Raw genomic sequence first — 455,153 nt, 5'->3', positions numbered from 1 at the left:
GAACCTTGGATCAAGTGCAGTAGATCTGTGAAGATAATGTTGTATTTCAGGGGGGTTGGTGTATCTGGAAATCAGGTCCCCTCTTATGGCAGCCTTAACATCTCTGGTAATGCTGGTGTCTTCCTCATTTGCACACATGGATTGTATAATTCTGGTTTTCAGAGGTAGGATCATGGACACAGATGGTGCATTTTCAGTACTCAATAGGGTTGTGACTGTTTTGAGAGGTTTGAGGAGCTGAAGGACCTCCTCTGCTACTTTCACATCATCATCAGACAAGGTGACAATGTCTCTGATATTTTTTTTCAGTGTCTTTTCTGTCAGTGCAGAGTATACTGCTGCCTGCTGCTCAAGATAGCGCTCCAACATGTCATATGTGGAATTCCATCTTGTAGTGACGTCGTGTATGAGCTTGTGGGCTGGTAGCTGTAGCATTTCTTGCTTTGTTTTAAGGACATGAGCTGCTGTTGTACTTCTGTGGAAAAAAGAAACCACCTTCCTAATCCTCCCAAGAAGGCGATCCATCTGGTTAACTGAGATTCCTCTTTGGCATGCTAAATTTATCACATGTGCAAAGCAAGATATCTGTGGCCCTAGTCCAGCTTCTGTCACTGCATTTACTTGGTTTCTGGCATTATCTGTGGTGACTGGGATATTGCTACATGCATTGTGTCTCTTTAACTTCCACTCAGCTACTGCTTCTATCAGGATTTGCGCTAGATTTGTGCTTGTGTGAGTCTCATAGAGGGGGCGTGTCTGTAGCACCGGACTTTGCATCTCCCATCCCGCTGTTATATAATGGGCAGTCACAGTCACGTAGCTTTCGGTAGCCCTTGATGTCCACCCGTCTGTGGTGATCGAAATAGAGGATGCATCTGATAAGTCTGCGACGATTTTGCTTTTTTCCTGTTCGTAAAGTTCAGGCATGACCTTCATGCTGAAATGTGTGCGCGAGGGTATTTCGTACCGTGGCTCAAGCACTTTTAGGAGGTTTTTAAAACCCTTGTTTTCAACAACAGAGTATGGCCTCATGTCTGCCGCGATAAACATCCCGATAGATTTGGTAATAGCTTTAGCCCGCTCTGATTCTGGTGCAAAGTGCTGCTTAAATGCAGCGGTGAGCAGCTGTTGCTGTGGTTGCTTCGGTTTGCATCCTGTCTGCACACCGGGGTGATGTCGCTTCAGATGCGTGGCCATACTCGATGTATTGCCACTTTCATACGGCTTTCTCGTGCCACAGTGTCTACACACTGTAACTGTTTTGTCCACCACCCTTCTTCCGTCATCATTATATTTTACAGGAAAGCCAAAATGCTCCCATTCAAAAGATTTGAATGATGCGGGAGGCTTTTCGAGTTCCTCTGTTCCACCGCTAGCCATCGTTGTTGACTGAGTCACATGTTCCGCTGACGTAAACACGACTTCTGTGTAATTAATTATTTATTACTTAAGCAATATCAGCAGAAAACACTGTTTTATCTGCGGTTATTTATTTTTTATTTATCTAAAAGTTTAAAAAACGAGTTAATCCGCGGATCACGTGCGTTCCGAACCGTGGGTCGTAATCCGTACAGATCATGGATCAACCGCGATCCGTTGCACCCCTAGTAGTTTCTTAGCCTGAATTAAAATAAAATATTCTCTTCATATAGGAACCAAGTCTCTGGCTGGAAATTTCTACAAAAGGTCCATCTTCTTTTGCCGTATCAACACTTAAATGAGAAAAGCAGACAGGGACAGTATAGGTGACAGCAGTGACTGTCCTTCCATGCCATCCATATGTACAAGGGGTATGACCAGAGTACACATGTACAAAAAATTATATATCAAAAGCAAGTACCTTTGTTGAAACGTGAAGGTAATCGTTTACAGCATAACAATTCCATCCTAAAAAAAAGAATTTGTCTGTGTATTGCCTAGGAACTGCTACAATGTTAAAATGGTAAATCCCAACCAAACAGAGCAAAAACTGACACGTTATTTAAGAACTGAAAGAAGGAGAAAATTGAAAACTTTCTTCGAGGGATCAATAACATATATGTTTTGTTTCCCATGGTCCTGTTACTAATTCAAATCTTAAATCCTGTACTTTGATATTTTGGGCTGAATGTAATGACAGCAAACGTAACAGCTGCCTCAATGCAGGTGAAGGCAGCCCAGAGGGTCCAAGAGGTCAGTGGTCAATTTCTGCATAGGGATCAAATCTAATATAATATAATAATGTAATCAAATATAATAAGATAGGTTAAGTTAAGATATGACAAGATAGCCTATCATATTTTATCTAAGCCTAAGTTAACATATTATAAGGTAGGCTATGTTAAGATAAGAGATTTGCAATAAAACATATTTACTTTTCAAACTGTGTCTTTGTCATCTTTTCAGTATTGTGTCTGTCTTTGTTTGATAATTTCGAATCGTTAATTTATATCTGAGACTCTCCTAAATGTCAATAAGCAGAGACGGAGGAATGGGAGGAAGGTACGGTTAAGTATAAATGATAAAGTATCAAAATCACAGTGCTACCTTATTTTGACGCAGAGAAAGTAATTTCAGTGTTACTACCACATATGAGTTAATGGCTGCAAATGTTGGTGTTACAAGTGCTGGTAAATAACGCGGCGTAAGTTTAACTCCGGTGTGTTTCTGAAAAACGCACCGCCTTCTGCCTGCTGTCATTCGGCGAACGTGTAGGAGGCTATTCTGGTAACAGGTAAAGTTGTCATTTAACGTAATGCTAACGTGCATTACCTGTTAGTAAGTGTTTTACTATATCACACACCTTACGTCCTTTATAGTTGTAGTCCGGAGCACTCTGTATCCATGCTAACTAGCTAGCTAATGTTAACATGATGCAGTACAGTCTTCCAGCTTGGGGATTCCCACCCCTGTCCGCGGCCAGTATTCCACAGGGGGTTTGCGGAGGTGTTGGTTGCAAATGCAAACGATCCCTTCATGTTCATGTGTTGTGTTCTAATGTGTAAATAAAAGATAACTATCAAATTCAATGTTTATGTCCTATTATACTAGATAAGACTGTAAAATAGTTTGCCCTGCATATGGATGCCATGCAGTCAGAGTATGATCAAGACAGGGTGTTAGTGTGGAAAAAAGACAAATGTAACAGTATTTGAGGGAAGAGTGTGAAGGAGGGAAATGTAGGGAGAAGGAGGTTCCTCGGAGCTCCGAGATGTGTTTGGCTGTAATAAATCTGGAATATAGCTATATGACATAGTTTTTGATAAAACCAGCATTTATTTTTTAGGTTTGTCGAGCTCCGTCAAAACAATTAGAACGAGTCCATTATGTAACTGGAACCCCTCTCACATGTAAACACAGTGACACGCTACAGCGTTGGTTTGTTGTCTGAGGCTATGATACTGACCACAAACACATTCTCAAATTTCACTGCACCAATCATAGCATATGCAGGCAGAAAAATGATAGCAAAAAACATTCAGCATTAGACTCTAAAACCGTCTGTAATGTCTGTGTTTATCCAGTGGACCATAAATTAAAATAAGCTTTCCTATTTCAGTTTCTTTCAGATGTTATAAAGTAGTAAATAAAGAATCATATTAATTAAGCCATGTATTACTGACTATCAGACAACTTCAACAAGTTACCAAATGGATGCAAAATCAAAGATATTCATTTGCGCCTGGCACTAACCATGTACTCCTTCACAGTACTAAGCCATAGAAAGGGCCCCAATGAAACCCCTGCATTCCTGCATCGCAGATACTCTAATCTCAGCATTTATAAGATTATATTTGTACTACCTGCCAATTTTTATATTAGATGAGACTAAAAATTGAGAAATATCTATATGCAGAAGTAGTTTTTCCTGATAAGAAGGATAATATCAAGACTGTCAGCATTTACAAATCGAATTATGACATATCTGAGTAGCCCAGACTGTCCGGAAAATGGCTGACTAATGTACATACAGTGTAATAAGCTGATAATCAAATAGATAGAAAAACGCTCAATAATAGACAGGATTCAAAGGGTAAATAAGGTGCATCATGTGGAAGAGAAGTTAGGTGGCGTTGGGGTGCATTGTGAGTTTCATCTGGAAGCTAGAAGGGAACAAACAGGGCTTTGGGGGGGGGGGGGGGACTACACCGGGGGCTACATCGCTCTACCTTTTTTTAAAATGATTTATTTAAAAAAAATAATCTTTTCTCCTTACACTATAATGGCAGGTTTAGGACTAATACAGTACAGTCATAACCAGTGTCAGGGATTCTATGCATCGCTACACAGAGACAAGTCCAGATATTGAGCCCAAGGCTAAAATTGTGGTTTACTTACAAGTGCACTTTGCTGGGCAGTGGGGGTGTTTGTCCTTCTCTGCGCACATTTTCCCCTCTTATCCTGTCTTCTCCTCCGCAGCCCTTCCTCCTTCTCTCTGTTGCTCCTATATTCCCTCCCCTCCAGTCATCTATGTTCTCCTTCCTCTGCGGTCTCTCCTCTTCTCCCATTCTTCAGTTATACTGTCTTCTCCGCTCTCCCTGTATCCCTCCTGTCTTCTGGTCCTGTCGTCTTTTCTCCAGTCATCCCCTGCTTCTCAGTCATCTCTGCATCTTTTCTCTCATTTGTTTGCTTATTCTTTGATTGTTTGTGTTATTCGTTAACCCACCACCCCATGCTGGATGAGTCTTGATGTTTTTTGAAGTTTTTTTAAAGTTAGGCTTCTTCCTTTGTTTTTGTGCCATATCTTCTGCCCTCTTCTGGTTGCGGCAGTACATGACACGGGTGGAAAATAGGGTTTTTTACAACACACACATCAAAACCAAAAGGATCAGGAAGGATCAGAATTCCCACTCTCCTTACCAACACCTCGAAAAGCCAGGCCTTGCCGTGCCAAGTACTTAACTTCAGAAGATTTTTCCTCACTTGCTGCTGCTCTTTCAAGCTCATCTGAAGGTTGAATATTAACAGGATTGATCTTCTGAATCCATGTCATCAGTGCTAATCTGTGGCACTGCCTGTCTTTATGTGCACTGAATTTCCCCAGTGCCTTTTCCAGTTTCACATGCCAGTCTTCACAAGAGCTGAATGTGTCTTTCATGCCAGTTTAGACATTTGTGTTACAAATTATTTTGCACAGTAGAAACAAAGAACCCCCCTTAAGATGAGGGGGGGCTGTAAGGGAGCCCAGTGTGATCTTTAAACCATTTCTCCTGAAAGCAGGGTCTCCTGTTTGATAGACGTGACATTTACATTTGGCTGATTTGGTGAAGGTCCAAGCTCCTCCCCCCTCCTCCCTAATACACCTTCATCTTCACCTGCCTGTCTGCTCTCTCTCTCTCTCTCTCTCTCTCTCTCTGCCATTGACTCACACTCAGTGTCCCTGATTAAATGCTGTATCTGAAATACACACCACAGGCCAAACTAAGAAGCATATTAAACTAACATCAGGATCAGGCTGCTGTGACGTCATTATTCACTCTTAACCATCAATATTTGCTCCTTTTCTCACTCCCCTCCATGTCACCTGCATTTTCTGCCGTCAGCAGCCTCTTGCTGTCTCTCCCTCTTCATCTTTACTCTCAGCACAGCAGAATTTACATGAAAGCAGTTATCAGTAAACAAGTGGTGTTTCTTGGCATGATGCTCAGGAATGGATGTCTCAGGATTTGTTATCTGAATGGGAATGATTAATATATGAAGAACCCTTGACTCACATACTGTATACGTCTATCATCTGACTGGCACTAATTATCTCACTGTCTGTACTTTCCTGCTTTTCTGTGGTTGCCCAAAAACTCACGATTGTCACATTTCCTCTTCATGATGACAAGCTACTCACTGTGAATAAAAGCTGACTGTAATAAAACTACCTGCATTTAAATCATACATTAATGACACAAAATACCTTAAAGTATTACTTACTTACTTATTTTGCACAGTAGAAACAAAGAACCCCCTTTGGGGGGGGGGGGGGGGCAAAGTGAAAGTGATGTGGAAAATCGCCTCTTACCACTGAAAGACATGGGGATGGGTGGTGCTAATAATGGTACTGCAGCCAGCCAGTAGGGGGCGCTTGACATTTAGGGTTTTCACCTATTAGAGATGTTATGGTCTCCTTGTTTTTTGCAGTCAATGTTTTGATCACAGAATAAATATTAAAGAAGTGAGCACTTCTGTCATGCTTTAGTAAGATTAGTAACACACTGCTTCAGATTTCAGTGACCTGATCTCTGCTTGCAAAGAGCCTGAGATGGACCTCAAAGGTTTAAATATACATTTGCAGATAAATGAAATGCTATGTGGCCCAGTGGGTGGCGCTGTCTGGGGATTTGAACCCCCATTACTGCATGTTCGTACCTTGTTTGTGCTGGTTTGCCTGCTGTTTCTGCCGCAGGTGAAAAAGCATACAGGCAGCTGAACCGGTGTCTCTAAACAAGCCATTGTGGGTGCGGGTCATAAGGCGATTTCCTACTGCACGAACTTGGCCCAATTGAAGGTCTTAGGAGGTAGTTCCTGAACCATTTTTTAGTTCCAAAAAGAACATACTTTTTTCTCGACCAAGACTTACTGGGTGGGGCTTATAGTGATAAACTTTTCCTATTGGTTGACCACAAGCCCCAGCGCCAACTTGAAAGTTTCATGAAAATGCAGGAAAAGAAAAGTGGAGCAAAAATTGAGCAGATGTACTTTTTTGTAGCTCAGTTATACTAAAGGCATCAATGAGTAACTTTTTTGCTTCTGTCCCCATAGTTCTGCATCTGAAAATGCGATTGATAATGATTAGCGTAATGAAGAAGTGTATATTATGGACACTGGACTGGAGCATTGTCAGATAACCTCTCAGTTATCCTTGTGTGAGAAATATACACAGTCACATATTGAGATTATATTAGATGATGTGGTCTTGAGAGTGGGGAGGCATGGTGGTGCAGTGTTGCCTCACACCTCTGGGACCCGGGTTCGAGTCTCCGCCTGGGTCACATGTGTGCAGAGTTTGCATGTTCTCCCCATGTCGTCGTGGGGTTTCCTCCGGGTACTCCGGTTTCCTCCCACAGTCCAAAAATATGCTGAGGCTAATTGGACTTGCTAAATTGCCCATAGGTGTGCATGTGTGAATGCATGGTGAGTGAGTGTGCCCTGTGATGGGCTGGCCCCCCATCCTGGGTTGTTCCCTGCCTCGTGCCCATTGCTTCCGGGATAGGCTCCGGACCCCCCACGACCCAGTAGGATAAGCGGTTTGGAAAATGGATGGATAATAATAATAATAATAACAAATAATGATGATAATAATAATTGCACTATGTCCAATGACTGCCAGTTACTGTAAACAGTAAAGTACACGTAACTGGACATGTCTGTATTATTTTGGTTTATACTTATTAATCCATTAATTCTAACTTTTGTACTTTAAATGGACAGAGTACAGTTATTATTATTAGGAAAAGTATTGTGAGGGAACGCAAATCTATTGAGAGGAAACACAAAACAATTAAAAATATATTTTCTCACACTGACATCTAAGGGACTCCATATACTGCAGATGATCTATAGAAAAAAATCACAAATACATCACTATCAACAAATATGTGGTTTTATTTATGATGTATGAAATCAAAATTATTGGGATGCAAAAGAAAATGGCTCTTCGCAATTTTCTTTTAAACCGTAATCATAGGCTAATTGATTAAACATAAGTATTGATTTTATTTTGAAAGACCACTTTGTTATGGAAGGCCATTTGGGACTTAACGTCTACTTTGACGCCCATGTCAACACGTCAAACAAATTACGTCTTAACACGTATATTATTTACGTGTTAAGCCATTCGGACATCTTAACACGTCTTAAAACTGCATGTTAATGTGGCCAATTTGAACCTCTAAAGACGTTTGTACCTTTAATGCATCTATGCTATTGGTTGGCATAAACGTACACACCCCTTTTGACATAAGGGCTATACGTATGCAGTACGTGCCCTGTACGTTGTAGTCACGTGGTCTCTACGTTCAGCCATGTGAGTCCTACGTTGTTAATACTTATAGGCAACATATGTATTACGTGTCAAATGTGACTGTGATGTTGTTTTCAGCACAGTCCATTTGTTGGAGGGGTGAATCACGGGTTTATTTAAACTGGCAGAACAGTTATCTTTAAATCTTTACAAAGTATAACTGGCAGTTTTAACATTTAATGAAACTGGAGCAAAAATGGTAATTCTGGCTAATACTGATTTAATTGCATTTCCACAGAATGCAGGACATAATTTAGGGTGCCAAACAAGACAGCGGAACTGCAGTATAGCCAATTATTTGTTTCAGTAGTTTTATAAAAACTCGAACATAAAATGTTTGTTTTTCTTAGATAAAACTCCAGTTGAAACAGACTTTATTTACTACTAAGTTAGATTGGATTTAAGAGATGGAACATGTTGCTTGTGTTAATACTGCTTTGATTTTGAGGATGAAGTCTGAAGTGTAGGTGACGTGTAACAGGTTGTCATTTTACTTTTAATTTATAATTATACAAGATTCTGTTTTCCTTCTTCTGTCTAACCTGATGGGTACAATATCCTTTAAACTTTCCCATGATGCTTTTGTCCTGCATCGCCCCTCCCTCTGTCTTTTCCCCTTCATAAGGGTCCCGACCTCATTTCCTCTTCCCTTTGGTGTATTGCACACGCGGGAAGAGGTGAGGATCTAGTGGCAGGGTCCCCCGAGTTAGTAAATCAATTGTATAATAATTGTATAATTATGACCCATATATTATATATTATATTTGATTTATTATTCATCATAAGCAGGGGATAGAAAACACGTCTATACATAAGTATATACATTGTTTTACTTTGTGCAGAGAGAGCGAGAGGGCCAGAGCATATGAAGTTTACCCCTTTCCTTATTGTTCCCAACAGTTTCAATAAAATCCAGGAACGACAACGGCGTCTGTAATATCCCTTCCTCCTGCACCCCACACACACCTGATAACACCCCAAAACACAATGCAGAGTATAGGCAGGGAATGACCGGTTACATAGGTACACTAGTGCGGCTTGTAAATATGCCCTTAATTTATGCCTGAATATCCCTCCCATATAGTGGCTGACCACATATCATGTGAAAGACCCGGAGAGAGTGAGTGTATATATATATATATATATATATATATATATATATGTATGATGTGCATGTGAGAGACACCATCGGAAGTCCGGTTCAGTTCCTCAGAGGCACTACTATGGAGGCGCTTACAGTAATAAACTTGCTGACCGCAAAAACTGGCACTATGATGGAAGTTATGCAGAAGTGCAGAGTAGATGGAATAATTTTTGTACCTCCATAAGATTGTATGCCTTTTGCCTGTGTCTCCAGCCAGTGCCGGGGGTGAAACGCGCCTGCAGTTATCAGCGGGATAACATTATCGTTCTTTTTATTCTGTGGAAAATGAAAGACCGATTTGCTGGCCAGATTTATTTATGAATCATAAACATGTCGTGGGCTATATAAGTAAAGTCAGGGCTCTCAAGTCTTATGCATTGACTGTGAGACACTTGCATTTCAACCAGTTCACATGCTCACGCGCCGCACCTTATGTTTGTCAAGCTGAGAAGTAAGGGTTAGGGTTATAATTATCAATAAATAATGTACTTCCCTGTGAAATAATGATGCTGGATTTTTATTTGCATATCATGATATGGTGCAGCCTTTTAATAGGTTTCTGTTTTTCTGTTAATCCATTCATGGTGTTGAATAAGTCAGCAAGCATAAGTGTAAGGCTAGTGAGTGACTGGTGTTTTCGGGGGAGACTCCCTAGAGCTGGAGAGAAATACCTTAAGGCACGGGATGAAAAATCCCAAATCTTCCAGGAAAAATGTCAGCATTATATGTATTTGCCACACAGAACAGAACAAAAAATTCCTTAGGGAATCACACACCTACCATAGTCACTATACTACTCAGAACGCCTGGCAGCCACCAAATCAAACATAGGAAAAGGAAAATTTATAGCTTTAGAATGTGGTAGAGACTACTATCCATAACGTACCATCCTAGAACACACTGTGTTCTAAAATTTAAGCCTAATTAAAATCCGAATATTAAATGAGGAAAATAATTTGATTTGTTCTTCTATCCCAAGTTGTGGTCTAAAAGCAATAAGACCACCATCCATTATATCTGCTTTGGGGAAAATGCACTCCTGTAGCCACTAGGGGAGCTCTCACCTCTTCTGGGCCCAGCTAAATAATTATGTTACGCATTCTAACAAGCTTTATTATCTGTGTCAATAAGCCCTGCTTTCACACTAACACTCCTGCTGAGAGGCTAGTTTGATTACCAGTCTTGCCCTTGTCATTAGGAACACATGAGAATTTGCGCAGTGCTGTTTCACAGTGGATTCTCACTGGTTTTCCCCAAGACTGGTACGATACATTTTATTTAGTTTCATACCACAGGTTATTGTAAGAGGGATCAATTGGTTTACTTTTATACTGGTGCAAGGAAACTATTATTATGATGGTGGGTTATCAAACACAGTAGCTGGCTACCTCAGACATAAGACGCCCATTACGTACCTGTGTGTCACCTATATGGGCTTGGAATCTGTATATCAATTGAAATAATTATTCATAGCCCAGATAGCATCATATTATTGTTTCAGCGTTGAAGTATAGTTAAATGCATTGAATTATGCTCAGTGATAAATTATCAGCATTGAAACTGAATAGATTTTTGGTCAGATGTTCAATATTGAAAAATTAATGGTGGCGAAACCTTGATATAAAGTGACTTTTTCAACATTGAAAATAAGATGCTGAGTTAACATCAATATTATTGAAAATAAAAATGGAAAAATGAATTTATGGGGGGCGGCATGGTGGTGCAGTGGTTAGCACTGTTGCCTCACATCTCTGGGACCCGGGTTTGAGTCTCTGCCTGGGTCACGTGTGTGGAGTTTGCATGTTCTCCCCATGTCGTCGTGAGGTTTCCTCCGGGTACTCTGGTTTCCCCCCACAGTCCAAAAACATGCTGAGGCTAATTGCAGTTGCTAAATTGCCCGTAGGTGTGTGTGTGAGAGTCACTGGTGTGTGAGTGTGCCCTGCAATAGGCTGGCCCCCCATCCTGGGTTGTTCCCTGCCTCGTGCCCATTGCTTCCAGGATAGGCTCCGGACCCCCCCGCGACCCAGTAGGATAAGCAGTTTGGAAAATGGATGGATGGATGGATGTGCACCAAAGCACACATGTTTTTTTCTGGTGGCTTAAACACATTTTTGTAACTACTGGCTATTTTGCAAAAACTCTGCACACAAATAAAAAAACCACCAAATCAGCAAAACATTGTAGGTCTCTTGCAAAAGCTAATAAATCTTGCTTAACTCTTCAAACCTTTGGAAAAATTGTATTTTTGTACCAATCAGTTAACACAAACCATCATCTTAATAAGCACACAATGCACCAACTACACACTGATGGTAGGAATGGAAAACACATCTGGCTTTTGCTTTCTCTGTGCACGAGGTATGTCAATTTGAGGTCATACTTTTGTCATAAATAGTTCTGTAAACACAATTCAAGATTCAAATTTCAAGTATGAATGTTTATTCACATGCATCAAAAGAAACATAAGACAACATACAATTTCACTGAGAGAGAGAAAAAAAATCATTCTTGTCGTCTCTTTGCGTCCGGCCACAGAATTTCATCAACATCATATGCAATGCTTTCTAGTCCAAGGCACCGGGGAAACTCTCCTGGAGTGCCTTATCCTGGCCTGACATGATGCCTGGTCAATATCCTCGCATGCCTCCTCCATTGCCTGTAAAAGAGCCATGCGTTGATGGGGATGACGATCATAGACCTTCCAGCACCAGGCAGAGAAGAATTCTTCAATCGGATTCAAGAATGGAGAGTAAGGCGGGAGGTTGAGTACAGTGAAGAGTGGGCGACTGTAAACCAGTTGCGAACTAAAGCAGTCCTATGGAAACTAATATTGTCCCATATGATGACATAACTGGTCTGTGAACATTAGTGAGCATATGATGTAGACTGTCCAGGAATGTAATAATGTGTGCAGTGTTACATGGGCCCAGGGTTGCATAATGGTGAACAGCACCGTTCTGACTTATAGCTGCACACATAGTTATGTTACCACCACGCTGTCCTGGGACATTGGTTATGGCACCGTGTCCAATAATGTTCCTGCCATGCCAACGCGTTCACTGTTTCTTTCAAAAGGGACTCTGTAAATGTGCTTCATCCTGATTCTGTTGCATGGCAGTACACGAGATAATGCAGAGATGCTCACATTGTTCATGTTTTGGGAGATGGTGTCATCCTCTATTATACGCTGCTGTATTTCTCGTAGCCTAATGGATTTATTTGTGATCACCATATTAACTATATGGGTCTCTCGTTCTTCAGTGAACATTCTTCCTCTGCCCCCAGATTCTGGATGTCTAGCAGGTCTGTAGAGTAACCATTTCAGTTTTTACCTGTACAGCATTGTTGTGTTTCTCATTAGAGTATAGTACTATTACAAAACGTACTGTGAAGTAACTGTACTAACCGATTCTCATTACAGTATTGTACCACTACAAAACGTACTGTGAAGTAACTGTACTAACCGATTCTCATTACAGTATGGTACCACTACAAAACGTACTGTGAAGTAACTGTACTAACCGATTCTCATTTGGAACCGTCCTTATGATGCCTGCTACAGCGTAGCGGCTCAGGTCAGGCTGAACCCATTGGCCAGCTTCCCTCAGGGTCATTCCATGGTTGATCACATGATCCACTGTTGTAGCTCTGATGACATCAGTTATTATATTTCTTCTTACCCTTCCTCCTTCCTCTTCACCTCCTCATCCTCTAAATTCACCTCCTAGTCTTCATCCTTTTCCTCGCCCTTCTCTAATTCTCACTCTTCTCAGTCTTCCTTCTCCCTCCATTGTTCTCCACACTGAAAGCTTACTGTACCTGTGGCTTATTTATAGCTCTCATGCTGATTGCAAAGTGAACTAATTATCTAAAACCGTTTTCACATGTGCCAGTGTGGCCAGACAGTTGGCAAAATAGTGTAAACAATAGCCATAAATGTGTATAGTTTTACTAGGAATGTGTTGATCATTTGGAAATTGTGTGTAAAACAGTGAGTTGTGTTTACAGTTCCACAAAAAGAGTGCTGTGCAGTGGATTGTATTTACACATTTGCAAATTGTGTGTTACAAAAGTGCAAACTGAGTGCAAAACAGTGAGTAATTTTGCTATAACTATTAATAGTTTTATAAGAATCATTTTTAGTGTTTAAGCATTCAGAAAATCTGTAAAAAAATTAAACAGGGGTGACTGTCGATTAAGCTAATCTGCAATCCTATTACACATAGACACATAGCATGACACAGTACTGTTTTTGACTTTTTCTTTTAATCCACCGCGATTGTGATGAATGGGGCAAGAGAACAAAAACCACAGAAATGGCTCTTTGCATGCTAGCCAGTGACTACGCGAGATGGTATAGTCTCTGGTTTTACTAGAGAAGGCTTGGAGGAAAATGCTGTGGAAAACTGATTATTTTGTGTCTTCTCTATGCCTGGGCTCTCTAGGAAAAGCATAGAGACCATATGTACCTCTACAATTGTGGAGATTTCTGTGGGGTGCACATATATAGTATATATCAAATTTATATTATATAGATTATATCTAAGCATCATTCATACTCAAGTGAGAAGACAATTATAAATTCATGTTATGAAAAGGTTTCTGTGTCGGAAAGGTACAGAAAGAGCCTAACGCAGGTTTACAGGAAACAAAGGTGTGGTGTAGAACACAAGGACATGGACAGAGAAAGGCAATGGCACAACCCCTCAATATGATCAATTCATCTACTCTGTGTCGTCCTCCCAGCTGTCAAAGTAATTGTCAGCAAATGATGTACTTGACACTTACATTATTTACGTGTCAAGCCATTCGGACGTTTTAACACGTCTTAAAACTACGTGTTAACGCGGCCAATCTGAACGTCTTAACATGTTTAAAATTGGGTGCTACCACTTTATCGGTTTTGAGGGGAAGCCCTGCAGACAGTCATTGCAAGAAGAGAAAAATGTTCCTCGGTCACTAGATAATGACCTCAGGTGGCTGATTGACTGTCAGTGCCTGATCTGTTCCATGTTTTTACAGTTTTTTATTAGATTTGTTTAAAATACGTGGGAAAAAAATTAACAATGCAGTCACAGAATAATTATTTTGCATTTTAAAATAGTTTAATACTGCAGCACAGGAACAATATATGCAAAAGTATGGCAAGGCGTTTTAACATTTAATCGCTAGACTGGATATGTATTGCAGATATCTCTACTTCAATTCTTCCTAGTCAAAGAGAGCATTTCAGATATCCACAATGACATTCTTCCTATCCACAATTGTCATTTCAGATATCTAGAATGGCTATGCGACGTACATCCGGTAAAATATAAGGCAGCTAAATTATTGATGCCATTCATACTGTTGCTATGAACGTTCACTATAAACTCCTTATTACAAATAAATGAATAACTACATACGTTTCTTTGCTGAATATATAGTTTTTGCTGTTAATGCAGAACAGAAAGTGATCAAAATGATAAGTTTAGCTCATCTGCACTGTTCACCACAAAGACACCAGTGCAATTAAATCAATATTAGCCAGATTTTTGCTCCAGTTTCATTAAATGTTAAAACTGCCAGTTATACTTTGTAAAGATTTAAAGATAACTGTTCTGCCAGTTTAAATAAACCCGTGATTCACCCCTCCAACAAATGGACTGTGCCGAAAACAACATCACAGTCACGTTTGACACGTAATACATACGTTGCCTATACGTAATAACAACGTAGGACTCACATGGCTGAACGTAGAGACCACATGACTACAACGTACAGGGCATGTACTGCATACGTATAGCCCTTACGTCAAAAGGGGTGTGTACATTTATGCCAACCAATAGCATAGATGCATTAAAGGTACAAACATCTTAAGAGGTTCAAATTGGCCGCATTAACATGCAGTTTTAAGACATGTTAAGATGTCCGAATGGCTTAACACGTAAGTAATATACGTGTTAAGACATAATTTGTTTGACGTGTTGACATGGGCGTCAAAGTAGATGTTAAGTCCCAAATGGCCTTCCATAATAAAGTGATCTTTCAAAATAAAATCACAATCAAATTCTTCACCCTTTGGTTATTATTCTGTGTGCCTTCTCTTATATGTAATGAAATAGACCAGGGTGACAAAATAAGTATTATATACAATGTTGTCATGGAAATAAATCAATACTTATGTTTAATCAATTAGCCTATGATTACGGTTGAAAAGAAAATTGCGAAGAGCCATTTTCCTTTGAGTCCCAATAATTTAAATAAAACCACATATTTGTTGATAGTGATGAATTTGTGATTTTTTTCTATAGATCATCTGCAGTATATGGAGTCCCTTAGATGTCAGTGTGAGAAAATATATTTTTAATTGTTTTGTGTTTCCTCTCAATAGTTTTGCGTTCCCTCACAATACTTTTCCTAATAATAATAACTGTACTCTGTCCATTTAAAGTACAAAAGTTAGAATTAATGGATTAATAAGTATAAACCAAAATAATACAGACATGTCCAGTTACGTGTACTTTACTGTTTACAGTAACTCGCAGTCATTGGACACAGTGCAATTATTATTATCATCATTATTTGTTATTATTATTATTATCCATCCATTTTCCAAACCACTTATCCTACTGGGTCGCGGGGGGGTCCGGAGCCTATCCCGGAAGCAATGGGCACGAGGCAGGGAACTACCCAGGATGTGGGGCCAGCCCATCGCAGGGCACACTCACACACCATTCACTCACACATGCACACCTATGGGCAATTTAACAAGTCCAATTAGCCTCAGCATATTTGTGGACTGTGGGGGCAAACCGGAGTACCCGGAGGAAACCCCACGACAACATGGGGAGAACATGCAAACTCCACACACATGTGACCCAGGCGGAGATTCGAACCCAGGTCCCAGAGGTGTGAGGCAACAGTGCTAACCACTGCAGGACCATGCCGCCTGTTGTATGAGTAATATAATGTAAAAATTAAATTCTATTTTATGTCCTTCATAAAGTACAAAAGGCAAGCATATCACACAGTTAAAACACCCACATTTAAAAAATGTTTTCATGAAAGTCTGTAATCCTGAAGAGGAAGTGTGACAATCGTGAGTTTTTGGGCAACCACAGAAAAGCAGAAAAGTAAGTAGAGACAGTGAGATAATTAGTGCCAGTCAGATGATAGACGTATACAGTATGTGAGTCAAATATTCTTCATATATTAATCATTCCCATTCAGGTAACAAATCCTTAGAAATCCATTCCTGAGCATCATGCCAAGAAGCACCACTTGTTTACTGATAACTGCTTTCATGTAAACTCTGCTGTGCTGAGAGTAAAGATGAAGAGGGAGAGACAGCAAGAGGCTGCTGACGGCAGAGAATGCAGGCGACATGGAGGGGAGTGAGAAAAGGAGCAAATATTGATGGTTAAGAGTGAATAATGACGTCACAGCAGCCTGATCCTGATGTTAGTTTAATATGCTTCTTAGTTTGGCCTGTGGTGTGTATTTCAGATACAGCATTTAATCAGGGAGACTGAGTGTGAGTCAATGACAGAGAGAGAGAGAGAGAGAGAGAGAGAGAGAGAGAGAGAGAGCAGACAGGCAGGTGAAGATGAAGGTGTATTAGGGAGGAGGGGGGAGGAGCTTGGACCTTCACCAAATCAGCCAAATGTAAATGTCACGTCTATCAAACAGGAGACCCTGCTTTCAGGAGAAATGGTTTAAAGATCACACTGGGCTCCATTACAGCCCCCCCTCTTCTTAAGGGGGGTTCTTTGTTTCTACTGTGCAAAATAATTTGTAACACAAATGTCTAAACTGGCATGAAAGACAGATTCAGCTCTTGTGAAGACTGGCATGCGAAACTGGAAAAGGCACTGGGGAAATTCAGTGCACATAAAGACAGGCAGTGCCACAGATTAGCACTGATGACATGGATTCAGAAGATCAATCCTGTTAATATTCAACCTTCAGATGAGCTGGAAAGAGCAGCAGCAAGTGAGGAAAAATCTTCTGGAGTTAAGTACTTGGCACGGCAAGGCCTGGCTTTTCGAGGTGTTGGTAAGGAGAGTGGGAATTTCAAGCAGCTTCTAATGCAAACAGCAGAGGGCGATGCAGAGCTGACCATGTGGCTGAAAGGTCACTTTGATTTCACCAGTGCTGTTTAACTGTAACGCCTGTTCCTGGGTTGCCCTCAGTCCTTGTTATTGGTTATGATTCTCACTGTCCTGCACTGTGTCTTGTTAGCTGTGTATTTAAGTGCCTGTTCTGCTTCTGTTGTTTCATGGTTCATTATAGCTGTATGTATGTATATAGTTCTCCAGTTGTGTTTATTCCATCATTTAGTTCATTCCTGGTCATTTGCTGTTTATTTTGGATCCATCCTGATCCTTTTGGTTTTGATGTGTGAGTTGTAATAAACCCTATTTTTCCATCCGTGTCATGTACTGCCGCAACCAGAAGAGGGCAGAAGATATGGCACAAAAACAAAGGAAGAAGCCTAACTTTAAAAAGAACAAAAAACATCAAGACTCATCCAGCATGGGGTGGTGGGTTAACGAATAACACAAACAATCAAAGAATAAGCAAACAAATGAGAGAAAAGATGCAGAGATGACTGAGAAGCAGGGGATGACTGGAGAAAAGACGACAGGACCAGAAGACAGGAGGGATACAGGGAGAGCGGAGAAGACAGTATAACTGAAGAATGGGAGAAGAGGAGAGACTACAGAGAACATAGATGACTGGAGGGGAGGGAATATAGGACCAACAGAGAGAAGGAGGAAGGGCTGCGGAGGAGAAGACAGGATAAGAGGGGAATATGTGAGCAGAGAAGGACAAACACCCCCACTGCCCACCAAAGTGCACTTGTAAGTAAACCACAATTTTAGCCTTGGGCTCAATATCTGGACTTGTCTCTGTGTAGCGATGCATAGAATCCTTGACACTGGTTATGACTGTACTGTATTAGTCCTAAACCTGCCATTATAGTGTAAGAAGAAAAGATTTTTTTTTAATAAATCATTTTAAAAAAAGGTAGAGCAATGTAGCCCCCGGAGAAGTCCCCCCCCCCCCCCCCAAAGCCCTGTTTATTCCCTTCTAGCTACCAGATGAAACTCACAATGCACCCCCATGCCACCTAACTTCTCTTCCACATGATGCACCTTATTTACCCTTTGAATCCTGTCCATTATTGAGCGTTTTTCTATCCATTTGATTATCAGCTTATTACACTGTATGTACATTAGTCAGCCATTTTCCGGACAGTCTGGGCTACTCAGATATGTCATAATTCGATTTGTAAATGCTGACAGTCTTGATATTATCCTTCTTATCAGGAAAAACTACTTCTGCATATAGATATTTCTCAATTTTTAGTCTCATCTAATATAAAAATTGGCAGGTAGTACAAATATAATCTTATAAATGCTGAGATTAGAGTATCTGCGATGCAGGAATGCAGGGGTTTCATTGGGGCCCTTTCTATGGCTTAGTACTGTGAAGGAGTACATGGTTAGTGCCAGGCGCAAATGAATATCTTTGATTTTGCATCCATTTGGTAACTTGTTGAAGTTGTCTGATAGTCAGTAATACATGGTTTAATTAATATGATTCTTTATTTACTACTTTATAACATCTGAAAGAAACTGAAATAGGAAAGCTTATTTTAATTTATGGTCCACTGGATAAACACAGACATTACAGACGGTTTTAGAGTCTAATGCTGAATGTTGTTTGCTATGATTTTTCTGCCTGCATATGCTGTGATTGGTGCAGTGAAATTTGAGAATGTGTTTGTGGTCAGTATCATAGCCTCAGACAACAAACCAACGCTGTAGCGTGTCACTGTGTTTACATGTGAGAGGGGTTCCAGTTACATAAGGGACTCGTTCTAATTGTTTTGACGGAGCTCGACAAACCTAAAAAATAAATGCTGGTGTTATCAAAAACTGTCATATAGCTATATTCCAGATTTATTACAGCCAAACACATCTCGGAGCTCCGAGGAACCTCCTTCTCCTTATATTTCCCTCTATCCCACTCTTCTCATCCCTCCATCCCTCAAATACTGTGTAATGATGATATGTGTGCATGTGGAGGGTGAGGGATGGGCGTGGAAGGTAATAGTTAATTAAGTGGCTACACCTGGGTTGTGAGGGATCTGGGGTTAAGAGAGGGAGTGGGAGGCGCGTTAGGGAGATTTGGTCTGGTAGGCACCGTACGGGTGGGGTCCGGGAGGGAGGTGCCGCTTGTATGCCGTTTAGGGCGGCCGGCGGTGAAGCCAGAGAGTGGGCGGTAGGGACAGTTCCCGGTGCGGTAGGGCGAGGACAGTCAGGACAGTGGGGGTAGGAGGCTATGACCACTGCTTAGACGGGGTGGTTGATAGATGGGAGTAGCGGCACCCTCATAGGGACGGATTGGCGGTGGGGGGGTGGGATTCCCTTTCCGTGGGACGTTCTAGGTGACGGACCGGTGTGATTGTTCCTTCCCCGGGGGAGGGTCCTGATCCCTGGGGGGGAGGGGGTGTTCTGTTTTAACTATGTCTTTATTGTATGTGTGTTACGTGTGGTTTAAATGCGCAGTGTAACCGCTTAGGGTCGGGACAGGACTATATACAGTAGGCGGTTCTGGTCCCGTAACGCTTGCCTGTGCCCGAAGTGTGGGGATTACTGTGCATTGCAGTGCTATTGGTGTGCCATGCCCTAATAGGGATGTTGTGTGGTGCGGGATTTACTGTGTGGTAGCGTGGGTTAACACACACTTAAAAAGGGGTGGTGTGCTATGGGGAGAAAGCGGGACCGAACTCTTTGTGAATCCAGATCCGACCCAATGGGTCGCTGCATGAATTGTACTGAATAAAAGTATCTTTGTAATTGTAGCTGCAGTCTGGTGGTGATCTGTTCTCCTTTCACAGCCTCTGACGCTAGTTTAGGTTAGTTGCACTGGTGGCAGCGGTAGGATCATTTCTTTCCTTTGTGGTTTTCCCGTTTAGAAACCTAGAATTAGCTTTAACATGTCGGAGGCCGAGGATAGTGTACAATCTCCTAATTATGAGGGCGCTGATTGTTCTGTTACGTCTAGAGAGTGTTTTCTCAATCTCCCGGTGGCCCCCCTGCTCACCCAATATTTATACCGGAAACTTTTAATGGTGTGGGGCGTGAGTGGTCTGACTGGTCGGAACAATTTGATCTGGCGGCTGAGGTAAACAGGTGAGATGATTCTCTGAAAATTAAGTTTATGTCTTTGCTATTGTGTGGCCGTGCTAGGGAGATGCTAACTACATCAAAAACCAAATGAATTAAAAAACGCGGAAAATAATGTTGAAATGAAAATATATTTTTTGACTGCGATCGACGACCTGTAATATTTTTGACGATGTCGCTGCTATATCGCTATTTGTAAAAAAAAGGAAAAAAATAGTTACTGGAAAAGCTACAGCGTTTTAAAAGTATTTGCTCTACCGATAAGCTACTGAAAGAAGTAAAGTTAGTAGCGTCGATTATTTTAGTTAGCTACTCCACAACACTGGACATAAAAATAACTGAACAATGTTAACATTTTCGTAATTTAAGCCCTCTCAACAGAAGCACTTTAATGAGAATATTTGAAAAATTAACTGATAACATATCAGTTATCTATATTTTTTTAATTTACTTTGAAAACAGACTCAAATTAAGCCTATACGAAAAATTCAGAAGCCTATACAGTCTCAAATGAAGCCTGTTGCGTTTTTATACAATCGGTCTGGGATTCCGCTTAACGTCACGCCCGAAGCTCACACTTTGATTGCAAACGGGAAGAAACATAACTATTGTCACGTACACCGGCGGATGTCATCAATTAAGCCTGCATACTGGAGACTACAAAGGGACAGCACACGCAACGGGGGTTGCGAAGTATGGCCAATGTTTCATTTCTATATCGAGCGCTTGCTTGTCCAGTGTCATTCCCTCGTTCCTTACCTTGCCTGCCTTCCTTTCCCAGAGCAGCCCTCGTCCCTGAACCTCCCGTCCTGCCTTCCCTGCCAGCCCCAGGATCTCTCGTCTCCCCTTCCCTTCGTCTCCGTGTCCTGTGCCTGCCTGTTGGACTGGATCTCCCCGGCTACCGAATCTACCTTCTGTCCCCGACCATTCTTCTTGCCTGGCCCATTGAAAGCCTGTTACCTGCTCGATCTAATAAAGATCGCTCTGTTCCGCATTCCTGGGTCCGCGTTTCCCTGCCGAGGGTGTCCTAACAATTATGTCTCCAGTAATAATTTTCTGCTAATAGCATTAATTCTCTTATTTCGGTATCGGTGTACTGCATGTACATGTTATCACCATCAAAGAAAAAAACGCGTTATGACTTATCAGTCATTATTATTGTTTTTGTCGTTTATTTAATCGTGTAGCAATACTGCCACTTGTCATATTATTAATTGCGTATTTATATAATATTAACCAATGACCAATCTCTGTATCTTACTAGCATCTTTTGCGCATTTGTCTTTGTATCAGCCGTAGCGGTCTGCAGGGGGAATCGCAGAAGCTGGAGTTTCTTAGAGCGCTGCATGGGTTTGGACAAACATTAGGTATTGGTAATATTACTGGACAAAAATATATCGTTATTGGTGTCCACCAAAGTTTCCAGCACTAGCTACAAGAAATGAGATTGAATGCATTTGCTCGTTTTTATTTGTATTTATTTTTTTAAAAGTTTCTTACATTATATCCGTGCTTTTTAAAGGTTATATCTCAATTTTTCAAAAGTAAACACAAAAAGGATGACACTTAATGCCCCCTCCCTGCCCCCACCCTATTTAGAACGTTAGCGTTCCATTACGTAAAAAATGCAGTACTACGTCATGATGCACCGCTTATAAATAATCTGTTTGATAAGGGAGAAGCAAACACAAACGATTCGTGAGTGCATCGTACGTGTTGTAAGAGCAAGTGAAGCTGAAAGACATTGACAGTGAAGGTAAGGCCTCCCCTTCAAAATGTATACTTCACTTAGATCAAAGGTCTTAAACTAAAAAAAACACTGGGAGATGCTAAACTCCTGACCGCAAAACATGCAGACTGGCGGGTGTCAATTGCGCTGGAATGACATTACATGGTTTTAATTTTTCTCTGATATCGGCCGGCCATATACAGTAATTTGTTTGAGACCCCTGAATTTAAATAATAATTATTTTTTATAACGATGGTGGCCTATATAATGTGCCGATTTACTTGTGAAGTTGTTCAGCTGGTTGACATGGCATTGATTACTGCTTTTTAAGAAAGTGCATGTAGTCTCACACTGCAGAAGTCCATTGCTCAGCTGTCAGCATGCTCAGCGTGTCGCCTGTGATGTGTCCTGCACAGCAGCAGGCTACATTGCTTTTAATGGACTAATACTTCTTCAACCCATTAAATGATTCCTTTCTCTCTCCCTGCCAGTGATGGCTCCCTCTATCAATCTCTTCACCTTCCTCGTCCTGTCCCTGGTGGGGGGCAGCTCTTCATGGGACGAAGCTTCGCCTTGCGGATCCGGCTCCATCCTGACAAGGCCCTACACGGCCTTGTGTGAGCTGGATACGGTGTGGTGCTTGGTGGTGGTGGTGGCGGCAGCGGCGGCGGCCCTCGCCTCGCTGATCCTGCTCCTGGTGGTACTGTGTCGCCTGCGGAAGATCACAGAGGCTGAGGAGCGCAGCGGGGTGGCGCCGCTACTCCTGCTGCTCGCAGCCATATTTGGGCTTTGTGGCCTCAGCCTGGGATACATCGCTGAGCAGCAAGAGAGCCTCTGCTTCGCCCGGCGTGTCCTGAGGGGGGTGTTGCTTGCTATCTGCAACACATGCCTCGTGTTTCATGGTCTGCGACTGCGCCGGTTGGGACAAGGTGCTCATAGCCCCAGCACAGGTCAACTGATGGGGCTGGCGGTGGCCTTGGCCGTGTTGGATCCGGAGTGGATCCTTCTAGCCACGATGTCCACATGCCAGCCAGCCTGTGAATACCAGCCGCTGGACTTTGCGCTGGCCACCACTTATGTGCTGGTCCTGCTCCTGGCAGCACTGGTGGGGGCGGCCTGCAGTCTGTGGAGGCAGCAGCCACGGTGGAGGTGCAGGACCGCGTGGCTGCTCATCACCTGCCTGGCCTCAGTCCTGCTGTGGGTGGCCTGGATCACCTTCTGCCTGTATGGCAACGCGGCGCTTGGCCTGTCCCCAACATGGGACAACCGGGTACAGGCAGTGGTGCTGCTGGCACAGGCATGGCTGCTCATACTGCTGCACGCTGCTCCTGAGGTCCACGCCACCTTACGGCCCCCGTCCCGCATGAGAGAGGCCAATTTAGAGGAGGGCCTTTCTCACCTGTAGTTTGGAGCAAACCGGGACTTTGTGTTCAGTGACAACAACTCAGGTATGGTACTTTGTTTTCGCTTCTTTGACCTACTCTGTGACTCTGTGTGTACTTGAGAGAGAGCATAGCCCTCGCTCTTTCCTCACATGGAGCCCCTACTGGAAGTCTGTGGAACAGCAGCATATAAGCAAGGTCTATGGACCTTTCCCTGTAACACAGATCTCACTTGAGCAGAGCTTAGGTACCATGGCTGCATGTGCCCCCCCCCCTAACAATCCCCCCAAAAAAAAAATGTGAAGTATGACTACTGCACTGCTGAAGGATGTTTACATGATCAATATCTGTCTCTCTCCTGCAGGTGTCCTCCCCAGCCCCCAGGAAACATTACATTTTAAATAAATAATATATATATATATATATCATCTCTGGAAGTGGTGTGTTTTTTTAGGGTTAAAAAGTTGAGAAACATTCAATGGTCATCATCATACCATATATCAGTAGCCCAGCCACTGGTCAGTTCCTTCACTCTACTGTTACAGACTTTCATGAAAACATTTTTTAAATGTGGGTGTTTTACCTGTATGATATGCTTGCCTTTTGTACTGGACATAAAATAGAATTTAATTTTTACATTATATTACTCATACAACAGGCAGCATGGTCCTGCAGTGGTAAGCACTGTTGCCTCACACCTCTGGGACCCAGGTTCGAGTCTCCGCCTGGGTCACATGTGTGTGGAGTTTGCATGTTCTCCCCATGTCGTCGTGGGGTTTCCTCCGGGTACTCCGGTTTCCCCCCACAGCCCAAAAACATGCTGAGGCTAATTGGAGTTGGTAAATTGCCCATAGGTGTGCATGTGTGAGTGAATGGTGTGTGAGTGTGCCCTGCGATGGGCTGGTCCCACATCCTGGGTTGTTCCTTGACTCATGCCCATTGCTTCCGGGATAGGCTCCGGACCCCCCGCAACCCAGTAGGATAAGCGGTTTGGAAAATGGATGGATGGATGGATGGATGGATTACTCATACAAACACACACATCTGTAGGTTCTCAACTCTAGGTTTATATCAAACACATTAAAGCCAAACAAATGCAAAAAGTCCATGTATCGTTTGTCCTTGGGTTTTCCAGTCCAAAACGAAATCAGAAAAACTAAACAACAGCAGCGTTTTTTGGTTTTTCTGTCAGAAGGGGAAAAAGCGAAAAGCAGAAAACAAAAAATCAGGCTTCATATTTTATTCTAAAATGTAGAAAATATTACAAAAATACACCATTCTAAGGGTGGGTGTTTCCAAGCTTATGACTGGGACTGTTAATGTTGTAAAATTAAGATAAAGTTCACATTAGGCTGTATCTTACATCTCTGGTATCTGTTAGATCTGAATTTACTCATAGAAAAGAAACAAAAAAAGGTGATTTTACGGTTTTCCCATTTGGTTTTAAAACAGAAAAACAACAAATTTATTTTTGTATGACGCGTTATCCCAACAATACATTGTCTCAAAGCGCTTTACAGCATCCCCACCCAAAGCCCCCAGTGAGTAAGACATAGGTGACAGTGGCAAGGAAAAACTCTCTAGAAGGAAGAAACCTTGGGAGGGACCAGACTCAAAGGGGGAGCCCAACCTCCAGGGGCCGGCAGGGAGAGTCGAATAGAAGAGATGGCTAAGTGCCAAGTCACATTGTCCAAATCATAGGATTTGAGGCACAACCGGGGAGCAGGGAGGTGATGACAAGCCCGTGCCGACTCTCCTTCCAATCGCCAGGCAACCAGAAGTAATTAGGCAGCGGGTCATACATGGAAGATGGCACAGGCAGAACACGAGCTGGATGCAAGGACGTCATGGGTACATGTCACATGTAGCAGGGTGTGCTGAAAATCTTGATAGATTGAGGTCTCCAGGCAGCACACCCCAGGAGGAGTTGGGGAAATAAAATGTGCAATTAGTCAAAGTATAGGGGAGACTATAGGCAGTGCTAACAGTTAGGTGAGTGCAGTATGAAGTGCAAAGTGCAAGCTCCGGCAGATATGGCAATGGCAGCATAAGTAGGAGGGAGAGGCGAGTGGGAATGCAGGCATGGGGAGTCCCTGAAATGTCAGCACTCCAGTTCCACAAGGGATGGTGAAGCTAGAGTGACAGCGCTGACAGTTCAGTTTATCTAAAGCCAATGGCATCGAACGCCACCCAGCTCTACACCTCACACTGTAGGTCTGACTGGTGGGATCATTTCTTTCCTTTGTGGTTTTTCCGTTTAGAAACCTAGAATTAGCTTTAACATATCGGAGGCGGAGGACAGTGTACAATCTCCTAATTATGAGGGCGCTGATTGTCCTGTTATACGTGTAGAGAGTGTTTTCTCAATCTCCCGGTGGCCCCCCCTGCTCACCCAATATTTATACCGGAAACTTTTAATGGTGAGTGGTCTGACTGGTCGGAACAATTTTATCTGGCGCCTGAGGTAAACAGGTGGGATGAGTCTCTGAAAATTAAGTTTATGTCTTTGCTGTTGTCTGGCCGTGCTAGAGAGATGTATAGTGGGATGCCGAGTGAGGCTAAAAGTAATTATGGGTTGTTAAAAGCGGCTATGGCAAGGTGTTTTGAATCTGGTGATAGTAGTGACTGGAATAGAGCTAGTTTTACCGCCCGTCGCCGCCTGCATAGCGAGACGGCAAGGGAATTTGGTAACGCCTTACGGAGATTAGCCGCTAGGGCTTATCCCACGGCTGATCGTCGGATTTGTGATCTGTTGGCAAGAGACCAGTTTATTACGCATTTTGCTACCGGTGATTTTCGGGTTAGCCTGTGTAGTGCCAAGCCTAATACGCTGGAAGATGTCATTGAACTTGCTTCTGAAATGGAGTTGCTGAGAAGTTTGGAGCAGACTTCTTTGCCACCTGACGTTAAAGTGAGGGGAGTGGTGGAGCATAAATTAGAAAGGGATGAACAAATGGAGGTGTTGTTGGGGGTGGTAGAGGAGTTAAGGCAGGAGGTAAAATCGCTTCGTACCACGGTGTCTAAGATGCAAGAGGGGATGAAAAGCTTTCTAAGTAAATATGGGGTGGTGTTGGATTTTGGTAGGAAGGAGTGTCGGGTTATGGGTCAATTATTACCTCTCCTTGTGCCAGCAGATGTGGACAAGCCTCGGGTCGTCATGGTTCCAGAAGATACTGTAATCCCCCCCCCCCCCTCGAAGTGAGGCAATCATTGCTGGTAAGGTGGAGAATACAGGTGGGGCTGCTTTTGACGGTATGTTGGAGCCTTTGGATTCGGCATCTAGCCAGTGTAATATAATGATGGGGGGATGAGGGTAGGTACCTTGCATACGGGTATTGAGGTGAGTCGGAAAGCAGAAAATGTAGACCTGGGTGAGGATGAGGAGGATTCTGTTGTGCCCTGGACAGTCGATAGGCTTGTAACATATTTTGATTGCACCAGAAGGGGTTTGCCTCATCTGATATGACTGGTATTTATACCGCGTTGCAGAAGAATTTGTCTGTATTTAGTGCCGGAGAGGGAGATTTGGGGAGAACTCGCCTGATGTTGTATAACATTGATACTGGTGAGGCGAAGCCGGTAAAGTTGCCTCCCCGCCGTGTCCCCCTCCATTTGCAGGAGGAAGTATCTGGTCACTTAAAGCAGATGCTGGAGAATAACATCATTCAGCCCTCGAATAGCCCTTGGGCAGCGCCGGTGGTTCTGGTACGGAAGCGAGATGGTGGCCTTCGGTTTTGCGTTGATTATCGCAAATTGAATGATGTTACCCGTAAAGACACGTACCCCTTACCCCGAATTGATGATGCGTTGGGTAGTTTGAGCAAGGCTTGCTGGTTTTCTACATTGGATTTAGCCAGTGGGTACTGGCAAGTCGAGGTGGATCCAAAAGATAAGCATAAGACGGCGTTTATCACTCGTCAGGCCTTTTCCAATTTAATGTGCTGAGTTTTGGCCTGTGTAACAGTCTGAGAACTTTTCAGCGTCTCATGGATTTAGAGTTGGCGAGTCTTCAGTGGACTACTTGTTTGGTGTACTTAGACGATACAATAATATTTGGCCGTACCTTTCAAGAACATCTGGACCATGTGGATGAGGTTATAACGAAATTGCGTCAGGCTAATCTGAAGGTTAAACCGGCGAACTGTAACTTGTTTGCCACAGAAGTGCAGTATTTGGGTCATATAATATCGGCTAGGGGTGTGAAAGCTGATCCGGCTAAAGTGGAAGCTGTGCGCCAGTGGCCGGTGCCTAAAAATCAGACAGAGGGGAGGAGTTTTGTGGGCCTTGCCTCTTATTATAGGAGGTTTATTCGGGGTTTTGCTGAACTTGCTCGTCCTCTGCTCCAGCTGACCGAGAAGGGCAGACGGTTTACATGGACAGAAGCTTGTCAGGCAGCATTTGAACAGCTCAAACTTAGTTTGATGTCTGTAGCAGTCCTGTCTTACCCTGACCCTAATAAAACCTTTATATTAGATACGGATGCGAGTGATGTAGGTATTGGGGCAGTATTGTCCCAGGTAGAAGGGGGACGGGAACAGGTGATAGCATATGCTAGTAGGGCTTTGACTAAACAAGAAAGGAAATATGCAACAACCAAGAAGGAGTTAAGTATGGTTACCTTCATAAAACATTTTAAATACTACTTGTTGGGGAAGGAGTTAATCTTACGGACAGATCATAACTCCTTAAGATGGTTGCATAATTTCCAAGGTTTAGAGGGGCAGTTGGCTAGGTGGGTGGAGCAGCTGGCCAGCTTCCAATATAAGAGAGTGCATCGGCCGGGTCGGGGACACGCTAATGCGGATGCCCTCTCTAGAGTGCCCGCTTTTCTGCCAGTAACCTCAGACTCACCGCCAGCTACCCAGGAAAAAGGGGGAGAGGTGATATGTGCTGTGAGAGAGGTGTGTCAGGAGGCAGTGGCATGTCAGGAGGAGTGTGATGAGCTGGGGCAGGATCAGCAAGGAGATGCTGAGCTGCGGGAGATTTTTGCTTTAAAGGAAGGGAGGGAGGGCAGGCAGTCAGCCTCCAAATGAGTTGTGGAAATATGCATCAGTGTGGGATCAGTTGCAGGGTTCTAGGTTGGTACGATATCCACCTTTGCATTCTGATGCAGCAAACCAAGTCCAGGTTGTTATCAACAAGTCTTTGGTGCCAGAAATTTTGAGGCAGTTGCATGATGCTACCACTAGGGGTCATTTGGGAATACAAAAGTTGCAAGCAAAGGTGAAAGATCGCTATTATTGGCTGGGATGGTTTGGGGATGTTAAGCACTTGTGTCGGGAGTGTGTGGATTGTGGTTCCCGGAAAGTGGGGGGGAAACAGGGGTGTGCCCCGCTGCAGTCTGTTGTAACCGCTAGGCCATATGAACGGGTAGCATTGGACATTTTAGGGCCATTACCGGTAACTCCAGGGATAAATATGTACATTGTGGTCATTGGGGATTATTTCTCAAAATGGACTGAGGCATTCCCTCTTCCTAATCAGGAAGCTTCCACTGTGGCCCAGGTCTTGGCGGAGCAGTGGGTCTGTCGCTTGGGGGCCCCTCGCTCTATCCATACAGATCAGGGCCGAAATTTTGAATCAAATCTATTCAACGAGGTGTGTCAATTGTTGAACATTCAAAAGACTAAGACATCAGCTTATCACCCCCAGTCAGATGGGATGATTGGGAGGTTTAACAGGACATTGTTGGCAATGTTGTCTCTCTTTGTGGAGGAAAATCAGTCCAATTGGGATGTTTTGTTGCCTTGTGTGATGATGGCTTACAGGAGTAGTATTCACTCTAGTACTGGGGTTACACCGTACAAGGTTGTTTTTGGGCAAGAGATAGTGTTGCCAGTGGATGTTATGTTGAATCTCAACGAGGGGGAAAGATTTTCCTTTGTAACGGAATATGTGGCTAGACTAGGGGACATATTGTCCACAGTGGTGGGAGCAGTGACATGTCATCAGGCAAGAGCTTCGGGTAAGCAGAAGCAAGCGTATGACTTTAGAGCGCAAGTCCAGTACTATTCAGAGGGGAACTGGTATGGGTTTGGAGGAAGGCTAGAAGACGGGGGTTATGTCCAAAGTTACAGAGGAGGTTTAAGGGTCCATATAAGGTGGTGGAAAGGGCAACGGAGGTATTGTATCGAGTGGTACCAGTGGAAGGGGGAAGTGAGGTGGTGGTGCATTTTAATCGACTTAAACCATTTCTCTCTACTGTAACAGAGGCTGCCAATCAGGAGGGCAGAGACCAAGTGATGCCTGTTGGTACCCTGCCTGAGCTAAAAGATTCCCCCCCTGGTGGTGGCTATCCGCAACCACGGCCCTAAGTAGAAAAGGGTGGCGAGATGGAGGGGGGGTGCCAGGGCTAGAAGTGTGGGCAATGGCAGCGAATCGGCCAGAAGAGGCAAGTGCAATTGGACCAGGGCAGCAGGGGGAAGGGGTCCAGCCTACCTGAACCTGGCGGAGCCGAGCCCGTAAGGTCCCTCCAGAGCCACACAGCGATGGGCCTGCTGCTATGCATGGGGCCAAGGAACAAGAACGGAGGGAAGGGGCTCCAGTTCAGAAGACTCGTCTGCGACGTCAGAGGAGGCCACCAACATGGTCCAAGGACTATGAAATGTTGTGACTCAAGGACGAGTCTGCCCTAAGGGTGGGGGAGTGTAATGATGATGTGTGGGGTGTGAGGGATGGGCGTGGAAGGTAATAGTTAATTAAGTGGCTACTCCTGGGTTGTGAGGGATCTGGGGTTAAGAGAGGGAGTGGGAGGCGCGTTAGGGAGATATGGTCTGGTAGGCACCGTACGGGTGGGGTCCGGGAGGGAGGTGCCGCTCGTATGCCGTTTAGGGCTGCCGGCTGTGAAGCCAGAGAGTGGGCTGTAGGGACAGTTCCCAGTGCGGTAGGGCGAGGACAGTCAGGACAGTGGGGGTAGGAGGCTATGACCACTGCTTAGACGGGGTGGTTGATAGACGGGAGTAGTGGCACCCTCATAGGGACGGATTGGGGGGGGGAGGGAAATTCCCTTTCCGTGGGACGTTCTAGGTGACGGACCGGTGTGATTATTCCTTCCCCGGGGGAGGGTCCTGATCCTCGGGGGGAGGGGGGTGTTCTTTATTAACTATGTCTTTATTGTGTGAGTGTTCTGTGTGTTTTAAATGCGCAGTGTAACCGCTTAGGGTCGGGACAGGACTATAGAGGCGGTTCTGGTCCCGTAACGCTTGCCTGTGCCCGAAGTGTGGGGATTACTGTGCATTGCAGTGCTATTGGTGTGCCGTGCCCTAATGGGGATGTTGTGTGGTGCGGGATTTACTGTGTGGTAGCCTGGGTTAATAACACACGCTTAAAAAGGGGTGGTGTGCTACGGGGAGAAAGCGGGACCGAACTCTTTGTGAATCCAGATCCGACCCGATGGGTCATTGCATGAATTGTACTGAATAAAATTATCTTTGTAATTGTAGCTGCAGTCTGGTGGTGATCTGTTCTCCGTTTACAGCCACTGACGCTACTGTAGTTTGGGTTCGTTACAATATCAATTCGATGACTCGCATATTCCCTATAATATAGGGTCTATATTTTCTAATTTTAAGTTTTTTTAATGTTTATAACCTTAGATCTATGCAAACCATTTCATATATATCCAACAACACAGTACAATTATGGTGGTCATCTGGTTTATGACAGTAAAACAATGTACATTTTATGTACACTGAATGTAAAATTAAAGTTAATGAAAGCAAAATTATTGAAAACAGCTGTTGTGCCTTCGATTTACTAAAACACATGTTGGTACAATAAAACCATTAAAATTTTAGAGATAAAGCATATGACCATCCATCCATCCATTTTCCAAACCGCTTATCCTACTGGGTCGCGGGGGGTTCCGGAGCCTATCACGGAAGCAATGGGCACGAGGCAGGGAACAACCCAGGATAGGGGGCCAGCCCATCGCAGGGCACGCTCACACACCATTCACTCTCACTCACAAATAGTGAGTAAATAGTGACTCTGTCCTTATATTCATGTAATAAATATACAAATGGAATAAGATGGTAATCTGCCTGAGACATAAAGAAGGAAAAAGACAATATTACAGACCAGCCGCATATAATGATCAATTTCACCCAGACAAACATTACAAGTGGTTTCCAGTGTATTTCCATTCAGCAGAATACGACTGGCTTTCGGTGATCTGCTCTTGTTCACTTTTCTCCTCCTCAGTCATTTTTGTAAATTTTTCTCCCAAACCAGATAAACTGTTTATGACTGAGCCAGAAACATTATACTGCTTTTAGTATGTGATGGGTTTAACAGTTTAGGCCACTTAAAAAAAAAAAAATTGGTTCTCGTCCCCGCCCGACCCGCCGAAATGCCTCCAACCCGGTTTTTTTTTTATTATTATTTCGTAAAAATCGCATGGAAAATGCCCAAGAATGACAAAATTTGAATTTCCCGTGCATTCCACATCGACGATTGATCCACATTGTGTAATCCTAGTCTTGGAATGGTTTCATGAACCTAAATTTGTCTTTACCTGAGATGGGCTGGTGCAAAGATTTAAGTCTGGGGAAGTGATGTGGTACATGTTCTTAAGTACTTGTTTGTAGAGTTGCATTTCCTTGTTCAACCATTCAGGTTCCTGTATTTTGTAAATTCCTCGTGTTTTAACATGTTTTAATACACTTTCTTTCTAGATATATATTTTAAAATCTTGGTTGTTCATTTAGAATGGGAATGACAAACAGAATATTGGTTTCAAATAGTATCGTTTTTATATTCACGAATGAAACATCAGCATAAAGTATCCAAATCCATAGTTGGGAAGGCATTTATGAGATACACATGGATCAAGGAATTTACATTCTTGTATTTTCTTACATTTAATATATTTGAAACGCAACAAACGAAGAACTGAGGAGGCGTAGTAAGTAGGTCTGAACCATTTTTTTTTTTAAGTGGCCTTAGTTGTAGCTGAACAGAACCGCAATGGCAGATTCCTGGTCACTTCGTGATTTTTGGTGTACTAGTCGGAGATACTTTTAGCTTTAGAACGAAAGAACCACGGCTTATTAGAGAACAGAGTAACAATTATCCATCCATCCCTTTGGGTCTTGGTCAGTCACGTGTCTGCACTGTCTGACACGCCCCCATTCGCCATTTTTAGTGTATCGTGGATGTAAACACATTTGGTTAAACTTGATATTCAGTGTTTTTTTTCTACACAAAAATGTAATGTTTTATGTAATCAGTAATAATCAATTTTCATTACGAAAACACACTAGTAATTTAGGTGTTTACGAAAGGAAGAGAGTCAAGAACACCACAAAAATATCATTGGACATATATTTTATTTTAAATATGACCAATAAGGTTAACTGGCAAGTAGAATACAGGCTCGATATACAATGAGTTTATACAGCTCCTTCCAGACATCATGTGAAACGTTAGAAACCGTACTTGCAAATGTTTCTAAACTTAAACTATAGTTGGGCATTGGTTTGTCAGTGGACAGCAGTGACAGCCTTATCCTGAACTGTGTCTTATAATCCACGCACGCGAATATACACATACATGCACTGACAAACGTGTCATTACAATTTTGCTGTTTACTTTTGTCTTTAAAAAGCATTCACTCTGGTGAATAGATACATCCGTAGATGCCCTGGGACACATCATCAGTGATGTTTCCTGAGATCTTTGGGTGTTTCGGGTCTCGCAACATCAGACACCCTCCTTCAGGCGACCCAGCCAGGGCTGATCAGGCCCCAACTTGTGTCCCAGCAGCATTGGCCCACGTTTCAGACCTCTTCATCCAAATCCACCTGGAGGCTCTCTCTGCAGCCTCTGTGGTGGACTTGATGGCTTTTCTTTTTGCAGCTCCAGTGATGCCAAGTAAGGAGTAGACTTTACATAGGGAGCGAGCTGCAAAGCCTCGACATCCCACCTCTATTGGCTCGCAGCGGGCTTTCCAGCCTCTTCTCCGACATTCCTCTATGAGCTCTTGGTATTTAAGCCGCTTCCGTTCGTTGGCTTCTTCCATGCGGTCCTCCCAAGGGACTGTTAATTCTAATAAGAGGACTTGCTTAGAAGAGACAGAAGTCAGCACTACATCTGGTCTCAATGAGGTTGATGTAACATACTCTGGAAACTTGAGCTGCTTGCCCAAGTCAACTCGCAGTTCCCAGTCTGATGCCGATGAAAGTAGGCTGGATGTTGGAATTGACTGTGGTCGTGACTTCTCTCCAGCTTTCACAAAGGGTACTACCCTCCGGCTTCGGGTGTGTATATTGTTAGCCACTGCAGTAGCTATGGTCTCAGCTACTGTCTTCAGCACCTGGTCATGGCGCCAGCGGTAGCGTCCCCCTCCAAGGGCTGCTGGGCAGCTGCTAAGGATGTGCTCCAATGTGCCCCTTCCTGGGCATTGGGGACACGTTGAAAGGTTACAATTTTGCTGTTTACTTTTGTCTTTAAAAAGCATTCACTCTGTAACGCTAATTTAACACGAACAGATTAACCAATTTCTGCACCCTCTGTAGTTAGGCTAGCTTGCTAGCGTAGTTTAATTAATGTGAAAATACTTCAGAAGACAAAAAATGCATATTCAGTAATAATACAAATACAAAAAAACATCTAGCTTGCCTTTATGAAAATGCCGAGAGCAAACACGCATTAAGGGAGATATCGTGTTGACAGTGATCTCCTTTCCTCTCACCGCTGCGACACAGGCCACCCGACGCCTCTTCGTTACCTCCTCTACCTGCTGTCCGTATCCCCTTTTCCAAGTGGGAAACCGAAAAAATGTCATGCGGTGCTACACCTTTCTGCCATTTCTGCCATGTCACTTAGTATGACAGCCTTTCACACAGAATAAGTGTCCCATCTTAAAAAGAATAATGCTACAAGCAAATGCTGCCACTTGAGTTATATACATCCAAAATGGCGATTCGACCCACAATACACTGCGCCTTTAGCGAGTGACGTCACCTGGCAATGACCTACCGAAAAGCTGTAAAAACTATCAATTTATATAATGCCTTGAAGAATGCTTTGCAAATGAGAAAGGATGTGTACTGCTCGTTCTTTAAAGTGTAGTTTGTATGTGTTATGCATCTTGCATTATGTTTGTATATTGTTAAAAAAAAATTAAAAAACAACTCTAACCATGAAAAAAACACGTAGACGGGGGAGAATATGCAAATTAACAATTAATTATATTACTGCAAAATAATATCATCAAATATATTTTTTTAGATTTTGCAAGGGGGGGGGCTCTGGGCTGCAGCCCAGGAAAGTCCGTGCATGATGACGTCAGTGGTTCTAGAATCTACAATATTCGAATGACGCTCACCTATCCTGCGCAGCTATAAAACTTTCATTTGCGTCCTGCTTTGAGAAACGATGGGTGTCAAACGATCACGTTCCGACTCTGACTGTGAATCTCCTCCCAAGAAAAGGAGAGAGAGTACGGAAGGCGATTTGCGGTTTAAAGGGTCCCGCAAAGGTTGGACGACTGGCTTTGATAGTTCATGAAAATTACACATAACTTATTTATTATTAAGAAAGCAATGTAAATCTTTTTAATAAGGCTTGCTGCAAGAACAGATGTAAACAATGTACTGGACCTATAGATTAAACAAATAAATTAAAGCAATAATTAATTCATTAATTGATAAAAATTGCCACTGAATGTTTTGAAAACAAACATGTACCCAAATTGATTCAATATTGTGGCTGCTTTGATTCTGAATCTGAGCCTATTCTGACTGTAGCATGTAATCGGCACACTAAAGATAATACTGAATGAACAGACCAAGTTCAGGGTAGGCATGCAGTAAAGAAATATTAATGCATGGTATTTAAAGTTAGTAGTGAATTTTCAGCAACTGTGGTATGGTATAGAAAATGCTGTGTGGACTCTTTCTGAAGTGTACCTGCTTAATGTTGTAGAACATTTGGAGGACCTGTACCACCAGGGGGAGCTACTGGGAGAGGGTGGTTTTGGAGCCGTGTATGCCGGCACTCGCAAGTCCGATGGCTTCCCAGTAAGTCTCCAAATGGTGAAGTCATGACATGCATAGTTATATCTCTCCAGAGATCCCTTTTATTATACCTGTTAGATGCAGCTGTAAAAGCCTATGTTTTCTCAATATATACTACACTAAATTTGTGATTTTTTTTCCCTCTAGGTGGCTATCAAATATGCCCGAAAGGATGACAAGGAGCTAGAACTGGTAAGTGTTTTCATTCATGGAGCTTGGTTTATTTGCAAGAATTTCTGCCTTAATATATGTAATAATATATTTCTGCCCTCCCATTCATAGCCTGGACTTGACGAGCCCATCCCATTGGAAGTGGCGCTAATGATGCTCGTCAGCCATGAGTCATCTTGTGCCAACGTGCTGAAGCTCCTGGACTGGTTCAGTGGCCCAGAAGATTACATTATGATCCTGGAAAGGCCGGATCCATGCCAGGATCTGTACGAATTCTGCTATAGCAAAGGGGGCTACCTCTCAGAAGATGTTGCAAGGCACGTGCTGATGCAGGTGCTTCAGGCTTTGCGTCACTGCCAGGACTCAGGCGTCTTCCATCGCGACCTCAAAACAGAGAATCTGTTAATCAGGACGGACACTTTGGAGGTTAAACTAATTGATTTTGGCTGTGGAGACAAATGGAAAGACACCCCCTATGTGGAATATTCAGGTCAGTAAGGGAGGCTAATTAAAAACCTGTCAAACTAACCCCTGTTTTTAACAGCAAGTAGCAGGTAACCTGGACCTGCGATAACTCCCTGCAGTGGAGTTGGATGTGTATTCTTCAGTCCTAACCTAACTCATTGCAGTAAGTCATTTGCCTTGTTGTTTCAGGAACAGAGGACTTTGCTCCCCCAGAGTTGTTCCTGAGTGGGGAGTATCTAGCTGGCCCCACCACGGTCTGGTCTGTAGGTGTCACACTTTACGAGCTAGTGTGCGGTTACTTGCCCTTCCGCAACAAGAGGGCAATCATCTCAGGCTGCCTGATATTCCCCTCATGGGTCTCTCCTGGTTAGCAGCTTACTTTTTGTCCCACGACTAGAGTCTCCTGACAGGGAGTGTTCTTTTTCTGACTAACTCTCTGACTCTGCCAATCTATTCTCCAACAGACTGCTGCAGTCTGATTCGCCAGTGCCTGAGGCGTAAGGTGGCGGATAGGCTGACATTGGAGGAGATTCAGGTCCATCCATGGCTGCAGCAGACGTGACTGCTGACCTGAAGGTCAAACAAGAAATCACAAATATTGTTAACCTTCTGTAATCATGATCATCTTAAATAATGCGCAACTGTCAAATAAAAGATTTACTTTCACAAATGCTCTATATAGGTGTTTCTCATTTGTTCTGATTTCTTGGTAACAGTGGTTAGTTGATGCACAATATCCTGGTTCCCCGAATATCCAAGTCATATCATAATGATTTGACCTGAATTAAGACAATGGTTGGGCCAGAGGGAATCCAGACATCTTGGGGTGATACGTGTTTGATACCTTACTTCGGATTGAGCATGATTGATTGAGAGTCGGAGTCTGTTATATTTTACAAGTAGAAGCTTTGCTGAGCACCACATTCTGTAACAGCTACAATGATTTGCACAACAATGGCTTTGCAACTGCCTTAGAGCCAAGGTCATTCTTGCTGCAAACACCTTCATTCTGTCTCTCATGCTTGGCCTCAATGTCTTAAAGGTTGTGTAAGCTAAAGCTAATGTTGCTATGCATAAGAAACACTAAGTGTTAATAATTCTGTACTTGTCTGGAAAGAGATTATGTTGCATGATTTCGCCACACCAGCCTCTGTTTCTCATTTGGCCAGCACATTTCATCAGAACAATTCTCTGCATAGCTTAGCATTTGCTATATCATGCTGAGCAGAAGGATGTCACACTTCTGCTCCAGCTTGTGGGAGCAGTTCTTCACTGCAGTTCTTCTGGAACCACTCAGATCACACATATTGCCAGAAGAGCACTTACCTTCTGGACCTGTGGGGCACCATTAATGAAAATTCCCTGTCGAATGCACCTTTATGATGATGCTGAAGATGGTGGCGCGCACAGTCGCAGTGGCTTGTGGCTCTTCATGTTTAGTGCTACTTCTTTGTTTGTCGCGTATCTGTGCGTATCCAAAGCGATACAGCCGTCAGGAGGTACTGGCCATGGGCCTCAGCACGCAACAAAAAATCACAGAGGAGCCTCGCTGCTCTTACAACTTTCCAAACGAGATAGCGAGACCTCCGGGTGCTCTGTGAATTGTTATCGCCACCAGCAGCCGGAGACGTGAGCGTGAGCATAAGCGGATGTCGCTCCGGCTTGCTAGCGAAACTGCGGAAAGACCCCCACAAACCACCTCTCCCGAATATGTACGTCAGCAACGCGAGATCCATTATCCACAAAATGGACAAGCTGGAAGTTCTTATGGAGGGGAATCGCTACGTTTGCGACTGCTGTGTTTCAATAATATCGAAACCTGGCTTCACCCACTGATCCCCGGACGCAGCCGTACAACTAGAGGGCCGCACCATGCACCGCTGGGACAGAAAGAAAGACTCCAGTAAGAGCAGAGGAGGCGGTCTGTGCATTCACTTACATAAACATTGGTCTAAAGATAGTTTAACCATACATACACACTGTTTACCGGACCTAGAGTCCATCTCTATTAAATGCCGTCCTTTTTACTTACCGAGAGAGTTAACAGTCGTGCTAATCACAGTTGTGACTTACTACCCAATGCTAACGTTAGCTTAGCTCTCTCTTTGTTGTCAGACACCATTAATAAGCTACAACAGGCTCAGCCTGATGGCGTACACATCATAGCTGGTGACTTTAATCAGGCAAACTTAAAGTCCGTTCTGCCTAAGCTCTGTCAGCATGTAAAGTACCCGACCAGAGGGGAGAACATATTAGATCATGTTTATACAAACATTAAGATTGATTAAGACCAACATCACATGGCCCGAAGAAGTACTTTCTCAGCTCCTCAGCAGGGTGAACCCCAGGAAAGCCCCTAGACCTGATGGTGTTCCCAGGAAAGTACTCAGAGCCTGTGCTGACCAGCTCTCACAGGTCTTCACCATCATCTTCAATCTATCTCTGACACATGCCACCATCTCAGGCTGTGTGAAATCGGCCACCATCATCCCGGTACCCAAAAAATCAGTCACACACAGTCTAAATGACTTCCGACCAGTCGCACTAACACCCATCATCAGTGTTTAGAGGGGCTGGTCCTAAACCACATCAAAACCCACCTCCCTGCATCTTTTGACCCCTATCAGTTTGCCTGCAGAACGAACAGGTCAACTGAGGATGCCATAGCGATCGCCCTTCACATCGTACTGAGCCACCTAGACCATCGGGAGAGCTACAGAATGCTCTTCATCGACCTCAGCTCTACCTTTAATACCATCATCCCCGACATCCTGATCCCCAAATTGCACAACCTGGGACTCCCCCCACTCACCTGCTCCTGGATCAAGGACTTCCTCACAAGTCGGCCCCAGATAGTAAGACTTGGACCCCATCTCTCCTCCACCCGGGCACTGAGTACAGGCTCCCCACAAGGCTGTGTGCTAAGCCCACTACTCTACACCCTGTACACCTCTGACTGCAGAACGGCCCACTTCCCGGATCCACTTCCCCTCCACATCAAGGGCGACTGCGTGGAGAGGGTCCAGACCTTTACCTTCCTGGGCACCACAATCTCTTCTGACCTCTCCTGGACTGAAAACATCACAGTTGCCATCAAGAAAGCCCAGCAGCATCTGCATTTCCTGAGAGTGCTCAGGAAGAACAACATCAGTGAGAAGCTGCTGGTGACCTTCTACTGCTCCACCATTGAGAGCATTCTAACATAGAGCATTCTAACATACTGTATCACAGTATGACTTTCCCGCTGCACTAAGGCAGACTGGAGGAGAAAGAGATCAAGACAGCGCAGAAAATCATCGGCTGCCCCCAATTTAGCATTTCCAACTAGCCTCAGCATGTTTATGGACTGTGGGGGGAAACAGAAGTCGCCGGAGGAAACCCCACAATGACATGGGGAGAACATGCAAACTCCTCACACATGTAACCCAGGCGGAGACTTGAACCCGGGTCCCAGAGGTGTGAGGCAACAGTGCTAACCACTGCACCGCCATGCCACCTCCTATGTAATAACCGATTAACATATTAAAAATTCAGTAACAAAAAAACCTATACAGTGTTATCTCAGTATTTGAACTCATTAGAACTCAAATTTCTTAAAAATCGAACAAACCAGTTAAAAAAAATTACCTAGAACTCAGTCTGAATCTCAGAAGTCAAACTGTGAATGCCGACCTAAAATAACTTGTACGCATGGGGAAATGAGTCACACAGCACGCCTCTCAGCGGAAACAAAGGGTAACGCTTCAGTCTCAGCCTTGCATGCGCTGTGATAGAATCGTTTGTTGGTGATAGTGCTTTTTTATTGAAAATATCAGGTAATACACTGAACTTTATATCATTTTGGTAGCCATTGCTCACCAAAAAGTTACGCAATAGTTGTACAAATGTTACAACCTAAAAGTTTGCGATTTACGAACAAATTAACGAATACGGAGAAATAATACAAATAAACAATGAACCTTCAGTCATTATGGAAGGAATAACCCCCTCTTCTCCCCCCGGAAAAAAATCCTCTAGCTTCGAATATTGTCAGGGGCCGCGGTTAAGGCGCGGTAAGCGAACGGGCAGCAAAGCGGGCAGGAAGCAGGTAAGGAGACGAAAGTCGGGGAAAACGGGTATTTATTAAGGCTGGGGGGAGCACGGGACAGAACACTAGTACTCACACCGACTAACATTAAGGCTGGGGGGAGAGCGGGACAGAACACTAGTACTCACACCGACTAACATTAAGGCTGTGGGGAGAGCGGGACAGAACACTAGTACTCACACCGACTAACATTAAGGCTGGGGGGAGCACGGGACAGAACACTAGTACTCACACCGACTAACATTAAGGCTGGGGGGAGCACGGGACAGAACACTAGTACTCACACCGACTAACATTAAGGCTGTGGGGAGCACGGGACAGAACACTAGTACTCACACCGACTAACATTAAGGCTGTGGGGAGAACGGGACAGAACACTAGTACTCACACCGACTAACATTAAGGCTGGGGGGAGCACGGGACAGAACACTAGTACTCACACCGACTAACATTAAGGCTGGGGGGAGCACGGGACAGAACACTAGTACTCACACCGACTAACATTAAGGCTGGGGGGAGAGCGGGACAGAACACTAGTACTCACACCGACTAACATTAAGGCTGGGGGGAGCACGGGACAAAACACTAGTACTCACACCGACTAACATCAATCAATGGACAAAAACCAAGGCAAGACATGGGCTGAAATAGACAAGGCTGGGCGAAAATAATCGGACACAGCTGGGCAAGATCAGGGAAGCACACGAGGATAATCAGGGGGCGTGGCACACACGAGGATCGGACCAGCCGGGCATGACAAATATGCAGATTAAGTCTTGGACAAGGTAAGTGTATTTTTCTAATTTTTTTTATTACTACTGTAAGTGTTATTTGTGCATCTTTTTTCTCATATTGTACACTCAATTTTTCTTTCTCATTTCTTTAAATGTTTTGCTTTTGTTCCTACAATAAATACAAACCCTTAGTATGACTCAAGGTAGTAGTGCTGTGTCTGGGTTTATCAAAAAGGTGACATTGGCTTGTTTTTAACTTGTTTGGATAGATTTATTTTCTTACTTTACAAATTACTGCTTTGATAAATGTGCTTAGATGTGTTTAGTATATGCTCTTCTTGTTTTATCCTGTTCATTTTGTGCTCAAATGCAAAAAAAAACAAAAAACATATTTAGGTGTAAATTTTTGGGTCTGGGAACGAATTCATTGGTTTTCCATAATTACTTATGTCATAATGTCCAGAAAATTTGGTCTTTGGTTTTTGAGTTATTGCTGAGATATCATTACTCATCTGAAGTGTGTATCAAAACCACAATTCCTGACAATGCTGTTAGCAGTAGCAGAATAGCAGTTAGTGATCAATGCATGGTACGGGATTATCTTTTTTCATGACGGCTACTATTGCCAGAACTAGCTCTGGAAATATAATTTAAATTGCTAAGTTTTAAATGACTATTAAAAATGAATAAAATGACAATGTTGCCAAAGTAACTGAAAAAAAGAGAATTAGGCCTACAGTAAAAGAGCTTTCTTCAGGGTCTGCGGAACTTACTGCAGGCAGCTATCGCGAAGCGAGGTTACACAGTATTCAAAACAATCTCTTCTTGCCTAAGACATAACAGACCCAATATGCCTCCCCTCCCGGGCTACCAATGTACAATTTTACTTCCACAAATGCATAAGTTACATACAAGCAGTACTGTTTAAAGGGAACGTGGGAATGTAATAAACAATTGCTATGCTCTCAATTTATAGTCTATCAGAGCCTTTGATGCAGCTATTGTGTCTTTGCTTGAAATTGTGAAAATGTCCACCCTGTTGCTGTCACAGATTCAACTACTAAATGCACATCCTGATGATCTGTAACAAGTCTATCAGGATGGCATGGGAATGAATAGGATGGAGATGTTCCATAAGGATGTATAAAGCTCAGTCTCAGCTTTCCAGTGCTGGGCATAGCTTCTTCTACACATCCTAGCCACCAATCATCATCATATGCAGCCGCAACGTAACCTTTGGTGCTTGTAAAGTCGAGTGAATCCGTAAGTGTGCACTTACACTGGACTGATTTGCACACCTCTGATGAATGCAGGGCATTTATTAGCCATATTTACTAGCCATGTGGGCCTTTTCAGTGGTGTGGCAAGTACAGGTGTCTGCAATGACATTAATGAAGCTTCCATTAAATTCCATTGTAGCATATTTGTAACTGTCACGACCACGGCGGAGGTAAGCGGTGATCGTGTGGGTTGGCTGGTACAGAGCAGGCAATCAGGCAGGTATCGGGGCGAAGCTGGGGTTTATTGTGGAACGGGGACTTGGAACAGGAAACAAGACTACCATCACCAAACCACAACTAACTACAATGACGGACAAGGGGAACAGGTCAGACCAGGACTTAAATACACAAAGACTAATCAAAGGAAGCGGACACAGCAGGAGACGATCAGGGTAGTACACGTGGGTAATCAGGGGGCGTGGCACACACGAGGAGCGGACGAGCCGGGCATGACAGAATCCTTAACTAATGCTGTTACTTACACCTGTGCTTGTTATACTATTCCATGTCAGTTTGGCTGCCATTAAAAAGGCCCATTAGTGATATGAAACCATGTGACGCTACGTTTACGTCATGATATCTCAGCAACACCTTAAAAACCAAAGGCCAGATTTTCTGGAGATGTTCATGACATTATGATCTAGCTTTAGTAAAAATGTATCAATTTTGAAAAAGAGATTTTTTTTTTTGTTATTGAATTTTACTACTTTAATCAGTTATTACATAGTAATTATTCATATGGGATGGCATATAATTTGGTCAATCTATAGAGCTGGACAAGGTAAATATAGCCAGTCAAAGTCATAGGCCCCCCTCCCCCCCAAAAAAAATAAGTTAAAACTTTGTCTGCTTAAATCTCCCCCAATATTGATCCCAGACACGCCCAATTTCAGTTTCATGAGTTACTCATGTGACCAAATCAGCTGCCAAGTTTCGTTAAAATCCATGATGATGAGGTCCGAAAGTGTGATGATTTGACATGGTGCCCCATCCTGCATCTGAATCAATGTTGGGAGACGATCCTGGCGCTTGCTGGAGTTTCCGCTTGGTTTTGTAAATGGACGGCACCCAGTGGCAAATCATTGGTACTATTGGTACTATTGGTACAGAGAGAAGCAGATGAGCCCCTCTGTCCTGTCTGGTGACTGTGTGTGGATCCCCCTACAAAAGCACATTTCTGTATATGAGTCAACTATCTCCTATTACTGTGCCTTTGTTTCCTCGTCTGCACACAGACTACACACGACTGAACCACATTTCTTAGGATATCCTGAGATGGCGGCGCGTGCACACGCAGCGGCTCAGCACTCCGTAAAGCGCTTCCCGTTCTTAGGTATTTTATGGTGTTTGTGGGGACGTGGCTCGGTTCGACAATCCCGGAGGAGGCTATCCAGCTACCCGGACGCACTATACACGCGCCAACAGGGCGATCGACTCCGGTAAGAGCAGAGGAGGTGGACTGTGTGTGTACACAAATAACAGCTGGTGCACAGACGCTAAAATCACTGACACTCATTGCTCCCTGGACTTGGAGTATTGGATTGTAAAGTGTCGCCCGTTTTACCTACCAAAGGAATACTCGGTTGTTATGATCGCTGCTGTTAATACCCCCCCTCAAGCTAACACTGCTATAGCTCTGGGCTACTTGCTAACTCCTATTAGAAAGCAACAGAGTGCCCATCTGCCAGGGGTGCGTATAATAGCAGGTGATTTTAACCAAAGCGAATCTGAAGACTGTACCAGCATGTTCAGTGTCCTACAAGAGGAGCTGACACTGCAGACCATGTGTACAGTAATATCAAGCAGGGTTTTACAGTATCAGCTTTCCCTCATTTGGGCCAGTCTGACCACATCTCCCTGTATGTAACTCCAGCATACAGACCACTCATTAACATGGTGAAACCAGCTCCTAGAGTAAGACGAGGGTGGCCAGAGGGAGCATCTGCACAGCTGCAGGATTGTTTTGACCACACTGACTGGTCCATATTCGAGGATGCTAACACCTCCACTGTTCTTCACTATATAAAATACTGCATGGTCATTGTCACCAGCACAAAACAAATTTGTATCTTTCCCAACAACAAGCCATGGATGACCAAAGATGTTCGTCTTCTGCTAAAGATCCGTAACATGGCCTTTAGGTCGGGTGACCACAACAATACAGCATTGCCAGGTCGGAGCTGAGGAGGGGCGTCAGAGACGCAAAGGCGACCTATAGAAGGCGGATTGAGAGCCACTTCGGCAGCTCCGGTCCCAGGCGCGGATGGCAAGGGATACGGCACATCACAGACCAAAACAGCAGTATCAACTTATCTACCGGCAACAGTGTTCCTTTGGCCGAAGAGCTCGATCACTTCTTCGGCCGCCATGAGAGGGTGGCTACAGAGACTGTTACGGCCCCAGCAGCAGCCATCAACAGGCAGGAGCTCATCCTGCAGAGTACTGATGTAGAACGGACACTTCGCAGTGTCAACATACGGAAAGCAGCTGCTCCTGATGGCGTCCCAGGGCGGGTGCTAAGAGACTGTGCCGTGGAGCTGGCTGGGGTTTTCACAAACACCTTTAATACATCTCTGTCACTGTGCTCTGTTCCTGCCTGTTTAAAAACCTGCACAGTAGTGCCATTATCAAAACAGACCATAATAACATCTTTTTTTTTTTTTTTCATTTTCGCCCTCCACCCCTTCCGGGGTATGGGCCGCCAAAGGTAGATCTCCAGAGGTTTCTGTCCTGGGCCATTCTTTCTAGTTGACTCCAGGTGTAGCCCATCCTTGTCATTTCTGCCTCGAGGTCTCGTCTCCAGGTGTTTCTTGGACGGCCTCTCTTCCGCTTGCCTTGGGGGTTTCATCTGAGAGCCTGTCTGGTGATGTTGGTTTGTGGTTTGCGGAGGGTATGCCCTATCCATCCCCATCTTCTCTTCCAGATTTCTGCTTCTACTGAAGGTTGGTAGGTCTTTTCCCATAGGTTGGTGTTACTGATGGTGTCTGGCCAGCGGATGTGGAGAATCTTTCTGAGACAGGTGTTGATGAACGTCTGAATTCTTCGGATGTTGGTTTTGGTTTCCTCCAGGTTTCGGCCCCGTACAACAATACTGACTTCACATTGGAATTGAACAGACGGATCTTGGTGGTCAAGGTCAGTTCTCTGGAAGCCCAGATGTTCTTGAGCTCGATGAAGGCGGCTCTTGCTTTGCCGATCCTTGCCTTGACGTCTGTATCTGTTCCACCCTGCTGGTCGATGATGCTGCCCAGGTAGGTGAAGGACTGTACCTCCACCAGGGAACTTCCATTCACCGTGACTGAGTTGTTGCTGTTGGAGTTGGTCTTAAGAATCTTGGTCTTCTCCGTGTGGATGTTGAGTCCAACCTGTGATGATGTGGTTGCCAGCACATTGATCTTCTCTTCCATCTGCTGCTGACTGTGGGAGAGAAGAGCGAGATCGTCTGCAAAGTCTAGGTCTTCCAATTGGCTCCACAAGGTCCACTGGATTCCATTTCTGCATTCACTGGTGGATGTCTTCATGATCCAGTTGATAGCGATGAGGAAGAGGAACGGGGATAACAAGCACCCCTGTCGGACTCCTGTCTTCACTTGGAAAGTGAAGAAAACAAAGGAACTCATCATTGATTTTAATAGGAAAAGGGTGGATCACCAGCCTCTGGTGATGAATGGGGAAGTTGTGGAGAGGGTGTCAACATTCAGGTTCCTGGGCACATACATATCGGAGGACCTCACCTGGACAAATAGCACAAATTGCTTAATCGGGAAGGTGCAGCAAAGACTGTACTTCCTGAGGGTTCTCAGGAGAATCAACCTGCCACAACATCTGCCGGTGTCCTTCGATCACTGCTCCATTGAGAATAATAATAATAATAATAATAATAATAATAATAATAATAATAATAAATTGTATTTGTATTGCACTTTATATTCTAGCAATTATATTCAGGCTGATACAGTTTGTAAAAACCCTGTAGCTTTGAGCTTAAGGACTTCTGGAAATCTAATAATTCAATGAATCTAAATGGTGGTGAGTTATTTGTGTTCTCTACCGTGAACACCCGTGTACAATAATCATTAAATTCATTTACTATATTAATTTCATTTTCAATTATAAAGTCCTTACTATCCTGTAGATGAGTGATTTCAGCTTTTAGAGCTTTTTTGGAGATAAAACATTGGAAGAAACATTTAATGTCATTCTTAGCTTTCAGTCTCATACCATTAAAGTTTGCCTTCCTCACAATATACTTTTTTCTTTTGGATTTTGCTCTTCTGACACGAAAATTAGCCTGAAATTTAACCATGTTATGATCATTACTGTCCAGTGGTTCTAAAACCTCTAATTTTCCAATCCTGTCCTGGTTATTAAAGAGAACAAGATCAAGAATGGCATCTCCCCTGGTAGGGATGTTAACAAACTGAGTAAAAAAACAATCCTGTACCACTTCCACCATCTCCAGTTCATTTACAGAAGAGCCAGAGACTGTGTCCCACTGTATCCCTGGTAAATTAAAATCACCCATAACCACCACATCATTTTTATTACTCATAATCCTGATGTCGTCATACAACATTCTGCTTTCCTCTGCAGCTACATTAGGTGTCTATAACAAACACTGACAATTAGGCCATTTGAGTCTTTAGCATCTATTTTAGCATCTGTCATTTCCGTACTGGGCATCTTCCCAGTGGGCTGAGGGCTACGGGGACCTTCAGAATTCATTATGCCCCCCCCGCTCCCCATTATGTACTGGGGATTCCAAAGTGGGGGGGGGTGGGTTTTAGTCCCACCTAAGATGACTCCTTTTCTTTATCATATTGATTGTTGCGATGAACCAAGGCAGTAGAAAGTGTAACAGGAAGCTTCATCACCATACCAGGTCTGAGGCTTAGAACGGCCATGTCCTCTGCTGGGTCTCACTTTGTCTATGGCCAACAGCTTTTACCTGCTTGTCATGCTTACATTAGGCATCGCTTGAGGAAGGCTCATGCTGCACCTCACAGGGGCTTTATAACCTAGGGGTCTCTGAAAAGAAGCACTAAGTACCATTATGTGTGTCCAGAGCCCCTTTGCTGTTTAAAGTGGACACACTAAGAAAACCCTCACACAGCCCTGACTGTGCAGCAGAGTGGCGCAGAGGAAGTGTGCTGGGCCCATAACCCAGAGGTCGATGGATCAAAACCATTCTCTGCTATGTTGTCTGTTTTTTCTTATGCCAAGTTTAAGTGCTTCACAGCAAATAGCTGATCTTTCCTTCATTAAGGCTCTTATCCCCTAGTGTTCAGAGGTTTTCAAAGGGGGGTGTTTTGCCCCCCCCTTTCATCAGCTCTTCTTTGAAACTCTGCTTCTAAGGTCAGCATCCCAGACACCTTTTCACTGATGCTGATGACACTGATAGAGATGGTGAAACATGGCACCAAGATAGAAGAATGAGTGAAGTACCAAGTACTCTAAAGTGTGTTATGATACCCTTTGCTATTTAAAGTAGAAACACTGAGGAAAGACTCAGCTGGTCATTGTTCTACTACCTGCAAGCCGATCATTAGTGCATCTCCAGCCAACCGCCTCTACTGTTTTACAAAATTCACAGCTAATCAGCTCAAAAATTTGTCAGACTTTTTCCATTTTCTGTTGGCATTTAAACCCCTGACCGCTAGATGGCAGTGATGTAATCTATCTTCAGCCATCTGACTCATCCACTCCAACGTAAACAGAGTCAAAAACCAAAATGGCAGTGCATGCAGGCACAGCGGCCCGGAGCTTTTCAATGCTACGCTTTTGTTGTGTAATATCTGACAATGTGCTACTGGTTTCTTTGCTTCTAGCACCAGAATTTTTTCTTTATTTTTATTCTTTTTTATTTTTGGTGTATGTATCTTTAGCTTTTTAATGTATTTTATCTGTATTTATACTCTGTAAGTGTTAGTCTGTAGTTTTATGCTTACTATGGCATCTACAGGCTTGCTCCAAATGACATCTCATTGTATTTTCACAGTGACAATAAAAGCATCTCACCTTATCCAAGGTTGGAGGTTGGATAAGGGCGCACCGCTAAAGTTTAGCTTTAGCAAACCTAGCAAAGAGTGCTTCATTGCAGGATGCAAGACGGCCAGGCCCACGGGCAGCCTGGCCCACTCATTTCTGATTGGTCAGAAATTACACTGTCTCTCAGATCTGATTCATTGACTATTTCCTCTATGTATTTCTGCGTCGTCGTGCTCCGTGAAAATTAGCAACAATTTTGTACCAAATTCAATACAGGAGAGACTTCATGCTAATCTGTAGAAAATAATCTGAATAACCTATCAAGTCAAGAGCTTCAGGATGAATGATCTAAATAAAAAGGTAAAAGTGAAAGATTTTGCCTGACTTTCTCCAGCTTTGTCTGAAACATCATCTCTATCTTACAGAGGTGTTAAATACCGTTATATCATTATGGAAGGTTTACTGTTGATCACTTGAGATTACAGTCTTCATGTGCGTCTTTTTATTCATATAAACCCTCGTCTTTAATGTATAAGAGCAGGGTATCTGCAGATTCTTAAAAAATGTTACATTGGATTTTCCAAAATTAAGGCCTTAAATATTTTTTTAAATGACTAGTAGTCCTTAAATCCAGAGTTCAAAGGTCTTAAAATACCACAGACCCAGTAAACAAGATTCCTATATGTTTTTCTGGTAATCTATAAAGAATTTGTTGAATTTCTAATTGGTGTTTTGCATTTTTGTGTATGAGATCGGAATGAGCGGAACCGCCAACATTTCCGTTGTGTTTCTGGGAGGGACGCTATTTCAGGGACGCACATTAGCAGTTTGTTGCTAGTGGACACGTCATTCATGGAGAAGTGCAAGTTTAACGTTAACTGGGTTGGATAATCCCACATTTGCGACATGGTTAAAAGCAGTTCCAGGTAATAGCTATGAGACCCCCTGTATGCTGTGCAAGAAGCTTTTTAAACTTGGTTCAGTGGGAGTTAAAGCTGTAGAGTCACATATGCACAGCGTGAAGCACAAAGCTGCTGCCATAACCCGCCAACAGGCGCCTGCCATTTCTCACTTCTGTTCCGTCTCAACAGTTTCTCAGACTTCAGCTCCATCTCCGAACCCAGCAGCGACTGCCACATCAGTTACAGTGACAGACCTCAGGACTACCTTTGGGTCCAGCGCTACCCTCCAGGCAGAGGTACTGTGGTGCCTGCACAGCGTAACAAGACACCAATCCTACAGCGCTAATGTGGGAGTTGGGGATGTGTTTCTGTGTGTCCATTCATTCCTACATAGAATTTTAATCCCGTTTACATGAAAAGCTGTAGTTATATTGCCCCTGACAATTCCAAATTTCTATTTGCAGCAAACTGACAAACCGAATAAGAACAGGACACTGGAAAATGCTTGAACAAAGTGGTAAAGTGGATTTCAGCTTTTTCTGTTGTTACATTTGTATGTTTCCCGACTAGGAAATCGCAATAAACTTCACGTGTGGTAAAGACAAAACAGCCTATTTCACAAGATTTGATTTGGCTCCTGACATCATTAAACTCCGCGTGGTCGATGTCAACAGTGGCAGTTTTACTTTGATGTTTGATGAGACCCTCAACCAAACAACTAAAACCAAGCAACTGGACCTACATGCTCGTTACTGGAAAGAGAATCAAGTCCAGTCCAGATAGCTGGGATCCCAATTCATGGGTCATAGAACACCTTAGGATTTACTACACCACTTTAAAGTAAGTTATAAGCCAACACTAATATCTAAATCTAAATACCTGTAGTCTAACTATAGCTGTTTTGTTTTGAAATCATGCATTATTATTATTCTTGCATTCGTGTTGGAATCTGTAACAGAGAACACATTTTATTTTTCAACTGGAAAATGCGTAAATCTAAAAAAAAACAACACATTTTTGAAAATTTCACAATAATAAAATATGACTTTCCCGTGCAGCAGTTCTAAGTTTTACTTGTTGTGATAGATGATCACCTAGTCTATATATGCTTGATAAATGACACTCAGTTTTTCATCAGCTGCTTTCAGTCTCCATGGATGGACCAAATGTAAACTGGAAGTTTTTAGAACTGCTTCATGAAGAACAGCATGAGCAGTATGAGGGCACTCAGCTGATTGTGGTTGGGAGCTGTGGCCTTCAAACCCCATATAATGCCAGCAAATGTGGTTTCTCCTTATGGCAGCTAGAGGAAGTTTGAAAGCCATTTGTATTCTCTTCCATAGTGTGCCAGCAAGGAGAGAGGACTTCACTGCTTTTACTAAATCTGCAAAATTTCCACGTGCATCCTGTAGCCACCGATGGCTTAAACTTACCAGTAGCAGAGAGCCCTGGAGGTGTGGCCGTCTCTGACCAGGTACCTGGATGCAGTCAGAATGAGGAAGCTACCAAATCCAGGAACTGCATTGTGTGACACCCTTGAAGCTGCTCAGACAGACCCCTCATCTTCGCAAAGCTACATTTCTACAATCACCAGGACCTTCACTCCTTTCTTGACAAGATATCAAACTGATGAACCAGTGATGCCATTCTTAGCCACAGACTTGGCTGAGTTGATGAAGGTAATATCCTAGCATTGGACAGGTTGATTTATTTACATTTCTCCCTGAACATAATCTGTCCTCAGGTTAGTGTTTTACCTGATTAATATGTGATTAATATGAATGATTTATTAATTATATACAGATACTCATACCCACACATCCATCCATCCATCCATTTTCCAAACCGCTTATCCTACTGGGTCGCGGGGGGTCCGGAGCCGATCCCAGAAGCAATGGGCACGAGGCAGGGAACAACCCAGGATGAGGGGCCAGCCCGTCGCAGGGCACACTCACACACCAGTCACTCATACACGCACACCTACGGGCAATTTAGTAAGTCCAATTAACCTCAGCATGTTTTTGGACTGTGGGGGGAAACCAGAGTACCCGGAGGAAACCCCACATGTGACCCAGGCGGAGACTCGAACCCGGGTCCCAGAGGTGTGAAGCAACAGTGCTAACCACTGCACCACCATGCCGCCCCAGGGTGCACCTTGATATGAGAAATTACAATGGGAGGCAAATGGTAGAGGAGCTAGACAGTAGTGGTTACATCACCAATGACAAGTCCCCTCTCACCAGGATCAGCAGGGACCATATGCTGAGACACCGGGGTACTAAAGGGCTTTGAGTCCCAGGGAGCAGACATAAATACTCATTTATTGGATCAAAGCATCATCCATCCATCCATCCATTTTCCAAACCGCTTATCCTACTGGGTCGCGGGGGGTCCGGAGCCTATCCCGGATGCAATGGGCACGAGGCAGGGAACAACCCAGGATGGGGGGCCAGCCCATCGCAGGGATCAAAGCATCAGATAAATGTAAAAGCATTAATAAGATATTCCTACAGAGCAATTTCTAATAGACATGGCAGTGCCCTAACATCTCATGTAATAAACCCTTTGGCATCATCTGCTGCCTTATTCAGCCTAACCCAATAGTCCAGAGGATCCTCCCTAGCATCTGACTTGGTTGAACAAAAATCTACTGGAGGCATCCCAGAATGCACAGTCAAATAAGAATGCTGCTTCAGGACACTAAGGACTGCATCCACATCTCCAGTGGCAGTGACAGTGTCATTACTATGCAGCCATGCTCTGACCACATCTCTGGCACATCCCATCAGTCTGCTTGTGCCTGCAGTAGGGATGGGTGAACCTAAGCATTCAGAGGTTTCCCCAGCAGATAGACTATTTTGCATCTTAGAGAGGGCACTGAGGTAGAGATTGGTAAACAACTTCACAATATTATTCTTAACCTGCCAGATCTGGATTATCCCTTCTGTCAGAAATCTTGCAGGCAGAGCCCACTTGAAGCAGAGCCGAGAGGTAGGGCTACATGTTAAACTAAAGGCAGAAAAATACTTGCTTTTCATTACACACTTATGTACGTACGTACAGCCGCGGTCCGTATCCTGCGTTCTTTGCGTCGGTTTTTGTGCACGTACTCAAAAATTAACGGAACGTATACGGAGATGCAATACCTGCGTAATTTATAGGGGGCAGTGTTGCGAGATCTGCAGTCAACAGTCAAGATGTCCACGTTTGAGGACCTGTTGATTGAGCAGGTCCGCAATTATCCTCATCAAAATAACGTGTAATAATAGATGGCAAGAGATTTCAAACATCCTGAATTTTAATTTGGAAATTTGTAAAAACAAGTGGCAACAAGTGCGAGACCGGTATGTTAGAGCGCGGAAAATGTTAGTCGCGAAACGAAGCGGTGATCCTGCTGACCTGATGTTTTGCAATTATCCACCGTCTGGACTGGATGAAGTGTCACCTCAACCACAAAACTACTGAAACTAATTTCCCTAGAATTGACACGGTAAGTGTTTTTTTTACTTATTGTTCGGAATAATATCCATCCATCCATCCATCCATTTTCCAAACCGCTTATCCTACTGGGTCGCGGGGGGTCCGCAGCCTATCCCAGAAGCAATGGGCACGAGGCAGGGAGCAACCCAGGATGGGGGGCCAGCCCATCGCAGGGCACACTCACACACCATTCACTCAAACATGCACTCCTACGGGCAATTTAGCAACTCCAATTAGCCTCAGCATGTCTTTGGACTGTGGGGGGAAACCAGAGTACCCAGAGGAAACCCCACGACGACATGGGGAGAACATGCAAACTCCACACACATATAACTCAGGCGGAGACTCGAACCCGGGTCCCAGTGGTGCGAGGCAACAGTGCCAACGACATGGGGAGAACATGCAAACTCCACACACATATAACTCAGGCGGAGACTCGAACCCGGGTCCCAGTGGTGCGAGGCAACAGTGCCAACGACATGGGGAGAACATGCAAACTCCACACACATATAACTCAAGTGGAGACTCGAACCCAGGTCCCAGTGGTGCGAGGCAACAGTGCCAACGACATGGGGAGAACATGCAAACTCCACACCTGATGAACCAGTGATGCCATTCTAAACTCCTGCACCACCGTGCCACCCCAGACTTTAGCTTGATTTATTTAAAATATTTCCTAGAATTGCGTATACTAAATTCAACCCAAAAAAGCGAGTGCAAATTATTGCATCATTTAATTTGAGTAAATTCTACAGTTTATTTATTTGCAGTTTACGTACTGAATTACAGTGCATTGCAGCATTTTATCAGCAAGGTTCTCATAAATATTGCCCTACTTTCTACAGTATTGTGCTATTTTACTGATAAACAGTGTTACTGTGATAATTTCACTGTTTATTACAGCAGGGGTGCAGATTGAACCCACAACCCTGGAGGTGTAAGGCTACAGTAGGAGCAATGGGCCACTATTGATACTGTGAGAAATGATGTATTTTTAATCATACACTATAACTGATGTGCCGCTACACTGCTTGTGTATGCTCTGCACCTTGTCTTTCTCCCTTACTTTTCTTTCTTGTTCTCCACACCTTGTGAGCTTCAACATGAGCTGATTGATTGTTTTTCATAAGGCCCCAGGTTAGTTAGGTCCAGTCTCCTGGAAAATCACTAGAATGTGTCATTGGCTTTGGAAGCTAAGAACACCTTATTTTCAGGGAGAGTCCTGTAATATTTATTTTAATAAATTATTTTTATTGATAAACCTTCATACTGATAATCCTCTTTTAGTGGTCCTAAAACACATTTCATGATTCAGTAACCCTACTTGTCCAATAGATGGCAGTGTAGTACTTCGACTAAGACGTGCTATGGAAATTGCTGGTAAAATATAAAGCTCGTTTTCCATTTTAAACGTTTGTCTGACTGAAATGCCCACATGTTGTACATATGTTATTGTACTATACGTCTTCAGCGTTATATGCCACACCTACCTCAGTTATCTGCAGCAATAAAATATGGATGTGTAATTGGACAGCTGCAAGTCAAGTTGTAGAATCGATTATTTTTCTAAACGTTTATCTGTCTGATTTTACAGTAAAGTATGCATGGAGGCATGGTACAATAAGGTGTGAATAAGTTGAAAATATACATGAAATATAATAAAATAATAAATATTTGCAAACATTTAACTAGATAAAGACAGCTTCACAGTACTTATATAACCCTGCACAATTTAGAATATCATCACGGCTCCCTGGAAATGATCAGTTATCATTATAGTACAAATAAGCAGTTATCCAGACATCCCAAGTCTCCCGCATATTGACAGCGGCTCCCTGATGCTCCTAAATTAAAAAAATATATATTCCGGAAACTAGAGCAAGCAAACAAGAGCATGCACGCGAGACAGTAGCGCGCACTAATGAGCAAGTAAATGAGCTAGGAATGAGCGAGAGAGAGAGGGATAGAGAGAAAGAGAGAACGTGCGTATGTGTGGATCCCTATATGTGTGACTCTTCATGTAGCCAGTGCTAGACAGACAGCATCCTGATTGGTTTACTTAGCCATATAAGCCAATCAGATTTCAGTGCGGGCGGGCTTTTATTTAACTCCTAGAGAACCGAAGGTATCGGTTCCATGGAGCGTCACGGCGGAGGGAGAGTGTCTCAAAAAACGAAAATATAAAATGCATTTCACCACAGACTACACAAAAATGTGTCCTTGTTTAATAAGGATGAAAAATAATGACAATGTTACGCGCTGAACTGTTTGCAACAGTGATTTCAGCATTGCTCATGACGGTTTAAACGACTGTAAAAGGTACGTCCAGGTGAGTTTAACAAGTGTCATTTAATTTTCTGTATTATTCAGGTAAACACTGGTTAGACACTTGGTTAGTTGTCATGAAAAGACCAAACTCCCTGAAGGCTTTTGTAAAGTAGCAATGGAATATAATTAAGGAATTTACATATAGTAAAAGAATAATCTACTTATATTATTGTCAAAATAATACATAATATTGGCCGTCGTAATTCAGTGCGTTGCCTAGATTAAATTAATGAACATATATATATATATATATATATATATATATATGAGGCAATACAGAAATTCTGTTCTGTAAAATTAAGTTTGTTGAAAGCTAAATAAATTGACGTGCATAGGATACAGTGAAATTAGGTTGGTAAGAGCTTTTTTTAACGTTAGTACTACTAAATCTCATTATGGCGGCGTCAGTCAGACGTAAACACGCGAGAGTCTGACTGCGGTCAACGACGTTGTGTGGCGCCAGCGGCAGGCGGTTGTCATGGTTACTTTGCCACAAACTGGCCCTTTGAGTAAGACATGTCCGACGTTGGAGCTCCGGCAAACAAAACCAAAGCCGGATTTATTTAGATAATTTCTGCTTAAACTTTATTAAACTAATACATGTATGTTCCGTGGTAATTTTTGTACTTATCGATGTAGCTGGGTTTCGATAGTTTAGAAGTTAATTGCGACTTTTTAGCTGGTTAGCTAGTTCTTGCTAGTTGGTACTAGCATTGCACTGTGTTTTCGTTGGTGTACCTCTGGGTTTTTTTGTGTCTGTTAATCTATTAACTACTACAGGGAAGTTTACATCGTTTTTGATAGTGAGTCAGACATACCTGTGTATTAATATGTTTTTCGGGTTGTGTGATTTCCTTACATGTATATAGTTGCCACTTGGTTTACCATAGCTTGGTGTTAACTACAGATCTGATCTGGGATTCTGAAATTGCCCTGGCGTGCAGCACATGTCACACTGTCTTCTGATTACTGGTTGCATTTACAACATGCCACATTATATATAAGTCACAGTATTTTGTGTGTCAGGTATAGAGAGAAATATTATTTTTTAGGATAAATTCAGTTAAACTAATTGAGAGTTAGCTGTAGTAAGCTGCCCTACACACAAACGCTCTGACCCCAGAGGTAAGCTGACATGTACCCAAACACCCTGATCGCAGAGTTAAGCTGTCATCTACTCAGATGCCCTAATTCCAAAGGTTAAAGCTCTTATCCAACCAACTGCATCCAACCAAGCGCCTTGACTCCAGCGTTATGATGACATAAACCCAAACACTCTGATAAAAGAGGTATGTTTTCATCCACTCAGGCTCCTTGATCCCAGTGGTAAGCTGCCGTCTACCGAAACACCCTGATCACAGAGGCAAAGCACTGTCCGCCCAAACACCCTGATCCCGGATGTAGGCTGCCATCCACGCAAACACATTGTTCCCAGAAGCAATCTGCCATTCACCCAACCATGCTGATCCCAGAGGTAAACTACCTTCCATCTAACCGCCTTGTTCTCTGGGGTAAGCTGACATTTACCCAAATACCCTGATCCCAGAGGCAAGCTGCGGTCTACCCAAACACACAGACCCCTCAGGTAAGCTCACATCCACCCAAATGCCCTAACCCCAGAGGTAGGCTGCCTGTGACCCAGCCCCCTGACCCCTGAGGTAACCTCGCTTCCACCTAAACACTCTGATCTCAGAGGCAAGCTGACATTTGCCCAAACACCCTGATCACAGAAATAAGCTGCCATCCACCTAAACGACCTACCCCTAGAGGTAAGCTGACATCCATCCAACTGCCTTGATCCTAGGCTGCCCCAGTACGTCTAGGTGGTGACAATCCATCCTACAGGGTTGACATGATGTGCTTTCCTGAAGCACACAAAGGACACCTCGGGTTTTATGTGAGTTTGCTTTCTTTTTCTGTGCTTGTGTTTTTATTTGGTTTGGATTTTATTTAATGGCATGTACAGAATTTACTGAGCACCTTTTTGATGTTGATCACTGTTAGCACATATTCATCAGTATTAACATTATTAACATTTTATTTTATCTGTTGTGCTGTTTATTCTGTGATTGACCTATTTTGTTCCTAAGGTTACTGCTTTTATGTGTTTTAGGAAGGTGTATGACAGTGTTTTAGCCCGACCCTTGTGCAGAGGTCGGAAGTCTGCGGGTATGTTCCTTTTTGAACTTTTTCTTTTTGTCTTAACTTTTTATTGGCATGCATATAAGGTAACATTTTAATTGTTTTATTGGCCATGTAATTAGATTTTAATGGTGTATAATTGTATTTGCTGGTGGAATTGCTCTTTTGCCTGTTTTAAGGGTAATAGTTCTGCAGGTAGTTCTATTTGTTAAATGTTATCCTTAAAATTATTATTGTACTGGGTTGGCATTGATTTGCATGGTGTTTCAGCCTTTTAGATTGTGATTTTGTGTTAATGCAAGTAGTACAAGCATAATATTATTTAAAAATCGGCGGGGTGCAGTCTGCGGGTATCGCTTCTCGGCCTTTTTGGCTAAGATCAAGTGGATTTTACTGACTTTTTACTGCTTTTTTACGGACTGCGTCGGGTTTTTTAGAGGGAGGCACGGTGAACCTAAGGCGTGACCAGCAGGTGGCTTGACCGCCGCTGCCACGGGGCGACCCGTGCCTTTCTTTTTAGCCTTTTATCCCTGCTTTTATTTCTGTTTTTAGTAGGCTGGGGATCCCGCAGTGGCTGGTGGCTTGTCCGCCGCCCTGCTGGGCAAACTGGTGTTTTTATTTTTAGCTGCTTTTATAGTTTAGCTCTGCTCGACTCATCCCAGATTGGCGGACGGCGGGCAGCGGGACCACGGCGGCAGAAGGACTCTGCTCCAGCGGCGACGTCGGTGGACCTTCCCGGATGGCAACGGCCGGCGGACCATCGAGGAAGCCCTTCAGCGGTCTGTGGCTGGTAGCAGGCGGGGGCCTGCGGAATACCGCCCGGTTCTGCTGGAGGGCTGAGGGGGAGGTGGGCACCTTCCCCGACCGGCTGGCCTTCATCCGGGAGGTGGCCTTCAAAGCACTGGACCTTCGTATTCTTTGCGTACAGCGGAATGGCCCCTTCCAATTCTTTGAGGTCACCTTGTCCACCGACGAGAGTTACACCAAGGTCCTGGAGCGGAGCAAGGAGGGGGCCCAGCACCCCCTCCTCGGACATTACAACATCGAGCCGCTGTGGTGGCCCGACAAGCGGGTAATAACAGTCCATTGTTTTAACCCACACATTACCGCCGAGGCCGTTTCCCAATTTCTAACAAAGTATGTGGATCTTCTTCCTGGCCACAGGGACATCCGGGATGAGCTGGGGATCTGGACTGGCCGACGCCAGTTCCAGGCCCGCCTGCGCCCAGACGCTAATGGGGCACGTGGTTTTAGCCACCCCCCAGCCTATTTTACTCTACAGGGCAATAAGGCATACCTTTTTTATTCTGGACAGCCTCCCTTCTGCCGGCAGTGCCACAGCTTTGGACACACCCTGGAGGGATGCGCCAATCTGCGCTGCCGCAACTGCCTGGAGTCGGGGCACATGGCCAGGGATTGCAAGGGCCCCCGTCGCTGCATTCACTGCAACGGCGAGGACCATCTGGCTCGTTCCTGCCCACAGAAAAAGACTACATATGTCGGGTAACAGAGCAGTCGGCACGGAGAATGGTGGGGGAGCTCTAGCCCCCACGACTGGGCAGGAACAGCCGGCGACGGGGGCAGGAGGAGAAACCCTGGTCGAGGTGGAGGAGGCCCCTTCGAGTGCGACACCTATGCAGGAGGGGTCTCCGAACAAGGTGGAGCAGCTCGCCCTGGCTCCAGGCGTCAGCAGCAGGCGAAAGAAGAGCGGTGCATCCCCCCGGGGGAGGAAGAAGAGCAGAAGGGCGGCGCAACCCGACGCACCCAGCCCTCCGGCGGCCACCTCGCCAGCAGTGGCGGCCGGGGACCAAGGCCGACAGTGTCCCCCCTCCCCGATGTTAGAGGCCCTCCCTTTCCTGATGTACCCCCTGTGCTGCTGTTGGTTGATTCTCCGTGTTAGTAGTTTGTGAGCCATGCCTGCCATGGACCCCGAAGGGGGGCCGTGCCTGTGGCGGGCTGGGAGTGGAATTTCCCTGGGTCATAGGGTTTTTGCCCTCCCTCCTAGGCTGGATGGACAGGATTGTGTGTGGGACTCCTTGGAGTCCCAAAGGGGGAAATATATGGAATATTATTTAGCACTATATAACGTAGAATACAAGTATTATGATATTATTAAAAAGTGTGTCAAATATCCATGATGTAATCATTACAATATAAACATTGCTTTGTGTTGATTACAATATAATCAACTGAGTATGTATTTGCACCTTTCGTTAGTCTGAGATTCTGTTATCTACTTTGTTAGTCCTGAATCTATGAATATTCTTTTATTAACGTATATTTTATCACAATGTTAAAGGATAAATATATTATCAACCTTTTAGTTAGACAATGTGTAAAAGGCTGAAACTGCCTAGGTTTACTACTGAAGGAAGGGATTCGCCTGAGTTCACCCGAAGTTCACGGCTGAGCATTTTTTAAAAACCAAGTGGAGCTGCTCGTGCCACCATTATGTTCAGCCGAGAGACCAAACGGTAAAAGAAATGATGGACAAACTTGTCACCTAGGGGTGTGGATTAAGGGAAAAAACAATTATTGTGAATGGCTGAAGGAATGATGATGCTTAAGTGACGAGATATTGTTAAATGATAAGAACTTATAAAAATTGGTGTAAAACAGTACTGGACACACTTTTACGTGTCCAGCCTTGGTTGTAACTTCATTGTTGCAATAAAGACTGAATTCTGGATACTGCACAAGCGGACCTCTGACTTCTGATTTGGCGGGGAAGGAGAAAAAACCACGACAGCATCTCACTCAAGGGCGCTGATTGGCTGAATTCATGTTGCTATGTGCGTATCTTGTCATAGACGTTCTAGAATTTTCAAGTATTATATAACTTTGACCTATCACCAGTGGAGCTCATTCTTGATCAAGATGGCTAGGTAAGTGGTAGACTTCTATACAGTTCTGAACTAGGATTAAATATTGGCACTTGATTTTTGAGTCCCCCAAAATACATTTTGCAGGGGGGTGGGGGCGGGTCCCCCACAAAAGAATTAGCGCAGTGATGGGGACGGGGGCAGGGCGTTCCTGGGTTAACACTGATCAACCGGCTAACATTGACTGCTAATGACAATTTGCTGAACAAGAGGGCAAGGTGGTCTTCCACAATGCACTGCTACACTGTTACTTATAAATTTTGGTACTTGGGGAGTGGCAAAGAAAAACCAGTTTTAAACTTTTTTGGCGATTTCTCTCGAAATAAAATCAGTTACAGATTTTCATCCATAATCATCGTTATCGTCAACGACATTTATTTTTAGACTAAAACGAGACGATATCTGTCACGGGAAGTGGTGCGCGAGCGAGGCGGAGAGCGGCGATTGTGCGGAAGGAGGAAGCAGGCAGGCAGGATACGGGACGAACGGGGTTTAATTGGGAATACGGGGATCTCACGCACACAAACATCAATGACGGACACAGGACTCGGGTAAGACACGGACTGAAATACACAGGACTGATTGAAAATAATCAGACACAGCTGGGTACAATCCGGGAAACACACGTGGGTAGGCAGGGGGCGTGGCACACAGGAGGAGCCGACGAGCAGGGCATGACAATATCTAAATAAAAATGATTTTGCGAGACCTAAGACTATGACGAAGCGTATTAACACTTTCGTCAACAAATAAAAACGAGAGGAAAATGTTTGCCAGAGACGACATACAATCAGAACTAATGTAGTTCGCATAAGGCAGGGGTATTCAGCTAAAAGTTAAAGAGGTCCATTTGGAGAATTTCTTGAAGCGAAGGTCTGGAAGATCATAATGTCTAACTCTTTAATGTGACATATTAAGTATCCTATTAGTTGTATCAACATTGCATGTAATCAAAATCTAACTATCAAATTAATTCAGTACAATTCAAAGACTTTTTGACAATATTTATTGTTACGTGACATAGAGCTGAACATACATGTATGAGTGCCGATATGTTTTATAATGTTCTCTCATTTACTAGGTTTAAAATGACAAAAGTTTTAAAAGTATACAGGACTGCATTTCAAAATTAGATAAAATAAAGTGCTTAACTTAAACCGTAAAACCTTAATACAATCGTTTTTATGTCATATATTTTACTGTTCATGGATTTAAGTATTGGTTTCTATACTGTAATTCCACACCGGTAATTAAATTAAAGTCTCGTTTTAATATAAATACATACGAACTTATCACTTCAATCGCAATTAGAGTAGGATATGGGCGGTCTTATTATTTCGAAACATGTATAAAACGTGACATGTTCTTCTTATATTAGCTTTATATTTGTCGGAGTAACAACGCAAACGGAATGACAAGCAGTTTCTGACGAGAACAGCGTATTTTACTTTTCTTTTCAAATAAAACGCGGGGTTGCCAACTTCGGCTAGCTGGCTGGAGTGAGATTTTCAGTTCGAGTTGTCAGCACACATATGTAACAGTTCGTACCTTGTAAATAGTCTGCTTTTGTATTTAACCGTGTAAATTGGACGTAATTTTAGGTGTATAATGGAATAATGTAGTAAGATTTCCGTAATATGTCCTGCGCGACTCTGAAAGCGTATCATGCTAGATGCTTAAGATCTGGCAACCATGAAAACGTACGTTTTTTTTTGTTTCAACTGATTTATATAACATATAACATTACTTTATACAGTTGTTAAAAAGCGGAAACTTCAACGAACATGAAATCACCTGAAAGAGAGGTTTTTTGGCTCTATATACTCATAAAATTGTTGCCTTGGGGTAATTATTTTGATGTTGAAAATGTTCAAATGGAATGGTGCAATTCCTGCTTCTGATAGCCGTTGAGAGGTATGTTTTCAATGTTTGGATTTTTTTTTCTTGATAATGGGTATAAATCCCTTATTGGTCTTTTTCTTTAAACATATTTGAGAATTTCAGGTGAAACATTTAACAGCGAACAATAGCAAATAAAAATATTGCAAATATTTATTTTAATATTTTTATTTTAATATTCAGAGAGAGCAGGCCAGGTGGCACTATAGCCTGTGCACTTTTTCTTTATTTTTGCACTAATGGCATTACTGATTTTAGTTTCCAGGTGAATGAACATGTTTATGTTTCAAATAAGAGTGAAATCTTTGTCACTGTGCACTGCACAGTCAGACCTTAACACCGTTCCTTAACATTGGTTTAATTTCATTTTGGTGAACATAATGACTTTCAGAAATCGAAGGGAAACTTTAAACATTATTCTTTGAACTTTTCATTTTAGTCGACTAAATCAACTGGTTTTACTCAACTGTAATCTTATGAAATATAGTTGACCAAAACTGAAATATTTTAGATGACCAAATTATCACTGAAACTAAATTACATTTTAGTCAGAAGACTACGACTAAAACAAAATAAAAATTTGTCAAAATTAACACTGGTTCGTATTAAGTGGATAACTTTTGCCAAGTGATACATTTTATTGACCGGGGGAGGGGGGGCGCCACGAGAATTAATACCATACAGGAGAATGCTCGGTATGCCATATGCTCTGTATTTGTATTTCCTGTAGCTGCAGTGAGTATATTAGCATTATTGTTCATATGTGTACTGCCACTATAACAAGTGCATATATACGTGACAGTAAAACTTTCTGGGCATCTACATTGATAAAACTTAGGTGATAGTACTGTTTTGTTATTAAGTACAATTATTAGATTGAACCAGCTTATTTATTTGCTCTTTAAGAGGTTTTTACTGTTGTCTGGTGTGCTGTAGTGCAACCTGTCTGACCGATACCTTTTTCTCCTCTCAGCACTAGGAGAATGGAGAAAGCAGTGGATTGGACAGATGACAAGTACTGGGCAGCCTGGGATAAGTGGGATGAGGTGATAGATTGGGGAGATGAAAAGTCTTCACCCACAACACCTCCCTCTGTCCAGGCTGGCACCAGCACTGGAGACGTGGATGTTGGGGTGGAACATTACCAGCAGCCAGTATTCAAACGTATGTATTTCAGAGCTTTTTTTTAACATGAATTGGAGACAGTCTGATCATAATTGGAGTTTAAAAAATTGGTCGGCACTATGAAAATGATTCTCACTGATTGAATAACAGCAGAATAGTTGCTGAAATTATATTACAATGTACAATAAAGAGAAATGTTTCTGTGCAACAGGCCAGCAAATGAAACTGGTTTTGAGGATGCGAATTCATCTCAGTGTGCAGCCTCAGCCTCAACATGTGGTCCAGAAAGTAAATGACAGGGAGGAAGAAGCCCCAGTTCTGTCTAACCTGTCATCTTGGAGGGAACCTGTTACTCAGGAACAAAGGGAGTCAAAAAGGCATAAGGACCCATTCTCCGTGCCTGGATATGAGACCCACCACTGGCCTAGAGAAAGATACTGGTCGCGACAGCCAGCAAAGACAGTCATTGATGAAAATATCATCCTGGGCTTCTGCAATGGCCTGATGGCTTTTTCACTGTCATGAAAATTATGAATTTTAAAACTATTTATTATGTAATAAAAATTTCAAGCTAATGCTGTCTCAGCCAAATTCTGTCCTCTATGTCCATCAATAATGCAATGAAAAAGAAAATATATCAAGCATCTCAGTAGATACTGACTGTATTGAATTGCACTGGGATAGTGAATCCCTGGGAGAAAGTTCGATGTAGGCAGGGTTTCATCTATTCTGTTATATAATCATGTGTGACAAATTGCAGTAATGGAAAAAAATAATCCTATTAGAATCTTACATACCTGGATCATGTCCCCCCTTAGTCTCCTTTGCTCAAGGCTGAATAGATTCAGCTCAGCTAACCTCTCCTCATAAGTCATTCCTCTAAGACCAGGAATCATTCTTGTAGCCCTACGTTGAACCCTTTCAAAGGCAGCAATGTCCTTTTTAAGGTAAGCTGGATTTATGAATTTAACACTCTTGTGCAATTAAAACACACAAATAGTTCAAATCAGCAGTTATGGTTTTAACGGTAAGGTGACCAAACCTGCACACAATATTCTAGGTGGGCTCTTACCAAGGAATTGTATAATCTAAATATCACCTCCCTTGACCTAAAGTACACACAGCTAGAGATGTAGCCCAATATCCTACTGGCCTTTTTAATTGCTTCCCCACATTTGTGAGAGTGGGACATGGCAGCATCAACATACACACCAAGGGTAGTCTACCATTTTGTCTTAGATTATAGCTTCCATTACTTTTCCAGAAGCCTATAGTTTGATGGATTACTTCTATCCTTTTCAATATGGGTGTTATATTAGCATGCTTCCAATCAGAAGGTACCACAAAAACAGATACAGATTTATGAAATTATTAAAGGTCGACAAATAATATCCCTCATCTCTTTTAAAACTATAGGTAAGATGCTGTTATGATATCCTGTCTAGGGTTGGAGTGTAACAGTATTCACGGGAAAGGGGAATGGGATAAAGGGACAAACAGGGTGAGGGCAACAAGGGAACACCAGTGGACAAAGGTGTCATGCCCGGCTCGTCCGCTCCTCGTGTGTGCCACGCCCCCTGCCTTCCCACGTGTATTTCCCTGATTGTACCCCGCTGTATCTAATTGCTTTGATTAGTCTTGTCTGGTTTTAAGTCCTGGTCTTACCTGTTAGCGTTGTCCGTCATTGATGTTTCCTGATGTCTGTTGCCGTCCAGTGTTCCCTGACCCGCTTATCCTGATTAAAACCCCGTTTTCCCCATATCCCGCTTGCCTGCCTGCTCCTTACCCGCACGATCGCCGCTCTGCTCGCGATCGCTCACCTCGTCCTGTGACAGAATGACGGACCCCAAAAAGAAGCGGAGAGGGAGGAAGAGAGTCCCGCAGGAGACGATCCGTCTCGGCGCCTGCTCGCTCTCCAGGCTTTGGCTCCCGACAGGGGACGAGAGGGAAGTACCCGCCCTACCTCCAGCCCGGAGGCTGACCACACGCGACCCCGATCCCGTGTGGAAGTACTGGTTCTCCAGTGAGGACGAGGACGAGGAGCCCTTCCTCTACCCTTACCCGGAGCCGGAGGCCTTTCTTCCGCCGTCCGTTTTTACGGACGTCGCGCCGCCTCCCGCCACCGCTAGGCGCCAGCGAAGGAGAAGAAGGAAACCGGCGATCGCCGGTACAGAGGACCTCCCTCCGTTGCTGCCGGCGGACCCCGCTCCCGTGCGGCCGCCGCTGCCGGCGGACCCCGCTCCCGTGCAGCCGCCATTGCCGGCGGACCCCGCTCCCGTGCAGCCGCCATTGCCGGCGGACCCCGCTCCCATGCAGCCGCCATTGCCGGCGGACCCAGCTCCCTTGCGGCCGCCGCCACCCGCGGACTTGGCTCCCGAGCAGCCGCCCACGCCGCTCGCGCAGCCGCCTGCGCAGCCGCCTTCGCCTGCTGCAGCTTCCGGGCAGGCGCCCCCACTGCAGCCACCTGCAGCTTCCGGGCAGGCGCCCCCACTGCAGCCACCTGCAGCTCCCGGGCAGGCGCCCCCACTGCAGCCACCTGCAGCTCCTGTCCCTGACTGCGCTCCTGTCCCTGACTGCGCTCCTGTCCCTGACCGCGCTCCTGTCCCTGACCGCCCTGCTGCAGCCGCTCCTGAGGTGCCCCCGCTGCAGTCCCCTGCAGTTCCCGGGCGAGCGCCCCCACAGCAATTGCCTGCAGCCCCAGTTCCTGATCTCGCCCCAGTTCCTGATCTCGCCCCAGTTCCTGATCTCGCCCCAGTTCCTGATCTCGCCCCAGTTCCTGATCTCGCCGCAGCCGCTTCCGAGACGCTCCTGTCCCCGCCTGCTACAGCCGCTTCCGAGGCGCCCCCACTGCAGTCACCTGCAGTTCCAGGGCGAGCGCCCCCACGACGGCGGCTTACAGCGCCTGGGCCGGCGCCCCCACTGCAGTGTCTTGCAGTTCCAGGGCGAGCGCCCCCACGACGGCGGCTTGCAGCGCCTGGGCCGGCGCCCCCACTGCAGTGTCCTGCAGTTCCAGGGCGAGCGCCCCCACGACGGCGGCTTGTAGCGCCTGGGCCGGCGCCCCCACTGCAGCGTCCTGCAGTTCCCGGGCAGGCGCCCCCACGACAGCGGCTTGCAACGCCCGTGCCGGTGCCCCCTCTGCAGCGTCCTGCAGTTCCCGGGCGGGCGCCCCCACGGCAGCGGCTTGCAGCACCTGGGCCGAGGTTCCCACTGCAGCGTCCTGCAGTTTCCGGGCTGATGCCCCAGCAGCCTGACCGTGTTCCTGTCCCGGCGCCCCGGCAGCCTGACCGTGTTCCTGTCCCGGCGTCCCGGCAGCCTGACCGTGTTCCTGTCCCGGCGCCCCGGCAGCCTGACCGTGTTCCTGTCCCGGCGCCCCCTCCGCCTGACCGTGTTCCTGTCCCGGCGCCCCCTCCGCCTGACCGTGTTCCTGTCCCGGCGCCCCCTCCGCCTGACCGTGTTCCTGTCCCGGCGCCCCCTCCGCCTGACCGTGTTCCTGTCCCGGCGCCCCCCTCCGCCTGCAGCAGCTCCAGAGGCGCCCCCTCCGCCTGCAGCAGCTCCAGAGGCGCCCCCTCCGCCTGCAGCAGCTCCAGAGGCGCCCCCTCCGCCTGCAGCAGCTCCAGTCCCTGTCCTAGTCCCCGAGGTGGTCCCGGACAACTCCATCTTGGCTCCTCCCTCTTCGGAGGTGGAGGAGCTGGAATGGGACCCCTCGGGGACAGAACTTGTAACCCCTTGTCCCTCGCCCCGGCGACATCGACCCCGACCTAGGGTCAGCCTGTCTGTGTCCCGCAGGGGAAGGGGACACAGACGCAGGGCTGGGGTCCCGCCCGCCCTGCCCCCTGGCTCGCCCTCCCTCACCTGCGCTCTGGCTCGGTTGGCGCCTGCGGGTCCTGGCCCTCCGGGTCGGGCGTCGCCTGCGGGTCCCCCTCCGAGGCCTCGTCGCCCTGCCTCGCTCCCCTCTCCAGAGCCTGGTCGGTCGCCTGCGGGCTCCCCGACGGCGGCTCCTCGGTTGCCTGCGGGGCCCCTACCTCCGGCTCTCCCCCGGACGTCGTCGCCTGCTGCAGCTCCCCCCTCCTCCGGGCCTTCGCCGTGGGCCCCTCCTGCTCCCTCGTCACCTTCCCCGGTGCTCCCTCCTGCTCCCTCCCTGGCCCCTCCGCGGGTCCCTCGCCCTGCCTCCTCGGCCCCTCCGAGGTCCCCTCCGGCTCCGGCCTCCCGGCCGCCTGCGGCCCCTCCGGCTGCCGCCCGTCGCCCGCTGGGTCTCCCTCGGGCTCCCCTTTGTTCCCCCTCCTTGTCTCCCTATGCCCCTGCCTTTGTCCCGCCTGTCTCTGTCCCTTCGTTTTCTGCTCGTCCCTTCGTTCCGCCCGTCTCTGCACCTCGTGTTCCTCCTGTCTTTGCTACCCGTCCTCCTCTGTGCCCTCTGTTCACTCCTGGCCCTTGTGTCCCGCCGGTTCCTTCTGTGTCCCCTCTCTTTCTCTGTCGGTCCGTGTTCCCCGTCCTCTGTCAGGTTTTGTCCCTGGTCCTGTCTTTGTGCCTGTTCTGTCTCTCTGTTTAATTCCCGGTCTCTTGTTCTTGGTTTTGGGTTTTGTTTTTCAGGTCTTGGTCCCCTCGTCCCGTTCGTCGCCTCCTCCTGGGCGCACCCGGTGAAGCGCGCCTTTGGGGGGGGGCTCTGTCATGCCCGGCTCGTCCGCTCCTCGTGTGTGCCACGCCCCCTGCCTTCCCACGTGTATTTCCCTGATTGTACCCCGCTGTATCTAATTGCTTTGATTAGTCTTGTCTGGTTTTAAGTCCTGGTCTTACCTGTTAGCGTTGTCCGTCATTGATGTTTCCTGATGTCTGTTGCCGTCCAGTGTTCCCTGACCCGCTTATCCTGATTAAAACCCCGTTTTCCCCGTATCCCGCTTGCCTGCCTGCTCCTTACCCGCACGATCGCCGCTCTGCTCGCGATCGCTCACCTCGTCCTGTGACAAAAGGGATATTTTTTTGTATTTTATTCATACACAATACTGACACTAGGAACTAAAACTGGGCCGTCACTGGATCTTCCAACAGGACCATGATCCTAAGCACATGTCCAAATCAACACAAAAATAGTTAGCTGACTATAGAATGAAGCTTCTGCCATGGTCATCTCAGTCCCCTGACCTGAACCTCCCTGGGATCAGTGGAAGACTACAACCACTTCCTATACAACGACTTCCTACAGTGGTGGCCAGGAGCACCAGTGCCAGGGATGAGTGCCCCAGGAGCCGGGCAGCGTGCCTTCCTGGGGCAACCCGATGGATCCAGCACAATCCCCTCATGACTCCACCCGGAAGAGTGAGCGGACACAATCCACTCACCTACAGTAGAGGGGAGCTTCTCCAACTGCGGTCGTCTATCACCTCAAGGCCGGCAGTTGCTCTTCCTCCGGAGTTTCGCCTGAGGAAAAGAGGTAGGCGAGGAGGTGTACGCTCCAAGCTGAGGAGGAGACCCTTCAGACCACCGCTACTGCCCATCATACTGGCCAATGTATGTTCACTCCAGAATAAAATGGACTTATTGCATGCCAAGTGTCGGGTGGAGCGGTATCACCTATGTTATTGCCCTGACTGAAACCTGGCTTGATGACACCATCTCAGACTCAGGTTATTCTCTCCAATCAAATCTGGTTATTCTCTCCAATTTTATGATCTGGCGGACTGACAGGACGTCTCAGTCAGGTAAGAAGTGGGGTGGTAGGGTCGGCATCTTTGTCAACGAGCGGTGGTACACGAATATTAAAGTACACCGCATTGTTTGTACACCTGACAGAGATGCTGATTCTATCTGTACGCCCCTTCTACCTTCCGTGGGAATTCCCTACTGTAGTAATTAGCTGTGTCTACATTCCACCAAGCGCCAACACCAAGGCAGCGGCGGAGCTAGTGTGTGAGGACGCCAGCTCCATGACGGCAAGATATCGCGACGCCCCGGAGTTACTGCCAGTGATTTTAACAACTGTAATGTCAACGCTGTTTTGCCATCTTTTTATCAGTATGTGGATATTCCCACTAGGAAGCTTAATACTCTGGACTTATGTTACAGTAACATCTCTGACGCCTTCATCGCGCGTGTACATCCTCCACTTGGCCACTCTGACCACAATGTTGTCTTCCTGCTACCTCACTGCAAACCAGAACTGAAGTGCATTAAACCGCATGTGCACCTGGCCACCCTCTGGTCGGAGGGGGCAATTGAACGACTATAAGGTTCACTTGCATGTACAGATTGGGACATTTTCCAGAGTGATCAAAACCATAAAGTTTCTGTAATTACAGACTACATCAAGTTTTGTATTTATTCCAATATTCCCACCAGAACTGTCTGGGGATATCCTACCTACAGACCCAGTATCACTTCCCATGTTAAGCACAGCTTGAAGGAAAAACACAAAGCATTTCTATGCAAGGACTGGTCTTCTGTCCAGTCACTCAGTAGACAAGTAAAGAATGAGATAATCAATGCCAAACTCAAATATAAGGGTTGGCTGGAGCAGGAGTTCAGTACAATGAACACCAAACAGGCCTTTTGGTTACTCACTGGTCAAATACCCTACCATGGCCTTCATCCCATAGGCACTGATCTTACAACTTTTGCTGACTCCTTAAACTCCTTCTATACAATGTTCGATAACCAGGACTACTCTGCTGTCTGTGAGGAGCTGCTCAATGGACTTCCCTCTGATGATCCTACAAACCCTCCCTTTACTGTAGAGGACGTGAGGCAGCAGCTAAGCAGATGCAAAGCTGGCAAGGCCTCCGGGCCTGATCGTGTACCAGCTAAAGTTTTGAAGCTATTCGCCACAGAACAAGCTCCCATCCTTCATTCCATCCTCTGAAACTCATATAGATTGGTGATCATTCCTAAAGTTCGGAAAACTTCTACCATCGTCCCGGGTGCTAAGAAACCTCGTCCCTCTGAGCTAAATCATTACCGGCCAGTAGCACTCACATCGATAATAATGAAATGCCTAAAGAAAATTATACTCCATATCATCCAGCCAGCTGTCAGACCGCAGCTGGACTCATACCAGTTTGCCTCCTGGGTGAAGAGCGGAACAAAGGGTACTGTAGTATGTCTCCTCCACTCCCTTCTCCAACACCTTGAATCTCCAGGCACCTTCGCTACTGTCCTCTTCATTAACTCCAGTTAAGCTTTTAATATCATTCAATGGCACCAGATGATCAAGAAGCTTCTTCAATTGAACATATCCCCATCTCTCATCCGTTGGGTCCATAATTTCCTCAGCAATAGACCACAGATTGTAAGGATAGGCACAGCCAAATCAGCAACTGTGATCATCAACACTGGACCCCCTCAAGGGTGTGTCCTCAGCCCCTTCCTCTTTACACTCTATACCAATGACTGCATTATTTTTCTAACTTTTTCAGTGTGAGATGAAGCTACTTCAGAAAAATGTACATTTTTTCTAACCCTTTTCACAAATATTTACAAGGGCTGCCAATAATTGTGGAGGGCACTGTAGCTTCTCTAGCTATATTTTTATCAGTGAGCTCCCTTGCCTGCAAGTTTTCTTTTACATATTCTGCAGCACTACCTCCCTTCTTGTTTATCTGGTCCCTACTATGTAAATGATTCTCACTGACTGAACAACATTGAAATAATTGCTGTAGTCATGTTACAGTTTACTATGAAATGTTTCTGTGCAACAGGTCAGCAAAAGAAATGGGTGTGCAGAGGCCTAACAGTGGGGATACGTAAAGATCACCATCCTCAGCCTCAGCAAGTGGTCCATCAACGTCAAGCGGATGACAGTGAACAGCAAACCCCAGTTCTGCCAACCATAGTTACCCCATCAGTTTGGAGGGAATCAGTGGCTGAGGGAATGAGGAGATCCACTGGGCGGAAGGACCCATTCTCTTTGCCTGAGTACGAGATCCACCACTGGTCCGGAGTGAGATACTGGTCACGACAGCCAGAGAAGACACCTGTAAATGAAAAATCCATTCTGGACCTTTGTAATGCCCTGCAGTCGTTTACTCTCTCTTGAGGGGGAGCATTATAGATTTCTAAGGCTATCAGGATGTCCAACACCCAGAATTGTATTTAAACCTTTAAAATTATAAAATAAATTCAGTCTGATATTGTGTCAGCCAAATAGTGTCATCAATGTGCATCATAAATAAAATGCATAGCTGATGGTGGACCTAAATTTTCCAAACAAACCAGGAATCATACGAATCATGTCAGTGCACTTCGTACTGAATTGCACTAGTATAGTGATGTATGCAGGGTTTCATCTATTCCCTTACATAGTCATGTGTGACGTATTGCTGTAATGCAATTTTTTTTTTAACTTCCCATTCATTTGTGTTCCTGCCACTCTATAGCTAAGTACAAACATTAAATGCCAAAGGCATAGCGGAAACTCAATTGCCGCATTTGACTGAGATCCAGTGATGGATGTCATCTTCTCATGGACTGTGAGTGTTAATGTCTCGGCCCCAAGATGCATTTTACCATAGATTACACAGATCCATTCATGTCACTTTTGCAGACTTGTTTATAATTTGCTGAGCTTCCATTGTGAGTCAAGTGTCCCGGTCGTAAGCTCAGCTCTGCCGGTTGCCCCACTGGCCAAACGCCCACGGCCCTGACTTTCTGAGCTGGATATCGTGGTTTTAAGTCCCATCTGGGGTGATTCTTTTTTACTTTTCCCTGCTGCCTTCTGCTTTGTGATATAATAAATATTGCAATAAGTTTCATCTTCATTTTCAATTAATCAAACTGTATGAAAACTATATTTGCAGCAATTACAGCTTTGCAGTCCTTTGCCATTAGAACTGTCCGTTTATGACAATATTAGGGGAAATTTCAATCCTGCTATTCCCAGAGGTGGGACTGGCTTGGTATTTTCTCTGACCTCACGGTGAAGCTGGTCTCACATGAGCTTGATAGGCTGGAGATGTGATGATTCTGTAGGCCAGTCAAGCAGGACAGTTCTTGTTAGAGTGTATCTGTGTATTTTATCATATTATTATCCTCCTATATGTGTACGTGCAACCCTTAACAACTAACCCATGGCCCAGAAAGGGTTGCAGACAAGATGTCCTCACAGGGGCCTACCAGATTGTGACACAGGAATAAGAGACCTTGAGAAAGGAAACAGATTCTGTCAACATAGCAGGGGGCCCACCTTGAGATATGTAATGCTTTGTATTAACCCTGTTTCACGGAGGCCTCACACAGCATTGACTAGTTAAAGACAAGACCCATGTAACCCCTCCCCTACCCTATAAATAAAGAAGCCAAGGGACTGTCCGGTGTGACACTCAACAGAGGCGCAGATACTGTCTGTTGCACCTGAAGTGGGCACCCTTGCGCAAGTAAAACAGAAAGACGTGTGCTGTCTCGATTATTCCTGGGTCCTAGAAGTGGAAGTGTGTGAGTAGTAAGCTGCGGCGCTTCCTCACACAGGAGATTGTAGGAGTGAAAGCTACGGCGCTTTCTCCAACATAACTAGATTGTAGGAGTGAAAGCTACGGCGCTTTCTCCTAACAGTTCTCTTGATTCGTCATCTTTCACCAGTGTGCTTTGAATCAGCCTTGCTGCTTGATAGAAGTGCTGACCACAGGGGGTGGCATGAGTTGTAAAACAGAGCGGTAACCTTGCTGGTTCATTGCACCTTGTACTCTGTGTAAATCACCCACCTTACCAGCACCAAAGCAGTCCCATACCATTTCACTCCCTCTGCCATGCTAGGCAGAAGCATGGCAGCTATTCTTTGAAGTTGTGCTTCTAAGGCCAGCATACAAGTTGTATTTTCCCTGTTGAAAAAAACACTGGTAGAGATGGCACAACGAGGCACTGAAGGTTTGAGCCTTTTTAACCATTGTATTGAAAACTGGTTCACTACTCGAAGACATGGGTGACATATCGTGGTGAAAGTACCACTCCTGACTATATATATACATTTATGAATGCATTTGACTGTGTGTGTGTGTGTGTGTGTGTGTGTGTGTGTGTGTGTGTGTGTGTGTGCGTGCAAAGTGACAGACTGAGAAAATGAATTCAGAAGTTTTGTCTTGCTAAAAGTAAATTCTTTTTTAGAGAAAATTAGTCACAAACTAAAACAAAAGAAACTGATGGATTTTTCTCTCTTTTCTATTAAGAGAAGCAATAATAAAAGAAGACTTAGTTAGTTATTGAATTTATATAAAGAATAACAATCTGCCATTCTTTACGGTCCCTTTTGCCAAGTTTAATGCCCTTTCTTGTCAATGACCATCATGAGCCTGCTATCAGTTCACACACACACACACACACACACACACGCACACACACTCACAAGCAACTAGGACAACCTCCTAGACGCCGCTCTGAGAAGTGTAATGTTTGTGATCGTGGTTAATCTTATGCTACATTAAGGCCCCATAGTTAACAATGGGGATTAAATCAGGCGATGAAGACAGCCAGGTTACAATTTCATCACCTTCCAAGCTGGTTTTAAGGTGATGTCATGGTCTGTGCCTATTCTTGAAGTTTCAACTTGTGAGCCTTATGCATTGTATTAAGCTGATGTCTTTGTCAAAGTACGCATGAAAGAAAATAAGAGTATTTTACTGGGGAACGAGGATCATGACTACAGACTGTTGTGTGTCTGGCTGTAGTACCAACAGCAAGAAAATCCCATATAGAACACTTTAAACCCAAATCTAAGTTTGTTCTTAGGTCCTACAGGCTTGTTGGCTCAGGGTGTCGTGCTCTTAACATCATGGCTGAGCTCTGCAGGTCATATGCATGTTCTGCTGCTTGTTTCCTTGTGCCTGTGTGTGTCTGTGTCTGTCAGTGAGTCCTATGATGCACTGACCTTCTTGGCAGAATATTCCCCTCCCTTACAGTATGTCCTATTGTGACTCCCCTATGATCCGGTACTGAATAGATTATAAAATGCATGGACATAATCAAATGCTACATCTTCCTTTACTATTCATTTAAATTTTTTTTAATTATCTATTTTTCCACTTTTACGTTTAGTGGTCACTCCATAAGAGCTGTCCTTTAACGTGCTGCGCAGTGTTCCTGGATGCTTTGCAGTCCACTGCAAGGCTTGGTCTTGAGGAGTCAATTCATTTTGAAATGACTCCCAGTCTGAGCTGTGAGCTAATGCACAATAACCAGAAGCCAGGTAGTGACTCTTGGTTGGTGTAGTTGTTCTCTTCTGACCAGGGAGGTGTTCCACTAAGCAGGATTTCTCAGTTAGCGGAGTTAACTTAAGCTAGAAGTCATGATTGTTCAATAGGAATGCTCCTTACCTCTTACTGGACAATTATGAGTGAGCCAGTGTCTTGTTTAATAAGAGAAAATCTGTATCCATCTTCTGAATTATTCTGAATTATTCTACTTCTAAACAAACAGTTATCCTCAGAGGCAGCATAACATCCTGGCAACTGCTCAATACAGCATTGAAAAGCACTACAGAGAGTAATGAGCTCACAGATGTAATGAGCGCAGAGCATCACCAGCACGCTGCTCTCAGCAGTTGAGGACATTAATTTTTCCCCACAGAATACTCTGCTTGTGTAGTGTTTGTACTTGGCCTGATACTGAAGGAGCATAAGTGATAATAAAGTGCATTTCTGGGTGTCTCTTTGCCAATCTCACATGAAACAGTACTGTGATGCAAGACAGGGAGCTCGCACTCCCTCATTCAGAGAAGGGCACAGAGTGCGGCTGTGGGAACCAGCGCATGTGCAAAAAGGGCATCAGAAATTCTCTGCACCCATCGAGACCCATCCTGGCTGACGGGAAAGCATGGCATGCAGCCCATTTGGCCTCAGTACCCAGTGGACTTCCCAAATTTCCAGCCCTGCCAAAGACTGGTCCTGAAAGAACAGTTGAGCTTGGAATGGCCTAAGGAACTGGAAGCTGTGCAGCCAGGGCACACAAACCATCATCGGCTCAAGGACTATGGAACTTCACAGAATTAAACAAAGAAATGAAATGCATGTTCTGAGCGTGATTTTCTGGTTAGAAAGAGATACCTTAAAGGAAAAGATAGATTCAGTATAAAATATATAACAGTTGTTCATAGATCCTCTTACTGTGGTCCTCAGTGAATGGAACATTTCTAATTGTAAATGATTTCTGTTGGAAGCAAAACAGGCAGTTCATAATGAAAAGGTTGTGCACTTACAGGAAGGCACAAGCACAATGTTTTTTGTTGAACTTACATTATTTTTTGTCTGGGGTGTAATGACCTTATAGGAAGAAATGTTACAGGTAAGGTGTGTCTTTTATAGAATACAGTGCTGCTGCAGGAAGAAGAATACATAAGTAAAGGGGGGATGTTGCGTTTAGTTAGTAATTGTTCTGTTTTCCATATTACTGTATGTCACAAGAGGGTGCTGTAAGGCTGTTTTATTCGACTTCAATTCCTATTCCAAGAGTCAAGAATGGATAGTGGATCCCAGGCAGCAGTTTTCCAAATTATCAATTTCAAAAACTTAAATTTATGAGAGAAAAAAAGTCTTTGTAAAATTAAGAAGTATATAATACTATGAATGACAAGGGGTCTTAATACTTTTCATTTAATTTTATTAACTCAATCTTTTGCTGGCAAGTATACCTTTTAAATTATATACATAACAATACAACTGCATTATTTGTGTTTTGTATGCACACTCCATACAAAGTAAAAGTATAGGGCGGCTACTTCATTAATAATGTTTTTTATTGATACTTTTCTGTTCTATTGCCCAACTCCCAGAGGATCATACAGTTTTATTAAAACATAGTAGTCTATGGAAATGTCAATACTAATCATACATTTGAGTGACATAACTAAATAGACATATGTTGACACACAGACACAGATAAAAACAATTATACTCCCTCTATGTGAAAATGACATGAGACACACACCCTCAATGTTAAAATCCATGATTGTAAAAAATGACCATCGTTGCTAATGTTATATCTCAGGTCTCAGATTGCTTCGTTAAGTGTCAATTAAACTGAAAAAAAAAATCACAGAAAAAGCCAAGCTTATTTGCCAACATTTAGTAACCGACAAGCTGATTAAGGAGGACTAAACCTGTACCTGGCTTTCCTGTCAGCTCCTTGGGGATGGCTAATCTTCAAATTTTATTACAAATACTACAACTTTATTTTGTGCCTTGCTTAAAGTAAAATATCTCCAGACTACTGAACACTGCGTTGATGGTGACATTTTTAAACTGATTCGCTTCTTTCGCCTCACTCTTCTCGTTATATGTGACGGGTGGGCGTGGTTGATCTAGCCGGCTCCCGATTGCCGGGTATTCGGTAGCTCCTGTGTCATGTGACGGGTAGTAGCGTAGGCAGCATCGCCATAGATTTGAAAGCCTGGATGGCTCGTTGGGCGATACGCCATATTGGCGCGGTAATTGTGAAATAGAAGAGTGATATCTCTTAGTGAACCGACTATTTTCGAAACTGCAACAACATGAGGAATGTTAAAACTAGAAAACAGGGAATCACATTTCACAGGTAAAAAATCTACGGTACGGTCAAATATGATACATAACATGTATACTAGCCTGTGACACTGACGGGATACTAGCATGGTTAGTTTTCGTTGAGAATACTATCGGCAGTACTACATAAATTTGGGGGGGGGGGCAGTAGTGGTGGGCTTGTTTATTTATTCTACATAATTGTAAGATATAAATGCGTTAATTAGTAAAGAAGTTATGGCCAAAAGATCTTTCCATGTACACCCTGACATGTTGCTTGTTTATGCCTAATTACCGCTCCAAGATGGTGGCGCTGCTGACACGTTGTGGAAAAGCGAGATGAGGCATCTAGGCTTTCAAATTCATGAGCACCACCATGTACTTCGTTTAAATGGGAGGTTCACAAAAAACTATTAAAAGATATTTTAGAGGGGCCTTAATGCTATCTATCCATCAAAGTTGTTCTGCTGGGAGTTGTTCAGGTTTGGAAATATCAGCCGTAGAAATATCGGGCTTCTATCGAAGTACACTACTCGTATCACTGCGCATTAGACACGAGCGCGAGCTCCCTGGCGATATCTGCTGCGCAGTGATATTATTGGTGTGTGGAGTCGGGTAGAAGGAAATAGTTCGTATATTAAACTGCTCGCGACGAAGTCTGTGGATCTTCTTAACCTGTTCCTGATTTCTGGTAAGAGATATTGCTTTTGATTTTTTCAAATGCGTTGTTCTGGCGCTTTAAGTAGTGAAAGCAAAATTGAATCTTATTATATTGCTTATTCATTAATGAGTCGCTATATCATGTATACTGTTCAATGTTTGATTTAATAAATATTTAAATTTAATAAATATTTCAAAAATACTTCAACATTTAAAATGGTTCATGATTTTCAGGAGCGGTGCAGTGGTTAGCACTGTTGCCTTACACTTGCCTGTCCCCCCATCCTGGGTTGATTGATGGATGATTTTCAGGTCACACCGCCCCCTCAGAGCCCACCAGTCAGTGACTGTCTCAGAGTGTGATGTAATACACAAAGTCCACACCACCCACTTTTAAATGAGCAGTAAAAACACACCAGCTTGTCTCAGCGGACAGCGGCTCTTATCAGATAAGGGGAAAAGGACGAGATATCAAAAGTAAAAATAAATATATCACATTTGGTTAACATCAAATGAAAACAGCCCTGCAATAATATATTGGATTCTTGGATATCACCTATTAAAAGGGTGAATCTATTCTAGCAGACCATAAAAATCCAATTATGAACAGTGAAAATGGGCATAATAGGTCCCTACAAACGACAGGTTTCTGTCCATGGTGCTGAAAACCAGGATTGGCAGATTTCACATTACAGCGATTCCCCCACTATATCGCGGATTTTCCTCCGACGCCCCACAATTCTCTGCGTATCCCGTACATTGTTTGTGGTCCGATTGTTTTCGTTTTGTTCTAAGCCCTACGATGGAAGACGTTGACCATTCAGGAGAAGGTAAAACTTCTGGATGTGCTTCGGGAAGGAAAGCGTTATGCGGACGGCGTTCGCCATTATGGCTTGAATGAATCAACAGTACGCTACATGAAGAAGGATGAAAAGAATGTGTAAGAGCCATATATGTTTTTATTTTTATATATTCCATTACATATATAGAGAGAAAGTTGTGTGTGTGTGTGTATATATATATTACATATTATTATTTTATTTTTATTATTATTATTATTATTATGTTACTCATATCCTTAGCCCGACAAATAGATATATGTGTTGTTTTAATGAGTTTACATGTGTTTAAAGCATGTGGGAGGGGTATGTTAAGGCTTAAAGTTAAAGAAAAATGTATATGGTCTTTCTGTATCGTGGATTTTCACCTATCGCTGATGGGTCTGGAACACATCTTTCGCGATAGACGGAGGATCAAATTTACATTATAGTTCTCCATCCTAACCCTGTACACCTGTTTTGTCGCTGATTATTGTGCTGTGTATAAATATGCCTGCCCTCACTGCGTTCCCCAGCTCAGTCATTGCTGTTCCATGTGTAGTCTGTTTCCTTAAAGTCCACGTCTGTCTCAAAGCAGCTGCATTTGAGTCGAGTCTCACCCGATGCTCACATCTCCCCGCAGAAAAACAATACACCGCCTCACAGGCCAGAGCCACAGCCTTCTCCTCTCTGCTGGGTGGAAGAACAACTCTCACGCAGTGGAAGTCCTCCAGACCCCCTGCTTTCAGACAATATGTTAAAGATGTGTTTTCTATGTTACCTATTGAAAATCTGAGATACAGCAGAGGCAAATGTAGGAAGAGCTTTCATGCTGTCTGGTCTCCTTTCACTGAAAATGTGGAGGGCCTGTATGTCACTTGGAAGATATTATTTAATCCCTTATATTACAAACCAAAGAATATTGCACTACACCATTACTAGGCTACACAAAGTTATTTTAACAACCACTGAATGGAAAAAGGTCAGTGCTGAATATATATAGCTGTGGAGCAGCAGCAGGCCTTGCTGGGCCGGAAATGCAAGCAGCATTGTCCACATTACCACTCTCTGTACTTAGATTGACCGAATGCTCAGACCATAGGATAAGAATTAATACTTTTTATTGATCCCAATCAAGATATTTTCGTTTTGCCTCCCCCAACTTGCTCAGAGTGAGCTGGCCGTGACGGGCAGCCAGTCATAGTGGCACCCAGGGAGCTGGGGGCCTTGCTGAAGGACCCACAGATGTGCCCAGGCTGGGCTAAAGTGGGCTATTTTCTGATCACAGGCTTAGCACACTGAGCTACACACTGCCCCTAAATTTATATTTATATGTAATCTGTGTGTGTATGTGTTATCTAGATTTGCCCTGTATGTTTCTAACTAAATCTAATCCAGACCTTGATCCTACACCTACTATAATTATAAGTACCTCACTATACCTATATCTAACACTGCTATTCATCACCAGTGTTACATGTCAGGGCTTCGCTGCAATAGATCCCTCAGTGCTGCAGGTTATTACTGTGACTTTGCACACACACACGTTGCTGCTTCCTCAGCCAGTGTCACATATACTTTATTACACACAGACCTCAGTAATCTCTGCTACACTCACACCTGCTCACTTTACATCCATGGTTAAATTCTCCTAATGGAATTTATCTTAATGTCTTTATTCTATTTTATTTTAACTGTTACCATATTATTCATTGTATTGTTCTTTCGATTTTATTTCTATTTTATTATTGCTAATACACCGGATCTGAGTGCCTCGTTTTGTTCCCTTCATGTAGAACACGTTTTGTAATGACAAAACATCCTTATCCTCATCTAAATCACACTGTCTAACTACTAACCTGTTTAAATAATATAATTGGATTTCAAAGGTTAATAGTCACTCAATTACCCCCTCAGCCCAACAGTACCACAAACACCCAACATGCACGGAAATTTTCTCCTAAGTTGTTTTCCCTGCCTGGAACAATACCACAGCAGTCACATGGAGTAATGTTTCAAAACTTTTCGGAAACCTTGCATTGAAACTTGAGGTCTTTAGAAGGGATCAGTCCTGGGTGGTAAAGTTGCCATCACAAAGGTTTTTGATTAAGGGATTCATGATGCCAGGTAGCCATCTTTCACAAGCTGGTGGGCTGTGCCACTGATGCCTTTGCTTGGGTTTTATATGTCTGTCCTGGTTTGTGTTCTTGCCACTTCAGGTTCCCTGGTTTTGGTCTACATTCCTCGGTCCTTTGCTGTGGAGTCTACCTTCTGCTTCACCTCATTCTGGAGTCGCCCATCCAGTCAGCGGCCCATGTCCCCCTGGTTCCCTGTTTCCTGAGGTTAGTCTGCTAGTCTCCGGGGCCAGGGGGCAGAAATCTGCCATGTTGGATGGGTGGCCCAGGTTGGGGTGCTCCATCATAGACTGGTACATGAAGGATTATAAATGGTTTTTAACCAGTATGTACCGAGTGTGCGTCGTGACGAAAAGAATGTCATGGGAACATTTAGATTAGATTAGATTAGATTAGATTCAACTTTATTGTCATTACACATGTATAAATACAGGGGCAACGAGATTCAGTTTAGCATCTAATCAGAAGTGCAAAGAGCAGCAAGTGCAATAAATATAGTATGTGATATGTATGGTTAAATGCAGTATGTACAGTTAAATGCAGTATGTACAGTTAAGAGCACAGTGAAGGTAGGAATAGATATATAAATAGATATACAAATGTTCAAAAAAAAAATGTGGATGGCAAATATATAGATGTACAATATACGTGTATGTACAATGTACAATACACAGATATATACAGATGCGCTATGTATGTGCTGAGATACTATAGGTACTATACTATATATATACACAGATGTACAATATACAGATATACAGATGCGCTATGTATGTGCTGTGATACTATAAGTACTATAATATATATATACACAGATGTACAATATACAGATATACAGATTCACTATGTATAATATATGTAATCTGTGTGTGTATGTGTTATCTAGTAATACTAAGAGTGCTATATATATATATATATATATACACACACACACATACACAGATGTGCAATGTACAGGTGTGTTGTGTGTTTAGCGGGGGACTGAGTTCAGTAGTGTGACCGCTGTGGGGAAAAAGCTGTTCCTGAACCTGCTGGTTTTAGTCCGAAGGCTCCTGTAGCGCCTTCTGGAGGGGAGGAGCTGGAAGAGTTTGTTGGCTGGATGAGAGGAGTCCTTAAGGATGTTGCGTGCTCGGCGTAGACATCTCTTCTTGTGGACATCCTCAATGGCAGGAATTGGAGTCCCTGTGATTCGTTGGGCGGTTTTTACCACCCGCTGCAGTGCCTTGCGGTCAGCCACAGTACAATTCCCATACCAATTTAGGTATGGGAAATGGTAATACCATTTAGGACTGACTGCAGTACACTGTAAAAAGTGCTACACTCACAAAGTAGGTTTTATATATTTTAAATATTTGTAATCTAGTTTATTTTATTTGTTTTTTACTAAAAGGTCTCAATATACTTCCTCTTTATTTAAAATATATCAGTTTTTTACATAACTATATATTGTAAATGAAACAATTGCAATTTATTCAGGTTAGTTATTTGTATGTGGTTGTTGTGTACAAGAAATGTTATAAAAGTGAGTTGACATACACATTTTATTAGAGCAGCTGCCGATGTGGCATGTGTGTTCATCAAACTTAAATATTTAAAAATTATTGTAAGTTGGCATTATCGTTTTTTCACTGGCGGGGACTTTCCCACGCAGGTGCAGCATTTTTCTCGGCTGTTGTTCGCTGCAGCGGATCTGGATTTCAGGGACTGGTTAACACGGTAAGTTGAGCAATTTAACCAAATGATTGGTGATATAAAGTCACGCAAAATCGCTACTCCACTAAGGAGCTGAGGTTAAGTTTGCAAGTTGTACTGTATAGCTAGCTATCCTGCACACATCGCACGCTAAGTTGGCTGCACAGTGTAGAAGCAGTGTGGTCTTGTAGGGAAGATGGCGTTGAGACCGTGTTGTTAATATGAAGTTAAATAAGTACTGTAGTCATGTATACTATGTGTTTCAAGGCTACTTTGGTTTTAATTTTACCAATAATATCACTTTTAATCGTAAGTTAGCGTTACTTTAAACTAGCGTAGAACTAATGTTAACGTGTTTTGTCTATGACGTTTGCCTTACAGTTTAATGTCAAATATTAGTTTAAGTTAACGTTAACTAAAGATTAAAAAATTAAATGAGCACATTCATACTACCCAGAGACTGATCATGAGACCCCCCCACCTCTCATTCTTTAAAAGACAACTACATGTAAGGCATTGTTCTAAGAGTAGCATAGTTTAAGGGGATAGTTAGCCCCCACAGTGAGTTAACATGACCTTGCTATTATGATGATCTAGTGTGAAAATGTCTGCCCAAACATTCAGTGAAGTTACACTTCCTCTGTGTACTCCACGACTGTTCTATTGGTTAATAGACATGTTGGCTGCATATGTATGTAATTGCATAAGTAATGCAATTCCCTTGTCACCATTTTCCAAGACTGTGCCTTGCTCCTAAGCAGTCTCTTTACACATGAAAGGTCCACTAAAACTTGTTTAAGAAAGCATTTGAGGTGAGAAATAGACAATGTACTAATAGAAGCTTGATTCATATTAATGAACACAGCCTACTTGGACAGTTAAATCTCAAATTTGTGAATTGTCCCCTTGACGTTTTTGAGTAAACAACATGCACATGCAATATGCTTTTTTGTTTTGTTTTTTTGAAATGCCGGTGCTAGTGTGAGATCTTGTAGTACAGAGCTACATGTATAGTAGGACCTTTAACAGCAATCTGACATCAGGCTGTGAATTTTAATCAGATTTTACTTTTTAACAGGACCCATCTGCCTCTGTGGAGAAAAGGAGAGAAGTGGTCCTGAGATGCCTGATTGAGTACATGGGGGAGAGACAGGAAGACCTCATCAGTGTCCACCACGTATGTGTTGTGCTTAGAGCTACTTGTCTATTTTTCTGTTTGTATGTATTCATATTGTGAAGTATACATATTTATCTCATTACTTGTTTGTCTGACCAAACTCGATTCTTTTTTGTCTCCACCAATAGAGTCATGATGAAACAGAGGTGCACGCTGAGCTTGGCAGTTGCCCACTAAAAATTTACATATGCCATCAGCCCGACATGATTGGGATCATCATAGAAGGACAGCCTGTGGTCAGAGGTGTGCCAAACCTGTCGAAAGCATGCTGCCTCCTGTTTGGACTTACCTATGCCCTCGACCTCAAGTATCCCTCAAAAATGGTGTATACTTTTGTGTGTATATATATGTATATATATGTATATATATGTATGTATATATATATTATATCTCTTTGTGGGATTGGACCCCATGCGTCCTAAGCCATCATCCAAGTATGCAAACCTCCTTACCAAGTTGTCTTAGATTATTTCTCAGTGGCATCTGACATTTATTGGCTGTTTTGTAGTCCCTGTTAAAAGTGAAACTGGTTGACATTGAATAAATGTTATTGTTTTCAATCTATCTTCCCATCTTTTTCTTCTTCAATTTAATTTGTAACTGTTTTTGAAAAAGGCTGTTTATGTACAGTTAATCACTGTAGTACTTAGACTATATAGCCATTTAGATTTTTTTCTGAGGTTATAGACAGGACTCAATTAAAATGTTTATTCACATTTGATTAGGTTAATTGTACTGAGAAAATAAAGTTAATAAAACCTAATTAAATGAGTACAGGTTACTTGTAGCAACCCATAAATAAGTTACCTGTACCAATAAAAGTAGGTTTATCTAACTGAGCAATACTAGTACTATTAGTTAACTCAACTTGAATTTGTTGTGTTTGTATTAAGTTATGTTACAGTGTTTATTACACTTAAAAAAGGCTGCAAGTTGACTCAACTTAAAACATCCAATGCAGCCACTTGCCTCACTTTTTATAAGTTAGATCTAGGTATTACTTTTTACAGTGTATTAGTTCAAAGCATTGCATGCAGGGATCTGGGACAGAGCAAAAACGTGGAGCTGTCTGGTGGGCTGAGGAATGAGTTTAGAAATGCTGCTGTATGAAGTATTAAACCATTTGACCGGTTGGATAAATGTTAAAATGTTTTCTCAAAATATAAAAAGAGAGAATCTTCTGTTTTGCGTCTCATTACAGGCAAACTTGTTTTTTGTTTTTATGTCACTCTAGTATTTGATATCTAATTTTCAGTCTTCTGGCAATATAATCTGGTGAATGGGGAAAGACTTCCAGCAGGGGCTCCGGTTTCCTCCCACAGTCCAAAAGTGCGCAGGGTAGGTTAATTGGCAAATCTGAGTTGTGAGTGTTTGCGCCCTGCAGAGTGTTGACTCCTGCCCAGGGTTGGTTCCTGCCTACGCCTGTTGTTCCAAGGACAGGCTCCGGTCCCCCCCGCGACCTCAGTTTGGCTTGCTGTCTCCCCGCTTGGTTTTCTTTGGTTTACGTCTTCACTAGCCCCCTCGTTGCTTTGACTTGTGTGTAAGTTATGTATGTGTGATTGTATTGCTGTGTAGGCAGTGACTGCTGTTTTGTTTTGCAAGTGTGTGTTGGACTCTGTTTATTTGGTCAGGGAGTGAGGTGGAGTGTTTGTCTTTTGGTTTCCTTTTCTTTTGCACTTAGGTGAGATTAGCTGTGGGTCGCACTTGATAGTTGGGGATTTTGTTTGTTATTTTGGCTGTGGTCACTCCCAAAGTCTTTTGCACCGGGTTATTTGTTCAGTGTCAGTATTATACATGAAAAAAAATGAAAATACAAAAAATATCCCTTTGTCCACTGGTGTTCCCTTCTTGCCCTCACCCTGTTTGTCCCTTTATCCCATTCCCCTTTCCCGTGAATACTGTTACACTCCAACCCTAAACAGGAGATCATAACAGCATCTTACCTATAGTTTTAAAAGAGATGAGGGATATTATTCACCGACCTTTAACTTTGCTATTTCAGAAATCCGTATCTGCCGGTGTGGTACCTTCTGACTGGAAGTATACACTGTAAAAAAAGGCAAAAATTTAAACCATTTTATATCAGCCAATTTGACTACAGTATAATTTTTTTCCTCTTATGTTAAATGACAGAAAGGTTTTATCAAAACTACATTGCATAAACATATTTTTACGCAGTTTGTAAAATAACAGATAAACCCCTTTCAGTGAAACTGGTCAATTTCTTTTCTGTATTTTTACAGAAATTAAACTTATGGTCATATGCTTTATCTGTAAAATTTTTATGGTTTTACTGTACCAACATGTACCTTCGTTTTACTAAAACACAACAGCTGTTTTCTATAATTTTGCTTTCATTAACTTTAATTTTACATTCAGTGTACATAAAATCTACATTGTTTTGCTGTGATAAACCAGATATCCACCATAATTGTACTGTGTTGTTGCATGTATATGAAATGGTTTGCATAGAGCTAAGGTTATAAACATAAAAAAATAACTTAAAATTAGAAAATATAGACCCTATATTATAGGAAATATGCGAGTCATCAAATTGATATCAAGTACAATTATATTATTGTATAATTAGTTACAGAATGCCTAATTCGGAGAAGCAAGTAGATAAAGCAGTTGCCATAGCTCAGTTGACAGCGTCTATATCTGAACATGAACAATCAGGAGCGTTTATAGTGTACGCCTAGTGATTTATAAATTCACAAAAAGTTTAGATTGTGTTGGACTGCACGCCGCTGGTCGAAACTCTTGTTTCAAAATTCTGTGCATGCGCAGAAGAGAATGAAAGGTTTTTTCTGTATAAAGACATAAAAATTAGCAGTTTAGAACTGATGGGATAATCTGAAATATAATATAAGCAAGGACAGAAAAGTACCAAGGAACATATCAAGGTACGTATATTTAGACTTTTCAAAACCTAGTGGTTTATGCTTTGCTTGACAGTGCTGCTGTCAGTTGATACCATGTCCTAAAACTGCGTGTGCACGGATGACAAAGGAAGAGGCCGTTGGAAATCGTAGAAGTTATCGATCTGATAATTCGACGAAGAATAAAAGTACAACTAAACTCACAGGTCGGATAAGGACTGGGGAAAACTGGTCAATGTAAGTTTTAAGTTATTCTTTATAACTAACGGCTGGTTGCATTGCTTTATTTTGCAGTCATGTAGGTAATATGTGGCTGTGGATGAAGACTATTTCAGACATAGCTAACGATAAACGTTAAAATTAGCAAACGTGTAATACTAGCGAATCATCTCTAATATTAACATGAACATCTAACACATTATTTAAATATTTCAATTTAAGAAAGTAAGACCTACCGTTATCCTGTTACGAAATATTTGTTTATAGCTGCAAATCATGCATTACGAAATTAAAAGCAACGTATGACTAAAATGAAAGACAATGTATGCCGCACAGTGTTGTGTATATTTTTTGTTATATTTTCCTAAGTGTTTTGTCGAAATTAAATGATGAGAGACTTGAACTATATTTAAGAGGTCTGACATTTCTGAACACCAATGATACGAACTGTGCATATTATTTATATTTGTAGATTCAGCTGAGAACAGAGGAGATTAAAGCACAGACTCACTTTCTTTTTAGAGATCATGGGAGATAGGGAAGGAACTGTTTGGCTCTTTTATTCAGTCTGTTCTTCTTAACCCAAGTGGACATCAACAAGTAGTGGAGGCTCTCCAGATATTAGGTGTCGAAGACCTTGAAGACATGAAGTACATACAATTAATGGATCTTCTTGGTGCCCTGAGGCCAGTAGAAGCAAGGAAGCTCATTGGTCGCATTACACCATGTAAGTACACCAATTTTTACCTGTCAGACTTTGCAGAGATGTTTGTACTTATTTCTAAACTGATTACCTTGACTTGTTTTGTTAAATTCCAGGGAATTCAGATAGAGCAATGAAGAACACTGAAGGAGCACTCAGTGACACTGGACTGGACAGCACCAGAGGTGGTTTCAGGGGTCCACAAAGCCCCTTAAGTGACCAATGCTCCTATGGTATGTTACATAAGTGTTTACTGCTGGTGTAGCATATTTGTTTTTAAATATTGGAATATTAACTGCATATTACAGAGTGTAAAATCAACACTGTGAGTTTGAAGTGAAAACAGTTGGGCACCCGAGTCCACTGTTATCTTGTGTTCGCCACAGAACAAAAGACAAAAATGTATTTATATGTTTTTTTTTTCTCCCACAATAGATGTGTTTTCTAGATTAACTCAGAAAGGGGCTCCAAGGTGGAGAAAAGACCAAAAAGTCAAGCAGTGAATCCGAATATTCTGTCTCTTATTTCAAGAATAGCTGACATTGAGTGGAGGAAGCAGCATAAGTTGCACTCAACATCACATGGTTCATCTCAGAACATTGGGGTTATGTATGTACTGTAAGAATGCACTGAGAATGTCATCCTAAACATTTATATTATGATTTACACTGTGTTTTGTCCCAGAGTAACTCTGCTGTCAAAACTCCTGTGTGTTCTCCTGTTTCAATGCTTCAGATAAGACCCTATCCGGGGCTGCATCTAAGCAGATCCACACCACCTTCACAGTGCCCACCCTTTACAGCTGGAGAAATAATTTTATTTCAACAGGTTCCCGTGATTAACTTACACAACCTGTCAGAGCAGAAATGCGTGAGGAAGTAAGTTCTTTTCTTTTTGACAAGCAGTGTATCTGTCAGGTTTGTGACACAACAGAGAAATTAAATATTTTATTTCACTCCTCAGGGTCAAGACTCTGGTCTCCAGCTCACCGCTCTCTGTTATATTTCCATAGCCATGTTGTCCGATAGTAACACTGAATTTTTCTATGCTATAGTTTTTTATGTTTAATCATTGCATGCTATATAAATTATTATAAATAATAGTTTATTTTCCTTGTGATGTGTGTGTGCCTAAAAGTATTAAATAGAAGTAAAAGCAACTAGAGTTTCCTCAGTAATGTATTTCATGAACTAATATTTTCCCAACAAAACCCATGTTTGCATTCAAGCCTCTGTCATGGTTTGTACATAATATTTGCAACAACCATTATGAACATTTTGCAGAATATGTACTACAAGCCTCTCCAGTTGCAGCCACACCCATATCCAAACTCACATATAAGGTATATTTGTATATGTGTGTTTCCAAGGTACCAACATTCCTACAGAACCATGTTGCATAATATATCCACATATAGGGAATTTCAGCGTGAGCCCTGATGCATTATGCATACTGCTTTCAAATCTGTGATCAAAGCACTGACTGCAAAAAACATGGAGACCATAACGTCTCTAAAAGGTGAAAACACTACATGTCAAGCGCCCCCTACTGGCTAGCTGCAGTACCATTATTAGCACCACCCATCCCCATGTGTTTCAGTGGTAAGAGGCGATTTTCCACATCACTTTCATGTCTTTCCATCCACATAATGACAAACCATTTCTTCTCAATATATTATTAGTTATGTAATTAATGTAATCTAAAAATGAACGTCACTAATATTATTATTACAATTAATTTGCATATTTTGAAAATCTATACTTTTCTTCAAGACAACGTGCAGCTTCTATCCCAAGCACAATCCACATTATTACTTAAAAGCTTATTGACCCCCTGATTCTGGTATCAGTTACTTTTCAGTATTTTCAAGTAAACATTATCTGTGCTGTATTTGTATGATGAAACCAATCCTTGAGTCCAATATAAAATAACTGAAATAAACACACAGTCATTCAAACTTCTGCATTTTTTTATTTTGTTTTGTCTTTCAATAAAAGCTGAAAAGGCTAAAAAGTAAATGCTGGTGTTATCAAAAACTGTGTCATATAGCTATATTCCAGATTTATTACAGCCAAACACATCTCGGAGCTCCGAGGAACCTCCTTCTCCTTTCATTTGGGGAAGATGGTGGCGCAGGAGGTAGTGCTATTGTTTAGCAACCAGAGAGTTGCAGGTTCGAGTCCTGGGTTCTCCTGAGCCCATCAAAAGTGTCCTTCAGCAAGATGCTGAACCCCAAATTGCTCCCGGCGTGCAGGTTGGCGCCTTGCATGCTACCAGTGTGTAGATGGCTGAATGTGAGGCATGAATTGTAAAGCGCTTTCAGTTCTCATAAAAGTAGAAAAGCACATTTACCATGTGTGTTTTGGATTTGGATTGTATTGGTGTGTAGTTAATCGCTCATGTACATGCTCAATCGCAGTAACATTTTCACAGGAATTTGGGAGGTTGAAGTGCTAATTCCATGGGGGTGTATTCAGTGGGAAAGGTGTGTATGTAGGGCATGTCCCCCCCCCCCCCTTCGTGGTATTAGATATTCTGTTTCCCCCCCTGTGTGTTAAGTAGTGGGGTTGCTCTTGCGTGTTTAATAAAAGATTGTACTACCCTGCGTGTCCTGGCGTATTGCCTGTGGTTTGGGGGGAGGTTAATCTGTGTGTGTGACCATGAGTGACGCGACATGTGTGCTACAGTATACATCCAGTGTGTAACTGTATAAAGTAAAACTCACTGTGTAATATAAAATGTAAATGGATACTGTAATATGAAGCATTGCAGTAAGAGGACAATATTACAGTACAGGGCACATTGTTGGATTACATACCTGTTGGCTCTATTAAATGTTTGAATGGTTGTGGACATGGTTGTTCTCCCATCATTCGGCCGACCAGCCTCAGCCATTGTAAGGCCATGATTGAGGACCTAATTATATATATACAGTACTGTGCAAAAGTCTTAGGCAGGCAAAGAAAATGATGTTTAGATTATTCTCCTGTTGGTGTAAAACTATGATATGATGCCTGTCAAAATGTGTCAGCTTCGCCAATTCAGAACCTCTGCTAAAATCATCCTAGTATTTGCAACGACCGTCCAGTGCAGCCATGTATTTTTTGACTTGGCCACTAGCAGACCTCATACAGCTAGTCAATCTCTCACTGACTTTTTAAACCAATATATTTATATATTTAATTGGGCTATTTGTGAAATTTAACAAAATCATGGAACGGCTGAGGTCCCCCTGAGGAGAAGATTGGGAACTGAAGCGGTGTTCATCTAGCCATCCAACTAGATATCAGTAACTTTTTAGAAAACTTAAGAAATTATTACTAGTTTTTATTGTGTTACTCTTAATTTGCACACGTTCTAATGTTAAATTGTGTTTTTTGTTCTAAGCCAAAGTACACTTGCTACCCAGATAAACAGCTTCAAACATTTCTTTGGACTGCCTAAGACTTTTGCACAGTACTGGATATATATACATGCACAGTTGTACAGATGTATAGAGAACATGCTTGAGCGATTATGACGACCATTTTGCAGGTAATGAGTTATATAATGAACTAACACCAGATGTCAGACTTTTCAACAGAGAACCAGTATAATATATTTTGACCAACATGTCATGAACAATTGAAAATGTAGGATTGTACATAATTATTCGCATGACTGAACCAAAGCATTTGCAATTTGACCAAAAGAATGAGACTTTGCATTTATGATGTGCAAAAGGGACTCGATGATGTGGAGGTTGTACAAGTAGTTATGAGAATTTCATTTCTGATCTGAGAAATGTACCAAAGTGACCGAGAAAACCTTGTTCTGCTGTACACTAGAGTAAATGCATGGGCTGGACTATTCACAGTCCCTTATCCATCCATCCATCCATCATCTCCCGCTTGATCCGGAGTCGGGTCGCGGGGGCAGCAGCCTCAGCAGGGAGACCCAGACCTCCCTCTCCCCGGCCACTTCGTCCAGCTCCTCTGGGGGGACCCCGAGGCGTTCCCAGGCCAGCCGAGAGACATAGTCTCTCCAGCGTGTCCTGGGTCTTCCCCGGGGCCTCCTCCCAGTGGGACATGCCCGGAATACCTCCCCAGGGAGGCGTCCCGGAGGCATCCTGATCAGATGCCCGAGCCACCTCATCTGGCTCCTCTCGATGCGGAGGAGCAGCGGCTCTACTCTGAGTCCCCTCCGAATGACTGAGCTCCTCACCCTATCTCTAAGGGAGAGCCCAGCCACCCTGCGGAGGAAACTCATTTCGGCCGCTTGTACCCGCGATCTCGTTCTTTCGGTCACTACCCAAAGCTCATGACCATAGGTGAGGGTAGGAACGTAGATCGACTGGTAAATCGAGAGCTTCGCCTTTTGGCTCAGCTCTCTCTTCACCATGACAGACCGATGCAGAGCCCGCATGACTGCTGACGCCGCACCGATCCGCCTGTCGATCTCCCGCTCCATCGTTCCCCCACTCGTGAACAAGATCCCGAGATACTTAAACTCCTCCACTTGGGGGAGGACCCCATCCCCAACCCGGAGAGAGCACTCTACCCTTTTCCGGCTGAGAACCATGGTCTCGGATTTGGAGGTGCTGATTCTCATCCCAGCCGCTTCGCACTCGGCTGCGAACTGCTCCAGTGAGAGCTGAAGGTCACGGCTCGATGAGGCCAACAGAACCACATCATCTGCAAAAAGCAGAGACCTAATCCTGAGGTCACCGAACCGGACGCCCTCAACGCCCTGGCTGCGCCTAGAAATTCTGTCCATAAAAACTATGAACAGAATCGGTGACAAAGGGCAGCCCTGACGGAGTCCAACCCTCACCGGAAACGAGTCCGACTTATTGCCGCCCATGCGGACCAAACTCTGGCACCGGTCATACAGGGACCGAACCGCCCTTAAAAGGGAGCCCGGTACCCCATACTCCCGGAGCACTCCCCACAGGACCCCACGAGGGACACGGTCGAATGCCTTTTCCAAGTCCACAAAGCACATGTAGACTGGTCGGGCAAACTCCCATGAACCCTCCAGAACCCTGCTGAGAGTATAGAGCTGGTCCACTGTTCCACGGCCAGGGCGAAAACCACACTGCTCCTCCTGAATCCGAGGTTCGACAATCCGGCGGACCCTCCTTTCCAGGACCCCCGAATAGACCTTACCAGGGAGGCTGAGGAGTGTGATCCCCCTGTAGTTGGAGCACACCCTCTGGTCCCCCTTCTTAAAGAGGGGGACCACCACCCCGGTCTGCCAGTCCAGAGGTACTGCCCCCGATGTCCACGCGATGCTGCAGATGCGTGTCAACCAGGACAGCCCCGCAGCATCCAGAGCCTTGAGGAACTCTGGGCGAATCTCGTCCACCCCCGGGGCCCGGCCACCGAGGAGCTTTTTGACCACCTCAGCGACCTCCACCCCCGAGATAGGCGAGTCCACCCCCAAGTCCCCACACTCTGCTTCCATATCGGAAGGCGTGTCGGTGGGATTGAGGAGGTCTTCGAAGTACTCCCTCCACCGACCCAAAACGTCCCGAGCTGAGGTCAGCAGCGCACCATCCCCACCATAAATAGTGTTGATGCTGCACCGCTTTCCCGCCCGGAGCCGCCGGATGGTGGACCAGAATCTCTTCGAAGCCGTCCGGAAGTCGTTCTCCATGGCCTCACCAAACTCCTCCCACACCCGAGTTTTTGCCTCAGCGACCGCCAAAGCCGCATTCCGCTTGGCCTGCCGGTAGCCGTCAGCTGCGTCCGGAGTCCCACAGGCCAGAAAGGCCCGATAAGACTCCTTCTTCAGCTTGACGGCATCCCTTACCACCGGTGTCCACCAGCGGGTTCGGGGATTACCGCCGCGACAGGCACCGACCACCTTGCGGCCGCAGCTCCGGTCAGCCGCCTCCACAATGGAGGCACGGAACATGGCCCATTCGGACTCAATGTCCCCCGCCTCCCCCGGGATATGGGAGAAGTTCTGCCGGAGGTAGGAGTTGAAACTCTCCCTGACAGGGGATTCCGCCAGACGTTCCCAGCAGACCCTCACTATACGCTTGGGCCTGCCAGGCCTGGCCGGCTTCCTCCCCCACCAGCGGAGCCAACCCACCACCAGGTAGTGATCGGTTGACAGCTCCGCCCCTCTCTTCACCCGAGTGTCCAAAACATGCGGCCGCAAGTCCGACGACACGACTACAAAGTCGATCATCGAACTGCGGCCTAGGGTGTCCTGGTGCCAAGTGCACATATGGACACCCTTATGCTTGAACATGGTGTTCATTATGGACAGTCCGTGACGAGCACAGAAGTCCAATAACAAAACACCGCTCGAGTTCAGATCGGGGGGGCCGTTCCTCCCAATCACGCCCCTCCAGGTCTCACTGTCGCTGCCCACGTGAGCATTGAAGTCCCCCAGCAGAACAAGGGAGTCCCCAGGAGGAGCGCTCTCCAACACCCCTTCCAAGGACTCCAAAAAGGGTGGGTATTCTGAACTGCTGTTTGGCGCATAAGCGCAAACAACAGTCAGGACCCGTCCCCCCACCCGAAGGCGGAGGGAGGCTACCCTCTCGTCCACTGCGGTAAACCCCAACGTACAGGCGCCCAGCCTGGGGGCAATAAGTATGCCCACGCCCGCTCGGCGCCTCTCCCCGCGGGCAACTCCAGAGTGGAAAAGGGTCCAACCCCCCTCAAGGAGACTGGTTCCAGAGCCCAAGCCGTGCGTCGAGGTGAGTCCGACTATATCTAGCCGGAACTTCACAACCTCGCGCACCAGCTCAGGCTCTTTCCCCATCAGAGAGGTGACATTCCATGTCCCTAGAGCCAGCTTCTGCAGCCGAGGATCGGACCGCCAAGGTCCCCGCCTTTGGCCGCCGCCCAGATCACCTCGCACCCGACCCCTATGGCCCCTCCCATGGGTGGTGAGCCCATTGGAGGGGGGACCCACGTGCCTTGTTCGGGCTGCGCCCGACCAGGCCCCATGGGTGTGGACCTGGCCACCAGGCGCTCGCCATCGAGCCCCACCCCCAGGCCTGGCTCCAGGGGTGACCCGCGTCCGGGCAAGGGAAACCGTGAATCCAAGATTTTTCTCATCATAAAGGGGTTTTTGAGCCGTACTTCGTCTGGTTCCTCACCCAGGACCTGTTTGCCTTGGGTGACCCTACCAGGGGCATAAAGCCCCCGACAACATAGCTCCTGGGATCATTGTAACACGCAAACCCCTCCACCACGATAAGGTGTCGGCTCAAGGAGGGGTTCACAGTCCCTTAGAAGAAGCTAAATCACATTTCCTTGGAATTACATCAAATAAAATACTCTGTTATTTTATAAATCTGCTGCATGGCCACAATTCTGTGTCACATCAGCCGCCTGTCAGCTATGAGAGATGAATCTCTCCTATAATCAGCTCTCACTGTACTGTACAGATCTGTGTGGACCACAGGCTTTAAAATGTTCATGTGCTAAGGGCTCTCAAACAGAATTTCGGAAAATACTGTTCCATCCATAAAATTTTCTTCACAATTAACTTTTATCCTCATAATTTGTACAGTATAATTTAAATTCAAAACAAGCTGTTCATCAGCCAGACTGGAAGGAGAACTAACACAGTCTGATGGGCCTGCAGTAGCTGTTGGATGTCACGACCGGTTGTGTGTCGTTGCGGGAGCGAGGAGCAGGGAAGCAATTCTGGTAGCCGAATCCAGAAGGCAGGTTTTATTAATGGGAATGCAGGGCAGACGAGGACAAACTGCTCAAAAGGGGTACAGACATAAATGACAGATCTAACAAGACTGAACGCGGACTTACATACAGGACATGACATCAGAATGCATGCAGGACAGCTGGTACGCTGGGAATACACAGGCGGGTAACGAGGTGGGCGTGGCACATGAGAGGGCTGGACGGAGGGACGTGACACTGGGGATGTTTACATCTCCTCCTTTCAGAGTACTAGTCAGGGAGGGCTTTCCCGAAGGCGATCAGTCTTAGCAAATAATGAACAAAATAACAAACAATGTAAGTAAAGAATGAGTGTGGTCTATGTGCGTTTCCCAAAAGCCTTCATTATTACAGAATTAACAGACAAACTTTAAGTAGGACTTTGTTGGCTCTTCCCAGCCTCCACGTGAGAAAAGCACAAACTGTCAATAAGAGGAAAATCGATTCCAAGTATTTCAATAGCAAAATGCGAGTCAAATCATTGCTACATGACGCATGTAAACATGAACAATATAACATATAATCCAAATCTAAACGTCTGAAAACGCACAGACAGAATACCGAATTAAATTATCAGTTACAAATATACCAATAGGCTGAAAACATGATGGGGCTCTTTTGTACAAAGAAACCATGGACAGCAGCCAGAGAAAGAGGAAACATCAGCTCTGCAAGGCGGCGATACAACTAATGGAGGAGGTGGGGGAACAATGGAGGGAATCACTGCCGGGATGAAAGGCTACTGTGGCCAGCAGTGATCTGGGACTGAAGTCTGCAGGAAATGGCAGGACTTCTGCAGCCTCGCAAAGTGATAACTGGGGATAAATGGGGATTGGGGATCATGCTGACTGGGCAGGGGGTCAGGAGCTGCGTCACACACACAGGACAACACAGAGGGAGCTGCAAGCACTCGGGAAAGAAAAGGGTCATTTGTCATAGAGACAATTCCTCACAGCGGCTTGTGGGGACTGAGCAGCTTCATATACAGTCGGAGGATGAGGGACCCGGTCACAGCGATGGCTGGCAGCTCTTAGCCCTCCAGACGCGTCGATTGGTACACAGGGCGGATGTTGTGCCACTGAATGCAGTTGATTGCAGTTCTGCCTTTGCAGTACAAGGCAAATTTGATCAGTGAAATCATTCATTGTATTCATATTGCCAACAGGTATGGAATGTACTGTGAGACCTTTTGGGCTGGGTGAATGTTAAGTGGGACAAAGGTAAACTGGGACACTCATATGTCTGATACTCTGTATGGGTCTTATATCAGCAGCATTGTTACATTGCCAAAAAAAGAGCATCTGTGTCTCTGTGACACGACAGCAGGCAAAAATTCAAAGAAGGATGTAGAAAATAAGGAGTGGGTGGGAGCACTGGTTACTATACCAGCAAGATAACCATCTACTTTTGTTATGAAGGGTTTCGGGAAATGCTTGCTAATTAACGGTCAAACTTAAGTGCTAGTTAACAAACTGCTTAGCGTTTGAAAGCTTTCAGGAAAGCCAGCCCAGTTTGGTGACACCAGGCAGAATGATGGCTGACGACCGCAGTGGAAGCTGTTTCATTGGTCTCAATGTGTTATGGAAGGATTCACATATAATTTTCACTTTGCTGATTAAAATCATAAATCTGATTTTACTGAAATATCACTTTCTGTTTCTGTAAATGCTGAAATGAAAACAAATAATGTGAGCTATATTTATTTGGAAAAGAAGAGGAACTATTTCAAGAAAATGAATTAAATAGCTTTAGGTCAGCCCACAGATACACTGTAAAACCAAATTAGTAAGCAGAACTTAAAAAAATTGATGTAACTCGTTGCCTCAATGTTTTTAAGTTCATGAACTTAAAAAAAAATATTTCAAAAAGGTTAAATATTTGGATTATATGCTACATAAACATTTTAATTACAGTTAAATTAAAACTAGTTATTAAATCAACTTAAATATTTTCAGTTATAGTGACTTAAAATTTCTCTTAACCTTTCTCATGGTATTAAGTTAACATTACAAAAAAAAATAAGTACACAAAGAACCATTTTTAAGTAGCATCAACTCAATATTTATTAGTCTTTGTCATTTGTTTTACAAGTACAAGTAACTCAAAAGCTTTCACACACAAGACTCAAAATCGCATGTTTCAAAACTTAAAATTTTTGTGGCAACTCATTGCCTCAAATATTTTGAGTACAAACAAAGTAAAGTTTAAGTTACAGTGAGTTACACTGAATTCTTGCCCTCTTCTATTTAACACTGCAGTGTTAATTTAAGACAGAAGCATAAAACAATTCAGAGATGCACTAGGCTAAAACCTGAACACCAGATTAAAATAGCACCTCTAAAATTACAAATTTATGAACCTGCCTGAAACTTAACATGTACCATTTACAACTAAAATACACATACAATTATCAAGTACTATCCAGTACTTAACTTTCAAGAACAAGAGTTGTATTAATGCCAAATAACATTAATACAAAAGGCACACTGTGCATATTGTGGGAAAACAACTGGTGCAGAAACATTTTAACCATTATTTTCACAGAAATAATCTACATTGAACTACAAAGGAACTGCCAGGCCTTAGTAATTATTCTGATAAATGTCTACATGCGCATCAAGTCATTTTTGAGACTCTGTAACTTGGGTGACAGTTTACCATCGTCAAGACCAAGTAAAATCTTCTGAATGAATTCAAAAGTGTTGGTCAGTCCCCTGGGATAGCTGAGGTGTAGTGCATAGATCAGTCCAAACATTACCAGGACGGCATCAGCAAATCTGGGGAGGTTGCCCACAATCTCGCTTTCAATGACAACAGAGATTTTCACAGGCTGGAAGTGAACTGGACCTGTGTCATTATCTTTGACGACTGTGAGGAGGGCTACTGAAACATCTAAAAGGTCAGGCTCATCAGATGTGTCCTACAAAATAAAATGGATATAAAAGGATTAAAGATTTTTTATTAAGATTTTTGACAAAAATATTTACAGCAGGTTTAGTGCAAAGATAAAGGCATTTAGTTAGTCATGAGATTTAACAAACAATATTGCTTCAGACCAACTGACAGAAAGTTTAATGATTTTAATTGTTGTGTGAACAAACTACAGTATGATTTTAAACAGAAGATCAGTGTTCTACAGGACCCAGCTAAGCTACCAGTAAACAAGAAATTGATACTATGCTAAAAAAACCTATAAAAACACTTTGCTTTAATCAAAATTATCTAGTACCAAGGTTTTTTTTTTTTTTACAGTGAGGTCAAAGAAAAATCGCTTCTAATCTCTTCAAATCACACAAACTATGTGATTTGAAAGACTGAGGAAGGGTAAGCGTGTAAATATGTCTGTATTCATATGAACTGTTTACTTAATATAGTCGTGAGATTTAAAAAAAAAAAATAAAACTTACTGTGCAGGTCTTGAAAAACTCAGAGACGTCCTCACGTAGATACACAGGAAGGGCATGAAGAACAGTAACACGCTTGGTGTGTATGTCATGAACCTCCTATATAAAAGGAGATAAAAACAGAATTGTACATAACTTATTTACTGGTAAACATTACAATCAGATATACAAAATCAGACACATACCAAAAAACCTGGACAAGTTGTTGTATTGAAAGCTCATTTGAATCATCAAACTTTTCAAATGTTTTCCAATGTTCCTCTTTAAGAAATAGACCCATAAAATAGGTATAACAATATTTTTACCTGTTCATCATGGATTTTCAGGATTTCAGTCAAAGCGTCTGACGTCTTCCCGGTTCTGCTTGCCTTCTGTCTGAACAGGGTCATCAGTCTAGGAAGATGTCGGTCAAGCTCAGAGTAGAATGTGTTGGGCAGGTTCTGGTTTGTAATCCGTTGGAACTCTGCATACACCTACATTTTAAAACAAAGACAGACAGACAACACAGCCATATTAACTATGTGAATCTGGCAAATACACTACCCATCCATAAGGCAGAAAACAGCCCCTGAATGTGGTATATGTTGTCAAAAAAAGAAATAACAGGAAAAAGTGCTACTACATTACCTCAGATTCCATTTTGAGTGCAGGCCAGAGTTCCATGAGCTCTTTCACTGGTGGGCATGTCTTTACTATGGTTTGTCGCCACAGGGCAAATGTGGTTTGCATCATCTTTTTTATAAGCGGCAAGTTCTTCTCAGCTTTCTTCATTTCATCAACAACTTTCTGCCTCAGCTGTTCAAGGGTTGAGGGATTTTCTCCTTGGGGAAAGTTGGGCAGAAAGTTTACCTCCACTCGTTTGGGTCTTTTAATATTTGAATGTGAAGATTCATTGTCAGGATTCATTCTACTTCTTTTTCCAGCATTCACTGTGATCTCTGAACATCCAGCCCTTCTCATCTTGCTCCTATAGTTGCCCATCTTAAACTTTAGGCTGTTCTTCCATCCATTCCAGCCAGTTTCAGATCCTGCTTCCTTCAAGCAAGGATATTTTAACACAAGAGCCTCAGCTACCATTGCTATCTCCTTATCACTGGGATAAGCCTTGTAGCCATACATCTCAGATGCTAGCTTTTCTAAAATGTCATGTTTTACATCTCTTGTTAACTGAAGATACTTGTTGTTCTTCTCAAATTCAGTATTACCTTCCCGAAGTTTCAATTCAACATCCAAAGAAAATGTGGGAATTGAAAAAAAAACTGAAGGCCATCTTCTCCCACGTTCTGAGGATGATACACTTGAGATTGTTTCCGTTGAGGCAACAGAGCTGGAATCTTGCTCAAAAGCCACATGCACAACCGCTTTCTGTGGCAACTCATCAATGTCAGAGAGGGATGTAAGTTTTCCATCAAAGTCGGGGTCTTCATATTTTAAACTGAAGTCAAGGTCTATTTCCAGCTGTTCTTTTATAACAGCAATCAGTGCATCAATAGAGGCTGGTCGTGAACCGAGTTTTAATTTTCTAGCCCGGTCTGGTTCAACAACACGAAGGACCATGGGTTGTGGGGATAGATCTGCCATTATGCTAATGGAAAGCAAAAGATTGGCATGCATAAATGGTTATTAAAATATACAGATTATATGCTGCTAGATAAACAGTAATACAAATATAGTAATTAATTCAATAAAAACTACTCACCACTGGCTAGACTCAGTTCTGTTTTATTTGTATGAATCTCTTGGGTGTTAACAGAAGCGAGCCTTCTACCTCGTATGCAGAGAGCGGGACTGAATCGTTGAGATCAGACTTCAGGTGGATTGACAGACTTGTCTGGGAAGGTGACAGCTCATAGGATCCAAGATGTTCTAAATACCAGCAATCATAATTAGAACAAAGGAATGAAACAGTGCTATTGACAAGGTAGATGTGCTCTACTCTGCAGAACCTAGGTAGTCCACCACTGTCTCCGACAGACAAAAACATTTCACAGACATAGTGTGTGCCATCAATGGTAACCTTTGATGTCTGGTATATTGTGTCACTAGTTGTTAGTGTTCTAATGTGTAGCTGAGCTACTTCTGGTAGAGCTGAAACCAGAACAGAGTCAACCCTGGATGCTTGTGTTTCTGGCTTGAAAAATGATGGGGCAGCAAGATGGTATGCCATCATGTGTTGGTGTCTGACTGCCATTGTCTTCAAAATATTTTTGAAGTTTTGAGCGTCATGCACCACTCGTTTAAAAAAACGGTGTTTGGCCTCAAATCGCATTGTCCAAACATGCACCAGGGGCCCATAGCACTTGATCATGGTGGGGTAATGCTCCACATAGTGATGCTTAGGACGAAGGCTAAACTCTGGGAATGTCTTCAGCAGTACTTGCTTATGATCGCTGATTTTGGACTGAAAATAGTCTAAGGTTTCATCAGTAAATGATGGGCATAATGCTAACTGCACTACCTCTTTCAGTTCCATCAAAACTGTCCATGCACCATTACCTTCTGGTACAACACTGCCTACAAGCAATGGAAGCAGTCGGAGCAGAGTAGCATTTTCATGACCATTCCCTCCTATCGTTCCTCGAGACAGAAATGTTTTGGGAATTGGTTGAGGCCTATCCACTTTATCAGCATGTTGATATGGGAATGATGCAATCTTTTGGTTCAAATACTCTAAAGTGAAGTACTTCATCTGGATCAAGGTCTTAATGCAGAGAGAAATCTCCACAGGAACTATGCCTTCTAGAAGATCATGCAGGACATCTGGAGGAAAGCCTGTGACTGGATGAAAGTAATCCAGGGAGTCACGCAAGACACAACTTGTTTTAACACCAAAGTGGTTGGAGGAAGCGTCATTTTCCTGAATGTTTTGTACATGAAGGTCATGGCTATCTTTGGTTCTTTGAGAAAACTGCCTGGCTTCAGTTGCTGGAAACTGTTCTCTTGTGGCCAAGCAGAATCTGCAAACATAGCCTGCTTTAAATGACTCCACAAAGCCACCTAATCCATGGGCAGCTAGATTGTCAGCAGACACACAAAAGATGGTGCCTTTGACATTGCGACCAAGTCGTTCAATAAAAACACCATCCTGTTCAAGAATATGAACATCATGTAATAATGGAGCAAGTACAGCTGCATACCCATGCCTCTGGAGGTCTGTCACTTTTGCAAGCATTGCTAGCTGTATATTGTGTAATGCTGACCTGTATTTTGGTGACATATTGGCAAGTGCCCAGTATACAGCACAAAGTTTGTGAATTTTACGTGATGTGCCAAGTAGGTTGGCAATTTCAAGCTCATCAATATATAACTGGAGTGGTAAAATGAGATCACCTGTTGAAAATAATTCATTTTCAAGGAAATATGAGCCATTGTAGCATGAGGCATATTGACCAGAATTGGTATTTGGATCAGTAATCATTTTTAGAATGTCTGTGTTTTTAAACAACTCCTGAATCATTTGAAGAATAGGAACATACATTGTGGTATGTCCACGTTGCTCCAGCTGATACTCGACTGGCATTACACACGGATAGTTGTGCTCGAAAAAGACTTTTCTGCGCTTGGATGTGGATAACTCTGCACCTTTAGAAGTACTAGTAAATATAACATTGGAATCCATAACAGCACTTACAACTTCATCCAGTGCAGATTCTGCCACATTGCAACCATTTTTCTGCAATATATCTCTAATTGCCTCCTTGATCAAAGGCCGAGATAAGAAGCAGACCTGATTTAAATGCTCCACTATTTCTTGGGTAGCTGTGTTTGAGACATGTAGGATTGCCTGCATCTTCAAAAATAAGGAAGATAAATTAATTCTAAGATGTTTTTTTAGTACGTCAGTGTCACACTGACCATCAATCCCCACTGGATCCTCATCTGTGCTTGGAGGTTCTTCATATAAATCACCATCAACTGCAGGAATACTGGCTTGACCAACATCACTGACAATGTCATTTTGAAAGTCTGATGAAACGCTTGCTTGGTGTGATCTACTTTTATGAGAATTGAATGAAGAGTATACATTTGTGGTAAAGCTACAATCCTTATATGGGCAAGCCACTGTTTCATGATTTCTTAAATGCCTTCTAAGATGGCAGAAAAGAACAGATTCAGAAAATTGCTGCTGAAATGGGCATAAAGGGCATTTAAATAACAGAGCCTGCTGAGAGTGTTCTGCACTACTACCAAATTGGCGAGTATGACATCTTGACAAATGAGTTCTAAGACTATTAAGTGTCTTAAATGTACACATGCAATAATTATAGATGCATGGAAGGGGGCTTACACTGGAAAAGTGACTGTGCTGCAGTCTGTAGTGCTTAAATATTTGCAATCTGTCAGTAAAAGAAGCTGAGCACAACTTACATTGCCAAATCATACTGTAGCCAACAACCTGAAAGAAAAACAAAATTAATGTTAGAAAGTGTATAGCTCAATCAAAATAGTTTAATTATTTAATTAACTTTCATATCAAATTTAACGGGGACGATGGGCGACCAGCAATTTGTGTCAAGTTTAGGCCACTTAAAAAAAAAATTGGTTCTCGCCCTTTTTTTTGGAGGGGGTGGGTAGGGTGGGCGGGATTTTTTTTTTTTTTTTACAAAATTTTGATTGACTGTTTGGACTTTCAAATATGTAAGAAAATACATATTTGAAAATACATACCGAAGAGAGCAGACCTACTTAGTACGCTTCCTCAGTTCTTCCAGTTTGTTGCGTTTCAAATATATTAAATGTAAGAAAATACAAGAATTCCTTGATCCATGTGTATCTCATTCCCAACTATGGATTTGGATACTTTATGCTGATGTTTCATTCGTGAATATAAAAATGATACTATTTGAAACCAATATTCTGTTTGTCATTCCCATTCTAAATGAACAACCAAGATTTTAAAATATATATCTAGAAAGAAAGTGTATTAAAACATGTTAAAACACGAGGAATTTACAAAATACAGGAACCTGAATGGTTGAACAAGGAAATGCAACTCTACAAACAAGTAAAGAACATGTACCACATCACTACCCCAGATTTAAATCTTTGCACCAGCCCATCTCAGGTAGAGACAAATTTAGGTTCATGAAACCATTCCAAGACTAGGATTACACAATGTGGATCAATCGTCGATGTGGAATGCGCGGGAAATTCAAATTTCGTCATTCTTGGGCATTTTCCATGCGATTTTAACGAAATAAAAAAAATTGGGGTCGGAGGCATTTCGGCGGGTCGAGAGGGGACGAGAACCAATTTTTATTTTTTTTTAAGTGGCCTTATGGAGAATTTTTAGGGGGGCTGAGTACAAATGTTAGGGGGACTAAAGCCCTCCGAAAAATGGCCTAGCGACGCCCATGGCACATGCTCTCCAGCTCCCTAGTTTGCGTATCAGTGGCACGTCAACACATTGGGAAAAGTATATTTTTAGTTATCTAGTTTTGTGGACACCACCCAAAATTAGCAATGAATGTTTTTTTTAATTGCGTATCACGCGTGGACATAATTTCAGCGTCTAATGTCTTTAAAACAAATGTAACGTTTGGCTAAATCGTACACGCAGAATTATAGACTATGGTCCGTTTGAAAAATTATGTAAGTTAGCTGATGTGTTATGCTTTGTCGTTCATTGTTTTTTATTAAGCCTATTTTATCAGTTATTCCTTGCTAGACATCCATGACTTTTGAATGTAAATATACGTAACTGACGAACGCTGTTTAAAGTTTTGTCTTGATTAAACTGCTGTAACTGTTCACTAGATAAACCCCTGTTTAAAAACACATTTAACACTTACCGTGACACCGACGTTGCTGATAACTGCCGATAGCTTGAAGCTTACATCCTCCTCACTGCACTGCACTGCAGTCTTTTGTGGCGCCAAAGTAACTTATCCACGTGTTGCACGTGACCTTTGACCTTGGGGCAAGGGAACCTCGTAAGCCAATAAAATGATGACCCTTACGTCAACCGAGTCATAACTTTTTTAATCAAACATATTTTTTCGTTTAAAATTAGTACTTAGAGTGAATTTAATATTTTTCTTGCTAAAATCTTTTACAGCTGAATTTATGAAGACCCAACCATTATTAGGAAAATTAAGTATTTTTAAATATTAACTTATTTAAATACATATAATTTAATAAAAAATGACAATTGGTTACACACACACACACACACACACACACACACACGCAAGTACACATACAATGTTGAAACAAAAAGAAATAAGTACAGCTAAATTATACACCTAAGTGGCACTTACTTAATAAGCACATTGTTTCAGTTAATTAAAAATAATCAGTTTAATTCACTCAAAAACTATAAAAAAGTCACATGAACTCAAAATATTTAGGTTAGTAGAACTGTTTCAGAAAATTAAGTTTATGCTACTTAATAATTTTGATTATTTTGAGCATTTGGGTTTACAGTGTACAGCAGGAGTTTGTAAGCTTTTGACATCCACTGTAAACATATTCACCTACTGCCAGTGTTTTTTACAGCCAAAACAAGGAGGCAGGAGACACCGGGTTGCAGTGGACACCCCCAAAGGTTTATTTTAGCTGTAAAGGGGGGACATTTAGGAAGGGCAGCCAGAGTGAGGAGGCTGGCTCCTCTCTCACGCACCTGGGCCCGGCTCCATGGTTTCTGGCTGAGCAGGTGGGAGGCCGCAGTCCCTTCTGGGTGGTCATCCTCCAGGCGTCTGTGTTCAGAGACAGAGAGAGAGAGAGGACAAGCAGATTGCTCACCAGTCACCCTCTCCCCCTCCTGCCCACGATGCAGGCTTTGAGCTATGCTGGGGGAGTTGATCCCGCCCCCTCTCTGGGGCTATTATCAGCTGTCAGCCGCCTCCTGTTGGCATTCCTCACTTCCTCACGGGTGGTTCTGTGCTCGACCGTGGGCATCTTGCGGTTTCTATGACGTCACACCATTTGATCTTGACATCACTGCAGGCTCTCATCCTCTCAAAGAGGATCTCTCTCTGAGATCTGGGATGGGGGAAAGGTGGGGGGGGGGGGGGGGGGCTGAAGGGCTGTTTGCTCTGGTGGGTCCAGGCCAGTCACTGGCAACTTCAGCACTGGTGTTTTGACAGGTCGCTGCTGCCTGTATTTTGTCTGAAATTTTGTGGTTTCCTTTCTATAGGCTGTCAGGCTGTAGAGTCACAGAGAGGCTGTTCTTCTCTGACTTCAGCTCTGAAGTCAAACCTCAGAAAGCTGGACCTGAGCTACAATCACCCAGGAGACTCAGGAGTGAAGCTGCTCTCTGCTGTACTGGAGGATCCCAGCTGTAAACTGGAGAAGCTGAAGTGAGTAGAGAATGAATATTTTATGTCGGTTTAAGTCAAGTTTATTTGTATAGCACATCTTCATACAAGAAGGTCATTCAAAGTGCTTTCCAGAAAAGATGATGAAAAATAAAATTGCTAGTCCCATCAGACTGCCATCGGCGATCGACCTGCGGCCCAGGGTGCTCCGGTCACAGGAGCACTTATGTTCCACCATGCTGTTCGTTATGGACACACTGTGGGCAGCACAGGGATTCAGATCGGCCAGGCCGTTCCTCCCAATCACACCCTTCCAGGTTTCACTGTCGCTACGCACATCAGCGTTAATGTCTCCCAGCAGGACAATGCAGTCCCCACAGGGGGGCACCTCCCAGCCCCCCTCCCAGGTCTCCAAGCAGGCCAGGTACTCTGAGCTGGTGTTCGGTGCATACGCATAAACAGTCAGACGCCCTCCGCCAACTCGAAGGGGAAGGGAGGTAACCCTCTCACTCACTGGGGTGAACTCCAACGTTCTGGCACTGAATTGGGGGGCTATTAGCTTATTTCGCAGAGGTCACCATTTTCAAAATGAAAACGAGGCTGAGGTGTGATTAATTCCACAAAATTCGTTGATGCTAATGTGCCATATTGTTGTGAACCAGGATGTACATCTTATCAAAGACGAGAATGTGATCAAGGTTTGTCTTTCTCTTGATTTCCTTGTAACCGGGACACTTAGAAGCTAAGTTCAAAGTTAGAAAACACACTTTTACAGAATCATGGATTTACAGTAGTGAGGATGTTTCATATAACCAAGCTGCCTCCTGCTATAATTCCTCACAGTGAGGCTGAAGATTTTTATTTTCTATGTGAAAACCCAAGATCCATTGGAGGTGAAGTACCTGACTCTGCTTGGACCTAAAATATATTCATACCCCATTGATTAACTCTGTAATGTACCATATATGTTTAGTAATATGTATCCAGCATTTTCAGCCTCTCTCAGGATAATAGTGCTTTTGTCTCAGAAAATTGTAAACTCAGAAAATAAATCAAGCTTGTTAATGACTAACGTTAGTTATTCACGCTGCAAACAATATTTTGATATTTGCTGATTAGCTAGTAGATTGACACTTAGGCTACGCCTGTCAAAATCCTTAACTTACCTTTAATATCAGTAATGTTCCCCTCTATTCAGTCGCTGTATCCTTTTAACAGAACTGCTCTTGATATTCAACATCCCTCCTCAGCCCATTTTTCAGCATCGTTTATGGTAAAACGTGGCACCAGCTCAAAGTTTACGGTCCAAGCCGTTGTTATGTGACTGTACTTCCAGGCTTCCACTTGGGGTGACTCCCTCCTCTGCCTCGCTTTCCATTCAAAATGGCGGCCGTGTGAAATCAGCACATAAGTAGACCCACACCTGCCCAGCACCTCTCACCAGGGGCAAGTCAAGAGTGGAATAGAGGGGAGTCCAGCCCCTCTCACCAGGGGCAAGTCAAGAGTGGAATAGAGGGGAGTCCAGCCCCTCAAGCCCAACCTGTGCATATACAGTGGGGCAAAAAAGTATTTGGTCAGCCACCGATTGTGCAAGTTCTCCCACTGAAAATGATGGCAGAGGTCAGTAATTTTCATCATAGGTACACTTCAACTGTGAGAGACAGAATGTGAAAAAAAAATCCATGAATTCACATGGTAGGATTTTTAAAGAATTTATTTGTAAATTAGGGTGGAAAATAAGTATTTGGTCAATAACAAAAATTCAACTCAATACTTTGTAACATAACCTTTGTTGGCAATAACAGAGGTCAAACGATTACTATAGGTCTTTACCAGGTTTGCACACACAGTAGCTGGTATTTTGGCCCATTCCTCCATGCAGATCTTCTCGAGAGCAGTGATGTTTTGGGGCTGTCGCCGAGCAACACGGACTTTCAACTCCCTCCACAGATTTTCTATGGGGTTGAGGTCTGGAGACTGGCTAGGCCACTGCAGGACTTTCAAATGCTTCTTACGGAGCCACTCCTTTGTTGCCCGGGCAGTGTGTTTGGGATCATTGTCATGTTGGAAGACCCAGCCACGTTTCATCTTCAAAGCTCTCACTGATGGAAGGAGGTTTTGGCTCAAGATCTCACGATACATGGCCCCATTCATTCTTTCCTTAACACGGATCAGTCGTCCTGTCCCCTTAGCAGAAAAACAGCCCCAAAGCATGATGTTTCCCCCCCCATGCTTCACAGTAGGTATGGTGTTCTTGGGATGCAACTCAGTATTCTTCTTCCTCCAAACACGACGAGTTGAGTTTAGACCAAAAAGTTCTACTTTGGTTTCATCTGCCCACATGACATTCTCCCAATCCTCTGCTGTATCATCCATGTGCTCTCTGGCAAACTTCAGACGGGCCTGGACATGCACTGGCTTCAGCAGCGGAACACGTCTGGCACTGCAGGATTTGATTCCCTGCCGTTGTAGTGTGTTACTGATGGTGACCTTTGTTACTTTGGTCCCAGCTCTCTGCAGGTCATTCACCAGGTCCCCCCGTGTGGTTCTGGGATTTTTGCTCACCGTTCTCATGATCATTTTGACCCCACGGGATGAGATCTTGCGTGGAGCCCCAGATCGTGGGAGATTATCAGTGGTCTTGTATGTCTTCCATTTTCTGATAATTGCTCCCACAGTTGATTTTTTCACACCAAGCTGCTTGCCTATTGTAGATTCACTCTTCCCAGTCTGGTGCAGGTCTACAATTCTTTTCCTGGTGTCCTTCGAAAGCTCTTTGGTCTTGGCCATAGTGGAGTTTGGAGTCTGACTGTTTGAGGCTGTGGACAGGTGTCTTTTATACAGATAATGAGTTCGAACAGGTGCCATTAAGACAGGTAACGAGTGGAGGACAGAAAAGCTTCTTAAAGAAGACGTTACAGGTCTGTGAGAGCCAGAGATTTTCCTTGTTTGAATTGACCAAATACTTATTTTCCACCCTAATTTACAAATAAATTCTTTAAAAATCCTACCATGTGAATTCATGGATTTTTTTTCACATTCTGTCTCTCACAGTTGAAGTGTACCTATGATGAAAATTACTGACCTCTGCCATCATTTTCAGTGGGAGAACTTGCACAATCGGTGGCTGACCAAATACTTTTTTGCCCCACTGTATTTAGTCGGTATCTCTCTACCTCCCCAACCAGCTCAGGTTCCTTTCCCATCAGAAAGGTTACATTCCATGTTCCTAGAACCAGAACTGGTAGCCGATGATCGGTCCGCCTAGGCCCCTGCATACACTGCCACCTCATCCACATTGCACCCAACCTCCACAACTCGCCCCGCAGATCTGACACGGTTCCCTGGTAACCAGCCGACACCTGCCACACTGCTCCATAATGTCAGGCCAGCGTCCACCTCTCTGTCCCCTGATGCCTGGCCAGCACCCACCTCAATGTCCCCAGACATCCAGCCGGTGCCCACCTCATCTCCTGACGGCCTGCTGGTGCCCACTTTCTATCCTGACGTCCCATGGGCACATGCCTGCAGGCTGCCACCAGCCCAGAGAAGATGGATCCAGAGGATGTCCTGCTGGACTGCCCTGGGTCCTGCTACGTGGTCCCTCCTTCATCCCAGACTCCGGTTACTCTGGTCGCAGTTTCTTGGGTGGTCACCAGTATCAACAGGAGTCCAAGAAAGCGGCAGGCAGAATGTCTGTCTCCCAGAGAGGGTTTGCCAGTCTCTGCTCTTGCCCTGTATGTCCCTTGTCATCTTCTTGTTCCTGTCCTGTTGTCTCCTTGCTGCCCTACTGCTCTGCGGTTCTCTCATCACCTCCCAACCCCTCACGTCCTCCGGCCCTGCTGGCCCTCCCAGACCCTCTGGTCCTGTGTTTCGGCGGAGTTCAGCCTGACCTGGAAAGGACCCTAGGAGGGTCCCCAGCCCCGAGTCTTTGCCTGTCTTCCCTGGATGCCCCATCTCTCCTTGTCTCCTGCATCCTGTGCCCCTGTTCTTGTTGACCCTCCACCTGTCCGTCCTGTTTTGGGGTCTGACAGGACTGCTGTACCTGTGGTTCCTAGCTTTTCCTTTATCCACTCCATGTCCTTAGTGATGATCTGCAACTGCTCTTATGTCTGGTGTTGCTGTCTGTCTAGTCTTGTCTGGTCTTGTCCTGTCTACCATCTGTTCTGTCGTCCCCTGTCTAGTCCAGAGTCCAGTCTGGTTCCATCCCTGTTGTCTAACCCCTTTGGACTTCATGGCCGGAGCGCATGCTTTTGGTGGGGTGGGGGGGTACTGTCACATTAAGCAATGCCATTTTTATCCACTATGCTTGTCCATTTATGTGTCAACGCATGTTCTGACCATCCATGCTCTCTGCCTCCCCACATTTCCAGGTGCTGCCCGGGGGGGGGGGGCACCATCTGAGCTGGAGTCCTGGTTCTGTCCCAAGGAGGGGTGACACTGCGAATTGGACCTGCTAACTGTGTCATCCTGGGTGCAGCCTTGAGTGTCACCCTACACAGGCCAGCGTGGAGAACAGGCTTATTGACAGACTTTAATCACACCTCACACCTGGCCTTTAGCAAGCAGCTCCACTCTTTTCTGTTCTGAGTAATATTAGTCTGCCGGGGGGGTTGGGCAGCCAGTTGTCCATGGACCCCCAGAGGTCTTTTTTTCTCCTTACTTGGGGTTTTTTGGTTCCTCTCCTCCGTTGTCATCTGGCTTTCTTTATTTAATATCTTTCTTTCCTTTTTCCCGTTGTGTATTACTGTCTTTAATGATGTTGTAATGTATGACTACACATCTATGTAAAGTGCCTTGGGACGACTCTGTGATGCGCTATATAAAAATGAAATTAAATGTCCTGCCTCCTCCCTGACGTGGCTCTAACAGGCCATGTTTGCTGCTTGTTGGTCTCACGTCTCGTTCCAGCCCTCATGTTAAACACTCCCAGCTGTCTCCAGTCTCTTCCATCATTAGTCCTCCATTTAAGTGCTTCCTGGTCCTGTGTTCCCCAGTTCGATCACTGATGTTGTGCCTTATGTGTTGCCGGTTCCATAGCCTCCCATCCTGATCCCAGTAAGTCCCTGTTTGTTGTCTGAGAAACACCTGCTGCACGAGTCTTTCATCCCGGTGACCACGACACCAACCACCAGTGATGTCTGTGGAGCCCAGAAATACCAGCCTAGCTGCACTAGTGCCCAGGCAGCACCTTGACAGCGGCATGTTTGCAGTGTCATGTTTGCCTCACTTGTTCACCACTTTCAGCAACAGTATCTGCTATGTGCTAGAACTGTAATCATATGTGAGTGAGTATGTCTGCTTTGAAGGAGCAGAGATCCCAGCTCCTTACTGTATGTACAGGGCACAGAAACGGGTAAATCCTGTAAGGTAACATTCTTACAGTCAGCATAGATTCCAACACAGTTCTGGAATATGAAGTTCATAGTCAGTCATAATTTTGTAGCATTAAAATGTAACTTTTAAATAAATCCTAACAGTATGTGTGATTGTGGGGGGGGTGTGGGGTCTCGGGGTGTAACCTCTGTCTCTTGGCTTGTTTGCTGTCCCTCCTGCTGTATGTGTGAAGTCTGCATGTTCTTCCAATGTGGGCTTTCTCCTCCTACTTTGGAGAACATGAAACTGCGATCAGCCGATTGGAATCTCTAAGCTGCCCTTAGTGTGAGTCTGTATGTGTGAGTTTGTGCTCTGCTATAAACTAGTATCCTGTCCATTGTGTCCCCCGCCCTGTGCCACCTGGGACAGGCTCCAGGCTCCCCACCCCCCTGTACAGGATAAGCAGTAATGCAGGACGGCTCCACACTGTTCCAAAGAAATGGCGCTCCAGCTCCCTTCAGGACTTCAGACCAGCTGCTCTCACTTCACACCTCCAGGCTTGTGGGTGTGGTTCCCACTCCTGGTTCTGCATGTACAGCTTGCATGTTCTCCCAGTGTTCCTGTGGGTTTCCTCAGGTTTCTTCCTGCTGTCCAAGATCATGCAGTTTGGTGAATTAGTGTCACTAAATTGTCCTCAGCATGTGAGTGAGTGTTTGCCCTGTGATGGACTGGCATCCCATCCAGGGTGTCTCTGCCTTGTGCCCTGTGCTTCCTGTGATGTGTGTGTCCCATAACCCTGTACTGGATAAGCGGTTATTGGAATTAGTTGGTATGGGGCGCTGTTTGTAAAGGTAGCAAACATTTTTGTACTTGCCACTTTTTCAACATTTAGTGCAATTTTCTGACATTTAGCTAGAAGTCAATGGTGTTGTGGATTATCAGGTTTTTTTGCTGTGTAAATTATGTTCAAAATTGTTTATCATATGTAAATATAAATGGTTTGTCTATATATAAATATTAAATGTAAATGTTAAATATAAATATTAAATGTAAATGTTAAATGTAAATGTGAATATAAATGTTAAATATAAATGTAAATGTAAATATAAATGTAAATGTAAATATAAATGTTAAATATAAAACTTAAATATAAATGTTAAATCTAAATGTTAAATCTAAATGTAGACTAAATGTTGAGAACGTATGCAAATTAGCCACGCCCATTTCTGTAAAATGGGCGGTACCAATGAGAGCGCAGGTTAGGGCTGATGCGGGACAACATGGCGAATTCTGCTCACTTAGAGGCCATAGAACATGCAGTTTTGGCAGGTGTTCGCGCTGCGTTACATGGTATTGCTACACAGCCGGGAGCAACATCATGTACACCTTCCACTGTGACGTCGGGAAGCTCTGAATGTACATTGTTGTGTTTCTCACTTTCACAACATACAACCCCAAATCAGAAAAAGTTGGGACAGGGTGGAAAATGTGAATAAAAAAATAAAGCAGTAATTCACAAATGTCCCTTAACTTTTATTTCATTGCAGACAGTATGAACACAAGATAATTCATGTATTTTTTGGTCAACATCATCTGATTTGTAAATAAACATCCATTCTTGTGTGTATCTTGTGTTCATACTGTCTGCAATGAAATAAAAGTTAAGGGACATTTGTGAATTACTGCTTTATTTTTTTATTCACATTTTCCACCCTGTCCCAACTTTTTCTGATTTGGGGTTGTACATCCAACAGACACCAAAGTAAAGTTAGCAATGTCTTTACTAGGAATTGTACTGCATCGCATGTCACTTCTCAGTGTAGGACTATATAGTTCTCTAACTCTGCGTATTCCTACGCTAGCCAGTCTGTATGTTAATTATTGTGGTACATACCAGAAAAGTAGTTCCTATATAATTAATGTGAACATAACATTTCCTCCCTTACAGCATTGATGTCTATCTCATATAAAAGGAAAACGAAACAATAATATACCCCACAACTACAGTACTGGCAATTACAACTTTACAATTACAACCAAATAGTCCTGAACACTTCGACATTCGTGCTGAACACTTAACACACCTAACACTCATTAAACATGGCAAAAACAATGCAATGCATTTCTATAGGTCCAGTCTTTGGGGAGGATGATGAGCTCTTTCAGGATAGCGTCTCTCGTGAGGGTCAGAGCCCTGAACAGGAACCTCAGGAATACCCGCATTAACAAGTGCAGCATTTCCATGATCAGGAGGCGGCGGCTCTGAGGCTGTGCACACGAGCTCATCAGAGTCCTCAGGGTTATGAAGGTCATCCTCTGTGCTCTTATTGGCTGAACGTTGAGCGGTTGCTTCCAGCAATTGATCGACGTGTCGACGCCAGATAACACTTTCCCCAACTCTCACAGTGTATGTTAGAGGGCCTGTCTTGGACAGTATTTCACCATGCTGCCATTTCTGCTTAAACTGACGGTAGTCTCTTGCCAGAACTTGTTGTCCAATCACAAAGTTTCTAACATGACCAGTCTTTGCTTTGATGGATTGTTTTTGCATGACATCTCTACGCAGGTCAAGCTTTAGCAAATCAAGACGTGACCTCAGTCTTCTTCCCATGAACAAAACGGCAGGAGCTTGACCTGTGGTAGTATGGTCAGCATTTCTGTATGCAAGTAAGAAAATTACCATCTTCTCTTGTAGTGACACTTGAGCATTTGACATTGTTTTCATTGACTGTTTAAATGACTGAACAAATCGTTCAGCTAGCCCGTTCGTGGCGGGGTGGTAAGGTACTGCTGTGGTGTGTTTGATGCCATTTCTCTGGAGGAAGGACTGAAATTCCTCGGATGTGAATTGACTGCCATTGTCACTGACAAGTCGTTCAGGCAATCCTGTTCTTGCAAACAGTGTGCGGAGTAGTTCCACTGTTTTTGTGCTTGTGGCATTTCTCACTATGAAGACCTCTGGCCACTTTGAATATGCATCAATCACCACAAGAAACATACGATCTAGGAAAGGCCCAGCGTAGTCCACGTGGATCCTCTGCCAAGGGGCAGTTGGCCACTCCCAGCTGTGGACAGGGGCGGATGGAGGCTGTTTTTGCGTCTGCTGACATTCAGGACATAATTTGGCCATTTCCTCTATCTGTTGATCAATGCCTGGCCACCATATATAGCTTCTTGCAAGACTTTTCATTTTTACCACACCCAGGTGTCCATCATGAAGTGCTCCCAGGACTCGGGATCGCAGCTTGGGTGGCACAACAACTCTTGTACGCCACATGATGCACCCATGACACACGGATAACTGCTCGCGTCGACTGAAGTATTCAGGCAAGGCCACTGTGTTTTTGGCAGGCCACCCCTTCACAGTTAACTCAAAGACCTTTGCCATAGTTGGATCTCTGGATGTTTCCTGTTTTACCTGTGCGCTTGTGACAGGTAGGTTCTCCAGAAGGGTTGTATGGAACATCTCAGCTGGGTCTGCAGTGGCATTGACTTCAGGTTCACATGGTAAACGAGAGAGTCCATCAGCATTACCATGCCGTGTTGTGCCTTTGTACTCAATCACGTATCTGTGTCCACCTAAAAACAATGCCCATCTTTGTAAACGTGCTGCAGTCATAGCCGGAATAGATTTCCTAGGGTTAAAAATGGCCACTAGGGGTTGGTGATCTGTAATTAATGTGAAACATTTGCCATATAGGTATTGGTTGAATTTCTTGACACACCAAACAAGGCTAAGCCCTTCTCTGTCAATTTGTGCATAGTTCTTTTCAGCAGCACATAAAGATCTGGATGCAAAGGCAATAGGGCGTTCAGGGCCGTCCGGCATTTAGTGTGAAAGGACAGCACCTGTGCCATATGGCGAGGCATCACAAGCCAAGCAAAGAGGTAAATCTGGGTTATAGTGAGTCAAGACTTTTTCGGATGGGATAAGTTCTTTCGCAGTCTGGAATGCCAGGTCACAACTTTTTTTCCATTTCCAGGTCACTTTTGCTTGTAGGAGGCTGTTCAATGGATGAAGTACAGTTGCAAGATTTGGCAGGAATTTGTGATAGTAATTGACCAGTCCCAAAAATGAGCGAAGCTGGGAAACATTGGTGGGTTTTGGAGCCTTCAGGACGGCATCAATTTTGTCTCGTGTTTTGTGGAGACCCTCTCTGTCTATTCTGTGCCCACAGAACTCAATGGAGTCTTTAAAGAACTCACATTTGTCCTTATTGGCTCTAAGTCCACACTCAGCTAGCCTCATTAGGACAGCCTCTAGATTAGCCAAGTGGGAGCTGTCGTCATGACCTGTCACAATAATGTCATCTAAGTAGCACTGTGTGCCTGGAATGCTGTAGCACTTGATCGATAGCACGCTGCCACACCGCAGGCGCGGATGCAATACCAAACACTAGCCGATTGTACCGAAAGAGGCCTTTGTGGGTATTAATTGTTAGGTACTTTTTTGATTCAGCATCCATTTCCATTTGTAAATATGCTTGAGCCAAATCAATCTTTGAAAAATGTTGCCCTTCAGCTAATGAAGCAAAAATGTCCTCTATACGTGGTAACGGGTATTGATCTGCATGGAGAACTGGGTTGATTGTTACCTTAAAGTCACCGCATAGCCTTATCGCGCCATTTTTCTTCACAACTGGTACGATTGGTGTTGCCCAGTCTGACCATTCAACTTTGGACAAAATACCCTGGTCCTCTAGTCGCTTTAGTTCTGTCTCTACTCTTGGACGCAACGCACAGGGGACAGGACGAGCTTTCAAAAACTTGGCTGTGGCACGCTCATCCACTGTGAGGTGTGCTTTCATGTGTTTTAAAGTTCCTATGCCCTCTTGGAAGACTGATGCTGTCCGTTGAAGTAAAATTTTCAGCTCTTCCTGTGTGGCTTTACTGCTTTCATTCTCAATGGGCTGCATTACCTTAATAGACTGCCAATTGAGCTTAATCATATGCAGCCAGTCACGTCCAAATAATGGTACACTTCCGCATTGCAGCACATACAAATCCAAAGTTTTCATTTTCTCTTCGTATTTCACTTTTCCCACCGGTGCCACCTTTTCTCCTGTATATGTTTTCAGTAACAGTGGTGTACGTTTCAATTTAATATTTGCAAACTTCTCTTTGTAATCTTTCAGCGATATAAGAGAAATTGCTGATTCAGTGTCTAGTTCCATTTCTACTTTCTTTCCTTCAATCTCTGGGGTCACCCATATCATCCTCTTATCACTGCCTGACACTGAATGGAGTGCTATATGCCCCAACCCTGTGTCAGTATCATCTGAGGTTGAACCACTTGTATCGGTGTCATTCATTTCATTCACCCTTTTATCTCTTTTCTGGAATCTTTGTTTTTCCTCATTTTGCTTCATTTTACACATTCTCTGTATGTGGCCCTTTTTATTACAGTGTTTACAGTTCTTATCACGAAACCAGCAGTCTGCTTGGTCATGAGAACTTTTCCCACATCGGAAGCATACAGCTGCCTTGACTGGCTTGGTTGAGAATTTGTTAACATTATGAGTCTCACTTGTAATTTTCTTTTGTAACTGTGATGCATCCCTTGAGGCAGTTTCCATTGCCACTGCAATTTCTAATGCTTTGGCTAATGTCAAGTCTTTTTCGGTTAGGAGTCGTCTTTGTATGCTTTCGTTATGCATACCGCACACAAGCCTGTCTCTGAGTGCGTCAGACAAGCCCGCGCCAAACTGACAATGTTCTGCGAGCTTCCTGAGCTCTGCCATGTAGTTGGGAATTGATTCGTTCTTTTGCTGATTTCGGTTATGAAACCTGAATCTCTCTGCAATAACAAGTGGCCTCTGATTAAAGTGCTCCTGCAACAGTTTGGTTATATCTTTGTACGATTTCTGAGCAGGTTTTTGCGGCGCGGTTAAACTCCTCAGTAAGTTGTATGTCTTTGCGCCCATAACACTCAGCAAGACTGCCACTTTTCTCTCATTTTCAATGATGTTAGCTAAGCAATATTGTTCCAGTCTTTCGATATATGTGTCGCGGGGGTATGTGTGCCTGGGCACCTGCCCATTCTGTCTGACGGGGGCATAACCAGACCTTTTACAGTGGGGTGGGGGTGGCAAGGGTGTCTAGGCACCTGCCGGTTCTGTCTGACGGGGGCAGCACCAGACCTTTTACAGTGGGTTGGGGCAGGCAAGGGTCTCTGGGTAACTGGCCCTTCTGTCCGATGGGGGTGTAACAAGATCTTTTACAGTGAGGTGGGGGGGGGGGGGGGGGTGGTAAGGGTGCCTGTGCATCTGCCCGTTCTGTCTGACGGGGGCATAACCATATTTTTTACAGTGTGGAGGGGGGGGGTAGGGTAAAGGATCCTGGGCACCTGTCCGTTCTGTCTGACGGGGGAGTAACCTGACCTTTTACAGTGTGGTGGGGGGAGGGGTGGGGGGGTGGGTAAGAGACCATGGGCACCTGCCCCATCTGTCCGACGGGGGAGTAGCCAGACCTTTTCAAGTGCGGTGGGGGTGGAAAGGCTGCCTGGGCTTCACCCCATTCAGTCTGACGGGGGCATAACCAGACCTTTTACAGTATGGTGGGGCTGGCAAGGGTGTCTGGGCTCCACCCCATTCAGTCTGACGGGGGTAAAGCAAGACTTTTTACAGTGGGGTGGGGGTGGCAAGGGTGTCTGGGCACCTGCCCCTTCTGTCCTGCGGGGGAGTAACCAGACCTTTTTCAGTGGGGTGGGGTGGCAAGGGTGCCTGGGCTCCGGTCCGGTCTGTCTGACGGGGGCATAACCGGACCTTTTACAGTGTGGTGGGGGGTGGGTAAGAGATCCTGGGTACCTGCCCATTCTGTCCTATGGGGGAGTAGCCAGATTTTTCACAGTGGGGTGGGGGTGGCAAGGTTGCCTGGGCACCTGCCTATTCTGTATGACGGGGGAGTAACCAGACCTTTTACAGTGTGGTGGGGGGTGGGTAAGAGACCATGGGCACCTGCCCCATCTGTCCTACGGGGGAGTAGCCAGACCTTTTTCAGTGGGGTGGGGGTGGCAAGGGTCTCTGGGTACCTGACCCTTCTGTCCGACGGGGGAGTAACCAGACCTTTTGCAGTGTGGTGGGGGTGGCAAGGGTGTCTATGCACCTGACCCTTCTGTCCGACGGGGGAGTAACCAGACCTTTTGCAGTGCGGTGGGGGTGGCAAGGGTGCCTGAGCTCCTGTCCGGTCTGTCTGACGGGGGCATAACCAGACCTTTTACAATGGGGTGGGGGTGGCAAGGCTGCCTGGGCACCTGCCCGTTCTGTCTGACGGGGGCATAACCAGACCTTTTGCGGGGGGGTGTGGGTGGCAATGCAACCTGGGCACCAGCCCCTTCGATCCTACCGGGGAGAAACTAGACCTTTTAGAGTGGGGTGGGGGTGGCAAGTGTGTCTGGTGAAATGTCTATTCTGTCTGACGGGGGCATAACCAGATCTTTTACAGTGGGGTGGGGGTGGCAAGGGTGCCAGGGCACCTGCCCGTTCTGTCTGACGGAGGCATAACCAGACCTTTTACAATGGGGTGGGGGTGGCAAGGCTGCCTGGGCACCTGCCCGTTCTGTCTGACGGGGGCATAACCAGACCTTTTGCGGGGGGGTGTGGGTGGCAATGCAACCTGGGCACCAGCCCCTTCGATCCTACCGGGGAGAAACTAGACCTTTTAGAGTGGGGTGGGGGTGGCAAGGGTGCCTGGGCACATACCTGTTCTGTCTGACGGGGGCATAACCAGATCTTTTACAGTGGGGTGGGGGTGGCAAGGGTGCCAAGACACCTGCCCGTTCTGTCTGACGGAGGCATAACCAGACCTTTTACAATGGGGTGGGGGTGGCAAGGCTGCCTGGGCACCTGCCCGTTCTGTCTGACGGGGGCATAACCAGACCTTTTGCGGGGGGGTGTGGGTGGCAATGCAACCTGGGCACCAGCCCCTTCGATCCTACCGGGGAGAAACTAGACCTTTTAGAGTGGGGTGGGGGTGGCAAGGGTGCCTGGGCACCTGCCCCTTCTGTCCTACGGGGGAGTAACCAGACCTTTTACAGTGGGTGGGGTGTGGCATGGTTGTCTGGGCACCTGCCTATTCTGTATGACGGGGGAGCAACCAGACCTTTCACAGTGGGGTGGGGGTGGCTAAGGTGCCTGGGCACATGCCTTTTCCGTGTGAGGGGGGCATAACCAGACCTTTTTCAGTGGCGTGGGGGTGGCAAGGGTGCCTGGGCACCTGCCCGTTCTGTCCGACGGGGGCATCACCAGACCTTTTACAGTGGGTGGCGGGTGGCAAGGTTGTCTGGGCACCTGCCTATTCTGTATGACGGGGGAGCAACCAGATCTTTTGCAGTGTGGTGGGGGTGGCAAGGCTGCCTGGTCATCTGCCCATTCTGTCCGACGGGGGAGTAACCAGACCTTTTGCAGTGCGGTGGGGGTGGCAAGGGTGCCTGGGCACCTGCCCGTTCTGTCTGACGGGGGCATAACTAGACCTTTTACAGTGAGGTGGGGGGTGGCAAGGGTGCCTGGGCACATGCCTTTTCTGTCTGACGGGGGCATAACCAGACCTTTTACAGTGTGGTGGGGGGTGGGTAAGAGACCCTGGGCACCTGCCCCTTCTGTCCTACAGGGGAGTAGCCAGATCTTTCACAGTGGGGTGGGGGTGGCAAGGGTGCCTGGGCACCTGACCCTTATTTCCGACGGGGGAGTAACCAGACCTTTTACAGTGGGTGGGGAGTGGCATGGTTGTCTGGGCACCTGCCTATTCTGTATGACGGGGGAGCAAGCAGACCTTTTAGAGTGGGGTGGGGGTGGCAAGGCTGCCTGGTCATCTGCCCATTTTGTCCGACGGGGGAGCAACCAGACCTTTTTCAGTGGGGTGGGGGTGGCAAGGGTGCCTGGGCACCTGCCCGTTCTGTCCGACGGAGGAGCAGCAAGACCTTTTTCAGTGGGGTGGGGGTGGCAAGGGTGTCTGGGCACCTGACCCTTCTGTCCGTCGGGGGAGTAACCAGACCTTTTGCAGTGCGGTGGGGGTGGCAAGGGTGCCTGGGCACCTGCCTGTTCTGTCTGACGGGGGCCTAACCAGTTCTTTTATAATAGGATGGGGGAGGCAATGGTGATTGGGCACCTGCCCATTGTCTGACCGGAGCATAACCAGATCTTTTACAGTGAGGTGGGGGTGGCAAGGGTGTCTGGGCACCTGCCCGTTCTGTCTGACGGGTGCATAACCAGACCTTTTACAATGGGATGGGGGTGGCTAGTGTGTCTGAGCACCTGCCCCTTCTTTCCGATGGGGGGGAATCCAGAACTTTTACAGTGTGGTGGGGGTCACAAGGGTGCCTTGGCACATGCCTTTTTTCTGACGGGGGCATAACCAGACTTTTTAGAGTGGATTGGGGGTGGCAAGGCTGCCTACGAAACTGTCCGTTCTGTCTGACGAGGGCATAACCAGACCTTTTACAGTGCGGTGGGGAGGGGGGGGGGTAAGGGTGCCTGGCCACCTGCCTGTTCTGTCTGACGGGGGCATAACCAGACCTTTTACAGTGTGTTGGGCTGGCAAGGGTCTCTGGGTACCTGCCCCTTCTGTCCGATGGAGGAGTAACCAGAACTTTCACAGTGGGGTGGGGTTGGCAAGGGTGCCTGGGCACCTGACCATTATTTCCGACGGGGGAGTAACCAGACCTTTTACAGTGGGTGGGGAGTGGCATGGTTGTCTGGGCACCTGCCTATTCTGTATGACGGGGGAGCAGCAAGACCTATTTCAATGCGGTGGGGGTGGCAAGGGTGTCTATGCACCTGACCCTTCTGTCCGACGGGGGAGTAACCAGACCTTTTGCAGTGTGGTGGGGTTGGCAAGGCTGCCTGGTCATCTGCCCATTCTGTCCGACGGGGGAGCAACCAGACCTTTTTCAGTGCGGTGGGGGTGGCAAGGGTGTCTATGCACCTGACCCTTCTGTCCGACGGGGGAGTAACCAGACCTTTTGCAGTGCGGTGGGGGTGGTAAGGGTGCCTGGGCTCCTGTCCAGTCTGTCTGACGGGGGCATAACCAGACCTTTACAGTGGGGTGGGGGTGGCAAGGGAGCCTGGGCACCTACCCGTTCTGTCTGACGGGGGCATAACCAGACCTTTTACAATGGGGGTGGGGGTGGCAAGGCTGCCTGGGCACCTGCCCGTTCTGTCTGACGTGGGCATAACCAGACCTTTTACAGTGGGGTGGGGGTGGCAAGTGTGTCTGGTGAAATGTCTGTTCTGTCTGACGGGGGCATAACCAAATCTTTTACAGTGGGGTGGGGGTGGCAAGGCTGCCTGGGCACCTGCCCGGTCTGTCTGACGTGGGCATAACCAGACCTTTTACAGTGGGGTAGGGGTGGCAAGTGTGTCTGGTGAAATGTCTGTTCTGTCTGACGGGGGAGTAACCAGACCTTTTACAGTGGGTGGGGAGTGGCATGGTTGTCTGGGCACCTGCCTATTCTGTATGACGGGGGAGCAGCAAGACCTATTTCAATGCGGTGGGGGTGGCAAGGGTGTCTATGCACCTGACCCTTCTGTCCGACGGGGGAGTAGCCAGACCTTTTGCAGTGCGGTGGGGGTGGCAAGGGTGTCTGGGCACCTGACCCTTCTGTCCGTCGGGGGAGTAACCAGACCTTTTGCAGTGCGGTGGGGTGGCAAGGGTGCCTGGGCACCTGCCTGATCTGTCTGACGGGGGCACAACCAGTCATTTTACAATGGGGTGGGGGTGGCAAGTGTGTCTGGTGAAATGTCTGTTCTGTCTGACGGGGGCATAACCAGATCTTTTACAGTGGGGTGGGGGTGGCAAGGGTGCCTGGGCACCTGCCCGTTCTGTCTGACGGGGGCATAACCAGACCTTTTACAATGGGGTGGGGGTGGCAAGGCTGCCTGGGCACCAGCCCCTTCGATCCTACCGGAGAGTAACTAGTCCTTTTACAGTGGGGTGGGGTGGCAAGGGTGCCAGGGCACCTGCCCGGTCTGTCTGACTGGGGCATAACCAGATCTTTTACAGTGGGGGTGGGGGTGGTAAGGGTGCCTGGGCACCTGCCCGTTCTGTCTGACGGGGGCATAAGCAGATCTTTTACAGTGGGGTGGGGGCGGCAAGGCTGCCTGGGCACCTGCCCGTTCTGTCCGACGGGGGCATCACCAGACCTTTCACAGTGGGGTGGGGGTGGCTAAGGTGCCTGGGCACATGCCTTTTCCGTCTGAGGGGGGCATAACCAGACCTTTTACAGTGGCAAGGGGGTGGCAAGGGTGCCTGGGCACCTGCCCGTTCTGTCCGACGGGGGCATCACCAGACCTTTTACAGTGGGGTGGGGGTGGCAAGTGTGTCTGGTGAAATGTCTGTTCTGTCTGACGGGGGCATAACCAAATCATTTACAGTGGGGTGGGGGTGGCAAGGGTGCCAGGGCACCTGCCCGTTCTGTCTGACGGGGGCATAACCAGACCTTTTACAGTGTGGTGGGGGGTGGGTAAGAGACCCTGGGCACCTGCCCCTTCTGTCCTACAGGGGAGTAGCCAGATCTTTCACAGTGGGGTGGGGGTGGCAAGGGTGCCTGGGCACCTGCCCGTTCTGTCTGACGGGGGCATAACCAGACCTTTTACAATGGGGTGGGGGTGGCAAGGCTGCCTGGGCACCAGCCCCTTCGATCCTACCGGAGAGTAACTAGTCCTTTTACAGTGGGGTGGGGTGGCAAGGGTGCCAGGGCACCTGCCCGGTCTGTCTGACGTGGGCATAACCAGACCTTTTACAGTGGGGTAGGGGTGGCAAGTGTGTCTGGTGAAATGTCTGTTCTGTCTGACGGGGGAGTAACCAGACCTTTTACAGTGGGTGGGGAGTGGCATGGTTGTCTGGGCACCTGCCTATTCTGTATGACGGGGGAGCAGCAAGACCTATTTCAATGCGGTGGGGGTGGCAAGGGTGTCTATGCACCTGACCCTTCTGTCCGACGGGGGAGTAGCCAGACCTTTTGCAGTGCGGTGGGGGTGGCAAGGGTGTCTGGGCACCTGACCCTTCTGTCCGTCGGGGGAGTAACCAGACCTTTTGCAGTGCGGTGGGGTGGCAAGGGTGCCTGGGCACCTGCCTGATCTGTCTGACGGGGGCACAACCAGTCATTTTACAATGGGGTGGGGGTGGCAAGTGTGTCTGGTGAAATGTCTGTTCTGTCTGACGGGGGCATAACCAGATCTTTTACAGTGGGGTGGGGGTGGCAAGGGTGCCTGGGCACCTGCCCGTTCTGTCTGACGGGGGCATAACCAGACCTTTTACAATGGGGTGGGGGGTGGCAAGGCTGCCTGGGCACCAGCCCCTTCGATCCTACCGGAGAGTAACTAGTCCTTTTACAGTGGGGTGGGGTGGCAAGGGTGCCAGGGCACCTGCCCGGTCTGTCTGACTGGGGCATAACCAGATCTTTTACAGTGGGGTGGGGGTGGTAAGGGTGCCTGGGCACCTGCCCGTTCTGTCTGACGGGGGCATAAGCAGATCTTTTACAGTGGGGTGGGGGCGGCAAGGCTGCCTGGGCACCTGCCCGTTCTGTCCGACGGGGGCATCACCAGACCTTTCACAGTGGGGTGGGGGTGGCTAAGGTGCCTGGGCACATGCCTTTTCCGTCTGAGGGGGGCATAACCAGACCTTTTACAGTGGCAAGGGGGTGGCAAGGGTGCCTGGGCACCTGCCCGTTCTGTCCGACGGGGGCATCACCAGACCTTTTACAGTGGGGTGGGGGTGGCAAGTGTGTCTGGTGAAATGTCTGTTCTGTCTGACGGGGGCATAACCAAATCATTTACAGTGGGGTGGGGGTGGCAAGGGTGCCAGGGCACCTGCCCGTTCTGTCTGACGGGGGCATAACCAGACCTTTTACAGTGTGGTGGGGGGTGGGTAAGAGACCCTGGGCACCTGCCCCTTCTGTCCTACAGGGGAGTAGCCAGATCTTTCACAGTGGGGTGGGGGTGGCAAGGGTGCCTGGGCACCTGACCCTTATTTCCGACGGGGGAGTAACCAGACCTTTTACAGTGGGTGGGGAGTGGCATGGTTGTCTGGGCACCTGCCTATTCTGTATGACGGGGGAGCAAGCAGACCTTTTAGAGTGGGGTGGGGGTGGCAAGGCTGCCTGGTCATCTGCCCATTTTGTCCGACGGGGGAGCAACCAGACCTTTTTCAGTGGGGTGGGGGTGGCAAGGGTGCCTGGGCACCTGCCCGTTCTGTCCGACGGAGGAGCAGCAAGACCTTTTTCAGTGGGGTGGGGGTGGCAAGGGTGTCTGGGCACCTGACCCTTCTGTCCGTCGGGGGAGTAACCAGACCTTTTGCAGTGCGGTGGGGGTGGCAAGGGTGCCTGGGCACCTGCCTGTTCTGTCTGACGGGGGCCTAACCAGTTCTTTTATAATAGGATGGGGGAGGCAATGGTGATTGGGCACCTGCCCATTGTCTGACCGGAGCATAACCAGATCTTTTACAGTGAGGTGGGGGTGGCAAGGGTGTCTGGGCACCTGCCCGTTCTGTCTGACGGGTGCATAACCAGACCTTTTACAATGGGATGGGGGTGGCTAGTGTGTCTGAGCACCTGCCCCTTCTTTCCGATGGGGGGGAATCCAGAACTTTTACAGTGTGGTGGGGGTCACAAGGGTGCCTTGGCACATGCCTTTTTTCTGACGGGGGCATAACCAGACTTTTTAGAGTGGATTGGGGGTGGCAAGGCTGCCTACGAAACTGTCCGTTCTGTCTGACGAGGGCATAACCAGACCTTTTACAGTGCGGTGGGGAGGGGGGGGGTAAGGGTGCCTGGCCACCTGCCTGTTCTGTCTGACGGGGGCATAACCAGACCTTTTACAGTGTGTTGGGCTGGCAAGGGTCTCTGGGTACCTGCCCCTTCTGTCCGATGGAGGAGTAACCAGAACTTTCACAGTGGGGTGGGGTTGGCAAGGGTGCCTGGGCACCTGACCATTATTTCCGACGGGGGAGTAACCAGACCTTTTACAGTGGGTGGGGAGTGGCATGGTTGTCTGGGCACCTGCCTATTCTGTATGACGGGGGAGCAGCAAGACCTATTTCAATGCGGTGGGGGTGGCAAGGGTGTCTATGCACCTGACCCTTCTGTCCGACGGGGGAGTAACCAGACCTTTTGCAGTGTGGTGGGGTTGGCAAGGCTGCCTGGTCATCTGCCCATTCTGTCCGACGGGGGAGCAACCAGACCTTTTTCAGTGCGGTGGGGGTGGCAAGGGTGTCTATGCACCTGACCCTTCTGTCCGACGGGGGAGTAACCAGACCTTTTGCAGTGCGGTGGGGGTGGTAAGGGTGCCTGGGCTCCTGTCCAGTCTGTCTGACGGGGGCATAACCAGACCTTTACAGTGGGGTGGGGGTGGCAAGGGAGCCTGGGCACCTACCCGTTCTGTCTGACGGGGGCATAACCAGACCTTTTACAATGGGGTGGGGGTGGCAAGGCTGCCTGGGCACCTGCCCGTTCTGTCTGACGTGGGCATAACCAGACCTTTTACAGTGGGGTGGGGGTGGCAAGTGTGTCTGGTGAAATGTCTGTTCTGTCTGACGGGGGCATAACCAAATCTTTTACAGTGGGGTGGGGGTGGCAAGGCTGCCTGGGCACCTGCCCGGTCTGTCTGACGTGGGCATAACCAGACCTTTTACAGTGGGGTAGGGGTGGCAAGTGTGTCTGGTGAAATGTCTGTTCTGTCTGACGGGGGAGTAACCAGACCTTTTACAGTGGGTGGGGAGTGGCATGGTTGTCTGGGCACCTGCCTATTCTGTATGACGGGGGAGCAGCAAGACCTATTTCAATGCGGTGGGGGTGGCAAGGGTGTCTATGCACCTGACCCTTCTGTCCGACGGGGGAGTAGCCAGACCTTTTGCAGTGCGGTGGGGGTGGCAAGGGTGTCTGGGCACCTGACCCTTCTGTCCGTCGGGGGAGTAACCAGACCTTTTGCAGTGCGGTGGGGTGGCAAGGGTGCCTGGGCACCTGCCTGATCTGTCTGACGGGGGCACAACCAGTCATTTTACAATGGGGTGGGGGTGGCAAGTGTGTCTGGTGAAATGTCTGTTCTGTCTGACGGGGGCATAACCAGATCTTTTACAGTGGGGTGGGGGTGGCAAGGGTGCCTGGGCACCTGCCCGTTCTGTCTGACGGGGGCATAACCAGACCTTTTACAATGGGGTGGGGGTGGCAAGGCTGCCTGGGCACCAGCCCCTTCGATCCTACCGGAGAGTAACTAGTCCTTTTACAGTGGGGTGGGGTGGCAAGGGTGCCAGGGCACCTGCCCGGTCTGTCTGACTGGGGCATAACCAGATCTTTTACAGTGGGGTGGGGGTGGTAAGGGTGCCTGGGCACCTGCCCGTTCTGTCTGACGGGGGCATAAGCAGATCTTTTACAGTGGGGTGGGGGCGGCAAGGCTGCCTGGGCACCTGCCCGTTCTGTCCGACGGGGGCATCACCAGACCTTTCACAGTGGGGTGGGGGTGGCTAAGGTGCCTGGGCACATGCCTTTTCCGTCTGAGGGGGGCATAACCAGACCTTTTACAGTGGCAAGGGGGTGGCAAGGGTGCCTGGGCACCTGCCCGTTCTGTCCGACGGGGGCATCACCAGACCTTTTACAGTGGGGTGGGGGTGGCAAGTGTGTCTGGTGAAATGTCTGTTCTGTCTGACGGGGGCATAACCAAATCATTTACAGTGGGGTGGGGGTGGCAAGGGTGCCAGGGCACCTGCCCGTTCTGTCTGACGGGGGCATAACCAGACCTTTTACAATGGGGTGGGGGTGGCAAGGGAGCCTGGGCACCTACCCGTTCTGTCTGACGGGGGCATAACCAGACCTTTTACAATGGGGTGGGGGTGGCAAGGCTGCCTGGGCTCCTGTCCAGTCTGTCTGACGGGGGCATAACCAGACCTTTACAGTGGGGTGGGGGTGGCAAGGGAGCCTGGGCACCTACCCGTTCTGTCTGACGGGGGCATAACCAGACCTTTTACAATGGGGTGGGGGTGGCAAGTGTGTCTGGTGAAATGTCTGTTCTGTCTGACGGGGGCATAACCAAATCATTTACAGTGGGGTGGGGGTGGCAAGGGTGCCAGGGCACCTGCCCGTTCTGTCTGACGTGGGCATAACCAGACCTTTTACAGTGGGGTGGGGGTGGCAAGTGTGTCTGGTGAAATGTCTGTTCTGTCTGACGGGGGCATAACCAAATCATTTACAGTGGGGTGGGGGTGGCAAGGGTGCCAGGGCACCTGCCCGTTCTGTCTGACGGGGGCATAACCAGACCTTTTACAATGGGGTGGGGGTGGCAAGGCTGCCTGGGCACCTGCCCGGTCTGTCTGACGTGGGCATAACCAGACCTTTTGCAGTGCGGTGGGGGTGGCAAGGCTGCCTGGTCATCTGCCCATTCTGTCCGACGGGGGTAGCAACCAGACCTTTTATAGTGGGGTGGGGGTGGCAAGGCTGCCTGGGCACCCGCCTGTTCTGTCCACCGGGGGAGCAACCAGACCTATTACTGGGGGGTGGGGGTGGCAAGGGTGTTAATTATTTAACAAAACAAATTTCTTTATTTATTGAAATATATTAATAATAATTTTATTTACTTTAATCCACTGATCCAGGACATAATTATATTTTCCAGTTTTTTCGGTCTGTTATGTCTGCAGTTAAATGATTATTATACACATTGATTGAGTGTCATTATGTCAGTTATGTTCAGCTGCAGTAATACAGTGAATTTAACTTAATCCAGCAGACTGTGGTTTCATTATGTTACTCAGTTATGCTTTGGGTGACGCTGAAGCAGGACATTAATAGGACAGAACAGAAAGCCTTTATTGTCACTGTACAGGGAGGGAATACAGTAAATGGACATAAATATATAATATATAAAATGTACATATACAGGAGAAGGGGATACTCTCCCCCCCAATCAGGATTACATTTAATTACATTTTAGTCAGAGAGAAAACGTATAAAAAACAATATTTTTCATGTTTATTCAGCTCACTGAACACAGGCATTTATCTTTTGCCAAACATACAGTCCTGTGTAAAAGTCTTAGGCAGTCCAAAGAAATGTTTAAAGCTGTTTATCTGGGTAGCAAATGTACTTTGGCTTAGAACAAAAAATACAATTTAACATTAGAACGTGTGCAAATTAAAAGTAACACAATAAAAACTAGTAATAATTTCTTCTGTTTTCTAAAAAGTTACTGATATCTAGTTGGATTGCTAGATGAACACCGCTTCAGTTCCCAAACTTCTCCTCAGGGGCACCTCAGCCGTTCCACGATTTTGTTAAATTTCACCAACAGCTCAATTAAATGATGAAATATATTGGTTTAAAAAGTCAGTGAGAGATTGACTAGCTGTATGAGGTCTGCTAGTGGCCAAGTCAAAAAATACATGGCTGCACTGGACGGTCGCTGCAAATACTGGGATGATTTTAGCAGAGGTTCTGAAATGGCGAAGCTGACACACTTTGACAGGCATCATATCATAGTTTTACACCAACAGGAGGATAATCTAAACATCATTTTCTTTGCCTGCCTAAGACTTTTGCACAGTTCTGTACATTTCAGAGTAAAAAGGATTATAAAGGTTAAAAAGCAGAGATTTTACCTTTTTGCAGGAGAACCAGCAACACGTCACAGTGACACTGAGGAGTTATAAACCCAAAACCCTGGAAAGAGGGACTCAGTGAATGAGGAGGTGAATCTGTGCAGGGGGGTCAGTCCATCAGAGGAGACTCTGTAGAAGGACAGAGCACCAGCCCCCCAGTCCAGATACACTCCTACTCTGCGGGAGCCTGAGGGCCGTATGGGTATGAGAGTCCGTTTATTATTGTGCCGGACAGAGTAACTGTTAGTATAACAGTACAGACACCATGACTTGTCATTGAATCCAAGCCGACAGTCATAACTCCCTCCTTTCCTCTCGATCCCTTTATAAGTCACTGCTATCAGGGCTCCATCTCCATCCCACTCAGCCTCCCAGTAACAGCGGCCAGTCAGACTCTCTCTGCACAGAACTTGGGGCCAGCTGTCAAATCTCTCTGGATGATCAGGATATGGCTGCTCTGCCCCCCCTGTCACCTTCCTGTTCCCCCCTGACAGAGACAGGCTTCTGTTTGCTGTGTTGGGGTCCAGCGTCAGCTGGCAGGAGTCTGTAGGCAGGAGGAAGAATTATTAATCCCATCAGGCCGCCTGTACTTTATGTTTCTGTTCGATATAAAAACAGCACAGCTTCCCCTAACGAAGCGGGAACTGAAGTTTATGAAACATAAAGTGGGCGCGCGACGGCGGCGGGAAGAGCCGCCAAAATGGGGCGCGAGCTAAACTAACAGGTTAATTAATTTAATTAAAAAATGACAAAGCAGCAACATTCATCAGACATATTCATCACAAGCATATTTACCACAAAACGGCACCAGAGATCAATACTAAAATCAGTGTCTTTCCTTCAAACCGCTAATTCCGGCGCATCCGGCTCGAAAATGGCCATCAATAACAGAATATTTAAGTAATATTATTACATGTTTAAAGTGATATTTAATAAACATTTGGACCTGGATTCCGATATAAACTATGATTCCGGCACAGATCGTGCATCTTAAAAAACAGGAAGGTTCTCATTAATTCAGAAAAAAAATTGCTCTGAAAAACGGGATTATTATCTCATTAATTCGGAAAAACAGAATTAATTTCCCCCAGATGAATGCAATACGCTTCCATAGAGAACCGCTTACCGCGCGCGTGACTGTAGATGCTGCGCCGCTGCCGCGAGGAGTGAGCCCCGCATCTCGCGCACGCACGCGGCCGCTCTAATCTGTTAACATGGGCGCCGAAATGAAATTTGATATTTTCCGCCGCACATCCAGTGTGTCCCGGCCGCAAATTTCTTTTAGCACCGTGGATCAGGAGAACTTTTTAATATTCACGAGTGAAGCCCTACACAATTGGCTAGCTGATTAGTATTTATGAGCGGGGAACTACCTCACTGGCCAGTTAACATCGACTTGTGCTGCCTTTTTCTTCTAGCTAAAGCAGGGGTGTCCAAATCCAGTCCTGGGGGGCCGGTGCCCTGTGTAGCAAAGTTCTTTCCCTGTTCCACCATAAATACTTCAGCTCAAGAGCTGTGTGGTTATTAGCACAAGGAGATGAATCAAGTGTGTTAAATGAGGGGAAACCCAAAAATGTGCAGGACTCTGGCCCTCCAGGACTGGATTTGGGCTCCCCTGGTTTAAGGCATTCAGTGACCAATCGGTAATATTCTCTCATGAATATTAATGAATGATCCAGAACCACCCTGTAAAAATGCAAATTCACATTTTGCACTTGAGGAGAGAGTCCGGTCTCACTGCCTACAGGTGCCTCCTTAGGACAATACTAACGAATCTCACACAGAAAACACATACACTCACGGCATCCGCAAAAAGAACAAATGCAAAGGATTCTTTTTTTGTGAAATTAAAGATGTATAATTAATTCAGAATATATTTAACCATCCTACACTCCCACACAAACACCAAGATAATACAAGCAGCTATAAAGCATTTGTAAAAAATATTTTTAAAAACGATTAAATGAATTGATAGTGTTTTTGGTGATGATTTTGATTTTTTGTTTCTTGTTTGGATGTTGTCTAAAATGACATGAAACTCACCTAAACACAAACATGGAAATCCATCTACACACAGTGCAAAAAGCCACACTCATCACAACAATTGTGTGAATACAACCATAACATAGTATTCATGGTATTATTAATAAAAAACATGCAAAGACACTTACATTTCTGTAAGCCTGGTCTGGTCCTGCACTTTCCACCGTGATCCACACTATAGGAGAAGCAGAATGACATGACTCTTCTTCACATACATGCATAAGTATCTGTAGCCTGTCAGACACACACTCTGTACTCACTTCATCTTCTCCAGTTTACAGCTGGGATCCTCCAGTACAGCAGAGAGCAGCTTCACTCCTGAGAATCCTGGGTGATTGTAGCTCAGGTCCAACTCTCTCAGGTGAGAGGGGTTTGATCTCAGAGCTGAAGCCAGGGAAGAACAGCCTTCTTCTGTGACTCTACAGCCTGACAGCCTGCAGAGAGAGAGAGACAGAAACTCCCCAATAAATAATATCCCCTCACCATTATAATTATTAAATAAATGTGATGCTCTAATAAATAATTCAAGAATTAGAGTTTAGTGTCTAAGACAAGGCAGGTCCCCTCCTCTCTTTCCCTTAGCTAATTGCTCACCGTCTCCTCTTTATAGTGTGGAATACACAGTAATACTGACCTCAGTATCTCCAGTTTGTGGTGTGGAATACCCCACAATACTGGCCTCAGCATCCCCAGTTTACAGTGTGGAATACCCCACAATACTGGCCCCAGTATCCCCAGTTTACAGTGTGGAATATCCAGTAATACTGGCCTCAGTATCTCCAGTTTGCGGTGTGGAATACCCCACAATACTGGCCTCAGTATCTCCAGTTAACAGTGTGGAATACCCAGTCAGACTGACCTCAGTATCTCCAGTTTATAGTGTGGAATACCCTGTCAGACTGACCTCAGTATCTCCAGTTTATAGTGTGGAATACCCAGTCAGACTGACTTCAGTAACTCCAGTTTACAGTGTGGAATACTCAGTCAGACTGACCTTAGTATTTCCAGTTTACAGTGTAAGTCCCCCAGTCCAGCAGAGAGCAGCTTCACTCCTGAGTCCTGCAGGTCATTGTCACTCAGGTCGAGCTCTCTCAGGGGTGAGGAGTTTGATCTGAGAGCTGAAGCCAGTGCCTCACAGCATTCCTCTGTGAGTTCACACCGGCCCACCCTTTAAAAAAATTAAACACTTTTAAATCCACTTTTTACACTGCAGCACTGTATTCAAATGAGGAGAATAAGGGCCATGACATAATGGATTTTCAGAAAACAATTAAATTATTAAAAATCATTTTAACAATCATTCCGACTCTGTTTGGTGTCCATTATTTTTTTGTCCATAACACGTTAAAGTCAGCATGTTTATCTATAGCAGTGCTGTTAACTTTGCTAACCAACACAAATGTTTTGCATGGATTACAGTATATGGTTGAATGGATGTTTCCTGCTTCACTGCTTAATTATTTCTAACATGGATCGAGGGCTGATAAGATTGTGGGATATAAGGAAATAGGAGAAGAAAACAGAAGCTGTTTGTGTTTGTTTATTATGTAACTGCTGAAAGGCATTGTGGGTTTTCTTGGTGTCCCGTTACTTTTGTGCAAAATGCATATTCTGTACTCACTACAGCTTCTCCAGTTTACAGCTGTGATCCACACTATAGGAGAAGCAGAATGACATGACTCTTCTTCACATACATGCATAAGTATCTGTAGCGTGTCAGACACACACTCTGTACTCACTTCAGCTTCTCCAGTTTACAGCTGGGATCCTCCAGTAGAGCAGAGAGCAGCTTCACTCCTGAGTCTCCTGGATGATTGTATCTCAGATCCAGCTCTCTAAGGTGTGAGGGGTTTAACTTCAGAGCTGAAGCCAGGGAAGAACAGCCTTCTTCTGTGACTCTACAGCCTGACAGCCTGCAGAGAAAGACAGAAACTCCCCAATAAATAATATCACCTCACCATTATAATTATTAAATAAATGTGATGCTCTAATAAATAATTCAAGAATTACAGTTTAGTGTCTAAGACAAGGCAGGACCCCTCCTCTCTTTCCCTTAGCTAATTGCTCACTATCTCCTCTTTAAAGTGTAGAATACCCAGTATTACTGACCTCAGTATCTCCAGTTTGTGGTTTGAAATACCCAGTAATACTGACCTCAGTACCCCCAGTTTGCAGTGTGGAATACTTAGCAATACTGACCTCAGTATCTCCAATTTACAGTGTGGAATACCCCACAATACTGGCCTCAGTATCCCTAGCTTACAGTGTGGAATATCCAGTAATACTGGCCTCAGTATCTTCAGTTTGCAGTGTGGAATATCCAGTAATACTGGCCTCAGTATCTCCAGTTTACAATGTGGAATACCCAGTAATACTGACCTCAGTATCTCTAGTTTGCAGTGTGGAATACCCAGTAATACTGGCCTCAGTATCTCCAGTTTACAATGTGGAATACCCAGTAATACTGACCTCAGTATCTCCAGTTTACAATGTGGAAAACCCAGTAATACTGACCTCAGTATCCCCAGTTTACAGTGTGGAATACCCAGTAATACTGACCTCAGTATCTCCAGTATGCAGTGTAAATCCTCCAGTGCAGCAGAGAGCAGCTTCACTCCTGAATCCTTCAGGTTATTGTCACTCAGGTCCAGCTCTCTCAGGGGGGAAGAGTTTGATCTTAGAGCTGAAGACAGCACTTCACAGTGTTTATCTATGAGATCACAGCTGTTCAGCCTGAAACAGAAAACACTTTAAGACACAGACATATACACATCCTACATATTAGTAAAATACAAAGCATTACAATAAGCATTTGTTTTCAGTATAATTAGCCGCAGAGCTTACACTTCAAAATGAGTTATAGTCTGCAGAGTGTTCTGTGCGTCCTGACAATCTGCTGCAGTCATATGATCACTAATTGTGAGTCAGTGCATCTTTGCTCAAAACTAGAGGTAAAAACATTAAGTACAAGCTATAGGAATACATAGGAACACATCAATAACAAGATGGACATGAACCCTCCCATAACAGTCAGACCAGTGCTTCCAGTGCAGTACTTAGTCATCTTTCTGCCAGGTGTCCCTACACTCGACACGTATCACTGAAAGGAGGAGATGTGAACATTCCCAGCAGCTAATGCAGCAGCAACTGGCACTTGGATTCCTGATCCCATGAGTAAAATCCTTTTTCTCCCTGTATTGTTATACCTGGGAACATGTCAAATCACCAATTACGTCTGGGCGATATGACGATATTGTCGGTAATGAGCGTAATCAGACAAGTATCCTGGTGTCGATATCTGACAGTGACTAACCGGCGATTATCATCTTTGCTGGGGAAACGCGCTTAGGCTACATACAAAGCAAGATAACAGAAGGATTCATTCATGCTTTCAGTTCAGCTTTCTAGCCTAAGATTCTGTGGCAGTTAAAAAGAAACATTGCACAGAATTTCACAAGCATTGTCCCTTGCAGTAACCATGCGTTCGCCATTCTTGTAAGTTTAGTATTGTCACATCACCAACTTCTATCTCTGAGTCAGCAGCCAGAATGTCAGTCATTCAAGTGCAGCTTTCTGGTGGGAATTTTGAGCTTCCCAACTCTCTCTCTCTCTCTCTCTCTGTCTCTCTCTCATCTATCTATCTGAATCAATCAGTCAATCATTATTGAAATAATACTATCAAAAAATATTATCATAAAGGACTTTAACCACTCATGTTCTCTTTAGGGGCCCCTCCCTCATAGGGGCCTCTAGCCTCAGTGTCTTCTGGGGGGAGAGACCCCCCCCGCCCCACAATTACTGATAATAATAAATGTGTAAAATAATAAAACTGATTATCATAGATTATTATATGCGGTGGTGAAAAGATGCGTTTTCAGCCTAGTTTTGAAAGTACTGAGACATTCAGTAGCTCTCAGGTTTTCTGGGAGAGAGTTCCAGAGTTTGGGCCCATAGTGACTAAAAGCTGCCCCCTCCCTCCCCAGCCGGGATTTAGGAATAATCAGTAAATTACTGCCGGATGATCTGACTGATCTGCCTGGGACATACCTAACAGTCATGTTACTGAGGCAGGACAGAGCTAAACAACGTAAATATTTACAAATTAGCAAATGAACTTTAAAATCAATCCTAGAAGCCAGAGGAAGCCAGTGCAGGGATGTGAGAAAAGGTGTGATGTGATCCCTGTGACTGGTGCGTGTTAACACTCCGCCAGCGGCATTCTGGGCCCGTTGTAGATGTGATCCCTGTGACTGGTGCGTGTTAACACTCCGCCAGCGGCATTCTGGGCCCGTTGTAGATGTGATCCCTGTGACTGGTGCGTGTTAACACTCCGCCGGCGGCATTCTGGGCCCGTTGTAGATGTGATCCCTGTGACTGGTGCGTGTTAACACTCCGCCAGCGGCATTCTGGGCCCGTTGTAGATGTGATCCCTGTGACTGGTGCGTGTTAACACTCCGCCGGCGGCATTCTGGGCCCGTTGTAGATGTGATCCCTGTGACTGGTGCGTGTTAACACTCCGCCGGCGGCATTCTGGGGCCGTTGTAGATGTGATCCCTGTGACTGGTGTGTGTTAACACTCCGCCGGCGGCATTCTGGGCCCGTTGTAGATGTGATCCCTGTGACTGGTGCGTGTTAACACTCCGCCGGCGGCATTCTGGGGCCGTTGTAGATGTGATCCCTGTGACTGGTGTGTGTTAACACTCCGCCGGCGGCATTCTGGGCCCGTTGTAGATGTGATCCCTCTGACTGGTGCGTGTTAACACTCCGCCGGCGGCATTCTGGGCCCGTTGTAGATGTGATCCCTGTGACTGGTGCGTGTTAACACTCCGCCGGCGGCGTTCTGGGCCCGTTGTAGATGTGATCCCTCTGACTGGTGCGTGTTAACACTCCGCCAGCGGCATTCTGGGTCCGTTGTAGATGTGATCCCTGTGACTGGTGCGTGTTAACACTCCGCCAGCGGCATTCTGGGCCCGTTGTAGATGTGATCCCTGTGACTGGTGCGTGTTAACACTCCGCCAGCGGCATTCTGGACCCATTGTAGATATGATCCCTGTGACTGGTGCGTGTTAACACTCCGCCTGCGGCATTCTGGGCCCGTTGTAGATGTGGATCCCTGTGACTGGTGTGTGTTAACACTCCGCCAGCGGCATTCTGTGCCCGTTGTAGATGTGATCCCTGTGACTGGTGCGTGTTAACACTCCGCCATCGGCATTCTGGGCCCGTTGTAGATGTGATCCCTGTGCCTGGTGCGTGTTAACACTCCGCCAGCGGCATTCTGGACCCATTGTAGATATGATCCCTGTGACTGGTGCGTGTTAACACTCCGCCAGCGGCATTCTGGGTCCGTTGTAGATGTGATCCCTGTGACTGGTGCGTGTTAACACTCCACCAGCGACATTCTGGGCCCGTTGTAGATGTGATCCCTCTGACTGGTGCGTGTTAACACTCCGCCAGCGGCGTTCTGGGCCCGTTGTAGATGTGATCCCTCTGACTGGTGCGTGTTAACACTCCGCCAGCGGCATTCTGGGCCCGTTGCAGATGTGATCCCTGTGCCCGGTGCGTGTTAACACTACGCCAGCGGCATTCTGGGCCCGTTGTAGATGTGATCCCTGTGACTGGTGCGTGTTAACACTCCGCCAGCGGCGTTCTGGGCCCGTTGTAGATGTGATCCCTGTGACTGGTGCGTGTTAACACTCCGCCAGCGGCATTCTGGGCCCGTTGTAGATGTGATCCCTGTGACTGGTGCGTGTTAACACTCCGCCAGCGGCATTCTGGGCCCGTTGTAGATGTGATCCCTGTGACTGGTGCGTGTTAACACTCCGCCGGCGGCATTCTGGGCCCGTTGTAGATGTGATCCCTGTGACTGGTGCGTGTTAACACTCCGCCAGCGGCATTCTGGGCCCGTTGTAGATGTGATCCCTCTGACTGGTGCGTGTTAACACTCCGCCGGCGGCATTCTGGGCCCGTTGTAGATGTGATCCCAGTGACTGGTGCGTGTTAACACTCCGCCGGCGGCATTCTGGGCCCGTTGTAGATGTGATCCCTGTGACTGGTGCGTGTTAACACTCCGCCGGCGGCATTCTGGGGCCGTTGTAGATGTGATCCCTGTGACTGGTGTGTGTTAACACTCCGCCGGCGGCATTCTGGGCCCGTTGTAGATGTGATCCCTGTGACTGGTGCGTGTTAACACTCCGCCGGCGGCATTCTGGGGCCGTTGTAGATGTGATCCCTGTGACTGGTGTGTGTTAACACTCCGCCGGCGGCATTCTGGGCCCGTTGTAGATGTGATCCCTCTGACTGGTGCGTGTTAACACTCCGCCGGCGGCATTCTGGGCCCGTTGTAGATGTGATCCCTCTGACTGGTGCGTGTTAACACTCCGCCGGCGGCGTTCTGGGCCCGTTGTAGATGTGATCCCTGTGACTGGTGCGTGTTAACACTCCGCCGGCGGCGTTCTGGGCCCGTTGTAGATGTGATCCCTCTGACTGGTGCGTGTTAACACTCCGCCAGCGGCGTTCTGGGTCCGTTGTAGATGTGATCCCTGTGACTGGTGCGTGTTAACACTCCGCCAGCGGCATTCTGGGCCCGTTGTAGATGTGATCCCTCTGACTGGTGCGTGTTAACACTCCGCCAGCGGCATTCTGGGTCCGTTGTAGATGTGATCCCTGTGACTGGTGCGTGTTAACACTCCGCCAGCGGCATTCTGGGCCCGTTGTAGATGTGATCCCTGTGACTGGTGCGTGTTAACACTCCGCCAGCGGCATTCTGGACCCATTGTAGATATGATCCCTGTGACTGGTGCGTGTTAACACTCCGCCATCGGCATTCTGGGCCCGTTGTAGATGTGATCCCTGTGCCTGGTGCGTGTTAACACTCCGCCAGCGGCATTCTGGACCCATTGTAGATATGATCCCTGTGACTGGTGCGTGTTAACACTCCGCCAGCGGCATTCTGGGTCCGTTGTAGATGTGATCCCTGTGACTGGTGCGTGTTAACACTCCACCAGCGACATTCTGGGCCCGTTGTAGATGTGATCCCTGTGACTGGTGCGTGTTAACACTCCGCCAGCGGCGTTCTGGGCCCGTTGTAGATGTGATCCCTCTGACTGGTGCGTGTTAACACTCCGCCAGCGGCATTCTGGGCCCGTTGCAGATGTGATCCCTGTGCCCGGTGCGTGTTAACACTACGCCAGCGGCATTCTGGGCCCGTTGTAGATGTGATCCCTGTGACTGGTGCGTGTTAACACTCCGCCAGCGGCGTTCTGGGCCCGTTGTAGATGTGATCCCTGTGACTGGTGCGTGTTAACACTCCGCCAGCGGCGTTCTGGGCCCGTTGTAGATGTGATCCCTGTGACTGGTGCGTGTTAACACTCCGCCAGCGGCATTCTGGGCCCGTTGTAGATGTGATCCCTGTGACTGGTGCGTGTTAACACTCCGCCGGCGGCATTCTGGGCCCGTTGTAGATGTGATCCCTCTGACTGGTGCGTGTTAACACTCCGCCGGCGGCATTCTGGGCCCGTTGTAGATGTGATCCCAGTGACTGGTGCGTGTTAACACTCCGCCGGCGGCATTCTGGGCCCGTTGTAGATGTGATCCCTGTGACTGGTGCGTGTTAACACTCCGCCGGCGGCATTCTGGGGCCGTTGTAGATGTGATCCCTGTGACTGGTGTGTGTTAACACTCCGCCGGCGGCATTCTGGGCCCGTTGTAGATGTGATCCCTGTGACTGGTGCGTGTTAACACTCCGCCGGCGGCATTCTGGGGCCGTTGTAGATGTGATCCCTGTGACTGGTGTGTGTTAACACTCCGCCGGCGGCATTCTGGGCCCGTTGTAGATGTGATCCCTCTGACTGGTGCGTGTTAACACTCCGCCGGCGGCATTCTGGGCCCGTTGTAGATGTGATCCCTCTGACTGGTGCGTGTTAACACTCCGCCGGCGGCGTTCTGGGCCCGTTGTAGATGTGATCCCTGTGACTGGTGCGTGTTAACACTCCGCCGGCGGCGTTCTGGGCCCGTTGTAGATGTGATCCCTCTGACTGGTGCGTGTTAACACTCCGCCAGCGGCGTTCTGGGTCCGTTGTAGATGTGATCCCTGTGACTGGTGCGTGTTAACACTCCGCCAGCGGCGTTCTGGGCCCGTTGTAGATGTGATCCCTGTGACTGGTGCGTGTTAACACTCCGCCAGCGGCATTCTGGGCCCGTTGTAGATGTGATCCCTGTGACTGGTGCGTGTTAACACTCCGCCGGCGGCATTCTGGGCCCGTTGTAAATGTGATCCCTGTGACTGGTGCGTGTTAACACTCCGCCGGCGGCATTCTGGGCCCGTTGTAGATGTGATCCCTGTGACTGGTGCGTGTTAACACTCCGCCAGCGGCATTCTGGGCCCGTTGTAGATGTGATCCCTCTGACTGGTGCGTGTTAACACTCCGCCAGCGGCATTCTGGGCCCGTTGTAGATGTGATCCCTGTGACTGGTGCGTGTTAACACTCCGCCGGCGGCATTCTGGGCCCGTTGTAGATGTGATCCCTGTGACTGGTGCGTGTTAACACTCCGCCGGCGGCATTCTGGGCCCGTTGTAGATGTGATCCCTGTGACTGGTGCGTGTTAACACTCCGCCGGCGGCATTCTGGGGCCGTTGTAGATGTGATCCCTGTGACTGGTGTGTGTTAACACTCCGCCGGCGGCATTCTGGGCCCGTTGTAGATGTGATCCCTCTGACTGGTGCGTGTTAACACTCCGCCGGCGGCATTCTGGGCCCGTTGTAGATGTGATCCCTGTGACTGGTGCGTGTTAACACTCCGCCGGCGGCGTTCTGGGCCCGTTGTAGATGTGATCCCTCTGACTGGTGCGTGTTAACACTCCGCCAGCGGCATTCTGGGTCCGTTGTAGATGTGATCCCTGTGACTGGTGCGTGTTAACACTCCGCCAGCGGCATTCTGGGCCCGTTGTAGATGTGATCCCTGTGACTGGTGCGTGTTAACACTCCGCCAGCGGCATTCTGGACCCATTGTAGATATGATCCCTGTGACTGGTGCGTGTTAACACTCCGCCATCGGCATTCTGGGCCCGTTGTAGATGTGATCCCTGTGCCTGGTGCGTGTTAACACTCCGCCAGCGGCATTCTGGACCCATTGTAGATATGATCCCTGTGACTGGTGCGTGTTAACACTCCGCCAGCGGCATTCTGGGTCCGTTGTAGATGTGATCCCTGTGACTGGTGCGTGTTAACACTCCGCCAGCGGCGTTCTGGGCCCGTTGTAGATGTGATCCCTCTGACTGGTGCGTGTTAACACTCCGCCAGCGGCATTCTGGGCCCGTTGCAGATGTGATCCCTGTGCCCGGTGCGTGTTAACACTCCACCAGCGGCATTCTGGGCCCGTTGTAGATGTGATCCCTGTGACCGGTGCGTGTTAACACTCCGCCAGCGGCATTCTGGGCCCGTTGTAGATGTGATCCCTGTGACTGGTGCGTGTTAACACTCCGCCAGCGGCATTCTGGGCCCGTTGTAGATGTGATCCCTGTGACTGGTGCGTGTTAACACTCCGCCAGCGGCATTCTGGGCCCGTTGTAGATGTGATCCCTGTGACTGGTGCGTGTTAACACTCCGCCAGCGGCATTCTGGGCCCGTTGTAGATGTGATCCCTGTGACTGGTGCGTGTTAACACTCCGCCGGCGGCATTCTGGGCCCGTTGTAGATGTGATCCCTGTGACTGGTGCGTGTTAACACTCCGCCAGCGGCATTCTGGGCCCGTTGTAGATGTGATCCCTCTGACTGGTGCGTGTTAACACTCCGCCAGCGGCATTCTGGGCCCGTTGTAGATGTGATCCCAGTGACTGGTGCGTGTTAACACTCCGCCGGCGGCATTCTGGGCCCGTTGTAGATGTGATCCCTGTGACTGGTGCGTGTTAACACTCCGCCGGCGGCATTCTGGGGCCGTTGTAGATGTGATCCCTGTGACTGGTGTGTGTTAACACTCCGCCGGCGGCATTCTGGGCCCGTTGTAGATGTGATCCCTGTGACTGGTGCGTGTTAACACTCCGCCGGCGGCATTCTGGGGCCGTTGTAGATGTGATCCCTGTGACTGGTGTGTGTTAACACTCCGCCGGCGGCATTCTGGGCCCGTTGTAGATGTGATCCCTCTGACTGGTGCGTGTTAACACTCCGCCGGCGGCATTCTGGGCCCGTTGTAGATGTGATCCCTCTGACTGGTGCGTGTTAACACTCCGCCGGCGGCATTCTGGGCCCGTTGTAGATGTGATCCCTGTGACTGGTGCGTGTTAACACTCCGCCGGCGGCGTTCTGGGCCCGTTGTAGATGTGATCCCTCTGACTGGTGCGTGTTAACACTCCGCCAGCGGCATTCTGGGTCCGTTGTAGATGTGATCCCTGTGACTGGTGCGTGTTAACACTCCGCCAGCGGCGTTCTGGGCCCGTTGTAGATGTGATCCCTGTGACTGGTGCGTGTCAACACTCCGCCATCGGCATTCTGGGCCCGTTGTAGATGTGATCCCTGTGCCTGGTGCGTGTTAACACTCCGCCAGCGGCATTCTGGACCCATTGTAGATATGATCCCTGTGACTGGTGCGTGTCAACACTCCGCCATCGGCATTCTGGGCCCGTTGTAGATGTGATCCCTGTGCCTGGTGCGTGTTAACACTCCGCCAGCGGCATTCTGGACCCATTGTAGATATGATCCCTGTGACTGGTGCGTGTTAACACTCCGCCAGCGGCATTCTGGGTCCGTTGTAGATGTGATCCCTGTGACTGGTGCGTGTTAACACTCCGCCAGCGGCGTTCTGGGCCCGTTGTAGATGTGATCCCTCTGACTGGTGCGTGTTAACACTCCGCCAGCGGCATTCTGGGCCCGTTGCAGATGTGATCCCTGTGCCTGGTGCGTGTTAACACTCCGCCAGCGGCGTTCTGGGCCCGTTGTAGATGTGATCCCTCTGACTGGTGCGTGTTAACACTCCGCCAGCGGCATTCTGGGCCCGTTGTAGATGTGATCCCTGTGACTGGTGCGTGTTAACACTCCGCCAGCGGCATTCTGGGCCCGTTGTAGATGTGATCCCTGTGACTGGTGCATGTTAACACTCCGCCAGCGGCATCCTGGGCCCGTTGTAGATGTGATCCCTCTGACTGGTGCGTGTTAACACTCCGCCAGCGGCATTCTGGGTCCGTTGTAGATGTGATCCCTCTGACTGGTGCGTGTTAACACTCCGCCAGCGGCATTCTGGGCCCATTGTAGATGTGAAATAGACAAGAGGGCATTACAGTAATCTATTCTACTAGAAACAAAAGCAGGTATTATTTTTCCCCAGGCAGCATATGACCCCATAACTTATGTGGAGGGACGAACGAGACAAGCACTTATGAATGTTAATTTCTGTACGAAGTAAGAAAATTGCAGACAGTCACAGCTATTAACCCCAGCCTGAGTTCTTAAAATATAAAGAAGAATTAATAGTTTTTAAAGGAACTCGGCATGACTATTAATTAGTTTTAAAAGCTTGTGCATTGTCCATTCCTACCCCTGAGCTCGGCAAAATATATTATAGGTCACCCCCCCCCCCCCTTTCAAGTTTCATAGTCAGGGAACCATTAACACCATTGTTATTGTGTATAGACTGCCTGGTCCCTCAACATGGCTGCGCATTCTGTTCACATCTTAAAAAAAAAAAAGAACGATAAAATTAATGTAGAGCTATAACTATTGTCTGTGCATGATTCTGCAATTCATAGTCAATAGTTACACAGACAAATTTCATAGAGGTGTGCAGCCTTGCGAAGATGTGTGTGTCAGTAACGCGCTCTGGCCCCATCCCTGCTAGACGTGGTGATGAAATATACAGCAGATTATCGTCGCTGCATCGCTGGCTGTCGGAATGGTGCCAGAAAAATGCCTTAGGGTTATACAGACATTTGGCAAATGTTTGGGGGTAGGCCTGGGCTTTTGAAGAGGGACGGTATTCACCCCTCGTGGGCTGGTGCTGATCTCCTGTCCAAAAGCATAGCTCATAGTCTCCAGGCAAATCGCTGACTAGCCAGAGCCAAGTCCAGGCGGCAGGCAAACCGGCATAACCGACTACCTGCTAGGTGCTTAGAGTCGTCACCTAGGGTTCATGCTACTGGGACTGTGTCTGTTCCCTGCGCTTTTAATCATGGAGGTCTATTCCACCATAGTGAATGTCATAATAACTTAATAATAATTAAACCAAATGCATTATTAGATAATAGGTGTAATGCAAGGCTAAAACTTGGACTTTTGAATGGAAGATCACTGGCTCCTAAGACACTACTAATAAATGAAATGATTACTGATTTTAGTCTTGGTCCTTATGCCTTACAGAGACCTGACTTAAACCGAATGAATTCATGGCACTAAATGAATCTACTCCAGCTGATTACAGCATAACCCTCGAGCAGATGGCAAAGGTGCTGGTGCTGCTGCAATATTTCAGTCTGACCTAGGAGTGTCTGAGCAAAGTGCTTATAGCTTTAGCACATTTGAAATTCTTCTTCTTAGTCTTGCGGGATCATCTCTTTGTAGTTCTTCACCTCCAATCACCATTGTTATTGTTTATAGACCACCTGGTCCCTAACCTCCAATCACCATTGTTATTGTGTATAGACTGCCTGGTCCCTAACCTCCAATCACCATTGTTATTGTGTATAGACCACCTGGTCCCTAACCTCCAATCACCATTGTTATTGTGTATAGACCACCTGGTCCCTAACTTCCAGTCACCATTGTTATTGTGTATAGACCGCCTGGTCCCTAACCTCCAGTCACCATTGTTATTGTATATAGACGGCCTGGTCCCTAACCTCCAATCACCATTGTTATTGTGTATAGACCACCTGGTCTCTAACCTCCAATCACCATTGTTATTGTGTATAGACCACTTGGTCCTTAACCTCTAATCACCATTGTTATTGTGTATAGACTGCAAGGTCCCTAACCTCCAATCACCATTGTTATTGTGTATAGACCACCTGGTTGCTAACCTCCAATCACCATTGTTATTGTGTATAGACCACTTGGTCCTTAACCTCTAATCACCATTGTTATTGTGTATAGACTGCAAGGTCCCTAAACTCCAATCACCATTGTTATTTTGTATAGACCACATGGTCCCTAACCTCTAATCATCATTGTTATTTTGTATAGACTGCCTGGTCCCTAACCTCCAATCACCATTGTTATTGTGTATAGACCAGCTGGTCCCAAACCTCCAATCACTACTGTTATTGTGTATAGACCGCCTGGTCCCTGGAGTTTGCAAATTTCTCAACAATTCTGGTGGTCACTACTGACAAAGCCGTGAAATTAATATTCACATGGAGAATGACAGTGATCCTTTAACAACAACATTTTCTGCTATCCTAGCCTCTGTAGATATTTGTCAGAATGTAGTCGGGCTACTCATGCCTGTAACCACACCCTGGATTTGATTCTTAGCCATGGTGTCCTGGTTGAACACATATCTATTATACCTCAGAATCCTCGGCTTTCAGATCATTACTTGTTAACGTTTGATATACAGTATAGCCTCCCTTCGGCTCCAGGTCCAAAGTATAGTATCAGATGTTCCATTGGCTCATTAACTATAACAGCGTTTCTCAACCAACTTCCACAGTCCTTCAGCCTTACATCTGAAGCCCCGTGTGAAAATGAACCTGAACGGGTAACTGTGCACATGGAGAAATCGCTTCGCAGCACCTAGATCTTGTAGCTCCACTTAAGAAGATAAAGCATAGAGATAAGAAACCTGCCCCCTGGTGCTTTGATCATACGCGTAACTTAAACAGGCTTCACGCAAGCTAGAGCGCAAATGGGGCTCAACTAAACTAGAAGTTTTCAGATCTACCTGGAAAGAGCCTCTCTAAGTACAGACTGCGAGGTCTGTGTACCTCTCCAGACTCATGGAAGAGAACAAAAATAATCCTAAATTCCTATTTGAATCTCTGTCTAGGTTAACATTAGGTTAAACATTAAACTCACAAGTCTCACAAGCTTTTATGAGTAATGACTTTATTACATTTGTAATGGTAAAATAAAGATTATACAGACCATCCAGTGCACGTCTGTAGCTACATACAGCTGCCAGCCTCCTGCTAGTCCTATGCGTACTGATAATGACACCTTTGAATCTTTCCTTCTTATAAAACAATCAGAACTTTTGAGCTTAGTTTCCTCCTGCAAATCCTCTACTAGCCTCTTAGACCCAATTCCTACAAAATTCTTGAAGGAGATTCGACCACTGATTAGCACCACCCTGTTAAATGTGTTAGACTCGTCTCTTAGGCTTGGATATGATCCAAAACCTTTTAAAATAGCTGTTATTAGACCTATTCTAAAGAAAGTAAATCTTGAACCTAGTGATTTAGGAAATTATAGGCCAATCTCCATTCATTTCAAAGATCCTGGAAAAGCTGTTGCTTGCCAGTTGTCTTCTTTCCTACAGAAAAATAATGCTAATGAATTATATCAGTCTGGCTTTAGACCAAACCACAGCACAGAAACAGCTTCAGTCAAAGTAGTGAATGATTTGCTTATGGCTTCTGACAGTGGCTGTATATCTGTGTTGGTATTACTAGACTTAACTGCAGCATTCGATACTGTGAACCATAATATCCTCTTGGAGCGGCTAGAATCTGTGGTTGGCATTAAGGAGACAGCCCTCTCTTGGTTTGGCTCCTGTTTAACTGATCATTATCAGCTTGTCAACATGAACAATGAATCTTCCAAGATCACTAAAGTTAAATATGGTGTAGTATCACACACACACATACGACAGGGCTGAGATTCCAGGCTGCCTGAGACAAGACCTAGTCTGGTATGAGAGGTACTCGCTGGCCTGGGCACGAAAGGGGGGGTCAGTGACCCCACAAACACACAAACACAGATGCACACACACGGCTCATACACACACACACACACACACACACACACACACACACACCACACACACTCATACAGATAATAAGGGAGGAATTCCATCTTTTATGGCACAAAGATTTAGGGACCTACAGACAGCAGAGTGGACCTCAAGGATAGGGGCCCCTCAACTTGGCACGTAACCCCCTCCCCATACATCCTGCCTTACATACCACAGATTCACCCAACACCCTAAAGAAAGTTTTTTTTTTTAAGTTCGGCCTTTGTATTCCCTATATATTGATTTACTCATGGCTACTAGTCTTGATATCCAGATAGGTTTTGTTTGTGTGAGTCCTCAGACAATCTTAGTGTTTAGCTACCCCTGCATACATGCTCTCATGATTATCCCAGAGGAATCTTGAAAATTAAATAATGTAACCAGGTATCTTAGTGTGGCTCCTAACTATCAGAGGTTCTTTCTTTCTTTCTTTAACAACCCCCCCTTTTCCACATTCCTCTGTGGCCCTTATCTGATCTTTGTGGTCCGTTAGCACTTCTTTGTCCTCTACTGTTCTGCAGTAAAAGACTGAATTAATGTGTATATTATCGATTCTGGAGAGCAGATAATTGGGATAAGCCACACCGACCAAAATATGTTGTTCCCACATGTGCAATTTAAATTGGTATTACCACAAACTAATGGCCATGTCTATCTAAGGGTAAGATGTACTGTTTAAATGTGAATATGTAATGTAATGTCTGTACAAATGATCCAAAGTAGCAACCTCTGTTGATGTATTTGGATGCGATTTATTAACATGCATAATATCAGAAATAGTTAATCAATTAATACAGATGGTATGAGGTGTGACCCGCCAGGCTGTTATGGCATGTTTGGTGTTAATCTGATGGAAAATCACTCCTGATTCCAAATACGCTCAGTGGTTACTATGAAACTGTATGTATCAAAAGTTACAGCAGTTTAATGAAAATCATCGGTAAAGTGATACCAGTCTAGTCATAAATACCAAAAGGACTGAAAACCTGTCAACTAGATGATCAGCCATTGCTTCAGGTGTCGAATTCCTGGTCATCCCTATTCATGAACATTAGACCATAAAACATGGCACCTCAGAACAAAGCAGGGGGAAGAAGAGAGAGGAGCAGAGGAGAACATCAGCCCCGCAGAGGGAGGAGAAGAGAAGCCCCGGGAGAAGAGCAGCCCATGAGAAGCCCTCCTGAAGCCTGCTGGTGAAGGCCTGCTACCCAACAGAGAACTGCAACCAAGACAGAGCCTTTCACCTTAAAGCTTCACAAGGAGAGAGAATCCAAGGGGCTCCACTCCAACAACCGCTCCAGACGCCGCACCTTCTTGGGTGCTACCATTCCCTCAGCTCATCACCTCTGCGACCTACTGCCAAGACCCCCTCCACTCTGCCAACAAGTAAACCAGCTTCCTTTCATTCTAACAACCTAAGCTGTTCTGTTAGCCTGCTTTATGACTTTAGGGTCGTGTTTCCCCAAACTGTGCTTGCTTTGCAGAACAGTATTTCCCTTTTAAGGTTATCCATTTTAAATCTGGTGTAGGATCACACATGCACATATCACAGAGCTTAAATTCCAGGTGGCCTGAGACAAGGCCTACCCTGGTACGAGAGGCACACATTGGCCTAGGCCTCAAAGCGGGGTCGTGACCCCACACACACAGACACACTTAAACACACACAGACAACAAGGGGGGCCAGCACTCCAACTTTAATTGCTCAAAGTTTTAACGACCTATAGACAGCAGAGTGGACCTCAAGGACAGGGGTCCCTCGACTTGGCACACAACCCCCTCCCCAGACATCCTGCCTTACATACCACTCACCCAACACCCCACAGAAAGTTTCTTTTAAGTTTGGCTGTTGTATATCTGTATATTTATTTACCCATGACTACTAGTCTCAATATACAGACAGGTTATGTTTGTAATGTGTAACTTTCAAAGATTCTTTTTCTTTGACTGACTAACCTTCCCCCCTTTTATTTTCCACATTCCTCAGCAGCCCTTATCTGATCTTTGTATTCTACCAGGCCTATCTAAGGGTAAGATGTACTGTAGGAATGAGAATATGTCATATAATGTCCGTATAAAGGGTAACCTCTGATTGAGGTGCAACCTAGACCACTTAGACCAGGGACTGGTGTGAGTAATATAACATAATGACATAATATAAGTAATCATTAATTAATCATTACAGATGGTATTCGGTGTGAACCGCTAGGCTGGTACGGCATGTTTGGTATCAAACCGATGGAAAATCACTCCAGTTTTACACCACTTCAGCCTCTGTTCATTGAGTGCTCACAATAGTCCCTGCCTCTGTGCGATTTGGCTACTGAGCTCTAAAACCTCAAACTCAACTGAAATATCGTGAGGCTCCCTCTCATTGGACGTGAGGGGAGCTTCGCTACCGATCGTTTACATTACCTGGTGATGCAGCTCGCTGGACGAGCCTTCTAACCCAGGTTACTAAGCGATACTGGTAACTAGTGAATCCCATGTAAGTCTCACATTAACAGACTCACGGGGATTAATTCAAATGTAATTAATTTCAAAACATATTGGTGGAGATATTAAAATTTACCTGAGCTAAATATTCCTACAATGGTGTCCCACAGGGATCAGTGCTGGCCCGCTACTGTACACTGTATATATTGGTCACATTATCAGAAATCATGGTGTTGGGTTTCATTGTTTTGCTGATGATACACAGTTATATATATCTGTTAAGCCGGATGATGCATCACAGCTCTTGGTTAGTAGACTGTCGACTAGATATCCGGTGCTGGATGGTAAATAATTTCTTTATGTTAAAGACAGAAAAACAGAAGTACTGTAAACTGGTCCGAAGGCGGCTCGAAATAAGTTTAACAACCTCAACCTTGGTGGTCTTCCTACCCAACCTGACACAGTGGTCAGAGATCTTGGTCTTCTGGTTGATTCACATTTATGTTTCGATGCTCACATAAAAGGCATCACTAAAGCTGTGTTCTATCATGTACGGAACCTCGCCAAGCTTCGGAAGATGCTCTCCTTTCATGAAGCGGAAACACTAACACCTTTATAACTTCCAGGCTGGATACTGTAATGCCTTCCTTTCTGGGTGCCCATCTGGATCCTCACATAAACTTCAGCTGGTACAAAATGCAGCAGCCAGAGTTCTTACAAACACTAAAAAATGTGATTATATTAGCCCTGTTCTATGCTCCCTTCATTGGCTTCTAGTTAAGTCTCTGATTAACTACAAAATACTGCTATTGATTTATAAAACACTGAATGGCCTTGCACCAGAATACCTTAGTAACCTGGTGGCCTTATACAACCCTCCTCGCTTTCTTACATTATAAAGAGCAGGATATCTGTTAGTACCCAGGGCAGAAATAGCTACGGCAGGCTGCAGAGCTTTCTCTTATAGAGCTCTTCAGCTGTGGAATAGTCTTCCAGTGGATGTGCGGGATTCAGGCTGACTTTCAATATTCAAGTCTAGACTAAAAACACGCCTGTTTAGTTTAGCTTGTAGGGACTCTAGTTCTAGCTCTAGCTAACTGCTCACTCCCAGTCAGACCTATAGTGTGAGGTGTAGAGCTGGGTGGGGATCGGTGCCATTGGCTTTGGATAAACTGAACTGTCAGTCTGTCACATTAGCTTCACACCCCCTTGCGGAATTGGAGTGCTGACATTCAGGGACTCCCCATGCCTGCGTTCCCACCTGCCTCTCCCTCCTACTTATGCTGCCATAGCCATATCTGCCGGAGCTTACATACTGCACTCACCTAACTGTTAGCACTGCCTCTAGTCTCCCCTACTGCACATTTTATTTCCCCTACTCCCCCTGGGCTGTGCTGCCTGGAGACACCACATATTCAAGACATCCTGCCTACCCTGCTGCCTCCACTCCACGACGTCTCCACTACCTGTGACGTAGATTTACTTTCTGGCCTGCTGCTGCCCCCTGGAGGATGGGCTCCCCCTTTGAGTCTGGTTAGGGTTAGGGCTTCCTCTGCTGCCCCCTGGAGGATGGGCTCCCCCTTTCAGTCTGGTTCCTCCCAAGCTTTCGTCTTTCTAGGGAGTTTTTCCTTGCCACTGTCATCTCTGACTTGCTCACTGGGGGCTTTGGGCAGGGATGCTGTAAAGTGCTTTGAGATGATGTAATGTTGTGAAAAAACACTATATAAATAAAACTGAACTGAACTGAAATTGCACTCAATGTTTAGGGGGAGGACTCAAAATGATTGTTTATTGTGATATTTTTATACTAAATGACATACACATTTTTTAACTTATCACCTAGCCCTAATCAACAATACACTAATCGGAGAGCTATCAGTCCTGTGAAATAGGCTTTTAGAAAAAATGTTTGTTTGAATGATTTATGAATAATGATACTTCATTCACCCCCATGGGGAAATTGTCTTTTCGCCCCTCCCATCTTGCTCTCCAAGAGACACACAGACACATATACAGGTGAGAGGAAGTTTGGGGGTCGCAGCACAGGATCGGCCAGCATCCACACCCCAGCAGCTTAAGGGCTCAGCGATGACATCACTCTGCCGGCCAAGAGATCTGAACCAGCGACCTTCCGCTCATGGACAGAGTCCAAACCCAATGAGTCACGCACCACACCCAGTATTTACAGAAATGCTTCCTACAGCATTCAGAACTGAAACGAATATGAGTGGTTTTCCCACTATTAATGAAAACTGGACAATTCTGTATGATGCTGTATTTTTGGTTATTTGTTACACAAAGGATGGTCGTGGAAATCTTGTCTTTTTTGTTTTTACTACATCACTACCTTCAGTTAATATAAACTAGATTAAAAAGGAACCTTGATGATAAAAGAGGGGAAATAAATTATATGTATACATATTCATTTTATATTTTAGACAATGTTTATCTATGTCTGCCAGACTAGATGTGTCGTCACATCCTCAGCCAGGTGCAGCTGAGGCCAGCAGAGGGCGCCAGTGAGCAGCCAGCGACAGCAGTCATACGGAAGCTCCCAGCTCTGGGCTCCATCACATGAACACGCCTGCTGACAATAACACTCACATACCACTGATACACCCTGTGGATAAAGAGCCCTCACTGTTTCTATAGCAGGTTAGGATGCTGTGCTGTGATCAGAAGGCAAACTGGATGGGAATGGAAACATAGTAACAAACAAAAAGTGACATCACTACCTTCAGTCATTATAAAGTCTGTGGTCAGGATTAGCTACTGCTATACAAACAGCTATAGCTGTGATTATCAAAATAAAACCCAGTTAATCCATGAGGAGAAATATATTATATATATTACACATTTCAAACAATATTCATGCATTACTGCCAGACCAGACATGATTTCCCATCCCCACGTCACTTACAGAGCCGTCCTGGAGTTCTTGACCACAGGCAGCAGCCTGCAGTGCTCTTTATCTGATATGATGTATTTCTTCAGATCAAACACATCCAGCTCCTCATCTGACATCAGCATCACAAAGGCCAGAGCTGAGTACTGTGCAGGTGAGAGGTCATCTGCTGAAATGTTTCCTGAATTCAGGTATCTTTGTACTTCCTCTACTAGAGAATTGTCACCCAATTCAGTCAGACAGTGGAACAGATTGATGGTCCTTTCTGGAGATAAATTCTCCTTTATTTTACCCTTGATGTACTGGGCTGTATCCTTAATGATATGTGAGGTGATTCTTGTCGGCCCCAGTAGCCTTTGTAACAGAGTCTTACTGGAGTCTGTTGAGAGGCCCAGGAGGAAGCGGAGGTAGAGGTCCAAGTGTCCATTCTTGCTCTCTAATGCCTGATCCACTGCAGTCTTCAGCAGGTCAGCTGATGAGTTTGACAGAAACACATATAAAGCAGCGAGATACTCCTGGATGCTCAGATGCACAAAGCAGTACATCTTCTCCTGGTACAACCCATACTCCTCTTTAAAGACTTCTGTGCACACTCCAGAGTAAACTGAAGCTTCACTGACATCAATGCCATTCTCTGTCAGATCTTGCTCATAAAATATGAGATTGCCTTTCTCAAGGTTGTCAAAAGCAAGTTCACCAAGTGTCAAAAGGAATTCCTTGCTGTATTCTTTAAGCTTAGTTTCATGGTTTTTCATATACTTGTCATTTTTTACACTTGTCTGAAAGATCAGGAAGTGTGTGTACATTTCAGTCAGAGTCCTTGGAATTTCTCCCCTGTCAATCTCACTAAAAAGCCTCTTAAGCACAGTGGCTGAAATCCAGCAGAACACAGGTATGTGGCACATGATGAAGAGGCTCCTTGATGATTTCACATGTGTGATAATCCTGCTGGCCAGGCTCTCATCATTAAATCTCCTCCTGAAATACTCATCCTTCTGGGCATCACTGAACCCTCGTATCTCTGTCACCTGGTGGACACACTTAGCAGGTATCTGATTGGCTGCTGCTGGCCGGGAGGTTATCCAGAGGAGAGCGGATGGGAGCAGATTCCCCTTAATGAGGTTAGTCAACAGCACATCCAGTGACATTTTCTTTGTTACATCAAACCAGCTCTCATTGTTCTGAAAATCCAGAGGAAGGCGACACTCATCCAGACCATCAAAGATGAACAAGACTTTGGAGCTAAACAGGTCAGTGGATTGAAATGATTTCAGTTCTGGGACAAAGTGGTGAAGCAGTTCAATCAGACTGTATTCACTCTTAATCAAATTCAGGTCCCGGAAAGGAAGAGCAAATATGAAGTGAACATCCTGGTTTGCTTTTCCTTCTGCCCAGTCGAGAATAAATTTCTGCACAGAGACTGTTTTCCCGATACCTGCCACCCCTTTAGTGAGTACAGTTCTGATAGGTGTCTCACGCCCACATAAGGGTTTAAATATATCATTGCACTTGACTGTAGTATCTTCTGTTCGCCTTTTCTTGGATGCTGTTTCAATCTGTCTCACTTCATGTTCATCATTGACTGCTCCAGTTCCGCCTTCAGTTATGTAGAGTTCTGTGTAAATCTCACTGAGAAGTGTTGGCTGTCCTTCCTTAGCTTTCCCTTCAAATACACACTCAAATTGCTTCTTAAGTTTAGCTTTGATTTCCTGTAGCATGAGCTTTCCTGAAAAGAAATGAGAGGAAAATGCACTAATTCTCACCATGATCCTGACCAGTATGAGGAAGAATATTTTCCAAAAACACACTTCTTCAAACATACATATCCAGATATTTCCCTGTGACTGTGAATGTGAAACTGAAAGTTTTATCATGCGTATTTTACTGGAACACCGCATACAGGACCGTGAATAAGCCTTAGGCAGCCAAAGGAAATGTTTAAAGCCATTTATCTGGGTAGTAAGTGTATATCTGCTCAGAACCAAAAAAAAACACAAAACCCCTTTTCATTTCCCAAACCTCTCCTCAGGGGCACCACAGCCAGTCCATGTATTTGTTAAATTTCACCACCAGCTCACTTCATGAATTAATTAAATTAATTTAAAACTCAAGGAGATATTGATCAGCCACATAAGCTGTGTTAGTGGTCAAGTAAAAAAATACATGGATATACTGCATGAAATATTAGGCTGATGTTGGGAGAGGTTCTGAAATGGCAAACACACTTTGACATACATATTATAGTAGTTCTACACCAACATGAAGACCATTTAAACATCCTTTTCTTTGGCTGCCTAAGACTTTTAGACAATATTGTACATGTACATAATGTTATAAAGTTCTTACTCTTGTCCAGCAGGTCAGCAAGATCATCTTGCTTCATGGTCCTCAGGATGTACAGTGTTATCTTCAGAGCTACCTCTCTAACACTGGTCTTCTGCATCTGACCATCACTGTCCAGGTCATTGTCCTCCTCCAGCTGAGGCTCAGAGCATTCTGGGTAATTCTGATCTAGGTACCTCACAAATGTCTTCAGTTCCTCCTTTAGGAACTTCATGGCTTTTTCCTCTAGTGACTAAAATAAACAGTCAGAGTTAATTATTGCTACTTACACCAAACCTTTTCAGAGTTTCACTTGTGAATCATAGATTAAAACATATTTTCTTTAAGATGATGAATTTCTTATTGTACAGCTGTATAAAATATAAGCTAATTAACATAACAGCCAAGAAAATATATATCAGCAATAAATACAAACCTTCAATATGGATGATAAACCCGATTTATCATGTAGATCTGAACTGCAATCTTCCATTTGGTCTCTGTGAATTAGGCAGAAACATAAAGACACAAATGTAACAGAAAGACTGAAAAGTTCCCCATTAAAATTGCTGTTACTGCAGATAAAGAATAACACTGTGGTATATTACAACACCAATTCCAAAAAGTTGGACATTGTGCAAATTGTAAATAAAAACAGAATGCAATGATATGGAAATCTCATAAACCCGTATTATATTCACAACAAAGCATAGAAAACATATCAGATGTTTAAACTGAGACATTTTGCTATTTCATGAAAAATATTGGCTCATTTTGAATTTCATGACAGCAACACATCTCAAAAAAGTTGGGATGGAGGCAATAGGAGGCTGGAAAAGTTTGTGGTACAAAAACCCAACAGCTGGAGGAACAATTTGCAAATAATTAGGTCAATTGGCAACAGGTGAGTAACATGACTGGGTATAAAAAGAGCATCTTAGAGTTGCAGTGTCTCTCTGAAGTAAAGATGGGCAGAGGGTCACAATACCCCTAATACTGCACTGACAAATAGTGGAGCAATTTCAGAAAGAAGTTCCTCAGTATAAAACTGCAAAGAGGTTGAATATTTCATCATCTACAGCACATAATGCAATCAAATGATTCTGAGAATCTGGAGAAATCTCTGTGAAAAACCAGACTAGATGCCTGTGATATTTTGGCCCTTAGGCAGCACTGCATCACAAACAGGCATGATTCTGTAATGGAATCACTAAATAGGCTCAGGAATATTTCCCACAAACATTGTCAGTGAACACAATTCGCGCTGCCATGCACAGATGCCAGTTAAAACTCTATCATCCAAAGAAGAAGCCGTATATGAAGATGATCCAGAATCACGACGTCGTCTCTGGGCCAAAGCTCATTTAAAATGGACTGCGGCTGAGTGGAAAACTGTTCTGTGGTCAGTCGAATCTAAATTTGAAATTCTTTTTGGAAACCAGGGACACCATGTCATCCGGACTAAAGAGGAGAAGGACCACCCAGCGTGTTATCAGCACTCAGTTCAAAAGCCAGCATCTCTGATGGTGTGGGGGTGCATTAGTACATATGGCAGGGGCAGCCTGCATATCTGGAAAGGCACCATCAGTGCTGAAAGGTATATCCAGGTTCTAGAGCAACAGATGCTCCCATCCATACGACGTCTCTTTCAGTGAAGACCTTGCATTTTCCCACATGACAATGCCAAACCACACACTGCATCAATTACAACATGATGGATTCGTAGAAGAAGGGTCCGGGTACTGAACTGGCCTGCCAGCGGTCCAGATCTTCCAGCCATTGAGAACATTTGGTGCATCATAAAACTAAAAATATGACACAGAAGATCTAGGACAGTTGAGCAACTAGAATCCTGTATCAGACAAGAATGAGACAACATTCCTCTCCCAAAACTCAGACAACTGATCTCCTCAGTCCTCAGACATTTACAGATTGTTGTTAAAAGAAGAGGAGATGCCACACTGTGGTAAACATGGCCTTGTCCCAACTTTTGTGAGATGTGTTGCTGCTGCGACATTCAAAATTTTTCCTTACGATGATGCATTTTCTCAGTTTGAACATTTGATGTGTTTTCTGTTCTGTTATGAATAAAATACAGGTTCATCAGATTTCCATATCACTGCATTATGTTTTTATTTACAATTTGCAGAACGTCCCACCATTTTTGGAATTGGGGTTGTAGTTTGGAAAGATGTATCTGCCACGTTAAGCTTTATTCACTGGGGCGGCTTCCTGATTCTCTCATGACAGCAGAAGAGAACCAGTGACATCAGGCTCCAGCACACAGAGACACAGCAGGCAGGAAGGACAGTTTTCTATGCAGCCCTTTGTGCCCAGTGACATTTACAGTGATTCACTTGATTAGCAGAGCTAAATACCAGCATTTGATTCACAATCCTCAGTCAAGAAACTGGTTAAATAGCTTGTTGGTTAAATTCAGCACCTACAGGGCTACTGGGCCGAATCTGTCCTTCAGCACCTACAGGGTTACCACCCCCCCCCCCCCCCCAGAGTGAGCACACTTCTTCCTATGCAACCAGCAAACAGTGAATCCCCACTAGCTGCGGCGATATTGTTGCCTAATTATGATGAAAAATTAAACATCATCATCCTGCATCTGTTCTCCATCCCAGTGGACATAATGTGAATGATGTCATCAGCGTGCGCCACTCCCTTTACAATGCCCTACTGTATTACAGAATACTAACCGCTTCAGGGATCATCGTTTGTCTGTCAGCCAGCAGCAGTGAGGGAAAACATACACACAGCTGTCCGTGAACTGAAATGCTGGTGATTCTGCCTCAAACCTTCAGAACGTTCTTATCCCATTAGGATGTGATGGGGATGTGCTGACCGGGGACAGGGGGAAGCGTGAGAGCGGGTGGGAAGGGGAGCGGGCAGTATGAGCGGAGGCAGGCCTCTCAGCTTACACCACCCAGCTGTCCATGAACTCAAGTGCTGGTGATGCTGCCTCAAACCTTAACTGGCCCAGCTGTGCATGCAGGGCAGGCAGCTTGAGAGCTGACAGGGCCTGGTGGGGCTACGTGCTTTAGGAGTTCCGACTCATGCAGCCCCCTCCATCTGCTTAATCAGACCGGATGCTAGTGAACGTCAGCACAGCCTAAGTCGGATCACTCTGGGTCACTCTCCCTGGCCATAACGCTGTGGGCCAAGCCTTCTGGGGGGTGTCACACGAAGCAGGATTAAGGGAAAATCTGACTTATTTCGACAAGTCTGGCTCATTTAAGTGAGAATTCCTTTCCATCAACGTGTCTTAAATTAATCCCTGCTGAGCTACCATGGCAACTTATAGTAGGTGAGTGAACAAGGTTGATCCAGACCAGGTTAACTGACTGCTTAGTTAAGCGTTGTCTCAAAGAATGTCCAACGTGTAGGACCAGATTCCCAAAACATTGTACCGTCGGGCGAAATTCCGCGATCTCACTACTAATGTTGTGTAACAAATATAATAAAGCCTATTAAAAAAATCACATTCCAAAACTCAACATTCCAATTAATTCCAAAATAATTCAAGTAAAAGCGTATTAGAAAGGTCAAACATGAAATGCAATAACTCAAACTGAAAAAAAATGTTAAAATAATATGAACAGGAAGATATTTTTATATTTTGTTTAGTCACTGTCTGATTTGAAAGTTTATTAGTAAAATAGCAAAGACAATATACGGTTATTTGTACACAACATTTCACACTTATGCGACTGAAAGTATTTTATGGAGATTAAAAAATGCAGAATAACATTATCAAGTAAGAATGACACATGAACTCAACCCAGAAGGTTCCCCGTTGATTATGGGGATCGAGCCAGGAACTTTCGCGGAGTAAGGCGACAGGATAAACCACTGTACCACCATGCCACTGTACTGGACACTTGTAACATTTACATAACTTACACATTTAGTCTGTCTGCAATTCATTGCCAAGCCGACTCCCTGGCTGTGTTTATGGCCACAGTATTGCCTTTTTTAGCAACTACATCGTTGTATTTTTCCATACAGCTCCATCAGCAGCGTTTGTTCTGCAGCGGAAAGAAACACCGCTCTCGTTTTACACACTTTCCAACTGAATTGGTTCATCCATTCATTCAGTTTCTTAAATATCTCGGGTATATGCACTAAGTGAGACTATGCAAGTCTGTCTTGTATGAGCTTTGATTAATTAAAGCTGAACTGCGTTAGTGGAACGACATTAGGCTACATTTAGAGATGGAGCTAGTTTGAGTCTGACTTTTTCGGGAAAGTCTGGCTTTATTTAGCTACTTTCATGAAATACCCCTTGAGGCCCGTGGGGTATTTTCCGTACGTCGCTTATGTGGCGTTACTGAGGGAGGAAGTAGCGAGGGAATACGGAAATGGACAACCCGACTACACCACTCTGGGAATTGCACCCAGAGAATTAGAATACCGGAGTTCAAAACCCACTCCAATATAGAAGGACACAGATTCGTGATCACCATAGGGGAGACGCGAAGACCATAAACACTCCCTTTATTAGGCTGCTGTTAATTAACACTCCATGGGGTCCCGCAGTACATGACGCAGGTACATCCACCCAAGGGGTGGGCTAAAAAAAGCAACGCGACCACACAGCGCGGTATCGCCCGACACGGATCCTCACCGCCCAGCACCAAGCCTTCCCAACGACGCCCCCCCAATTTACATCCAATCAATAAAACACATTAATACTTAAAACCAATTAAAACATGCAACAAAACATAAAACATCCGGGCAAAACAGCAGCAATTGTAGTGACTTAGTATCCCGTTGAGGGTCTGGCTCACGTCGGTCCGGGACACTCCAAGTCGCGATCCACTGGCAGATTACACGCGGTAAAAGTTGGAAAACCTTAAAAGCGGAAGCAACCGCAAGCTGCTAGATTTACCAAGCCCTTGCAACTGCAGCGTTGGATATAGCCACAACTTCCGGAAAAGGAGATACTGGCGCACGGAGAGTCACGTCACCGCTTACAAATCAGTCACACACGCAACCACAACCGGGTCCTATATACGCGCGCTGGCTGCAACAATTAAGCAATCAGGTTAATGAAATTACCGTGCCCCAACCAGATCGCACCCTCCAGCTCCACCTCATTACAATCTACCCCAGGATTTTGCATCGTCGTCCCGACGATGGACAGCTACAACCAAACCCAGAGTTACTGCCAAGGTCTAAACATAGCCCCTACTGCATGAGACACAGGTCCGGAACAACTCACAGCCCCCAAGGCCACGCCCCCTACCGACCTAGGAAGATGGTAAAGATTAGTATGTCGGCCTGCAGTGGTCCTGGCGGTTCTTCGTATCCCTACCCCACTGGTACTTGGCTGTTCCATCACTTGAGTGGTGACTACAGAGGGTCTTGAAGGAGTACCCGTATGCCAAGAGGCATATTCCTCCCCACCTACCCCAGAGTGAATTGGCATGTCTGGAGGCAACGCTGCAGCTAACGACTGGGGGCACTGGGAAAGACCTGTACAGGCAGCCCCAGGGGCAGATGACGCTGTATTCCCCTCCACTGCAGGGATCCGAACCCAGAGCTCCTGCTCAAACGAGTCCTCGGAGGTAGCCACCTCTTCAGCTGGAAAAGGCTGAGGATCACCTTCGACTTCACAACCAACACAGGGCTTAAGCATGGTCCGATGAACATGCTTGACCTTCTCTAGAGCATCAACTGGTGTGACAGTATAAACCACACCCCCCAACCTAGGGGTTTTCAATACCTTATGCACCACTGAACTCCAGAGGTCTTGGATTTTATGTCGGCCCCGGACTCCGAGATCACGTACATACACTAACTGGTTCTCCTGTAACGGTGCAGCCTTCACCCGGTAATCATGGCGCTCCTTACGCCGCCCTGCGGCCATAGCAAGACGCTCCCTGGCACCCTCAAAAGCTAACTGAAGTCGGGTTTGATGCTCCACTATCCAGTCGTTCACTGTACCAGGCACTGGTTCTTGAACCCTGCCCAACAAAAAATCCACAGGCAGTTTGGGATCTTGTCCAAACATAAGAAAGTATGGTGTCTCACCAGTAGATTGATGCGGTGTAGTATTGTAACTAAATGTCACCTGGGGTAAACATGCTGACCAATCTCTCTTCTGGGACGCAGGGAGTGTCCGCAAAAGATTGTGCAAAGTACGATTGAAACGCTCACACTGACCGTTACCCGCTGGATGATAAGGGGTAGTACGTGACTTACCAACACCATACAAAATGCAGAGTTGATGCATCAACGCACTCTCAAAATTACGGCCCTGGTCGGAATGAATACGGCCAGGGACTCCCAATTTGTAAAACCACTCGGTCACCAAAACATGCGCCACTGTTGAGGCGCGTTGGTCCCGTGTTGGTATAGCCAAAGTATACTTACTGAAGACATCAGTCATCACCAACACATTCTCCACCCCATTACGTGCTGGCTCCAAAATGGTGAAATCCAAGGCTACGATTTCATTGGGTCGTGAGGCCAATAAGTGTCCCATGTAGCTGTGGGGAACAGGCTGAGAGTCTTTACTGACCTGGCAGCGTTCACACTCCTGGCACCAGCGTGTAATATCAGATGCCATTCCTGGCCAATAACACCGCTGCCGCACTAGCTGACTCGTTCTCTCGATACCTTGATGACCATGATCTTGATGAAGCTGTTTCAGCACCACCACCTGCAAAGACCTGGGCAAGACCAGCTGGAACACCTCTTCACCCCCATCAGGACGGAGAATCCTCCGATACAGCACCCCATCCTTTTCCACCAGACGGTCCCACTGACGTAACAACAACAAGGCTGAAGATGATAGCTGACTCCGTTCCACAGCAGTAGGACGCTCCCTCCTATTCCAAAAGGTCAGGATGCTACAAATATCAGGGTCAGCTTCTTGCTGAACTCGCAAGTCGACCGAAGAACACTGCGGAAAGACCGAAACAACCGCCTGTGACGCAAAGATGCAATTACTGGGTACCAGGGTCTGCTGCACGACAACTGGGACAGCTGTCCCAGGACAATCTGGGGCAGAACTAGGTGGTAGATGTTGCCGAGACAAAGCATCGGCATTTCTATTACTAGTACCCGACCGATACTTCAGTTCATAATCAAACACCGCAAGTTGAGCCGCCCACCGCTGTTCGGTAGCACCCAGCTTGGCGGTAGAAAGATGGGCGAGGGGGTTATTATCAGTAAACACAATGCACTTCGCGCCCAACAGGTACTCACGAAATTTCTCCGTAATGGCCCACTTCAGCGCAAGAAACTCGAGTTTCATGGAGCTGTAGTTCGACATGTTCCGCTCCGCGGGCCTCAAGCCCCGACTAGCATATGCAATAGGCCGAATTAGGCCACCCTGTTCTTGAGAAAGAACAGCACCCAGGCCCCCATGGCTTGCATCTATTTCCAATCGAAAAGGCAAAGAAAAATCGGCATAGGCCAACACTGGTGACCCCACCAATCTACTCTTTAAGCCCTCAAAGCTAAGCTCACACTGTGCAGTCCATGCAGAAGCCAGAGAACGACCTGAAGCGCCTCGCGACTTTGTCCCGACTAGCTCTGCCACTAACTTATGCAAAGGGGCTGCCAGCTGTGCAAATCCCTCCACAAAACGGCGATAGTAGCTAGTGAACCCCAAAAAGGAGTGGAGCTCAGAAACATTAGAAGGCCTCTTCCACGTAGCCACCGCCTCAACCTTTTTAGGGTCTGTCGAGACGCCCTGGCTTGAAATCACATGACCCAAGTAACCAACTTCCTTCTGAAAGAAAGCACATTTCTCCAACTTAGCTTTAAGGCCCTCCCGCTGTAGCCGTCCAAGTACCAACTCCAACCGTTCCAGATGCTGTAAAACAGAGGAGGACAAGACCACCACATCATCCAAGTAGAGCAACAATGCCTGACAATGCTGATCCCCAAAGATTCGCTGCATCAACCGTTGAAAGGTACTAGGCGCGTTACAAAGCCCAAATGGCATTCGGTTCCACTCAAAAAGCCCAAAAGGCGTGCAAAAGGCAGTCTTAGTCCTATCCGATTCCGCAACGGGCACTTGATTATAACCACTGGCTAGATCGAGGGTAGAAAACCAGCATGCACCTGAAAGCGCATCCAAAGATTCCTCGATGCGAGGCAATGGAAAAGCATCCTTACGGGTCTTACTATTTAGCTGCCGATAATCCACACACAACCGAGGGCTACCATCCTTTTTCCTAACCAGAACGATGGGGGATGCATAGGGACTGCAACTCTCCCGAATGACCTGTGCCTCAAGCAGCTGTTGGATATGGGCCTTCACTACCTCATACTCAGAGGGAGGTAATCGCCGATAACGCTGACGAACCGGAATATCATCCAATAATGGAATCTCGTGGGAAATGAGGTTACTGCAACCCAAATCCCCATCATGTGCAGCAAACACCGAGCTAAACTTCAGCAAGACGGCCCTTACCTGATCCTGCTCTGAACTAGGCAATGCTGACAAATCAAGTTCCTGGATCCGGGTTTCAATGGAAGCATGGGCAACTTGATCGGTAACCGAACCAGCCACCGCCCTCACTTCAGCAACTCCCGTAGGTAAACTGGTTATAAGAACATCACTCAGCCTCCCCAGAATGGTACGGGGATATAACACCACTGCCTCCGTACCCACGTTAACCACTGGAATATAAGCAGTTCCCCGATCCACTTGAACCAAAGCTGAAGGGGCCAAAAGCCCTCCGGGCAACCCAGCCGCATGCGGCTCAAACAAGACAGAGCCGTGCGCAATGTGACCAGAACAGGTAGTCGGAACAAATGCAAGGACACCCCCAGGGACACGAGACGCCCTGCCTCCCCTTACACGCACAGTCCTACAGGACTCAGTAGGGATCGCATCAACCTGATGACACTGCTGCAAAGCCTGCCGGACTGACCTCGGGGCCTGCACCACAGGCGGATGTTCAACCCAAAGCGGCCCATGCTGACCAAACACGTCGCGATAACACTTACTAATGATGTTCATCCCTAAAACACCAGGTGCTTGGGGAACTACACCCCCTGGTGGGTCCTTGACCACTAATACACCACAACCTGGTATCTCCCTACCACAAAGGGTCACATCCATTTCCAGATACCCAACATACGGAATGGCCAGGCCATTGGCAGCACGAAGCTGCAGCCACTGACACGGCTTCAATCGATCAGGCCCCCATGGTTCAAAATGGCTCCTAAAACAGCTTTCCGTAATCGTGGACACCATCGATCCAGTATCCACCAAGCAGGATACCTCCACCCCACCCATATTAACGCTAATGTGCGGACAAGATGACATTAACTGAGACACCATCCCCACATTCTCCACTACAGAGCCAGTAGAAACCCCCTCCGCGCTGTGGCTCAACAACGCGGCGGGTACTCGTTTCCCGGCTGCTGACCAGACTGGGCAAGGCTTGACACTGAGCCGGAAGAGGGTGGGTCCCTAGGACCAGAAACCCTTGGTCCCTCACAATTCCGTGCAAAGTGACCAGGTTGCTGACACCGGCGACAAATGACAGGGCCGTGAGGGTGGCGAACTTGCTTAGAGGCCTGCAAAAGTGATACAGACCGAGTGAGCAAATTAATCTGCTCTTGTTGCTGTGTCAAAAGGTCCTTTAATTCTAGAAACTCCCTATTTGAGGCTACCACCCTAGAGGCAGAGTATGACTGACCTTGCAGCCCATAGGAGATACCATAGGCAGCAGGAACGGACAAGCTGCGACCGCGCCCACCAAAGGGGGTACCCTCACGATCCCATCTAAGAGCCTCCCTCCGTACATCCAACAACCTCATGGAGGGTTGACACCGAACCAGTCGTTTCAACTCTCTACGGAGTGCGCAATCAGCAACATGCTCCATAAATTGGTCTCTTAACATTACCTCGGCATTAGGTACCGCATGTGGCGCAGCCTGTTGAATCTTACCCATCAAACTCATTAGGGCCAATGAAAACTCAAGCAGACCCTCCCCATCCTGTTGCTTCCTAGAAAAGAAAGCTTCCTGCAACAATACATGAGAATAAGAACAACCATACAGCTCACGCAATATTGCCAGTATCCTTTCCGGGTCACGCCGTTCAACCGCGGAGCGATGTTTAATCTCCTCCTTGGCTCCCGCCTCTAAGTGGTCAAACAGAAAAAATGCTTGATCAGCAGATGACAAATGCCGAGCCCGCATACACGCTTGCACCCCGTCCTCCCATTCCTCGAAGCTCACCCCAGACCTGCCCCCAAACATGGGACACTTCCGGTCCCTAGAAATAAAAGCAAACCGGTCGGTAAAAACACGATGCTCGGCTGAAACAGGTGGAGGTGCAGGGGCGGATTGGGTGACAGAGGGATCTGGAGCCTCTGCTCGCTCCTGGCGCAAACGATCAATATCAGCCTGGAGCTGCCCCACCAAATCCCGGAGCTGTTGCACTTCGTCATCCATGATAATAAAAAGCAGGTGGACTACGAGACTCAGCAAATTTACGCAAAATACCGGCTCAACGGACACAAATGCTGCTGTTTTGCCTCTCGGTTACATACACATTCAAAACCAAATCATAAAACAAAAAATAAAAATTCTCACCTATCCTTCCAAGGGAGTGATCAGGAAATCACGGCTCCACCATATGCTGGTGAAGATCCTGCCGACTACGGCAAATCTGTGGCGTTACTGAGGGAGGAAGTAGCGAGGGAATACGGAAATGGACAACCCGACTACGCCACTCTGGGAATTGCACCCAGAGAATTAGAATACCGGAGTTCAAAACCCACTCCAATATAGAAGGACACAGATTCGTGATCACCATAGGGGAGACGCGAAGACCATAAACACTCCCTTTATTAGGCTGCTGTTAATTAACACTCCAAGGGGTCCCGCAGTACATGACGCAGGTACATCCACCCAAGGGGTGGGCTAAAAAAAGCAACGCGACCACACAGCGCGGTATCGCCCGACACGGATCCTCACCGCCCAGCACCAAGCCTTCCCAACGACGCCCCCCCAATTTACATCCAATCAATAAAACACATTAATACTTAAAACCAATTAAAACATGCAACAAAACATAAAACATCCGGGCAAAACAGCAGCAATTGTAGTGACTTAGTATCCCGTTGAGGGTCTGGCTCACGTCGGTCCGGGACACTCCAAGTCGCGATCCACTGGCAGATTACACGCGGTAAAAGTTGGAAAACCTTAAAAGCGGAAGCAACCGCAAGCTGCTAGATTTACCAAGCCCTTGCAACTGCAGCGTTGGATATAGCCACAACTTCCGGAAAAGGAGATACTGGCGCACGGAGAGTCACGTCACCGCTTACAAATCAGTCACACACGCAACCACAACCGGGTCCTATATACGCGCGCTGGCTGCAACAATTAAGCAATCAGGTTAATGAAATTACCGTGCCCCAACCAGATCGCACCCTCCAGCTCCACCTCATTACACTTAAATCATCCGAGATCAGATGCCTCATCCTGCCAGTTAATGCCAGTGAGACTCATCTGAAATAAGTCAGTTTTTCAAACGCTGTGTAGTAGATTAGTCTCGCTGGATCCATTCGTCCGAAATGATTCTGCGCGCCTGCGCTGCTTGAAAAACCCATATACATCGAGTATAGACACCTTGATGGGCAATTCTCTCATTGGGTTCTGCAAAACATCAAAAAACAGGCCGCAATTTTTCATGCAATCCGAGCAGGACCTTTTATTAGAGGATGTAAATAACCCCAAGGTTTGACACAAGACTAATTAATGTTACAAAACATATTGAGTTGCGTATTGCATATTTTTTAATATACGTTTGTATTCTGTAATCATTTGTATACATTCATTTATGCTTATCTAGTTTTATTTAGTGGGACCCCTTTTTTTGAGGGACTTCCATTTTTTTCGGTTACCAGAACATCGTTAAGCTAAGCTAAGCGGAGAACGTGTTTGACTTTTGCTTTATGATATTTTGTACATGGTTTAAGCCCCCCCCCCCCCCCCCCCCCCCCCCGGTAAAGGCACAAGCTCTTACGTTGGCTACGTTTTTTTTTGGTAATTAATTTATTTTAAATAAATCGTGAACCATCAGTCACGTCTTTCGGCCATCAATCCGGAGGGGAATGCTGCAGTAAGAGCTTTACCTTCGCCCGCCACAGTGCGCTGCTGACGGATTTCACGGGGTGACTGCTTAAGGAGCAGTGAGATGCGGACGGCGTGATGCTCAGAGAATTCCGTAAGGAATAAAATCATATTAATATGGAAAATATTCAAGAACAAATACAAAATATAGGGAAGGAAATCCAGGAATGTAAAAGCTTATTACTCGAAAAGGAAGTAGAAGGTACTGCAAGACTGGAATTAATAAAAAGAATTAAAAGTAAAGAGAAAATAATGGCTGAATTTACGTGTAAAAAAAGGGAAGCTGAGGAATTGCCTCGGCATTCTGAACGTCCAAAGGTTTTAATGGAGAAAATGCATGCTTACCAAAGGGAGGAATTGTGTAAAAAAGAAAAAAAAGTTGCTTAGCTTATATAAACATTGGAAAAGTCTGTTATGTAAATCAAGGGAAGAATTAAAAGAAAACATCCATCCATCCATTTTCCAAACCGCTTATCCTACTGGGTCGCGGGGGGTCCGGAGCCTATCCCGGAAACAATGGGCACGAGGCAGGGAACAACCCAGGATGGGGGGCCAGCCCATCGCAGGGCACACTCACACACCATTCACTCACACATGCACACCTATGGGCAATTTAGCAACTCCAATTAGCCTCAGCATGTTTTTGGACTGTGGGGGGAAACCGGAGTACCCGGAGGAAACCCCACGACAACATGGGGAGAACATGCAAACTCCGCACACATGTGACCCAGGCGGAGACTCGAACCTGGGTCCCAGAGGTGTGAGGCGACAGTGCTAACCACTGCACCACCATGCCGCCCCTTAAAAGAAAACATATCAGAAACTAATCTGGTCAATATAGCAGATATCCTTGAAAGGGAAAAGAATGATCTTATGAAAGTTTATGGAGAAATAAGGGAATGTATCACACCGACTAATGAATTATCAAGATTCACGCATGTGAAGCTGTAACTAATGACATAATTAAAATTGTGTACGAAAGGTTGACTGCATTAGATGGAGATTTTGATGCCGATCTTGAAGGTCGTCTTCTGCATCAACTGTTAGTGCCTGACTATGCTCACTCAGTATATGGCGCTGCCTCCCAGTCAGTCGCCAGTCACCACTCAGAGTACTCTAGTATATCTGCGATAAGGGCAGAAGCGGCTGCAGAGCTTGCAGCAAAGGAGGCAGAGTATAAAATAGCCCAAGCAGAAAGAAAGCAATAAGAAAAGATAAGAATACTAGAGGAGCAACACAGAAAAGAATTACAAGGCCAGAGATCTGAATTAGAAAATCTGCAGGCTGAAAGGCATATAGAGGTTGCTCGTGCCAGATTACAAGCCTATGACAGAGAAATTAAACATGAAATGTATGGCCAGACCTTTAAGTTTGACTGCAACACACAAAGCACCTATAATAGACGTTAACCTTCGCATGATGTCACAACACCATCCCTCACTGATGTGTCTTACCTGGCTCAAGCTATTCAGAACAGCAAAGCCGTTAACAGGCTCCCAATGCCAGAGCCTGCTGTGTTTAATGGGGATCCAATTCATTTTATTGAATGGAAGGCATCCTTTATGTACTCATTCAGAGAACAGGTATCTCTTCAGCAGATAAGCTGTATTACCTTAAGAAATATATCAGTGGTCGTAATAAATGTTCATAAATGTCTTGAGGGCACGTTCTACGGAAGTGATGATGAGGCATAAAAAGATGCTTGGAATAAGCTTGGTCAGCGATACGGTCAGCGATACGGTCAGTGATACGGTCAGCGATACGGTCAGCGATATGGTCAGTGATACGGTCAGCTACACGGTCAGTGATACGGTCAGTGATACGGTCAGCCATACGGTCAGCGATACGGTCAGTGATACGGTCAGCCATAGGGTCAGCCATAGGGTCAGCCATACGGTCAGCGATACGGTCAGTGATACGGTCAGCCATACGGTCAGCCATACGGTCAGCGATACGGTCAGCCATACGGTCAGCCATACGGTCAGCGATACGGTCAGTGATACGGTCAGCGATATGGTCAGTGATACGGTCAGCCATACGGTCAGCAATACGGTCAGCCATACGGTCAGCGATACGGTCAGTGATACAGTCAGCCACACAGTCAGTGATACTGTCAGCGATACGGTCAGTGATACGGTCAGCCATACGGTCAGCCATACGGTCAGCGATACGGTCAGTGATACGGTCAGCCATACGGTCAGCGATACGGTCAGCGATACGGTCAGCCATATGGTCAGTGATACGGTCAGCCATACGGTCAGCGATACGGTCAGCCATATGGTCAGTGATACGGTCAGCCATACGGTCAGTGATACGGTCAGCCATACGGTCAGCCATACGGTCAGTGATACGGTCAGCCATACGGTCAGTGATACGGTCAGCCATACGGTCAGCCATATGGTCAGTGATCCGGTCAGCCATACGGTCAGCCATACGGTCAGCGATACGGTCAGCCATACAGTCAGCCATACGGTCAGTGATACGGTCAGCCATACGGTCAGCCATACGGTCAGTGATACGGTCAGCCATACGGTCAGCGATACGGTCAGCCATACGGTCAGTGATACGGTCAGCCACACGGTCAGCCATTCATCATCCAAAGGGCATTTCCGGAGAGGCTCTCAAAATGGCCACAAATACGGTCCAAAGATGCCGAAGGGTTACAGACATTTTCTGATTTTTAAATGCCTGTTTGCAAACTATGCCTCATGCAAAGGGCCTAGACATACTGAGTGACTGTGGGGAAAATCAAACATTAATTCAGAAGCTACCTGACTAGTTAGCATTGCGCTGGAATCGTCGGGTTACGGTAGCCCTCATGGAAGGTGGCGAATTCCCATCTTTCCAAGACTTTGCCAAATTCACATGTAGCTCCCACAAAGGTGACCACCATACCAAGGCTAGCATTATCAGCGGCAGTAGTCTCAGTTACAGTCAGCAATATGCTTAGAGAAGAGCTTAGCTATTCGAATGTGGCAGACTCCAAACTACTCAAAAGTAGTTCTGGGCAATATAAATAATGATGCATGACTCTTTCACACGTTTGTAGCCAATAGGGTTCAGACAATTCGCCACAGTACAAATCCTCAACAATGGCTTTATGTCTCAACAGAAGAGAATCCATTAGACACTGCCTCTAGAGGGAAAACCATAAATGAGTTGTTTTCCTCAAATTGGTTTAGTGCTTCTGTGTTCCTCTGGAAACAGGAAATATCGATAATAACAGATGTAGTATTGGAACCTCTCATAGGTGATCCAGAGGTGAGAAGAACTGGAACACTGCATACAGGGGTGTAGTGTCGCTGACCGCTTGTCCGAGTTCTCATCATGGTTGCAGGCTACTAAGGCCATTTCATGCCTTTTGCGAGGAGTTAAAGGAAAAATAACTGGACTCGCTAATGTAAGTGCATTGGAAAGTGCAGGGCGTGTCATGGTCAAACACCTCCAAAAGCAGGTATACAAACAAGAAATACAGTTACTGAAGAAGGGAGGTCGGCTGCCAGATCATCCCAAGGTGCAGCACCTACAGTAGATGCCTTTTTAGATGCAGATGGCAGAATCAGGGGGGGAGGAAGGCTCAGTCGATCATCCTTCTCCAACTTACTCAGACACCCAGTGATCTTATCAAAAAACCATCATGTGACTAAGCTGATAATTAGTCATTATCATGAAAGAGTAAAACATCAAGGCGAGGGCTTTATCATCAATGAAATCAGATCCAATGGCTATTGGACTCCTGGAATAAGCAGAGCAGTTGCATCTTTTATCCGGCAGTGTGTCACTTGCCAGAGACTCAGAAGACCTCCAGAAGGTCAAAGGATGAGTGACCTTCCAAAGGAAGGTGTAGAGCCCTCCCCACCTTTCTCATAGTGTGGCATGGACTGTTTGGTCCCTTTACCACTAGAGAGGGAAGAAAGCAGCATAAAAGATATGGTTTGCTTTTCACTTGCTTCTGCTCATGAGCGATCCATAGTGAAATGTTAGAGGATGTGTCCACTGGTGCCTTTATAAATGGTCTGAGATGTTTCATTGCAGTTCGTGGTGCTGTTCGACAAATCCAATGTGATCAAGACACCAACTTTGTGGGGGCAAAGAACGAATTGAACAAAGCTTTACAAGAACTTGACACTCCCGGACTCACCACCTTTCTATCCGAAAACCATTGTGATTTTGTTTTCAACGCACCTCACTCCTGTCACGTCGGAGGTGTGTGAGAGAGCCAGATAAGGACCATAAGGAGTGTGTTCAACTCCACATTATCATTGGCCTCTTGCAGACTCAATGATACTTCTCTGTGAACGTTGTTTTATGAAGTCATGGCTATACTCAACAGTCGCCCACTTACTGTGGACAACCTGTGCAACCCTGATAGTATGGAACCACTCACAGCCAATCATCTACTTACAATGAAGTCCAACATGGCTCTACCTCCACCAGGGAAGCTGGTTAGGGAGGACCTTTATGGACAAAGGAGATGGCGCAGAGTACAGTATCTGGCGGAACAATTTTGGAGTCACTGGAAAGGGAGCATCTCCACATTCTTATTGCAAGACAGCGTTGGCAAACACCGAAGAGAAATTTACAAGCGGGAGATACAGTGATGCTTGTGGATGACTGGTTACCCAGATGTGAATGGAAACTGGGACGGATTTTAGAGACTGTCACTGATGAAGATGGACTGGTAAGAAAGGGTAAAATATGTATAGGAGATAGGAGACTTAGCGAGAAAGGGGAACGCCTTGGTAAGCTGTCAGTGCTAGAACGTCCAGTGCAGAGGTTAGTCTTGTTATTAGAAGCTACTTAAGTACATTTCACTGATGTTTATGCTTTATTTTCCAAGTGATACAGATTTGAAAATTATTTGTGTTTGTGGGTATTGCTTAGAACACACGTAATTTTGGTGGGAGTGTAAATAACCCCAAGGATTGACACAAGACTAATAAATGTTACAAAACATATTGAGTTGCGTATTGCATATTTTTTAATATACATTTGTATTCTGTAATCATTTGTATACATTCATTTATGCTTATGTAGTTTTATTTAGTGGGACCCCTTTTTTTGAGGGACTTCCGTTTTTTTCGGCTACCAGAACATCGTTAAGCTAAGCTAAGCGGAGAACGTGTTTGTCTTTTGCTTTATCATATTTTATAAATGGTTTAAGCACCCCCCCCCCCCCCCCCCCGGTAAAGGCACAAGCTCTTACGCTGGCTACGTTTTTTTTTGGTAATTAATTTATTTTAAATAAAATTCAATTCAAATAAAATGAATTCAAAGATTTAGTATCTACTAAAGGAAACACATCAAAAGCGACCCAAACCAGAAAAGACGGCTGGCAAAAAGTGTCCGACAAATTAAATGTGTAAGTAGTTTTTAGTTATTGTATTTATCACTTGAATGTAGTATTATGGTTCCAGTGTTTCATCATTCTTTTATTGTCATAATTACAGATAAAATACACGCACAATCATGCAGGATATGGGAACAAGTTAAAGTGAAGTACAAACACAACATTTCATTCATATATATATATATATATATATATATATATATATATATATATATATGTGTGTGTGTGTGTGTGTGTGTGTGTGTGTATGTATGTGTTTGTTGATTTTACGTATATGAATGGCGAGGCCATGACTGAACCCATTTCCATGCACGGACACTATTAAGTCTGAGAGCTAATCCTAGTTTACGCAGAACAAACCTGCTCTGAGCAGGTTTGAGGATTTGGATGTGCTGCTATGACAACACATCCAGCAAGACTTTCGAAAAACCGTGCCAACTACCCCAGGCGGCCAGCGTGTACCAACTACCCCAGGCGGCTGGCGTGTGCCAAGCGCCCTAAGGTCTGACTATAGACCCAGAGAGACATGCATGCTAGTGGGCTGAAACAACTGTTACCTCTCAGTGCTCTTTCTCTTACACCCCACAGGGGGGCGCATTTCATGGCTTGCACTGTAAATGTTGCCACTCACAGGTTCTAATGTCCTGAGACCCCAGGGCACTGGCCCCACTGGCCCGGTCCATAACCCAGCCGAGGCTCCAGGGGGCGCTATATTGGGGCACCTTCAGCCACCAGCTCATTCCCCCACCGTCAGCTAAGAAGCGCTACTGGGGATCTTTCCTGCCTGCTGCCGTTAGACACCACAATGCCTGCTGTCGATGTGCAGCCCCCACAGCCAGCCTTAACGTCCGAGTTTTAATGTGGTAAATGCTGCTCTCTGTTTTTAATCATATAAATAACATACATTTCTATTTATATTTATTTATTGAACAATATTGTATTTTCAGGACTTTTTCATAATGCACTGTGTACTTCTTAAACTTGTTAACTTACAGAAATTTTGTTTACTTCTATAAATGTTTACTCACTTGCACTATATCTGCTGTCTTTGCACGTTGTCTTTGTTTTACATTGTATGTTTGTATCTGTGCACTTTGCTGCTGAACGCAAGAGAATTTAACCCTGGGATCAACAAATTATCTTATTTTATACTCAGGGGAAGAGAACCACTACAGTGTCACATTAATTATGATCTGAATCAGCAAGTATTTAAACGTCACCTTTGGCAAAGAAACCAATAGTCTTTCTCTTTTTTTGTCTGATGATAGTAGTTTATTGTTTAAGCCACACAGTTCGATTAAACATGTTAAACTAAAGCCTTCGTCTGAGTATAATCTAATGAACTCATGAGAGTGAAATTGTTTGTTATCAAAACAGAAACATCCGTCTCACGAGACGACAATCTATTGTTGAGTCATTCTTTAATGGACATGCAGGGGGGGAAACAGGCAAACTAGTTTTTTCAGCTCTGTGCTAAGGACTGAAATTTAAAATCTACTTTGTGATTAAATAACTTCCTATTCCAGCTCACATGAAGCCAGGTTTTACAGTAATCCTCATCCATTTACCTCAGATGTTATTTATATAGAATACAGACAAAACTTTTGTTTAAATTCTCAAGGTGATTGAATCTGTTAAAGGTAAAAATTGGTGCATTCATTATAAATATGTTATTTCCTCATAGCTTGTATGTGACTCTGTGCCATTTGACTGAGAGTCTGAATGTCAATAACAGTGTTTGTTTAAATGCACATTTACCTTTGATCTGCATGAAAAGGTCCCTCTCTGAAGTGGAGTGGTTCTCCCATTGACGCGTCACTCTTCATGGAAACACAGCTGGGTACAGGGGAGTCTGCTCTCTCCATCACGACACTGTGGGCAGCGAGAGGAAACAAACCCTCATGGTATAAATATAATTCATACAATGGGGACGGCATCACACTGCTGTTTAGCCTTCTGCTCTGCCTTCATATACTTTGATATGCTGTGAAGCTCTTCATGTAAACAGACTTATTTACAGTCGGCTGTTAAGGAAATTGTCTCATCTAAAATTTAGATATTATATGAAACTTTTAGTATCACTGTTAAAAACCTCCATAACTAGAATTGACTGATGTTCCTTTTTATCTGTTTATATATGTTTTTGTTTGTTTGTTTAGTTTTGTTATGTGGCCATTTTGTATAGGAGGGATGATCTGTTACTCGCCTCTAGTATAAAAGAACTGGCTGATTGTGGAAGAAGACGGTGAAGACAGAAGATGGCGAGGTCTTTTTATGAAGCTACACATATTAAAGTGCTGCCCACTGACCAGCCCCAGCTAGGAGCCCAGTTTACTTTTATGTTATGGCCTGACTATAGACCCAGAGAGACATGCATGCTAGTGGGCTGTAACACTGTTACCTCTCAGGGCTCTTTCTCTTACACCCCACAGGGGGGCGCATTTCATGGCTTGAACTATAAATGTTGCGACTCACAGCTTCTAATGTCCTGAGGCCCCAGGGCACTGGCCCCACTGGCCCGGTCCATAACCCAGCCGAGGCTCCAGGGGGCGCTATATTGGGGCACCTTCAGCCACCGGCTCATTCCCCCACCGTGAGCTAAGAAGCGCTACTGGGGATCTTTCCTGCCTGCTGCCGTTAGACACCACAATGCCTGCTGTCGATGTGCAGCCCCCACAGCCAGCCTTAACGTCCGAGTTTTAATGTGGTAAATGCTGCTCTCTGTTTTTAATCATATAAATAACATACATTTCTATTTATATTTATTTATTGAACAATATTGTATTTTCAGGACTTTTTCATAATGCACTGTGTACTTCTTAAACTTGTTAACTTACAGAAATTTTGTTTACTTCTATAAATGTTTACTCACTTGCACTATATCTGCTGTCTTTGCACGTTGTCTTTGTTTTACATTGTATGTTTGTATCTGTGCACTTTGCTGCTGAACGCAAGAGAATTTAACCCTGGGATCAACAAATTATCTTATTTTATACTCAGGGGAAGAGAACCACTACAGTGTCACATTAATTATGATCTGAATCAGCAAGTATTTAAACGTCACCTTTGGCAAAGAAACCAATAGTCTTTCTCTTTTTTTGTCTGATGATAGTAGTTTATTGTTTAAGCCACACAGTTCGATTAAACATGTTAAACTAAAGCCTTCGTCTGAGTATAATCTAATGAACTCATGAGAGTGAAATTGTTTGTTATCAAAACAGAAACATCCGTCTCACGAGACGACAATCTATTGTTGAGTCATTCTTTAATGGACATGCAGGGGGGGAAACAGGCAAACTAGTTTTTTCAGCTCTGTGCTAAGGACTGAAATTTAAAATCTACTTTGTGATTAAATAACTTCCTATTCCAGCTCACATGAAGCCAGGTTTTACAGTAATCCTCATCCATTTACCTCAGATGTTATTTATATAGAATACAGACAAAACTTTTGTTTAAATTCTCAAGGTGATTGAATCTGTTAAAGGTAAAAATTGGTGCATTCATTATAAATATGTTATTTCCTCATAGCTTGTATGTGACTCTGTGCCATTTGACTGAGAGTCTGAATGTCAATAACAGTGTTTGTTTAAATGCACATTTACCTTTGATCTGCATGAAAAGGTCCCTCTCTGAAGTGGAGTGGTTCTCCCATTGACGCGTCACTCTTCATGGAAACACAGCTGGGTACAGGGGAGTCTGCTCTCTCCATCACGACACTGTGGGCAGCGAGAGGAAACAAACCCTCATGGTATAAATATAATTCATACAATGGGGACGGCATCACACTGCTGTTTAGCCTTCTGCTCTGCCTTCATATACTTTGATATGCTGTGAAGCTCTTCATGTAAACAGACTTATTTACAGTCGGCTGTTAAGGAAATTGTCTCATCTAAAATTTAGATATTATATGAAACTTTTAGTATCACTGTTAAAAACCTCCATAACTAGAATTGACTGATGTTCCTTTTTATCTGTTTATATATGTTTTTGTTTGTTTGTTTAGTTTTGTTATGTGGCCATTTTGTATAGGAGGGATGATCTGTTACTCGCCTCTAGTATAAAAGAACTGGCTGATTGTGGAAGAAGACGGTGAAGACAGAAGATGGCGAGGTCTTTTTATGAAGCTACACATATTAAAGTGCTGCCCACTGACCAGCCCCAGCTAGGAGCCCAGTTTACTTTTATGTTATGGCCTGACTATAGACCCAGAGAGACATGCATGCTAGTGGGCTGTAACACTGTTACCTCTCAGGGCTCTTTCTCTTACACCCCACAGGGGGGCGCATTTCATGGCTTGAACTATAAATGTTGCGACTCACAGCTTCTAATGTCCTGAGGCCCCAGGGCACTGGCCCCACTGGCCCGGTCCATAACCCAGCCGAGGCTCCAGGGGGCGCTATATTGGGGCACCTTCAGCCACCGGCTCATTCCCCCACCGTGAGCTAAGAAGCGCTACTGGGGATCTTTCCTGCCTGCTGCCGTTAGACACCACAATGCCTGCTGTCGATGTGCAGCCCCCACAGCCAGCCTTAACGTCCCATTTTTAATGTGGTAAAAGCTGCTCTCTGTTTTTAATCATATAAATAACATACATTTCTATTTATATTTATTTATTGAACAATATTGTATTTTCAGGACTTTTTCATAATGCACTGTGTACTTCTTAAACTTGTTAACTTACAGAAATTTTGTTTACTTCTATAAATGTTTACTCACTTGCACTATATCTGCTGTCTTTGCACGTTGTCTTTGTTTTACATTGTATGTTTGTATCTGTGCACTTTGCTGCTGAACGCAAGAGAATTTAACCCTGGGATCAACAAATCATCTTATTTTATACTCAGGGGAAGAGAACCACTACAGTGTCACATTAATTATGATCTGAATCAGCAAGTATTTAAATGTCACCTTTGGCAAAGAAACCAATAGTCTTTCTCTTTTTTTGTCTGATGATAGTAGTTTATTGTTTAAGCCACACAGTTCGATTAAACATGTTAAACTAAAGCCTTCGTCTGAGTATAATCTAATGAACTCATGAGAGTGAAATTGTTTGTTATCAAAACAGAAACATCCGTCTCACGAGACGACAATCTATTGTTGAGTCATTCTTTAATGGACATGCAGGGGGAAACAGGCAAACCAGTTTTTTACAGCTCTGTGCTGAGGACAGAAATTTAAAATCTACTTTGCGATTAAATAACTTCCAATTCCAGCTCGCAGAAAGTCAGGTTTTACAGTAATCCTCATCCATTTACCTCAGATGTTATTTATATAGAATACAGACAAAACTTTTGTTTAAATTCTCAAGGCGATGAAATCTGTTAAAGGTAAAAATTGGTGCATTCATTATTAATATGTTATTTCCTCATAGCTTGTATGTGTCTCTGTGCCATTTGACTGAGAGTCTGAATGTCCCTAACAGTGTTTGTTTAAATGCACATTTACCTTTGATTTGTTGGAAAAGATCCCTCAAAGAATCTGATTCGTTGCTTCACTGACCAGTCACTCTTCAGGGAAACACAGCTGGGTACAGGGGAGTCTGCTCTCTCCACCAGGACACTGTGGGCAGTGAGAGGAAACAAACCCTCATGGTATAAATATAATTTATACAATGGGGACGGCATCACACTGCTGTTTAGCCTTCTGCTCTGCCTTCATGTACTTTGATATGCTGTGTAGCTCTTGATATAAACAGACTTATTTACAGTCAGCTTTTAAGGAAATTGTCTCATCTAAAATTTAGATATTATATGAAACTTTTAGTATGACCGTTAAAAACCTCCACAACTAGACTTGACTGATGTTCCTTTTTACCTGTTTATATATGTTTTTGTTTGTTTGTTTAGTTTTGTTATGTGGCCATTTTGGATGGGAGGGATGGTCTGTTACTCGCCTCTAGTATAAAAGAACTGGCTGATTGTGGAAGAAGACGGTGAAGACAGAAGATGGCGAGGTCTTTTTATTAAGCTACACATATTAAAGTGCTGCCCACTGACCAGCCCTAGCTAGGAGCCCAGTTTACTTTTATGTTATGGCCTGACTATAGACCCAGAGAGACATGCATGCTAGTGGGCTGTAACACTGTTACCTCTCAGCGCTCTTTCTGTTACACCCCACAGGGGGGCACATTTTAGAAGCAGATCCATCCATTTTTATGCTGATCCAGACCAGATGATTCCTGCTGGGGCCTCTGTGAACATGAAGGGTAAGTAGATACATAGATAAATACACAATATCGAGTACTCAGCATTTTTACATAAAACTGATGAATTGTGTCTCCATTCTGTTATGTTCCATGTGTAGAAAGAGGTTTAGTGCAAAATTTCAATGCCACATTTTTTTATAAATATATGTATAAACATCCTCTCCTGGAGCCGACACCTTATCGTGGTGGAGGGGTTTGCGTGTTCCAGTGATCCCAGGAGCTAAGCTGCCCGGGGCTTTATGCCCCTGGTAGGGTCACCCAAGGCAAGCAGGTCCTGGGTGAGGAACCAGACGAACTGCGGCTCATTTGACCCCTTATGATGAGTAAAAACATGGATTCACGTTCTCCTTCCCCTGGACGCGGGTCACTAGACTTTTATGGATGGAATTTCTAGGCACAACCAGGGCATTGAGGGTGTCCGGTTTGGTGACCTCAGGATTGGGTCTCTGCTTTTTGCAGATGATGTGGTTCTGTTGGGCTCATCAGACCGTGACCTTCGGCTCTCACTGGAGCAGTTCGCAGCCGAGTGTGAGGCGGCTGAGATGAGAATCAGCACCTCCAAATCCGAAACCATGGTCCTCAGCCAGAAAAGGGTGGAGTGCTCTCTCTCCGGGTCAGGGAGGGGGTCTTTCCCCAAGTGGAGGAGTTTAAGTATCTCAGGGTCTTGTTCACAAGTGAGGGAAGGATGGAGCGGGTGATCGACAGGCGGATCGGTGACTGCAGTGGGTGCATGTATACAGCAGTGATATTCCAGCAGACCAGGGGAGGGCAGATGTACTTAAACAAAGTACATCTACTCAGTACAGTACAAAAACCATGTCCTCCATCGCACCTATCACCCCCCTACCCTCCCCCCCCGGAACTCAGAATACACAAAGCGGATGTGAGCCGGCTGTTCCAGAAACAGAAATCCAAGAAGCCCCCAGACCAGACGGTGTCTCCCCCTCCTGCCTCAGAACCTGTGCTGATCAGCTGGCTCCCATCTTCACCCACATCTTCAATAGATCCCTGGAGCTGTGTGAAGTTCCCTCCTGCTTCAAACGCTCCACCATTATCCCGGTCCCCAAGAAACCCACCATCACAGTACTGAATGACTACAGACCTGTCACCTTGACATCTGTGGTCATGAAATCCTTTGAACGTCTGGCTTTAGCCCATCTGAAGGACACTACAGGACACCAGCTGGACCCCCTGCAGTTTGTCTACCGGGCAAACAGGTCGGTGGATGATGCAGTGAATATGGGGCTGCATTATATACTGCAACATCTCAACCGTCCAGGAACTTATGCCAGGATCCTGTTTGTGGACTTTAGTTTGGCTTTCGACACCATTGTGCCTAATCTCCTCTCCTCCAAACTCTCCCAGCTCAACGTGTCACCAGCTACCTGCCAGTGGATCACCAGCTTCCTGACAGAGAGGAAGCAGCAAGTAAGGCTGGGGGGGTCACTTCTGAAACACGGTCCCTCAGTATTGGTGCCCCTGAAGGATGTGTCCTCTCCCCACTGCTCTTCTCCCTCTACACCAATGACTGCACCTCCAGGAACTCAGCTGTAAAACTCCTGAAGTTTGCAGACGACACCATCATTGGACTCATTCAGGATGGTGATGAGTCTGCATACCAGCAGGAAGTTGAGTGGCTGGTACTCTGGTGCAGTCAGCACAACCTGGAGCTGAACACGCACAAGACTGTAGAGATGACAGTGGACTTCAGGAGACGTCCGTCATCTTTGCTCCCCCTCACCATATCAGACAGCCCGGTGTCTACTGTGGAGTTCTTCAGGTTCCTGGGTACCACCATTTCCCAGGACCTGAAGTGGGAGACCAACATCTCCTCCATCCTCAAAAAGGCCCAGCAGAGGATGTACTTCCTGAGACAACTGAGGAAGTACAGTCTTCCACAGGAGCTGCTGATCCAGTTCTACACTGCAGTCACTGAGTCTGTCCTCTGCTCCTCCATCACAGTCTGGTATGGAGCAGCCACCAAACAGGACAGGAAGAGACTGCAGCGGACCGTAGGGACAGCAGAAAAGATCATCATTCCTCCATCCAGGACCTGTCTCTCTCAAGGTCCAGTTGTCAGTACAGACGGTTACTGTCTGTAATACTGTCAGTGAGCAGGCTGCCGGAAGGGCTGCCCCTTATCTCCTGGGATCATATGTTATTAATATTATAAAATCTCTGTATGCAGATTCTATGGCAGTTGTCGATACAGACGGTTACTGTCTGTAATACTGTCAGTGAGCAGGCTGCCGGCAGGGCTGCCCCTTATCTCCTGGGATCACATGTTATTAATATTATAAAATCTCTGTATGCAGATTCTATGGCAGTTGTCCATACAGACGGTTACTGTCTGTAATACTGTCAGTGAGCAGGCTGCCGGCAGGGCTGCCCCTTATCTCCTGGGATCATATGTTATTAATATTATAAAATCTCTGTATGCAGATTCTATGGCAGTTGTCAGTACAGACGGTTACTGTCTCTAATACTGTCAGTGAGCAGGCTGCCGGCAGGGCTGCCCCTTATCTCCTGGGATCACATGTTATTAATATTATAAAATCTCTGTATGCAGGTTCTATGGCAGTTGTCAGTACAGACGGTTACTGTCTGTAATACTGTCAGTGAGCAGGCTGCCGGCAGGGCTGCCCCTTATCTCCTGGGATCATATGTTATTAATATTATAAAATCTCTGTATGCAGATTCTATGGCAGTTGTCAGTACAGACGGTTACTGTCTGTAATACTGTCAGTGTGCAGGCTGCCAGCAGGGCTGCCCCTTATCTCCTGGGATCATATGTTATTAATATTATAAAATCTCTGTATGCAGATTCTATGGCAGTTGTCCATACAGACGGTTACTGTCTGTAATACTGTCAGTGAGCAGGCTGCCGGCAGGGCTGCCCCTTATCTCCTGGGATCACATGTTATTAATATTATAAAATCTCTGTATGCAGATCCTATGGCAGTTGTCGATACAGACGGTTACTGTCTGTAATACTGTCAGTGAGCAGGTTGCCGGCAGGGCTGCCCCTTATCTCCTGGGATCACATGTTATTAATATTATAAAATCTCTGTATGCCGATCCTATGGCAGTTGTCAGTACAGACGGTTACTGTCTGTAATACTGTCAGTGAGCAGGCTGCCGGCAGGGCTGCCCCTTATCTCCTGGGATCACATGTTATTAATATTATAAAATCTCTGTATGCAGATTCTATGGCAGTTGTCAGTACAGACGGTTACTGTCTGTAATACTGTCAGTGAGCAGGCTGCCGGCAGGGCTGCCCCTTATCTCCTGGGATCATATGTTATTAATATTATAAAATCTCTGTATGCAGATTCTATGGCAGTTGTCAGTACAGACGGTTACTGTCTGTAATACTGTCAGTGAGCAGGCTGCCGGCAGGGCTGCCCCTTATCTCCTGGGATCATATGTTATTAATATTATAAAATCTCTGTATGCAGATTCTATGGCAGTTGTCAGTACAGACGGTTACTGTCTGTAATACTATCAGTGAGCAGGCTGCCAGCAGGGCTGCCCCTTATCTCCTGGGATCATATGTTATTAATATTATAAAATCTCTGTATGCAGATTCTATGGCAGTTGTCCATACAGACGGTTTACTGTCTGTAATACTGTCAGTGAGCAGGCTGCCGGCAGGGCTGCCCCTTATCTCCTGGGATCATATGTTATTAATATTATAAAATCTCTGTATGCAGATTCTATGGCAGTTGTCAGTACAGACGGTTACTGTCTGTAATACTGTCAGTGTGCAGGCTGCCGGCAGGACTGCCCCTTATCTCCTGGGATCACATGTTATTAATATTATAAAATCTCTGTATGCAGATTCTATGGCAGTTGTCAGTACAGACGGTTACTGTCTGTAATACTGTCAGTGAGCAGGCTGCCGGCAGGGCTGCCCCTTATCTCCTGGGATCATATGTTATTAATATTATAAAATCCCTGTATGCAGATTCTATGGCAGTTGTCAGTACAGACGGTTACTGTCTGTAATACTGTCAGTGAGCAGGCTGCCGGCAGGGCTGCCCCTTTTCTCCTGGGATCACATGTTATTAATATTATAAAATCTCTGTATGCGGATTCTATGGCAGTTGTCAGTACAGACGGTTACTGTCTGTAATACTGTCAGTGAGCAGGCTGCCGGCAGGGCTGCCCCTTATCTCCTGGGATCACATGTTATTAATATTATAAAATCTCTGTATGCAGATTCTATGGCAGTTGTCGATACAGACGGTTACTGTCTGTAATACTGTCAGTGAGCAGGCTGCCAGCAGGGCTGCCCCTTATCTCCTGGGATCACATGTTATTAATATTATAAAATCTCTGTATGCAGATTCTATGGCAGTTGTCGATACAGACGGTTACTGTCTGTAATACTGTCAGTGAGCAGGCTGCCAGCAGGGCTGCCCCTTATCTCCTGGGATCACATGTTATTAATATTATAAAATCTCTGTATGCAGATTCTATGGCAGTTGTCCATACAGACGGTTCACTGTCTGTAATACTGTCAGTGAGCAGGCTGCCGGCAGGGCTGCCCCTTATGTCCTGGGATCACATGTTATTAATATTATAAAATCTCTGTATGCAGATTCTATGGCAGTTGTCAGTACAGACGGTTACTGTCTGTAATACTGTCAGTGAGCAGGCTGCCGGCAGGGAAGCCCTTTATCTCCTGGGCTCTTTCTTTATTTATTGGACACCTGGCGAATCAGATCGATGTAATCAGGACATTCAAGACTTTACCCTCACTAATGTCTCTCACTGCATTTCTGTACATGCTAATGATGTTTTTCTACATTTACGACACCCTGAACATTCTGTGCCTGCTGCTCTGGAGTCTATCGCTGCATTCGGCAGCCTCTCAGGTTATAAGATTAATTATGATAAATCTCTGGCTTTGCCTCTGAACGATCCACCAGACATTATAACACAGTTTACATTCCATATATCTTATACCGCTTTCAAATACTGTACTTGGGTGCTTTTGTTACTTCAGATTTTGATAATTTGTGTCATATTAATTATTCCCCTTTGACTAAGAGACTCTCAGAGGATATGAAGAAATGTTCAGCCTTGCCTACTTCTTTGTTTGGTAGATTTAATGTGGTTAAAATTAACATTCTTCCTCGCTTACTTTATTTCAAAATCTGCCGCGTTATCTTGCTCCCTCCTTTTTTAAGACTTTGAACACTCAAATTTCTCATTACATTTGGAATGATAAGAAGCCAAGGGTTAAGTATTCTGTTCTCAGCAGGCCGACAAACCGTGGCATTGTCTCTTTGCCAAATCTGCTGTTTTATCTCTGGTCAGCTGAGATATAAACATGATAAGCTGCTTCATGGACAGACAAACCTCTCTATGACTCGATCAGGAGGCCTCAGCCGTAATACCAAGGTTACGTAAATCTCTTTCCTTCATTGACAATTTCAATCGCATTAGGTCAGTGTCTAACAATCCAGTTATCTATAACACACTATTGGTTTGGAGAGACATAAAGAACCATATAAAATGTCACATTCTGCCTCATTATGTCTCCGATCGCTGAACCCAGATCCCCCCTCTCATGTTAGAGGTCATTGGCTGACAGGCTGCATGTCTAAGGGTCTCATTAATTTCTCACATTTATTTGTTCAAAAAACTGAAATCTTTTGAAGAAATTTCCTTATCATGTGGTCTTTCAAACAGAGAATTCTTTACATTTCTACAGGTCAGACATTTCCTGGAAACTTCATTATGGGAGAATAAAATTAGCCTTCGCTGTGTGAAATAGAGGAGCAGCTATTAAACTGCAGCACTCTTAAGGGAAAATGTCAGAGTTATATGCCCTACTGTCCAATAAGGTCCCTCCTTCTTGGGAAGCCTTGCGCTGTGTGTAATAGAGGAGCAGCTATTAAACTGCACCACTCTTAAGGGAAGATGTCAGAGTTATATGCCCTACTGTCCAATAAGGTCCCTCCTTCTTGGGAAGCCTTGCGCTGTGTGTAATAGAGTAGCAGCTATTAAACTGCACCACTCTTAAGGGAAAATGTCAGAGTTATATGCCCTACTGTCCAATAAGGTCCCTCCTTCTTGGGAAGCCTTGCGCTGTGTGTAATAGAGGAGCAGCTATTAAACTGCACCACTCTTAAGGGAAAATGTCAGAGTTATATGCCCTACTGTCCAATAAGGTCCCTCCTTCTTGGGAAGCCTTGCGCTGTGTGTAATAGAGGAGCAGCTATTAAACTGCACCACTCTTAAGGGAAAATGTCAGAGTTATATGCCCTACTGTCCAATAAGGTCCCTCCTTCTTGGGAAGCCTTGCGCTGTGTGTAATAGAGGAGCAGCTATTAAACTGCACCACTCTTATGGGAAAATGTCAGAGTTATATGCCCTACTGTCCAATAAGGTCCCTCCTTCTTGGGAAGCCTTGCGCTGTGTGTAATAGAGGAGCAGCTATTAAACTGCACCACTCTTAAGGGAAAATGTCAGAGTTATATGCCCTACTGTCCAATAAGGTCCCTCCTTCTTGGGAAGCCTTGCGCTGTGTGTAATAGAAGAGCAGCTATTAAACTGCAGCACACTTAAGGGAAAATGTCAGAGTTATATGCCCTACTGTCCAATAAGGTCCCGTCTTCTTGGGAAGCATTGAAATTAGTCTAGGAACGTGACTTAGAAGAAACATTGGAGCAGGATGTACCGTCGTCTGTCTGTCTGACATTTTTCCTAAATGTATTTCTCTTGACAGACATGAACAGAATTTTAAAATCTTGCACAGTGTCTCTCTCACACCAGTTCTGCTGCAGAAAATGTCTCCTAATGTCACTAACCTCTGTCCCAAACATACTGTAAGGGGCACATGGGTACTTTACATGTATTCTGGTCTTCTGTTAATTACAGAAATTCTGCAAAGATCTGCACATTGTTATTCAGTCTATGACTGGAAAACAATTTAATTTGTCTCCAAAGTTTATTTACTGAATGGTCTGGATGAGACCTGAGATGCTTGATGCTTGATGCGACACAAAGTCCTTGCTTTACATTTAGTTTTTTCTTTGTAAAATAATGATTCTGCTTTAATGTTCTTCTCTGAAAGTGCCTGCCAAGGCTAAATCAGCCATCAGTTCTTCATCCATTAGAGGAGTTATGATCTTAATCACAAGTCGGACAGTTTGGCTAGAATTCGGTCCTCTGTTTGTTTAGAATCTGCAGACACTAATTGTTTAAATGCTTTTTTTCCCTCAAGGCGACACCTGGGTGGGTTTGGTTCTTCTCTTCTTTTTTGTACTTTATTCTGCTTGCAAAACAAAATTTAAAAAAAATCAGCCAAGAAGGACAGAAAGCTACTGGACAGTATCTCTGCAGGACCGGACCTGGACACCTCCGCTGTGCACATTGCATGATATATTAATGCAAACAAAAGATCTGAGGAATCACTTACTGTCACACTCCATCTGAAAAAGGTATCATTATGGAAATAATCTTAATGCAAACAAAAGATGTGAGGAATCACTTACTGTCACACTCCATCTGACAAAGGTGTCATTATGGAAATAATCTTAATTCATGTCTAGAGCTGATACTCTGGGATCCACAGGCAGATGCTGTAGACCCCAAATTAGCATTTTTAAAAAATCAAATTTAGACCCAGTTTTCTCAGAAACTACAGGTTTGTGCACAGATAACCTTTTTTCCTAAAAACTTTATATACTTATAATCTTAAGATTAACATTTAATTTTCTTAGAAACTGTCTTTTTATGACTCCCTCACTGTGCTCCTCTTTAGGCCCTTGCTCATACCCATAGATGGGCTGAGGCTGGATTTGAACTGGTCACCTTCCGATTACAGGCATACAGGCTTAGCCCACTGACCCACACGCCCCCCTATTTTGTTTTGATTGAACAAAGCCCTATTTCTATGGCTCTTTTAGCTTCAGAAGAGGCCATAACAGTCCTTAATTACCTGAATAGTTTGATACTTTAACAGTTTCACACGGTCGACTCAGATCGGCAGCGCATGCGCGACTCAAATGTGTAAAAGTGAAGTTTGTGTCTCTAAAATCACACCGTGTCTTTATTTTCATTTCTGCTCGCTGGCTCTGCTGCGCCCTTTTCGGGACTGATAAGAAAGAGCTCACACTTTACCTATATACACACACACACACACGCACGCACGCACACAACAGAATTAACCCTTATATATATATATATATATATATATATATATATATATATATATATATATATATATATATATATATATATAAAATTAAAACACCATCTTCTGTTATTCAGCTGTGTTATTGTTTACCGATTATTAAAATCAGACTGACGTACTATTTGCTTTAAACAGTTTAAATACGACTGCAAAGTATGACTACAATTAATCAGCACATTTCAGATCGGAGAACACAGAACAGATCCGTGGTAAAACCTTTGATTTAATAAAATGTTAAGCATTGAGTTTAACCCGGATGTTTCGGCACACTGGCATTAATCCCCAACACTTAATAAAAGAAAAACTTAATATAGCTTCAAAATATTACAGCCTACGTCCCGGTCCATAGTTACGTAGCACAGTATATTAGGCGAACTCATGGCTGAGCGTAAGTAATTAAATATTATTGATGTTAATTCGAAAACTCTTCTGATACACGTACAGTAACCTACTGTGCTGTACGGACGTATATTTAATGTTTAATTACATGGAAATTTTTAAATCCTGCTATAAATGTAAGCTGTGTTAAACATATAAATTTTATTAATATAATCTTACCTTGAAACATAGAATATCTTTACATTATTCCAGAATCTTTATAAAATGGCGACTCTGCCTTTAAAATCCCGACACTTCATTTCACTTTCGTTTACAGGCAAGAAATGATCAGCACCGTTTCATGCAAAAAATGGACACGGACTCAGCGGAGTCATGCCCAGCTCGTACGATCCTCGTGTGTGCCACGCCCCCTGATTATGCACGCGTGCTTCCCCAATCATAACCAGTCTTTGTTCCGTTTCAGTTCACGTCTTGCCCTGCCTTTTGTCCGTTATTGATGTTAGATGTTAGTATCGTTGATCTGTCCTGCCGGTAGCCTTCTTCCCTTAATAAATCCAGTTTTCTGCCTCGTCTTTCCCTGCCTCCTGCCCACTTACCTGCCCGTCGCTACCCGCGAAACATGACAAGCGGCACATCGAAGGGTTTTGGGGGGATATTATCTATGTGACTTAATAATTAGTAACAATAACCATAATTCGGTTATATCACACATTCAGGATGATCGTGCATGTAAAAAGCGGTACTGCAGTAACACTTAAATCATTAACAGTGGCGATTTGATAAATTTAGCAATAGGGGGATCCAAGCTATTTGGGGGGGTCAAAGACAAAACTGTGTAATTTTATAATTTCATAAAAATATATTAACTGGTGCAGCAAAGATAAGGTCAAAATAAACACTTGAATCACACTTTTTTATTTCCAGTGCTCAACAAGTACAGGTAATATATTTTACAGACAGAACATTAAACAAAACAAGAGTAAAAAGATATTCAGACAGATCTGTAGTGTCAGTGTGTCCATGCACTTTGTGAGCCTGTCAGCGTGTGTCATCCCCTCCTGTCCCCAGTGGCCTGCAGTATGGCGTGGCTGTGACCAAGTATGACAGGAGAGGCATGTACCCCCCACAGCAACACCAGCTCTTGCTTGGCCCTGGAGCCACACTGATCCAGCCACATCCATACAGCAGAGCTCAGCAGTGAGAGGTGGGGCCACACGGGTCAGACCACAGCCAGACAGCAGAGCTCAGCAGTGAGGGGCGGGGCCACACTGATCTGGCCACAGCCATAAAGCAGAGATCAGCAGTGAGGGGTGGGGCCACACTGATCCGGCCATAACCAGATAGCAGAGATCAGCAGTGAGGGGTGGGGCCACACTGATCCGGCCATAAACAGACAGCAGAGTTCAGCAGTGAGGGGTGGGGCCACACTGATCCGGCCATAACCAGATAGCAGAGTTCAGCAGTGAGGGGTGGGGCCACACTGATCCGGCCATAAACAGACAGCAGAGATCAGCAGTGAGGGGTGGGGCCACACTGATCCGGCCATAAACAGACAGCAGAGATCAGGAGTGAGGGGTGGGGCCACACTGATCCGGCCATAAACAGACAGCAGAGATCAGCAGTGAGGGGTGGGGCCACACTGATCCGGCCATAACCAGACAGCAGAGATAAGCAGTGAGGGATGGGACCACACTGATCCGGCCATAAACAGACAGCAGAGATCAGCAGTGAGGGGTGGGGCCACACAGGTCAGGCTGATGGGTTTGCCTCCATTGGCATCTCCATCAGCTCCCTAAGCGATGGCATTTTTGTTCTGCATTTGCCCTATGAGGAGAAAAAGAAGGTAAGAGTCCCTCAGACCTGATCATGTGACACATTCTGATCATGTGACCATGTAGTTATGTGTCTTCACTGCAGGCTCTGCCCCAACTGTCGGCAGGAACGAACAAATAAAATTATGATTAAAAAAGACCCAACAATACGACTTAAATGCTATAGCATTTATTGTACAATATACTATACATATGATCAGGAGCGCACATTTCATGTAGCTAATTTTGGGTTTAAAACGGATTAATAGAGATTCGGCGTAAGATTTCTTGCTGTGAGCGTTTGAGTCTGAAAGCCCGAGTCTCGCGCCAGATGTGTCAGAGTTGGCAACCTGCTTACGGCCGAATCGGACCTACGACCGGTCAGTCGGAGCCAAACGCGGCCGAAAGTCACCGACAAGCTGCATAGGATCGCATCGTCTGTTATGGTACGAATAGGCGTCCGTGACAACAGCTTGAATACTTTTGAATCACTTGTACTTATCTTCTTTCAAGCATCTGAACGACTGGTTGTATTTTGAAGAGTCTTGCCATCTAAAGAATGGAGAACAAAGAAATAAACATAGTTAAGATTAAAATTAAAATTACAATTAAAGTAAAAATAACAACAAAGGGGGGGCGGCATGGTGGTGCAGTGGTTAGCACTGTTGCCTCACACCTCTGGGACCCGGGTTCGAGTCTCCGCCTGGGTCACATGTGTGCGGAGTTTGCATGTTCTCCCCATGTCGTCGTGGGGTTTCCTCCGGGTACTCCGGTTTCCCCCCACAGTCCAAAAACATGCTGAGGCTAATTGGAGTCGCTAAATTGCCCATAGGTGTGCATGTGTGAGTGAATGGTGTGTGAATGTGCCCTGCGATGGGCTGGCCCCCCATCCTGGGTTGTTCCCTGCCTCGTGCCCATTGCTCCCGGGATAGGCTCCGGTCCCCCGCGACCCAATAGGATAAGCGGTTTGGAAAATGGATGGATGGATGGATAACAACAAAGGAAGGTGTCATTAAGAAGACAGATGACACAGACAAGCCCCGATCAACACGGAGGCTGTCTTACATACCGAAGGTAAAGCCCTGGCTTAAGAGACCTTATTAGAGCACTTTCATTCGAGCTTAAAATGTCTTAAATCAATCATCTTTCCTTGTTTTAACAACCGGCTGTCCCAGACTGGAACCGAAGAAAGTTTCCGTGGCCAGAGGAGTCGTCCATGGAGCGCGAGGGACAGGCCACCCCCCCTGGAGGAAGCAGGAGCAACGAGGAAGAGGCCCCAGCTGAAGTTCCTCCATCGGACAGACAGCAACGGCTCCTGCGCCCTGCGAGCAGAGAGAGGCCAGGGGCAGCGTCAGCGATCGGCGGAGCAGCAACTCCAGACAAGAATACATGGACTTATGGGTTATGGCCAGGGACGGAGGAAGGACAGAGACATTGTTCCTGACGGACTTGTGGGTTATGGCCGGGGTAGGAAGGATAATAGAGATACTGTTTAAGTATTATTATAGATGTCAGATAGGATAGGAAAAGATAGGATCGGATAAGATAGGATAAGAGGCTATGATGAAATATGATAAGATAGGGTAAGTCAAAATAGGAGAAGATAGACTGAGTTAAAATATAATTCACAATCTGGAAGTGTGAATTACCAGCCAAATCCATGGATTTTTTAATCTACTGCTGTGGTTCAGTCTGAAGACATGCAGGTATGATATCCGGAAACCAGTTAGTCAGCCCAAAGCGCAAAATGACAGCAAAGCAGCACTCGGAATATACTGAGGCTGCGGCAAAGCCTTCGCAACATGAGATGAGCTCATCAGCTCACCTCAGACGAATGGTGAACATTTTTAACATCAAAGTCCAGTTGCTGTAGAGTTATTACCAGATATAAAACAATAAACCTGAACTTTAAACCTGACATTTGAAACCCGAATATCACATGATTCACACCAGTACGTTTCCGCTGCAACCTCATCCCAACTTGCCCTTTGCCCACCCTGAGATAAAACATAAAACCATTTCAGCTCTTAAGTTCACAAGTCAAACTGCATTGATTTTGTATTTGTATCATGCCCAGTTTAGTTACACAGTTTAGAAGAAATAAGTTCAGTTCAGAATCATTCATAATAAGAGAAATAGATCAGATGTAATTTTAAACTATGATTCTGCTTTCATCCTAAATCTAGGCCTCAGAAAGTAGTTCAGTTCACAGCTGCATAATTGACAAATGATAGTTTTCCTCTTTCATGAGTTCTCCCTCACCATTTCCCAGCTCAGGTTGGTCCTGCTGTCCCACACATGAAACACATGACACACAGCCAGTCTGAGTAGGGGGGTATTAGTTCTGTACAGTTCCTTTGTCTGTGAATAGAGCAGTGTGTGTGATCAAAGGATTAGAGATATCTGTGTGCATCGCTTAGTGTAATTAGGTGTCAGTGAATGAACGTTTGTCCATTACTTACTAAACATAATTATTTCTGTTTCTGAAAATAAAATTAACGCTGAATTCCAGCTTGTAATTAAAATTTTTTTGGTGAAGTTTTTGGAATTTAAAACTCCACATTCAAATTTCTGAAAATGTATTACAGAATTCCCTTATTTTTGGGCTTTTAAACTCCGGTGATGAAATCAAAGCAGTAATCAAGGTAATAATAATACTAATAACTTATTATTTAATAAAATTATTATTAAATCCATGTATCATTCATTCTTTGAAATATCAGTTTCAAAACCAAACTGGAAATGCAACAACACTGTTTTTCACATTGTGTTTCATTTTAAATCAGATCAGGAAAAAGGGAAAAAATGGGGGGTTTCTTTTTCTAACTTCGCTCGGTGTTTCACTATGGGAATCGCTTTGGGCGTGACCAACTACGGAAGCTCCAATGACACCACGTCCGTCTGTGATGGACAGGTCGACCTGCGACCGGGCTCCGCCCCTGCCCTACCAATGTGGTCCACCTCCCTGACGGCTCATTCGCACTTTCTTCCCGTGAGGAACTACAAGCTCCCTCAGCCAGGCTAGTAAGCTGATTTCGCTTAACTGTTCACAGACGGCCCTTCGTTGGAGTCCGTCAACGAACGCGATTTTGGCTTTAGTGCTGAATTGTGCCGAGTAATTTCCACACTGAGAAAGTTCTTCTCGCTGTTCGATCAGCATTGCCGGATTGGCAACCACATCAACTCTGACCTCCTTGATATGGGTGATATAGAGGAAGAGGAGGAGGATGACTCCACCTTCCCTGCCCATCAGTCTCGACTCCCTAGCACTACAGATGCAGGTTCCCAGGCAGACTGTAACCTGTATGAGGTCTGCAAGCAGGCAGCAGTTAAGCTGGGTATACCCTGGCCTGCAGCTCAGGATGCCGGGGGTGCAGAGAGGGACCTGTACGATGGGAAAAGGCTCCCACCTGTGCAGCCCTCAGCACGCCAACTCCTTCCTGCAGTTCCGGCTTGCATGAAGGAGATGAATCACTACTGATCCAGCCCTTTTAAGAGCAAGCTTGCCACTAAGAGCTACTCTAAGTAGCTGGAAATCCCGGGGATGGAGGAGCTGGGGCTGGCTAAACCCCCAGCGGTGGAGCCTTCAGTGGCCTACCACCTCCACCCAAACCGCCACTCTATCTCTGCTTCATCCCACATTTCTCTGCCCAGTAAGATGGACCACATGACTGCGTCCACCTTCCAGAGGGTGTATACAGATGTAGCCGCTTGAATTTTCCCCAGTTTCCATGATGGGTCCTTGGCTGGTCCTTGGCTGGCCCCTGCTGGGTTCTGGGTGGGGCCTTGACTGTAATGAGATACATTATGATGTAATGAACAAGTGGGCCGGCATGATCCGCCCCTTACCGCTCTGTGTGTAAAGTACTTGCAATGCTTTATCCATCCACCAGGGGGAGCAGTGATTATGAAGGCTGAAGTGACTTACCTGAAATCAGGTAGAACACCTGAACATCTTAACTTCACTACAAAAAAATGAAAATCTAAGCAAGTATAGTTTTCTCATATTTAGATAAAATTTGTATTTTATTTCACCTTTTGGAGATGAGGCGGACCCACGATGTGTGTAGCATAATCATTACAGACCTAAACAAAGTAATAAGATTGATATTGTCAAGCAATGAGGGACAGTGTGGTATATGAAAATTAAACAGATTTTAAGCTTGTTTGGCACATGATGAAATACTTCATCCACAAGGAGGCCAAACCAGATACATAGCAGCTGCGTGTCCAAGCAAGAGTTATGTTGGGAGAGGAGAGTGACCCAAGATGTGTGTAACAGACTAATTACAGGCCTAAACAAAGTAATATGGTTGATTGTGGAGAATAAAGGTGGACAGAGTGGAAAATGAAAAGTAAAAAAACATATTGTTCTGTACTGTGCTTGAATAAAACAGACACATCCCTTAGTGTGTTCTGTCTGGCTAACAGTCTGAAAGGCTGCTGATGGCTGCATATTCACGGGGTGGGGGTGGGGGGCAGTCACAATGACGTGTGAATGTGTCATTAACTTCTCTGCTTGGCCACAATGAAAAGAGATATGTTTGCAGGGGATCAAGGTGAGGTTGCTTTCTTAACCTAAGAACACTGAACCAATGGTCAAGCAGGGTGGTGGAACAGTAGTATCATGCTGTTTTTCTGACAGTACTTTACATCACTACATTGCACAAAGAGGATGGAATGATAAAGTAGCACTGGATAGATAGATTGGGATTTTTTTGTCATAGTACCAGAGTCAAAAAGAGTAACATAAAAGAAACACAGCATAATAAGTATTTACTGTGACCCTTTGGAGTCTGAGGCCTCTCACCCACTTTCAAAGTAGTCTGACATGCCTTAACATTTTACAGTTTTTCTGAATTGCTAAAACATTTCCTAAAATCTCCTCTCCTTTAATCAATCCACTAAGCACAAACCCTAAAATTCTAGCTAAACTCACAAATAAATGAAAACACTACCACTCAAAATAGTTGTTGGCATGCAAAACAGAAACTGTAAGACTATAATAAAAAAAAGTATGGTCGTCTACCAAAAATATTTGTATACTGTACAGTTGTTACTTATTAGTTATCAGTCATGTTTGCCGTATTCAGTACTCCAGAAAAGTTACTGTAAAGAACAAAGCCAAAAAATAAACAAATGAGAGGCATATTACAGTAAAATGTTGTGCAACTGCCAAGCCAGATTCACGGAAAGAAAGAATCCTCTTTGTGACCCATTTGTACCTTGACGTCGAAATTCAGCTCCTATTCACCTGGTGAAATCAGGTGAGGTACCTGAAATCAGGTATTGTAACTCCACTGGCAGTGGACAGATTGACTAGCTGGATGGGGTGTGCTAGTGGCCAAGTCAAAAAATACAGTCAAATTTCTAGCCAAGACGTTTGAGCTCTGAAGCTTATACACATAGGGGCTGGTTACACAAAGGTGAATGAGACATTCAAAGAATTGTATGAGGTTTGATTACTAAAGTGTTACAACTTTGAAGTGACTTTGGAGTCACCAGACCTTTGCATACTGTCAATGGCCCATCAGTCTGGAATGTCTGTCACTGCTCCTCACACCAATCAGTTTGGAAAGGCAGTGGGAATTTTACAGTTTTTTTCAATTGCTAAGACAGATACTGCAATACTGAAGTTGCTTTCTCAAAACTTTTCATACAATCACCAGAACATTAGCTTATGTGGGCTAAACTGTTAAGCTTTGCGTTTTGCTTTGCTTTCATACAAAATGCAATCAATAGCTAAATTCTTCAAAATTTATTCTTCAATTAATTTATCAGAGGCCATTTTGCAGATAAGTACATACTGACCCTAAAACTGCTAGTAAAACAGTCAAAACTGAAATATATCATTTTACTAAATTACTATCAAGACCCTTTCTAAAATAGATTGTAAAAACCACATAAAATAAACAAATTATGTTAATTGACACAAGATCAAACAATGAATGCTGTATGCCAAGATATTTCTCCAGAGCAATGCCAAGGATGGATCATGTATGTGAAGAGACAGAGTAGAATCTATGCTACTGTCTTAGCAATTGAAAAAAAACTGTAAGAAAACATACAATACTAGCCTTTTCACAGTTTATAACATGCAACAGATTAAACGTTGAAGTATAAAATGTGCAATCACATTATATTACAGGAATAATACAGTACAATAAATGAATATTAGAACAACAAATTAGTTAGCTATTAGTTGCTGAGCTATTACAGTTCTCCTCAAATGAGCTTGATGGGCTGAATGGCCTCCTCTCGTTTATACATTTCTTATGTTCTTATGTTTTTATATAAATTGTCACTCCTGATCAGGATGCCAAGCTTCAAAACAGTTGTGGGTTATGCTGAAAAGCCAGGTCTGTGCCTGGAACCCAACTAGTTTAAATGAACTAGAAATTCTGCAAAGAAGAGTGGTCAAATATTCAGCCAGAATTATGCCAGAGGCTTGCTAATGGCTACCAAAAGATTCTGGTTGATACCTGTTGTATGTAAACTTGTGACCACAACTAAAATGTGTTTTTGTAAAGAAAGCGCCATCTCATGGTAACACCCTGCAAGTGAATAAATGGGCGGGTTTAGACGATAATTTAGGCTCACCCCCAGAAGGAGGGGGGTCAGTCCCTTTGGCTGGCTTTTGGCAGGCAACCAGCAGGCAGCCGGCTGGTAGTTGGCTGGCAGCCAACAGGCAGCCGGCTTTGGGGGGGGAATTCAAGGGGCTACATCTGTACATATGCTGCACAGTCAGTGTGTTCTCTGAATGCAGTTACATTGCTATCTGCATATCAGGCTGAGATCTTGGAGGAGATGGGCCAGCAGCTGGACTCGGGGGTGCCAAACCCGGTCCTTTGGGGTGAGATCTGTGTGGTGAATGACCTTCGTCTCCCAGTACAAGGCTGTGGCCGGGTGATGGGCTTGGCGGTGTCAGGTGAGAGAGCCCTCTGGTTGAGCCTCTCTGCCTTGGGGGATGCAGCCTATGACCCCACCAAAGGTCTTTTTGGCCCAGCCCTAGATAAAATGAGGGAAACCAGCTCCCTCAGGAAGCAGGAGGATGAGGCCTTTAACCTCTGTCTACCTGGCAAACAGCCACCTCACCCCCCTCAGACAGCCAGATCCAGCTTTGCAGCAGCAGCAGCTATGGCTAGAGGGAGGCAGGCGGAGCCAGAGTCCAGCGTCCAGCTCCTGGTGGACAGCAGGCAGCTCAGCAGCCAAGGGCGGCTAACCCAGGGCCATGGGGTTCCTTCTGCAGCAAGGAACCGTCCGCCCCACCCCGGCCAAGGGAAGAAGAAGCGGGCTGCCTGATGCCTGCGTGGCCCCACCCACCCCCTCCTTCAAAGAGGATGAGGTGGGGGACAGACAACCTTGGTGTTCTGCTTTTAGAGGCCCCTCTCGTTCAGGGGGGCTCCACTGTCAGGTCTCTTCGAATTCAGGAGACCGAGAGTTCTGTAGCAAGGTGTCACCAAGCATGTTTCAGTTCAGGGGAAACAAAAATAAAGAGTGCATTGTCGCAGCCAGGCCGGAAGCCGAGGGCAACTTGCTCCCCACTATTCAGAAAAAAAGATGTAAAAAATCTTTCCCAAACTCCATCACCAGGGGGAGCTCTGGCTCCTCAATCTGGAGTCTCTCTTCCCCCGGGGTGGTGGTGACATCATCACCAGGCGCCGCAGATGCAGAACTTTTCAAGGGACCGTTGTCAGCTCAGGTAATGAAGTGGCCTCATGTGTGCTGCACCCATGGGTTTTGTCCACAATTTCTCGAGGTTACAGGCTACAGTTTGCTATGAGGCCACCCAGGTTCAGCGGTGTGTTAGTCTCTGTAGCTGACGGCGATGCAGCTCAGGTCCTAGAGGACGAGATTTTGTCCATGCTACGCAAGCGAGCGATCAGAGTTGTCCCAGAAAGGGAAAGCCGGCAGGGTTTTATTCCCGTTAGTTTTTCATTCCAAAAAAATGAGAGCTCTTCCCTTCACCCTATATTGGACCTCCGTGTGCTGAACACTTTCAGGATGCTGACACACAAAATCCTCTGTCAGTCGATTCGTCCAGACGAATGGTTCATGATGAAAGAAGTTCCTCAGGTTCACATACCGAGGCACAGCCTACGAATATCAGTCGATCCCATTCGTATTGTCGCGAGCCCCGAGGGTGTTCAGCAAGTGTGTGGAGGCTCTGGCACCATTGAGAAACAACGGCGTCAGGATATTGTCCTACATACTGTAGACGACTATTTAATATAATCCCGTTCAAAGGATCTTGGTTTCAGGATCAAGAACCATTTGACCCCCTCGCAGCTCACGGGGCCTCCATACAGACTCCCTCTTGTTTCGGGTTACGTTAGCAGAGAGGAGGATAATGTCTTTTATGCAATGTCTCGCCCGCTTTCAATTAGGGAATGTGGTTTGGTATAGACTCTGCCTGCGTCTGCTGAGGCTAATGGCGTCAGTGATATCTGTGATGCATCTAGGTCTCCTCATGATGAGGGACTTTCAGCGCTGGGTGGCGCAATTAGGTCTTTGCCCTCGCCGTCATCCCAGCTGGCCGGTGAAGGTGCTTCACCAGTGGTATACCAGGGAAGCTCTCGAGTCGGGCATCCCTTTAAGGGGGGTGTCCTCGAGAGTTATACTCATACAGAGACCGACTGTTCCTTCTCAGTGTTCGGTGGTGGAAATCCTCTGTTTTCTGCAGGATTTGTTGGAAAAAGGGAAAGCAATTCCACAATTAAAGTGTATCTGGCTGCGATTTCAGCCTGTCACCTGGGGTTTGGTGAGAAGCCGGCTGGACAGCACCCCCTGATCTGTCGTTTCATGAAGGGTGCCCGCCGGAAACGGCCAGTTTCTAAGCTGTCAGTCCCATTGTGGGATCATGTCTATGGTGTTAGATGCCTTGGCTCATCACCCTTTTGAGCCTTTGGACGGGGTGGGGTTGAAATATCTCTCCCTTAAGACAGCGCTGCTTTTAGCTTTGATTATAGCAAAGCGAGTGAGCGATTTGCAGGCCCTGTCTGTCCGCTCTTCTTGTCTGCAGTTTGGTCTGGGATTTACCAAAGTCTGCCTGCATCCTAATCCTGCTTCTGTGCCTAAGGTTGTGGACTCGACCTACAGGTGCTCTACGGTGGAGCTGACAGCCATCCACCCCCCCTCATTTTTCCTCTGCTGAGGAACAGAAGCTAAACACATTGTACCCAGTTCAGGCCCTGAATGTGTATATAAACAGGACAGCAGGCTTCAGGAAGCATGATCAGATGTTTGTGTCCTGGGCTCCGCCCTGGAGGGGCTTCCTCCCTGGATTGTACAGGCTACTTCTTTAGCTTATTTTTGTAGGGGTTCTCGGCCTCCTGAGGGCTTGAGGGCCCATTCTACCAGAAGCTGGGCCACATCTTGGGCCTTGTTCAAGGGGGTGTCAGTCCAGGATATTTGTCATGCGGCAAGCTGGGCTACACCACACATGTTTGTGTGGTTCTACAGGCTGGATTTCTCAGGACCTTCCGTGGCACATGCAGTGCTGGAGGCTAATGCTGCACGTCTGGTCTGAGAAATCGGTTTTCTGCACGTTTTTATAGTTTGCAGTCTCGGGAGATTGCAGTGTTTCACCATCACTTCCCATCTTGCGCAGGCACGGGAAGAAATCCTTTTAGAATGAGCCATCGGGGAGGTCGACCGCATTGGTAGGGCAGGGGCGGAGCAGATCGCAGGTCGACCTTTCCATCACAGATGGACGTGGTGTCATTGGAGCTTCCGTAGTTGGTCACGCCCAAAGCGATTCCCATAGTGAAACACCTCACTCTGTTATCAAAGAACCAGGGATTACGTCAAGTAACTCAAAGATTCCACAAAGCAGGGTTAAGGGAAAGTCTCGCTTATTTCGATAAGTCTGTCTTATTTAAGTGAGAGTTCCATTCCGTCAACGTGTATTAAATGAATCCTTGCTGAGTTACCATGGTAGTTTACACCTGTGAACAAGTCTGCTCCAGACCAGGTTAACTGTCTCGCTTAGTTAAGCGGTGTCTCAAAGAACGTCCAACGTCTAGGAACAGAGTCCCGAAATTCCGTGATGGTACTACTCATGTTATGTAATCTGTTGAATTATGTGTCCTCACCTGTCATAATATTTGACATTATCTGATTGAGTTATTTTGTTAATCTGTAAGGTGTACCAAAATGACATGATTTTGTTTGAGTTAGTGGGAGAGTAACTTGTAACACTTATGTAATTTACGCATTTAGTCTGTCTGCAATTCATTGCCAAGCCAACTCCCTGGCTGTGTTTATGGCCACAGTATTGCCTTTTTTAGCGATTACATCCTTGTATTTTTCATACAGCTCCATCAGCAGCGTTTGTTCTGCGGCAGAAAAAAACACCACTCTCGTTTTACATGATTTCTGACTCATTTGGTCGATCTATCGTTCATCTATTTATTTGGTCTTCTTAAATATTGCGGGTGTGCGCACTAAGTGAGACTATGCAAGTCTGTCTTGAATGGGCCTTGATTAGTTAAAACTGAACAGTTAGTTAAAACAGATGAGGCTAAGTTTAGAGATGGAGTCTGACTTTTTCAGTAAAGTCTGCCTTTCTTTAGCTACTTTCATGGAGTACCCCCCAGGAAAGAATAAAACAGGCTTCAAGTTTCATTTCTCTGTTTTAAAAACAAATAAGAAAACTGTAAAATCACGTTTTTTTGTTTTGTTACTGTGATTTTTATGGTAAATACAGGGGTCGCTGGACATGTAATATATAGTTATGGCCAAAAATACTGGCACCCTTGCATTTGTCAGAAAACACACCACTTCTTCCAGAAAATTGTTGCAATTACAAATTCTTTGTTTATTTATTGTTCTCTTGTTGGCACTGGAAGAACAGAAAAATGTTCAAATATGTTGAGCTGCATAAAAGCGATGATAGTGGGACTTTTGGCCTCAGTCATCAGGAAGCATCAGCAGAAAAACCTCTATGGCTGCGAGGTGGATCATCCCAGTCAAAGACAGCATCCTTGCCGGTTTCCATCTGAGAGGAATTACTTTTACATCCACTTTGATTCAGTGCTACGTGACATCTGGACCGATCGGCTGATCCCCAATATGATTCAGTGCTACATGACATCAAGACCGATCGGCTGATCTCCACTTTGACTCAGTGCTACGTGACATCTAGACCGATCGGCCAATCCCCACTATGACTCAGTGCTACAGTACGTGACATCTGGACCGATCGGCTGATCCCCGCTATGTTCTAGCGACCCTGGGCCTCCAAACTCCTGTCGGCAGGTTGGAGGGGGCGGTGGAAGCTCTTTTGTACAATCTACAGGAGGCCCATGATGGAATGCAAGAAATCGATAAACCGAAACAGGACTTGATTGAGCACAACTCCATACTTAAACCGGAAAAATTAGTGAGTCGTTGGGAGGCCGGAAACTAAGAAAAAGCAGCTTGCACCAGGCAATGCCTTACGGCGGTTTATCTTACATGTGTTTTTAGAAAATTTTGTCCACTGCTGCTGCATGCTATTGATAAAGAAAGCGACTGTCAGGATGTTCCGAGGGATGATTTTGCATGTTGCTGCTTTCATAGACTGATATTTGAGATCACAGAAGTCGGGGATTGTTATCACTGGGGAAAAGTTTTACTTGGGGGAGAGAGAAGGGGAATCTCCTGAGAGTCTCATACGTGCATGTCTGTCTTATATCCCTGACAATGAATTTGATAGTAATCACATTTTTGTATTTTATGCCTTAATTGTAGACGTAGTTGTGCTTGTTTAAATTTCGTAATAACCTCGATGTTAATCAGACGCTTTCTGCTTTGCATACCTGTATCACTGAAATAGCCACTACGTTGACCTTATTGCGTGTGACATCACTAATCTACCTCAACAACTGTCACCGATGTAATTGAATGCATAATACATTTTTTTTAAAAACTGTATACCTTATAACTGTATTAAAAGTGTAATACAACTTATACCCGTGTAAATATTTTTTTTAAAACTGTATGCCCCACTCATGTAGAAAACACAGCGTCCTGCTCTTACTGCCACTCATTCATAATGCCTGTTAACAAGACTGCAGCGTGTGTCTTGAGCCGTACATGCTGTGACCCCAGCCACCCAGGGTAATACTGTGGCACCACCAGACTGCAGCGTGTGTCTTGAGCCGTACATGCTATGACCCCAGCCACCCAGGGTAATACTGTGGCACCACCAGACTGCAGAGCCGTGGAGGAAGATACGGAGAAAAAAACTGGGTACTGATAACATCAGAGATTGGTTATCCATGCAAGACAGTTATACTTTACATAAACCGGTTAAAATGAATTTCCAAAGGCATAGAGTGTTTGTACCGAGACCCATGTATCGGTGACATGTCGATTTTTGTGACATGCGGGGGCTGGTGACGTACAATGATGGGTTAAAGTATCTGCTTACGGTGATTGATGTTTTTTACAAAAAGGCCTACGCGCGTGTGTTAAGAAACAAGACGGGGGTGGCTGTAACAAAGGCCTTTGATTCTATTTTAACCGGGGGGGGGGGGGGGGGGGGGGGTGTGCCCCTCAAGCTACAGACGGATGCCGGTAAGTTTTTAAATCAGACTTTTCAGAACCTTTTAAAAAGTCATCAAATCACCAATTTCACCACGGGTAGCGAACTTAAAGCTTCCGTCATAGAAAGATTTAACTGAATGTTAAAAGAGAGGATGTACAGGTACTTTATGACTAAAAACACTCGAAGATATGTTGATGTGTTAGACGACCTAATAAAGGGGTACAACCAGTCATTTCACAGCAGCATTAAAATGAAACCTTCGTAGGTCACGCCCTATAACGCTCATCGAGTATTTGAGAATCTATACGGTCACCTACCTCTGAAAAAAAGCAAATGCCCACGTTTTAAGTTTAATATAGGGGACACTGTGAGAGTATCTAAGCACAGTCAGATATTTGACAAAAGTACGAGCAGACATTTACGGACGAGTACTTTGTCATATGCGAACATGTACCCAGATCCCCGCCGGTGTATAAATTGAGGGACATGCGTGGTGAAATACTCGAGGGGACATTTTATGAAGCGGAGCTGCAGAAAGTCAAATCAATCTCTGAAACGTGTATTCAAGGTTGAAGAGGTTTTAGGCTCAAAAAGGGGAAAAAGTGGATTTTAGTACGCTGGCAGGCAGGGCGTGGACATCACACCCCAGGGCCCTAACGTGGGGTTGCAGAACAATGTTCTACATTCTGTAGAAACTCTCGTGAATTTTCTCTGATCAGACCTATACACACGGATAGGGTAGTAGTTAAAAATTATACGTTACCTGCGCAATCGCGGGGCTGCCTGCAGGACAATCTATTCCTGGGTAACTTACCACACTACATCGTTTTGGGGATCGTGGACCACGCAGCATTCATGGGGACACAAAACAGAAACCCATTTAGGTTTCAGCATTGTGACCTGGAATTTCTGAGCCTCTCTGTAAATGGCCAACGCATACCTAGCAAACCGTTCCAATCCGATTTTAACGCGAGGCAGTTAGTCAGAGAGTTTTACAACCTTTTCCTGGCTACAAACAGGCATTTAAGGGATTCAGTGTTATGCATTAACCGTGAGGATTTTGAAAACAGTTACTCGCTAATTGCTCTCAATCTCTCCCAAGAAGACAAGCTGGCCAGAGGCGCCCTGTCACCTGTCATCAGCAGCAAATGCCGTCTCGATTTATGGTTCAGATCGCCACTACCCCAAACCATGAGTCTCATTGTCTACACCTGCATCGACAGCGTGATTGAAATTAACGCCAAAAGACAGGTTTTGGTGGACTTTTAATCTGGAACACTAACAGCTGGAATGCCTTTTACAACCCCTGCTGGGGGATGCTTTTGGGGGTGTGTGGCCTAGCGATTTATTACCCAGCTGCATAGAGAGAAGGCCCACTTTTCTGGTCGCAAACATGCAAACCGAAATAGAGATGGTGAATACTGGATCGGGATCATTTTGGGGCCCAAAGGGGGGAAAGCCTCTTTTTTCGATTCTTATGGTTATCCCCCCGATTCTCCTAACTACCCTAAATGTTTATGTGCTTTTTAGGGAGGCATGCTATCAAAATAAATTACAATACGCTGTAAAAAGTGAAGGAGCCACTTTTTAATTTGCCTGTGGTGTCTTAATGAGAATGTGTTTGGTACTGTGTTTGTCGGGTGGTAATGGTGGCATATGAATGGTAGCGCATTACATTTGCATGGACTACATTTCCCATCATCCCCTGCCAACATGCCTTCACGAAACAGCAAATTTCTACACAGTAGTTTACAGCTAAGCTCATTTATTTATAGCAACATCTTCGCCTACAGTGAGGTAAACACTGCTTCAGCTTCATCCACCTTCCATAGAACCACACACACAAACATACACACAACTCTAACAAACTCACACAGTTTGCTGCTACGACACCCAGGGTATAGGTGAAAATAAAAGAGACTCATTGGCAGGCAGTTCAGGAGTATCTGTAACTACCAGTGGAACTGAAATGCGTGAGTTTTGTTCCTTACAATTCAAAGCAAACAAAATGAAAGATGCACAGCTGTACACTGTCATCATACAATGTATAACTACGTCTGCCAGCTCAACAATAGATTCTCATCAGTTTTAATGCCATGACACCTTTTTAAATCTATTTGAATCATATTTTGCAGATTTTAATTATTTCCCTCTGAAATTGTTTTATTAAAAATGTTGATTCCAGGTTCCATAACTTGTACCTGTGTAGACATTAAACTTTCTCATGGCAGTGCACAGGCAGAAGTGCGGTTGGGTTTTTCTCACGTTTTTTGGAGCTGTGATATTAATCGTATTTATTCAGTTTATCTGTGGATGGCGTAAAATGCAATATCATTCCCATGTTTTGCAGTTACCTTTGCAAATGTTTACTGGGTTTATGTATTTGCATTATTAAATTTAACATTTTATCCTCCCCCCTCCTGGAGCCGAGACCTTATCGTGGTGGAGGGGTTTGCGTGTTCCAATGATCCCAGGAGCTATGTTGCCTGGGGCTTTATGTCCCTGGTAGGGTCACCCAAGGCAACCAGGTCCTGGGTGAGGAACCAGACGAAGTGCAGCTCAAAAGACCCCTTATGATGTACAAAAACATGGATACACGTTTTCCCTCGCCCGGACGCGGGTCACCGGGGCCCCCTCCTGGAGCCAGGCCTGGGGGTGGGGCTCGATGGCGAGCGCCTGGTGGCCAGGCCTGCACCCATGGGGCCTGGTCGGGCACAGCCCGAAGAAGGCACGTGGGTCCCCCCTCCAATGGGCTCACCACCTGTAGGAGGGGCCAAAGGGGTCGGGTGCAGTGTGAGTTGGGCAGTATCCAAAGGCGGGGACCTTGGTGGTCTGATCCTCAGCTGCAGAAGCTAGCTCTAGGGACATGGAATGTCAACTCTCTGATGGGGAAGGAGCCTGAGCTGATGCGCGAGGTTGTGAAGTTCCGGCTAGATATAGTCGGACTTACCTCGACGCACGGCTTGGGCTCTGGAACCAGTCTCCTTGAGGGGGGTTGGACCCTTTTCCACTCTGGAGTTGCCCGCGGGGAGAGGTGCCGAGCGGGCGCGGGCATACTTATTGCCCCCAGGCTGGGTGCCTGCACATTGGGGTTTACCGCAGTAGACGAGAGGGTAGCCTCCCTTCGCCTTCGGGTGGGGGGACGGGTTCTGACTGTTGTTTGCGCTTATGCGCCAAACGGCAGTTCAGAATACCCATCCTTTTTGGAGTCCTTGGAAGGGGTGTTGGAGAGCGCCCCTCCCGGGGACTCTCTTGTTCTACTGGGGGACTTCAATGCTCACGTGGGCAATGACAGTGAGACCTGGAGGGGCGTGACTGGGAGGAACGGCCCCCCTAATCTGAACCCGAGTGGTGTTTTGTTATTGGACTTCTGTGCTCGTCATGGATTATCCATAATGAACACCATGTTCAAGCATAAGGGTCTCCATATGTGCACTTGGCACCAGGACACCCTAGGCCGCAGTTCAATGATCGACTTGGTAGTCGTGTCATCGGACTTGTGGCCGCATGTATTGGACACTCGGGTGAGGAGAGGGGCGGAGCTGTCAAATGATCACCACCTGGGAGTGGATTGGCTCCGCTGGTGGAGGAGAAAAACGGTCAGACCTGGCAGACCCAAACGTATAGTGCGGGTCTATTGGGAACACCTGGCGGAATCCCCTGTCAGGAGGAGCTTCAACTCCAACTTCCGGCAGAACTTCGCCCATGTCCCGGGGGAGGCGGGGGACATTGAGTCCGAATGGGCCATGTTCCGTGTCTCCATTGTTGAAGCGGCTGACCGGAGCTGTGACAGTAAGGTAGCCGGTCCCTGGAGCCGCGGCAATCCCCGAACCCGCTGGTGGACACTGGTGGTGAGGGATGCTGTCAAGCTGAAGAAGGAGTCCTATCGGGCTTTTTTGGCCTGTGGGACTCCGTAGGCAGCTGATAGGTAGTGGAACGCGGCTTCAGCGGTCGCTGAGGCAAAAACTCGGGTATGGGAGGAGTTTGGCGAGGCCATGGAGAACGACTTCCAGACGGCTTTGAGGAGATTCTGGTCCACCATCCGGCGTCTCAGGGCGGGAAAGCGGTGCAGCATCAACAATGTTTACAGTGGGGATGGTGCGCTGCTGACCTCAGCTCGGGACGTTGTGGGTCGGTGGAAGGAATACTTCAAAGACCTCCTCAATCCCACCAACACGCCTTCCAATGAGGAAGCAGAGTCTGGGTGGACTGACCTATCTCTGGGGTGGAGGTTGCTGAGGTGGTTAAAAAGCTCCTCGGTGGCCGGGCCCCGGGGGAGGATGAGATCCACCCGGAGTTCCTAAAAGCTCTGGATATTGCGGGGCTGTCTTGGTTGACACGCATCTGCGGTATTGCGTGGACATCGGGGGCGGTGCCTCTGGATTGGCAGACCGGGGTGGTAGTCCCCCTCTTCAAGAAGGGGGACTGGAGGGTGTGTTCCAACTATAGGGGGATCACACTACTCAGCCTCCCTGGTAAGATCTATTCGGGGGTGCTGGAGAGAAGGGTCCGTCGGATAGTCGAATCTCGGATTCAGAAGGAGCAGTGTGGTTTTCGCCCTGGCCGTGGAACAGTGGATCTATACTCTCAGCAGGGTCCTGGAGGGTGCGTGGGAGTTTGCCCAACCAGTCTACATGTGTTTTGTGGACCTGGAGAAGGCATTCGACTGCGTCCCTCGGGGAGTCCTGTGAGGACTGCTCCGGGAGTATGGGGTGCCGGGCTGCCTTATAAGGGCTGTTCGGTCCCTGTACGACCGGTCCTCGAGCTTGGTCCGCATTGTCAGCAGTAAGTTGGACTCGTTCCCGGTGAGGGTTGGACTCCGCCAGGGCTGCCCTTTGTCACCGATTCTGTTCATAACTTTTATGGACAGAATTTCTAGGTGCAGCCAGGGTGTTGAGGGTGTCCGGTTTGGTGCCCTCAGGATCAGGTCTCTGCTTTTTGCAGACGATGTGGTTCTGTTGGCCTCATCGGACCGTGACCTTCGGCTCTCACTGGAGCAGTTCGCAGTCGAGTGTGAAGTGGCTGGGATGAAAATCAGCACCTCCAAATCCGAGACCATGGTCCTCAGCCGGAAAAGGGTGGAATGCTCTCTTTGGGTCGGGGAGGGGGTCCTTCCCCAAGTGGAGGAGTTTAAGTATCTCGAGGTCTTGTTCATGAGTGAGGGAAGGATGGAGCGTGAGATCGACAGGCGGATCGGTTTTGGCGTCAGCAGTTATGCGGACGCTGCATCGGTCTGTCATGGTAAAGAAGGAGCTGAGCCAAAAGGCAAAGGTTTCGATTTACCAGTCGATCTATGTTCCTACCCTCACTTATGGTCATAAGCTATGGATAGTGACCGAAAGAACGAGATAGCAAGTGCAAGTGGCCGAAATGAGTTTTCTCCGCAGGGTGGCTGGGCTATCCATTAGAGATAGGGTGAGGAGCTCAGTCATTCGAGAGGGATTCAGAGAAGAGCCGCTGCTCCTCCGCATTGAGAGGAGCCAGATGAGGTGGCTTGGGCATCTAATTAGGATGCCTCCTGGACGCCTCCCTGGTGAGGTGTTCCGGGCATGTCCCACTGGGAGGAGGCCCCGGGGAAGACCCAGGACACGCTGGAGGGACTATGTCTCTCGGCTGGCCTGGGAATGCCTCGGGATCCCCCCAGAAGAGCTGGATGAAGTGGCTGTGAAGAGGGAAGTCTGGGCCTCCCTAATGAGACTGCTGCCCCCGCGACCCGACCTCGGATTAAGCGGGAGATGATGGATGGATGGATTTCATCCTCCTTTTAGATGCCCCAGCCAGTAATGATAATACAGAGAACAGTGGAAGTTCTAATTGTTCCAGAAAGGTAGGCATTACCACAGCTTTTGTTTTGACGGTTGTCTCTTTTCATAAAAAAAAAAATCACAAGTCTCTCTGCTATTGCCAGTGATGTAATTTTCAAAAATAGCACGAAGTTTAAGTGCTATATATTTTTTATTTTTTCACAAGTAATAATGAAGTGATGAAAAGGTTTATCTGTTTCTCACTTGATTGGAGTGTGGAAAAAGTGAGCATTACTGGCCAATGAACGACAGGGAAGCCTTCATGTCAATACATTAGCTGGCCTTTCGTGTGTGAAATATTCATGGATGTCCTAAATGGTTTATATAGCAGTATTTGTCATATGTTTAAGCCATGATGAGTAAATTATTGGATATCTGACATTTGGATTATGCATCATTTGAGATTTTTCAGTACCATTTTGACGTTAAATGCTGCATCAGAGATTTGTCTCTTCAATCTATAAGAATTTTCTTGCTCAGCAGTCAAAGTATCACAAGCCATGAAATGCATTTTAGTTTCTGTATGAAGTAATTCTTTAAAATCACCCTCTCTGAGTGCATCTTGTGTAGAAATCATTTTTGTAATTACATTTTGTTGGTCATACAATTCATAACTTGTTAGTAAGCAAATCCAGATTTCTGAAACTTGTTGAAAACTGACCATTCTATCATCAGGAAGTATTGGTTGGATCACCAGACCTTCTAAAAGTTCATTCAGAGAACATAAAATGCAGTGACAGAGGTCAGTGTACTATATTGTGTTTTGAATGAAATTTAATGTAAAAGTATGTTCTTATGTATAGGTTTTATGTGATCAACCATCGTTATCATTGTCGAATTTGTTTTTTAGCAATGATTTTTTTTATTTGGCCCAGAAATTGTACATTTATGTTTGACGTTGTTTGTAATTTCCACTGAAAGTTAAAAAGCTGCCTTGGTTAAACTGGTAGTGCTTACAGAGGTGTAACTGGTTTTCATAGCTAATCATGTTCTTCCTTTGTATATCCAAACTAAACGTTATTCTCCAATAAAGTGGCTGTTCTGTGAATAAAACAAAACTAAAATATTTTGTTTACTAGAACCATGATATAAATTGGGACATCCCTATATCGCTCCTACAAAATAAAAGTTGTATAGCGTGGAGGCAGCAGTTCTGTTAAATGACTAGTGAAATTAACATGCTGTGTTGATTGGGAGAGTGTGTTCTAGCACTTATTTGTTCATTGAGTTTGTATGATATTGAACAGTGCTAGGTACTGCTACATAATAAAATCATTTTAAATATAATTTGTTTCTATGTTTAGATTGTAAGAAACATTCTCTTATCGAAGTGGATCTGTTTTCATTTCAGAAATGTCAGGTGTGCACTGGGCCATTCTCCTCACTGAAGTGGTGTGGGCTAAAATGTAAAGGTCAGTATCCATTGGTCTATTTGAAGTGGTGTAGCAGCTTGAAACATACCATTGTGCTTATTATACATGCATGTGATAATGATTTTTTTTTTTCTAGTTTGCACAAAGGTGTGGCACACTAACTGTTGAAAGAAGAAAGCATGGGTGAATACAGTAATGCAAATACTGAATTATCACTGTTATGTACTGCTAACTAATCCTGTATTTCTGAATGATTCTAAACAGGCTTTGTCTGAAACAAGTTCTGAAGAAGTGTCTTCAGGGGAAGAATACATTCCTGACACTACAGATTCTGAAACGGACACCGAACTAGATAGTCAAGTAATGGTCACAAACTTGCCAAACATTCAGTCATTTACTGAACCTGCAGTCGTTTGCATGAGCCCTGACATGGAGAACTCTGTGGATTTAGCTATCAATAGAAATGCTGTTGAAAATATAGAGGATTCTGACAGCAGCAGACAGACAGAAAAACAAACAAATGATATTTGTCAGGCAGTATCCTCAACTACTGTGGCCAAAAGTGAAACACATTTCTGCTTTGTCTGTGGTAAGTATTTATTCAATAGACATGGTCACGATAAGACAAAACATGAATATATCTGTCAAAAATTATGTGAACTAAGAAAATTCTTGTTAAACCAGCGGGAGAAAAATGTCGTCTTTAAACTGGAGGATGCAATTAAACCAAAGAATTCCACAGACACGGTTGAGGCAGCAAGGAAAGCGGGAGGTTACTGTACAGAGAACAACTCCTATGAAAGCCCAAGCGTGGCCCTGAAGATCGGGCACTCACTGTTAAAAGTCAGTGAAACTATACGTTGTAATGCAATTATTAGTGAAGACAAAGAGCTGAGGGATGCTGCAGAGGCATTCCAAACACTTTATCGGGCAAAGTGGACAGAGCATGTGTCCCACTCTGCCCTTTTTACTGTAAGTCAAAGGAAATACAACAAGTCTCCCAGATTACCCCTTACAGAAGGCATTCAGAAGCTAAACAAGCATCTAGAACAAAATTCAGTGTCAGCCATGCTGATGTTAAACCAAGATTCATCTGAACAGAACTACGCTCAACTGGAAAAAGTAATACTTACAAAAGTAATACTTTTCAACCGTAGACGTTCTGGGGAAGTCTCCAAGATGCCACTTAGGAATTTTCTAGACAGAGAGAACCCACAGAGTAACGAAGAACTGGGGTTGTTCGAATACGAGAAAAGACTGTGTAACCACTTCACTAGGATTGAACTCAAGGGCAAGAAAGACAGGAAGGTGGCAGTGTTGTTGACTCCAGATGACTTGAAGGCCCTGGGCCTACTAGTTGAGAACAGAAAGGTATGTGGAGTCCTTGATAAAAATCAATATTTGTTTGCTATTCCAAAGTGTCTAGGCCATTACAGAGGGCATGACTGCCTGAAAAAAGTTTGCAACTGAATGTGGGGCAAAGCAGCCAGACTACTTAAGATCTACGCAGTTGCGCAAGCAAGTTGCAACAACATCTCAGATACTCAACTTAAAAAATAATGAAATGAATCAACTGGCAGACTTTTTGGGTCATGGCATTAGAGTGCACAGAGAGTTTTATCGGCTTCCTGAAGCTACCATACAGCTAACCAAGATCTCAAAGCTCCTGCTGGCACTGGGGAAGGGGAAGCTTTCAGGACTTAAGGGAAAATCTCTAGATGAAACTGAAGGTACTGTAATGGACGTCTTTTAAAATATAAGTAAAACAGCAAATTAAAAAGTCATATGTTTCATTGTAAGGTAATTTGCATGAATTTTTTTAAAACTTCACTCAGATTTCACAGACGATGATGAAGACGACGAGAGTGAAGAGAATGACACTAAAACCAATGATTCGCTGGATTCTGCTTCAATAAGTAACGGTAAGTATACTGTAATAATTATGGATATTTTGCATAAGGTAAGGATTATTGTCATAGAGATTCCGCCCTTAATAACCTTAGCTGTGTGCATTAAGCTCAGAAATTGAGTGGAATCAAGACTACACTTTTTATCTCCAAGTCAGAGAGAGCTTAGATTTTTTATTTTTTATTTTTTTTAGCATTGTGTATAATGTCCATCTAAGGATATCACTGCCCATATGGCACATATTTTAAAAAGTTATATACCTCTTACTTAACCTTTTAAGAGATTTTCTTACCCCATAACCAAATCTGAAAATGTTGTGCTCAAAAATTCAACTTTTATTGTTTTTGAATGCTATTTGTGATAAAAGGTACTGTTTTCATTGCAGTTCTCCTGACTGGAAACGGATAAGCATAAGCCTTTATTAATGTAGTTCATGGGTCAGTGTGTATTTAAAGGGTTAAGCAGTGCTACAATGTAAATAATTTAGTGTAATGTCTCTTTTAAATGTTATTTTTCAGGTGCAAACACTGATATGAATTACATGGAAGCAGTGACTTCCACAAACAGTGATCCTACGGTTTCAGTAGGATCTCTTACATATTCAGAGGAAACCATTCTTCATGTAGGAAAGGCTGTCATTGGCTATGGTTACATATGCAGCAATATTCTGAACATTGACTTTATTCTTAAGTCAGTATTTTGATCGTGGTGTTTACATGAGTTGTTTATGGAGTATTCCGTTCATATTCTTGTTTCCATACCTAATGGCACATCCATGATACATTTGCTACGCACCTTGATTTTCCCTCCAGAATTTGACTACCCAACCTACTGACTTTGGTAGGCACTAAAACAGACAACTGTTTTCAGTATATTCTACTCCAGCTCAATTATAGATTCACATTTGTTAATTTTATGGGCAAACATGGCAATAAATGCAACATCGATAGATGACACAGCACATGTCCTTAAGCAGCTGGTGAATACCATCCATCCATCCATTTTGCAAACTGCTTATCCTATTGGGTTTATCCTAATTGGAGTTGCTAAATTGCCCGTAGGTGTGCATGTGTGAGTGAATGGTGTATGAATGTGCCCTGCGATGGGCTGGCCCCCCATCCTGGGCTGTTTCCTGCCTCGTGCCCATTGCTTCCGGGATAGGCTCCAGACCCCCTGCGACCCAGTTGGAAAAGCAGTTTGGAAAATGGATGGATGGATGGATAAAATTTATATTTTTGATTGTTAATCTAACCCATAATGACAAAATGAAAACGTGTCTCACAGTAACATGTACAGAAAATGAGGAGGTCTGAATGACTGTATGTTTAACATTAACGTTATTGTCTGTCTGTTTTAGTGCCTACCAAAGTCAGAAAAATTGCATCCGTGAAAAGACCATGGTCTGATGCAGAGACCAGGGCTGTTATGAATCACTTCAAGAACCACATTATGAAAGGATACTTAGCTTCTAAAATAGAATGTGAGGCCTGCATTAAAGCAGAACATCCAACTTTAATATATCTTTTTCACTTTTTCACAACAGAATATTCGGGACTATGTACGGAACAAGGGTGTAGCTTTTAGACGCCAGGCAGCTCAGTAATTTATATGAATACCTACTGACTATAGGTATTGCTTCATAATATTTAGGTTAATTCTAGTATGGTATTTCAAAAATCTTGTTAATGTGTTTTAGTGAGCTTATGTCCAGCATCCTTTTGGCTTTTTTGAGCTGTTTTGAGTAAGTTTGTTAGAAATACTTGGTTTCACTGTACGTTTTAGAGGTAAGTCAATGTTTTACCTTTTACTTATATTTTGTGTTCAAGAGGAGCTCTAAGATTTTATAATCCAGTCTTAGCTAAGGTTTAGAAACAGACCTTGTGTAAAAGTGACTGATTATGTACTATATGTACTGGCTTCTTAATCCATGTCAGTCCTCATATACCAGATAATGGTTAAATTTGTGTATTGTACATCAACCGACTTTATAATCCCAAATGTCCTGGTAAACAATAAAAATGTTATGTCCCTGTAAGCCTGTGAATTGTGAGATGTTTAAGGTCTTTGTGATCTCAACACACTAACTTAAATTTGAAGTGGGATGTATCTTATTTACACTAAATAAATAAAAAATTTTGGTGTTCTGTGTTGATAGGACAGTGGGAAAGGGGTGTCTCCATAAACCACTGTGGTTTCAGGTTGTCCTGTTAAACACTATATACCTGTATGTGTGTGTGTGTATGTATGTGTATATATATGTGTGTGTGTGTGTTGTGTGTGTATTTGGGCTGTAGCTGTGCAAAGCAAATAAAGCTACAGTTTCTTTTTGGCACCGACTACTAGAGCTGCATCTTGTTTCTCCCCGTTTGCATATCTGGGTGTTCACCCCCCCCTAAATGAGGTGGGGGCCTGTCCAGCCCCTCCACCCTCCCCTTTTCACATACGTGTCAAGTTCAAGACAACTTTTAATCCACATGCGGGGCCCATGTTGCATTTTTCCTCTACCACTGCCTCAAGGGACTTTCATTTCAAGAGACTATGGGGTTGTACTCTGACGGTTAATAGAAAAACAACATTCTAAGTAGGCTTTTCTTATTTTTTTGCATGCCTCATAATCATTGAATTCTAATCACTGTAATCTATCCACTGAACATAAGGGGTACCTTTTAAAGGCCGTAAATAATATTCCGAGGAGGAATCTCGTAGTGTGTGAGGGAAGTCCGTGCAAAATTTTCTGTAATTTTTCAGAGGGGAGGAGGGTTGTGGGGGACCCCCCGCTGCATTTACGTTGTAATCTTTAAGATCGATGAGGGTATTCCTAGCTTGAATGTTACCGACGGTCGAGAGGGGGATGTTTAATTCGGATATTATGTTTAAAAAGGGATCCCAGCCTTTACAATACCCGATGGCCTGGGATTTCGGCTGTGATAAAGTTTACATCAAATCCAAAATATGCAAACCTTTGATGGGTCTCTCAGAATGTCTCATTCGCCTATGTGTAGCCAACCCGTGTCTATAAGCTTCAGAGCTCAAACGTCTTGGCTAGAGATGTTTATAATGTGATTTTTTACAATTTCTCAGCATATCTGAAAATAGGTTCTTGAAAAGTAAATGTTTAAAGTTTTTTTTAACAAAAAAATAGAATAACAACATTCTAAGTGGTGTCAGGTTAATGGTGCTGAGTTTGTGCTTAATAAAACCACATGTAACACTTTGGGATAAATGTTTTTTAGATAGGTAAAATATTTTAAAATATCAAGGCATGTCAGACTACCTTGAAAGTGCCTGAGAGGCCTCAGACTCCAGAGGGCAAATACCCCCCCCCCTTACTGTCCACTCTCTCTATTTAAAAAATAATATGTGTGTATGTATATATACACATTCCACTAACACCCCCGGACTACAAAGCACTGGTTGTAAATCATTCTGGAGAAGTGCGTCTGCTAAATACTTTAAATGTAAATGTAAATGTGAAGTGCAGATCAAATCAGTTTGAGGAAATAAACCATTTATATGTTGCTTGTAGAACAATATTGACAGTAGAATGTTTTTCTGAATAAGAAATAACTCTAAAGGCCCAGTCAGCCCAACCCATACCCTCCCTCAGTCAGAAGCCATGAGGAAACATTTTTCAAAAGAATTTCACAATGGTATCAATCCTGTTTCTCATTTTATGACTTTCTCAGGAATTAGACAAATTAAGGCACAATTGTGAAATCATTTCCCTGTACAGTATATATAGAGGCTCTTCTAATCATCTATTACTGCTTATTCTTGCAGAAGACTGTACTTCACTGTATTTTTCAGTCCAGCTTAACTGTAAGTATCCTTGTGAATATTATTGCCTTGTTTTCTGTTAGTCTACTTAATTCTATTAATTAATTTCACTTTGGCATATGATAAATATTACTTTCATAGATTGGCTCACCTTCATGCTACTTAACTGTGTGACCATGCCGCAGTCAGTGAAAGTGTGTTCCCTACTCCAAGACCCCAGAGGGTTAACCAATGTTTCATTTTTATTTGTTTTTTCTTATGTATAACTCTCTGTAGTTTGTTCCAATTTCCTCCCGCCCGGTGCTGTAGAATGCATGAAAATACTGATGCTTTTGATGACAGCCATCCTGTTTATTCATTTTTCAGAAAAAAGATGGCCGGGATCCTCCCAAAGAGCAAAGCCAAAGGGGTTGATTTCTGTGGTGTAGATAAGAATTATTATATAATTCGCTCTGATCTTGGCTGTTTCATGTACTCAAAAAATTTCCACCGAGGCTCTGACCTCACGATTTACAGCTTGCATCCCTCCTGTCAGGGTGGAGACCACTATCTGGCCTTTGACAATAACACATTCTACATCATCAAAGGCAACACTATGTGTCTGATATGAGCAAAGATCTTGATGCTGTGGTGTATAACCTGCACCCAAACTGTCAAGGGGGTGATCACTATCTGTCTGCTTATGGTTATTTCTACATAATATTTAAGAGCAGAGGCGTGTATCACAAAACGTCCAATATGAACAAGGATAGCGATACAGTTGAATACCAACTGCATCCCAACTGCAACGATGGCCTATACTACTGGGGCACAAAGAGCTACTCCTACTTTCTCAAGTCAAAAGATGAGTGGGGGATCCAGTATCACAAAACTAATAATCTTAACAAAGATACCCAAGCAGACACATTCTCAGTTCATCCATGTTCTTAACTTCCTTCCTGGAGGGCTTGGTCAGACACATGGCCCAGCCTTTGGAAAATGGGATCTCATTAAGATGATTTCCAATGATTCAGAAATTCCCGTAACCTGGGAAAAGAAGATAACCCGGAAAGTGGGCTTTACCAAATCCAAGTCATCGAGTATCGAGCACAACTGGAAAGTGAATATAAGCGGCACGTATCAGGCAGGTGCTCTGACAGCAGCGATTGCCAAATACCAGTTCTCTCTGTCAGCAGAATATGGGGGAGTCAGTGTCAACACAGAAAATGAAAACTGGGAAGAAGCAACTGAGGTGGCAGAGACCATGACCCTGACTCTGCAGCCCAACTCTAAAATGTACATTTGGCAGTACAAGCTTGGCCTTGGCAAGGAAGTTCTCCTCTTTTGCCGTGACATGGTATTTGATGACAATCCTAACCCCCCTTCCATCATTCCACTTCCACCTGCTAACAAGTAGTGTGTTGATTCTATGGATGAGATGTATTTTGTTGGCTAGGCATGTTATATTTTACATGGGCTTAAATAAACAGAAAATATGATTATGTAATAGGAATGCTTTTGGGTACTGCATTATTTTTTTTACCTGTTTGTCTATTTTCTTATTTTAATTTAGGAAGTTACAATACAACAAAGAAAAACAATAATCTTAACAAGAACTAAATCAACCTGTATAACAATATACTGATTTTTAAACCAGATCATATGCCAGATTTGATAAATCCAAACATACTGTATAAGATCTATGTACTCAAATGTGATTCTTCCATGTCAATAAAATTTGATTTTGTATAAACATTTAAAATAATTTCAAATGAATAAATAATAGACATAAGGACTTGTTTGTTGTAAAATATGCAATTTCAGGTCCTCCACTTTGCTGAATTCTATGCAGTGTTTTGTAGACATGTGGATGAATAAATAAAAAAAGTTTTTAAATGATTCTGAAACTATTCTGTGTATCTAAGGAAGATTATAGGCACAGCCAGAAGTTAAGTATGTGTTTTAACTTCATGACTACAATGCATGACTCCATTATTTAATTCACATCAGCATGTGACTCCAAGTTACTCAAACTAAGAAGAATTTAGATATTGGAAGTATCAATCCCAAGGTTCAGTTATGCCTTTAATCTAAAACAGCTTCCTTACTGAGCGTTCAGTAGAAAGTATGTTTTTATAGACCCTGCTTACTGAACAGCTTTCCCATTAGCTCAGAGGTTTCTATAGACATGCAAGCCCAGCCTTTCCTATTTACACATCAGAGGCTTTTATTTATAAGTATTATCATTTTCTGCTTGCTAGTCACATTTCACATGGATATTTCTTCTTCCTTTATTTCCTTTATTTCTTTTGTCATTACTGTTAAGTCTCGACCATTTTACGTCTTATTTTCCACATTTTAATGTTAACACAAATAAGTATTGATGCAAATTCATGTAATTTTTTGGGTACTGTTATGCCTCGCAGGTTGGACGGGCAAACAGGCAGGCAGGAAGCGGGGAAGGATGAGGCAGGTAGGCAGGATACGGGCAAACAAGGGTTTATTAGGGCTGATGGGGGTATACAGCGACGTACTAACATCAATGACGGACACCCAACTGAGAGGGCGAAATAACAGGGAACAGCTGGGCACAATCGGGGAAGCACACGTGGATGATGAGAGGGCGTGGCACACACGAGGAGGGGGCGTGGCACACACGAGGACTGGACGCGCAGGTCATGACAGGTACACTGAAATTCTGAGCATATCTGAGCCGAGGTAGATCATGGTGGGCGATGTCGTCTCGCTTTCTGCTTCGTGTTGTAAAGAACTGTCTCTGATGCGAGAGTTAAAATGTTAAGTTCTGAGCACAATGATATACATACATAATATGTACATATTCATTCCATGGCTGTTTAAAAATGAACTGCTCTGATAAAAATAACACTATTATAAGTGTTTTTCTAATTTTGTAGAGAGAGAAAAACCGTTAGATCTATATCTATCTTTAGATTAAAAAGCACACATACAGTATACATATCTTATATGTATGCCATGAAAATGTATTTGCCCCTTCCTGATTTCTGTTCTTATTTTTGTTGCATAATTCATACTGTATTGAGTCCCCCATCCATCCATCCATCCATCATCTTCTGCTTATCCAGGGTCGGGTCGCGGGGGCAGCAGTCTCAGCAGGGAAGCCCAGACTTCTCTCTCCCCGGCCACTTCATCCAGCTCCTCTGGGGGGATCCCGAGACGTTCCCAGGCCAGCCGGGAGACATAGTCTCTCCAGCGGGTCCTGGGTCTTCCCCGGGGTCTCCTCCCAGTGGGACATGCCCGGAACACCTCCCCAGGGAGGCGTCCCGGAGGCATCCGAATCAGATGCCCGAGCTACCTCATCTGGCTCCTCTCGATGCGGAGGAGCAGCGACTCTACTCTGAGTCCCTCCCGAATGACTGAACTCCTCACCCTATCTCTAAGGGAGAGCCCAGCCACCCTGCGGAGGAAACTCATTTCGGCCGCTTGTACCCGCGATCTCATTCTTTCGGTCACTACCCATAGCTCATGACCATAGGTGAGGGTAGGAACGTAGATCGACTGGTAAATTGAGAGCTTCGCCTTTTGGCTCAGCTCTCTCTTCACCATGACAGACCGATGCAGCGCCCGCATGACTGCTGACGCCGCACCGATCCGCCTGTCGACCTCCCGTTCCATCGTTCCCCCACTCGTGAACAAGATCCCGAGATACTTAAACTCCTCCACTTGGGGGAAGACCCCATCCCCAACCCGGAGAGAGCATTCTACCCTTTTCCGGCTGAGAACCATGGTCTCGGATTTGGAGGTGCTGATTCTCATCCCAGCCGCTTCGCACTCGGCTGCGAACTGCTCCAGTGAGAGCCGAAGGTCACGGTCTGATGAAGCCAACAGAACCACATCATCTGCAAAAAGCAGAGACCTAATCCTGAGGTCACCGAACCTGACACCCTCAACGCCCTGGCTGCACCTAGAAATTCTGTCCATTAAAGCTATAAACAGAATCGGTGACAAAGGGCAGCCCTGACGGAGTCCAACCCTCACCGGAAACAAGTCCGACTTATTGCCGCCCATGCGGACCAGGCTCTGGCACCGGTCATACAGGGACCGAACCGCCCTTAAAAGGGGGCCCGGTACCCCATACTCCCGGAGCACTCCCCACAGGACTCCCCGAGGGACACGGTCGAATGCCCTCTCCAAGTCCACAAAACACATGTAGACTGGTCGGGCAAACTCCCATGAACCCTCCAAAACCCTGCTGAGAGTATAGAGCTGGTCCACTGTTCTACGGCCAGGGCGAAAACCACACGGCTCCTCCTCAATCCGAGGTTCGACATTCCGGTGGACCCTCCTCTCCAGGACCCCCGAATAGACCTTACCAGGGAAGCTGAGGAGTGTGATCCCCCTATAGTTGGAGCACACCCTCCGGTCCCCTTTCTTAAAGAGGGGGACCACCACCCCAGTCTGCCAATCCAGAGGCACTGCCCCTGATGTCCACGCGATGCCGCAGATGCGTGTCAGCCAGGACAGCCCCACAGCATCCAGAGCCTTGAGGAACTCCGGGCGAATTTCATCCACCCCCGGGGCCCGGCCACCGAGGAGCTTTTTGACCACCTCTGTGACCTCAGAAATAGGCGAGTCCACCCCTGAGTCCCCACACTCTGCTTCCATATCGGAAGTATTCCTTCCACCGACTCAAAACGTCCCAAGTTGAGGTCAGCAGCGCACCATCCCCACCATAAATAGTGTTGATGCTGCACCGCTTTCCCGCCTGGAGCCGCCGGATGGTGGACCAGAATCTCCTCGAAGCCGTCCGGAAGTCGTTCTCCATGGCCTCACCAAACTCCTCCCACACCCGAGTTTTTGCCTCAGCAACCGCCAAAGCCGCATCCCGCTTGTCCTGCCGGTAGCTGTCAGCTGCGTTTGGAGTCCCACAGGCCAAAAAGGCCCGATAAGACTCCTTCTTCAGCTTGACGGCATCCCTTACCACCGGTGTCCACCAGTGGGTTCAGGGATTGCCGCCGCGACAGGCACCGACCACCTTACGGCCGCAGCTCCGGTCAGCCGCCTCCACAATGGAGGCACGGAACATGGCCTATTCGGACTCAATGTCCCCCGCCTCCCCCGGGATATGGGAGAAGTTCTGCTGGAAGTAGGAGTTGAAACTCTCCCTGAAAGGGGCTTCTGCCAGATGTTCCCAGCAGACCCTCACTATACGCTTGGGCCTGCCAGGCCTGGCTGGCTTCCTCCCCCAGCAGCGGAGCCAACCCACCACCAGGTAGTGATCGGTTGACAGCTCCACCCCTCTCTTCACCCGAGTGTCCAAGACATGCGGCTGCAAGTCCAATGACACAATTACAAAGTCGATCATTGAACTGCGGCCTAGGGTGTCCTGGTGCCAAGTGCACATATGGACACCCTTATGCTTGAACATGGTGTTCATTATGGACAATCCATGACGAGCACAGAAGTCACAGAAGAAGAACAACAAAACACCGCTCGGGTTCAGATCAGGGGGGCCATTCCTCCCAATCACGCCCCTCCAGGTCTCACTGTCGTTGCCCACGTGAGCATTGAAGTCCCCCAGCAGAACAAGAGAGTCCCCAGGAGGAGCACTCTCCAACACCCCTTCCAAGGACTCCAAAAAGGGTGGGTTTTCTTAACTGCCGTTTGGCGCATAAGTGCAAACCACAGTCAGAACCCGTCCCCCCACCCGAAGGCGAAGGGAGGCTACCCTCTCGTCTACTGCGGTAAACCCCAATGTGCAGGCACCCAGCCTGGGGGCAATAAGTATGCCCGCGCCCGCTCGGCGCCTCTCCCCGCGGGCAACTCCAGAGTGGAAAAGGGTCCAACCCCCCTCAAGGAGACTGGTTCCAGAGCCCAAGCCGTGCGTCGAGGTAAGTCCGACTATATCTAGCCGGAACTTCACAACCTCGCGCATCAGCTCAGGCTCCTTCCCCATCAGAGAGTTGACATTCCATGTCCCTAGAGCTAGCTTCTGTAGCCGAGGATCGGACCGCCAAGGTCCCTGCCTTTGGCCACCGCCTAGATCACATCGCACCCGACTCCTGTGGCCTCTCCCATGGGTGGTGAGCCCATTGGAGGGGGGACCCACGTGCCTTGTTCGGGCTGTGCCCGACCAGACCCCATGGGTGTAGGCCTGGCCACCAGGCACTCGCCATCGAGCCCCACCCCCAGGCCTGGCTCCAGGGGGGGGCCCCGGTGACCCGCGTCCGGGCAAGGGAAACCGTGGTTCCAAGCTTGTTTTCTTCATAGGGGGTTTTCTGAGCCGCAGTTCGTCTGGTTCCTCACCCAGGACCTGTTTGCCTTGGGTGACCTTACCAGGGGCATAAAGCCCCAGACAACATAGCTCCTGAGATCACTGGAACACGCAAACCTCTCCACCACGATAAGGTGTCGGCTCCAGGAGAGGAGCGGTTATTATACGGTTATTATAAGCTCCACTCTTCTGGGAAGGCTTTACAGCAGATTGTGGGTGTGGCTGTGGAGATTTCTGTCCATTCAGCCACATGAGTGTTAGTGAGGTCATGCACTCATGTCAAGTAAGGAGCCCTACGGTGCAGACAGTGTTAAAATTCATCCCAAAGGTGATCACTGGGGTTGAGGTCAGGGCTTCTTTGAAGACTACTCACGTTCTTCCACACCAACCATGGCATAACACGGAGTCTTCATGGAGATTGGCACTGTCATGCAGGAATAGGTGTGTGCCTCTTAGTTCCAGTGAAGGGAAATTGTAATGCTACTGCATACAATAACATCCTAAACAATTGTGACACCACATTCTGGTGTCAAGGTCAGTGGGTTTTGTGTTTCTAGAAAATTATAAATACACATATAATATTATATACGTTAAATAGAGTTTATTCATGTAGAGTCTATACCAAGTGTGACCTCGAGGGTAAAAGCGCACACACACGTACACCACATAGCTGAGACCTTCTTTATACCAAGTTAAGTAGTAATTCTGTAGATCGACTCATTTGGACACTGACCCTGTGGGTGTTTCTAGTAGTTTAAAAACACATTTATTTTCTGCATGTATTTTTTGTGTCGTGTCTTAGCTGATAGGACTACGGTTACTCACACTGTTAACGGCAGGTCAGTATGGAGCCAAGGATCTCTGTCACTCTGTATATTTTCTCTGTGGCTGCAGATCCAATTTGGCCAGCAGAAGCACTATCAGGACTGGTTCCAGAGGCAGTTCCTGTCCATGGCTGAGAGTCAATCACTGAGCTGTGCTCTTTCTACAAAGCAAAGCACTCGTCTGCTTTATGTAGAATAAGGGACAGTTTAGAGATTTTACCGAAAATTAGCATCTTGGACAATAAAAAAAATAATCCTGCACTTTAGAGACGACAGAGCATACTCAAGAAAAACAAACAAACAAACATCTCCTTCCTTCTCAGCTCGCAATGGTACCATTCAAACCTCTGACGCATGCAGCTCAGACAGTGTGGTGGAGATTAAATGTTTGCCAGGACAACTTCCTCGCATCCACCTACTACATTAATGTGCTTGACGTAAAAGTAAGGAGTATAAAGTGAAGCAGTCGTTCAAAAGCTACTATCTACCTGGGCTTGGATATGCTCAGAATTTCACTGTGTACGCAGAAAATGACGGATGTGATTTTGGTTTTATAAGAGCTCTGATGATAACCAGTAGCACTGATGATACGATCTCATGTACACAACAGCATCATGGGACCCCAAGTAGATACGATCTCATGTACACAACGGCATCATGGGACCCCAAGTAGATACGATCTTATTTACAAACAGCACCATGGGACCCCAAGTTGATACGATCTCATGTACACAACAGCATCATGGGACCCCAAGTAGATACGATCTCATGTACACAACAGCACCATGGGACCCCAAGTAGATACGATCTTATTTACAAACAGCACCATGGGACCCCAAGTTGATACGATCTCATGTACACAACAGCACCATGGGACCCAAAGTAGATACGATCTCATGTACACAATGGCATCATGGCACCCCAAGTAGATACGATCTCATGTACAAACAGCATCATGGGACCCCAAGTAGATACGATCTCATGTACACAACAGCACCATGAGACCCCAAGTAGATACGATCTCATGTACACAACAGCATCATGGGACCCCAAGTAGATACGATCTTATTTACAAACAGCACCATGGGACCCCAAGTTGATACGATCTCATGTACACAACAGCATCATGGGACCCCAAGTAGATACGATCTCATGTACACAACAGCATCATGGGACCCCAAGTACTGACACTGGTGACAGAGCTTTTCCAGCAAACTGCTTCTCGTCTTGCTGTTTCATTTGTCCTCTGAACATATTTGGATCCTTGATGGTTCTTCGAGCTGATATTTCTGCCATTCCACTGAGCATTTCATGTGCGTTGGCTCTCCTGTAGAAGGTGTGCGTCTCTGTGACGGCCCGGTACAGCCCACTCGCCCTCGGTCACTGACCAGCTTGAAGAGCAGGACCTCGCTGTCACTGCTTTCCTTTGTCATGGTCAGATACATACTCTTCTCTGACTGGGTGGCGATTTGGATTAAAGGATAAGAAATCCTGCCAATAAAGGCAGGGAGGGACCATTAGACCACTGCATTAGAGCCCCATATTCATTACATGAACTCTTCAAATGGAATCATAAGTATAGTTTCTGTATACAGCTCACATGAACGACCATGAACATGACTTGACTCTGCCATTTGGGAATCATGACACACAGTATTTTGCATAAATGGTAAATGTTGAATAAATTCACAATTTAGTTTGCAACAGTATGGACAGTAAGTAAGGACAGTTGTGTGATTAATCACAATTAAATATTTTAATCCATTGACAGCCCTAATAAGCTGGGACTGGATATTGTCAGACTAGGGCTCGGTGATAAAACAATAACAATAATTACTGAGATATAATTTCTAAAAATCAATATAATAAATTCTTGATATAAGTTCAATCTAATTTTAACGTGACGAGCAGGTAAGTCCAAAGCAGCCTGTCCAATAAGGGTCATCCAGCAAAAGAATGTCTACAGTAATATTCAGTCCATGAGAAATCCGCACCCCTTATCATAATAAAAGCACTCCAATAGTGTCCATCAGAACTACATTAAAAGTCCCGCTTTTAAGCATCAACAAGTAGATCAAGTAAATCTTAATCTTTTAAAATCATGTTTGTCAAACTAATGAACTTACCTTGAAGGAATATTTTTTTACTCTTAATTACTCAAACTCATATGAACTGCATTTAGGCTCCTACACATGCCTTTCACTACACACATGAACAGCAACACGACACACTTGGAAGAAAGATTTTTTTCGCTAAATTCGACTTCATTTTGAAATACCACTGCTACCATCAACACTGGTATACACTGTGAGAGGAAAGGGTGCAGCCCTGGTATAATTTTGTTCCCCACGGTAAAAACAACATTAATGTTCATTAATGAAATGAAATACCACTTCGGCCAAGGAAGCTGCAGGTTCAAACTGCACTGAGACTGACACAGAGCACCTGCAAGCCACTGCACAGGCCCCTGCTGCCAAAGATGCTGCCAGCCTTCACTCTCTCCAAAATCTGCTCTCTTGCTATGCAAAGTTCATACCCAACTATGTCACAGTAGTAGAGCCTCTCTGTGCCTGCATCAAGAAGCCGCATTTGAGTGGACTGATGAGGCGCAGAGGTGCTTTCTCACTGTGAATCGGCTATTTGTGGACAGACCCGCGCTTGTCTTATTCAGCCCAGCCTTGCGAAACATCATTTCAAGAGACGCCTCTGATTCCGGTCTGGCTGCCATATTCACTCCGCTGTCTCACTTGTATGGATGCACTGATACACTCTCAGATATCTACATGTAACCTCATTTTTTCAGAGGTCTGACAAGTCTGCAAAGGTTTTTGAGACACCACTACATCCTCTACATCTACCAGGGGCCCACTGGAGTAAACTGGGACTGCATATTGTCAGACTGGGGCTGGGTGATAACAATAATTACTGAGATATAATTTTCCTCAAAATCCATCCATCCATGCATTTTCCAAACCGCTTATCCTACTGGGTCGCGGGGGGTCCGGAGCCTATCCCGGAAGCAATGGGCACGAGGCAGGGAACAACCCAGGATGGGGGGCCAGCCCATCACAGGGCACACTCACACACCATTCACTCACACATACACACCTATGGGCAATTTAGCAACTCCAATTAGCCTCAGCATGTTTTTGGAATGTGGGGGGGAAAACCGGAGTACCTGGAGGAAACTCCACGACGACATGGGGAGAACATGCAAACTCCACACACATGTACCCCAGGTGGAGACTCGAACCCAGATCCCAGAGGTGTGAGGCAACAATGCTAACCACTGCACCACCATGCCGCCCCCTGTGCTAATAATAATTATAATAATTATTCCCTGTGAGTAAATTCTGTTCACACCTCCCCCAACTTGCCCCATCTTATGGGGAAGATGATGGTGCAGGAGGTAGTGCTATCGTTTAGTAACCAGAGAGTTGCCGGTTCAAGGCCTGGTTCCTCCTGACCCCATCAAAGTGTCCTTGAGCAAGACACTGAACCCCAAATTGCTCCCGGCGTGCAGGTTGGCGCCTTGCATGGCAGCCTCTGCCTCCGGAGTATGAATGTGTTGTGTGTGGATGGGTGAATGTGAGCCACCTGTAGCAGCACCTAGGGAGCTGGGGGTGAATGGCCTTGCTGAAGAACCTGCAAACATAACTGAGCCCAGGCTTGAACCAGTGACCTTCTGGTCACAGGTTGAAAGGTTGAGCCCACGAAGCCACTTGCTCCCCCCTAAGGTTGCAGGCTTCTTGAGTTCATGTAGGAAGAAAAGTCTTTTCTGGACTTTGTTGGTGATGGAGGCATGTCCCACCATGATGGTGCTCGTGGTCCCCTGGAATTGGCATAACTCCACCACAGATATGGCCTGGCCAGTGCTTTCCTAAAGAAGGCAGGCGGGGTTGCTGATTTTAAATTTAGCCTGTTGGTGTTAATGCATTTGTGTAGTGCTGCCCAGCATTTAATGTAATAGCAGAACTCACTGTAGCACAGTGCTTTCAGGTGACAGCTCAGTCACACTTCTTTTTAATGAATGAACTTAATGCATTAAGTAAGTATTAAACAAATCATCACATGGTCGTGTAGGAGAGAGTTTGATATTGGGGGGGGGCACAACTTAATAGTATAAAGGCAAAGGCATATTTATAGGAGGGGCGAATGTAGCCAAATTAAATATTGGGGGTACGCTTCGGCAATAATCTGCTTGCTGTTCCTTTTGTTGAGGGCAGAGCTAATCAATTAAGTTAAGTGAGCTGGTTGTGAGATCTAACAAACACATGGAATGGCTGAGCTGAGGAGAGGTTTGGGAACCAAAGCCGTGTTCTTATAACCATCCAACAAGGTATCAGTCGCTTTTTGGAAAACAGGAGAAATTCAAGTTGCTTTTTATTGGGTTACTGTTTCAGTTCTGACTTTTTTTTGACTGCCAATACATGCTTTCTACTCAGACAAATAGCTGTAAACATTTTCATTGGCTGCCTAAGACTTTTGCACAGCACTGTACCTGTGCCTCCAGGAATGGACACCAGGCTGAACACTGGATACACGCCATAGAAAATGTTATTATTGTTAGGTAGCATCATTATATTCATTTTATTGTTTCCTGTTATCTTATTCACATAATTGTGATGGTATCAAAAGTGAATCCATTCATTGTTCTATTCAGGATTGCAGGGGGTCTGGAGTCTATTCCAGAGGCTATGGGTGCTAGTCAGGGAACAACCCAGTATGGGACGCTGGCCAATCGCAGGGCACCCTCATGCACTATTCACACACACATGCACACCTGTGGGCAGTTCGGTAACTCCAAGCCTCAGCATGTTTTTGGACTGTGGGGGGAAACCGGAGAACTCAGAGGAAACCCCACGACGACATGGGGGGAAACCGGAGTACTCAGAGGAAACCCCACAGCGACATGGGGGGAAACCGGAGTACTCAGAGGAAACCCCACGACGACATGGGGGGAAACCGGAGTACTCAGAGGAAACCCCACGACGACATGGGGGGAAACCGGAGTACTCAGAGGAAACCCCACGACGACATGGGGGGAAACCGGAGTACTCAGAGGAAACCCCACGACGACATGGGGGGAAACCGGAGTACTCAGAGGAAACCCCACGACGACATGGGGGGAAACCGGAGTACTCAGAGGAAACCCCACGACGACATGGGGGGAAACCGGAGTACTCAGAGGAAGCCCCATGACGACATGGGGGGAAACCGGAGTACTCAGAGGAAACCCCACGATGACATGGGGGGAAACCGGAGTACTCAGAGGAAACCCCACGACGACATGGGGGGAAACCGGAGTACTCAGAGGAAACCCCACGACGACATGGGGGGAAACCGGAGTACTCAGAGGAAACCCCACGACGACATGGGGGGAAACCGGAGTACTCAGAGGAAACCCCACGACGACATGGGGGGAAACCGGAGTACTCAGAGGAAACCCCACGACGACATGGGGGGAAACCGGAGTACTCAGAGGAAACCCCACGACGACATGGGGGGAACGTGCAAACTCCACACACATGGAGCCATGAAGACTGTGAGGCAGCAGTGATAACCACAGCACCACCATGAAGGCCCTCAAAAGTGAATCACTTCAGGAAATGTTTAAACAGACTCTCTAACAGCAGTCATACACATGAGGTCGCACCGCTGACAGGTGATCAGGGGAGGAAGCATAATGCCTCAACATGCAGTGCTGGGGGGCTGCAGAGCAGCTACATAAATAAATCATCCATTCTTATTATTGTTAAAAACAATCCACTGCCAGTTCTGACAGTTAAAATGTGTCAAGGTTTTTAATGATTTGACTCCCTTAATAGAAATATTTTGTTACCCACCTCCATATAATAGTAATAGAATTTCTCTGATGTAGTTCGTAGTGTATTGCTAGAAGACACTGCAAATAATTTCATCTCAAACTTTTCTCTTTTTTATTCCCTCATATTATCTGGGGAGTCAGAGTGCAGAAATACTAGCATTCAGATGTTTGGAATGGTTCCTGTATCCCACTGGGTTGCGGGGGGTCCAGAGCCTATCCCGGAAGCAATGGGCACGAGGCAGGGAACAACCCAGGATGGGGGGCCAGCCCATAGCAGGGCACACTCACACACCATTCACTCTCACATGCACACCTACGAGCAATTTAGCAAGTCCAATTAGGCTCAGCATGTATTTGGACTGTGGGAGGAAACCGGAGTACCTGGAGGAAACCCCACGACGACATGGGGAAAACATGCAAACTCCACACACACGTAACCCAGGTGGAGACTCGAACCCGGGTCCCAGAGGTGTGAGGCAACAGTGCTGACCACTGCACCACCAGGCCGCCCCCCTAGATCAATCCATTCAACAGTTATTAGCCACAAGGCATGTTTACTTATTGCAACACCACCTAGTGGTGGAATGACACTATTTTTGTTCTTATTCCTCAGAATTGGGCCCCAAGTCCAGTCACCAAATCAATTTTATCCAAGTTTTGTTGAGATATGGCCACACATCCTGTTCAGTGGCTTTGTCATCAAATTCATTGGATGATAGTGGCCATAGCATCTGACTTTTAGTAACTTTTGGTCACAATCCCTTCTAGATGATGCACCCCAAATTTGATGATGATTGGATCAACAGCCTAGGTTTCCAAAAAACTTTTTTTTCAGAAATATTCAAAATGACAATATGACAGACTTAATTAATGAGTGCAATCGAAGTTAGACAAGCCATGGCTTTAAACACACCAAAGATCATAATCCCAGGCTTAAGAATTCAGAATTTACATGCAGAAACATATCTTGAAATTTGACCTGATGGTGTTGCTACAGGAATGAATGGATTAAACCCAAATCTGGTGAGCCAGTATTTTGGATGGGCCTCTGTCAGGGTGCCAAACTACAAAGTAGAAGATTGGACAAAATTTTTGTCCTGTGCAAAATAATTAGGTTTTCTGAAAAATTCAGAATGACAGAAAATCCAATAAGGAAATTAACGGCAATGGATGAATTTGAATCGGGATGAGCAAAGGATTCAGAGGAATGAAAGATCACAAATCTAGGCCAAGGGGTGTTAACATACTTCATATATCAAGTATAATACCCGTAAGAAATGAGTTTATTATAAGAATGTCCGCTAAAGTCAGCTAAAACTGCTTAATTTCATTCTTTTTAGCTTTGCTCTGACTTTAGCTGAGTATTTTGTTCACCCTGGTGCTTGTTGGTAATACCCCAGTGAGTACAGTGCACGCCCCCTCCCCCAAACAGATTCTTCCCACAAAAATGCACCAACTTCCTTCACGAGGGAAAGATTTGGGATCCATTTAGCCTTTATTTATTTGTAATAGAGTATAAACGACTCACATATTTTAATTAATTACTTACATTCAGTGCTGTGTGTAGTTGTGCATTGACTTTAATAGGAAGGAGTGTCTGCAGGTTTTCTGCCACACACAGGTACCAGCCCGTGTCCTTCCTCTCCAGTCGCCTCATTGTGACGCTGAGCACTTTATTAACTCTTTCATCACTGAGCTCCACAGGCCTCCCATCCAAACTCCCAGAATTCTCTACACAGGAGCCCCTGCCCATCCTACACCACATCATGTCAATGTAAATGTCAGTATAGTGACACTGAATACTGACAGTGTCTCCTTTCATAGGCGTCACCTCCTGTTTGTCCACAAGCTGCCCTGGAGATCCTGAAGACACAAATCAGAAACAAAGGAAGCACTAACATTTGCATAACAATAAGATATTCTCACTATGATTATGAACCAGTAACAAGATGTTCACGTCGTTTTTCCGTACATTTTATGCATATCCATAGCTAAGCTATGACATTTGTCATATTACTTATCATACTTAACACGGGGGCAGCATGGTGGCGCAGTTGGTTGGTTGGTTCCCACTTGTGCCCAGTGTTCTTGGGATAGGTTCCAGTCCCCAGGCAACCCCAGTTGGAATTAAGTGGCTTCAGAAAATGGATGGATGGATACTTAACCCCCTGTAGAAGCCCATGTAAACTGATATGGTTACTTTTTCCACGCTACATATATCATATTGGGAAAAATTCAAATGCATAGCAGCGGCCCTTCTACCTCCGACGAGCTAAAAGGTGTGGCACAAGTCCCCTTATCCTCAGGACACTTTATAACTGTGTCATCAAGAGCATCCTAACTGGATGCGTCGCCGGCTGGTATGATAGCCACACCACCTACCCCAGCAAAGCTCTGCAAGAAGTAGCACGGTGTGGGGAATATCATTATGAGATGAGCTTCCTGTCAGGGTCAGCTCCTATTGTCCCAATCTTGCATCCATAGCTTCTGGCTTTGACCTTGAATAGGATAAGTGCTACAGCCAATGGATGGATATTCCATACTTACATGCACTTCACACATTAATGTCAAATGAGAGTATAATTTTCTTTACATGCACTGTTAAGTATTAACATGGTCTATATGAGTAATTATGTAACTAATATTAAATAAATTTAAAGAATATATACCATGCAGTGTTGGCCTCCCATCTGGAAGGTAGGCCACACGAATCCCAGCCATAGTCTGTGCCTATGTGTATAGACTTTGCATGTCCTGAATATGTCACATTAGACATGGATTGATATCAAGCTTGGTACTTCATGATTAAAGCTAAATCAATAACGTAAAACATTCCCATTTATCCCAATTGCTTGGAAAAAGGCCTATTTACCAATTAAACCAGTAGCAATAGCACATAAATCCATTAAATACACAGATTAAGTTTAATTTGGTCTCAGATATTACAAAACCTCATGAATAATACACTGACATTAGGTCTATATATTTTTGTGTTTTTTTTCCCATTAGCCTAGCCTACTTTTTGTCTCTGGGGAAAAGGATACGAATGAACTCGCATGTCCGCTAAACATGACTTTATACACAAACACGGAATGTAGTGTCCAGTGTTCAAACTCATTGATTTCAGGTCATTTTCACCGGTTGAAATGATTGAAGACAACAAAAAGATAATTTTAAGCATAAATGCATTTATTTTCTAATTAGATGTCAGCAAAACATTAAACATTTGTATGTAGTAATTGCAAGAAAACAAAAAGAAAACAAAATGTACCATTTTAAGTTTCTGGTACTGTGACATAACACTGATATCAGCGCATTTAACAACGTTACACATGACAGGCTGAACTATTCCTTCTAAGCTAGGTATCCTAAACTCAGTACGTCCAAACAAAAGCAAAAACAGAAATACTGTCACAAGTCCAGGGCGGATTGAGAGCGACAGCGTGTCATGGAGCAAGCAGAAACAGAGAGTGGACGACTCACTCAGGGATTCAAAGGAGGAAAGGGGAAAAACACTAGAGACACTAATAAAAACAAAAGCAGACCACGAGGGGTCAAAAACAAGACAAGGAACAACAGTAATCAAATAAGAAATCGGTCGGTGGGTCACAAGCTTTTTTTTTTTTTTCCCTCCACCACCCCCCCTCTGCGGAGGACCACTTTATTGTGCCCGAGATGTTATTTCAGGTGGAGTCTAGGACCCAACCTGACACGTGTGTATAGACAAACAGGCACACACATATACAAGCATACGTTCCCACCCTCATGCAGACATAAACAAATATTTACACATTCACCCAACATTTAGACACACAGAAATGAACACTGTACACATACTCTCACTCCCCATATATACTCTATGTGGACCCCTATTTTTCCTCTGGCGAGGAGACCAGAAGATCACCCCGGACCCCGCAGTAGCCGAGAAGCCCACCAGCCCAGACCCCGACCAGACGGCCAGCTCTTCCTCTCAGCCCCCAGCCCCAAATGGCGAACAGGGAACGGGGGTGTGAAAAGACCCCATGCCCCCCTTTGCCCGCTCAGATGTGGTGTTGGTGTGTGTTGTTCTAAAGTGCTTTTAAAACAGGTGAAGGGCATGGCACTAACCACGCCCTGCCGACCAACAGCTGGTGTTAGCTCGGCCTCTCCCCAGAGCCCTCAATGTCTGTGTGTGATTAAAATTGAGATGTGGGCCCTGGCACCAGAGGTAAGGCTGAATGAACAGACCGCCCTCTGGATGCCATTCTGTGTGCCCATCCCCAACGCCCTAAATGTATGTGTCATGAGAGAGTAAGTAATGAGAGTGTCTACGTTGTAGTGTATGAATGAGGTACAGGTGGTCGCGAGGGGACAGAGGAGGAATACCTACCCTGCATCCCAGCAACGCACCTACACCTCAAAGCCCTACATGTGTGGTGGTGTGATGGAGCGGGAGGAGGGAAGCATTTAGGGATGGGGAGGAAAGGAATGGGGGGGGGCAAAATACCTCCCCCCCCGCCCCAGCATTCAGTCAACTCCCAGACTGCACAAGACAAAAGATATCCAAAGACATTGTACCTCTCTGAAAGGTAGAAACGTTTCACCGCTCGTCCAAGCAGCTTTGCATGTGCAAATGCACAACCCCTCACTCAACAGAGGTAGAGGCATTAGGCACAACCTGTCTCCAATTTAACCTGCGGCCCTCTCATCATTTGCCAAAACAAAAATAATTCCCAGGAAAAAAACAGACCCAATTCACACCTCCACCAGGTGGGCCACCCTTAACGACCCACTCTATTGGAGTAGGAGGGACTGGTTACATCTACCCGCAACTCCCCCCCCCCCCACTTTGTTTCACTCAACGAGCCCCCTTAGACTACTTACCCAGGAGGATAAATATGTGGACACTTACTACCTCCCTCAGGCTGAAGAAGCTGCTTGGATAAGCAGCGAAACGTTTCTAACTTTCAGAGACAAGTCCAGTTGCCACGAGTCAACCACCAGAGAGTATGGTCTAAGGTTGCCTGGTCCTTCTGTTCCTCTGTGGCGAAGGGTACCTTAAGGGTACCTTCACCACATTGCCATTTGACACTGACACCTTCACATTGCCTGCTTCTAAATCGCCAATGATCAGTTCTTCCAATAATAATTTGTCCACCTTAGTTTCAACAATATCCAAATTTATAGCATTCGGCTGGAATTCACTGTTTATAACTTCTACTGCCACATCCACAATTTCCAATTCAAATGCTTTTTCAAAAGACTTTTCTCTAGTCTCCTCCACTTCAACTTCTCCAATTTGTACTTGCACAATTTCAAAATTAAATTTACTTTGATCTAAATATTCGAGATCAAACTGGCAGAGGTCTACCAGCACAGCTCCTATCTTCAGACTGTCTTGGTGGTTGTCTACAGGCTTTATGGAGATTGTCCTGTTATTTATCACAAAAGCCTCCAACCCATGTACATCTATCCCCTTATCCCTCCCAAGCTGGCTAGTGGGTGGAGTTACTTGGGAGCACTCCTCTTCATCACCCCAGCAGATGATCTCTTCCCACTTGTCCCAGGCTGCCCAATAAGCATCATCCGTCCAGCTAACTGCCTTGTCAATTCGCCTTCGGGAATGTGACTCAGTGGAACTGTCAGCCTGGTCAGAAGGTGATTCTGCTGGGGAGCACAGCTCTTTCTCATCTCCCCAGTCAATCACCTCTCCCCACTTGTCCCAAGTTGCCCAGTATCTGTCGTCGCTCCAGCAAACAGCTTTCTCAAATCGTCTGATTCTGAATGAGGAAAAACAACATACAGGCAATGCAATGGAGCTGTCAGTCACTCCTGACATGTGGACTACACTTCTGCACTGACCCACACCTTCCCAATCAACAACCGCATTACTGCACAGGCAGAGCTGCTATCTTTGGTTAGCTGGCTGGCGTGAGATTCTCAATTCCAGACAAGTCTGCACATTCATCTCCATATGTGTAACAGTCTTACTACCTTGTAAATAGTCTGGAGGGTTTGCAGACTACCCCAACACTTTTGATGGAGCTAATTTTAGGTTTATAATGGAACAAAACAGATTGACTACAAGACATCTTGAGTGAGGGTTGGCAACCCTGCATATGACACTAACTAACCTGCACATAAAATTTAAATATAATCCAAACAATATACTGAATTTTACACAAACATATTTCAATATACAGTCATACCTCGGCTCACGAACTTAGTTCCTGACCTGAAAAGTGCGTGACCTCAATCAATTTTCCCATTTCAAATAATGTAAATATGTATTATGTTCAATATGTTTAAACCTCAGAAACGCTGCATTTTCTTCAGTTTTTAATATTTTTCAGTGACCAAGAATCCATCCATCCATTTTCCAAACCGCTTATCCTACTCGTTTGCCTATCCCGGAAGCAATGGGCACGAGGCAGGGAAAAATCGAGGATGGGGGGGCCAGCCCATTGCAGGGCACACTCACACACCATTCACTCACACATGCACTCCTACGGGCAATTTAGCAAGTACCCGGAGGAAACCCCACGACGACATGGGGAGAACGCGACCAAGAATATAGACTTAAATTAAAATAACCTTACTTGTAACAAATAATGCTGTTGGCACGTCAAACTGTCGGTGCAGCGGTAAGAAAATCGGGAGAAGACTAACAATAATAGAGGATTTATAAATGGAAAAATAAGTTCACACAACACGTTATTCACCATGAACTAGGACATATCGCCGTCTTTCTCTTTAGGTCACTCTATACATACAAATATACACTTCGAGTACACGCAGTACAACTCAACACCCCCTACCGTACAATCAAATTATGACAGACTGTGCACATATAACTGAGAGCATACATTTACATTTACATGCTAACAAATGCTAAATTAAATAAAACATTAAAACTGAGCATACGCTGGTCGCTCGAAAGACGCCAAAACACGGAAAACAACCACAAAACATCCCCCCAAAACACTAAACAATCAACATTAAAACACTGAGTAACAGTCAAATGCAGTAATTTCGAAAATATGATTTTTTTAATTATTATTATACTGGACATTTCTTCGCGTTTCGGGTGGTTCTTTGGGGAGCTTTCATTGGACCCTTTTCGGGACGTTTGTGGGTTCGCGGCCCGAAACACGGTTCGACAACCGGTACAAAACATTTTGGAACATCTGGTTCGTAACCCGATTTATTCGTGATCAGGACTGTTCGTGGGTCGAGGTACCACTTTACATACAAAGACAGATACTAAATAATAAGATAAGTTATACGATAAAATGGGAGCAGAAATGCAACATACCTTGCCATCTTGGTGCAGAAAAGCAAGTGAAGCCGCGTCTTTCAAACCGGTAGCTTCCCACGTGCGGAGGCATCAAATGTAACCAAGCAACAACATAACTAAATAATAACATCATAATACGTATAGTTGTTATATAATAATGACAGTTTTATAAGTTTTTTATTTACTAATAGAAGTAAATAAGAAAAAAAATTGTGTAAGAACTGCAAAGCAAGAATATAGTAGTAAGCATGAATCACACATTCAGCTCTGGATAATATCAGACAATGACTTAAAGACACGTGAAATGAACTGCACTCTTGGAGTCTGTCTCTCCCCAAAGCACTATGCACGGTAACTTGTTTAATATGGGAATTATAAAATGACACTTTGGTAACATTTCAAACTGTTGTATCGCGATACATAGCGATCAGTATGTCGAACTGTCACGCCCAGCTCGTACGATCCTCATGTGTGCCACGCCCCCCTAATTATCCACGTGTGCTTCCCCCTTGTACTCAGCTGTGTCCGATTATTTTCGCCCAGTCCTGTCTATTTCAGTCCATGTCTTGCTTTCGTTCCTGATCCGTCATTGATGTTAGTTAGTCGATGTTCGTGCTTCGTCCCGTTTTAGTGCTAATAAATCCCAGTTTCCCCGTGTTCTGCCTGCCTGTTTCCTGCCCATGCGATCGCGCTCGCAACCAGCCCGAAACCTGACATGAGCAAGGTTATACATCACACAAGCTTCCCACAAGAACCTGTAATTAGATTAAGCGCGTACCACACTGGGCCCGGCTGCCTTATACTGCAACCGAGCACGATCGCATCCTGCCCCCCTCCCCAGTTCTGCCCCCCTGTTGCACTTACTGGTCCGGACGCGAGCACGTTTTGTCATCAACCTGCAACTTTTTGTGTGAAAGAAACATAAGAAGCAAAGCTGTGTACCACAGTAGGGTAGAATTCATGGTTAATTTCGTGGCTTATTTGGGGCGGTTTTGAGTATGATGACACACACAGATTTGTCAAGTATACAAAGCAGAGGTTTTTATTTATTCGTGCTGCACGTATAGGAAAATACACACTTTATCAAATATCTCAGGCAGACTGATGCTGCGCGGGATACCGATGCGAAAAAGGTATTGCGGTACCGCATTTTTGAAAGCTGTTCGGTATTACATTACATTACATTTCTTTAGTACTTGTACTAATTACACTATTTTCGCTTCCGCTAACTATGGGATCATGACGATGGACTCTATATAGCAAAACCACTGCCGAAACTAAGTTATACACTAAGTTAGATCTGCACCCATCATGCTATATAAAATACTAAAACGTCAGCTAGTTAAGTATGATGTCCATAGCTTCACCTCAGTGATTTATATCAGGGATATACATTGACGTCATCAAAGTTTGATGTTTGAATAATAAATAGATAATAAAGCATAATGTGCTGCGTGGGAAGTGTTTTATATGTGATCAAGTCATCAGAGCTGTATTATGGGATGTCACCAAGACAGGTAATGCTAATACTTAAAAGTAAATAGTATAATCATACAATGATAAGGAACAGAATAAGACAAAAACATTTCTTGAAATTTGGCCTGTGGGTGGCGCTAGAGTGATGGATGGATTGAACCCAAATTTGGTATGAATAGTTGGAACTGACCTCTATCGATGTGCCAAATTTCAAAAAAGTTGCCAATCAGCTCTATGGGCTGCCATAGACTCCCATGGCAAAAAGCATAATAATAGTGAAAACTACTAAAAACTATAGGTATCCTAATAATAATAGACTGTCATCTCTAAATTGCTTAAAGTGTGTGAGTGAGTGCATTCCCTGCAATGGACTGGCATCCCATCCAAAAGTATACCATTGTGTCCTATGCTACCTGGGATAAGCTCCAGGCCCTCGTCTCCAGGATATGCGGTACAAGGATGGATGAATAATAATCATGTTTATTTCAATTTCAATTATTGGCAAATATAAACATGTACCAAGGATAATAGCAATAAATACAGTATGCCAAAATAAATGCTAGAGGAGAATCCTGCAATTCCTGCCCCAGTCCTGGGTCTGGGGAGTTTATTCTCACTGAGATTGCATAGGATTCCTCTGGCTGCTGTTTTTCTCCCGAACACGTGAAGTGCTACTTCTTCATTGCCCACATGTGAGCCCTGATCCGGGCTACCATCCCACCCAAGGCATTTCCTCTGTATGCTGCTTCCTGCAGCCCTGCAGTGGATAAAAGGAAAGGACAATGGTTTGTTGATTTATAGCACATGTATTGTTATATTTTATATTGTTCAAATATACATTACTCAGTAATAACTCAGTAACTACTCAAGTACAAATGATGAACAAATACAGTAACTGTTATGATTAAGAATGAACGAATGTGGGATCAGTATATAACTAATACTTTCTGGTTAATTAATAAATTAAGTAAGAGTGTACTACTTCAGGGGCGGCATGGTGGTGCTCTCATGCCCGGCTCGTACGATCCTCGTGTGTGCCACGCCCCCTGATTACCCACGTGTGCTTCCCTGATCTTGCCCAGCTGTGTCCACTTATTTTCGCCCAGTCTCGTCTATTTCAGTCCATGACTTGCCTTAGTTTCTGGTCCGTCATTGATGTTAGTTAGTCTTAGTGCTGTCTGCTCCGTCCCGATCCTGAATAAATCCCCGTTTTCCCCGTACTCTGCCTGCTTGCCTGCTTCCTGCCCGCTTGTCAGCCTGTGCGCACTACCCGCTTTAACCAGCGAACTCTGACAGGTGCACTGGTTAGCACTGTTGCCTCACACCTCTGGGACCTGGGTTCGAGTCTCCGCCTGGGTCACATGTGTGTGGAGTTTGCATGTTCTCCCCATGTCGTCGTGGGGTTTGCCCCCACAGTCCAAAAACATGCTGAGGCTAACTGGAGTTGCTAAATTGCCCGTAGGTGTGTGTGTGAGAGTGAATGGTGTGTGTGTGCCCTGCGACAGGCTGGCCCCTCATCCTGGGTTGTTCCATGCCTTGTGCACATTGCTTCCGGGATAGGCTCCGGACCCCCCGCGACCCAGTAGGATAAGCGGTTTGGAAAATAGATGGATGGATGTACTACGACATTATTTGTGCCCCCTCAAGTAAAGTGTTGCTCCTAACTCATCTGGTCTTTTTATATGTTGTTAAAACATACTGAATTAATCCCTGCAAGAAATTCTTTGAGGGGGTTAGAGAGAAAATGCAGGAGACTGAATCCAGGACCTCAGCTATATCTTTTTTAATTGTTTACGTGTAAACAGTTAAGACTTAACTATATGGGCTCATACTAAAATTTAAAATTCATGGCAAAGTGTTACTCCATTTTGAACAATATGAGCAGAGTATGCACAACCTTTTTATGTGAGACACAGCTATATGCACTATATATTTCTGCTTCCCCTAGACTTCCTGAGACCTTAAATAGTGTGACATTTGCAATAGCGAAAGCCGTCGTTTTAAAGATGTTTTCACTTGAAATCATGTGGAAAGATCACATCTCCACGCACAAAGCTCTTTCATATTTCCTGAGAGCCATATTTCATATTTTCTGGCGAGCTGTCTCAAAATTTTATCAGTTCCATTCCAGCCCCCTATAATGCCTCTGCAAAGACTGAAAAAGATCCATCAAACGGTTATTGAATTATGGTCTTAGCAGGGTCAAGCATCAAAACTGCTGCTTTTTTCATTATCACTATGTGGCGCTGCTTCCATTTTGGGACTGTTTCAAAATTAAATCAGTTCTAGTTCCTCACCAATACCTGTACAAAGATTGAAAAGGATTCATCGAACGGTTTTTGAGTTATTGGCTTGCATGCCAAAGTATCTGCAGCGACAGGGGAACAGTGCTAAAACCATAAGTATTCCCTGAAGGCCAGGGAATACCATCCATCCATCCATTTTCTAAACCACTTATCCTACTGGGTCGCGGGGGGTTCGGAGCCTATCCCGGAATCAATGGGCACGAGGCAGGGAACAACCCAGGATGGGGGGCCAGCCCATCACAGGGCACACTCACACACCATTCACGCACACATGCACTCCTACGGGCAATTTAGCAACTCCAGTTAGCCTGAAGGCCAGGGAATACAACAAAGGTCATTTATGCTTACAGATCTGAAATCAGCAGATCACATTTATGTACCATCATGTATGTTAAGTTCTTGTTGCTGTTAAGCGGAGAACTACTACACGGGAGAGAAGTATCCAGGCTGAAAAATATCTTCTGGAATTTTACTGAGGTCAGCATGTCATTGACCCCAAAGTGGCATTCCCATATCAGTTGAAATATGCAATTGTCTGCATGCATAAACTTGCCTCTTACGCCATACTCCATGCTAGGAAATAGCTATGAAAAGATTGTCCTCGTACTCACCTCAATCTGGGAATACTATTGTTGTTAAATAGCTATGCATAAGATTACATTTGCCATGGCTGAGACTGAATCACTTTCAATCACTACATGATGGTTATTAGGCATTTAATTACTAGCGGCTGTCAGTGATTGTTAATTGCTGTATAGTAACTTGGGAGAATGACACTGTGGATGCTGGAGCAACCGATTCTGTGTGCAGACTCACCCCTTTAATACGATGACAGTGTAGTTCTGCTTTAGCGGGATGATTACTGTGCATCTGGTGACAAAGATTTACGATGGATAATTTAAAACCCAAGTACTGGAATACTTTGCCAAACAGAATATCCTGATGAGCAAATTAATTTCATTATGAAACTTTAAAATAAAAGTTATTTTTGGTGATGGTAACTTTCAATTCCCCATGATTCCCCAGTTCCAGTCCTGCAGGCCTAGTCTGCACCCAGATTTTAATACTCAAACACCTTATTCAGCTCACCAGCCAATTGCCAGGTTTAGTAGGCATATTTGACAGGTCCTTGCAAACTGGTTCTCCAGGACTGGAATTGGGGAACCCTGATATATAGCATTATATACTGTATATAAAAAAATGTAATCATAATTGTGGGGTGTATTTTTCTAAATCAGATTTTCAGGAACTGGACTGATGTTTTTGTTTGTGTCATTTTTTTTAAATATATGTATCATACTACTGTGTTTATTTCTCCCACAGTAAAATAAAGGACATTCTTTTTTATCAAGAAGAGCACATAAAGCTGAACAATGCATCATTGAAGTAATAAAGTTTGTCAGTTTTATCAGCAGGGGTGCTGCTAGCAATTTTGGGCCCTATGACAAAATATGAGGTTGGGCCCCCCTACCACACCCATTCCGCTCAAAACATACAAGCCAACCTAGCTATTCAAAATCTTTGTCTGCAATATAATAGTACCGACCTATTACTTTTGTTATTGCTTTTGACAGGTACCGTATCAGTATTTAATCAGAGACCTACCATGGCTGTAGCTAGCAGATGATTTATTGTTCAAAAATAAATGTAATAGAAAAATTACATACAGTAATCAAATATTCATTGAAAATGCAACATTCTTAAAGATTAAACGTGTTATACTAAACACAAAAATATATAAACAGAGTGCAATATGCAGTACAGTGTAACAGTGACTTTTAACAATCAATGAGACACAACATAAATAAATTAGAAATGGTCTTTTGTTTAACCTGCCAGAGACTTAAATGCTAAAAGCCAAACACCTGGCCTTCTTGCTGGCAAAATCCTAAATCAAAAATATCAAACAAACATGTATAAACAGAGTACACAATGCAATACACTGCAACAGTGACTTTTCAAAATCAATTAGACACAAATCAATTAGAAATGGTCTTTTGTTTAACCTGCCAGTGACTTAAATGCTAAAAGCCAAACGCCTGGACTTTTTGCTGGCAAAATCCTCAATCAAATCCTTAAAATCCAGTTTTAAAGCCAACTGACTTTCAATGGACAGTATGGCAAGGTTGTTCAACCTTTCCTGAGACATTGTTGATCTCAAGTAGCTCTTTATCAATTTAAGCTTGCTGAATACCCTCTCTCCACAGGCAACAGTGACTGGAAGAGTGCAAAAGATCCTCAGGGCAATGCACACCTCTCCAAAAATGCTCTGGAGTTCCATTTTATGAATTGCATTTAGGAGAGCAAGAGGAGAACAATCAGAAAAAGTGGCTGAAAATATTGCATTGAGATGCCTGATTTCATTCTCAAACTGTGGTGTGAGGTCCTTTGTATACTTACTTATGAGTGGCTGGCACACAGTTGAAATATCACAGTCACTCAACTGCCCCACTTTTATTATGGCAGCAAATTCCTCTACAATACCTGCAGTTGTTTTGAAGCGCGTGTCCAAATCACAGATAATGTGGTCCATGGCAGTGAAAAAAATAGTGTTGCGGAACACTTTGTCACTGCTGTCCTTCTGACTTTCTTCAGGGTCACGGGTCTCATCAGATAATCTCTTTCTCTTCCTCTGACGGCCCAGCTCCTTATTAAATTTAGGTGGCACTCCCATCTGACTGGCAATTAAGGATGCCTCTGAAAGGATTGCATCCCAACTATCCCTGAGATTTTGTATCTCATTTTTAAGGTCCCTGACATTAGCTGCCTCAACCTCCAGGGAAATTTTCCCTGACTGGAGAATTATATTCCTGTCATCAATGCACTGCAAAACTTTTACCCAAATGGTCAAAAGCACAATAGCATCAAATGAGCTAAAGTACTTTCTGAGTCCGAAAGCTTCTGCCCTGGCCTCATTTGAAAGACTGCATGTGCTTAGTATAGCACTCAGGGCCTCTTTTACCCGTGGCAAATGTTTTGCCACAGGTTTGACAGCATCTATTCGAGCACTCCATCGAGTGTCAGATAAGTTATGCAGAGAGCAGCCTACAGTGTCTTTGAATATAGCCCATCGCTCTGGACTGGCACTTACAAAACTGTACAGGCGATTGATGTAGCCAAAAAATGTAGAGGCTTCAGGGCTAGAGCCTGCTGCGTGCACACCCACAAGGTTCAATGTATGGGAAGCACAAGGTGAAAATGTGGCAAGATTATTTTTTTGTAAAATTTGGGCCTGGACTCCCTTGATCTTCCCAGACATATTTGCCCCATTATCATAACCTTGCCCCCTGCAATCACTAATGTCTATCCCTTGATCCATAAGCACACTCTGTATCATTCCTGCTATTTCACTTCCTGTTTTCTTGTAGAAATCTTTCTGTAATTTCCCAGTCTTTCATATTTTTATTGTAATGCACATATCGTATGAGCACAACATTCTGCTCAGTGTGAGAAATGTCAGGCGTAGCATCACAAATGATCCCATAATATATGGCATCTTCCCTTTCCTTCAAGATGTTTTTTTGCACTCTTTGGCCACACAATTCAATAAACTCATTCTGGATGTCTGAGCTCAAATAATGAGTTAACCTGCCTTCTTTTCTGGATGCCTTCACTTTCTCTAAGTGGTCTTTCAACAGTGGGTCATAATGGGACAAAAGCTCTAAAGTCCCTAGGAAATTTCCATTATGGACATCACCTAAGTCTTTTGTTTTACCCCTGAAAGGTAAATTTCTTGATGCCAAGTGTAGAGTTACATCAAGGAGCCTCTGCAAGAGAGCTTTATTTCTCTCAATTTCAGACTGTAACTCTCTCTGCATCTGCATGTTGATGCCACTTGCAGTTCTTTCAGAACACTGCAGACTTTTCCATTTTAAATAACAGTCCCTGTGAGCCCTGTTATTCTCATGATTTGGGAGTTTATCATACATACGATGCCACTTAACATCACACATCTTGTACCCCTGGTCACTATTCAGAAGACTATGAGAAGGTCTTTTCTGCCCCTGAGAGAAAAGAACACATGGGATGCAGAACAGTGCATCTGTACTCTCACTATAAATCAACCAATCCCTTCTCATCTTTACTCTACCATTTGCTGCCTTACAGTATTTCAAGTAGTCTGGAAATGGCTTTCCCTGTGAATCATGAGGCATGTCTCTTTCTTCTTTTTGTGCCAATTTACAAACGATAGTTGCTCTGTCTTTCTCAGTTAATTTTGTAGGCCACAAACCTGGGTCAACTGACAACAGGTCATGCGGCTCAGTATCTAAAGTGTCCATCTTATCTTCACTCTGTCCCTTAAACTGTAAGCTCCTCACTTCTTTCTCCTCCTCATCTGAGCTGCTGCTGCTACAGATTCTCTCCTGAGCCTCCTCTGCTGTTTTAAAATCTCTTTCTGTGACCTCCCTGACAGACTGGCTTGAGGAGCATCCTGGCCCTAGTGTATACAAAAGACGTATACATAATTCATTCAGAACATGTCTACACTGAAAGAGGTTCTGTACCACACTATTATGCTGATATGAAATGAGTTTGACTAGTTAATCAGTATTAAAATAAATTATAATAGTATGTAGAATACCCCTTAATACTATATAATTTTCAGCAATATTCAATATCCATTGAGCATTATTCTCAATCATTCTACATAATAAACCTGATTAATAATTTACTGTTTCTGCATAAAATCAATCTACAAAAAGAAAAATTCATCTTTAATATTGACTAAGTAAGGCTATGTCAGACATTGAAATAGTATAATTAATGCTTATAATCAAACTGCAATGCCTTTTAGCCTGTTTTTAAAAGGATGGATCTCAGTGACATTCTGGTTACCTCCTTCTTCAACTGGGAGAAGAGCTGGGGGAACTTCGTGAGGAAGAGTGGGTGAGGGCGAGGCTGCATCTGTACAGTATTAGGAAGATCTCATTATTAGTGAACTATCTGCTATCATACACGGTGGTAGTATTTAAAGTCCGCCAGCATAGTTAGCCAATAAGATAATGCTGGCATATTTGCAACAAATTCAAGATCTATATCTGGACAATAAATTACATATTTAATTTTCATTGGTGAAAAACGTAGCCTGTTCTATTCAGTATCAGATAACGTTAATGGTTCGCTATGCAAGTAGCGCCAACATTACATCAAAGGAAGCTTCGTGAATACCTTTCTTTTCGAAAAACTTAGTGAGTAATTGTCTGCCCGTTTTCTCTCTCTCTGCTCTATGTAACCTCGCTTGTCGTTTCCGATGACCGGACTTATGCTTCTTTGTTGAACTTGACATATCTGCACCTGCTCTCACTCGGCAGCGACACTCTACGCTAGGTAGGATGGGCTGAACCATGCAGTGAATCACAGAGGGGTGTAATTTGACTGGAGATGCAGAAATAAGCCGTAATTTTGTTTTATTTGTAACTCTTTTGTAGATACATTTTTTAATTTCTTTTACTTTACTGCTAGTAGTGTTATTATTAATAAAGCAGATCTCTGGGGGCCCCTAAAGGGCGTGGGCCCTTAGAATTGTCCCAACTTTCCCCCCCTTAGCGGCGCCCCTGTATGTCAGCGGCCTAAATGCGACTGTTTTGGGCTGAGAATACCGTTTGTGACTTGGATACGGATGTTTGAAGAAAAGGGGGATTTCTTCCATTCGCTGTTCAAGGATAGTCGGGGGCGTAAGGAGATGCAAGCGTTGAAAAAACGTGTAATGTAATATCCATGTGTGGGGTGAGCAAAAGATCGGAATGCTAGCAATGGGGAAGAACGGACAACCATTATCAAGTAGTGTAACATTTTACAGATGTTACACCAAATGTATGCATTTATCAAATGTGTTGTTCTTAATCTAACTTGAACATAGTTGTACATTGTTTATTTTTCAAACATGTTGCACAAATTATATAAATTTATCAGATGTTTTTTTGGTAATATAACTTGACCATAATTTTTTAGTTACACAAATGTTTTAAGACGTAACATGAAAGTTTTTCAAAGTAAGATGTACAGATGTTTTAAAATGTGACATGAAAGTTTTTCAAAGTAAGATGTACAAAAGACAAGGGGGGCAAATAAATAATCCAAGTGTGCAGAAAATCATCCCATCCATCCATCCATCCATTTCCCAAACCACTTATCCTACTGGGTCGCAGGGGGTCCGGAGCCTATCCCGGAAGCAATGGGCATGAGGCAGGGAACAACCCAGGATGGTGGGCCAGCCCATCGCAGGGCACACTCATACACCATTCACTCTCACACGCACACCTACGGGCAATTTAGCAACTCCAGTTAGCCTCAGCATGTTTTTGGACTATGGGGGGGAAACCGGAGTACCCGGAGGAAACCCCACGACAACATGGGGAGAACATGCAAACGCCACACACATGTGACCCAGGCGGAGACTCGAACCCGGGTCCCAGAGGTGTGAGGCAACAGTGCTAACCACTGCACCACCATGCCGCCCCCATGCAGAAAATCAATAAAATGAAAATTAGACACAAACTAATTCAACTCAATAAAGAAAATATTATTAAGCTAAGAGAAGTAGAGTTTTTAGGTTTACCATTCATGTAGTACTGGAGACTCACTCAGACCATAGAATCATACAGATTAGCATTAAAGACACAATTTAGTAATTTAAGCATCCAAAATGAGTAAAAGAGGGGCAGGGCAACTGCTCATTTGTACTACTCCCTGTATACTTTCTCATAATGCTACACCATGGGGTTCCTACAACAGGCCTTGAAGAAACCTCTGTCCGGGACAGGTTACTTGTCACACAGGTGGACCACAGTCATCAATGATGACATAAATACCTATTTCATTAAATGATTTTAAAAATAACACTTGAATATTCTAATGGAACGGTAATTCAACGTGTACCGGCAAGAAACCTTCAGCATACAACACAATGTTTTAAGCAGCAGACATGCTTTAATCACAGGACTTGTTCACCATGTCACATTAGGCAAACAGTCTTGTCCTGACAAACTGCAACTATTGTACAAGAGACGTATCCAAGAAATGGTCATATATAACATCCCTTCAGAAATTCATGACACACTGTCTGATATTACAATACAGTTCATAAAAATGCCCGGGGCGAACCTAAAACAAAAGGAAGATGACACTTCACGATTCTAATACACATATCACTTAATTTCAGAGTACCGCAATTCACATAACTTCTACTACAAGAATCCCACACCGACATGCCAGTTAAAATCAGGCTCAGACGACGCTTCTAGCTGCAGAAGAAAAATACATTTGTGACCAACTTAAATTCGGCCTCAACGTCTGCCTCTTAAAACGGGACACTTCATTCATATTACTGTATGTCACAAGAGGGTGCTGTAAGGCTGTTTGATTCGACTTCAATTCCTATTCCAAGAGTCAAGAATGGATAGTGGATCCCAGGCAGCAGTTTTCCAGATTATCAACTTCAAAAACTTAAATATATGAGAGAAAAAAAAGTCTTTGTAAAATTAAGAAGTATATAATACTATTAATGACAAGGGGTCTTAATACTTTTCATTTAATTTTATTAACTCAATCTTTTGCTGGCAAGTATACCTTTTAAATTACATACATAACAGTACAACTGCATTATTTGTGTTTTCTATGCACACTTCATACAAAGTAAAAGGTTAGGGCGGCTACTTCATTAATAGTGTTTCTTATTGATACTTTACAATTCCGTTCTATTGCCCAACTCCCAGAGGTCCATACAGTTTTATTAAAACATAGTAGTCTACGGAAATGTCAATACTAATCATACATTTGATTGACATAACTAAATAGACATATGTTGACACACAGACACAGATAAAAACAATTAAACTCCCTCTATGTGAAAATGATGAGACACACGTCCTCAATGTTAAAATCTATGATTGTAAAAAATGACCATCGTTGCCAATGTTATATCTCAGGTCTCAGATTACTTCGTTAAGTGTCAATTTAACTGAAAAAAAAAACCACAGAAAAAGGCAAGCTTATTTGCCGACATTTAGTAACCGACAAGCTGATTAAGGAGGACTAAACCTGTACCTGGCTTTCCTGTCAGTTCCTTGGGGATGGCTAATCTTCAAATTTTATTACAAATACTACAACTTTATTTTGTGCCTTGCTTAAAGTAAAATATCTTCAGACTACTGAACACTGCGTTGATGGTGACATTTTTAAACTGATTCGCTTCTTTCGCCTCACTCTTCTCTATGTGACGGGTGGGCGTGGTTGATCTAGCCGGCTCCCGATTGGCGGGTATACGGTAGCTCCTGTGTCATGTGACGGGTAGTAGCGTAGGCAGCACCGCCATAGATTTCAAAAGCTTGGCTGCCTCGTTGGGTGATACGCCATATTGGCACGGTAATTGTGAAATAGAAGATTCATAGATATGACTTAGTGAACCGACTATTTTCGAAACTGCAACAACATGAGAAGTGTTAAAACTAGAAAACAGGGAACCACATTTCACAGGTAAAAAAATCTGCGGTACGGTCAAATATGATACATAACATGTATTCTAGCCTGTGACACTGACGGGATACTAGCATGATTAGTTTTTGTTGAGAATACTATGAGCAGTACTACATAAATTTGGGGGGGCAGTAGTGGTGGGCTTGTTTATTTATTCTACATAATTATAAGATATAAATGCGTTAATTAGTAAAGAAGTTATGGCTAAAAGATCTTTCCATCTACACCCTGACATGTTGCTTGTTTATGCCTAATTATCGCTCCAAGATGGTGGCGCTGCTGACACGTTGTGGAAAAGCGAGATGAGGGATCTAGGCTTTCAAATTTATGAGCACCACGATGTACTTCGTTTAAATGGGAGGTTCACAAAAAACTATTAAAAGATATTTTGGAGGGGGCTTAATGCTATCTATCCATCAAAGTTGTTCTGCTGGGAGTTGTTCAGGTTTGGAAATATCAGCCGTAGAAATGTCGGGCTTCTATCGAAGTACACTACTCGTATCATTGCGCATTAGACACAAGCGCGAGCTCCCTGGCGATATCTGCTGCGCAGTGATATTATTGGTGTGTGGAGTTGGGTAGAAGGAAATAGTTCGTATATTAAACTGCTCGCGACGAAGTCTGTGGATCTTCTTAACCTGTTCCTGATTTCTGGTAAGAGATATTGCTGTTGAATTTTTCAAATACGTTGTTCTGGCGCTTTAAGTAGTGAAAGCAAAATTGAATCTTATTATATTGCTTATTCATTAATTAGTAGCTATAACATGTATACTGCCCAATGTTTTGATTTAATAAATATTTAAATTTTATAAAGATTTCAAAAATACTTCATACTTCAATACTTAAAATAGTTCATGATTTTCAGGAGCGGTACAGTGGTTAGCACTGTCGCCTCACACCTCTGGGTTCCAGGTTCGAGTCTCGGCATGGGTCACATGTGTGCGGAGTTTGCATGTTCTCCCCATGTCGTCGTGGGGTTTCCTCTGGGTCCTTCGGTTTCTCCCCACATTCCAAAGACATGCTGAGGCTAATTGGAGCTGCTAAATTGCCCTTAGGAGTGTGTGAGTGAGTGAATGGTGTGTGAGTGTGCTCTGCGATGGGCTGGCCCCCCATCCTGGGTTGATTGATGGATGATTTTCAGGTCTCAGAGCCCACCAATCAGTGACTGTCTCAGAGTGTGATGTAATACACAAAGTCCGCACCACCCACTTTTCAATGAGCAGTAAAAACACACCAGCTTGTCTCAGCAGACAGCGGCTCTTATCAGATAAGGGGAAAAGGATGAGATATCAAAAGTAAAAATAAATATATCACGTTTGGTTAATATCAAATGAAAACAGCCCTGCAATAATATATTGAATTCTAGGATATCATCTATTAAAAGGGTGAATCTATTCTAGCAGACCATAAAAATCCAATTATGAACAGTGAAAATGGGCATAATAGGTCCCTATAAACGACAGGTTTCTGTCCATGGTGCTGAAAACCAGGATTGGCAGATTTCACATTACAGCGATTCCCCACTATATCGCGGATTTTCCTCCAACGCCTCACAATTCTCTGCGTATCCCGTACATTGTTTGTGGTCCGATTGTTTTCGTTTTGTTCTAAGCCCTACGATGGAAGACGTTGACCATTCAGGAGAAGGTAAAACTTCTGGATGTGCTTCGGGAAGGAAAGCGTTATGCGGACGGCGTTCGCCATTATGGCTTGAATGAATCAACAGTACGTGACATGAAGAAGGATGAAAAGAATGTGTAAGAGCCATATATGTTTTTATTTTTATATATTCCATTACATATATAGAGAGAAAGTTGTGTGTGTGTGTATATATATATATTACATATCATTATTTATTTTTATTATTATTATTATTATGTCACTCATATCCTTAGCCCGACATACAGATATATGTGTTGTTTTAATGAGTTTACATGTGTTTAAAGCATGTGGGAGGGGTATTTTAAGGCTTAAACTTAAAAAATAATTTATATGGTCTTTCTGTATCGTAGATTTTCACCTATCGCTGATGGGTCTGGAACGCATCTTCCGCGATAGGCGGAGGATCAAATTTACATTTTTAACCTGATTTGACTTCAACCCTCTTATTTTGTTAACAGAGTGTGCGGGGGGAATACAAAGGATTACAGTGGGTAATAGGTGATTTATATTGACCTTAATTGTCACTTACTTAATTGACTCTGTTCAATCAGCTCAATAATGCTTCCCAAACGTTTCTCTCTTTTTCACTAGTTACACTTCATTACACCGAATTCAAGGAAGAATCAAATGTACAAGCCCATTATACAAAATATAAGATGCAAACACACAAAAAATATTTTGTAAAAACATTAAAAACAGATTAATATATATTGTGCAATTTGAAACTTTACATTTAGACATCACTTAGAAAATGCAGGTGATGACCAGCCCAACCAGCAGTTCCGTCTGGTTGTACAGAATACCTACTTCAATTAAATTTTGAGGTCATGACTAAACTAAATTTCAGCTCTGCCTTTAACATCACCAGTTAGATGAAACTGATCATTGCAGTGGGAAATACAGTGAAGCCATGAAACATACTAGATGTAAATATATTAATTTTTACATACACTTGAGCTCAGTGAATTCAAGCGTGTCATACACTGTAAAAAAAAAAACCCACCAAAAAACGGAAAATGTACTGGCAGAAAATTACCAGCACATTTTCCGTTAAGTTAATGGGCTCTTCCTTCAATTTACAAATATTGTAAATTCAGTTTTCCGCAATTTCTTAAATGATAGTTTATTTTCATTTTTAATTCTTCATTCTGCCAATGCAAATTTGTTTCTTTAATAAATGGTGTTGTTTGTAAAAGTACAACAAGTAATTTGAGAATATAGTGATTCACTACATTGATTATTTTTCATAACTCAATGGCCCATAAACATACAGTTATCCATCTGAAGCTGGATTTAAACCAGCAAACTTTGGATTACAAGCCCAAATACTTGAGCTACTGAGCCACACACTTACACTGACTCAGCTTAAGTTGCAGAGACACAGTGGACTTTCTGTTGGATGTCAGACAGAACGGCAAAGGACCCCTCACTAACAGGAACCTAAAACACACAAACACTTGGGAACACTTCAAATGCGTGATCTGACTCTGCAAGGGGAGAACATGTTCATGTGGAGTCTTGGCTTTTCACAATGTTTCATTCCAACTTATAGCTAAGGTTTTTTTTAGCCGTTGTCACTCTAAGGTTGCCCATTAATGGTTTGGAATTGGGAATGTAAAGCTGTTTTGTTAGCATGTCTGCCTTACAATACAACGATCTCTCCGATCCTCCAGCACTGCTCGACTGGTCCCTCCTCCCCTCAAGGCACAAGGAAGACACGCATCTCGGCTCTTCTCTGTCCTGGCACCTAATTGGTGGAATGAACTCCCCCTAGATGTCCGAACAGCTGAATCCTTGACTGTCTTCAAGCGACGACTCAAAACTTTTCTTTTTCAGAAATACTTGACGTAGAACTTCTATATTCTTTCTCGACTCTTATTCTGGTGTGTGTTTAAAAATAAAAAAAATTCTGCACTACTCAATGGAGTTCTCAGAGATAGTATTCATAGCTTGGGTCCTTATTGAGCTAGCATCGGAAATTCATTGCAGAGTCTCAAAGCACTTATGTAAGTCGCTCTGGCTAAGGGCGTCTGCCAAATCCTGTAAATGTAAATGTACAATTCCTTTACTGTAAGTCGAGGCCTGCTGGAGCTCAATTCTGTTTCATGGCACTTGTATTTACTCTTTATTTTGCATTACATTTTCTGTGAGACTAACCCCTTTCTCTACCTCTCCATTCCTCCTGTCGAGCTCCATACAGAACTGGTGGAGAAAAGGGGTGCTTGGAGGGGGGACGATATCTCTGGATGCCCACTTAAGAAATATCTGCGTTACCTTCCAATACACCTTCCAAACTTAAGTGGATTGAACATGGGTGCTGTTGAATTAATAAAAAAATGCTCTGTATTAAAAATTATTTTGTTTATATAACATAAAATTGAACTATAAACATGAAATTTAAATCTGTTGAGTTTATATATTGACAAAATAATAATTCTGAATTTTTAACCCTCATTGAACAAAATTAAACTTAATATGGACAAATGGAAAGCATTGAAATTATCCTTATGGGGGGAAAGTTAATGTTACTAAAATGGTTGTGGTGCCTCAAGTTAATTATCTCTCTATGATGCTTCCATTTAATATTCCGCAAAGGATATTTAAGCAGTACGAGAGTATAGTAAAAGATTTTTGTTGGGAAAGAAAAAACCTAGGATTAAAATTACTTTGCCCAGAGACAAGGGAGGTCTAGGATTGCCAGATGTTAGATTATATAGCATGTCATTTGAAATAGCCAAACTCTACTCTCACTGGAAGAATGTGAATTCTGATGTGGACTGGATAGCTATCGAGAGCGATTTGGCTTCACTATTTCAACCTCTGCACATTCTGTGACAATGGGGGAACAATATAAGAAACACAAACCCGATAATATCTTTTTTGAGGAATGTATGGATCAGAATGTCATGCCCGGCTCGTCCGCTCCTCGTGTGTGCCACGCCCCCTGATTACCCACGTGTATTTCCCTGATCGTCTCCAGCTTTGTCTAGTTACTTTGATTAGTCCTGTGTATTTAAGTCCTGGTCTCCCCGGTTTCCCTTGTCCGTCATTGATGTGGTTTGATGTCAGTCAGTGTCCGATGCTCCCTGTTCCCCGAAACCTTATTAAACCCTCGTTCTGCCCCGTATTTGCCTGTCCGCTTGTTCCTGTTCGCTCGCCTGCCCGCCGATCGCCCACTTTGCCAGCGAGATCGTGACACAAAATACATAAGAAGCTTAAAGTATCACATGACATGCAGCCATATTCCTCAATTTGGCACAATCCTGAAATACGAATAGGAAAAAGTATGGAAACAATGGCAACCCAAAGGGGTGAAAACTCTTTGGGGTTTATTCGTAAATGGGATGTTTATGTCATAATCAGACGTAAAGAGTAAGTATGATGTAGGAGGAGGAGGGAGTTTTTGGAAGTTTTTGCAACTGAGGCATTGAGTCACGAGTGATAATAAACAGTTTAAGGCTGTGATGGTGGGACTCATAACTGCCATGAGGGTAATATTAAGGCATTTGAAATCCTCAATAATCCCCAATATAAAGGAATGGACCGATGAGATGATTAAGGCAGCTTCATATGAAAAAATGTTGGAGAGACTAAATGGGAAACAAGATATGATGAAAATGTGGGAACGTTTCTAGGGCCATGTTTTTGAAGGATAAATGGCTGGGAGGTTGAACTAGTGATTGGTCATATTGTTTTATAAATGTGAATGGCTGAAGTGCTGTAACTTTTTGGTTTGAAAAATAAGAAAAATTTGAATTACAAAATAAAATGTTCTTGGATAGTAATTTCATGTAACCATTTGTCTTAAAATTAATTACATCCAACTGTACATTTTTTAGTGTAGGTAGGTAGATGGATCGATAAAATTAAATAATGATTACAAATCACAAATAACTATTACAGTCATGGCCAAAAATATTGGCACCCCTGCATTTATGTCAAAAAACACACCCCTCCTCCCAGAAAATTGTTGCAATTACAGATGCTTTGCTATTGTCATATTAATTTCTCTTGTTGGCACTTGAAGAAAACAAAAAGAGGAAGAAGGAAAAACAGGAATGGGAGACATTCCATGCAAAAGGGCACCTGCCCTTCTCATATTGTCTCAAAAACCCAAAGCCCCAGAGAGCAAGTCAGAGTGCTAAGAATTATAGCGCCAACAAGCCCATGGCCCCTTTTTATGTAAAACTTCGTACATGAGGATGTTTGTGCAGTTTAGTGCCTTTCTTAGCCTCGGCTCCTGTAAATCATATAAGCACACCCACCACACCCCCAGGAGCATTCCGCGTGCCCCCACCTGCCAACCTGCCTGTCCCCCCCAGCCCACAGGCCGTCTGTTGTTCTGAAATTTATCCACATGACTGCTGACCAAGTCTAAGGTAAATCAGATTCCATCTATTAGAAATGAAATTTTCAGTAAAATACAATTTTTTCCTCTAATCTGGGAGACAGTGCAGAATTTTTGGAGTCGGTCCTAACTCTGTCTTGAATATGTACCCAGCAGGCACCTAGGACTCGTATCTGTCACGCGAAGCGATCGGCGATAGCGGGCAGAGTGGGTAAGCAAGATGCAGGCAAGCAGCATACGGGGATTAACGAGAGTTTAATTACACGACAGGGAGCAGGAGACATGTAACGCCGACTTACATCAATGACAGACACGGGTTAGTACAAATCAGGAACTTAAATACATGAAACAAGGCAGCAGGAAACAAGACACGACTGGGCACGATCAGGAAATCACACGTGGGTAATTAGGGGGCGTGGCACACACGAGGAGCGGACGGAGCGGGCGTCACAGAACCCCCCCCCCAAAGGCGCGCTACACCGGGCGCGCCAAGGAAGGGGGCGACGGACGGGACGAGGCAAAACAGGACCTGAAAAACAAGAACAGAATCAACGCAGGACAGGGAACAGGACCGAGGCACAAAACAGAGCGAGGGACAAGACAAAAGACAAAACCTGACAGAGGGTCGGGAAGGCAGACAGGCAAACCAGGAAGGGAGACACAGAAGGAACAGGAGGAACAAAGGGGCCAGGAGTGCAAGGCGGGTACACCGGGGCACAAGGAACAGAGACGGGCGGAACGAAAGGGCGAGCAGAAAACAGAGGGGCAGAGACAGGCGGGACAAAGGCAGGGGCGTAGGGGGACAAGGAGGGGGAACTAGGGGAAGCCCGAGGGAGACCCAGCGGGCGACGGGAGGTAGCCGGAGGGGCCGCAGGCGGCCGGGAGGCCGGAGCAGGAGGGGACCGAGGAGGGGCCGAGGAGACAGGGCGAGGGACCCGCGGAGGGGCCAGGGAGGGAGCAGGAGGGAGCACCAGGGAAGGGGACGAGGGAGCTGGAAGGGGCCAGGGCGAAGGCAAGGCGAGGGGGGGAGCCGCCGCAGGCGGCGACGTCCTCCGATGGGCCGCCGAAGGTAGGGGCCCCGCAGGCGACCGAGGAGCCGCCGTCGGGGAACCCCCAGGCGACCGACCAGGCACCGGAGGGGGGAGCGAGGCAGGGCGATGAGGCACCGGAGAGGGACCCGCAGGCGACAGCCGACCCGGAGGGCCAGGACCCGCAGGCGCCAACCGAGCCCCAGCGCAGGCGAGGCAGGGCGAGCCAGGGGGCAGGGCGGGCGGGACCCCAGCCCTGCGTCTGTGTCCCCTTCCCCTGCGGGACACAGACAGGCCGACCCTAGGTCGGGGTCGACGCTGCCGGGGCGAGGGACCAGGGGTCACAGGAGCGGGAGTAGGAACGGGGCCAGGAAGTAAAGTCATTCGGGGCGCCTCGGGAGCTGCTGCAGGCGGAGGGGGCGCCTCGGGAGCTGCTGCAGGCGGAGGGGGCGCCGGGACAGGAACAGGAGCGCAATCAGGAACAGGAGCTGGCTGCAGTGGGGGCGCCTGCTCGGGAGCTGCAGCAGGCGGCTGCAGAGGGGGCGCCTGCCCGGGAGCTGCAGCAGGCGGCTGCAGAGGGGGCGCCTGCCCGGGAGCTGCAGCAGGCGGCTGCAGAGGGGGCGCCTCTGCAGGAACTGGAGCGCGGTCAGGAACTGGAGCGCGGTCAGGAACTGGAGGTGGCTGCAGTGGGGGGCGCCGGCCCGGGAGCTGCAGCAGGCGGCTGCAGAGGGGGCGCCTGCCCGGGAGCTGCAGCAGGCGGCTGCAGAGGGGGCGCCTCTGCAGGAACTGGAGCGCGGTCAGGAACTGGAGCGCGGTCAGGAACTGGAGCTGGCTGCAGTGGGGGCGCCTGCCCGGGAGCTGCAGCAGGCGGCTGCAGAGGGGGCGCCTGCCCGGGAGCTGCAGCAGGCGGCTGCAGAGGGGGCGCCTGCCCGGGAGCTGCAGCAGGCGGCTGCAGAGGGGGCGCTTCTGCAGGAACTGGAGCGTGGTCAGGAACAGGAGGTGGCTGCAGTGGGGGCGCCGGCCCGGGAGCTGCAGGTGGCTGCAGTGGGGGCGCCGGCCCGGGAGCTGCAGCAGGCAGCGAAGGCGGCTGCACGGGAGCGGGGTCCGCCGGCAATGGCGGCTGCACGGGAGCGGGGTCCGCCGGCAATGGCGGCTGCACGGGAGCGGGGTCCGCCGGCAATGGCGGCTGCACGGGAGCCACAGGTGGCAGGAGCGGAGGGAGCTCCTCAGGTCCGACGGCTGCAGCGAGCAGCAGAGACGGCTGCTCTAGCTGCGCAGCGACCCAGCGTGTTCTCCGGACGGGGGAAGCTGCCCTGGGAGACAGCTTTGTAGCGCTGGGGACGTCCGGGGTGATCGGGATACACGATGGAACACGCCCCCAGGGCGATCGCTGGGGCGATTGCCATTCTCTTCCTCCTCCTCCGACGCCCGGTGGTGGCGGGAGGTGGCGCTATGTCCGCAAAGACGGACGGCGAGAGGATCGTCCCCGGCTCGCTAGGTGCGACGTAGCGCTCCTCCCGGAGCTCGGCCCTCACTGCGTTCCCCAGCTCAGTCATTGCTGTTCCATGTGTAGTCTGTGTTTCCTTAAAGTCCATGTCTGTCTCAAAGCGGCTGCATTTGAGTCGAGTCTCACCCGATGCTCACATCTCCCCGCAGAAAAACAATACACCGCCTCACAGGCCAGAGCCACAGCCTTCTCCTCTCTGCTGGGTGGAAGAACAACTCTCACGCAGTGGAAGTCCTCCAGACCCCCTGCCTTCAGACAATAGGTTAAAGATGTGTTTTCTATGTTACCTATTGAAAATCTGAGATACAGCAGAGGCAACTGTAGGAAGAGTGCTGTCTGGTCTCCTTTGACTGAAAATGTGGAGGGCCTGTATCTCACTTGGAAGATATTATTTAATCCCTTATATTACAAACCAAAGAATATTACACTACAGCATTACTAGGCTACACAAAGTTATTTTAACAACCACTGAATGGAAAAAGGTCAGTGCTGAATATATATATAGCTGTGGAGCAGCAGCAGGCCTTGCTGGGCCGGAAATGCAAGCAGCATTGTCCACATTACCACTCTCTGTACTTGGATTGACCGAATGCTCAGACCGTAGGATAAGAATTAATACTTTTTATTGATCCCAATCAAGATATTTTCGTTTTGCCTCCCCCAACTTGCTCAGAGTGAGCTGGCCGTGACGGGCAGCCAGTCATAGTGGCACCCAGGGAGCTGGGGGCCTTGCTGAAGGACCCACAGATGTGCCCAGGCTGGGCTAAAGTGGACTATTTTCTGATCACAGGCTTAGCACACTGAGCTACACACTGCCCCTAAATTTATATTTATATGTAATCTGTGTGTGTATGTGTTATCTAGATTTGCCCTGTATGTTTCTAACTAAATCTAATCCAGGCCTTGATCCTACACCTACTATAATTATAAGTACCTCACTATACCTATATCTAACACTGCTATTCATCACCAGTGTTACATGTCAGGGCTTCGCTGCAATAGATCCCTCAGTGCTGCAGGTTATTACTGTGACTTTGCACACACACACGTTGCTGCTTCCTCAGCCAGTGTCACATATACTTTATTACACACAGACCTCAGTAATCTCTGCTACACTCACACCTGCTCACTTTACATCCATGGTTAAATTCTCCTAATGGAATCTATCTTAATGTCTTTATTCTATTTTATTTTAATTGTTACCATATTATTCATTGTATTGTTCTTTCGATTTTATTTCTATTTTATTATTGCTAATACACCGGATCTGAGTGCCTCATTTTGTTCCCTTCATGTAGAACACGTTTTGTAATGACAATAAAACATCCTTATCCTCATCTAAATCACACTGTCTAACTACTAACCTGTTTAAATAATATAATTGAATTTCAAAGGTTAATAGTCACTCAATTACCCCCTCAGCCCAACAGTACCACAAACACCCAACATGCACGGAAATTTTCTCCTAAGTTGTTTTCCCTGCCTGGAACAATACCACAGCAGTCACATGGACTAATGTTTCAAAACATTTCAGAAACCTTGCATTGAAACTTGAGGTCTTTAGGAGGGATCAGTCCTGGGTGGCAAAGTTGCCATCACAAAGGTTTTTGATTAAGGGATTCATGATGCCAGGTAGCCATCTTTCACAAGCTGCTGGGCTGTGCCACTGATGCGTTTGCTTGGGTTTTATATGTCTGTCCTGGTTTGTGTTCTTGCCACTTCAGGTTCCCTGGTTTTGGTCTATATTCCTCGGTCCTCTGCTGTGGAGTCTACCTTCTGCTTCACCTCATTCTGGAGTCGCCCATCCAGTCAGCGGCCCATGTCCCCCTGGTTCCCTGTTTCCAGAGGTTGGTCTGTTAGTCTCTGGGGCCAGGGGGCAGAAATCTGCCATGTTGGATGGGTGGCCCAGGTTGGGGTGCTCCATCATAGACTGGTACATGAAGGATTATAAATGGTTTTTAACCAGTATGTACCGAGTGTGCGTCGTGACGAAAAGAATGTCATGGGAACATTTAGGACTGACTGCAGTATTAGTTCAAAGCATGATTGTGTTTTTCTTAATTTTTATTGATTTATTTTTGGATTATTAATTTTCTTAAGTAACTTGATTCAGTTAAAAGGGGTTTGTCCATTTGCTTTAGCAGAAGTTTGTGTAAGTATGATGTTCACCTTCCCTTTTCATAGTCTAGTCTTTGTCAAGTTTTATGCTTATTTCCCCTTGTTAAGTTAATCTGACTTGTGTGTTTAGGAGGGTCATACAGGCTTTTTGTTTGTAATGGAAGCACAGGGTCTGTACTTGCAGCTTATTTGCCATGCTAATGGAAGCATTTTACCTTCCTCTCTAATCTCTTTTTTTCTTGGCTCTCACTGCAGTCTCCTCTATGCCAGGGTTTCTCAACCCAGTCCTTGGACCCCACTGCAAAGATCCACAGTTTTGCTCTGTCCAAGCTCTCAGCACAGCAGTAAAAGGTGACTGTTTGGTTCATGCATGCAGGGATCTGGGACAGAGCAAAAACGTGGAGCTGTCTGGTGGGCTGAGGAATGAGTTTAGAAATGCTGCTGTATGAAGTATTAAACCATTGGACCGGTTGGATAAATGTTAAAATGTTTTTTCAAAATATAAAAAGAGATAATCTTCTGTTTTTCGTCTCATTACAAGCAAACTTGTTTTTTGTTTTTATGTCACTCTAGCATTTGATATCTAATTTTCAGTCTTCTGGCAATATAATCTGGTGAATGGGGAAAGACTTCCAGCAGGGGCTCCGGTTTCCTCCCACAGTCCAAAAGTGTGCAGGGTAGGTTAATTGGCAAATCTGAGTTGTTAGTGTTTGCGCCCTGCAGAGTGTTGACTCCTGCCCAGGGTTGGTTCCTGCCTACGCCTGTTGTTCCAAGGACAGGCTCCGGTCCCCCCCGCGACCTCAGTTTGGCTTGCTGTCTCCCTGCTTGGTTTTCTTTGGTTTACGTCTTCACTAGCCCCCTTGTTGCTTTGACTTGTGTGTAAGTTATGTATGTGTGATTGTATTGCTGCATAGGGAGTGACTGCTATTTTGTTTTGCAAGTGTGTGTTGGATTCTGTTTATTTGGTCAGAGAGTGAGGTGGAGTGTTTGTCTTTTGGTTTTATTTTCTTTTGCACTTAGGTGAGATTAGCTGTGGGTCGCACTTGATAGTTGGGGATTTTGTTTGTTATTTTGGCTGTGGTCACTCCCAAAGTCTTTTGCACAGGGCTATTTGTTCAGTGTCATTATACATGAAAAAAAATGAAAATACAAAAAATATCCCTTTGTCCACTGGTGTTCCCTTCTTGCCCTCACCCCGTTTGTCCCTTTATCCCATTCCCCTTTCCCGTGAATACTGTTACACTCCAACCCTAGACAGGATATCAAAACAGCATCTTACCTATAGTTTTAAAAGAGATGAGGGATATTATTCGTCGACCTTTAACTTTGCTATTTCAGAAATCCGTATCTGCCGGTGTGGTACCTTCTGACTGGAAGTATGCACTGTAAAAAAAGGTTAAATTTTTTTCACAGTTTTAAACCATTTTATATCAGCCATTTTGACTACAGTATAATTATTTTTTTCCTCTTATGTTAAATGACAGAAAAGGTTTATCAAGACTACATTGCATAAACATATTTTTACGCACAGTTTGTAAAATAAAAGAAACTCCTTCAGTGAAACTGGTCAATTTCTTTTCTGTATTTTTACAGAAATTAAACTTTTGGTCATATGCAGGTGGTGCAGTGGTTAGCACTGTTGCCTCGCACCTCTGAGATCCGGGTTCGAGTCTCCGCCTGGGTCACATGTGTGCAGAGTTTGCATGTTCTCCCCATGTCGTCGTGGGGTTTCCTCCGGGTGCTCCGGTTTCCCCCCACAGTCCAAAAACATGCTGAGGCTGATTGGAGTTGCTAAATTGCCCCTAGGTGTGCATGTGAGAGTGAATGGTGTGTGAGTGTGCCCTGCGATGGGCTGGCCCCCCATCCTGGGTTGTTCCCTGCCTCGTGCCCATTGCTTCCGGGATAGGCTCTGGACCCCCCGCGACCCAATAGGATAAGCGGTTTGGAAAATGGATGGATGGATGGATGGATGGTCATATGCTTTATCTGTAAAATTTTAATGGTTTTATTGTACCAACATGTGTTTTAGTAAAACGAAGGCACAACAGCTGTTTTCTATAATTTTGCTTTCATTAACTTTAATTTTACATTGAGTGTACATAAAATCTACATTGTTTTACTGTAATAAACCAGATATCCACCATAATTGTACTGTGTTGTTGGATATGTACGAAATGGTTTGCATAGATCTAAGGTTATAAACATTAAAAAAACTTTAAATTAGAAAATATAGACCCTATATTATAGGGAATATGTGAGTCATCGAACTGATATTGTAACGAACCCAAACTACAGTAGCGTCAGAGGCTGTAAACGGAGAACAGATCACCACCAGACTGCAGCTACAATTACAAAGATAATTTTATTCAGTACAATTCATGCAGCGACCCATCGGGTCGGATCTGGATTCACAAAGAGTTCGGTCCCGCTTTCTCCCCGTAGCACACCACCCCTTTTCAAGTGTGTGTTATTAACCCACGCTACCGCACAGTAAATCCCGCACCACACAACATCCCCATTAGGGCACGGCACACCAATAGCACTGCAATGCACAGTAATCCCCACACTTCGGGCACAGGCAAGCGTTACGGGACCAGAACCGCCTCTATAGTCCTGTCCCGACCCTAAGCGGTTACACTGCGCATTTAAAACACACAGAACACTCTCACAATAAATACATAGTTAAAACAGAACACCCCCTCCCCCCGAGGATCAGGACTCTCCCCCGGGGAAGGAATAATCACACCGGTCCGTCACCTAGAACGTCCCACGGAAAGGGAATTTCCCTCCCCCCCCCAATCCGTCCCTATGAGGGTGCCGCTACTCCCGTCTATCAACCACCCCGTCTAAGCAGTGGTCATAGCCTCCTACCCCCACTGTCCTGACTGTCCTCGCCCTACCACACCGGGAACTGTCCCTACCGCACACTCTCTGGCTTCACAGCCGGCAGCCCTAAACGGCATACGAGCGGCACCTCCCTCCCGGACCCCACCCGTACGGTGCCTACCAGACCAAATCTCCCTAGCGCGCCTCCTACTCCCTCTCTTAACCCCAGATCCCTCACAACCCAGGTGTAGCCACTTAATTAACTATTACCTTCCACGCCCATCCCTCACACCCCACACATCATCATTACACTCCCCCACCCTTAGGGCAGACTCGTCCTCGAGTCACAACATTTCATAGTCCTTGGACCATGTTGGTGGCCTCCTCTGACGTCGCAGACGAGTCTTCTGAACTGGAGCCCCTTCCCTCCGTTCTTGTTCCTTGGCCCCATGCATAGCAGCAGGCCCATCGCTGTGTGGCTCTGGAGGGACCTTACGGGCTCGGCTCCGCCAGGTTCAGGTAGGCTGGTCCCCTTCCCCCTGCTGCCCTGGTCCAATTGCACTTGCCTCTTCTGGCCGATTCGCTGCCATTGCCCACACTTCTAGCCCTGGCACCCCCCCTCCATCTCGCCACCCTTTTCTACTTAAGGCCGTGGTTGCGGATAGCCACCACCAGGGGGGGAATCTCTTAGCTCAGGCAGGGTACCAACAGGCATCACTTGGTCTCTGCCCTCCTGATTGGCAGCCTCTGTTACAGTAGAGAGAAATGGTTTAAGTCGATTAAAATGCACCACCTCCTCACTTCCCCCTTCCACTGGTACCACTCGATACAATACCTCCGTTATCCTTTCCACCACCTTATATGGACCCTTAAACCTCCTCTGTAACTTTGGACATAACCCCCGTCTTCTAGCCTTCCTCCAAACCCATACCAGTTCCCCCTCTGAATAGTACTTGACTTGCGCTCTAAAGTCATACGCTTGCGTCTGCTTACCCGAAGCTCTTGCCTGATGACATTTCACTGCTCCCACCACTGTGGACAATATGTCCCCTAGTCTGGCCACATATTCCGTTACAAAGGAAAATCTTTCCCCCTCGTTGAGATTCAACATAACATCCACTGACAACACTATCTCTTGCCCAAAAACAGCCTTGTACGGTGTAACCCCAGTACTAGAGTGAATACTACTCCTGTAAGCCATCATCACACAAGGCAACAAAACATCCCAATTGGACTGATTTTCCTCCACAAAGAGAGACAACATTGCCAACAATGTCCTGTTAAACCTCCCAATCATCCCATCTGACTGGGGGAGATAAGCTGATGTCTTAGTCTTTTGAATGTTCAACAATTGACACACCTCGTTGAATAGATTTGATTCAAAATTTCGGCCCTGATCTGTATGGATAGAGCGAGGGGCCCCCAAGCGACAGACCCACTGCTCCGCCAAGACCTGGGCCACAGTGGAAGCTTCCTGATTAGGGAGAGGGAATGCCTCAGTCCATTTTGAGAAATAATCCCCAATGACCACAATGTACTTATTCATCCCTGGAGTTACCGGTAATGGCCCTAAAATGTCCAATGCTACCCGTTCATATGGCCTAGCGGTTACAACAGACTGCAGCGGGGCACACCCCTGTTTCCCCCCCACTTTCCGGGAACCACAATCCACACACTCCCGACACAAGTGCTTAACATCCCCAAACCATCCCAGCCAATAATAGCGATCTTTCACCTTTGCTTGCAACTTTTGTATTCCCAAATGACCCCTAGTGGTAGCATCATGCAACTGCCTCAAAATTTCTGGCACCAAAGACTTGTCGATAACAACCTGGACTTGGTTTGCTGCATCAGAATGCAAAGGTGGATATCGTACCAACCTAGAACCCTGCAACTGATCCCACGCTGATGCATATTTCCACAACTCATTTGGAGGCTGACTACCTGCCCTCCCTCCCTTCCTTTAAAGCAAAAATCTCCCGCAGCTCAGCATCTCCTTGCTGATCCTGCCCCAGCTCATCACACTCCTCCTGACATGCCACTGCCTCCTGACACACCTCTCTCACAGCACATATCACCTCTCCCCCTTTTTCCTGGGTAGCTGGCGGTGAGTCTGAGGTTACTGGCAGAAAAGCGGGCACTCTAGAGAGGGCATCCGCATTAGCGTGTCCCCGACCCGGCCGATGCACTCTCTTATATTGGAAGCTGGCCAGCTGCTCCACCCACCTAGCCAACTGCCCCTCTAAACCTTGGAAATTATGCAACCATCTTAAGACGTTATGATCTGTCCGTAAGATGAACTCCTTCCCCAACAAGTAGTATTTAAAATGTTTTATGAAGGTAACCATACTTAACTCCTTCTTGGTTGTTGCATATTTCCTTTCTTGTTTAGTCAAAGCCCTACTAGCATATGCTATCACCTGTTCCCGTCCCCCTTCTACCTGGGACAATACTGCCCCAATACCTGCATCACTCGCATCCGTATCTAATATAAAGGTTTTATTAGGGTCGGGGTAAGACAGGACTGCTACAGACATCAAACTAAGTTTGAGCTGTTCAAATGCTGCCTGACAAGCTTCTGTCCATGTAAACCGTCTGCCCTTCTCGGTCAGCTGGAGCAGAGGACGAGCAAGTTCAGCAAAACCCCGAATAAACCTCCTATAATAAGAGGCAAGGCCCACAAAACTCCTCCCCTCTGTCTGATTTTTAGCCACCGGCCACTGGCGCACAGCTTCCACTTTAGCCGGATCAGCTTTCACACCCCTAGCCGATATTATATGACCCAAATACTGCACTTCTGTGGCAAACAAGTTACAGTTCGCCGGTTTAACCTTCAGATTAGCCTGACGCAATTTCGTTATAACCTCATCCACATGGTCCAGATGTTCTTGAAAGGTACGGCCAAATATTATTGTATCGTCTAAGTACATCAAACAAGTAGTCCACTGAAGACTCACCAACTCTAAATCCATGAGACGCTGAAAAGTTCTCAGACTGTTACACAGGCCAAAACTCAGCACATTAAATTGGAAAAGGCCTGACGAGTGATAAACGCCGTCTTATGCTTATCTTTTGGATCCACCTCGACTTGCCAGTACCCACTGGCTAAATCCAATATAGAAAACCAGCAAGCCTTGCTCAAACTACCCAACGCATCATCAATTCGGGGTAAGGGGTACGTGTCTTTACGGGTAACATCATTCAATTTGCGATAATCAACGCAAAACCGAAGGCCACCATCTCGCTTCCGTACCAGAACCACCGGCGCTGCCCAAGGGCTATTCGAGGGCTGAATGATGTTATTCTCCAGCATCTGCTTTAAGTGACCAGATACTTCCTCCTGCAAATGGAGGGGGACACGGCGGGGAGGCAACTTTACCGGCTTCGCCTCACCAGTATCAATGTTATACAACATCAGGCGAGTTCTCCCCAAATCTCCCTCTCCGGCACTAAATACAGACAAATTCTTCTGCAACGCAGTATAAATACCAGTCATATCGGATGAGGCAAACCCCTTCTGGTGCAATCAAAATATGTTACAAGCCTATCGACTGTCCAGGGCACAACAGAATCCTCCTCATCCTCACCCAGGTCTACATTCTCTGCTTTCCGACTCACCTCAATACCCGTATGCAAGGTACCTACCCTCATCCCCCCATCATTATATTACACTGGCTAGATGCCGAATCCAAAGGCTCCAACATACCCTCAAAAGCAGCCCCACCTGTATTCTCCACCTTACCAGCAATGATTGCCTCACTTCGAGGGGGGGGGGATTACAGTATCTTCTGGAACCATGACGACCCGAGGCTTGTCCACATCTGCTGGCACAAGGAGAGGTAATAATTGACCCATAACCCGACACTCCTTCCTACCAAAATCCAACACCACCCCATATTTACTTAGAAAGTTTTTCATCCCCTCTTGCATCTTAGACACCGTGGTACGAAGCGATTTTACCTCCTGCCTTAACTCCTCTACCACCCCCAACAACACCTCCATTTGTTCATCCCTTTCTAATTTATGCTCCACCACTCCCCTCACTTTAACGTCAGGTGGCAAAGAAGTCTGCTCCAAACTTCTCAGCAACTCCATTTCAGAAGCAAGTTCAATGACATCTTGGCACTACACAGGCTAACCCGAAAATCACCGGTAGCAAAATGCGTAATAAACTGGTCTCTTGCCAACAGATCACAAATCCGATGATCAGCCGTGGGATAAGCCCTAGCGGCTAATCTCCGTAAGGCGTTACCAAATTCCCTTGCCGTCTCGCTATGCAGGCGGCGACGGGCGGTAAAACTAGCTCTATTCCAATCACTACTATCACCAGGTTCAAAACACCTTGCCATAGCCGCTTTTAACAACCCATAATTACTTTTAGCGTCACTCGGCATCCCACTATACATCTCTCTAGCACGGCCAGACAACAGCAAAGACATAAACTTAATTTTCAGAGACTCATCCCACCTGTTTACCTCAGGCGCCAGATAAAATTGTTCCGACCAGTCAGACCACTCACGCCCCACACAATTAAAAGTTTCCGGTATAAATATTGGGTGAGCAGGGGGGGCCACCGGGAGATTGAGAAAACACTCTCTACACGTATAACAGGACAATCAGCGCCCTCATAATTAGGAGATTGTACACTGTCCTCCGCCTCCGATATGTTAAAGCTAATTCTAGGTTTCTAAACGGAAAAACCACAAAGGAAAGAAATGATCCCACCAGTCAGACCTACAGTGTGAGGTGTAGAGCTGGGTGGCATTCGATGCCATTGGCTTTAGATAAACTGAACTGTCAGTGCTGTCACTCTAGCTTCACCATCCCTTGTGGAACTGGAGTGCTGACATTTCAGGGACTCCCCATGTCTGCATTCCCACTTGCCTCTCCCTCCTACTTATGCTGCCATTGCCATATCTGCCGGAGCTTGCACTTTGCACTTCATACTGCACTCACCTAACTGTTAGCACTGCCTATAGTCTCCCCTATACTTTGACTAATTGCACATTTTATTTCCCCAACTCCTCCTGGGGTGTGCTGCCTGGAGACCTCAATCTATCAAGATTTTCAGCACACCCTGCTACATGTGACATGTACCCATGACGTCCTTGCATCCAGCTCACGTTCTGCCTGTGCCATCTTCCATGTATGACCCGCTGCCTAATTACTTCTGGTTGCCTGGCGATTGGAAGGAGAGTCGGCACGGGCTTGTCATCACCTCCCTGCTCCCCGGTTGTGCCTCAAATCCTATGGTTTGGACAATGTGACTTGGCACTTAGCTATCTCTTCTATTCGACTCTCCCTGCCGGCCCCTGGAGGTTGGGCTCCCCCTTTGAGTCTGGTCCCTCCCAAGGTTTCTTCCTTCTAGAGAGTTTTTCCTTGCCACTGTCACCTATGTCTTACTCACTGGGGGCTTTGGGTGGGGATGCTGTAAAGCGCTTTGAGACAATGTATTGTTGGGATAACGCGTCATACAAAAATAAATTTGTTGTTTTTCTGTTTTAAAACCAAATGGGAAAACCGTAAAATCACCTTTTTTTGTTTCTTTTCTATGAGTAAATTCAGATCTAACAGATACCAGAGATGTAAGATACAGCCTAATGTGAACTTTATCTTAATTTTACAACATTAACAGTCCCAGTCATAAGCTTGGAAACACCCACCCTTAGAATGGTGTATTTTTGTAATATTTTCTACATTTTAGGATAAAATATGAAGCCTGATTTTTTGTTTTCTGCTTTTCGCTTTTTCCCCTTCTGACAGAAAAACCAAAAAACGCTGCTGTTTAGTTTTTCTGATTTCGTTTTGGACTGGAAAACCCAAGGACAAATGATACATGGACTTTTTGCATTTGTTTGGCTTTAATGTGTTTGATATAAACCTAGAGTTGAGAACCTACAGATGTGTGTGTTTGTATGAGTAATCCATCCATCCATCCATCCATCCATCCATTTTCCAAACCGCTTATCCTACTGGGTCGCGGGGGGTCCGGAGCCTATCCCGGAAGCAATGGGCATGAGGCAAGGAACAACCCAGGATGTGGGACCAGCCCATCGCAGGGCACACTCACACACCATTCACTCACACATGCACACCTATGGGCAATTTACCAACTCCAATTAGCCTCAGCATGTTTTTGGGCTGTGGGGGGAAACCGGAGTACCCGGAGGAAACCCCACGACGACATGGGGAGAACATGCAAACTCCACACACATGTGACTCAGGCGGAGACTCGAACCTGGGTCCCAGAGGTGTGAGGCAACAGTGCTAACCACTGCAGGACCATGCCGCCTGTTGTATGAGTAATATAATGTAAAAATTAAATTCTATTTTATGTCCAGTACAAAAGGCAAGCATATCATACAGGTAAAACACCCACATTTAAAAAATGTTTTCATGAAAGTCTGTAACAGTAGAGTGAAGGAACTGACCAGTGGCTGGGCTACTGATATATGGTATGATGATGACCATTGAATGTTTCTCAACTTTTTAACCCTAAAAAAACACACCACTTCCAGAGATGATGATATATATATTATTTATTTAAAATGTAATGTTTCCTGGGGGCTGGGGAGGGCACCTGCAGGAGAGAGACAGATATTGATCATGTAAACATCCTTCAGCAGTGCAGTAGTCATACTTCACATTTTTTTTTGGGATTGTTGGGGGGGGGGGGGGCACATGCAGCCATGGTACCTAAGCTCTGCTCAAGTGAGATCTGAGTTACAGGGAAAGGTCCATAGACCTTGCTTATATGCTGCTGTTCCACAGACTTCCAGTAGGGGCTCCATGTGAGGAAAGAGCGAGGGCTATGCTCTCTCTCAAGTACACACAGAGTCACAGAGTAGGTCAAAGAAGCGAAAACAAAGTACCATACCTGAGTTGTTGTCACTGAACACGAAGTCCCGGTTTGCTCCAAACTACAGGTGAGAAAGGCCCTCCTCTAAACTGGCCTCTCTCATGCGGGACGGGGGCCGTAAGGTGGCGTGGACCTCAGGAGCAGCGTGCAGCAGTATGAGCAGCCATGCCTGTGCCAGCAGCACCACTGCCTGTACCCGGTTGTCCCATGTTGGGGACAGGCCAAGCGCCGCGTTGCCATACAGGCAGAAGGTGATCCAGGCCACCCACAGCAGGACTGAGGCCAGGCAGGTGATGAGCAGCCACGTGGTCCTGCACCTCCACCGAGGCTGCTGCCTCCACAGACTGCAGGCCGCCCCCACCAGTGCTGCCAGGAGCAGGACCAGCACATAAGTGGTGGCCAGTGTAAAGTCCAGCGGCTGGTAATCACAGGCTGGCTGGCATGTGGACATCGTGGCTAGAAGGATCCACTCCGGATCCAACACGGCCAAGGCCACCGCCAGCCCCATCAGTTGACCTGTGCTGGGGCTATGAGCACCTTGTCCCAACCGGCGCAGTCGCAGACCATGAAACACGAGGCATGTGTTGCAGATAGCAAGCAACACCCCCCTCAGGACACGCCGGGCGAAGCAGAGGCTCTCTTGGTGCTCAGCGATGTATCCCAGGCTGAGGCCACAGAGCCCAAATATGGCTGCGAGCAGCAGGAGTAGCGGCGCCACCCCGCTGCGCTCCTCAGCCTCTGTGATCTTCCGCAGGCGACACAGTACCACCAGGAGCAGGATCAGCGAGGCGAGGGCCGCCGCCGCTGCCGCCACCACCACCACCAAGCCCCACACCGCATCCAGCTCACACAAGGCCGTGTAGGGCCTTGTCAGGATGGAGCCGGATCCGCAAGGCAAAGCTTCGTCCCATGAAGAGCTGCCCCCCACCAGGGACAGGACGAGGAAGGTGAAGAGATTGATAGAGGGTGCCATCACTGGCAGGGAGAGAGAAAGGAATCATTTAATGGGTTGAAGAAGTATTAGTCCATTAAACGCAATGTAGCCTGCTGCTGTGCAGGACACATCACAGGCGACACGCTGAGCATGCTGACAACTGAGCAATGGACTTCTGCAGTGTGAGACTACATGCACTTTCTTAAAAAGCAGTAATCAATGCCATGTCAACCAGCTGAACAACTTCACAAGTAAATCGGCACATTATATAGGCCACCATCGTCATAAAAAATAATTATTATTTAAATTCAGGGGTCTCAAACAAATTACTGTATATGGCCGGCCGATATCAGAGAAAAATTAAAACCATGTAATGTCATTCCAGCGCAATTGACACCCGCCAGTCTGCACGTTTTGCGGTCGGTAGTTTAGCATATCACAGCGTTTTTTTTTAGTTTAAGACCTTTGATCTAAGTGAAGTATACATTTTGAAGGGGAGGCCTTACCTTCACTGTCAATGTCTTTCAGCTTCACTTGCTCTTACAACACGTACGATGCACTCACGAATCGTTTGTGTTTGCTTCTCCCTTATCAAACAGATTATTTATAAGCGGTGCATCATGACGTAGTACTGCATTTTTTACGTAATGGAACGCTAACGTTCTAAATAGGGTGGGGGCAGGGAGGGGGCATTAAGTGTCATCCTTTTTGTGTTTACTTTTGAAAAATTGAGATATAACCTTTAAAAAGCACGGATATAATGTAAGCTTTAAAAAGGAAACTTTTTAAAAAATAAATACAAATAAAAACGAGCAAATGCATTCAATCTCATTTCTTGTAGCTAGTGCTGGAAACTTTGGTGGACACCAATAACGATATATTTTTGTCCAGTAATATTACCAATACCTAATGTTTGTCCAAACCCATGCAGCGCTCTAAGAAACTCCAGCTTCTGCGATTCCCCCTGCAGACCGCTACGGCTGATACAAAGACAAATGCACAAAAGATGCTAGTAAGATACAGAGATTGGTCATTGGTTAATATTATATAAATACGCAATTAATAATATGACAAGTGGCAGTATTGCTACACGATTAAATAAACGACAAAAACAATAATAATGACTGATAAGTCATAACGCGTTTTTTTCTTTGATGGTGATAACATGTACATGCAGTACACCGATACCGAAATAAGAGAATTAATGCTATTAGCAGAAAATTATTACTGGAAACATAATTGTTAGGACACCCTCGGCAGGGAAACGCGGACCCAGGAATGCGGAACAGCGCGATCTTTATTAGATCGAGCAGGTAACAGGCTTTCAATGGGCCAGGCAAGAAGAATGGTCGGGGACAGAAGGTAGATTCGGTAGCCGGGGAGATCCAGTCCAACAGGCAGGCACAGGACACGGAGACGAAGGGAAGGGGAGACGAGAGATCCTGGGGCTGGCAGGGAAGGCAGGACGGGAGGTTCAGGGACGAGGGCTGCTCTGGGAAAGGAAGGCAGGCAAGGTAAGGAACGAGGGAATGACACTGGACAAGCAAGCGCTCGATATAGAAATGAAACATTGGCAATACTTCGCAACCCCCGTTGCGTGTGCTGTCCCTTTGTAGTCTCCAGTATGCAGGCTTAATTGATGACATCCGCCGATATACGTGACAATAGTTATGTTTCTTCCCGTTTGCAATCAAAGTGTGAGCTTCGGGCGTGACGTTAAGCGGAATCCCAGACCGATTGTATAAAAACGCAACAGGCTTCATTTGAGACTGTATAGGCTTCTGAATTTTTCGTATAGGCTTAATTTGAGTCTGTTTTCAAAGTAAATTAAAAAAATATAGATAACTGATATGTTATCAGTTAATTTTTTCAAATATTCTCATTAAAGTGCTTCTGTTGAGAGGGCTTAAATTACGAAAATGTTAACATTGTTCAGTTATTTTTATGTCCAGTGTTGTGGAGTAGCTAACTAAAATAATCGACGCTACTAACTTTACTTCTTTCAGTAGCTTATCGGTAGAGCAAATACTTTTAAAACGCTGTAGCTTTTCCAGTAACTATTTTTTTCTTTCTTTTTTTTTTTTTTTACAAATAGCGATATAGCAGCGACATCGTCAAAAATATTACAGGTCGTCGATCGCTGTCAAAAAATATATTTTCATTTCAACATTATTTTCCGCGTTTTTTAATTCATTTGGTTTTTGATGTAGTTAGCATCTCCCTAGCACGGCCACACAATAGCAAAGACATAAACTTAATTATCAGAGAATCATCTCACCTGTTTACCTCAGCCGCCAGATCAAATTGTTCCGACCAGTCAGACCACTCACGCCCCACACCATTAAAAGTTTCCGGTATAAATATTGGGTGAGCAGGCGGGGCCACCGGGAGATTGAGAAAACACTCTCTAGACGTAACAGGACAATCAGCGCCCTCATAATTAGGAGATTGTACACTATCCTCGGCCTCCGACATGTTAAAGCTAATTCTAGATTTCTAAACGGGAAAACCACAAAGGAAAGAAATGATCCTACCGCTGCCACCAGTGCAACTAACCTAAACTAGCGTCAGAGGCTGTGAAAGGAGAACAGATCACCACCAGACTGCAGCTAAAAGTACAAAGATACTTTTATTCAGTACAATTCATGCAGCGACCCATTGGGTCGGATCTGGATTCACAAAGAGTTCGGTCCCGCTTTCTCCCCGTAGCACACCACCCCTTTTTAAGCGTGTGTTAACCCACGCTACCACACAGTAAATCCCGCACCACACAACATCCCCATTAGGGCACGGCACACCAATAGCACTGCAATGCACAGTAATCCCCACACTTCGGGCACAGGCAAGCGTTACGGGACCAGAACCGCCTACTGTATATAGTCCTGTCCCGACCCTAAGCGGTTACACTGCGCATTTAAACCACACGTAACACACATACAATAAAGACATAGTTAAAACAGAACACCCCCTCCCCCCCAGGGATCAGGACCCTCCCCCGGGGAAGGAACAATCACACCGGTCCGTCACCTAGAACGTCCCACGGAAAGGGAATCCCACCCCCCCACCGCCAATCCGTCCCTATGAGGGTGCCGCTACTCCCATCTATCAACCACCCCGTCTAAGCAGTGGTCATAGCCTCCTACCCCCACTGTCCTGACTGTCCTCGCCCTACCGCACCGGGAACTGTCCCTACCGCACACTCTCTGGCTTCACAGCCGGCAGCCCTAAACGGCATGCGAGCGGCACCTCCCTCCCGGACCCCACCCGTACGGTGCCTACCAGACCAAATCTCCCTAACGCGCCTCCCACTCCCTCTATTAACCCCAGATCCCTCACAACCCAGGTGTAGCCACTTAATTAACTATTACCTTCCACGCCCATCCCTCACCCTCCACATGCACACATATCATCATTACACAGTATTTGAGGGATGGAGGGATGAGAAGAGTGGGATAGAGGGAAATATAAGGAGAAGGAGGTTCCTCGGAGCTCCGAGATGTGTTTGGCTGTAATAAATCTGGAATATAGCTATATGACATAGTTTTTGATAAAACCAGCATTTATTTTTTAGGTTTGTCGAGCTCCGTCAAAACAATTAGAACGAGTCCATTATGTAACTGGAACCCCTCTCACATGTAAACACAGTGACACGCTACAGCGTTGGTTTGTTGTCTGAGGCTATGATACTGATTACAAACACATTCTCAAATTTCACTGCACCAATCACAGCATATGCAGGCAGAAAAATCATAGCAAACAACATTCAGCATTAGACTCTAAAACCGTCTGTAATGTCTGTGTTTATCCAGTGGACCATAAATTAAAATAAGCTTTCCTATTTCAGTTTCTTTCAGATGTTATAAAGTAGTAAATAAAGAATCATATTAATTAAACCATGTATTACTGACTATCAGACAACTTCAACAAGTTACCAAATGGATGCAAAATCAAAGATATTCATTTGCGCCTGGCACTAACCATGTACTCCTTCACAGTACTAAGCCATAGAAAGGGCCCCAATGAAACCCCTGCATTCCTGCATCGCAGATACTCTAATCTCAGCATTTATAAGATTATATTTGTACTACCTGCCAATTTTTATATTAGATGAGACTAAAAATTGAGAAATATCTATATGCAGAAGTAGTTTTTCCTGATAAGAAGGATAATATCAAGACTGTCAGCATTTACAAATCGAATTATGACATATCTGAGTAGCCTAGACTTTCCGGAAAATGGCTGACTAATGTACATACAGTGTAATAAGCTGATAATCAAATGGATAGAAAAACGCTCAATAATGGACAGGATTCAAATGGTAAATAAGGTGCATCATGTGGAAGAGAAGTTAGGTGGCGTTGGGGTGCATTGTGAGTTTCATCTGGTAGCTAGAAGGGAATAAACAGGGCTTTGGGGGGGGGGGGGGGGGGGGACTTCTCCAGGGGCTACATTGCTCTACCTTTTTTTAAAATGATTTATTAAAAAAAATCTTTTCTTCTTACACTATAATGGCAGGTTTAGGACTAATACAGTACAGTCATAACCAGTGTCAAGGATTCTATGCATCGCTACACAGAGACAAGTCCATATATTGAGCCCAAGGCTAAAATTGTGGTTTACTTACAAGTGCACTTTGGTGGGCAGTGGGGGTGTTTGTCCTTCTCTGCTCACATTTTCCCCTCTTATCCTGTCTTCTCCTCCACAGCCCTTCCTCCTTCTCTCTGTTGCTCCTATATTCCCTCCCCTCCAGTCATCTATGTTCTCTGTAGTCTCTCCTCTTCTCCCATTCTTCAGTTATACTCTCTTCTCCGGTCTCCCTGTATCCCTCCTGTCTTCTGGTCCTGTCGTCTCTTCTCCAGTCATCCCCTGCTTCTCAGTCATCTCTGCATCTTTTCTCTCATTTGTTTGCTTATTCTTTGATTGTTTGTGTTATTCGTTAACCCACCACCCCATGCTGGATGAGTCTTGATGTTTTTTGAAGTTTTTTTAAAGTTAGGCTTCTTCCTTTGTTTTTGTGCCATATCTTCTGCCCTCTTCTGGTTGCGGCAGTACATGACACGGATGGAAAAATAGGGTTTATTACAACTCACACATCAAAACCAAAAGGATCAGGATGGATCCAAAATAAACAGCAAATGACCAGGAATGAACTAAATGATGGAATAAACACAACTGGAGAACTATATACATACATACAGCTATAATGAACCATGAAACAACAGAAGCAGAACAGGCACTTAAATACACAGCTAACAAGACACAGTGCAGGACAGTGAGAATCATAACCAATAACAAGGACTGAGGGCAACCCAGGAACAGGCGTTACAGTTAAACAGCACTGGTGAAATCAAAGTGGCCTTTCAGCCACATGGTCAGCTCTGCATCGCCCTCTGCTGTTTGCATTAGAAGCTGCTTGAAATTCCCACTCTCCTTACCAACACCTCGAAAAGCCAGGCCTTGCCGTGCCAAGTACTTAACTCCAGAAGATTTTTCCTCACTTGCTGCTGCTCTTTCCAGCTCATCTGAAGGTTGAATATTAACAGGATTGATCTTCTGAATCCATGTCATCAGTGCTAATCTGTGGCACTGCCTGTCTTTATGTGCACTGAATTTCCCCAGTGCCTTTTCCAGTTTCGCATGCCAGTCTTCACAAGAGCTGAATCTGTCTTTCATGCCAGTTTAGACATTTGTGTTACAAATTATTTTGCACAGTAGAAACAAAGAACCCCCCTTAAGAAGAGGGGGAGCTGTAATGGAGCCCAGTGTGATCTTTAAACCATTTCTCATGAAAGCAGGGTCTCCTGTTTGATAGACGTGACATTTACATTTGGCTGATTTGGTGAAGGTCCAAGCTCTTTCCCCCCCTCCTCCCTAATACACCTTCATCTTCACCTGCCTGTCTGCTCTCTCTCTCTCTCTCTGTCATTGACTCACACTCAGTCTCCCTGATTAAATGCTGTATCTGAAATACACACCACAGGCCAAACTAAGAAGCATATTAAACTAACATCAGGATCAGGCTGCTGTGACGTCATTATTCACTCTTAACCATCAATATTTGCTCCTTTTCTCACTCCCCTCCATGTCGCCTGCATTCTCTGCCGTCAGCAGCCTCTTGCTGTCTCTCCCTCTTCATCTTTACTCTCAGCACAGCAGAGTTTACATGAAAGCAGTTATCAGTAAACAAGTGGTGCTTCTTGGCATGATGCTCAGGAATGGATTTCTAAGGATTTGTTACCTGAATGGGAATGATTAATATATGAAGAATCTTTGACTCACATACTGTATACGTCTATCATCTGACTGGCACTAATTATCTCACTGTCTCTACTTATTTTTCTGCTTTTCTGTGGTTGCCCAAAAACTCACGATTGTCACACTTCCTCTTCAGGATTACAGACTTTCATGAAAACATTTTTTAAATGTGGGTGTTTTACCTGTGTGATATGCTTGCCTTTTGTACTTTATGAAGGACATAAAATAGAATTTAATTTTTACATTATATTACTCATACAACAGGAGGCATGGTCCTGCAGTGGTTAGCACTGTTGCCTCACACCTCTGGGACCTGGGTTCGAATCTCCGCCTGGGTCACATGTGTGTGGAGTTTGCATGTTCTCCCCATGTTGTCGTGGGGTTTCCTCCGGGTACTCCGGTTTGCTCCCACAGTCCAAAAATATGCTGAGGCTAATTGGACTTGCTAAATTGCCCGTAGGTGTGCATGTGTAAGAGTGAATGGTGTGTGAGTGTGCCCTGCGATGGGCTGGCCCCACATCCTGGGTAGTTCCCTGCCTCGTGCCCATTGCTTCCGGGATAGGCTCCGGACCCCCCCGTGACCCAGAAGGATAAGTGGTTTGGAAAATGGATGGATAATAATAATAATAACAAATAATGATGATAATAATAATTGCACTGTGTCCAATGACTGCGAGTTACTGTAAACAGTAAAGTACACGTAACTGGACATGTCTGTATTATTTTGGTTTATACTTATTAATCCATTAATTCTAACTTTTGTACTTTAAATGGACAGAGTACAGTTATTATTATTAGGACAAGTATTGTGAGGGAACGCAAAACTATTGAGAGGAAACACAAAACAATTAAAAATATATTTTCTCACCCTGACATCTAAGGGACTCCATATACTGCAGATGATCTATAGAAAAAAATCACAAATACATCACTATCAACAAATATGTGGTTTTATTGAAATTATTGGGACTCTTCGCAATTTTCTTTTGAACCGTAATCATAGGCTAATTGATTAAACATAAGTATTGATTTATTTCCATGACAACATTGTATATAATACTTATTTTGTCACCCTGGTCTATTTCATTACATATAAGAGAAGGCACACAGAATAATAACCAAAGGGTGAAGAATTTGATTGTGATTTTATTTTGAAAGATCACTTTATTATGGAAGGCCATTTGGGACTTAACATCTACTTTGACGCCCATGTCAACACGTCAAACAAATTATGTCTTAACACGTATATTACTTACGTGTTAAGCCATTCGGACATCTTAACACGTCTTAAAACTGCATGTTAATGCGGCCAATTTGAACCTCTTAAGACGTTTGTACCTTTAATGCATCTATGCTATTGGTTGGCATAAACGTACACACCCCTTTTGACGTAAGGGCTATACGTATGCAGTACATGCCCTGTACGTTGTAGTCATGTGGTCTCTACGTTCAGCCATGTGAGTCCTACGTTGTTATTACGTATAGGCAACGTATGTATTACGTGTCAAACGTGACTGTGATGTTGTTTTCGGCACAGTCCATTTGTTGGAGGGGTGAATCACGGGTTTATTTAAACTGGCAGAACAGTTATCTTTAAATCTTTACAAAGTATAACTGGCAGTTTTAACATTTAATGAAACTGGAGCAAAAATGGTAAATCTGGCTAATATTGATTTAATTGCACTGGTGTCTTTGTGGTGAACAGTGCAGATGAGCTAAACTTATCATTTTGATCACTTTCTGTTCTGCATTAACAGCAAAAACTATATATTCAGCAAAGAAACGTATGTAGTTATTCATTTATTTGTAATAAGGAGTTTATAGTGAACGGTCATAGCAACAGTATGAATGGCATCAATAATTTAGCTGCCTTATATTTTACCGGATGTACGTCGCATAGCCATTCTAGATATCTGAAATGACAATTGTGGATAGGAAAAATGTCACTGTGGATATCTGAAATGCTCTCTTTGACTAGGAAGAATTGAAGTAGAGATATCTGCAATACATATCCAGTCTAGCGATTAAATGTTAAAACGCCTTGCCATACTTTTGCATATATTGTTCCTGTGCTGCAGTATTAAACTATTTTAAAATGCAAAATAATTATTCTGTGACTGCATTGTTAATTTTTTTCCCACGTATTTTAAACAAATCTAATAAAAAACTGTAAAAACATGGAACAGATCAGGCACTGACAGTCAATCAGCCACCTGAGGTCATTATCTAGTGACCGAGGAACATTTTTCTCTTCTTGCAATGACTGTTTGCAAGGCTTCCCCATAAAACCGATAAAGTGGTAGCACCCAATTTTAAACATGTTAAGACGTTCAGATTGGCCGCGTTAACACGTAGTTTTAAGACGTGTTAAAACGTCCGAACGGCTTGACACGTAAATAATGTAAGTGTCAAGTACATCATTTGCTGACAATTACTTTGACAGCTGGGAGGACGACACAGAGTAGATGAATTGATCATATTGAGGGGTTGTGCCATTGCCTTTCTCTGTCCATGTCCTTGTGTTCTACACCACACCTTTGTTTCCTGTAAACCTGCGTTAGGCTCTTTCTGTACCTTTCCGACACAGAAACCTTTTCATAACATGAATTTATAATTGTCTTCTCACTTGAGTATGAATGATGCTTAGATATAATCTATATAATATAAATTTGATATATACTATATATGTGCACCCCACAGAAATCTCCACAATTGTAGAGGTACATATGGTCTCTATGCTTTTCCTAGAGAGCCCAGGCATAGAGAAGACACAAAATAATCAGTTTTCCACAGCATTTTCCTCCAAGCCTTCTCTAGTAAAACCAGAGACTATACCATCTCGCGTAGTCACTGCCTAGCATGCAAAGAGCCATTTCTGTGGTTTTTGTTCTCTTGCCCCATTCATCACAATCGCGGTGGATTAAAAGAAAAAGTCAAAAACAGTACTGTGTCATGCTATGTGTCTATGTGTAATAGGATTGCAGATTAGCTTAATGGACAGTCACCCCTGTTTAATTTTTTTACAGATTTTCTGAATGCTTAAACACTAAAAATGATTCTTATAAAACTATTAATAGTTATAGCAAAATTACTCACTGTTTTGCACTCAGTTTGCACTTTTGTAACACACAATTTGCAAATGTGTAAATACAATCCACTGCACAGCACTCTTTTTGCGGAACTGTAAACACAACTCACTGTTTTACACACAATTTCCAAATGATCAACACATTCCTAGTAAAACTATACACATTTATGGCTATTGTTTACACTATTTTGCCAACTGTCTGGCCACACTGGCACATGTGAAAACGGTTTTAGATAATTAGTTCACTTTGCAATCAGCATGAGAGCTATAAATAAGCCACAGGTACAGTAAGCTTTCAGTGTGGAGAACAATGGAGGGAGAAGGAAGACTGAGAAGAGTGAGAATTAGAGAAGGGCGAGGAAAAGGATGAAGACTAGGAGGTGAATTTAGAGGATGAGGAGGTGAAGAGGAAGGAGGAAGGGTAAGAAGAAATATAATAACTGATGTCATCAGAGCTACAACAGTGGATCATGTGATCAACCATGGAATGACCCTGAGGGAAGCTGGCCAATGGGTTCAGCCTGACCTGAGCCGCTACGCTGTAGCAGGCATCATAAGGACGGTTCCAAATGAGAATCGGTTAGTACAGTTACTTCACAGTACGTTTTGTAGTGGTACCATACTGTAATGAGAATCGGTTAGTACAGTTACTTCACAGTACGTTTTGTAGTGGTACAATACTGTAATGAGAATCGGTTAGTACAGTTACTTCACAGTACGTTTTGTAATAGTACTACACTCTAATGAGAAACACAACAATGCTGTACAGGTAAAAACTGAAATGGTTACTCTACAGACCTGCTAGACATCCAGAACCTGGGGGCAGAGGAAGAATGTTCACTGAAGAACGAGAGACCCATATAGTTAATATGGTGATCACAAATAATTCCATTAGGCTACGAGAAATACAGCAGCGTATAATAAAGGATGACACCATCTCCCAAAACATGAACAATGTGAGCATCTCTGCATTATCTCGTGTACTGGCATGCAACAGAATCAGGATGAAGCACATTTACAGAGTCCCTTTTGAAAGAAACAGTGAACGCGTTGGCATGGCAGGAACATTATTGGACACGGTGCCATAACCAATGTCCCAGGACAGCGTGGTGGTAACATAACTATGTGTGCAGCTATAAGTCAGAACGGTGCTGTTCACCATCATGCAACCCTGGGCCCATGTAACACTGCACACATTATTACATTCCTGGACAGTCTACATCATATGCTCACTAATGTTCACAGACCAGTTATGTCATCATATGGGACAATATTAGTTTCCATAGGACTGCTTTAGTTCGCAACTGGTTTACAGTCGCCCACTCTTCACTGTACTCAACCTCCCGCCTTACTCTCCATTCTTGAATCCGATTGAAGAATTCTTCTCTGCCTGGTGCTGGAAGGTCTATGATCGTCATCCCCATCAACGCATGGCTCTTTTACAGGCAATGGAGGAGGCATGCGAGGATATTGACCAGGCATCATGTCAGGCCAGGATAAGGCACTCCAGGAGAGTTTCCCCGGTGCCTTGGACTAGAAAGCATTGCATGTGATGTTGATGAAATTCTGTGGCCGGACGCAAAGAGACGACAAGAATGATTTTTTTTCTCTCTCTCAGTGAAATTGTATGTTGTCTTATGTTTCTTTTGATGCATGTGAATAAACATTCATACTTGAAATTTGAATCTTGAATTGTGTTTACAGAACTATTTATGACAAAAGTATGACCTCAAATTGACATACCTCGTGCACAGAGAAAGCAAAAGCCAGATGTGTTTTCCATTCCTACCATCAGTGTGTAGTTAGTGCATTGTGTGCTTATTAAGATGATGTTTTGTGTTAACTGATTGGTACAAAAATAAAATTTTTCCAAAGGTTTGAAGAGTTAAGCAAGATTTATTAGCTTTTGCAAGAGACCTACAACATTTTGCTGATTTGGTGTTTTTTTTATTTGTGTGCAGAGTTTTTGCAAAATAGCCAGTAGTTACAAAAATGTGTTTAAGCCACCAGAAAAAAAACGTGTGTGCTTTGGTGCACATCCATCCATCCATCCATTTTCCAAACCGCTTATCCTACTGGGTCGTGGGTGGTCCGGAGCCTATCCCGGAAGCAATGGGCATGAGGCAGGGAACAACCCAGGATGGGGGGCCAGCCCATTGCAGGGCACACTCACACACCAGTGACTCTCACACACACACCTACGGGCAATTTAGCAACTGCAATTAGCCTCAGCATGTTTTTGGACTGTGGGGGGAAACCAGAGTACCCGGAGGAAACCTCACGACGACATGGGGAGAACATGCAAACTCCACACACGTGACCCAGGCAGAGACTCAAAACCGGGTCCCAGAGGTGTGAGGTAACAGTGCTAACCACTGCACCATCATGCCGCCCCCCATAAATTCATTTTTCCATTTTTATTTTCAATAATATTGATGTTAACTCAGCATCTTATTTTCAATGTTGAAAAAGTCACTTTATATCAAGGTTTCGCCACCATTAATTTTTCAATATTGAACATCTGACCAAAAATCTATTCAGTTTCAATGCTGATAATTTATCACTGACCATAATTCAATGCATTTAACTATACTTCAACGCTGAAACAATAACATGATGCTATCTGGGCTATGAATAATTATTTCAATTGATATACAGATTCCAAGCCCATATAGGTGACACAGGTACATAATGGGCGTCTTATGTCTGAGGTAGCCAGCTACTGTGTTTGATAACCCACCATTATAATAATAGTTTCCTTGCACCAGTATAAAAGTAAACCAATTGATCCCTCTTACAATAACCTGTGGTATGAAACTAAATAAAATGTATTGTACCAGTCTTGGGGAAAACCAGTGAGAATCCACTGTGAAACAGCACTGCGCAAATTCTCATGTGTTCCTAATGACAAGGGCAAGACTGGTAATCAAACTAGCCTCTCAGCAGGAGTGTTAGTGTAAAAGTAGGGCTTATTGACACAGATAATAAAGCTTGTTAGAATGCGTAACATAATTATTTAGCTGGGCCCAGAAGAGGTGAGAGCTCCCCTAGTGGCTACAGGAGTGCATTTTCCCCAAAGCAGGTATAATGGATGGTGGTCTTATTGCTTTTAGACCACAACTTGGGATAGAAGAACAAATCAAATTATTTTCCTCATTTAATATTCAGATTTTAATTGGGCTTAAATTTTAGAACACAGTGTGTTCTAGGATGGTACGTTATGGATATTAGTCTCTACCATATTCTAACGCTATAAATCCGGACCTTTTCCTATGTTTGATTTGGTGGCTGCCAGGCGTTCTGAGTAGTATAGTGACTATGGTAGGCGTGTGATTCCCTAAGGAATTTTTTGTTCTGTTCTGTGTGGCAAATACATATAATGCTGACATTTTTCCTGGAAGATTTGGGATTTTTCATCCCGTGCCTTAAGGTATTTCTCTCCAGCTCTAGGGAGTCTCCCCCGAAAACACCAGTCACTCACTAGCCTTACACTTATGCTTGCTGACTTATTCAACACCATGAAGGATTAACAGAAAAACAGAAACCTATTAAAAGGCTGCACCATATCATGATATGCAAATAAACATCCAGCATCATTGTTTCACAGGGAAGTACATTATTTATTGATAATTATAACCCTAACCCTTACTTCTCAGCTTGACAAACATAAGGTGCGGCGCGTGAGCATGTGAACTGGTTGAAATGCAAGTGTCTCACAGTCAATGCATAAGACTTGAGAGCCCTGACTTTACTTATATAGCCCACAACATGTTTATGATTCATAAATAAATCTGGCCAGCAAATCGGTCTTTCATTTTCCACAGAATAAAAAGAACGATAATGTTATCCCGCTGATAATTGCAGGCGCGTTTCACCCCCGGCACTGGCTGGAGACACAGGCAAAAGGCATACAATCTTATTGAGGTACAAAAATTATTCCATCTACTATGCACTTCTGCATAACTTCCATCATAGTGCCAGTTTTTGCGGTCAGCAAGTTTATTACTGTAAGCGCCTCCATAGTAGTGCCTCTGAGGAACTGAACCGGACTTCCGATGGTGTCTCTCACATGCACATCATACATATATATATATATATATATACACTCACTCTCTCCGGGTCTTTCACATGATATGTGGTCAGCCACTATATGGGAGGGATATTCAGGCATAAATTAAGGGCATATTTACAAGCCGCACTAGTGTACCTATGTAACCGGTCATTCCCTGCCTATACTCTGCATTGTGTTTTGGGGTGTTATCAGGTGTGTGTGGGGTGCAGGAGGAAGGGATATTACAGACGCCGTTGTCGTTCCTGGATTTTATTGAAACTGTTGGGAACAATAAGGAAAGGGGTAAAATTCATATGCTCTGGCCCTCTCTGCACAAAGTAAAACAATGTATATACTTATGTATAGACGTGTTTTCTATCCCCTGCTTATGATGAATAATAAATCAAATATAATATATAATATATGGGTCATAATTATACAATTGACTTACTAACTCGGGGGACCCTGCCACTAGATCCTCACCTCTTCCCGCGTGTGCAATACACCAAAGGGAAGAGGAAATGAGGTCGGGACCCTTATAAAGGGGAAAAGACAGAGGGAGGGGCGATGCCGGACAAAAGCATCATGGGAGAAGTTTAAAGGATATTGTACCCATCAGGTTAGACAGAAGAAGGAAAACAGAATCTTGTATAATTATAAATTAAAAGTAATATAACAACCTGTTACACGTCACCTACACTTCAGACTTCATCCTCAAAATCAAAGCAGTATTAACACAAGTTCCATCTCTTAAATCCAATCTAACTTTTAAAAATAAAGTCTGTTTCAACTGGACTTTTATCTAAGAAAAACAAACATTTTATGTTCGAGTTGTTATAAAACTACTGAAACAAATAATTGGCTATACTGCAGTTCCGCTGTCTTGTTTGGCACCCTAAATTATGTCCTGCATTCTGTGGAAACAAATGAAGGCTGAGGAATGTTACGTAACACAGCTAGAATGCAAAAACTCTATCTGGTGTAATTCAGTGCATAAAACCAATGGTCTTAAGTGTGGTGTCTTCTTCGTAACACTCCCTGACTTTTCTATCCATGACCATGAGATAGGGTGGGCTGCTTTTCTTCCTTCCTTTGACTAGTATTCCTCCCTTTCCTCCCAGCCTTGGTTGGTGGGTCAGGCAGCATCACCTTCTTTTAATAGACCCAGGTGTCATTTATCTTGAAATTAGGTTCAAGTGCAGAAAATGATCTAGCAGAAGTCTTAGACAATCTCTGAATTACAGAGAAATCTGATTTATTCTGAAACTGTGAGAAATTGTTCATCTGTATTTTGCTGCATTGCTAATTGTTGATGTGTGTGCCCTCCTTGTGCAGTAAAGGGGAGATCACATGCAGAGCTGGTTTTCTGTAGTTTCTTAGCCTGAATTAAAATAAAATATTCTCTTCATATAGGAACCAAGTCTCTGGCTGGAAATTTCTACAAAAGGTCCATCTTCTTTTGCCGTATCAACACTTAAATGAGAAAAGCAGACAGGGAGAGTATAGGTGACTGCAGTGACTGTCCTTCCATGCAATCCATATGTACAAGGGGTATGACCAGAGTACACATATACAAAAAATTATATATCAAAAGCAAGTACCTTTGTTGAAACGTGAAGGTAATCGTTTACAGCATAACAATTCCATCCTAAAAAAAAGAATTTGTCTGTGTATTGCCTAGGAACTGCTACAATGTTAAAATGGTAAATCCCAACCAACCAGAGCAAGAACTGACACGTTATTTAAGAACTGAAAGAAGGAGAAAATTGAAAACTTTCTTCGTGGGATCAATAACATATATGTTTTGTTTCCCACGGTCCTGTTACTAATTCAAATCTTAAATCCTGTACTTTGATATTTTGGGCTGAATGTAATGACAGCAAACGTAACAGCTGCCTCAATGCAGGTGAAGGCAGCCCAGAGGGTCCAAGAGGTCAGTGGTCAATTACTGCATAGGGATCAAATCTGCAATCAGAAAATTACTGCATACATGCCTTTATATTACGGTCAAGCGGAGAGTCAGAGCAGTTTCCATAGAAACAACGTAAACAAACTTTACCGTTTGAAGCACAACAAACTCTGAGTGAAAATGGCGCAGAGGTGAGTAGCTTGTTAGCTCTCCAAAATGTCTTTGAATTCTTCAACTGATGTTGTGCTACTTCGATTATTTAGCCTTTTATACTATAATGACATAGTAAATGTCTATAATACAATAAAAAACATAAAAAAAATTTTAATATTACATATTTTTTAACGTCATTTAAAGTGCAGTGGTTTTTATTGCTACTGTGGTTGCTAATATTTAAATAATGACAGACTATTTGGTTAGTAAATTCATCTCAAACATGCTAGTTTAGTAGGGCTTCCCAACCTTTCGATGTCCGCGGATTGGTTTCCGTCGTAGAAAAGTGTCACGGATGGGTAAGACGGCGGTATAATTTGGGGGTTCCCACGCCGAGCGGCGGGAGATTGATGGTGTATACGGACATGCGGGGCTAATGGCGTATTTCCGTACATCAATACGGGCAGCTTTCTTTCCAAAACGGCGCGATCCCCTAATAAACGGGACGGCTGGCTCCTCTACCCCCGGTTGTCTGCCGCCCGGTGCAATACTCCGCGCGGACGTTACCGGAACACCGACCGGAAGTTGGGACCCCCTACTGTACAGGGTGGTAGGTAAATTGTTTAAAAAAAAATTGGGGCATTACTTTCGGAGTAGGCTAGATCCTTCTAAGTTTATTATTACATCTATTTACATTGTTACACAGGATTAACACTTTCAAATATTCTTAGCTTGGTTAGTGTTAACTCAGTTCTTGGTAGTATTCATCTGGGTATTCATTTGATGTGGAGCACAGCTGTTTCGTATTTGATTCTAGTTATAATTTGGTGACATTACTGTTTAATATGCTATTGCACTTACAGTATCGTGCATTTTACAGTAGATTTTTTTTGCAATCTTGCTCGCTGTTTCTTTTATTCTTTCTTTTTTATATATGTGAACCCTGTAATTATTTATTATAATAATTATAACAATTGTATTTTCTGTATGGTTGAAGAATTTCCAGCTCTTTATTTATTTTATTATCTCTCTTAAGTGCTGGTTAATCTCTCATTTATTCCCCAGAGAGCGAATTGAGAGAGCTGATCGATGGACCAACACCCAACACTGGGAAGCCTGGAACCTGTGGGATGAAGTGATCAACTGGGGAGAAGGTGTGGAGGAGTTCTCACCAGTGACACTCCCCACTGTCCAGGCTGGGGGGGTTAAGGGGGGATTTGGGGGGTCTACTGATTTGGGTAAGGGAGGGGAGAGTGTGGGAAAGGATGGACTGCTAGCCAGCACTAGTATTTCATCTCAAAGTCTTCAGAGTAATTACGGCCTTTCATCTGAAGACTGGGAAATTTATAAAACTTGCTACCTTAACAAAAAAAAGAAAGTCAGGAAGGACCGGACAAGCCGGGGGGAGGGTGAGGTAAGGGGGCAGAGTAGTGAGGAATATGTGGAGGTACCAGAGTGGGGAACATTTGAGGGGAAGGCCTCCAGGGTTGTGATGGAGGGGACAGAGGCTGGTATTAGTATGATGGATATGCTAAATGGAGGTGAGGAGAATGTATGTGAGGTGGGAGTGAATGTGGAGGAGGTTAAGGGAGGAGGAGGGAAAAGTACAGGGAATGCTGTGGAATATGTGGTGTCACAAGTAGGCAGAACTTGGCTAGAACCCATCCAGGAGGAAGACCTTGAGGAAGATGAAGAAACAGATGAGGAGCTTCAGGAAGCAGAAGACACTGATGCTGCCACAGTGGACAGTTGGCAGTGCATGGCGGCATATGTAGCCAGAATATGGCTGCAGACTTTACAGGAAGATGGACCTGAGGAAAATGAAGAAGCTGATGTGGTATTCCAGCAGGCAGAAGATGCTGATGCTACCACACTGGTCAGGTTTCAGTGTATGGTGGCATCTGAAGACAGATCACAGCTACTGACTATACCAGAAGAAGGACCTGAGGAAGAGGACGAAACTGAAGTGATGAAGACAGATAAAACAAAAGAAGATGCTGATGCTGCCGAGAAGATCTACAGTGAAGAAGTATCATTCCATGTGAATGCCGAAGATCTTTCTGAAGATGATACTGAGAAGAGCTACAAGAAGAAGAAGAAGATGAAGTGGTGCTTCTTCTGCTGTCCCCTGCCTTTCAGAAGAATTAGCAAGAGGCAGTAATTATAAGACTGTGAATTCAGGTTTACAAATGACTTAAAGCAGTAATATAACTGCATTATTGACACCTTCACAATGCACTGTAATGCATCCATAAATATATTATAGACATGGGTATAAATATTGAAGAAAAAAAAGCATAACACATTATAGCCATGTTTATTATGGATTAATGGCCGATATAATGTATTATGAAGATATTTATTGTGTATATATAGATCAGAGCATTCATAATGCATTATCAAGATAGCTATAATGTGTTATGCCTTTGTAGAAGTATTTACAGCCGTGTTTTTGATACTTTTATAAATGATTTATAAGGCATTAATTGGGTATTTATTTATTTATTTATTAGTTATATGACTGCTTTAAGTAAAGTTAAGTAAAGTGTTTATTTTCTTTTTCTTAGAATACCCGTGTTAGAGCCCTGCATTGGGACTGGGATCCCACGGGACCCAACGGAAAGTGATACTGTTTAAGTGTTAATGTAGCTATAAGATACGATAGGATAAGATATGCTGAGTTAAAATATAAGATAGGCTAAGACAAAATATATTAATATAAGCTAATTTGAAATATAATAAGATAAGATAGGTTAAGTTATATGATAAGATAGGCTAAGTTAAAATATAATAAGATAGGTTAAGTTAAGATATGACAAGATAGGTTAAGATAAAATATGATAGGCTAAGTTAACATATGATAAGGTAGGCTATGTTAAGATAAGAGATTTGCAATAAAACATATTTACTTTTCAAACTGTGTCTTTGTCATCTTTTCAGTGTTGTGTCTGTCTTTGTTTGATAATTTTGAATCGTTAATTTATATCTGAGACTCTCCTAAATGTCAATAAGCAGAGACGGAGGAATGGGAGGAAGGTACGGTTAAGTATAAATGATAAAGTATCAAAATCACAGTGCTACCTTATTTTGACGCAGAGAAAGTAATTTCAGTGTTACTACCACATATGAGTTAATGGCTGCAAATGTTGGTGTTACAAGTGCTGGTAAATAACGTGGCGTAAGTTTAACTCTGGTGTGTTTCTGAAAAACGCACCGCCTTCTGCCTGCTATCATTCGGCGAACGTGTAGGAGGCTATTCTGGTAAGTAACAGGTAAAGTTGTCATTTAACGTAATGCTAACGTGCATTACCTGTTAGTAAGTGTTTTACTATATCACACACCTTACGTCCTTTATAGTTGTAGTCCGGTGCACTCTGTATCCATGCTAACTAGCTAGCTAATGTTAACATGACGCAGTACAGTCTTCCAGCTTGGGGATTCCCACCCCTGTCCGCGGCCAGTATTCCACAGGGGGTTTGCGGAGGTGTTGGTTGCAAATGCAAACGATCCCTTCATGTTCATGTGTTGTGTTCTAATGTGTAAATAAAAGATAACTATCAAATTCAATGTTTATGTCCTATTATACTAGATAAGACTGTAAAATAGTTTGCCCTGCATATGGATGCCATGCAGTCAGAGTATGATCAAGACAGGGTGTGAGTGTGGAAAAAAGACAAATGTAACAGTATTTGAGGGAAGAGTGTGAAGGAGGGAAATGTAGGGAGAAGGAGGTTCCTCGGAGCTCCGAGATGTGTTTGGCTGTAATAAATCTGGAATATAGCTATATGACATAGTTTTTGATAACACCAGCATTTATTTTTTAGGTTTGTCGAGCTCCGTCAAAACAATTAGAACGAGTCCATTATGTAACTGGAACCCCTTTCACATGTAAACACAGTGACACGCTACAGCGTTGGTTTGTTGTCTGAGGCTATGATACTGATTACAAACACATTCTCAAATTTCACTGCACCAATCATAGCATATGCAGGCAGAAAAATCATAGCAAAAAACATTCAGCATTAGACTCTAAAACCGTCTGTAATGTCTGTGTTTATCCAGTGGACCATAAATTAAAATAAGCTTTCCTATTTCAGTTTCTTTCAGATGTTATAAAGTAGTAAATAAAGAATCATATTAATTAAACCATGTATTACTGACTATCAGACAACTTCAACAAGTTACCAAATGGATGCAAAATCAAAGATATTCATTTGCGCCTGGCACTAACCATGTACTCCTTCACAGTACTAAGCCATAGAAAGGGCCCCAATGAAACCCCTGCATTCCTGCATCGCAGATACTCTAATCTCAGCATTTATAAGATTATATTTGTACTACCTGCCAATTTTTATATTAGATGAGACTAAAAATTGAGAAATATCTATATGCAGAAGTAGTTTTTCCTGATAAGAAGGATAATATCAAGACTAATACAGTACAGTCATAACCAGTGTCAGGGATTCTATGCATTGCTACACAGAGACAAGTCCAGATATTGAGCCCAAGGCTAAAATTGTGGTTTACTTACAAGTGCACTTTGCTGGGCAGTGGGGGTGTTTGTCCTTCTCTGCTCACATTTTCCCCTCTTATCCTGTCTTCTCCTCCGCAGCCCTTCCTCCTTCTCTCTGTTGCTCCTATATTCCCTCCCCTCCAGTCATCTATGTTCTCCTTCCTCTGCGGTCTCTCCTCTTCTCCCATTCTTCAGTTATACTGTCTTCTCCGCTCTCCCTGTATCCCTCCTGTCTTCTGGTCCTGTCATCTCTTCTCCAGTCATCCCCTGCTTCTCAGTCATCTCTGCATCTTTTCTCTCATTTGTTTGCTTATTCTTTGATTGTTTGTGTTATTCGTTAACCCACCACCCCATGCTGGATGAGTCTTGATGTTTTTTGAAGTTTTTTTAAAGTTAGGCTTCTTCCTTTGTTTTTGCGCCATATCTTCTGCCCTCTTCTGGTTGCGGCAGTACATGACACGGATGGAAAAATAGGGTTTATTACAACTCACACATCAAAACCAAAAGGATCAGGATGGATCCAAAATAAACAGCAAATGACCAGGAATGAACTAAATGATGGAATAAACACAACTGGAGAACTATATACATACATACAGCTATAATGAACCATGAAACAACAGAAGCAGAACAGGCACTTAAATACACAGCTAACAAGACACAATGCAGGACAGTGAGAATCATAACCAATAACAAGGACTGAGGGCAACCCAGGAACAGGTGTTACAGTTAAACAGCACTGGTGAAATCAAAGTGACCTTTCAGCCACATGGTCAGCTCTGCATCGCCCTCTGCTGTTTGCATTAGAAGCTGCTTGAAATTCCCACTCTCCTTACCAACACCTCGAAAAGCCAGGCCTTGCCGTGCCAAGTACTTAACTTCAGAAGATTTTTCCTCACTTGCTGCTGCTCTTTCCAGCTCATCTGAAGGTTGAATATTAACAGGATTGATCTTCTGAATCCATCTCATCAGTGCTAATCTGTGGCACTGCCTGTCTTTATGTGCACTGAATTTCCCCAGTGCCTTTTCCAGTTTCACATGCCAGTCTTCACAAGAGCTGAATGTGTCTTTCATGCCAGTTTAGACATTTGTGTTACAAATTATTTTGCACAGTAGAAACAAAGAACCCCCCTTAAGACGAGGGGGGCTGTAAGGGAGCCCAGTGTGATCTTTAAACCATTTCTCCTGAAAGCAGGGTCTCCTGTTTGATAGACGTGACATTTACATTTGGCTGATTTGGTGAAGGTCCAAGCTCCTCCCCCCTCCTCCCTAATACACCTTCATCTTCACCTGCCTGTCTGCTCTATTTCTGTCTCTCTCTCTCTCTCTCTCTCTCTCTCTCTCTCTCTCTCTGTCATTGACTCACACTCAGTCTCCCTGCTTAAATGCTGTATCTGAAATACACACCACAGGCCAAACTAAGAAACATATTAAACTAACATCAGGATCAGGCTGCTGTGACGTCATTATTCACTCTTAACCATCAATTTTTGCTCCTTTTCTCACTCCCCTCCATGTCACCTGCATTTTCTGCCGTCAGCAGCCTCTTGCTGTCTCTCCCTCTTCATCTTTGCTCTCAGCACAGCAGAATTTGCATGAAAGCAGTTATCAGTAAACAAGTGGTGTTTCTTGGCATGATGCTCAGGAATGGATCTCTCAGGATTTGTTATCTGAATGGGAATGATTAATATATGAATAACCCTTGACTCACATACTGTATACGTCTATCATCTGACTGGCACTAATTATCTCACTGTCTGTACTTTCCTGCTTTTCTGTGGTTGCCCAAAAACTCACGATTGTCACATTTCCTCTTCATGATGACAAGCTACTCACTGTGAATAAAAGCTGACTGTAATAAAACTATTTGCATTTAAATCACACATTAATAACGCAAAATACCTTAAAGTATTACTTACTTACTTATTTTGCACAGTAGAAACAAAGAATCCCCTTTTGGGGGGGGGGGGGGGGCAAAGTGAAAGTGATGTGGAAAATCGCCTCTTACCACTGAAAGACATGGGGATGGGTGGTGCTAATAATGGTACTGCAGCCAGCCAGTAGGGGGCGCTTGACATTTAGGGTTTTCACCTATTAGAGATGTTATGGTCTCCTTGTTTTTTGCAGTCAATGCTTTGATCACAGAATAAATATTAAAGAAGTGAGCACTTCTGTCATGCTTTAGTAAGATTAGTAACACACTGCTTCAGATTTCAGTGACCTGATCTCTGCTTGCAAAGAGCCTGAGATGGACCTCAAAGGTTTAAATATACATTTGCTGATAAATGAAATGCTATGTGGCCCAGTGGGTGGCGCTGTCTGGGGATTTGAACCCCCATTACTGCATGTTCGTACCTTGTTTGTGCTGGTTTGCCTGCTGTTTCTGCCGCAGGTGAAAAAGCATACAGGCAGCTGAACCGGTGTCTCTAAACAAGCCATTGTGGGTGCAGGTCATAAGGCGATTTCCTACTGCACGAACTTGGCCCAATTGAAGGTCTTAGGAGGTAGTTCCTGAACCATTTTTTAGTTCCAAAAAGAACATACTTTTTTCTCGACCAAGACTTACTGGGTGGGGCTTATAGTGATAAACTTTTCCTATTGGTTGACCACAAGCCCCAGCGCCAACTTGAAAGTTTCATGGAAATGCAGGAAAAGAAAAGTGGAGCAAAAATTGAGCAGATGTAATTTTTTGTAGCTCAGTTATACTAAAGGCATCAATGAGTAACTTTTTTGCTTCTGTCCCCATAGTTCTGCATCTGAAAATGCGATTGATAATGATTAGCGTAATGAAGAAGTGTATATTATGGACACTGGACTGGAGCATTGTCAGATAACCTCTCAGTTATCCTTGTGTGAGAAATATACACAGTCACATATTGAGATTATATTAGATGATGTGGTCTTGAGAGTGGGGCGGCATGGTGGTGCAGTGTTGCCTCACACCTCTGGGACCCGGGTTCGAGTCTCCGCCTGGGTCACATGTGTGCAGAGTTTGCATGTTCTCCCCATGTCGTCGTGGGGTTTCCTCCGGGTACTCCGGTTTCCTCCCACAGTCCAAAAATATGCTGAGGCTAATTGGACTTGCTAAATTGCCTGTAGGTGTGCATGTGTGAATGCATGGTGTGTGAGTGTGCCCTGCGATGGGCTGGTCCCACATCCCGGGTTGTTCCCTGCCTCGTGCCCATTGCTTCCGGGATAGGCTCCGGACCCCCCACGACCCAGTAAGATAAGCGGTTTGGAAAATGGATGGATAATAATAATAACAAATAACGATGATAATAATAATTGCACTATGTCCAATGACTGCCAGTTACTGTAAACAGTAAAGTACACGTAACTGGACATGTCTGTATTATTTTGGTTTATACTTATTAATCCATTAATTCTAACTTTTGTACTTTAAATGGACAGAGTACAGTTATTATTATTAGGAAAAGTATTGAGAGGAAAAACAAAACAATTAAAAATATATTTTCTCACCCTGACATCTAAGGGACTCCTTATACTGCATGATCTATAGAAAAAAATCACAAATACATCACTATCAACAAATATGTGGTTTTATTTATGATGTATGAAATCAAAATTATTGGGATGCAAAAGAAAATGGCTCTTCGCAATTTTCTTTTAAACCGTAATCATAGGCTAATTGATTAAACATAAGTATTGATTTTATTTTGAAAGACCACTTTGTTATGGAAGGCCATTTGGGACTTAACGTCTACTTTTACGCCCATGTCAACACGTCAAACAAATTACGTCTTAACACGTATATTATTTACGTGTTAAGCCATTCGGACATCTTAACACGTCTTAAAACTGCATGTTAATGTGGCCAATTTGAACCTCTAAAGACGTTTGTACCTTTAATGCATCTATGCTATTGGTTGGCATAAACGTACACACCCCTTTTGACGTAAGGGCTATACGTATGCAGAACGTGCCCTGTACGTTGTAGTCACGTGGTCTCTACGTTCAGCCATGTGAGTCCTACGTTGTTAATACGTATAGGCAACATATGTATTACGTGTCACTCGTGACTGTGATGTTGTTTTCAGCATAGTCCATTTGTTGGAGGGGTGAATCACAGGTTTATTTAAACTGGCAGAACAGTTATCTTTAAATCTTTACAAAGTATAACTGGCAGTTTTAACATTTAATGAAACTGGAGCAAAAATGGTAAATCTGGCTAATATTGATTTAATTGCACTGGTGTCTTTGTGCTGAACAGTGCAGATGAGCTAAACTTATCATTTTGATCACTTTCTGTTCTGCATTATCAGCAAAAACTATATTTTCAGCATGGAAACGTATGTAGTTATTCATTTATTTGTAATAAGGAGTTTATAGTGAACGGTCATAGCAACAGTATTGTCACGGGTGATCGGCAGCGATCGCGGGCAGAGCGGCGATCGTGCGGGGCCGCGGGGACTTAGGAAGCAGGCAGCCGAAAATCAGGGTAAACGAGGGTTTAATAGGAACCGGGGATCAGGAAACAGGAACATAGGACGGCTACTGACATTAGGTAACATCAATGACGGACGAAGGACTCAGGTAAGACACGGACTGAAATAGACAGGACTGAGCAAATGAACTGGATACAGCTGGGTACAATCGGGAGAAAACACATGGGTAATCAGGGGGCGTAGCACACAGGAGGAGCGGACGAGCCGGGCATGACAAGTATGAATGGCATCAATAATTTAGCTGCCTTATATTTTACCGGATGTACGTCGCATAGCCATTCTAGATATCTGAAATGACAATTGTGGATAGGAAGAATGTCATTGTGGATATCTGAAATGCTCTCTTTGACTAGGAAGATAGATATCTGCAATACATATCCAGTCTAGCGATTAAATGTTAAAACGCCTTGCCATACTTTTGCATGTATTGTTCCTGTGCTGCAGTATTAAACTATTTTAAAATGAAAAATAATTATTCTGTGACTGCATTGTTAATTTTTTCCCCACGTATTTTAAACAAATCTAATAAAAAACTGTAAAAACATGGAACAGATCAGGCACTGACAGTCAATCAGCCACCTGAGGTCATTATCTAGTGACCGAGGAACATTTTTCTCTTCTTGCAATGACTGTCTGCAGGGCTTCCCCTCAAAACCGATAAAGTGGTAGCACCCAATTTTAAACGTGTTAAGACGTTCAGATTGGCTGCGTTAACACGTAGTTTTAAGACATGTTAAAACGTCCGAACGGCTTGACACGTAAATAATGCACGTGTCAAGTACATCATTTGCTGACAATTACTTTGACAGCTGGGAGGACGACACAGAGTAGATGAATTGATCATATTGAGGGGTTGTGCCATTGCCTTTCTCTGTCCATGTCCTTGTGTTCTACACCACACCTTTGTTTCCTGTAAACCTGCGTTAGGCTCTTTCTGTACCTTTCCGACACAGAAACCTTTTCATAACATGGATTTATAATTGTCTTCTCACTCGAGTATGAATGATGCTTAGATATAATCTATATAATATAAATTTGATATATATTATATATGTGCACCCCACAGAAATCTCCACAATTGTAAAGATACATATGGTCTCTATGCTTTTCCTAGAGAGCCCAGGCATAGAGAAGACACAAAATAATCAGTTTTCCACAGCATTTTCCTCCAAGCCTTCTCTAGTTAAACCATAGCGACTATACCATCTCGCGTAGTCATTGGCTAGCATGCAAAGAGCCATTTCTGTGGTTTTTGTTCTCTTGCCCCATTCATCACAATCGCGGTGAATTAAAAGAAAAAGTCAAAAACAGTACTGTGTCATGCTACGTGTAATAGGATTGCAGATTTGCTTAATGGACAGTCACCCCCGTTTAATTTTTTTACAGTTTTTCTGAATGTTTAAACACTAAAAATGATTCTTATAAAACTATTAATAGTTATAGCAAAATTACTCACTGTTTTGCACTCAGTTGGCACTTTTGTAACACACAATTTGCAAATGTGTAAATACAATCCACTGCACAGCACTCTTTTTGCGGAACTGTAAACACAACTCACTGTTTTACACACAATTTCCAAATGACCAACACACTCCTAGTAAAACTATACACATTTGACGGCTATTGTTTACACTATTTTGCCAACTGTCTGGCCACACTGTCACATGTGAAAACGGTTTTAGATAATTAGCAATCAGCATGAGCGCTATAAATAAGCCACAGGTACAGTAAGCTTTCAGTGTGGAGAACAATGGAGGGAGAAGGAAGACTGAGAAGAGTGAGAATTAGAGAAGGGCGCGGAAGAGGATGAAGACTAGGAGGTGAATTTAGAGGATGAGGAGGTGAAGAGGAAGGAGGAAGGGTAAGAAGAAATATAATAACTGATGTCATCAGAGCTACAACAGTGGATCATGTGATCAACCATGGAATGACCCCGAGGGAAGCTGGCCAACGGGTTCAGCCTGACCTGAGCCGCTACGCTGTAGCAGGCATCATAAGGACGGTTCCAAATGAGAATCGGTTAGTACAGTTACTTCACAGTACGTTTTGTAATAGTACTTTACTTTAATGAGAAACACAACAATGCTGTACAGGTAAAAACTGAAAAGGTTACTCTACAGACCTGCTAGACATCCAGAATCTGGGGGCAGAGGAAGAATGTTCACTGAAGAACGAGAGACCCATATAGTTAATATGGTGATCACAAATAAATCCATTAGGCTACGAGAAATACAGCAGCGTATAATAGAGGATGACACCATCTCCCAAAACATGAACAATGTGAGCATCTCTGCATTATCTCGTGTACTGGCATGCAACAGAATCAGGATGAAGCACATTTACAGAGTCCCTTTTGAAAGAAACAGTGAACGCGTTGGCATGGCAGGAACATTATTGGACACAGTGCCATAACCAATGTCCCAGGACAGCGTGGTGGTAACATAACTATGTGTGCAGCTATAAGTCAGAACGGTGCTGTTCACCATCATGCAACCCTGGGCCCATGTAACACTGCACGCATTATTACATTCCTGGACAGCCTACATCATATGCTCACTAATGTTCACAGACCAGTTATGTCATCATATGGGACAATATTAGTTTCCATAGGACTGCTTTAGTTCGCAACTGGTTTACAGTCGCCCACTCTTCACTGTACTCAACCTCCCGCCTTACTCTCCATTCTTGAATCCGATTGAAGAATTCTTCTCTGCCTGGTGCTGGAAGGTCTATGATCGTCATCCCCATCAACACATGGCTCTTTTACAGGCAATGGAGGAGGCATGCGAGGATATTGACCAGGCATCATATCAGGCCAGGATAAGGCACTCCAGGAGAGTTTCCCCGGTGCCTTGGACTAGAAAGCATTGCATGTGATGTTGATGAAATTCTGTGGCCGGACCCAAAGAGACGAGAAGAATGATTTTTTTTCTCTCTCTCAGTGAAATTGTATGTTGTCTTGTGTTTGTTTTGATGCATGTGAATAAACATTCATACTTGAAATTTGAATCTTGAATTGTGTTTACAGAACTATTTATGACAAAAGTATGACTTTAAATTGACATACCTCGTGCACAGAGAAAGCAAAAGCCAGATGTGTTTTCCATTCCTACCATCAGTGTATGCATTGTGTGCTTATTAAGATGATGGTTTGTGTTAACTGATTGGTACAAAAATACAATTTTTCCAAAGGTTTGAAGAGTTAAGCAAGATTTATTAGCTTTTGCAAGAGACCTACAACATTTTGCTGATTTGGTGGTTTTTTTATTTGTGTGCAGAGTTTTTGCAAAATAGCCAGTAGTTACAAAAATGTGTTTAAGCCACCAGAAAAAAAACGTGTGTGCTTTGGTGCACATCCATCCATTTTCCAAACCGCTTATCCTACTGGGTCGTGGGGGGGTCCGGAGCCTATCCTGGAAGCAATGGGCACGAGGCAGGGAACAACCCAGGATGGGGGGCCAGCCAATTGTAGGGCACACTCACACACCAGTGACTCTCACACACACACCTACGGGCAATTTAGCAACTGCAATTAGCCTCAGCATGTTTTTTGACTGTGGGGGGAAACCAGAGTACCCGGAGGAAACCTCACGACGACATGGGGAGAACATGCAAACTCCACACACGTGACCCAGGCAGAGACTCAAACCCGGGTCCCAGAGGTGTGAGGCAACAGTGCTGACCACTGCACCATCATGCCGCCCCCCATAAATTCATTTTTCCATTTTTATTTTCAATAATATTGATGTTAACTCAGCATCTTATTTTCAATGTTGAAAAAGTCACTTTATATCAAGGTTTCGCCACCATTAATTTTTCAATATTGAACATCTGACCAAAAATCAATTCAGTTTCAATGCTGATAATTTATCACTGAGCATAATTCAATGCATTTAACTATACTTCAACGCTGAAACAATAACATGATGCTATCTGGGCTATGAATAATTATTTCAATTGATATACAGATTCCAAGCCCATATAGGTGATACACAGGTACGTAATGGGCGTCTTATGTCTGAGGTAGCCAGCTACTGTGTTTGATAACCCACCATCATAATAATAGTTTCCTTGCACCAGTATAAAAGTAAACCAATTGATCCCTCTTGCAATAACCTGTGGTATGAAACTGAATAAAATGTATCGTACCAGTCTTGGGGAAAACCAGTGAGAATCCACTGTGAAACAGCACTGCGCAAATTCTCATGTGTTCCTAATGACAAGGGCAAGACTGGTAATCAAACTAGCCTCTCAGCAGGGGTGTTAGTGTGAAAGCAGGGCTTATTGACACAGATAATAAAGCTTGTTAGAATGCGTAACATAATTATTTAGCTGGGCCCAGAAGAGGTGAGAGCTCCCCTAGTGGCTACAGGAGTGCATTTTCCTCAAAGCAGATATAATGGATGGTGGTCTTATTGCTTTTAGACCACAACTTGGGATAGAAGAACAAATCAAATTATTTTCCTCATTTAATATTCAGATTTTAATTAGGCTTAAATTTTAGAACACAGTGTGTTCTAGGATGGTACGTTATGGATATTAGTCTCTACCACATTCTAAAGCTATAAATTTTCCTTTTCCTATGTTTGATTTGGTGGCTGCCAGGCGTTCTGAGTAGTATAGTGACTATGGTAGGTGTGTGATTCCCTAAGGAATTTTTTGTTCTGTTCTGTGTGGCAAATACATATAATGCTGACATTTTTCCTGGAAGATTTGGGATTTTTCATCCCGTGCCTTAAGGTATTTCTCTCCAGCTCTAGGGAGTCTCCCCCGAAAACACCAGTCACTCACTAGCCTTACACTTATGCTTGCTGACTTATTCAACACCATGAATGGATTAACAGAAAAACAGAAACCTATTAAAAGGCTGCACCATATCATGATATGCAAATAAACATCCAGCATCATTATTTCACAGGGAAGTACATTATTTATTGATAATTATAACCCTAACCCTTACTTCTCAGCTTGACAAACATAAGGTGCGGCGCATGAGCATGTGAACTGGTTGAAATGCAAGTGTCTCACAGTCAATGCATAAGACTTGAGAGCCCTGACTTTACTTATATAGCCCACAACATGTTTATGATTCATGAATAAATCTGGCCAGCAAATCGGTCTTTCATTTTCCACAGAATAAAAAGAACGATAATGTTATCCCGCTGATAATTGCAGGCGCGTTTCACCCCCGGCACTGGCTGGAGACACAGGCAAAAGGCATACAATCTTATGGAGGTACAAAAATTATTCCATCTACTCTGCACATCTGCATAACTTCCATCATAGTGCCAGTTTTTGCGGTCAGCAAGTTTATTACTGTAAGCGCCTCCATAGTAGTGCCTCTGAGGAACTGAACCGGACTTCCGATGGTGTCTCTCACATGCACATCATACATATATATATATATATATATATATATATACACTCACTCTCTCCGGGTCTTTCACATGATATGTGGTCAGCCACTATATGGGAGGGATATTCAGGCATAAATTAAGGGCATATTTACAAGCCGCACTAGTGTACCTATGTAACCGGTCATTCCCTGCCTATACTCTGCATTGTGTTTTGGGGTGTTATCAGGTGTGTGTGGGGTGCAGGAGGAAGGGATATTACAGACGCCGTTGTCGTTCGCGGATTTTATTGAACCTGTTGGGAACAATAAGGAAAGGGGTAAACTTCATATGCTCTGGCCCTCTCGCTCTCTCTGCACAAAGTAAAACAATGTATATACTTATGTATAGACGTGTTTTCTATCCCCTGCTTATGATGAATAATAAATCAAATATAATATATAATATATGGGTCATAATTATACAATTGATTTACTAACTCGGGGGACCGTGCCACTAGATCCTCACCTCTTCCCACGTGTGCAATACACCAAAGGGAAGAGGAAATGAGGTCGGGACCCTTATAAAGGGGAAAAGACAGAGGGAGGGGCGATGCAGGACAAAAGCATCATGGGAGAAGTTTAAAGGATATTGTACCCATCAGGTTAGACAGAAGAAGGAAAACAGAATCTTGTATAATTATAAATTAAAAGTAAAATAACAACCTGTTACACGTCACCTACACTTCAGACTTCATCCTCAAAATCAAAGCAGTATTAACACAAGCAACATGTTCCATCTCTTAAATCCAATCTAACTTTTAAAAATAAAGTCTGTTTCAACTGGACTTTTATCTAAGAAAAACAAACATTTTATGTTCAAGTTGTTATAAAACTACTGAAACAAATAATTGGCTATACTGCAGTTCCGCTGTTTTGTTTGGCACCCTAAATTATGTCCTGCATTCTGTGGAAATGCAATTAAATCAGTATTAGCCAGAATTACCATTTTTGCTCCAGTTTCATTAAATGTTAAAACTGCCAGTTATACTTTGTAAAGATTTAAAGATAACTGTTCTGCCAGTTTAAATAAACCCGTGATTCACCCCTCCAACAAATGGACTGTGCTGAAAACAACATCACAGTCACATTTGACACGTAATACATATGTTGCCTATAAGTATTAACAACGTAGGACTCACATGGCTGAACGTAGAGACCACGTGACTACAACGTACAGGGCACGTACTGCATACGTATAGCCCTTACGTCAAAAGGGGTGTGTACGTTTATGCCAACCAATAGCATAGATGCATTAAAGGTACAAACGTCTTTAGAGGTTCAAATTGGCCACATTAACATGCAGTTTTAAGACGTGTTAAGATGTCCGAATGGCTTAACACGTAAATAATATACGTGTTAAGACGTAATTTGTTTGACGTGTTGACATGGGCGTCAAAGTAGACGTTAAGTCCCAAATGGCCTTCCATAATAAAGTGATCTTTCAAAATAAAATCAATACTTATGTTTAATCAATTAGCCTATGATTATGGTTTAAAAGAAAATTGCGAAGAGCCATTTTCTTTTGCATCCCAATAATTTTGATTTCATACATCATAAATAAAACCACATATTTGTTGATAGTGATGTATTTGTGATTTTTTTCTATAGATCATCTGCAGTATATGGAGTCCCTTAGATGTCAGGGTGAGAAAATATATTTTTAATTGTTTTGTGTTTCCTCTCAATAGTTTTGCGTTCCCTCACAATACTTTTCCTAATAATAATAACTGTACTCTGTCCATTTAAAGTACAAAAGTTAGAATTAATGGATTAATAAGTATAAACCAAAATAATACAGACATGTCCAGTTACGTGTACTTTACTGTTTACAGTAACTGGCAGTCATTGGACATAGTGCAATTATTATTATCATCATTATTTGTTATTATTATTATTATTATCCATCCATTTTCCAAACCGCTTATCCTACTGGGTCGTGGGGGGTCCGGAGCCTATCCCGGAAGCAATGGGCACGAGGCAGGGAACAACCCGGGATGTGGGACCAGCCCATCGCAGGGCACACTCACACACCATGCATTCACACATGCACACCTACAGGCAATTTAGCAAGTCCAATTAGCCTCAGCATATTTTTGGACTGTGGGAGGAAACCGGAGTACCCGGAGGAAACCCCACGACGACATGGGGAGAACATGCAAACTCTGCACACATGTGACACAGGCGGAGACTCGAACCCGGGTCCCAGAGGTGTGAGGCAACACTGCACCACCATGCCGCCCCACTCTCAAGACCACATCATCTAATATAATCTCAATATGTGACTGTGTATATTTCTCACACAAGGATAACTGAGAGGTTATCTGACAATGCTCCAGTCCAGTGTCCATAATATACACTTCTTCATTACACTAATCATTATCAATCGCATTTTCAGATGCAGAACTATGGGGACAGAAGCAAAAAAGTTACTCATTGATGCCTTTAGTATAACTGAGCTACAAAAAATTACATCTGCTCAATTTTTGCTCCACTTTTCTTTTCCTGCATTTCCATGAAACTTTCAAGTTGGCGCTGGGGCTTGTGGTCAACCAATAGGAAAAGTTTATCACTATAAGCCCCACCCAGTAAGTCTTGGTCGAGAAAAAAGTATGTTCTTTTTGGAACTAAAAAATGGTTCAGGAACTACCTCCTAAGACCTTCAATTGGGCCAAGTTCGTGCAGTAGGAAATCGCCTTATGACCTGCACCCACAATGGCTTGTTTAGAGACACCGGTTCAGCTGCCTGTATGCTTTTTCACCTGCGGCAGAAACAGCAGGCAAACCAGCACAAACAAGGTACGAACATGCAGTAATGGGGGTTCAAATCCCCAGACAGCGCCACCCACTGGGCCACATAGCATTTCATTTATCAGCAAATGTATATTTAAACCTTTGAGGTCCATCTCAGGCTCTTTGCAAGCAGAGATCAGGTCACTGAAATCTGAAGCAGTGTGTTACTAATCTTACTAAAGCATGACAGAAGTGCTCACTTCTTTAATATTTATTCTGTGATCAAAGCATTGACTGCAAAAAACAAGGAGACCATAACATCTCTAATAGGTGAAAACCCTAAATGTCAAGCGCCCCCTACTGGCTGGCTGCAGTACCATTATTAGCACCACCCATCCCCATGTCTTTCAGTGGTAAGAGGCGATTTTCCACATCACTTTCACTTTGCCCCCCCCCCCCCCCAAAAGGGGATTCTTTGTTTCTACTGTGCAAAATAAGTAAGTAAGTAATACTTTAAGGTATTTTGTGTCATTAATGTATGATTTAAATGCAGGTAGTTTTATTACAGTCAGCTTTTATTCACAGTGAGTAGCTTGTCATCATGAAGAGGAAATGTGACAATCGTGAGTTTTTGGGCAACCACAGAAAAGCAGGAAAGTACAGACAGTGAGATAATTAGTGCCAGTCAGATGATAGACGTATACAGTATGTGAGTCAAGGGTTCTTCATATATTAATCATTCCCATTCAGATAACAAATCCTGAGAGATCCATTCCTGAGCATCATGCCAAGAAACACCACTTGTTTACTGATAACTGCTTTCATGCAAATTCTGCTGTGCTGAGAGCAAAGATGAAGAGGGAGAGACAGCAAGAGGCTGCTGACGGCAGAAAATGCAGGCGACATGGAGGGGAGTGAGAAAAGGAGCAAATATTGATGGTTAAGAGTGAATAATGACGTCACAGCAGCCTGATCCTGATGTTAGTTTAATATGTTTCTTAGTTTGGCCTGTGGTGTGTATTTCAGATACAGCATTTAAGCAGGGAGACTGAGTGTGAGTCAATGACAGAGAGAGAGAGAGAGAGAGAGAGAGAGAGAGAGCAGACAGGCAGGTGAAGATGAAGGTGCATTAGGGAGGAGGGGGGAGGAGCTTGGACCTTCACCAAATCAGCCAAATGTAAATGTCACGTCTATCAAACAGGAGACCCTGCTTTCAGGAGAAATGGTTTAAAGATCACACTGGGCTCCATTACAGCCCCCCCTCGTCTTAAGGGGGGTTCTTTGTTTCTACTGTGCAAAATAATTTGTAACACAAATGTCTAAACTGGCATGAAAGATACATTCAGCTCTTGTGAAGACTGGCATGTGAAACTGGAAAAGGCACTGGGGAAATTCAGTGCACATAAAGACAGGCAGTGCCACAGATTAGCACTGATGAGATGGATTCAGAAGATCAATCCTGTTAATATTCAACCTTCAGATGAGCTGGAAAGAGCAGCAGCAAGTGAGGAAAAATCTTCTGAAGTTAAGTACTTGGCACGGCAAGGCCTGGCATTTCGAGGTGTTGGTAAGGAGAGTGGGAATTTCAAGCAGCTTCTAATGCAAACAGCAGAGGGCGATGCAGAGCTGACCATGTGGCTGAAAGGTCACTTTGATTTCACCAGTGCTGTTTAACTGTAACACCTGTTCCTGGGTTGCCCTCAGTCCTTGTTATTGGTTATGATTCTCACTGTCCTGCATTGTGTCTTGTTAGCTGTGTATTTAAGTGCCTGTTCTGCTTCTGTTCTTTGATGCTTCATTATAGCTGTATGCTGTATGTATGTATATAGTTCTCCAGTTGTGTTTATTCCATCATTTAGTTCATTCCTGGTCATTTGCTGTTTATTTTGGATCCATCCTGATCCTTTTGGTTTTGATGTGTGTGTTGTAATAAACCTTATTTTTCCATCCGTGTCATGTACTGCCGCAACCAGAAGAGGGCAGAAGATATGGCGCAAAAACAAAGGAAGAAGCCTAACTTTAAAAAAACTTCAAAAAACATCAAGACTCATCCAGCATGGGGTGGTGGGTTAACGAATAACACAAACAATCAAAGAATAAGCAAACAAATGAGAGAAAAGATGCAGAGATGACTGAGAAGCAGGGGATGACTGGAGAAGAGACGACAGGACCAGAAGACAGGAGGGATACAGGGAGAGCGGAGAAGACAGTATAACTGAAGAATGGGAGAAGAGGAGAGACCGCAGAGGAAGGAGAACATAGATGACTGGAGGGGAGGGAATATAGGAGCAACAGAGAGAAGGAGGAAGGGCTGCGGAGGAGAAGACAGGATAAGAGGGGAAAATGTGAGCAGAGAAGGACAAACACCCCCACTGCCCAGCAAAGTGCACTTGTAAGTAAACCACAATTTTAGCCTTGGGCTCAATATCTGGACTTGTCTCTGTGTAGCAATGCATAGAATCCCTGACACTGGTTATGACTGTACTGTATTAGTCTTGATATTATCCTTCTTATCAGGAAAAACTACTTCTGCATATAGATATTTCTCAATTTTTAGTCTCATCTAATATAAAAATTGGCAGGTAGTACAAATATAATCTTATAAATGCTGAGATTAGAGTATCTGCGATGCAGGAATGCAGGGGTTTCATTGGGGCCCTTTCTATGGCTTAGTACTGTGAAGGAGTACATGGTTAGTGCCAGGCGCAAATGAATATCTTTGATTTTGCATCCATTTGGTAACTTGTTGAAGTTGTCTGATAGTCAGTAATACATGGTTTAATTAATATGATTCTTTATTTACTACTTTATAACATCTGAAAGAAACTGAAATAGGAAAGCTTATTTTAATTTATGGTCCACTGGATAAACACAGACATTACAGACGGTTTTAGAGTCTAATGCTGAATGTTTTTTGCTATGATTTTTCTGCCTGCATATGCTATGATTGGTGCAGTGAAATTTGAGAATGTGTTTGTAATCAGTATCATAGCCTCAGACAACAAACCAACGCTGTAGCGTGTCACTGTGTTTACATGTGAAAGGGGTTCCAGTTACATAATGGACTCGTTCTAATTGTTTTGACGGAGCTCGACAAACCTAAAAAATAAATGCTGGTGTTATCAAAAACTATGTCATATAGCTATATTCCAGATTTATTACAGCCAAACACATCTCGGAGCTCCGAGGAACCTCCTTCTCCCTACATTTCCCTCCTTCACACTCTTCCCTCAAATACTGTTACATTTGTCTTTTTTCCACACTCACACCCTGTCTTGATCATACTCTGACTGCATGGCATCCATATGCAGGGCAAACTATTTTACAGTCTTATCTAGTATAATAGGACATAAACATTGAATTTGATAGTTATCTTTTATTTACACATTAGAACACAACACATGAACATGAAGGGATCGTTTGCATTTGCAACCAACACCTCCGCAAACCCCCTGTGGAATACTGGCCGCGGACAGGGGTGGGAATCCCCAAGCTGGAAGACTGTACTGCGTCATGTTAACATTAGCTAGCTAGTTAGCATGGATACAGAGTGCACCGGACTACAACTATAAAGGACGTAAGGTGTGTGATATAGTAAAACACTTACTAACAGGTAATGCACGTTAGCATTACGTTAAATGACAACTTTACCTGTTACTTACCAGAATAGCCTCCTACACGTTCGCCGAATGATAGCAGGCAGAAGGCGGTGCGTTTTTCAGAAACACACCAGAGTTAAACTTACGCCGCGTTATTTACCAGCACTTGTAACACCAACATTTGCAGCCATTAACTCATATGTGGTAGTAACACTGAAATTACTTTCTCTGCGTCAAAATAAGGTAGCACTGTGATTTTGATACTTTATCATTTATACTTAACCGTACCTTCCTCCCATTCCTCCGTCTCTGCTTATTGACATTTAGGAGAGTCTCAGATATAAATTAACGATTCAAAATTATCAAACAAAGACAGACACAACACTGAAAAGATGACAAAGACACAGTTTGAAAAGTAAATATGTTTTATTGCAAATCTCTTATCTTAACATAGCCTACCTTATCATATGTTAACTTAGCCTATCATATTTTATCTTAACCTATCTTGTCATATCTTAACTTAACCTATCTTATTATATTTTAACTTAGCCTATCTTATCATATAACTTAACCTATCTTATCTTATTATATTTCAACTTAGCTTATATTAATATATTTTGTGTTAGCCTATCTTATATTTTAACTCAGCATATCTTATCCTATCGTATCTTATAGCTACATTAACACTTAAACAGTATCACTTTCCGTTGGGTCCCGCGGGATCCCAGTCCCAATGCAGGGCTCTAACACGGGTATTCTAAAAAAAAGAAAATAAACATTTTACTTAACTTTACTTAAAGCAGTCATATAACTAATAAATAAATAAATAAATAAATAAATAAATACCCAATTAATGCCTTATAAATCATTTATAAAAGTATTAAAAACACGGCTGTAAATACTTATACAAAGGCATAACACATTATAGCTATCTTGATAATGCATTATGAATGCTCTGATCTATATATACACAATAAATATCTTCATAATACATTATATCGGCCATTAATCCATAATAAACATGGCTATAATGTGTTATGCTTTTTTTTCTTCAATATTTATACCCATGTCTATAATATATTTATGGATGCATTACAGTGCATTGTGAAGGTGTCAATAATGCAGTTATATTACTGCTTTAAGTCATTTGTAAACCTGAATTCACAACCTTATAATTACTGCCTCTTGCTACTTCTTCTGAAGGGCAGGGGACAGCAGAAGAAGCACCACTTCATCTTCTTCTTCTTCTTCTTGTGGCTCTTCTCAGTATCTTCTTCAGAAAGATCTTCGGCATTCACATGGAATGATACTTCTTCTTCACTGTAGATCTTCTCGGCAGCATCAGCATCTTCTTTTGTTTTATCTGTCTTCATCACTTCAGTCTCGTCCTCTTCCTCAGGTCCTTCTTCTGGTATAGTCAGTAGCTGTGATCTGTCTTCAGATGCCACCATACACTGAAACCTGACCAGTGTGGTAGCATCAGCATCTTCTGCCTGCTGGAATACCACATCAGCTTCTTCATTTTCCTCAGGTCCATCTTCCTGTAAAGTCTGCAGCCATATTCTGGCTACATATGACGCCATGCACTGCCAACTGTCCACTGTGGCAGCATCAGTGTCTTCTGCTTCCTGAAGCTCCTCATCTGTTTCTTCATCTTCCTCAAGGTCTTCCTCCTGGATGGGTTCTAGCCAAGTTCTGCCTACTTGTGACACCACATATTCCACAGCATTCCCTGTACTTTTCCCTCCTCCTCCCTTAACCTCCTCCACATTCACTCCCACCTCACATACATTCTCCTCACCTCCATTTAGCATATCCATCATACTAATACCAGCCTCTGTCCCCTCCATCACAACCCTGGAGGCCTTCCCCTCAAATGTTCCCCACTCTGGTACCTCCACATATTCCTCACTACTCTGCCCCCTTACCTCACTCTCCCCCCGGCTTGTCCGGTCCTTCCTGACTTTCTTTTTTTTGTTAAGGTAGCAAGTTTTATAAATTTCCCAGTCTTCAGATGAAAGGCCGTAATTACTCTGAAGACTTTGAGATGAAATACTAGTGCTGGCTAGCAGTCCATCCTTTCCCACACTCTCCCCTCCCTTACCCAAATCAGTAGACCCCCCCAATCCCCCCTTAACTCCCCAGCCTGGACAGTGGGGAGTGTCACTGGTGAGAAGTCCTCAACACCTTCTCCCCAGTTGATCACTTCATCCCACAGGTTCCAGGCTTCCCAGTGTTGGGTGTTGGTCCATCGATCAGCTCTCTCAATTCGCTCTCTGGGGAATAAATGAGAGATTAACCAGCACTTAAGAGAGATAATAAAATAAATAAAGAGCTGGAAATTCTTCAACCATACAGAAAATACAATTGTTATAATTATTATAATAAATAATTACAGGGTTCACATATATAAAAAAGAAAGAATAAAAGAAACAGCGAGCAAGATTGCAAAAAAAATCTACTGTAAAATGCACGATACTGTAAGTGCAATAGCATATTAAACAGTAATGTCACCAAATTATAACTAGAATCAAATACGAAACAACTGTGCTCCACATCAAATGAATACCCAGATGAATACTACCAAGAACTGAGTTAACACTAACCAAGCTAAGAATATTTGAAAGTGTTAATCCTGTGTAACAATGTTAATAGATGTAATGATAAACTTAGAAGCATCTAGCCTACTCCGAAAGTAATGCCCCAATTTTTTTTAGCAATTTACCTACCACCCTGTACAGTAGGGGGTCCCAACTTCCGGTCGGTGTTCCGGTACCGTCCGCGCGGAGTATTGCACCGGGCGGCAGACAACCGGGGGTAGAGGAGCCAGCCGTCCCGTTTATTAGGGGATTGCGCCGTTTTGGAAAGAAAGCTGCCCGTATTGATGTACGGAAATACGCCATTAGCCCCGCATGTCCGTATACACCGTCAATCTCCCGCCGCTCGGCGTGGGAACCCCCAAATTATACCGCCGTCTTACCGATCCGTGACACTTTTCTACGACGGAAACCGATCCGCGGACATCGAAAGGTTGGGAAGCCCTACTAAACTAGCATGTTTGAGATGAATTTACTAACCAAATAGTCTGTCATTATTTAAATATTAGCAACCACAGTAGCAATAAAAACCACTGCACTTTAAATGACGTTAAAAATATGTAATATTAAAAAAATATGTAATGTTTTTTATTGTATTATAGACATTTACTATGTCATTATAGTATAAAAGGCTAAATAATCGAAGTAGCACAACATCAGTTGAAGAATTCAAAGACATTTTGGAGAGCTAACAAGCTACTCACCTCTGCGCCATTTTCACTCAGAGTTTGTTGTGCTTCAAACGGTAAAGTTTGTTTACGTTGTTTCTATGGAAACTGCTCTGACTCTCCGCTTGACCGTAATATAAAGGCATGTATGCAGTAAATTTCTGATTGCAGATTTGATCCCTATGCAGTAATTGACCACTGACCTCTTGGACCCTCTGGGCTGCCTTCAGCTGCATTGAGGCAGCTGTTACGTTTGCTGTCATTACATTCAGCCCAAAATATCAAAGTACAGGATTTAAGATTTGAATTAGTAACAGGACCGTGGGAAACAAAACATATATGTTATTGATCCCACGAAGAAAGTTTTCAATTTTCTCCTTCTTTCAGTTCTTAAATAACGTGTCAGTTTTTGCTCTGTTTGGTTGGGATTTACCATTTTAACATTGTAGCAATTCCTAGGCAATACACAGACAAATTCTTTTTTTAGGATGGAATTGTTATGCTGTAAACGATTACCTTCACGTTTCAACAAAGGTACTTGCTTTTGATATATAATTTTTTGTACATGTGTACTCTGGTCATACCCCTTGTACATATGGATGGCATGGAAGGACAGTCACTGCAGTCACCTATACTCTCCCTGTCTGCTTTTCTCATTTAAGTGTTGATACGGCAAAAGAAGATGGACCTTTTGTAGAAATTTCCAGCCAGAGACTTGGTTCCTATATGAAGAGAATATTTTATTTTAATTCAGGCTAAGAAACTACAGAAAACCAGCTCTGCATGTGATCTCCCCTTTACTGCACAAGGAGGGCACACACATCAACAATTAGCAATGCAGCAAAATACAGATGAACAATTTCTCACAGTTTCAGAATAAATCAGATTTCTCTGTAATTCAGAGATTGTCTAAGACTTCTGCTAGATCATTTTCTGCACTTGAACCTAATTTCAAGATAAATGACACCTGGGTCTATTAAAAGAAGGTGATGCTGCCTGACCCACCAACCAAGGCTGGGAGGAAAGGGAGGAATACTAGTCAAAGGAAGGAAGAAAAGCAGCCCACCCTATCTCATGATCATGGATAGAAAAGTCAGGGAGTGTTACGAAGAAGACACCACACTTAAGACCATTGGTTTTATGCACTGAATTACACCAGATAGAGTTTTTGCATTCTAGCTGTGTTACGTAACATTCCTCAGCCTTCATTTGTTTCCACAGAATGCAGGACATAATTTAGGGTGCCAAACAAGACAGCGGAACTGCAGTATAGCCAATTATTTGTTTCAGTAGTTTTATAACAACTCGAACATAAAATGTTTGTTTTTCTTAGATAAAAGTCCAGTTGAAACAGACTTTATTTTTAAATGTTAGATTGGATTTAAGAGATGGAACATGTTGCTTGTGTTAATACTGCTTTGATTTTGAGGATGAAGTCTGAAGTGTAGGTGACGTGTAACAGGTTGTTATTTTACTTTTAATTTATAATTATACAAGATTCTGTTTTCCTTCTTCTGTCTAACCTGATGGGTACAATATCCTTTAAACTTTCCCATGATGCTTTTGTCCTGCATCGCCCCTCCCTCTGTCTTTTCCCCTTTATAAGGGTCCCGACCTCATTTCCTCTTCCCTTTGGTGTATTGCACACGTGGGAAGAGGTGAGGATCTAGTGGCAGGGTCCCCCGAGTTAGTAAATCAATTGTATAATTATGACCCATATATTATATATTATATTTGATTTATTATTCATCATAAGCAGGGGATAGAAAACACGTCTATACATAAGTATATACATTGTTTTACTTTGTGCAGAGAGAGCGAGAGGGCCAGAGCATATGAAGTTTACCCCTTTCCTTATTGTTCCCAACAGTTTCAATAAAATCCAGGAACGACAACGGCGTCTGTAATATCCCTTCCTCCTGCACCCCACACACACCTGATAACACCCCAAAACACAATGCAGAGTATAGGCAGGGAATGACCGGTTACATAGGTACACTAGTGCGGCTTGTAAATATGCCCTTAATTTATGCCTGAATATCCCTCCCATATAGTGGCTGACCACTGTTAGGAGAAAGCGCCGTAGCTTTCACTCCTACAATCTAGTTATGTTGGAGAAAGCGCCGTAGCTTTCACTCCTACAATCTCCTGTGTGAGGAAGCGCCGCAGCTTACCACTCACACACTTCCACTTCCAGGACCCAGGAATAATCGAGACAGCACACGTCTTTCTGTTTTACTTGCGCAAGGGTGCCCACTTCAGGTGCAACAGACAGTATCTGCGCCTCTGTTGAGTGTCACACAGGACAGTCCCTTGGCTTCTTTATTTATAGGGTAGGGGAGGGGTTGCATGGGTCTTGTCTTTAAACTAGTCAATGCTGTGTGAGGCCTCCGTGAAACAGGGTTAATACAAAGCATTACATTTCTCAAGGTGGGCCCCCTGCTATGTTGACAGAATCTGTTTCCTTTTCTCAAGGTCTCTTATTCCTGCGTCACAATCTGGTAGGCCCCTGTGAGGACATCTTGTCTGCAACCCTTTCTGGGCCATGGGATAGATGTTAAGGGTTGCACGTACACATATAGGAGGATAATAATATGATAAAATACACAGATACACTCTAACAACCACATATTATGTGAAAGACCCGGAGAGAGTGAGTGTATATATATATATATATATATATATATATATGTATGATGTGCATGTGAGAGACACCATCGGAAGTCCGGTTCAGTTCCTCAGAGGCACTACTATGGAGGAACTTACAGTAATAAACTTGCTGACCGCAAAAACTGGCACTATGATGGAAGTTATGCAGATGTGCAGAGTAGATGGAATAATTTTTGTACCTCGATAAGATTGTATGCCTTTTGCCTGTGTCTCCAGCCAGTGCCGGGGGTGAAACGCGCCTGCAATTATCAGCGGGATAACATTATCGTTCTTTTTATTCTGTGGAAAATGAAAGACCGATTTGCTGGCCAGATTTATTAATGAAACATAAACATGTTGTGGGCTATATAAGTAAAGTCAGGGCTCTCAAGTCTTATGCATTGACTGTGAGACACTTGCATTTCAACCAGTTCACATGCTCACGCGCCGCACCTTATGTTTGTCAAGCTGAGAAGTAAGGGTTAGGGTTATAATTATCAATAAATAATGTACTTCCCTGTGAAACAATGATGCTGGATGTTTATTTGCATATCATGATATGGTGCAGCCTTTTAATAGGTTTCTGTTTTTCTGTTAATCCTTCATGGTGTTGAATAAGTCAGCAAGCATAAGTGTAAGGCTAGTGAGTGACTGGTGTTTTCGGGGGAGACTCCCTAGAGCTGGAGAGAAATACCTTAAGGCACGGGATGAAAAATCCCAAATCTTCCAGGAAAAATGTCAGCATTATATGTATTTGCCACACAGAACAGAACAAACGCCTACCATAGTCACTATACTACTCAGAACGCCTGGCAGCCACCAAATCAAACATAGGAAAAGGTCCGGATTTATAGCGTTAGAATGTGGTAGAGACTAATATCCATAACGTACCATCCTAGAACACACTGTGTTCTAAAATTTAAGCCCAATTAAAATCTGAATATTAAATGAGGAAAATAATTTGATTTGTTCTTCTATCCCAAGTTGTGGTCTAAAAGCAATAAGACCACCATCCATTATATCTGCTTTGGGGAAAATGCACTCCTGTAGCCACTAGGGGAGCTCTCACCTCTTCTGGGCCCAGCTAAATAAGAACATAAGAACATGAGAACTATACAAACGAGAGGAGGCCATTCGGCCCATCAAGCTCGCTTGGGGAGAACTAAACTAATATCTCAGAGTCGTTAAAATCTTATCTAGCTCTGATTTAAAGGAACCCAAGGATTCAGCTTGCACTACATTATCAGGAAGGCTATTCCATACTCTGACTACACACTGTGTAAAGAAGTGCTTCCTTAAATCCAGCTTGAAATGTTCTCCCGCTAATTTCCACCTATGGCCACGAGTTTGTGTATTTAAACTAATGCTGAAATAACTATTTGGTTGAACAGCATCCAAACCTGTTAGAATCTTATATACCTGGATCATGTCCCCCCTCAGTCTCCTTTGCTTGAGACTGAACAGATTTAGCTCAAGTAACCATTCCTCGTATGACATTCCTCTAAGACCAGGAATCATTTTTGTGGCCCTACGCTGCACCTTTTCTAAGGCCACAATGTCCTTTTTAAGATATGGTGACCAAACCTGCACACAATATTCTAGGTGAGGTCTCACCAAGGAATTGTATAATCTTAGCATTACCTCCCTTGACTTAAACTCCACACACCTGGAGATATACCCCAACATCCTATTGGCCTTTTTTATTGCTTCCCCACACTGGCGAGAATGGGACATGGAAGCATCAACATACACACCAAGGTCTTTCTCATGATCGGCTACATTTATTTCAGTGAGACCCATGAAATACCTGTACTTTATATTTCTGCTCCCTAGATGGAGTACCTTACATTTATCGACGTTAAATTTCATCTGCCAGGTATCGGCCCAGTCACTAATTAAATCAAGATCCCGCTGTAGCTGCTGAGCCACTAATTCAGTATCTGCTACACCACCCACCTTGGTGTCATCTGCAAATTTCACCAGTTTACTGTATATATTGGTATCCATATCATTTATGTAAATTAGGAACAATAGTGGTCCTAAAATCGAACCCTGCGGTACCCCACTATGAACGCAAGCCCACTGTCACATTGTGCCTCTTATAACTACTCGCTGTTTCCTATCTGTTAACCAGTTATCAATCCAGGTCGCTACGGTACCTAAAATACCTGTCGCTTTGAGTTTAAGTAGGAGCCTCTTGTGGGGGACAACATCAAAAGCCTTTTGGAAATATAAGTAGATGACATCATAGGCCTTCTTATCATCAACTTCCTGAGTAGCTTCCTCAAAAAACTCCAACAGATTTGTTAAACAGGATCTACCTCTCCTAAATCCATGCTGGCTATCCCGCAAAATGTTATTGGAGTCCAGGTAATTTACCATTTTCTCTTTGATTATAGCCTCCATAACTTTACCAGTTATACAAGTTAGACTGATTGGCGTATAGTTAGACAAATTACTTCTATCCCCTTTTTTGAAAATAGGCGTTATGAAGGCGTGCTTCCAATCAGAAGGTACCACCCCTTCAAAAATAATTATGTTACGCATTCTAACAAGCTTTATTATCTGTGTCAATAAGCCCTGCTTTTACACTAACACTCCTGCTGAGAGGCTAGTTTGATTACCAGTCTTGCCCTTGTCATTAGGAACACATGAGAATTTGCGCAGTGCTGTTTCACAGTGGATTCTCACTGGTTTTCCCCAAGACTGGTACGATACATTTTATTCAGTTTCATACCACAGGTTATTGCAAGAGGGATCAATTGGTTTACTTTTATACTGGTGCAAGGAAACTATTATTATGATGGTGGGTTATCAAACACAGTAGCTGGCTACCTCAGACATAAGACGCCCATTACGTACCTGTGTATCACCTATATGGGCTTGGAATCTGTATATCAATTGAAATAATTATTCATAGCCCAGATAGCATCATATTATTGTTTCAGCGTTGAAGTATAGTTAAATGCATTGAATTATGCAGTGTGATAAATTATCAGCATTGAAACTGAATTGATTTTTGGTCATTTTTTCAATATTGAAAAATTAATGGTGGCGAAACCTTGATATAAAGTGACTTTTTCAACATTGAAAATAAGATGCTGAGTTAACATCAATATTATTGAAAATAAAAATGGAAAAATGAATTTATGGGGGGCGGCATGATGGTGCAGTGGTCAGCACTGTTGCCTCACACCTCTGGGACCCGGGTTTGAGACTCTGCCTGGGTCACGTGTGTGGAGTTTGCATGTTCTCCCCATGTCGTCGTGAGGTTTCCTCCGGGTACTCCGGTTTCCCCCCACAGCCCAAAAACACGGTGAGGCTAATTGGAGTTGCTAAATTCCCCATAGGTGTGCATGTGTGAATGCATGGTGTGTGAGTGTGCCCTGCAATGGGCTGGCCCCCCATCCTGGGTTGTTCCCTGCCTCATGCCCATTGCTTCCGGGATAGGCTCCGGACCCCCCGCGACCCAGTTGGATAAGCGGTTTGGAAAATAGATGGATGGATGGATTACTCATACAAACACACACATCTGAAGGTTCTCAACTCTAGGTTTATATCAAACACATTAAAGCCAAACAAATGCAAAAAGTCCATGTATCGTTTGTCCTTGGGTTTTCCAGTCCAAAACGAAATCAGGAAAACTAAACAACAGCAGCGTTTTTTGGTTTTTCTGTCAGAAATGGAAAAAGCGAAAAGCAGAAAACAAAAAATCAGGCTTCATATTTTATCCGAAAATGTAGAAATTATTACAAAAATACACCATTCTAAGGGTGGGTGTTTCCAAGCTTATGACTGGGACTGTTAATGTTGTAAGATAAAGTTCACATTAGGCTGTATCTTACATCTCCGGTATCTGTTAGATCTGAATTTACTCATAGAAAAGAAACAAAAGAAGGTGATTTTACGGTTTTCCCATTTGGTTTTAAAACAGAAAAATAACAAATTTATTTTTGTATGACGCGTTATCCCAACAATACATTATCTTTACAGCATCCCCACCCAAAGCCCCCAGTGAGTAAGACATAGGTGACAGTGGCAAGGAAAAACTCTCTAGAAGGAAGAAACCTTGGGAGGGACCAGACTCAAAGGGGGAGCCCAACCTCCAGGGGCCGGCAGGGAGAGTCGAATAGAAGAGATGGCTAAGTGCCAAGTCACATTGTCCAAACCATAGGATTTGAGGCACAACCGGGGAGCAGGGAGGTGATGACAAGCCCGTGCCGACTCTCCTTCCAATCGCCAGGCAACCAGAAGTAATTAGGCAGCGGGTCATACATGGAAGATGGCACAGGCAGAACGCGAGCTGGATGCAAGGACGTCATGGGTACATGTCACATGTAGCAGGGTGTGCTGAAAATCTTGATAGATTGAGGTCTCCAGGCAGCACACCACAGGAGGAGTTGGGGAAATAAAATGTGCAATTAGTCAAAGTATAGGGGAGACTATAGGCAGTGCTAACAGTTAGGTGAGTGCAGTATGAAGTGCAAAGTGCAAGCTCCGGCAGATATGGCAATGGCAGCATAAGTAGGAGGGAGAGGCAAGTGGGAATGCAGGCATGGGGAGTCCCTGAAATGTCAGCACTCCAGTTCCACAAGGGATGGTGAAGCTAGAGTGACAGCGCTGACAGTTCAGTTTATCTTACACCTCACACTGTAGGTCTGACTGGTGGCAGCGGTGGGATCATTTCTTTCCTTTGTGGTTTTCCCGTTTAGAAACCTAGAATTAGCTTTAACATATCAGAGGCGGAGGATAGTGTACAATCTCCTAATTATGAGGGCGCTGATTGTCCTGTTATACGTGTAGAGAGTGTTTTCTCAATCTCCCGGTGGCCCCCCCTGCTCACCCAATATTTATACCGGAAACTTTTAATGGTGTGGGGCGTGAGTGGTCTGACTGGTCGGAACAATTTTATCTGGCGCCTGAGGTAAACAGGTGGGATGAGTCTCTGAAAATTAAGTTTATGTCTTTGCTGTTGTCTGGCCGTGCTAGAGAGATGTATGCCGAGTGAGGCTAAAAGTAATTATGGGTTGTTAAAAGCGGCTATGGCAAGGTGTTTTGAACCTGGTGATAGTAGTGATTGGAATAGAGCTAGTTTTACCGCCCGTCGCCGCCTGCATAGCGAGACGGCAAGGGAATTTGGTAACGCCTTACGGAGATTAGCCGCTAGGGGTTATCCCACGGCTGATCATCGGATTTGTGATCTGTTGGCAAGAGACCAGTTTATTACGCATTTTGCTACCGTAAGCAAAAAGCATAAAACTTGGCAAAGACTAGACTATGAAAAGGGAAGGTGAACATCATACTTACAAGATCTTCTGCCAAAGCAAATGGACAAACCCCTTTTAACTGAATCAAGTTACTTTAAAAAATTAATAATCCAAAAATAAATCAATAAAAATTAAGAAAAACACAATCATGCTTTGAACTAATACTGCAGTCAGTCCTAAATGTTCCCATGACATTCTTTTCGTCACGACGCACACTCGGTACATACTGGTTAAAAACCATTTATAATCCTTCATGTACCAGTCTATGATGGAGCACCCCAACCTGGGCCACCCATCCAACATGGCAGATTTCTGCCCCCTGGCCCTGGAGACTAACATACCAACCTCTGGAAACAGGGAACCAGGGGGACATGGGCCGCTGACTGGATGGGTGGCTCCAGAATGAGGTGAAGCAGAAGGTAGACTCCACAGCAGAGGACCGAGGAATGTAGACCAAAACCAGGGAACCTGAAGTGGCAAGAACACAAACCAGGACAGACATATAAAACCAAAGCAAACGCATCAGTGGCACAGCCCACCAGCTTGTGAAAGATGGCTACCTGGCATCATGAATCCCTTAATCAAAAACCTTTGTGATGGCAACTTTGCCACCCAGGACTGATCCCTCCTAAAGACCTCAAGTTTCAATGCAAGGTTTCCGAAATGTTTTGAAACATCAGTCCATGTGACTGCTGTGGTATTGTTCCAGGCAGGGAAAACAACTTAGGAGAAAATTTCCGTGCATGTTGGGTGTTTGTGGTACTGTTGGGCTGAGGGGGTAATTGAGTGACTATTAACCTTTGAAATCCAATTATATTATTTAAACAGGTTAGTAGTTAGACAGTGTGATTTAGATGAGGATAAGGATGTTTTATTGTCATTACAAAACGTGTTCTACATGAAGGGAACAAAATGAGGCACTCAGATCCGGTGTATTAGCAATAATAAAATAGAAATAAAATCGAAAGAACAATACAATGAATAATATGGTAACAGTTCAAATAAAATAGAATAAAGACATTAAGATAAATTCCATTAGGAGAATTTAACCATGGATATAAAGTGAGCAGGTGTGAGTGTAGCAGAGATTACTGAGGTCTGTGTGTAATAAAGTATATGTGACACTGGCTGAGGAAGCAGCAACGTGTGTGTGTGCAAAGTCACAGTAATAACCTGCAGCACTGAGGGATCTATTGCAGCGAAGCCCTGACATGTAACACTGGTGATGAATAGCAGTGTTAGATATAGGTATAGTGAGGTACTTATAATTATAGTAGGTAGATTTAGTGGATTAGATTTAGTTAGAAACATACAGGGCAAATCTAGATAACACATACACACACAGATTACATATAAATATAAATTTAGGGGCAGTGTGTAGCTCAGTGTGCTAAGCCTGTGATCAGAAAATAGCCCACTTTAGCCCAGCCTGGGCACATCTGTGGGTCCTTCAGCAAGGCCCCCAGCTCCCTGGGTGCCACTATGACTGGCTGCCCGTCACGGCCAGCTCACTCTGAGCAAGTTGGGGGAGGCAAAACGAAAATATCTTGATTAGGATCAATAAAAAGTATTAATTCTTATCCTACGGTCTGAGCATTCGGTCAATCCAAGTACAGAGAGTGGTAATGTGGACAATGCTGCTTGCATTTCCGGCCCAGCAAGGTCTGCTGCTGCTCCACAGCTATATATATATTCAGCACTGACCTTTTTCCATTCAGTGGTTGTTAAAATAACTTTGTGTAGCCTAGTAATGGTGTAGTGCAATATTCTTTGGTTTGTAATATAAGGGATTAAATAATATCTTCCAAGTGAGATACAGGCCCTCCACATTTTCAGTGAAAGGAGGCCAGACAGCATGAAAGCTCTTCCTACATTTGCCTCTGCTGTATTTCAGATTTTCAATAGGTAACATAGAAAACACATCTTTAACCTATTGTCTGAAGGCAGGGGGTCTGGAGGACTTCCACTGCGTGAGAGTTGTTCTTCCACCCAGCAGAGAGGAGAAGGCTGTGGCTCTGGCCTGTGAGGCGGTGTATTGTTTTTCTGCGGGGAGATGTGAGCATCGGGTGAGACTCGACTCAAATGCAGCCGCTTTGAGACAGACGTGGACTTTAAGGAAACACAGACTACACATGGAACAGCAATGACTGAGCTGGGGAACGCAGTGAGGGCAGACATATTTATACACAGCACACTAATCAGCGACAAAACAGGTGTACAGGGTTAGGATGGAGAACTATAATGGGATACAGGAGAATTAGGAGGGTTACAAAGGGCCAGCAGCGCCCTCTGCTGGCATGAGTGGGAGGAGACATGAAAAAATAAGAGATTACAGATCATGACAGGAGCACCAAGCACAGCAACAGTGGGGTCATGCTCAATTATCACACCACATATATGAGAAAACATTATGAAAATATGTTCCTAAAATTGTTCAAACATCAGCATGACCGAAACATACGACTGGTTGGATCTAGGCTACACTGGCACTGACAGCAGAGTGTAACAAATTACCAGCTACGACACATATCCAATGATTCAGAAGAAAGACAATTTGAAGAAACAAAGTGGTTAATTGACTATTGTATAATAATCAAATCACTTCATAATCATGTAATACATAATATGTCACGATGGGAAGAGGGACAGTCCAAGGGCAGCCTTGTGGTTTTTATTGCTGAGCCAAAAGACATGAATAGAAACCAAAAGGAGGAGGAGAACGCAAATAGGAGGGAGGGAGAGAGGAATAAGCAGGAGGAGTCGGGGAGAACCTACTAACACGGGGAGCAGAGAGGGGTCCTCCTCCTTTTTGGGTGAAACTAATTGCTTGTGACATGGTAAGAGGCAACTTCTTTCTTGAGAGAATTTCTTTAAAGGGCAAGACAACCAAAGCTGTTAATCCAACAGGAAAAAATAGCCTTTGTAGAATTCTATGTGAAGACCCTCTGGGCCAGGCGCCCTGCCGCTCTGCATTGTTTTCTTTGCATGTACAACTTTGTACTCCATAATTTTAATATTTTATCACGAAGCCTGAAGAGCAATATGAACTTTTCATGCTTTAAGTAAATTGTCTCATCCATTATTAGATTTAAACACAGTCATAATCCACAGCAAACTGTACTTACAGCCTTCATCCTGCTCTTCAGTCTCTGACGTGCTGCATCTAAATGGGGACTCGTCAAAAAGCCAAGTGGAGCTGTCATGAATGAAGGCCTTGTTCAAGCTTCCCCAGCCTGACAGCAGGTTAGTCTCTCATTTGACTAAAGTATATTTAACTTCTACAGAACTTTGCAGGCTCATCTAGGATGGAGAATTTATGCTGCTGAGCGCATTAGAAAAGATTCTCAGAGGGAGATACGAGTCCTAGGTGCCTGCTGGGTACATATTCAAGACAGAGTTAGGACCGACTCCAAAAATTCTGCACTGTCTCCCAGATTGGGGGAAAAATTTGTATTTTACTGAAAATTTCATTTCTAATAGATGGAATCTGATTTACCTTAGACTTGGTCAGGAGTCATGTGGATAAATTTCAGAACAACAGACGGCCTGTGGGCTGGGAGGGACAGGCAGGTTGGCAGGTGGGGGCACGCGGAATGCTCCTGGGGGTGTGGTGGGTGTGCTTATATGATTTTCAGGAGCCGAAGCTAAGAGAGGCACTAAACTGCACAAACATCCTCATATACGAAGTTTTACATGAAAAGGGGCCATGGGCTTGTTGGCGCTATAATTCTTAGCACCCTGACTTGCTCTCTGGGGCTTTGGGTTTTTGAGACAATATGAGAAGGGCAGGTGCCCATTGGCGTGGAATTTCTCCGATTTGTGTTTTTCCTTCTTCCTCTTTTTGTTTTCTTCAATTGCCAACAAGAGAAATTAATATGACAATGCCAAAGCGTCTGTAATTGCAACAATTTTCTGGAAGAAGGGGTGTGTTTTTTGACATAAATGCAGGGGTGCCAATATTTTTGGCCATGACTGTAATAGTTATTTGTGATTTGTAATCATTATTTAATTTTATCGATCCATCTACCTACCTACACTAAAAAATGTACAGTTGGATGTAATTAATTTTAAGACAAATGGTTACATGAAATTACTATCCAAGAACATTTTATTTTGTAATTCAAATTTTTCTTATTTTTCAAACCAAAAAGTTACAGCACTTCAGCCATTCACATTTATAAAACAATATGACCAATCACTAGTTCAACCTCCCAGCCAATTATCCTTCAAAGACATGGCCCTAGAAACGTTCCCACATTTTCATCATATCTTGTTTCCCATTTAGTCTGTCCAACATCTTTTCATATGAAGCTGCCTTAATCATCTCATCGGTCCATTCCTTTATATTGGGGATTGTTGAGGACTTCAAATGCCTTAATATTACCCTCATGGCAGTTATGAGTCCCACCATCACAGCCTTAAACTGTTTATTATTCACCTTTGGCAATTCCACTCTATCTCCTAGCAGACAGAGTCGGGTTTGTGGGGTAAAGTAAAGCCTAGCCATTTGTCCAGGAGATCAAGCTCTCTACCCCAAAATGGATATACCTGAGAGCACTGCCACAGCATGTGTAAATAAGCCCCCACCTGCCTTCTAAAATTCCAACACTGATCAGTATTAATTAGTCCAGTTCTATTTAGTCTAACTAGTGTCCAGTACTATCTGTGTATAATTTTATACACTAAATAAATTTACCTTTTACTTCCCTATATTTCCCCACTCTAGAAAGTATTCTTAACCATTCATCTTCTCTATTTTAACACTCGTGACTCAATGCCTCAGTTGCAAAAACTTCCAAAAACTCCCTCCTCCTTCTACATCATACTTACTCTTTACGTCTGATTATGACATAAACATCCCATTTCCGAATAAATCCCAAAGAGTTTTCACCCCTTTGGGTTGCCATTGTTTCCATACTTTTTCCTATTTGTATTTCAGGATTGTGCCAAATTGAGGAATATGGCTGCATGTAATGTGATACTTTAAGCTTCTTATGTATTTTGATCCATACATTCCTCAAAAAAGATATTATCGGGTTTGTGTTTCTTATATTGTCCCCCCATTGTCTGTGCAGAGGTTGAAATAGTGAAGTCAAATCGCTCTCGATAGCTATCCAGTCCACATCAGAATTCACATTCTTCCAGTGATAGTAGAGTTTGGCTATTTCAAATGACATGCTATGTAATCTAACATCTGGCAATCCTAGACCTCCCTTGTCTCTGGGCGAAGTAATTTTAATCCTAGGTTTTTTCTTTCCCAACAAAAATCTTTTACTATACTCTCGTACTGTTCAAATATCCTTTCCGGAATATTAAATGGAAGCATCATAGAGAGATAATTAACTTGAGGCACCACAACCATTTTAGTAACATTAACTTTCCCCCCATAAGGATAATTTCAATGCTTTCCATTTGTCCATATTAGGTTTAATTTTGTTCAATGAGGGTTCAAAATTCTGAATTATTATTTTGTCAATATATAAACAGATTTAAATTTCATGTTTATAGTTCAATTTTATGTTATATAAACAAAATAATTTTAATACAGTGCATTTTTTTATTAATTCAACAGCACCCATGTTCAATCCACTTAAGTTTGGAAGGTGTATTGGAAGGTAACGCAGATATTTCTTAAGTGGGCATCCAGAGATATCGTCCCCCCTCCAAGCACCCCTTTTCTCCACTAGTTCTGTATGGAGCTCGACAGGAGGAATGGAGAGGTAGAGAAAGGGGTTAGTCTCACACAAAATGTAATGCAAAATAAAGAGTAAATACAAGTGCCATGAAGCAGAATTGAGCTCCAGCAGGCCTCGACTTACAGTAAAGGAATTGTAAGGCAGACATGCTAACAAAACAGCTTTACATTCCCAATTCCAAACCATTAATGGGCAACCTTAGAGTAACAACGGCTAAAAAAAACCTTAGCTATAAGCAGGAATGAAACATTGTGAAAAGCCAAGACTCCACATGAACATGTTCTCCCCTTGCAGAGTCAGATCACGCATTTGAAGTGTTCCCAAGTGTTTGTGTGTTTTAGGTTCCTGTTAGTGAGGGGTCCTTTGCCGTTCTGTCTGACATCCAACAGAAAGTCCGCTGTGTCTCTGCAACTTAAGCTGAGTCAGTGTAAGTGTGTGGCTCAGTAGCTCAAGTATTTGGGCTTGTAATCCAAAGTTTGCTGGTTTAAATCCAGCTTCAGATGGATAACTGTATGTTTATGGGCCATTGAGTTATGAAAAATAATCAAGATGAGTACAGAGGTCTGGTGATGAACTTTGTAGCTTGGTGCCACACAAACCACCTGCAGCTTAACACCTCAAAAACTAAGGAGCTGGTCATTGACTTTGGGAGGTCCAGACCACGTCCACGACCAGTTCTGATCAGGGAAGAGGAAGTGGAGGTGGTCAACTCATACAAGTACCTAGGACTGTGGGTGGATAACAAACTGGACTGGACAATCAACACACAGCACCTGTACAAAAAGGGTCAAAGCAGACTGTACTTCCTGAGGAGGCTGCGGCCCTTCAACATCTGCAGGAAGCTCCTGTGGATGTTCTACCAGTCTGTGGTTGCCAGTGTGCTCTTTTACGCTGTTGTGTGCTGGGGGAGCAGCACAGCAAAGAGGGACTTATCCAGGCTGGAAAAGCTAGTAAGGAGGGCCGGCTCGGTAGTCGGCATGAAGCTGGACTCTCTGTTGACAGTGGCTGAGAAGAGAACTCTCAACAAACTGCTGTCCATTATGGACAATGTTAGGCACCCTCTGCACACTGTCATACACAAACAGAGGAGCCTGTTCAGTGACAGGATGCTTCTCCCCAAGTCGAGAACCAGCAGACTTAAAAACTCCTTTGTCCCACACGCCATCAAACTGTTCAACTCCTCACTGAGGGGGAGGAGGAGGAGGGGAAACAGGAGGTCAGAGTAGGACGGGGAGAAACAGGAACAATAAATTGCACCAGACAATTGAACATTCGGACTGTGCAATGGACCACATAACTGTGCAATCTCATGTGCAATACCGCAATATCTATTCTCTACATAACTGCTGCTAAATCCCTCTATTTCCCTTTTATTGTGAATAGTTTTTCCTTTTCCCCCCTCCCTACTCGTATCCTTATCTGTATGTTGGCTCTTACCTTAGTATGTGTATTTTAAATTCCTCCTCTTACATTGGAATTTTTTATTTTTTTTTTTATTGTATTTTTATAACTTGTAATATGCTGGTGTACAGCTGCTGGAAACTAGAATTTCCCAGAGGAACCTTCCCGAGGGATTAATAAAGTTCTATCTATCTATCTATCTATCAATGTAGTGAATCACTATATTCTCAAATTACTTGTACTTTTATGAACAACACCATTTATTAAACAAACAAATCTGCATTGGCAGAATGAAAAATTAAAATAAACTATCATTTAAGAAACTGTGGAAAACTGAATTTACAATATTTGTAAAATGAAGGAAGAGTCAATTAACTTAACGGAAAATGTGCTGGTAATTTTCTGCCAGTACATTTTCCGTTTTTTGGTGGATCTAGTATGTTTCATGGCTTCACTGTATTTCCCTCTGCAATGATCAGTTTCATCTAACTGCTGATGTTAAAGGCAGAGCTGAAATTTAGTTTAGTCATGACCTCAAAATTTAATTGAAGTAGGTATTCTGTACAACCAGACGGAACTGCTGGTTGGGCTGGTCATCACCTGCATTTTCTAAGTGAGGTCTAAATGTAACGTTTCAAATTGCACAATATATATTAATCTGTTTTTTAATGTTTTTACAAAATATTTTTTATGTGTTTGCATCTTATATTTTGCATAATGGGCTTGTACATTTGATTCTTCCTTGATTTTGGTGTAATGAAGTGTAACTAGTGAAAAAGAGAGAAGCTTTTGGGAAGCATTATTGAGCTGATTGTCCAGAGTCACTTGGGTGATAATTAAGGTCAATATAAATCACCTATTACCCACTGTAATCCTTTGTATTCCCCCCGCACACTCTGTTAACAAAATAAGAGGGTTGAAGTTAAATCAGGTTAAAAAGGTAAATTTGATCCTCCGCCTATCGTGGAAGATGCGTTCCAGACCCATCAGCGATAGGTGAAAATCCACGATACAGAAGGATCATATAAATCTTTTCTGAAGTTTAAGCCTTAAAATACCCCTCCCACATGCTTTAAACACATGTAAACTCATTAAAACAACACATATATCTGTATGTCGGGCTAAGGATATGAGTAACATAATAATAATAATAAAATAATAGTATGTAATATATATATATATATATATATATGTATATATATATATATATATATATATATATATATATATATATATATACGTATATATATATATATACATACATATATATATATGTATATATATGTATATATATATATATATATGTATATATGTATATATATATGTATATATGTATATATGTATATATATATATATATATATGTATATATATATATATATATATACACACACACACACACACACACACAACTTTCTCTCTATATATGTAATGGAATATATAAAAATAAAAACATATATGGCTCTTACACATTCTTTTCATCCTTCTTCATGTAGCGTACTGTTGATTCATTCAAGCCATAATGGCGAACGCCGTCCGCATAACGCTTTCCTTCCCGAAGCACATCCAGAAGTTTTACCTTCTCCTGAATGGTCAACGTCTTCCATCGTAGGGCTTAGAACAAAACGAAAACAATTGGACCACAAACAATGTACGGGATACGCAGAGAATTGTGAGGCGTTGGAGGAAAATCCGCGATATAGTGGGGAATCGCTGTAATGTGAAATCTGCCAATCCTGGTTTTCAGCACCATGGACAGAAACCTGTCGTTTATAGGGACCTATTATGCCCATTTTCACTGTTCATAATTGGATTTTTATGGTCTGCTAGAATAGATTCACCCTTTTAATAGGTGATATCCTAGAATCCAATATATTATTGCAGGGCTGTTTTCATTTGATATTAACCAAACGTGATATATTTATTTTTACTTTTGATATCTCGTCCTTTTCCCATTATCTGATAAGAGCCGCTGTCTGCTGAGACAAGCTGGTGTGTTTTTACTGCTCATTGAAAAGTGGGTGGTGCGGACATTGTGTATTACATCACACTATGAGACAGTCACTGATTGGTGTGCTCTGAGGGGGCGGTGTGACCTGAAAATCATCCATCAATCAACCCAGGATGGGGGGCCAGCCCATCGCAGGGCACACTCACACACCATTCACTCACACATGCTCTCCTACGGGCAATTTAGCAAGTCCAATTAGCCTCAGCATGTCTTTGGAATGTGGGGGGAAACCGAAGTACCCAGAGGAAACCCCACGACGACATGGGGAGAACATGCAAACTCCGCACACATGTGACCCATGCGGAGACTCGAACCTGGAACCCAGAGGTGTGAGGCAACAGTGCTAACCACTGTACCGCTCCTGAAAATCATGAACTATTTTAAATGTTGTAGTATTTTTGAAATATTTATTAATTTTAAATATTTATTAAATCAAAACATTGGGCAGTATACATGTTATAGCTACTTATTAATGAATAAGCAATATAATAAGATTCAATTTTGCTTTCACTACTTAAAGCGCCAGAACAACGTATTTGAAAAATTCAACAGCAATATCTCTTACCAGAAATCAGGAACAGGTTAAGAAAATCCACAGACTTGGTCGCGAGCAGTTTAATATACGAACTATTTCCTTCTACCCGACTCCACACACCAATAATATCACTGCGCAGCAGATATCGCCAGGGAGCTCGCGCTTGTGTCTAATGCGCAGTGATACGAGTAGTGTACTTCGATAGAAGCCCGACATTTCTACGGCTGATATTTCCAAACCTGAACAACTCCCAGTGGAACTTTCATGAATAGATAACATTAAGACCCCTCTAAAATATCTTTTTATAGTTTTGGGGTTAACCTCCCATTTAAACGAAGTACATCGTGGTGCTCATGAATTTGAAAGCCTAGATGCCTCAGCTCGCTTTTCCACAACGTGTCAGCAGCGCCACCATCTTGGAGCGATAATTAGACATAAACAAGCAACATGTCAGGGTGTAGATGGAAAGATCTTTTAGCCATAACTTCTTTACTAATTAACGCATTCATATCTTACAATTATGTAGAATAAATAAACAAGCCCACCACTACTGCCCCCCCCCCCCAAATTTATGTAGTACTGCTCATAGCATTCTCAACAAAAACTAATGCTAGTATCCCGTCAGTGTCACAGGCTAGTAAATATGTTACGTATCTTATTTGACCGTACCGCAGATTTTTTTACCTGTGAAATGTGGTTCTCTGTTTTCTAAGTTTTAACATTCCTCATGTTGTTGCAGTTTCGAAAATAATCGGTTCACTAAATCATATCTATGAATCCTCTATTTCACAATTACCGCGCCAACATCGCGTATCGCCCAACGAGGCACACAGGGTTTCAAATCTATGGCGGTGCTGCCTACGCTACTACCAGTCACATGACACAGGAGCTACCGTATACCCGCCAATCGGGAGCCGGCTAGATCAACCACGCCCACCCGTCACATAGAGAAGAGTGAGGCGAAAGAAGCGAATCAGTTTAAAAATGTCACCATCAACGCAGTGTTCAGTAGTCTGAAGGTATTTTACTTTAAGCAAGGCACAAATTGAAGTTGTAGTATTTGTAATAAAATTTGAAGATTAGCCATCCCCAAGGAGCTGACAGGAAAGCCAGGTACAGGTTTAGTCCTCCTTAATCAGCTTGTCGGTTACTAAATGTCGGCAAATAAGCTTGCCTTTTTCTGTGATTTTTTTTTTTCAGTTTAATTGACACTTAATGAAGTAATCTGAGACCTGAGATATAACATTAGCAACGATGGTCATTTTTTACAATCATGGATTTTAACATTGAGGACGTGTGTCACATGTCATTTTCACATAGAGGGAGTTTAATTGTTTTTATCTGTGTCTGTGTGTCAACATATGTCTATTTAGTTATGTCACTCAAATGTATGATTAGTATTGACATTTCCGTAGACTACTATGTTGTAATAAAACTGCATGGTCCTCTGGGAGTTGGGCAATAGAACGGAATTGTAAAGTATCAATAAGAAACACTATTAATGAAGTAGCCGCCCTAACCTTTTACTTTGTATGAAGTGTGCATACAAAACACAAATAATGCAGTTGTACTGTTATGTATGTAATTTAAAAGGTATACTTGCCAGCAAAAGATTGAGTTAATAAAATTAAATGAAAAGTATTAAGACCCCTTGTCATTAATAGTATTATATACTTCTTAATTTTACAAAGACTTTTTTTTCTCTCATATATTTAAGTTTTTGAAATTGATAATCTGGAAAACTGCTGCCTGGGATCCACTATCCATTCTTGACTCTTGGAATAGGCGAATCAAACAGCCTTACAGCACCCTCTTGTGACATACAGTAATATGAATGAAGTGTCCCGTTTTAAGAGGCAGACGTTGAGGCCGAATTTAAGTTGGTCACAAATGTATTTTTCTTCTGCAGCTAGAAGCGTCGTCTGAGCCTGATTTTAACTGGCATGTCGGTGTGGGATTCTTGTAGTAGAAGTTATGTGAATTGTGGTACTCTGAAATTAAGTGATATGTGTATTAGAATCGTGAAGTGTCATCTTCCTTTTGTTTTAGGTTCGCCCCGGGCATTTTTATGAACTGTATTGTAATATCAGACAGTATGTCATGAATTTCTGAAGGGATGTTATATATGACCGTTTCTTGGATACGTCTCTTGTACAGTAGTTGCAGTTTGTCAGGACAAGACTGTTTGTCTAATCTGACATGGTGAACAAGTCCTGTGATTAAAGCATGTCTGCTGCTTAAAACATTGTGTTGTATGCTGAAGGTTTCTTGCCGGTACACGTTGAATTACCGTTCCATTAGAATATTCAAGTGTTATTTTTAAAATCATTTAATGAAATAGGTATTTATCTCATCATTGATGACTGTGGTCCACCTGTGTGACAAGTAACCTGTCCCGGACAGAGGTTTCTTCAAGGCCTGTTGTAGGAACCCCATGGTGTAGCATTATGAGAAAGTATACAGGGAGTAGTACAAATGAGCAGTCGCCCTGCCCCTCTTTTACTCATTTTGGATGCTTAAATTACTAAATTGTGTCTTTAATGCTAATCTGTATGATTCTATGGTCTGAGTGTGTCTCCAGTACTACATGAATGGTAAACCTAAAAACTCTACTTCTCTTAGCTTAATAATATTTTCTTTATTGAGTTGAATTAGTTTGTGTCTAATTTTCATTTTATTGATTTTCTGCACGGGGGCGGCATGGTGGTGCAGTGGTTAGCACTGTTGCCTCACACCTCTGGGACCTGGGTTCGAATCTCCGCCTGGGTCACATGTGTGTGGAGTTTGCATGTTCTCCCCATGTTGTCGTGGGGTTTCCTCCGGGTACTCCGGTATCCCCCCACAGTCCAAAAACATGCTGAGGCTAACTGGAGTTGCTAAATTGCCCATAGGTGTGCGTGTAAGAGTGAATAGTGTGTGAGTGTGCCCTGCGATGGGCTGGCCCCCCATCCTGGGTTGTTCCCTGCCTCATGCCCATTGCTTCCGGGATAGGCTCCGGACCCCCTGCGACCCAGTAGGATAAGTGGTTTGGGAAATGGATGGATGGGATGATTTTTTGCACACTTGGATTATTTATTTGCCCCCCTTGTCTTTTGTACATCTTACTTTGAAAAACTTTCATGTTATATTTTAAAACATCTGTACATCTTACTTTGAAAAACTTTGATGTTACGTCTTAAAACATTTGTGTAACTAAAAAATTATGGTCAAGTTATATTACCAAAAAAACTTCATTTGATAAATTTATATAATTTGTGCAACATGTTTGAAAAATAAACAATGTACAACTATGTTCAAGTTAGATTAAGAACAACACATTTGATAAATGCATACATTTGGTATAACATCTGTAAAATGTTACACTACTTGATAATGGTTGTCCGTTCTTCCCCATTGCTAGCATTCCGATCTTTTGCTCACCCCAGACATGGATATTACATTACAAGTTTTTTCAACGCTTGCATCTCCTTACGCCCCCGACTATCCTTGAACAGCGTGTGGAAGAAATCCCCCTTTTCTTCAAACATCCGCATCCAAATCACAAACGGTATTCTCAGCCCAAAACAGTCGCATTTAGGCCGCTGACATATATTCAGCATTCTGTCCCCCAGCTCCCCGGTCGCGTCCCACTTTATAAAGGTCCTCCGATCATTACCTTCGTCAGGATTTTTAAACTGCATGGCCAAATTGTAGATGTTCCCCCGATTGTCAGGGTTGGTGGTCGCTTTCATCATCGGGACGCTGATAGACTTCAAGTTTTCCCATTCATCTTCAGGGGAACTCAGTAGATGCGGGTCGTCTTTCGCGGGGTCTGCGCCGTCTACGGCGATCTGAAACATGTGCAGTTCCTCCTCATCGTAGTCAAAGAGCCAGATCAGTTTATCCCCGTTGGGCATCTCGCAGGTACAGATGTAGCCGCTTGAATTTTCCCCTCCCAGCCGGCTGCCTGCCGGTTGCCTGCCAAAAGCCAGCCAAAGGGACTGACCCCCCTCCTTATGGGGGTGAGCCTAAATTATCGTCTAAACCCGCCCATCTATTCACTTGCACTTGTTACCATGAGATGGCGCTTTCTTTACAAAAACACATTTTAGTTGTGGTCACAAGTTTACATACAACAGGTATCAACCAGAATCTTTTGGTAGCCATTAGCAAGCCTCTGGCATAATTCTGGCTGAATATTTGACCACTCTTCTTTGCAGAATTTCTAGTTCATTTAAACTAGTTGGGTTCCAGGCACAGACCTGGCTTTTCAGCATAACCCACAACTGTTTTGAAGCTTGGCGTCCTGATCAGGAGTGACAATTTATATAAAAACATAAAAACATAAGAAATGTATAAACGAGAGGAGGCCATTCAGCCCATCAAGCTCATTTGAGGAGAACTGTAATAGCTCAGCAACTAATAGCTAACTATTTTGTTGTTCTAATATTCATTTATTGTATTGTATTATTCCTGTAATATAATGTGATTGCACATTTTATACTTCAAAGTTTAATCTGTTACATGTTATAAACTGTGAAAAGGCTAGTATTGTGTGTTTTCTTACAGTTTTTTTTCATTTGCTAAGACAGTACCATAGATTCTACTCTGTCTCTTCACATACATGATCCATCCTTGGCATTGCTCTGGAGAAATATCTTGGCATACAGCATTCATTGTTTGATCTTGTGTGAATTTACATAATTTGTTTATTTTATGTGTTTTTTACAATCTATTTTAGAAAGGGTCTTGATAGTAATTTAGTAAAATGATATATTTCAGTTTTGACTGTTTTACTAGCAGTTTTAGGGTCAGTATGTACTTATGTGCAAAATGGCCTCTGATAAATTAATTGAAGAATAAATTTTGAAGACTTTATTGATTGCATTTTGTATGACAGCAAAGCAAAATGCTTAACAGTTTAGCTCACATGAGCTAATGTTGTGGTGAAGAGTTTTGAGAAACCAACTTCAGTATTGCAGTATCTGTCTTAGCAATTGAAAAAAACTGTAAAATTCCCACTGCCTTTCCAAACTGATTGGTGTGAGGAGCAGTGACAGACATTCCAGACTGATGGGCCATTGACAGTATGCAAAGGTCTGGTGACTCCAAAGTCACTTCAAAGTTGTAACACTTTAGTAATCAAACCTCACACAATTCTTTGAATATCTCATTCACCTTTGTGTAGCCAGCCCCAATGTCTATAAGCTTCAGAGCTCAAACGTCTTGGCTAGAAATGTTTATAATGTGATGTTTTACAATTTGTCAGCACCACTGAAAATATGTTTCGAAAAGTGTATGTTTAAAGTTGATTTTAACAAAAAAATAGAATAATCACATTCAAAATGATCTCAGATTATTGATGCTGTGTTTGTGCCTTTGTAGCACTTTGGGATAAATATTGTTTAGATAAGTGAAATATTTTACAGTTTTTCTGAATTGCTGAAATATTAGAAATCATTTTGGGAACAAAACTGCATGCCAATTGCCAAAAGCCATGTATTGAAACAATCACTTTGGCAAAACTTTAAACCATGCTCACCTAATTAGATACAATTTGCAGATCTCAGTCACCCTTTTTGCAAAACTTGAAACACATTCTCATTCATCAAAACACATTTTGAGCTATGGTGAACTTTGATGAAAAATAGAAAACACAGGCCGCAGAAGAGAGAGGAGTAATACCGCTTCCATCAAATTGACAGGTCGGGTCAAAAGGTCACTTGTGGGTGGGGCTTGTGTAGGCGGGGCTTGGTTGTGGTGGTACGATGTGAGGTCACGGGAGTTGGATTTATTTATTTATTTATTTATTATTTTAGATTATTATTTTTTATTATTATACATTATTTATTTATTTTAAATTATTATTTAATTATTATTTTATTTTTAAATTATATTGAGGAGAGTGCTATATTGAGGAGAGTGCTTATGAGTGTGTGTGTTATTTTAATAAGTAATTATTTTGTCGGGCACCGCCGGGGCTGAGCGGGGGTGGGTTACCTGATGGAGCGTGAGCGTACGGCGTGTCTGGTGTTACGGAACCGTGGTAAGGTCCCAGGCTTTGGAGAATCACCAAAGGACTTAGAACGCTGTGTCTGGTGCGGTACTGCGCTAAGGTCCCCACGGTTTTGGATAATCCTCGGAGAGAGCGATGCCGGAGAGCTGAGAGCCGTGCCATTGCGCGAGTCTGATGCCGGAGAGCTGAGAGCCGTGCCGCTGCGCGAGTCTGAGAGAAACTCTGAGAGCCTGAGACTCTGGGAGAAAATGATAAAGTTGGAGCAAAGAATGAGAGGAGGAGGCGGAGGGTCTGTCGTCCAATAAAAACGCTTGGCGGTAGTTTTGACAGTGTATGTGTGTTTCTTCTTCACGCAAGCGTTTGTATTACATCAGCGTATGGGGCCACACTTTTGAAGGCCGTCTCTAACAACTTGGGCCATATATAAAATCTGTTTGAAGTTTTGTTTTTCATATATGACCTCGCACAAGTACAGATATGGGTTAATAGAGACACGATATGAGTGCACCTGGTTAATAGCAATTAAATAATCTAGTAAAGACACGCAAGCGTTGTATTACATCAGCGTACGGAGCCATACTTTTGAAGGTCATCTCTAATGACTCGGGCCATACATCAAGTTGGGTAAATCCTGTTTTTCATACATGACAGTACAGATATGGGTTAATAGAGAAACGATATGACTGCACCTGGTTGATATTACGGCGAGCGGGGGTGCCTTTTCCTCCTAGGGTAGAGGCACAAGCATCTTCGAGGTCTTACCCTTCCTGCCAGCCAAAGAGGTTCATCCAGGCCTTACCCGGTGAGTATATTATTTCTTTTATTCGTGTGATAAAAACGCTAATTAATTAAATTAAATTAAAAATAACATTCTAATAATAGGTATTCTCTGTTTTTTTTCTATGTACAAGAGAGAGACTGCGCTGACCGGTCAAGAGAAAATCTACAAGAGACCTGAATCAGCAGTGTTATAAAGCACATAGCCAACGCTAATTAATAAAGAATTTAAGCATAATAGCCCAGACGTACCATGGCCTATAGCTGGTAGAAATGGAGCTATCCTACGGCCTACAAGATAAAAGCATATGGCACCAAATTGGAATCAGTAGTCTTTAAAAGAATAAATGGACTAGCAACTGTCTCTGGGGGAGCACCCCCGGTTAGGTACTATTAAGCAGCATTTAGTGACATGCATCAAAACACATTTTTAAAAACTTTGACAGAATAAAGTCTTAGTTATTTTAATAGATACGTTTTTCAGTAAATGTTTATTCACGCGCATGCGGAGAAACACACACCCCGGAGGTCAAACTAAAAAAAAAAGTTGATACAAACTACAGTTGTATCGGACACGCACACAAAAACACTAAAAGAGTTTTGCTCAATCAAAAAAACACCAAACATATATAGTTCACGTTTTTTATTAAAATGTATAAGGATTGTTTTGTTATAGCGAAATTTTAAATTAATATGAGTGGGATATAAGTCATTTAGGCAACAGGATTTGAGTATTTGAACGGCTAGAAATGATCGACCAGGCAGGCAGAAGTCTGCTTTTCTTATCTCACAAGTCATGGAAGAGTGGGAGGGGGCCACATAAGTGTGGGGTAGGAACTGTGGAATCAGGCAGGGGTGTAAGAATTTAGGATATAGTCTTGTTATTTTAAAGAAGGTGTACATGATTATTTAATTATATTTAATAGGAACCAGTAAGCTGCATTTAGCACCATGCTGCAAATACACATTAAAAACTTTAAAGAATAAGGTCTTAGTTATTTTAATAAATATGTTTTTTCAGTAAATGTATATTCATGCTCATGTGCACGTGCACAAGCACACACACACACACACACACACACCAGTGGTCAGGGGCTTTAGAGTTTAACTTTAGGTCTGTGAAAGTATAGGACTGCGATGTGTATACAGACCCCAAAACATACTAACTTAGTCGTTCATGAGTCTTATTGTGAAAAACCACACAAAATAGACTTGTAAATTTTAAAGAAAAGACATTAACAGCTTTTGTTAATGTTTAAATGTATAAAAACTTTAGATGTGTTTGTTAAACAGTCAAACAAAAATGTGTTATTTTAAAGTAGTATAAAATATAACCTTAACTTTGGACGCAAGATGAACAACCTACACACACACACACACACACACACACACACACACACACACAGCAAAACCCCAAGCATGCGCACAAGCGCACAACCAAAGGTTGGGAAGTGTGCTTTCCTTATCTCACAAGCCATGGAAGGGTGGGAGGGGGGCCACATAAGTGGGGGGTAGGAACTGTGGAATCAGGCAAGGGTGTAAGAATTTAGGATATAGTCTTGTTATTTTAAAGAAGGTGTACATGATTATTTAATTACATTTAATAGCAACCAGTAAGCTGCATTTACACATTAAATGCAAATACACATTAAAAACTTTAAAGAATGGTAATATAACTTGACCATAGTTTTTAGTTACACAAGTATTTTAAGACGTAACATGAAAGTTTTTCAAAGTATCCATCCATCCATCATCTCCCGCTTAATCCGGAGTCGGGTCGCGGGGGCAGCAGCCTCAGCAGGGAGACCCAGACTTCCCTCTCCCCGGCCACTTCGTCTAGCTCCTCTGGGGGGACCCCGAGGCGTTCCCAGGCCACCCGAGAGACATAGTCTCTCCAGCGTGTCCTGGGTCTTCCCCGGGGCCTCCTCCCAGTGGGACATGCCCGGAATACCTCCCCAGGGAGGCGTCCCGGAGGCATCCTGATCAGATGCCCGAGCCACCTCATCTGGCTCTTCTCGATGCGGAGGAGCAGCGGCTCTACTCTGAGTCCCTCCCGAATGACTGAGCTCCTCACCCTATCTCTAAGGGAGAGCCCAGCCACCCTGCGGAGGAAACTCATTTCGGCCGGTTGTACCCGCGATCTCGTTCTTTCGGTCACTACCCAAAGCTCATGACCATAGGTGAGGGTAGGAACGTAGATCGACTGGTAAATCGAGAGCTTCGCCTTTTGGCTCAGCTCTCTCTTCACCATGACAGACCGATGCAGCACCCGCATGACTGCCGACGCCGCACCGATCCGCCTGTCGATCTCCCGCTCCATCGTTCCCCCACTCGTGAACAAGATCCCGAGATACTTAAACTCCTTCACTTGGGGGAGAACCCCATCCCCAACCCGGAGAGAGCACTCTACCCTTTTCCGGCTGAGAACCATGGTCTCGGATTTGGAGGTGCTGATTCTCATCCCAGCCGCTTCGCACTCGGCTGCGAACTGCTCCAGCGAGAGCTGAAGGTCACGGCTCGATGAGGCCAACAGAACCACATCATCCGCAAAAAGCAGAGACCTAATCCTGAGGTCACCGAACCGGACGCCCTCAACGCCCTGGCTGCGCCTAGAAATTCTGTCCATAAAAACTATGAACAGAATCGGTGACAAAGGGCAGCCCTGACGGAGTCCAACCCTCACCGGAAACGAGTCCGACTTATTGCCGCCCATGCGGACCAAACTCTGGCACCGGTCATACAGGGACCGAACCGCCCTTAAAAGGGAGCCCGGTACCCCATACTCCCGGAGCACTCCCCACAGGACCCCACGAGGGACACGGTCGAATGCCTTTTCCAAGTCCACAAAACACATGTAGACTGGTCGGGCAAACTCCCATGAACCCTCCAGAACCCTGCTGAGAGTATAGAGCTGGTCCACTGTTCCACGGCCAGGGCGAAAACCACACTGCTCCTCCTGAATCCGAGGTTCGACAATCCGGCGAAGATATCCCGAGATAGGCGAGTCCACCCCCAAGTCCCCACACTCTGCTTCCATATTGGAAGGCGTGTCGGTGGGATTGAGGAGGTCTTCGAAGTACTCCCTCCACCGACCCAAAACGTCCCGAGCTGAGGTCAGCAGCGCACCATCCCCACCATAAATAGTGTTGATGCTGCACCGCTTTCCCGCCCGGAGCCGCCGGATGGTGGATCAGAATCTCCTCGAAGCCGTCCGGAAGTCGTTCTCCATGGCCTCACCAAACTCCTCCCACACCCGAGTTTTTGCCTCAGCGACCGCCAAAGCCGCATTCCGCTTGGCCTGCCGGTAGCCGTCAGCTGCGTCTGGAGTCCCACAGGCCAGAAAGGCCCGATAAGACTCCTTCTTCAGCTTGACGGCATCCCTTACCACCGGTGTCCACCAGCAGGTTCGGGGATTACCGCCGCGACAGGCACCGACCACCTTGCGGCCGCAGCTCCGGTCAGCCGCCTCCACAATGGAGGCACGGAACATGGCCCATTCGGACTCAATGTCCCCCGCCTCCCCCGGGATATGGGAGAAGTTCTGCTGGAGGTAGGAGTTGAAACTCTCCCTGACAGGGGATTCCGCCAGACGTTCCCAGCAGACCCTCACTATACGCTTGGGCCTGCCAGGCCTGGCCGGCTTCCTCCCCCACCAGCGGAGCCAACCCACCACCAGGTAGTGATCGGTTGACAGCTCCGCCCCTCTCTTCACCCGAGTGTCCAAAACATGAGGCCACAAGTCCGACGACACGACTACAAAGTCGATCATCGAACTGCGGCCTAGGGTGTCCTGGTGCCAAGTGCACATATGGACACCCTTATGCTTGAACATGGTGTTCATTATGGACAGTCCGTGACGAGCACAGAAGTCCAATAACAAAACACCGCTCGGGTTCAGATCGGGGGGGCCGTTCCTCCCAATCACGCCCCTCCAGGTCTCACTGTCGCTGCCCACGTGAGCATTGAAGTCCCCCAGCAGAACAAGGGAGTCCCCAGGAGGAGCGCTCTCCAACACCCCTTCCAAGGACTCCAAAAAGGGTGGGTATTCCGAACTGCTGTTTGGCGCATAAGCGCAAACAACAGTCAGGACCCGTCCCCCCACCCGAAGGCGGAGGGAGGCTACCCTCTCGTCCACTGCGGTAAACCCCAATGTACAGGCACCCAGCCTGGGGGCAATAAGTATGCCCACGCCCGCTCGGCGCCTCTCCCCGCGGGCAACTCCAGAGTGGAAAAGGGTCCAACCCCCCTCAAGGAGACTGGTTCCAGAGCCCAAGCCGTGCGTCGAGGTGAGTCCGACTATATCTAGCCGGAACTTCACAACCTCGCGCACCAGCTCAGGCTCTTTCCCCATCAGAGAGGTGACATTCCATGTCCCTAGAGCTAGCTTCTGCAGCCGAGGATCGGACCGCCAAGGTCCCCGCCTTTGGCCGCCGCCCAGATCACTTCGCACCCGACCCCTATGGCCCCTCCCATGGGTGGTGAGCCCATTGGAGGGGGGTTTTTTCAAAGTAAGATGTACAAAAGACAAGGGGGGCAAATAAATAATCCAAGTGTGCAGAAAATCATCCCATCCATCCATCCATTTCCCAAACCACTTATCCTACTGGGTCACAGGCGGTCCGGAGCCTACCCCGGAAGCAATGGGCATGAGGCAGGGAACAACCCAGGATGGGGGGCCAGCCCATCGCAGGGCACACTCATACACCATTCACTCTCACACGCACACCTACAGGCAATTTAGCAACTCCAGTTAGCCTCAGCATGTTTTTGGACTGTGGGGGGATACCAGAGTACCCGGAGGAAACCTCACGACAACATGGGGAGAACATGCAAACGCCACACACATGTGACCCAGGCGGAGACTCGAACCCGGGTCCCAGAGGTGTGAGGCAACAGTGGGAGAGACAGCAAGAGGCTGCTGACGGCAGAGAATGCAGGCGACATGGAGGGGAGTGAGAAAAGGAGCAAATATTGATGGTTAAGAGTGAATAATGACCTGATCCTGATGTTAGTTTAATATGCTTCTTAGTTTGGCCTGTGGTGTGTATTTCAGATACAGCATTTAATCAGGGAGACTGAGTGTGAGTCAATGGCAGAGAGAGAGAGAGAGAGAGAGCAGACAGGCAGGTGAAGATGAAGGTGTATTAGGGAGGAGGGGGGAGGAGCTTGGACCTTCACCAAATCAGCCAAATGTAAATGTCACGTCTATCAAACAGGAGACCCTGCTTTCAGGAGAAATGGTTTAAAGATCACACTGGGCTCCATTACAGCCCCCCCTCGTCTTAAGGGGGGTTCTTTGTTTCTACTGTGCAAAATAATTTGTAACACAAATGTCTAAACTGGCATGAAAGACACATTCAGCTCTTGTGAAGACTGGCATGTGAAACTGGAAAAGGCACTGGGGAAATTCAGTGCACATAAAGACAGGCAGTGCCACAGATTAGCACTGATGACATGGATTCAGAAGATCAATCCTGTTAATATTCAACCTTCAGATGAGCTGGAAAGAGCAGCAGCAAGTGAGGAAAAATCTTCTGAAGTTAAGTACTTGGCACGGCAAGGCCTGGCTTTTCGAGGTGTTGGTAAGGAGAGTGGGAATTTCAAGCAGCTTCTAATGCAAACAGCAGAGGGCGATGCAGAGCTGACCATGTGGCTGAAAGGTCACTTTGATTTCACCAGTGCTGTTTAACTGTAACACCTGTTCCTGGATTGCCCTCAGTCCTTGTTATTGGTTATGATTCTCACTGTCCTGCATTGTGTCTTGTTAGCTGTGAATTTAAGTGCCTGTTCTGCTTCTGTTGTTTCATGGTTCATTATAGCTGTATGCTGTATGTATGTATATAGTTCTCCAGTTGTGTTTATTCCATCATTTAGTTCATTCCTGGTCATTTGCTGTTTATTTTAGATCCATCCTGATCCTTTTGGTTTTGATGTGTGTGTTGTAATAAACCCTATTTTCCACCCGTGTCATGCACTTCCGCAACCAGAAGAGGGCAGAAGATATGAAAAAAACTTCAAAAAACATCAAGACTCATCCAGCATGGGGTGGTGGGTTAACGAATAACACAAACAATCAAAGAATAAGCAAACAAATGAGAGAAAAGATGCAGAGATGACTGAGAAGCAGGGGATGACTGGAGAAAAGACGACAGGACCAGAAGACAGGAGGGATACAGGGAGAGCGGAGAAGACAGTATAACTGAAGAATGGGAGAAGAGGAGAAACCGCAGAGGAAGGAGAACATAGATGACTGGAGGGGAGGGAATATAGGAGCAACAGAGAGAAGGAGGAAGGGCTGCGGAGGAGAAGACAGGATAAGAGGGGAAAATGTGAGCAGAGAAGGACAAACACCCCCACTGCCCAGCAAAGTGCACTTGTAAGTAAACCACAATTTTAGCCTTGGGCTCAATATCTGGACTTGTCTCTGTGTAGCAATGCATAGAATCCCTGACACTGGTTATGACTGTACTGTATTAGTCCTAAACCTGCCATTATAGTGTAAGAAGAAAAGATTTAATTTTTTTTTTAATAAATAATTTTAAAAAAAGGTAGAGCGATGTAGCCCCCGGAGAAGTCCCCCCCCCCCCAAGCCCTGTTTGTTCCCTTCTAGCTACCAGATGAAACTCACAATGCACCCCAACGCCACCTAACTTCTCTTCCACATGATGCACCTAATTTACACTTTGAATCCTGTCCATTATTGAGCGTTTTTCTATCCATTTGATTATCAGCTTATTACACTGTATGTACATTAGTCAGCCACATATGCTGTACGGCTTTGTTTTCCGGACAGTCTGGGCTACTCAGATATGTCATAATTCGATTTGTAAATGCTGACAGTCTTGATATTATCCTTCTTATCAGGAAAAACTACTTCTGCATATAGATATTTCTCAATTTTTAGTCTCACCTAATATAAAAATTGGCAGGTAGTACAAATATAATCTTATAAATGCTGAGATTAGAGTATCTGCGATGCAGGAATGCAGGGGTTTCATTGGGGCCCTTTCTATGGCTTAGTACTGTGAAGGAATACATGGTTAGTGCCAGGCGCAAATGAATATCTTTGATTTTGCATCCATTTGGTAACTTGTTGAAGTTGTCTGATAGTCAGTAATACATGGTTTAATTAATATGATTCTTTATTTACTACTTTATAACATCTGAAAGAAACTGAAATAGGAAAGCTTATTTTAATTTATGGTCCACTGGATAAACACAGACATTACAGACGGTTTTAGACTCTAATGTTGAATGTTTTTTGCTATAATTTTTCTGCCTGCGTATGCTATGATTGGTGCAGTGAAATTTGAGAATGTGTTTGTGGTCAGTATCATAGCCTCAGACAACAAACCAACGCTGTAGCGTGTCACTGTGTTTACATGTGAGAGGGGTTCCAGTTACATAATGGACTTGTTCTAATTGTTTTGACGGAGCTCGACAAACCTAAAAAATAAATGCTGGTGTTATCAAAAACTATGTCATATAGCTATATTCCAGATTTATTACAGCCAAACACATCTCGGAGCTCCGAGGAACCTCCTTCTCCCTACATTTCCCTCCTTCACACTCTTCCCTCAAATACTGTTACATTTGTCTTTTTTCCACACTCACACCCTGTCTTGATCATACTCTGACTGCATGGCATCCATATGCAGGACAAACTATTTTACAGTCTTATCTAGTATAATAGGACATAAACATTGAATTTGATAGTTATCTTTTATTTACACATTAGAACACAACACATGAACATGAAGGGATCTTTTGCATTTGCAACCAACACCTCCGCAAACCCCCTGTGGATTACTGGCCGCGGACAGGGGTGGGAATCCCCAAGCTGGAAGACTGTACTGCATCATGTTAACATTAGCTAGCTAGTTAGCATGGATACAGAGTGCACCGGACTACAACTATAAAGGACGTAAGGTGTGTGATATAGTAAAACACTTACTAACTGGTAATGCACGTTAGCATTACGTTAAATGACAACTTTACCTGTTACCAGAATAGCCTCCTACACGTTCGCCGAATGACAGCAGGCAGAAGGCGGTGCGTTTTTCAGAAACACACCGGAGTTAAACTTACGCCGCGTTATTTACCGGCACTTGTAACACCAACATTTGCAGCCATTAACTCATATGTGGTAGTAACACTGAAATTACTTTCTCTGCGTCAAAATAAGGTAGCACTGTGATTTTGATACTTTATCATTTATACTTAACCGTACCTTCCTCCCATTCCTCCGTCTCTACTTATTGACATTTAGGAGAGTCTCAGATATAAATTAACGATTCAAAATTATCAAACAAAGACAGACACAACACTGAAAAGATGACAAAGACACAGTTTGAAAAGTAAATATGTTTTATTGCAAATCTCTTATATTAAAATAGCCTATCTTATCATATGTTAACTTAGCCTATCATATTTTATCCTAGCCTATCTTGTCATATCTTAACTTAACCTATCTTATTATATTTTAACTTAGCCTATCTTATCATATAACTTAACCTATCTTATCTTATTATATTTCAACTTAGCTTATATTAATATATTTCGTCTTAGCCTATCTTATATTTTAACTTAGCATATCTTATCCTGTCGTATCTTATATCTACATTAACACTTAAACAGTATCTCTTTCCGTTGGGTCCCGCGGGATCCCAGTCCCAATGCAGGGCTCTAACACGGGTATTCTAAGAAAAAGAAAATAAACACTTTACTTAAAGCAGTCATATAACTAATAAATAAATAAATAAATACCCAATTAATGCCTTATAAATCATTTATAAAAGTATTAAAAACACGGCTGTAAATACTTATACAAAGGCATAACACATTATAGCTATCTCGATAATGCATTATGAATGCTCTGATCTATATATACACAATAAATATCTTCATAATACATTATATCGGCCATTAATCCATAATAAACATGGCTATAATGTGTTATGCTTTTTTTTCTTCAATATTTATACCCATGTCTATAATATATTTATGGATGCATTACAGTGCATTGTGAAGGTGTCAATAATGCAGTTATATTACTGCTTTAAGTCATTTGTAAACCTGAATTCACAACCTTATAATTACTGCCTCTTGCTACTTCTTCTGAAAGGCAGGGGACAGCAGAAGAAGCACCACTTCATCTTCTTCTTCTTCTTCTGGCTCTTCTCAGTATCATCTTCAGAAAGATCTTCGGCATTCACATGGAATGATACTTCTTCTTCACTGTAGATCTTCTCGGCAGCATCAGCATCTTCTTTTGTTTTATCTGTCTTCATCACTTCAGTCTCGTCCTCTTCCTCAGGTCCTTCTTCTGGTATAGTCAGTAGCTGTGATCTGTCTTCAGATGCCACCATACACTGAAACCTGACCAGTGTGGTAGCATCAGCATCTTCTGCCTGCTGGAATACCACATCAGCTTCTTCATTTTCCTCAGGTCCATCTTCCTGTAAAGTCTGCAGCCATATTCTGGCTACATATGCCGCCATGCACTGCCAACTGTCCACTGTGGCAGCATCAGTGTCTTCTGCTTCCTGAAGCTCCTCATCTCTTTCTTCATCTTCCTCAAGGTCTTCCTCCTGGATGGGTTCTAGCCAAGTTCTGCCTACTTGTGACACCACATATTCCACAGCATTCCCTGTACTTTTCCCTCCTCCTCCCTTAACCTCCTCCACATTCACTCCCACCTCACATACATTCTCCTCACCTGCATTTAGCATATCCATCATACTAACACCAGCCTCTGTCCCCTCCATCACAACCCTGGAGGCCTTCCCCTCAAATGTTCCCCACTCTGGTACCTCCACATATTCCTCACTACTCTGCCCCCTTACCTCACCCTCCCTCCGGCTTGTCCGGTCCTTCCTGACTTTCTTTTTTTTGTTAAGGTAGCAAGTTTTATAAATTTCCCAGTCTTCAGATGAAAGGCCGTAATTACTCTGAAGACTTTGAGATGAAATACTAGTGCTGGCTAGCAGTCCATCCTTTCCCACACTCTCCCCTCCCTTACCCAAATCAGTAGACCCCCCCAATCCCCCCTTAACCCCCCCAGCCTGGACAGTGGGGAGTGTCACTGGTGAGAACTCCTCCACACCTTCTCCCCAGTTGATCACTTCATCCCACAGGTTCCAGGCTTCCCAGTGTTGGGTGTTGGTCCATCGTTCAGCTCTCTCAATTCGCTCTCTGGGGAATAAATGAGAGATTAACCAGCACTTAACAGAGATAATAAAATAAATAAAGAGCTGGAAATTCTTCAACCATACAGAAAATACAATTGTTATAATTATTATAATAAATAATTACAGGGTTCACATATATAAAAAAGAAAGAATAAAAGAAACAGCGAGCAAGATTGCAAAAACAATCTACTGTAAAATGCACGATACTGTAAGTGCAATAGCATATTAAACAGTAATGTCACCAAATTATAACTAGAATCAAATACGAAACAACTGTGCTCCACATCAAATGAATACCCAGATGAATACTACCAAGAACTGAGTTAACACTAACCAAGCTAAGAATATTTGAAAGTGTTAATCCTGTGTAACAATGTAAATAGATGTAATGATAAACTTAGAAGCATCTAGCCTACTCTGAAAGTAATGCCCCAAATTTTTTTTTACAATTTACCTACCACCCTGTACAGTAGGGGGTCCCAACTTCCGGTCGGTGTTCCGGTACCGTCCGCGCGGAGTATTGCACCGGGCGGCAGACAACCGGGGGTAGAGGAGCCAGCCGTCCCGTTTATTAGGGGATCGCGCCGTTTTGGAAAGAAAGCTGCCCGTATTGATGTACGGAAATACGCCATTAGCCCCGCATGTCCGTATACACCGTCAATCTCCCGCCGCTCGGCGTGGGAACCCCCAAATTATACCGCCGTCTTACCCATCCGTGACACTTTTCTACGACGGAAACCGATCCGCGGACATCGAAAGGTTGGGAAGCCCTACTAAACTAGCATGTTTGAGATGAATTTACTAACCAAATAGTCTGTCATTATTTAAATATTAGCAACCACAGTAGCAATAAAAACCACTGCACTTTAAATGACGTAAAAAAATATGTAATATTAAAAAAATATGTAATGTTTTTTATTGTATTATAGACATTTACTATGTCATTATAGTATAAAAGGCTAAATAATCAAAGTAGCACAACATCAGTTGAAGAATTCAAAGACATTTTGGAGAGCTAACAAGCTACTCACCTCTGCGCCATTTTCACTCAGAGTTTGTTGTGCTTCAAACGGTAAAGTTTGTTTACGTTGTTTCTATGGAAACTGCTCTGACTCTCCGCTTGACCGTAATATAAAGGCATGTATGCAGTAATTTTCTGATTGCAGATTTGATCCCTATGCAGTAATTGACCACTGACCTCTTGGACCCTCTGGGCTGCCTTCACCTGCATTGAGGCAGCTGTTATGTTTGCTGTCATTACATTCAGCCCAAAATATCAAAGTACAGGATTTAAGATTTGAATTAGTAACAGGACCGTGGGAAACAAAACATATATGTTATTGATCCCACGAAGAAAGTTTTCAATTTTCTCCTTCTTTCAGTTCTTAAATAACGTGTCAGTTCTTGCTCTGGTTGGTTGGGATTTACCATTTTAACATTGTAGCAGTTCCTAGGCAATACACAGACAAATTCTTTTTTTTAGGATGGAATTGTTATGCTGTAAACGATTACCTTCACGTTTCAACAAAGGTACTTGCTTTTGATATATAATTTTTTGTACATGTGTACTCTGGTCATACCCCTTGTACATATGGATTGCATGGAAGGACATTCACTGCAGTCACCTATACTCTCCCTGTCTGCTTTTCTCATTTAAGTGTTGATACGGCAAAAGAAGATGGACCTTTTGTAGAAATTTCCAGCCAGAGACTTGGTTCCTATATGAAGAGAATATTTAATTTTAATTCAGGCTAAGAAACTACGGAAAACCAGCTCTGCATGTGATCTCCCCTTTACTGCACAAGGAGGGCACACACATCAACAATTAGCAATGCAGCAAAATACAGATGAACAATTTCTCACAGTTTCAGAATAAATCAGATTTCTCTGTAATTCAGAGATTGTCTAAGACTTCTGCTAGATCATTTTCTGCACTTGAACCTAATTTCAAGATAAATGACACCTGGGTCTATTAAAAGAAGGTGATGCTGCCTGACCCACCAACCAAGGCTGGGAAGAAAGGGAGGAATACTAGTCAAAGGAAGGAAGAAAAGCAGCCCACCCTATCTCATGGTCATGGATACAAAAGTCAGGGAGTGTTACGAAGAAGACACCACACTTAAGACCATTGGTTTTATGCACTGAATTACACCAGATAGAGTTTTTGCATTCTAGCTGTGTTACGTAACATTCCTCAGCCTTCATTTGTTTCCACAGAATGCAGGACATAATTTAGGGTGCCAAACAAGACAGCGGAACTGCAGTATAGCTAATTATTTGTTTCAGTAGTTTTATAACAACTCGAACATAAAATGTTTGTTTTTCTTAGATAAAAGTCCAGTTGAAACAGACTTTATTTTTAAAAGTTAGATTGGATTTAAGAGATGGAACATGTTGCTTGTGTTAATACTGCTTTGATTTTGAGGATGAAGTCTGAAGTGTAGGTGACGTGTAACAGGTTGTTATTTTACTTTTAATTTATAATTATACAAGATTCTGTTTTCCTTCTTCTGTCTAACCTGATGGGTACAATATCCTTTAAACTTTCCCATGATGCTTTTGTCCTGCATCGCCCCTCCCTCTGTCTTTTCCCCTTTATAAGGGTCCCGACCTCATTTCCTCTTCCCTTTGGTGTATTGCACACGTGGGAAGAGGTGAGGATCTAGTGGCAGGGTCCCCCGAGTTAGTAAATCAATTGTATAATTATGACCCATATATTATATATTATATTTGATTTATTATTCATCATAAGCAGGGGATAGAAAACACGTCTATACATAAGTATATACATTGTTTTACTTTGTGCAGAGAGAGCGAGAGGGCCAGAGCATATGAAGTTTACCCCTTTCCTTATTGTTCCCAACAGTTTCAATAAAATCCAGGAACGACAACGGCGTCTGTAATATGCCTTCCTCCTGCACCCCACAAACACCTGATAACACCCCAAAACACAACGCAGAGTATAGGCAGGGAATGACCGGTTACATAGATACACTAGTGCGGCTTGTAAATATGCCCTTAATTTATGCCTGAATATCCCTCCCATATAGTGGCTGACCACATATCATGTGAAAGACCCGGAGAGAGTGAGTGTATATACATACACTGAACAAAAATATAAACGCAACACTTTTGTTTTTGCTCCCATTTTTCATGAGATGGACTTAAAGATCTACAATTCATTCCAGATACACAATATTACCATTTCTCTCAAACATTTCTCACAAATCAGTCTAAATGTGTGATAGTGAGCACTTCTGCTTTGCTGAGATAATCCATCCCACCTCACAGGTGTGCCACATCAAGATGCTGATCTGACATCATGGGTAGTGCACAGGTGTACCTTATACTGGCCACAATAAAAGGCCACCCTGGAATGTGCAGTTTTGTCTCACAGCAAAATGCCACAGATGCCACAAGCATTGAGGGAGCGTGCAATTGGCATGCGGACAGCAGGAATGTCAACCAGATCTGTTGCTCGTGCATTGAATGTTCATTTCTCAACCATAAGCCGTCTCCAAAGGCGTTTCAGAGAATATGGCAGTACATCCAACTGGCCTCACAACCGCAGACCACGTGTAACCACACCAGCCCAGGACCTCCACATCCAGCAGGTTCACCTCCAAGATCGTCTGAGACCAGCCACTCAGACAGATAATGCACGGCCCCATGTTGCAAGGATCTGTACACAGTTCTTGGAAGCTGAAAATGTCCCAGTTCTTGCATGGCCAGCATACTCACCGGACATGTCACCCGTTGAGCATGTTTGGGATGTGCTTGACCGGCGTATACGACAGCGTGTACCAGTTCCCACTAATATCCAACAACTTCGCACAGCCATTGAAGAGGAGTGGACCAACATTCCACAGGCCACAATTGACAATCTGATAAACTCTATGCGAAGAAGATGTGTTGCATTGCATGAGGCAAATGGTGGTCACACCAGATACTGACCGGTTCTGAGTCCCCAGACCCCCAATAAAGCAAAAAACTGCACATTCCAGGGTGGCCTTTTATTGTGGGCAGTATAAGGTACACCTGTGCACTACCCATGATGTCAGATCAGCATCTTGATGTGGCACACCTGTGAGGTGGGATGGATTATCTCAGCAAAGCAGAAGTGCTCACTATCACACATTTAGACTGATTTGTGAGAAATGTTTGAGAGAAATGGTAATATTGTGTATCTGGAATGAATTGTAGATCTTTAAGTCCATCTCATGAAAAATGGGAGCAGAAACAAGAGTGTTGCGTTTATATTTTTGTTCAGTATATATATATGTATGATGTGCATGTGAGAGACACCATCGGAAGTCCGGTTCAGTTCCTCAGAGGCACTACTATGGAGGCGCTTACAGTAATAAACTTGCTGACCGCAAAAACTGGCACTATGATGGAAGTTATGCAGAAGTGCAGAGTAGATGGAATAATTTTTGTACCTCAATAAGATTGTATGCCTTTTGCCTGTGTCTCCAGCCAGTGCCGGGGGTGAAACGCGCCTGCAATTATCAGCGGGATAACATTATCGTTCTTTTTATTCTGTGGAAAATGAAAGACCGATTTGCTGGCCAGATTTATTTATGAATCATAAACATGTTGTGGGCTATATAAGTAAAGTCAGGGCTCTCAAGTCTTATGCATTGACTGTGAGACACTTGCATTTCAACCAGTTCACATGCTCACGCGCCGCACCTTATGTTTGTCAAGCTGAGAAGTAAGGGTTAGGGTTATAATTATCAATAAATAATGTACTTCCCTGTGAAACAATGATGCTGGATGTTTATTTGCATATCATGATATGGTGCAGCCTTTTAATAGGTTTCTGTTTTTCTGTTAATCCTTCATGGTGTTGAATAAGTCAGCAAGCATAAGTGTAAGGCTAGTGAGTGACTGGTGTTTTCGGGGGAGACTCCCTAGAGCTGGAGAGAAATACCTTAAGGCACGGGATGAAAAATCCCAAATCTTCCAGGAAAAATGTCAGCATTATATGTATTTGCCACACAGAACAGAACAAAAAATTCCTTAGGGAATCACACGCCTACCATAGTCACTATACTACTCAGAACGCCTGGCAGCCACCAAATCAAACATAGGAAAAGGTCCGGATTTATAGCGTTAGAATGTGGTAGAGACTAATATCCATAACGTACCATCCTAGAACACACTGTGTTCTAAAATTTAAGCCCAATTAAAATCTGAATATTAAATGAGGAAAATAATTTGATTTGTTCTTCTATCCCAAGTTGTGGTCTAAAAGCAATAAGACCACCATCCATTATATCTGCTTTGGGGAAAATGCACTCCTGTAGCCACTAGGGGAGCTCTCACCTCTTCTGGGCCCAGCTAAATAATTATGTTACGCATTCTAACAAGCTTTATTATCTGTGTCAATAAGCCCTACTTTTACACTAACACTCCTGTAGCCACTAGGGGAGCTCTCACCTCTTCTGGGCCCAGCTAAATAATTATGTTACGCATTCTAACAAGCTTTATTATCTGTGTCAATAAGCACTGCTTTTACACTAACACTCCTGTAGCCACTAGGGGAGCTCTCACCTCTTCTGGGCCCAGCTAAATAATTATGTTACGCATTCTAACAAGCTTTATTATCTGTGTCAATAAGCCCTGCTTTTACACTAACACTCCTGCCGAGAGGCTAGTTTGATTACCAGTCTTGCTCTTGTCATTAGGAACACATGAGAATTTGCGCAGTGCTGTTTCACAGTGGATTCTCACTGGTTTTCCCCAAGACTGGTACGATACATTCTATTCAGTTTCATACCACAGGTTATTGCAAGAGGGATCAATTGGTTTACTTTTATACTGGTGCAAGGAAACTATTATTATGATGGTGGGTTATCAAACACAGTAGCTGGCTACCTCAGACATAAGACGCCCATTATGTACCTGTGTGTCACCTATATGGGCTTGGAATCTGTATATCAATTGAAATAATTATTCATAGCCCAGATAGCATCATGTTATTGTTTCAGCGTTGAAGTATAGTTAAATGCATTGAATTATGGTCAGTGATAAATTATCAGCATTGAAACTGAATAGATTTTTGGTCAGATGTTCAATATTGAAAAATTAATGGTGGCGAAACCTTGATATAAAGTGACTTTTTCAACATTGAAAATAAGATGCTGAGTTAACATCAATATTCAATATTCACAAAATGTGTGTTCAATATTCAATATTATTGAAAATAAAAATGGAAAAATGAATTTATGGGGGGCGGCATGATGGTGCAGTGGTTAGCACTGTTGCCTCACACCTCTGGGACCCGGGTTTGAGTCTCTGCCTGGGTCACGTGTGTGGAGTTTGCATGTTCTCCCCATGTCGTCGTGAGGTTTCCTCCGGGTACTCTGGTTTCCCCCACAGTCCAAAAACATGCTGAGGCTAATTGGAGTTGCTAAATTGCCCGGAGGTGTGTGTGTGAGAGTCACTGGTGTGTGAGTGTGCCCTGCAATGGGCTGGCCCCCCATCCTGGGTTGTTCCCTGCCTCGTGCCCATTGCTTCCAGGATAGGCTCCGGACCCCCCCGCGACCCAGTAGGATAAGCGGTTTGGAAAATGGATGGATGGATGGATGTGCACCAAAGCACACACGTTTTTTTTCTGGTGGCTTAAACACATTTTTGTAACTACTGGCTATTTTGCAAAAACTCTGCACACAAATAAAAAAACCACCAAATCAGCAAAACATTGTAGGTCTCTTGCAAAAGCTAATAAATCTTGCTTAACTCTTCAAACCTTTGGAAAAATTGTATTTTTGTACCAATCAGTTAACACAAACCATCATCTTAATAAGCACACAATGCACCAACTACACACTGATGGTAGGAATGGAAAACACATCTGGCTTTTGCTTTCTCTGTGCACGAGGTATGTCAATTTGAGGTCATACTTTTGTCATAAATAGTTCTGTAAACACAATTCAAGATTCAAATTTCAAGTATGAATGTTTATTCACATGCATCAAAAGAAACATAAGACAACATACAATTTCACTGAGAGAGAGAAAAAAAATCATTCTTGTCGTCTCTTTGCGTCCGGCCACAGAATTTCATCAACATCACATGCAATGCTTTCTAGTCCAAGGCACCGGGGAAACTCTCCTGGAGTGCCTTATCCTGGCCTGACATGATGCCTGGTCAATATCCTCGCATGCCTCCTCCATTGCCTGTAAAAGAGCCATGCGTTGATGGGGATGACGATCATAGACCTTCCAGCACCAGGCAGAGAAGAATTCTTCAATCGGATTCAAGAATGGAGAGTAAGGCGGGAGGTTGAGTACAGTGAAGAGTGGGCGACTGTAAACCAGTTGCGAACTAAAGCAGTCCTATGGAAACTAATATTGTCCCATATGATGACATAACTGGTCTGTGAACATTAGTGAGCATATGATGTAGACTGTCCAGGAATGTAATAATGTGTGCAGTGTTACATGGGCCCAGGGTTGCATGATGGTGAACAGCACCGTTCTGACTTATAGCTGCACACATAGTTATGTTACCACCACGGTGTCCTGGGACATTGATTATGGCACCGTGTCCAGTAATGTTCCTGCCATGCCAACGCGTTCACTGTTTCTTTCAAAAGGGACTCTGTAAATGTGCTTCATCCTGATTCTGTTGCATGCCAGTACACGAGATAATGCAGAGATGCTCACATTGTTCATGTTTTGGGAGATGGTGTCATCCTTTATTATACGCTGCTGTATTTCTCGTAGCCTAATGGAATTATTTGTGATCACCATATTAACTATATGGGTCTCTCGTTCTTCAGTGAACATTCTTCCTCTGCCCCCAGGTTCTGGATGTCTAGCAGGTCTGTAGAGTAACCATTTCAGTTTTTACCTGTACAGCATTGTTGTGTTTCTCATTAGAGTATAGTACTATTACAAAACGTACTGTGAAGTAACTGTACTAACCGATTCTCATTACAGTATTGTACCACTACAAAACGTACTGTGAAGTAACTGTACTAACCGATTCTCATTACAGTATGGTACCACTACAAAACGTACTGTGAAGTAACTGTACTAACCGATTCTCATTTGGAACCGTCCTTATGATGCCTGCTACAGCGTAGCGGCTCAGGTCAGGCTGAACCCATTGGCCAGCTTCCCTCAGGGTCATTCCATGGTTGATCACATGATCCACTGTTGTAGCTCTGATGACATCAGTTATTATATTTCTTCTTACCCTTCCTCCTTCCTCTTCACCTCCTCATCCTCTAAATTCACCTCCTAGTCTTCATCCTTTTCCTCGCCCTTCTCTAATTCTCACTCTTCTCAGTCTTCCTTCTCCCTCCATTGTTCTCCACACTGAAAGCTTACTGTACCTGTGGCTTATTTATAGCTCTCATGCTGATTGCAAAGTGAACTAATTATCTAAAACCGTTTTCACATGTGCCAGTGTGGCCAGACAGTTGGCAAAATAGTGTAAACAATAGCCATAAATGTGTATAGTTTTACTAGGAATGTGTTGATCATTTGGAAATTGTGTGTAAAACAGTGAGTTGTGTTTACAGTTCCACAAAAAGAGTGCTGTGCAGTGGATTGTATTTACACATTTGCAAATTGTGTGTTACAAAAGTGCAAACTGAGTGCAAAACAGTGAGTAATTTTGCTATAACTATTAATAGTTTTATAAGAATCATTTTTAGTGTTTAAGCATTCAGAAAATCTGTAAAAAAAATTAAACAGGGGTGACTGTCCATTAAGCTAATCTGCAATCCTATTACACATAGACACATAGCATGACACAGTACTGTTTTTGACTTTTTCTTTTAATCCACCGCGATTGTGATGAATGGGGCAAGAGAACAAAAACCACAGAAATGGCTCTTTGCATGCTAGCCAGTGACTACGCGAGATGGTATAGTCTCTGGTTTTACTAGAGAAGGCTTGGAGGAAAATGCTGTGGAAAACTGATTATTTTGTGTCTTCTCTATGCCTGGGCTCTCTAGGAAAAGCATAGAGACCATATGTACCTCTACAATTGTGGAGATTTCTGTGGGGTGCACATATATAGTATATATCAAATTTATATTATATAGATTATATCTAAGCATCATTCATACTCAAGTGAGAAGACAATTATAAATTCATGTCATGAAAAGGTTTCTGTGTCGGAAAGGTACAGAAAGAGCCTAACGCAGGTTTACAGGAAACAAAGGTGTGGTGTAGAACACAAGGACATGGACAGAGAAAGGCAATGGCACAACCCCTCAATATGATCAATTCATCTACTCTGTGTCGTCCTCCCAGCTGTCAAAGTAATTGTCAGCAAATGATGTACTTGACACTTACATTATTTACGTGTCAAGCCGTTCGGACGTTTTAACACGTCTTAAAACTACGTGTTAACGCGGCCAATCTGAACGTCTTAACATGTTTAAAATTGGGTGCTACCACTTTATCGGTTTTATGGGGAAGCCTTGCAGACAGTCATTGCAAGAAGAGAAAAATGTTCCTCGGTCACTAGATAATGACCTCAGGTGGCTGATTGACTGTCAGTGCCTGATCTGTTCCATGTTTTTACAGTTTTTTATTAGATTTGTTTAAAATACGTGGGAAAAAAATTAACAATGCAGTCACAGAATAATTATTTTGCATTTTAAAATAGTTTAATACTGCAGCACAGGAACAATATATGCAAAAGTATGGCAAGGCGTTTTAACATTTAATCGCTAGACTGGATATGTATTGCAGATATCTCTAATTCAATTCTTCCTAGTCAAAGAGAGCATTTCAGATATCCACAATGACATTCTTCCTATCCACAATTGTCATTTCAGATATCTAGAATGGCTATGCGACGTACATCCGGTAAAATATAAGGCAGCTAAATTATTGATGCCATTCATACTGTTGCTATGACCGTTCACTATAAACTCCTTATTACAAATAAATGAATAACTACATACGTTTCTTTGCTGAATATATAGTTTTTGCTGTTAATGCAGAACAGAAAGTGATCAAAATGATAAGTTTAGCTCATCTGCACTGTTCACCACAAAGACACCAGTGCAATTAAATCAATATTAGCCAGATTTACCATTTTTGCTCCAGTTTCATTAAATGTTAAAACTGCCAGTTATACTTTGTAAAGATTTAAAGATAACTGTTCTGCCAGTTTAAATAAACCCGTGATTCACCCCTCCAACAAATGGACTGTGCCGAAAACAACATCACAGTCACGTTTGACACGTAATACATACGTTGCCTATACGTAATAACAACGTAGGACTCACATGGCTGAACGTAGAGACCACATGACTACAACGTACAGGGCATGTACTGCATACGTATAGCCCTTACGTCAAAAGGGGTGTGTACGTTTATGCCAACCAATAGCATAGATGCATTAAAGGTACAAACGTCTTAAGAGGTTCAAATTGGCCGCATTAACATGCAGTTTTAAGACGTGTTAAGATGTCCGAATGGCTTAACACGTAAGTAATATACGTGTTAAGACATAATTTGTTTGACGTGTTGACATGGGCGTCAAAGTAGATGTTAAGTCCCAAATGGCCTTCCATAATAAAGTGATCTTTCAAAATAAAATCACAATCAAATTCTTCACCCTTTGGTTATTATTCTGTGTGCCTTCTCTTATATGTAATGAAATAGACCAGGGTGACAAAATAAGTATTATATACAATGTTGTCATGGAAATAAATCAATACTTATGTTTAATCAATTAGCCTATGATTACGGTTCAAAAGAAAATTGCGAAGAGCCATTTTCCTTTGAGTCCCAATAATTTAAATAAAACCACATATTTGTTGATAGTGATGTATTTGTGATTTTTTTCTATAGATCATCTGCAGTATATGGAGTCCCTTAGATGTCAGGGTGAGAAAATATATTTTTAATTGTTTTGTGTTTCCTCTCAATAGTTTTGCGTTCCCTCACAATACTTGTCCTAATAATAATAACTGTACTCTGTCCATTTAAAGTACAAAAGTTAGAATTAATGGTTTAATAAGTATAAACCAAAATAATACAGACATGTCCAGTTACGTGTACTTTACTGTTTACAGTAACTCGCAGTCATTGGACACAGTGCAATTATTATTATCATCATTATTTGTTATTATTATTATTATCCATCCATTTTCCAAACCACTTATCCTACTGGGTCGCGGGGGGGGGGGTCCGGAGCCTATCCCGGAAGCAATGGGCACGAGGCAGGGAACTACCCAGGATGTGGGGCCAGCCCATCGCAGGGCACACTCACACACCATTCACTCTTACACATGCACACCTATGGGCAATTTAGCAAGTCCAATTAGCCTCAGCATATTTTTGGACTGTGGGGGCAAACCGGAGTACCCGGAGGAAACCCCACGACAACATGGGGAGAACATGCAAACTCCACACACATGTGACCCAGGCGGAGATTCGAACCCAGGTCCCAGAGGTGTGAGGCAACAGTGCTAACCACTGCAGGACCATGCCTCCTGTTGTATGAGTAATATAATGTAAAAATTAAATTCTATTTTATGTCCTTCATAAAGTACAAAAGGCAAGCATATCACACAGGTAAAACACCCACATTTAAAAAATGTTTTCATGAAAGTCTGTAATCCTGAAGAGGAAGTGTGACAATCGTGAGTTTTTGGGCAACCACAGAAAAGCAGAAAAGTAAGTAGAGACAGTGAGATAATTAGTGCCAGTCAGATGATAGACGTATACAGTATGTGAGTCAAAGATTCTTCATATATTAATCATTCCCATTCAGGTAACAAATCCTTAGAAATCCATTCCTGAGCATCATGCCAAGAAGCACCACTTGTTTACTGATAACTGCTTTCATGTAAACTCTGCTGTGCTGAGAGTAAAGATGAAGAGGGAGAGACAGCAAGAGGCTGCTGACGGCAGAGAATGCAGGCGACATGGAGGGGAGTGAGAAAAGGAGCAAATATTGATGGTTAAGAGTGAATAATGACGTCACAGCAGCCTGATCCTGATGTTAGTTTAATATGCTTCTTAGTTTGGCCTGTGGTGTGTATTTCAGATACAGCATTTAATTAGGGAGACTGAGTGTGAGTCAATGACAGAGAGAGAGAGAGAGAGCAGACAGGCAGGTGAAGATGAAGGTGTATTAGGGAGGAGGGGGGGAAAGAGCTTGGACCATCACCAAATCAGCCAAATGTAAATGTCACGTCTATCAAACAGGAGACCCTGCTTTCATGAGAAATGGTTTAAAGATCACACTGGGCTCCCTTACAGCCCCCCCTCTTCTTAAGGGGGGTTCTTTGTTTCTACTGTGCAAAATAATTTGTAACACAAATGTCTAAACTGGCATGAAAGACAGATTCAGCTCTTGTGAAGACTGGCATGCGAAACTGGAAAAGGCACTGGGGAAATTCAGTGCACATAAAGACAGGCAGTGCCACAGATTAGCACTGATGACATGGATTCAGAAGATCAATCCTGTTAATATTCAACCTTCAGATGAGCTGGAAAGAGCAGCAGCAAGTGAGGAAAAATCTTCTGGAGTTAAGTACTTGGCACGGCAAGGCCTGGCTTTTCGAGGTGTTGGTAAGGAGAGTGGGAATTTCAAGCAGCTTCTAATGCAAACAGCAGAGGGCGATGCAGAGCTGACCATGTGGCTGAAAGGCCACTTTGATTTCACCAGTGCTGTTTAACTGTAACACCTGTTCCTGGGTTGCCCTCAGTCCTTGTTATTGGTTATGATTCTCACTGTCCTGCACTGTGTCTTGTTAGCTGTGTATTTAAGTGCCTGTTCTGCTTCTGTTGTTTCATGGTTCATTATAGCTGTATGTATGTATATAGTTCTCCAGTTGTGTTTATTCCATCATTTAGTTCATTCCTGGTCATTTGCTGTTTATTTTGGATCCATCCTGATCCTTTTGGTTTTGATGTGTGAGTTGTAATAAACCCTATTTTTCCATCCGTGTCATGTACTGCCGCAACCAGAAGAGGGCAGAAGATATGGCACAAAAACAAAGGAAGAAGCCTAACTTTAAAAAGAACAAAAAACATCAAGACTCATCCAGCATGGGGTGGTGGGTTAACGAATAACACAAACAATCAAAGAATAAGCAAACAAATGAGAGAAAAGATGCAGAGATGACTGAGAAGCAGGGGATGACTGGAGAAGAGACGACAGGACCAGAAGACAGGAGGGATACAGGGAGAGCGGAGAAGAGAGTATAACTGAAGAATGGGAGAAGAGGAGAGACTACAGAGAACATAGATGACTGGAGGGGAGGGAATATAGGACCAACAGAGAGAAGGAGGAAGGGCTGTGGAGGAGAAGACAGGATAAGAGGGGAAAATGTGAGCAGAGAAGGACAAACACCCCCACTGCCCACCAAAGTGCACTTGTAAGTAAACCACAATTTTAGCCTTGGGCTCAATATCTGGACTTGTCTCTGTGTAGCGATGCATAGAATCCTTGACACTGGTTATGACTGTACTGTATTAGACCTAAACCTGCCATTATAGTGTAAGAAGAAAAGATTTTTTTTTAATAAATCATTTTCAAAAAAGGTAGAGCGATGTAGCCCCTGGAGAAGTCCCCCCCCCCCCCCCAAAGCCCTGTTTATTCCCTTCTAGCTACCAGATGAAACTCACAATGCACCCCAACGCCACCTAACTTCTCTTCCACATGATGCACCTTATTTACCCTTTGAATCCTGTCCATTATTGAGCATTTTTCTATCCATTTGATTATAAGTTTATTACACTGTATGTACATTAGTCAGCCATTTTCCGGACAGTCTGGGCTACTCAGATATGTCATAATTCGATTTGTAAATGCTGACAGTCTTGATATTATCCTTCTTATCAGGAAAAACTACTTCTGCATATAGATATTTCTCAATTTTTAGTCTCATCTAATATAAAAATTGGCAGGTAGTACAAATATAATCTTATAAATGCTGAGATTAGAGTATCTGCGATGCAGGAATGCAGGGGTTTCATTGGGGCCCTTTCTATGGCTTAGTACTGTGAAGGAGTACATGGTTAGTGCCAGGCGCAAATGAATATCTTTGATTTTGCATCCATTTGGTAACTTGTTGAAGTTGTCTGATAGTCAGTAATACATGGTTTAATTAATATGATTCTTTATTTACTACTTTATAACATCTGAAAGAAACTGAAATAGGAAAGCTTATTTTAATTTATGGTCCACTGGATAAACACAGACATTACAGACGGTTTTAGAGTCTAATGCTGAATGTTGTTTGCTATGATTTTTCTGCCTGCATATGCTGTGATTGGTGCAGTGAAATTTGAGAATGTGTTTGTGGTCAGTATCATAGCCTCAGACAACAAACCAACGCTGTAGCGTGTCACTGTGTTTACATGTGAGAGGGGTTCCAGTTACATAAGGGACTCGTTCTAATTGTTTTGACGGAGCTCGACAAACCTAAAAAATAAATGCTGGTGTTATCAAAAACTATGTCATATAGCTATATTCCAGATTTATTACAGCCAAACACATCTCGGAGCTCCGAGGAACCTCCTTCTCCTTATATTTCCCTCTATCCCACTCTTCTCATCCCTCCATCCCTCAAATACTGTGTAATGATGATATGTGTGCATGTGGAGGGTGAGGGATGGGCGTGGAAGGTAATAGTTAATTAAGTGGCTACACCTGGGTTGTGAGGGATCTGGGGTTAATAGAGGGAGTGGGAGGCGCGTTAGGGAGATTTGGTCTGGTAGGCACTGTACGCGTTGGGTCCTGGGGGAGGTGCCGCTCGCATGCCGTTTAGGGCAGAGAGTGTGCGGTAGGGACAGTTCCCGGTGCGGTAGGGCGAGGACAGTCAGGACAGTGGGGGTAGGAGGCTATGACCACTGCTTAGACGGGGTGGTTGATAGATGGGAGTAGCGGCACCCTCATAGGGACGGATTGGGGGGGGGAGGGAAATTCCCTTTCCGTGGGACGTTCTAGGTGACGGACCGGTGTGATTGTTCCTTCCCCGGGGGAGGGTCCTGATCCCTGGGGGGGAGGGGGTGTTCTGTTTTAACTATGTCTTTATTGTATGTGTGTTACGTGTGGTTTAAATGCGCAGTGTAACCGCTTAGGGTCGGGACAGGACTATATACAGTAGGCGGTTCTGGTCCCGTAACACTTGCCTGTGCCCGAAGTGTGGGGATTACTGTGCATTGCAGTGCTATTGGTGTGCCGTGCCCTAATAGGGATGTTGTGTGGTGCGGGATTTACTGTGTGGTAGCGTGGGTTAACACACGCTTAAAAAGGGGTGGTGTGCTACGGGGAGAAAGCGGGACCGAACTCTTTGTGAATCCAGATCCGACCCAATGGGTCGCTGCATGAATTGTACTGAATAAAAGTATCTTTGTACTTTTAGCTGCAGTCTGGTGGTGATCTGTTCTCCTTTCACAGCCTCTGACGCTAGTTTAGGTTAGTTGCACTGGTGGCAGCGGTGGGATCATTTCTTTCCTTTGTGGTTTTCCCGTTTAGAAATCTAGAATTAGCTTTAACATGTCGGAGGCCGAGGATAGTGTACAATCTCCTAATTATGAGGGCGCTGATTGTCCTGTTACGTCTAGAGAGTGTTTTCTCAATCTCCCGGTGGCCCCCCTGCTCACCCAATATTTATACCGGAAACTTTTAATGGTGTGGGGCGTGAGTGGTCTGACTGGTCGGAACAATTTGATCTGGCGGCTGAGGTAAACAGGTGAGATGATTCTCTGAAAATTAAGTTTATGTCTTTGCTATTGTGTGGCCGTGCTAGGGAGATGCTAACTACATCAAAAACCATCCAGCCTATCCCGGAATCAATGGGCACGAGGCAGGGAACAACCCAGGATGGGGGGCCAGCCCATCGCAGGGCACACTCACACACCATTCACTCACACATGCACACCTACGGGCAATTCAGCAACTCCAATTAGCCTCAGCATGTTTTTGGACTGTGGGGGGAAACCGGAGTACCCGGAGGAAACCCCACGACGACACGGGGAGAACATGCAAACTCCGCACACATGTGACCCAGGCGGAGACTCGAACCCGGGTCCCAGAGGTGTGAGGCGACAGTGCTAACCACTGCACCACCATGCCACCCCACATCAAAAACCAAATGAATTAAAAAACGCGGAAAATAATGTTGAAATGAAAATATATTTTTTGACAGCGATCGACGACCTGTAATATTTTTGACGATGTCGCTGCTATATCGCTATTTGTAAAAAAAGGAAAAAAATAGTTACTGGAAAAGCTACAGCGTTTTAAAAGTATTTGCTCTACCGATAAGCTACTGAAAGAAGTAAAGTTAGTAGCGTCGATTATTTTAGTTAGCTACTCCACAACACTGGACATAAAAATAACTGAACAATGTTAACATTTTCGTAATTTAAGCCCTCTCAACAGAAGCACTTTAATGAGAATATTTGAAAAATTAACTGATAACATATCAGTTATCTATATTTTTTTAATTTACTTTGAAAACAGACTCAAATTAAGCCTATACGAAAAATTCAGAAGCCTATACAGTCTCAAATGAAGCCTGTTGCGTTTTTATACAATCGGTCTGGGATTCCGCTTAACGTCACGCCCGAAGCTCACACTTTGATTGCAAACGGGAAGAAACATAACTATTGTCACGTACATCGGCGGATGTCATCAATTAAGCCTGCATACTGGAGACTACAAAGGGACAGCACACGCAACGGGGGTTGCGAAGTATTGCCAATGTTTCATTTCTATATCGAGCGCTTGCTTGTCCAGTGTCATTCCCTCGTTCCTTACCTTGCCTGCCTTCCTTTCCCAGAGCAGCCCTCGTCCCTGAACCTCCCGTCCTGCCTTCCCTGCCAGCCCCAGGATCTCTCGTCTCCCCTTCCCTTCGTCTCCGTGTCCTGTGCCTGCCTGTTGGACTGGATCTCCCCGGCTACCGAATCTACCTTCTGTCCCCGACCATTCTTCTTGCCTGGCCCATTGAAAGCCTGTTACCTGCTCGATCTAATAAAGATCGCGCTGTTCCGCATTCCTGGGTCCGCGTTTCCCTGCCGAGGGTGTCCTAACAATTATGTCTCCAGTAATAATTTTCTGCTAATAGCATTAATTCTCTTATTTCGGTATCGGTGTACTGCATGTACATGTTATCACCATCAAAGAAAAAAACGCGTTATGACTTATCAGTCATTATTATTGTTTTTGTCGTTTATTTAATCGTGTAGCAATACTGCCACTTGTCATATTATTAATTGCGTATTTATATAATATTAACCAATGACCAATCTCTGTATCTTACTAGCATCTTTTGCGCATTTGTCTTTGTATCAGCCGTAGCGGTCTGCAGGGGGAATCGCAGAAGCTGGAGTTTCTTAGAGCGCTGCATGGGTTTGGACAAACATTAGGTATTGGTAATATTACTGGACAAAAATATATCGTTATTGGTGTCCACCAAAGTTTCCAGCACTAGCTACAAGAAATGAGATTGAATGCATTTGCTCGTTTTTATTTGTATTTATTTTTTAAAAAGTTTCTTACATTATATCCGTGCTTTTTAAAGGTTATATCTCAATTTTTCAAAAGTAAACACAAAAAGGATGACACTTAATGCCCCCTCCCTGCCCCCACCCTATTTAGAACGTTAGCGTTCCATTACGTAAAAAATGCAGTACTACGTCATGATGCACCGCTTATAAATAATCTGTTTGATAAGGGAGAAGCAAACACAAACGATTCGTGAGTGCATCGTACGTGTTGTAAGAGCAAGTGAAGCTGAAAGACATTGACAGTGAAGGTAAGGCCTCCCCTTCAAAATGTATACTTCACTTAGATCAAAGGTCTTAAACTAAAAAAAAACGCTGTGATATGCTAAACTACCGACCGCAAAACGTGCAGACTGGCGGGTGTCAATTGCGCTGGAATGACATTACATGGTTTTAATTTTTCTCTGATATCGGCCGGCCATATACAGTAATTTGTTTGAGACCCCTGAATTTAAATAATAATTATTTTTTATAACGATGGTGGCCTATATAATGTGCCGATTTACTTGTGAAGTTGTTCAGCTGGTTGACATGGCATTGATTACTGCTTTTTAAGAAAGTGCATGTAGTCTCACACTGCAGAAGTCCATTGCTCAGTTGTCAGCATGCTCAGCGTGTCGCCTGTGATGTGTCCTGCACAGCAGCAGGCTACATTGCGTTTAATGGACTAATACTTCTTCAACCCATTAAATGATTCCTTTCTCTCTCCCTGCCAGTGATGGCTCCCTCTATCAATCTCTTCACCTTCCTCGTCCTGTCCCTGGTGGGGGGCAGCTCTTCATGGGACGAAGCTTCGCCTTGCGGATCCGGCTCCATCCTGACAAGGCCCTACACGGCCTTGTGTGAGCTGGATGCGGTGTGGGGCTTGGTGGTGGTGGTGGTGGCAGCGGCGGCGGCCCTCGCCTCGCTGATCCTGCTCCTGGTGGTACTGTGTCGCCTGCGGAAGATCACAGAGGCTGAGGAGCGCAGCGGGGTGGCGCCGCTACTCCTGCTGCTCGCTGCCATATTTGGGCTTTGTGGCCTCAGCCTGGGATACATCGCTGAGCAGCAAGAGAGCCTCTGCTTCGCCCGGCGTGTCCTGAGGGGGGTGTTGCTTGCTATCTGCAACACATGCCTCGTGTTTCATGGTCTGCGACTGCGCCGGTTGGGACAAGGTGCTCATAGCCCCAGCACAGGTCAACTGATGGGGCTGGCGGTGGCCTTGGCCGTGTTGGATCCGGAGTGGATCCTTCTAGCCACGATGTCCACGTGCCAGCCAGCCTGTGATTACCAGCCGCTGGACTTTGCGCTGGCCACCACTTATGTGCTGGTCCTGCTCCTGGCAGCACTGGTGGGGGCGGCCTGCAGTCTGTGGAGGCAGCAGCCACGGTGGAGGTGCAGGACCACGTGGCTGCTCATCACCTGCCTGGCCTCAGTCCTGCTGTGGGTGGCCTGGATCACCTTCTGCCTATATGGCAACGCGGCGCTTGGCCTGCCCCCAACATGGGACAACCGGGTACAGGCAGTGGTGCTGCTGGCACAGGCATGGCTGCTCATACTGCTGCACGCTGCTCCTGAGGTCCACGCCACCTTACGGCCCCCGTCCCGCATGAGAGAGGCCAATTTAGAGGAGGGCCTTTCTCACCTGTAGTTTGGAGCAAACCGGGACTTCGTGTTCAGTGACAACAACTCAGGTATGGTACTTTGTTTTCGCTTCTTTGACCTACTCTGTGACTCTGTGTGTACTTGAGAGAGAGCATAGCCCTCGCTCTTTCCTCACATGGAGCCCCTACTGGAAGTCTGTGGAACAGCAGCATATAAACAAGGTCTATGGACCTTTCCCTGTAACTCAGATCTCACTTGAGCAGAGCTTAGGTACCATGGCTGCATGTGCCCCCCCCCCTAACAATCCCAATAAAAAATGTGAAGTATGACTACTGCACTGCTGAAGGATGTTTACATGATCAATATCTGTCTCTCTCCTGCAGGTGTCCTCCCCAGCCCCCAGGAAACATTACATTTTAAATAAATTATATATATATATATCATCTCTGGAAGTGGTGTGTTTTTTTAGGGTTAAAAAGTTGAGAAACATTCAATGGTCATCATCATACCATATATCAGTAGCCCAGCCACTGGTCAGTTCCTTCACTCTACTGTTACAGACTTTCATGAAAACATTTTTTAAATGTGGGTGTTTTACCTGTGTGATATGCTTCCCTTTTGTACTGGACATAAAATAGAATTTAATTTTTACATTATATTACTCATACAACAGGCGACATGGTGGTGCAGTGGTTAGCACTGTTGCCTCACACCTCTGGGACCCGGGTTCGAGTCTCCGCCTGGGTCACATGTGTGTGGAGTTTGCATGTTCTCCCCATGTCGTCGTGGGGTTTCCTCCGGGTACTCCGGCTTCCCCCCACAGCCCAAAAACATGCTGAGGCTAATTGGAGTTGGTAAATTGCCCGACTGGTATGTGAATGTGCCCTGCGATGGGCTGGTCCCACATCCTGGGTTGTTCCTTGCCTCGTGCCCATTGCTTCCGGGATAGGCTCCGGACCCCCCGCGACCCAGTAGGATAAGCGGTTTGGAAAATGGATGGATGGATGGATGGATTACTCATACAAACACACACATCTGTAGGTTCTCAACTCTAGGTTTATATCAAACACATTAAAGCCAAACAAATGCAAAAAGTCCATGTATCGTTTGTCCTTGGGTTTTCCAGTCCAAAACGAAATCAGGAAAACTAAACAACAGCAGCGTTTTTTGGTTTTTCTGTTAGAAGGGGAAAAAGCGAAAAGCAGAAAACAAAAAATCAGGCTTCATATTTTATCCTAAAATGTAGAAAATATTACAAAAATACACCATTCTAAGGGTGGGTGTTTCCAAGCTTATGACTGGGACTGTTAATGTTGTAAAATTAAGATAAAGTTCACATTAGGCTGTATCTTACATCTCTGGTATCTGTTAGATCTGAATTTACTCATAGAAAAGAAACAAAAAAAGGTGATTTTACGGTTTTCCCATTTGGTTTTAAAACAGAAAAACAACAAATTTATTTTTGTATGACGCGTTATCCCAACAATACATTGTCTCAAAGCGCTTTACAGCATCCCCACCCAAAGCCCCCAGTGAGTAAGACATAGGTGACAGTGGCAAGGAAAAACTCTCTAGAAGGAAGAAACCTTGGGAGGGACCAGACTCAAAGGGGGAGCCCAACCTCCAGGGGCCGGTAGGGAGAGTCGAATAGAAGAGATGGCTAAGTGTCAAGTCACATTGTCCAAATCATAGGATTTGAGGCACAACCGGGGAGCAGGGAGGTGATGACAAGCCCGTGCCGACTCTCCTTCCAATCGCCAGGCAACCAGAAGTAATTAGGCAGCGGGTCATACATGGAAGATGGCACAGGCAGAATGCGAGCTGGATGCAAGGACGTCATGGGTACATGTCACATGTAGCAGGGTGTGCTGAAAATCTTGATAGATTGAGGTCTCCAGGCAGCACACCCCAGGAGGAGTTGGGGAAATAAAATGTGCAATTAGTCAAAGTATAGGGGAGACTATAGGCAGTGCTAACAGTTAGGTGAGTGCAATATGAAGTGCAAAGTGCAAGCTCCGGCAGATATGGCAATGGCAGCATAAGTAGGAGGGAGAGGCAAGTGGGAATGCAGGCATGGGGAGTCCCTGAAATGTCAGCACTCCAGTTCCACAAGGGATGGTGAAGCTAGAGTGACAGACTGACAGTTCAGTTTATCTAAAGCCAATGGCATCGAACGCCACCCAGCTCTACACCTCACACTGTAGGTCTGACTGGTGGCAGCGGTGGGATCATTTCTTTCCTTTGTGGTTTTTCCGTTTAGAAACCTAGAATTAGCTTTAACATATCGGAGGTGGAGGATAGTGTACAATCTCCTAATTATGAGGGCACTGATTGTCCTGTTATACGTGTAGAGAGTGTTTTCTCAATCTCCCGGTGGCCCCCCCTGCTCACCCAATATTTATACCGGAAACTTTTAATGGTGTGGGGCGTGAGTGGTCTGACTGGTCGGAATAATTTTATTCGCCTGAGGTAAACAGGTGGGATGAGTCTCTGAAAATTAAGTTTAAGTCTTTGCTGGTGTCTGGCCGTGCTAGAGAGATGTATAGTGGGATGCCGAGTGAGGCTAAAAGTAATTATGGGTTGTTAAAAGCGGCTATTGCAAGGTGTTTTGAACCTGGTGATAGTAGTGATTGGAATAGAGCTAGTTTTACCGCCCGTCGCCGCCTGCATAGCGAGACGGCAAGGGAATTTGGTAACGCCTTACGGAGATTAGCCGCTAGGGCTTATCCCACGGCTGATCATCGGATTTGTGATCTGTTGGCAAGAGACCAGTTTATTACGCATTTTGCTACCGGTGATTTTCGGGTTAGCCTGTGTAGTGCCAAGCCTAATACGCTGGAAGATGTCATTGAACTTGCTTCTGAAATGGAGTTGCTGAGAAGTTTGGAGCAGACTTCTTTGCCACCTGACGTTAAAGTGAGGGGAGTGGTGGAGCATAAATTAGAAAGGGATGAACAAATGGAGGTGTTGTTGGGGGTGGTAGAGGAGTTAAGGCAGGAGGTAAAATCGCTTCGTACCACGGTGTCTAAGATGCAAGAGGGGATGAAAAGCTTTCTAAGTAAATATGGGGTGGTGTTGGATTTTGGTAGGAAGGAGTGTCGGGTTATGGGTCAATTATTACCTCTCCTTGTGCCAGCAGATGTGGACAAGCCTCGGGTCGTCATGGTTCCAGAAGATACTGTAATCCCCCCCCCCCTCGAAGTGAGGCAATCATTGCTGGTAAGGTGGAGAATACAGGTGGGGCTGCTTTTGAGGGTATGTTGGAGCCTTTGGATTCGGCATCTAGCCAGTGTAATATAATGATGGGGGGATGAGGGTAGGTACCTTGCATACGGGTATTGAGGTGAGTCGGAAAGCAGAGAATGTAGACCTGGGTGAGGATGAGGAGGATTCTGTTGTGCCCTGGACAGTCGATAGGCTTGTAACATATTTTGATTGCACCAGAAGGGGTTTGCCTCATCCGATATGACTGGTATTTATACCGTGTTGCAGAAGAATTTGTCTGTATTTAGTGCCGGAGAGGGAGATTTGGGGAGAACTCGCCTGATGTTGTATAACATTGATACTGGTGAGGCGAAGCCGGTAAAGTTGCCTCCCCGCCGTGTCCCCCTCCATTTGCAGGAGGAAGTATCTGGTCACTTAAAGCAGATGCTGGAGAATAACATCATTCAGCCCTCGAATAGCCCTTGGGCAGCGCCGGTGGTTCTGGTACGGAAGCGAGATGGTGGCCTTCGGTTTTGCGTTGATTATCGCAAATTGAATGATGTTACCCGTAAAGACACGTACCCCTTACCCCGTATTGATGATGCGTTGGGTAGTTTGAGCAAGGCTTGCTGGTTTTCTATATTGGATTTAGCCAGTGGGTACTGGCAAGTCGAGGTGGATCCAAAAGATAAGCATAAGACGGCGTTTATCACTCGTCAGGCCTTTTCCAATTTAATGTGCTGAGTTTTGGCCTGTGTAACAGTCTGAGAACTTTTCAGCGTCTCATGGATTTAGAGTTGGCGAGTCTTCAGTGGACTACTTGTTTGGTGTACTTAGACGATACAATAATATTTGGCCGTACCTTTCAAGAACATCTGGACCATGTGGATGAGGTTATAACGAAATTGCGTCAGGCTAATCTGAAGGTTAAACCGGCGAACTGTAACTTGTTTGCCACAGAAGTGCAGTATTTGGGCCATATAATATCGGCTAGGGGTGTGAAAGCTGATCCGGCTAAAGTGGAAGCTGTGCGCCAGTGGCCGGTGCCTAAAAATCAGACAGAGGGGAGGAGTTTTGTGGGCCTTGCCTCTTATTATAGGAAGTTTATTCGGGGTTTTGCTGAACTTGCTCGTCCTCTGCTCCAGCTGACCGAGAAGGGCAGACGGTTTACATGGACAGAAGCTTGTCAGGCAGCATTTGAACAGCTCAAACTTAGTTTGATGTCTGTAGCAGTCCTGTCTTACCCCGACCCTAATAAAACCTTTATATTAGATACGGATGCGAGTGATGCAGGTATTGGGGCAGTATTGTCCCAGGTAGAAGGGGGACGGGAACAGGTGATAGCATATGCTAGTAGGGCTTTGACTAAACAAGAAAGGAAATATGCAACAACCAAGTAGGAGTTAAGTATGGTTACCTTCATAAAACATTTTAAATACTACTTCTTGGGGAAGGAGTTCGTCTTACGGACAGATCATAACTCCTTAAGATGGTTGCATAATTTCCAAGGTTTAGAGGGGCAGTTGGCTAGGTGGGTGGAGCAGCTGGCCAGCTTCCAATATAAGAGAGTGCATCGGCCGGGTCGGGGACACGCTAATGCGGATGCCCTCTCTAGAGTGCCCGCTTTTCTGCCAGTAACCTCAGACTCACCGCCAGCTACCCAGGAAAAAGGGGGAGAGGTGATATGTGCTGTGAGAGAGGTGTGTCAGGAGGCAGTGGCATGTCAGGAGGAGTGTGATGAGCTGGGGCAGGATCAGCAAGGAGATGCTGAGCTGCGGGAGATTTTTGCTTTAAAGGAAGGGAGGGAGGGCAGGTAGTCAGCCTCCAAATGAGTTGTGGAAATATGCATCAGTGTGGGATCAGTTGCAGGGTTCTAGGTTGGTACGATATCCACCTTTGCATTCTGATGCAGCAAACCAAGTCCAGGTTGTTATCGACAAGTCTTTGGTGCCAGAAATTTTGAGGCAGTTGCATGATGCTACCACTAGGGGTCATTTGGGAATACAAAAGTTGCAAGCAAAGGTGAAAGATCGCTTTTATTGGCTGGGATGGTTTGGGGATGTTAAGCACTTGTGTTGGGAGTGTGTGGATTGTGGTTCCCGGAAAGTGATGGGGAAACAGGGAGGTGCCCCGCTGCAGTCTGTTGTAACCGCTAGGCCATATGAACGGGTAGCATTGGACATTTTAGGGCCATTACCGGTAACTCCAGGGATGAATATGTACATTGTGGTCATTGGGGATTATTTCTCAAAATGGACTGAGGCATTCCCTCTTCCTAATCAGAAAGCTTCCACTGTGGCCCAGGTCTTGGCGGAGCAGTGGGTCTGTCGCTTGGGGGCCCCTCACTCTATCCATACAGATCAGGGCCGAAATTTTGAATCAAATCTATTCAACGAGGTGTGTCAATTGTTGAACATTCCAAAGACTAAGACATCAGCTTATCACCCCCAGTCAGATGGGATGATTGAGAGGTTTAACAGGACATTGTTGGCAATGTTGTCTCTCTTTCTGGAGGAAAATCAGTCCAATTGGGATGTTTTGTTGCCTTGTGTGATGATGGCTTACAGGAGTAGTATTCACTCTAGTACTGGGGTTACACCGTACAAGGTTGTTTTTGGGCAAGAGATAGTGTTGCCAGTGGATGTTATGTTGAATCTCAACGAGGGGGAAAGATTTTCCTTTGTAACGGAATATGTGGCTAGACTAGGGGACATATTGTCCACAGTGGTGGGAGCAGTGACATGTCATCAGGCAAGAGCTTCGGGTAAGCAGAAGCAAGCGTATGACTTTAGAGCGCAAGTCCAGTACTATTCAGAGGGGAACTGGTATGGGTTTGGAGGAAGGCTAGAAGACGGGGGTTATGTCCAAAGTTACAGAGGAGGTTTAAGGGTCCATATAAGGTGGTGGAAAGGATAACGGAGGTATTGTATCGAGTGGTACCAGTGGAAGGGGGAAGTGAGGTGGTGGTGCATTTTAATCGACTTAAACCATTTCTCTCTACTGTAACAGAGGCTGCCAATCAGGAGGGCAGAGACCAAGTGATGCCTGTTGGTACCCTGCCTGAGCTAAAAGATTCCCCCCCTGGTGGTGGCTATCCGCAACCACGGCCCTAAGTAGAAAAGGGTGGCGAGATGGAGGGGGGGTGCCAGGGCTAGAAGTGTGGGCAATGGCAGCGAATCGGCCAGAAGAGGCAAGTGCAATTGGACCAGGGCAGCAGGGGGAAGGGGACCAGCCTACCTGAACCTGGCGGAGCCGAGCCCGTAAGGTCCCTCCAGAGCCACACAGCGATGGGCCTGCTGCTATGCATGGGGCCAAGGAACAAGAACGGAAGGAAGGGGCTCCAGTTCAGAAGACTCGTCTGCGACGTCAGAGGATGCCACCAACATGGTCCAAGGACTATGAAATGTTGTGACTCAAGGACGAGTCTGCCCTAAGGGTGGGGGAGTGTAATGATGATGTGTGGGGTGTGAGGGATGGGCGTGGAAGGTAATAGTTAATTAAGTGGCTACTCCTGGGTTGTGAGGGATCTGGGGTTAAGAGAGGGAGTGGGAGGCGCGTTAGGGAGATATGGTCTGGTAGGCACCGTACGGGTGGGGTCCGGGAGGGAGGTGCCGCTCGTATGCCGTTTAGGGCTGCTGGCTGTGAAGTCAGAGAGTGGGCTGTAGGGACAGTTCCCGGTGCGGTAGGGCGAGGACAGTCAGGACAGTGGGGGTAGGAGGCTATGACCACTGCTTAGACGGGGTGGTTGATAGACGGGAGTAGCGGCACCCTCATAGGGACGGATTGGGGGGGGGAGGGAAATTCCCTTTCCGTGGGACGTTCTAGGTGACGGACCGGTGTGATTATTCCTTCCCCGGGGGAGAGTCCTGATCCTCGGGGGGAGGGGGGTGTTCTGTTTTAACTATGTCTTTATTGTGTGAGTGTTCTGTGTGTTTTAAATGCGCAGTGTAACCGCTTAGGGTCGGGACAGGACTATAGAGGCGGTTCTGGTCCCGTAACACTTGCCTGTGCCCGAAGTGTGGGGATTACTGTGCATTGCAGTGCTATTGGTGTGCCGTGCCCTAATGGGGATGTTGTGTGGTGCGGGATTTACTGTGTGGTAGCGTGGGTTAACACATGCTTAAAAAGGGGTGGTGTGCTATGGGGAGAAAGCGGGACCGAACTCTTTGTGAATCCAGATCCGACCCGATGGGTCGCTGCATGAATTGTACTGAATAAAATTATCTTTGTAATTGTAGCTGCAGTCTGGTGGTGATCTGTTCTCCGTTTACAGCCTCTGACGCTACTGTAGTTTGGGTTCGTTACAATATCAATTCGATGACTCGCATATTCCCTATAATATAGGGTCTATATTTTCTAATTTTAAGTTTTTTTAATGTTTATAACCTTAGATCTATGCAAACCATTTCGTATATATCCAACAACACAGTACAATTATGGTGGATATCTGGTTTATGACAGTAAAACAATGTACATTTTATGTACACTGAATGTAAAATTAAAGTTAATGAAAGCAAAATTATTGAAAACAGCTGTTGTGCCTTCGATTTACTAAAACACATGTTGGTACAATAAAACCATTAAAATTTTACAGATAAAGCATATGACCATCCATCCATCCATCCATCCATCTTCCAAACCGCTTATCCTATTGGCTCGCGGGGGGTCCGGAGCCTATCCCGGAAGCAATGGGCACGAGGCAGGGAACAACCCAGGATGGGGGGCCAGCCCATCGCAGGGCACACTCACACACCATTCACTCACACATGCACACCTACGGGCAATTTAGCAACTCCAATCAGCCTCAGCATGTTTTTGGACTGTGGGGGGGAAACCGGAGAACCCGGAGGAAACCCCACGACGACACTGGGAGAATATGCAAACTCCACACACATGTGACACAGGCAGAGACTCGAACCCGGGTCTTAGAGGTGCGAGGCAACAGTGCTAACCACTGCACCACCATGCTGCCCCTGCATATGACCATAAGTTTAATTTCTGTAAAAATTCAGAAAAGAAATTGACCAGTTTCACTGAAGGGGTTTCTTTTATTTTACAAACTGTGCGTAAAAATATATTTATGCAATGTAGTTTTGATAAACCTTTACTGTCATTTACCATAAGAGGAAAAATTATACTGTAGTCAAAATGGCTGATATAAAATGGTTTAAAACTGGGGAAAAAAAATTGCCTTTTTTTACAGTGTATACTTCCAGTCAGAAGGTACCACACCGGCAGATACGGATTTCTAAAATAGCAAAGTTAAAGGTCGACGAATAATATCCCTCATCTCTTTTAAAACAATAGGTAAGATGCTGTTATGATATCCTGTCTAGGGTTGGAGTGTAACAGTATTCACTGGAAAGGGGAATGGGATAAAGGGACAAACAGGGTGAGGGCAAGAAGGGAACACCAGTGGGCAAAGGGATATTTTTTGTATTTTCATTTTTTTTCATGTATAATGACACTGAACAAATAACCCTGTGCAAAAGACTTTGGGAGTGACCACAGCCAAAATAACAAACAAAATCCCCAACTATCAAGTGCGACCCACAGCTAATCTCACCTAAGTGCAAAAGAAAAGGAAACCAAAAGACAAACACTCCACCTCACTCCCTAACCAAATAAACAGAGTCCAACACACACTTGCAAAACAAAACAGCAGTCACTCCCTATGCAGCAATACAATCACACATACATAACTTACACACAAGTCAAAGCAACAAGGGGGCTAGTGAAGACGTAAACCAAAGAAAACCAAGCGGGGAGACAGCAAGCCAAACTGAGGTCGCGGGGGGGACCGGAGCCTGTCCTTGGAACAACAGGCGTAGGCAGGAACCAACCCTGGGCAGGAGTCAACACTCTGCAGGGCGCAAACACTCACAACTCAGATTTGCCAATTAACCTACCCTGCGCACTTTTGGACTGTGGGAGGAAACTGGAGCCCCTGCTGGAAGTCTTTCCCCATTCACCACATTATATTGCCAGAAGACTGAAAATTAGATATCAAATACTAGAGTGACATAAAAACAAAAAACAAGTTTGCTTGTAATGAGACGCAAAACAGAAGATTATCTCTTTTTATATTTTGAGAAAACATTTTAACATTTATCCAACCGGTCAAATGGTTTAATACTTCATACAGCAGCATTTCTAAACTCATTCCTCAGCACACCAGACAGCTCCACATTTTTGCTCTGTCCCAGATCCCTGCATGCATGAACCAAACAGTCACCTTTTACTGCTGTGCTGAGAGCTTGGACAGAGCAAAACTGTGGATCTTTGCAGTGGGGTCCAAGGACTGGGTTGGGAAACCCTGGCATAGAGGAGACTGCAGTGAGAGCCAAGAAAAAAAGAGATTAGAGAGGAAGGTAAAATGCTTCCATTAGCATGGCAAATAAGCTGCAAGTACAGACCCTGTGCTTCCATTACAAACAAAAAGCCTGTATGACCCTCCTAAACACACAAGTCAGATTAACTTAACCAGGGGAAATAAGCATAAAACTTGGCAAAGACTACACTATGAAAAGGGAAGGTGAACATCATACTTACAAGAACTTCTGCTAAAGCAAATGGACAAACCCCTTTTAACGGAATCAAGTTACTTAAAAAAAAATAATAATCCAAAAATAAATCAATAAAAATTAAGAAAAACACAATCATGCTTTGAACTAATACTGCAGTCAGTCCTAAATGTTCCCATGACATTCTTTTCGTCACGACGCACACTCGGTACATACTGGTTAAAAACCATTTATAATCCTTCATGTACCAGTCTATGATGGAGCACCCCAACCTGGGCCACCCATCCAACATGGCAGATTTCTGCCCCCTGGCCCCGGAGACTAGCAGACTAACCTCAGGAAACAGGGATCCAGGGGGACATGGGCCGCTGACTGGATGGGCGGCTCCAGAATGAGGTGAAGCAGAAGGTAGACTCCACAGTAGAGGACCAAAACCAGGGAACCTGAAGTGGCAAGAACACAAACCAGGACAGACATATAAAACCAAAGCAAACGCATCAGTGGCACAGCCCACCAGCTTGTGAAAGATGGCTACCTGGCATCATGAATCCCTTAATCAAAAACCTTTGTGATGGCAACTTTGCCACCCAGGACTGATCCCTTCTAAAGACCTCAAGTTTCAATGCAAGGTTTCCGAAATGTTTTGAAACATTAGTCCATGTGACTGCTGTGGTATTGTTCCAGGCAGGGAAAACAACTTAGGAGAAAATTTACGTGCATGTTGGGTGTTTGTGGTACTGTTGGGCTGAGGGGGTAATTGAGTGACTATTAACCTTTGAAATCCAATTATATTATTTAAACAGGTTAGTAGTTAGACAGTGTGATTTAGATAAGGATAAGGATGTTTTATTGTCATTACAAAACGTGTTCTACATGAAGGGAACAAAATGAGGCACTCAGATCCGGTGTATTAGCAATAATAAAATAGAAATAAAATCGAAAGAACAATACAATGAATAATATGGTAACAATTAAAATAAAATAGAATAAAGACATTAAGATAGATTCCATTAGGAGAATTTAACCATGGATGTAAAGTGAGCAGGTGTGAGTGTAGCAGAGATTACTGAGGTCTGTGTGTAATAAAGTATATGTGACACTGGCTGAGGAAGCAGCAACGTGTGTGTGTGCAAAGTCACAGTAATAACCTGCAGCACTGAGGGATCTATTGCAGCGAAGCCCTGACATGTAACACTGGTGATGAATAGCAGTGTTAGATATAGGTATAGTGAGGTACTTATAATTATAGTAGGTGTAGGATCAAGGTCTGGATTAGATTTAGTTAGAAACATACAGGGCAAATCTAGATAACACATACACACACAGATTACATATAAATATAAATTTAAGGGCAGTGTGTAGCTCAGTGTGCTAAGCCTGTGATCAGAAAATAGCCCACTTTAGCCCAGCCTGGGCACATCTGTGGGTCCTTCAGCAAGGCCCCCAGCTCCCTGGGTGCCACTATGACTGGCTGCCCGTCACGGCCAGCTCACTCTGAGCAAGTTGGGGGAGGCAAAATGAAAATATCTTGATGGGGATCAATAAAAAGTATTAATTCTTTTCCTACGGTCTGAGCATTCGGTCAATCCAAGTACAGAGTGGTAATGTGGACAATGCTGCTTGCATTTCCGGCCCAGCAAAGCCTGCTGCTGCTCCACAGCTATATATATTCAGCACTGACCTTTTTCCATTCAGTGGTTGTTAAAATAACTTTGTGTAGCCTAGTAATGGTGTAGTGCAATATTCTTTGGTTTGTAATATAAGGGATTAAATAATATCTTCCAAGTGACATACAGGCCCTCCACATTTTCAGTGAAAAGAGACCAGACAGCATGAAAGCTCTTCCTACATTTGCCTCTGCTGTATCTCAGATTTTCAATAGGTAACATAGAAAACACATCTTTAATCTATTGTCTGAAGGCAGGGGGTCTGGAGAACTTCCACTGCGTGAGAGTTGTTCTTCCACCCAGCAGAGAGGAGAAGGCTGTGGCTCTGGCCTGTGAGGCGGTGTATTGTTTTTCTGCGGGGAGATGTGAGCATCGGGTGAGACTCGACTCAAATGCAGCCGCTTTGAGACAGACGTGGACTTTAAGGAAACACAGACTACACATGGAACAGCAATGACTGAGCTGGGGAACGCAGTGAGGGCAGACATATTTATACACAGCACACTAATCAGCGACAAAACAGGTGTACAGGGTTAGGATGGAGAACTATAATGGGATACAGGAGAATTAGGAGGGTTACAAAGGGCCAGCAGCGACCCCTGCTGGCATGAGTGGGAGGAGACATGAAAAAATAAGAGATTACAGATCATGACAGGAGCACCAAGCACAGCAACAGTGGGGTCATGCTCAATTATCACACCACATATATGAGAAAACATTATGAAAAACTGTTCCCAAAAATTGTTCAAACATCAGCATGACCGAAACATACGACTGGTTGTACCTAGGCTACACTGGCACTGACAGCAGAATGTAACAAATTACCAGCTACGACACATATCTGATGATTCAGAAGAAAGACAAGTTGAAGAAACAAAGTGGTTAATTGACTATTGTATAATAATCAAATCACTTCATAATCATGTAATACATAATATGTCACGATGGGAAGAGGGACAGTCCAAGGGCAGCCTTGTGGTTTTTATTGCTGAGCCAAAAGACATGAATAGAACCCAAAAGGAGGAGGAGAGCACAAATAGGAGGGAGGGAGGAAGGAATAAGCAGGAGGAGTCGGGGAGAACCTACTAACACGGGGAGCAGAGAGGGGTCCTCCTCCTTTTTGGGTGAAACTAATTGCTTGTGACATGGTAAGAGGCAACTTCTTTCTTGAGAGAATTTCTTTAAAGGGCAAGACAACCAAAGCTGTTAATCCAACAGGAAAAAATAGCCTTTGTAGAATTCTATGTGAAGACCCTCTGGGCCAGGCGCCCTGCCGCTCTGCATTGTTTTCTTTGCATGTACAACTTTGTACTCCATAATTTTAATATTTTATCACGAAGCCTGAAGAGCAATATGAACTATATCATGCTTTAAGTAAATTGTCTCATCCATTATTAGATTTAAACACTGTCATAATCCACAGCAAACTGTACTTACAGCCTTCATCCTGCTCTTCAGTCTCTGACGTGCTGCATCTAAATGGGGACTCGTCAAAAAGCCAAGTGGAGCTGTCATGAATGAAGGCCTTGTTCAAGCTTCCCCTGCCTGACAACAGGTTAGTCTCTCATTTGACTAAAGTATATTTAACTTCTACAGAACTTTGCAGGCTCATCTAGGATGGAGAATTTCTGCTGCTGAGCGCCTTAGAAAGATTCTCAGAGGGAGATACCAGTCCTAGGTGCCTGCTGGGTACATATTCAAGACAGAGTTAGGACCGACTCCAAAAATTCTGCACTGTCTCCCAGATTGGGGGAAAAATTTGTATTTTACTGAAAATTTCATTTCTAATAGATGGAATCTGATTTACCTTAGACTTGGTCAGGAGTCATGTGGATAAATTTCAGAACAACAGACGGCCTGTGGGCTGGGGGGGACAGGCAGGTTGGCAGGTGGGGGCACGCGGAATGCTCCTGGGGGTGTGGTGGGTGTGCTTATATGATTTACAGGAGCCGAGGCTAAGAGAGGCACTAAACTGCACAAACATCCTTATGTACGAAGTTTTACATGAAAAGGGGCCATGGGCTTGTTGGCGCTATAATTCTTAGCACTCTGACTTGCTCTCTGGGGCTTTGGGTTTTTGAGACAATATGAGAAGGGCAGGTGCCCTTTGGAGTGGAATGTCTCCCATTCCTGTTATTCCTTCTTCCTCTTTTTGTTTTCTTCAATTGCCAACAAGAGAAATTAATATGACAATGCCAAAGCATCTGTAATTGCAACAATTTTCTGGAAGAAGGGGTGTGTTTTTTGACATAAATGCAGGGGTGCCAATATTTTTGGCCATGACTGTAATAGTTATTTGTGATTTGTAATCATTATTTAATTTTATCGATCCATCTACGTACCTACACTAAAAAATGTACAGTTGGATGTAATTAATTTTAAGAGAAATGGTTACATGAAATTACTATCCAAAAATATTTTATTTTGTAATTCAAATTTTTCTTGTTTTTCAAACCAAAAAGTTACAGCACTTCAGCCATTCACATTTATAAAACAATATGACCAATCACTAGTTCAACCTCCCAGCCATTTATCCTTCAAAAACATGGCCCTAGAAACGTTCCCACATTTTCATCATATCTTTTTTCCCATTTAGTCTGTCCAACATTTTTTCATATGAAGCTGCCTTAATCATCTCATCGGTCCATTTCTATATATTAGGGATTATTCAGGATTTCAAATGCCTTAATATTACCCTCATGGCAGTTATTAGTCCCACCATCACAGCCTTAAACTGTTTATTATTCACCTTTGGCAATTCCACTCTATCTCCTAGCAGACAGAGTCGGGTTTGCGGGGTAAAGTAAAGCCTAGCCATTTGTCTAGGAGATCAAGAACTCTACCCCAAAATGGATATACCTGAGAGCACTGCCACAGCATGTGTAAATAAGCCTTCTAAAATTCCAACACTGATCAGTATTAATTAGTCCAGTTCTATTTAGTCTAACTAGTGTCCAGTACTATCTGTGTATAATTTTATACTGAATAAATTTACCTTTTACTTCCCTATATTTCCCCACTCTAGAAAGTATTCTTGACCATTCATCTTCTCTATTTTAACACTCGTGACTCAATGCCTCAGTTGCAAAAACTTCCAAAAACTCCCTCCTCCTTCTACATCATACTTACTCTTTACATCTGATTATGACATAAACATCCCATTTCCGAATAAATCCCAAAGAGTTTTCACCCCTTTGGGTTGCCATTGTTTCCATACTTTTTCCTATTTGTATTTCAGGATTGTGCCAAATTGAGGAATATGGCTGCATGTAATGTGATACTTTAAGCTTCTTATGTATTTTGATCCATACATTCCTCAAAAAAGATATTATCGGGTTTGTGTTTCTTATATTGTCCCCCCATTGTCACAGAATGTGCAGAGGTTGAAATAGTGAAGCCAAATCGCTCTCGATAGCTATCCAGTCCACATCAGAATTCACATTCTTCCAGTGATAGTAGAGTTTGGCTATTTCAAATGACATGCTATATAATCTAACATCTGGCAATCCTAGACCTCCCTTGTCTCTGGGCAAAGTAATTTTAATCCTAGGTTTTTTCTTTCCCAACAAAAATCTTTTACTATACTCTTGTACTGCTTAAATATCCTTTGCGGAATATTAAATGGAAGCATCATAGAGAGATAATTAACTTGAGGCACCACAACCATTTTAGTAACATTAACTTTCCCCCCATAAGGATAATTTCAATGCTTTCCATTTGTCCATATTAAGTTTAATTTTGTTCAATGAGGGTTCAAAATTCAGAATTATTATTTTGTCAATATATAAACTCAACAGATTTAAATTTCATGTTTATAGTTCAATTTTATGTTATATAAACAAAATTATTTTTAATACAGAGCATTTTTTTATTAATTCAACAGCACCCATGTTCAATCCACTTAAGTTTGGAAGGTGTATTGGAAGGTAACGCAGATATTTCTTAAGTGGGCATCCAGAGATATCGTCCCCCCCTCCAAGCACCCCTTTTCTCCACTAGTTGTGTATGGAGCTCAACAGGAGGAATGGAGAGGTAGAGAAAGGGGTTAGTCTCACACATAATGTAATGCAAAATAAAGAGTAAATACAAGTGCCATGAAGCAGAATTGAGCTCCAGCAGGCCTCGACTTACAGTAAAGGAATTGTAAGGCAGACATGCTAACAAAACAGCTTTACATTCCCAATTCCAAACCATTAATGGGCAACCTTAGAGTGACGACGGCTAAAAAAAACCTTAGCTATAAGCAGGAATGAAACATTGTGAAAAGCCAAGACTCCACATGAACATGTTATCCCCTTGCAGAGTCAGATCACGCATTTGAAGTGTTCCCAAGTGTTTGTGTGTTTTAGGTTCCTGTTAGTGAGGGGTCCTTTGCCGTTCTGTAATGCAACAGTGCTAACCACTGCACCGCTCCTGAAAATCATGAACCATTTTAAATGTTGAAGTATTTTTGAATTTTTGAATTATTAAATCAAAACATCCACTGTTTCTCTGCAACTTAAGCTGAGTCAGTGTAAGTGTGTGGCTCAGTAGCTCAAGTATTTGGGCTTGTAATCCAAAGTTTGCTGGTTTAAATCCAGCTTAAGATGGATAACTGTATGTTTATGGGCCATTGAGTTATGAAAAATAATCAATGTAGTGAATCACTATATTCTCAAATTACTTGTTGTACTTTTACGAACAACACCGTTTATTAAAGAAACAAATTTGCATTGGCAGAATGAAGAATTAAAAATGAAAATAAACTATCATTTAAGAAACTGTGGAAAACTGAACTTACAATATTTGTAAATTGAAGGAAAAGTCCATTAACGTAACGGAAAATGTGCTGGTAATTTTCTGCCAGTACATTTTCCATTTTTTGGTGGATTTTTTTTTTTACAGTGTATGACATGCTTGAATTCACTGAGCTCAAGTGTATGTGAAAATTAATATATTTACATCTAGTATATTTCATGGCTTCACTGTATTTCCCTCTGCAATGATCAGTTTCATCTAACTGCTGATGTTAAAGGCAGAGCTGAAATTTAGTTTAGTCATGACCTCAAAATTTAATTGAGTAGGTATTCTGTACAACCAGACAGAACTGCTGGTTGGGCTGGTCATCACCTGCATTTTCTAAGTGAGGTCTAAATGTAAAGTTTCAAATTGCACAATATATATATTAATCTGTTTCTAATGTTTTTACAAAATATTTTTTATGTGTTTGCATCTTATATTTTGTATAATGGGCTTGTACATTTGATTCTTCCTTGATTTCGGTGTAATGAAGTGTAACTAGTGAAAAAGAGAGAAGCTTTTGGGAAGCATTATTGAACTTATTGTCCAGAGTCACTTGGGTGACAATTAAGGTCAATATAAATCACCTATTACCCACTGTAACCCTTTGTATTCCCCCCGCACACTCTGTTAACAAAATAAGAGGGTTGAAGTCAAATCAGGTTAAAAATGTAAATTTGATCCTCCGCCTATCGCGGAAGATGCGTTCCAGACCCATCAGCGATAGGTGAAAATCTACGATACAGAAAGACCATATAAATTATTTTTTAAGTTTAAGCCTTAAAATACCCCTCCCACATGCTTTAAACACATGTAAACTTATTGAAACAACACATATATCTGTTTGTCGGGCTAAGGATATGAGTAACATAATAATAATAATAATAATAATAATAATAATAATAAAAATAAAATAATAATATGTAATATATATATATACACACACACACAACTTTCTCTCTAGATATGTAATGGAATATATAAAAATAAAAACATATATGGCTCTTACACATTCTTTTCATCCTTCTTCATGCAGCGTACTGTTGATTCATTCAAGCCATAATGGCGAACACCGTCCGCATAACGCTTTTCTTCCCGAAGCACATCCAGAAGTTTTACCTTCTCCTGAATGGTCAACGTCTTCCATCGTAGGGCTTAGAACAAAACGAAAACAATCGGACCACAAACAATGTACGGGACACACAGAGAATTGTGAGGCGTCGGAGGAAAATCCGCGATATAGTGGGGGAATCGCTGTAATGTGAAATCTGCCAATCAGGGTTTTCAGCACCATGGACAGAAACCTGTCGTTTATAGGGACCTATTATGCCCATTTTCACTGTTCATAATTGGATTTTTATCTTCTGCTAGAATAGATTCACCCTTTTAATAGGTGATATCCTAGAATCCAATATATTATTGCAGGGCTATTTTCATTTGATGTTAACCAAATGTGATATATTTATTTTTACTTTTGATATCTTGTCCTTTTCCCCTTATCTGATAAGAGCCGCTGTCCGCTGAGACAAGCTGTTGTGTTTTTACTGCTCATTGAAAAGTGGGTGGTGCGGACATTGTGTATTACATCACACTCTGAGACAGTCACTGACTGGTGGGCTCTGAGGGGGCGGTGTGACCTGAAAATCATCCATCAATCAACCCAGGATGGGGGGCCAGCCTATCGCAGAGCACACTCACACACCATTCACTCACACATGCTCTCCTACGGGCAATTTAGCAAGTCCAATTAGCCTCAGCATGTCTTTGGAATGTGGGGGGAAACCGAAGTACCCAGAGGAAACCCCACGACGACATGGGGAGAACATGCAAACTCCGCACACATGTGACCCATGCCGAGACTCGAACCTGGAACCCAGAGGTGTGAGGCGACAGTGCTAACCACTGTACCGCTCCTGAAAATCATGAACTATTTGAAGTATTGAATTATGAAGTATTTTTGAAATCTTTATGAATTTTTTATATTTATTAAATCAAAACATTGGGCAGTATACATGTTATAGCTACTTATTAATGAATAAGCAATATAATAAGATTCAATTTTGCTTTCACTACTTAAAGCGCCAGAACAACGTATTAGAAAAATTCAACAGCAATATCTCTTACCAGAAATCAGGAACAGGTTAAGAAAATCCACAGACTTCGTCGCGAGCAGTTGAATATACGAACTATTTCCTTCTACCCGACGCCACACACCAATAATATCACTGCGCAGCAGATATCGCCAGGCAGCTCGTGCTTGTGTCTAATGCGCAGAGATACGAGTAGTGTACTTCGATAGAAGCCCGACATTTCTACGGCTGATATTTCCAAACCTGAACAACTCCCAGCAGAACTTTGATGAATAGATAGCATTAAGCCCCCTCTAAAATATCTTTTAATAGTTTTTTTGTGAACCTCCCATTTAAACGAAGTACATCGTGGTGCTCATGAATTTGAAAGCCTAGATGCCTCATCTCGCTTTTCCACAACGTGTCAGCAGCGCCACCATCTTGGAGCAATAATTAGACATAAACAAGCAACATGTCAGGGTGTAGATGGAAAGATCTTTTAGCCATAACTTCTTTACTAATTAACGCATTTATATCTTACAATTATGTAGAACAAATAAACAAGCCCACCACTACTGCCCCCCCCCCAATTTATGTAGTACTGCTCACAGTATTCTCAACAAAAACTAATCATGCTAGTATCTCGTCAGTGTCACAGGCTAGTAAACATGTTATGTATCTTATTTGACCGTACTGCAAATTTTTTTACCTGTGAAATGTGGTTCCCTGTTTTCTAGTTTTAACATTCCTCATGTTGTTGCAGTTTTGAAAATAGTCGGTTCACTAAGTCATCTCTATGAATCCTCTATTTCACAATTACCGTGCCAATATGGCGTATCACCCAACGAGGCAGCCAAGCTTTCAAATCTATGGCGGTGCTGCCTACGCTACTACCCGTCACATGACACAGGAGCTACCGTATACCCGCCAATCGGGAGCCGGCTAGATCAACCACGCCCACCCGTCACACAGAGAAGAGTGAGGCGAAAGAAGCGAATCAGTTTAAAAATGTCACCATCAACGCGGTGTTCAGTAGTCTGAAGATATTTTACTTTAAGCAAGGCACGAAATAAAGTTGTAATATTTGTAATAAAATTTGAAGATTAGCCATCCCCAAGGAGCTGACAGGAAAGTCAGGTACAGGTTTAGTCCTCCTTAATCAGCTTGTCGGTTACTAAATGTCGGCAAATAAGCTTGCCTTTTTCTGTGATTTTTTTTTTCAGTTAAATTGACACTTAACGAAGTAATCTGAGACCTGAGATATAACATTGGCAACGATGGTCATTTTTTACAATCATAGATTTTAACATTGAGGACGTGTGTCTCATGTCATTTTCACATAGAGGGAGTTTAATTGTTTTTATCTGTGTCTGTGTGTCAACATATGTCTATTTAGTTATGTCACTCAAATGTATGATTAGTATTGACATTTCCGTAGACTACTATGTTGTAATAAAACTGCATGGTCCTCTGGGAATTGGGCAATAGAACGGAATTGTAAAGTATCAATAAGAAACACTATTAATGAAGTAGCCGCCCTAACCTTTTACTTTGTATGAAGTGTGCATACAAAACACAAATAATGCAGTTGTACTGTGTTGTATATAATTTAAAAGGTATACTTGCCAGCAAAAGATTGAGTTAATAAAATTAAACGAAAAGTATTAAGACCCCTTGTCATTAATAGTATTATATACTTCTTAATTTTACAATGACTTTTTTTTCTCTCATATATTTAAGTTTTTGAAATTGATAATCTGGAAAACTGCTGCCTGGGATCCACTATCCATTCTTGACTCTTGGAATAGGAATTGAAGTCGAATCAAACAGCCTTACAGCACCCTCTTGTGACATGCAGTAATATGAATGAAGTGTCCCGTTTTAAGAGGCAGACGTTGAGGCCGAATTTTAGTTGGTCACAAATGTATTTTTCTTCTGCAGCTAGAAGCGTCGTCTGAGCCTGATTTTAACTGGCATGTCGGTGTGGGATTCTTGTAGTAGAAGTTATGTGAATTGCGGTACTCTGAAATTAAGTGGTATGTGTATTAGAATCGTGAAGTGTCATCTTCCTTTTGTTTTAGGTTCGCCCCGGGCATTTTTATGAACTGTATTGTAATATCAGACAGTGTGTCATGAATTTCTGAAGTGATGTTATATATGACCATTTCTTGGATACGTCTCTTGTACAGTAGTTGCAGTTTGTCAGGCCTAATGTGACATGGTGAACAAGTCCTGTGATTAAAGTATGTCTGCTGCTTAAAACATTGCGTTGTATGCTGAAGGTTTCTTGCCGGTACACGTTGAATTACCGTTCCATTAGAATATTCAAGTGTTATTTTTAAAATCATTTAATGAAATAGGTATTTATCTCATCATTGATGACTGTGGTCCACCTGTGTGACAAGTAACCTGTCCCGGACAGAGGTTTCTTCAAGGCCTGTTGTAGGAACCCCATGGTGTAGCATTATGAGAAAGTATACAGGGAGTAGTACAAATGAGCAGTCGCCCTGCCCCTCTTTTACTCATTTTGGATGCTTAAATTACTAAATTGTGTCTTTAATGCTAATCTGTATGATTCTATGGTCTGAGTGAGTCTCCAGTACTACATGAATGGTAAACCTAAAAACTCTACTTCTCTTAGCTTAATAATATTTTCTTTATTGAGTTGAATTAGTTTGTGTCTAATTTTCATTTTATTGATTTTCTGCACGGGGGCGGCATGGTGGTGCAGTGGTTAGCACTGTTGCCTCACATGTTTGACACCCGGGTTCGAGTCTCCGCCTGGGTCACATGTGTGCGGAGTTTGCATGTTCTCCCCATGTCGTCGTGGGGTTTCCTCCGGGTACTCCAGTTTCCCCCCACAGTCCAAAGACATGCTGAGGCTAATTGGAGTTGCTGAATTGCCCATAGGTGTGCATGTGTGAGTGCATGGTGTGTGAGTGTGCCCTGCGATGGGCTGGCCCCCCATCCTGGGTTGTTCCCTGCCTCGTGCCCATTACTTCCGAGATGGGCTCCGGACCCCCGCGCGACCCAGTAGGATAAGCGGTTTGGAAAATGGATGGATGGATGGATGGATGGATGTGCACCAAAGCACACACGTTTTTTTCTGATGGCTTAAACACATTTTTGTAACTACTGGCTATTTTGCAAAAACTCTGCACTCAAATAAAAAAACCACCAAATCAGCAAAACAAACAGGTCTCTTGCAAAAGCTAATAAATCTTGCTTAACTCTTCAAACCTTTGTAAAAATGGTATTTTTATACCAATCAGTTAACACAAACCATCATATTACAGTTTTTTATGATTGCTTAGGCACGATTTTAAAAACAAGGCTCATTTTGTCAAAACCCTACACACAATTCACACATCTACACACACAAGTAGCAGAACATCTGAGATCTTTTGCAAAATGAAACACTTAATTCAAAACTGTACAATAATTTACCAAAAGCCCACTTTGGTACCCTATGGCGCAGACATGGTTCATACAGTCGGATTTTGTTTGAACCAATTACACACTGCTGTGCTCAATCTGAAACACTTGTAACATTTCTACCTTTCTAATGATATAGTCTTGGTTTGATTTTTTTTCTCTTTTTTGAGATATTGATAAAGAACATGAATATATTGACCAAACACAACACACGAGACAAGTACTGCACCTTGATGAACATATTTATTTCTTTTCATGTACTCAAGTCAGTCAATACTGAACATTTGAACGAAACATTCCTACGTAACAAAACATTTTTCCAGTTTCCATATGGTATTACAGTTTTTGACGATTGCTTACGCACGGTTTTCGAAACAGGGCCCGTGTTTTAAAACAGTACACACAATTAGCACAACCACTCACCCAATTAGCAAAACACTACAAATCCTTTGCATAATGAAATACTCTTGTAAAAACTATATACTTATGTTTAAAAACCACACTTTTGTACCATAAGAAACACATGTTTCACATTTACCATACTCTGTTTGCACGAGTTACACTCTGCTGTGATAAACCTAAAACACTTTTAGCACTTCTACTTTCCTATGATTAGAGTAGGCTACCATCAACAAAGTACAAATGTAAAGTAAATCCACCAAACACTACACAAAACCAATGTTGCACACTGAAGAAACTCATTTATTTCTCAACATGCCCAAAATGTTGACATGGAGATTCATAGTACTGTAACAACATGTCACTTTACGTACTGTACTGTCAGTTTACTGTAACAAAGAAAAACACTAGACATTGTTTCTTCGCCTAGCTGGATCTGGCCAGAGAATTTCATCAACATCGCAGGCAATGTTGTCATTAGCTAGACACCTTGGGAAGAAACGTCTTGAATGACGAATCCATCCTTGTATTGCTGCTACCTCCATCTGGTCACAGACCTCCTCCATGGCTTGGAGGAGGGGTACCTCAGCCTGGAGATGGTGATCATATAACTTCCACCGCCATGCCGAGAAAAACTCTTCTATAGGGTTGAGGAATGGAGAGTATGGTGGAAGATGTAGGACGGTGAAATGTGGATGTTGCTGAAACCAGTTCTGAACCAGAGCAGAGCGGTGGAAAGACACATTGTCCCAGACAACAATGTATTGCATATGATCGATTTGATTTGCTGCTGTTATGTTGTGCAACTGGTCCAAGAATGTAAGTATGAGTGCTGTGTTGTAAGGGCCCATATGGGCATGGCGGTGGAGGACCCCATTCTGTGTAATGGCTGCACAGAGTGTTATATTTCCCCCACGTTGCCCTGGGACATTGACTATAGCCCTGTGGCCAATGACGTTTCTTCCCCTCCTTCGTGTTCTCGTCAGGTTGAACCCAGCCTCATCTACGTAAATGAACTCATGCTGGATCTCCTCTCCATCCATTCGTAGAACTACCTGAAGAACAGTGTCAGGCAAAATTGTGTAGTTCAGTGTCGATGTAGTATACATATTACAGTACAGTAAAAGATTATGAGACGGTATGCAAGATCACACTGCTAAAGTGAATACATACCTATGCATAATCATGCCGCAGTTGTTTCACCCTTTCGGAATTGCGCTCGAAAGACACTCGATAAATTTGCTTCAATTGAATATGTTTTTTTTTAAGGATGCGTGCCAGTGTTGATATTGAGACGTGATGGATATCGTTGAAACTGGCATGGTTATTGACAATGTTAGCTTGGAGCTGTTTGAGTGTTATAGCATTGTTGGCCAAAACCATGTTTACTATCTCCCTCTCTTGCTGTTCTGTGAACATAGGAGGCCTTCCCCCTTGTCGTTCCTGACCCTCAATCCTATGTAGAAAAAAACAGTAAACAATGATACAGTATATTCACAGGACAAGGTAACAGAAGTGCTGATACTGCATAGAATACAGTACTGTAAAGCAGTTACTGAAACCGTGCAGATGTTCTTGATATGGTGATATTTGTACAATACCTATTTTCCAGGCGAAATGTTCTTATCACACTTGCCACTGTGTAGCGGCTTAGATTTGGCTGTACTCGCAGTCCAGCCTCCCTCAGCGTCAGGCCGTGGTTGACAACGTGGTCAACCAGTGTTGCGCGGATCTCATTTGTCAGATTCGGTCCTCTTTGAGCACCTTCTTGTCTTCGTCTTCCTCTTCTTCTACCTCCAGCATGGCCCCCATCTCTTCCTCTTCCTCTGTTGATTCCTCTTCCTCCCCTTCCTCCTCCTCCTTCCATTTTGCTTGAAGACCGATGAACTCACCTGCTGCTTTTTATAGTGCTTACACACCTGATTGGTGTGTCTACAATTAAGCAAACAAGTGTTTGCACACCTGATAACTGTGTTGAACCAATTGGTTGGACGGTGAGGTAATTTGACAGTCAGTGCTTTGGTATTGCAAGGAAGTGACTTCATGATAGATTTTTGTGTGTGATGTATGTTAAGTGTGTTTAGTGTTTTGCAAATCACTGTGTGTAGAGTTTTGCAACAAGTGTGAGGTTGACAATGTGCTTATAGTTGTGCAAATATGGGCTGCTGTTTTGCTTGTTGAGTGTGCAGTTTTGCTAATAGAGTACTACTTTTAATTTTCGTGTGTAAGCAATCGTCAAAAACTGTACTAAACATACCATTGTACTGTAAGCTTACAATAATACTGTAACAAATTACATATCCAGTTCAGTACAGAATAAAAATAAAAACCTAAACATCTCTCCGCCTAGCTGGATCTGGCCACAGGGCCTCGTCAACATCACAGGCTATATTTTCATTTGCAAGGCAACGTGGAAAGAATCTTTTGGAGTGACGAATCCACCCTTGTATGGATGCTGCTTCAATTTGATCACATGCTTCCTCCATAGCTTGAATGAGGGCCATCTGGACATAGGGCCGGAGATCATAAACCTTCCACCGCCATGCAGAAAAGAACTCTTCGATGGGGTTTAGGAAGGGGGAGTATGGTGGAAGGTAGTGAACTGTAAATAGTCGGTGTTGATGAAACCAGTTTTGGACCTGGGCGGAACGATGGAAAGCCACATTGTCCCAGACGACAATGTATTGCATCTGGTCCCTTTGGTTTGCTGCTGTGATAATATTGTGTAATCGGTCTAAAAATGTAAGAATGAGGTCAGTGTTGTAAGGACCCAAGTTGGCATGGCGGTGGAGGACCCCATTCTGTGTAATGGCAGCACAAAGGGTACTGTTACCCCCACGTTGCCCTGGTACATTGACAATAGCCCTGTGGCCAAGGATGTTTCTTCCCCTTCTCCTCACTGTTGTCAGGTTAAATCCAGCTTCATCAATGTATATAAACTCATGCAGGGCTTCTTCCGCATCCATTCGCAAAACTCTCTGAAATACAGCAAAATATCACATTGCGTTATCAATATACTGTAGGTATGTTATACAGTAAAATTACATGTACTATAAAAAGGTTATGTGTGCAGTACACAATACTACAGTCAGTGAACAAAACATACCGCCACATATTCATGCCGCAGGACTTTCACCCTGTCTGAATTTCTTTCAAATGGCACTTTATACAATTGTTTCATCAGAACTTGATGTTTTTTAAGGATACAGCCTATTGTTGACAGAGAGACCTGTAGGACATTATTGAGAATTTGGTGATCATTGACAATATGGGCTTGAATTTCTCGAAGTCTGATTGCATTATTGGCCAAAACGAGGTTTATGATCTCTCTTTCTTGCTCCTGTGTGAATATAGGGCGCCTCCCTCCTTGGTGTTCTCCACGTTCAATCCTATGTTGGGCAAACAAAATACATGTAGCTTACTGTAAAATGAAACATGAATACATACCAAAACGGTTGATATAGTACATGCAGTAAGCTATGGATTTTCTGTTGACAGAAGATACGTTTCTCACCTGTGCTCTTGACGAAATGTCCGAACTATTGATGCCACTGTGTTCCTGCTTAGGTTAGGCTGTACTCTCAGTCCAGCCTCCCTCAGTGTTAGTCCGTGGTTTATTGCATGGTCCACAATTGTAGCACGAATTTCGTTACACAGATTTGGTCGTCTTCTTCTTTGTGCATGTCCTAACCCTCCTCTAGGTCTTCCTCTCCCTCTTCCTCTTCCCCTACCTTGGCCTCTTCCTCCACCTTGTTCTCTCCGGATTCCCCCTCTCATCCGTACTCTTCCTCTTCTTCCGACACTGTCCATTTTTGTTGAAGACAGGTGAACTTACCTGCTGCTTTTTATAGTGCTTAAACACCTGATTGGTGTGTCTACATTAAGCAAACAATTGTTTGCACACCTGATGACTGTGTTGAACCAATTGCTTGGACGGTGCGGTTATTTGACAGTCAGTGCTTTGGTATTGCAAGGAAGTGACTTCATGATAGATTTTTGTGTGTAATGCATGTTAAGTGTGTTTAGTGTTTTGCAAATCACTGTGTGTTATGTTTTGCAAAAAGTGTGAAGCTGAAAATGTGCTTACAGTTGTGCAAATCTAGGCCGGTGTTTTGCTCCTTGAGTATAAAGATTTGTTAATTGTGAGAAAGTTTTAATTTTAGTGTCTAAGCAATTGAAAAAAAACTGTAAGTTAAAAAAAAAAAGTATCAAAATCACAGTGTTACCTTATTTTGACGCAGAAAGAGACATTTCAGCGTTACTACCACCGATGAGTTGATGGCTGCAAATGTTGGTGGTAAATAAAGCGGCATAAGTTTAAGTTTAACTTCTGCCTGCTGTCATTCGGCGAACGTATAGGAGACGATTCTGGTAAGTAACTGGTAAAGTTGTCATTTAACGTAATGCTAACGTGCATTACCGGTTAGTAAGTGTTTTACTGTATCACGCACCTTACACTACGAAATCAAACCCCTTAATTTTTACTCCTTAAAATTACCTTGATTTTGACCTTAATTATTGCTATATGTGTAATTAAGGGAAATTAAGGGAAAAGGTGCAATGATTAAGGCCAATTAAAGGGTAAAACTACTGAATTTCTCCCCTTAATTTTTCAAAATTACCTCTTAAATTTACACTCAAAAAATCCTTATTTCTCCCCTTATTATTTTTATGAATTAAGAGGCAATTTAAGATTGTTTGTCGGTCTGTAATGACATAACATTGTCTTTATTTCACCCATTCATTTTTATTAATTAAGGGATTATTTAATCCCTTCCCTCAGGCCATCAGACTCCTGAACCAGAACTGAACACAATCCCCCCCCACACACACATACACATCTGTATATAATATTTATTGTTATTTATTGCCTTACTCTTTATTTATTCCTTACTCTTCTATATCACGGCATTTTTGCACATATAACCTTCGCTGCTACCATACAGTAACTTAAATACTGTATCCAGACTGTTACCACCGTTAATTTGCACTGTATGTTGTCTTGTCTTGTCAGTCTGCACTGTTATGCTGTCCTGTCTGCACTTATGATGTCGCTCTGTCTTTGTCCTGCTCTGTGTTGCTCCATGGTCCTGGAGGAACGTTATCTCATTTCTCTATATACTGTGTGTATGGTTGAAATGACAATAAAACCTACTTGACTTGACTAATGTCCCACGGAAACCCAGTTCAAGAAGAGAAAAATATTAGGAGGATGGAGCTTCTTCAAACATGCAATTACTACGTTTTTATTTGTACATCAAAATGTATTGACATTCGGATCAGTCAGTAAGATGTATGAGAAACGAACCAGCTAGTGAAAAAGTTTATATAGCCTTATACATGTTCTTACAGGGCTTTTGAGGGTGTGTGCAAATCCATATTATGTTCTATATATAAGGTATTTACCAAAAATGGAATCGTGGCCATGTTAAAATGTGCTGATGTTTCTTTACATTAACCTGTGTCAGTAAATGCTGGGTGAGGACTTGGACTCACAGTGGTATACAGGTATAAGCAAGGTGTGTGTTAGTAAAACTACTGAATTTCCCCCCTTAATTTTTCAAAATTGCCTCTTAAATTTACATTCAAAAAATCCTTATTTCACCCCTTAATTTTTTTATGAATTAAGGGGCAATTTAAGATTGTTTGACGGTCTGTAATGACATAACATTGCCCTTTAATTCTGATTAATTAAGGGGCAGTTTAAGAGTATTGTAAGGTTCCTTTACTATTTAAAATTACTTACATTTGCCCTCAATTCTAATAAAGGGAGTTTAATATTATTATAAGGGTTCGTAACCCTTAAAATTCTTTATTTCACCAATTAATTTATAATTAATTTATTTAGGGGGCGGCATGGTGGTGCAGTGGTTAGCGCTGCTGCCTCACGCTTCTGGGACCCGGGTTCGAGTCTCCGCCTGGGTAACGTGTATGTGGAGTTCGCATGTTCTCCCCATGTCGTCGTGAGGTTTCCTCCGGGTACTCCGGTTTCCCCCCATGGTCCAAAAACATGCTGAGGCAAATTGGAGTTGCTAAATTGTTTTGGTTTATACTTATTAATCCATTAATTCAAACTTTTGTACTTTAAATGGACAGAGTACAGTTATTATTATTAGGAAAAGTATTGTGAGGGAACGCAAAACTATTAAGAGGAAACACAAAACAATTAAAAATATATTTTCTCACCCTGACATCTAAGGAACTCTGTAGAAAGGATCTACAGATCTAACAGGATCTGTAGAAAAAAATCACAAAAACATCACTATCAACAATATGTGGTTTTATTTATGATGTATGAAATCAAAATCATTGGGACGCAAAGGAAAATGGCTCTTTGCAATTTTCTTTAAACCATAATCATAGGCTAATTCATTAAACATAAGTATTGATTTATTTCCATGACAATATTGTATATACAGTAATACTTATTTTGTCACCCTGGTCTATTTCATTACACATAAGGAAAGTCACAGAGAATAATAACCAAAGGGTGAAGAATTTGATTTAGATTTTATTTTGAAAGATCACTTTGTTATGGAAGGCCATTTGGAACTTAACATCTACTTTGACGCCCATGTCAACACGTCAAACAAATTATGTCTTAACACGTATATTACTTACGTGTTAAGCCATTCGGACATCTTAACACGTCTTAAAACTGCATGTTAATGCGGCCAATTTGAACCTCTTAAGACATTTGTACCTTTAATGCATCTATGCTATTGGTTGGCATAAACGTACACACCCCTTTTACGTAAGGGCTATACGTATGCAGTACGTGCCCTGTACGTTGTAGTCACGTGGTCTCTATGTTCAGCCATGTGAGTCCTACGTTGTTAATACGTATAGGCAACGTATGTATTACGTGTCAAACGTGACTGTGATGTTGTATTCGGCACAGTCCATTTGTTGGAGGGGTAAATCACGGGCTTATTTAAACTGGCAGAACAGATATCTTTAAATCTTTATAAAGTATAACTGGCAGTTTTAACATTTAATGAAACTGGAGCAAAAATGGTAAATCTGGCTAATATTGATTTAATTGCACTGGTGTCTGTCTTTGTGCTGAACAGTGCAGATGAGCTAAACTTATCATTTTGATCACTTTCTGTTCTGCATTAACAGCAAGAACTATATATTCAGCAATGAAACATATGTAGTTATTAATTTATTTGTAATAAGGAGTTTATAGTGAACGGTCATAGCAACAGTATGAATGGCATCAATAATTTAGCTGCCTTATATTTTACCGGATGTACGTCGCATAGCCATTCTAGATATCTGAAATGACAATTGTGGATAGGAAGAATGTCATTGTGGATATCTGAAATGCTCTCTTTGACTAGGAAGAATTTAATTAGAGATATCTGCAATACATATCCAGTCTAGCGATTAAATGTTAAAACTCCTTGCCATACTTTTGCATGTATTGTTCCTGTGCTGCAGAATTAAACTATTTTAAAATGCAAAATAATTATTCTGTGACTGCATTGTTAATTTTTTCCCCACGTATTTTAAACAAATCTAATAAAAGACTGTAAAAACATGGAACAGATCAGGCACTGACAGTCAATCAGCCACCTGAGGTCATTATCTAGTGACCGAGGAACATTTTTCTCTTCTTGCAATGACTGTCTGCAGGGCTTCCCCTCAAAACCGATAAAGTGGTAGCACCCAATTTTAAACATGTTAAGACGTTCAGTTTGGCCGCATTAACACGTAGTTTTAAGACGTGTTAAAACGTCCGAACGGCTTGACACGTAAATAATGTACGTGTCAAGTACATCATTTGCTAACAATTACTTTGACAGCTGGGAGGAAGACACAGAGTAGATGAATTGATCATATTGAGGGGTTGTGCCATTGCCTTTCTCTGTCCATGTCCTTGTGTTCTACACCACACCTTTGTTTCCTGTAAACCTGCGTTAGGCTCTTTCTGTACCTTTCCGACACAGAAACCTTTTCATAACATGGATTTATAATTGTCTTCTCACTCGAGTATGAATGATGCTTAGATATAATCTATATAATATAATTTTGATATATACTATATATGTGCACCCCACAGAAATCTCCACAATTGTAGAGATACATATGGTCTCTATGCTTTTCCTAGAGAGCCCAGGCATAGAGAAGACACAAAATAATCAGTTTTCCACAGCATTTTCCTCCAAGCCTTCTCTAGTTAAACCATAGAGACTATACCATCTCGCGTAGTCACTGCCTAGCATGCAAAGAGCCATTTCTGTGGTTTTTGTTCTCTTGCCCCATTCATCACAATCGCGGTGGATTAAAAGAAAAAGCCAAAAACAGTACTGTGTCATGCTATGTGTAATAGGATTGCAGATTAGCTTAATGGACAGTCACTCCCGTTTTATTTTTTTACAGTTTTTCTGAATACTTAAATACTAACAATTATTCTTATAGCACAATTTCTAAAACTATTAATAGTTATAGCAAAATTACTCACTGTTTTGCACTCAGTTTGCACTTTTGTAACACACAATTTGCAAATGTGTAAATACAATCCACTGCACAGCACTCTTTTTGTGGAACTGTAAACACAACTCACTGTTTTACAACCAATTTCCAAATGATCAACACACTCCTAGTAAAACTATACACATTTATGGCTATTGTTTACACTATTTTGCCAACTGTCTGGCCACACTGTCACATGTGAAAACGGTTTTAGATAATTAGTTCACTTTACAATCAGCATGAGCGCTATAAATAAGCCACAGGTACAGTAAGCTTTCAGTGTGGAGAACAATGGAGGGAGAAGGAAGACTGAGAAGAGTGAGAATTAGAGAAGGGCGAGGAAGAGGATGAAGAGTAGGAGGTGAATTTAGAGGATGAGGAGGTGAAGAGGAAGGAGGAAGGGTAAGAAGAAATATAATAACTGATGTCATCAGAGCTACAACAGTGGATCATGTGATCAACCATGGAATGACCCTGAGGGAAGCTGGCCAATGGGTTCAGCCTGACCTGAGCCGCTACGCTGTAGCAGGCATCATAAGGACGGTTCCAAATGAGAATCGGTTAGTACAGTTACTTCACAGTACGTTTTGTAGTGGTACCATACTGTAATGAGAATCGGTTAGTACAGTTACTTCACAGTACGTTTTGTAGTGGTACAATGCTGTACTGGTAAAAACTGAAATGGTTACTCTACAGACCTGCTAGACATCCAGAATCTGGGGGCAGAGGAAGAATGTTCACTGAAGAACGAGAGACCCATATAGTCAATATGGTGATCACAAATAATTCCATTGGGCTACAAGAAATACAGCAGCGTATAATAGAGGATGACACCACCTCCCAAAACATGAACAATGTGAGCATCTCTGCATTATCTCGTGTACTGGCATGCAACAGAATCAGGATGAAGCACATTTACAGAGTCCCTTTTGAAAGAAACAGTGAACGCGTTGGCATGGCAGGAACATTATTGGACACGGTGCCATAATCAATGTCCCAGGACAGCGTGGTGGTAACATAACTATGTGTGCAGCTATAAGTCAGAACGGTGCTGTTCACCATCATGCAACCCTGGGCCCATGTAACACTGCACACATTATTACATTCCTGGACAGCCTACATCATATGCTCACTAATGTTCACAGACCAGTTATGTCATCATATGGGACAATATTAGTGTCCATAGGACTGCTTTAGTTCGCAACTGGTTTACAGTCACCCACTCTTCACTGTACTCAACCTCCCGCCTTACTCTCCATTCTTGAATCCGATTGAAGAATTCTTCTCTGCCTGGTGCTGGAAGGTCTATGATCGTCATCCCCATCAACGCATGGCTCTTTTACAGGCAATGGAGGAGGCATGCGAGGATATTGACCAGGCATCATGTCAGGCCAGGATAAGGCACTCCAGGAGAGTTTCCCCGGTGCCTTGGACTAGAAAGCATTGCATGTGATGTTGATGAAATTCTGTGGCCGGACCCAAAGAGACGACAAGACTGATTTTTTTTTCTCCCTCTCAGTGAAATTGTATGTTGTCTTGTGTTTGTTTTGATGCATGTGAATAAACATTCATACTTGAAATTTGAATCTTGAATTGTGTTTACAGAACTATTTATGACAAAAGTATGACCTCAAATTGACATACCTTGTGCACAGAGAAAGCAAAAGCCAGATGTGTTTTCCATTCCTACCATAAGTGTGTAGTTGGCGCATTGTGTGCTTATTAAGATGATGGTTTGTGTTAACTGATTGGTACAAAAATACCATTTTTACAAAGGTTTGAAGAGTTAAGTAAGATTTATTAGCTTTTGCAAGAGACCTACAATGTTTTGCTGATTTGGTGGTTTTTTTATTTGTGTGCAGAGTTTTTGCAAAATAGCCAGTAGTTACAAAAATGTGTTTAAGCCATCAGAAAAAAACGTGTGTGCTTTGGTGCACATCCATCCATCCATCCATTTTCCAAACCGCTTATCCTACTGGGTCGCGGGGGAGTCCCTATCCTATCCTGGAAGCAATGGGCACGAGGCAGGGAACAACCCAGGATGTGGGGCCAGCCCATCACATTCACACAACCTTCCATTCACACATGCACTGCTACGGGCAATTTAGCAAGTCCAATTAGCCTCAGCATATTTTTGGACTGTGGGGGGAAACCAGAGTACCTGGAGGAAACCCCACAACGACATGGGGAGAACATGCAAACTCCACACACGTGACCCAGGTGGAGACTCAAACCCGGGTCCCAGAGGTATGAGGCAACAGTGCTAACCACTGCACCACCATGCCGCCCCCCATAGATTCATTATTCCATTTTTATTTTCAATAATATTGATGTTAACTCAGCATCTTATTTTCAATGTTGAAAAAGTCACTTTATATCAAGGTTTCGCCGCCATTAATTTTTCAATATTGAAATCTGACCAAAAATCAATTCAGTTTCAATGCTGATAATTTAACACTGACCATAATTCAGTGCATTTAACTATACTTCAACGCTGAAACAATAACATGATGCTATCTGGGCTATGAATAATTATTTCAATTGATATACAGATTCCAAGCCCATATAGGTGACACACAGGTACATAATGGGTGGCTTATGTCTGGGGCAGCCAGCTACTGTGTTTGATTAACCCACCATCATAATAATAGTTTCCTCGCACCAGTATAAAAGTAAACCAATTGATCCCTCTTGCAATCACCTGTGGTATGAAACTGAATAAAATGTATCATACCAGTCTTGGGGAAAACCAGTGAGAATCCACTGTGAAACAGCACTGCGCAAATTCTCATGTGTTCCTGCTGACAAGGGCAAGACTGGTAATCAAACTAGCCTCTCAGCAGGAGTGTTAGTGTAAAAGCAGGGCTTACTGACACAGATAATAAAGCTTGTTAGAATGCGTAACTTAATTATTTAGCTGGGCCCAGTAGAGGTGAGAGCTCCCCTAGTGGCTACAGGAGTGTTAGTGTAAAAGCAGGGCTTACTGATACAGATAATAAAGTTTGTTAGAATGTGTAACATAATTATTTAGCTGGGCCCAGAAGAGGTGAGAGCTCCCCTAGTGGCTACAGGAGTGTTAATGTAAAAGCAGGGCTTACTGACACAGATAATAAAGCTTGTTAGAATGTGTAATATAATTATTTAGCTGGACCCAGAAGAGGTGAGTGCTCCCCTAGTGGCTACAGGAGTGTTAGTGTAAAAGCAGGGCTTACTGACACAGATAATAAAGCTTGTTAGAATGTGTAACGTAATTATTTAGCTGGGCCCAGAAGAGGTGAGAGCTCCCCTAGTGGCTACAGGAGTTTTAGTGTAAAAGCAGGGCTTATTGACACAGATAATAAAGCTCGTTAGAATGTGTAACTTAATTATTTAGCTGGGCCCAGAAGAGGTGAGAGCTCCCCTAGTGGCTACAGGAGTGCATTTTCCCCAAAGCAGATATAATGGATGGTGGTCGTATTGCTTTTAGACCACAACTTGGGATGAAGATATCAGAAGAACAAATCTAATTATTTTCCTCATTTAATATTCAGATTTTAATTGGGCTTAAATTTTAGAACACACTGTGTTCTAGGATGGTACGTCATGGATATTAGTCTCTACCACATTCAAACGCTATAAATCCGGACCTTTTCCTATGTTTGATTTGGTGGCTGCCAGGCGTTCTGAGTAGTATAGTGACTATGGTAGGCGTGTGATTCCCTAAGGAATTTTTTATTCTGTTCTGTGTGGCAAATACATATAATGCTGACATTTTTCCTGGAAGATTTGGGATTTTTCATCCCGTGCCTTAAGGTATTTCTCTCCAGCTCTAGGGAGTCTCCCCCGAAAACACCAGTCACTCACTAGCCTTACACTTATGCTTGCTGACTTATTCAACACCATGAATGGATTAACAGAAAAACAGAAACCTATTAAAAGGCTGCACCATATCATGATATGCAAATAAACATCCAGCATCATTGTTTCACAGGGAAGTACATTATTTATTGATAATTATAACCCTAACCCTTACTTCTCAGCTTGACAAACATAAGGTGCGGCGCGTGAGCATGTGAACTGGTTTGAAATGCAAGTGTCTCACAGTCAATGCATAAGACTTGAGAGCCCTGACTTTACTTCTATAGCCCACGACATGTTTATGATTCATAAATAAATCTGGCCAGCAAATCGGTCTTTCATTTTCCACAGAATAAAAAAAAACGATAATGTTATCCCGCTGATAATTGCAGGCGCGTTTCACCCCCGGCACTGGCTGGAGACACAGGCAAAAGGCATACAATCTTATTGAGGTACAAAAATTATTCCATCTACTCTGCACTTCTGCATAACTTCCATCATAGTGCCAGTTTTTGCGGTCAGCAAGTTTATTACTGTAAGCGCCTCCATAGTAGTGCCTCTGAGGAACTGAACCGGACTTCTGATGGTGTCTCTCACATGCACATCATACATATATATATATACACTCACTCTCTCCGGGTCTTTCACATGATATACGACGATGTGGTCAGCCACCATATGGGAGGCATATTCAGGCATAAATGAGGGGCATATTTGCAAGTCGCACTAATGTGTCTAGTTATAAACTTAGTTGTATCGTCTCCAAAAATGGTTGCAAAATGCGACTAAATGGTCGCATCCTGGAACCCTGTGGAGCCACACTTTTGATTTCTTAGGCATATTTTACACAATGCTACAAAAACATCGACACACACATGAACCAGGTCACTAGTTTGTCTCTGGGCTTTTTCCTTCGGTCTATATGGCATGTTTGTGAAATGTTACGTCACATAGCTAATCACCAGTGATCTTAGGTCTATACCCAAGTATGCTGCATGCTTATTAGCTCACAGACACTGAAATTTATTCTTTGGGTATGGGAATTTGGCCACCAAAAGAAAATTAAATTCTCAATCTTCAATAGGATTGGAACATTTCAGCCAGTACCACAAATTTACCGAAGTTCGGTACTCACTCAGAGTACTCAGAGGGACGTCAGAGTAAGAATCTACCCTTCCATTGCGTTGAGCGGTATATCTTTGTTACGGCAATTCCAGTGAGAGTGCATTGGTGGCCACATTGTAGCTGGTTATCTTATTTTTAAATTGTGTGGATTAAAAAAAAGAAATTCAAATTAAGTAAATCAGGATCCCCAAAAAAGAGCTACAAAAGAATACAGTGGTACCTCAGCACTCAAACTCATTAGAACTCAACTTTCTTAAAAGTTGAACCAACCAGTTTGAAAAAAATTGCATGGAACTCGATCTGAATCTCAGAAGTCGTGAACACCGACCTGAGATAATTTATACACGCGCGGGGAAATGAGTCACGTGGCGTGTCTCTCAGCAGAAACAAAGGGGTGGCTTCAGTCTCAGCCTCGCGTTCGCTGTGATAGCATCGTTTGTCGGTGATGCTTTTTTTATTGACAATATCAGGCAATACACTGTACTTTATATCATTTTGGTACCCATTGCTCACCAAAAAGTTACACAATAGTTGTACAAATGTTCCAACCCAAAAGTTTGTGATTTACGAACAAATTAACGAATACGGAGTAATAATAAAAATAAACAATGGACCGCATGGCATAGTGTAGTGTTGGCACTCTGTCTGGGTTTATGAAAAAGGTGTCATTGGTTTTGTTTAACTTTACACATGTTTTGTGTCAGAGTCGCGGGTAGGTGGGTAAGGCGAACGGGCAGGCAAGCAGGCAGGAAGCAGGCAAGCAGGCAGGAAGCAGGCAAGCAGGCAGGAAGCAGGCAAGCAGGCAGGAAGCAGGCAAGCAGGCAGGAAGCAGCCAAGCAGGCAGGAGGCAGGCAGGCAAGCAGGCAGGAAGCAGGCAAGGAGGCGAAATACGGGGGAAAACTGGGGATTTATTAAGGCTGCGGGCAGCACGGGACAATAGACTAGTACTGACATCGACTAACATCACCTAACATCAATGACGGACAAAAAACCAGGGCAAGACATGGACTGAAATAGACGAGACTGGGCTAAAATAATCGGACACAGCTGTGCAAGATCAGGGAAGCACACGTGGGTAATCAGGGGGCGTGGCACACACGAGGATCGGATGAGCCGGGCATGACAATGTACACCTTCTTTAAAATAACAAGACTATATCCTAAATTCTTACACCCCTGCCTGATTCCACAGTTCCTACCCCACACTTATATGGCCCCCCTCCCACCCTTCCATGACTTGTGAGATAAGGAAAGCACACTTCTGCCTGCCTGGTCGGTCATTTCTAGCCGCGATTTAGGTTCTTCCTCAAATCTTGTTGCCTAAATAACTTATATCACACTGATATTAATTTAAAATTTCGCTATAACAAAACAATCCTTATACATTTTAATAAAAAACGTGAACTATATATGTTTGGTGTTTTTTTGATTGAGCAAACTCTTTTGTGTTTTTGTGTGCGTGTCCGATACAACTGTAGTTTGTATCAACTTTTTTTTTAGTTTGACCTCCGGGATGTCTGTTTGTGTGCATGCGCGTGAATAAACATTTACTGAAAAACGTATTTATTAAAATAACTAAGACTTTATTCTGTTTTTAAAAATGTGTTTTGATGCATGTCACTAAATGCTGCTTAATAGTACCTAACCGGGGGTGCTCCCCCAGAGACAGTTGCTAGTCCATTTATTCTTTTAACGACTACTGATTCCATTTTGGTGCCATATGCTTTTGTCTTGTAGGCCATAGGATAGCTCCATTTGTACCAGCTATAGGCCATGGTACGTCTGGGCTATTATGCTTAAATTCTTTATTAATTAGCGTTGGCTATGTGTAACACATTTCATACTTCTTTTACACACGTTTACTTATTGTATACACACTTTAAAGTTCAGAAAATGACTTGCCTCAGCTGTTTTCAATAAAAGACAGTGGTGTGTGGGTGTAGTGGCTGCACGCACAAGCGCGACATGGAGAGAGCGAGCGAGTTATTTTAAGAAGGATCGCCCGCGAGAGAGAGATGGAATACCGCTTTTGTCAAATTGACAGGTCGGGTCAAAGGTCACGTTCAAAAGTTCAGTGGGCGGAGCTTATGTTGTAGTGGGTTGAGCTTGGTTGTGTAACTGACGCAATAGCATATGGATTTAATTATTTATTTAAATATTTTTTTTTGTCTTCTTCCCCGGGGGGTTGGTTGTGTAACTGGTGCAATGGTATTTGTATTTAATTATTTATTTATTATTTTAAATGATTGTGGCTTAGGGGGCCTGGGTTGGTTGTGTTAGTGCTGCAATGGTATTTGGATTTAATTATTTATTATTTTAAATGCTTATTTTAAATGTTTATTATTTTAAAATGATATTGAGGAGAGTGCTTATGAGTGTGTATTATTTTAAAAATGATATTGATGAGAGTGCTTATGAGCGTGTGTTATTTGAATAAGTTATTATTATTATTATTTTGTGGTGCGCGGGCGGGAGTGAGCGTGGCTGGGTTACCTGATGGAGCGCGAGCGTACGGTGTGCGGTAGCGTGGTAAGGTCCCCGGGCTTCGGAGAATCAGCAAAGGACTTATTCACATACTGGTGCGGTAGCGCGGAAAGGTCCGCACGGCTTTGGATAATCCTCGGAGAGAGCGATGCGGGAGAGCTGAGAGGCGTGCTGCTGCGCGAGTCTGAGAGAAACTGTGAGAGACTGTGGGATAAAATGGTAAAGTTGGAGCAAAGAATGAGAGGAGGAGGTGCAGGGTCTATCGTCCAATAAAAACGCTCGGCGCTAGTTTTGACCGTGTGTTTTTTCCTCACGCAAGCGTTTGTATCACATCGGCGTATGGCGCCAATTTGTAAAGGTCATAAGTCGAGACATACATCGAGTCTGTCAATTTGTCCGCCAGTAAATTCTGCAGGGCCGTGCCACCTGGCCATCGAGGCGCCCCCCTACCCGGCCACGCGGGCCATACATCGAGTCTGACACTTTACCCCTCCAGTAAATTCTGTTTAAAGTTTTGTTTTCACATACGTCCCAAATTACAGATAATTTTCTTACACAGGCACGAGTAGCATCATCAAGGCCGTACCACCTGGTCATACATCAAGTCTGACAATTTCCCCGCCAGTAAATTGTGTTTATAGTTTTGTTTGTCATACATGACCGTGCAGATATGGGGTGACAGAGACAATTAAATTGTATTACGTCGAGCGGGGGGCCTTTTCCTCCTCCTAGAGGCACAACGCCTTACCAAAGTTTGTACCAGCCAAAGAACCACAAGTTTCATCGAGACCTTACCCGGTAAGTATATTATTTCTTTTATTCCTGTTATAAAAATGCTATTCAATTAAAAAATAACATTCTAATAATAGGTATTCTCTCTTTTTTTTTCTATGTACGAGAGAGAGAGACTACGCCGACCGGTCAAGAGAAAATCTGCGAGAGAATCAACAGGTATGGACGGAGCAACACCCCCAGCGGCTATACCCGAAGCCTTATTAAATGAAATAGCCATTATCAACAATGCTAATAATGAAAATGATGCGGATTACTCTGCTCAACACGACTCGCCACCAGCGGCGTCTGCTGAAACACTGGCCCAGGACCCCTGTTTTCTCCCATCCTTAGAGACATTAACAAGCATGTTAAATGAAAGGGGTTCTGAAGCAGAAGCGGGGCTACCCCCCACCGACGAGGTCGCATACGGAGCAACACCCCCAGCGGCTATACCCGAAGCCTTATTAAATGAAATAGCCATTATCAACAATGCTAATAATGAAAATGATGAGGATTACTCTGCTCAACACGACTCGCCACCCGCGGCGGCCGATGAAACACTGGCCCAGGACCCCTGTTTTCTCCCATCCTTAGAGACATTAACAAGCATGTTAAATGAAAGGGGTTCTGAAGCAGAAGCGGGGCTACCCCCCACCGACGAGGTCGCATGGTCCCCCGCGGATTCTGAATTGTGGGAGGCCTTGTCAGACGTGGAATTTCTTCTCGATGCTGAGGAGATTGAAAATGAATTTGGGCTGGGACAATTTGAAAATGTTCAACAGGAAGGTGGCGGTGCCGTCGGTGACGTGGATCCCCAGCCTGACGGGGTCCTTCATCGCCGCAGATTCAATAACGTACAGATTAGGCGGATTCTAAATATCCCGCGACCTAGAAACGAAGGCAATTTCCGCGAGTACTATGAAAATGTAATCGAGGGGTTTCAAAATATTGTGAATGAGGCGATTCCTTACGCCGTATGGGGAGCCTATATACAGGTCACCCTGCGCGCTGACTTTTTAAACGACGAGCTGTCGCAAATTGTACGGTATGGGGTGGGGGAGCTGACAGACTTGCAGCAGCTGCTGGATCGCCTGGTACAATCTAATCAAGAGATTTTAAACGATTCCAACCTAGAAGTAATCGTAGACGTAATAAATATCCCACGCGGCGGCGGCGGGAACAAACGTAAACTACAGACCATGTTAGCTTCAGAAATAATTTCTAAAAAAGCCAGACACATGTTTATCATTAATAACAACACCAACGCGTGTTTCGCCATAAACTTGGCGCATCTGCTGCACGAAAACTTGGCTGACGCCGAGGCTGAAAAGCTCGGCCTGGAGTTACAGGAGAAAGCGGGATTCAACCCCGACCACACAGTCGCTTTGAATGACATTATCAATTTCGAGAAAATCATTGATTGCAAAGCAGTGGTGTATTATCAACAACCTTATTCAAACAATCTCCAAATTTACCAGACACCCACGCCTACCGACGGTAGACGGCTGGTGTATTTCTTTTTACACAATCAGCATTTTTACGGCATTAAAAGCGTAAAGGGGTTCTTAGGGGTGGGGTACGTTTGCACGAGCTGTTTCAAAGGGTTCGACTCGCCTCACTCTCATCAATGCGAAAAATTTTGTAGCGTCTGTCAGACTAATTGCAGAGAAGGTGAAAGCACACCGGCGATACTATGTGAGCGTTGTAATTTCAGATGTTTAAATGACACCTGCTTTGAGCGCCACCGTACGCCTAGGGTCTGCCCAGTTAGGGGGGAGCTCGCTACCCCCAGTTACCCCAGCAGTAAAATGTAATATCTGCGACGCTAAACTCCACACGGCCGTGTCAGACATATCCACCCCACATCTCTGCTATCTAAATCCTCCCGAGAAGCCTAACATAGGGGAACGGGCCGAAAGGGGTGAGGGGCGTAAAAAGCCCCCCGAATATGTGTTTTTTGACTTTGAAACATCTCAGAGGTCGGGTACCCATATCCCGGTTTACGTGTGCGCCATCTCCGATCAGAACGAGACAATGACCGCCGAGGGGCCCAACTGCGCGCTACAGTTTCTCAGACATTTCAGGGCGCCCTGTTATAGAGGCGTCTGTTTCATTAGTCACTACGGTAAGGCATTCGATAATTACATCATACTGAACGCGATGGTGAAGGAAGGCGTGGAACCGCGTGTGGTATCGCAGGGGAATAAAATCATCCTCATCCTGGACAGCGTGTTTGAGCAAAGGTACATCGACAGTCACTCCTTTCTAAGCATGCCGTTGAGAAAAATCCCCGATGCGATGGGATGCTCGACTCAGATGCGAAAAGGCTATTTTCCGCATCATTTCACAGACGTGGAAAACTTTAATTACTTGGGGCCCTACCCCCCTCCCGATCAATTTGGGCCCGATCAAATGTCCGGCAAAGAACGCGACAAGTTTTATCAATGGTACGACAGTGTAAAGCACCAGACCTTTAATTTTCACAAAGAGATGATCGCTTACTGTAAGAACGATGTGGAGATTCTGAGAGAGGGCTGCTTGCGCTTCCTGCGGGAGTTTAAAACGCTCACGGGTTGCGATCCCTTCTCCGCGGCCACCATCGCTTCGGCCGCGTTGCTAGTTTACAGGACAAATTTCCTGCCCAGAGATACGATCGCGATCCCGGATGTATGGGATTACAGGAGGCAATACAAAAGTTATTCGAGCGTGTCCATCCAGTGGCTGGAATTCATCGGGCGCGCGCGCGGCATCGAAATTCGACACGCGCTGCGCGGGGGTGAAGTGAGTGTGGGGCGCTTTCACCTAGACGGATACGCCGAGATTGAGGGGGAGAAATGGGCTTTCGAGTTTCTAGGCTGTCAGTTTCACGGCTGTCCTACCTGCAACAACGAACACGATATCTGCCCCCTGACCCGCGAGAGCTTCGGTGCCCTGTACGTTAAAACAAGGGAAAAACTCGAGTCGTTGCGGCAAGAGTTTAATATGAACGTGGAATCCATCTGGGAACACGAATGGGCTCACGCTAAAACTCACGACCCACAGGTACAGCGTTTCCTGTCAGACTTTGAGCCCCCTGAGCCCCTAAGGCCGCGAGAAGCGCTGTTTGGGGGTCGGACGTCGGCGATTCGCCTGCGTTACGACGTCACGGGGCAAGAGCGCGTCCGCTACGTGGATTTCACGTCGCTGTACCCGTACACTCTGGCTAAATGTGAATTCCCCGTGGGGCACCCGGAAATCATTCATTCGAATTTTAAGCCTCTGAATGAATACTTTGGCCTGATCAAAGCCACGGTCAACACCCCGCGCGAGCTGTTTTTCCCCGTCCTACCCAGCAGACTGCCAAATGGGAAACTAGTGTTTACCCTCTGCAGGACATGCGCGATCGAGAACAGACAGGAGGGGACCTGCGGGCATTCCGACGCAGAGCGGGAGCTAACAGGTGTCTGGGTCTCAGCGGAGGTAAATCTGGCTTTAGAGAGGGGCTATTCGGTCGTGAAGGTGCACGAAGTGTGGCATTTTCCCCAGACCAGCGGCGACCTGTTTAGAGATTACATTAAAACCTTTCTCAAAGTGAAGCAGCAGGCTTCGGGCTACCCCGACGACGCGACCGATGACGTGGGTCGCAGGGAGTACATAAAAAACTATCTCGAGCGTGAGGGGATCGAATTGGAGCCCGATCAGATAGTGTCTAATGAAGGGAAGCGGCAAGTGTCCAAACTTCTGCTTAACTCTCTGTGGGGTAAACTGGCGCAGAGGAGCAACATGCTCCAGACATGTATAGTGTCTGACCCGGGGGAATTTTTTAATTTTTTCTGCTCGGACCTGTACGAGATTTCCAGCTTCGCGTTTGTCAACGACGAGGTCGCCCTCATCCGCTGGCGTTTCAAGTCTTCCTACAAAGTGCCGCCGGGAAAGACTAACATATTCATAGCGTGTCAAACTACCGCGTGGGGTCGGTTGACGCTTTACAAAGAACTGGAAAGATTGGGGCGGAGGGTGCTGTATCACGACACCGACAGCATCGTGTACATAAGCAGGCCTGGTGAATATGACCCGACCTTAGGCAATTACCTGGGCGAGCTGACGTCCGAATTAGCCCCCGACGAATACATTGCTTCGTGGGGTGCGCTGGGACCAAAAAGTTACTGTTACCGACTCAACAACGGGAAAACACAAATGAAATGTAAGGGTATAACTCTAAATTACGAAACCTGTCAAAAGGTAAACTTTGACAGTATGATCGGATTGATTGAAAACTACATCGGAGGTTGTAGGAATAACCCCGCTATAATGACGCAGTACAACAAAATCGAACGCGACATGAAAAGCTTTCGCCTGTTTAATAGGCCTCTAGATAAAAAGGTCAGGGTCGTCTACGACAAACGCAGATTGCTGGCTAGCGGGGAAACTCTGCCTTTCGGTTACTGAAATGTAAAACTAGCAGCATCGCAAAAGGGCTTTTAAAGTTTTTTCTAAAAATCAAAGATGTTCATTTGTTTTAAAATGAAAAGTTTTTTTCAAAGATGTTTTTTAAAATCAAAGTAAGATGTACAAATGTTTTAAACTGAGAAATGTTCCTAGTAAGATGTTTTTAAAAATGAAAAGTTTTTTACAAAGATGTTTTCTAAAAATCAAAGATGTTTTTAAAATGATCATAGTATGATGTTTTTAAAATGTTCATAGTAAGATGTTTTTAAAAATGAAAAGTTTTTTCCAAAGATGTTTTTAAAATCAAAGATGTTTTTAAAATGTTCCTAGTAAGATGTTTTTTATTTTCAAACTTGTGTACTGAAATGTTTTGTACATTTATCACAAGAGTTTTTATTAAAAACTTACCCATGCACTCTGTGTCTGTGAAAGCTGACACCCCTCCAGCAGTGGTTTGCACGTGTGTGTGTGTGTGTGTGTGTGTGTGTGTGTGTGTGTGTGTGTGTGTGTGTGTCCTCGGAAAGATTTAAAAGATTAGGGCAGTATTTACCGTTTCGTCAGTGTGTTTTTTTTTTTTTGCAAAATGATGGGTAGCGGCGTGAGAGAGGTCGACTTTGATCACCGTTTAGAACTCCCGTTTACGGCTATAATCGCAGGGGCAAGTTCTTCGGGGAAAACCTATTTCACTAAAGAAATGCTTTTAAATCAGAGTCACTGTTTCATAGGGGGCCCCGTTAAAAAAATTGTGTGGTGTTTCGCTTCCCATCAGCCGCTTTATGATGAACTACGCGATCGGATCAGCGAAATTGAATTTATACAAGGGCTTCCCAAAAGCTGGGAGGATGAGGAGCGCTTCCCCTCAGGCTCCTTGATAATCATCGATGATTTGATGGACAGCGCGTCCGAAAACAAACTCGTGGCAGAAGCTTTCACGAGGTTCAGACATCACCGTCAAATCTCGGTCATCTACCTGGTGCAGAACGTATTTCACCAGGGCAAGTACAGCAGGACTATAGCCCTAAATACGACTTATTATTGTCTGTTTAAGAATGTGCGAGACAGAATGCAAATCAAAGTTTTAGCTCAGCAAATGTTTCCTTGGCAGAAAAAGTTTTTTCTAGATGCCTACCATGAGGCCACAGGGCCCGCGCACGGCTATTTATTGGTCGATTTGAGAGCCACGTGCCCAGAAGAGTTCCGACTCAGGACCGGATTATTACCGGGGTCGTTACCCATCGTCTTTCTACCGGCGAGCCATTGATTTATCACTACTAAGCTATGTCCGAACATCTCAGGAAACACCTGCCGACCCTTAAAGTTTTACAGAGGACGAGGGGGGTGAAACGTAAAAAGATTCTTACGGCTGACCCATCTAACGACATAATTTTGGCTCTCTCCGAAATCTGTCTCAATCTCATAAGAGGTCGCATACCTTTAACCGTAGCTCAATTTACCAAACTCAAGAAACAGAAAAGATTGATTAAACTTTTCGCATGTAAGAAAAACAGCGTCGCTAGGAAACGCGTGGCAATTCTTCAAAAAGGAGGATTCTTATTACCGCTCTTATCAGTGGCTCTGCCATTCGTTACAAGCCTGTTTGCCGGTAAGACGGCTAACTAGCCTTTTCCAGCAACATGAGCCAAGTCAAGAAAATGTTTATGCTCAGCCCCCAGCAACTGCGTACGCTGACCCAGAGGGCGACCCCGCATACCATCGGGGAATCGGCCCTGGGTGAACTCGAACACCAGATGCAGGGTTTAATAAATCAGCCGGCTATGCATCTGGATGAAAAAGTGAAGAGATACAACCAATTGCTACAGAGGTATCTGAATCTAGCCCGAAAAGAGGAAAATCAGGGGCGAGAAATTGTCCTTACAGAGCGGAAAGAAAAAACGGACGAGGAGGAGGAGGAGGGGAGACAGCCTGACGGCGGCGGCGCGACTGGGGACAAATCTGTACAGGAAGTTATCCAGCAAGTGGCGCCTAGGGCTAGAAAGAACGTGGGGTACATCTTGCATAAACTGCTCGATTCCGACGGGGCTGTACGTTGGACCCAGTCGGGTGAACTCATCATCAGAGATAGACCCATTAAAGGTTCCCATATTTTAGATTTGATGAAAACTTTATCGCAGCCTAAATCCCACGCCGGCGGATATCCTAAAGGCTGGGAACCCTTTTTAAACGTGATATCAGAATTAAACATCCCCCTCACGAGCGTGGGTAACATCCAAGCCAGGAAAGCCCTAAGTCATCTTAAAGATTACGGCGGAAGGGATCCCCCGCCTCCCTCCTCCCCTCCTGTGAAACAGAACCTCGGGAGACGTAGAAAACGTATTGTTGACGACTCACCACCACCGCTTGAGGGAACCCCTCACACACCGCGCGATTCCTCCCCAGAATATCGTTTATGGCCTTTAAAGGGTACTCCTTATGCTCCGTGGATAGATTACAACGATTAAGTGTTTTATATACGTGTGTGAAAAAGAATTAAAACGCGTCGGTTAATAAAATGTAAAATTTATTGAATAAAGGGTGTCACGTTTTTATTTTTTCCCCAACATGAATCTAACAAGCATAACAATCTTTAAATAGTTTTAACGAACATACATTTTGCGGCTTTGAAAGTTTATCGGCATTAACACGGCTAATACACTTGTGATATTTCTTGATAAACTCGGATACTAGAGCGTCGTTTTTCCTCAAGTCGTCAGAGTACAACATCATAGTCTCTTGAAATGAAAGTCCCATGAAGCGCCGGTAGAGGAAAAAGGCGACGTGGGCCCCGCACGTGGAAGAAAAGTCATGTTGAACTTGACGCGTATTATACCTTATTTCGGTAGCGTGCCTCCCCAAGAAGCTCATAAAACTCTTTGGGTAGTAAGGGGAATCGGGGGGATAACCGTAAGAATCAAAGAAGGAGGCTTTGCCCTCTTGGGGCTCCAAAATTATCCCGATCCAGTGTTCACCCTCTCTATTCTGGTCATGCGTGTTTGCGACCAGAAAAGCGGGCCTGGTCTCTATGCGGGCGGGTAATAAATCGCTAGGCCACACGCCTCCAAAAGCATCCCCCAGCAGGGGCCGTAAAACGCATTCCAGCTGGTGAGTGTTCATGATGATGATGATGATTAAAAGTCCACCAGAACCTGTCTCTTGGCGTTTATTTCAATCACGCTGTCGAAGCAGGCGTAGACGATGAGACTCATGGTTCGAGGTAGCGGGGCTCTGAACCTTAAATCCAGACGGCACGTGCCGCTGATGGCGGGTGACAGGGCACCGCCGTCCAGCTCGTCGTCTCGGGAGAGATTGAGAGCAAATAGCGAGTATCCGTTTTCAAAATCCTCGCGGTTGATGCATAAGGGCGAATCCTTTAAATGCCTGTTTGTAGCCAGGAAAAGGTTGTAAAACTCTCTGACCGACTGCCTCGCTCTAAAATCGGGCTGGAACGGTTTGCTGGGTATGTGTCGCCCGTTGACTGAGAGGCTCAGAAATTCCAGGTCACAATGCTGAAACCTGAAGGGGTTTCTGTTTCGCGTGCCCACGAACGCGGCGTGGTCCACGATCCCCAAAACGATGTAGCGCGGTAAGTTGCCCAGGAAGAGGTTGTCCTGCGGGCAAACCCGCGATTGTGCGGGCAGCGTATAATTTTTAACGACTACCCTGCTTATAGGGTACAGGGCGTTTGCTTTCATGAGAGCGGCCGAGTGACCCAGTGACACCGCCGGGGAGACCTCCACTTTTTTCACAAACAGGCTGGCCCTCAGTATTTTCAGCTCGTAATCGGTGTCATTTCTACACATGAGACTAAAGTCGCTTTTAGCCTTTACAAACTTTAAGCGTATATCCACGTTGTTTAACAGCATTCGTTCGCTGAAAAAAATATCGGCGTGTATAGGACCCATCAGAGAAAACTCCTGAGAGTTTCTACAGAAGGCGGCTCGCTTCTGTAACCCCACGTTGGGGCCCTGCGCTGAGACGTCCACGCTATCCAAGTCGCCCCCGACGTCTTTGTACCAGAGCCCTGCCGAAAACTGACTCTCTAGCGTATCCGTAGAAAAATTGAGCAGGGTCTCTATGACTGACCTATAGGGGTGCGTGGCCGACGAAGAACTGATCAGGACGTCGTTCAGACTCACATCCAGCTGGGAGAATATGCCGTTTAGCGGGTACTGTATAATACCGCAGGGGTCGGCGTCAAGCAGGGGGGCTCCATCGGCCCTAACGATCTTGAGCCTTAGATATAGCAGTGTAGAGTTGAGGTCCACATAGAAATTGCCCGACCCCGGTATTAGGAAATCCAAAACATCCTGATCGGTAATGGAATTTAATGGGTTGATTTCTACATAATTGGTCTGATCTATGGATAATTGCGTCATAGGGGCCGCAAACAGGTCCAATTCAGATTTGGTACATTCAGCCGAGAGCCGGTGAGCTAGAGCCATTCTTGTTTACGCTGCGTTTTCTCTCTCTTAAAATATGTCCCCGGGGGGTTTCCTGTTTCTCTTGGCGGATGGAGACTTGGGAATCCTGACGCCTCTGCCAGATTTATTTTTCTTTTTTTTTTTATGACCTTGCAGCAGGGCTAGAGGTGCTTGGGCTCTCGTTCTACTACCCCTCCTCCTCCTCCGAGAGAGGAATAGCAGACCCGACCCTTCCTGCTTGGGGTCACCTGTGTTTGTAAAACGGCCGCTGACTACAGAGCTGACTAGATCCGATCCTATTCCTTTGACCGCCGATTTCAAATGAGGTTTCGCTATATCGACCCCACGCTTAAGAAAGGGTAAAACGAATCTAAAAGCCCTACTGAGCATGGACCCCAACCCACGCCCGTACATCACGGGGCTCCCCGCAAAACCGGGGAGCCCATGTCCCGCCTGACTGGTGTAATACGTAATAAATCTCTGTGGATTGTGGTAAGCCATTGTTTTCTTTTTTTTTTTAAACGGGGCGAAAGTGTAGCTTGACGATCGTTTTTCCGTAGGAGAAATTAATCAGAGTATTCTGATCGTTCTTTATCTCAATATGCAAATTCTGTAGGCTCTGCTTGTTCACCGGTACGTACTGCAGCTTGTGGAACGGCAAAGTGACTACGTCGCCGAACGCACCGTCTATTTTAACGGTTCTGAGGAGCGGGACTACAAATTCCCCCACGTGCTGCGGTTCCACGATGTTACAGTAGACGTACATATTGTAGAATCCCGCGTGAATGTCGCCCGGGTAGGGTGAGGTCGACCCGCTACCTCCTCCTAGGTTATACCACTGACCCGGCTCAAAGCCCAGCATGTAGGCCAGAGTAGGTTTAAATTGGATCTTGTATTTATGGTTTCCCGTCATATTAACCCTTCGTGTAATCTCGCTGTATGAGAAGGAAACTTCGGTACCTAATTTTTTTAACGTAGCGTTGATTTCTGTCACAATCTGTTTCAGAGATTCATAATAGCCCACTTTAATTTTCCGAGGAAAAAGGTAAGGTAGGTCCACTAAAGGATCGGCCGCTCTCTTTGCCTCCGCCTCCGTATCCCGCAATTCAAAAGTATTATCCGGGTGTGTAACATTTCGCCACGTGTAACAATACATGATTTCAGCCAGAGCTACTTCGTAAGGCCCCCGTAGCTCTATAGGTCGCGAGAGCATCACGGTGTAATCCGAACTCTGGTTATCGGGGAAGATGGAGAGACAAGAGTTTGACGGTAGCGTGAGGTAAAAAGAGGGGCGGGCGTCCATTTTCTTTTTTTTTCTTTTTTTTCTCTTTTTTAAAAAATTAAACCTGTATCAAGTCCGACCGCGGTATCCACGAATCGAACCTCGAGGGCCAACCCTGCCAATGTACTAAAATCCACTTTTTCCCCTTTCTGTCGGTCTTTGAGCCTATAACCTTCTCGACCTTGAACGCGCGTCTCGGAGATATTTTGACTTTCTGCAGCTCCGCTTCATAGAATGTTCCCTCGAGTATTTCACCGCTCACGTCCCTCAATTTATATACCGGTGGGGATCTGGGTACACGTTCGCATATGACAAAGTACTCGTCCGTAAATGTCTGCTCGTACTTTTTGTCAAATATCTGACTGTGCTTGGAGACTCTCACAGTGTCCCCTATGTTAAACTTAAAACGTGGCCGTGTGCTTTTTTTCTTCAGGGGACCGTATAGATTATCAAATACTAGATGAGCATTATCGGGCCTGACCTCGGCAGGTTTCATTTTAATAGCGCTGTGAAATGACTGGTTGTACCCCTTTATTAGATCGTCCAACACGTCCACATATCGCCGGGTGTTTTTAGCCGTAAAGTACCTGTACATCCTCTCTTTTAACGTTCGATTAAATCTCTCTACGATGGAAGCTTTAAGTTCACTAGCCGTAGTGAAATGGGTGATTTTATGAGTTTTTAAAAGTTTCTGAAAAGTCCCATTTAAAAACTCCTTACCGGCATCCGTCTGTAGCTTGAGGGGGACGCCCCCCTCGGTTAAAATAGAATCAAAGGCCTGGGTTACAGCCGCCCCAGTCTTGTTTCTTAACGCGCGAGCATAGGCTTTTTTAGAAAAAACATCAATCACCGTAAGGAGGTATTTTAACCCGTCGTTGTACGTGGCCAGCCCTTGCATGTCGCATAAATCGGCCTGCCACTGATACATGGCTCTCGGAACAAACACTCTGTTCCTGGGGAAATTCTTTTTAACCGGTTTATGTAAAGTATAACTGTCTTGCATAGACAGCCAGTCTCTGATGTCATCAGCAGCCACTTTTTTCCCCGTATCTTGCTGCACGGCTCTCTGCAGTCTGGAGACACCTCCGTATGACCCCGGTTGGCTGGGGTCATAGTACGAACTGCTCAAGACGCGAGCTGTAGTCTTGGCAACAGACATGCTTTTCACACACTGAGTGGGGGGAGAGCGGGGGTGCGGCGTTTTATAGCTGACTGTGGATGGGGGGTTGTTAGGAGACTGAGTGAACATCAGTGAAATTTTTGTGTGTTTTTTCTACATTTAACCCATATTGTGTAGTTTGTTTTTTAATTATTATTATTTTACAAAAGAGTTTAGCTGGGGTGGGGATCGAACCCACGCGGACATACGTCCATTGGATCTTAAGTCCAACGCCTTAACCACTCGGCCACCCTGCTCAGCATTTTTTACCTGTTATTTACAAAGACTATTACAACGGTATTCAAGTTTTATTTTTTTTATTTTTGCAATTAGTGAAAGATATATATATATATTTTTTAAAAAAGCTGGTATACAATTTGTGAAGGTTACATTTTCAAAATGCAGGTATACATTTAGTTACAGCCGTGACAGTTGTTGAGGTAAGAGACTGAGTGAACATCAGTGAAATTTTTGTGTGTTTTTTCTACATTTAACCCATATTGTGTAGTTTGTTTTTTAATTATTATTATTTTACAAAAGAGTTTAGCTGGGGTGGGGATCGAACCCACGCGGACATACGTCCATTGGATCTTAAGTCCAACGCCTTAACCACTCGGCCACCCTGCTCAGCATTTTTACCCATTATTTACAAAGACTATTACATTGGTATTCAAGTTTAAATTTTTTTTTATTTTTGCAATTAGTGAAAGATATATATATATATTTTAAAAAAGCTGGTATACAATTTGTGAAGGTTACATTTTCAAAATGCAGGTATACATTTAGTTACAGCCGTGACAGTTGTTGAGGTAGATTAGCGATGTCACATGCAGTAAAGTGGATATAGTGGCTTTTTCAACGATACATGTATGTAGAGTAGAAAGCATCTGATTAACATCGATAGGCTGCTTATCATGAAATTTAGAGGTGACTACATCTACTATTAAAGCGTAAAATACAAAAATGTGATTACAGTCAAATTCATTGTCAGGAATACAAGATAGACAAGCGCGTATGAGACTTTCGGGGGAATGTCTTTCTCCCTCTGACATCAGTTGAGTAAGTAAATCCATCCCCCGCTGATAATTTTCTCCGACTTGAGAAATCTCAAATAACACTCTATGAAAGCAGCAACAAGCATAATCATCCCGACAATCGCTTTTATCAATAGCACGCAACAATAGTGGACTAACTTTTTCTAAAAAAACATTTAACATAAACCGCCGTAAGGGTCTGCTGATACCGTTCCCCATCACAAGATGCTTTTTGTTTTAGTCTCGGGCCTCCCAACGAGTCAGAAATTCTTCTTCCAGGATCTGCTTAAACGCTGGGTTCTGCTCAAACAGATCTTGTTCCAGTCGAGTGATTTCCACCATGCCGTTGCGGGCCTCACGCAGATCGTACAGGATAGCTTCCACTGCCCCCTCCAACCTGCCGGCGGCCGCTCGGATGCCCAGGGTCGATAGAACGTGGGTCAAGGCGGGTGTCAGCCGATCGGTCCAGAGGTCACGCAACACAGAGTCAAAGTGTATGTAAAAGTAATTTCTACCTGGGGGAAACAAACAAGGGTGTTGTCTCTGACTGGGGTGATCCACTTCACAACCGTAGCAGTTTCTCTCTTGATGCTTCCTGATGACTGAGGTTAAAAGGCCCACTATCATAGCCTTAATACAAGTCAGCATCCCACGGCAGAGAGCCGGTCTGGAGAGAAGCGTGCAGATCTCAGGCGTCGGAGGGTCCTCTCCAGGATCAGAGGCCGGTGATGATGGGGGGGTTGGAAGGAGCTCCCCGGGATCAGAGGTCAGGGTTGCTGCTGGAGCCTCATTGTCCCCGCTTTCACCGTCGCTATAATTTGCTGCTGCTCCTGCTGCTGCCATGATGTTTGTGAAAAGGGGTTGTAACAGAGTCCACTTTATATAGCGACGGCGGGTGAGGGGGTGAGGGGGGTCCTTACGGCGTAGGGTTTGTCATCTCTTGCATCTGCTTACGCCCCCGACTCTCCTTAAACATCGCTTGGTAGTAACCAGACTTTTCTTGAATCATCTGCATCCAAATCACAAACGGTATTCTCAGGCCAAAACAGTCGCATTTAGGCCACTGCCATATATTCACCATTCTCTTGTCCAGCTCCCCGGTCGCGTCCCACTTCATAATGCTGGTACGCTGTTTACGAGCATCTCTATAGTGCATCTCCATTCTTCCAGTCTCGACCTCAAGGTCGGGGTCGGTGCTCTCCTCCATCATCGGGGTAACGACAGTCTTCAAGTTTCCCCATTCCGTTTCGGAAAAAGTCACCAGATACGGGTCGTCTTTCGGGGGGTCTGGGCCGTCTCCGGTGACCTGAAAGACGCGCAGTTCCTCCGCAACGTTGTCAAAGAGGCAGACCAGTTTATTCCCGTTGGGCAGCTCCCAGATAGCCCTCGGGTCTTCCGACGGTCGCATCATAGGTACCCGTCTACGTGCCGTATGAATCTTCCTGGGAGCCCCCGGAGGCTGCATAATGGCCTCCTGCTCCTGTTGAGTCTTAGAAGGTGAGGTTGAATCTTTCATTTCGGAAGTCCCAGACATGTCTGTATTTTTTGAAAAGATAGAGTTGGCCCTGCAGCGCGAAGCTCCCTATATTCTACACGGCCTGCTCGTGGGGGCGTGGTACGGATGAAGATGATGCCTCTAGGAGGAGGAAAAGGCCCCCCGCTCGACGTAATACAATTTAATTGTCTCTGTCACCCCATATCTGCACGGTCATGTATGACAAACAAAACTATAAACACAATTTACTGGCGGGGAAATTGTCAGACTTGATGTATGACCAGGTGGTACGGCCTTGATGATGCTACTCGTGCCTGTGTAAGAAAATTATCTGTAATTTGGGACGTATGTGAAAACAAAACTTTAAACAGAATTTACTGGAGGGGTAAAGTGTCAGACTCGATGTATGGCCCGCGTGGCCGGGTAGGGGGGCGCCTCGATGGCCAGGTGGCACGGCCCTGCAGAATTTACTGGCGGACAAATTGACAGACTCGATGTATGTCTCGACTTATGACCTTTACAAATTGGCGCCATACGCCGATGTGATACAAACGCTTGCGTGAGGAAAAAACACACGGTCAAAACTAGCGCCGAGCGTTTTTATTGGACGATAGACCCTGCACCTCCTCCTCTCATTCTTTGCTCCAACTTTACCATTTTATCCCACAGTCTCTCACAGTTTCTCTCAGACTCGCGCAGCAGCACGCCTCTCAGCTCTCCCGCATCGCTCTCTCCGAGGATTATCCAAAGCCGTGCGGACCTTTCCGCGCTACCGCACCAGTATGTGAATAAGTCCTTTGCTGATTCTCCGAAGCCCGGGGACCTTACCACGCTACCGCACACCGTACGCTCGCGCTCCATCAGGTAACCCAGCCACGCTCACTCCCGCCCGCGCCCCACAAAATAATAATAATAATAACTTATTCAAATAACACACGCTCATAAGCACTCTCATCAATATCATTTTTAAAATAATACACACTCATAAGCACTCTCCTCAATATCATTTTAAAATAATAAACATTTAAAATAAGCATTTAAAATAATAAATAATTAAATCCAAATACCATTGCAGCACTAACACAACCAACCCAGGCCCCCTAAGCCACAATCATTTAAAATAATAAATAAATAATTAAATACAAATACCATTGCACCAGTTACACAACCAACCCCCCGGGGAAGAAGACAAAAAAAAATATTTAAATAAATAATTAAATCCATATGCTATTGCGTCAGTTACACAACCAAGCTCAACCCACTACAACATAAGCTCCGCCCACTGAACTTTTGAACGTGACCTTTGACCCGACCTGTCAATTTGACAAAAGCGGTATTCCATCTCTCTCTCCCGCGTTATTCCTTGATTCTTGTTGTCGAAATGCTTAAGATGTTTTATTTTAAATAACACATTACCCGAAAAAGAGTCGTGGGAGCGCTGCGGTGGTGGGGGTCACACACTACCCCCCGCTCCTTGTGCCTCTTTACCATAGGAGGAAAACCCGGCTCGACGTAATAAAATTATCTGCGGATGGTTTTTGTTCGTCGCCGCGTTTCTCTCCCATATTTGTACTTGTGCGCAGACGGTCATATATGAAAAAGCAAAACTTCAAACAGAATTTTACTGTGGGACAACATGTCCGACTTGATGTGTGGCCCAAGTTATTAGAGATGACCCGGATGACCTACCGGGATGTACAAAAGTGCGGCCCCATACGCTGATGTAATACAAACGGTTGCGTGAGGAAAAACACACATACAAGTCAAAACTACCGCCAAGTGTTTTTATTGGACGACAGACCCTCCGCCTCCTCCTCTCATTCTTTGCTCCAACTTTACCATTTTCTCCCAGAGTCTCATTCTCTCAGAGTTTCTCACAGACTCGCGCAGCAGCACGGCTCTCAGCTCTCCGGCATCAGACTCGCGCAGCGGCACGGCTCTCAGCTCTCCGGCATCGCTCTCTCCGAGTCCTTTGCGGATTATCTAAAGCCGTGGGGACCTTACCGCAGTACCGCACCAGACACACAGCATCACTCTCTCAGAGTCCTTTGCGGATTCTCCAAAGCCCGGGGACCTTACCACAGTACCGCACAACATACGCTCACACTCCATCAGGTAACCCACCCCGCTCAGCCCCGGCGGCGTCCGACAAAACCCCACACTCTCCTCAATATAAAAAATTATAATTTTTAAAATAATAATAAATAAATAATAACTTATTAAAATAATACACACTCATAAGCACTCTCCTCAATATAAAATAATAATTTTAAAAATAAATATAAAATAATAAATAATTAAATAATTAAAAATAATAATAAATAATTTAAAATAATAAATAAATAAATCCCTCTCCCATGACGTCACATCGTACCACCACAACCACGCCCCAAACTCCACCTTTATCACCTTTAGGTCATAAATCTTTTTGAAAGAAGCGGTATTCATATACTCTCTCCAGTGAAAAGACAATGTGGAGTAGATGTGGATCCATGTCACTTGGTATGTTCGGCCTTCTAGGTAGGAAGCCAGCCAGCGCCAGGCCAAGCCACCAATGCCAAGACTCCTAAGGATGGATAGGAGAGTTTTGTGGTTGACCGTGTCAAATGCTGCTGATAGGTCAAGAAGGATGAGGACAGATGACAGTTTGGCTGATCTGGCAGCATGTAGCTTCTCAGTGACTGCTAAGAGGGCAGTCTCTGTAGAGTGAGCTGCTTTAAAGCCAGACTGATTAGCATCCTGGAGGTTGTTTTGAGAGAGATAGAGAGAAAGCTGGTTGTAGACGGTGCGTTTGAGGATTTTTGAAAGGAAGGAAAGAAGCGATACTGGTCGGTAGCTGCAAGTGTCTGAGGGATTTAGAGTGGGTTTTTTTAGGATGGGAATGACCCTGGCTATTTTGAATGCTGTTGGTACATGACCGGAAGTTATGGAGCAATTAATGATAGTGGCGATGAAGGGGAGAAGGTCTAGAGAGATTGTCTGTGAGGGGGGAGGGAAATCTGTAGTGTGTAGTGTAGTGGATGAGGAGGGAGAGAATGTCTGACAGATTCTGTCAATCTTCTCGGCAAAGAAATTGGCAAAATCTTCAGCAGTCAGGGAGGATGGAGCAGAAGGTGGTGGAGGGTTGAGCAGTGATGAAAAGATGTTTTGGAGTTTGCAAGGAACACATGAGGATAATTCTAGTTTCTTTGTAAAAGGTAGTTTTAGCTGCAGTCACGTCTGAAGAGAATTTGGATAGCAGAGTACGGTAGGAAGACAGATCTGCATCAAGCTTAGATTTCTTCCACATCCTCTCTGCTACCCGCAATTCTCTTCGGTTGGTGCGTAATGCAGCTGAAAGCCAAGGAGTAGACCGAGTTTTCCTGGGTTTGGAAGACAGCGGGCAGAGTTTGTCCAAGAATGTGTAAAGTGAGGAGATGAGAGTATCAGTTGCAGACTCCAGTGCCAAGGAGGAAAAGGAGTCAAGGTCAGGAAGGTAAGACAAGGTGCGGGAAGCAACAGAAGAAGGGGAGACAGAGTGGAGGTTTGGTCGAGTGGGGAGGAAACGTTGAAAACCGGGATTGGGCAAGACGGGTAGGGCAATGGTAAAGGATACAAAGTGGTGATCAGAAGTGTGTAGAGGAGTAGAAGTGATGTCAGTAGCCGGAGAGGGGCGGCTGAAAACCAGGTCGAGGACGTTACCTCCTATGTGTGTGGGAGAGCAGTTGTTGGATGCTAGAGAGAAGGAGTCGAGAAAAGGGAGGAGATCAGAAGAGAGGAGCTTGTCATGGGGGAGGTTGAAGTCACCAAGGAGAATGAGAGAGGAGCTGTCAGTGGGGAAGAGACAGAGGAGAGTATCGAGTTCCTCTAAAAAGCAGCCTAGGGGGCCAGGAGGGCGGTAGCAGGGGCGCCGCTAGCAATTTTGGGCCCTATGACAAAATATGAGGTTGGGCCCCCCTACCACACCCATTCAGATCTCTGGGGGCCCCTAAAGGGCGTGGGCCCTTAGAATTGTCCCAACTTTCCCCCCCTTAGCGGCGCCCCTGGGTGGTAGACAACAATGATCCGAATATCAAGTGGAGAGGTAACAGCAACTCCATGGAATTCAAAGGATGAAATGTTGAGATGGGGCAGAGAGAGGGGTGCACCAGTTCCGAGTTACCAATAGACCTGTGCCACCGCCCCTGCCAGTCTGGCGAGGAGAGTGAGAGAAAGCATAAGCAGAGGAGAGAGCTGCCGGGGTAGCCGAGTTCTCAGGCGATATCCAGGTCTCCGTCAGAGCCAGAAAGTCAAGAGAGTGGTGTGAAGCAAGGGCGGAAATGAAATAAGCCTTCGTTACAGCAGACTGGCAATTCCAGAGGCCACCCAACACGCTTCGCTGTGACTGGGGTGTTATGGGAGGGTAGACAAGATTACTGAGAGTGCGGCGCCTGGATGTTGGGTGAGATCTTCTAGATCTAAAAGATAAGTGGACTGGGATAGGTCAAAGGCACATGTCTACAGTGACGGTGTGAGAGAAAGGGGATTGGATAGAGTAGGAAAGAAAGGATTAGAAGTAGTAGTAACAACTACACTGTTTGCCTTTATCACCTTCAATTTAACTCAGTAAGCCCTGCCCCCTAATTAACACCTTCAGGGAGACCGAAACTACACTTGATTGCCAGAAACTACACACAACAACAACATCAGTTTCAACCGAGTTCGAGACAGAAAGTAAACAGACTCCTACCTTACTAGTAGAGAAGAAATCCAAAAACAGAGCTTGAAGCACACTGAGGGGTGCATAACCAGACCTTTTACAGTGGTGGTGGCAAGGCTGCCTGGGCACCTGTCGGTTCTGTCTGACGGGAGCATAATCAGACCTTTTACAGTGGGGTGGGGGTGGCAAGGCTGCCTGGGCACCTGTCCGTTCTGTCTGACGGGGGAATAACCAGACCTTTTACAGTGGGGTGGGGGTGGCAAGGCTGCCTGGGCACCTGTCCGTTCTGTCTGACGGGGGCATAACCAGACCTTTTACAGTGGGGTGGGGGTGGCAAGGCTGCCTGGGCACCTGTCCGTTCTGTCTGACGGGGGCATAATCAGTTCTTTTACAATGGGGTGGGGGTGGCAAGGCTGCCTGGGCACCTGTCCGTTCTGTCTGACGGGGGCATAACCAGACCTTTTACAGTGGGGTGGGGGTGGCAAGGCTGCATGGGCACCTGTCCGTTCTGTCTGACGGGGGTATAATCAGACCTTTTACAATGGGGTGGGGGTGGCAAGGCTGCCTGGGCACCTGTCCGTTCTGTCTGACGGGGGCATAACCAGACCTTTTACAGTGGGGTGGGGGTGGCAAGGCAGCCTGGGCACCTGTCCGTTCTGTCTGACGGGGGCATAACCAGACCTTTTACAGTGGGGTGGGGGTGGCAAGGCTGCCTGGGCACCTGTCCGTTCTGTCTGACGGGGGCATAACCAGACCTTTTACAGTGGGGTGCTGGTGGCAAGGCTGCCTGGGCATCTGTCCATTCTGTCTGAGGGGGGCATAACCAGACCTTTTACAGTGGGGTGGGAGTGGCAAGGCAGCCTGGGCACCTGTCCGTTCTGTCTGACGGGGGCATAACCAGACCTTTTACAGTGGGGTGGGGGTGGCAAGGCTGCCTGGGCACCTGTCCATTCTGTCTGACGGGGGCATAATCAGACCTTTTACAGTGGGGTGGGGGTGGCAAGGCTGCCTGGGCACCTGTCCATTCTGTCTGACGGGGGAATAATCAGACCTTTTACAGTGGGGTGGGGGTGTCAAGGCTGCCTGGGCACCTGTCCGTTCTGTCTGACGGGGGCATAACCAGACCTTTTACAGTGGGGTGGGGGTGTCAAGGCTGCCTGGGCACCTGTCCGTTCTGTCTGACGGGGGCATAACCAGACCTTTTACAGTGGGGTGGGGGTGGCAAGGCTGCCTGGGCACCTGTCCATTCTGTCTGACGGGGGCATAATCAGACCTTTTACAGTGGGGTGGGGGTGTCAAGGCTGCCTGGGCACCTGTCCGGTCTGTCTGACGGGGGCATAACCAGACCTTTTACAGTGGGGTGGTGGTGGCAAGGCTGCCTGGGCATCTGTCCGTTCTGTCTGACGGGGGCATAATCAGACCTTTTACAGTGGGGTGGGGGTGGCAAGGCTGCCTGGGCACCTGTCCGTTCCATCAGACGGGGGCATAACCAGACCTTTTACAGTGGGGTGGTGGTGGCAAGGCTGCCTGGGCACTTGTCCGTTCTGTCTGAGGGGGGCATAACCAGACCTTTTACAGTGGGGTGGTGGTGGCAAGGCTGCCTGGGCACTTGTCCGTTCTGTCTGAGGGGGGCATATCCAGACCTTATACAGTGGGGTGAGGTTGGCAAGGGTGCCTGGGCACATGCCCGTTCTGCCTGACGGAGGCATAACCAGACCTTTTACCGTGGGGTGGGGGTGGCAAGGCTGCCTGGGCACCTCTCCGTCCTGTCTGAGGGGGGCATAACCAGACCTTTTATAGTGGGGTGGGGGTGGGGGGGTAAGGCTGCCTGGGCACCTGTCCGTTCTATCTGACGGGGGCATAACCAGACCTTTCACAGTGGGGTGGGGGTGGCAAGACTGGCTGGGCACCTCTCCGTCCTGTCTGAGGGCGGCATAACCAGACCTTTTATAGTGGGGTGGGGGTGGGGGGTGGGTAAGGCTGCCTGGGCACCTGTCCGTCCTGTCTGAGGGGGGCATAACCAGACCATTTACAGTGGGGGCGGGGGGTGGCAAGGGATCCTGGGCACCTGCCCGTTGTCTGACGGGGGAGCAACCAGACCTTTTACAGTGGCTGGGGGTGGCAAGGATGCCTAGGCAGCTGCCCGTTCTGTCTGACGGGGGCATAACCAGACCTATTACGGTGGGGTGGGGGTGGCAAGGCTGCCTGGTCACCTGTCCGTTCTGTAAAACGGGGGCATAACCAGACCTTTTACAGTGGCGTGGGGGTGGCAAGGCTGCCTGGGCACCTGTCCGTTCTGTCTGAGGGGGGCATAACCAGACCTTTCACAGTGGGGTGGGGGTGGCAAGGGCGTCTGGGCACCTGCCTATTGTGTCCGATGGGGGCATAACCAGACCTTTTACAGTGGGGTGGGGGTGGCAAGGGTGCCTGGGCACCTGCCCGTCCTGACTGAGGGGTGCATAACCAGACCTTTCACAGTGGGGTGGGGGTGGCAAGGGCGTCTGGGCACCTGCCTATTGTGTCCGATGGGGGAGCAACCAGATCTTTTTCAGTGGGGTGGGGGGGTGATTTTAGGGACCCTGGGCACCTGCCCGTCCTGACTAAGGGGTGCATAACCAGACCTTTTACAATGGGGTGGGGGTGGCAAGGCTGCCTGGGCACCTGTCCGTTCTATCTGATGGGGGCATAACCAGACCTTTTACAGTGGGGTGGGGGTGGCAAGGCTGTCTGGGCACCTGTCCGTTCTGTCTGACGGGGGCATAACCAGACCTTTTACAGTGGGGTGGGGGTGTCAAGGCTGCCTGGGCATCTGTCCGTTCTGTCTGATGGGGGCATAACCAGACCTTTTACAGTGGCGTGGGGGTGGCAAGGCTGCCTGGGCACCTGTCCGTTCTGTCTGACGGGGGCATAACCAGACCTTTTACAGTGGGGTGGGGGTGACAAGGCTGCCTGGGCACCTGTCCGTTCCATCAGACGGTGGCATAACCAGACCTTTTACTGTGGGGTGGTGGTGGCAAGGCTGCCTGGGCACTTGTCCGTCCTGTCTGAGGGGGGCATAACCAGACCATTTACAGTGGGGGCGGGGGGTGGCAAGGGTGCCTGGGCACATGCCTTTTCTCTCTGATGGGGAGTAGCCAGACCATTTACAGTGGGGTGGGGGGGGGTTAGGGACCCTGGGCACCTGCCCGTCCTGTCTGAGGGGGGCATATCCAGACCTTATACAGTGGGGTGAGGGTGGCAAGGGTGCCTGGGCACATGCCCGTTCTGTCTGACGGAGGCATAACCAGACCTTTTACAGTGGGGTGGGGGTGGCAAGGGTGTCTGTGCACCTGTCCGTTCTGCCTGACGGAGGCATAACCAGACCTTTTACCGTGGGGTGGGGGTGGCAAGGCTGCCTGGGCACCTCTCCGTCCTGTCTGAGGGGGGCATAACCAGACCTCTCAAAGTGGGGTGGGGGTGGCAAGGCTGGCTGGGCACCTCTCCGTCCTGTCTGAGGGGGGCATAACCAGAGCTTTCACAGTGGGGTGGGGGTGGCAAGGCTACCTGGGCACCTACCCATTCTGTCCTACGGAGGAGTAACCAGACCATTTACAGTGGGGTGGGGGTGGCAAGGCTGCCAGGGCACCTACCCATTCTGTCCTACGGAGGAGTAACCAGACCATTTACAGTGGGGTGGGGGTGGCAAGGCTGCCTGGGCACCTGTCCGTTCTATCTGACGGGGGCATAACCAGACCTTTCACAGTGGGGTGGGGGAGGCAAGGGTGCCTGGGCACCTGCCCGTCCTGACTGAGGGGGTCATAACCAGACCTTTTACAGTGGGGTGTGGGTGGCAAGGCTGCCTGGGCACCTGCCCGTTCTGTTTGACGGGGGCATAATCAGACCTTTTACAGTGGGGTAGGGGTGGCAAGGCTGCCTGGGCACCTGCCCGTTCTGTTTGACGGGGGCATAATCAGACCTTTTACAGTGGGGTAGGGGTGGCAAGGCTGCCTGGGCACCTGCCCGTTCTGTTTGACGGGGGCATAACCTGACATTTTACAGTGTGTTGGGGAGGCAAGGGTGCCTGGGCACCAGCCCCTTCGATCCTACCGGGGAGTAACTACACCTTTTACAGTGGGGTGGGGGTGGCAAGGCTGCCTGGGCACCTGCCCGTTCTGTCTGACGGGGGCATAACCAGACCTTTTACAGTGGGGTGGTGGTGGCAAGGCTGCCTGGGCACCTGTCCGTTCTGTCTGACGGGGGCATAACCAGACCTTTTACAGTGGGGTGGGTTGGCAAGGCTGCCTGGGAACCTGTCCATTCTGTCTGACGGGGGCATAACCAGACCTTTTACAGTGGGGTGGTGGTGGCAAGGCTGCCTGGGCACTTGTCCGTTCTGTCTGAAGGGGGCATAACCAATCCTTTTACAGTCGGGTGGGGGTGGCAAGGGTGTCTGGGTAGCTGCCCCTTGTGTCCGACGGGGGAGCAACCAGACTTTTTACAGTGGGGTGGGGGTGGCAAGGCAGCCTGGGCACCTGTCCGTTCTGTCTGACGGGGGCATAACCAGACCTTTTACAGTGGGGTGGGGGTGGCAAGGCTGCCTGGGCACCTGTCCGTTCTGTCTGATGGGGGCATAATCAGACCTTTTACAGTGGGGTGGGGGTGTCAAGGCTGCCTGGGCATCTGTCCGTTCTGTCTGATGGGGGCATAACCAGACCTTTTACAGTGGCGTGGGGGTGGCAAGGCTGCCTGGGCACCTGTCCGTTCTGTCTGACGGGGGCATAACCAGACCTTTTACAGTGGGGTGGGGGTGACAAGGCTGCCTGGGCACCTGTCCGTTCCATCAGACGGTGGCATAACCAGACCTTTTACTGTGGGGTGGTGGTGGCAAGGCTGCCTGGGCACTTGTCCGTCCTGTCTGAGGGGGGCATAACCAGACCATTTACAGTGGGGGCGGGGGGGTGGCAAGGGTGCCTGGGCACATGCCTTTTCTCTCTGATGGGGAGTAGCCAGACCATTTACAGTGGGGTGGGGGGGGGTTAGGGACCCTGGGCACCTGCCCGTCCTGTCTGAGGGGGGCATATCCAGACCTTATACAGTGGGGTGAGGGTGGCAAGGGTGCCTGGGCACATGCCCGTTCTGTCTGACGGAGGCATAACCAGACCTTTTACAGTGGGGTGGGGGTGGCAAGGGTGTCTGTGCACCTGTCCGTTCTGCCTGACGGAGGCATAACCAGACCTTTTACCGTGGGGTGGGGGTGGCAAGGCTGCCTGGGCACCTCTCCGTCCTGTCTGAGGGGGGCATAACCAGACCTCTCAAAGTGGGGTGGGGGGTGGCAAGGCTGGCTGGGCACCTCTCCGTCCTGTCTGAGGGGGGCATAACCAGAGCTTTCACAGTGGGGTGGGGGTGGCAAGGCTACCTGGGCACCTACCCATTCTGTCCTACGGAGGAGTAACCAGACCATTTACAGTGGGGTGGGGGTGGCAAGGCTGCCAGGGCACCTACCCATTCTGTCCTACGGAGGAGTACCCAGACCATTTACAGTGGGGGGGGGGGGGGGGGGGGGGTAAGGATACCTGGGCACCTGTCCGTTCTTTCTGACGGGGGCATAACCAGACCTTTTACAATGGGGTGGGGGGTGGCAAGGGTGTCTGGGCACCTGCCCATTCTGTCCGACGGGGGAGCAACCAGACCTTTTACAGTGTGGTGTGGGTGGCAAGGCTGCCTGGGCACCTGTCCGTTCAGTCTGACGGAGGCATAACCAGACCTTTTACAGTGGGGTGGGGGTGGCAAGGCTGCCTGGTCACCTGTCCGTTCTGTAAAACGGGGGCATAACCAGACCTTTTACAGTGGCGTGGGGGTGGCAAGGCTGCCTGGGCACCTGTCCGTTCAGTCTGACGGAGGCATAACCAGACCTTTTACAGTGGGGTGGGGGTGGCAAGGCTGCCTGGTCACCTGTCCGTTCTGTAAAACGGGGGCATAACCAGACCTTTTACAGTGGCGTGGGGGTGGCAAGGCTGCCTGGGCACCTGTCCGTTCTGTCTGAAGGGGGCATAAGAAGACCTTTTACAGTGGGGTGGGGGTGGCAAGGGTGCCTGGGCACCTGCCCGTCCTGACTGAGAGGTGCATAACCAGACCTTTCACAGTGGGGTGGGGGTGGCAAGGGCGTCTGGGCACCTGCCTATTGTGTCCGATGGGGGAGCAACCAGATCTTTTTCAGTGGGGTGGGGGGGTGATTTTAGGGACCCTGGGCACCTGCCCGTCCTGTCTGAGGGGGGCATAACCAGACCTTTCACAGTGGGGTGGGGGGTGGCAAGGGCGTCTGGGCACCTGCCTATTGTGTCCGATGGGGGAGCAACCAGATCTTTTTCAGTGGGGTGGGGGGGTGATTTTAGGGACCCTGGGCACCTGCCCGTCCTGTCTGACGGGGGCATAACCAGATCTTTTACAGTGGGGTGGGGGTGGCAAGGCTGCCTGGGCACCTGTCCGTTCTATCTGATGGGGGCATAACCAGACCTTTTACAATGGGGTGGGGGTGGCAAGGCTGCCTGGGCACCTGTCCGTTCAATCTGATGGGGGCATAACCAGACCTTTTACAATGGGGTGGGGCTGGCAAGGGTGTCTGGGCACCTGTCCGTTCTGTAAAACGGGGGCATAGCCAGACCTTTTAAAATGGGGCGGGGGTGGCAAGGCGGCCTGGGCACCTGTCCGTTCTATCTGATGGGGGCATAACCAGACCTTTTACAGTGGGGTGGGGGTGGCAAGGGTGCCTGGGCACCTGCCCGTCCTGACTGAGAGGTGCATAACCAGACCTTTCACAGTGGGGTGGGGGTGGCAAGGGCGTCTGGGCACCTGCCTATTGTGTCCGATGGGGGAGCAACCAGATCTTTTTCAGTGGGGTGGGGGGGTGATTTTAGGGACCCTGGGCACCTGCCCGTCCTGTCTGAGGGGGGCATAACCAGACCTTTTACGGTGGGGTGGGGGTGGCAAGGCTGCCTGGGCAGCTGCCCGTTCTGTCTGACAGGGGCATAACCAGATCTTTTACAGTGGGGTAGGGGTGGCAAGGGTGTCTGGGCACCTGCCCATTCTGTCCGACGGGGGAGCAACCAGACCTTTTACAGTGGCTGGGGGTGGCAAGGGTGCCTGGGCACCTTCCCGTTCTGTCAGACGGGGGCATAACCAGACCTTTTACAGTGTGTTGGGGAGGCAAGGCTGCCTGGGCACCTTCCCGTTCTGTCAGACGGGGGCATAACCAGACCTTTTACAGTGGGGTGGGGGTGGCAAGGCTGCCTGGTCACCTGTCCGTTCTGTAAAACGGGGGCATAACCAGACCTTTTACAGTGGGGTGGGGGTGGCAAGGGTGCCTGGGCACCTGTCCGTTCTATCTGATGGGGGCATAACCAGACCTTTTACAGTGGGGTGGGGGTGGCAAGGGTGCCTGGGCACCTGCCCGTCCTGACTGAGAGGTGCATAACCAGACCTTTCACAGTGGGGTGGGGGTGGCAAGGGCGTCTGGGCACCTGCCTATTGTGTCCGATGGGGGAGCAACCAGATCTTTTTCAGTGGGGTGGGGGGGTGATTTTAGGGACCCTGGGCACCTGCCCGTCCTGTCTGACGGGGGCATAACCAGACCTTTTACAGTGGGGTGGGGCTGGCAAGGGTGTCTGGGCACCTGTCCGTTCTGTAAAACGGGGGCATAACCAGACCTTTTAAAATGGGGTGGGGGGTGGCAAGGCTGCCTGGGCACCTGTCCGTTCTATCTGACGGGGGCATAACCAGATCTTTTACAGTGGGGTGGGGGTGGCAAGGGTGCCTGGGCACCTGCCCGTCCTGACTGAGGGGTGCATAACCAGACCTTTCACAGTGGGGTGGGGGTGGCAAGGCTGCCTGGGCACCTGTCCGTCCTGTCTGAGGGGGGCATAACCAGACCTTTTACAGTGGGGTGGAGGTGGCAAGGCTGCCTGGGCACCTGTCCGTCCTGTCTGACGGGGGCATAACCAGATCTTTTACAGTGGGGTGGGGGTGGCAAGGGTGCCTGGGCACCTGCCCGTCCTGACTGAGGGGTGCATAACCAGACCTTTCACAGTGGGGTGGGGGTGGCAAGGCTGCCTGGGCACCTGTCCGTCCTGTCTGAGGGGGGCATAACCAGACCTTTTACAGTGGGGTGGGGGTGGCAAGGCTGCCTGGGCACCTGTCCGTCCTGTCTGAGGGGGGCATAACCAGACCTTTTACAGTGGGGTGGGGGGTGGCAAGGCTGCCTGGGCACCTGTCCGTCCTGTCTGAGGGGGGCATAACCAGACCTTTTACAGTGGGCTGGTGGTGGCAAGGCTGCCTGGGCACCTCTCCGTCCTGTCTGTGGGGAGCATAACCAGACATTTTACAGTGGGGTGGGGGTGGGAATGTTGGCTGGGCTCCAGCCCGTTCTGTTTGACGGGGGCATAACCAGACCTTTCACAGTGGGGTGGGGGGTGGCAAGGGCGTCTGGGCACCTGCCTATTGTGTCCAATGGGGGAGCAACCAGATCTTTTTCAGTGGGGTGGGGGGGTGATTTTAGGGACCCTGGGCACCTGCCCGTCCTGTCTGAGGGGGGCATAACCAGACCTTTTACAGTGGGGTGGGGGTGGCAAGGCTGCCTGGGCACCTGTCCGTTCTATCTGACGGGGGCATAACCAGACCTTTTACAGTGGGGTGGGGGTGGCAAGGCTGCCTGGGCACCTGTCCGTCCTGTCTGAGGGGGGCATAACCAGACCTTTCACAGTGGCGTGGGGGTGGCAAGGCTGCCTGGTCACCTGTCCGTTCTGTAAAACGGGGGCATAACCAGACCTTTTACAGTGGCGTGGGGGTGGCAAGGCTGCCTGGGCACCTGTCCGTTCTGTCTCACGGGGGCATAACCAGATCTTTTACAGTGGGGTGGGGGTGGCAAGGGTGCCTGGGCACCTGCCCGTCCTGACTGAGGGGTGCATAACCAGACCTTTCACAGTGGGGTGGGAGTGGCAAGGATGCCTGGGCACCTGTCCGTTATATCTGACGGGGGCATAACCAGACCTTTTACAGTGGGGTGGGGGTGGCAAGGCTGCCTGGGCACCTGTCCGTCCTGTCTGAGGGGGGTATAACCAGACCTTTTACAGTGGGGTGGGGGTGGCAAGGCTGCCTGGGCACCTGTCCGTCCTGTCTGAGGGGGGCATAACCAGACCTTTTACAGTGGGGTGGGGGTGGCAAGGGTGCCTGGGCACCTGCCCGTCCTGACTGAGGGGTGCATAACCAGACCTTTCACAGTGGGGTGGGAGTGGCAAGGATGCCTGGGCACCTGTCCGTTATATCTGACGGGGGCATAACCAGACCTTTTACAGTGGGGTGGGGGTGGCAAGGCTGCCTGGGCACCTGTCCGTCCTGTCTGAGGGGGGCATAACCAGACCTTTTACAGTGTGTTGGGGAGGCAAGGGTGCCTGGGCACCTGCCCGTTCTCTCTGACATGGGCATAACCAGACCTTTCACAGTTGGGTGCGGGTGTCAAGGGTGCCTGGGCACCTGCCCATTCTGTCTGACGGGGGCATAACCAGACCTTTTACAGTGTGTTGGGGAGACAAGGGTGCCTGGGCACCTGCCCATTCTGTCTGACGGGGGCATAACCAGACCTTTTACAGTGTGTTGGGGAGGCAAGGGTGCCTGGGCACCTGCCCATTCTGTCTGACGGGGGCATAACCAGACCTTTTACAGTGTGTTGGGGAGGCAAGGGTGCCTGGGCACATTCCCATTCTGTCTGACGGGGGCATAACCAGACCTTTTACAGTGTGTTGGGGAGGCAAGGGTGCCTGGGCACCTGCCCCTTCTGTCCGACGGAGGAGCACCCAGATCTTTTACAGTGTGGTGGGGGGGGGTTGTCAGGCTGCCTGGGCACCTATCCGATCTCTGTGACGGGGGAGTAACCGGACCTTTTACAGTGTGGTGGGGGGGGGGGGGTAAGGGATCCTGGGCACCTGCCCGCTCTGTCTGACGGGGGCATAACCAGACCTTTCACAGTGGGGTGGGGGTGGCAAGGGTGTCTGGGCACCTGCCCATTCTGTCTGACGGGGCTTTAACCAGACCTTTTACAGGGGGGTGGGGGTGACAATGCTGCCTGGACACCTGCACCTTCTGTCCTATGGGGGAGTAACCAGACCTTTTATAGTGGGGTGGGGGTGGCATGGGTGCCTGGGCACCTGCCCATTCTGTCTGACGGGGCTTTAACCAGACCTTTTACAGGGGGGTGGGGGTGACAATGCTGTCTGGACACCTGCACCTTCTGTCCTATGGGGGAGTAACCAGACCTTTTACAGTGGGGTGTGGGTGGCAAGGGTGCCTGGGTATATGACTTTTCTGTCTGACGGGGGCATAACCAGACCTTTTACAGTGTGATGGGGAGGCAAGGGTGCCTGGGCACCTGCCCATTCTGTCTGACGGGGCTTTAACCAGACCTTTTACAGGGGGTTGGGGGTGGCAATGCTGTCTGGGGACCTGCCCCTTCTATCCTACGGGGGAGTAACCAGACCTTTTACAGTGGGGTGGGGGTGGCAAGGGTGTCTGGGCACCTTCATATTCTGTCCAACGGTGGAGCAACCAGACCTTTTACAGTGGGGTGGGGGTGGCAAGGGTGCCTGGGCACCTGCCCGTTCTGTCTGACGGTGGCATTACAAGACCTTTCACAGTGGGGTGGGGGTGGAAAGGGTGTCTGGTTAGCTGCGCCTTTTGCACGATGAGGGAGAACCAGACCTTTTACAGTGTGTTGGGGAGGCAAGGGTGCCTGGGCACCTGCCCATTCTGTCTGACGGGGGCATAACCAGACCTTTTACAGTGTGTTGGGGAGGCAAGGGTGCCTGGGCACCTGCCCATTCTGTCTGACGGGGGCATAACCAGACATTTTACAGTTTGTTGGGGAGGCAAGGGTGCCTGGGCACCTTCCCATTCTGTCTGACGGGGGCATAACCAGACCTTTTACAGTGGGGTGGGGATGGCAAGGGTGCCTGGGCACCTGCCCATTCTGTCTGACGGGGGCATAACCAGACCTTTTACAGTTTGTTGGGGAGGCAAGGGTGTCTGGGCACCTTCCCATTCTGTCTGACGGGGGCATAACCAGACCTTTTACAGTGGGGTGGGGATGGCAAGGGTGCCTGGGCACCTGCCCCTTCTGTCCGACGGAGGAGCACCCAGATCTTTTACAGTGTGGTGGGGGGGTTGTCAGGCTGTCTGGGCACCTATCCGATCTCTGTGACGGGGGCATAACCAGACCTTTCACAGTGGGGTGGGGGTGGCAAGGGTGTCTGGTTAGCTGCGCCTTTTGCACGACGGGGGAGAACCAGACCTTTTTCAGTGGGGAGGGGGTGGCAAGGGTGCCTGGGCACCTGCCCGTTCTGTCTGACGGGGGCATAACCAGACCTTTCACATTGGGGTGGGGGTGGCAAGGGTGCCTGGGCACCTGCCCGTTCTGTCTAACGGGGGCATAACCAGACCTTTCACAGTGGGGTGGGGGTGGCAAGGGTGCCTGGGCACCTGCCCATTCTGTCTGACGGGGGCATAACCAGACCTTTCACATTGGGGTGGGGGTGGCAAGGGTGCCTGGGCACCTGCCCATTCTGTCTGACGGGGCTTAAACCAGACCTTTTACAGGGGGGTGGGGGTGGCAAGGGTGCCTGGGCACCTGCCCGTTCTTTCTGAAGGGGGCATAACCAGACCTTTTACAGTGTGGTGGGGGTGGCAAGGGTGTCTGGGAACCTGTCTATTCTGTTTGACGAGGGCATAACCAGACCTTTTACAGTGTGTTGGGGTGGCAAGGGTGCCTGGGCACCTGCCCGTTCTTTCTGAAGGGGGCATAACCAGACCTTTCACAGTGGGGTGGGGGTGGCAAGGGTGCCTGGGCACCTGCCCATTCTGTCTGACGGGGGCATAAACAGATCTTTTACAGTGGGGTGGGGGTGGCAAGGGTGTCTGGGCACCTGCTCGTTCTGTCTGACGGGGCATAACCAGACCTTTTACAGTGGGGTGGTGGTGGCAAGGCTGCCTGGGCACCTGCCACTTCTATCCTACGGGGGAGTAATCAGACCTTTTACAGTGGGGTGGGGGGTGGCAAGGCTGCCTGGACTTCTGCCCGTTCTGTCTCATGGGGCATAAACAGATCTTTTACAGTGGGGTGGGGGTGGCAAGGGTGTCTGGGCACCTGCTCGTTCTGTCTGACGGGGCATAACCAGACCTTTTACAGTGGGGTGGTGGTGGCAAGGCTGCCTGGGCACCTGCCACTTCTATCCTACGGGGGAGTAATCAGACCTTTCACATTGGGGTGGGGGTGGCAAGGGTGTCTGGGAAACTGCCTGTCTTGTCTGACGGGGGCATAACAAGACCCTTTACAGGGGGGTTGGGGTGGCAAGGCTGCCTGGGCACCTGCCCTTACTCTGACGGGGGCATAACCAGACCTTTCACATTGGGGTGGGGGTGGCAAGGGTGTCTGGGCACCTGCGCCTTCTGTCCGACGGGGGAGCAACGAGACCTTTTACAGTGGGGTGGGGGTGGCAAAGGTGCCAGGGCACCTGCCCGTTCTGTCTGACGGGGGCATAACCAGACCTTTTACAGTGTGTTGGGGAGGCAAGGGTGCCTGGGCACCTGCCCGTTCTGTCTGACGGGGGCATAACCAGACCTTTTACAGTGGGGTGGGGGTGGAAAGGCTGCCTGGGCACCTGCCCTTACTCTGACGGGGGCATAACCAGACCTTTCACAGTGGTGTGGGGGTGGCAAGGGTGTCTGGGCACCTGCGCCTTCTGTCCGACGGGGGAGCAACGAGACCTTTTACAGTGGGGTGGGGGTGGCAAGGGTGCCTGGGTACCTGCCCGTTCTGTCTGTCTGGGGCATAACCAGACCTTTTACAGTGGGGTGGGGGTGGCAAGGGTGCCTGGGTACCTGCCCGTTCTGTCTGTCTGGGGCATAACCAGACCTTTTACAGTGTGTTGGGGAGGCAAGGGTGCCTGGGCACCTGCCCGTTCTGTCTGTCTGGGGCATAACCAGACCTTTTACAGTGTGTTGGGGAGGCAAGGGTGCCTGGGCACCTGCCCGTTCTGTCTGACGGGGGCATAACCAGACCTTTTACAGTGGGGTGGGGGTGGAAAGGCTGCCTGGGCACCTGCCCTTACTCTGACGGGGGCATAACCAGATCTTTCACAGTGGGGTGGGGTTGGCAAGGGTGTCTGGGAAACTGCCCGTCTTGTCTGACGGGGGCATAACCAGACCTTTTACAGGGGGGTTGGGGTGGCAAGGGTGCCTGGGCACCTGCCCGTTCTGTCTGACGGGGGCATAACCAGACCTTTTATAGTGGGGTGGGGGTGGCAAGGGTGTCTGGGTAGCTGCCCTTTTTGTCCGACGGGGGAGAACCAGACCTTTTTCAGTGGGGTGGGGGTGGCAAGGGTGCCTGGGCACCTGCCCGTTCTTTCTGAAGGGGGCATAACCAGACCTTTTACAGTGGGGTGGGGGTGGCAAGGGTGCCTGGGCACCTGCCCGTTCTTTCTGAAGGGGGCATAACCAGACCTTTTACAGTGGGGTGGGGGTGGCAAGGGTGCCTGGGCACCTGCCCGTTCTGTCCGACGGGGGAATAGCCAGACCTTTTGCAGTGCGGTGGGGGTGGCAAGGTTGTCTGGGCACCTGACCCTTCTGTCCGACGGGGTAGTAGCCAGACCTTTTGCAGTGCGGTGGGGGGTGGCAAGGCTGCCTGGGCACCTGCCCGTTCTGTTTGACGGGGGAGCATCTAGACCTTTTATAGTGTGGTGGGGGGGGGGGGGGGGGGTAAGGGACCCTGGACACTAGGGCTGAACGATATGGACAAAATTTCATATCTCGATTTTCATGCCAGATATCTCGATATCGATACAATACAATATGACTACGGGTTCCGTGAAAACCAAGCATTTCTCAGAAAAATAAAAACATCATAAAACAAAAAAATTTGGAAAGTGTAGTTTTATTTTTAAGAACTCACTGCCAGTCATCAACATTAACATAAATTACCAAAAAAATAAATTACAAATCAAACATTTTACTGCAGCTCTGCTTTAACAATAAATAACAAATGCAGCAGCTGGTGGAACATTGAAAGTGCATTGAAGTGCAACATTTATATTCTTCAAAAGATCACATAACTGTATGCAGAAGATGCATTTGCTACTAACAGAGAGGTAGTTACAGGCAGCACAACTTCTACAGATTCTTTGCCAGGAACACTAGCTTGTTAACCATGTCTGGCTTCAGACAGGACCTCTGACAACTCACAATGTTGCCTGATGCACTAAAAATTCTCTCTGAGGGAGAGCTGGTGGCCTGCATGCACAAGTATTTTCTTGCCATGTTGCTGAGCTGGGGAAAGTTGACTTTGTGAGTTAATCTCCACCACAGAAGGGGGTCCTCGTCGTTGTCAATTGTGGGGGACTGGATGTAGGCACTCAGCTCAGCTTCTATGGCAGCAGTGGGATCGATTGGTACTGTTGCACTTGTGGTGGATCTTTTGAAGAAACTTCCCAAGGACTTCTTAGCCTTTTTGGTGGGTGGGGTTGAAACTTCTTCCACTCTGGTCTCTCTGCACTCAACAGAATGCTAGAAAATAGTAAAAACAAAAGAACAAACAAGAAAAAAGAATTTAATTAGTTTTATATATGAATGATCATTACTGTATGAACAACACAATTCAGCTAAATTTAAACTTAAATATTTACTAAAATGTAAGATAATGCATTTAAATGGAAGGAATTCTTCTCATTTACTCCTTTCTAACCATTATTTTTACCTTGTGTTCCATCATCTTCATCTCTGACACCAGTCTGGCTTTGATGATGGGGACGTCGTTGACACTGATGTATTGTGTCTTGTATCTTGGATCTAAGAAGGATGCCACATCCAAGAGCTCTTGTGTAACTCTCTCTTCATACTTGCTGTTCAAGTACTCCAAAATTTTCTTTTTTAAGGACTTGGTCATGTCTGTATCACCCTCCTCTGGTGCCAAGATGGTTGTGTTAAACAGGCTGAGTACTGGTTTGATGTGTGAAACACTAATGTAATCCTCCTCTGACAGAGCATCCGTGAATTCAAGCAGTGGTCCCAGTGCCTTGCTGACTGACTCCAGCACATCCAGATCTTGATATCCAAGAATTAGGTGCCGGGTGTTTCTGTCCTCTGAGAGGACCTCGTGGAGTGCTTTCTGCTGCTCCAGAATCCTGCTAATCATGAGCACCCTAGACCCCCATCTAGTTTGACACTCAGTGATGAGTTCGTGGACTGGAAGGTTGAGGCGCTTCTGGGCTTGCTCAAGTGCCACTCTCTGTTTCCAGCTATGTGAGAAGTGGCACACCAACTTTTTGCAGACACCTGTTGCACGGCTGATCCGGCTGTCACCTTTCACTGCATTTTCTTGGAAAAATAGATGTACAAAAATAATTCATGATTATATTACAACAGCTAAATAACCACATAATAATGCAGATTGTTTTCTCTCTCTCTCTCTCTCTCTCTCTCACTCACTCACACAGACAGACCTCCCTCTCTCTGTCTCAAAGTTATTAAAAATAAACATAACGTACCTATTGCCAGGTGTAGCCTGTGTCCGAAGCACTGAAGGCGCGTCCAGCCATTCACCTCCATAGCCTTTATCATGTTCGACGCATTATCAGTTGTCACGCAAACTTGTTGGTCCTCCTTCAAGTTCCAGTCTGCTAACGCACCTCTCATCTCCTCCGTTATATTATCCCCGGTATGCTCCGCGGGGAAGAATGTCGCGTACTCAGGCACAGAGAATGGGTCCTTACACTCTGTGGGTTCCCTTATTCCCTGAGCAACTGGCTCCCTCCAAGCTGATGGTGTAGCTGTTGCTAGAAAATTGGTGGCTTATGCATATATTTAATATTTGTATTTCGTCCAGTAAATGTATTTTGTTTCATTTTGTTTCCAACATGTCATTATTTGCAATATTATTTGTAAAAGGTTTAATTTAGAGTGTTTCTGGTAACTGTGACTCCTACTGTTCAGCGGAAAGAGCCACATTTATGTGATCAAATGACCAAGCATAATGAGCAACTGAAAGGAGGCAAGGTTAGCTAGCAGATTGCAAAAATAGCTAAGAAAATAAAATAAAAAAGCATTGAAAGAAAGAGATGTTATGATGCAGTAATGTCTCCTAATTCTGGTCAGAAGGAGCACATAGTATGATACTGCTTTGCCTTTTCTTGTTTTTATATGTATGTTTGTGATTTTGTGCTGTATTAAATGCAGTAGAAACATGCAGATCATTGACTTAATAAGACCCACAAATGATTAATGTATGGGTAATGGCGAAAGAATTTTCTAAAAATGGAGTTGTAATGGTAATATTCTTTTATTTCAGTTTTTCACAGTGTTTGATTTGTCACAAGGGGATGGTGGTGCAGTGGTTAGCACTGTTGCCTCACACCTCTGGGACCCGGGTTCGAGTCTCTGCTTGGGTTACATGTGTGTGGAGTTTGCATGTTCTCCTCATGTCGTCGTGGGGTTTCCTCCGGGTACTCCGGTTTCCCTCCACAGTCCAAAAACATGCTGAGGCTAATTGGACTTGCTAAATTGCCCGTAGGAGTGTGTGAGTGTACCCTGTGATGGGCTGGCCCCCCTTCCAAAGTAGGCTCCAGACCCCCCGCGACCCAGTCGGATAAGCGGTTTGGAAAATGGATGGATGGATGTACGCAAGAATTTTTCTATCTTTTAAAAACTTTATGCTGTCATTACATATGTAAAAACCTACTTAATTTGTCCGTATATCCATCCAGTCGCGGGGGGTCTGGGGCCTATCCTGGAAGCAATGGGCACGAGGCAGGGAAAAACCCAAGATGGGGGGCCAGCCCATCGCAGGGCACACTCACACACCTACGGGCACCCACACATGCACACCTACGGGCAATTTAGCAACTCAGCATGTGTGAGGCAACAGTGCTAACCACTGCACCACCATGCCACCCCTTTGTCCGTATATTTGATATTAAAAAGCGTTTCATTATCATGGTATTACAGTGTAGTATTATGCTGTTACTTATGAATTAATTAACCACAAACTAAGTCTTAGTCAGCAGCTTGATTTTGTCCGTAAATATGGCCGCTGCACACGCTGCATCTAACCGCTGCTGTCGTGGATTTTTAAAGGTCGCCGGCAGGAAACGGCAACATCACGTTCATCCAAAACGGTTCAGCGGCGACATGTCTGTTCCTGCAAAATATATGGATGATTTATGGTTCATAATATTTTTGTTTTTTTTTATTATGAAAGAATACAAATGACTGCTAGTTACAAACTTGCATAAAAATATATGTCCCGTTAAAATGGGGGTAATCATATTTTATATCGCGCATATATCCGCTTTCTTATAATTTAATTCTGATCATATTTTATTTAGTAATCTGTGTTTTGTCTCCCCCTAGTGGCGTCCCTGAAAAGTACACATTGTTTCCGGAATGATCGCTTTTCTGTGAATTGACGTGTCCAGTGGATGTAAGAAATATGGCAGCAGCTTGATAGAGACATTATAACTGACTACAGTCACTGTATAGAATATTAATCTGCAATAGATAATGAATCCAATGGTGGATTGTCAATGGATGTCTGTGTATATTTTTACACGTCTGTTATTAATGATAATGCATGCAGATTAATTTAGTGGCTTTTGCCAGCCGGGCGTGGGAGGGGTTCAGTATCTATCTATGTATCAATTTATCTGAGTCAGACAGATAAGTGGAGGCAGAGGAGTAAGGTTGCATGGGCACGTGCCCCTTCTATCCAACGGGGGAGCAACCAGACCTATTACTGGGGGGTGGGGGTGGCAAGGGTGTTAATTATCCAACAAAACAAATTTTTTTATTTATTGAAATATATTAATAATAATTTTATTTATTTAAATCCACTGAACCAGGACATATTTTCCAGTTTTTTTTCGGTCTGTTATGCCAATTAAATTTTTATTAATTAAATGATTATTATATACATTGATTGACAGTCATTGTGTCAGTTATGTTCAGCTGCAGTAATACAGTGAATTTAACTTAATCCAGCAGACAGTGGTTTCATTATATTACTCAGTTATGCTTTGGGTGACGCTGAAGCAGGACATTAATAGGACAGAACAGAAAGCCTTTATTGTCACTGTACAGGGAGGAAATACAGTAAATGGACATAAATATATAAAATGTACATATACAGGGGAGAGGGAAAGCCCCCCCCCAATCAGGATTACATTTAGTTACATTTTAGTCAGAGAAAAAAACGTATAAAACTATATTTTTTATGTTATTCAGCTCACTGAACACAGGCATTTATCTTTTGTCAAACACACAGTACTGTGTAAAAGTCTTAGTCAGTCCAAAGAAATGTTTAAAGCTGTTTATCTAGGTAGCAAATGTACTTTGGCTTAGAACAAAAAACACAATTTAACATTAGAACGTGTGCAAATTAAGAGTAACACAATAAAAACTAGTAATAATTTCTTCTGTTTTCTATAAGTTACTGATATCTAGTTGGATGAATAGATGAACACCGCTTCAGTTCCCAAACTTCTCCTCAGGGACATCTCAGCCGTTCCATGATTTTGTTAAATTTCACCAACAGCTCAATTAAATAATTAAATATATCGGTTTAAAAAGTCAGTGAGAGATTGACTAGCTGTATGAGGTCTGCTAGCGGCCAAGTCAAAAAATACATGGCTGCACTGGACGGTCACTGCAAATACTTGATGATTTTAGCAGAGGTTCTGAAATGGCGAAGCTGACACACTTTGACAGGCATCATATCATAGTTTTACACCAACAGGAGGATAATCTAAACATCATTTTCTTTGTCTGCCTAAGACTTTTGCACAGTTCTGTACATTTCAGAGTAAAAAGGATTATAAAGGTTAAAAAGCAGAGATTTTACCTTTTTGCCAGGAGAACCAGCAACACGTCACAGTGACACTGAGGAGTTTCTATAAACCCGAAACCCTGGATAGAGGGACTCAGTGAATGAGGAGGTGAATCTGTGCAGGGGGGTCAGTCCATCAGAGGAGACTCTGTAGAAGGACAGAGCACCAGCCCCCCAGTCCAGATACACTCCTACTCTGCGGGAGCCTGAGGGCTCTGTGGGTATGAGAGTCTGTTTATTATTGTGCCAGACAGAGTAACTGTCAGTATTACACCACAGACTCCATGACTTGTCATTGTATCCAAGCCCACAGTCATAACTCCCTCCTTTCCTCCCGATCACTTTATAAGTCACTCCTATCAGGACTGCATCTCCATCCCACTCAGCCTCCCAGTAACAGCGGCCAGTCAGACTCTCTCTGCACAGAATTTGTTCCCAGCCCTGAAATCTCTCTGGATGATCAGGATATGGCTGCTCTGCCCCCCCTGTCACCTTCCTGTTCCCCCCTGACAGAGACACTTCTCTGTTTGCTGTGTTGGGGTCCAGCGTCAGCTGGCAGGAGTCTGTAGGCAGGAGGAAGAATTATTAATCCCATCAGGCCGCCTGTACTTTATGTTTCTGTACGATATAAAAACAGCACAGCTTCCCCTAACGAAGCGGGAACTGAAGTTTATGAAACATAAGGAGGGCGCGCGACAGCGGCGGGAAGAGCCGCCAAAATGGGGCGCGAGCTAAACTAACAGCTTAATTAATTTAATAAAAAAATTACAAAGCAGCGACATTCATCAGACATATTCATCACAAGCATATTTACCACAAAACGGCACCAGAGATCAATACTAAAGTCAGTGTCTTTCCTTCTCCTAATTCCGGCGCATGCGGCTCGAAAATGGCCATCAATAACAGAATATTTAAGTAATATTATTACATGTTTAAAGTGATATTTAATAAACATTTGGATCTGGATTCTGATATAAACGATGATTCCGGCACAGATCGTGCATCATAAAAAACAGGAAGGTTCTCATTAATTCAGAAAAATATTGCTCTGAAAAACTGGATTATTATCTCATTAATTCGAAAAAACAGAATTAATTTCCCCCAGATGAATGCAATACGCTTCCATAGAGAACCGCTTACCGCGCGCGTGACTGTAGACGCTGCGCACGCGGCCGCTCTAATCTGTTAACATGGGCGCCGAAATGAAATTAGATATTTTCCGCCGCACATCCAGTGTGTCCCGGGCGCTAATTTCTTTTAGCACCGTGGATCAGGAGAACTTTTTAATATTCATGAGCGAAGCCCTACATGATTGGCTGGCTGATTAGTATTTATGAGAGGGGCACTACATCATTGGCCAGTTAACATCGACTTGTGCTGCCTGTTTCTTCTACCTAAAGCAGGGGTGTCCAAATCCAGTCCTGGGGGGCCGGAGCCCTGTGTAGCAAAGTTCTTTCCTTGTTCCACCATAAATAATTCAGCTCAAGAGCTGTGTGGTTATTAGCACAAGGAGATGAATCAGGTGTGTTAAATGAGGGGAAACCCAAAAATGTGCAGGACTCTGGCCCTCCAGGACTGGATTTGGGCTCCCCTGGTTTAAGGGATTCAGTGACCAATCAGTAATATTCTCTCATGAATATTAAGGAGTGTTACAGAACCACCCTGTAAAAATGCAAATTCACATTTTGCACTAGTGGAGAGAGTCCGGTCTCACTGCCTACAGGTGCCTCCTTAGGACAATACTAACGAATATCACACAGAAAACACATACACTCACGGCATCCGCAAAAAGAACAAATGCAAAGGATTCTTTTTTTGTGAAATTAAAGATGTATAACTAATTCAGAATATATTTAACCATCCTACACTCCCACACAAACACGAAGATAATACAAGCAGCTATAAAGCATTTGTAAAAAATATTTTTTAAAACGATTAAATGAATTGATAGTGTTTTTGGTGATGATTTTGATTTTTTTGTTTCGCGTTTGGATGTTGTTTAAAATGACATGAAACTCACCTAAACACAAACATGGAAATCCATCTACACATAGTGCAAAAAGCCTCACTCATCACAACAACTGTGTGAATACAACCAAAACATACAGTAGTATTCATGGTATTATTAATAAAAACATGCAAAGACACTTACATTTCTGTAAGCCTGGTCTGGTCCTGCACTCTCCACCGTGATCCACACTATAGGAGAAGCAGAATGATATAGTACTGCTCTATCCATTTATTTATTGGTGCCTCTTCTTCACATACATGCATAAGTATCTGTAGCGTGTCAGACACACACTCTGTACTCACTTCAGCTTCTCCAGTTTACAGCTGGGATCCTCCAGTACAGCAGAGAGCAGCTTCACTCCTGAGTCTCCTGGGTGATTGTAGCTCAGGTCCAGCTCTCTCAGGTGTGAGGGGTTTGACCTCAGAGCTGAAGCCAGGGAAGAACAGCCTTCTTCTGTGACACTACAGCCTGACAGTCTGTAGAAAGATGGAAAAAAAATCCACAATAAATAAGATCACCTGACCATTACAAGCATTACTTTTAAGCAAAAGTGACTCCTCTAATAAATATTTCAATAATCCCACAAAATTAACATCTTTTAAACATTTTATAAGAACCTATACTTCTCAGAACAAGAACCATACCCAGTTGATATAGAATCATTTTTAAATAATCTAGACTTACCCATATTAATCAATGAAAGAGCAGATGTCCTTGATGCCAGAGGTGGAGATTTCAGGTCCAGAGAGTACAAATCCAGACCAAGATTTTGTTTCAACCAACCAGATGAATACAAAGAGTCACAGTCACAAAGACTCAACTGGCTTGTTGTAACAAAATCTTGGTCTGGATTTGTAATCCCTGGACCTGAAATCTCCATCTCTGCTTTATGCACCATTAACATCAGAAGAACTCGATAAGGTCCTCAACCAAATGCCTAACAACCAATCGCTAGACCGGATGGTTACCCTGCAGAAATCTATACACATTTTTGGGACATATTATCTCCACTTTTCAATAGACTGGTAAGAAAAATTAAACATGCATCACAAATCTCATCATATATGAGCGCAGCGACCATTACAGTATTACTGGGACCTTATAAAGACCCAACACAACCCTCCAGTTACCGACTATTACAGTGTCATTGAGACCCGATAAAGACCCAACACAACCCTCCAGTTACCGGCCATTACAGTGTTATTGAGACCCGATAAAGACCCATCACAACCCTCCAGTTACCGGCCATTACAGTGTTATTGAAACCTGATAAAGAGCCAACACAACCCTCCAGTTACCTGCCATTACAGTGTTATTCAGACCTGATAAAGACCAAACACAACCCTCTAGTTACCCGCCATTACAGTGTTATTGAAACCTGATAAAGACCAAACACAACCCTCCAGTTACCGGCCATTACAGTGTTATTGAGACCTGATAAAGACCCAACACAGCCCTCCAGTTACCGGCCATTACAGTGTTATTGAAACCTGATAAAGACCAAACACAACCCTCCAGTTACCTGCCATTACAGTGTTATTCAGACCTGATAAAGACCAAACACAACCCTCCAGTTACCGGCCATTACAGTGTTATTGAAACCTGATAAAGAGTGTACTCACTAATGAATACAAACTTGAAAATCATTACAAAAGCTCTCGCCACTCAGTTGCAGACAGTCATTCCTACTATAATCTATGGTGATCAGACAGACTTCATCAAGACAAGACATGCCTCGGACAACATCCATAGATTATTTAATTTAGTCAGTACTGCTCAGCATACCCACACTAAAACCACGATTACATCATTAGATGCAGAAACTGCATCTGACAGTCAGTTGGACATTCTTCTTTAATATATTGCATAGATTTGGCTTCGGAGAGTCGTTCACCCACTGGGTTAAAATACTGTACACCTCAGCCAAAGCTACAGTGTCACAGATGGGATCACATCACCTGCATTCACACTCCGACGGGGAAGACGGCCTGCATGCCCACTCTCTCCTTCACTGTTTGCCATCTTCATAGAAACACTTGCGGCAGCAATATGACAGAACAGTGAAATAAGTGGAATTCATACTAATAACAACACAAAATTAATCTCTATGCAGATGATATCTTGCTGTTTTTATGAAATCCTCAATATATGAAATTTTTATTTCATTAATACCTTTTCAAAATCTATCAAACTACACAATAAACTGGAAAAAACCCATAATATTCTCACTGTCTGAAGATGCCTGGGATTCAGCTGATCAGGATGGTCCATTTCACACTGGAAATATCCGGTACTTGGGTATCTACATCTCCCACAGGCTGTCTGACTTGGTTACCCTCAACTACACCCCTTATTCAAAACAATAGATGAGTCTCCCACTTAAATCAATAAAAATAAAATTACTGACTTCCGGTATGGCCGCAAGCTAGACGGTCACGTTCGAGCCTGCTCTCTACAACAATCCTGTTTAATCCTTATACTTGAACCAAAAAAAAAAAAAAAAACTCTTCGAAACTGTGGAATTGAGGCAAAAATGTCTGGTATTGGAAGAGGCAGTAGAGGTAAGCCTAAATCAACAACGCAATCCAAATTAACAAACTTTGGAGCGCATGGCACAGAGCAACCAACTAGCAGGGATGCTAACGCTATGAAGGACGCTGATGCTGCTATCACAGAAGCTAACGAGGGTGAAGTGAATAATGAGGCGCCGATTTTACCCAGCAAAGACCAACAGCTCCTAAATATGGCTAAAGATGAAATATTGGGAGAAATACGCAATTTGAAAAGCGAGTTCACCGGAAGATTTGATGGGGTACTTAAAGCTATAGAAGAAACAAGAAAGGAGGTGACTGAATGTACAGAGCGGATGGCTGGGGTAGAGGTGCGTCTGTCTAACGTGGAAGACGAGCAGGTTGACTTGAAAGCGGTGGTCGAGAGCTTACAGACAAGAAACAAACACCTTGAGAACAAAGTGGTCGATATGGAAAATAGATCGCGTTTGAATAATCTGAGGCTGGTGGGTCTCCCTGAAAATTCTGAGGGATTTGACGTGTGCGGTTTTTTGGAGAGTTGGTTGCCAGACGCGCTGGAGCTAAACCCAATGCGTCACCCTTTAGTCCTGGAAAGGGCCCACCGCATCGGACCAAAGAGAGACACCAATACCTCACCGAGAACGGTAATTATGAGATTTCTTAACTACAAGCAGAAAGAAATCGTACTAAGAACTGCCAAATCAAAGAAGAATATCTTTTACAAGAACCAGCGTGTGAAGTTGTTTGCTGATGTCGCTACGGAGGTGCACAGACAGCGCAAGCAGTTCGATGTTGTTCGCGATCAACTACGTAAACTAGGAGTGAGGCATGGCATTCTTTCCCCGTCCACGTTGGTGCTGACATATAAGGAGAAAGTTCACAAGTTCACTTCCCCAACGGAGGCCAAACTCTTTGCCCAGAAGATCCAAATGGAAACGGTAGAAGCAGAATGACTTATGTTAATAGGTACTGCCAATGCCAAGTACACAGTGTAGGTATTTTGATAAGGCATAACTGAAGTTGCAAATGCAATTACTGTTCAAAAAGGATGGATTACTTGAATACAGTCGCAGGTGAATGTTGGGACAAAAGTTCAGATTCTAGGAATCTAACGATGTTCGCGGTTGGAAGTAGGGTACTTCAGGGTTTCACCCAGCTAGCTGGGTTGGGGGGTTTTGTTGTTGTGATGTTTGAAATGTTTGTAGCTTTTAGTTCTAATGTTCTAATGTGTGTTAACTCTCGGACATATATATTTAGAGCTAAAATAAAACTATTGTATGTTATTTAGATGACACAAAAATTTGAAATTAAATATACTTCCTGGAATTGCAGAGGCTTGGGTACACCTAAAAAGATTAAGCAGGTTATGAACAAAATAAAAGATCTGGGCTCTAAAATAGTCTTCCTGCAGGAAACCCACACTCTTGAGGAGGAAAATATCAGAATTAGCAGGAGATGGCAGGGATCGTTGTATGCATCATCATTTACATTAAGAGCCCGAGGAGTAATTACACTGATTCATAAATCGGTGCCTTTGCATGTTACAAATATTATAAAAGATAGATTTGGAAGATATTTGATTATTCAGGGATCAATTTTACATGAAAATTTCAATTTAGTGAATGTATATGGACCGAATATAGATGATGATCGATTCTTTACAAATTTATTTCTAACCATTTCTTCTCTTTCAGGTAAAACTATTATTGGTGGAGATTGGAACTGTGTTTTGAATCCAATCCTAGACCGATCTACTGGAACTGACCAGACTCATCATAAAAGCAGAGAAATCATCCAGAGTTTTATGAAGGAATTACGGATGGTAGATATTTGGCGACATCAAAATCCTACCGATATTACATACTCTTGTCACTCTAAAACATTTAACACATACTCCCGCATAGATTACTTTCTGATTTCGGCAGATTTGTTGCCTAATATGGGAGATAGTTTCTATGATAGTATAACAATTTCAGACCATGCTTCATGTAACATAAAATATACTCATAAAGATTTATTGATAGACCCTCCTAGGTGGTGTTTACATCAAAAATGGCTCAAAGATGAATCTTTCATAGGATATGTAGGGAATAAAATTGATGAATATTTTTGTTTAAACACAACACAGACCACAGCCAGTATCAAGTGGGATGCCTTTAAGGCTTGTATAAGGGGTTATATCATTTCCTATACCTCTTCAAAATCTAAAGAACAGCGTAAGAAAAGACAACAGTTGGAAGAAAAAATAAAATATTTAGAGGAACAAATGTTTAGAGATAAAAATTCATATGTAGAAAAGGAGCTGTTGCTGTTAAAAGCACAATATAATAAAGCTACAGCGGACAGGGCGGCCTCTAACATACTTAGGTTAAATCAGTCTTTTTATGAACAGGGAGAAAAGCCCGGTAAGATTTTAGCATGGCAAATAAAAAAACTGGAAGCACAAAAAGACAACAACAATAATAAATACAAATGGGGAGACAGTTGTGGATCCAATAGAGATAAATAATGAATTTAGAAATTATTATGAAAAACTTTATGATTCTCAAGACCATACAGACCTAAACACAAGAAAACTATTTTTAGATAAATTAAACATACCAACTATCACAGAAGAACTTGGCCTACAATTAGACTCAGACATTAGAGAAGATGAAATAATCAAAGTAATTGACAATATGAGCACAGGAAAAAAAGCTGGACCTGATGGGTTTCCAATCGACTTTTATAAAAAATGTAAAGGAAAGTTGGTAAGGCCAATATTGGAAATGTTACAGGAGGCTTTTATAGTTGGGGACCTCCCTAACTCAATGGCAAATGCATTAATTATTCTATTGCCTAAGCCTGGAAAATCTAGGGATAAATGTGAGAATATGAGGCCAATAAGCCTGCTTAATTCAGATCTTAAGATAATCAGCAAATTACTAGCAACTCGTTTACAGGAAACCCTTCCATTGATTATACATAGGGATCAAAATGGCTTTGTGTCAGGTCGGCAAGGTCTATACAATGTTAGGAGGGTTCTTAATGTTATTCAAGCATTAGATAACACTAAGGATATGGCCCTCCTATCCCTGGATGCTGAAAAAGCGTTTGATAGGATAGAATGGGCCTATCTTTTTGACGTGTTAAAACGATTTGGATTGGGACCAAAATTTCGAAAGTGGATACAACTCTTATATTTACACCCAACTGCAGAGATTCTAACAAATAAGAACGTGTCTAAACCAATTTTAGTTAAACGTGGTTGTCGACAGGGATGTCCGTTATCCCCGTTGCTCTTTACTTTAGCAATGGAGCCCTTGGCTATAGCTGTACGGTCACATTCACACATAACCGGAATCATGGTTGGTCAGGTAGAACACAAGTTGTCGCTATATGCAGATGATATCATTTTATTCCTTTCACGACTAAATTCATCAATCCCAGCTTTGTTAAAACTAATTGATGGGTTTGGTCATATTTCAGGATATGTAATTAACAGATTAAAATCATCAATCTTATTGCTAGATAAAGGAGAAAATCCACCAGTAGCCGTTTCACAATTCAAATCAGTTTCTAAATTTACTTACTTAGGAATACTTATCCTTCCAAATTTAGATTTAATTGTTCAACATAATTACGAATCGATAAATAACGAAATTAAAGATAGTGTCAATAGATGGAGTCTTCTCCCCATGTCCCTTATAGGTCGAATTAATATTTACAAAATGAATATACTTCCAAAATTGTTGTATGTTTTTCAGAATATTCCCTTGCCACCCCCTGCTGATTGGTTTAAAGCATTTAAGAAACTGCTTCTTGATTTTATATGGTCAAACAAACGTGCTAAAATAAGACTGTCACTACTCCATTTACCCTACGATGAAGGAGGCTTGATGTGCCCAAACATAGAATGGTACTATTGGGCAGCTCAGCTCAGATCTATAGGGTGCTATTTTTGTAAAAAGGACCCTCCCCAGTGGACAGAAATGGAAAGTGACATCTTGAGCCCTCCATTACCTTTGTACCTTCTTTCTGATACAGAAGTTAATTTGATGAAGAAAACTAAAAACCCAATAGTTAAAAACATGGTTAAAGTGTGGTATAATGTTAAAAGGCACATTAAAGAACCAGTTATTTTATCACGGCTAACCCCAATTTTGGGAAATCAGAACTTCCCCCCGGGGAGAGCCGATGCAGTGTTTAAACAATGGGCTTTAAATGGATTGGAGAAAATTCAAGATCTATATCCCACTGGCTCTGATAACATGATGTCATTTGACATGCTTAGACACAAATATAACATTCAAAGAAAATATTTTTTCAAGTATCTCCAACTTAGAAGTTATATAGGAACAAAACAAAAAAACCTATTGAAACCACCCAAATCTAAATTAGAAGAAATGATAAGTGAAAGTAGCCTTAAAAGAGGAGCAATCTCACAATTTTATAAATTATTGTTATCACACTCCCCAGATAATTCAACCTTGAAATTAGAAGCTTGGAAGAAAGATCTGAAAATAAATTTGTCACTAGATGAGTGGCAAGTGGTTTGCCGTAAGGCATATAAGCAAACTATAAACTCTCGGTTGAGATTGTTACAGTACAAGTGGCTTATGCGTGTTTATGTCACCCCTGTTAGACTAAACCAATACAATCCGAATATCCCAGACATATGTACAAAGTGTGGGGACGAAAAGGGTACACTGTTTCACTGTGTTTGGGAATGTAGAGAAATTAAAACATTTTGGGGTGAAATAAAGGAAACGGTGAAGTCTATTATTTCTAAAGTCCTTCCTTTGGAACCTTCCTTTATAATTTTAGGTTTATACCCCAAGCACACAGTATATGCAAAAAATGAGAAGTTGTTTATTGATATTTGCTTATTACAAGCTAAAATGTTGATTGCACTGCATTGGAAATGTAAAAAACGACCAAGTATTGGACAATGGGTTAAACAGATGTTGGCTACTCTTCCATTGGAACGCATTACATACTTGTTAAAAAGAAAAAAGGACTTGTTTGAAAGTATTTGGAGGCCTTTCATGCTTTTTGCAGAAGGCACAGACTTAACTGAAGATGAAGAGGAGGAAGATGGTTAGGAAACATTACTCATTCACGGAACAGCTCGATATGAGCTGGTTGATACCTGATATCTTGTGTCAAAGGGCATTATTGAGGTTATATATGGTATAATTCTATTTTGTGTCTGAGAGGATGTTCTGTTGTATGTAAAAAAAAAAAAAAAAAAAAAAAGACAAATAAACATATTGTTGGAAAAAAAAAAGAAATGCAATTCGGGTCTGGAGCCTATCCCGGAAGCAATGGGCACGAGGCAGGGAACAACCCAGGATGGAGGGTCAGCCCATAGCAGGGCACACTCACACACCATTCACTCACACATGCACACCTATAGGCAATTTACCAACTCCAATTAGCCTCAGCATGTTTTTGGACTGTGGGGGGAACCCGGAGTACCCGGAGGAAACCCCACGACGACATGGGGAGAACATGCAAACTCCGCACACATGTGACCCAGGCGGAGACTCGAACCTGGGTCCCAGAGGTGTGAGGCAACAGTGCTAACCACTGCACCACCATGCCGCCCAGCAGAAAACCATACATGTTCTTAATCTCAAAATCAGTTCATCGTTTTCCCAGAAGGTGGCAGCACATCAACACTGCAACCTTGGACAAGGATCACCGCACCTGTTCCTGCATTTGGAGCTGTTTCATTCCCTAATTTTGCGACTTAACAGACTTTAGGCCGCCCTTTCTTTCTGTATGGGACTGCTGCAGAGTGACGGCCTGTATTCTGTTACTCATTGTTTGCACTCTTCATAGATTTCAACACTCAGATTCTTGGTTAGATTGGGGTATTTTCTTTTTGTTTTCCGTTTATTTGTATACCAGTGGCTGCCTCTATTGATCTGGCTGACTAAGATTTGATTGGTCTGGGGTGGTGGTGTTCACACTTTCACCGTGTGCAGTATAGTTGTGTGGGGATCAGTGCGGTGGGGCACAGGTGTGTGTGTGTGTGTGTGTGTGTGTGTGTGTGTTTAGGGGACTCCATTCCCCTTTTTGATCAACTTCACCGGACACCTGTCTCCTGCTTGAGTTTAGTCAGCCAGTGGCCAAAGGCTGATTGCTGGTTAATTTTTTAAGGTCGTTGATGCTAAAGCGCTTGTCTTGTTTCTTGGTTTTATATTTTCAACAACCTGTTAATAGTACAAACACGTCCAGCTCCATTCGGTAAATGAACTTGTGTGCTCTTAATTTAGAGTAATTTTTCCTGTGGTGAAATTCCCCAGGTGGTGTAGTCGTGTCCTTGTACTACTGACCGCTCTCTGCCACAAACACTTTACCCTAAACCTAAGCCTAATCCTAACCCTAACCATAGCCCCAAACGTCATGTCCTGCCACCTCCCTGACGTGGCTCTAATAAGCTATGCCTGCTGCTCGTTGGTCTCACGTCTCGTTCCATCCCTCATGTTAAACCCAGCCCAGAGAAGATGGATCCAGAGGATGTCCTGCTGGACTGCCCTGGGTCCTGCTACGTGGGTCCCTCCTTCATCCCAGACTCCGGTTACTCTGGTCCCAGTTTCTGGTCACCAGTATTAACAGGAGCCCAAGAAAGCGGCAGGCTGAATGTCTATCTCCCAGAGAGGGTTTGCCAGTCTCTGCTCTTGCCCTGTATGTCCCTTGCCATCTTCCTGTTCCTGTCCTGTTGTCTCCTTGCTGCCCTACTGCTCTGCGGTTCTCTCATCACCTCCCAACCCCTCACGTCCTCCGGCCCTGCTGGCCCCCCCAGACCCTCTGGTCCTGTGATTCGGCGGAGTTCAGCCTCACCTGGAAAGGACCCTAGGAGGGTCCCCAGCCCCGAGTCTTCGCCTGGCTTCCCTGGATGCCCCATCTCTCCTTGTCTTGTGCATCCTGTGCCCCTGTTCTTGTTGACCCTCCACCTGTCCGTCCTGTTTTGGGGTCTGACAGGACTGCTGTACCTGTGGTTCCTAGCTTTTCCTTTATCCGCTCCATGTCCTTAGTGGTGTCCTGCAACTGCTCTTATGTCTGGTGTTGCTGTCTGTCTAGTCTTGTCTGGTCTTGTCCTGTCTACCATCTGTTCTGTCGTCCCCTGTCTAGTCCAGAGTCCAGTCTGGTTCCATCCCTGTTGTCTAACCCCTTTGGACTTCATGGCCTGAGCGCATGCTTTTGGTGGGGTGGGGGGGTACTGTCACATTAAGCAATGCCATTTTTATCCACTATGCCTGTCCATTTATGTGTCGATGCATGTTCTGACCATCCATGCTCTCTGCCTCCCCACATTTCCAGGTGCTGCCCAGGGGGGGGGCACCATCTGAGCTGGAGTCCTGGTTCAGTCCCATGGAGGGGTGACACTGCTAACTGTGTCATCCTGGGTGCAGCCTTGAGTGTCACCCTACACAGGCCAGCGTGGAGAACAGGCTTATTGACAGACTTTAATCACACCTCACACCTGGCCTTTAGCAAGCAGCTCCACTCTTTTCTGTTCTCAGTAATATTAGTCTGCCGGGGGGGGGTTGGGCAGCCAGTTGTCCATGGACCCCCATAGGTCTTTTTTTCTCCTTACTAGGGTTTTTTTGGTTCCTCTCCTCCGTTGTCATCTGGCTTTCTTTATTTAATATCTTTCTTTCCTTTTTCCCGTTGTGTATTACTGTCTTAAATGATGTTGTAATGTATGACTACACATCTATGTAAAGTGCCTTGGGACGACTCTGTGATGCGCTATATAAAAATGAAATTAAATGTCCCGCCTCCTCCCTGACGTGGCTCTAACAGGCCATGTTTGCTGCTTGTTGGTCTCACGTCTCGTTCCAGCCCTCGTGTTAAACACTCCCAGCTGTCTCCAGTCTCTTCCATCATTAGTCCTCCATTTAAGTGCTTCCTGGTCCTGTGTTCCCCAGTTCGATCACTGATGTTGTGCCTTACGTGTTGCCGGTTCCATAGCCTCCCATCCTGATCCCAGTAAGTCCCTGTTTGTTGTCTGAGAAACACCTGCTGCACGAGTCTTTCACCCCGGTGACCACGACACCAACCACCAGTGATGTCTGTGGAGCCCAGAAATACCAGCCTAGCTGCACTAGTGCCCAGGCAGCACCTTGACAGCGGCATGTTTGCATTGTTATATTTGCCTCACTTGTTCACCACTTTCAGCAACAGTATCTGCTATGTACTAGAACTGTAATCATATGTGAGTGAGTCTGTCTGCTTTGAAGGAGCAGAGATCCCAGCTCCTTACTGTAGGTACAGGGCACAGAAACGGGTAAATCCTGTAAGGTAACATTCTTACAGTCAGCATAGATTCCAACACAGTTCTGGAATATGAAGTTCATAGTCAGTCATAATTTTGTAGCATTAAAATGTAACTTTTAAATAAATCCTAACAGTATGTGTGATTGTGGGGGGGTGTGGGGTCTCGGGGTGTAACCTCTGTCTCTTGGCTTGTTTCCTGTCCCTCCTGCTGTATGTGTGAAGTCTGCATGTTCTTCCAATGTGGGCTTTCTCCTCCTACTTTGGAGAACATGAAACTGCGATCAGCCGATTGGAATCTCTAAGCTGCCCTTAGTGTGAGTCTGTATGTGTGAGTTTGTGCTCTGCTATAAACTAGTATCCTGTCCATTGTGTCCCCCGCCCTGTGCCACCTGGGACAGGCTCCAGGCTCCCCACCCCCCCGTACAGGATAAGCAGTAATGCAGGACGGCTCCACACTGTTCCAAAGAAATGGCGCTCCAGCTCCCTTCAGGACTTCAGACCAGCTGCTCTCACTTCACACCTCCAGGCTTGTGGGTGTGGTTCCCACTCCTGGTTCTGCATGTACAGCTTTCATATTCTCCCCGTGTTCCTGTGGGTTTCCTCAGGTTTCTTCCTGCTGTCCAAGATCATGCAGTTTGGTGAATTAGTGTCACTAAATTGTCCTCAGCATGTGAGTGAGTGTTTGCCCTGTGATGGACTGGCATCCCATCCAGGGTGTCTCTGCCTTGTGCCCTGTGCTTCCTGTGATGTGTGTGTCCCATAACCCTGTACTGGATAAGCGGTTATTGGAATTAGTTGGTATGGGGCGCTGTTTGTAAAGGTAGCAAACATTTTTGTACTTGCCACTTTTTCAACATTTAGTGCAATTTTCTGACATTTAGCTAGAAGTCAATGGTGTTGTGGATTATCAGGTTTGTAAATTATGTTCAAAATTGTTTATCATATGTAAATATAAATGGTTTGTCTATATATAAATGTTAAATGTAAATATAAATGTTAAATATAAAACTTTAATATAAAAATAAATGTTAAATGTAATTATAAATATAAATGTTAAATATAAAACTTAAATCTAAATGTTAAATCTAAATGTAGACTAAATGTTGAGAACGTATGCAAATTAGCCACGCCCATTTGTGTAAAATGGGCGGGTACCGACGAGAGCGCAGGTTAGGGCTGATGCGGGACAACATGGCGAATTCTGCTCACTTAGAGGCCATAGAACATGCAGTTTTGGCAGGTGTTCGCGCTGCGTTACATGGTATTGCTACACAGCCGGGAGCAACATCATGTACAACTTCCACTGTGACATCGGGAAGCTCTGAATGTACATTGTTGTGTTTCTCACTTTCACAACATACATCCAACAGACACCAAAGTAAAGTTAGCAATGTCTTTACTAGGAATTGTACTGCATCGCATGTCACTTCTCAGTGTAGGACTATATAGTTCTCTAACTCTGCGTATTCCTACGCTATCCCATCCAGGGTGTCTCTGCCTTGTGCCCTGTGCTTCCTGTGATGTGTGTGTCCCATAACCCTGTACTGGATAAGCGGTTATTGGAATTAGTTGGTATGGGGCGCTGTTTGTAAAGGTAGCAAACATTTTTGTACTTGCCACTTTTTCAACATTTAGTGCAATTTTCTGACATTTAGCTAGAAGTCAATGGTGTTGTGGATTATCAGGTTTGTAAATTATGTTCAAAATTGTTTATCATATGTAAATATAAATGGTTTGTCTATATATAAATGTTAAATGTAAATATAAATGTTAAATATAAAACTTTAATATAAAAATAAATGTTAAATGTAATTATAAATATAAATGTTAAATATAAAACTTAAATCTAAATGTTAAATCTAAATGTAGACTAAATGTTGAGAACGTATGCAAATTAGCCACGCCCATTTGTGTAAAATGGGCGGTACCGACGAGAGCGCAGGTTAGGGCTGATGCGGGACAACATGGCGAATTCTGCTCACTTAGAGGCCATAGAACATGCAGTTTTGGCAGGTGTTCGCGCTGCGTTACATGGTATTGCTACACAGCCGGGAGCAACATCATGTACAACTTCCACTGTGACATCGGGAAGCTCTGAATGTACATTGTTGTGTTTCTCACTTTCACAACATACATCCAACAGACACCAAAGTAAAGTTAGCAATGTCTTTACTAGGAATTGTACTGCATCGCATGTCACTTCTCAGTGTAGGACTATATAGTTCTCTAACTCTGCGTATTCCTACGCTAGCCGGTCTGTATGTAAATTATTGTGGTACATACCAGAAAAGTAGTTCCTATATCTAATGTGAACATAACATTTCCTCCCTTACAGCATTGATGTCTATCTCATATAAAAGGAAAACGAAAGAATAATATACCCTACAACTACAGTACTGGCAATTACAACTTTACAATTACAACCAAATAGTCCTGAACACTTCGACATTCGTGCTGAACACTTAACACACCTAACACTCATTAAACATGGCAAAAACAACGCAATGCATTTCTATAGGTCCAGTCTTTGGGGAGGATGATGAGCTCTTTCAGGATAGCGTCTCTCGTGAGGGTCAGAGCCCTGAACAGGAACCTCAGGAATACCCACATTAACAAGTGCAGCATTTCCATAATCAGGAGGCGGCGGCTCTGAGGCTGTGCACACGAGCTCATCAGAGTCCTGAACAGGAACCTCAGGAATACCCACATTAACCAGTGCAGCATTTCCATGATCAGGAGGCGGCGGCTCAGAGGCTGTGCACACGAGCTCATCAGAGTCCTCAGGGTTATGAAGGTCATCCTCTGTGCTCTTATTGGCTGAACGTTGAGCGGTTGCTTCCAGCAATTGATCGACGTGTCGACGCCAGATAACACTTTCCCCAACTCTCACAGTGTATGTTAGAGGGCCTGTCTTGGACAGTATTTCACCATGCTGCCATTTCTGCTTAGACTGACCGTAGTCTCTTGCCAGAACTTGTTGTCCAATCACAAAGTTTTTATCATGACCAGGCTTTGCTTTGGTGGATTGTTTTTGCATGACATCTCTACGCAGGTCAGGCTTTAGCAAATCAAGACGTGACCTCAGTCTTCTTCCCATGAACAATACGGCAGGAGCTTGACCTGTGGTAGTATGGTCAGCATTTCTGTATGCAAGTAAGAAATTTGCCATCTTCTCTTGTAGTGACACTTGAGCATTTGACATTGTTTTCATTGACTGTTTAAATGACTGAACAAATCGTTCAGCTAGCCCGTTCGTGGCGGGGTGGTAAGGTACAGCTGTGGTGTGTTTGATGCCATTTCTCTGGAGGAAGGACTGAAATTCCTCGGATGTGAATTGACTGCCGTTGTCACTGACAAGTCGTTCAGGCAATCCTGTTCTTGCAAACAGTGTGAGGAGTAGTTCCACTGTTTTTGTGCTTGTGGCATTTTTCACTATGAAGACCTCTGGCCACTTTGAATATGCATCAATCACCACAAGAAACATACGATCTAGGAAAGGCCCAGCGTAGTCCATGTGGATCCTTTGCCAAGGGGCAGTTGGCCACTCCCAGCTGTGGACAGGGGCGGATGGAGGCTGTTTTTGCGTCTGCTGACATTCAGGACATAATTTGGCCATTTCCTCTATCTGTTGATCAATGCCTGGCCACCATATATAGCTTCTTGCAAGACTTTTCATTTTTACCACACCCAGGTGTCCATCATGAAGTGCTCCCAGGACTCGGGATCGCAGCTTGGGTGGCACAACAACTCTTGTACCCCACATGATGCACCCATGACACACGGATAACTGCTCGCGTCGACTGAAGTATTCAGGCAAGGCCACTGTGTTTTTGGCAGGCCACCCCTTCACAGTTAACTCAAAGACCTTTGCCATAGTTGGATCTCTGGATGTTTCCTGTTTGACCTGTGCGCTTGTGACAGGTAGGTTCTCCAGAAGGGTTGTATGGAACATCTCAGCTGGGTCTGCAGTGGCATTGACTTCAGGCTCACATGGTAAACGAGAGAGTTCATCAGCATTACCATGCCGTGTTGTGCCTTTGTACTCAATCACGTATCTGTGTCCACCTAAAAACAATGCCCATCTCTGTAAACGTGCTGCAGTCATAGCCGGAATAGATTTCCTAGGGTTAAAAATGGCCACTAGGGGTTGGTGATCTGTAATTAATGTGAAACATTTGCCATATAGGTATTGGTTGAATTTCTTGACACCCCAAACAAGGCTAAGCCCTTCTCTGTCAATTTGTGCATAGTTCTTTTCAGCAGCACATAAAGATCTGGATGCAAAGGCAACAGGGCGTTCAGAGCCGTCCGGCATTTTGTGTGAAAGGACAGCACCTGTGCCATATGGCGAGGCATCACAAGCCAAGCGAAGAGGTAAATCTGGGTTATAGTGAGTCAAGACTTTTTCAGATGGGATAAGTTCTTTCACAGTCTGGAATGCCAGGTCACAACTTTTTTTCCATTTACAGGTCACTTTTGCTTGTAGGAGGCTGTTCAATGGATGAAGCACAGTTGCAAGATTTGGCAGGAATTTGTGATAGTAATTGACCAGTCCCAAAAATGAGCGAAGCTGGGAAACATTGGTGGGTTTTGGAGCCTTCAGGACGGCATCAATTTTGTCTCGTGATTTGTGGAGACCCTCTCTGTCTATTCTGTGCCCACAGAACTCAATGGAGTCTTTAAAGAACTCACATTTGTCCTTATTGGCTCTAAGTCCACACTCAGCTAGCCTCATTAGGACAGCCTCTAGATTAGCCAAGTGGGAGCTGTCGTCATGACCTGTCACAATAATGTCATCTAAGTGCAATGCCAAACACTAGACGATTGTACTGAAAGAGGCCTTTGTGGGTATTAATTGTTAGGTACTTTTTTGATTCAGCATCCATTTCCATTTGTAAATATGCTTGAGCCAAATCAATCTTTGAAAAATGTTGCCCTTCAGCTAATGAAGCAAAAATGTCTTCTATACGTGGTAACGGGTATTGATCTGCATGGAGAACTGGGTTGATTGTTACCTTAAAGTCGCCGCATAGCCTTATCGCGCCATTTTTCTTCACAACTGGTACGATTGGTGTTGTCCAGTCTGACCATTCAACTTTGGACAAAATACCCTGGTCCTCTAGTCGCTTTAGTTCTGTCTCTACTCTTGGACGCAATGCATAGGGGACAGGACGAGCTTTCAAAAACTTGGCTGAGGCACGCTCATCCACTGTGAGGTGTGCTTTCATGTGTTTTAAAGTTCCTATGCCCTCTTGGAAGACTGATGCTGTCCGTTGAAGTAAAATTTTCAGCTCTTCCTGTGTGGCTTTACTGCTTTCATTCTCAATGGGCTGCATTACCTTAATAGACTGCCAATTGAGCTTAATCATCTGCAGCCAGTCGCGTCCAAATAATGGTACACTTCCGCATTGCAGCACATACAAATCCAAAGTTTTCATTTTGTCTTCATATTTCACTTTGACTTCAATTTTTCCCACCGGTGCCACCTTTTCTCCTGTATATGTTTTCAGTAACAGTGGTGTACGTTTCAATTTAATATTTGCAAACTTCTCTTTGTAATCTTTCAGCGATATAAGAGAAAGTGCTGATCCAGTGTCTAGTTCCATTTTTACTTTCTTTCCTTCAATCTCTGGGGTCACCCATATCATCCTCTTATCACTGCCTGACACTGAATGGAGTGCTATATGCCCCAACCCTGTGTCAGTATCATCTGAGGTTGAACCACTTGTATCGGTGTCATTCATTTCATTCACCCTTTTATCTCTTTTCTGGAATCTTTGTTTTTCCTCACTTTGCTTCATTTTACACATTCTCTGTATGTGGCCCTTTTTATTACAGTGTTTACAGTTCTTATCACGAAACCAGCAGTCTGCTTGGTCATGAGAACTTTTCCCACATCGGAAGCATACAGCTGCCTTGACTGGCTTGGTTGAGAATTTGTTAACATTATGAGTCTCACTTGTCATTTTCTTTTATAACTGTGATGCATCCTTTGAGGCAGTTTCCATTGCCACTGCAATTTCTAATGCTTTGGCTAATGTCAAGTCTTTTTCGGTTAGGAGTCGTCTTTGTATGCTTTCGTTATGCATACCGCACACAAGCCTGTCTCTGAGTGCGTCAGACAAGCCCGCGCCAAACTGACAATGTTCTGCGAGCTTCCTGAGCTCTGCCATGTAGTTGGGAATTGATTCGTTCTTTTGCTGATTTCGGTTATGAAACCTGAATCTCTCTGCAATAACAAGTGGCCTCGGATTAAAGTGCTCCTGCAACAGTTTGGTTATATCTTTGAACGATTTCTGAGCAGGTTTTTGCGGCGCGGTTAAACTCCTCAGTAAGTTGTATGTCTTTGCGCCCATAACACACAGCAAGACTGCCACTTTTCTCTCATTTTCAATGTTGTTAGCTAAGCAATATTGTTCCAGTCTTTCGATATACGTGTCGCGGGGGTATGTGTGCCTGGGCACCTGCCCGTTCCGTCTGACGGGGGCATAACCAGACCTTTTACAGTGGGGTTGGGGGGGGGGGGAAGGGTGCCTGGGCACCTGCCCGTTCTGTCTGACGGGGGCATAACCAGACCTTTTAGAGTGGGGTGGGGGTGGAAAGGCTGCCTGGGCACCTGCCCCTTCTGTCCTACGGGGGAGTAAGCAGACCTATTACAGTGAGGTGGGGGTGGCAAGGGTGCCTGGGCACATGCCTTTTTTGTCTGACGGGGAGTACCCAGATCTTTTACAGTGTGGTGGGGGGGGGGGGGTAAGGGATCCTGGGCACCTGCCCGTTGTCTGACGGGGGCATAACCAGACCTTTCACAGTGGGGTGGGGGTGGCAAGGGTGTCTGGTTAGCTGCCCTTTTTGTACGACGGGGGAGAACCAGACCTTTTTCAGTGGGGTGGGGGTGGCAAGGTTGCCTGGGAAACTGCCCGTCCTGTCTGACGGGGCTTTAACCAGACCTTTTGCAGGGGGGTGGGGGTGGCAAGGGTGTCTGGGCACCTGCCCCTTCTGTCCGACGGAGGATCACCAAGAACTTTTACAGTGTGGTGGGGGGGTTGTAAGGCTGCCTGGGCTCCTATCCGTTCTCTGTGACGGGGGCGTGATCGGACCTTTTACAGTAGGGTGGGGGTGGCAAGGGTGCCTGGGCACATGCCTTTTTTCTCTGACGGGGAGTACCCAGTTCTTTTAAATTGTGGTGGGGGGGGGGGGGTAAGGGATCCTGGGCACCTGCCCGTTGTCTAATGGGGGCATAACCAGACCTTTCACTGTGGGGTGGGGGTGGCAAGGGTGTCTGAGTAGCTGCCCTTCTGGTCCTACGGGGGAGAACCAGACCTTTTTCAGTGGGGTGGGGGTGGCAAGGGTGTCTGGGCACCTGCCCATTCTGTCTGACGGGGGCATAACCAGACCTTTTTCAGTGGGGTGGGGGTAGCAAGGGTGTCTGGGCACCTGCCCCTTCTGTCCGA

General features: G+C 44.5%; 9 protein-coding genes, 1 long non-coding RNA gene, 2 other non-coding genes and 1 pseudogene across 29 annotated transcripts; 3 read left to right on the top strand and 10 right to left on the bottom strand.

The window, feature by feature from the left end:
* The first annotated feature begins 21,607 nt into the window (after nt 1-21,607).
* On the top strand, nt 21,608-23,460 carry LOC125723401 (G-protein coupled receptor family C group 5 member B-like). Its single transcript, XM_048999994.1, has 3 exons — nt 21,608-21,681; nt 21,990-22,070; nt 22,535-23,460. Exon 3 carries the CDS (start codon nt 22,537-22,539, stop codon nt 23,446-23,448), a length of 912 nt encoding a protein of 303 aa, XP_048855951.1. The 5' UTR covers nt 21,608-21,681; nt 21,990-22,070; nt 22,535-22,536; the 3' UTR covers nt 23,449-23,460.
* LOC125723415 (G-protein coupled receptor family C group 5 member B-like) lies at nt 21,675-359,169 on the top strand. Of its 8 annotated transcripts, XM_049000030.1 has the most exons (6): nt 355,450-356,330; nt 356,931-357,004; nt 357,313-357,393; nt 357,859-358,296; nt 358,468-358,815; nt 359,110-359,169. In XM_049000030.1, exons 4-5 carry the CDS (start codon nt 357,861-357,863, stop codon nt 358,770-358,772), a joined length of 741 nt encoding a protein of 246 aa, XP_048855987.1. In that variant the 5' UTR covers nt 355,450-356,330; nt 356,931-357,004; nt 357,313-357,393; nt 357,859-357,860; the 3' UTR covers nt 358,773-358,815; nt 359,110-359,169. The 8 variants fall into 8 exon arrangements, with proteins under 8 accessions (XP_048855986.1, XP_048855985.1, XP_048855982.1 ...); XM_049000029.1 differs by lacking the exons at nt 355,450-356,330; nt 356,931-357,004 and adding an exon at nt 21,675-21,922 and having other exon boundaries at nt 357,245-357,393; XM_049000028.1 differs by lacking the exon at nt 355,450-356,330 and adding an exon at nt 351,809-353,004 and having other exon boundaries at nt 356,931-357,393.
* On the top strand, nt 35,682-36,643 carry LOC125723422 (serine/threonine-protein kinase pim-1-like). The gene is made up of 3 exons (XM_049000039.1): nt 35,682-36,106; nt 36,271-36,447; nt 36,546-36,643. The coding sequence occupies exons 1-3, from the start codon at nt 35,767-35,769 to the stop codon at nt 36,641-36,643; spliced, it is 615 nt and encodes a 204-aa protein (XP_048855996.1). The 5' UTR covers nt 35,682-35,766.
* LOC125723448 (uncharacterized) lies at nt 44,847-93,629 on the bottom strand (annotated as a pseudogene).
* On the bottom strand, nt 96,423-98,471 carry LOC125723421 (uncharacterized). Its single transcript, XM_049000038.1, has 4 exons — nt 98,400-98,471; nt 98,078-98,245; nt 97,776-97,871; nt 96,423-97,288 (listed from the first exon to the last, which is right to left on the bottom strand). Exons 1-4 carry the CDS (start codon nt 98,433-98,435, stop codon nt 96,974-96,976), a joined length of 615 nt encoding a protein of 204 aa, XP_048855995.1. The 5' UTR covers nt 98,436-98,471; the 3' UTR covers nt 96,423-96,973.
* On the bottom strand, nt 99,130-101,027 carry LOC125723391 (uncharacterized). 2 transcript variants are annotated; one of them, XM_048999977.1, is made up of 2 exons: nt 99,472-101,027; nt 99,130-99,357 (listed from the first exon to the last, which is right to left on the bottom strand). In XM_048999977.1, exon 1 carries the CDS (start codon nt 100,987-100,989, stop codon nt 99,484-99,486), a length of 1,506 nt encoding a protein of 501 aa, XP_048855934.1. In that variant the 5' UTR covers nt 100,990-101,027; the 3' UTR covers nt 99,130-99,357; nt 99,472-99,483. The 2 variants fall into 2 exon arrangements, with proteins under 2 accessions (XP_048855934.1, XP_048855935.1); XM_048999978.1 differs by having other exon boundaries at nt 99,541-101,027.
* Nucleotides 127,119-185,110, bottom strand: LOC125723385 (NACHT, LRR and PYD domains-containing protein 12-like). Of its 7 annotated transcripts, XM_048999955.1 has the most exons (13): nt 185,012-185,110; nt 176,128-176,229; nt 175,485-175,598; nt 171,798-171,911; nt 153,006-153,069; nt 152,594-152,822; nt 150,263-151,973; nt 132,530-132,703; nt 131,710-131,883; nt 130,965-131,138; nt 130,231-130,404; nt 130,099-130,145; nt 127,119-128,471 (listed from the first exon to the last, which is right to left on the bottom strand). In XM_048999955.1, exons 2-13 carry the CDS (start codon nt 176,187-176,189, stop codon nt 127,954-127,956), a joined length of 3,555 nt encoding a protein of 1,184 aa, XP_048855912.1. In that variant the 5' UTR covers nt 176,190-176,229; nt 185,012-185,110; the 3' UTR covers nt 127,119-127,953. The 7 variants fall into 7 exon arrangements, with proteins under 7 accessions (XP_048855912.1, XP_048855914.1, XP_048855913.1 ...); XM_048999957.1 differs by lacking the exons at nt 171,798-171,911; nt 175,485-175,598 and adding an exon at nt 173,642-173,755; XM_048999956.1 differs by lacking the exon at nt 175,485-175,598.
* On the bottom strand, nt 229,379-232,512 carry LOC125723413 (uncharacterized). Its single transcript, XM_049000020.1, has 2 exons — nt 232,175-232,512; nt 229,379-230,639 (listed from the first exon to the last, which is right to left on the bottom strand). Exons 1-2 carry the CDS (start codon nt 232,180-232,182, stop codon nt 229,874-229,876), a joined length of 774 nt encoding a protein of 257 aa, XP_048855977.1. The 5' UTR covers nt 232,183-232,512; the 3' UTR covers nt 229,379-229,873.
* Nucleotides 264,424-270,946, bottom strand: LOC125723402 (G-protein coupled receptor family C group 5 member B-like). Of its 4 annotated transcripts, none has more exons than XM_048999998.1 (5): nt 270,320-270,946; nt 266,602-266,675; nt 266,202-266,282; nt 264,780-265,736; nt 264,424-264,482 (listed from the first exon to the last, which is right to left on the bottom strand). In XM_048999998.1, exon 4 carries the CDS (start codon nt 265,732-265,734, stop codon nt 264,823-264,825), a length of 912 nt encoding a protein of 303 aa, XP_048855955.1. In that variant the 5' UTR covers nt 265,735-265,736; nt 266,202-266,282; nt 266,602-266,675; nt 270,320-270,946; the 3' UTR covers nt 264,424-264,482; nt 264,780-264,822. The 4 variants fall into 4 exon arrangements, with proteins under 4 accessions (XP_048855955.1, XP_048855953.1, XP_048855954.1 ...); XM_048999996.1 differs by lacking the exon at nt 270,320-270,946 and adding an exon at nt 267,974-268,043 and having other exon boundaries at nt 266,602-267,187; XM_048999997.1 differs by lacking the exon at nt 270,320-270,946 and adding an exon at nt 267,276-267,318 and having other exon boundaries at nt 266,602-267,187.
* A 49,795-nt stretch (nt 359,170-408,964) lies between the features above and the next one.
* trnal-uaa (transfer RNA leucine (anticodon UAA)) lies at nt 408,965-409,047 on the bottom strand. The gene has a single exon. It is a non-coding gene; the product is annotated as a tRNA-Leu (tRNA).
* Nucleotides 409,048-409,334: 287 nt separating this feature from the next.
* On the bottom strand, nt 409,335-409,417 carry trnal-uaa (transfer RNA leucine (anticodon UAA)). Its single transcript has one exon. It is a non-coding gene; the product is annotated as a tRNA-Leu (tRNA).
* A 20,560-nt stretch (nt 409,418-429,977) lies between these two features.
* LOC125723410 (E3 SUMO-protein ligase ZBED1-like) lies at nt 429,978-431,205 on the bottom strand. The gene is made up of 2 exons (XM_049000011.1): nt 430,768-431,205; nt 429,978-430,577 (listed from the first exon to the last, which is right to left on the bottom strand). Exons 1-2 carry the CDS (start codon nt 431,203-431,205, stop codon nt 430,185-430,187), a joined length of 831 nt encoding a protein of 276 aa, XP_048855968.1. The 3' UTR covers nt 429,978-430,184.
* Nucleotides 431,206-438,083: 6,878 nt separating this feature from the next.
* LOC125723442 (uncharacterized) lies at nt 438,084-438,495 on the bottom strand. The gene is made up of 3 exons (XR_007386897.1): nt 438,479-438,495; nt 438,279-438,422; nt 438,084-438,166 (listed from the first exon to the last, which is right to left on the bottom strand). It is a non-coding gene; the product is annotated as an uncharacterized LOC125723442 (long non-coding RNA).
* Nucleotides 438,496-455,153: the final 16,658 nt, after the last annotated feature.

This window comes from Brienomyrus brachyistius, unplaced genomic scaffold (assembly GCF_023856365.1).
Source record: "Brienomyrus brachyistius isolate T26 unplaced genomic scaffold, BBRACH_0.4 scaffold48, whole genome shotgun sequence".
Lineage (NCBI taxonomy): Eukaryota > Metazoa > Chordata > Actinopteri > Osteoglossiformes > Mormyridae > Brienomyrus > Brienomyrus brachyistius.
This window is presented reverse-complemented; position numbering and strand designations above follow the sequence as displayed.

Coding starts and splice junctions, on each gene's coding strand:
- LOC125723401 (XM_048999994.1), top strand. CDS start 22,537: ATGGCTCCCTCTATCAATCTCTTCACCTTCCTCGTCCTGTCCCTGGTG.
- LOC125723422 (XM_049000039.1), top strand. CDS start 35,767: ATGATGCTCGTCAGCCATGAGTCATCTTGTGCCAACGTGCTGAAGCTC. Junction 36,107..36,270: donor CCCCTATGTGGAATATTCAG/GTCAGTAAGGGA, acceptor TTGTTGTTTCAG/GAACAGAGGACTTTGCTCCC. Junction 36,448..36,545: donor CCCCTCATGGGTCTCTCCTG/GTTAGCAGCTTA, acceptor ATTCTCCAACAG/ACTGCTGCAGTCTGATTCGC.
- LOC125723421 (XM_049000038.1), bottom strand. CDS start 98,435: ATGGAACTCTGGCCTGCACTCAAAATGGAATCTGAG. Junction 97,872..98,077: donor TGAAAATCCATGATGAACAG/GTAAAAATATTG, acceptor CCTTTTATATAG/GAGGTTCATGACATACACAC. Junction 97,289..97,775: donor AGTTTTTCAAGACCTGCACA/GTAAGTTTTATT, acceptor TTTATTTTGTAG/GACACATCTGATGAGCCTGA.
- LOC125723391 (XM_048999977.1), bottom strand. CDS start 100,989: ATGTCACCAAAATACAGGTCAGCATTACACAATATACAGCTAGCAATG.
- LOC125723385 (XM_048999955.1), bottom strand. CDS start 176,189: ATGGATGGATCTGCTTCTAAAATGTGCCCCCCTGTGGGGTGTAACAGA. Junction 153,070..171,797: donor CCTTTTCATGCAGATCAAAG/GTAAATGTGCAT, acceptor CCTAATTCACAG/AGACCAAATGGAAGATTGCA. Junction 132,704..150,262: donor AAGAACTCCAGGACGGCTCT/GTAAGTGACGTG, acceptor TTTCTGTTTCAG/GCTGAACAGCTGTGATCTCA.
- LOC125723402 (XM_048999998.1), bottom strand. CDS start 265,734: ATGGCACCCTCTATCAATCTCTTCACCTTCCTCGTCCTGTCCCTGGTG.
- LOC125723415 (XM_049000029.1), top strand. CDS start 357,861: ATGGCTCCCTCTATCAATCTCTTCACCTTCCTCGTCCTGTCCCTGGTG. Junction 358,297..358,467: donor ACTGCGCCGGTTGGGACAAG/GTGCTCATAGCC, acceptor TGCTCCTGGCAG/CACTGGTGGGGGCGGCCTGC.
- LOC125723410 (XM_049000011.1), bottom strand. CDS start 431,205: ATGATTAGCAGGATTCTGGAGCAGCAGAAAGCACTCCACGAGGTCCTC. Junction 430,578..430,767: donor TGAAGATGATGGAACACAAG/GTAAAAATAATG, acceptor ACTATTTTCTAG/CATTCTGTTGAGTGCAGAGA.